This window comes from Aethina tumida, chromosome 2, assembly GCF_024364675.1.
Source record: "Aethina tumida isolate Nest 87 chromosome 2, icAetTumi1.1, whole genome shotgun sequence".
Taxonomy (NCBI): domain Eukaryota; kingdom Metazoa; phylum Arthropoda; class Insecta; order Coleoptera; family Nitidulidae; genus Aethina; species Aethina tumida.
The window spans coordinates 32,286,720-32,774,306 of NC_065436.1; the positions used below are offsets into that span (position 1 = coordinate 32,286,720).

General features: G+C 31.4%; 17 protein-coding genes, 1 long non-coding RNA gene, 4 other non-coding genes and 1 pseudogene across 35 annotated transcripts; 4 read left to right on the forward strand and 19 right to left on the reverse strand.

Annotated features, from left to right (window-relative positions):
- Nucleotides 1–877: 877 nt before the first annotated feature.
- On the reverse strand, nt 878–950 carry Trnav-uac (transfer RNA valine (anticodon UAC)). The gene has a single exon. It is a non-coding gene; the product is annotated as a tRNA-Val (tRNA).
- A 10,651-nt stretch (nt 951–11,601) lies between these two features.
- LOC109605911 (uncharacterized) lies at nt 11,602–12,970 on the reverse strand. The gene is made up of 2 exons (XM_020022502.2): nt 12,813–12,970; nt 11,602–12,084 (listed from the first exon to the last, which is right to left on the reverse strand). The coding sequence occupies exons 1-2, from the start codon at nt 12,816–12,818 to the stop codon at nt 11,644–11,646; spliced, it is 447 nt and encodes a 148-aa protein (XP_019878061.1). The 5' UTR covers nt 12,819–12,970; the 3' UTR covers nt 11,602–11,643.
- A 22,812-nt stretch (nt 12,971–35,782) lies between these two features.
- On the forward strand, nt 35,783–35,874 carry Trnay-gua (transfer RNA tyrosine (anticodon GUA)). The gene is given in 2 exon segments: nt 35,783–35,819; nt 35,839–35,874. It is a non-coding gene; the product is annotated as a tRNA-Tyr (tRNA).
- Nucleotides 35,875–39,432: 3,558 nt separating this feature from the next.
- On the forward strand, nt 39,433–39,505 carry Trnav-uac (transfer RNA valine (anticodon UAC)). Its single transcript has one exon. It is a non-coding gene; the product is annotated as a tRNA-Val (tRNA).
- Nucleotides 39,506–44,591: 5,086 nt separating this feature from the next.
- LOC109603102 (GATA zinc finger domain-containing protein 14) lies at nt 44,592–182,167 on the reverse strand. 2 transcript variants are annotated; one of them, XM_049963935.1, is made up of 15 exons: nt 181,919–182,167; nt 169,834–169,862; nt 135,166–135,415; nt 98,418–98,493; nt 75,332–75,424; nt 57,157–57,218; nt 53,474–53,545; nt 52,706–52,843; nt 52,187–52,252; nt 51,907–52,098; nt 51,604–51,826; nt 50,102–50,351; nt 49,342–49,543; nt 48,788–49,230; nt 44,592–47,435 (listed from the first exon to the last, which is right to left on the reverse strand). In XM_049963935.1, the coding sequence occupies exons 3-15, from the start codon at nt 135,208–135,210 to the stop codon at nt 45,959–45,961; spliced, it is 3,339 nt and encodes a 1,112-aa protein (XP_049819892.1). In that variant the 5' UTR covers nt 135,211–135,415; nt 169,834–169,862; nt 181,919–182,167; the 3' UTR covers nt 44,592–45,958. The 2 variants fall into 2 exon arrangements, with proteins under 2 accessions (XP_049819892.1, XP_019875113.2); XM_020019554.2 differs by lacking the exons at nt 169,834–169,862; nt 181,919–182,167 and adding an exon at nt 137,653–137,670.
- Nucleotides 182,168–226,611: 44,444 nt separating this feature from the next.
- On the reverse strand, nt 226,612–227,805 carry LOC126264734 (uncharacterized). The gene is made up of 2 exons (XR_007547391.1): nt 227,745–227,805; nt 226,612–227,686 (listed from the first exon to the last, which is right to left on the reverse strand). It is a non-coding gene; the product is annotated as an uncharacterized LOC126264734 (long non-coding RNA).
- Nucleotides 227,806–229,739: 1,934 nt separating this feature from the next.
- Nucleotides 229,740–231,680, reverse strand: LOC126264733 (cytochrome P450 9e2-like). The gene is made up of 5 exons (XM_049963937.1): nt 231,602–231,680; nt 231,322–231,530; nt 230,774–231,269; nt 230,279–230,726; nt 229,740–230,222 (listed from the first exon to the last, which is right to left on the reverse strand). The coding sequence occupies exons 2-5, from the start codon at nt 231,519–231,521 to the stop codon at nt 229,792–229,794; spliced, it is 1,575 nt and encodes a 524-aa protein (XP_049819894.1). The 5' UTR covers nt 231,522–231,530; nt 231,602–231,680; the 3' UTR covers nt 229,740–229,791.
- Nucleotides 231,681–231,816: 136 nt separating this feature from the next.
- On the reverse strand, nt 231,817–258,733 carry LOC109603636 (cytochrome P450 9e2-like). 8 transcript variants are annotated; one of them, XM_020020126.2, is made up of 6 exons: nt 258,615–258,710; nt 233,460–233,674; nt 233,240–233,403; nt 232,854–233,185; nt 232,356–232,803; nt 231,817–232,303 (listed from the first exon to the last, which is right to left on the reverse strand). In XM_020020126.2, the coding sequence occupies exons 2-6, from the start codon at nt 233,657–233,659 to the stop codon at nt 231,873–231,875; spliced, it is 1,575 nt and encodes a 524-aa protein (XP_019875685.2). In that variant the 5' UTR covers nt 233,660–233,674; nt 258,615–258,710; the 3' UTR covers nt 231,817–231,872.
- Nucleotides 233,871–235,874, reverse strand: LOC109603635 (cytochrome P450 9e2). Its single transcript, XM_049963938.1, has 6 exons — nt 235,776–235,874; nt 235,504–235,715; nt 235,287–235,450; nt 234,898–235,229; nt 234,392–234,839; nt 233,871–234,341 (listed from the first exon to the last, which is right to left on the reverse strand). Exons 2-6 carry the CDS (start codon nt 235,701–235,703, stop codon nt 233,911–233,913), a joined length of 1,575 nt encoding a protein of 524 aa, XP_049819895.1. The 5' UTR covers nt 235,704–235,715; nt 235,776–235,874; the 3' UTR covers nt 233,871–233,910.
- LOC126264144 (cytochrome P450 9e2-like) lies at nt 238,030–258,733 on the reverse strand. Its single transcript, XM_049963939.1, has 6 exons — nt 258,615–258,733; nt 239,653–239,865; nt 239,436–239,599; nt 239,049–239,377; nt 238,548–238,995; nt 238,030–238,497 (listed from the first exon to the last, which is right to left on the reverse strand). Exons 2-6 carry the CDS (start codon nt 239,850–239,852, stop codon nt 238,067–238,069), a joined length of 1,572 nt encoding a protein of 523 aa, XP_049819896.1. The 5' UTR covers nt 239,853–239,865; nt 258,615–258,733; the 3' UTR covers nt 238,030–238,066.
- Nucleotides 239,983–241,926, reverse strand: LOC109603641 (cytochrome P450 9e2). The gene is made up of 5 exons (XM_020020137.2): nt 241,690–241,926; nt 241,475–241,638; nt 241,096–241,427; nt 240,598–241,045; nt 239,983–240,540 (listed from the first exon to the last, which is right to left on the reverse strand). The coding sequence occupies exons 1-5, from the start codon at nt 241,887–241,889 to the stop codon at nt 240,110–240,112; spliced, it is 1,575 nt and encodes a 524-aa protein (XP_019875696.2). The 5' UTR covers nt 241,890–241,926; the 3' UTR covers nt 239,983–240,109.
- LOC109603638 (cytochrome P450 9e2) lies at nt 242,523–258,748 on the reverse strand. Its single transcript, XM_020020133.2, has 6 exons — nt 258,615–258,748; nt 244,155–244,369; nt 243,937–244,100; nt 243,550–243,881; nt 243,051–243,498; nt 242,523–242,997 (listed from the first exon to the last, which is right to left on the reverse strand). Exons 2-6 carry the CDS (start codon nt 244,352–244,354, stop codon nt 242,567–242,569), a joined length of 1,575 nt encoding a protein of 524 aa, XP_019875692.2. The 5' UTR covers nt 244,355–244,369; nt 258,615–258,748; the 3' UTR covers nt 242,523–242,566.
- LOC126264119 (cytochrome P450 9e2-like) lies at nt 244,837–258,733 on the reverse strand. The gene is made up of 5 exons (XM_020020131.2): nt 258,615–258,733; nt 246,614–246,826; nt 246,066–246,561; nt 245,561–246,011; nt 244,837–245,511 (listed from the first exon to the last, which is right to left on the reverse strand). The coding sequence occupies exons 2-5, from the start codon at nt 246,820–246,822 to the stop codon at nt 245,081–245,083; spliced, it is 1,587 nt and encodes a 528-aa protein (XP_019875690.2). The 5' UTR covers nt 246,823–246,826; nt 258,615–258,733; the 3' UTR covers nt 244,837–245,080.
- Nucleotides 249,010–251,217, reverse strand: LOC109603640 (cytochrome P450 9e2-like). Of its 2 annotated transcripts, XM_020020136.2 has the most exons (5): nt 250,998–251,217; nt 250,837–250,941; nt 250,443–250,779; nt 249,943–250,393; nt 249,010–249,890 (listed from the first exon to the last, which is right to left on the reverse strand). In XM_020020136.2, the coding sequence occupies exons 1-5, from the start codon at nt 251,195–251,197 to the stop codon at nt 249,460–249,462; spliced, it is 1,524 nt and encodes a 507-aa protein (XP_019875695.2). In that variant the 5' UTR covers nt 251,198–251,217; the 3' UTR covers nt 249,010–249,459. The 2 variants fall into 2 exon arrangements, with proteins under 2 accessions (XP_019875695.2, XP_049819893.1); XM_049963936.1 differs by having other exon boundaries at nt 250,443–250,941; nt 250,998–251,215.
- LOC109603642 (cytochrome P450 9e2-like) lies at nt 253,608–255,713 on the reverse strand. Its single transcript, XM_020020138.2, has 5 exons — nt 255,576–255,713; nt 255,294–255,494; nt 254,749–255,238; nt 254,245–254,695; nt 253,608–254,190 (listed from the first exon to the last, which is right to left on the reverse strand). The coding sequence occupies exons 2-5, from the start codon at nt 255,491–255,493 to the stop codon at nt 253,760–253,762; spliced, it is 1,572 nt and encodes a 523-aa protein (XP_019875697.2). The 5' UTR covers nt 255,494; nt 255,576–255,713; the 3' UTR covers nt 253,608–253,759.
- A 1,891-nt stretch (nt 258,749–260,639) lies between the features above and the next one.
- Trnav-cac (transfer RNA valine (anticodon CAC)) lies at nt 260,640–260,712 on the reverse strand. The gene has a single exon. It is a non-coding gene; the product is annotated as a tRNA-Val (tRNA).
- A 13,303-nt stretch (nt 260,713–274,015) lies between these two features.
- LOC109603130 (proteasome subunit beta type-5-like) lies at nt 274,016–274,951 on the forward strand (annotated as a pseudogene).
- Nucleotides 274,952–275,512: 561 nt separating this feature from the next.
- On the forward strand, nt 275,513–276,597 carry LOC109603132 (POC1 centriolar protein homolog A). The gene has a single exon (XM_020019590.2). The coding sequence runs from the start codon at nt 275,616–275,618 to the stop codon at nt 276,519–276,521; it is 906 nt and encodes a 301-aa protein (XP_019875149.1). The 5' UTR covers nt 275,513–275,615; the 3' UTR covers nt 276,522–276,597.
- Nucleotides 276,598–276,634: 37 nt separating this feature from the next.
- Nucleotides 276,635–279,040, reverse strand: LOC109603131 (uncharacterized). The gene is made up of 6 exons (XM_020019589.2): nt 278,776–279,040; nt 278,562–278,725; nt 278,349–278,502; nt 277,582–278,211; nt 277,239–277,523; nt 276,635–277,184 (listed from the first exon to the last, which is right to left on the reverse strand). The coding sequence occupies exons 1-6, from the start codon at nt 278,831–278,833 to the stop codon at nt 276,898–276,900; spliced, it is 1,578 nt and encodes a 525-aa protein (XP_019875148.1). The 5' UTR covers nt 278,834–279,040; the 3' UTR covers nt 276,635–276,897.
- Nucleotides 279,041–280,112: 1,072 nt separating this feature from the next.
- LOC109603129 (uncharacterized) lies at nt 280,113–282,081 on the reverse strand. The gene is made up of 4 exons (XM_020019587.2): nt 281,835–282,081; nt 281,661–281,785; nt 280,670–281,551; nt 280,113–280,611 (listed from the first exon to the last, which is right to left on the reverse strand). The coding sequence occupies exons 1-4, from the start codon at nt 282,012–282,014 to the stop codon at nt 280,398–280,400; spliced, it is 1,401 nt and encodes a 466-aa protein (XP_019875146.2). The 5' UTR covers nt 282,015–282,081; the 3' UTR covers nt 280,113–280,397.
- A 571-nt stretch (nt 282,082–282,652) lies between these two features.
- Nucleotides 282,653–284,186, reverse strand: LOC126264641 (ionotropic receptor 75a-like). Its single transcript, XM_049963315.1, has 3 exons — nt 284,141–284,186; nt 282,911–283,630; nt 282,653–282,857 (listed from the first exon to the last, which is right to left on the reverse strand). The coding sequence occupies exons 2-3, from the start codon at nt 283,540–283,542 to the stop codon at nt 282,653–282,655; spliced, it is 837 nt and encodes a 278-aa protein (XP_049819272.1). The 5' UTR covers nt 283,543–283,630; nt 284,141–284,186.
- A 3,349-nt stretch (nt 284,187–287,535) lies between these two features.
- Nucleotides 287,536–486,422, reverse strand: LOC109603133 (caskin-2). Of its 5 annotated transcripts, XM_049963882.1 has the most exons (11): nt 327,716–328,051; nt 318,678–319,138; nt 301,772–301,942; nt 292,906–293,087; nt 292,624–292,845; nt 292,352–292,564; nt 292,058–292,291; nt 291,073–291,294; nt 290,179–290,530; nt 289,750–290,120; nt 287,536–289,687 (listed from the first exon to the last, which is right to left on the reverse strand). In XM_049963882.1, the coding sequence occupies exons 2-11, from the start codon at nt 319,030–319,032 to the stop codon at nt 289,376–289,378; spliced, it is 2,634 nt and encodes an 877-aa protein (XP_049819839.1). In that variant the 5' UTR covers nt 319,033–319,138; nt 327,716–328,051; the 3' UTR covers nt 287,536–289,375. The 5 variants fall into 5 exon arrangements, with proteins under 5 accessions (XP_049819839.1, XP_049819842.1, XP_049819841.1 ...); XM_049963885.1 differs by lacking the exons at nt 318,678–319,138; nt 327,716–328,051 and adding an exon at nt 486,405–486,422; XM_049963884.1 differs by lacking the exon at nt 318,678–319,138 and having other exon boundaries at nt 327,716–327,746.
- LOC109603128 (polyadenylate-binding protein 2-like) lies at nt 367,059–368,056 on the reverse strand. Its single transcript, XM_020019586.2, has one exon. The coding sequence runs from the start codon at nt 367,704–367,706 to the stop codon at nt 367,059–367,061; it is 648 nt and encodes a 215-aa protein (XP_019875145.2). The 5' UTR covers nt 367,707–368,056.
- Nucleotides 486,423–487,587: the final 1,165 nt, after the last annotated feature.

The following is a 487,587-nucleotide window of genomic DNA, read 5'->3' on the forward strand; positions in this document are numbered from 1 at the left end:
CTCAAAGAGGACTATGATCCAAAGGTGGATGTATAAAGTACTAATAAATAAAATGTTGCTTCATTGGTAGAATAGCAAGAAGCCGTTAAAGTTGTCTTTGGACAATTTCTTACCCTCTCTTTTATTTGATCAGTTACTGTAAAATTTAATGGTTTAAGGTTTGGTGACCTTGGAGGTAAATTTATGGAAGCCTTATTCTCACGACCAAACCATTGATAAGCTCTTTTATTTAATGTGAACTGTTGAAATAATGAATAATGAAATTTGCTATTGTTGTTTTGTACAGTATTATAAAAACTACTAATCTTAATCTATAAAATATTTTATAATTTATTAATATTTTTTTATTTTATTTTTTTTTTAAAACGTATTCCCCCATACTGGGACAGCGAGTCCATCCCAGAAGAATTGAAGCATCCCCATAGCATAATTGAACCTCCACCATGTTTTAGTGTGGTTATAACAAACTTTTCAAATTTGACTTTCATACTTTCACTAAAAGTAGTAGAAACCAGGATTTTTCTTGTAGGTCTGGAGTCAAATCAACTATCTTCTCACAGTCCTTGAACCAGGTTCAAAATGTCCCATTTTCTCCAAATTACCACCGATATGTGGATGAAGTTTTGGGTTTTATCTTCTTGTCTACTTTAAGAAAAGATATCGGACTAATTTTTCAGCAAGATAACACCTCCCATGTGAATTACTACCTTGGCCACCCATATATCCAGACCATTCCCCAATTCAACATGAATGGAATATGGAATATAATAATTTTTTAATCTATTATTATTTTGTAAAAGCTTAATATTTATCTAAAAAAATTAACAAATCAATTTATTTAAGATTTTTTTTTTGCATGCAGTTTATTTAAAATATTTGGTTCCGCCCGGGATCGAACCGGGGACCTTCTGCGTGTAAAGCAGACGTGATAACCGCTACACTACGGAACCATATAATAAATTAATGCCAACAATAAATTGGCCAAACATAAATAAAATAGTGAAAGGCATTCCACTCCTTAAAATATGTCCACTTAAAAAACCTAATCCGGCACATTTGAATTGTTACCAAATCTAATTTTAAACAAACAATATGTCGTATTAACAAAAGAACCTTCGTAGATCCTCTTATCTACAATTACTGTGAAAAGGTCACATTTTGAAGTCATTCATCACACTCCCCCCTTAAATAAAAGTCAAAATTAAACTGTGTAGGAGCAACTGTCGCATTGAAGAAATGGGGTCGTATTTCGGCAATGTAGGTGAAATTCTGAAACCCTTTATCCCCGTATATTATTCGGTCAGTGTGTTAAACCGAATAATGCATTTCGTGCAACGCGTAAAACGAAAAGTTCGTTTTAAAAGCCGCCACATGTGTTGCACTTCTGGTTTAACTTTTATATCTGGCAATAAAACATTTGCGTTCATTATGAACGTATTATTTTTTGTCCATCTATGTGCGTTTTAATATTAAAAATTTTACCATGGTTTCTTTAAAAATTATTAGTACACGTTTCAATTATGGTGAACAGTAAAATTTTGTAATAAAGTTTTTAGAACGCTAATTATTTCTAGGCGTTTAAAACTCGTAAAATAGAAAATCGCCGGAAAATCAATATTTTGTTCCAGTTAAGGATGCAACAGGAATGCACATACTTTAGCATTGCCAATACTTAATTATAAATTTATGTTTTTTAATTAAAAATCTCTGTATTTAGTTAGTTGGTTGGGCAATTGTATATAACATTATTTTATATTGCTTTTTAATATTTATAAACATTTTGTAACAATTTTTTTGCTAGAAAATATGCACATAACTATTTTATGTTTGATAAAATGTTTTAATTAATTAGTAATTTCGAAAATAGAGGAAATCCCATTTAAAATGTTGAATATATTCGTTTCAGAGTTATATTTATTCATCAGAGGCAAAATTATAAAATATTTGTGATATACATTTTTTAAAATCATTTTTATTGCATGGATTTGATTTTGAACCCATTTACATAATTACAATATTGTACATGTTTATTTTATGTTGAGTTGAACGTACACAATAAGAGGAAAATAATTTTAAAATCAGATTTTCATTACATTTATCATTTTACTTCTTAATCCATTTAATCCATTTGATTAAAAAAGTTTTTATAAAAAAATAAATATAGAAATAATCAGAATATTTATCGGTTATGTGTTTAATAAAATTATTAATATTATCATTCACCCAAATAATAAATATAAAATTATTTTATGTTTAATGATTTAATTAATGAAAATTTAAAAGTTTTAAACCGATTTAAATTGTTAAATATTAAGCATTAAAATGTAATTTTCATTATGTTTTAACATTTTTGTATTAAACTCTATTATTTGTTAAAAATAAATTAAATACTTTTTTATTTTAAATTGTAAATAATATTATTTTTTAATTTAAATTAAATATTTTAACATTTTTGATAGTGTTGAATCAAAAATTTATTTATTGTAATTTATCCATTAGAAAGATGCTTCATGCAATGATTTTCATCAAAAAGTTGACAAACAAATGAATGTCACATAAGTTAAAAGTGAGAGTAACAAAATTAGGCGTTTGATTACCGTCAAATTTATCTTAGCAAGCAACTTATATAAGCCTTTTATTAATCATATTATTACTTCTGACGAAAGTTATTACAATAATCTACTACCAAAGACTAAACAAACAAAACCACTGATCAGGTTGATGAAATATTTATTTTGAGTTTCTTTAGTGAACAGAAATTGCATCAAAGCATTACCATAAGTCTCATTGGAGGCTCAAAAGAAAATGTGTATTGTACCTCATCTACCATATAATTCTCTAATCCCTATATCACATTTTATTTTTTAATTTAAAGAGTAAAGAAAAAACAAGATTATTGTTAAATATATTTATATTCCATATATATATATATATATATATTATATTGTCAGAATTGTAGTTATACCATTTTCAAGCCATAATTCTCACTTTAAAAAAGTGTCGCATAAATCCGTATGGATGTGTAGGTTGTACAAACTACTCGCTATTTGATATTCGATTTGAATGATTGTCGGGGTTTTATTTACATGATAAAAGCCGTTCGAAGGCGCCTGGATTTAATGGGTCCATATCCCGGGGATTGACGGGGCTCCTGCGAAATATTGTGGACGACGTTTTATTATGGCCGCGCCCGTAAAGAATTCCTCCTCTCTCGTTCCAACCGCATTCGTCGGGCACAAGGAAATGAGTTAGTGGACCAATGCGGATTTGTCTGAAATGTAAAAAAGCCCATTTTCTGCTGAAACATCCGGCCCGCGTTAAGGGGGCATTCGAAACCACTGAACTATAGTTCTCAGCCGTCCGTGAAAGTGACGAACCATTACCGATGTCGGGAGCGAACTGGAAATGTTGCCGTTCGCCTTAATTATCCGCTGCCTGCCATTATTTTCCGCCTTCTTTCCTTACCGAAGTCGCGCACACAAGTCACGTCAACGGACAGCTGCACCAAATTTTTGATAAACCCCTTGTGCACGTACAGTCGGCTGCAGAATGGCATTACCACTTTCCAAACAAAATCCTTTGCGACCCTCTCTCGCTGAGCCCCGCCCAGAACCCCAAAAAAATGTAGGCCGTAAAACCCAGGTATACGTAACAAAGGGTCAATTGCGGGTCAAAAAGTTTACTCCTATCGATTATATAATAAGTATTTCATATTTTGGAAACACTTCTTGAGAAAATTAGAGATTGACTAAATTAAAGAAACTTAGTTTTTGTAAATTATTATCACAGGTAGTCATAAATTAAATAAAATAGCCCTATTTATAAAAACTAATAAAAATGTATAAAATTAGAAAAAAAATTCTTTATTTTTCTCTCATCTGTTATGAATTAAAATTAATCCTATTGACATAAACTAAGATATTTATGATTTTATTAATATATAGCAGAGGTGGCCAACCTGAGGCTCTTTGGAGGATTATTTGTGGCTCTCGATAAATGTACCCCCGTTCCCTTTTCATTCCAGAATTATCAAGAGAAGTAAAATAAATGTTTAATTTTTAATATTTTAATTCAATACACATATTTTGTACTTTTCAATAAGTGTAATTTTAGTAAACAAATTTTTTTAATACATTTTTGCATAATATGCGAAACATTTCAAATTATGAAAAATGGTTCGGACTATCAAGGAGCTGGCCACCCCTGATATACAACATTACTTTTCCATTAAACTATTTGAAAATATCAGTGTTATATATTATGTAACTTGTATAAAATATGTTGTATATTATTTCGCTTGTTTGAGAATTCATTAACTAAATGCTTTTTAGTATTTATTAGAGATATTTTAAAATATAGTCATACTTTTTAGTTGTAAGCAATTGGGATAATAAATTATTATGTGATCATTGGTCATGATTTATTTATAGTATTGTAATTGCTCTTCATTGTCAAATTGCCAAATTGTAGTAAAAGTCTGTTAGTGTAACGATATATACTACTTTGATTATAATAAACAATCAATTTTTTTAGTAAAAATTTATTTATTTAAATTAAATGCTTAATTATAAGCAGTAAAATAACATTTATTTAATAAAATTTTTAGTTTTCAGTATGTAAAAAATATCTAAAACTTTTTCGGAGATAAATTATAGCAAATTGAATTCTCTACAAAAAATGTCATATAAAATTTTCCCATAAAGTTGATGGTTGCGTCAGAAAAGGAGAAAAATGTCAAAATTTTAAATCAGTCCAACTTTGATGTTAAATAACTTTTGAAAAAATGAATATATCAAAAAACTGTAAGAGACATTTTTTGTAAAGCGTTAAATTTTCTATAAAAATCTGTAATTGCGACCTCCACCACCGTATGTACGGTGGTGGAGGTCGCAATTACGCAGGACACAGCCAGTGGAAATTAGGGCGTTGTAAACGACGTATTTGTGTCAGTTAGAGTTTCTTGTTACACGCTGCATTCCTCCCAAGGGCAGGGATGAAAATGCTCGAGAATTAAGAACAAAAGGCTTGAGCCCTGAGCCATTGCTGCTGTAAGAAGGATGTTGTGGACCTGCAGGAATTAATATGCGTTTACTGCCACATTTTTTTCTATTTGTATCAAATATTGATTGTAACATTTGTACTTGATGGAGGATGTAAATGAGAAGATCATAAACGGTTATTACGGTGGTTGTTTGGTCATTATCTCTTAGGTTAATAGCAGTGGACTAGTACCTGGATTAGGGGCCGACGAGAGCTGCAATTCATCATCACTAAGCCTCTATAGTACACTGACAACCGCCGCACAATCGTCTCCCAACTGCCTAACGACCAGACATTACATTAAACTTTAAGACAACAGATAATCATTCACGGAGCATAGTGGAAATTTGGCTTGAAAGCGTAATCCGAGTGAATCAAGTTGGAAAAATAACTCGCAGGTTTTACTGCTCAGCCGCGGCGGCAATTGTGCCGCAGCAATCCGCGCCATCAAGATAAGTAAACTCCGGAGTTATTATCTGACTCCATTATTCTTGCTTACCGTTCGCCCTTGCGAACCCGGCCCGCGAAAAATACTGCGCCACTAGGCCCAATACCCCTTAATGAGTATCGAATTTTCAATTCGAACTCTTTGTTCGCGACGATCCAATCGTGAAAGAGACAGTCCAGCCCCTGTTTTTTTATTCTTCGAGTACTTACTTAATATCGACTTTCCATCTGGCTGGAATGGGAAGAGAAAAATTGTTTATGATCTTCTTATTTACACTTCCCACATGCACACCGAAACGTGAAACTGTTTACTTGGATTGTTTTGCTAACGGATCCAATTACTCCAATTCCGAACCAATTAATTTGTTATTCATTCTTAACAGTTGAACTGTTCGGACCGAAATACCTCCCACCTTTATTCAAACGCGTTGGAACGTGAATGATGCGTGTGTGTCGGTTTTGTGTCTGTTCTCGGTTCTTTGACTGGCAACATACCATTTGATTTTTGCATTTGCCGGTCCACTTTTAATTAAATTGGAAACAGGCATGTGCAAATAAACGTTGCTTTGTGTCGGACCTTGCTTCACACTTGTATTTAATGGTGGACTCTTTTACCGGCTACTCATACAGCTGATAACTCAATTAATGGCAACCTAATTGCTTCCGAAGGGGACAATTTGATGATTTGAATTGCAAACCAACACACACTTGAAAACTTTTAAGTTTCCAATACTTTTCCACTAATTGTCACGATGAAGTCTTCGAAAACTTCCACGGTAACTATTTCGCAAGGCATAATATGAATATTAATGGCCGGACCAGATGCACAGGCAATTAAAAGCGTATCTAGCGAAATTTAATAAGGTTTAATCTTTATATTCAGTGATTAAGGTTTCATTAGTTTTGCGCGCGTTATTATAGTACGTTTAGTGGCGAAATGGCTCGGGCCTCTCGTCGACTGCTCTTTGCTTCCGCCCTCAAAACCTCTAAAAGTGGAATATTTGCTAACTGCATTGGATTAAAGCAGCTAAAATTAGTTTATTCGATACACCCACAGGTTAACAACTGTGATTTCTTATTTAACACTCACAGTCTGATGAAGCTGATATGGGGGCAATAAATAAAGGCCACATCCTAATAAAAGAACGCGTAAGCAATCCGACGGATGAGAAAACAACAACAACCATATCTGTCCCATTTACAGATCCAAAGAAACAAAGAGCCGAATCTGGTCGGCAGTTTTCTTTGGAAAACTTTTTGGATATCAGTTCTATTAAGTTATAACCCACTTTGTGTGTGTAAGAACTTAATTCCTTTCTTTCTTTTGTGTCCCGCAAAAGGCACGAAAGTGCGGGCGAATCAAAGGTATGATTTATCGTTGCGTTTATGAAACTCAAAACGGAGCACCGAGATTTATTTTTTAATATAATTAAGTTGGTGAAAAGTTCGTTTATTATTCTTAAAAGTGGCGGCCCTGGCTCAACTTTCGATTTGCATGAGGGGTGAAACTTTGACACTTGCCAAGATGGTTTCGTGTACGTTTTGTGCATTAAACAAAACTAAACTTCGAGGCCGTTTAGTGGGACAATCGAAGTGTTAAAATTGTTTCAACGCATAATCGCATAAGCTAGGAGTGAAATTAATTTGACACAAAACTGTCCCGTCTCTCTTTGCACGTTCAGTCAAGAGGCGGAAGAAGGAGGGAACTAGGAGAGAATGGGGTGAAGGACTTAAGTTTACGTCCATAAACACTCGACCAAGTTAAAGGATCATTAGGTAAGAACTATAGACTTTCGGGCTTGTCACAATGTGTTGATACACATGCACGGACCGGGAGTTTCGGCGGGGGAAGTCGTTTTGTTACACTGGCCCGACTGCTGGCAATTTGACGAGGGAAATTAACATAGTTTGGTGTTGCGTTTCGCCTGTATTATGAAGACTGAGCGTCGCCAGATAGGCCTTAAAAACGTTTTAATTAAGTTTGTACTTCATTATTGAACCAACCAAGTTTTACGGCCAACTATTATTAAGCCTGGCCATACTTAACTTCTTCCAATCCGATACAATATTCGAAGCGAGTTTTTCCCAGTACATTGAACGTGGAACTTGGCTATATTGTTTTTTTATATTGACAAGTTTCCTTTCATTTGTAGTTCTTTTTAATACATCGTCGTCCCGGACGTATTGTCTCCCTTTTCATCGGTCCCACCCTCGTCCCGCCTTATCTGCGAACAGCTCCTGGCTACCGGAAACTCGCTTTCAGTAGTTTCACTTCCTATTATTGTTTTGTTCTTTCTCCTCCGACACATCCATCAGCCGGCCTTTATTTTGTATAGCTGCAGTTGGGTGACGGAGTAGGAGGCAACGGCTGAAGATTCGTATCTCTTGAGTATACTGTAGCAGTTGCTTCAGATATTCTGATCTTTTGAATATTTAGAGAAGGCTATTTTGTTATAATAAAACATTTATTAAAAACTAATAATTTACTTAACATATTTTTACAGGATTTAGATAAGCCTTCGTTGACAGTGACATGTGATGTTGGGAGCTTGAGTGAACAGTCCTGGGTCGTAGTACTTGCTCCTAGTCAATGATAGACTGGGTAGTAATAAGGGGATTGGACAATGGAATACTATGATTTTAGACTGAGGATATGTAAGAGAAGTTAATATAAGTCAAGAGTTACGAGTTACATGAATTATTAACGTGTACAAACTCAGAAACAACAGGGGGTAGAGAGTCGTTTAATATTTTTTCGTAGTAAGGGATGAAAACACTGGACTTAGCTTTCTAATAATTTAATCATTGAAATACTGTCATCATTAACAATCACATTTACGATTAGTTCCTACTAAGTAGGTGTCTAAACGGAAGATTTGGCGACCTGTTTCTGAAGCTGATATACCGGATATCTACTAAAATCAGATTTTGCATGTAGATGGGCTGTTATCCGAAAATTAGATGGGGATAGGTTACGCTGGGAGCTGAAGTCACCTGTCCTTATAGTATTAGCACCTAATCAGTTGAAGATAAAGTGGGTAATAATAAGAACGTTGGAGTACTAGGAAACCGTTGCAAGCCCCTGACTTTAGATTAAGAGTAGTTAACACAAATCAACAAATATCTAAGACTTAAATGAATAATTGAAGTGTACAACTTATAAACAGCGGTGGGTATGGAGTCGTTCAATATTTTTTGAACAAATGGATTCTTAGCACAAAATATTCTGTTATAATAAAAACGTTTTAAAAACTTCAACGATCCACTCCTGAAGCTGATATACCAGATATCTACTGAAATTCGGATTCTGCACATAGATGGGTCATAAGATTTACTGAGGATAGGTGACACCAGCCCTGGGAATACTATTGGCCCCTCATCAATTGACACTCGAGAAGTGGATAATAATAAAGAGGTTGGGCGATGAAGTAGCGGAAAAAGGCTGAAGACCCGTGACTTTAGATTGTATTGTAGGAGGTTCTGACTCTTTACCAAAGAGATTATCACGCATAAAGTAATGAAAAAAATGTAATTATTGCAGTTGAATATCTTTTATTTTTAAGAAAAGGTTAATTAAAAGACATGTGAGCCAAGTTAACACAAATCAATATATACCTACCAATTAATTTAATAGTTCTTTTTAATATGTCGTCATCCCGGATGTATAGTCTCCCTTTTCATCGGTCCCACCCCTATCCCGCCTTAACCGCGAACAGCTCCTGGCTATCGGAAACTCGCTTTCAGTAGTTTCACTTCCTATTATTGTTTTGTTCCTTCTCCTCCGACACATCCATCAGCCGGCCTTTATTTTGTATCGCTACATCCGATCGTGTGTCTCTCTGAGCCGAGGCCGGAACGTGATCTCGCAAATTTAATGTATCTGGGTTGAAAAGTGTCTTTTAACTGTTGCAAAATTATTATCCCTTGTTAATTCAGCACCAACTCATCAGAAGAAGAGTTAACCAGGATCGGAACATTGGAAGTGTGCGTGTTCCACATTCATTTTAATTGTGCCCGAATGGAAGGATTACGTTAGCGTTATTAAATAATTTTCTTCGGCGGCATATTTTCAGTACGTTCGCCGAATATGAATTTCATCTGCCGCCGTTTTCCCGTATTGTGATGAATAAATAACATTGTATACATTATTCATTCGACACAATGCTATATATAACAAAATCAATTTTCCCTGAAAACTTAAGGCAGTGCAATAAGGTGGCGGTAGCAGGAAACGGCGCAAGGACCGTTCCGGAATGCATTCGCAACGACCGGTCTTTATATTTATGCGATGGAAAAATTTATGGCGCACGTTTTGAAATGCTTAGTTTTATTACTTGAAAAATGCACCAAACATTTGTTTTGGCCCGGGTACGTGAACAATTGCGGAATTTCCTGTCTTTTTTTTTTTGCCCGTGATCACGGGCTCTCATTTGTTACAAACGTTTACCCACATCAAATCAGGAGCAACACTCATTATCATAAAATAATGCGTTGCCGATTTTGATTATACAGGATTTAAAAATGGGAAAAGCGTAATATGTGATAAACCTTTATTAGTATGTGAAAAACGTTCGACGTTATTAGCTTTTTGACAGTACATTTCAGTATATTTTTACAATTTGACCGGAATAATATTTGCATTTTATAAAGGGTGGTTATATATCACCGTATCGCAGTACATGTATAAACATTAAATTTCCCACACAGGCCATTCCAGTTGCGCCTATACATCGTCCCGTGAAAATATAGTGGAACATTATACCCCCTTTTTTGAATCAATCTCGTGTTTTTGCTGCGTTTTTATGTTTTACGATTTTATCCGTTACTTTTACGACTCTTTATATAATATATCCTTTGCACCTCTTCGTTTTTTTCCTTCCCTATCCCAAGACATGGGTCCATTATAGTGTGTTTCGGACGGATACAATTTTATACTTCCGGCCATGGTTGCTTGTGATACATTGCGTGGAAAGGATTAATGATTATGGGTGTAATAAGATATACCGTAAATCACATGTTTTATGTTATGTCATATGCAACCCAGATTGCTTAAAAATATTCCACTGAACCTTAAATATTACATTAAATTGATATTTCAATATTTACATTTATTACATTTCCAATCAGCATTTTAGTGTTGTTTTATCTACATAATTTAGATTAATTTCTAAGAACTCCAAAAATATTTTTGTTACCCTTTAAAAGGGTCGCATATACAAAAAATCTGGTATTACAAGTATACGGACTGGAAACTTGGGGATACTAATTAGGGTGATAATTCGCTAATCTGTTAAGAGATAAGGAATGGCTAATGATAAAGGTGATGAAGAATGAGGAAATGATTAGAATGTTCGTAGCAGTATTTGTTAATATTTGGAATCTGAGTTTATCTGAGCTACTCTCCAATCCCCAATAAAATTACAATATTTGGTAAAGGATATTTTGTTATAATAAAAACTGTTTAGCCTCGACAATCGGTTCTTGGGCTGTTATTCCGAATATTTACCAAAATCCGGTTCTACACCTAGATTGACTTTCTCCCAAATTATACTGGAGAAGATGAAGTAGGGAGTTTGGGACACAGAGCGACTATTCGCTAATACGTTAAGATATGAGGAATGGTTAACATTAACGGGATGGGTAATGACGAATGGTTAAAGGTACTTATTCCTAGAATATACGTAGCAATATTTGTTAATATTTAGAATATGTGTTTATCTGAGCTACTTCCGAATCCTCAATAAAGTCACAATATTTGGTAAAATATATTTTGATATAATGAAAAACTTTTTAGCCTCGACAATCGATTCTCCAGATATTCACCAAAAAATTCGATTCTGCACCTAGATACTGAAGATAGATGAAATAGGGAGTTTGGGACACCAGTTTTGGGTAAATTACGGTCAGTTTATGGTTGAGAAATGGTTGACGTTGGAGTAAAAGGAAACATTGAAATGCTGTCTGTATATTGTTGTTGACGCGACCAACCAGTTATATGAAACACTAACTTAGAAACAAATGAGGATAGGAGGAGTCTATACTAAGTAGTGAAAAGGGATAAAAGTACTGAACCAAGGATATTTTGACACAAAATATTCTGTTATAATAAAAAACTTTCTAAAAAATAATAATTTATTTTACAAATTTTTACAGAGCTTAGGCAGCTTCCACTGAAATAGTGTCATCATCAACGGCCACACTTCCGGCTGGTTCTTGCTGAGCGGGAGTCTGAACGGGAGCCTCGACGATCGGTTCCTGAGGCTGTTGCACCGGGTATCCGCCGAAAATCGGGTTCTGCACGTAGATGGGCTGTTGTCCGAAGATTTGTTGGGGATAAGTGACGCCGGGAGCTTGGGACACCAGTCCGGGGTAGTAGTACTGTCCGCTAATCAGTTGAGGGTTGAGGAAAGGTTGATAGTAAAGGGGTTGGGCGATGGAGTAGGAGGAAACCGATGAAGGTCCGTGGGTCTGGACTGTACTGTAAGAGAAGCTGCTTCCGAGGTTCTGACTCTTCACCAAGGCGTTCTCGACGGGAATTGAGAGCAGTCCGCAGTTGGCGTATCCCGCCATGGCGATCAAGCACAAAGCAACGAAAGACTGAAAAATACACAACATATATAAACAATCAATTTATTTAAAATATTTTTTAATGGACAACATCAGAACTTATACGAACATGAATCATTAAAAGTAACATACCGATTTTGACATCGAAATGATTTAACAATAAAATTAATTAAAACTGACTCATAAATTTTACCAATCAGCATTCATTGAATTGTGTACCTTGTTAAGGATATAACACAATGGATTTTATTTTGTTTTCGTTTAAAAAAATTAATATTAAATTTTAGAGTTGGAATAATATTTGTAAACGAGGAAAACTATCAACTTTTAATATTTATTTTTGATGTGCTTTTGAATTAAAACTCATTATTTTGACTCAGCAGCCTGAATTAATTTCGTTTGAATATTCGCGTATACGAAATTTTTCAGCGAGTTTAATTGAAATATGTGTTCTCTATCTGTGCTCATCCTCTTTCATTTTTACATCTAAATATATATTATTAATAATAGGACATAAAATGAACACTTTTACACAGACATTTTCGTATACAGATGGATTAATTAAAACTGGTGGGTTTAATTAAAATCTCAAAAAAATATGTTAGCACATTTATTAATTATATTAAATAAGCTTTCAACTTGTCATTTTGTTTTCCCGTCTTTCGTTAGTGACAAACAAAACAAAACAAATTGAAATAAGTAAATTTAATTAAATATAAAATTGAGAAACAAATGAACAGAACAAAACAACAGCTTACCTTCATTGTAAATCCAAAAATGAAAAACTTCACCACCCACACCAAAGTTGGAAAAATGAATACGGCAAAATTGGCGCCACAAATCCCTTTTATACAGGCAAAATTCGTCGTCCCCCCTTCGGTAGTCGATACACATAACCGCCGAACAACGCCTAAAAACCAGATTCGGTGTTTCCTTGTACACCTTGTCAATGTGCGTACATTATGGGTATTTTAAATGATATTTAAGATTTATTGACGGCTGCTTAGGGAAATTGGATCGGGTTACGCAAATGGTGCGTTAGAGGTAATCAGGGCAAATCCTACGGGATTAAACACTACTAGAGTAATCCGATTAACTCGTTTTGCGGTTGATATTTACACTTAATTAAAACTTAATGTATGCAACAATCGAACTAAATAAACCGCTTTTTTGTACACAACAGTGGACTTGTTCCTGGTCTAAATCATCCCAACTTTAATTTATTGATCATTTATAAAATATTACGCAGCACATACAGAAGTAGATATTATTATATGTAGACTTTTTAAAATATTAAATATAGTACTTTTAATAAAAAATACAGTACTTAGAATTTGTTGAGCAATTTGAATGAAATTTTCAGAATAAGTACAACTTAGTAAAATATATAAATGATTACAATTTGGTTACATTACAATGAAAATTGTTCGACTTATTTAATGTGTGGCTCCGTCACCATTTCGAATATACTCTTGTATATACGTCTACCGATTCCATCCCATGTTCGATAGGAACAAATCTGGTAACATTGCGGGTCATTAGAGTACCACTACATTGGCTTCTTGGAGGAATTGTCTTGTGATCCTCGCCGTGTGGGGGCGGAAGTTATCTTGTTGGAATATTGGATTATTCAGGCGTTAAAGGTTTGTGTGGATTCTAGCACATTGTTAAAGTAACCAGCAGCATCAAAATTTCCTGGGAGGAAAACTACAGGCTGATATACTCCCAATAGCTATTGCACCCAAAACAATAACGCCCTGTGTTAGTTCAGTATCACTTTCAGTTGTCAAGTTTAAATTTTGACATTCTCCAGGTGGACGTCTAATCCGCTTACGACCATCATGGCAAGATTCAACAGCAACCTGCGAGCTCACTGAAGACGGGTTAGAGGTACGCCAGTATCATTGGCATTCTACAACCTATAGCTTCCATCTAAGTGTTTCCTACAAAACATCTTGTCTCTGCGCCGTTCTTCTCGTTCTGTGGTACTTCTGGGTCGTCCATATCCGGGTTGCTCCTCAGGACGGTCTTCTTCAGACCATGTGAACCAGCATCTTAACGACGTTGATCTATCATGGCCTACGCACATTATATACCCCAATTATAGTTCGGTCACCCTCAGGCCCGTCACTTAAGTGACGAAAATGCTCATGCCCATGAATTTGGGCATAACGTGTTGTCTACTTAACACCCAACAATACAACTAAGAAATATCCTATATATTCAGTAAAAACGCCACAGACATATTGATACAAAAGTCCATATATAATGCAAAAAACGTAGTATTCTGAAAATTTATAGTATATAAGTATTGCATTTTTTATTAAAACTAGTATATATTAACCAAAACTTTTTTATTTAATGAGAATTGTTAAAATAATTAATTTATATATTAAAATTATAAATTAATTTTAGACTGGTCTCTAAAAATTAAGCAAGTCAGAATTGAACCTTCACATTTTTAGTAGAAACCAGGATTTTTCTTGCCTCATATCAAACGAACCACCTTCTCACAGTTCTTGAACTAATTTCAGCAAATTCCATTTCGTCCAGGTCGGGTTTAATTTCAGTTGATGATTCTTTGAAGATTATTCAGTTATCAATTTTCGAATTCAGACAAATTTTTTGTAACTATCACATTGCCAGTTTCTCTAAAGATTTTAATAATACGGAAAACGATTGACTTATTTAGTCGTGAACTCTTAGCCCTCTCTGAATTATAATTTTTCCTACAGTCTCACTTCGACCAATGATTAAATTATTATAATAAACAAAAGACCTCTAGCAGATAATTAATTTAAATTCACACAGAGCAATGAAATGCCATAAAGTGAAAAGTTGTTATAATTTTGTCAATTGAAAAATAAAATAGTATGCAAATTTTTGTAGAATAAATTTGGACTGACCAGTTGCAAAGTAGCCACAACAATAACAAAACAAAAAACAGTGAACAACTTAAATAGTAGAATGAATAGCTTATACATTTAATATATTTTAATAAGTTACTATAATTATGGTCACCACTGTATATGAAAAGAATAACGTCGATCAGCACATAATAAAAAACATATCAATTATACTAAAGGTGATTATAATTTTAGGTCTGGCATCAAAATTACTGGCTGGCAAAGTGACTAACTATATAATTATTTCGAAAACATTAAACCATTATATGATATGAAGAACAAGTTGAAATTTACGGCATTTTAGCGAACAAAATAAAAATGTGGACGTCCTTTAAATGCAAAAGTACAACTGAATTAATCCAGATTTTCAGCGATATTAAATTTATGAATGTTTTTGTAAAACGCAAGGGAAAAATAGTTTCCGACATATAAAACAGAAAGGGTTCTCATATCTATGTAAATATTTATGAAATTTTCGCAGTATCTCATTTTTGTATTTACATAAACCATCGTTCTGCGAAGCGACGAAAAATAAGAAGGAATAGTAGCTGTTTATATGTGTTTTGCCCGATGGGATAAAGTCGATTGGTTGTGCCGGAACAGGATTATGTATTTTGTTTAAGAAATTTTAAATTCTATGACTTTTATCAATAATACTTCGTGTGTGTGATGCTGAAATTCGATTTAAATAATATCGAGGACATAATTCGAGGTCCGTGATACAAATGCAAATCGTTATGGGAATCCTATAATTGCGTGCATGTTCTCGATGCATTTTTCAATTGTGCTGCGACAATGTGTAATTTCACTCGAAATGCCAAGTCACGAAAAAAAAAAATTATAAATGAATGCTTTCGCTGATGGAGTTGATGACTTAATTTTGCGAGAGTGTAATTATGTTTTCCATGGTACGTTTATCATTGAAACAGAATGTTATTAACATTAAAACACTTGACATTATCAATTTAAAAACTCAATTTGTACGTTATCGCTTAGATTTTTCATTAAGATACCACCCACATTAATTAATCAGACATAATTATAATTTAAGTGTTAATTGTTGTAACAGGAAATTGCGTTTGTAAATTTACAACGATGTTCGATTTGGTTTAATGATTTTTTAAAGACAGATAATTTCGATTGAAGAAGTAGTTTTCCTTATAGGTGATGCCGTAAATGTCATCGTGCTAAGAAATCGACCTTGAACGTCGATAACCGCGACATTGACTCGGGTGTGGTTCTGTCAACCCACTCAAATATAACATTTATTTGTTTAATTTAAAACAATCAGGAAATGTAACGAGTATAAATATTTCAAAACGCCTCCAAATAAAGATGATGGGACTTCTTTGCTGAACATACATTTGAAAAAATCAATAAATTTCTTTGACAAATATAAATTTAACATTCTTGTAATTTTTTTTTTTGTTAGAAAATAATACTGTGCGTCTTTTGAAGTGGATAATTAGAATTATTTCAAAATTCAGATTAACAGTGGCAAAAAATATATAATCAAAATAAGTTTTAATAAACATTGTAAACTTCTGCATTTATAGTATAATATTAAAAAAAAAACATCAACTACAGAATTAAAAAAGAACAATATTAATAGCTAATTTTTTCCAAACTCTAATTGCTTGATCCCCTCCAGGTTCCACCCTGGACCCAGGCTGTGGAAAAACATAGACAATTATCTATAGTCCATATGCAGTTGAAAATATCTTCTGGTTTTAAAGCCTTTATGTAACCTTCTTCAGATGGTAGACGGACAGTGTTTCCAAAGACTGCAGGACTCCTGAATGAAGATGTGCAATTTCGTCTTGTAAGAATTATCAGAAAACTGTTCTGTTTTCTGGTCGTAGCTCATTGTCAACCACCACGATGTTGTATATTGGTCGTTTGTTTGTCGATAACGTAAGTACGTAATTATTTATTACACTTTGTGAGATATTATTCTTGTTGACACATTTTGCCATATTTCAAAATTGTAATTATAGCGACAAAATTTTCAAGGGAAAGTCTTCTTTACGGTGCTAAACAACAGGAATTAACATGGAACCGAATTAAATGTACTCAATATACAAAATGTGTTTTGTTGGAAATAAAAATTTTACTAGATTAGAATGTTGTTTATTTTTAGTCAATTAAATATATAAAAAGTAAAATAAATTTAAAATACTAAGCGTCTACAACTGCAAATATTCAAATAACTAAATCCAGGAAATTCAGGTAATCACTTAAAAAACACTCAGTGTAATTTTACGAACCCTCATAAACTTTTTTAAAATGTATATCTATAGATCTGGATCCATAAATTAAAATATACACTGTTATTAAATACCCCAACTTTAATTTTATTCGGAATTCATTATAATTAATTAAACCGGATTATCAGTTGTTTAATAACACAAAGAATTTTTAGGAACACACCCATATGTTTTATATTGTTTATTGTGTGTAAAATGATAATTAATGTTTGCTTTAATTTAAATGGGTTTATTGATTCTTAAAATAAACTAGTTAAAAAAAAATAATTCAATTAAAATATAATGTAAATATTTATTAGACTTGAATTATAAGGAGTAATAATAAACATAATTAATTATCTAACGTACAAAATAAATAATATTTAATATTAAATAAATATTCTTCGGTTATATGTAAGTACAGTCATCTGTCGGAAAATGTCGTAACTTGTAAAACCTCACAAGCTCAACGAATGCAGAAATCTAGCTCAGAACAGTTCCCTCTTTGGGGTAGAAACTAGTCTAACCTGCTGATGAACTAGATAACTTGTATAATGACTATACAATTTATCATTTTCTATAATTAAATATTTGAAAGTATTGGTTTTTTATGCTAGATAACTCAACTAGTACATTTATCACTAAATTAGGAGGGTTGTGCACAAACAGTTAAAATTATTATTATGTTATTGTTATTTTGTGGTAATAATTATTGACAATTTTGTTTCGTAAATGTTTTGTTGTATGCTGACTTTAGTAGTTTGTAGTTGTGCACTAAAATATATATTTTAATTTTACAGATACATCTCTTATTTTGGCGTTTGAAAAGTTGGAGTTTGTTTACTTTATAAAACTAAGTTTCAAATTATGTCTAAATTAGTTTAGATTTTGCTAAAACTGAGTTGAAAGATAACTTCCCAAAGATTATGAAGTTACCTGGCATTAATGCAGATTTCCCAGCAAATGACACAACCACTCCTTCGCCTTTCAAGTAGTGGCTCCCATTATCCCCTAGGAGTGGCATTATCAAAATTCGTTAAACTTTAAACTAATACCACTTCAAACAATTCGAAAATTGTTCGAAGTTCCCCTACCCCAACCCGGTCTTCTAACGCGTACATGTGTCGGTGGAGGGTCCATGCTCATGATTTAATTTCCCCAAGGGGAATCCAATATCTTCAATTACATGTCACTTGAGTCAAATTAACCATAAATTAGAACTATACGTAGATTCCGGGCGTCGCAAATTGGAATATGAGAATCGTTTTTTTTTTTTTTGGAGCAAGACGCGAAATTGATCCGGGCTCTATAAATTATTGCTCCCGCGCGAAGCATAGAAACATAAAATTTTCAAAAAGCATTTACATTTCGGGAGGCACGGAACAGTCTGACTTGACATAAAACAAATATTTATGACTTGTTTATAATGCAAGGAAAAATTTCATTAGACGACAAGGTCAATTCCATTGATTTATAAAAACATCCCGTCGCGCAAAAATAAGTTTGTCTGGGGGAAAGGAGCACTTTGATTTTTGTAACCGGCGAGTTCTCATATAAAAGGTTATCTCTATTTGCTCGTAAAATTCTGCATAAAACGAAGAAAACCGGGAAGGGAAGATCAATCGGGACTGCCTTAAAAGGTTTTAATATTATCATATTAGATCTGCAGTTTATATTCTGGGGAAAAATTTTGCGGCGATGCGTCGTCCCGTATTGAATATCGTCTTTGAAGTATTCTTTTAAAAATGGATTTTCTTATATTACTCGTGGTTTTAATAAAACCAATTTTAACTTCCGACGTCTAGGTGCAGTGATTGTGCCACTCATAAGCAATCTTTTGATGTTGGAGTCAGATTAGGAAGCTCCGGCGAAATCACGATGGAGGATATTACCCCAGCCAGTAAAAAGGGTGTATGACGTAAATATCGATACGTTTTTATCAAGCCGCCGGGCGAAAGTTACGGCGCTGAAACACGGCAATTTGCCAACAGGAACCGTTAACATTCCGGACCGACTTATAATCATGACGTCGCGCCAGACAGAAAATTATCAGGGAAATAATAAGCTAATTACATTGCGGGAATAGACAATTTCCAGACGGGGCGCTCTGGAGGAGGGAAGCGCGAAACTTCCGTCTCCCACTTTCCAACGTTGAAAATTGTTTTTCACCTAAGGGTTAAGGTTCAATTGCATGTGGCGTCTCGCGTTCACTTCCCCGACACGGTCGTGAGAAGAATTCCGGAACGCACTTCGAATAAATTTGGCGAGGAAACGGCGCCCGCTATCGCACCGCTCTAATTTAAATGTAAATACCGCCCGGCAATATCACTCTGTGTGTGTGTTTGTACTATTGCAGAATCGCAGCCAGGTGTTAATGCTGTTTCCGGGAAATTCCCGGATATGTGCCGACGTTGGGGGAGGACAGCAAATGTTTTGAGGGTTCTACGATTTCATTAAGGAAAGGATATGAACTAGTTTTTATTAATTAATTCAATTGGATATTTGTACGAATATTTTCTTAGCTGGCTCTAAAATATATGTACATACGGGGTGACCTATGAGATTCTATGTAGGCAATGTAACATCACTTATCTTTCAAATAAGCACAAAGAAAAAAATGTATCATATTTTCTATGCTAAGAACATATTAATCTATTTGTCATTCATCTCAAAATTTCTATGTTGCAACATATACATATTTCAAAATTACCAACTGGTGGCTAGCTATTCTATCCAGTAAATCTTGAAGATTTTTAAGTTATAACATACTGTCACATATGTACAATAACGCATTCCCGAATATTTATTATATTTATCATTAATGTACATGCAATCATATATTGTTTAAACAAAATATAAAACAAACAAAACATAGAAAACTAGTATCATTAGTAATGGTTGGTGTCATCCCTATTCTTAAAGATGACCCTTGGCGATAATTATTGTTTGTTTTCTAATCTATACATATATATAAATAAAATTGGAGTGTCTGTTTGTAATATTGAAATAACCGTTTTTTACTACATGTATATGAACATAAATACGGTACATACACCAAAATAACATTTTTTACAATTTTTGTCTCTGTCTGTGTGTCTGTTTCTTCCGGCTAATCTCTGAAATGACTGGACTGACTTTTATTGGCAGGTAGCTGATATAAAAAGGAGTAACTTAGGCTACTTTTATTTTAGAAAAATTCTTTTATTGTGGTAGGGTGGTACCACGCGCAGCTCACGCGCATGCCACCACTGGGCCGTCACGTCGGGCGCCTCCCGGACGAAGTCGCGGGTACAGCTGGTTAATCATAAAATTAATTTAAATTAAAAAGAATTGTTCTTTTAATAAAATGATTATGTCTTTTAGTTATTTCTTACGTTTTTAATAATTTTTTGGAAATCCAGGAAGAGTTAGAATTATTTATTTTTACTTTTTTAATGATTTTTCAGGAAATTAGTATTAGTAAAAAAATAAAAATCCATAAAGTTATTAAAGTGAAACTATGTAATTTAATCAGTATGAATTTAATCGTATGGATTTTAAACCTATAGATTTTATTTGTATGGAAATTGATCGTATGGAATTTGATCCCATGGAAAATGATAATATGGACTTTGATCGTATGGATTTTGATCATATGGAAAATGATCGCATGGAAAATGATCATACGGATTTTCATCATATGGAAAATGATCGTACGGATTTTAATCGTATGGAATTAGGTCACTTTACGTTTTTAATGAATTTTTGTAGTTTTTTACGTTTTTAGTAAATTTTTACGTTTTTCGTAACATCGTTATAGGCTACCACTCGTAATTGTAGCAATTAATGCACCCAAGAAATTTCAAATGTATTTACTACTCATACGGGAAATTTTCTTCGAAACTAAATTGTTCGAGAGGACTGAAATTTCTTCCAATTTTGTTTCACAAGAAATTTATTTCACAATAATTTTCACATGAAACTTTTATAATTAAAATTTTTTTGGTTATAGAAGTGTAATAAACAGCTTGTTATAAATATTTATTAATAAAGCATTTTATATATATTTGAAATTTATGTTTATCTAAGCTAATCCACAAAAAAAAATTAAAATTGGCAGAGACTGCCGATAGAAGTGAAAAAAAATTCATAATGCTTGAATTAAATTTATCAACTTCAATCTGGTTTTGACATTTATTGACACTCCGAGCAACAATTTTATGCATATTTTTTATTATTTAAATGTATTACGGGCTGTACAAGATCATGTCAAAATATAAATACAATTCAGTTGAAATAACAATTAATATACAATCATATTATTTATGGATAGTATTTGTATTTACTTAAATTTCAATGTACTTGATTTTTAACATTATTTTAATTGTTTGCATCATTGTCATCATTAATTTCAACAATACTTAGACTTTTTGTATTTTCAATTATTTCATTTTTTTCTGAAAAAGATAATGTTTGATTCAAATTTATCTAAGTACCGCGTAAAAGCGGCATCGATTGTCGTTTTATGTTTTGTGGTACTGACATTTCGATCACTGGACATATTTAAATAAATTTTTCACTAAATCCTTTCATTTTCACTTATAAGATATACACAGCACTATACCTCAACTGTATAGCTACAGATATACTGCTATAAGCATGTCGGTGACGCGAACGCATGAGATTTCACCCATCCAAAAAGTGTCTAAGGCGCACAGTAACTGCGCGTGGGCCAGTCATGAGTATGTCAATAACGCGAACGCATAATATTTCCTTACCGAAAAGTGCCCAACAAGGCTAAAGAAGTTTTCACTTCTAAAAATACATTAAATCTATTATTATTTGTTAGGAAAGTCCAATTTTCAGTTTACACACTTTTGTTGACGGTATAAAAAACAAGTATATATCAGACCATTACTTTTCGACAAAATTGAGCGCGTTGGTAACAAATGGTAAGAGAATTGGACGCTGATTTTTTCCTTGAAAATACATCAGAAATAAAGATGATCCTGAAAAATTCAAATATTTCTATATAGAGATTCCTTTCAGACGGCATTCTCCTCTATGAACCCTGCACTTTTAAAACAGTAATAGATATTAGCGTCAAACTCATTTTCGGCTTAGCTTTACCTGATATCAAAATGCTCTCAAATGTACAGCTGTAACTCACCCTCTAGTTCCGGGATTTTATTCTTACGGACTGGTTTTTGGGTACCTCTTGAAACGCCGGCAGACACATAGTTTGTTGGTCTAGTAACCGAGGTTACCAACCAAATCAAGAACTTTTTTCTTTTGTCTGAATTTAATAACAAAAGAAGGACGAGCATGTAGGTGACGGGAACCCATAAGATTTTCCCCTACCAAAAAGTGCCCAACGCGGCTAAGGAAGTTTTCACTTCAAAAATTGATTTGGACTGAATAATTTAGCATAAAAATCAACATTTTGGCAAAATTTAAGTATCAAGTAACTACAAATCATGTCGATTTCTTCATTGTGGCATTACATTCTCTTTTCAAAATCTCTCAATAAAAAGATTTATTTTTATATTACTTTCATTTTAATAAATTTGTCAAATATCCCAAGTACTTTGCTAACTATACTATTCTAAGTTTTGCATATTTATATTATGTTTCCAGTATTTCCAAAGAAAGAAATCTGGTTTCATAATAAGAATTATATCAATATATTCATCACAATTCATCGGTTCCATAATTTAGATTTCTAGGACATATTCTGGGTGACCTTGGTTCTAAAACCAGTTACGTGGTGGTGAACAAGGTCACCCCGATTTTAAGGACATATTCTGGATGATTTTGGTTCTAGAACCGGTTATGTGGTGGGGAAAAATTGAGGTACGTTTTATACATATTTAGATTTTGACATATTAAGAGGAATCGCAACATGCATGTCAACATCAATAATCTAAAAAATCGCAACTAGAATGTCATCTATCCTCTTCTGAAAATTTTGCAGATTTCAAGAATAAAACATATTTGTAATATCTTCGCAATACCCCTAAAAGAAAAATCTATTTTATGCCATTCTTCGTAAATATAAAGCATATAAATATTCGTCAAGTCCTTAAATTTCATTTTCATTCCATCAACCGTTTTCGAAATATTGCCTACAAAGAAAGTCGTGGGTCACCCCATGAGTGTGTTTGGCAAGCTACAAAATTGTTCATATAAATACTTGATGTCTCTTTAGTGGAATTCATTAGTGCAATAATCCGTTTTATTTAGCCGCAAACTATTTTTATCGTTTCGGGGTCCCGATTTTATTATTTCGCCTTATGCGTCGACGCACATTTGCTGACTGTATAGAACAAAGTTTATGGGAAAATATTAATTATAGAGATGAATCTCGGTCATTAATACGATAATAAATCTTGATAATGTCATTAAATCGACTATATTGCCGTTTTAATGTTTGCGTGTTTATTTTTATAAGCCGTGCATCCAGACATGGGGAAAAAAGTAAAAATTAATTTTTATCAAACCGTGCAGCAGCAATGAAATCCAGACGGGGATAACGTTTCGAACTGTCAATCCGGTCGTAAATTTCAATGTTTGTAAAACCATGACTTGTATGCTTACTGCAATCGTCGATTCAATTATTTAAGGCGAACGGAGGGTATATCTAAAGGAATGGTAATAATTTATCGGTACGTCTGCGCGGTAATACCTTAGGCAAGCACTAAAACAAAGTAAATCACCGGGAGTTATATTATTTCTTCTAGCTTCTATTTGTTAAACCACTAAATAATTCAACTGGGTGGGCAATAAATAAAACGGCATTACCAACGAAATGATATATTGACATTGTTTAAAATACATTCTTTGACTTTTAGTTTTAGTTCCAGCATATTGATTTATTTGATCGTTCAAACGGGGGGGACGTGTATAAATATATTGAGTGCTTTCGAATGTTTCCCCCATCTGATAATATGTTAATAGTGTATATCTGTCCGAGAGAGATGATTTATTTCAAAACCAGGTGTAATATCAATTCTAAAACGCATTAGGAAATTACACTTTCAATTTAATGGTCACAACTACTATAAAAAACATTACTATTATACTAATCATTGCGTCGTGAGAATTAAACTTTTTATAAACACTTTATTACCCCCCATAAACATGTGAATTATGAAAAGGGTCGGCGTAATTATGGTACAACGCCACTCATCATACATGTAATTAGTAACTGGCATCGACACCAAAACACAACCCCAACGGCAACAGTGGGCAGTTTATCATCGGTAAAAAGTGCCCGGCCAATATTCTCCAGTGTATAATCTCCCGCATTACACATTACACATCAATCAATATGTTCATTGACGGAGGCTGCGACCGCAGGGTGACTCCATGGAACCGGCGACGGCCAAAACAACCCCAGCCGGTTTATTGAAGCCGTCGGACACTTTATCAATTGGCAATGCCGTGTCAAACTATCGGAATGCCGGTCGGTCCAATTATGGGTTTTTAGACTGATACTGTTCTATTATTGCTACACATGTGTGTGCAACAGCCAATTATCAACTTATGGATTGGAATTTGTCTACACCCTAATTGTCGGTTCACATTTGTAATTAATATATAATATTAATATATTCTGTAAATCTTACAGATTTCTACATAATGACAAATTTGCACAAAGAATAAAATATATTTCTGTCATTTTCCGTGATAAGAAGCGTATCAACATATTCTTCAAGCATTTCAAAAATTACAACTAGGTTGCTTGGTACTCAATTATGTAATCATGCTTATTTCTAAATTATGACATATATAAATATCTTCCCAATATCTCTTATCGTGATAAGAAGCTTACCAAAATTTTTGCTACAAGTCCCCAAAATTCCTTCTAAGTTACTAGGTATTAGATCCTGTAAATCTTTTTAGGTAATGACAAATTTGCACTATCTAGATTTCTAGATAATTTACAGTATCTTTCCAATATTCCCAACGAATATTTATTTAATATCTCTAATAAAAAATATATTATTATATAAATCTAGTTTATTTTTAATTTGTGACATATTTGTAATATCTTCTCAATACTCCTAAAGAACTAATCAATAAGAAACCATCAGTTACTTATAATTATGTACTTATGATACTAATTAAATTTGTTGAACGTCATGCATTATTAAAGTAATATTTTATTAAAAAGTAAAGTTACTTTATCTATAATTTATTTCCAAATTTTGAAATTTAATTATAAGTAAATTTGACGTAACAAATTATAATATAGTAATTAATATAAAATATTATTAATATTAAGTTAAGTTGGTATTAAATTAAGTATTAATTACTTTTAGTCTGCACCTAGTTTGAATAGAGTATATGCTATTCAATCCTGCAACTCTTGCAATTTCTACATAAAGATGTGTTCGTAATATGAAGTGTATCAAAATTTTTGTTATACGACTCTAAAATCCCTACTACTATTGCCGACTTCCATGTTGTGATAATTTTTCAGTATTACTAAAGAAAATGTTTACTTTTTCATGGTACTGTTCGTGAAACAAGCATATCAGAATATTCGTCATAAGTCTCCAAAAGCCCTACTAGATTGCTAGGTATTCCACCCTGTGAATCTTGTAAATATCCAGATTGTGACTTATTCACAGGTGGGAATTGACGTCGGTCAAAACAACCCCAACCCTTATATTGAAGCCGTCGGACACTTTATCAATTGGCAATGCTGTGTCAAACTATCCGAATGCCTGTTGGTCCAATTACGATTTTAGACGTCCGATACTGTTCCATTATTGCTACACATGTGTGTGCAACAGCCTATTATCAACTTCTGAATTGGGATTTGTGTAAACACCCCAATTGTCGGCTCACATTTGCAATTAATATTTATTTGTTAGTTACACAGAAAAAAACCCTCGGACCATCCGATAATTACCGGCCAACTTTTCTTATTTTCTTTTTTCAAGGTCTCGAGAGATTAACTGAATTATTAATGCTCCCCGTTTCCCCATCCAACAATTTTCTTGTTGTAATTAGTCACATCCTAAACTTTCCAATCTGTTGAATAAGCAACACTTTCGCTTCACTTAGTGAAAACTTTTCGTCAGATACGAGTCCTTTGTCGAAAACAAAATGCAAATAAATGGAATGCTTTTTCGGTTCCGTTTTAATAAATATTTAAATTTCGAGACGTCGTTAGACGGCTGTAATCAAACCAAAAAAATAAAATAAATAAATTTCCCGCTGAATAAACATGTCGAAAATAATGCAATAAATGGGAACGTTTATTTGTAAATATGAGTATCAAATTATACATGTACTCAACAAATAATTCTTGTTCCTTTTCCACCAATGCAATATTATAATAAAATGCTTGTCAAACAACTTCATTATGTGTCGAAAATTTTGTAATATTAAAAATTGTTCGGCGTCTCTTTGGTGCGTTCTCTTGTAACAAGCAAAAACAAATGGCATCGACCTCCAGGCTTATAAACTTCGTTTCAATCATTTTTTAATATTCGTACAGTAATATTAGAGGTTTAATATAATACTGGGTATCTCAAATTGGTTGATTTTGGCTGTTAACAGTATTTCCACACCAGATAGAGCAAAACTGACTTACGTGTATATAATTTTTTAAAATGGTTAATTGTTGAAAACATTTTGATATTTGTGAATGTTTCTGAAGTATAAACAAAAAGGCAAATATCAGAAGAGTGTTCAATTCATTAAATTTTATAATTTAACCTTATAAAAAATACACTTGTTACATTAAATATTAACATATGTTATTTAAAAAATTACAAATAACTATTTAAAGATAAGAAATTAAAATTGTTAAATTAAATCTATAAAATTTAATAAATGAAACTGAAAAAATTAAATAGAACAATTTAAGTAAGACAAAAATAAAATTATTTATTGACATTTTTAAAGTTTAGAAAATTAAAAATAATTAAAAAACATATTTAAATTATTAAATTAAGTTTATAAATTTTAAAAGACTAAGCTTAAATAAAAAACAAATTAAATGAAAAATAAATTAGAAAGAAAAATTTAAATTAAATTAAAAAGTTAATTTAAAATAAAATTTAAAAAATCAAGTTTATTACAAATTAAAATAACTAATTTAAATAGTCAAATTAAATTTATGAATTGTAAATATAATTTAAGATAAAAACAAATTTACTATTTTAATTTTATAAAATATAAAAAATTAGTTTAAAAATTAAGAACAAGTTAATTTAAAATTGTTAATTTAAATTTATAAAATTTAAAAAATTAAATTTATTGCAAATAAAAAATTAAATTTAAAAAATTGATCTAAAAATTAAAAACAATAATTTAAATAAGAAAAATAAAATAAAATTGTTAATTTAAATTTAAAAAATTAAGATAACTAATTTAAATTTATAAACTGTAAAATATTTAGGTTAAAAGTTTAAAAATAATAATAAAATATTAAAATTGATATTTTAAAAAATTAAATAAAAAAAATTAAAATTATTCAATTAAATTTATAAATTTTAATTATTAGCTTAAAAAATAATAATAAAATTACCATATGTAAATTAAAATATAATACATAATATTAAAAAAATAAACAAATGTTAAAATTATTATTTTAAAAAAATTAATTAAAAAAATAAATAAAACCATTTAAATTTAAATAAAATTAAAATCAATAAGTCAAAATTGTTAAATACTGAGAAAGATAAAAGTCTGTAACATCAGTTTAACTAAAAAGAAGTCGATAAACCTGGGATCAAAAGAAAGAGTTTCCTTTGATATGTCTTTTATATTTTATACCTTTTTTACATCAGATGTTAGAGAGACTAATATGACAACTCTAGAATTGACACATTTTGTAATGTTAATTTTCTGTTGTTCTTCGAAGTCCTTTCAAATATTTTTTCAAAAGAATAGATGCTTTTCTAAATTATTACTTTAATGCAGTGTCTGAACACTGATACCATAAAGATCAATTGAAGGGAATTAGAGTTTTCTGGGCAAATGTTAGTTTTCTTAGATATCCCAGAAATGAGGGAGGTCTGGATGTTAATTCAATTTTCTCTATCTGATCAGGAAATACTCATAACAGCCAAAATTATCCAAATTCAGACACTCTGATTGAGAATATTTTTAACAAATACAGCCATTATTCAGATTAATCTATTACATTACATTTTATCGAATAAACTTTTTCGAGTAAAGTGACCGTTTGAATAAATCTCAAATGCGTTTCTAAAGCAACAAAACAGGATCGGGAAAAAAAGCCCGAATCGATATCAATAAATGTCTGGACAACAAAAACATTTTATGTATAAATCACCCTTACCTTTGTGAAGAATTCAGTAGATACGGCGAAGTAAATTTCAACGGGGAATATATCGAAAATCGTGGATCCAGATTACCATATGTTTACGTAACTTCGTTTGTGACAATGCGATTATCTATTTTTCGAAGAGTCGTCCGGTAGATAACAAACGAGAAAACACATCGGCAATAAATTCCGTCGCGGATAAATTCAAATTACCCCCAGCAAAATTGTAATTTAAACAGGTAGAATTAAAATCGATTGTCGTCGGCAACACACATATCATTACACCCCTAATTCAAAATTACGGCGACTGTTTAATACGATATTAAATCTGGCAATTTATTAGTGAATAATCCTGATTCACGCCAAGATGGTTTGCTGTTAATGTACCTCGACTCGGACATTAACAAGAAATATTGGCAATTTAGTGCCACGAACTGTACCAGTCTAATGATGGTCCCTTTAATCCGGTACGCGGGTTACGTTAGTGAAGTTCTGCTAAGAAGCTTCCGGCCAATTTACAGTGTTCGACGGTCACCGAAAACTGCTTTGGGGGAAAGTGTTTTAACAAATTCACAACTGATCTGGTTGAATTAATTTATATAAAGACATCAGATTCGCTTATAATTATATTTGCCTTGATAATTATCAAAAGATTATTAATTATCAAACTGATATCAAGATCCGACAAGAGTGAAGTTTTCTTTTCTTGCAAAGCTCGTCTAAAAAAGCTCAATATATAGGAATTTGATCCAAAAAATATCAAACTAAATATACTGTATATATTGTGTATTATAAAAAATACATAAACTAAACGTAAAAACAAAGTAACATATATATAGTGTATTCACATAAGGAACGAAATGAAATAGTAGTCATGCGCTATTCACAGGCAGTATACGTGATTATTGAAAAGGACAATAATACTTTTAGAGAAATAGTATTTTGTATATATTTGGTATCTGTGTTTATCTCCAACCCAATAAAGACCACATGTGACAATATGTATTATTGTTTTTTCCTATTTGAAACTATTTTTTAATAAAGTATTTTGTATATATTTGGAATCTGTGTATATCTTCAGCCCAATAAAAACACAGATGTGACAATATATATGTGGAAATATAAACAAAATGTAAAAATTTAATAGTTGACTAGTTGTGGAGAATGATAAGAAAAGTTAGTAAGTAGGTAAAGAAGGTTGTGAATATAGAAGTCAAGTATTATCAGAAGGTATAATCATGTAGAGGTTAGTTTCACCATATTTTGTATATATTTGCAATCTGGATTTATTTTAGCTACTCCCCAACTCCCAATAAAGTCGTAGGTATCCTTTTGGAATCAATAATGTAGATTAAAAATAAACATTATAAGTGGTATTATTTACCAAATTTTAATATTAAATAAATATATATATTCGAAATGACACAATACTTTTTTTGTCTCAGTGCTACCTTGGCATGAGCCCATAACAGCCATCTGTTATCTGTCATTACATGCTTATTAGGCAATTAAATGTGTTGAGTTACTCTGTACTTAGTCTGAATGGAGTATAAATTTGTTTATGGTACTTCGTACTTAGTTTGAATGCAGTATACATACATCGAAATTTATTCGAGCAATTTTGACATCTTAAATTATTATATGCTAATTAATATAATTTATAAGTAATATTATTGTAAATTTGGTATTGAATTAAATATTAATTATTTAAATAAAATCACAGTAAAATTATAAATAATATAATTAATATAATTTTATGTAAAATTTATAACTAAGTATTATCAATTAAATAAAATTAAATTTGTAATTTATTAAAATTATTATAGATACTTTGTTTCTCAATATTTTTTTACATGTTACAATATTATATTAATTAATATAATTTATATCATATTATATTTCATTTAGTTTTTAATTAAATATTAATTCCAAGATAATTTATAAAAAATATATTAAAAAATAAAATATGTTATTTTAACTGCTTTATTTTTTTTGTAATTTAATCTTGGCTTCATAAATTAATAATTTATAATATTATTTAAAATAATTAATGTTACCTTAAATTTAATTTTATATTTAAATATTTATTAAATAAGTAAAGTAAAAATTTATTAAAAATTACATTATATTAAGTTATTTTAACCAAAACAATATATTTTTTAAATTTCTAAATTAATTAAAATAATTGTTTGTAATATAATATAATTAATTTTAACTTAAATATGTTATTAAAATAAATATTAAATAATTAAGTCACATTAAAGTAATAATTTTATTAAGAATACAAAATATTTAATAATTTAATAAAATATGTTGAAACTAATACTTAAATGAAAAATAATCTTATTGAAATGTTGCCCAAACATCAAAAATATTCAATATTTACCCCCCTCCAAAACTGCAATTCTAAGAAACAAACAAACTGAAAGTTCCGGGCGTTGAAAAATGCACCGCTTACTTAGATGTTACAAGTTTTTCGTTCTTTTTCAACTCTCATAAACAAGTATCTCTTTTTCTTTCATTCTTAAGGGTACAAATGCAAATGTCAAATTTCGAATCGAACGAATATTAAACTGTTTACGAACAAACTCTGTCACAAGCAAAAAAGAGTTAAAGTACATTATTATCTTTTTTGAATTTTCAAATATACTCAATTAATTTTAACATCTTAGATTATTAATATATTATATATTAATATACTTAACTATATTAATATTTTTAAATTTTGAAATTTAATCTTTTCATTTTGATTTTTTAATTATTATATATTTATTATCCAAATTTGAAAATTATATAATATTTATTAAAAAATTATTGTGTTAAGTTTGAATTTATAACTACTTTTCTGCTTTCTTAAATTGACTTGTGCTTTTTTATGTAAATTATATTAATAATTATAAGTGAACAGCTTATTCTTCTAATATATAATATATTGAGGAGAAAATTTAAGACAACATTAATTAAATTTTTAAATAATTTAAGGAGTTAAATTCTTGTCATGATTAAAATAAATTTGACGTGAATCGTCTTTATACATTCCTCTATTTTCAATTTTTACTATTTTTAAAAAATACTGAAAATTAAAAAAGAATGGTACAAAAATTTATTCACAGTCTCAATTAGAGAACAAACAATATTTTTCAACATATTTTTACATAGTACAATAGTTGCATTACTCTAGATTAATATTTTTGTTATTTCTTCATTTCGTCAGTCTATATCTTTTTCAATTTTTAATAAATATCTTACTTACTTGAAAATGTAACTTAATGTATTGTTTTTTAACAGATTATTACTTTAATATGAAAATACCTGTATTCTAAATAATTTTTTGTAAACCGTCGTTGAAATCACACAAGTCAGATAGAGGTAAAGTAATACGTCACACGACACATTTTACACAAACAACAAAATAGTAAAACCACAAAAAATAACAACAATCGAAGCAAACACGTCCGTTCTTATTAAAATTAGTTTAAAAAGTCTCGGCAACAGTAGACCAATAAAATGCAGGAGGAGGATTATTGCAATTCCAAGAAACGATACATGCATTTGAGTTGCTTGCATTTGTTCTTTGGGCGTATTTATAAAATGTAAAATAACTATTTATTCTAGTTGTATACAAATAAAAGAGAAATTAAAAAAAATAAAGAAGAAATTGCATTGCAAAATTTGCTGTGAGTATAACAGATTCTTATTTATGAGAACAATTATGTTTTCATAATAACAAAACGAATCAGTAGTTATATGATGTATTATATTTTGATGCAGTTTACATTTCTTTAGACCAATTTGAGTGATTTTAACGCAGGGTTTTATGAGAATTTTAAGACATTTTGGATGTGGCATATTGATAAATTGATATTTATATGTTATGAATTTGATTTTCGTCTAAAGCTATTTAATCTTATTGTATACAAAATATAATTGCTTTTTTACCCTTTAGAACAACTTTTAAAATAACAATGTTGTTCATTATAATATAAAAATATGGTAGTAACTTTGAAAGTACACATTTTTGTAGTTGGCTGTGGATTTGCAAATCAAGCAGGTATATCGTAGTTCATTGCTAGGAATAACGACAAATGCATTTTTTACGAATTTTAAGACGTCTGCGATTCTTCACTGGTTTTTCTAAATATAACCAACAACGCACTCGAATTTGAAAACCTTAATTTAAATCTATGAGTATGTTTTAAGTAGAAATTTAAATTAATTGATCTATTTAATGTACTTAAATGAAAAAATAAAGAAAAATAAAAAAAGAACAGTACAGTTTTTTTGTAACTAGGAAATTAATAATGCAACGAAAATTGTTTTTTTGTTTTTTATGACCGTCAGCTAGGTTTTAATGTCCACAAATGAAATAAATGAAATATAATTTGTAATTATTAACCACGTATTATTAAAGTTGGCTATGATTTTGAAAACAAACCGCGTCTGCGGTTTTCTCCCGTTTTACGGTATTTTTCATGGATTTTATTATTCTGTTATTTGTATAAATTGTATCGAGTGTTGTTTTATTCTTTCCCTGACTGATTTGAGTAATTATATCTCACCGATGACAATTCCTTATTTGTCCTTTAATTACACTTTTGCATAACACTGCTTATAATATTAACAAATTGCTGCATAATATTAGAGTTGGCTGTGAATTTATAATAGTGGATATTGATTCATAATATTGTAATTTAACTGAAAGCCAAAATTTTCTAATAAAATATTTACATGTAAAACAGAAATTTAAATTAATTTGAACCAATTAATTTGGTTAAATATGTTTAAAATTATCCTTCTTATAATTGTATTTACAATCAAATACAAATAAATTAAATAGGTCAGTCATGGGTCCTTTCTAAGAATCATAAAAACCAGTATTCTGCATTTCTATTGGTCGGCGGTTACAGAGGGCATTTTAAACGATTTGAATGAGTGCAAAACTTGTCGGCAGTTTTTGCTATGTTCTTCATTAATTTTCACAGATTTTATTATTATTTATTATTAATAATATGTAAATACGGCATGTTTTGTTGAAATAGTAGACAATAACAAACATTTTTTTTGTTCTTTATGGCCATTAACTGAGTATTATGTTAACAAATGTAATATATAATATATAATTTGTAATTATTGACCACGTATTATCAAAGTTGGCTATGAATTTGTAATGGCGGATTTTGTTCAGAACAAACCGAGTCTGTGTTTTTCTTTCGTTTTAGGGAATTTATTATGGATTTTATTATTGTGTTGTTTGTGTAAATGTGTCAAGTGGCGTTTTATTATTTCTATGGCTGATTTGAATGAACGTAACATAAGATTTTGTGAAAATTTGAGAAAACTGCGAATAACCTTGTAAGTTTAAAATCACACATTTATATAGTTGGTTATGGATTTGTTTTTTAGAATAGTTTGATAGTTTCGATATTATTAATATATAATACTTTAAACTGATTATCAATATATAAGCAACAACATACATGAATAATACTTAAAAAACTAACATTTTATTATTTTTCGAATTGTTGAAATTATTTAAAAAGTTTTACTTTGTTTGAAGATTAGTTGTCTACGATCAAGCCAAAGTTATTCTACAGGGTATCATTATAATAACTTGTGAACATATTCTGTTGTATCAACTTTAATACATTGTGGTGCAAAACAGTAAACCTATTTTTATGTACTTTTGACAGTTCTGAAGCGTTTGTTCATGAACGGTCGATATACTTCTCTTTATTCAATACAAAATTCGAATTTTACATTTGAACCCAGCAAGAGTGAGTGGGAAAGAAATAGATGCTCCTGAGAGTTACGAAAGGATAAAAGAACAAGACCACCTAAGTAAGCTGTGCATTTTTAACGCCCGGCGAATTAAATTTGTTTTTATTAGTTTTGAAGAGAAGGGGATTTTTGGTGTTTGATTTACTAAAAAAGTTATCAAAACTTCCGGTTATTAAATAAAATAAACTAGTCACAATGAAATAGGTATCATTTCAAAGAGTGTTTGTAATTTTTTATTTAATAAATATATCGAAATGAAATTTTGAACATTTATGCAGAACAGAATGAAACAATGTACCCCAAGACAAAATTTTTACCCTGGGCGCCACCGCCAACTAATTTGTGATTATTTTTGTGATTTATTTTCATTATATTTAAGTATATCGTATATTTGAAAGCGGACCACCTTCATAATATTTTTATTTTTTAGCCTCAAAAATTGAAAAAAACATACTAGCAAATTTTTCTATGATATATAACTACATTACTGGACTAAGTATCCTTTGACATCGGTATATACCAAATTTTACAAAAAATTCTGCATATTCATAATCCTGTGTAAAAAATTAAAATTATATTCTTTTTATGAATTTATTTTTTTTAATTAAGTAATCCATGGAATAAACTGTCAAAAAGAGCACAAATTATTTTATTTTTCAAAAATATTAGAATATATTAATAATACTAAACCAGTTATACAATACATTTCTAATACTCTTAAATATTAAGTTTTTGTAAGTTCGTGACGGAATTAATTAATTATCCCAGAACAATTTTGAAAGAAAACCACGATCTTACGAAATAGATATATTAAATGCATTACTTCGAGAGATTGTAAAAGGATGGATTGGTGGAAGTAAATTAAATTTATGTGTTAAGAGTATTAGTACAAGTATAGAATAATATATAAATAAGATAATTGGTGCTATTTTTTTGCAGTTTGACTCTTGATTAAAAAATAAATTTATAAAAATAATATGATTTATAATTTATCCGCATTATATTTTTATGACTATGCTATAAGTACAATTTTTCATTTTTAATTCTTTGTTTATTTCATTTCAAACATTTCAAACTCTGGTAGACCAAAATTGGATACACGTCTATTTTTCATTTCATTCATAAACATTTTTGAACTAGAAGTTTAACTTTGAGAGAAGACTGTTTTAGTATTGTACAACAACAATAGTTATTTGTTTTTCATTTAAATGTAATTTTTGTAAATATATCAAAGTAAATAATTAAGTTAATTAAAAGCAAGTAAGTACACCAGTAATTTGTTATATTACAGAGGCATAGTTTGAAGTTTTAAATACGTATTTATATAAACTGCTTTAAGATAATTGAATATCGAATAGAAACTAATTTATTTTAATGAAATGGTATGTGACAGATATTTAAGGTAAAACAGTCTTGTTTTATTTAATTTTTATTTATATAAGTTAAAGCAATTTTGGTTAATTGTGGTATGAAAAACCACTAATTATATTCACTTGAAGAATCTCATATGACCTTCGATAGCTCAGTTGGTAGAGCGGTGGACTGTAGTTTGTCAATGAAAATAGTCATCCATAGGTCGCTGGTTCAAATCCGGCTCGAAGGAAATTTTTTTTATTAATTTTTACATCCAATGATGCAGTGTCGTTAAAATTTTAAGTGATTTTTATAAATTGCATCATTAAACAATTTACTGTTAAACTGTATTGTAATATTTTATATATTCTTGGTGTTTCATAACTTTTCATAATTTTTTAACCAAATATGCACTTCTAAATAAGCGGACTTCTTAAAAAAAATTCTAATAAAAATCCAACAGAAAACGAGATAAAAAAAGTTTGTAACAAACCTTACTCTACAACAGCTATTCAAAGTTTTTTCCATTGACCGCAAGCAAACTTGGGCCCGTCTTATTCAATTTCATAGCACTAGTTCCAACGTTCCTCCTTGCTGCTGTTCCCGGAGAAGCAGATTATAGGCAGCCGTAGTGATCCGTTCATGCACTTCCGTATGGTATTCTTCGGTTAAAACAACAAAAAACCAGATAAAAATTGTTTGGATTAAAATAATTCAAAATATTAAGAGTTATAACAGCATAGAAAAGTACAAAAACAAAATTAGTTACAAACTTTAACATTTTTTATGCCGTTTTTTATTGGACTTTTATTAGAATTTTTTTATTAGAAATCCACATGCATATCTGGTTAAAAAATTTCGAATAAGTTATGAAGCACCCTGTATATATACGAAATAAATATTATTATTATTAAACAATCGTTATTTAATGATTAAGTTTATGATACTTCTTACGTAAACATTAAATGTTTTCTTCGTTTCAGATGTGTATAATTTACTGTATGTTTGTGATGTTTGGGGTTTAACCAGGTTAGTGTTAGATAATTAGTTACAATTTCTGAAACAATTACATTATGTTATCTTAAAGTGCACTTAATCCACTATCATAAACTGGTATAACGTTGTTTGTTGGGTTTGCGGTAGAAGCATGCAGTGCTGCCATCAAGTTAAGGGTTGACGGTTGTAATTGAAAATTAGCGTGTTAAAAATGTGACACACTATTATTTTTACCTTTTTAAAATAGTTTTGTACATAATAGAATGTAAGTAATTAATAATCTAGCGCTATAAAAATGATCAAAAATCATTAAAATGTTTTTGAAACGAAAAATATTACTTGCATTTTTTTTCTGGTGTCATTTCTAGAATTAGTTAAACAAAAAATAAAAAACTTCAAAATTATCATGTATGAATATATAATTGATAGGTTTAAGGTAAAATTTTTCTGGTAACCAAATTATTGTTAATTTAAAACTATACTTTATCAATCACAAAAATAAATATTTACGATATGATTTATGGATTTGTGTTTGGGATCATTTATTAAGAGCATCATTTTTTCAATATATTGTGGCAAATTGTATGTACCATATATATGTATTGTACCATATTAAAATAATTTATAAAAAAAACTCGATAGCCTAATCCAAAGTGAAAGAGCTAAATCACCAAACACATCTTTCTTATGATAGATTGTGCAATCAAGACAAACGATTAGGCTGCAGTACTCCAGTATCTTGAACATAAAAAATTTAAACCTAAATTCCGCCACTCAATCAGAAAAGACATTTGCCTGAGACCTCTATTAAACTAAAACGTCCTTCCCCCTCATTATTCACATCCGAAGGGAGATTTCGCGGCGGGGCTTTCCAACAGCCGACACTGAGCGACTAGATACAATCAGGTATTGATAGAAAACGATTCCGAAAGACACCGGGCTCTCAAATTATTCCAATTACTTACCCCAGTCTCCTTTCTACTCGACGCGATCTTATTCCTTCGCCACCGGACATCAATATTCATGACTTTGCACAAATAAAACGAATGAACTTTTAAATGGCCGGCTTGAAACAATAATCAACCGACAACATGGGAATGCTTCAGAGTAAATAATCATTTCCGAAATGAGTGTGTACGGTTGTTTATTGCGGGGAGGCCTCACATTTGATTCCCAATAATCCATGCACGGTGTAGGACGTGATATATGACTCGGAGGCAGATCGAGTCCATGTAGAATTTCGGTATATGGAGGTCAAACGTTAATGAAACTTTTATGGGCTCTTCTGTAAACACGGCCCTCGTTGCGTCCGTTAATCAAATCAGGCGACTCGATTGGAAAATGCAGCGCTTGCATATTGAGAGCGATTATGGTAAATTTTACATACACGAATAACCGTATATCGGATTCTGATTATGGGAATTACAAACAATTAGCGAAGATCATATTCCACCATTCCGGGGCGTTTTCGGTAGATCAACGTTTGTAAAATATCAAACGGATCTAATACAAGCAAACAACGAGTTAATCGCGTCTGAGAAGCAGCCCTCATTGTCCGACCGCAGGAGCCATGCAAGTCGTCGACGCCAGAAACATTCATCACCCGAGCCGCTTCTTTGTGCTCGGCACTCCGCCTAATGTAAATATTGAACGATGGCGAGATGGAAAAGTTTCAGCAAAGGAAATTGTATTTTAATGACCGGTACATTAAATGCGCAAAGAAATATCAAAAGACTCCATCGACAGTCCCCGACAAAGCGATGTAATATGTGTGTGTGTAAGTTGCGACACGTAAGCCAACCCTCACGAAATGCGCCTTCGTCGAAGGGCGGTGGGACGTGACGGCACGGCGACACATGCGGCTCCGAATATTGCCTAATATTGAGACTTCGGTTCTGTTTCGCATGCCGAAACCCCGTCTTTTTTCCGGCGCCCCTCTAATTGACTGTGCACACTTTGGAGGCATTTAAATTGTTGTTTCGCTTTCGTGGAACGCAGCGAAAACAAGGATCTAATACGTCCATTAGATGATGGTGTCAGAGGGACGGCTCGTATCGTTTCTCCAAGTCACACGTGTGAAATAAATGAAACGTACAATGCGATTAAAACTGGAGATTGGCACTGGTGCATTGGGTAAGATTTTAAGTGAGTCTGGGCTGAATAGTAAATAGAAATTGACCCCGGCTTGGTGGTGCAACAAAGACTCAATCAACGGACAATGGAATAAAGGAAATGGTCAATTCCTTTCGGTACCGTGGACGTTGCACCGCACTGTACTGCTGCTACTTTACCGAGGGATGGACCAGGCGGATAATTGCAAATCCCGATTATCAGTCGCTGTTTAATCAACCACTTAATTTCGCCTGTAATTACATAGTTTCTCACTTTATGTATCCCATAAATCCAATTAATGGACGGACACGTTTTTAAGCGTCAACGATTTCGAACCTTTGAAATTTTATCTACGCTTTCGGATCCGTTTAATTCGCGTAATGAAACGCCGACGGGCTTAATCCACGCTGCTGTTGAGTGGTAAATAGTCAACGTAGTGGATAAAAAGTGTATCTAATTTTCGATGGTGGCCATTGGTGCGGCGATAAAAATTTTAAATTTGTCTAATTGCTGTTTTAAATCCGTTTTCGATGCGTTAAGATACTGATAACTGACTGACTGCCAGGGGAGGGGTGTTTGTAATTAATTTTTTGGGTGGAGTTTCTTTCACAACTGCTGTATGATGATTAAATCGGATTTGTTCCACTTTCACTTTCTTTGAACTGCCGGAACATTTTTTATTGAAACATAATTAACGACTGGTTCCGTAGTGTAGCGGTTATCACGTCTGCTTTACACGCAGAAGGTCCCCGGTTCGATCCCGGGCGGAACCATACGTTTTGAAGTTAATCAGAAATATATTTAAAATCTATTAAAAAACTTTAACATCTTAAAAGTCTACAACTTTCTAAGTCTCCAGAATTCCATCAAAAATTTGTTATTCTCGAAGTACAAGCTGAATGGTATAATATAATCAAATAAAGTCACTAGAAAGTAAGCTTTTTTGTTGGAATCGGAGATAGTGTGGGAATTTTATCGACTAAAAACCCTCCTCTATGGTACCGAATTCAATGAGTCATAACCAAATGTATAGGAAACGTATAGAAAACATACATGTGGGGCATCTATCGGTGTGCTAAACCAGAAGACGAAAGGCAGGTAAAAATGTCCCGAGTCGAGTGAGTTTGGGAGAACAAAACCAATTAGAAGAAGATCTTTCTAGGGTGGGATTTGAATTGTGTTTGGATCCGTTTGCTTCCCAGCACCGCTGATTTGTGAAGTGGTACTGAGCCCCACGGTGAATCTATCTTGGGTTGCCAATAGATTTTGGTACTACCGTCTGTATAAATGTATCAAAATTTTAAACAATATTGTCACGTTTTTTTTTGTATTTACCTACTTATTTAAAATAATGTTTAAGTTTATAAAACTAATTTTGAACAGTAAATTTATTCGACAAATTAGTTACATAAAAATATATTATAACAAAACTATTAATTATAATATTTTTTCGAATAAAAATGAGGAACTTAAAAACCAAAAACTAACTAATTAACTTAATTATCATCTCACAATCTGAGGTGTATGTTATCAAGAAAAAAACTTTTAGTAATTTAATTCAGGAAATTGTTGTCAGTGGACGTTGGTACTACCCATCGTATTAATGTACCAAAAATTCAGAATATTGTTATTTACTAAGAAATCTTTTAAATTTTTCCAAGCACCCCACTCTCTGGGTTCATGATGTTATCAAAAAAATCTTGTAAAAATTGGAGATTGATACCACCAACACTATTAATGCGTTAAAATATTAGACTAACACCGTCATGATACTTTAACATGAATTTAATGATTCATTTTTTACGGCATCAACCAAGATCCTTTAATCTTTTCTATTTCTTGTAGATATATCTAAATGATAGTTTGCTCTTCAACGACTCTTGAAAGTTATATTAAATCTGAATACATCTTATGTATTCAGATTTAACATACGTGTATGTATTATGTAGTTTTATTTGAATGGAAAAAAGTCAGTTATTTGTGTCTGGCGAAAGAATTTTTATTTTAATTTTCAAAGAAGCTACGAATAAACCATTCCAGAATAGCTTTATCGACATTTTCATACTAAGGTTTTCTTACACGAAATTTAGTATCGCAATATAAGTATTACCATTGTAAGGGTTGCCTTTAAGACACTTAATAGGAAAAACCCTTAGTGAAATGTGCTTCCATTTAGAATTTAGGATGTAATAATCATGTAAACACCATAAAGTAAATTGTTGGAGTTTCCTGTATTATTCTAATTAATAGATCTTGACTTGTTACCGACAAGGATTGTCCTTCGGACATAAGATAGGTATCGGAAAAGAAAAACCTAGAGTTTACCTGAGGTAGGAGAAACTTATCGAAGGTTGTGTCAAATATTTAGTTCGAGTTATCAAGATATTCGAGTAACTGAACTTTGAATTATCAAGTAAAAATTCCACATAATTTTCTCCTGATCGCTATTGCCAACCAATTTGCTTCGAACCATTTTACATATTTTAGAGAAATTTGAATCAAGAAATAGAAAATACTCACATTATGTACGCGTGTAACTTGCATATTACATAGAAAATTGAGATGTCTGGCTCTTTTATTATGCACAACATTATAATTTATAAAGAGATAGTTTAACGTGAAAATAAAAACTGTCCAAAAGCAGTTAATAATAGCGTTGACAATTTTCATAGCGTAATGCCCTATAACTGCATGTATACATTCTGCGCTTGTGTACACCGCACATAATCAACAACAATCTGGCATATATCTTGATTTACTCGATCCGAAACTGTTAGAACGAGCTTTGAAAAATTCTTAATGGGCAATTAAATATAACGTATTGCCTTTATAAAACGTACGTGCTCTTAAAAATTCTCGTAACCGGCTGCATTTTTAATACAGCCACTGGAGAAGGGACTCTTGTTAATTTAGTTCGCCGTCTAGTTTGGATTTATGGCGTCTTCGAAACGTTACCAGCTTCCATTTTTATGCAATAGGTGTTTTTTCACAAAAATTTGATTAAGCAGCTCCCGACGACCAGATCGATCTTAATAACACCTTCATGTCGCCTCACTTAACTCTGTTAAAGTCCCACGTTAGTTTTCATGGAGCGTGTTCAATTATATTCCTATGTTGCTGGACTGGGGAGCTAAATTTGAAGAATAAATGGTCCCATTTTATTTAAATGTGGTGCCATTAAATATCTTATTAGCATTAATGTGTTATTGTGAATCAAGCAGATCATATCTAACTTTTATACTTCAACTTTGTAATTATTGTATTAATTGTATTAATTATTACCCTCAAAATTCTTTTTAGAGTTAAGTTGTTCTTAATCAATGTGTTCATATATCTATTGTGGGCATTAATTTAACAAAAAAATGAAATACTCCGTGGAAATATTTTCTTTCACACTGTTGTACAATTCCACTTTGAAATTAAATAAATATAAGCTAACTAGAGGTAGAACCTTGTTAAAGAGCAGTTTTCTCTTACAGTCGTTCCTAATGAAGGTGGTTGCGGTAAATGTATTCACATCGGTTGCATACAAAGCACCTTTTTTTCCTTTGGTGCCGTGCAATTTTCGAAAGTTGTCGGCTAATATCATTTATGCAGATGACTTATTTCTGTGCGACACTTTCGACGCCACTGCCAGATTGATGGAGGGGTGGCAACCGGGACCGCTGCACGGGTACATTTGCAAGTATAATCGGAAAGTTGCCGTCCCGCAACACCCATTGTATTTCACATTCAAAGGAATTTGTCGTTGGCATATCAATTTCCAAGTTTTGTTTATTAAATTTGTTCGAATGTCTAATTTGTTGTGACGGTGCAGACAACATGTCGGGAAGTCGGGATAAGTCCACCAGTATTCGATTTGGCAGGTTCGAATGGGTGTGAATGTTTCTATACGCCAACAATTTCAATTTCCCAATTCTATTCGTATAAGTTTCTTAACTTTGTGGCTGATATTTTCAATTTCCGTTAAAATGAAATTTGTTTTTGATCATTTTTTATTTGGCTTTAGCTAAATAAATTACACGGGAAGTAAACTGAAGCTTTTACTCGATAAGAGTTAAGAGATGTTAACGACTCCTTCATTTGTTCGTCAGTATCTGCAGAGATGATTAATTTCGTTTTTCTCTTGTCTCGGAAATAAAATATTGTACACCTAATATAAATCTATCAAAAGCCGTTTATCTAATCTTGGCATTCACTTTCGTCCCCTTCATTCTTGATATCTTAATCTTTGCGTTTGTTTTTTCGCCCAGTGAAATATGATTAGTGTTTAATCTCCGCTCCGCCAATTGAAAATGTATTTAAAACCGGCTTATCTTATTAAACTGGATTAATTTCAATGTTTAGAAGATTAAAAATGATTTTAATAGGGAACATCTGTTGTTTCCTGTTTTTATACATTCAATACTCGGAAGAATAAACTGCGCTGATCCAATAAATCATTCGGTATAATTACATATTATTTGCACTTGCAATAAATAACTGCGGTAACAGTTTTAGTGCACATTTCGTAGGTAATCTACAATTACAAGGATCATAAAAGGCCGAGATTAACAACTTAAACTCCTTGCACTCGCTGATAACATCGCAAAACATAAATTATTTCTTGCACAGTTCCTTTGCTCACAATTTGCTTAATTCGCAGTATTCCCGGTGAAGAAATAAAACTTGTCTTGTTAGGTGACTAATTGCATCGGCACACAACAAAAGCCCTGGTTAGCAAAAGGGCCTTAATAAAAATGAATTCCATTTACGACGCCAACTATTAACATTTTTATTTGCCGGGTCTCGAGAAATCTTCCCCGGATGAATGAGATTCATGAATTATTTCGTGACGTTCTCTGGACGAGCGTATCAATGGCCGCCAGTCGGCACTAAACACTGTAATTCCGATGCACCGCATTATCCTCCAACCCCACGGTTTCGGCGCACCCCCAGGGTAGATTTATATCTTTTTTCAAAGGATGCATTAAGAATGGCTCACGGTTGCGGTTAATAATGGCCTGTGGGGCAGATTGAGTACGAGAACGCATTAAAAATTCAAATAATCGCGGGGGTATCCGTGGCGATAATTAATTATTAGCGGGATCCGAGCCTGAATGGCTATTGTTAAGGGCTTGTCAAACAAATGCGCTCGAAGTGGTGCAAGAACAAATTCTGCAGCTGAATGTGGATGTTCGAACATCGATTTGCCTGTTAATCAGGTCGGAGGCATTACTTATTTAATGGACTCCCCGGCCGCACTGAACTAATGTATTTACGTACTCGTGTTTGATTTATTGGTGAGGAATTTTTAATGTTTATGGTTTGGTGTCAATTTTTAATTGCACTCTATGATTTTACCGAATGAATGTTTAAAATAATTCTATTTTATTACAATTAAAAAATTGTAAAATTTCAGTTCAATAACCAGGTTTCATGTTTTTATAAAATTTCTGTGGGCATTGGCAATAATTTGAAAACTGTTATTTGAACAGTTCGGAATCACGTATAATTGGTTTCAACACAGCTATTACATTACATATTCGGATTAAATTCGGACTTAAAAGTTTTGAAACCAGTGGCAGCGAAATGAATTTTCGTTTGATCAGTGAAACCATGTGAATATTGTACACATAAACCAGCACTAATTTAACAACGGGTATTATCTGTGTTGATCCAAGTTGCCTAAACTAATAATCCTACACAGGGTTTTAAAGTAAACTAATTAATACTTGTTTGGGGACAATTCCGAACTGTCATCGATATCGTTGACTTTCTATGCTAACACCTTCTTAATGCGAGTACATGCTTTCACGTTTACTTACCTTGATATGATAATTGTACTAATTACTTTGAGGGGGATAATAAAATACTGACTAAACAATTTAAATTTTATTTATATTAAAATGATATACAATATACTTAACAATATGTTTATGCTATAGCTATACAAAACATAGATGAGTACAATGCTGCTAATTTATACTCTTTCTAACAGTTACCAGTCAGTTTCATTGGCGATAACTGTCCACAAACAACATGAATATAAGCCTCCAGTATATATTTGGGGCGAGTAAATTTACAATTACATAATTAACGCAAATGCGTTACTTTTGGGTTATATTTGGACGGTACAGTACAATACCTAAATTATACCTATTGTATTATAAAAAATTTCGTAATATAAAAATGTGTGACAGTAAACAAATAAGGGCAAAAATGTTTTGATTGCGTTAAGATTAATTCTTTATATACAAACAAGAGCCTATATACAAAACTGTATATCAAACTTACTAATATAGTTGCATCTAAAAAGCTAAAGGTAATTCAATTTATCACAGACTTCAAATATAATTACTCTATAGATTCGTTAACAAAAATACAAAATTTAGCTACAACAGATTAAAAATTTTAATGGAACCAAAAGCAAATACAGTAGTAAGTTTGTTTTGTTCAAGGGTTGATATATATTGCACTAGCCCAACCACCGAAAAATTCTCTATATACAAAGTTTAAGAAATGGAAGAGAAAATTATCAAGTATGTAAATTAACTATAAGGTAAGTAGAAACTAATTAAAACACAGTAATATCAAAAAATATTATGAGCATTTATATACAATTTACAGTGTTTATAATGCAACATGTATAGATATATTCCTTAATTATTTTAATAATTAGACTAGCTTAATGTTTCTAGCAAATATAAAAAAATAATAAATATTTGCCACTTAAATAACATTACAATATTTGACATCGATAAGGATTGAAAGAATTTGATAAAAGGGGTAAATTTACTCTAGTATTAATGACGTTGTCCTATCGGTACTAGGGTTAGTCTTTCGCAGTTTGATGGTAGCAAAATTATTAGACCTGAAAAGAACCAACACCATGAATAAAACATGCAATGAACAAGATAATTAATTTATTAAAATCCAATAAAACTGGATTAATTTTAACTCAACATGCACAAAAATTAAGCCGAATATTATTAAACAACGATCATACATGCGTTTGTTAATAAAACAGTTTGAAGCTTTATTTCATCTCCTCACAACTTTTTCCATTCTCGTTCTGAGCATTATATATTTGAGCATTTTCTGTTTTTTTAGTAAATTTCTAAGGCAGTCTAACATAATACTATCTGAAATGATATGTAAGCAAAACAATTTTGTTTGTTAGTCGAAAATATTCTCCAACACCTGGTAGGAATAAATACGAAATAAATAGGTACGTCCAGATTCATCTACTTTCTGACTGATGAGTCCAAGCCCCAAAGGTCATACCAAGGGCCGTACATGTTGCCATTGTGGGGCGACCTCTCATCATACTTGGCTCCGTATTCCGGATTTTTCAACCTCTTCTGCAAAGTCTCCCCATATTCCATCAAACCAATGTCTTGCTCGTATTTAGAGTTGTTACTGTTTGTTTTTGTGAGCTTGGTCCTGGGCAAAAACTGTCTATTTTCTACTGCGTCCGACAGTTCGTCGTTGGTGGAGTCGTAATACTTCATCTTATCCCTCTTCTCGCCCTCGTTGGATCGTCTCATACTCTGATGGCTCCTACTGTCCCTGCTCCTGGTCTGCCCCTCGTTTTCTATGCTCTCGTAACTGGGTCTCTTGTGTCTTTCGACCGAGTTAATTTTATTGTTGGAGTCGGCATAGTAGCGGCGTTTATCTTGTGCCGTTTCGTTGTTCTTTTTACTATGGGCCTGTGAATAATATCGCTCGTTATCGATGCGTTCCTTTTCCCCGTTCTCGTTATTCGTTTCGATGCCAAAGGTCTTGAAACTGTGTCTTTTATCCCTGTATTGAATTATATCTTCGTTTTCTATCTCCGAATTCAGTTTCTTATCGATATTGCTACGCATGTTAATGTTATTCTTTTCCTGAATGCTGTTCCTGATTTGCTGATTGTTCATGTTATTTTCTTTATTCGGCGAGTATTTGCTAGACTTGGAGAGCTTCTCGAGTTTTTTACCCAGTTCCGCCACGTTCGGGAACTTGTTTTCGTTTCTCACTTGCTGATCGTCCACGACTATACAATCATATGGATCATCGCTGGTAATGTCAGATTCACTTCCAGAATCTGCTCCAGATGAATCGTTGCTGTACTGCTGCAAAATGTTCTTTCTGTTCACGGTCTTCATCATCAAACCGTCGCCGTCATCGTCGTAAAATTGATCGTCAATTTTATTTGATTGCATGTGTTTCTCGTAGTTGTCGAAATCTTCGTTGATTATATCGGAGTTGCGCCTTTTTGGTAAAGAGAGCTTTTGTTTCTCTGCGAAACTCTTGTTTCTCTTAACGTCTATGGTTTTCGTGTTTTTCTCAATTTTAGGTGGAGCTATGTCTCCGTTTTGTTTAGCGTTTATCGTGCGATCGGAGTCGTTGGACTTATCTCTGCTCGGCTTGCGCACCCTCCTCTGGCTGTTCTTCTTTGCGTTCTTTTTCTCGTTTTCCACATCGACCAGGTCCCTGTGTCTCCACAGAGCCATGCCTTCTAATATTTCGTTGTCTGAGGAGTTCTTGCCGAACTTCCAGAAAGACTTTGTTCTTTTCACCAGCTTCCTGTTTTCCTTGGATAATAGATCGTTGTCGTCAGACATGTAAAATCGGTTGTCCACCAAATTGCCGTGGCTGTGCGACTGCTTCATCGCTTGGGCGTGCACCTTTCTGGGCACCGTACTGGTGTCGCCGTTTACTTCCCTGGTCATTTTAGATCTACGAAGCCAACATAAAACAAACAATCAGCTTAACTAAACACAAAAGCAAGAGTATAGCGTCTGGATAGTTAGAGGAGAGGCCATTTACAAGTTACCAATACCAGAAGAGGTGCAAAAATGTTTTTACTACTGTGTTGTATTGATGTTATGGTGTTGTTATCTCTGTATAATTTGTTGTTAATATCTGTTCAAGATTCTTGTTAGATAAGCTTGTTTTAAATTGTATATTGGTAACAGAATTTTAATTTAATTTTTTTATTGATTGATATGAAAAAATTCAGAATTGTTTTCAATATTTAATTCCAATCCTATATTTAACAAAATAAAACTGATATGTTACGTCTAGTAATGCATATCAGTTGTGTATCCATAGAATTCGTTGCCGTCATAAGTACGCTGAGATTGGTATTCTGACATTCGAGCGAGGTATCTAAAAAAAATAAAAAACATTTTCAACACAGCTCTCTCCTGGATTGAATCTCGTCGAATTATTTACATTTCAAGGCATCCAACTATGCAGATCGCTATCCCATCGGCATGCAAAAACAGAAAATTATCGCACAAGTTGAGAGATAAAACATCTAATTGCCCGGGTCGTCAGGAGGTGTTTTTGAATAAAATTACAGACTGCAATGAAATATAACCTTGGGGATGTATGAGAGTTACATAATTATATTCTAATTTATATTTAAATTGTATATATAAAAACAAGAAAATGAATTACAAAATATAAGACAATAAAGGGTCGTAAATATTTAATTTTAATTTGAGTTGGCAAACAAATTTTAAATAATACATTAAATTTTAAAATTAATTTATTTTATAAACTTGCATTACTTATTAAAATTTATTTATTTTATAATTCTTTATAAAACATAAACATGATGAACTATAAATAAAGTGGTACCTCTGCAATAATATTTTGTGTTTAAACATTAAATCAAGGGTTATTTTAAGTTAATGAACTCGCTAAACATCTCATTATCCAAACGGTGGGGGTCAATAAATAACGGATAAATGAGGTGCATCTCGTCGCCGATTGCGCCTCATCGAAAACTTCCCGACAAGAAACTTCCACCCCAACTAGTCGGTCAAACTTTTCCAGCGGTATCAACTTCAACGATAATCTCAACCAACAAACAAAAACAATAATCTCGGATTGGCGACCGCAAATAACAAAGCCAACGACAGACTTGGAAAGCAGTTTTATCTTACCACTTACCAGAGATTTGCGAGTTACTGCCAAATTGTACCGATGTCAAAATGCCGAGATAATACAACTTGTGCGGTAATTTATAAGCCAAACAACACTGAACATTAGCCAAAACATTCGTCAAACATAAAACTCACCTGGCGGGCAATTTGGTCTGCCCGGGAATGGAGTCGTCATCCGAATAATCAATTTCCGGCTGTGGTGGAGGATCATTACTGAAACCCGAATCGTTGCTGCTGTGTAACGACACATTGCCTACAGGCCCGCCGATTTTTCCTCCCTTAGTTTGCAGGTGCAATGGCAGAGGCGCACCCGCGGTCGGTCTGTCCGACCTCGATGGTTGGGGGTGGGTGGAATAGGCGCCGGTCGAGGGGGTGGTGAAGTTGAAGGAAGACGCGGAGGTCTTCATCGTAGTCTGGGCGTATGGGGACTGGAAGGTGGAAATGTCCATGCCAGTCTTGGTGAACTGGGTACTCTGGGATTGGGTGATGCCGGCTTTCTGGTAGGGCAACGACGGGGTTGGTACGGGGGCGGGGAGCGCTGGTGGCGGAATGTTGTTAGAACCGATCGCTCGCCGAATCTAAAAAGGTAAATTTAATTTAAATTAATATGTTCGTGTCTCCAAAGGATCTCTAGGTGGTCCTTAAAAGCAAGGAAGGTATGTCATATAGTTCTCTAGCAACTACTCTACCTGCTTAGCATTATTAGAGGATCTGTGTAGGTGAAGGGTGTCCCCGAACATTCGGGGTGTGCCGTGCTCTAGCGTGTTGTTACCGGACGGCGTACCACCCGATCCAGCCGGCGACATCATGCTGCCGCTCCCTCCTTGATTAGCAGACGACGAGTTGTTTAAATGTTGCGATCCTCCGGTGTCGACGCGATGTGATGGCGACCTAAGACGATAACAAAATCACGTACAGTTTAATATAACCTAAAGTGTTTCCGTTACTAAACGAAGTTGAACGAGATTTTTATCTTGTTAGATCGGTTATTTGTTTTTATTGAATTGACCGCGGAAGTTGGAATAAAAACAAAACTCGAGAACATTATTAAATTCCATTCGGGATAAGTTGAAGTTGGGAACCCTCCAATCCCCGTGCAATTCAAGTGGCCAAACAATAGTTATCGAATCCACACTGCTCTCGTGGAGAATACAAGGGGGTAGGTGTGTTGGTAATCGAAATTCAGCAAACTGTTAATTAAATGCTGTTCGACTGTATTACTTGAAGTGCTGCTGATGGCACTTTGGTTGCACGTCGCTACGTTATTAAAGCGATCTATTCTAACAAAGTTGGAGCAGGGCGGAAATCTAGAGCCAATTGATAAGTTTAACTAGTGAACGGTAAATATTGTTTGAAACACGTTCCCTCTATTAAATTAACTACGGTAACAACCACTTTAACATATTTGCGTTATAATAATCATAACAATAAATAGGACCGTTCACTCACATAGTAGGATCATCAAGGACCTCGGTGTAGGCGAGGGGGAACCAGCCGCTGCACTGAGTCCTCAGATTCTCGCCGAATTGCCAGCCCTTCGTCCTGTCGCCGATTAGAGCTATTAAATCGCCTTCGTGGAAGCTGAGTTGATTTTCGCCACTCGACAAATACGCGTAGAGCGCTCGAGCCAGTTGAGTGTCCCAGGCCGGAGGCGGCGGAACTGCGATCGACTTAGGACGGCGTGTCGGGGTGTGACCATCTGAAAATAAATATTGTATTAATGTTTTTTAATTTTATTTTTTCTTTTTACTGGGTTATCAACCAATTGCTGCGTTTTTCTATGTTAAAAATAAAATGTACATATCTCAATCTATCTTAAATAAAATTTTATTAACTGAAATATGAACCACTTGTCACAACACATTTTTGCCAACTAGAAACAAGCTTATTTATACCGATAGAATGGAACTCCATATTTTTCACTAAAAAACGCAATAATTTTCTTGATAATCTAAGAATATTTTATATATTTTAGAGTATATAATTTTATTTGCTCATACCATAAAAATCTTTACATCATTGATAACGTTAAAGGTAATATTGGGTACGTGACAAACTATTTGACTTTACCACTTTTTATATTGAACATTAAATGGCAAAGTATATGCACGTTTGTGATTTGAATAAAAATGTTTGAGCTAGTTATAAATATTAAATTGAATGTTTCTGAAAAAATAACTAGAAAATTATGGAGTCGTAGTTAAATAATCCTAAAAGCTTTAAAATTATAAATTTAAGTAATCTAAAGGTGACGCTGTGAGAAAATAGTAAAATTTCAACAAAATTCTCCCTGCAGTGCATGCAGAAATGAAGTCAGTTCAATGGAGTTTTTAATACTCCATTACGTTACAGGTCTACTTTGAACTCACAATGTAATTTTATTGAAAAATTTAAAATGAATTTTCCAACAATGCTTCACAGGATATACAATAAGAATACGAAATTTTAAAACTGCAAAATGTGTGTCATCCGTAGTATGTGCATACAAAATACATCGTAAAAGGAGCATTTTAAAAGGTCAATTCAATAAATATTACGTAATTAGCTTAAAGTAAACTTACACATTAAATAGTGAAATCTCATCGGACTGAGAGAATTCATATTTGCACCTTTTAAACACTGTTTGCACTGTCGGAATGAACGTTTTACTCTCGGTACTATCCCTTGACATTTGCGTTGAAATTATAAATAATTTTATCTCCAAGTGATATTCTATTGAACATGCAAACGCGTCCCACCTTATTCTAAGGTAATATTTAGATTTTTTCTCTAGAAACCAGTTAAAGAGTTAATTATATGCACAATTATCACTCAGATCGCTTACAAAACTTTATTTATAAATAGTTTATATAACTATCTTTTTGTTTCACTTTCTTTGCTGGTTAAAAATAAAACACTTGTCTAGACCACGTTTTTCCACAACCACCCATAATAATATCACGTTGGTTTACCTTGAGCGAGTGAATGTGTGGAAGAGTTGAGATTAAATTCGGACTTGGCTCTGGACAGTGTATTGACTGGCGATCCGACTTCACCAATCGAACGTATATCCAAACAGGAAGCGTCCATGCTCTTGGTCTTCCTCAACTGTGAGTTAATGCTCATTCTGTCATCTTCGAAATTGGGACTTCTGGGATTGGAGTAAACATCCTCGTCTTGCCATACGGAAATTTGCTGGGGGATTAAAACATAAACAGATGCAAGAAACGTCCGGGACAAGATAAATTTTATTAAAATATGTAAATCGTGCTTACCCTGAGCCGATTGCTGAATATATTTTCAACAGATTCGGGCAGATATTCTCTGGTCTTGGCCACTTCCGACCACTTCTCCAGATTTTGTTCGTAGGACGCTGCACCCTGACTATGATACGAAAGATAATGCTTGGCCAGAGAGCATTGCCTTTCCAGGACGAAGCCGTAACGCCGGCGTTCCTGGGTCATTGCCTGCCGGACAGCCGTCGTTAAATTTTATTAGAGTTTGTTTTGCCAGCAAGTGAATTTAAAGCTACGATAATGTCAGACGGCTACTTACGTTCTTTAAGCTTTGTTCGCAGAATGCATCCAGTTTCGTCTTTTCCTCCTCCAGGACCTGCATATTCTGGAAATAACAATTCCCAATGATAGTTGTGTCTAGAACGCACTAGAATCACTGAAGTAATTAAATTGGTAATTTGAAAAATCCAGTGAGTGCAAATAAAACAGTTTTTCGCTATCAATCGCTCCTCGTTAGGGAATTGCAATGTCTGTTTTCAAATAAAGAAGAATTATTCGTATCCCGGGCATTAAATACTGCAACAAATCGCAATTAAACCGTATCTTTGTGGCCATTAACTTGCAGTCAAAAGCCCACAATTTAAAACTCAATTAAAGCGCGCCTCAGAGACGAACTAAATTAACCCGACATTGCACAAATAAAAACGCATTTAATTGCCCCTGCAACTGGCCAAAATACACCTTCAATATTTGTGCATTGCCACATCGGCATTAAAAGTTAAGGGCGCCAGTAAAAGGGGTCGTAACAATAAACCGAAATAGCCACAGTTGTGTGTACCTTAAGTTCCTTGTCCATGGCGAGGCCTGTTTTCGTCGAACCCCTGGACTTCTTTCGTTGCTTTTTCATCATGGCCGCCGCTTTGCTGTAAGTCTCGGATCGTTGTTTGTGCTGTTGAAGAAACCGCTTCTGCTCCGACTGGAAAAATACGAGTTGGGTTAGTTAACGGGATTAACAATTGGACTTGGAGAGATTACGGAGGTACAACGAAGTTTGTATAGGTAGTTTACAAAGTTACACAGTTTACATGTGGGTTTGTTTTACAAGCGTGGAATAGTGTCAATCCTGGGGGCCGACCTGAAAGTTTTTGTGGTCGTTAAAACGTGACAATTACCTGCTTTCGGTTTGGTGTAAAAAGTCTCGAAACTGGGTGTTATAGGTGAAATCATAAATATTATAAAGCCAAAGTTTGGAACTCATAATATTTACATAGCAGCCGAGGAATACGGAAAATATCATTTGATAACTTTAAGACATATAAACATTCCCACTTGCCCAGATCGCAAAGTTTCAGTGAAAAATATGGCTGAAACTGGGTAAAGTTTTCTATGCAACTGAAGAGATTTCCGTTTTAAAGTTAACTGAATAACCGAGAAACTATTTACTAAATGAAACGCTGAAGTTTACATGTGATATATACGAACGTACCGTAAAATGTTTTAGATCTAATGAAAGAAGTTTCAAACATAAATATTCATTGTTGAAATTTTTGATAACCAAGGTAAATTATAAATGTAAATTAACTGGAATGACCTCAATGCTACGTACCTGTACGACTTTGGTGTCCTTTTCAAGATTGGTCTCGAGCGGTACGAGGAGATCGACGTAGAACGCTTTCAGCTGAAATTAAACGGGAATGGGTTTAATATGAATTACAAATGCCGGTGGAAACATTTACGATTTCATACAAAATGTAATCAAATATTCGCTGTTGGGTTTAACGAAATGTAAATATTAATTAGTTACGATTACTGTAAAAGTTGAAGTAAACAGTGCGAATTTCAGCCGTTTGATGTGCAAATAAAAAGCGACAGAAGGTGGAATCAGATAAAAATCAAATATTTGTGTTTATGTTTAATTTTCTTATATGTAAAACGGATTTATTGCACACGTGTCCCCGCTGATTAAATGACTCGATGCAATTAACAGAGATGTCAAACATTCGCTGTTGCTATTACAAATTGTATTTTTTTAAATTGGGTCACGTGGCTTTTTAAATTTGTAAAATCAAACATATTTACTGGACTCGAATGGATTTATTTTGATTAGCGGCTTTTTAAACTGTTTTTAGTTTTTGTAATTATACTATGTGATCTGAAATCGAGTAATTAAAAGTGATAGAAGTGAATTGAATTTTTATTTACTGTTTCAGTTAGATAGAAGTATTTCCATACCAATTAAGTTACGTGGTATTTATGCGTTTACGATTTTGATGCTCCCTCAATTTAAGCATTTATATAATTATGTAGTTCTAAAATCTAATTATTCCTTTGATGTAATGCACAATTAATTTAATATCGTTTAAATTTCAACTATTGTAACGTCATTTAAGATACTTTGTAAACGAATTGCTTTGAGTTACAAAAGTAGATTAATTCCCCGGATGATCAAGTATAAGTATTTCCATACACGTATAGAGATGATTATTAGACATTCAATTAGTAAAATTAAAATGGATAAAAACTGGAAGCAATTGTTTGAGGGCCAGATTCCCGATTATCAAAACGGAGATAATCCCCGTTTCGATACAATAACACTGAAACCGACTGCAAATGGGAGAAGGGCCACGGCGGCCGGGGGCGGACGCCCATATAATTAATTCAGGAGATAATCGCGTTACCGGTCTGACACCGGGGGCGGTAGGCGAAGTGTACGGGCAGACGGCGGGCGCGTACGGACGTTACGAATAAAACCGCGAATAAAATTACGGCCCGAAACCGGACGCAAAAACACTCATAATTTCGGAGCGTAACCGCCTCGCGACAGTCTACGCACTTGGCGTGCAAATTATTCTTTGTGTGCGGGGTACGCAGGGAGGAGCCCGGATCGATTGTTGCGGACTTTAAAAGGCACCACTTAAAAATGTGACACATGTAGAATGGTTAATTAACTGCCCCCGGTTACATTTGCGTGATGGTTTTTTTGTTGTTTCATTTCTAAATGGGGTTGACAATAAAAATGCTGTTAAAAGAAGTATCTTTGATATAAATCAGGCTGTACAAATTTGCGGTTTAATATTTTTTTATAATGTAAGCCCAATTGGGAAAGAGAAAGTTATTCCAAAATGGGAACTGAGAACTAAAATAAAGTACACAGTAACATCATTACTTAAAAAAAGAATTAAATGATTTTTTTTTTTTTGAAGGGGTTGAATCAGTTTTTACATACTCCTAAAGGCATCATTAAAAAGTGTAACACTTGTAAAAAGTTTATTAACTGCCTCTAGTTTTGGTTTGTTGATTTTTTTTCATTCTTAAATTAATATGCACAATAAAAAGATAAAAGAGAAATTTATTATATATAAATAAATAATAATAAAATAAAATAAAAATCAATCAATCGTTTCCCGTATTATTTAAAAAATTAGATAAACTGGGCAAAAAGCTACGAAAATATTATATTTATTTTAATTGTAATAATAATTTATAGTAGATATAATAGAAAAGAAGAAGAAAATAAAATTTTATTACTTCTTTCATATATAAAAAAGTATTCTTTGTGAACGAATCAAATCAGATTTTAGAATGTTAATTATCAATTACATTGAATTTTGAACTTTTTTGTTTAGTTATCAAATAAGATAAAAGTAATAAAATTGTTATAAATTGAGTACTTACAATGTACAGTTTTTGGAAATAAAATATTTTATAACGATAACAATTGTTAAAAAGTATATAAAATTTCTAAATGGAAAAATGAAAGCTATGAGAATTCATTTTAAATAAAATTTTCTTTAAAATGCATTAATAAAATAAAACAATTCGATATCAGGAATTTAAAATTTAATTTAAAATTATATAGTATTTTAATAACATTCTATCATTTGGAGATGGATATTTTCAAACAAATATAATTTTAATAACAATGCAAAATAAAATGTACTAATTAGTGATGCTTAAATAATAATATAAATTTATTATATATTTCAGCAATTTTCATGTTTTAATTTTTATTCTAAAACCACAATTTAACACAAATAAATATTATTAACCATAATGAATAAATATTGCACAGGTATTTTATATTTAACGTAATCTCGAAATTAATGTGGTGCCCAACATTAAAACGATTTCATGCCTAACCTAGATTAAGTAATTTATTGAAGGGGTAGCTTGATTATGTGCCTGTTTTAATGCTTAATTGTCCTTAAAGCTTTATAAATATCCTTAATTATACTTGATCAGACAATAAACGTTTCCACTTACTCAACGCGATACGGTTTTCCTAGTAAAATAACATCTTGTTAGTCGAAAGCTTTATGCACAGTAACGTCATATTAACTGAAATTTTCTTGGTGCATAGTGAATTAATTATGTACCATATCGAAGAATTAATTGTGTTCCGGAAGTGAGTATGTGTGTTTGACACGGAGAAATGGAGATCTCTGGTTTGACATCCTAATTGCTAAACCGGTTTTAATGGAACAGCCACGCCGAAGAATTAGTTTAAAGTTCATTAATGTTCGCCAACTTTAATACACTAGTTTATAAATTCACACCGCAACACAAAATATATTGTTATATTTTACCTTTGTTGAAAATTAGAGGACGATAAAATTTCGCACCCACATTTCCATATCCCGTCAAGAAACTAATTACATTCCAGAACTACATCCACTTTACCTTTATTGTAACGGGAGTAGCAAATTGTTAGTTTTGAAAGTTTTACTAATTTTGAATGGTTATTAGGCACAAATCTCTATCGTTAGAGAAGTTGTGATAAGCGTTCCGTAATGGCGAAGTAGTTTGACTTAATTAACGTCATTACGGTGTCTGACAATGTTTACAATGGCGGCATAAAAGTGAAAACTTACTTTCGACTACTCAACTCGGATCATTATTTTAATGCGACCTTAATGGAATTGTCGGGAAATTAATAAAAAAAATTCGTTAATATTTTGTTTGAAATTGGCAAATAAAATCGTATTGTTATACAGTTGAATCAGTTGGAATAATATTTACCTTCGTACATCGAATTTGCGAATGCAGTAATCATAAAATTTATTATTTTTATTTATTAAAACTAAAAGCCAATATTTATTAAACGCGATACATTTAATTAATACCTCCAATATATTTTCCAGGATTTCCGATATTATACGAATGTAAATGCACAGTTTTGCATGCAGCAATTGATTTTAAATATATGCACAAACATAGATAAATCGCCGGACATAAAACTTTTTGCTATGGTTATTATTTATATTGGTAAATTAATTAAAATGTACTCACAATATTCATTTGCTGATCCTGTATTTCCTTGTAAACCTCCACGATTTTCATTAATGCGGCACCTGAAACGGAAAACAAAACACTAATCATTTATGGAAACAATCCAGGGTCGAATGGGAAAAATCAAATAAAGAGTTTTTGTCACATCTGGCGTTAATCTTCGCACCAGCAAAATGTTTATCTTTCGATTAAGCTGTCAGGGCAGGATACGAATTACAATTGCTCGGAAACAAGAGCCGGTTACGATTTTAGAGATTTAAGTATCCAATTTTATGGTGGCACTGATCCAGAACTGTATGTGGAGGCTTGGTAAATAAATAACAACAGTTATTACCGAAGTAGATGTGAGAAAATATAAAAGTTGGCTGTTTTCTGAAGCGATTAACGTGCGAGGATTAGCAGCAGCTAATTATGAGCGTTTAATTGTTGCGGTGGTAAAATTTTAATCCGCAGCTACGCCTAGCCGTACTCCCGTTCCGCACAACTTTTACTCTTCACCTAATAAAAATGCCGGTCGTAAAATTCCCGACGTGTACAACATATTTATTTCGCGAGACAAAAGCGAAAGAGGAGCGCGACCGAAAGTTTGCATTGAACGAACGCGGTCCCACAAGCCACGCTATCATAAATTCCGGGATTTTTTCAAATCCCAGGCACATTCCGGGCAACATGCGCGACGTGTCGCGCCCGGAACCGTGTGACGGGTGGCGATTCATAAAAATAGACAGACAATTTCGTTACGTGCGATTCCTCTTTATAAAAATTGATCTGCCTGCTCGTCGAGATGATGTTACGCGACTTGCGGCCGATTGGAAAAACGAACAGGAAGGTTTGATTGATACGAGTCTGGAAAAAATTTTTTTTTCGTCGCACACGGATTTTGTTGTTCTGGTTCAAATTGGAGGCGATTACAAAGTGTGCAAACGCTTGGGGGAGGGGGATGGCTTATAGCGTGTGCTCGAAACACTCGATCTAATATCAAAGTAAGTGGTATACAACGTTAATTATTGCGGAGAGGAGAACCGAGTCGGGCGGCAAAGATTACTGACAAAGGGCAAAAACGGGATTTGATGTATAAGCACAGTGGAAGCAATCTAGTCGAAGTTGCAATGGCAAAAGATGTTTTGCTGTAGCTCCCGTACAAGATTATATTGTCTCGAGAGGCGTGCCATTCAGAACTTTAAAAGGACAATGCGGCATTATAGCCACGTTTGACGGAAGCTCTATTGACGACGATATTAGACTAAGGAAGTGGAAAACTAGGAAACAAATAATACATTTTTGTTTGCATTTTTTACGTCCTCCCTTAAGCGTTCTTTTCAGTTAGTGTATCTGAAAGTTTTGAACAATGGATTTGCCTGTCAATACATGTAAAATAAACCCAATTGAACATAAACTTTTAAATTTATTATTGAGTTGTAATACTATCAGTTTATGTAGCTTAACATCATTCATTCTTATCATTCAAGTATTTTTTTATGGACTGTCGAATTTTATTTTTATTGAATAAAGGATGTTTAATACATTTGTGGTTCGGTAGTTTTGAATATTCAAAATACATATTAGTAATTTTTTTATAATTTTATAAATTATGGATTTTAATAATTCATGTATGAAAATTAGATTTGATTAATTAATGACATTTTTTTAAATCAAAATATACTACACTATCAAATTTCCAGTAAAAATTCCAGTAAAAATTCAAAAAAATAAAGTTTCACGTGAGTTTTGGACATTCTTATTACCTCAGGAAAAAGAACAATTTTGGAAATATTTGATCCAATTTGATCGTTTATTATTTATTTCTTTAATAATAATAACAATGCGTTTGAATCATATTTTTTACAAATTAAGTAAAACTAATTATTATTCTAATTATAATTATAAAAATAGGGGAAATAATACGATTAATGGGATTTTTTTACAAAGAAACTAAAAATTCTCAGCTTATAATAATTTACTCATATAATTTAAATATTATTATAAACTGAGGAATTCGAATTTCCTTTTATGTTTATGGAATCTAGTTTTTATATGTTTAAAAAATGTGCAAATAAAAGTAGTGTGGAAGACAATACAAGGATATGTAAGTTTTATGCCAGATCAGAAAATAAGTTTTCCAAGAATCTTTTAAGATATTCTTTATATAGGTTCAAAAATACAAATTCTTTATAAAATCGTATTTTTTTAGTTTTTTGGATATAATTTTAAAAATATTTGATCCAATTTGATCATTTATTTCTGTAATAGTAATAAAAATTCTTTTGAATTTTTATTTTTTATAAATTATGTAAAACTAATTATTATTATAATTATAATTATAAAATTAGAGTGAATAATATTATTAATTTGATCTTTTTCATAAGGTAACTAAAAAAATACTCTCAGTTTATAATAATTTACTCATATAATTTAAATATTATTATAAGCTGAGGAATTTGATTTCTTTTTATAAATTCACGGAATCTAGGTTTTTTATATGTTTAAAAAAATTACAACTGAAAGTATATTTGAGGTGTGAAACACCAAGACAAGAATTTGTAAGTTTTATACCACATCAGAAAATAAGTGAGTATTTTCAGATATTCTTAATATAGGTTCAAAAATACAAATTCCTTCGAAAAGCCGTATTTCATAACTTTTCTGACCATAATTTTAGAAATATTTGGTCCAACTTATAATTTATATCCTTAATAGAAATAAAAATTCGTTTGAATCATAATTTTTTACAAATTATGTAAAACTTATTTTTATTTTAAGTAAAATAATAAAAAATAGAGCGAGAAATATTATTAAAGATATGTTTTATAGGAAACTAAAAAATACTCTCAGTTTATAACAATTCCTTTATATTATCAAGAAATATTTTTATAAGCTGAAGAATTTGATTTTTTTTTTTAATTTTAAGAAATCTATGTTTTTATACATTTAAAAAATTTACAAATATAAATAGATTTGGAAATGTGGAACAACATGAATTTGTTTAATATTTTATCCAAAAAAAACGTGTAACTCAAATTTCTTTAAACTTATTATAGATTGATAAATTTTAATTTAATTAAAGGGAAAGCAGTATTTTTGTACGTTTAAAATATTTACGAATAAAAAAAAAACAATGTTTAATATGTTTTATTCTAAATCAGAAAAGATTCACGTGAATTTTTGAAAATTAAAAATTTAGATTTTTATAAATTATTAAATTAAAATTCTAAATCACATTTACCAAAAAAAAAAAAGAAAAAATATATTCAAAAATTTAAAACTGTACTTCGGATATTTGAGTTTTTTCAACCTGTGTAAAAACTCGTTTCGAAAAGCAAAAATATCATAAGAATTTAATCAAAATCTCCTCCTTAATTTATTTTCGGGGAGGGATTTCCTGAACCGTCGCCGAAACAAAATCGAGAAAAGAAGCCATTAATCTCCCAAGAAATATTTAATTTTAAATAGTACAAAACGAAGATCCTCGGTATCGGGACCGCGTCGCTAAACGGCTTCGAAATAAAACGGTCGTTCGTAAAGGAATTCCCGTTGTAAATCAAACATTAAGCCAATAAACCCGACGAGAACGCTCCCCATGTTTTTCCAGGGCCGTGATGTAAATCCGAAAGCAAATGGAACCTTTTAAATAAGTTCGCCTTTAATAAGTTCCCGCCAGCGGTCATCTATTGGGGCGGATGGAATTTTCGAAATTATGCAAATTTTAAGAAACGGCGACCCTCTCTTCGTGCCCCTCGATCGATTGGTAGCATCGAGGAAAATTGACACGTGCAAGTCCCATGGCAACGCAATCTTTATGTTGTTTCGGGAGATTTCCCTCGTAAACGCGTCTAACAAAGTACATACTCTTGTTTCCTTTGTGTGCAAGCTTATTTTTTTCTCACCCGAAGCAAATATACATTTGATACGTATCAACGAGACGAGGTCCTAATATAAATTGGCCCCTTATAAGGCACGCTCAATAAAAACCTTAATTGGTTCCCCGGACAATAAATAGAAGTTTTTAAAGGCACGACATTAAGTAAACAAGGTAACGTTGTTGAACTATTGATGCTCGTCTTAGAAACTTTTCTGAGCCAGGAATCAATAGATCGTCTTTCAGGCCAGGCACTCAACGTCATACTAAATTAAAATTTCAGAAGTTTATCGTACGGCAATAGATCACGGGTGAAAAATTTCGTGGCTGCAATTTTTGCGTAGCACACCGGTCTCAGTCATCAATCTAAACTTACAAACTGAAATTTAATAACTTTGACGAATTGATAAACATACAAAGCTTAATTCGTCAGACGCGTCAGTTTCATCTGTGCCGTGAAATGAGCTGGGATTTTATTTTGATTTAAATCATCACCTGCAAATTACAACTGCAGTACAATCACTTTAATGTTAATAGTCGACCTTAACGGGAATATGTTTGTTGTGAAGGCTCGTTCAGAGGACAAAGAGCGATTAATGAAGTGAAAATTGATATATTGCCCTTGTTGTGTAGGCATACAATGTATGTAATTGTAATTGTAAATTCATTCACGACCTGGATACTAAGCATAATAATATCTATTATTCAATTTTTTATCAGTATCTTGTCAAGAAAGTTATTGCGATTTTCATTATTTGGTTTCCCAGTGATGAATATTCGTTTAAAATTAATGTTATGTGAGGTGATATACAATTTTAAAGTGTGTTTCGCACGTTAAATTAAAATGATGTACAAATCACCTTCAACAACTTCCTCGCTTCCAGAACTCCAGAGTCGTATTCCACCGGTATAAATGTTGTAAGGATGTTTCTCGATGGCACAAATGTATTGACTTCTATTTCTAACAAAAAAGTTTTGTTTAAGATGAGATTAAATTATGTTTAAGATGTTATTTTTAAGGTTGACAAACGTAATAACTTTTCTTGACTTAAGCATAATGGAAATTTTGCCGTAAATCTTTGATCTTCATTAAGTGTGTCGGTGGAGATGGCCGATAAATTTAGTAGTTTAGGCGTGTTTGCTATGGGAAGTAGCAAAACTTATTGCATATTGTGAAAGTCAGGGATAATTTGGTGTCGAAATTAATTGCAGTTCACGCGAACGCCACGAAGTCTTAGTACGTGTGCTTCCCCGCGAGGTCGTAAACCGTTTAAAGCTAACCCACATATGGTGCGGCCGTGCAACCTCTCGACGTCAGCAATAAACCGTCAAAACACACTAAACCAACTACATAACGAAAATTTAGTTCCACCTTGGAGCCGAGCCGACTACGCACTAAAGGTTGATTACATGTTTTCTGGGGGTGGTTGGTTATTAAGGCGTCTATTTTCTCGCTATTACAACGGATTCTGAGGTTAAGATAAGCTAAGTGGGTCAATTCGAATGGATATTACTGGGCTGACTGGCTTAAACCCCCGGTCTACATATCGTATCTCATAATAATCCTCCCTAGCGTCAATTTGCCGCCTCAGACGCGCCTCTGAAAGCCAATACGCGATATACGAGTCTCTGATATCCACCTAATTCCGTTGGTTAGATTAGATATAGATTACGCACATTGCCTTACACCATCCCTAACCAGGCACTTCGCACTTCGATTTTTAATTAAACTAATTTGAATAATATTATTAGTATTATTGGGTATTGGTTGCTATGAAATTATTCGAAACTTCGTTAGATATTCAAGACCCTACCAGTAATTAAATTTGTTGGAAAATAATGTAATAACGAAATGAGTTGTTACAATAAAATTGGATATATACAACAAATGTAATGAAATATTGAAAATTCAAAACAATAAATTGAAGATTTAACAAAATTTAACATTTAAAATTCTAGACTAAAAATTCATATGTTTAATTTCAAAAGAAACATTAAAAAGTCCCATATGTAGTTAAAATATTCAAATTCATATATTTTAATTTAAAACTGAAATTTCAAACAGCTAAATTTTAAATTCAAAGTTTAATATTTAGATTTCAAAAGTTAATTATGTTTTTTAGAAAATTTTAGGTTTAAACGTTTAAAATTCATAATTCTAAATCTCAAAAGTTTCAGACTCAAAAAAATAATTCTCTTTTTTTGAAAATTTTAATATATCAAGAACACACATAAACTCAAAACTCTAAAACAGAATTGAAAATTTAAAAATTAAATTTGTTTTTTTTTTTATTTCAATTAATTCCATTCATTAAAATTTAAAATCCAAATTTTGAGATTTAATTTAATAAAAAAGATTTTTATCTTTCAATTGAAATTCAAATAAATGTAAAATTCAAGGTCAAATATCAAATTTTGAAAATACAAATATCCAAATTCTAAATTCAAATCACAAGTTATGTTAAATTCAAAAGTTTTCTAAAAAATTAATTTTTTAATTCAAAAATTAAAATGAAAAAAAATTCGTCTATGTCTAAAGTTTTATTTCTAAATTAAGATTCTAAACAATTAGTTAAATTCAGTTAATTTTTTTTAATTCAAAATTCACATGTTTAAATATAATTTAAACTCAGAATTGCAAATTTAAAAATTTAAATTTGGTATTTTTATTATAAATTAAAAATTCCATTAATTTAAACTTAAAATATGAAAATCCAATTTTGTATTAGAATATTTCAAATTCAACAGTTTATCAGATCTATTCAAAACTCGAAAATTAATTATTAATTAATTTCAATTTTGAAAATTCACATTTTTCATGATATTTCATCTAAAATTCCGGTGAACAATAATTCTCATTACATTAAACTGACAAATGCGAGAAATTTGTTCACCGAATTACCGTAAATCACCCGAATCAAAACCTCATACAGGAACGCACGGCACAGAATTGATTTGCTTTGAGTAATGTTTCAGCAATAAACAATCTTACGAAGGGGGCAACAAAACAGACGGGTTCGCACGATACGGTTAATATGAGCTGCGATGACAAATAGCACTGTGATTACACACTGGATGGGCCTCAAAGGCCGTTAGTTCCAGTTTTCAGCAACTTCTTGACATTATTAAAATCCCATTTATTATTAGGCTTCCTCGGTGAAATGGAGAAAGTGGAGCAAAGTTCACGGTGTAAAATGAAGCCGGTACGTTTTATTTGCTATGTTTATTTCCAACTAGTTACGTTATGTGGTCGCACGACTTTGGGGAATACACATTTAGGTACGTATGAGTTATATTAATTGCAACCGTTTCAGGAATTGGGGTTGTAACAAAATTAACAAAGACACAATTTATGTAAATGATAACTTTTTCGGTGGCAACACGCATTGCAGTGTTATAAAAATGGCAAGTTTCGAAAATCCGATTTTGGACTATGTGGCTTTATGCATAAAATGTCAGTAAAGCTTGTTTGTTATCAGTGTAATGCAACTATTTGTCTGGAAAAGCATGGGCCCGGATATAAAACTATAGAATCGGCAACGTAATTGACATAAAAGCATTAACCTATATGCGGGAATGTTTTCCAATGTAACGGTCCTGTTTGCCAATACGAAAAGTTTTTCCAAGGTTTGATTGTTCACTAACTTCAGAACGTAAAAATCGTAGTAAATATTTTTATACAAATATTTATACGGAGGCCATAAATATTAAGTCATAAAATTTGTCATTCCTTTCTATTTATTACGTACCAATGTAATGTTTCTAGTTAACTGTAAAAAATTATAACAAATAATAAAAGTTTTCCTAACCAATTTTATGCTCAAGTGCCTAATGGGAAAACGTTTATAATTTATGAAGCAAATGTTATTTTTAAATTTAATGCCCTCGTTTTTTGAACGTTGAAGTTGGCCGGAAATTTGTTATTTTTAATTAAATCGCTATCTGCGAAAGTGTTTGCGCCCTGTTAAATATCTACCTCGCACTTTTTTACTCGAAATCTAATAAAATCTTTTGAGATTGTTATTATTTTGGGAGTATAAAAAATATGACGATATTACAATGTAACACCCTGTTTCTGTTGACTACGGGGTAAGAGACGGCGACGCAAGACGTTACAGAAACTTGACAACTAACACAAACTGCTTCACGGACTCTAATTTAATAATAAGGGTTCGTTTAACTGTCCTCCCCTTGGAAATTCAATTCGTCGAATCAATTTAATGCTCAGACATAATGCGCATTAATTTACGGGTGCCTGCTAAAAATATACACATTTTAAATTTTATTGGAATTGTTGAAATTTCGTTTAGGATGTAAATTTATTTAAAGGTTTAATCCCCGCGAAAAGAACGGCAATTCAAACCTAATTACGGGAAGAGGGAAAGTGACTGCATAAATGGATTTATTCTTTCAACGTTTTGAGGGTAAATGTTTGACTTGGAGACTTTTGACCAAATCCCATCTGAATTATATTGGAAAAAATCTACCTTTTATATCCCACTATGATTTTCCTAAAAATTGGTCATTTAGATGCGGACCTTTACTCATTTACTTTTATTAAAAAAAAAAGAAATCAAAAATTCATTTTTCAAAATTAAGAAGAAAATCATAATGAGATATGAAAGGTAAAATGCCTGTAAAGGAGTGTTATTGTTAGAATGTGATTCTGATACTATTCTGTTTCAGGAAATTAAATAAATAAATAAATATAAAATAATTTTTTCTATTTAAATTATAATTTAATTATATTAAACAATACATTATTTGTATTAATTTTGAAACACCCTGGAGTATGACTTTTAAAAAATGTTAACACGTTTTTACAAGATGTTTTGTTTTTTGTAATATATCATTTGTCTGGGGACCATACTAGGAGACCAGGTCGGGGTAGAAATCATGCTACAACCTCCGCACGAGATCGTTTTTTGGAACTTTTAACAACGGTTTGTGACTGCAAGTAACTGACAGTCTCAATTAGAAAACGTTGAAGGGGTTCGAGTATAAGTATTAAAATATTCCACAACGAAAAGATAATTCCTATTTCCGTATTTCTATATATATATATGTTAGCTTACGTCATCACCTTCACCGATGGACCGATGCGACGTGCTCACATCTATTTAGACTAGTTTTGTTTTATAAGCAAATCTGAAGTATTTGTTTACATTTAATATTCGGGGCAGTTCTTAAGAAAGAACCAGGCAGTCAAGCTTTAGATGTCGAGGGTTAAACTACGTTTGTTGTAATAAAGCGTATTATTGTGAATTTAGTGTTTTAATCAAACTAAAAAGACAGATTAACAGTCGCTAATCTATCATATATATATATATATATATATATATATATATATATATGGGGGACGTTTAAGACAGGATATGGAGAATTTGGAACAAACCCAGATTTTGAGTTTAAATACGTTGAAATTTTTATTTTTTATAAACATCAATTTATTTTTTTTAGAAAAACATTTTTAACATTTTTTGTGACAATTATGGATAAAAACCCATTTTTAAATAACTATATAAAGAGTACATACGTTTATTTTTTCCGTTTTTAGGAAATATTAATAATAATTAATTATTATTGGTTTGGTGCGTTAATTTCTTGGAATATACGTGGGTGGTCTGAAAAATTTCCGACCTCAACCCAAAGACTGCAGCACTCGTCAATAAAAGCTAGCGAACGTAGTTGTGCATCTTTTGACAGATACTCACCAAAGTTTCGGCCAGTTTGGACGCGCAGTTTTTAGTTGAATAAGTCGATGTGAGTGTTTTTGTGAAAATGGAAAAAATTGAGTATCGAGTTGTTATTAATTTTTTGTTTTTGAAAGGCAATACGCCTACGCAAATTAAAGATGAGTTGAACTCTGTGTATGGGGACTCTGCACGATCATTTACCACAGTGAAATTTGGGGTAGCTGAGTTAAAACGTGGCCGTAAGAGCTTGGGAGACGATGAACGTTCGGGACATCTAAACTATTGACGATAACATTGCTAAAGTTCACCAAATAGTGTTAAATGACCGCTGAATTAAAGGGAGAGAAATAGCAGAGATTATGAAAATGTCCAAAGAACGTGTCTGTCACATATTAAATCAAGACTTAGACATGAGAGAGCCGTTCACTCGTTGTGTGCCGCGTTTGCTCACCTTAGACCAAAAACGTGTTCGAATGAACATTTCCAAGGCTTTGTTGGCGCAGTTTAGACGCAATAAATTCGAGTTTTGGCGCCGATTAATTACTGTAGATGAAACTTGGATACACCATCACGCCCGAAACAAAAATACAGTCAAAACAGTGGACTGTAAAGGGGGAACCGGCTCCAAAAAAAGTAAAAAAAAAAACTGTTTTTTCGGCTGTGAAAGTGATGGCGACTGTTTTTTGGGATAGTCATGGAGTTATCTTAATTTATTATCTTCAAAAAGGAAAAACCATTACAGGAGCATGCTACGCATTATTACTTGATAAGCTGAAGGCAGAAATTGCGGAAAAACGGTCACATATGCAGAAAAAGAAAATCCTGTTTCACCAAGACAACACACCTGGCAAAAATCCACGAATTACGGTTTGAACTGCTTGACCATTCGCCTTACTCACTAGATCTAGTCCCAAGCGACTTCTTTTTGCGCCCTCATCTAAAAACTGCGCTTGGGGGGCAGATATTTTCGTCAAATGAGGAGGCGATCACCTCTGTGAACAATTATTTTGCAGAGAAAGACGTCGAGTACTGGGCGAGTTAAAGAGATGGGAGTATCACTGCGAGAAGTGTGTAGAGTTACAAGGAGACTGTATAAAAATAAATAAAAATTTAAGAAAAAAATTACTGTATCATTGTTACGTCGGAAACTTTTCGGACCACCCTCGTAATGTAATGTGTATACACTGTTGTAATTATGGGACCATAAGAAAATAATTTAATAAAGGATATTGGGTATAAAATTAAAATACCCCACAATTTCGATGGCCACGTTGCAATTCGGAAAAGTGCATATATCCCGCGGAAAATCCAATTTCGTACGAACCAACGAAATGGACGCGAATAAATATGACTTTCTCTTGGTTTGGAGCAAGGCGACGAATTTTATGTGGGAATTTACTGTACGTACGGTCGACAGTATTGAAATGTACTTTTCATTTTAAGGCGTCCCGGTGGATTTAAGTTTCGTCCTGATTTGCTATTATCAGTCAGCAGAAATTCAATCCGGCAATGTTGGAGGTTTTAGCTGCGGTAAAACGAAGAGCCCGATGATAAAGTTTATGTCTGGCATATTTGATAGTGGATTTACACACTCACACACTCAGAATTTCACCTTTTACTGTCGTGTACAGTTAAAATTACTCTATTGGTTTTGTAGGAAAATATTATTGACACTGACGTCACGTCGATACTAGGCGAGATTTAAAATGTGAACGATGTCGTCTCTGGCCCCTTCCGTCGACTTATGTCCGTTATTACGAAAGGCCATTTGGGCATCACCGGGGGTCTTGGTTCGGCACTTTGGCCTCTCAGGACAACCCCTTCGCCATGTTACATGTCTAATGTAGTGGAGGGCATTAAACACTAGTTAGTTTGGAGGAAATTTATACAGGGCGCTGATTTGAAATTAATGTTCAATTTATGCCGGAGCGTCATAAACGGAGTTTAAATCAATTGCTCAAGTTTAACGGCGCCCGTAATAGGTAACGAAGTTTACTGTAGTAAAGAAAACTATAGTTTCTAAAGGCAAAATTGTTTTATTTATGCGCATATAAATGCTAAGAATATATTTTTTTAACATAAACAAGACTGGGAAAGTTTAGAGTTTTAATATATTTATGTTATGTAGCTCGGGGTGGAAGTGGAGAAATAAATTTGCAAAGATTTGTCGGATAAATACGAAATAAATTCCCCATTACAATTTTATGGCAAAATGTAAAGAGGATTTTAATAGAGTGGGAAAAAAGCAAACACCACCTGAATTTAAAACGGCATTTTATCATAAAGACATCTGGGATTGAGAGTTTCTACGCTCGAACTTCCCCTCAGAAAAGTTGCACGCCTTCGTATCCAGTGCATTTCCATGAACATAGGGGAATTTTTGTATAGAACTGTCTTCATATTTTACATTGGTTTGCGCCAAATTGCCCATCAAATAACAATATAATCGATTTCGGCTACCCCAAAAATTTTACTACGATTGTGCACATACGGAAAGTATATTGCATCTCGGGATGAGTTTCTATGGCAATCTGACGCCGAAGGAACCGGATTAAGTGATTTGTTGGAGTGCATTCGTGGGGACGATTCAATGTGGATGTAATTACGAAACAGTGACAGGTTCTGATTAATTTCAAAATCGTGACTACCTCCGTTTATGCCGAGATTCTTGCTTAATTCACATCACCCCTTAACGTTTTTGTTAATCACTTAAATGTTCGTGAAAAAGCACTAAGGAAATGAAATAAAATTAACTTTATAGACAACCAAACATTTGATAAAGGGACATCTGAAATTGAATTTTATTTGTACGACAAGCAAAACGGCGACTTCTCCAAAATGCAAGTCGTAGTTGTAACAATATTATTTCTGATCGACCCCCTTTGTTTACACTTTTGCCTCATAAATTTGCATACGTTTATAGTTGCTTATTAACGCGAATTAATTTCGTGTTTATACTGCCGTAAAATTTTGCATAATGCCCGTTTTCTTAATAAACCCCCTGGCTAATTTATTTGCACGTGGAACTCTAAAATTGTGTTACATGAGCAATTACATTTATTCCAGTGTATTATTTTATTGTTTGTTTGATGTATTTCTTTTATAATTTTTTTGTAAACTAAAATTGTATTTATTTTGCACACAATACATTAAATAGGATCGGCTTATAAAAGTCCATTAATATAACAATGATGGGAAAAACCTTTTAAAAAACTGGAGCTTAACACCATCAATGTGGCTGCTCTAAATATACTGTACCACAAATAGTCCTTCAGTTTTACCACGTTAATGTCATGTTTGGATTATATTAGTTTACAAATTGGAAAAAATCTGTCTTTTTTATCTGATTAAGATTTTCCTGTAAATTTGGACACATTAAACTTGAAAATCACATTTTCTATTTGGGTGACGTTAGTGTCTAACAGGTTTTTACCAACAAATGAATACCATGGAACAACGATTTTAATAAAAGAGAGGAAAAAGCTGAATTTTTATCTTCCACTGAAAAATTCATAACGTCATAATTTTTTGTTCGACTTTTTCAAGTGTCATTCATACGAAAAAAAATCATAGTGGACTTAACTTTGTGATTTTATCTCCTCCCAGTATGATATGAGAATTTTAGATATCGATTTTTGACCGCATAACCGACTTTATTAAATTATTAAAATCATCGGTGTCTGAACTATTGAACAAAACTAAAGTTGTAAAATGTTTATTTAGCTTTAATTTGAATGCTTGTTTAGTTTTAGTATTTTAATGAGTCACAATTTATAGCCAGTAAACCAGTTTTATAATTTTAATATAACAGTTAATTGTAACCTTTAATCAATGTTTAAGATGCAATTTCCTTCGAGTAAACAACTTTTTCCAAGATCGACCGAAATTCATGTTTGTGGGGCCACTTTCGATGTTTGGCGAGCGACTCATTTGCGCCCTGACGTTTAAGACAAGTTCAAATAGCGTCGTTTAATGGAATATCCGATGCGATTCGGTCGTGAACTGGACCGGTTAAGGAGGTCGGATTGAAAGGTACCGTTGACGCTTTAATCGAAAAAGTTTACGGCAGAGGATCCACGACGGATTAGCCCTTTTAACGTTCAAAATAGTCGATGTTTAATTAAATTATTTACGGCCCTTTGGGGGTCACGATATGTGCATACTTAAGACTGGGGAATCTGGGAGCGACACACAGGGAATTCTTGATATTAGTCAAACATCGTTAAAGGGCTCGTCTGGAAAGTTTCTGTGAACTCGTTTTAATTTATTAATTATTACTCGGGTAGTTATTTTCAGCTACAACACTTTTAAAGACTCTTCGTTGTGTTTAGTCCAAATTTATTTTGTGCACTACGGTTGTTGTTGCAGCTATTTGTGAAACAAGTTGTTAAAAATTATGTAAACTGTCTACAACTCCCAACAAAATAAATTAATTTTCTGGAAATTGGGCGAGGTTTACGTCCCATCCGACTAACACACGTCCAACTTGCAAATTGTGTTACCGTCATAATTAATAAGAAAGTTTACCTGAGTGTTTTGGGTTACCGGGGTAAAATTATTGAGACTCACGCGACGACATAATTTGAATTCCACCCCTTCAGCGACGGCCAATTTTCCGTCGACTCTTTATTACCGCTTGATAGGGCGCGGGAATTTTAAGGAAATTCCTATTGGGAAACGTATTCTACCGCATTCTCTTTGCACCTCTGGAAAATAAGACGTCAATGAAAATTGTAGATTGGGGGGACAGTAATAAAGTGCATTTTTCAAATTGACGAATGTTTCTCGAATAACTCGATTCCTGTAATTACATTAAGTCGCTTCCAGTCAATTGGACGGTCGAAACAGACGGGGAAGTGAGAAATTGCTAGTCAAGAAATGACGGTGTTTTTTTGTACTAATTAATGTCTGAAGATAAAATGTAATTAGTTGTTCCAGCTCAATCAGGTAATTGGCTTCAATTATACGCATTTTAGGGAAATAAATTAATTATTTCCTATGAAAAATATGAAAAACAAACTGTCTAGAATAAATAAATTGCTTTATAGCAGTAACTTTTTCTCTAAAAACTGTGACGAAAGATTTATACTTTAACACTGTAATCCGATTATGTGACAACTGGGACAGTAATTTTAGTTTACTTCACAATCACTAGACACCAAGAACTAAAGCTGATTATATGCACAGAAAGGATTCATTCATATTTACGAATTAAAAAAAAAAAACACAAGCTAACAATTTTTAAATAAGATTAGAATTGTGTCAAGAAAGTTATTGTGTTTCGAAATTTCGATCCATTAGAGCTTCTTGAATCCTAGTGAAACAATTAAGGCTGTGAAGTACTGTCAACAAATCGGCGAAATGCACCAGAAATGGCAACGTTAACAGAAAGTGGCAAATTTGTGGCAAGTTTGTTTCTCGTTGGCAGAAATATATTGACTCAAATGGTTCTTATTTCGATTAATAAAGTTTTGTTTATGCTGAGATTTATGTTTTATTTTTGAGGTTGAGAAACGCAATTACTTGACTTGACAACCTAATATTAAACCTCGAATCGAAAATCGTCGACTCCGCACACACAAATATCGGCGGCGTGTGTTTCCTGATAAAAGTGTAATTTCTGGGTAATCGATATTACGAAATGATTTTGTCGTGATTTACGCCTCATCCGCGTTAAGTAGCAATATAGAAAATAAATTGAATCAAAATGAATTTTCCGCCTTCGACTTGCTGGTTCAACGGCCACTGGTTTTCCGCCCTGGCGAACCTTAAACTTCGATATTCTTCTCAATTATTTTCATAAAAAAGGGCACGAAGGACGAGTCAAGGAATTGGGCTCTTTGGCTTCAATTAAGGTTAATCCAATACAAGCGGTGGCGGATGCGCCGGTTTCGGGAAGCACTAAAAATACCCACTTAGGTATTTATATGTTCTGATTTCGCATACGGTTTTGACGGTGTGAACTTTACGACTGATATAAAAGACGCATTACGTTCGAATGGATGGCAGAAAAAAGGGTCCACCCGAAACGTGTACTTATGTTATACTTTTAGCGAACAGTAAATTATTGCGGCTTTATTTAGAGAAACTACTGCGGCACCTACTAAAAGGGGGGGCTTTATAAGAAACGTGCCGTCATTTGTTTAGTCTCAGGAGACGGCGCAAAAGTCAATAGTGTCAAGGACCGTTCCTTCCTGGCCCATCTTCACACACACGCACACACCAGCGATTTATTAACGGTCCATTATTATGCCGGTCTTGGCAGCTCTTTAGTTCGCACCTTTGCGGAGCACTGATAAGTTTTCGGAACGTGCCGTAATTTATTAATTCATTTAATACTTGCGAATATATCATCTGAAAATACTTTTAAATGGATTAGATTCATGTTAAAGCAATTTGTTCCCTAGTTTATTTATATTATTGCTTCTGTCTAAACTAATAACAAATTAAACGAGCAATTTAGAATCAGCATAAATGCTATTGAATAATGAATAAATTTTAATTGCATTTCAGCTGGTTACGTACATCGTCTGTTAAAAGCTGATTATTTAATAATAAATTAATTAATTCCAAAATCCTTTTATCCTAAACAAATTATGTACTATTGGAATTAACTAAAACATCAGTTCAAAATTGTCGGGTTACATTTTACCACCCGGTTTATTACATATTGCAGTTTAATTACAACCGTCATTTGCTATTAAAAAATCTGCATGATGCTAAAAAAACATTCTTGGTTTTTTTGGTTCTAATTTCACTTAATTTTATTTAATGCGACACACCGCATCCAACAGGGCCATGGAAACGAAATAAATGTGCACGTAACACTGCTTTTAAAAACATTAAAACCCTTCCTTATTATATCTCACGTCCCTCGGCCCCCTTTTTATGGTCGTGCGCCCACTCGTTTTCATCTGGGCACATTGAAGATTCCGCAGCATTTATATAGGTTAACAAACACATTTATAAAAATAATGCCTCAGTGTGGGGCTCCGGGAAATGTACCGATGTCTTTCGGGCGGAGCAGAGAATCTTTAATTTAGAGCCGGCTAGAAGAAATGTACGCGATAACATCAGCTGTTTTATGCGAGACAAAAACTACATTTTAATAATAAGACAATGATATATTTAGAAATATTTTCTACTTAAATTGTCAGGGAATTGTTAAAATAAAAGTGAATTGTTTATAAATCTATAGAACACAAAGGCACGGATTCTATTAGGGCATTATATGTAGACGTTCGTAAATGCCAAAGATGGTTCAGATCCGGTTATTTCTCCGAGTACTATCAACCAGGAAGACCAACAACATTAGAACTATCAAACACCCTTTACACAACTTTGGTCGACTATTTACATCTGATTAAAAAAAATAAGCAGAGCACGTATTTGAGTCCTCTATAACCCGTAACCGAAGAGAACAAAGCCAACTGATCTATCACATTCAGCGTATGGCATCAACGGCGCCTACCGAACCTATTTTTGACTTTTTCATCACTGGAGACGAAAAATGGGCCCTATATGATGATCCAAACGCCTTTGCATAGAGAGTCATTTCTCTACAACAGAAAATTCTACAACATAACATTGGAAGACCACACTGGAAAAAATTAATGAATTGGGATAGGCGGTACTGTCTCATTCACCATACTCTCCCGATATTGTACTTTCAGATTTCCATTTATTCCGATCTCTACAAAATTTTCTTAGTGGCAAAAATTCTGAAATTTTTGATGATGTTTAAAATGCCATCTCAAAATATTTTACTAAAATGGTATGATAAAAGGTTGTTGATAATGAGTGAAATTATATTACTTATTTTTATTAATTATTGTACGCATTTACCAAGCCCTTACTCCAAACTGGCGCATTCGCCAATTCTAAACAGTCTCGGCTCACAAAGGCGTAATTTTACTTTGCGGCTTTCGACCAAATAGGCAAAAACCGCCGAGAAAAGGACAGAGACACAACATGATTCCTTTTAATTAAGTCAGCATCGCCAGTAAATTAAAAATGACTTATTGTTTTGAAAGCGCAACCGAGGGCAATAATTAATGTCTGGTATATTATTAGGCCGGATAAAGGCACTGTTTGCCCGTAAACATCGAACGGGATCTCTCCTTTTTTAATTTATTTTTTGCTGAGTAGGGACCATTCGTTAGCGCGGCCCGTGTTCGGAAGTTAAAGTGTATGTAAACAGACGCGGGACGAGAGCTAATATCTTCGGCCCCGGCTCTCCTCGTCAATGGACGAGGCGCGCGATAAATTTAGCAAATTGTATTTGAATTTGAGTGCTTAAGTGGGTTTAAAACAACAATTTTTGTCCGCCTTTTCGTGTGGCTGTGGGGGATGATAAAAAAATCATCGCAGGCCTGGGGGATACAAAATGCCAGCCAAATTGTGCATACATAAACATTCGGAGTGGAATGCAATTTCCAGAGCAATGTAAATCAGTTACGTTGCAATGGAATCTCATTTCCAATTAATATGAATGGCAAGTATCATTCGCAAAACATTTTGGGCATTCCCTGTAATATAGCTGACCTTAGGGTACTTAAACTAACGAACCTTGATACATTTTGGAAAATTTTTGTGTGGGTTGAGTAGAGGAAAGTTTACTCACCGATATCGGATGATCCGCCCCAGGTGCCCTGTTGGGCCTGACGGGCCAGTTTACTGATTGCGTCCACGTACATCCTAGAAGCCGCCGCAGCACCTGGAACAATAAAAACGATAAATTTAACAACAAATAAACCAAACAATTCGGTTGGAACAACCGAGAAAATTACCAAAATAAAAAAGTGTGACCGCAGTAATGGGGAAAATAGAAGTCGGTGTTTCTAAAATGGTGGGCTATCAAAGTCATCCCAGATTGCACATCCGTAACATTTCGAGTGGAATGCAATTTTCGGAGCGATGCAAATCCGGCACGTAGTAGTTGGGAGTTTCTCTTTCAATTAATGTAATTGTTGCAAGCAAACAAAGGGAGTTATGGGGTTAAATGGCTTTTTTGCAGTTGGAAGTTGAGTTGCACTACTAGACGAACAATAATATTAAACTATCTGGCGATCGGAAAGTAAAACTTAGTAAATGAATCAGAGTGGTGTACTTTTTAATCTCAGGTTTAAGGAGAATCATTTGTTCGTCTGCATCAGATAAGTTTAAGCAAAATTTCTCTCGGAGCGAACAAAGCGGTCCATTTTAATTACATTTCAAAACTTTTATAATTAATGTATATATAAATATTTCAGAAAGGTAATATCCAAAATTAATTTTAAACTTTCGGATTCTGTAAATCCACAGATAGCATTTTGATGATATTAATTATATTAAATGTTCTTTTGTCGTCAAGAGATACGAGGCTCGATTCTAACATCTGAAGTGAAATTTATCGCGCGAACTAACATTTATTCAATTACTTGTAAGTAAACACGGTTTTTCACTAACAGCTCGTAAATCTTCCGCGAGTTTTGCCTTTTCGTTTTGTCGTCCCTTTCACGAAGTATGGTTGCTACTGAAATTATTTTTCGTCTTACCATAAAACGCAAGTAGTCTAAATCATGTGGATCTGACATTGCAATATGTAGTGTTATACACTAGAATTTTCTCTGTGTGTGTGCCTCTCGTACTCACCCGCCTTATTTGTTGTAATAATTTATGGAACACTTCAACTAAAATTGAGTCCCGACTTGAGATATACCGAGCCGTAAATCTACTACAACGACTCAATTTTTAACTCCTTTGCTCTTCACTTTGTTATAAAATTCCCGAGTGCCATTCCGGAATGTTGTTACAGTTTATACAAATTTTTACCTGAGGAAATTTTATCGAACATTAAACAGAGCTTCAGGAACAAAGTGAGTCGAGTTTATTGCTATGAACGCAGTTAAAATAAAACCCATCAGAAAAAGCTAATTGAAACTAATTCGCTGTTTCCCGGAACATCCAAAATACTTTACGCCTTGGCGAAATAAAGTCCTTGTCCTGGGCGAAACGCGGACTTGTACAAATTTCCCCCCATTACCGACCCAAAAGATAAAAGTAAATATAATAATGAAGAATGAAAAGGAATAGCTTTTTTCTTGGAGACGTCCTTAATAAAAAGGATTATTGTGCCGCATCCTTAGTATTGTTTTATTTTTTTATCGTATCCTGGAGCAGACAGCCACTTACTCTTATTGTTTCCTGACGTTATATAAATTGCGTTACTTTAAATTTAAAATATATACCGGGGCCGAGGGCAACGGCAGGAGATGATAACCAAACGGAATGACAAATAGACTTTCGGGGGAATCCGGTCTCTTGTTCATTTACTTTGTTAACTCAAACCGACGGTGCCCGGGAATTTTATTAAACGTTCTTATTGGGAGTTTGCCGTGTTGATTTCCAAATGTGCCAATGGCTATTTAACGAATACATTTTTTATTTTGCAGTCGAGAATTAATTATTTAGTACGGAGATGGTATTGATTTAGTTTTCAATATATTGAAAAGTTTAATTATGAAACGGCCACAACCCGACGTAGTTTAAATTCAATTTTATACATTTAATGCTAAATTAATAAATACACATCCACTTGAAAATTTCATAATATCAACTGTTAATTGAAATTGCAATTGGACTGAGAAGTACAATAATGGCCATAAGTATGGCAACTTATTAAAATTTATTAAATTTTTGAGTTGTATTACTTGAATTAGATTCCAGTATGTGTAATGTTTATTGTTATTAGTATCACAGTTGTGTCCAAAAGAGATAGAATAAAAGGTTATAGAAGACCCAGAGCTATCACAAAGCCATCGTCTTTGATTATTGGCCATATGAATTCAACGCAGATGAATGTTGATATTTTTTTTGCCGATGAAGGTAGGTCATTTGGTATTCGATCTGTTTACCTCCGTATAAGGACCGCCCTTTTTTGGTCTCTAACAGCAAACCATAGACGCCAACGTAGTGACTGATGTATGGAACGTCAACGTGGAGAAAGATGCGATTTTGGTTTTACTGTGGAGAGGCATGTTCACAACATTATGAGTTTAATGGTATGGGGTGCTATTGCTTAATGTAGCAGGTGACTTTTACTTTTTAGTAGAGGTAATATGACCCAGCGATATATTGATGACGTTTTGGAGCCTTAGTTTCTTTCCTACATAAGAAAATATCTCGGACTAATTTTTTAGCAAGATATTATATATTCATATTCAATACATTCCACATATTGCCAGGATTCCATTAAACTTCCTACAAGCCTCCCATGTGAATTTAGTATCTTGACCATCCAGATCTTCAGACCTTTCCCCAATCGAAGTTCGCCTGGAATGAGATACCAAAAGAAAATGTCGATAAACACATTAGATCGATTCCAAGATGCGTCAATGAGTGTCTTATTCAAAGGGGGGTCCGATCCATCATTAACTTCTGATACTTTATGTTTGAAGATTTTTGTTTAATTTTTAATCAATTATTATTTTGTATATAAAAATGTTAATATCATATTAAATAACACAGATTTAATCTTTAAAAATCTTTCAATATTAAAGTTTCTATAATTATATCTAGTTCAATTAGAAAAATATATGTAATATTTTATATAATAAGAATATACTAATAGTAATATTTATAATACTGTACAAAACAACAATAGTAAATTACTAATTTCATGTGAATGTTGTTGAACTTTGTCATTGTAACTCAGAAATATATATTAAGAACGCAAGACTCCGTATTCAAATTGACCCAATAAAAACCTTCCATGTGATATAAATCCGGCGGATTTCGCGACCACTTTGGCGAGCAAAGTGCCAAATTAGTTCTGCAGATCTCGCGTTGCCTGGATGTTTATTTTACACTTTGGCTTCAATTCAAAAACCGGGACGCAGTTGCAGTTGCAGCTTCGGCATTTCGACAATGGTGCCGATGCCGGAGCACAAATATATCAGTGGCCGTTAAATGAGTTTCGACGTTTTACATTGGATTGTTTTTTTTTTCTCTGTTATTAACCGGCTGTTTTAAATTACTTTCGGAAATGTGCAAATGACATTGTATCGTTAATATTTTGCCTGAAAACTATGTTTGTATGCATTGATTTAAAGTCCTCATGTCAAACACTTTTGGCTATCTGAAATTGTTAGTGTTTAATCATCAGTGAGTGATTCGTCATATACTGTTTACATACTGTCACTGTTGCAATGTAGTAAATAGATGTTCATTGTTTAGAAATTTATTTGGACAGTGCACTCGCCGATAGTAAATACAAATATATCAGCGACCGTTAAATGAGTTTGAAGTGTTTTTTGTAGCGTTTGTGACTAGATATTCACACAACAGCGAGTCGAATTTCACAATGGATTAATGCCACTGTTACAATACACTGGATAAGTGTATTACTGCTGCCAAGCGAACACAGTGAACACTATCGTGATAAATGTCAATTAATAAATGCAACAAGATTTTGCAGTGTAGTGTAAAAAATTGTCAGATTATAGCACAAACGTCACCGGCATCCCCTCGTACCCCGGAAGCTAACTTTCATGTATGTTGGTGTAATAATCACGAGTTGCAGATAAGTGTTTGCCCGATATGAGGCGAAACTGGTTCAATTTGCAATTTACAAAGTGTCTTTGTTTAATTTGACAATGACTATAACTAAAAAGTGTGCCGGATAAGATAATGGAACAGGAGAGATTTACAATAATGTCGCGTTCGAGTTACGTGAAATTAGTTTTGACAACGTTACGGTTTTATTTGAATACGACGAGTGGGAGTAAAAAGTATTTACATGCAAATCATACATATGCATACGTGGTAATCTTGCCAGACGCCTTCTGGATATTTCGCATGGATTAATCATTCTCCATTTGCAACGAAACCGCAAATTCAAACTAACCATGAGATAAAATGTTTTCCACGATTTTATTTAACTGCTATATTTGAATGCGTTTTAATGAATGAAATATGTCAAGCTACTGGGCAAAATCATCGGGATGGATCCACCTTGACGTTGTTCCCGGTCTCAGTATTCTGCCATAAAGTAGTGGGGGTGGGAAACCAACGGACCCAACTAATTAATTCCAATCCGGATATTTTTTGGCTTTTGGTCTTCTTTATATGCGGTGGTGGTCAGCCATATAGCACAAATTTTAAAATTGAACATAATATAAAATATTTCATAAAAGAATTTAATTTAAATTTTGTCCAGTCTGTATATAAAATATATCTTAATATTCAATAGGATTTTTGCTTGCACATTAAAATATATTTTCTTTTTTTGCACTATTTAGATTCTTAATAGGAAGAATTTATTCTTAGTAGGATTAATATTATTTTATTAAATAATTCAGTTTCAGTAGGAACAAAGTATCATTACACTCCCAAGAAAAAGGAAATAATAGTTAACATGAAACAACGTCTAAATATTGCTCGAAAAAAAAACTTAAAAGGCTGTTTGCAATTTTAACAAATATGAAACAAAACACTCAATTGAAACTAAAATTAAAATACATCGTAACAAAAAGTAACAACCCCTTTTATAGATAGACAAATTGGAAGAATTTGTAAACAAAATCCTTTCTCGTCTAGGCAAATAAAAAATTCAGTTATATAATATCAGTGGGTCTAGTAGAACAATGAAACGTCTACTGAATGGACAAAACGTGCAAGGATGTGTTTCAAAAAAGTATATTCGAAGTTTGTACAAATATATATTTTAATTGTTCGGAATTTTGATTAAGAGTACCTTGGAGTGATGAATGCAAATTTACTAGAATAGGATAAGATAGTAAACAATAGTTTGTCGTTCTCCAAATAAAAGTTTGAACTTAGATTTGATCTGAAACATGGGTCTAAAGTTGTTCAAAGCTGGTTAAATCATGTTGAGGTTCTCCATTGGCCTGCGCCAGTTCAGATCTAGATCCAATTGAAACTTATGAAACGACATGAGGTATAATTAATTTCGATTTGGCCCCTCATGAGTTGTGTTTATTGCAAAGAATACAAAAATTAATTTGTTTTTCAAAAAAATAATAACAATAATATACTTACCATTTTAATATGTGTACTATAAAAAATATGAAAATAATTCTTCTCGTGTCTTAACTATAAAAAATGTTTTAATATACCTCTACAGGATAATATAGAAAATTAATTTTATGGTAGCTTTTTATTACCTATCTTTAGAGATATTATACAAAATCGAATTATAAATAAGAGAGTTACGAGAGTGTTTCAATTTTAAATGGACCACAAAAATCATTTTGTTTCATTAAACATGAGCAATAAATTACACAGATATAGCAAGTATCAACAAACGCAGTTGGTTTAATGGTATCGTACTGCGCAGAATGCCAAAGTGTATTTTAACTGTCGTTTCAACTTCTTCAAACAATATAAATCCTTTATTAGTGTTGTTAAATTAATAACAGCGCCACTTAAAGCCACCATTCCGGTTTGTTTTCAATTAGGCCGTTCAATTTGTTGCAGGTAAGCGATCCGTTTCCGAAAATAGCCCAAACTAAAATTGGAATTTAATTGTTTTTACGCCGGCACCCGTTTTCATAAATTCGAATTAAAATTATCTTTCGGCCCATTCGGCAATTCGTATTTGTTCTGTCATTTCTCCGGCGGTCGTCGATTAATTTTCAAATCGAACTCGACCGCAAAATTGATATTTTATGGTCGGAGTGGTTGGTCGCCGTTATCCCGCAAACAATTAAAACTTGTTAAACTTTCCGTGTTATTCCGACAAAGTGCGCTTTTCCGCCGGGTTTTCTACCTTTTTTTTCCCGTCCCCGGGACCTTCTTATTATTGAAAATTGCCGAACACATTCCTCGCTGGTTTTAATTAATGACGGCGATTTTTTTGCTTCTCCGTTCAATATTTGAGCTTGGGAGCGGTACCGCGTGATTTGTATCATCCGCGAAGTCGAATAATGATTTTTATTAAGTCGTCCCGGATTTCTCGGCGGTAAAATATGTATGTAGATTATGATTCGCACATCACTTCATGCATTATTCAGTTGAGCAACACCGAAATTACCTATTATTGTAGAAAAATACAGTCACTTGAATTTTCACACGTCGCCTTGTGGGAAGAAAAAATCAGTATAATTTAATAAAAATAAGGGGAATTTCACTGAAAAATTTTAATAAGTCTCAAGCGTGGCAATAAACAGTAGTCGGGTTTAATGAGTGCGCCAAACCATAAAGTGTTATTAAATTAAGGAAATAATTACGATTATTACCAGCACGTGCTAATTATTAATGTTCCAGCCAGTTTGCAATGTTAAACCGCACCAAAACCGTTATTTACACTTTTTGGATGCATTAATTAGGAACCGCACTTCCCTTTAATTACATAATTGCAAATTAGAAAAACTCGTCCATTACTAAAAATTCCATTGTAGTTTTACGACTGAGTTTATTTGATTTTTTTGCTGAAACGGATGGACACATGTTCATTTTTCAACATTAAAGCCACGCTACGTCTCAAAGCATTCCTATAAAGTGGAAGGTTCAAGATCCAAACGAATTCAATTTTCAAAATGAAAAAATTCCAAATCATAAAGACCCAAATAAAATTCTTATGATAATCGTAAACCGTTGTGCATGGAAATGGTCGCGACGCATACATAACAAAACACTGGGTCAGAGCAGTAATTTAGGATCCGCGATGACCATTGTCCTAACGAGGTCGTTATCCTGGACAATTGTCCTTGGACGCGTCGCCTAATCCTGTCGGGTCCCACTCGATTTTATTTACGGTACGGGTGCTGTTATTAAAGATATCGTTAGATGTTGCGGATGTATTATAGTTTGTTTTCATTGTCTTTTGGTCCCGTTTGAATCTTAAGTACTTAATCCCGAGGATGGAGTGCATATGGGGTCCAAGCCTAATTGTCTTGTAATCTACGGGGTCTGGGACATGGAATTAACCTGGGACGAGTTTTTCGGTTTATGGGTATTTGAAAAGGCTTGTTTTCATGGGTGAGATGTTATCACCATTAATTTTATTGAGGTTATTTTAATTAACACAAAAGTTAGAGTGGTGGTAACTTTTTAAATTGTTAAATATTAGGGGCATAACTAGTTTATTTAATATGCGCTAGTAAAATAATATATATATGAGTGATTAAATATGTGTTATTTAATTTAAAATCAAAATTGGACTTTCACATTTTTGGTAGAACAGACTTTGAACTAATTTCAGCAAGTCCCATTTTCTTCAGGTTGGCTTTAATTTCGGTTGACGATAAAATTGAATGGTTTGTGATATTCGAATTATCCTGTTATCTGTTTTCGGGCTCAGACAAATTTTTCCACACACAACTTGACCAGTTTTTCTAAATTTTTTAGTAATACGAAAAACGATTGACTTTGTCGTAAACTCTTAGTTATCTCTTTTTGTTTCTCTCGTTCAATTATATTTTTTTACAGTTTCACTTCGACCAATGATTAAATAATTATAATAAGTAAAAGACCGTTAGTAAATAATTAATTTAAATTCACAGACAGCAATGAAATATCTTAAAGTAAAAAGTTGCCATAATTTTGTACACTGGAAAATAAAAGAGAACTAAATTTTTTTAAAAATTAATTTAAACACAACAATAAAAGAAAAATCAATAATCGTAAACATAAACAATTCAAGTAGCACAGCTCATATGTTTAATATATTTTAATAAATTGCTATAGTTGTATCCATTACTGTATATAGGCTTAAAAGCTTTCAACAGGAACAGCAGGAATAAAAAATTATTTTAGTAAAGGTTTTATCAATGGTAAATAAATAATTTCCATAACATTCTCATTCAAATATGTTTAAGCATATTTATATATTGCCAACATGATGAATTAAAATTAATAAACGTTTTAATTCGTGTAAACAGCACACCAAATAAACAATATTTTAATACACATCCACAGCATGTAACTAAATCAACAACCGTATTCAGTACAGTAAACAAACATAATCCACGTCCAATTGAAAGCATCTCATTTGATAAAATCGAATCATATAAAACCGCCAGGACAATATTTTAAAATGATTACAACCGAAATTGACTCCGATGTGATTTACATTCCGCTGCCGAGGCTCCTGGTTAACTCTAATTAGTCTAAGCCGGCAGGCCGATAGAGAGGGGACTTAATAATGTACACAAGACGAACACGGAACGAAATTATTGCACCTAGAGAACGGAACAGGACGCTTGAACTTTGCGAAACTTCCGCCCGTGCCTGCTGCCTTCACTTTACGAGATAACATTTTTTTCGAGAGGGATCTACTTAGCATAATTAACTCGGTCCGGAGTTTTCTTTAATTATTGGCCCGGTTATATTTCACGTCGGTTATTCTATTGTTTAATTTTAGTTATGTGAACTGGGTCGTTATGGGTTGGCAGAATTGTACTTTAGTAGTATTTATTGGTTTTTATTTTAATGATAACATAATATTTATATAAAATCAATTTTTATTATTTTGCATGTTCATTTATATGCTGAATGAGTTTTGAATTATAATTACTAGAAATTTATCAAATAAAATTGTATTTATCAGTTTGACTAAATATAATGAAATATTAATTTTATTTTTTATTTCCAACATACTCAAATTGTAGATTTTAACATTTTTTTATACGATTCAGTCTTAATTCATCACTTGTTTATCGCCGTAAAACGCCTCAAAGCAGACTTTCTTCTGAAGATTTTTGCCGCTTTAATTGGAAGTTTGAAACTTGACAACCTTAGTCAACAAGCACAAGTATATTCTCTCAGATAATTGATAATAATTGTATATTCAACAAATTGTATTTTCATAAACCAAGAGACGTTAATAAATTAAGAAGATACCTTTATTATATCTATATTTATATTAAACTTATCAGTGTGAAATATATATTGGAAAATGTTAATTTAAATTCAGCAAAAGTTTGGGCTAGATAATAACGAAATTACTTCATTTTATTTTCTGGTTTGTTCCATTTTAAGCAAAATATTGATTTATGGTATGTTGTATGTTTATAATTAGGATATTGTTTCTATTTTGACTAACTGAATACTAAACCAATATTTTCTGTTGGATAAACAATATTTTGTTAAATATTTTTCATTAGTTAAATATTAATTGAACTAGAAAACCAAATATATTCTAAAAACGAAATATAAATGGGCCACTTTGCTGTTATTTATATATTATTTCAGTTGAGAGAAATAATAAAATAACAAACGTATTTATACACATTAACAGCTTTAATAAAATAATATTTATTTTATTGTATTTTAATAGTTTAGTTGTATCAATCTCCTAAGGAATATGGTGATACCACCATTGGTATTCTGACTTCTGAAATATTTCAAATCATTCACACGCAATGTAATTTGACTATAATAAATTATTACTAGTTGATAAGTTTTAATGATATTTCTGGTAAATTTCGTGCCTTTTTGTTACGTAAAATTATAATTATTGTAGTCTAGGTTCAAGATTTTAAAAAATTGCCTTACTTACCATGAAATTATATCATTTTATTTTATTAAAAGACAACTTACAATGTAAAATCTTTGTACATTTTACAAATCATTTATTTGATATCCTTCCACACATATAGGTAGACCGTTTGCAAAGCTGCTGTAAATATCTTCCCTTTGCAGCATCCATAAAACGGTGGACGTTTCAAGTCGCGTATTAGCAATAGTGAAAATTCAGCAGGTTCGAGCCGTGCTCTGACTCAATATACATAATTCCAAGATTGTCAGTTCATCCGGCACGATGGAAGAGAAAGGGCGGATGCCAGATTGTGAACGATGCATCCAATATTCATTTTCGTTCGTGTCCGATCAGGCGCGGGATCCCGTAAAATAAGACGTCGAATTTTCAATCGCCAGTAATTTAATCTGATTCCGTCTGATACATGGTGTTACAACAATGCGGAGCCTGAAAGGAGGCACCGAAAATTGGCGACGGATTCCACTCAACTGACAGATCTCTTTGATCTATATAAATGAGCGACGGAGCGACGCCGTTCACGGGGGAATCGACTGATGAAAAACTTTTTGAATACGTTCAAATGTTGCGGGTTTGCGCTCGAGACGTTCGCTTTAAAGAATCTGTTATGTTTTATTGTTTGCGGTGAAAGGGGCATCATTAAGTCGACGGTAAATAAAACCGCAGATGCATAAGTTAATGTTGCTCATGTTTAGTTTTATTAGATTGTTGTTAGTGATGTTAGTGGATATACGATCAAACTTTTAATGTGTTGATGTGAGGTGGCATTCAGTTTTGAAGCACGAGTTTCGCTCTATCAAAACGTGTGAACTCTTGGACTTAGTTGAAATCATTTATTCAAGGCTTTGAATAAAGTATGGATATGAAGCAAATTTGTAAAATTTACTTGTTTCAAAGTCGTCTTTATGGGAAGAAGTTGAACGATCTAGGGTATGAAAGACTGCTTCATTCGTCATACTCACCAGACCTTTCCCCAACTTGATTATTAATTTTAAAAACATATCGATAGTTTCCTTCAAGAGAAATACTTTAAAAATCAAAAAGATGTTCAAAAGGCCTTCAACGACTTCATTGGTTCCAGAATCTCCGAGTATTATTCCACCAGCATAAAAAAGCTGGATTCTCATTGATAAAAATGTATTGATTCAACTGGTCCTTATTTCGATTAATAAAGTTTTGTTTAAACCGAGATTTGTTCATTTTTCACTTCTCCAAGAAATTAAGGCACCCCCTATAAGTTTGTAAATAAATTTTTCTATTTAAGAAAATAGTAGATTGGAAGGGGGCAAAGGAGTTCGAATAAATTTTGAAACTATTCAACAACGACTTAGGGAACAACCTAAGGGTGTCTGCTCGAGGTCCGACCTTAACCGTGGCTCATCGCAGAGCCCGGCTAAATTTTGTTAGAGATTGGGTAGACGCGGATTGGGAATGATTGGTGGGGACTCAATTATGATGTGGAGAGGCGTTCTTTAACAGCGCGTACTCACTTGGTGATTATAACTAATCAGCCTTAATGCTGAGCATTACTTTCTGGACATTCTAGGGGAACATGTAGTCCCACATGCCACTTTCATATGTCCAAATTTTTTACTAATGCTGGAATTAATGCTATGGCCTAGCCAGTTCGCAATCCAGATATTAAGCCAATTGAACATAACTGGGATATTCTTGGGGGATGTTTAAGGGACCATCCTAACGGTTCGAATAATTTAGAGGATGTGGAGCGTCTTCTTTTAGAAATTTGGGAGAATTTGGAACAAAAAGAAATGAGAACCCAGATTTTGAGTACGAACAGAAAATCTGAGGTTGTCATTCATAGTATAGGTAAAAGTACCTCAAATTTTTATTTTTTTAGAAAAACAATATTTAGTAACATAATAAATAAAAACCTATTTTTAAATAAATATATAAAGAAAGTTTACGTCCATGTCTCGTATTATTAAATAATCAATTATTATTGGTGTGGCGAGGTAATTTTTTGTTGTTTTTAAAAACGAAATATCTTTCTTGACAACCTTATACATTAATCAGTATATTTAAATACTGACAAAGAAGTCAATTTCTTTGTGATAAAATATTGTTTAATATAAAGTAAAAGTATAATTAATATTTTATTATGAATATCTTGTGTAGTAGATGATGGAGTTTCCATAATTACATTTCTGTGTATGAAAATAGAGTAAAACATTTTAATTTGCATCCATGTTCAGTGCAAAGGGAATTGTAATGTTGCCAGGGATTCATATATGTTAACGACGATAAATTGGGACTTTGTATTTAAATATTATATTACAATTATGTAAAATTTAGTTTTGTTTATTAGATAGCATATGAAATTCCTGCGTATAAATAAATAAATAAATAAATAAAATTTGTACGGCTACATTTCCATTACCTTCATTGGAAGAAGTTGCCAAATGTTTTAAGCTGAGTGCCGACAGTCTTACACAAAAGTAACATTTATTGAGAATCGTATTGTAACTCTGAATTTCCAACCGGAATTAGATTCGCAACACACAAATGGAAAATTAAGGGGGCCGAGATCCCCAATTAAAGATCGTCCTCCCGCACTATTGCCCATTTACCCCCTATCGTGGACTCTCAAAAAATACAACTTGACAAATTTAATTTGTCGAGCTATTCGGACCGTTGTGTTCCACCTAATGTGTAAAGTTTCGGCGACGATTCCGTCCGGAGCACTATCGGGAGTTTTACCCGCGCACCGTCTTTATTGTTTCGCAACTGTTAACGTAAAAGACTAGAGTTGCGGAGCGCAACGTCCCGGATAACTCAATTACTTGTTTAGTAATTCAAATTTGTGAGGAACGCCATCCTTTTGGAATCGATAAGACAAATTGGAATTCGTCGGCGAAACCGGAAAAGCAATTACGACGCATTTTTGTATGTAACGTTACAAGAGAAATTAAAAGGCGATACGATTTTAAACAAGCCAATCAACAAATGCAATCGCCTTAATTAACGATCTTTGTCTGCTTCACATCCTCCAACTAATTAGCTCCAAACATTTCCTCGTAAATCGAAGACCTTGATTTTCGCAGTACGAGGAAAACTTGTATTCGGTAATTAAATCGGATTACTGCCGAGTAATAAACGGACCATCCCCTACGAATGCACCTATACGGCTAAGTATTAATTATAATTAAGGTATAGACTCGCAATTGAAAAAACGACCAAACTAAGCTTGAGCTTACGTGCTCGGGCTTAATTAAATGTGCCTGTCAGACACTTGATTCCACGCTGCGAAGTAAAATTGTAAGCGACTTACGGCGTGTAAAAACTGCAATTTTCTGACATTATTAAATAACCTGACAAATTAAAATCTTACGTGTTTTGTAATGATTCCAATAGATACCATCAGTTATTTCGCCTTGTTGAACAAGTCGAGGAAAAGCCAACGGAGGAACACGTAAACCAATGAATTTTTTACACAAAAATAAATGTCGGACCAAATGAAGGTAAAGATCAAATCCAATCCGCAGTTTAAACAAATCTACACAAAAACCCTTGTCCCGACCTAGGGCCGGGACAAAACACAGGGATATAAAACGGGGACGGGCGGTGGCGTCCAACAAAAGGGCGATTCACTTTCCGCGGCGAAAGTCGACCGGGCAATTGGGAAAACGATTTATCTTTCGGCCGCTTCGAGAAAAATAGCGGCGGAAAAGCCGGGCCTGGTCTGTGGGGACGTGTGCACGGGTCCTCCAAGAGCCCGGGATCACTGACGAACTGATCCCGTCATGTCGATTATAATTATGTTCTTTATTGCTTCGGGGGAATGGTCGTGTCCGTGGGATCACTCAGATACTGTTACTGAATTTGTGTACTGTTTTTAGTTATTGAAAGTACCAAAGTTGCAATATATTTATCAATTTTCTTAAAATTAAGTGTCTGAAATACATGAAAGGTATTAATGAAGAAATAATATATTATTTATTTATATATTTTTAATATTTTAAAAATTTTAAACATTAATATAATAGTAGTAAATAATAGTAAAAATATTCACATTTATATTAAATATTTTCAATATTGATAATAATATTAAATAAATAATAAAAAGTTCATTAGAATAAAAAAGTTGATTACTATTCTTAATTTTATTAAAATATTTAAACAATCTCAAAAATATGAGGGAAAATAATTTAATAATAATGACAATTACATTAATTTTCAAATATATTTTTATGGGTATATCAAAATATATATATTATATTATTAAATTTAAAGCCAATAAGAAATTAATAACAAAAAAGTATTTTTTCTATAATAACATGACATGACATTAATAATAATTATTATATACAATATTATTTATTAAATTAAATAATAATATAAAATTAAACAAAATATTGAATCAATATTAAATTTTTTATTTCGTTTTGGACTCCCAAACTAGTAAAAATTTCAATAAAATATTTGATAATTTATTTAAAATAATCATATTAATATTTATTATTAAATTTAATATTTATTATAATATTAAATAAATAATAAAAAATAGTTGATATATTTAATGTTGCATTCAGCATTGAAAATTTTCAAATATATTTTTATCAATATACCAAAAATTAATATTAATTTAATTATTTCATTGTTAAATTTAAAAATGTAATTTTTTCTACATTATATATTTTAAAAAAATTCCACAATCACGAAAATAAACAAAATATTGAATATTAAATTTTTCCTTTTAGATTATCAAACTAATAAAAAATTCAATAAAGTATTTTATGGCAACTTTTTTTAAATACTCACATTAATATTTATTATTATATTAAATATTAATTGTAATATTAAATAAATTAGTTAATTTAAAATATGTTGCTTTCTACATTGAAAATTTTTTATTTAAAGCCAATAAGAAATACAAACAAATAATTTCTTTTAAATTTTATATTTTACAGATAATTTGTTTAAAATTTTTATACTGACCCAAATTAAACAGATGGTTTGTTAAAAAAGTTACAGCCAATAAAATCCTCGTAAACAAATTATTTGTTTAAAATTAACGACAATAATTTTATTGATAATTTTAGTTGATTTTAATAGATTACTGTTTGTAAAATTGTTTATCTACACAATATTATTATCATAATACATCATGAGGTTGAAATGTTGAAATGAAGGGCATATTCGACAAATTGTGTTTCTATAAATCACGTGACGCTAATAAATTAAAAAGGTACCTTTGTTATCTATGTCCATATCCAATTTATCAGTGTGAAATATGTATATTAATTTAAATTCAGCAATAATTTGGAGTAGATAATAACGAAATTACTCAATTTTATTTTCAGGTTTGTTCTATTTTAAGCAAAATATTGATTTACGCTATGTTGTATGTTTATAATTATTGTTGCGATTTTGACTAACTAAACACTAAACCAATATTTTCTCGTGAATAAACAATATTTTGTTAATTATTTTTCCATCAGTTAAATCACATTAATTGAACTCGAAAACCGAATATATTCTAAAAACAGAATATAAATGAGCTAGTTTACTGTTATTTATAGTAACATTGAAAATAATTTAATAATTTTTAAATTTTAAATTATATTATTTCAGTTGAGGGAAATAATAAATTAACAAACGCATATATACACTTTAATAGGTTTAATAAAATAAAATTTATTTTATTGAACAATTTTTTGTCGCAAAAACTCGACAATTATATTCTCATTCAAGCCATGCATATCCACCGTAATTTTTAATTAAAATTCTCCCCAAATTTTATCTGAAATTAAGTTCGCAAAAGATAATTACTATAATGGAGATTTACCTAGGGACCTTTATCCAGTGAGACTGTGGATTACTTTGGTTTGATATCTAATCGTCCGCTCCAACTTGAAAGCAATAACTCGGTGCCAAGTCCCTCAATAATACGCGAAAGTATCAAGATTGTTTTAGTCTAAATCTTACTTCCAAACTATGTTTTATGTTCTACGAAATTGTAGTTTTTGTTAACGGTCCACATCTTGCAGGCATAGATTAAAAAACTCGAGTTTAATTAAGTCGTGTATCGGAGCGCCATCAAAAACGTTCTCCACCGTTTCGGGTGTCGGGTGTGCGGTATATCTATTTTATCGTCTCTTTTTCATTTCGTTCGAGACTTGGGGGTGGCCTAGCTCAGCCACCCGTTCTCTCTCCTTACACCACTTGATTCCGCGATATCGTCGGCTTCTTGATCTCGAGCCCTTCCGTATTCCACGTCACACGTTTCTTAAAAAGTAGCGGCGCACCCTCGCCAAGTATATTTTACAGATTCTATTATGGCAAATTGTACAGAAACTCGTCCAGAACAAGGCCCGAATTGTAATCTTTATGCCGAATTTATGGTTATGTGTGTTTCGAGTAATTCCGCGCCCGTGAAATATTCTATGTATTATATTCAAGATTGAATTTGGTTATTTGCTTTGCGACTGCAAAGGGAATAGGAGATATATTATTATCCGTAAATGGGGTGTTATAAATAAATCCTCTTATTCCTAAGCTTATTATAAAATATGCAAAATATCCGTAATAACTCAACCAATTGGAATTATATCATCATTTTTTTGTTATTATATATATATATATATATATATATATATAAGTAAATTTTAATATATATATATATATATATATATATATATATATATATATATATTAAAATTTACTTAGTTTTCTATATTAACATATTTTTTTATTATTGATTTAATGTATTAATTAAAAAAATGTAATATTTTTAAAAAATATTCATATTAATTAATATTAAAAAAGTAATTTTCTCTATATTTTACATTTTAAAGAATTTCCACAATCCTGAAAATTAAACAAAATATTAGATCAATTTGTCGTTTTGAACTACCAAACTAGTAAAAATTACGATAAATTATTTTATTATTTATTTTATTTTTTTTTAAATATTCTCATCAATATTAATTATTGTATTCAATGTCAATCATAATATTAAATAAATATAAAAAAATAATTAATAGAATAAAGTTGCTTTCTGTATTGAAAATATTCATACATATTTTTTATTAATATATCAAAAACTAAATAAATATTAATTTAATTATTATGTTATTAAATTTAAAACCAATAAGAAATTAAATTTTGTGTTTCTCTTTTAAACTGTCCCACTAATAAAATATTTTATGATAATTTTTTTAAAATATATTAATAATAAATTTAATAATTTTATTATTATTGAATGTCAATATTTAACATTAATGGAATATTTTTAAAAAATATTGATATTTAATACATTTATATCAATATACCAAAAATTAAATAAATATTAATTTAATTAGTATAATATACAATTTAAAACCAATAAGATATTAATTTTGATATAATTTTTCCAATATTATGAATTTAGAGATTTTCTATAATCATTATTTATGATCAATATGTTTTATTTGTAATATATCAATAGAATATTTTAATGCAATTTTATAAAAAAATTTTCACGTCAATATTAATTATTATATTCAATATTAATTACTATATTAAATAAATAAAAAATAATTAGAACGAATTAGAAATAAGAAATAAATTTAAAAAAAAAGTAATTTCTTCTAAGTTTTATATTTTAAAGAATTTCAAAAATCACTAAAATTAAACAAAATATTGGATCAATATGTTTAAATATTTTATTTTGATTTGAACTACCAGACTAGGAAAAAATATGCAATAAAATATTTTGTGACAAGTCTTTTTTTAAAATATTCACATTTTGTTCAATATTAAATAAATAAAAAAAATATTTAATATAAAAATAATAAATGGAATGTAATTTAATTTTGTCTGTTAAATATATAAAAAGTAAAATAAAATTAAAATATTCACCGTCTAGAACTGCTAATATTCAAATAATATTACTGATAAAATAAAACATTAGAAAATATTTTTAAATCTATTCGCATAATAATTATTTCACCAATGTTTCAATCAATACCTAAACTAAAATGTGCATTAAATTAACACAGAAACGAAATTCGACCTGATAAATGGTAGCACATTAATTAAATAATAAAGTATAACATTAAATAAATTTACGAATAATGTACGCATCCCTTAATTTCATTAAACGCAACAACTAGTTCATATTAATCTGCCAAACATTAATATTCGTTTAAAACCAATTTAATAAACACATTAAAACATATTATTTAACTTTATTACATGGAAGCTTTAACTACTCTGCACCATTTAATTCCGAGGTAATTATCCAAATATGCAGTTTTATTAATAACGACCGCGGACCGTCCGAAATTTTATGGCACTGGAAATCATTACGCTGTCATATCAATTATTGGATCTATTTAAATGACCTGTAATATTATTTGATGGTCCTGTTCAAATGGTTTATGTTTAACGTAGATAGAAACTAGTCTGGAAAATTCAATAAAGATGTACGTTCTTTAATTCAGTAAAAGCAAGTTTCAAAGGCGGAATATGAAGTATATATTTAATTTTTAATTTTCTAGTCCTGCATTCCTTTATTAATATTTGAGTGAACGAAGCAATAAAGGCGAACGTCTTTCCGACTGCGGCGAACTATCAAGAACCGCTTTATGCCACTCCGGCATTTTAATCTTGTTTTCCGTCTGTTATTCGTAATTATGTAGAAAATATTTACTTTTGCAAATACAAATACCTACAGTGAAACGCCGCGGCGCTTCCACAAAGGAACCTAAGTGAATGCAAAGTTCAAGCTTAGATTAATTCCTTTTGTCGATTGCTCCATAATTCCTGTGGCGTAAAAAAAATTTATCTATGTATGGTTGCCACCGAAGGCGGAAAATTATGGTCGGGCGATGCGTTAATTAGAAAACGTCCACAATATATCTGTTTCCGTAAAATTCCTAACTAGCTGGCAACTTTTCACGTCATAATTATGCCGGTGTCAGAGTCAGCAATAACAAAATAAAAATGTCCAAAACAACTTCCGCAGGCTTTAAATTTCACATCCCGCAGTCGAAAATCAACGAAACACTAAAAACTGCACTCATGTTTGTGTAGCATCGTTGTTTTTTACCGGTGACATATACCGCTGGTAACTTTTCATTTCTGCCTGATATAGTGACGAGGGTCAAGTAATTTTTGTAACATTGGACTTTTTACGTTGGGGCACCGTGATGGATAACAAAATTTCCTAACCATCCGTACAACCGTGTACAAGACAGTCAATACGTTATTTAAACAATGGGAGAACGCCACAACTGTGTTTACATTTTTCAATTATTTACCCCGGGAAACGTTCGTTGCCGTAATTCATTAAAATTGCAAATAGAAATTACGCGGCAATATCGGAAAATCGCGTCGAATAAAAATCCGTAAAAATTATGTGCCCGCGTTTTGTTCCCAATGCCATTTTTTTGTTTGCACGTGTAATTGTTGGTTTTTTGCTTTTCCCTGCAATCGGCCAAATTCGATTGTCGCGGCACAACGCTCCAAGTGTCGGGGAAATTAGGAAACTGCGAATTCGATGAACGTGGCAAACTGATAAAATTCGCAAATTAACTAAACTGATCGGAAAAAGTTAAGCATATTTCGGTCAAAATAAAAATTTAACCATACATTTTTATTCGCTCTGTATGTGTTGATTATATTTATAAATAGAAACGTTAAAATGAAATCATCATGGGTGTCGATCAATATTCAAATAATCAGTTTAATTTTAAGCCGGTTCAAGAATTAACGAACAATTTCTACTGCCTTCTTAAAATCATGCAGAGACGTCATTTTTCAGAAGCTGACAGACATCGTGCTGTAGAAATGCTTCAGGCTGGCTCAAGGCAAGTTGATGTAGCCGCTGGATTTAATGTTGACCATTCTGTAGTGTGCAAACTCTATCAACGGTTTCTAGAGACTGGACATGTGTGAGAGCGGCGTAGAGAAGGTCGTCCAAGAATTACATCTGACCGAGAAGACAGATTAGTAATCAGAGGACCACGAGCGGACACAATAAGAAACTGCACACTTCTCAGATAAGATCTGATTTTGGCTATTGGTCGTCATATAACCCCAAGGACAATTTTAAATTGGTTAAATGATGCAGAATTCCATTGCATCAGACTCAAAAGAAGACTACCCTTCTAGCCAGCACATCGTGCAGCGAGATCAGCTTGGTGTCAGGAAAGGGAACTGTGGCATGAAGAGTGGAATACTGTGAGGTTTATAAATGAAAGCAGATTTGGAATATTTGGTGAGAGAAGGTGAGTAAGAGTCAGGAGACCTTCAAGTCAAAGAATAAATCCACATTATGTGTAGGAAGTTCACGCATACTATAATGTTATGGGTGGTATTTTTCTGCTTTAAAAATTAAAATGCCTTCAACGATTTCGTTGCTTCCAGAACCCCGGAGTAGGCATAAACGTATTGACTCAAAGGGTTCTTATTTCAATGAATAAAATTTTGTTTAACCTGAGATTTATGCATTTTATTTTTAAACTTGAAAGCGAAATAATACCACGTCCGTACGATAAAAATGATCGATTTTTAGCGGGCCGCAAAGTTCGTTAGTTGAGGAACGGCCGCTAATATCCTTTACGACGTATCGATAACCCGAAATTTGGACTTTAAATTCCACGGACGCGGTCACGTACGCAAAATTTATGTTTTGTTTGCGGCTACATCTGTTATGGTTAAACTCAGCGCACGTTACACGGAATTTATTACGCAATATCATCGGCCATTTCACACAATTGGGTATCCGGAAGGAAAATACTTTCCGAGCGATATACTCCAGTCTTTTGCGCTCGCGGACGTTTTTTCGTCAATTCGTTCTTTTTCTGAATGTGCTACAGGCACGCTTTATAATGTTACGTCATTTACTTGCTTCAATAACATTGTGTTTTTATTATTCCTGCAATGCTGGAGTAAGTAAATTGTTAAAGTCATTTGTGACGTGCAGCCTCAATTATTCAAAGATGGAAGAACGAACGTGTCGAAAACATAATATTCGAATTTTAAGACAATCGATACATAAATACGTACACAAACTCCACTCTCGGTTGATATTCATTAGAGAAAATGTGGGGAAAATCTGTAAATTTTTATTAGTTATGTCGTAGTTACGTTGTCAATATTAATAAATTTTTGAGTCACTTTGCTGTCGACGACCTAAAATGTGCAACGTCTCACTTGTGAATCGATTTTGTTTATGCACAAGCAGTGCTGCTGTTTTCTTGCAAACGTTATAGATTCATCAATTTTTATTGCCAGCGTTTTCTTTGATCTAAAAGTTTTCATACAATATATGAAATTTTTTTTTTTTAAAGTTTAAACAAAGTAACAAGTAAATTTTTATAAAAATAGAACTCGTACATTTACAAATGATTTTTTCGAATTTGAATGTTATTTACAAAGAAAATTAAAATTTTATCTACATTATAAGTTAAATTAAAAAAATGCTTATATGAAACACACTTAATCCACCAAATTTTTGGTTTGGGTAATTACCAGATATTTTATCTCTATACCCATCATATATTTATCTAGCTAGCACTTCAACAATAGAGTTATAAAAATGGTGCATTCACAATGCTGTAATAAAATGGTGAATGCGCCGGTTTATTAGATCAATCAGTGATACTTAAATTGCAATTACAGATGAAAGATTAAGATCGCACTTTGATGTCGACGGAAATAACGGTGTTGCACTGGCAAACAGCACTTTAAAAGCGTCCGAAACCGAATGGAGACACTCACTTATTTATCGGTCTTTTTACAGAGGCACCGAAAACAATTCCGAAGGCACTTTATCCCGAATAATTGCATTGTGTAAACTCCGAATCGGTCCCGGGAAAAGAACTCGGTTGACAAACCAGAACTCGGCTCCCCCTAAAAAAATAACCGAATACGCCAATGTAGCAAAGTCTCACTCAGTAGGGGAGATCGGCGGTAATAAATAACTCACAGTAATTGATTTTTAGCATTATAATAAATTATTTTTTCTAGATTAAGCCCCCAACGAGCCGGGGATTTTAGCATTAGGGTTACGGTTATGTCGCGTACCATTCGTGAAATTCACGTGCGGAAATATATAAAAGACTGAGGAAATAATTCATGTATTGGGAACATAAGGTTTTATGTGGATTTGCGGTTTACAACTCTTGCACATCAAATGACTGGTAAATAAAAATTATTGTGGGTTTTAAACTGTTTTGATTATTCACATTTAGTTTTAAAACACAAAAATGAATTATAAAATCGACTGTATTGAATATACGCTTTGGTTGCTTTACTTATACAAAGACTATGTAAATAAAAATATCCATATATGCAAACTTTAGACATTTAATAATTATAAAATTAATTTACATTAAAAAGAATCTTTCCTTTAATAAAATTATTGTTTTTTAATTTGTTGCGCGCTAGTGTACATATGAAGTTTCTAAAGAATATTTCTTATTTTAAAGAGACGTCCGTCATTAAAATGGTATTCAGCTTTAATATTTTACGAATATTGAGCTCTTTCATACTAATTTATTTCTGAAGCTTAATAAAGCCGGACTAGTGATTAATTTAAGTCCGCATAGAAACATAAATAATTCCCAGAAAGTCGCACTAAATGTTTTAATAGCTGAAACCCTGGAGATAAATTTTCATAATTTTGTTCCTTTATGCGCCTGTTCTGCTCATTATAAATTAACCCTTGATATATACAATAACTGCAATACCTAAATCTAAAATCCGTGTACAGGCAATAAACATCAGTCAATTTTGCCCCGACAAAAGCTTGATATATCGTGGCGAAAATAACGTATCGTAGACTGGGAACGGAGGAAAAAAACGAGGCAGAATTGGCTGGCGTGCAGTGAATGTCACGAGGGACGGCACACCTCTAAACTGTTTAAAATGCGTCTGCCTTCTTTCCCTCTTCATCCCACTTGAGCCCCACTTTGTTTACTTGTCAGGGGAAATTAAATTTATCAGTCAAATAATGTCAAATAAGTGTTTAATCAGGAAACAGCCTATGCAAATGCACGGGACGGGGACGGCGTGATTGAAGGCAGTCGACGACTGTTTGTCTTTGTTATTGCTAATAAAAAATTCATGTTGCAACAACAAAAAAAGCTAGATAACAATGTGAAGAAATTTTCCAGGTGCTAGATGGAGGAAATTTTTAATTAAGTAAAGTCCCGGATTAAGCGGAAGGTTCGCATAAATTCAACAAATTCAAGATACTCACCGTGTAGAGCTTTAAGGTAAGCTTTGCCCGCGTTGATCATTTGCCTGGCGCCCGGGTTGAACTTATCCAGGATGTTCTGAAACAAAATTACACAACTCAGATAACGCTTATTGCCGTTCAGTTTAAATACAGTCGAGTTGAAAACGACGGCCGCAAAACGCGAGAGCTTAAATTATCTCGAAGCATCCCCGGATCCCGGTTGTTTTATGCTTTGGTAGATTTTCCGAACAGTCACTATGATAAAGTTTGTTTGCCGCTCGACGACGATGTTTGCCGGTAGATGGATGAGATTCCGGGATTACGGGATCCATCCGCTGTTTGTTTGCCGGGTAAAAGTCACGTTGCACCGAAAATTATATTTTAAAACGTTTTTTTTTTCCTAAACCGCTAGGTTTTGTTTTGAACTTCAGTTTCTGGATTGCATAATGGAGTTACGTCCGTTCAGTTTTCTGGAGCGTGAAGCCGAAGTTATGCGGTCGTGGTAGCCCAGTGGGTTTGGTGTTGGACGGCGCGACATTGCGACAAATTGATACGGAACGCGATCCCCGAATCGTTCCGTTTTCTGAACTAGTTTCGTCACTCTGTTGTCGCTGAGAGATAAAGTTTCGGGCGGGACAACGGCCGCGACGTCTGGACTTACATCATGTAAATTACATGCGGTCGGTGTTGTGTCGCATGTTTAGCGAGACGTGTCGTTGTTTAATGTTTTGTAGTGGGGTTGCCACTATTATTTGTCATATTTGAGTCGGCCTTATATGAAAAGCGTAATTAAATAAATAAATGGATTGATCATTTCTGTGTTCATAAAATGTACATATTTTAAATTTTATGCGTTCTTGCAACTAGGAAAATATTTTTATATATTTGTTTACTTTAAAAGTACTTTTAGAACATTAAAAATTTCAGTAAAGTAAAAGTCATGCAATAAGAATAAACAGCAAGTTTCTCTATTAAAATTTATACTTAAAATACTTGAGAACTAATCTGAAAAGTAATTTTAAACTTGTAGTAAAAATGTAAATGGGTTTTTACACAAAATGGAATAAAGTTGATGCATATTACTTAATAAAACAAAAGAATTTTTATGTTATTTCGACACAAATATATATATATATATATATATATATATACATATATTTGTAAAAAATACTTAATAATAATATATTTTTTAATTAAATTAAATTATTAAACTTTTTATACATAAAAGTTTTTTTATTATAGTAATATTACATTAAATGTAGCCTCAATTTTAAACTTATAATAAAAATGTAAATGGAATTTTAAGCAAAATGGAATAAAGCTGTGAAAACTTAATAAATAATAATTATTAAGGCAAAGAATTTTAATGTTATTAAATATTTGAAAAAAAAATTATTTTATTCATCGTTCAATTATGAAAATTTTTACATATAAATATTTTTTATTGCTGCTCCCTCGACCTAAGATGTAACCTATTTTAAACTTTAAAAATTATCAAGAGATTTTACACAACTTAGAATAAAACTAATAAAATAAAATATGTATTTTATAAAACAAAAAATTTTATTATTATTTTTATATGGTATTTTATACTATATACTATTAAATTAGTAAAAAAAAGTATTACTGTTGCTCCTTGACATAAAACTTGATTTTAAATTTATAGAAAGAATGTAAATGAAATAAAGTTTTGTAGTTTTTAACAAAAATAATAATAAATATTTTATTATTTTATTTTATATTTTCGTTATTTTAGAATTATTAATGTTTTTTACATATAAATAGTATTTATTGTAACTTTTTTTCGACATAATATTTTACCAAAATGTAAATGTGATTTTATATGAAATAATAAATATTTAATAAAAAAATTTAAAAAATTTAATGTTATTCTGCAAAAAAATATTTAATTTTTTTAGTCATTATTAGTTTTTTTGTTACAAATATATTTATTACTGTTTCAACGGAAATTACAACTTTCATATTAAACTTATAAAAATGTAAAGAGAATTTTACACAAACTGGTATAAAGCTAATAAAATCAAATAATTATTTAATAAAACTGTATAAATATAATATTTATAAAATTATAAAATTGTTTTTTAATTATTTATAAATTAATAATAAATTTTACATAAAAATATGTTTATTGCTGTTGCTTTACCCAATCTGTTAGTAAAAATGTAAATGGGATTTTGATTAGAATGAGATAAAGCTGATAGAAGTAAATAAACGATAAATATTTGATAAATCACTTTTAATGCTATTAAGATTAATAAAAATTATTATTATTAAGTTATTAAAATTGTTGTTTTTCCAATCTAAAATACAATCTAAACTTTTTTGAACAACCATAAATATTATTTATAATAATTTTTTATTACTGTTAAATTATTATTTTTTTTACTGTTGTTTTTTTCACATAAAATTCAACCTTAATTTAAAACTTATAGTTAAAATGTTAATGGGATTTAATAAAATGGATGTAAAGCTGATTTAAGAAAATAATTATTAATAAAACAAAGAATATTAATATAATATTATGTATAAACATCAGTCAATATTATTATATTTACTATTATCAAAATAAAATAGTTCATATTTTTATATTTATTATTAAATTATTAAATTTTAACATTAACATTATTAAATACAAATGTGAATGGAGTTTATTACAAAATGGAATTAAGAAATAAATACTTATTTAATAAAACAAAGAATTTTAATGTCATTTTAAATAAAAAAGTTTTTCAATTATAATTATGTAATAATTTTGAATGAATATATTCTTTTACATCCAAACATTTTTTATTAAAGATGTTTTTTCGAACAAAATTATACCGTTGTATAACTTGTAAAGTTCATGCTTTGTAATCAAACAGAAGTCCTTAATAAATAAAACACAGTTGTTAATTACGGGCCATTTATTAAAAATTAGGGTGTTAATAATTAATTGTTTTTTCTTTAAGACGAGAACCTTTTCCACCTTAATTATGCGAAATGTTGAAAAATCGTGCACGTCTCTCACCAAATAATTGTATTTTAAAAAACCAGAAAATCACCAAAATTTATAATTAAGATGAGTTTTTGGTGTGCGCATTCCGCCAGTTTTACATCCGGTTTATTTTTGGCCTGGGCCAGAGAATCTATGTTATTAGCATTTAAATGATTATTTTCCTAGAGCGGGGCGTTATGGTTTCTAAAGAAGTTGAAGTATTCAAATGGTGCAGTTAATGCCTGGCTTGGGGGGAGGTTTTGGGGTCCTCTATCCAACGGTAATTGGTTTTATTTTACGGAGTACTTAATTGAATTAAATGAAGTGAAATAAGCTAACCTTATTCTAAGGAAAAAAGTGTTTTTTAATTAAAAATTCCCGGAAAAGTGAATAAGTAAATTCCACACTAAGTAATTAAAACTGTAAAAAAAATTCGAATTGAAGTAGAGGGAAAACAACATACCACATAATATAATTAATCTCGCAGAATTCAAAGTTCAAAAATGTTTCGTACGTCTTTACATAATTCGGGGAATGAGCCAGACCGAAAACGACCGCACAAAATAAATTAATGCGTATAATTAGCCGCCAAAAAATCAGAAATATTAATCGATATTTTAATTGCATCGTTAATTGTGTTACTGCGGTTCGTACACAAATTTCGGCCGGACGAAAGCGTTTGCAAAGCCCGGTGTGCAACGATCGGCCATAATATGTTTCCGTATGTCCGGATTAATTTCGCATGAATTAATAATAATTATTGGTTTATCGCACACTTGAAAAGGCCGCCCCGCCAACGCGGGCCAGTTTTCAACGTAATTGAAATTGTTGTGCACTCGGACAACCGAAATAATTAGCAATAATTAAACTAAACTCTTCAATCCGACATATAAATTAAATATTGCCCACGGCGAGGATTGCACAAAATTTCGTCCGGTGGCGTGTTAATTAGTGCGCCGAATGAATCAATATCACCGGAGCTTTAATTAATAATTCGACGTTTATTTATTTATTTAATTCGGTATCGGGTTAAATCTTGCATGCTCCCAAATTTTCATATCAATCACTACGTGATTTACATTCGTAGAACAAACAGGCGATTTGGATTGTATTAAAATGTTTTATGACGATCGATCATTCGTGTGCATATTAATTATTGTTTTTAATTAGTCGTTTGTAGATGTGGTAATGGTTACAGAAATACCACACAATTTAAAATTAAACATTTTATAAGATGTTCCATAAAGGGATTTAATTCAAATTTTGTCCAGTTAACATATAAATATTATAATATTCTATGCGTTTTTTTTGCTTTTTTTGTTACACAGATAAGGATATTTCTTTAAACGACATACTAGTGATTTTGTTGGCTAAAGAAATAGCACATTCAATCAAGAATTCAACAAAAAAATGTCCTGACAAATATTTTTATAGACTGAGAAATTGGAAGATTCAGAAGCGAATATTTTCTTGCCTTCTATACAAATATAATATTAATTAATTGAATCATACAATATCAGTGTATCTAGAGGAACAAAACTTGCAAGGATAATTTTCAGTAAAGAAACCATTTGTATCAAAAAGAATGTTCGAAGAATACATGTTTGCATAAAAGTATGTTAATTATCCTTCAAAATTTTGACGAAGAGTACCTACTTTGGAAGTAATGAATGCATGTTTAATGGAAACGAAAAATGGATCCTAAAATGCAAAAAGCTCTCTCCAAATGAATCACCACGAAGTACTACGAAACCCAGTTTACATTTCAAAATGACACTTCTGTCTGTTTGGTAGTGTATTCGCAGAATTGTTTTCTTTGAAATGCTGAAACCTGGACAAACTATGTGTAACACGACAATGCAAGACTTGTCCCTCGGATTTTCATTTATTCCAACCCTCAATACTTTCTTAGTGCCAAAAATTTGAAAATCTGAACTCAAAAAACAATTTTTATCGATCCGGGATTGAAAATCCCACAAGAAGTTAATATTTGATTAAGATACAGTTGAGTTGTGCATTTCCTAATTAATAATAAATAGTAACGTGAGCTATTTCTCTGACCACCACCGTATATTAATCTATTAGTTAACTTTTTCAGAATAAATTTCACATTAAAATTGTCTGGAATTTAAAATTATTTGCGGCATCCCTAATTTATACCCAATAATATGTAAATAATGCATTGTTCGAAAGTTCTTATTTATGAATGGTCAGTCGGGTTGGTCGAACTTTTACTATCGCTGACCTTAAACTTGTAAAAAATCCTCCGCATAAATCAGCCATAATTTAAACCTACGGAACCGCACCGATGTAGAGAGTGTGCGTAAAATAATTACAATACGAACTAAGACAAACCTACGCGCCACAATTATAAAAATCCAGTAACCTACATACATCCGCAAACTGAGCACATGCACGATTTAATTAATTGCCAAGAAAAATTACTCGAATTAATGTTATTATGGTGCAATATTAATTGCAATCACGCCGTCATTATTAAGTAATTACCGACTAATAACAATGACCCATTTACCCTCAATCTGTAAATGATGCTTAAAAATTAATGGGCAATATTAGTGGTCAATGTGGAGGAACGATTCCTTGATTAAAGTCAAACTGGAATCATCCGCACCATCAATTCGCCGCGTCCCAACTCCATTCATATGCATTGCGCGAGTGCTTAACAGTAATTACACAGCATCCCACAGTAAAACTGTTGGGTAAATCGATTAACACAAATATTCCTAGGAAGAGGGATCATGAATATGCATTGGTCCATGTAGACCGTCGTAACAGTGAAAGTATTATGTCTTCTAACGGTACCTACACCAGGCACTGTACCATGTTAAGAGTTAATGCTTCCGTGTGTTTATCATATTTCATTATTCCGTATTACGGCTGCATAATTAATTTACTAGAACGCGTCAGTTAATAAAAACGCATTAGTCAGGGGGGGATTAGCCTAGATATATCATAACAATTGATTGTGGAAAAGATGCATTAAATTAAAATGCAACATTCCGCAACATAAACATCAATAATGTTTTGAGAAGGGGATTGTGAAAAAAGTTTTACTGTATTTTAACTAGTTAAAAGTTGGCAGACAATATGCCCGCCTTATTGCACCACGTCGCCAGCCGGGGGTGGTTTTCAAAGAGCCTGAACTTTTTCCCTGTCTGAGAGAGCAGATGGGGCTAAACAGCGTTAACCCCACCTCTTTGTCAAACATCGACTGCTGTGAAATAACAGTTTTGTCTGACGTGTGGTTCGTTTTCGAATTCTGGGTTTACTAAAATTACACTCGTTTTCAAATTAGAAAAAAATCTCACTTACTTAAATATTTGTATTTTTTTTAATGCTACTGGAGCAATATACACTAGTCCAATTAATGCAACACCTATATTTCTTTTTTTAATTTATCTATTTAAGTAAATAGTATATTGTACTAACTTTGAAACACGTATTTGAAGTGTGTAAACTTTTTTACAAGATGTATAGTTTCTTTGTTATTTGAAATACACCTATTCTGGTCATTCATTACAACAGGTTAAACTATTGTCGCAGCGCATTTATCTGGAGATTGGTAATCGTACTAGGAGACCAAGTTAGGGTAGAAATCGTGCTACAATTCTTGCTTAAGATATTTTTAGAGGGTTTTGACTTTGAGACAACGATTTGTGACTACAAGAAGCTTACAGTCTTAATTAGAAAACGTAGACGGGGCTCGAATAAGTATTGAAACTATTCGACAATGATTTAGAGAAGATAATTTGCAAGATGAATCTATATTTTGCCTGAGCACATAAGATAGACATGTTTCGACGGTAAAATGAAAGATATGCTCAATGTAACTTCGTAAACACTACCTTATTTTGTGAGGGCTCAATTATGGTGCGGAGAGGCATTTTTTTAACAGCACGTACCGACTTGGTGGTGATAAATAATGGGAACCTTAATACTGAGTTTACATTCTGGACATTTTAGAAGAACATGTGCCATATGCCCCTTTTATAGGTCCGTGTTTTCCGAAATATCCTGCGGACATTAGGATTAATGATATGGCCTGGCTAGCTCACAATCCAAATCTTAACCCAATAGAAATGAACTGGGACATTCTTGGGAGACGTTTAAAGGACTATACGAACCGTCCGAAGAACATACGTGAATCTTCTACTCGAAATGAAAGTCGAACCCAGATTTTGGGTGTCATTTGTAGTAGAGGTGGAAATACCCCATATTAAGTTCAATTTTTAATTTTTTATAAACATCAAGTTTTGTTAATTTTTAATTTTTTTAGAAAAACAATATTTTTTAAGATTTTTTGTAACAATTATAAAACCTATTTTTAAATAAGTACACATAATATATACTTAATTATTAATAATAATCAATTATTAGAATCATCAAAACTCACTTAGAACTAGAGTTATACTCAAAAATGTCAGAGCAACTCTGAAAATAGAAAATTTATAGGAAAATCTTAATGGGATATGAAAGGCAAAATAGTTGTAAATCAGTGTTAAGTATTTTAAAATGTAAATGATACGTTGTAAATTTATACAAAACAATGAAATAATTGTATATTTTTAAATACATTTCAAAATATTGTGACGTTTATAAACTATGTTTCCGTTATAAATATTTCGTTGAATTAAATAACTGTTTTGTTTTTAAAAGTAAATTTATAAATAAATAAATACTTTTAATTTTGTTGAATTTATTATATTCTATAAATCAATTAAAACCGAATGTGGTTGTATAAACAAATCAGTATTTATATGTGTGCCACCTTTATTTTGTATAATTAATAAACGCCGCAGATTTATACGGGCTCAAAGAGAATATTAAACTCGAAACTTGTTAAACTTCGCCACAAAATTTACTTGATCTCCGGGGTTTAAATATATTACCAAGTTAAAACTGTGTTATAACCGACGTCCTATCGAATACTTTCAAAATTGACCGCAAGTTTAATGACGAATAATTATTTAATAATAATGAATCGGTGATGAAATTCAGAAATGAGCATAATTAGCCAACACACATTCACGTCCACGTTGAAAAATCATTGAATGCAACGGCGATTTGTACATACTGTAATTTTAAGGTGCAGCCAGACAAAAGTAACGCTGTACTGCAGACGTTTTAAATGTACGTTATTAGTTTTGCTTACGAATTCATTGTCCTTCGTCTGCAACAAATCGAGTACAATAAATTGAATTACCGTTGAAAATATTGGAACTAAATCACGTTTTTGAACGCTCCCCATAAGCAGCGGGAACCCAATCTATAATTTCAATAAGATGAAGCGTTAGGTTAATTAAATACGTTTTTAATAAACTATATTTTTAAATGTGGACACACGTATTTTTATTGAGTGATAATTTCTTTTTTACAATTTTCAATTTCACCGGCGGGTGTAAAAGTGATCCGCTCATTGTGTTTTATTAATAAAATCATAAAATAACCCCTACAAGTACCCAATTGAAATAAAATGAATGTATTCATTAAAAAATGCTTGGTGCTTTTATGCTCACACCGATTCGACGTTTATTGCAATATTTTAAAGCAATTTTAAAACCAGCGACGTTCAAGTAAAACAAAAACAGCAAAATATTCAAATTAACAATATAATAGCGGATGTTAAGCGACTAGATTTTAATATAGCTTCGTAAGTTCACGCTCTTAATGAAAAATGTTACAATCCAGCTTATTAAAATACTTTAACGAATAATTTTGCAAGTGTTCGTCGACTTTTTACAACAACAGCTAGACATAATTATGCAAATTGTACAGGTTCTCTGAGCGGCCTTATCAATTGTATCTCCACTAGTTCTCTATAATAATAAAAAAAATAAACAACCATAATGAACATTCCGCCCGGCATTAGCCAGAACCGCTTCATAACTCATGTTATTTACTTTATCAGCGTGCATTACCATAAGTAAAATATTTCCTGCAATAACGATAAATCCGAAACTCGTAATTGGAATATACGACAAGGAAAACTATGCGGTGAATCAGTGGCGAGGCGTGAAACAATTTATTAGAGACGAGATCTTATGTCTGAACAACAATTTTCAACGCAGACATATTTTAAAACTTCCCAGCGACTCTTAAATAATATATCTGTTACTTAATTAGTTATCAGTTAAATAATGGTGTTATTACACAACCGGTCTGTCAAAGTAATGTTTCTGCGTATGTCGATATTTGATTGTCATTTGTCTGCCCATTGTGTATATCGGAGGCGTACTATTCGTTTTAATGTTATTATGACTTGTCCACGTCTAAATAATTCTATATTAAACTTTTTTTGAGATAATTTGAGGTGAAATAGTCAGCTAATTACCAAAAGTGCATATTCGGTATTGTGTGCGACCAAAAACATTTGCGATATTTATTTATGTGCATGTTAAGGAACTGGAAGCAAATCCATGTCAAACAATCGAAGAATTGTCAAGTACCCTTAACCAACCTTGACCGACCATTCAGGAACATTTACAGAATGGAAAAATATGCCACCTCGAGATATTTTATTCAAAAACCAATTGATTTTTAACGGGTCAGGATTGAAAATTTATAAGAATAATAATATAAGAAAGCGACATACATTGCGCCGCAAAATTACGGAATTTATACTAAAGTTTGAATATTTTTTTAACATACAATTTTAAACGGTTTGTATATTAAATTCTTAGCTTTGACACTTTAGCCATACGGCATTTTAAAATGTTCGCCAAAATATTTGTTTCTGCACGTTAAACAGAAAAAAACTAAACATTTTCTTGTAATTTTAAAACAATTAGTTTTGTACTTGTAACAATATTTGATGGTGTATTTTAAAATATTCAAAATGAATAAGAATAAAACAAAAAACGGTAGTAGTTGCTCCTTATAAAGAAGAAAAAAGTTAAAATGAGATATTAAATCGACTAAATGTGACACAAACAATTTTACGAAACAGGTACCAACAAGCCCTGGTCAGGGGTGAAAAAGAATAACTTCACTACAACAAGACCGATATTTAAGAATCCCAGCCCTTTGACAAAAATTTGTAACCAGTACTTTACATTGGCTTATAATGTAATAAGCCAGGACACAAACCATAAGGAAAAGACTAAAGTAAGGTAATATAATCCCGTACCATGCTGTAACCTGTAACAAGTGTTATTGACTTCAACACATCATAGGAATTGACTGAATTTCGCTCGAAAGTACTTTCATTGGGTGATGAGTCTAAGGTTTCTTGAAATATCAATAATCATCGTAGAAGAGTATAGACGATTAGGAGAATGTTACGCTCAATGTAATATAGCTGAAACTGTTACTTTTGGTGGGAGGGATTAGTTTGCAGTCATATACAGAACTGGTTGTCATTGCTGATGGAAGATTAACGGCTGTTAGGTATGTAAGGGAAATACTAGAACCCCATGTTGTACCCAATTTATTAGTGAAGAATTTATTTTAATGCAAGACAGTGCTCAACCTCACTCTGCGAGAATTATCAGGGACTACCTTGACGAGGTAAATATTTCGCTGATGAACTGGCTAGCTGTAGCCATAAATAAATCTACGAGACCATATAGGAAGACCACCACCACCAAACACTTTAAACCAACTAAAGGAAAATAATATAGAAATTTTGGATGTCATAAGAACATTAATTTTAAGTATAAAGCGACTTTGTAATAAGGTCATTAACACACGTGGTGAAAATACTCCCTATTAGTGTAAATAAACTTAACTTGAAAAAGTTTTGTTATATTTAATTATTCCTCTAATAGCATTATATATATATATATATATATATATATATATATATATATATATATTTTAATAAATATTCATAGATTTTCCTTGTACACAAATATGAAAATAATACACAGAAATATTTTCTTTGTGAAACACCAGTTATGCACTCGTTTTATAACACACAATTGCGGAATCTTATGATATTTGGATAAAAACATTTACAAATTGACACGTGCGTCGACGTTTTTCCACGCTAAACAATCCTTTGCGTTTTGATCATGGTGTGACGAATGGCGCGGGACAAAAAGAGCGTCAGAAAGGTGAGAGAACGAGTTCGACGTTTTTATATAGTGTCGTCTGCAGGAGCGAATAGTGCAGAAAGGCGACGAGTGACTGTGGGGACACATGTTGGCATTCCGTCTCCTTTCGCAGGAAAACGGTTTTCTGTTTGTGTTTGATAGCGGCGAATGCATCCAATCGGAAACTATTCAATTCCTTTTCGTTACGTGTGTTTCTTTGTACGAACTGTATTTACCGATTCGACGACAACGTTGTGAGATTTCCAATGAGAATTAAATAGTTTCTTTTCGCCTTACGAAACGTAAATGAAACATGAGATGATTCGTCCCCCTTATGAATTTCGACGTAAATAGGATCATGTTCGTTTAGGTGGAATTAATAATGAACAATTAAGCTAATTGACACCTGGATAATGCAATCGTTTTTGTAACTTTGCCTTTGACTCCTTGAATGGTTTTGAAAAGCCCGTATCACCTTTATTCGCAAACATCCTCCAATTATGACAAAGGTATCATTACCGTAACATCTGCTTTAATTGATGAACTCAACCTTTTGTTGCAAGTTTGTAATAACAAGGAAAAGTGTGCCTGTTTTGACAGCTTTTATCTTTTGTACAAAGTGTAAAGGGGACGAAAAATAAATATATGCCAATTACTCGCTCCGTTGGATGAAAGGAATTTTGATTTTTGTTGTTGATGAAGTAGAATCAGAGTCGTTAAAGAAATTCGTGATGAGGTTTCCGAAATGAATAACAACGATCGTTGCTAATAGAGCCGAATTCGAAGCGGGAGACAAAAGCAGGAGCACAAGGGGATCAACTACTTTGCACCGAAGGTATGACCTTTATTTCATAAACCATAAAAGTTTAAACGAAAAAGTTTTAATGATATCCAAATTGGCAAAGTTTAGAAAAAAGCATTCGATTATCTTTTTTTAAATTAATACAACCTTTTGAAAACAGGAAAGTGCGCGCCGACCTATTGAATGTAAAAAAGAATAATGAAAAATTTTCGTCGGATGCCGGTTGCAAAACTTTCGCGAATAAACGTATTAAAAACGAAATGAATAAGTGTGTTTTATTCAGCACTGGAAAAACCAAATGGGCCATTGATTGTTCAACTTTATATCATTTTGGCACGAAACAATAAATAAATATATCAGAAAATAAAATAAAAAAAAAATTCGTCAAAAAAAAAAAGATTTTTCATATATTATTATACATTTTAAAAAGTTGTTATAATAATAACCACTACTGTATATTACTAGATAATTTTGTTGTAATTTTATAATTTTTAATATTACAAAATGAGAAAGTTATCAGTTTTATGTGCAATTCAGGAAATGCAATAAACGCAGACGAAAGTGCAACATCATTGTTTGAAATTTGAATTATATATATATATATATATATATATATATATATATATATATATATATATAATAATAATAATAATTCTGCAATTGAAATTATATATATATATATATATATATATATATATATATTTCTCTGTAACAATCTCGTACAAAAAAAACAACAAATTATAACTAGTTAAGAGACAGTGTTCGAAACACTCATAAATGCAGTGTACATCGACGGGATCGTTTGACCCACATCGCCTTAACGGCCCACACACAAGATTCGTGGGACACTATTTGGCTTGGGTGGACCTCAAATCACTGTTTAGTTTACGTTTTGCGTGACAAAGACCAATTGGTTTATCGGATTTGACTTCGGATCGTAAATAAGATTAGAGTTGAAAGGGATTGAACAAGATACGTAATATGATATAACCCGAGTACAGTATAATACGAGAGTTGCCAAAATACTTAATTATTTTGCGTTGAAATACGTTTGTTAAGTTTGTTAGGGATAACGAAGGTGTGGTTGTTAATAAATAACGATGCAATCCAACACACAATACAAGCACAAGTGTATAATAGGTGGGCGAGGAACATAAGAAATCACAACCGTGTTTGCAGAGAAATTCCCCAAAACGAAGTGTGTGTAAATCTAAATTAATTTTAATGATGGAATTAAAGGAGATGGGAAATATGTATTCAATATCTGCATGTACTAACTAGGTGTCACTTTTATTTCAATAGTTAGAGTATTGCCATTCCAATATGATCATTTGTTCATGGAATGTCTCTATGGAAAAATAAAAAAAAAAATAAAGAATAAAATTAGATCGACACAACAATATCAGAACAAATAGTAAACATTGTGGGTACTGGACTTTCTCTATTGAAAAATAAAAAATTATGCAATTTTTTAAATATTAAAATTAAATCGACACAATAATAACAGAAAAAACAATAAATATTGAATGTACTGGCTTCCAAATCAAGTAATACAGCTCATATTTTTAATGTATTCTAAGTTGCTATAATTATGGCCACCACTATATATTATTGTTGTTGTTGAATATTGTTGTTATCTTCAAATCTTCTAACGTACGTCGGAATACGTTAGTTCTTCTCTATCTCGACTGAGTAGTTAAAGTATTGTTTAATAGCATTGCCATTCCAAATATGCTCATATGTTCAAGGAATGACTTGAATATGTGGATTACCTTCATTAACTACGAATGTATTTTAAATTGTTAAACAAAAAGGTTAAACAGTGCTCTATTGTTATATTGAATAACATAAAATCTTTGTAAATAATCTAAGAAATACCTTAGTGAGTGTGTTACGTTAGTTTAAAAATCGTGCCCAAAATTACCGCAAATTATTCAGCTCGTCTTTTCATCTAAATGGGGTAATTAGATTAATTCGAATTAACGAAATTACCGTGACAAAACGCGATAACAATTCCTGACGTGTAAAAAAACGGTCAATTACCATAAAAATAAAATTTATGTTTGTACAACATAATTTGTACCCGATAACATCTACAACGTCCGTATCAGGTGCAAACAATTTTTAATTTCAAGAATTTGCGGAATCGTCCGCGTTACGCAAGCATCAACCCGATGGTTAGCATGACCCGTCCGCTGACATAATGATGGGTTTGTTTGAAAGGTCATCAGATGTGGTTAATAAACTCCGGCTTTATCTCGAACCCACCCCGAGCACTGGACTTCATTATGTCTTACGCAATAAATAATAGCATACGTTTTCATTAATGTGTTTTTTAATGCGAATCGGCCGGTCGAAAGGTGTAATGCAACGATTATTTTGCCCTTTTATGCGGCACAAAATATTGTTATACAGGTGTGCGGTGTGCGTTAGTGCTATCAATACAACGGGCATTGTCAACAAATTCGTTTAATTAAATTTAATGCGAGGAAATTATGGTCGGAATGGCCCATTAATATTACGCCTCAGAAAGACAGTAATTGCCGTGATAAATGATGGATAAAGCGCAGCCATGGTTGTAATCTACCAAAGAAACATTACAACAAACAGAAGTACAAAACACACTTTATGCCGCTTTCCGTTCGTCTGATACTGATTAACCCGAACATCTGTTGTTCAAACATCCAGAAATGCCACTATTTGTTATATAAATATTTCCCGGACACAATCTTGCAGTGATCGTCCGCCGAATTTGTGTATCCTGGTTTCACCCACGCGAACCGCTTAAATTTTTTTTGGTCTCGCGTTTAATCGTAACACGCGAAAACAGTTATGGAAAGATGCAACTTTCGCGGCACACTCAAGGCTGCCCATTTGGGTCCGCTAAACCCGATATGTTGGTCAATGGGACACAAACAACCACAATCGCCCATGCATTTGCCAACAGTTCATTCCTGCGAGGTTATTGCTTTTATTTACACTTTTCGACGCACCGTGCACAACTTTGTCTTATTGGCATAATTTTAGCTAAATTTAAATAAAATTATGAAAATATTGTTATATTGAACATATTCAATAAAATGTTGTGAAATATTTATCAAAAATTTGTAGCAATTCCCAATAGGTATTTTTGAACGTAATAATATACATTAATTTACAATTTTACCGAATTGTAAAGAATTTAAATTGGTTTGTGTGATGTTAGAATTTATAACAATTCCTACTGGAATTTTGTAAAAGTTAATTTAATTAAATTAAGTTAAGTTATTCTTTTCCTTCAAAATGCATATTCCAATTAATATTTCCATCTTTTTTCGTACTATAAATAAACAAAATGGTTTTTACGTTATTTGTTTTTTTTCAAAATATGTGCAGTACTGGAATTAATTATAGGAACTTGAACTACCTATGAAAAACTTTGTTTGATTTCGAAAAGCTTAAAACAAATCGAAAACTGAATAATTCAAATGTAAAAATCGATTCAATTTTAATATCAACTGAAAGTTGAAACCTGGGACTTGCTGAAATTAGTTCAAGTACAGAATTATTTTGTTTTTTGTTAAACTTTGTAGCAAATCGTAATGATTTATGTTTCACATATTTTTCACGTTCAGTAATACAACAAACAATTAAATTTCGAGTTCATGGAAGTGAGGAGAATCGAAAACGAGGTGGGCGAAACAGTAAAACCTCCAAAGCATATCGTCGCATAAAAATGCTTATTAGAAATAGTAAGGATGTTCGAAACTCAAATTTCAAGAGATTTAGAAATTACAATTAGTTCGGATTTAGCGTCGGTTATTGAAGGCAGTGTTGTCAGGAAGACGTTCAGCAAAAAAACCCACCTGTCTTTCAAAAAAGAATCGAGAAGCAAGACTTTTTTTCGCACATAGACACTGAACAGCAAAAAATTAGAAAAATATACTATTTTTGGTCGAATTAAAGATTAATTTTTTCGGACGTGAAGTGTTCATAACCTTAAAAACAGTATGGTTTGTTCTATAAAAAATCAATGTCCTCAAGTGACATGCTCAAACTACCGATCTTAATCCAATAGAAGATTGTGGATAGGAAGATTAGAGCAAATTGCATCATATAAAAAGCAAATTTGTTTGAATAAATCAAAAAGGTTTGTAACAACAACGAGCAAATAATTTCAAATCTAATATCGTCTATGCCGAAAAGATGAGAGGATGTTATAGCCAATAAGAGACACCTGACGAAATATTAAATATTAGGCCATTTACGTTGGATTTACTTTTTTTTCATGTTTTTGAAGTCACTTTAATTTGATTTAAAAACAGTTAATTTTCTGGTTTTATTTTTTTTTTTTTTTTTTTGTTTTTAGGTAGTCGTTAGCGTAATATGTTTCGTCAATAAATAACACAATTTATATGTGTGTCTCGTAAATATATATTGTATAGTATTTAAATAAAAATAAATTCGCTCTAATTTTGTCCAATACTGTATATATGAATTAATTTTTACAATTTTTTTTCGTATTTAAGTGAATCAATCAATTGTATTTTTTTATTTAATTGTAGCATATCAATATTTATGGATTTTATTCTATTGTAAAAAATCAAAATTATTTTCATATTTTCTCATTTAACCTAAGGTTTTTGCACAAGTTTTGCCATTTACTTCGTTGAACTTTGTTATTAAAATAATATTCGATACTCACTTAACACACTTTGAAATAGATAAAGCGTGTGCACCTGAAGGTGTTGTGAAAGTGAGCATCTTCACTTTTTATAATTTCCATTGTTACTTTCGTTGTGTTATGGGAAACCTTCCTATACATACTAATTATATTTGAAACGTAATCCTATTTAGGATATTATATGGTTTAATAATACAATTTAAAACGCATATTAACACCACAGGTTCTCACGTAATGTTTTTATGTGGATGTTGCCAAAATTGTTTAGAGAGTATAAGTCAGTTTTTATAAAACGTTGATTGACTAATAAATTTCAAGCGATGTTAAATTAACAGAGAAATCGGCCCTCATTAAAAACGACTAATATGGAAATGAATAAAAAATGCAGCAGTTAACCTTTTTTATTGCCTGTACATCAAATATTTTAGAAAAAACGTAAATGGGAACGTGGAGAACGGCTGAGCGAGTCGATATGTACGAGTGGTGCCAATAAACTATAACCTTTTAAAGACAAGTTTATGAATTTATGCTTGCATTTTATGTTTCTAGATTTTGCACAATTAAAAGTTGAGAAATCGTTTCTGTTTTATAAGTTTAGAATAAATCACATTTTATGGATAATATGAAAATTCAGGAAAAAAGATAATTTAATCATTCGTGACATAAAAATACTTTGTTTAAGATTTGCATTCTAGTGTAGGGCATCACTCCGGTGCACTTCTGGAACCTGATTCGCAAGCCAAAGGCTAAAATAATAATTAATGTTAAACAGGCTTTTAACCAATTGCTTTCGTTTTAACTTTCACAACACACTGGAGGCAATCTTTTATGGCTAAATATCTGTCGAGTGGCCAGCACGATAAACAGTAGTTGATAGATTTACATCTCGGGCGATGTGAAATGCGAAATAAACAAGATAAAATCTGAGACGTGATAAAAACTTCATATTAAATCGTGCAATTACACACAATACGATTTAGATTGCAAGTAAGATATGGCTAGAAACTGTCATTTTAAAAATGAAATATATATAAACATTTTTGCCCATTGCTGCTTATTTCATCCAGACGTAATTTATTTAAATAAAAAATTAACAATATGCTTGTAAAAATAAACCATAAATTACTTTATGTAATAGAGGTGCGGTTGCAGATCCAATTTGAACAATTTTTTGTTATGTGGGACAACGCCATCACTCTTAATAGAGATTTCACAATGACACTTCAATAAAAATCATTCACGTCAATCAAAATATATTCAGGTGTTTGTTTGCGTAATAATTTAACAACAAAAGAAACGCTGACTAATATTATAACATAGTTAATTTAAATCAAGTGATATTTTATTAAAAATCATTAAAAGTAACCTCGTCGATTTTACCACAAAAATCGTCGTCACCGAATTATTTATGCATCGAAAGTTTTGACGCAGTTATCTTTCCGCCAGGCAAGATTCCAGATACGATAGTAGTACATCATAAAACTACTTTTACGTTTATCCCATTAAACAATGCCCCTGCACTTCCTCAGCTCCGGTTTGCGCGACAGTTCGCACGGAATTATGGTCACGATAAATTTCGGTTTTTTCATCCCCCTGCCCCCCCCCACAACCACAGCCTCGTGGAACCACCGCAACATTTTACAATTAAAAACTGGCCTCTGAAAATTATATTGCGGTTTTGCGTAATCGATATGCGGCGCCCACTCTTACGTAAACCGCCGGGCTGAATTAGTTATCGCGGAATTGTTTTACGGGTCCGGATAGTTCGTGGGGTCGTTCCTTGCCGCGCAAATTAATCCGGGTAATTTAGGGGCAACCTGTTTGTTACGACACGATAGTTTCTCGGCTTGTTCCTAATATTTATTAACGTGGGGTGTGTTATCGTGTAAAATTCGAATATTTATTTTTATGTATGCATATATTTATTTTCATATTTATTTATAAATTTATTTATTTATTTTATTATAATTATGTTGTGTAGGGAATTGTATATATTTTTGGAGTTTATTTTTATAGCTGATGTTGATTGTTTGAATAAATTTTACATTATAGCATAGTTTAATTTAATCTAGTTTAGTTTATCTACAATTGTATAACAAAAATAAAAGACAATTATTACTGTAACTATAAAAAGGAAACCCATAAATAATTATCAAAATTTTGTATTAACTTAATACATATTTACAAATATTTATCACCTTTTACAAGAAAGATTAGAAGAAGAACATAAAAACTGACTTCTAGAATTCAATTTGATTTTATTCCAACAAGTTGATGACAAAAAATATTTATGTCCCTATATTTTTGTTTTCGATGATAAAAAACAATTTTGTTAACATTTTGTTGTTAAAATTATAGTTCTTTATAATTTTAATCAAATTTTAATTTTTTTTCACTATTTTATATTAAAAAAATAAATTGTTAGCAGTACTTCTATAACTTTTTTTATTCAAGATAATTTTATTACCTTTTTCACATTTTTACAATATTTTACTATATATAAAAATAATGTCTTTATATATTTCAAATACAAGAAAGAGGACAAATATAAAAAGTAATTTCTAAAATTTAATTTTATTTTATTTTTTTTACATTTTTTATAAAATCTTAATTTTGTTTTTCAAAATTTATATAATATTGCAACAATTTTTTTAAATATTTCTACCTCTTTTTAATTCATTTACTACTTTTTATTCGTTATTCACATTTTTACTATTTATAAAAAATATTTCTTTATAGATTGCAAATACAAGATGAAAGGAAGCTTTTTTCCAAGCATTTTACATAAAAAAATTTAGTTACACAATTTTAATAAATTTATCAATTTTTAATATTTATAAAAATTATTTCTTTATAGATTGCAAATAAAAGATGAAATAAAGAACATAAACTCTAATTCCTGAATTTCAGTTTAATTTTATTCCAAAAAGTTTATTATAAAAATTATTAATGCATCTTTATTTTATTTTCGAGGATAGAAAATATGACTTGTTATTTTATGAAGATTTTGTTACGAAATTTAAAAAAAAAATTATTGAAATAAAGACGTTATTTTTAAATTTTTAGCTGTTTTTGATGATTGGTGAATATTAACATAATTTGTTTAAGTTTTTACTCATATTTTAAGTAATATTGTCATAATTTTATATTATTTTTAATATATTCATATTTCTTCTTTTACATTAATATTATTTAAACACATATTTGTATAACTTTAACGTAAGATTATTAAAAATTTTGCAATTCGTAGAGACTCTTTAACATTGGCACAATTTTTTTATCTTTATTTTCTAAATAACATTTAATGTTCGCGAGGTATTTTAAGGTTTACATTTTAAACAGCACAGTTAATTAATAAATAGTTGTATTTTATGGCCGGTAAAAACAAAAGAGCACAAGAGCTATTACAAAAATACACATTAAGTAAATAATAGATTTTGCCCAAATAAGAATGTACACAAAAGAAGCAAACCATTAAATAAAATATTTATTATTTGTACAATCTGAAATTGAGAACGACATTCAATAAAACCTACGTATCAAATTTAGTGTTTAATCACATAAATTATGGCTCAAAGGTGAATCGCTAATCGTGATAGGTTCGTAAAGAAATGAACCGACGTTGCATCTTTACAAATCGGATCCTCCGGGCCGAAACGCTCACGTTTTAAATTAATCCGGCTCTACGCAATTGAGCAATTACCCGAACGCGATAATTAAGCAGCCACCTGAGTTCACTTGTTTCGTGGTATCGTTTTACGAAGTCGAAATCGGTTAATTGTGAAACAGGTTGTTTATTAATTTGTGTTGCTAATTCGCGTGTTAGAACAATTTAGTGCGGGTAGCGCAAAAACTTTCTGCTAGTTGCAACTCTTCGTTCGCCTCGAGTGTATTGATTGTGCAGACTCTCGAGATGGGATAAAACGTGCGACCCTTGGCGCTTTGTTTTCCGCAATCTGCACTGATTTCGCGGAAACGTTGACAATGATTTCGAATTGGTCATAGAGAGTGACTAATTATATTATTAGATTGTCAAGAGAATTATTGTTTTTTGTTTTTTATTGATGAATATTCAGTCATATTTTTAACGTGTTGATACATTTGCCCATTTATTCAGGGCCCTGAATAAAGTATGGATAAGAAGCTATTTCGTACAATTTTCAAAAATAAAATTGGACTAACACAAAAGAAGTTTATGGTACGCTTCCAGAACTCCAGAGGTCTATTCTACCGGTATAAATAAACTTGTTCCTCATTGACAAAAATGTATTGACTCAAATGGTTCTTATTTCGATTAATAAAGTTTTGTGTAAGATGTGTGCATTTTATTTTTAAAATTAACAAATTTAATAACTTTCTTGACAACATAGTAATAATAAAAATGGTTCAAACGCAATTTGTTAAGCGTTCGATAATAGTAAGAAAGTTAAATTCTTCGGCTGTTACTCGCATGTTTATCAACAGGACATGAATAGAAACTCCGAGTTACATTACATTGTTACAGGTGTATTCAGAAATGTCCATCAACAATTTACACATACTTAAACCTTTCACGTTGCGTGCCTTTACTTTATATTATTTTTTACGCGCCACTTTCTCCTTCTATTAATGTAATTCAAATCGGTATCGTCTGTTTGTGTTTGATTTTTTGTATGGGAATGATAATTAGTTTTCTTTTTACTTCGTTCAAGCACCAAGTTCAAGGTGAACAGCGTATCCATTTAGGTAACGACGATTGGTTAAAAAATCAATCAGTCATCAATTAATTGATCAACAGATTTTGGAGCATTTTAATGCCCCATTAAAAAAAAAAACATGTAAAAATAGGGAAATTATTCAGTGTTACAAAGCGATTGTTTATAACTTTTTTTGAATAACATAAAAAGTTGACTGAAAATCTAATTTAGTACCAATAAATTCGGATTAAATTCTAATTTAAATCTACCTCGCCGCCGTTAATCTATAAGGCATTAAAAAATAATTCCGTAATCGAAAACCAACGTGAATAAACTCGAGGATAGATAAGCGTTAGATACGACAAACACAAAGAGTTCGGACCTATCAAATTGTTTTGTCCGTTTTATTCCATGTGATTTATTTAATCGCAATGATTTCTTCTGTGTTGTTCATAACAAGAAAATATTTTTTAACAATACAATGAAATATTTAATGAGACTGCACGTTATATTTTCTGAAAAATGAAAAGGCGAAGATATTAAATTATATTTTGTGCTCAACTTAATATATTTTTTGTGTACAAAACTATTATTACAATCATTAAATAATGTATTAGTTTTTCAAATAGTTTTCATTTAAAACTCATATTAATTGAAAAATAAAGAAATTACTCAATTAATCTTCAAATTTACCTTTATTTAATATCATATTTTTAATATTAGGTTTCTAAGACATTTTAATAAATTTGCTTAAAATATTTTGTGATATAAGTATTAAATTACTAATTATATAGAATCATTAAATAAATCAATCAATTCTTAAATTATTTTAATTTAGAAATATAACTCATATTAAATGAATAATAAACCAATTACTAAATATAATAAATAAAATATTTAGAATCATCAAATCAAAAATTCTATCTATTCTATCTATTTTTCAATTAGTTTTGATTTAACAATGATTTTTAAAACCCATATTAGTTGAATAGTAAGACAATACTCAATTGCTTTAAAAGTATACCTTAATTCAATATTTTCTTTTCTTTGAGAACTAAATTTCTAAGATAATTTAAAGCATTTACTAAAATTATTTTTTTATAAAATTTTTTTCAATTATTGATTGTATAAAATATTTACAATAATTATATAATTTATTTATTTCTCAATTAATTTTGATTTAACAATGGTATTTAAAAGCTATATTAGTTGAATAATATGGCAATTCAGTTAATTTACAAGTTTAACTTCCTTTAATATTATGTTTTGTGTGAAGATAAATGTAATTAATTTTCTAACATTATTTTTTATATAAACATTTAGTACATTATTAATTGTATAGAATATTTACAATTATTAAAATATAATTAATCTTTTTCACAATTAGATTTAATTTAATAGCAGTATTCATAATCCAGTTAAATGATAATAAGACTATTACTCAAATTCTACAAGATCTAAGCTTACTTTTCTTTCAATATTATATGTTTGTTAAGGACTACATTTCTAAGACAGTTTACAGAATACAGTTAGATTAACTTTTATCTGTGTAATGTAGCAAACTTAAAAAGTAGCATTTGATGGTTATTAATAAAATTAAAGCCCACACTTTAAATGGTACAGTTGGCATTCCAAAAAGACCTGGGTACCGTTTTAAAATTACACAATTCTTGCATTACATGCGGCGTTTTACGAACGTCCTCGTTTAATGATCGCGGTGCCATAAACCCCGTAAATTTCAATGGAACATCCACACACACAGGCGAGAGAAGGTGCACTCGAGTTTATCTTAGAAGTGCATGTGCTGAAATGTCCTCCGCAACTCCGCAAACTGGTTGCGAGCATCAAAATAACTGTAGTGAAGTATACGTTATAGTTTTAGACTTATTTAATCCGGTCTCAGGGTCACCCGGGGGTATTTATAGCCCGGGGAAGGTTTTCCATTGCAATACGACTGGTTTTTCTGTTCAATTCGTTTCTGTATTGCATGCACGATGTTCTAATAGCCTTCATGTCTTGTTGTTGATTTCATTTAATCCGAGAATCCACGCTGTTTGATTTAATTGCGAAATGCCGACAGAATGGGTAATTTTTAATTATTGCCCCCTTTTGTAAGGCTAGACACCTGGAACCGGAGTCCCGGCCAATCGGTCTGAAGGAGCGCCGTTTTTTGCTGTCCCAAGAGAAGCCCGCATAACCTGTGCGGAGTAATAATCGTATCTGATATCACAAAGCTGGAATGTTTGAATACGAACGGATAGACGATACGACCGAACACAGAGAGGCAGCCAGTTGCAGGTATTATTTGCCAGAAACTGGCTAAACTATGTCTCTAACTGGGAATACTCAGGAGATCAAGGGCTTTCTTTGCTGTTGAAACTGGATAAACCTACATACCCACATTTCCTTTTTTTCGATGTTCGTGTGTATCTTATTTATAAAATCATGTCGTTGGTATCGTATGTATCGAAATAAAATACAAACTCTCATTTATTTTATTTGTTTAAAATATATTTTTATACATTTCATTTTTGAAAGCACACAAATTCTAAAGCTATAAATTTACATTTACCCACTGAGTAATGGCCTCATTATTCAACTGAAAATGGACCTAAATAATATAAAATGAAACTTATACAGTAGTAGTCATTATTATAGCAACTTTTTAAATGTAAAATATTTTTTATTTTTATTTAAAGTGAATTATTAAAATAATATTAATTTATTGTTGTTTTATACAATATTATAAAAAATACTATATTTTTATTCTATAAAATGTTTCTGAGCTGGATATAAATATAGCAACATTAATTTTAAAAATTATTTTTATTAATTATCTGTGATATTTAATTTAACATTAACCCTTTGTATAATATTTTTTTAATTTTATAATTTTGACCATCTTCGTGGCATAGATTCGATCATTTTCTGAATATACGAGTCTATATTCCATATAGCTTCTAAAATTGCTGTGGTGAAAAAAAAGTCAAATTTTTTTATAAATGTGATCTCCATGTTTTCCATAGGGTTGATGTATGAAGATTGGAATGGATAAGACGAAACATTGATGCTTTGATCTTTTAACCAATCCGTCACATTGTGGATTTGTATTTGGGATCATTGTCCTATTGAAATACAATTATTTAGAGCATGTTTTTTTCAATATATAGAATTAAATTGTTGTTTAATATATCCCTCTACATAAATCAGTCCAAAAAGAACTGAGACTTCTCCACAGGGTAGGGGTAGGCCACATCTTATGTCCTTGTAGAATGTTTAACATAAGTAGAATCATCATTTTTTATAAATCAAATTTAGACTAGTCACTAAACATTTTTAGTAGAAACCAGGATTTTTTCTTGTAGATCTTTTTCTTTTAAATACACTTGTTTATATTATGGTCTCTACTGTATATATAATACACTAAAGATCAATAAATTTGTTGAGATTAATCGAATTCGTGAATCTAGACACGATATTTAATGCACAAAGATCTTGCCTGAAATAATTAACCAGTTTTATTCAAGTAGAGATACCGTTGCTTAATATGTTTAGGTATTCATAAATTTTTAAGAGTTTTATTGAGCTTAGCAGGAAGTTTCGTGAATAATATTTTCGTTGGCTCGGAACTTGTTGTCTAGTTGTAAAGTGGACTTATTAAAAGTTTTATTAATGGAATGTAGGAATTTTATATCTTTAAGTCCCCAGCGTGCTCTACCGGTGTTGTGTTTTTATTGTGAACTTCCACGGAAATGTTTTACATCTTTCTATTATTATAAAAATGTTGTAACGTCGGCAGGAATAAAAGTTATCTTTTGCAATTATGCTCGCACAAATAACAAACAATGTAGTTGTTGTCTTACAAAAATTCAGTGTAATAAATTGAGATTAAACCTATCATCGATACTTCAAACAATGCTTCATTAACGAATAAAAAATTGTTAATTTAAACTCTTTGTATCTGCATAATTTTATGAATTTTGAAAAAGGAAAAAAATACATTCGTTGGAGAAATTGGACAATGGAGGTATTGTAATGTTTTTTTTACATCAATTAAACAATGTTAATAACATGATGGATCAGCTTATTACATTATCACAAATAAAATTGTTCACTAGATAGGTATGTTATTTATTTGTTTCGAAATGACTGTGCATGGAATTTAAAAGAATTTTCTGCGCTCGTATAATTATTATTTAGTATTTATTGCTAATAAACATATTGTAATCTTTTATAGAAAGTCTCTCATGAGTGTGAAGTATCGCAACCATTATTAAGTTTGCTCAACATGGCAATAATACAGGATAACGTAATTTGTATCGGGATGCATGTATTTTATTTAATTCCATTGTGTTGCTTATTATTATTTTAATATGACAAATTTGTACTTGTGTAGTTAAAAGATCATTTACACTTAGATTAAAATTGCAAAATTTTATTACATTATGCTGTAACAACGGGTGTAAAAATTTTTATTAAATGCAAAACTGCATTACTAAGAAGGTAATGATACGGGTAGTTTCAGCAAGAAATAGCATTGTTAATTCATTACCTATTTTAGTTGATTAATTTAAATTTATCTTATTATAAATTCCACTCTCATTAACTGAATAATTAATATCTTCCTATTATATCTAATTATTCTGCTCTTAATTGTTCATTGCAAACCCTGTTTAATTATTTTAACGTAGAATGGAGGTACATGCTTTGATAGTATTAATACGATATTGATGTTAATTGAATGTTTTTATGAATCGTACTGTAAACAAGCATTAATTAGTTGAAAATTATGTTGACGTAATCTAAAATCCTATTGTGAATATTCGGGAACACAAATTTCATAAAACCAAACTATATTCAATAGTAATAAACCATAACCAAATTAATGATCAGACACATACTGTTGAAAGGAAGTAAACTTGTCCACTGATTAAATAACACTAATTGGAACAAGAATTCTTCTTATGATTTTCGTATAAATTTGGATTCAATTAACATGAAAGTCACAGTTAATTTCCTTTATAAGAAATAGAAGAAAAATTCTCAATTTTCGGAGTTGTTCTGACATTTTTTAATAAAACTCGAGATCTAATTGATCGATTTGACTAAACAAGCACTCAAATTGAAGATAAATGAACATTCTACAACTTTTATTTATATAGCTTTGACATTGGTGTAGTTTTTCATATGCCAGTGATTTTAATAACTTTATTAAAGACGGTTTTTCGAGTAAAAATGTATACTGAAAATTCACTCATCAACAATTTTCTGTGCTTTCAATATAATTTATTAATTTGGAGGACACTTTACTCTTACTTTGGCAGCAAAATGTTACGTAGGATAAACATGATCAAATAATAAAAATAGTTAACATTTTTTATTCTATTACGATTTTCCTATAAATTAAAATGTTTCTATAAATCGCACTTAAATTTATAGTAACATTTTTAAATAATGAATTTTTGATTTTTTTTTTCAATTTCCAGAGTTACTCCGACATTTTTTAGTATAACTAGAGACCTAATTAATCGATTTGGCTAAACAAGCACTTAAATTAAAGGTAAATGAACATTCTACAACTTTTATTTATATAGTTTTAAGATTGGTCCAGTATTTTAGATGCAAAAATTGATACCTAATTGATGCTTTTATAAAATAAACAAATTGCTGAAAGTAAAAATCGAACAAATTACATTATGAATTTTTACAGTGATGTAACAAAATTAAAACTTTTTGACAATTTTCAGATTATTTTCCCTTTTATTAAAAATTAAAATCGGATTAATGAAACAATTGAAATTAAATCTTTTTGTGATATAATTGTTATAATAAAATTTTGAATCCTTTGTTTGCCATAATTTACATGTAGCGATGATATAATGATTTTTGGGATGATGAGAGATTGCTTATCAAAAATCTGTATAAATGAAAGTTGAAGCTTATTTATCTTTAATTTGAATGCTTGTTTAGTCAAATCGATCAATTAGATTTCCAGTTAAATCCAAAAATGTTGAAAATAAAAAATTCAAAAATTGATTGTTCGAAAATACTTCCATAAAAAATTTAAGAAGAATATCTTAATGGAATATGAAAGGCAAAATAGCTTTAAATTGGTGTAACTGATACGGTACTTAAAATTTTGCAATATGGACATAAAAATTTCCATGACATATGGCGCGAAGAACAGTGTATTTGTTTATAATTTCACGGTATCCTCAGTCAACAAAAGCATTTTTGTTTACATTATGTATTGTTTTACATTGTCCATTAGTGTGAAAAAATCAGTTGGAACATATGGTCGGCGCGTCACCGTTTATCATCGGCCACATGAGTGTTTTGCATTTGAAATTTTGATAAGCTCGTGATAAAACAATACGCAGAGAGGCATTTTAGATGTTTTCATTTTAGGAGAACATTCGCACCTTTACAATCTGGAAGCCTGCAATCAAATTAAAGCACCGAACAATAGAGACAACAAAATCTGCTTGAACACAAGTAATTTGATTGGTTAATTTAGTTAAACTAAAGGGAAACTTAATTGAACAGTCGAGTTTACTTACGCACAATTTAGTCGAATTCTACAAACAACAATGAAAAGAAAAGTGAATTACTTGCATTGATTTTATATAATCTCGAGTAGAAAGTGAGTGCGGATTTCACCGGTCACGTCTTGTAAAATTGCCATTGTGGAAACCGAGTTATTTGTGTTTTCTTATCGAGCTAAACCGTAGAACATGGCGAAAAAAAATCACATTGACATGTCGTACCGCAAAACTTGTGATGGGCAAAGTTGTTTTCCTTTGCACCGCAGTAATATTATTCAAATGTATACAAAAACAGGTTGCGTAACATTAAATTCCTTTTTCGTATTGCAAAACGGATTTAAATCTATAATAGTCAATTTGGTTGAGATGCCATACATGAATATCTAATAGGGTCCGAACCAGTCGTTGGCTACGATTTACATAATGAAAAAACACGGTCGAAAAATATGAAACTGTCGCTTTAATACTGATTTACTTCGGATTATTGCACAACATTTCCAACACCGTATTTGGATCAAATACAAACGATCATTTATTATTACCCGTTCACCTTGCTTTTAGATACCGAACGATCCAATATGATAGTTGAAGAATGCGCACATTTATGCCAGACTCTTTAAAGGTCGCCACGAAATCAGATATACCATAGTATGAATTATGGTGTGCCATATGGATGATGAGGTTTATTTTCTATATGGGCTATTTGTATAGAGGATGGTTAACGTTTTTTCCGCACCATGGTATTCCTCGAGAAGAAATAAACGAGAGTGAGACGCAAGGGCGTGTTATTACGTTCACAATTGTTTCTGCCATTAAAGTGTTCACGTTGTTTGTTTGATTGTAATCGATTTCGATCACGCATCGATCAGGAAATTGTTGTTTGTATAAAGAAACGCATTGTTTCAAGGAGCGTTCAGTTGGGTCCGGTCACGCCTATCCAACTTAATCTAACGATGACTTTAATTACATTGGTGTTCAGCTATTTTGCCTTTCATTTTCCTGTAATTTGTGTACGAATACGAAGATCACACTTACACGTATATAATTTTTATGGAAGCATTTTCGAAATTTTTTTATTTTTTTATTTTCAATTTTCGGAGTTGCTCCGACGTTTTTAAGATTAACTAGAGAACTAATTCGAGAGATTTGGAAAAACGAGCATTCAAATTGAAGATTCTAGATATTCTATCATTTATATATTTTTGAGTTTGGTCCAGTAGTTCAGATGCTACTTGATAAATTCGGTTTTTAGAGCAAAAATGGATACTTAAAATTCACGTCACAGGCTGGAAGTAATAGAAATAATTTTTGAAGATGAACTTTGTACGAAAAGAATTATCTATTGAAAATGGCAATCGAACGACAACTTATGAAATTTTACAGTGGTTGGCCAAAAATCAGCTATTTCCAATCTGTCTCTCTTGAGAAATCAAATGTTTTCTCATAGTTATATCACGAAAACTATGAGATCATTGCACCATGGTTTTCGTTTATTGGTGAAAACGCTCCTACAATTTTTAAAGAAGCGATATTCTAAATTTCATACATAATTGCAAACGAATAAGTTTTTAATAATTTTTTAATCAATATATTTCACCCTCATTATAAAAAAACTTGTTCCATGGATGCAATGTCGGATCAGTAGTAAGGGGGGCCAAAAAATTGACTATTTTTTTCAACTTACTCTTCTAAAATGAGCTCTTAATTTTAAAGGAAAGGTTCTCCACATTCCAGTTTTTCATTTTTTCTTCAGTTCCTTATGTCAAACAAAATCCATATCTCACCATTACTTGATTGTACATAATTTTTCTATTTATACTTTTTGTACGCAATAGAACGCTCTTCAAAAAAGGTATCTTTCAATTTTTAGAAGATGTCGGACGTTAAAGTTTGAAGAATTTAATAAAAAATTTTTTTTTACTTCTACATTTTGTAACTTGTAAATAAGTAAATATTGTAAAATGTCCAATATACATTTTTGTAGGAAGTTAAACGCTCTACAAAAAAGGTCTCTTGTAGTTAAACGAATACTCTAACCATTTAGAAGATATTCGCATTCGAATCCCAATGCAAACTGATTTTAATTGTTTTTATTAAATTTATCCATTTAAGTCATCAATCTACAGGAGATCTTTTTTGTAGAGCGTTTAAATTTCCTACAAAAATATATGTTAGACATTTTATAATATTTATTTACCTATCTAAATTTAGAAAAAAAGTAATTTTTGTTAAATTCTTCAAACTTTGACCTCCGATAACTTCTAAACGGTAAGAGTTATGAAAAAATTGTAAGATACATTTTTTGTAGAGCGTTCAATTTCCTACATGTAAATAGAACTTTCCTGTATGACCAAGTAATGGTGAGATATGGATTTTGTCCTCATGTGATGAGGAGAACCTTTCTGAAATTAAGAGCTCATCGTTGGTGTCTAGGAAACCAATTTTTCAGTGTCGTAAGTAAAAAAAAAGTGTTCCATTCTAGTGAGTCTAGTGGGTGAGGCAGTACTTCCTGTCCAATTCATTAATTTCTTCAAGTGATCGTCTTGCACAGAGTGGTCTTACACTATCGCGTTACCGAATGAGTGCCTTTCTTATATTGAATTAATTAGAAATGAACAAGTCACAAAAACCTTAAAATGACTTTGGCACATCTTCAAGATACAAGACTAAGCTGACAAATGACAATCAAATGTTATTACTACTTTATATTATTACTTTTCGTTCTCCTAATATTAGTTCAAGTGGTTTTCCTTTTATAATTAAAAAAATAAAATTAATAAATTAAATAAACCGAAGCCAGTAATTCAAGTTTTAGCAAAATTCCAGTAAAAAATCAAATTTAATTTGAACTGTGCGGTAATAATAAATGAAGAAATTTGCAAAATGTATGTAAATTTGAATTCCTTAAGTATAAAATTGTGCTGCTGAAACATACGTGCCTGTTGATCGTTTTATTGCAATTTTTTTTATGTTCGAGCCCTCTTAAAACATAGTTTTATTGGCCGTATTTTTCTCGTCCCAACCATCTATTATCCGAACGCGCCGGTTTGTAATTTCATTAACAGTAGGACGCTACAATCAAGATAGCCGTGATCTCTACCGTGAATTTTTAATACCATAAGCGAGTAACATTTTAATGAATTCGTAATGTACAAGGTTACACATTTTTTATTACTTTCTGAATGTATAATTGGCATATTGTGGTGAACATCTTTAATTTATGACCGTGCCCGAGTCCGGATCCTTGTTTTGCATTACATTATCGCAACGATTAACTTTCGATTAGATAAAAAAACACAACAAACGTTGGAGTTCATTCGACTGTTTTGCATGAACAGTGAAATAGTTACGTGTTTTGATTTATGTCCAGCAGGAAATGTTTGTGGAATTCTTGCTCGGTCGAATTGAATGCCATCGGTTGACCACTACAAACTAGAAATTTCGTTAGCGACCACATGGGAAAAGGAAGTGCGAACACACAGAAATAAGAAACGGTGGCAATTTAATAACGCATCAAACAATTTATAACCTGGGAGACAGTAAAAGATGTAATTTGCGTTTTTGCCAACATCAATTATATTGCAGCGTTTATTACATCGGCTTTGTGTACCCGTTCGCCAGATATATTTCTGCCAGAAGAAACTTTATAACTTACGTTATTAGCGTCGCAAAAAGGCAGGAAGAAGCTGGTTAAAATTAAATTTGTTTTAGAATTGTACGTCAAATACCGTTTCCCACCAATACGACTGGTATCGAAATTCAATTAAAATGCAGAGGTTTTTTTTATTATTTTTTGTGTTTTTAAATGGGTTAATTTCACGAGGCATAATTCTAATTAGAGACTAATAAGCTCTAAATAATTTGTCAATTATTTAAGATGTTAAAAGGGAATCTGAAGGGCAATCTCGTTAACTTAATGAGCAGGCATAAATGAAAAGGCTTGAATAATTTAAATTTTAAGGGGCGTAATTAGAAAAGTGTATTATTAAACAGCCAGTCAATAAAGATTGTAATCAGTTTGATTTACTCCAGACGTATTGTTTGATAACAACAGTATGACTTTTTTATAAATTTTGTCGCAGTACTATTAATAAGTCTAAGAAAATTTACTCCTCCTAATTAATCAAATAAATCATACAATTAAATATGAAAAATATCACAAAATAACAAATAGTTACTTAAATTTTTAAAATTATAATAATTTTCTAATAAATTAACAGCTCATTAAAATCATGAAAATTATTGATAGTGGCTTTTATCAAAATTGAAAATTTCTAATAATTTCTTTCTTTTGATTAATAAAGTAAATTGCGGAATAAAATATCAATAGTCATCAAAAAATCAATTTGAATAATGAATTTATTCCTTCTAATCAAGCAAATCATTGAGCACATCAAAATTACGAATTTCTAATAAATTTTATAATCATTCATCATCATCATCAATCTCAGAATCACAAATAATTACGTACCTAATTAAAACCATATTTTCCTATTAATTAGAATTACTTTGGTTCAATTATATTTTTTAAATTATAATAAAAAAATTAAGCTTAACGTAATGAACAAAATAATTATAGATGCAAGATTAACTGTTATGCATCAAAATTATGGTTCAGCCTAAAAGCATGTTTATTTAATACCAATTACAATGTGTTAAGCTCTACTAAAACAATTAGTTTATACCAAAACGAATTAAATTATTAACTTGTAATCCTTTTGTATGTTTCAGACATCTACAAATTCAACCATAACATTTAAACGTAGTGCAACTTTGGAAACAATATAAATTAATTAAAATTATGATTCACCAGACTTTCAATTAACAGCTGTCATTATTTTTTATTATTATAATTGTTTTAGACATTAAATTTAATGGTGATACTGATTTACATTTTCCAAATTTGTATTTTGTATGAATTTTTGTTGTTTGAGATTAACGGAATATTTATATTTTTTTCTGCGTATAAAAATTTTGGTACATTTTTTTTAATTTAAATTTTACAATAGTTTTGATAATTTTATTATGTAATTTATCGATTAATATTGTTTATTATTTTCAACAAATTTTAAAAAATTAAGTTTGAAGACTTTTTGAAAAAAAATATGAAAGAAATTTTATGATATTGAAAACATAAATTAGTTAAGCATTTTTATTAAAAATTGTAAAATCGTAATTTTCTAAAAATTGACAAATATTTTTAGTTGATATATACTTATTGTTTTATTTTTTTTTTTTAATTATTTCCACAACCCGGGTTTCCTGAAAAATATTATTTTTTTTCAGAATTTTTAGAAAAAGATGAAATAATTTATTTATTTATTTATTTATTTATTTATTTTGTTTTTAATCAGTTTATAGAATGTTGATTTAATATTAAATGATTTTCTTGTATCAATTATAATTCTTTTCTAAAACTTTTCATAATTTTAACACATTTTCTTAAATTCCCAATTTTCCGTACCACTGTCTCAAAATTGGCAAATATTGAAAAACTTTGTTGTTTTTCCACATAAATTTAACAAACTGACCAATTTTTATTATTTATTTTTTTTATTATTTCCACCACCCAGATTTCCTTAAGAATTTTTCAAGAAAATTGATAAAAAATCATTAATTTGTTTATTTTTTTATTTAGTTTTTAAATCAGTTTTGAATTTTTACCAAAAAATTTTTTAGCTGTTGTTTCAGTTTATCTCATCTTTTTGATTATTCTTGTTCTAAAATTAACATTTTTTTTTTTATTTTTTTTGTTTTTGTTATTATATATTTATATATGATATATTTTTAAAAATGGACTATTGTACATTTCTTTTTTACTTGTGAGAATTAAAAATATTAGATGAACAAATGTTGATATTCAAATCGATTCTCCATTTATTCACTTTTTGATTGAACACAAAAAACGAAAGAAATGCAAATTTTTTTGCAGCTACATGTTTAGAAAACAACATGGCCATATTTTCTAATAACCATGTTAGGTCTGTGACGTTAAGATAACATTGGAATGAGAAGTGGATGTTCGGTCTGAAGATTGGCTTTCCAGTTTTATTACCGGCCATCAAAGTTTCAGCCGCACAAAAAATTTTTAAAAAGAAAACGAGGTCGATAGTTGTAGATAATGGTTATGTACACAAGAAATTTTAACATGAACCGCGTTTACGAGCCTTTCAGTACGGGCAGTTAAAGTCGACGGTTGTTTAGGGAAAAAAACTGTTACGCTGAGTAATCCACGTCTTCTTTCGCCTCTTACAATGTAAGAGATAAAGTTTAATTGTTTGCATCGGATGAAATCATGTTTATTCAAGTACGCACGTTTCTGTCGGTTTTGTTGCAGGAGCGAAGAGATCTTGGCATTGCGCATAACCTTGGCGGGCTAATTGTGTTCGGACGTTTTTCCGCGCGGTTCCTGATACCTCGACGCGTTCCGTCATTGCTTTTTGAACGTTGTCGCGGAATCGCCGATCTAAGTGGTTACGCCCCATTCTTCCTGGAATGTCGGCTATTCGAAATCGAAATTGTTTGCGTTAATGCACCGGAGCCTCCAATTAGAATAATTCTTGTAATTCAGGACTTAATTGCAAGATATATGGCCACAATTATGGGACAAGTAATTGGTCGGGGCGTTTTACCATCGAACGGCGGCTTTCCACCGTCGTAAATTAAAACCTTTTTGCTCACTCGTATTGTGCAATGGAACAGAAAGAATGGACCCCTTCATTTTTTTTTCGTGCTTTTTAGAATAATTTCACTTGATGTTAATGTCGCGTGAAAAATTAATTTCGTTCATTAGCACAATGACTGTGTAAGTTGTCCGAACAGGTGTTTCGAGCATTTATTCTTAGTTAAGTGCCTAGACCGCGTATTTAAGCACTTGCTTTACTTTAAATGTTTTTATGGAGCCTGTCATTCATCACAGGAGAGTTTCCTTTTTGTCGTGTCATGACGGTGTGGACTGAAATAGAAAACGTGCATATTTTCATGGTAATTTGCCTTGTGTCTGTAAAAGGTGGGAATATTCGTGAATCGAGATTCGGTATCTTAATCGGTGTGTCTTAAGCTGATTAGGATTTAAACAATGGGATGGCTAGTTATATGGAATTATTGGTCAATAGTAAATTGTGCCTGTTTCAATTTTAGTAAAGGCGAAAGTATTGCAATCGAGGCTTTCCAAATTTAAATTGAAAGTAAAATTTGCATGATTTTAACAAGTGTTCCAGTTTTGTTAGTTCAATCAATTTTATTATATTTTTTCATTTCAGATGAAAACACACAAAATATCGTATCTTTTATATTTTACAAAAAATATAGCATATTAATAAATCTTTGGCAAAATTCAATATCATAATTCTCTAATTAATTTGATTCCCCTATTCAGTAAAGTAAATTATAGAATGAAACATCAAAAATACTTCATACTATCAGATACTGACTTAAGAACACAAAATTCTAATGAAATATATTCCGGTAAAAAATTTGCTAATTTTATTATTTTTTATTTAATTTTATAATGATTCGGATAATTGTATTTTTTAATTGATCAATTTTTACTCTCGTTTATTATTTCTATCAAATTTAAAAAAAAATATTTATTTTTTAAAATTTTTTGAAAAAATTAAATGTTCCTTAATAACATAAATTAGTGAAGCATTTTATTAAAAATTCGAATTTCTTAGATGATTTAAAAATATCACTTTTTCACTACTTTTGCACTAAAATTAAAAAAGTTTTTTAATTTTCTATAAAATTCAATAATTTCCAAAATAAATTTTTCTAAAAATGAACAAATATTAAATAATTTTTTTGTATTATTTGTAATTTTTTAATATTTTTTATAATTTTGATAAATTTTTGTAATTTTGTAATTATCTGAATCTGTCCAAAAATTGGCAAATACTTTTTAGTTCATTTATACTATTTTTTTTTAATTATTTTCTGCATTTTTTTGATGAATTTGTCCTTCCTGATCATATAAATCATAAAATAAAATGTCAAAAACATTCAAAAAATTGAGAAACTCATCAAAATTACGTTTTTATGATGAGTTTATTCTTACCCCTCATGTAAATCAAGGAATAAATTGTCAAAAATGTATTATGATGAGTTTACTCTTCCTGATTATATAAATCATAGAATAAAATGTCAGAAATATCTCAGAATGTAAGACAATGACTTAAGTAAGTAAGTACATAACTAAGTAATTTATTAGTGTTAGTTACAAAAAGTTTACATACGTCAAACAGTTGGATATAGTTAAAATTCAAATTACAATGTATAAAACTAATTATCTTAAAACTAGGTTATAATCCAATCCAATTAATGATTAATTGTGACCATTAGTGTGTAAAATCAGTATCCAATATTTTCAGATATTTGTCAGGAACATTTATTTTAATTTTAACTTATAATTTTGTGATAGTTTTTACAATATGTCATAAATGTAACAAATTTTAAATAAAATTAAAATTATTTGTTCAGTAAAATAATAAATAAACGTGATTCATTAATTAATATTTTATTCTTTATATTTATTTCTGGGTTTGCTGAAAATCATAATTTAATATCAAACAATAAAATTCTTATTCTTTATTGACAAGTTCAAATATACTCGTCAATATAATTCACCCTTCAGAAATTCCTCCTGAAGTCGAACAAGTAATAAAAATGAGTTACAAAACAAAATATGTTGTCTTATAAAATTTGATTTAATAAATCGACGTTTTTTGCTGGAAACAATATTTACGACTTTTAAATTAGCCATCATCCCAGCAATTTAAAGCGATGGGATCTCGAACCTCTCGATCGTTAAAAGCAATTTTTTCACGTAATTTTATTAATATCCGAACGCGTCGTACCGTCTGAAAGTGTGTGTGCGATCGATCCGCGAAGACGAATTACGTCTAGACAATCAATGAACGTCGTCAAATGTAACATGATTACTTCAAAGCACCCCGAGCATCAGATGTAACACCCATTACGGATTACAACATCGACGATTTGCGAACCCGTTGTTCATCGAAACCGAAACGCTTACCTTGTAAATGCCGTCTACAAGTTTGATGAGCTCCTCGGTCTCCATTGCGCCTATCTGATCCTGACGTTTTCGGGTTTCAAATTAATTCGGCGCACTCACTTTTGTAATATTCATAACAGTTCACGGACGCGTGTGGATGCCTGGCCGAACACATGCACCGTGTATTTTTTATTTAATTGGGACGATTTTAACTGTTGGAATTAAAATTGAGTCGTTCCGTTGGCTGCACTCCACTTGGCCGGGGTCGATTCTGCAACAAAATATTGATCATGTCAATTTGCATTGCCTACTAATAGAGGAAGGAAATGTTAAAAGTTGGGGGGAGAGGAAAAAGCCTTGTTAATTTGGTTAAGCCAAAAGAACGAACCCTAATCAACCGGGCGTACAATTAATTATATGAGGAACCTCTAAGAGGATTAGGTATGGTATAAAGCACTTTGTTTGACCGTGTCGGACATGCTTAAATCGTAGTCTTTATCCTTCCAGTACGTAGCGGAATGTCTCTTGTAAACAGAGATTATTTTCTATAGAAACGTTGAAGGCGTTGGAGCGCGAGTAGCTCCCGGACACGAGTGGACACTCCAGAGGCTTACGATAACATTTAATACAGATCTATTTAGCCTGTTTTATTCACGCCGGTTTTAACACCGGGAATTGTTGTGCCGTTCATACAAAAGGCTTTTACGGTTTTAATATTAGGTTGTCAAGATAGTTTTTTGTTTTTCATCAACCTTAAAATAAAATATACAAATTTCAGCTTAAACAAAACTTTATTAATCTTAACATATATCAACCAAATTATAAATTTAATCATACATTTTTATACGCCCTTTATATGTTTATTATTTGTGTATAGAAATGTAAAAATAAAAAATATAAGACGGGTTTCAATCGGTATTTAAATATTTGATTCTGTTACATCTAGAGGCAGATATTAAACATCATCAGACCCAATAAAAAACTGCACATTTTTCGGACATAACCTGGACGTTATATATCCCCAAGGCATTATACCCAAAAGGCGACTATCGTTTCAGCCTGCCCATCGTCCAGCGAAATTAGCTTGGTCTAAGGAAAGAGAATTATGGCATGAAGAGTGGAATACTGTAATATTTATAAATGAAAGCCGAGTCTGGAGGCTTTCGAGTCAAAGAGTCCATATTATGGATGTGGATTTACTCCTTGATAATGCAGAAAGTTCACGCATACCAAGGTGGTATGGGGTGGTATTTTTCCAGGAGGTGGAACAGAACTCTATATTTGCGACCGTAGCATGACCAGTGATACTTATGCAACAGATGCAAAATCATCTGGATGACCTGATAAGAAGTATGCTTTTGGCTTAATTTCTTATTGATATTTATATCTTTTATTACAATTCTACAATTCTATTCTGGTTAACTTTTTTCGATCAGTTTAGTATCCACTTTTCAACACCAGTCACAATCCAATTGAGAACCAGCTCATCCAGGAGACGTAAAAGGCCACTAAACGATACTTCATAAAGGCGATTTCTGTGATTTTCGTTGCTGTGGCACCCATTTGTTAAGGTTTTTGGCCTTTCCAATCAGTTTCAGGTGGTTGGAAGTGATAGTATACGTTACATTTAATTTAGCAGCAAGCTGTCGAACAGTGAAGCGTGAATAGGTTTCAATTAAGGCCTCCAATTATTTATTATCTGCATCATCTGTGCCCATCATCTTCAAGGCTCTCGTCCCTGCTGCGGAATTTTTGGTACCAACATCGTACTGTACATATGTTACTGGTTTCTCAACCAAACGCATTGTTGATGTTGAGAGCACATTTGGTCTCCCTTTGTCCTTGATTGATCTGGGATAAGAAAATTGTACGAATTTGCTTTTAACCCATAATTTATTCAAATCCCTGAATAAATGACCAAATGATTTCAAATAAAAATGAGCTTACATGTTTAGATATAGCGAAACACGTGCTTTAAAACTGTATATCATCTCACATCAACACATTGAAAAATTTGACCGAATATTCATCACTAAGAAACTTTCTTGACAATCTAATAATTCCGATTATCCCTCAGGTTTTAAATGAACGAAGCGATGAAGACCTCAATTATAGTCGTGACTATGGCATAAAAAAGGAACCAAGGAAGGTTATGGAGGAAAATGTAAAATAAAAAAAAAACGAATAAAATATGTAAATTTAACCACTTAACAAGTCACGAGCGAAACGAGACATTTGGCTTGAAGGCAGCGGCACAAACCAAAAAATTGCTTAATTTCGAACAAAAAAATCGTCGAAAGTTTTGAATACTAATTTATTGTAACATTAGACGGGTCAGAAATTTTATTGGCAACCGAACGTTTTTCCGAGGTCGTGATTTTACACGACTTTTTTTTATGTGTAAATTAAAATGCAGAAGCGAGAATTTGTAGAAGAGACCAGATAAAAAGGACTCGATAAATTCGTGATAAAGCAACCGCACGCCGACATAAAAAAAATGCAAATTACCTCTTTAAACGGGCCTAAAAACGAAAAATATCCGAAACTTAAAACGGGACAGTACGCACACAGGGGAGGAAGAAAAAACAATAAACAAAACGGCACATCAAACGCCCGTTAAAACACAAATCGAACGTATTTATTGGCCAGTGTAAACGGTAAAAAACACTTTTGTTCTTTTACGATCTTGCGCGCGTACGAGGCGATTCGTTTGAAAAACTTTCATGTCCCCGGCACGGAGGAGACACGAGTCCGCGAGAGACGGAGTGGTATGACCACTTTCAATCTTTTGCCGGGCTCTCACTGTGTGCCCGACTTCGTCTATTTTTTCCCACCCGGCCGACGTATTTTTCGATACGATTTATGACACTTTTTTCGCAGCGACGCGTCGATTAATCGGCGGGTCTGGCGTTTTCGAATAATTGGGTGTAATGATATGCTTTCACGGGGAACTATTTCTGGGTCATCGGCGACCGGTCGGTTTTCGGGGAGTCAAAAAATGTCCGCGGCGGATGCGATGGGCGGAAAGAAGGTCAAAAATCAATCTAGATTTTTCAACTGGAGCATTTTTTTAGGAAAAAGTTACTTATTATAGACACGAATCTACAAGAATCCTAAACCAAATAGAAAAAAACTGACTTCGTGGTGTGTGACTACTTATTTAAAACGTGGATGGTCGCAAATCGTTTTTGAGATCTCTGACCATTTCTGAAATATCTACGTCATCTGACTGTCAGATTTCGAAGAGTGTAATAACTATTAATTAGGAACTATATTTTCTTAAAATAAAGATAATATATGTATCTTTTTTTTATTTCAAGGCCAAACTAACTCGAGATTCGAGATATTTGTAATTTGAAAGAATTATGAATTCCGAGATAATATTTTCAACTTTTGTATTTTAAATAAAAATCATAATCTAGTTTGCTTTTAAAATAAGAAGTCGAGATATTAAAACTTTTTTATTATAAATTTATTATTATTTATAAAAAAATAGCTTTCCCAAATATATACAATTTATAATATATAATATTGCCATTGTATTTAATATTGTCTTCCATCTTTGCACCAGAAGAATATAAATTACTTAGCTAAAAAAATATCTTCCCAAAATTTTGAGATATGTTCAACTTTTTATTTCAAAATTAGAATTTTCAAAAATATATAATGTGTGATATTTTCAATTATCTTAAATTAAGGTATAACGATATCTCTGTTAAATTACGAGGTACTTATTGTTGTTGTTGTTTTCTTAGAACAATATATGGAATACTTATTTCAAATGGAAGTTACACTTTAAAATCGAAAACACTCAGGCTTTTCAAAAATATATAATCTTTGAGATGTTAAATTATAGTGATATAACAAGAATTTTGGTAAATTTAGTGATATTTAATATTGTTATCTTTGAGGTATATATATGAAAGAATTACTATTCTTAAACAAAAATCTGAATATTTCCAGATAATTTGCTCAATTTTTTATTATATTTAAAATGGAAATAGTAAATTAAGTTGCCTTTAAAATGTTCAAAAGTATATAATTTGTGATATTTTCAATTATTTTTTGTTAAGATGTAACGATTTTTCTGATAAATTTTGAGGTACTTTATATTGTTTTCTTTTAACGACATGGAAAAATGAAAGAAACTTATTTACAAAAAATATATTTCCTTTTGAGATAAAATTTTCAACATTTTTATTGCAAATGGATACTTTAAAATGTCGGCTCAGGCTTTCGAAAAATGTATTATCTTTAACATGTTAAATTATCTCTATTGATATAACAATAATTTTGGTAAATTTCGAGATATTTAATATTGTTGCCTTTGAACTATATATGGTAGAATATAAATTACAGACCAAAAATCTGAAAATTTCTAGATAAATTATACAGTTTTTATTATATTTCATATATATTATTTATTTAATTTTTGTCTGTTTGTGTAAATATTTTAGAAATGGTCAAAATCAACATATTAATCTCTGGACACACCTAACAGTAAAATTCGACCAATTTGGGACATCCCATGATTCCGCAGATAATACAGAGATTAATAAAAACGGTACACACGTTTGACCGCAAAGTCTTTATGCATCTGTGAGAATGTGAATGCACCAACACATTGATGGCAATTATTTTCGGATCAATCTAACACAATGACGACCGCAAAATCCAATAGTGATGTTTGCGTGGACCGTGAATATTTCTATTTTGTGGTTTTTATTTACAGTGTTTTTGGGTAACAATTTATTTTTTTTCTTACAATGTACAAAGAATTGGAACAAATAAATCGAAATCTAGAAAAGTGGACTATTTTCACCATTGTACAAGGAAAAAACGGATTAGTTGTTGTTAATTATATGGTGGGAATGATGGATAGGATATTCATCATTATATTAGAATTTCTTAATGATACAAGATAATTTCGTGTTTTCACTTTTATATCAATAAAATTAAGAAAAAGTGTATCAATTGCATTCTATAACCAAATTCCCAACGCAATATTTGCTTAATTAGATTTGACTGTCGATCTCGGAGCAATCAATAATAATAATTAGATAGAAATTTGACCCGTAGCATTTTAATTAACGAGCAGGTGAGAAATGCCATCCCGGATTAGTTATCTTCGATCACTATCAAATTATGAAACAAGATACAACACAAAAAGTAAAAAGTGTTATCCAATGTTGTTAATGATATGGATTGGGTAAGAAAAAAAACCAGTATAAAGATTTTAGCGTAAAATCACCATCCAAAAAACCCAAATGAGCCGTCGAAAATTTCCGGTTTTGATTCGCCGGCATATTTCATCCTGACATTTACTGCAGCGAACGTGAATAAATCATAATCCACACTGAGGTGAAAAGTCAACAATCGCGGCGAGCATAGAAAACGAAACCGAATTTAAAACAGCCGATTTACCTAAATAATAATCAGCGGTGACTTTCACATGTTTAGATCGTTTAATGAAAGTGACATTCTGATTTAACGTGCGGTTCTCGGACAATCTAATTAAGGCGTTAATGTCTTTGACTTGCGACAAAATCGGCTTAATACATTTTTATGCAACCGACTTGCTCCATCTCGTGCGTTTTATTTAATTCGTACAAGGTCGGTCGTGCGTTTTCACCGTTCAAATGAAAAATCCACACCTTAAAAGCACCTAAATTCTCGATAATTATATCTGAAAGCAATTATAAATAAGTGCGGCTGAAATAAAAAAGTCGATAAATCGTTTCGATTATGATTAATTTTTTGTTTGTCTTAGATCAGCCTTGGGCCATCGAAAATTCCATTCCCGTTTAACGAACAAGTGCGAATTATGGATCCACTTCTGGTACTGCAAGGTTAAAACCGATCATTAAGTGAAAACAATCCATTAATTAGGAACGTGGGCTGATCAATTCGACAATTGATTTCGAGAGATCTCGTAGAATACAATTGAAATAAACACCAATTGAAGGACTTGAAGTTTTGATTTTACTTCCTTCTACCACGTTTTTTTATATTTGAATTACACAAAATGTATGTGGAATTTTTCCAAAAACCTCCACTTACGAATCCCAAATGAAATTTTCAAATTTGCTGGAGTTTTCTCAAGTAAGAATCTACAATTTTGGATTTATCGTTCCAAAGTAATCAGGAGAATTCTGGAGAAATTAATTTTTATATTTAAGTATATTAATATATACTGTTATATATACACTGTTGTCTTAACTTTGAAACTCCCTCGTATATGACTTTTAAAAAGTGTGTAAACGTTTTTAAAAGGTGTTTAGTTTTTTTGTTATTTGAAATATAACGATTCTGGTAAATTAGTTCATCAGGTTAAATTATCGCTGCAGAACGCTGTTTTGTTACAACTCATTTATCATCACCATTTTCTTTTTAATCTTCGCTAATTGTCAATATGCAATGGCAATCTAGAAATTTAACTCGCGATGAGTGTGTACAAACGGATGTTTTAGTGGGAGAAGGTTGGAGTTACTGCTCAATAGCCGAAAGGTTTGGTGCATCCCATACATTCATTTCCAGTATGTTACAACGGTACATGGAGACTGGTAACCATTCTAGAAGACCAGATCAGAGTAGAAATCGTGCCACAACTCCTGCTCAAGATCGTTTTTGAGACATTTAACATTGAGACAACCGTTTGTGACTAAAAAAGAAGTTTATAGTCCCAGTTAGAAAACGTAGAAGGGGGTTGGAATAACTATTGAAACTATTCGACAACGACTTAGGGAAGATAATTTGGATTTTGCCTGAACACATGCGGTAGACGCGTTAGTGTGTTTCGACGGTCAAATAAAATAATATATGCTCAATGTAACTTCATTAATATCACCTTATTTGATGAGGGCTCAACTATGATGTGGGGAGGCATTTCTTTAACAACACGTACCGATTTGGTGGTGATAAATAACAGGAACCTTAATGATGAGCGTTACATTTGGACATTTTAGAAGAACATATCGTGCCATATGCCCCTTTCAGTGTGTTGTTGTCTGAAATTATCTTGCCGAAGAACATATCTAGGACATCCTTAGGAACGGTTTAAGGGACCATCCTAGTAACTTAGACGATGTCGAGCGTCTTTTACTCGAAATTGGGGAGAATTTAGACCAAAATGAAATTCAAATCTAGATGTAAGTTGTCATTCGTAGTAGAGGTGGAAATATCCCATATTTTTTATAAACATTAAATTTTTGTAATAATTTTTTAGAAAAACAATTTTTTAAAATTTTTTGTAACAATTATAAACAAATATACAAAGTATGTATACGTTTAATTTCTCGTTTTCAAAAAATATTATTAATAATAAATTATTATTGGTGTAGTGCGTGCTTCACAGTGTATGAAACGTTTTATAGAATAAGAATATAGTAGTTTTAAAAATAAATTATGAAACAAAATTAATAAATTAATATTATTTTAATAGTTGACTTTAAATAAAAATGATATAACCAAATTATTTTACATTTTAAAAAGATGCTATAATAATGATGACTACATCTCTGTCGTTTTTAAGACATGTAACAAAAAAGTAAAAAAAAATATACTTTCTGTACAAATTTTGAATTAAATCGTTTTATGTAATATCGTACAAGATTTAAATTGTGTCCTATTTCTCTGGCCACCACTGGATATGAAATCGATTTTGTTCATGTTGGGTTATTATTGGATACACGTGTAGTCTTAATTATTTTGCTAATTAATTGGTGTGAGATGTGCGCCTCCCATGGTCAGATGTTTAATGTGATTTCTAAAGGTCATATCTACATATGTAGATTAGGGTGATTTACTCCGGGATAATAAGCACGTCCTTGAGTTTATAAATTTCAGCAGCAACACCGCATAAAACGCGAATCGAAATCGTCAAAGCGAAATAATAAAAGTATAAGTCGCCTACGAATATAAAGTTGGAAAAACATTTTTGCCATTGCATTTTTGCGCCGCATTAAATACCAACACACACGTAGTTTTGAGTACGAAGCGTTTAAATAAATTTCTAAACTGTCTACGTTGGCCGACCTAATGCGCGACTTTATAAAATTTAATTTTAATAAAAAGAAGCAATTCGCAAATACCGACGCAGTTTATCTAACTAGTTTCGAGCTTAACCTTTCGGAATGCGGCTGCGAAACTTGAAACATTTAAGTTCGTTCGGTGCAATTTTAATTTAAATAATTGCGTAATGGCACTCGAGAGCGCGGTGAAAAGAATGTTTGACTAAAATTGAAATTCTTCTGGCCGGTCTTTCGCGGTTCCTAAATTAATTTAATTTATGATTGTTCTGTCCGCTCGAGCGTTGAGTGTGCGGGGCTAATCCTGAGAATGGGCCACACGGTTTTCGTCTAAATTCGAAACCTCCACTTTGTTTATGGTCGCATTCAAATGAACTATTGTTGGTAGATAATCGTTCGGCATCCTTGGCGTCTTTTTTTCTTTGGCCCCACAAAGAACCTAACAAGGTTTCAGTTGCTGTGAAAGTTATAGATACAAGTTTGGAACTTGTACCGGTATTTTTTTAGTCCCTGTCCTTTCTTAGCATATTGAAGTTATTGAATTATGGTGTTTACGAGGTAATAATTAAGAGCCCTCAGTCTCTTTTTCTGAAAGCCGTTTGCTACAAAATTTCTAACATGATTCATATTTTAAGTTGAAAAGACCATTATTTACCACCTACGGTCGTTCCCGCGGAGAATCTAATTTGTATGTATTAATTATTCGAAAGTGCTACAATAAATCTACCACAATTACTCTGGACGTTTAACAGAATCAAAAGTGTTTTGTATGTTAATAATATAAACAAACAAGTATCTATTTTAAAATTATAGAGAATTTAAGTTACAATGACCTTTTATTGGAATTCTGTAGTTATTTAGTTAAAAATAATCGGTTATCTAGTTAATGAAGTCAATAATTATTATTGGTGTTAGATCTGAACTAACCTTGGGAAGTTTAAACTCGTATTTATCTAACAGCAGGATTCAATGATACGTCGTGTGATTTATCAAAAATACGTGCGCCTTTCGATTTAGTAATTTTGGAATAATTATAAGATAAATGGGTGTTTTCCGACCAATAACAATTATTTTAAAGACCTACGTTAATTATTGTCTATTAATTATAGAGTTAATGCCGGTTTTAATGTGATTTTTAAGGTTGCACGCAGTGATTTACATCCTGTAATTTTTGGCACATTTTATAAAATAATCCTTGAATGTCTTAATTATTTCTAGATTTTTTATTCTTTTTATATGAATGATTAATGATTCTTAAAGATAACCATGGTATTAAATTACAATTTTGTTTAGTAATAAGCAACTATTAATAAAAGTAATCAACATATTTTTATATAAAAAATATTTTATTACTATTTAATAAAACATAATTTAGCAAAGTAATAAACTTATAATACAAAAACTAATTTTAATAGTAATAAATAAATAAAACTACGAGTATTTAATTTAAAACTTATATAACTATTAATTTTTAGTACATTACGCAAATTAAACCTTGAATATTATAAACATTTGTATATTTTATATTATTATTATATACCTAATATAATATATTTATCAGTATTGCACTTATTATTAAAATTTTAATTGGGAAATATGTTAATTAAGATTTTATATTAACAAAATATATATGCGTATTTTATTGACAATATAAATTAATTTTGAGTGTATATTTAAAAACAATTTTATTATAATTTTCTAGTTTTTTAATTTAATTCTTATAATTTAATTTTTAATTAAACATATTAAATATTTTATATTAAATATATTTATAGTATATGTTATAGTATATACTAATAATCGACTTAGTTATATTAACAATCCATATATAGTATCATATGTTAAAATGTATACTGCTAATACGTTTATTGAAACTTAACTTGATTCATCTGACATATTCATTAGACGTTTGTGGAGAACGGAGAAAGATATTAATTTGAAATTTTTATAACAATTATAGCTTGACTTAAAACTACTTTTCTATTTTATTTTGAACAAAATTTCATAGAACTGTATATTTTTAGATTTTTAAATTCTACATATAATAAATAACAAATCAAACAAAATCGAAAGGTTTTTTAATAACCAGTTGAATGTTGTTGTGTATGTTAAAACATTTATGATGTTCCATTAAAAATAACAAAGTAATTGATGTTTTAAGAGGAACATATTTGAACATAAATAACATCATGTATAAAATTTGAGATACCATATATGGGGTGTATGCCAAAAATGAATTTTATAGAATTAAAATTGGTAACTTTATAGATATTTTAGTTAATTTAACCCTCTCAAAAAATTTTTGGAAAAAAAATTATAACCCAAAAATATAATATATAATATATGAAATATACCGGGTGGAAATTTAATCAAAAATAAATTATAAAAATCAAGTTCAAAAGAAAACCTTTTTCTGTTCCTTATAAAATTCAATTGAGTAAATTAGGAGAATCACCTTGTATAGCAAAACCATAACAAAATAACAATAAATAATGAGATTTGTATAATATTTAACTCATTATATCTCAGCTAATTATCAACTATATAACAAGTTATATTAAAAATATGCAAATAGGAAACATCTCAATTTGAACACCCATTCAATTAATTATTTCTACTAGGTATATCAACCAATAAAAGTGAAAACAAAATAAATCATCCATATTTTAAAACATATAGAAAGTTAGATCATCGAGGTTCTAAATAAAATACCACGACAGTTATTTGACTCTGCAGATATGACCAGTTTGACCAAACCCGTTATGGAGTGTGACACATTTTAGTTTTCATTTAATTTTTTCCAACGTAAATCAATTACGTTTCCTCTATTGCATTTTGAATCTAGTTTAGAACAGTAAAGCTCTTTTTCTGTCTATTGTTTGAGGGCATTCGATTAAAACAAAAAATAAATTAAAACCGTCGAGCGTTATCGAAAAAGTAAAAGTCAGTGACTCCGGTGAATGTTGTGTATCGGCGGCACGTTTGACCTACACCTTTCAGCGCACTTGTCGATTCAACAAACATTGTAAAAGAACAAGAACAAAAACCGACAACTCGAAATCGCTACATGTTAATTTAATTTCATTCGAACCGCGCAACCGGCCAACGAAAGCTAAATTGTTAAATTCTTTAACCGCAACTTTTCGAACATACTTTCAGTCGGTATTTCTCGTTTTTCGGGACGGAGGAGATATTCGAACGATTTTATTTCATCTAAATATAAGCAAAGTGGATTTTATTGTCTTGTTTTTTTGTTGTTGTCTCTAGTTATGTGATCACATTGTTATTCCCGCCCCTAAAACCCTATAAATAGAGCGCACTTTATTGAGCCATAAATCTAAATCATATTTCAAATTACGGTTTTTATGGCTGGGTTTCGGAAACAATCCACCTGCTAATGACCATAGTAATAAAATTCAAGTCAATAATTTAAAAAATTAATTGCTTGTAAGATGTGGAAAGGAAATGGAATTTTTTCCACCCAAATTTCAGCTTCACGGTGCATTATTGCCGATTGTGCATTTAACACATGCGATATAATTAGTGAAAATAAGGTCGCAGTACAGTTAAATAAATTAGTTCGTAATGCACAGCAGGATTACAATCTAGAAGTTTAATTGAACATTTTTCGATGCTTTTCAACCGTTTTCTAACGCCACAAACAGTTGACTCTATAATTAAAAGGATGTGGGTCCAATTATAACTAATAAAGTGTAAACCCCCCTCCGGGCACCGATCCGGAGATCATAACCAATTGGAAACCATATGTGCTAGCACATATGGGGGAAAGGGCGTGTATATACATACACGGGTGAAGTTGAACCAGAAGACGGGACTGACAAAGATGCCAGCCCCCTGTCAACTGGTTCCCGGAAGAACAAGCCCAATCTGAGGAAGGTCCTAGAACCTCCCTGGGTGAGGATTGGGCTTGCAGTTGATCCGTTGGCTTCCCGCCACCACTGGCTTGTGGAGCGGTACTGCCCGAGAGATAATATTCGGTTATTTTTTTTTTTTTTTTGGGGACAGAGAGGGGAAAGTGTAAACCCCCCTCCGGGCACCGATCCGGAGATCATAACCAATTGGAAACCATATGTGCTAGCACATATGGGGGAAAGGGCGTGTATATACATACACGGGTGAAGTTGAACCAGAAGACGGGACTGACAAAGATGCCAGCCCCCTGTCAACTGGTTCCCGGAAGAACAAGCCCAATCTGAGGAAGGTCCTAGAACCTCCCTGGGTGAGGATTGGGCTTGCAGTTGATCCGTCGGCCTCCCGCCACCACTGGCTTGTGGAGCGGGACTGCCCGAGAGATGTGATTTGTGTTAACAGTTTCTAAAGCTTTATACTCAATTTAATTAGATATACAAGTGACATAAATTGATATAACATGCGCATAAAGCTAATGCGCACCAAAATGGGCGTGTTTCTTATTGTCCACTTCGGTACTCTATTGAACTTTATTTTTTCAGGTTATTTAACTGACAATTTATAGATAGATGGTTTTATTAAGAATTATTATGTATAATGTAAAAGTTTAAAAATGTGTACGATTTTTATGGAGGAATGTGGCTTGTTTTAACCATTTCTAAAGCATAATTCTAAATTTAATCAAATCTGGAAATGGTATATTAAAAATACACTGTTCCAAGAAATTAACACACCACCTATAATTTTATAAATAATTTTTTCTATTTAAGTAAATGGTACATTGTTTGTATTAACATTTCTAGTAAATTAGTACAACAGGGTAAACCACCTCCGCAGGACACCGTTTCGTTAGAACTCATTTATCATCCCCATTTTCTTCTTAATTTTCGGTAAATGTTAATACGTAACTCGCAATAAATGTGCCCAAGCAGTTGTTTTAGTAGAAGAAGGTTGGAGTTACCACAGAATAGCCGAAAGGTTTGTGGTGTCTTATACATCCACCCGTATGTTACAACTCCTGCTCAAGAACGTTTTCTGATTCTTTTGACTTTGAGAAAACAGTTTGTGACTACAGGAAATTTACAGTATGAGTTAGAAAAGGAAGAAGGGGTTCGAATATTTATTGAAACACGACAACAACTTAGGGAAGATAATTTGCAACCCCATGTTCCCACTCGAGGCTCGACCTTAACTGTGGATCATTGCAGAGCCCGGGTAAATTTTGCTAGAGAACACGTCAATTGGGTAGAAGTGGATTGGGAACAAGTTCTGTTTACAGATGAATCTAGATTTCATCGGCCAAATGAAAGATATGCCCAATGTAACTTCGTAAACTCCTTAAATGGTGGAGGCTCAATTATGGTGTGGGGACGCATTTCTTTAACAGCACATAACATAATAATGGGAACCTTAATGCTGAGCATTACATTTTGCACATACTACAAAAACATGGCGTGCCACATTTCCCTCTTATATTTCCAACTTTTTTACTAATGCAGGATAATACACGACCACATACAGCCTATGTTGTCCAAAATTATCTGGAGTTGGTATTAATAATTTGGCCTGGTCAGCTCGGAGTCCAGACCTTAACCCAACACAACATATCTGTCTATTTCACTACTTGGCTGAACTCTCTTTATTAGAGTTTATTTAACTGACGTTTTATACATAAAATTTCCAAGGGACGGCTTGTTTGTACAACATGTAATCACTCAACTGATGTAATGCAACCATCATATAAAACAAAACAAGTTTATTTTTACGGCCGTTGTTGATTTTGTGTAAAAATAACTGCAATTGTGAACTACAGTCAAACCTTTGAAGTTAATCTAATTACTTTGACACACATTTCCCACTTGCGGCTATTGCACTGAACAGTTTCCAAGTCGATGTTCCGTCCTTAATTAGCGATTCCACGATTCGTTTTTCTAATAAATTAATTACTAACGCGGAACGCGGCCTGTTTCTGTAAACAATTAACGTATTAATAATTTGCGTGACCGATAATTGTTACGTTTTAATTCAATAAGGCTTTCAAAACTAATTAGAGATTTTTCACAAAGTTTTCCCATTGCCACGATCGCTGTCGTTTAGACGTTTGATTTTCATCCCGCATTCGAAATATTTTCCTTACTTACTAAAAGAGAACAAAGCTGCCGTAAAAGAAAATAAAATCCACATTTGTATCATCTCTGAGCATATTTTAACTGGATGGGAAAATACATAATACTAATGCCATTGTGTTCTCGGCGCATGTTTTCTTATTCGTGCATCTCTCGTTCGTTCCAATTCGAAACGAAACAATTCACGGAGCATAACGTCGTCATGCGCGCAGCAACCTTATCGTTTATACGAAGGGGTCGAAAAGAATGGAATTTATTACGATTCCGTTACTGAGTACCTTATCAATCATAACTCTTTGTGGCGATCCACGATACGGGCATCGTTATTCGCCCCTCGTATGCACAATAAAAAAAATATCGAGAAAATAAAGAATTGAAACATAATTTGTGGCGTACGTAAAATGGGGATCACGGAATTTGAATGTCATTAATATGTGCCGGGGATGGAACCGGCGGAAAGAAATTCTCTCTCGACTTCTGCTGCTTCCGTTTTTTTATTTTCAGGGGGTGTGTTTCTTTGCGCACTGTGAATTAAAGGGAAACTTTAATATTTGGTGGTGGAACTAGGAGTTCAACGAAAATTTTAATTACCGTCGGGTGCTTCTGAGCTGAAGGAATATTAAAATTTTAAGAACCAAACGACCTAGACGAGGAATTGAAATGTTTTAATCAAGTGAAGTAGTAAAGTAAAAATTGATCTGGTTCGATTTTTCTGTGAATTGAAGTTGTGCGGAACGAGACCTTAGTATTGTAAATCTAATAACGCAAGAAAGGCTTCTTAAATTATAATTGGGGTTAACTAACTGACGCACATTCACTTCCGATAACAAGATTACACGGATATTTCAGCCCCTGGGTAATTACAATTTACAGTAGGAAATATCACTTCGGTAAACGGTAACATTCACTGCAAAATTTAACACTTCACACTTTCTAATATAATTGCAATTTCCAATTTATACAAAAAATAAACTGTATTCCGCCATATGTTAAATCAATTTAACGTTGACGACGATTTAATTTAATTTTAACGGCCATTGTTTGGCGTAGATTTAGCGTGCATTAAATTTAATTATGCTTATGTAAAGATTGTGCAACGTAAGGTGGGAATAATTCTGTTTTTTAAGCTTTGAGGTATTTACGTTCGGCTATTTACATCTGCAATTACATTTGCATAATTCACATTAGAATGTTACACATGATGCGAGAAATTGCTAAAGCCACACAAAAAATTTCACGTAGAAAAAATATATGTGTAAGAGCTAGTATGAAGAATTAATTAATTGTATGCAGAGTGGTCCACACACACATAAATTTGATGATGATTTTTAACTTCAAATAGCAAAAATACTTTCAGATTTCATCAGTACTGGATATTAATTATACTAATTACAAACTAGTATAATATGTACAGTAGTGAACATAATTATAGTAATTTTTTAAAATGTTAAATATTTTAGCCATAACTCTGTTATTTAATGTGGACTGTTAAAATAATAATAATTTACAATTTTGTTTTATATATAATGATAAAAATATTATATTCTTAGTCAGTAAAATTTTACAAATATTTTTCTGAATTGAGCTGAACATAAATATAGTAACTTTGAATTTAATTAATTAATTTTTAAAAGAATTTTTAATGATTAAATCTAATAATTTAACATAAACCCTTTGCATAATATCCTTTTTGTTTTATAGTATTGGCCCATCACTGTAGCATAAACTCGATCATTTTCCAAATATTCGACAAGTCTATATTCCTTTAAGCTTCTTGAATTGTTGTGATGAATTAATTTAAATTTATAAAATTGTCGAATTTGGTTATAAACGTCATCTTTTCTTGAGAGTTGATGTCTGGAGATAGGGAAGGAGACAAGGCAAAATGTCGATGCTTTAGACTTTTAAAAAATCCGTCACAATTGTATTTTTGTTTGGAATTGTTTTAATGTTAGAACTTATTTACTAAGAGCATTTCTTCAATATATGGAAGAAAATTGTTATTAAATATATTCCTATGGCCTGGCCATCTCCCAGTTCAGACCTTAACCCAATTGAACTTTTCTGGAACATCCTTGGGAGGCGTTTAAAGGACCATCCTAACCGTCCGAATTACTAAAAGAATGTGAAGAGTCCTCTACACGAAATTTGAAAGAATTTGAACCGAAATGAAATTCAAACCCAGATTTTAAGTGGAGGGTGTGAGGTTGACATTCGTAGTAGAGGTAGAAATACGCCATATTAAGTTCAAATTATTATTTTTTATAAATATCAAATTTTGTTAATAATTTTTGCCGAAAAATAATATTTTTTATAACAATTATAAATAAAGAACCATTTTTAAATAATTATACAGAGTGCATAAGTTTTGAGAAAATTGTAGTAATAAATTATTATCAGTATGGTTCGTTAACTACACGGAACAGTGTAACATACATAAATCAATTTAAACTGTCCCACTTCAGAAAAATTGAAGCATCTCTATAGCAGAATTGAACCTCCACCATTTTTCACAGTGGGTACAGCAACTTTTTGTAAAGCTGTGTTCCTGCAGGATCCACCTTTCCAAAGACCTTGAACTAATTTCAGCAAGTCCTATTGCCTACAGGATGGTTTTAATTTCTGTTATTGGATTTCTTTTGATATTCAAATCTATTTTTCAATTTTCTTTCGATTTCTTTGAATTCAGTAGCTACCACTTGGCCAGTTTCTCTAAATTTTTTAATAACTATATAACTAATAATTTTATAGTTAATAATTAATTATTAATTGTTTTCACTTATTTAATAATAATGTTTGGAGAAATTTAATGTATTATTGAATTATTTACTTGCTTACAAATAACTTAAAATTCCAGTCACGACCATCTTCTCCCTTTTCTATATTTAATTCATCTTTAATCTGCTTCATCTACATTTTATTATTTCTTGCAGCGTACTATTTTTTACACACAATTCAGATAAGATATAAAATACATCAAAGATCGTTTTCTGAGAAACTCCCAGCCGTAAACATGTCCCTATTAGAAAGTTCCCGTGTACATTTGATATTATCAGAATGATATAAATTGAATTTGATTGAAAAGTGGTCGTAAATCACTTATGTAGATCGAAAACTGTTGAAACATGCACCTTCATGTACCTTCTAACAATAACATTGATTTACGGTTCCTCATTAGATTAGGATCGACAAGTGGAAGGGAAAGTCAAGGTTTGTTCGGTTAATTGAGTTCCGCGGTTAAATAGTTGACTGACATCTGGAATTTTATTATTAATTACACAACCTGACGAACGACACAGATTTTTTGACACAATGTGGGTTACGGTTATGAGCCAATTATATCAATTAGCGGAAATTAGAATTCAAAATGCACGACGAAGTGTTGCGAAAGGGATAAACTGCCGCATTGCAAACCAATTGATTCGCCAGACGATAAAAGTAAATAAGACCGCTTCTCTTATAAGTTTTTTATTGTTCTGACCTTGTTTGTGCGATCTTGATGCCGTGCAATATGGAAAATAGAAAAAGATGAATTCCCACATTATAATGCGTGCACGCTCTCGTATCAGATGAAGCTCCAAGAAGGTTAAACGCTCGTGACCGCGAAAAATGTAACAAACAAATGTTTTATTATTTATATTAGTTGAGTCAGTGCAGCTAAGTGCAAAATTTAATACAGAGGAACTTTCAATTTTGAAGGGATTTTTACAGATTAAATCTGTTATTTGATTTAACATACTTTGTATCCTTTACACTTGACCTATTGTAAAGCATGGTGGAGGAGGCATTATGGTTTGAGGATGTTTTTCTGGGTTTGGCATGAGCCCGCTGGTTAAGATGGCATAATGGATCGTTTCATTTATCTAGAGAATTATATGCCTCCATTTGCCGAAGAGAACATGAGTTTAAAGTGGATCTTTCAGCACTAGAACCATCCGAAACACCCGTCTAAGTTAGTTAAAGAATAGTTTGTTTCTCAAGAACTACCTGTAACGTCTTGGCCAACACAAAACCCAGATCTCAATCCAATTGAAAACCTTTGGGATGAAATGGATTGGAAATTTCATGCAAAAAGACTGTCAATTTTAAATGAATTTTACGAAGAAGTTCAAAATCAGTGGAAAGAAATATCGAAAGATTATATTGAAATGATAATAAAATCAATAAAAAAAGGTGTTTAGAAGTTATTGAAAATAATGGATATGCTACTACATATTAATTAAAGAAAGGTTAAATGTACGTAAGGTTTTATTTTATAGTTGATCTACTTTTGACCCTTGATTTTTTTTCAAATATTAATAATGCCTAACTAAACCCACTAAAAAAATTATATTGCTGTATTGTTGTTATCAAACATATTGCATAACTGACAATAATATGGATATTTAAAAGTAGAACTCTATATATATGAGCGATAGAAGAATGGAAGCATACCTTTAGCACAACTGAACCGTCACCATCTTTCACTGTGAGCATTTTATCCCTGTATGATGTTTACCATAAGCAGAACCAACATTTTTTATAAATTAAATTTAGGCTCGTCACTAAAAATTATTCATCCCTCAGTGTTCTGTGATCCAGTGAATGTGAATGCAAGTCAAAATTGGATTTTTCTTGACTCAAACGAACCCATTAACCATCTTCTCACAGTTTTTGAGGTAATTTCAGCAAGTCCAGTTTTTATTATGTAGCCGATCCAATGCAGCTAAGTGCAGCTTCGTACAAAATTTGCATCCACTGTTTCTATAGAACATAAAGGAGTTAATACAGATTACGACCTCTAAGAGAATTGGCCCATTGTCCCAAAAGATCGATAAATTTGTTAACAGCCAGATTTGACCTATTGTCAAGCATGGTGGAGGAGGCATTATGGTTTGAGGATGTTTTTCTGGGTTTGACATGGGCCCGCTGGTTAAGATGGGATAATGGATCGTTTCATTTATCTAGAGAATTATATGCCTCCATTTGCCGAAGATAACATGAGTTTAAAGTGGATCTTTCAGCACTAGAACCATCCGAAACACACGTCTAGGTTAGTTAAAGAATAGTTTGTTTCTCAAGAACTACCTGTAACGTCTTGGCCAACACAAAGCCCAGATCTCAATCCAATTGAAAACCTTTGGGTTGAAATGAATTGGAAATTTCATGCAAAAAGACTGTCAATTTTAAATGAACTTTACGAAGAAGTTCAAAATCAGTGGAAAGAAATATCGAAAGATTATATTGAAATGATAATAAAATCAATAAAAAAAGGTGTTTAGAAGTTATTGAAAATAATGGATATGCTACTACATATTAATTAAAGAAAGGTTAAATGTACGTAAGGTTTTATTTTATAGTTGATCTACTTTTGACCCTTGATTTTTTTTCAAATATTAATAATGCCTAACTAAACCCACTAAAAAAATTATATTGCTGTATTGTTGTTATCAAACATATTGCATAACTGACAATAATATGGATATTTAAAAGTAGAACTCTATATATATGAGCGATAGAAGAATGGAAGCATACCTTTAGCACAACTGAACCGTCACCATCTTTCACTGTGAGCATTTTGTCCCTGTATGATGTTTACCATAAGCAGAACCAACATTTTTTATAAATTAAATTTAGGCTCGTCACTAAAAATTATTCGTCCCTCACTGTTCTGTGATCCAGTGAATGTGAATGCAAGTCAAAATTGGATTTTTCTTGACTCAAACGAACCCATTAACCATCTTCTCACAGTTTTTGAGCTAATTTCAGCAAGTCCAGTTTTTATTATGTAGCCGATCCAATGCAGCTAAGTGCAGCTTCGTACAAAATTTGCATCCACTGTTTCTATAGAACATAAAGGAGTTAATACAGATTACGACCTCTAAGAGAATTGGCCCATTGTCCCAAAAGATCGATAAATTTGTTAACAGCCAGATTTGACCTATTGTCAAGCATGGTGGAGGAGGCATTATGGTTTGAGGATGTTTTTCTGGGTTTGACATGGGCCCGCTGGTTAAGATGGGATAATGGATCGTTTCATTTATCTAGAGAATTATATGCCTCCATTTGCCGAAGATAACATGAGTTTAAAGTGGATCTTTCAGCACTAGAACCATCCGAAACACACGTCTAGGTTAGTTAAAGAATAGTTTGTTTCTCAAGAACTACCTGTAACGTCTTGGCCAACACAAAGCCCAGATCTCAATCCAATTGAAAACCTTTGGGTTGAAATGAATTGGAAATTTCATGCAAAAAGACTGTCAATTTTAAATGAACTTTACGAAGAAGTTCAAAATCAGTGGAAAGAAATATCGAAAGATTATATTGAAATGATAATAAAATCAATAAAAAAAGGTGTTTAGAAGTTATTGAAAATAATGGATATGCTACTACATATTAATTAAAGAAAGGTTAAATGTACGTAAGGTTTTATTTTATAGTTGATCTACTTTTGACCCTTGATTTTTTTTCAAATATTAATAATGCCTAACTAAACCCACTAAAAAAATTATATTGCTGTATTGTTGTTATCAAACATATTGCATAACTGACAATAATATGGATATTTAAAAGTAGAACTCTATATATATGAGCGATAGAAGAATGGAAGCATACCTTTAGCATAACTGAACCGTCACCATCTTTCACTGTGGGCATTTTGTCCCTGTATGATGTTTACCATAAGCAGAACCAACATTTTTTATAAATTAAATTTAGGCTCGTCACTAAAAATTATTCTTCCCACACTGTTCTGTGATCCAGTGAATGTGAATGTAAGTCAAAATTGGATTTTTCTTGACTCAAACGAACCCATTAACCATCTTCTCACAGTTTTTGAGCTAATTTCAGCAAGTCCAGTTTTTATTATGTAGCCGATCCAATGCAGCTAAGTGCAGCTTCGTACAAAATTTGCATCCACTGTTTCTATAGAACATAAAGGAGTTAATACAGATTGCGACCTCTAAGAGAATTGGCCCATTGTCCCAAAAGATCGATAAATTTGTTAACAGCCAGATTTGACCTATTGTCAAGCATGGTGGAGGAGGCATTATGGTTTGAGGATGTTTTTCTGGGTTTGACATGGGCCCGCTGGTTAAGATGGGATAATGGATCGTTTCATTTATCTAGAGAATTATATGCCTCCATTTGCCGAAGATAACATGAGTTTAAAGTGGATCTTTCAGCACTAGAACCATCCGAAACACACGTCTAGGTTAGTTAAAGAATAGTTTGTTTTTCAAGAACTACCTGTAACGTCTTGGCCAACACAAAGCCCAGATCTCAATCAAATTGAAAACCTTTGGGATGAAATGAATTGGAAATTCCATGCAAAAAGACTGTCAATTTTAAATGAACTTTACGAAGAAGTTCAAAATCAGTGGAAAGAAATATCGAAAGATTATATTGAAATGCTAATAAAATCAATAAAAAAGGTGTTTAGAAGTTATTAAAAATAATAGATATTCTACTACATATTAAATAAAGAAAGGTTAAATGTACGTAAGGTTTTATTTTATAGTTGATCTACTTTTGACCCTTGATTTTTTTTCAAATATTAATAATACCTAACTAAACCCACTAAAAAAATTATATTGCTGTATTGTTGTTATCAAACATATTGCATAACTGACAATAATATGGATATTTAAAAGTAGAACTCTATATATGAGCGATAGAAGAATGGAAGCATACCTTTAGCACAACTGAACCGTCACCATCTTTCACTGTGGGCATTTTGTCCCTGTATGATGTTTACCATAAGCAGAACCAACATTTTTTATAAATTAAATTTAGGCTCGTCACTAAAAACTATTCGTCCCACACTGTTCTGTGATCCAGTGAATGTGAATGTAAGTCAAAATTGGATTTTTCTTGACTCAAACGAACCCATTAACCATCTTCTCACAGTTTTTGAGCTAATTTCAGCAAGTCCAGTTTTTATTATGTAGCCGATCCAATGCAGCTAAGTGCAGCTTCGTGCAAAATTTACATCCACTGTTTCTATAGAACATAAAGCAGTTAATACAGATTACGACCTCTAAGAGAATTGGCCCATTGTCCCAAAAGATCGATAAATTTGTTAACAGCCAGATTTAATAGAATTTATATTAATGTACTGCCGGCACACAGGGCGAGAGCCAAAGTTTATATACCAGGATAATAATTCGTGATTATAGCCGAACATCCGTGTTCCATTCAGAAGTTAATACTGCCGCCGCCGTTTTTGTTTTATATCAGATTCTATAAGTCTATAAACGAATGTTGTGATGTAAGCATATGTTCGAGGCGGAAAGCCGTTTGATCGAGGGTGAAAAGCAACGGTTTTATTTTATTCAGAGGTTCCATGACGCGACACAAAGAGCAAACCGTAATACCCTTCGCAGACAGTGAGTTCTTGTCGGGGTTTGAATAGTATTTGTTATGAAATATGTAAAACCGAATTCACAACATGTTTTCTCCCGGCAGTATATGAAAACGAAAAATTGAACACACGATTATTAATGGTTGGTAGGTGATGAATCATTTTCTTCGACGACGTTGGTATTAATTGGTTGAATAGTATAATATGTGTGAAATTTGAAGGTGGATTGTTGTAATGCAATACTAATTTTTTTCACAATTATAATCTACCTTGACACGAAAAATTGATGTGTTCTGTCAGACGGCAGCATTGATGTCTCCAACACAAGAAAAATTACTTCTGCTTGTTCAAATACGAAATTCAATTAGTATCGTTTAATGTGTTTACGATCGAAAGCGATGAGTGACATATTTATTTAACTATTTATATTGTATCGGCAAGGACAACGTTTTTTATTATTACAACAATACAAGCAATTATTATTATTACTCGTAAACATGACAGCATCTATATGATTCAATACGTGAATTAATATTTATTTTTCTCGACAAATTACCTCGAGTTTTATGTGAAAACCGTGGAAACAATTAGATAAAGGACAAAACCTGAAAGTACAACGTTAAACTTTTTATGGGGCGTCGCTGAGAGATTCTATCAGGCTAAAAGTGCACCCGATACATTTATAAAATGGTAAAGCTTGTTTTATTGCCGTCGGTGGAGAAAACCCCCCGGAAAACGTTTATTTAAAAGGATAATGCTGATTACACATCGCTAGTGATACGTTGAACTGCTTTTTTTGGAGGTAATTCGTTAAAACATTCTGAAAATGTAACTAAATAGGTTTCCAGCAAAGTTCTAAAGTACATTAATTAGACGATCTTTAGGAATTGATTTCTACTTAGGAAACTGTCTGGTAATGAGACTACAATTTGTATTCAGATATAGATAAACTCGTTTCAAAATTGTCCCATCTCTTTGTTAAAAAACAAGAATCCAATCGATTAGCACATCGACCATAATTGAGCGACCAATCACAATTGGAAATAAATAAATAAATGCATGGGTAACGTTGCAGAATCCAATCGAGTCCGATGACTTTCACTGCGCACACATTTTAGCATAGATCGTGAGTTCGAGGAACTTTGTCTTCGAGCGGCGAGCGACTATTTTATGTGTGGATTTCGCAAATGACGAGCCGGTATGGAGGCTTGCAAATTGCCGATTTAATTAATGGACGTGCAGAAGCAAAACGTTAGTTGTCCGGCCCCGATTCCATGCATAGTAGCAATCGATACCAATAATAGAATGTTTGGAGGTAGTAGGTTAATACAGAGTTGGATGCATAATGCCAATCGATTTCCTGCAACAAATTTAATGATAATTTGGTTATCTTGGCCGTTTTTCCAGCTCAGGTAATTGCGTATGTAAAACGAAATGGGATCGTTTTAACTGCGGTAACAATTATCTCACTGATGAAATCAGATCGGTAAGTGAAAGACCACACACATAACATCCTTGTTACCAGTTCAAATTAGTAATGAATCTGTATTTTAAGTAACTAATTACAATTTGTTTCTCCATTAGTAGTAGTATGTATAATAAATAATTCCTTTAAACAGAAATGCAACACCCTTCTCATGTTCTATTATATTTCCTGAAATTTTTGTGAAAACTTTTCCCCTAATAATATGCTTTGTATATTTTGGGGAATTTACCTTTTTTTTCTCGTAATATTTTCTACGCCACTGAATATTTATCTATAAAACTTTTAAGCTATTCTTTACACAATTTAGAAGAAAAGATAAAAAAGATAAACAACCATATTTGAGTTGTTTGAAAGAAGTTAAAGAAGTAATTTTCATACACTACAAAATCAAATAGGTATGATAAAATAGTTTTAATTAGAATAAATAATAAATGAAATAATGAAAAAAAAATCATTTACTATATCTTTTTATTAATTAAACATACAGTGCTGGTCATAATTATAGCAACTTACTAAAATTGGATCTATTCAAATTCAAATTTTTATTTATTAAATACGTTTATTTTTCCCGTTTTCAGAAAGTATTAATAATCAATTATTATTGGTGCGTTAATTTTTGGAACAGTGTAGTACGTGTTCTACCTGACATGCTCCTAAATTTTGACCTCCTATTTCAGAAACACTTTGTACAATAAAAGCATGGAAGTGGAATTTTATTTCACGTCATTTAAAAAATTAATTTGATAAAACTGTGTAGTTAATTGTTTAATTATGAAGGTAAATTAAATACACAACATGTGGCGTAAGTTGATCATTGTAGAGTCAAAGTATAGCCTACAATGAGGAAGTATTTTTTAATTAAATATTTACCATTATGGGTCTTAAAACATTTATCGTCACGAGTATGAACGTTCTAATTGCGATCTTTTCTTGTGCGATGCTCAAGGAAGAGCAAGCACCACACTCTATAAATCGACTTTCTCCACATAAAACATAAAATAATGGGCAAACTTTATGGATAAACACGCGGCTTTGATTGTAATAACTAGGAAGTGACGTTTTGCTATTGATCACTGCAGATTTGAGATCAATTGAAACTGAAGATCTATAGAATTGTATAATCGGACTGTGGGAAAGGAGAATTTTTTGGAACTGAAAGGAGTCAATTATCTTTGTTGTTTGGTCAACAAGGTCGTTTTTTGATGCGAGTTTTTATTTAAATGCCCAGTAGCTACGAATTATACTAACAAAATCAAAAATTAATTTATTACAAATTGACTCCGATCACTTTTTCAGCTCGTTAAAATACAATTTATCAGACAAAACAACCGAGTTCGAACACTTGTATCAACATAATCGTTACAGACATGTGACTAAATCGTTTCCCATGGTAATATTTCAGTTTGAACGTGGATTTTCATTTACAACCATGATGGTGGTACAATTTTAGTACCTTCATAAAAAGTAAATTTCTTGGTGTAGCGTCTTGTAATCTTGAGTCGGGGCAAAAACGATGAAACCAGACAACCTTCGCCAAATTAAATCGGCCGCACTAGCAACAAAACAATTATGGCACCGCGGCAAAAACTAGATCACACTTTAATTAGAAATTCAGTCAGCACTATGTCTTTTTCAAATAAAAACCGATGTAACAACAATCCGGGCGAGCATAAAACGGAAAAAGAGCGTGTGCAAGCTAATGATGAAGATATAAATAAAGCTTACCACGTGAAAGGAACTATTAAAAACGTTCAAACCAATAAAGGCAAAACACAAAGTTAACGGCCAGCGAATTATTAGGGCATAAAATTCACCACACTCCGTACTTCTTTCATTCGGACTCCGCATTAGCGATCTTAGCGAGACGCAGTCGTAAACATGTTTGCAGTACGATTACATTGTTTAATCAAGATGTTGCTCGTAAATTGTATTAATTGTCTCTGATGATCTGTGGTGTTTGTGTTTAACCATCGCAACCATCATCTTGCTAATTTATTTATGCGAAATTAAAAATCGTATATAACACGGGTCGATTTCAGGTTGGAGTGCTCGTTAGCTGAAACATTAATTGGCAATGCTCTGTTTTAATGACGTGTAGTTTAACTGATAGAAAATTATTTCGATATTTCGATTTGTTCCGTTCGTTGATTGATGTTTTGGATTTTCTGTTTGTTCAACAAACATAATTATGTCTGGTTTAATATCGTATAGACGAAAAATGATAGTACCAAAAGTAAATATTTATTATAAGAGTTAGTTTTATAATACAATTAATGAATATATTGTCAATGTGTTGCTAGGGAAACACTTAAGCATTCCTCGAACCATCAGCCGAAAGAAGTTGAATGAACACTGGAGTAGATAATTTAAATCTTCTATATTAAATAGATTTAAAAATATTTTCAATATGTTTGGTATTTTGACCTACAATATTATATGAATATTTACAGCTCTAGATTATCAGTATTTTATTTTTTATATATACTTGTTTTAATAAAAAATTCAACCTTTAGAATTTTTTGATCAATTTTAATGAAATTTTTAGAACAAAAAGCCATTATGTTTTTTTAGCATTACACCTGTTTTTTATATCAATACCCACGTCTCTCCGTGACGTTTTTTACCGAATATGTAGGATTTTTGTTAGTTTTACTGTTTTGGGTGTTAAAAAGACAACGCGTTAAAAATGCCCAGAATTCCTCGTCGTGAATATTGTCGACAGTTAAGTGACTTTGACCGAGGCCACATTATTGATATGAGTAAGGCCGGACTATCAATTGGAGGATATAGTCCATCGCGTAGTCCATAATAGAACAACAGTGTTAAGGTGGTCTGAAGAAGTAGCACCCGGATCTGAGTGTCCCAGAAGTACCACAGACTGTCCACAATACGTTTTGTAGGAAACGCCTGGATGGAAACTATAGGTCGTAGAATGTCAATGATGTCAATATATCAGGCTTTTTGGTCTCCGTTTATATTTATTGAGCTCGCAGGTTGGAATGGTGTAATAGACGAGTTAACAGGATACAAGAACGGCATCCGGTGGTGTTTAGCGATGATGAACGTAGGCGGGTTAGACGTCAACGTCGAAATTTAAACTTGGACTGAACGTCGTACTGTACTTACACAGGGTGTTATGGTTTGGGGTGTTATAGAGTAAATCACCCCTAGTTTTTCTCTCAAGCAATTTCAAGGCCGCTGGTTACATTAACAATGTGATCAGTACAGTACCAAATAGATAACTCTCGCCAACTCAGGGCATGTCAAGATACTTAAATCCTATCAAACATGTTTGGGATGTTATCGGTTCCTTGCTCCATCCTTCGGACAATTTAGCAAGCTTGGGATGAGATGGAAATTGAACACCTCATACAAAGTATGCCTAACAGAAAATAAAATTAAAGTCGAAATGATGGCGGTGCCACACATTATTAAGTAAGTCGAACAATTTTCATTATAATGCAACCAGATTGTAATTATTTGTATATCTGACTAAGGTGTACTTATTCTGAAAATTCATTAAAATTGCTCAACAAATTCATTTTATGAAAACCAGTATATTTGTTGCAATATAGTGCCATTGGTATTCTGATTTTTTAAGTCACTTTAAAAGAAGCAAAGCTATTCATTTAATTTAACAATGAACATGAAAACTAAATAGAGAGTAAAGAAATTTGGTTATGGTCAAAGTGATTCGAATAATAGCCGATGCTCACGGTCAAGAAGTCTGCAGAACTTCAAAAAATGAAATGCTTAAAATTTGTTAGAAATAAATAACAGTCCAGTCTTCATGTTTTACAAAACCTTGGGTGTCATTAACTTACATAAACGTAGTACGCCATAGATGTACAAGAACCTGACCATTCCAAATGGCTGGCTCTAAGAGAAAGGAATGATTTATTTCAGCGTTTTCCTTTCATGGAATCACTTATGACTACATCGAGAACTTGTTGTATTTGTAAAATGTTCGATTAAGTGGAATTAGAACTGGAGACTTGCCCGGCAAGAAGTACGTGTCCCGACCAAAGTTTTTACGTGTGGATTTTTATTCAAATTAAAAGTTTTATTACGCAATTCGGCGAGTTTGTTTATGCATAAAACAAACATTCCGCTTCCCTTTAAACATCCTCTCCGGCGTGTAGTAACTTACATGTTTTATATATTTACGCCATGTTTATTAAGTTACTGCATGTTCAGACTCCATTTATTCTGTTTGGGGAAGTTTAAAGTCCCAAGAGAATCATTTAGAATATACGGTACATGGCGTTATCACAACTAAGGCGGACTGAAATAAAGAGAAAAGCCACCGTAATAAATTGCTTTAAAAGAATATGCAAACTGAATCACGGAATGCTTAAAGTAATCTCCTGAAACACAATTTTATGTGTACCCTTTGTGCGCTGCACGGCAATAGATAGCTTTAATGTTCATGTGAGGACAAATACCTATTTTCTATGGTCTCTTTCTTCATCTCCAAACTCCCCACTTAAAATCTAAATTAAATTCTTATAAAGGAGACCGGAACGAGTAACAATTCTATTCACATGAGATTCCACTTCTTTCATATTTTAACCACATTTATTGCAAATAGTCTGGGTATAGAGTGTAAAAATTTACTTAATTATTAGGTTTTTCAGAATTTTGAATTTTGAGACGTTTTTAAATTATTTTCTACTATTTCGAATACTTATAGTAGTGGCCATAATTATAGCATCTCATTAAAATAGTAGTAGTATATTCAAGTTTATGCCACGGAAATGGGTTAAAATATAAAAAAGAATATTATGCAAACTGTTAATGTTAAATTAAATAACAAATTTAATAATTAAAAATCCCCTTTACAATTAAAGTTACGTGTTTATGTCCAGATCAATAAATGTTATTTTATTATAATATATATATATATATATATATTATAATAAATAAATAATAAAATATAAAGTTGCTATAATAATGACAACTACTGCATATTCATCATTTTACTTTTGACAATCAAATTTAAATAAAATTATTTATAGAAAATCAATCATCTTTAAACTAATAAATATAACTATTAGTTATAGTCGTAGTGAATATAAAGGTTAAAACTACTCTCTAATATAAATATTGCTGTTAAGTGTACTTCATGGAGAGTAATCCAAGTGTATGCGTTTGTTTAATAATATAATATATGTACTATATACTGTATAATTTCACTATATTTAATTTTAACCCTCAGCTTATCCAGTAGAACATTCCAAACAGATTTTACAACTCGCCAAGGCCAGTTTTCGCAGCATAAAACACCGGTGTTATGCAATGCATAACCGTAATTACCGTAAAAGTTAAGCATCTCCCCCCGAATATTCCAATAAAACGTATAGTTTTAGTTCGGCAACTTCAAAACGATTTTAAAAACCGCATCCGCTCTCGTAAAACTCCCTTCGTGTGCACATCCGGCCGGCACGTGATCCATAAGAATGGCCGCTTTTGCTTTTCGGAAATGCTCGAGATGATGCGCTCCGAGGCAATTATTTTGCGCGAGTCCTATCTAAATTTATCGCCGGCTATACGTATACGATGCTCGTGGAAGCTCATGTCTATGTTTTATTAAAACGGGTATGCATGAGTGTAATGTAGGCGAAGACACACCTAGGGACATTCAAGAATTTGTTTCAAATGAGATAGCCGAGATAAGATCAAGCGACTTGGTGGGTGTACGTCTACCTGGCACTTATTATACCATTGTTCTTATGATTGTTGCATTATTACTCGGACATTTTTCAATCCCTTCGTTGACGCAAACAAAATTGCACGAAACTTAACAGTCGGTGAAATCAAACTTGACATAAAACAACTTTTTTCAATACTAACAAGTCTAGCAAATTTCATGTTTGCGTTTATTACGCTGCGTTACGAAATTACGCAACTGGTACATTCTTGTCCAGCGTCCTTTGACTATTTAACAACTAGTTTACTGGAACATTAAATAACACAGTAGGCAATTTAATTAACGGTGAACATTGTCTATAAATTATATCCGTAAATTCCTTCATAAACTTTCCGTAATTAACGATTGAAATGCACTAAATAGCTGCACCATTGTCCGATCCTATTACCACGATAATTGAGCTAATCGTTTTTCCGTTTGATCTTAATAGCAGCGGAACTAACCTTTGTATTTTTATATTAAACACATTAATTTTATTAAATCTATGTCAGTGCGTGTCTTTAATTAAAATTTGCAAAAATAACACAATAAAAGCTGGCGGGGAATGTTTATATATCGGTCTGCCGTTTGGATTAAATTTATGGGGTGTAAATTACTGTCCGATCCGCAATTACAGAATGTATAATTGATGTATATAAACAGTTAAACAATTGTCACTGCACAACGTCGGCGGGGTGTGTGCAAAGTGCGTTAATTACACTAATGAACATTATATGTTTATGTATTATAAATACGAGGTCTCATGTAATAATGTGTGTATAGATACAAATGAAAACCATTGTAAAATATTAAATTTTTTCATTTCTCCTATAACAAACTGGGCTAATTACAAATAAATAAGAAGTTATTAAAATAAGTGTCCAAAATTTAGAAACACGTCTAATAATGAAAATCTCTCCCTCTAAAGTTTCTCCTGAAGAAAATACGGCCTCCAAATATAAATATAAATTGTTTATATATCATACTTCTGTAACCTTTGGCCCAATCATGTTGACATTTCAACAAATACAATTCAATATAGTAAAGTTTACTCACAATAATAGAGCAGTATAAATTTTGTTCCCCTCTTTTCAATGTCACTGAATATTTTAAAAAAATAATTATCACAGTCATTTTTGAGATATTTCAATTATACTATTTAAACAGTAATTTTTACATAATAGGACAATTTCATTAAATATATATAAATGCATTTAATGAAATTAGTGAAGAGCAAAGACTGGACTGTATTTTCACTTCAAAAAATAAATAAATAAATAATAATTATAATAAAATAATTAATAAACATTATTAAAGGTACCTTATTATTCTTACTTTATATTTTTATTTGGAAAATTTTATGAAAATCATTTTAACATTCTTCAAACATTTAAACTGAAATATCCCAAAAATAGCTGTGACATTAAGGAAAAAGTTTATTACATTAAATTGTAGGTATGTATTTTAAGATAACATATAAGAACATTTAACAAAATTGGACCAAATGTAAAAAACAAAGTTTGAAATTTAAATTTGAAAGGCCGTATTTTCTTAAAGAACTTATTTTTACTTAAATTATCTTTTATACTGAATGTCTTTTACCTTCTCCCAAATTTTAATTGCCCTTGAGAAACATTTTGTATTTGGTTTTTTATTTTTCTCAAATGTCTCCAATAATCATTCAATTTGAAAAAAATATATACAGCATGTTTCAAATATAAGGTAAATTATTTTGAGTTCATTTTAAGCAAATTCATTATGAAAAATAAGAGAGGTAGAATCGCCTTAAAAAGCTTGCTTTTAAAACACCCTGTATATTCATAATAACTGTAAATTATTAATATATTTTCTTTGTTTCTTCTGTAGATTTTAATATATTAATATGATTTATGTTTTTTGAATGAAAGTTAACAGCTGTGAAGACTAAGATATTTATATAAAGTTTCTTTTCAAATTTGATAGATTTTTATTGTATTTGGTTTTTTATTAGTCCATATCTATAGTTGTGACGTCAAAGTGACACGATGTTAGCCACTGATGCTAGCGAAATGTTTGGAAATAATTCTAACAAACGTCAAACAATAAACCCGAACTATTATAGATATGGAAACAATGATCACGAAAGTCTCAACCTTTACATACATACAGAGTGTTTCAAAAATAATGTAAAATATTTAAGGGGACGATTCTTAGGACCATTTTACGAAAAAACTGATCACACTACTCCTAGATTATATCTAACCAAATGAACTAAATTTTATTAAAATATCTGGATAATATAATAATAATAATAATAATAATAATAATAATAATAATTTCTTTCCTATAGATTTTAATATGTTAATATGATTTGTAAATTTTTTAAATGAAAGTTAACAATTGTTAAAGTATAATATTTGAAATTTTACTGTTGTTTAAAAATTATTAACTGTTAATAAAAAAAATAGACTTTTATCCGTTGGAAATCATTTAATATTACAAAATGGGTGAATCGAAATTGCATAATTCAAAACCTATTTAATTGAAAACATTTTTCCGAATTTCATCGCCTACATTTTTTTGTTTCACTAATAGATATTGATTAATCCTGTTCATAAATTGCGAATTTCTCAATAAAACAAAATTTATATTCACAGCGAGGGCAACTATCAGGACAAATATTAAATTAAAAGTACATTTCGATTGAACGTATTTTTTCAATTATGATGCACTGGAAATTACATTTATCGAGTCCGTACGGGCATAACTGTACATCACTCTTGTTATCCTGAGATTTATATTTGAAATTAAAACTATAAACCATCTACAAACAAAATTCTAAATGCGACGAAAAAAAAATACATATAGTATGCACGTTTTTCGATTTTTAACGCTAACTAATACACCTTGTTAAAAGACAATAAATAACACTCACGTTTTAAATTTGTGTTGCGTTACAATGCTTTTAAAATATTTATCGGAAAATATGATTTTCCGAAAGCGCCATTTGTTTTACAACATTCCAATCACGTAAGTTGTCTACATTTTTCCAACTCACACAAATTTCCATATTTCTTTGTGGCTGACACATATAAAATGTACCGTTACAAATAGACGGAGCAATGCAAAAAAATCCTTGATTGTAGTCGACAGGCAGAACTACGCACTTTCATCACACTTAGCGGTACTTTGTCGCTTAATGCATTCAATTATTTACGAATGCAGCGCAGTTTCTTGGCAACACGCCCCCCCGAACGACATATTTATGTGCGACTTTTTCCATGTTCACAAGCAAGGCTGAAGGATTACAACGGGGGTCGAATTGGGACAAGAGCATTTTTTAAGTCAAAGGTAAATTTCCGATAAACTCAACAAGTTGCTTCGGTGGTTTCTTTTTACACCGACTCTGATAGATATCCAACCGCAATTTGCGCAAAGCCGATAGAAAAACCGGTAAATAGTTGCATGTCCTCAAGAAACACACCTGAACAGTTAGTAATTTTTTTGTATCTCGAGTTAACGCTGATTGATTAGAGTTTGTGGTCGGCGGCTAAATTGCCGGAATGTAGGTAAGCACTTTTACTTTCCGATCGTGACAATTAGAAAACCAAAACTGTTTATTTCCATTAATCATTTTCGTTGATTTGTGAATAACAGACGACATACGGTGTGTGAATTTCGATTTGTTCAAATGATGGGAACAAAATGCCGTCTAAAAGTAGGTAAATGGTTTGAAAAGTCCGTTTTAAATATCGCATTTATAGACATTTGCATGGTAATTTGAAGCTTGATTAATATAAACTACAGGTGTTTGTGAGGCAAATTAAATATTAATTATGCTCGTCTACCGTAAACAGATTTATTTTAATCAATTTGTATTATTTCCGTAGATAATTATTGTGTTTTGACGTTTCGATAATCAATAAATTTAAGCACGCTTTCTCGTTTGAGACGGATTGTTCGTTTTTGGAACAAAAGATCTAATAAGAGACTCCAAAATAATTGAAAAAGGTTGTCTAGTCGAACTCAGATATCTCGGAATATTGATGAATTTGAATGTTTTGATAATTTTAACAAATATTTGATGTCATGTCACTGCCACATCAAAGAAAAGTGAAAATTATCATCCCACTAATATAGTATATGATTGAGACAACCTAAATATGAAATATTGACGTTTAAGAACATTATCAATATTCTGAAACTGGAGAAAGATGATAAATTAATTGATTTATATAACTGTAACGTTCGAAAGAAAAAAGTGGAAACATTTAACTTTCAAAATAATTTGAAATTCAGAAAACTGCCAAAAATATACAACAGATCCTTCTCAATAATTTCCAACAATCGAATGATGTCAATCTTCAGAATTTCATACCAACAAAGATATTGTGGAGAGATATTGATGTTTGAGTTTGAATAGTTGGGCAATGTTGTTGACACAGACATTGATATGACGGGGGACATTTGAATGGCAGAATTATAGTAACCTCTTAATAAAATTGTAAACCATTTTTCGGAAGCTTCTTAAGCCTTTAACTAGATCGACAATATTTATATCTAACCGTCCGAATAACGAAATTTGGGACAATTTGGACCAAAATGAAATTCGAATCCAGATTTTGAGTTTGAATAGAAGATGTGGGACTGTCACTCGTAGTCGATGTGAGAATACTCCACATAAATCAAATTAAAACGGATTTTCAATAATAAAATCTGTTTTAACATTAACAATTAGCCTATCTCTGTGGCATAGACGATTTTCTGAATAAACAAGTCTATATTCATTCAAGCTTCTTGAATTCCTGTAATGAGTTCATTTAAATTTATATAATTCTCATATCGAATTTAGTTATAAACGTGACCCCTCATGTTTTCTATAGGGTTGATGTCTGGAAATTGGGATGGGCAACCACTGATAATGACATGATGGAGGATATTTTATAGGCAGAATTGCAGCAATCCTCAAAAGAATTGGTTGAAAAGTAATTAATTATATTTAAAAGATATTGAAATGAACTAAAAAAAAATGTGTGGCTAAAAGATTATTCAGTAAAGTAATAAAATTGTGAGATCATTTATTTTTTGTATCCACTTGCTGTCGAGCTTACCAATATCTCTCATCAACTTCAGCTCTCTCCTGAAAAAAAAAAACAAAAACGTCAGACAACGCCGAAAAAAAACAATAGTAATTAATTACAAAATCCATAAAATACGATTAATTAATTAATCCCCGACACAAGCAAAACATCCTCATCTGCGACCGCTGAGTAATGGTTTTTAAAAAGAAAAACCGCACAGTTACACCTTATCTTACGGCACGGCGATTTTTGTTGCTTCCAAGGTCTCCGTATAAATCACACCATAGGCACAAAATAACTTTCAATGGATTCAATGACGCTAGCATTAGTAATTACTAATTAATTTTATGTACTACATAAGGTTGTTTCTGCGATTGCATAATATTTATCATTAAACATTTTTATTAAAATGCTATATACGTGGATTAATTTGTGCTATAACATCTCAAACTAATACTAATTTGAACAATTTAATTAAATTATTAATTAATATTGCTCATTTCACTTTATATTTTATTTCCCCATTTCGATTCCCGTTTTTAACACAGGAACGCATTATTTGTCCGCTTTAATTAATATATATTGACGTTCACTACATCCAACGGCAAATTGTGAAAGAAAATTCTAATAATTATAATTAATATAGTTTGTACAGTCGAATAACTGAATTAATTGGCAGTACACCAGCAGACGTGTAAACTAAATATTGCCACCATCAATGAATTGGATTAGTGCTATCGTTAATTAGCTTAGGAACATTATTAATTAAATAAAATAATAAAAATTGATGTAATATTAGTCCTGCGGGGATAATATTTTTATTTTAACCTTATGAAGATTGTTAAAAATCCTTATCCGATGATTTCCCACGGGCCAACGATTGTCAAAGTAAGATTAATGAGCCCCGCAAAATATAGTTAGCATGCGAAGGGTAATCCCCGGCACGAAACACATAAATTGCTCATTATTTTACCTTATAGGATACATATTTTTAAATTAATTAAGCGGATTTTTGTATTTATCACCTTTGTCGCAGGCAGTCAATTTTCGTAGATATTTTCGAGGTGCTTGGTGGAAATGGGGGATGCGAGGAATATGCGAGGATAGAAGGATGTTTTTAGTTTTACGTCGTCGTAATAAAAACTGTTGTTTGCATTAAAAATGTGCTGAAATTGCTTATTTTTCTGGCCACATCATTGACTAAAAGGGATAAATTACTTTCCCTCCAATAAGTCCTTTTTAATTACGGTTTGTGAAGTATATTGTGGGTCTCCTCTCCAGTTTATGCAAACGTCAAGTATAAATTGCCTGCCTGATACAATTATAGGATAAATGCAGGGGGACTTGGAATGCGACAGCGGTTAATTTAAAGACATCTATTCTTAAGAGGCCCGATACCAATAAACTAACTAGTTAGTATTTTTTTCGTTCATTCGATATCCACCAATAAACCGTGCCATTGTTTGTTTATTTACATTTTCCTGCTATAAATTGCTGTTTGACATGATAACATTCCTGGACCACACCTCAAGGTAAAAAATCTTAAATTTTTATATATTTGACATAATGTTGTTAATAATTGATACAAATTTTGTTCTCAAACAATTCAATTCAAGGTAACAATAGATCATGGTGCCAAACAAAGTCCGGTAGTTGTCTTAGAGTGGACCTTGACGGGATTTGAGAAACATTAAAAACACTAAACTCACATATTGTTTGCTCACGCAAGCCGAGAGGGGCGGTACTAGCAACATTATTGAAGTAATTAGTGGATAAATTATAATTTTTTGTTCACTTGTTGCTCCATTCCAACGTAGTAGTCAAGGATGTCAGAGCTAAATAAAAACTAGTAAAAGTCACTAATTTAATTATGTCAGTTTTTTTTTGGAAACGACTTCAATTATGATAATGGTCGGGCTGGAGAAAATGTTGGTTTTAATCTTAGGTTTTTCACGCACATGACACGACAGATCTTTGATTCAGTCATTATGATTGTGCAACTATTTTAAATCAACAGACACGACCTTACGGCATACAAGCTGTTCTTGGAAATTTAATTCGTTAGCTGCAACAACAACAAAAAAATGTTTAATCTCGAGCAATTTTATTTAAATTGAATTTCTGATAAGTAGTAGTAATTCTTAAGATATAAAGAAATGCTGAAACATTTTAAGGATTCCCCTCTTGAAACAACTGAAGTCTTAAAAAGAAAACTTTCTTTGACTCTTGACTTCTCTCAATTCGCAAAAAAGTTTCCTGAGCATTTTAAAACTTTACATTCTTAATTACAAGGTAGATTTTTATGTACTAGATTATTAAACCTTGTCTAAGTCCGTGTAATATTAATGTTTAGTTGTAAAAGTTTTATTAAAGAAATGATTTGCTATATAGGATATCCCAAATTGGTTGATTTTGGATGTCAGACTACCAGCTGGCTTGAGGTCCAGAAGCTCATTTTTTTAAAACGTTATTTGTTGCAATCTTGTTTCAATATTTCGGAAAATTGACATTTGGCAGACCACGAAGGAGTGTAATAACTTGAACTATGAAAAATGAAAATTTAAATTTTTTGGAATTATTCATTATAAAATTAAAATAAGTTTATTTAATTCTTATAAGCAATAAGGATAAATAAAACAGTAAATTAATTTTTTTGGTCTTTTTATATTGCTATAATTTTTTTCTAAGATTATTATGGTTAAAACCTAATATTATACATTACTGTATAGCATTAACTTCCCAGCCTTGTCTCATATCTTCGGATTCGAAATAAAAAATCTCTTAAGTAGATTGCGTTCGCAAAAAGCCGGCAGACATATTTCCGAAACCATCGGGGAAAATTAAAGCGCGTCCCGGAATTCCCGAAATTGTTGCGAACTTCCCGCCTGGCTTGCGAGTGTCGCGATAGTTTTTCCGGACTATCTGCGCGTGAACAGGGTTCGTCTGATTTATCGGCTCGTTGCCTTCGCCTTTTTTATATTCAACTTAAGTTACTAAGTCGTGGTGATATATGTGACGATTATTAGGAATTATTATTTCGCATCCGACCGAGACTTTTATAACACTCCATTTGATCCATTGGCCCACCAATATAATATTTATGATCAAGAGACGAGGTAGGAAAAAGTGCATTTTTTGTGAGGAACAGTTATGACAGGAATAACCTGATGCCAGTAAAAATTGGGTCACGTAGTACAAACATATTTTAATTAACACATAATTTATACTTAAATTAATCTGCAAAATCCGGTCCAATTATTAACACATACCTGGATCGGTATCGTAGATAATTATCTTATTTTTGTGATATTTTCAGTGCAGGAATTACACAACTACCCCTTAGGGCACATTCTGTTGTTTCACGCTTGGTTTGTTGATGGCGAACATAAAATTAATTACCGCGCGTTTTGAGATTCGATACCATATCGGTTAGTCGAGATCGAAATTGTCAAGAATTTCGGGTTAGGTGTCGGTCTTAAATAAGACCGGGGATTACGCAAAACCGCAATTTATCGATTCAAGTTATTAAGCTTTAGGATAATTACAAAGTTCATAGTCTCGAATTTTCGGCCTAGATTACTTTGATTCACATTTAATAATTTCAACATTCCTTCACCATTAATTAAGGGTATAGTAAAGGAGAGGAGAAATTATTTTGATACATAGGGTGTCCCAAATAAAATGAGTTTCCAGGCCACTGGACTCAGTGTTCAGTTTTTTAATGGGTTGAATGTCAAATTATGTTTTATCCACTATTTCTAAAATATTTTTTTAACTTTTTTACTAAGTAGGTAAACTATTAAGTTTAAGTATAGCACATGGTACATCCATTTTATTTGCAATTACATGTAGAATTTAAAAGTGGAAAAATATACATATAATCTATTGAAAATAACATAGTTGATGTCACTTTCGGACATCAGAAATGAAATTTTATTTAAAATAAATTAGAAGAGTAGTTTAAATTTCAACCTTCAACCAACTTCTAATAAATAAAATTAATGAACCACTCTGTGTATATTCTTTGACAAAAGTATTACTAAAGTTTCTATTGCCTTAAAGTTATTTTTTATTAAATTCTTCAAACGTCCGCAATATTTTAAACAGTAAGTTATAAAAAAATTGTAAGATACCTTTTTGTATAGCGTTCAATTTCCTACAAGAAATGTAAATAAAATTTTTCTGTATAATCAAGTAAAATGGCAAGATATGGATTTTGCCATATGAAACTGAAGAAAAAATGGAAAACTGAGATGAAAATGGCCTATTAAAATTAAGAAGGAAAGGTATCTAGGAACCAACTTTTCAGTGTCGTTAAAGTTAAAAAAAGGCTATTTTTTGACTTTTTTAATCAATTATTAAAAAATTTAATAAAGAGAATAATTATTTAATTAAAATATAATAGCTTACCGGAAAGAATGTTTGGGAAATATTTGATTTATTATAAAATCAATCACCCTTTTTATTTAAGAATGTCATAATTATTCTAATTTATTTTCCTTTATATATGTTTTCCTTAATTTAAAAACAATCATGCACCAATTTTTAGTAGAATAAAAATAAAATTATTTTGTTTACATGATTCGAAAAGGTTCTAAATTTTATTAATTTTTCTCAGATTGTTCCTTATAAAAATTATATTATATAGTATATTATAGTATTCATCTGTTACACGTTTATTCTAAGGCATTTTCTTAGTTAAATTTTGCCAATGACTTAAAACAAATCATCCATCAGTTTTCAACTCAACAAAATCTGATTCCGAATCGTTCATAATGAGAATATCAAAGAGGTTCCTGGGATATTACAATTCACAGTGACGACCTTAACATTTAGACCACGATTCTATTCCTTCTCAAACAATACCGACATAAATAATTGACGTCAAATGCAATAATTATATCGATTTACTGTCCAGATAATACAAGAATTCGACTTGCGACATCAAATTAATGATCTAATTTCGTCCGGTATCGTGAGAGTTTCGTTACTTGTGACTTGTTTGTTCGTATGAATTAGCATAATACTGGAAAAAAGATATTTAAATTATGCATACGAAATTAAAAAATTCATTCGACACGGCAGATATCACGGTCAATTTCTGTTAAATTACCGATCATTAAACCATTTAAATGCGAGGAATATTATTTTTGTCTTTTAGCAGGTAAATGAATGCACGCGACGTAATTAAGTGAAAGTGTGCAAAAAACAAATTAGCTGTTGATTCAAACCTCTTTCTTTTATTGACACTTCCCTACCAACCCCCCAGAAATAACACGATAACATGAATTATTGATCTCCCCTTTCTAGTTTTTTTTATTCGGAACAATCTCCTCACCATTTGAAAGTTACACACACACGCAGTAAACAATTTCATAAAAAAATCACAATCATTAATTTAAACACTGGTATTTCAACACATGTCATACATCGGCATACACTAATTGTTTATTTTGAGCATTCAACATCGAACTGAAAACTTATGTATTCGAACCAGTGGCAATCCATTGAAAACAAATAAAGCGTTAACAATTAAATAAATTAATAAAATAAATGAAACGAATGAAGAAATGAATGACGAGAAGTGAATGAAAATGAATAAATGAAAAATGATTGAAATGAATGAATGAAACGAATGAAATGAATAAAATAAATGAAATGAACGAATGAATGAAATGAAACAAATTAAATGAAATAATGCAATTTAGCAATAAATTGTTACATTATCTTAAATATTATTAAATCAACCTTTCCCTCTGAATTATTTATTATATAAAAGTTTAGGATTTAACATTGTTAATTGCACCTTCAACGAAAATAAGAGTATATTAAACCAGTTTTATACAAGTTTAATTAAGTCAGATTCAGACAGGCCTTGCTAATTTATGGAAGCATTGTTTGAGTGATGCATGCCACGTTGGCAGATTAAATTAAGATGTTTGTATGAAAAGCGAAAAATTATACAACCGGCCTTGAAACCTTTCCACCACGTCATTACATATATTATTAGCGAATGCAAAAACAAAAACGGGATGGTCACAACCGCGTTTTATCTACTCCAAGTTTCGACGTGTCAGGATTTTGAGGGCGACCACCCCGACATATTCGTATTTATTTTGTTAAACCGTGTTGTCTTTGTAAACACTTTGTTCTTTATTAGTTAACTGCGTTATACAATTCGTTTGTGCCACTCCCCCACAAGTCAACCGAAAGGGTTCGTAGATAATCCAGTTAGGAGCGAATTCGCATCATTTGTCATAAAGCAACAGCATCTCGCGGTTTCTATAATTAATAAATCACAGACCGGGATTAATTGTTGTTTCGATAGAGCATCGTTTGTTATTCAGTAATGCGTTTTAAGGTCAGATCTCAATCGGCATTTTTTACTAAATAGTTAAATTTTATATACATGAATACTTGTTATTCATAAACCGGTGATAAATCTAATTTATTATGCTCCGGTTTGGCCAGAAATGAGATCAGTGGGATTGTTTGATGCAAAAAAATAATTACATGGTTTCTTAATTTGATATCTAAAATATCTGGTGACTCCTACAATCGCTTAAATCGGTCATAGAAATTTGTTTGGATGATTAAAGATAATTTATTGTCGAAAAGAAAGTCGTTTATTTATATTTTAACCTTTTGAAATAACTCGTTAGACAATAATTGCATGCATATTAAAAAATTACAACCGTTAAAATAAGAAAAACTTTCTTGGTTTTATATACAGTTGAATAATAATTATACAAGTTATAATTATACAATAATGAATAAAGCCCCACCAAACTTTAAAATTTAAGAACACGTTCATTAATAAAATATTATGTGGGGAAACTATTTTATTAAATACATAAAGTGTGAAAGTTATGAAAATAATGAGAACACTTAACACTTTATATTCAATCATAACACATTTAATTTTATTAGAGGTGAACTTTTAATACATCACTTTATGAGAGTTATGCCATATTAAAATTATGGCATACAAAACATGTCAAACCTTGATTTTTTTGTTTTGATTTTTATTACTTTAATATAATTAATATTAAAAAAATCCGTTACCAATAGTCATAAAAAATAATATATTTATTAAAATAAATTAACTTGAATTCATAAATAGACAATTTTTAATTACAACTGACACATTTATAGTTTTTGCTTGTATTCAATAACTAATAATAAATATGAATAGAAACGATTACGGTGTTTTCTACTTTTAGATCAAGGACAATGGTGCTAATACTATTCATGGGTAGTGCATGTTTTGTATCTTAGTATGTTTTACAACTACACCATTATTTTAAACAGACACTTATAACCATGGCCTGTTCCATGGAATTCCATAGTTCCTTATTATAATTAACACTTGTATAATCGACGGTTAATCTTCTGAATATTTTTGTTACTTACTGCACAAAAATAACTGATTTAAATATATTATAAAATTTCAAAAAACAATTTTTATAAAAACTTCATTTTTTTACTCTGTAGTATTTTTAAAATGTTTTATTAATATTTATCAAATAAAAAAAATAAAAATTGTTAGTTTTTTTAACAGTAAATATTTTTTTAACTTTTAAAAAATAGTTTAAATCATAAAACATAAGATATTCTTAAATATCTAAACTTTAATATGGAAAATGACTAAATAACAATTAATTTTTAATTTATTATGAATCAGTTAAAAAAAAACAGAAAACAATTCTGAATACTTTTTAATTTTGAATCAAATTAATAATTATTTTAATAAGAAATATTTAAAAAATTACTTAGTACATTTTAAATTATTATAAAGACAATAATAAAAAATGATTTAAAATATTTAAAAATATAATAATTATGAATAAAAGTACTTTTGATCATTTTTTTTTTAATTTTAATAAATATTTTATTTAAGTAAATATCTGCAAAAATTATATTTCAAAATTGAATATGAAATATGATTTATGTTGCAATAATATTTAAGATAATGCAATAATAATGTTAATAATAATTTATTAATGTGAGCCTTGAATAAATTCAAAATGACTAAAAATATTTTTACGTATCTAATAAAAAAAGTGAATATTTTAAATAATAAAAATAATTTTAAATTGTTAAAATTATGTAAATTAATAAAGAATGTGTAGAAAATTGTATAATTAATAAAAAAGTAAATTTAAATAATTACATTGTATAATTAATTAAAACAAGACAAAAGACATTAATACAAAGTTGAATGAAAATAATTATTTTTTGAATTAATTGTTTTATATAAACAAACAGGATTTTTTTAAAAAATATTCTTAAATATCTAATGAAAAATAATTATATTTAAAATTCTACACAAAAAATATTTTATATTTTAAATTATTATGAAGCAATAATTTGTTAAAATAAAACAAAAATATTTTTAGGTTCAATAAAAATATTTATTATTGTGAGCTTTGAACAATTCATCTAAAAATATTTTTACATATGTAATGAAAAAAAATCATAAGAAATATGTGAATATTTTAAATAATAAAAAAATAATTTTAAAATGTTAAAATTGTTTAAATTAATAAGGAATCTGTAAAAAACTTTATAATGAATAAAATTTTATTTAAAATATTATATAATTAGTAATTAATTATAACAAGTCAAAAGATAACAATTTAAAGTTGAGTGAAAAAAATTCATTTTTAAATTAATTTTAGTCAACGTATTTATGAATGAAAATATAGAAAATAGATTTTTTTTAACTTATTAATAATATTTTATTCACCTAACGATATGCATAAAAATATATTTCAAAATAAAATATGAAATAAAAATACTCTTCTAATATAAAATTTGTGAAAAAGTAAGTTATTATAAAAAATAATTAGATAAAACTATATTTTGTAATTCAATGAACATGAAATTTTGAAATTATAATTTATTAAAACAGAAATTATTCCGAATATTTTTGTTGTCAGCTTAACTGTACAAGAATAACTGCAATTTTATTTACAATGTATGAACACTCACGACAAATTTAAAATCTATTGTATGATCAAATGCATTTATATTACACATTAGGACGCCAATGTGATCAATACAAAAGATACCGAATAAAATATGTACAAAGCATTATTATTTAAGTTATTGACGCTCGACCGTTGAATTCAATTTATGTATTGGTAACAATGTATTGTTGCTTGGCTGCAATTTAAGCCCAGTGGTAAACCAAACGTACAGATTTGAAATCCGGTTGATAATTTAAAAAAAAAAAGCGGTTAAAATAGAATCGATATTGCCACATCATTTCACACAAATAAGAAGGAAAATTGTAAAAAAGATTATGTATTATTATATAAAAATAACATATGGCAATTTAAACAAATTGAATTTAATCTCACTTAAAAATATAACAAAACTAAAGCTCTTTAAAATCATTCAGTTTTGCATCAATATTTATTTTTAAAATCCCAGTCATAAAAACAAATGAAACAAAAGCAGAAAAAACATTTTACATTTATAGATCCATAATAACGAAATACATTTATAAACAAACATTATGACTAACAACGATTTAATAAAAATAACAACTCGACCTCTGCAAGTTCCTATTCGCTCGGTGGACGCAGGATTTGGTAACGTTGTGGTTCCAAGAACCACTTAATTAAATAACCCACTATTTTACGTAACGTTATAAACATTATTCATCGACCGAAAAAATATAAACAAAAATTACTGTGTTGACTAAGAAGTTGCAATAAATTCTCACGTATAAATATTTGCCAACCGTAGCCAGCTGGGCAATCTGATAAATTTGTGTTAATTAATAACGTCTCTAATAGTATAAAAGGTAGATACGATTAAGTTTACGACTTTAGTTTATATTTAATTAACAAGAGTTTTATTAATGTCAAGTTGAGATCAAAAAACTAACAGTCATTTAAAATAAAATTGTATTAATTTCAGATATTTACTACATTAATTTGTATTTTATGTTTTTATTTTGTTACAATTAAAGGAAGTAATTTAATAAATTTATTTAATTTAATTTCAGTTTGTAAATGTTAATTTTATTGTAATATTATATTTTTAATCAATTATTTACAAGGCTAATATTTAAAACTGTAATTTTAATTTAAATATTTTATAATATCCTATTATATTTATTTATTATTAATGCATTGTTTAATATTGTACAGATTGGATAAAATTTAAATCAATATTAACAATATTTTATAAATAAATTTTTATTTTTAAAAATAGGTGGATGCATTAAATAAATTTTGGGTTTATTTTTTTCTTTGTATACTTTTCATGTTTTCATTAAATAAATACTAATTATAACAAAATTGTAAAGCAAACAATTTTTATTTATTTATTTATTTAATTTAATTCTATACATATATTTTTAACATTAAATTAAAATAAACAATGAAATATTAATTAAGCTCGGAATTTAGTTGTTGAAAAATTCATTTAAAACAAAGTAAAGTTTTTTTATTTGTATTATAATAATATATAATATTTAGTAAAGGCATTCAAAAAATTCGTTGAATTTTTTAACTCAAATAACGAGTTGTCAGGAGAAAAATTCAACAAGTGAATGAATCAATTATCTAGACTTTAATATAATTTTGACTGGCAAAATATATTATTTATAAAAGTGGCTCCGAAAAACCTTAAAAGACTTTCAAGATAACACTGACTTAATTATCCCTGAAAAATTTTATAAAACTTTAAAATTATTTTATTTATCTAAGAAAAATTAAAAAAAATCTAGACAAATATCAATTTGAATTATTTTTTTAAATTTTTTAAAAATATTTATCTATTTTCAAAAAAGTATTAATTTATTTATTATATGGTAAAAGTAAGAACAGTCTTTAAAAAAGTTAATCTTGACAAATATCAATTTGATAAAAAAAATAATGAACCTAATGAAACAATAATTGTGATCGGAAAGATTTTTTAATAAACTTTTGACATTTCTAATATTTTTAAAAATATTTATTTTTAAATAGTCTTCAAAAAGATGTTAATCTTCACGTTTAAAAATTTTTTAATTAATGAAAAAATGTAAATTAGAGAAAATATCATTTCAAATTTGAATAAAAAATTCAAACAGTGTCTGAAAGTTTCATAACTACTTAAAAGAATTATAATTAGAAAAAAAAATTATTTATTGTAAAACTGTCCTTAGAAATTTATATAAGGACGAAAAAATATTTTATTTATCTAAGAAGAAACTTTAAAAAAGCTAATCTTAATAAAAAAATAAATTATTATGAAATTATAACAACCTAAAATACTATTTATAATATATCTCGAAACTATTAATTGGTTAGATGTAGTAAAAAATAAGGGACCTTAAAAAAAACTAAAAAAGCTTCTAATATGGCTGATACTCAGTAAAAAAATATTTTTCCTTGTAATTTACGAATTAAGCATTTAAGATATTTGATTATTTATTTATTAAACTTTATCATATAAAAATATTTTTTTTCATATTCTCCTGGTCATATATCTTAAAATAATGTAGTGGTAACAAGTTAAATGATGAAAAAATAAAACTATAATTGCAATTCGGCTTAACAGATGTGGACAAACTTAGCATCAAAAGAAAGATTTTTCTTTATCTTCTATATTTTACACACATTTTACATCAACCGTGACTACTCAACAAAGTTGACAATTTGTGTGATGTCAATATTTTTGTTGTCTTTCCTCAAAGATTTCTTTAAAAAAATATCAGATATTTTAAAAGATCATTTAAACGCAGTGACCACAGACGTCATAAAAAATTATAGACCATAATTTTATATACCTTATCAAATTTGATGCCAAATATTTCATTCTAATTATCAAGACATTCGAGTTATCAAAACTTCGACTTATCGAAGTTTGACTTTATTAAAAAAAAAAAAATTAAAATAAATTAAAACTTATTTATTATTACCTATAAATATAATTTTAAATAGTTTTTTTAACAATATAATTATTGCCATTACAATAAGAAAACTTTCTATTGTAATGGCAATAATATAACTATTTAAAAAATTATAAATAATTATAAAAAGTATTATAATTAACAGAAAAAAATTAAAAGACATTTATTTTTATTGTATTATTAAATTAATGGATTTAAACTCACCTCCGGCGTCGCGCGACGCGCAACTTTCAAAACACACCAACAACAAAACCAATCGGCAAAACAATCCACAACAACCAACCAAAAATCCAGAAAATTAGTTAAAAAATCGCACGATCCACAGGACGAAGAAGTGGCCGAAAATTGGGAAAACGTGTGCGGAAAATGCACGCAAAAACGGTTTGTCGGGACACGGAAAACGTATAGCGAGGAGGCCCCAGAAAGTTGTCGTACGTTCGCGCGGCGATGTACAACTAACTGATTCGAGTGCGGCGCGTCGCGCACCATTCCGAATCCTCCGGCGGCGCGTTTTCCACGTCTTCGGCCGTCGGGCCTAACCTCCACTTTCTAATCGCACATACGGATGGCCCGCGTAGCGATACATCTAGGGGAGACCATAAAGCGGGTTGTTTTCTTGGGGATATTGAAAAATTTGATTTTATTCGTCCCAACTGACGAAGAACTTTTAAATATGCTGATACAACGAAAATATATTTGTTTTAGTGGTCAAAAAATTATTATTTCACAGATTATTTATGAATTTTAAATTAAATGTGAAATATCTATTATATTTCAAAATAGTTTCATTTTTTAAATTATTTCTAATCAAAATAAATATAAATATTTTTTAATAAATAATTATAATTTTAATATAATAAAAAATTTAAATTGAATGTGTAAAATAGTTAAAACGTAATATTATTTTATATATTTTTGATTTTAAAATAAGAATAATGAAAATGAAAAAAAAAAAAAAAAAATTATGAAGTATAAATAGTTCGTTAAGACAACACAAAAAACTCTATTTAATGATTATTTTTAAAATTAGTAAGAATACTATTTCGAATATTTTCTAAAATAATTAATAAATGAAAATATTTTTTAAACTGACATTTTTTTTTAATTCCGAGCAACAAAAATCTAGACTTGACTAATTATAATATTCATCTAATAAAAAAATCTATGTAAAATTGTTTAAAAATTAAAAACGGAATGATGAATTGTTATGAAATAATAGTTTCTAGGGTAAGACAAAGAAAACATAAACAAAAAGGGAGTCTTTTCAAAATTAAATGTATATTATTATATACATTGTATATTTTCTGGATATTTTTGAGTTTAAAAACAAAATAATGATGAATAAAATTATTTATAAAACAAACTAATGTTTTTTTTTTTTGTTTCCAAAGTTATTTTTTTCATCTAAGAATAAATCTTAATAAAAATTTTAATGTTAACAAATTTAAAAATAAAAATATAAAAAAATTAAAAAAAATAACAAATAGTTAATAAGTAAATGTTGAGGCTTTCGTGACTATGGATTTTATAATAATAAAAAATAAAAATGTTTATGAAAAATGAGTTATTTGGAATGGAATATTTTATTTAATATTATAATTAGTAATATCTGGATATTTTTGAATTTTAAACCATAATAATGAGAAATGAAAATATTTTTAAATACTGACATATTTTTATTCCTAAAATTATTTTATTCTAATCTAAATATATTTTTTAAAACAGATTTTTTTTTAATTCCTAAAATTATTTCGTTCATCTCATAATCTTCAAAACTTACAACTTACTTACTTAAAAATATTATATTTATGTTTTGTATCATAATAATGATGAAAATATTTTTTTAAAACGACACATTTTTTTTTAATTCCCAAAATTATTTCGTTCATCTAAAAAATTCTATTTTTGACAAATTTTAGTATGAAAAATATTCTTGAAGTAAGAAATGTGTATAAAATTACTTAAAAATTAAGAAAAAAATTTTATTAAAAAATTATTATAAATTATGTTAAATTTTTAAGGTTTGGATCATAATAATAATAAATAAAAATATTTTTTAATTTCTAAAATGATTTTGTTGACCTAAGAATAATTATAAAAAAATAATCTGGTGCCTGGGTAAAATTGTTTAAAAATTAGAAAAAAATAATTATTATGTAAAAAACAGCAACAAAAAAAATGAGATTAATAAAAATATTTGTGAAAAGTGAGTCTGGAAAATTTTCAAAATTATTATTATTATTATTAAATGTAATTTCTGGATATTTTTGTGTTTTAAATCATAATAATGTTAAATGAAAATGTTTTTTAAAACTGAAACATTTTTTTTAATTCCTTAAAAATTTGGTTCATCTAAGAATAGTCTTCAAAGAAATTCTAATATTGACAATTTGAATGAATATTTCTGAATTTTGAAAAATATTTGTACTTGTATTATGTATGTATTTCTAATTTTCTAAAGTTCATAATTATTAACAAAAATGTAAAATAATTTGAATCAATAACAGCACAGAAAATATCATTTTAAAAATGAATAACTACTAAAAATAATTTCTACGTATTTTTTAATTAAAATCACAATTATCAATATATTATATAAAATAAAATTTTTTACATATCTAAAAATAATCCTAGATTTGAAAATATTCTGCTAGTAAGAAATCTTTGAAAAATTACTAAAAAATAATAATAATTTTTGCATACTTTTGAATTTTCTGATATAATAATTTTAAAAAAGTACTATTCACAAGTTTTAATATTATTTTAATAAAATAAATGTGAAAAATTGTTTATGTAGTAAAAAAATTAAATAAAAAATATTAATTAAAAATAGTTTTGAATACTTTTATAACTACTAAATATAATATAATAATAATAATATAATTTAATAAAATTAATGTTCAGTTTTCATATGTTCTTTTTAAATTCTGCAGGTTCCTAAAAAGTTTGCATTCTTCGATTCTGAAGTTAAAAATTCACAGCATCTAGATAAATGAACAACCACGATATTTCCATTTAATATTTATGCTGCATTAATTTTTCACATATTTGCAATTTTTCTCTCACATATTTATAAAATCTCCAGCCTCACAATTAATAATCGAGTCCACATATCGACACAAATGCATTTTTATGTAACCTGCTTGCATCGAAGAAAAAAAACTTTCGGAATTTACGGCTCCTGATCAAGTACATTAACACTATCTCGGACATAATTTATTAAGGAACAGTTACATAATTCATGATTGATAGGTGTTATTAAGTAACGCAGCAGCCAAACTATTATTCTACATGTTGAATGTTCAACCTGTTTTAATTTTTCATATCTTGATTTGTATGTAGTTTACACTTGACTATATTTCGCAATGGGTGGGTTATTAGAAATGACCTTTTCACTATTACAAGTGACCATAAAAATCCGTCATAAAAATATGACTACCAGTGTTGTAGCCATTGTCAGCGTTGAGGATAAAAAAAATGGTCGGAATGCACCTGCGAATGCAAATAGTCCTCGGGGAATAAATTAGATGGAAAAACGGCAATGATTAATCGAAAGCAACCTTGTTATGATTCCAGTCGTAAAATGTTCTATTACGTTTCAAATGCCTGTTGCATAAAACAAGGTATGCGGTTATACCGTTAATTTATTGAAAAATTTACAAATGAACGACGTTATAAAAACACAAAAAATCTAATCGACGTTATCGGCAATCGATTAACAACAACAATAAAAAAATGGACAAACTGAAAATTGATTGCGATATTCAAAATAGGAAGTGATTAGAACCAAGACGGGATTAATTAGCGTTTGCCATATACGTAACTGGATTAATCCTGGCTGAATTAATTTTGACTTTGAGAGGAGAAACAATCAATTAAGTATAATGTTATCGCATTATCTTATAAGGAGTCTCCTACTAGTTGTAGTTCGGTTCATCTTCGAGAAGAGTATGATTAATTTCTGCTCTTTGTACCGGCTGAGATAATTTCGCTTCGCCATTCAAAACTGCCACCCGGCTTCTCGCGCCCTTATCCTTCCATATCTTTTTGAAACGTATGTAATCCGGGGATAATTTTATATTAAGGGGTGGATAGGTAACTAGTTCGGGTCTGGTCTTTCAGGGAATTATTTTTACATTAACTTTTCGTATCGCGTAAGGGATTTTCTATTTTGTAAAATGTGATGGATTAGGTATAACAGATTTTCTGAGCAACACATTTAGTTGATAGTTTTCGCTTCAAGGTGGAAATTTTCTATTAGCAATTTTTGTAAACAGAGTAAAGTTTATTTAATTCAAAATACATTAAGATTGATCAATTTATTTGTTTAATTTAACTATTAACTTACCGACCAGAAGCGTATATATATTTTATTTTTTAAACTTTTTGAAACGTAATAATGTGACATTAAGAGTAGATAAATATTTTTAGTATGATTTAAAACCCAGAATTTGTTTTATTATAAAATATTTCATCCTTTTACTGTTAATATTTTTATTTTTTAAAATTAAGGTTCATTTAATTTTAAATTTAAAAATTTATTTTTTTACATCTATTTTGTTTATTAATTAATTAAATGTTAAACAATGAATTTGATTATTTCAAATTGAGATTGACAAAAAATGTACTATTTTTTTACTTTTAATATTTAATTAATATTTTAAAATAATAATTTAATTTTTAAATAATTTTATTTTTACATAATATTTAGATTATTAATTTTCAAAAATATGTGATTTTATTTATATGAATTTAATTAATAAGTAATTAATTATTTGATAGTTCCAAACTCAGATCCTCAGATTGATACTTGAAAATGTGAAATTAAGGGTGTGTAAATTGTTTAATTCAAATTAAAATTGATTAAGTTAAATTAACATTGAATAGGATTTCACAATTTTATATTTTTCGAAATTTTTTACACTTAAAAATGTGACATTAAGGTTGTGTAAATGTTATCTAATATAATCTACTTCCAATTGCAAAATGTACTCTTTAACATTTCAAAATCAATTGTAACGTTATCCAATAAATAATCTAATTATTAAAAAAACATTAATATTTTAATTTTTTTATTATTTAATTTAAATTGAAAACAATTTTTATATTTAGATTATGAATATTATCGGTAATTTTATTTACTTTATTTTCTTATTAAATATTTAACTATTGATAGTAAATTTGTTAAATTCAAACTAATATTGTTCAATTTAAATTAATATTAGCTAGAACTTTGCAATTTTTTATTTTTCAAATTCTTTGACATTTGAAAATGTGACATTAAATGTGTGTAAAGGTTTTTTTAATACAAAATACATTCAATTGAAATATGTATTCTTAAAAATTTAAGAATTAATTGTAAACCATAAAATATTTTAATTATTACAAAAAAATATATATTACAATTTAATCTTTTAAAAATTTTCACTTAAATTATTAATGACTTTTATATTTAGGTTATTAATTTTCAAGAGTAGGAGATTATTTAATTCAAACTGATATTGATTAATTTAAATTAATATTAACTAAGAGAAATAAAAAAATTTTATTTTTCAGATTTTTTCACATTTGAAATATGAGATTAAGGGTGTGTAAATGTTTTCTAATACAATTTATATTCAATTAAAAATATACTAAATATTTTAAAATTGCAACATTGTCCATTAAATAATTTGAAATTTAAACTGAATTTTCTGATAATTGACAAAAGCATTTAAGTTAGCAATTTTATTTATGACTTCATAATTAATTAAAGTAAATCAATTAGTGATAGTAATAACTTTTTGTGATATTTAATGAGACTTTTGAAGTCTAATTTTGCTAATAAAAAAGCAATTTTTTCATTCGAAGTGAAACAGAATTACTTGACAATCGTCAAGGCTAGCAGAAGCAATTTATCGGTAAACAAGTAATCAATAATCAGTTTAACGGTTTTTATTAATTGCAATATTTATGCAATTATTAAATAACATCAACCTACTCGTTATGATATAATAGGAATATTTATTTGTATTATCTTAAAGGACTTTTGACCTTTTTGTCTGCAGGTGGAAACTTTTGCCTTACCTTTATTGTCGATTTATTATTTTATTTTCACTATTACGTAATATGTCAATAATTATTTTATGAAAACACGGGGGTTGGTATTTATTTTAATAAATGTATTTCGTGTGCGTCAAACTGGCAATTTTCAGTCAATTGCAGGATACACCTTTTATACTGTGAACTGATCGATCAACTTGTACATCTTATCGTCCGCCATCGATTCAAAAGGTCACATTTTTGGCGGTAATAAATGTAATTCTATCTAAGCTCATTATGTAACTTTCAATTTTACTTATCAAAGACTTACGTGAATGTCGAATATTGTTAAAAATCTAATTAACTCCAGATACCTTAAGAATGTATATATCCACCGTTCCGGGCAATTTTAATAATCCGAAACACTTTAATAACAAGATGAAAATGTTCGACGAAAATCCAATACGTAAATGAAACGGCGAAAATACCCGGTCCGAACATAATGATCTAATAAAATTATACGCTTATATCGATTTTATTTGGATGAATCCATAAATTAATGGAATAATGGGATCACACTAACCGGATTATGCCGTACGGATTGTTGCCTGTGTTATAGTTTTTCCATGGCGCCGCAAAAATTAATAATACACGATTTTACTTTGAAATTAATTACTATTACATTGTATATAAAGTACACAATTTTATAATAAATGTGTTATCCGATCTATTCAATCTATGTTTAGTGAAAATTATTTAACTAATTACTGGGATCTGATTAATTTGATGCATGTTAAATAAATTAATGTAAATTATTATCTACATAATTGTATACAATTATAATATATGTTTGTAGTCACATTTATAATTTATTAAAATGCTAGACATTTAAATGCAATTTTGTTAATTAATTTTGAAGCAACTATGTGAAACTAATATTACAAATAAATAATCTGTGACACATTAATTAAATAGTAAATTCAATCGCATAATTGTGAATCATCACAAAGTCATGGCTAATGAGAAACCTTTGAAAAATTGTTTAAATAATTATAGAAATAAGAAATTTTAAACAATTTTGAAACAATAATTAGATAAAGTTGAATATTTTTAAAAAGCTAGTCTAGAATATTTGAAAATTACTTAATTATATTAATATTAATTTCCAATATTATTGATTTTATTATTATGAAAAATATTTTTAATAGAAATTCTTTGAATTTTTATTTATATAATAATAAAATAAATTTTAAATTACCATTAAGTAATAATTAGATAAGCAACAGAAAAATCATTACATTTACAATTAAATATAAAAGTATTTTTGAAGTTTCAATATTACTAAAATTAATAATTTTGGGTATTTTTAAATTTGGTACCATGCAAATTTTGAATAAAATATTTTTTAAATCTAAAAATATTTTATTACACTTACAATAATTTTCATTTATTATATATTAGATTAAAATTTTCATTTTTAATCTAATATAGTAACTATTTTTCTATTAAGAAATGTATGAACAATTTTTATAAATCAATAATTAAACAAGTAACACAAAAACAAAGTTTTAAATATTTTCAATATTATTAAAAATAATAATTTTGAGTTTCTTTAAATTTTGAATCACAAAAATTGTGAATGAAAATATTTTTTAAAACTGAAAAATACTTTATGTAACTAAAAATAAACTTTAAAAAAAAATACTATTCTTAATCTAAATCTTAATATAGCAAATATTCTGTATGAAAAAATTGCAAAATAATAAGCAAATAAAAATAACATATAAATAGAAATATTGATATTTTCAAAAATACTAAAAAAAATCTTGAATTTGAATGAGAAGTATTTTTTTTTAATTAGTAAAAATATCTTATTTAAATTACTATTCTTGATCAAAATATAATATGGGAAAATAAAGAAATGTGTGAAAAATGCCTTTAATAAAAATATAATTTTAATAATTTAATAATATTTTATTTGTCTAAGAATAAACTTCACATATTTTTGTATGAAAATAATAGTAAATTATTATGGAGCAATAATTAAATATGGCACATTCATTTTAAAGATGAATAAAAATATTTTTATAAAGCAAGTATTTATTATATTATTATATATTTTTATAATAATAATATTAGAATTAGAATCAAAATAATAATTAGTTATTTTTCAATTTGTAAGCGAAATATTGAAGAATTAATGCAATATAAATGTTGAATGGAAATTTACGTCTTTGTTTTTTATTTATGAAACATTATAAGAGTTTTAAATAAAAAAAAAGATGTAAATTTCCTTTTCAACATTTTTGTTGCGTTAATTCTTCCACATTTGTAAAGATCTCAAATACATATTTATGTGTTATTTGACTAAATAGTAGGATATGATTAATTTGATGTATGTTAAATAAATTATTGTAAATTATTATCTATATAAAATTGTGTATGTTAATTTTAGTGCAACTTTGCAAAACTAATAATGCAAATAAATAAACTATGACACAATAATTAAATAATACATTCAGTCGCATAATTATGAATCACCACAAGGCCATCTCGCGTGATCCAGAGTGTTTATTTGCATTTGCAGAATCGCGAAAAAAACAAGATTGCATTAGTAAATAGCGTTATTGTAACAGTAAAATGGAAGGGATTTGTTTTGTAACGCAAATACAAGGAGCATGTGCGCCCGGTTTAGTCAGCCGACAGGAATGCAATTTATTTCCCCGTAAGTTTCAGTTTTCATGCACATATTTAAATCATGTTATTAGAATTGTATAATTAGCATGCAGATACGAGAAATTACACCCGGAACTAGGAATTCTTGTGAGAGATGTCTTTGATATTATTGTACCATTTGCTCGACGGATGTCTCTTAGTCGTCGTTTTCTTGCTAGTGAAATATTAAGTTTATATTGTAATAACAATTAATTTTAGATAAAGCATAAAACTGACTAGGTTAATGGGAAGTAAATTGCTGTCGTTGAAGAGTGTTCGTTGAAATTTTGTAGAAATAAATTAATTGCCTTAATAATTTTGTAAAGTAAAACTGCAAAATGTTTTATTAATGTTAATATAAAATAAAATTGTGTATTATAAAACTGTTCTTCTTCAATCACCTGTAAATAAAATATAGAGTATTATAGGAACTTTTTAAAATGTTAAATACTTTTAATGCGTTAAAACTCATTTATCATTCCCATTTTCTCTTTAATCTTCGCTAATTGTCAATATGCAACGGCAGTCTAGAAATTTAACACGCGGTGAGTTACTGCAGAATAGCCGAAAGGTTTGAGACTGGTGACCATTCTCAGCCTCAGTTAGAAAACGTAAAAAAAGTTCGATTAAATATTGAAATTAATCGACAAGGACTTAAGAAAGCAACCCCGTGTTCCTGCTCGAGCCCCGACCTTAACCGTGAATCATCGCAGAGTTCGGCTAAATTTTGCTACAGAAGCACATCAGTCAATTGGGCAGAAGTGGATTGGGAATGAATTCTGTTTACAGATGAATCTAGATTTTATCAGGACACATGATGTTTGAGTGTTTCGACGCCCAAATGAAATACACCACCTTATTTGTTGGGGGTTCAATTAAGACGTGGGGAGGTATTTCTTTAACAGCACATACTGACTTGATGGTAATAAATATGCCCCTTTTATACATACATTTTTGGAAGACGTCTAAGTGACCACGTTAACCGTCCGAATAACTTCGAGGATGTGGAGTGTCTACTCGAAATTTGGAGGAATTTTGACAAAAATGAAATTCGAACCCTACATTAAGTCCAAATTTTTATTTTTTATAAGCATCAAATTTTTGTTTATTTTAATTTTTTTTTAGAAAATATCAATAATTTTATTTTGAATGTAGCACCATGTATATTTTCAGATTTTAACAGAAATATAACTTGACAACTATGATTCTTTTTAATGCAAAATAAAGGAAGTATAATTAATAACATAATAAATAAAATAATTAAACCAAACAATAATTGCGATTTTTTATAATAGCTGGACAATAGGTGAATCGCCCTGTATATATTAATAAAACTAATACTATTAAAAAAACTAGTCAATATATATTGCATAAAAAATACAAAGAAAATATATGGAAACTGAAATTGTTGTTTATTCTTAATATTAGATATAAAATAAGGCAAGATTTATAACCTGTGTTTTTTGAACCATGTTAATCAACATAAAAAACAGATAGGAGAAAAGCGGATTTGTCAGTTTGGCGTTCCGTCCGTTAAATATTGAGCGAAACAATTGGATGTCTCCGAAGGCCGTAAATTCGTCACCGCGTGCCACAGTAAATATTTCAGCGGTACCGCGTACGTGGGGCCCTCGAACGGACCGACCGGCAGCAGTGGGTCAGCGAGTGTTTATCAAGAAATCAGCTCTAAATGTAAATTTATTACTTATCGGGGCGAAAGGAGTGAGAGAGAGAGAGAGTATAAAAAAATGTGCATATAGCTGTCGAATGGGTTGTATAGCCGATCCGGAATGCGAAATACGGTGTTCCGATGGCGATAAATTCCAATCTGCGTCGGGCAAGTTGCAGGGTTCCCGGAGCCCGTTAGCGCGATCCGGAGCCAAACTTGTGAATTTGCGATTCCCGACTAGTCAAGCGGACGCATGGAAAATTGCCGTGTTATTGCTGCCAAATGCACATCGGACATATTTACTGGCTGCGCCGCTGATCTCGGATAAATGTACTGTGATCTGCGTTAATCCCGTATTTATCGATGATAACTAACACTCCGTTGTCCCGGCACACTGTTATGATGCCGGTGAAATGTTCGCATTCCCGTTCTACTATACGGTGTAAATCACCGCATCACAATACCATCTTATTATCCATTCTTTAATTCGTACATGCAAGCGAGGTTTCTTTACAACTGCATTAAGTACACATTCAGAATGGTGGAAACGATCATCAATACATGTTTTGCAATTGATATGTTCGCTGCCTTAATTATATTTATGAACTTCATACATAGAAAACACCGTCGATTGCCCACACGTTGTTATTTAGGTGAGACTTTCTCATCTGCGTGTCTCTTCTACAATTGTGTGGATTTTTGTAAAATCCTTAAATGTCCGTAGGAGAAAGTAACAAACCATAAGATTCAAAGTTTAATTGGTATTACTTTGTGAATCCACAATGGTGCGGCAGCATCATTAACATGGATTATTGCCATTAGCAACGCGAAAATGATGATAATTGATATTTAGAGAGCGATATTTTTACTCCTTTATGGTATTTTTATTGGATGAACTTTGTGCTTAATAATTTTATTTGATTTAGTAAAGTGTTTAGAAAATCATAATTACAATGATTAGAGTTTCACTTTTATAAAATCATTCTGATCTTATGATATGTAAAATTATTTTAAAAAGGAACGTGATTATTTTTTGTTTTATTGCTAGCATAAAATAACCATATATTAGGCTGAATTGATGAAAAAGCTCATAAATAATTATCCAATGGAAAGTAGATCAGAATGTTTCCTGCTTCTGAATGGCAGATAGAAATATTAAAGTTATGGACTTTTCAGTCTGTGTATAACTGAATATTTAATAGATCTAAGTATGTCAATAAATTATTGTGTACAAAAAATATTCACATTTGTCAATCGTGCCATTTTTTAATCTTGTTAATACATTATCATAATGTATTATTAAGTATGCTCTATACATTTATTGATTAGATAATGTTTTTTAATTATAGACTAATTTGATCCAATTATTTTAATAAATTTTATTTAACTAATTCATTTTTACTTCTTTATTTTCAAATAAACACAGTCAATGTGATTAGAGAATATCTAAATATATTTAAATTATTACAATAGTAAAAATATAATAAATTAATAATAAAAATGTGTTTTTTACTATTAAATAAACAATATATTCTAAAATGATGTTCAACCCCTTCAAAAATTAAAATAATAACACCCACCAAATATACAAATATTTATTAATATGTTATTTATAATAATTCTGCCATGTCTATTTTTATTAAAATCTAATGTGCCGACATCGATTTGGTATACGCAATGTTAACCTACAGAGTAGGTTTTAGGCCATCACCAAAATTAGCTAGTTTTTTTTCATAGCATCCCATACTTTTTCTATTGGATTAAGGCCTGGGAAGTTTGCTGGCCAAGGTAAAATTTTCCTCACAGCATGGAATTTGTGCCCATATTGGTTAAACAGGGTAACACAATGGGTAAAACTATGTTGTCGGGATGACGAACTGCATTCACAGTGGTTTCAATTAAAAAGAGTTCGGTTCTTCCGCCAGTATTAATTTCTTTTCATAATTCATAAAAGAGAATATGGCTCCAAAGGGATTTTAATTATAAACATTAACATTAACACTTTGTATATTATCCTTTTTGTTTTATAATTTTGGCCCATCTCCGTGGAATAGAGTCGACAATTTCCGAATATACGAGAAGTCTATATTCCTTGAAGCTTCTTGAAATGCGGTGATGAGTTCATCCAAATTTGTAACATTCTGATGTCGAATTTGGTTATAAACGTAATTTCACATTTCTTCTATAGGGTTAATGCCTGGTGATTGGGGTGAGCAAGATAAAACATCAGTGTTTTGGCCGTTTAACAATCCGTGGTGACGTTTATTAAGAGCATCATTTCTTCAATATTGGAAGTAAATTTTTAATATGCTTCTGTACATAAATCAGTCTAAGGAAGCCTACGCCGGAAGAACTGAATCAACCCCTGGCATAATTGAACCACCACTATATTTGACTGTGAGTGTTTAACAAACTCTTTTGTAGTTTTGTCCAACATAAGCAGAACAACAAATTAAATTTAAAGTCATTACTTCACGTTCTCAGTGTTCTGTGGTCCAATGAATGTGATTCTAATCAAGTCAAAATGGGACCTTTAACATTTTATGTAGAAACCAGAATTTTTTGTAAGTCTGTAATCAAACCACTAATCATCCTCTCACTGTCCTTGAATTAATTTCAGCCTCCCATTACCTCCAGGTTGGATTTAATTTCATTTTAAATGTATTTTAAAAATTTAATTCGTAATTATTTTAAACTTAAGTTTGACTTTTTTAAACACATTTCAATAAAAAACTATAGTTTTCATAACATTTATCAAGCATGTTGCTGATAGTTATATTTACCAAACATTTCTCTAGAGAATAAATCACATTTTTTGAATCCGTATATCCGTTAAAATATTATGTTTACAATTATGAGATACATATATTACGTATTTTATATTTCTGTATCCAATTTAATCCACTATTTGCCTTTAATCTTCCTAAAATTGCCAGTAAAACGTGTTTGTCAGTGCTCCCATCGCTAGATTATACTGCAAGCTTAACGTTCCTGCAATTGCAAACAAAAATAAAATTTTCCATACGTACTTCCTACATTTATAAACAGGTATACGTTTAAATCCCTACAATACGATAAAATGTATACTTAACAGTTAAAACGCGGGTCAGTTCGAAATATCGCAATTACCCGTGTACACACATCAAATACGGCGAGATAAACACGTCGGGAAACAAGTGGGTGGAATCGTCGAGTCCGCAGGCCCAACCCTTTCCTTATTTCATTAAACAAGCAAATAAATTCCATCAACTTTCCCATTTGCATACGATTTCCTCGATACCCCCGAAGACGTTTAAGGCAACGAATCTGCATAGAAAAAGCGACGTTAGGCAAATATTTAAGCGAACGGATCAGCCCGACGTTGATGCTGTAATCCGGCCGAATTAACACCGCCGAAAAGTATCAGGCGGAAGGGAAAGATGATATGTGGCAAATCGATTTTCATATTCGCGTAATAAACGCATCGGAAAGCATAAAGACAGATAGCGGGGACGGCGGGCGTGTGACCACCGCAGCAGGAGAGGACATAAAAACTTTTGCCGCCTTCCGTGCCATTCTATATATTTCTCTGTAATATCTTGCGGGGTGTCTGGCCGTCGTATTCTTTCCACATTTGGCCCCTCACAACCGAACCACCCCCTGTCCAGATATATTTCACTGTGTCGCTGCCGTTTATGCGTCTGTTTTCTATCTGTACATAAAATTTCGTTACAATAGAGATTTGCGCTTTATTTATGGCCACGGGAAAACTTTGTATCTACTATCAGTACGGTAAATAATAAATAAATTGAAAACCGGGCGGTTTTAATAGCCAACATTAGTTTTGTTTCAGAAAATATTTACAAAGAAAAATAAACCAACAACAATGTACCATTTATTTCAGCAGACACCGCGTCCCGGGAGCCGTAACTTTATACAAGTGTGTCGTTGAAACGAAATCGCCGGTGCATTTCGAATTCCGACCACCGAACGGTATTAAACCCCTGCTATTTTTTTACAGTGATCATTTTTCGGGTTGCAGTGCAGCAGACGAGGAAAGGACGAACGAAAATGCTTGGAGGGCAGTAAACAAACATATTTGTCCCGGAGCTTAAATTTGGCCCAGTGCAAAAGAAAACTACCGCGCCACAATTTTTGAAACGGTCGCCGAAACTATATGTGCCGTAAAAACATAACTTTATGGCCGAGCTACAAAAAAAAATGCTAAGGTTTATCACTTCAACATAAAAGTTTACTGTCGATTTATGTCGCGTGTAAATTTTCAAACCCGAGATTAGGGTTTATTTCGTTCCTTAATATAAACAACGCTTACATCTTTATTTCAGTCATACTAAACTATCTTTTATTTTTTTTTTTTTGTTTTAAAATACTTTTAAATTAACCTGCTCCAGTTTTACGACCATCACCACAAGAGTTTTGCGTTCACTGAAAGCATTGTCATTTTATATTTTTTCACTTTTTTTAACATGTAAGTGACTAAAAAGCACCATAAATAACTTTATTCTATTTGTTTATTTTAAAATTTCCTTTATCTTTTATACTTGACAAAGTGTACAAAGTACTAATAAAAAATTTAAAACATATTTAAATAAAATAAATACATATTTTTGGTTTTAAATGGATTTTTTATTGATTAATATAAAACATGTTTAAATTAATAACATATTAATAGATGTTATTTGTGAAAATACTATACAAAATACTAACAAACAGAAAAGATGTTTGAAATAATAACTAATAGTTTAGTTTAAACAAGTAAAATTGTTGTTTTTTTTATTTATTTTTTTACCAAAATAGTTAAAATAATTAAATTTTGTCATTAATTTGTTTATTCTTTTAGTTTCTAATAATTGTAAAATAAAATAAATATATTTTTTTATTTCAAATTGATTTTATATATTTTATCAAGTATTCAAAATACTAACAAAAATTTCTTATTAATTTAAAACACATTTAAAATAATAACATATTAATAAATTATGATAAACATAATTAAAATAATAAGAAAAAGAAATAGTTACATTTTTTATTTATTTATTTTTCTTTTAATTTTTAACATATCAATTTTTTTATATTGTTATTCGATTTTATTTTTTTTTATTTGGCGAACAGTTACAATTACATTTTTTATTAATGTAAAACGTATTCTAAATAATAATAAATAATAATATATAATATAAAAATTAAGTTTAAATAAGTTTACTTATTAATTCATTTATATATTAATAATGTATTAGCTGTAAAATAAAATAAATATATTTTTTTTATTTGAAATTAATTTTATTTGATTAATATTAATAGTTTGGTTTAAATAAATTTTGTTATTTTTTTATTTATTCTTTTATTTATTTAACAATTTATTATTTGTAAAATAATATAAATAATAAATTAAGTATAATAAAAGAAATTTTAAATTTTCAATCACTCAAAATAATAAAATTAATATTTAAATTGTATATTATTAATTAATTTAATTTATACAGTAATTGAATTTTGTTATATATTTGAAAACTTAAAGCTTATTTTAAATTGATTTTACTCGTTTTATATTTCTTTAACATTTATGTTAAACAATTTAAGAAAATATGTGTAATTTTTTTTAATTATTTACATATTTAGTTTTGCAATAAACAAACAAGTTCAACAGAGAGAAATGATATTTTAAATTCTATAAATACTTTTAATATTTTATTTGTCACTTTTGTTTTATAAATTTAAGTTGTAATTTATATACCAATTTTATTAACACTTAAAATATAGATAATAAATGACAAACTATTACATTAGTCCACAAAGAAAAACAGTTTTATTTAATGTGCTCTAAAAGCATACATATGTCAAATTGGCAAAATAGTTACAAGTTTCCGTTGTGAGAAGTTTACACAAAACCATAAACACGTAGTCTAATTCCTTGCGTTAGGTCTGTATGGAACATAAACCACATAATATGTTAATAGAAGTCCTAAAACTGTCAACTGTCCTGCAAATCGAGAAGACCGTAATAATTTCAAGTGCCTCCCTTTAACTTGTTTCTCTGTGTGTGTGTGTTTTACCATTTCGATTTCCGCATTGATCAATGATTCGACACGCTACATTATTAATGTCCCATTACCCCGTGATAAATAATAAAATCAGGACGACGCTGATTTCGCCTGCGACCCGATCCTCAGACGGGTCCTTTAAAGGATAAATTTCCCAGCGTGGCGATAAATCTGTTGTGCGCCTTCCGGCGAAACACGGCGACAAACTCGGCACCGAAACAAAACGGCGTGTTTTTCAGGTCACAGTAGGTGGCGGCCCGCGCATTATTGTGTCATTTACTTTACATTAAAGACAAATTCGAGTTTGAACCTTCTCGGCGAGTTTTGTCGACAACACGTGCATATTAAAGTTTCTTCGCTATGAAGAGCTTCAAGTTTTTTTTTTTTTATTTTGTTTTGTTTTCCTTTTGCGTTTTTGGGACAAATTAAAAGGTGCTTTGGCGCAACTCCCCGTCCGGATTATGAAGCCTGAAGTTTAAGTGATTACTGGTGAGGCGCACTTTCGGTACCGACAATAACACTAGCGGTAATCAAAGTTTACAGAGTTCATTTTAGTCGGTGTTGTGGTCGTCGTATTAAAATGTGGTGGCTAGACTTGAGACTGAAATTCAGGCATTCGGATCACGTGCCATCGTAGTGCACCACGACTGCAATATTTGTTTAAATTAATTTAAATATATTTGCTCCGGAGTTATGGCCTCTCGGTAAACATGTATGGTAGTATATTAATTTTCCAGGTTTGTTCTATATAATATTTCACGCCGTATGCAATATTCTCAAAAGTCCGGACACGTGAATTCGCATCACGTTACCGTGTTCAATATTACGTAATTTATTGAAAAGGGAGAATGCATTCTAGCAAGTGTTAGAAAGCGAGGAATTATTCCGTTTTAGATTTTACATTGTTCGGTTTACAATCGCGGAAAATTATTAAAAACGCCATAAATAAACAAGACTCGTTTTGAATCAGACCACTTCATTTATTCAGCTTTTTATGTATTTTATGTAATAAACATTCAAGATGTTATTCCGCCAGGAAATGAATATTATATGAGCGCAGTTATACGTTGCTACCAATCGTATAATATTGCATCCTTCATATTTATAAGTTGGCTAGTGTTTATTTTAAAACTTTAGTGGATGATGTTGGGTTTTAATGTTCTAATTGGTTTGCTATTGAATTATTCTAGTTTTCAGCAAAAATATACCCTGGTTTACAGCTATTTTACTTTTTATATTCCACTACAATTTTCCTACAAATATTGACTCACTAAACTAAACTTATTTTTTATAGAAGCATTTTCATAGAAAGACTTTTTAAAATCCTTTTCAATTTTCGGAGTTACTGCGGCATTTTTATGCATAATTCGAGATCTAATTTACTGATTTGGTTAAACAAGCATTCAAATTAAAGATACATGAACATTCTACAAGATTTTAATAATGGCTAGTGATTTTAATAATTTGTTTAAAGCAAAAATTGATGTTGAAAAGTTACATATTCCACTCATCAAGAATTTTCAGGGCTTTCAATATAATTTATTATATTATACTCTTAGGTTGGCTGGAAAAAATGTTTTGTAAAAGTTACTTAGGGAAAAACAGGTTCAGTTAATAACACTAGTTAAAATTTTAAATTTTGGTCTACCAAACCTGAAAACCACACTTACAACCACAAATTATTTTTAACAATGAAGTTTTTTCAATCTCCGGAGTTGCTCCGACCTTTTTGAGTATAACACGAGACCGAATTGACCAATTTGTTTAAACAAACATTCAAATTAAAGGATAAATAAACACTCTAGTTTCTTTTATATAGTTTTAATAGGGGACCAGTTTTTTAGATGCTCACTAATCAAGAATTTTAAGTGTTTTCAATATAATTTATTAATTTGAACGATTTACGTTGGCTGTAAAAAGAGTGTTTGGTTCGTACAAAATTCGATTGAAGCAACAGCAAAAGTTACTTAGAGAAAAACTTATTCAATTAATAACCCTAGTTAATACGCCTATAAATTTTGGCCCAGTAAATTTGAAAATCACACTTATTATTTTTCTATATGCATTTTTAACCAGTGATTTTTTTTTTTCAATTTTCGTTGCTCCAAATATTTTAGTATAACTCATGACTTAATCGACTGATTTAGCTAAACAAGTATTAAAATTAAAGATAAATGAGCAGTCTTCAACTTTTATTTCTCCAGTTTTAAAATTGGTCCAGTAGTTTAGATGTCACTGATTTTAATAACATAATGTAGACGACTTTTTGAGCAAAAATCGATGCTGAAAATTCCTTAGAAATTTTTTACATGAAAATGGTACACTAAAATTAAACTTTTCTACGATTTTTACAATCCCTGTCCCTTTTATTGAAATAGTTGAAATTAAACCTCTCTTTGTTATATTATATAATTTCTGGCTCCCTTTTTATCTGTCATGGTATCACGGTTTTTAGGATACATCTAGGATGGAAGATTATATTTGCTTTCTCTCTCATACAAGACATAGATTACGGGAACTATAATAGAGAAAAAGGAGCTAGAAGTTTTTATAATTCAGTTTTATTATATCAAAGGTATATATATGTAATTTCAACTGTTTTAATAAGAGGAAGAAAAAAAGTAAAAATAGTCAAAAAGCTGAATTTTCTTCTACCACTGTAGAATTCATAACTTCGTAATTTGTCGTCCGACTTTCTCATATAAGTGTCATCTTTACGTAAAAAAATGCAATGTTAACTTTGTGATTTCTTTTAATAAAAACCAATTTTATCAAATTATTACAATTGCTAGCATACAACAAAAGTTGTAGAATGTTCATTTATTTTTAATTTAAATACTTGTTTAGGTAAATTGGTAAATTAGAACTCAAGTTATACTCAAATATGTCGAAACGGAAGAAAATTGGAAAAAAAAATTGAAAAACTCATTATTTTAAAATGTTTCCATTTCTCATACAAAAAACAGATTAGCTATAACAAACAAGGAGCTAGTATATTTTATTACATTAAAAGTACATTTAATTTCAATGTTTCAATAAAAGGGAGAATAAACGCTAAAATTGTCATAAGCTAGCTGAATTTTGGTGTGCCACCCTAAAATTCATAACTTCATAATGTGTCGTTAATTTTATTCATAAATGTCGTCTTCATGTAAAAAAAATACAAACACAATATTTGATTTTTTAGCATTGATTTTTACTAGAAAATAATATATAATATTTTTTCAAGTTATTAAAATTGCTAGTTTAGCCAGAATGAGCTCGAATATATCGGTGAAAAAATAGCTTCCATAAAAATAAATTAAGTGTGATTTTCGTGTTTGGTGAGCCAAAATTTATAGGAAAATTATAGAGGTTGTAAACAAGTGTAATAAAACATTGCCAGAGTGTTATATTTTATAGTTAGACACTAACATAAATATCATAAAGTTATTCGGAATGTAAGATTCATGAGGCAAAATCAAATCGATCTCATTAACCAATCCACGTAGCCCGGCGGATTTAATTCACGCCAGGTGCCCATTATTTACATAACAATTCCTGCGCCGAACCGAGATTTGATGCCAATCTGGGCAAATCGCATTCCATCGGCTCATTATCATACGTAACGTACTCTTCCTGGTCGCTTCCCTGACACTCATCCAAACGATATTATCAAAATTGCATCGCTTCAGTAAATTTTTATTGGTTAATTACGACCAATATTCTGGTGGTGGAAAGTCCAGAAGTCCAGAAGCAGAAGTGGGTCTTTGCCGGGTTGTGATGAATGTGCCGATGCATTTACATAGGATATCGCTAAATCAATCAGGACCGTAGTGACCGTAATTGTATTTGACAAAATTAATTGCTGTGTGATTCAGCGAAATCGGCCTGTTTGGATCGTTCCTTAAAGAGCCTGCAGTCAGTAGATACGCGCTCCGAGGTCCCGATAACAATTTATGTCTATTTGTTATTTGTCCCGTTCATGTTCGGTGCTCGTCCCCCACCATTTCGTCCATAAAGTATTATTCTTGTAGGCCTGCCGATTCAATTTCACCGTCAATGTTTGAAGATTTACGGCGACTCTTATGTCTATCGATCTGATCCCCGAGATTATGACACAACTCGGGGTTATGACGAGGAAGTTAGGAGAAATGGGGGAGTTGTGATCTATAAATGCAAGGTTAACTGTCTGCCCGGATTTATCTGCGATGTTTATGGCTTATGTAAACAGTAAAGTGCATCCACGATGGGTTATACAACTAATGTTAGCATTTGCAATGAGAAAGTTCGATCATTTCCAAACACAGTTCCAGACTCCGAATAGATATTGTCCCACTTAAATGAATTATTGTCGAAATTGAGTGACACGAGCTGGGTGCGTGGGTGCATGAACCCTTTTGACGCATAACTGAGGTTTTAAACTATTCAGTCGCCTTTAAGGATGAACAAATCCTTGCTTCCGTGGTATGTCCGCGGAATGTCGGGGCGCCCATTTTCATAAAATTTCTTCCTAAGTCGCTTTTAATTAAATTTCCGCCGTTAAAATATTTCACGGGACAAATATATATGTCCTGCCACACTCGGATTATTTTTTCGCGTTTGCGGTAAAAGCGTGCACAGGTTAAACATAATGCTGACGTAAACATGCAAGAACCTTAAAAGAATTTTAGAGGAATACTGGTAAAAATTACATGTTAAAAGAATTTGGACTATTTGAAGTTAACACAGTCAAAGGGTTTAGGGAACACATAAATATTTTTTTAAATTACTGCAATAAAACCAAAACAACTAATGTGAAAATATAATGAATTAAAAAAATAAGTATTTTTTACTAACTAAATAAAAAATATATTGTAAAATGTTGTTACAACCCCTTCAAAAACTAAAATAAGACCCATCAAATACCCAAATATTTATTATTATGTTTTTATATTAATTATGTCATATTTATTTATTTTTATTAAAAATAATATCCGGTTGGAGCTCTTCGGTTGTTTACGACCGTCGTACATCGATTTGGCATACTCAGATCAGCTTATCAAGTATGTATTGGACTAGATTTTACCACACCTTCTGTCCCGTCAAAATTAGTTGCTGATAATCTCTATAATGGTTTCGGTAATTTAAAATTCTTTTTTTCATACATACCCTTAACTTTTTCTATTGGATTAAATTCTGAGGAATTTGCTGACCAAGGTAAAACGTTTATGTTATGTTCTCTTCGAATGCTGTATCCTCGCAGCATGTGGTTAACGTTATCCTGCTGAAAAATGGAATTTGAGTTCATATTGGTTAAATATGGTAACAAAATGGCTAAAACTATGATGTCGCAATATCGAACTGCATTCATAGTGGTTTCCATTAAAAAAAGCTCGGCTCTTTCGCCAGTATTAATTTCTTCCCAAAATATCAATAAACGTCCTCCAAAATTCACCGTACCGTACTTGGTTTTCAGGTTCTTTCCTTTCAGAATTAGGGTGGTAACAAAATATTGATTCATCCGAATTACAAGAACATCACCAGGACCCCAATTAACTTGTTCTTGTGCCCAAGCAAAACGAGCAGCGCAATTTAGAGGGAGCAATCGGAGTACCCTTAAAGGTCGTCTCTGATATAGACCTTGGTCTCGGATACAGTTTCTACTGACACAGTTACATCGTTGGTCCTAAGAAGCTCTTGTCTTAACTCGGGAGCTGTTATTGGCAAAAGCAAAGAGCGGTGTTACTGTTTATAACACTCACAGATTAGTCCATTTGACTTTGTGATGATCTATCATCTATCATCCCAGTTACTCTTAATTTTTGTTCGTCATTTAAATGGTGCCTTTCCTTAATACTAAAAATATTTTGATAAAAATTTGATGCGCTGTTTAACGGGTATCCAGAAATACGATAAATAGTAAAAAAACTTAATTTTTGTATTAAAAAATGTGTTATACACTGTGTCCTTTTATATTTAGTTATGTTAGTTTTCAATTTATAAGTTAAATTATTTTTTAATTTAATTTAATTCGATTTTCCTAGGTGTTCTCTAGCTATGTATATTTACCATTATTGGGTTTTAAAGAGTTAGCTTGTCATGACTCTGACACCGGTTTTTAACATATCAATATCCATAACGGAAATATGTGACAATTTTCATAATTGTTTTTTATTTATAAACTTATGTTTTATATAAATATACTGATACAAAGTTTTCCTTCAACTGCTATGTTGAACAAATTGAATAGCAAATTTAGAGTTGATTAGATACCCTGGAAACAATCTGGAATGCCTGTTAAATAACATATGTTCCGGTATTGTTCGCAGACGCCCCTGTAAACAACAAATAAAACAGGGCAGGTCTCGAGATCTGGCAACAATTGCAACTAGGAATCCCCTGCATTAGATACGAAATTAATTAATTTCCACGGTGCTTCACGTTTGTTTCTCGACGCAGTGCACCGAATTCGCTTCACTTACGTTATTAGACACAATGTTGTGCAATTTCTACGCGAATTAGCAGCAACAGAATCAAACACACACACACATTCCAGGTCTGAGATGGATACGTTTTCACATATAAATTAATGCTATCATTTCGTACATGGTAAGTCGTTGTGTTGTTAGTGCCAGTCGAGTTGGTTCAGTCGTGAGGGGAAAACCGAAACCATAGACACCGATGTCTTGCCTGTTAAAGAGCACGGGGCAGCAGGACGGATGGATTAATCGACGGACCGGCTAGATCTATTGTTAGGGATGGACCAAATCTAAACTGGACATGGGACCATCTGCGAATCTTATTATCATCTGTTTCCAAACCAAAATCTACACGGTTTTATTTCTTACTTAACTAAGGGAATTGCATTATTCCAATTTTTGAAATTATCCTGTTACACAGTTCACCGAAAATGGAGAGACAAATTTTGTACAATATTTTACAGTTTATAACTAATATCATATCAGAAAAACTTATTTCTGTTCTTTGTTTCTTTTAATTATAAAGTTAATTGACCAAACTTAAACTTATCTATTCTTATTAGTAACTCGTCTACCATTTCCTTACCAAGGTTTTAAGGTTTAACTTTGTTCATTTTTTGTTATAAGAAACATTTTGTTTTTGTTAACGTTTTACAATTATAAAATTATTTTATCAAACCTAAGCTGGATGTGAGGCCATCTGCAAACCTTATTAATAATTCGTCCACCATTTCCATAACAAAGTTTTCACGGTTTTACTTATTTGTTGCAAATAATACTTAAATAAGTTTGAAAATACATTATTACAATTTTTGATTTATTCTCTAATATACAGTGCTCAGTGTAAATGAAGTGAGAAGATTTGCAATAACTTCCAGCTTATAACTTAACTAATATCAATGGCTTTTATACAATTCAATTAATTTGTTGAGGTTTTGATCAAACTTCAACTGGACGTGAGGCTTATTAGTAATTCGTCTACCACTTCCACACCCAGGTCTTCACGGTTTTACTTATTTGTTGAAAGTAATAATAAATTTAGAAATGCATTATTACAATTTTTAATTGTAATAATATATTCGCTCGCATTTGTTACAAGAAAAACTAATTGTTAACGTTTTATAATTATAAAGTTAACATTGCATTATTCGAATTTTTAATTTATTATCTGGTCTTCAGTTCAGGGAAAATGAAGGAAGAAGATTTGCAATAACTTATAGCTTATAATCTAACTAATATCAATAACTTTTATCGATTTCAATCAATTTGTTCAGATTTTGTTATAAGAAAAACTTATTTTTGTTAATGTTTTTTTAATTATGAAGGTAATCGATCAAACTCAAGCTGGTCGTGAGGCCATCTATAAACCTTATTAGTAACTCGTCCACCATTTTCATACCAAGGTTTTCACGGTTTTATTTATTGCAAATAATATCATAATTAATTTGGGAATGCATTATTCCAAATTTTTGATTTATTCTCTGGTCTTCAGTTCAGTGAAACTGAAAAGAGAATATTTACAATAACTTCTAGTTCATAACCTAACTAATACCAATGACTTTTATTCATTTCAATTAATTTGTACAGGTTTTGTTACAAGAAAAACTTATTTTTGTTTGTTTAATTATAAACTTTGATTTTTTAATTATTAAGTTAATTGATTAAACCTAAACTGGACATGAGACCATCTGCAAATCTTGTTGGTAACATGTCCACCATTTCTATACCAATGTTTTAGGATTTTACTTCTTTGTTTTAAATAATATTCAATTAAATTTGGAAATACGTTATTCCAATTTTTAATTTATCCTCGAGTATACAGTTTAGTGAAATTGAACTGAGAATATTTATAATAACTTATAATCTATCGATCTTAGAACTTATCCGTTTCAATGATTTTGTTACTAGAAAAATATATTTTTGTTAACAATTCTCTTATTTATAAAGTTAACTGACCAAACCTAAACTGGACCTACGGTTGTCTGCAAATTCTATCAGTGTCATGTCCACCGTTCTGATATAGAGTTCCGTAAAAATGAAAGTATAAGTTTTACAAACTTTTACCCATTACAATGAATAGTTTGTGATTTTATTATATAAAAATTTACTTCGTTAACACCTTTAGTTTTAAAAGTAAATAAACTGAAAACGCTGGTTAAACTCGAAAAATTCATTTGTGGAGGACGTCAAGCCATAAAGTTTTTGCAAAATTCTTTCATTAGATTTTTTGTTTAACTCTGTGACTAATTTTCATTGTTGGGGCAAGTTTTAAATATTGCTTCGCCCTCTATTGCGATTACCCCCATAACATTCCGGCCTGAAAGCAGAACAAACAAGCAAAACGAGTGCCCGATGCCCGACCAGAATAGTAATTCCATAACGGCAATCGTATTTTACGAGCATCAAAGCTCAAAAAACCGTTCATATCTGCAAAAATACGTTAACCCAATTTTAGATTTACAGAATCCCAAAATCCCGTTTTATTTTGTCCCGGTAATTAAATTTCGACCAACCACAAACGAGTATCTCTATTGCATTATAAATCTAACGTACTTTTCATTATCTGCAAATAGAAAACACACGATTCTCATCATATTTTCTGATTACAGGATTTCCATGCCGGTTCGAGTGACTGAAAACCCGTTGTGGCTTAACACAACAGACCCCAATCACAAATAATTAAAACTAACGAAATCGCCTTGTACACATGTAGAATATATCAAATGATAATTGTATACAGGGCAAATTATATTGAAGATACGGAATGACAGAATATTAATTCAACGGCAAGATATGCTCAACAACCAATATAAATTTTCTTTAAAAGGATACTAAATTGAACGGTGATAATTACAGACTCTTTTAATGTACCACTTACGTCTTATCAGCATAGATCAAATCTCTCACTTCATTTTGTAACCTGGACGATGAAATACGGACCGGGCATATAATTTAATTTGCTGCTCTCGCGGCTTTTAATTTTAATTACATCTCCTATGTGTTGGGCAATGTTGGCTTTTTTAAAGAAAATAAATAAATGTGTTTACAGCCCGCTTATAATTTATCTATCCTTATTATCGGCTCAAGGTAAGTACTTGACAAGAACGTTAGGAATGCCACTTACGGATTATTGCACATCTGCAAAGCAACAATCCAACGGGTTTGTTGCAGACAATTAGTTATTAAATAAATTTTTAATACACCCACGAATCGTCTTATTTTATTTTTGACATTTTTAATGATCCCGCTCATTAACTACAAATTGCGGATTTGGCAATTTCACATCGCAAGGATTACGCACATTGTTAGTGCACGTACAAGTGTTTTAATTGAAGTGGCCCAACCCATTGGAAGCAAGTGCACGACCAATTAATAAACACGTTGCGAAACAAACGTGAGCATTTACTGATGGAATTAACAAATCTTTTATAAAAGGATTATTGTGAGATTTCATCAATGTCTCTGTTAGTCGTAGCCAGATGATATAATAAAAAAAACGTGCGATGGATAACAAATAATTTTTGGTTACAACGGTTGTTTACGCCCAATTTAATGTTGCAACACCATGATTTGAGTGGTAGATAATGTCTAAAAATCGGTTACATGATGAGTCAGTTGTAATTTTTCTGCGTTGCGTTGCAAAGTGTCCTTCTGTACGATAAAATTCCTGACATACAATAATGGCCAAAATTATGAAAATTTTTAAAAAATTGAGGTGTAGTACTTAAATTGGATGCCAGTACCTATGTTTATGGTTGTGTACTATGCAACTACTCAAATTAATTTTATTCTTTAAAAAAATTCTTTATTTTTCAATAGATTAAATTATAACAGCTTTTTACTTTATGGACTTTCATCCTCTCTATGAATTTAAAGCGATTATTTACTGAGGGACTTGATTATTATAATTTTTTAATCATTGGTCAAAATGAAACTGTAAGAAAAAATATACACTGAAAAAAGGTTTGTACGAAAAGTCAGTCAGTATTGTTGTCAGTCAATTGTATTGATTACAGCTGTTATCTGCTGAAAATTAATGTTGACGTCCATTGATTTGATGTACTTTTTTATTAATTACATATATCTTTTTCGTTCACTGTAATGCAGCCTTACCAAGACCTAAAGAAACAATAAGAGACATCTAAATAAGTCAATCGTTTTCCTATTATTAAAAAAATTAGAGAAACTGACCAAGTAGTGGCTATGAAAAAAATGTTCGAAAAACGTGAACTGGATAATTCGAATGAGAACTGTGAGAAGATGATTAGTGAATGGGGCTTCGTTTAACCTCAGAACTACAAGAAAAATCTTGGTTTCTACTGAAAATGAGAAAGTCCAATTTTGACACACACTGGACCAAAATTTAATTTATAAAAAAATTATTGTTCTGCATCCTACAAGGTCAAAATTACACAAAAAGTTATTCCCACACTGAAACATGGTGGCGGTTTAATTATGCTATGGGAATGATATAATTCTTTTGGTCCCTTGAAGTAATTTATGTACAGGAAAATATTAAGCAACAATTTGCTTTTATGCACTGTACCAAGAAATTAATGCACCTCCTGTAAATTTGCAAGTAATTTTGTTGGTCAAATGAAAGATATGCTCAATGTAACTTAACCTTATTTGGTGGGGTTTCAATTATGGTGTGGAGAGGCATTTCTTTAACAACACCTACCAACTTAGTGGTGACAAATAATGGGAACCTTAATGCTAAACGTTACATTTTGTACATTCTAGAAGAACTTGTCGTACTACATGCCCCTTTTATAGGTCCAAATTTTTTAATAAGGCTGAATAATGAACGACCACATACAGCCCATGTTGTCTGAAATTATCTTGCTGACATTGGGATTAATGCTATGGTCTGACCAGCTCGCAATTCAGACCTTAACCCCATCTGGGACATTCTTGGGAGAAGTTTAAGAGACCACCGTCCAAATAATTTAGAGGATGTGGAGCGCCCTCTACTCGAAATCTGGGAGAATTTGGACCAAAATGAAATTCCAACTCAGAATTTGAGTATGAATAGAAGATATAAGGCTATTATTCGTAGTAGAGATGGAAAAACCCCATATTAAGTTCAAATTTTATTTTTTATAAATATCAAATTTTTAATTTTTTTGAAAAACAATGTTTTTTAAGATTTTTTGAAAAAAATTGTAAATAAAAACATTTTTAAATAAATATATAAGGAGATTATTTACGTTTATTTTTCCCGCTTTCAGAAAATAGTAATAATAATCAATTATTATTGGTGTGATATGTTATTGTGTATTGAAGAAATGATGCTTTTAATAAATGTGTTTCTACATGAAAACGATCGATGTTTTGTCTTGCCCGTACAAATCTCCAGACATGAACTTGAGGTATCACGTTTATAAACCAAATTCGACATAAAATTTTTACAAATTTAAATTAACTCATCATAGCAAGAGAGCCAAAATTATAAAATAAAATGGATATTATGCAAAGTGTGAATGTTAAATTAAATAATACAAATTTCATTAAAAATTAATGTTTCAACCTTATGTCCAGCTCAATTCAGAAAAATATATGTGCCATTTTATAGCATAAGAATATAGTAGCTTTTATAATATTGTTTAAAACAATAGTAAATTAATATTATTTTAATAGTTCGCATTAAATAGAGTTAATAAGAGTTTGGGGTTAAATATAAATACATTTTAAGAAGTTGCTACAATAATGATAGTAACTACTGTAGATACACAATCCAATCTTCAATACAAAGAAATTTTAGTACCGCAGCGTAAAGAGAAAAGATAGAAAGTATGTGGACTTGTTGCCAGAAGAATAAAATAAATCATTTTCAATTCTCGGTGCCGCTCATAGATTTCCGCGGTTTTTGAAGACGTACGACGCATCCGTAACAGTTTTGTTCGTTGCACGTCGAAAATATTACCTGCGGCAAAGAAAATATCGCAATAAATATGATTTACACGCCAATATTTCTGTACGGCCCGGAGAAAATTCAACATTTAAATGCAAGACATGCACGGCTTTACTCATAGGAAATATATTTCTGCGTTGTATATATGCAGACCGAACGTCCTTCGTATTATACAAGAAAACACGTAGGTTGTTTGCCTCATCTAACTGACCCAATTATCACGGGCAATAGATTTCAGACCGTGGATACAATATGGCATGGTAAATTTCACGTTTGTAACGCGATGTTGGAACAAGTGTATAAACATATCTTCGGGTGATAAAAAATTAAATGAACGCCGCGACAAGATTCATTGTGTGCCGGGAACACCCCACGCCTTATGATTTGTGGGGCTGCATGTCACGAGGAAAAAAATTCGAATACTTTAAGGTGTTTAAGGGAAAAATGCACTAAACAAGGTCAAGTCTGTGTGTGTGATGTTATTTATAGTTCCATTCTCTCTAGATTTTTTTATGTGGTACAGTGGTTACTGACATTACTATTTATTGTTAACACCTCTAATTAAATGCCCACAAATAAACTCAGTTGTAAAAGTATTGCACATCCTCTGTGTAATGAATTTACTTAATTAAATTTAATTCAAGCATTATTATTATATACATATATAACACATGGGCTGAAAAGTCCCCGGCCTAACAAAGAACACACGTTTTTTTTTTTGTTCAAAATTAGCTTTATTCATCAACGTAATTTCCATCAAGAGCAACGCAATCATTCCAATGCCATTCTAACATTTCAATACCACTTTTGTAGAACGATTTATCTTTTGCCTCAAAATAAGTCTGCTAACAGCAAGTAATCGCTGGGGGCCAAAACTGGCGAATACGATGGATGTGGATTGTTTTAATTGACTTGTCTTGATGAAACAAAATTTTTTTCTTTGTCATATGTTGATGGTATTGCCCTTCTCAAGATACTTGATGAATATTATACCACGCAGATCCCAAAATACCGATGCCATAACCTTTCCAGCCGATTGTTGTGCTTTCGGGCACTTTGGACGAGGTTTACCAGTTGCTGTCCACTCAGATGATAGTTTTGATTCCAGAGTGAAATGATGAATCCATGTTTCTTCTATTGTCACATATCGACGCAAAAATTCCAGTTTGTTACGTTGAAACATGGCCAAACACTTCTCAGAATCATCAAAACGTTCTTGTTTTTGATCAACAGTAAGCAAACTCGGGAATATAAAGCCAACACGTTCTTTTGATGTCTCTACGATGTCAGCTAACTCACTCAACTTCACTTTTCGATCATTCAAAACGATTTTGTGAATTTTTGTTGATGTTTTCTGGTGTTACTGCCTCATTTGAACGTCCACTGCGTTCTGTATCATGGGTGTTCTACGACCATGTTTGAAATTAGCTACCCAACGTTTTATTGTAGTTTCTGATGGAGCGAAGTCCTCATAACACTTTTTAAACTATTGCTTCGGTATTTTATTTCATAATTTGGAAAACTATTTCAGCACGTCCCATCTCTTCCAAGTTGGCTCTAATTTCAATTGACGATAAAACTGGATTGTTTTTTGACATTCTAATTATTCACTTAATGATTTTATTTCAAATTTCAGTTCAGGTCAGTTTCTTCAATACGGGAAACGATTAGCCGTAAACTCTTAACCATCTCATTGTATTACTCTGGGTCTTGATAACTTTAAATATTAAGTTTTCTCACAGTTTCACTTTGATAAATGATTAAATAATTAAAATAAGCGATTTAAATTCACAGAGAGTAATAAAGAACCATAAAGTAAAAAGTTACTTTGTATCATTATCATCCATAAAAATTAATGTAACTGATAAATTATAGTTAGCAAATGCTTCCTTTACATATTTCAAGTTATATCAATATTTGAAAATATTTTTTCAATAATTTTCTGTAATGTTTTATGATGTATATAGGTCCGAACTATTCTTTGGAGGACGACTAATGTACCTTCTGAAAAATTCTGGAAAATATATAACATATTTTTGTATAAATTTTAATCTTGGTTGAATATTTTTTACATCAATGGATTCTTTACTGAAAATTCATCCTTGCAAGACTTGCAAGATTCTTCTGCTAGCCACACTGATATTCTATGACTCAATCTATTTTTTATTTGCCTAGAAGACAAGAAAGGATTTCGTTTACTGATTCATCCAATTTGTCTGTAAATAAAAGTTTTTTGTTTTGTTTTCCTATTGCATTTTATATTGAATATAATACTGAGCAAATTTTAATTTTATTTAAATCCTTTTATGAAATTTCTTTGGCCACCTCTGTATACTTGTAACATGAGCGAATATATTTAGCTTTATATTTTACGTTTAAATATTTTGAAACACCCTGTTCTCATGGTTTAGGACCCATTCAAACTGGCTCATAAAATGCTCAAGTTTTTATGGTTGAAATGAGCTTTAAATTTAAATTTATTGGTGTTTTTTATTGCCAAACATGCATCTGAAAGCACTTAAATTTTGGACAAGATGTACAGTTTTTTGTTGTGTCAAATAAGATCATACCTCGGGCACCAAATTATTTTTATACAAGCGGAGGAACGTTAATCTTAATAATCATTAAGAGTTTCACCTCCCCTCATGAGCTTCACGTAACGTGTATAATTTCATTTTTAATGTATTATTTACAACTCCTTAAAGTACGTGAGCAAGACGATCATAAATTATTACCCACCCCGGTGAAAACTTTTAAAATCCAGGTTAAGAAACTTTATTTAATTTACCTCTTTCCTACGAAACTTTTGTTCATAGATATCGTATTTTGAATGTTTAAAAAATCCGGAACTTGTGTGTGTGTGTGCGTACTTCCCAGCTCGTAATTCTCGAGAACAAAAAACTTCGATAATGACCATCTTTTACATTATTCGACCTTGTTTACAAGAAACAATTACACCTGGAAACACTAAGGTCATGTATATCACGGTTTTTTTCTTAACATCTCGTCCAAGTGCGGCACTTTAGTTTAATTATCCACCATTTGAATTTGAATAGAAATACTTTAGCAGTGATATAAACGTCCACTAAAAACATACTTTGTAATCCTAATTGTATGTCGTTTAGTATGACATAACCATTGTAAATGATAATGCGTATTAACGTCTAGAAAAATATATCACTGTCTGTAACGTTTCTTTGAATATTTTATGGAACTTTTTAAATTAATGGATGGTTTGTCTTCCTTTGACACCGAGATGAAAATATTCCAGTCGTTTAAAAAATAACAATAGTAAATCTGTCAAACTGAAAATAAACTCAATATGAACATTTTTATGTGAAGTTTGATAACGTAATGCCCAATAATTTTGATACGGCACGTAACCTACTAAAAAATTAAAGTATTGTTGAATTTTGTGATAATGAATTGGTGCTAACTTTAACAAAATATGGCCGCTGCATTTGGTTTTATTTATGATAATGTAAAAGCTGAAACAGCGAAATAGCATAAAATATATGGTAATGCACTATTAAACTTTAATAAAATGTATTTACTAAACTTGTTACGGTTGGCTTTGTAAATTTATTAGTTATACAGTGCGAAAAAATTTCTGATTGGAAAAAATCTAGTAAATTTGCTTTTTGATGATCGGAAGTGATTTTATTTTATATTTAAATGTACATTTTTTAAAAAAATTGACAAGTTTTGATAAACAATGTAATCTCCTGCATAAGTTAAACAAAATTGCATCACTTTTAAACCACTAATAAAACTAATATCACAAATAAGATGAGCCAAAAAAAACTGACTGTTTTTAATAGGAAAGTCCTCCTCGTCTTAGTTTTCCATTTTTTCTTACATTCCATTCTTTTAATATTTCTGTTGCGGTTAGTAGATTACTCTAACAATTTAAGAGATATTCGCATTCGAATTCCAATTAGTGCCGATTTTAATAGTTTTTTAATAAATATTCTAAAGTGATTCATTCAAATCATAAATTTTGCAAATATTCATAAAAATTTGAGTTTATTTTTTAGAATAACAGTTATGTCGTATCTTTTGTTTGGAAATATATTTTTTTCTAATCAATTTTTTAATAATATTTTCTTTTCGTAATTTTGCTCTTACCACAATATAGTATCGTGATTTAATATTTTTCAATGGATTTATTTAAAACGTAAATGTATTTTTTTTTTCACAAAATTTATATTTGAATATTTTTTGTTTGGAAGATTTGAGTATTTAGTTTCAAATGTTGGTAGTTCTGTTATTCATAATTTGTCATACTAGCGCCATCTCCTTTTTTTTATTTCTATGTTTTCTCATATTTTTACATTGTACATATAGTTTTTGGAGAGCCTGAGTTGTGTCTTCTGTATATATGGTAACTATGTACCCAATAATCAACAGCTGAGTTTTATTTACTTTTTTTTCTTTACTATTGATATATTTAATTATATTTCTTAAATAAAAAAAAACTTTATTTATTATATTATTTCTGAAGTAGATGAAATATCTCAAAATTCATGACTTAAATGAATAAATTAAAATATTTATTGGAGAAGTATTAAAATCAGTACACATTGAGTATTTAATTTTCTACAAAGATATATAGATATTGCGCATATAATAATATTTATTTGTCTACGACTAACACAATTTAGACGTTTACTGTTTCACGAATTTCCCTCGATGAGGTAAAAGGGAAAGGGCGAACTAGTAAATAAATCACGAGTAACTCACAAGTGGACTCTTTATTGAGCCTAATAACAATTATACACAACAAATTGCGAGAGAAAAAAAAAAATGCGACCGTCGTTTTAGGGAGTTCGGGGAAAAAGGGACGCGGCGTGGCTTTAAGCCCTAGTGGCGCGCGACGCAAGACGCTTACTGCGTCGAGGATGCACGCCATCTGCCACTGTGCTTCAAAGTGAAGCTTTTGGCGCCACACACGTAAAAAAGAATTTTTTGTTAAATTCTTCAATATCTCGATATCTTCTTAACGATAAGAGTTATGAAAAAATTATAAGTTACATTTATTGTATTTTCTACAAGAAATGTAAGTAAATATTTTCTGTGCGATCAAGTAAAGACGTGATATGGATTTTGCCAATAGGAAACTCAAATTATTTACTTCACAACTTCACCAACCTCCCTGTTAAGATTCATTCGGGTCATATCATTATAAAGCACCTGATGCCCTTATTCTCAATACATCTTTTTAAATTCTTTCAAGTTTACAAAGTTGAGTTTTGCCTGGATCTCCCTAAAGAGAAGCCTCCTCGGTATGACCAGTCTTAACATGGAAGATGTTGTTGTAGTTGTTTGTGTACAAAAAGGAGTATAATTAATTAATTAATTTAATTAAAATTATTTAGTAATAACTAGTAAAACAGTTAAATATTAATGATATTCAACATATTTATATTTAGACTCCGCATTTCAGAAACATATTTATGCATCAACTTCTACAAATTACAGAGAATTAATGGTGTTGTGAAACATTTTAATTAAATTCCTGGTATTGGATTTATAATTTAATCAAAATCCATGTATTCAAATAATTTAAACAGAAAAAAACGTGTAATTAAAATGTAAATAAAGTTGGATTTTTGTCCCTTTAAAATTGAAATCAAGTATCCCCGTTCTTTTTGAGTTTGCATAAAATTTCATTATTAGTCTTCATTTTTATGCAAATGCTCACTAATAGTAAGTTTTAACAAAAGCTTTGTGTCCGTGGCATTTTTCGCATTGAACAAACTCAATTCCATTAATTAAAGCAATCAAAAATGCAAACGTAGTCTCACAAACCGATTTGAATATACAAATAGTGTTGAGTGTTTTAGTAATTGAACCGGAATTAATTGTATTTGCTGACGTGATAACATATCTCTTCTGCTGGAAGTTCCTGCATGTAATAATTAATAATAGTGTTGTTAACGAATTGGTAACCTCCCATCCGTAATCTAATTTAAAGGAGAATAGCTGAAAACAATTATGACGTTCGCACAATGTGTATCGGTCCAGAAAACAACGGGCATCCACGCGGCCACAGGGAGAAGTCGGACCGCTCATATCGTGCTGATCAGTGGATGAGGAACCAGTGTGTACAAACCGTTTTGTGTGCAGGAACGGCGGCCGGGCAAACAGGCAAACACGAGAAGCGAATTTCGGTAGGCCGTTATCTGATGCAATTTCAATCTGGAATCGGCTGCAACACGAGATTAACCGGGGGAAAAGAGGAAAACTACTTTGACCCGCCGAACGCCGCCAGATCTCAAATGTGAACGATCTTCCGGTCGCTGATTCAGAAAATAAATGAACTTAGAAAAAGCTTAACTTTATTCGTCGTTTTTTTTCCTTTCCTCCTCCTTTTATTTTCCTTTCGCTGCCGCCCTTTATGTCCGCGTTTGATGGAGCCTCCAAAGGATTTACTGTTACACCGCATACAAATGTTTTCAATACATGTTACTTCTAATTGGCCCTGCGGAGAAAATTAGATGTGGCCGTTGATAAGGGAACTTTTTTAACACAACAACGGTCAAGGTTAAAGTACCGCGTTGTTCATTAAAACTAATCATGAATTTGGATTCACTATTTAAACTATAATTAAATTGCCAATTAAATAACAAGCCCAATAAAACAAAGTAGCAAAGTTACGAACGTTCGCCATTAGTATTACGAGTATTATACATTTTATTCATGATCAATAGTGCAATATTAGTGTTACTTTACGGTTTATCCACACATTCAGCGTTTAACATTATCATAAATTAATTGGACTCTGGTCTACAATTTATTAAACTATACACGAATATTTTATTCAAAATTAATGGCTGGATCAAGGGACGCAAAATTATTTGCGATCTCTTTTATCAACATTAGAAGAAACTTATATATTTAAAGCGCCATCTACTGGAACGAGTAACAGTAAATCTTAAAAATAAATAGTGCCCATAGTTTATGAAGATGTGACCGTTGATAAGGGGAACTCTTTTAACACACCAACCGTCAAAGTTAAAGCAGTGCATTAGTCGTTAAAATTATTAATAAAATTAATTAATAAGTCTATTTTAATTTTGCAGATGTTTTTCAATTAATTTTGACCATTTAAACTATAATTAAATTGCCAATTAAATAATAAGTCCAATAAAGCAGGGTGGCAAAGTTACAAACGTTCACCACTAAAATTTATTGTAATTTCTGGTGATAAAATAATGTTTATAATACAAAAGCAATAAATTTAAAAACAAACTATTCATTGTACCGTTGATTCATTTTATTCATAATTAACAGCGCAATATTACATATTTTAGTGTTACTTCATGGTTTATCTGTAGTTTCAGCGTTTAACATCATCAAAAATTAATTGGAATGCAGTTTGCAATTTATAAAATTTTACTTCAATATTTTATTTAAATCTAATAGTGGTATCAAGAGACACATAAATATGTACAATCTGTTTTATCAACATTAGAAAGAACCTACAAATTTAAACCGTCATCTATTAGAAATTATATCTTAATATGTAATAAATATGCCAATAATTTAAGAAGACAGCCGTTGAAAAGGAAACATTTTTAACACAGGAACGGTCAAGGTTAAAGCACTGCACTGTTCATTAAAACAATTATAAAATTAATTGATAAATCCATATTAATTTCGCGGATGTTTTTCAGTTCATTTTCACTATTTAAACTATGATTAAATTGCCAATTAAATAATATGCCCAATAAAGCTGAGTGGCAAAGTTACAAACGTTCGCCACTAAAATTTATTGTAATTTCTGGTAGTTAAATAACGTTTATAACATAATAGCAATAAATTTAAACAGCACACTGTTCGTTGTATCCTTTATACATTTTATTCATAATTAATAGTACAATATTACATATTTTAATATTACTTCACGGTTAATCTGCACCTTCAGCGTTTAGCATTATAATAAATTAATTGGAATGCGGTTTGCAATTTATTAAAGTTTACACCAATATTCTATTTATAATTAATAGCCTTATCAAGAGACGCATAAATATTTGCGATCTATTTTATCAACATAGGAAGAAATCTATAAATTAAAGCACCATCTATTGGAACGAATAACATTATATCTTAAAAATAAATGGTACTCATAGTATAAGATACCAACCGTTAAAACAAATCTTAAGATTTTAATTTGAATTAAATTGCCAATTAAATAAAAAGCCCAATAAAGCAGAGTGGCAAAACTACAAACGTTCTCCACTACAATTTATTGAAATTTCTGGTAGTGAAATAATGTTTATGATACAAAAGCAATACATTTAAAAAACAAACTGTTCGTTGTACCGTTTAAACATTTTATTTATAATTAATAGTGCAATATTACATACTTTAGTGTTTATCTGCACTTTCAGCGTTTAACATTATAATATATTAATTGGAATGCGGTTTGCAATTTATTAAACTTTACACCAATATTTCATTTAAAATTAATAGAGGTATCAAGAGACGCATAAATGTTTGCCATCCATTTTATCAACATTAGAAGAAATCTGTAAGTTTAAACCACCATCTATTGGAAAACGTAACATTATATCTTAAAAATAAATAGTGCCCATAGTTTAAGAATTGCATCTCTTAAATTGATGGATGTATCTTCTTTGTCTGTTCTTTTATATGGTCCGTAGAGAGACGTGTATTGTGAGGTTAAAGCAAGAGCATTATCGGTCAAATAGCCTGTTTTATGATCTTATTTGGCAATAAACTGTTTCGCAGATAACAGAGATGCTGGGGTCAGCATACCGACTTTTTACAGTTTTAAACTACCTTAAACCTATTAAACTGCACATACTTCCCCCAACCCGAAAGAGATATGTTACTTTACCTGATAAGGTTGTTTTTATGTACTATATTTATGCCGCACCGCTACGGAATGCTTCTATCAAACCGATTTATTCACACGGATAGTTAATTAAATAAAAATAATAAAGTACGTGTTCCAATTCGAGTAGGAAGCCGACGAAAAAGAAGTCATTCAACTTGTTTACAAACAAAAGTGGAAGTCAATCTCTGTATCGCTTGGGTTTTGGCCGAAACGAGAACGGCACCGAATCTGGATCCTTTTTTCTCTTTTCGAGCTCCCAAGACGGGGTTAGATAGTCGTTTCCTTTTCATTTCTCAAGTGACTTGCATTTTCACGTTTGCTCCTTTATTGCGCCATTATTCCCGTAATGTATTTCACGGACGATCCGGACCGCAGCAGCCCGAGTCTTGTCCCTTCTTTGTTTCGTTAACACGTTGCGCATTTGTATTCCGCTAATGTCCATCATTAATCAGTTCTAAAAGGCGCCGATTGCCGGATAATTGTGTCTAAAAAAATACTGGTTCCAGTCGAAAAATTGGATTTTTTAACACGTGCTAACCTCAGAAAGTGCTTTAATGGGTCAATTAAGTTATTACGAGGCTCTCAGGGTAAAACCGTATACGTTGGGTGGTACACAGATGGTGTTCGACTCTACGGTCAACATATTGAATTCGCAACATCCCCCTTTGCTTAGGCACGACGGGCCGGATATCAAAGTGGGGGGATTGTACGCAGTTTCGGTTGCATTAAGACTCTCCAGGCCATCAAGTGTCGTCGTGTCGCATAACCGTCAATTTTTGGGGGGCGCTGCATCTAATAGCATACCCTCGAAATGCCAATAACCACTTTATTGCACGAAGAATGCGAAGAAGCTGCGGTGTGTTTGTAAGACACTCGTCGGTAAATTAATTGCGAAACGGTACAAGAAAAGGTCAAAACACTGGTAAATATTCGCGGCTATGGCAGAAACTGCAGAGGCCGTTTAAGAGAAAGGCATCCGGCACACCTTCGGTCGCAATTCGATTATTTCGGATAAAATACATCGCGATCCAGGCTAATGTGTGCACGATTCGTCTGTTCTGCGCATTCGTACTTTGTTGCAGGATGACAATGTACGCAAGTTTTATGAACACATGGATAGAGACGTTGTAAAATCGCTTCTACTAGATTCAGCATAAAATTATGATTTAATAGGTTGTAAAATTCTCGATTTTCAAGACGCAGTTTTTATAGTTTAAGACGTTTGAGATCATCTTATAAATTTGTTGGAAGTACAGTTTTTTGGGAGGGAAAGCAAATGGAAAACCAAATTTAATTATGTCGAACTTATTTGCATTCCACATTAGTTGAATTGAATTTCAATGTGGCAAAGAAAAAATATATTAAGTTATCTAGAGTACTGTTGAAAATGTAATAATATGTAAGTAGACAAAAGCCATCCAGAACGCTATAAATATATTATGTTGTATTTCACTGGGTGAAATTTAGTATTGTAATTTTGATGGAACCATGTTTCCACTATAATTGGACTCAAAAATCAAACATCAATTTTATCAATTAAAAGAGAAAATCAATTAAAAAAACATAAAAGCAATATTAATTTATACTTCGAATATCAAAGGTAATTTTTAAATTAAAAATATTTTATTTTAGCTCGAATATTAATGAAGGAGATGATGATAAATCATTAAAAGGGACAAAAATTAATGAAAAATTATTAAGTTTATGGACGCCAAAGTAGGATATCGATTATTTATTACATATTTCACAATTTGAAATGGCTCGAAGCCACGCAATAAACAATTTTTATACATAAAATGTTAATAGTCAATTAAAGTTTATTAAATCGGATGTCTAATGCCTAAAATCAATTAGATTCTTGCGCACATTCAATAATTAAAATCCACTTTTCTTATTTATCGTCAAAGAAATTAGCAATTTGCATTGATGATATCGGGAACGACATTCGAAGTGCAATGCGAATAAATGGAAATAAACTCAAAGTGTGTGTGACTGCAGGCAAACTATTCTTTATTACTTGTGTCACGGCGAAATGCATTTCGAAGTAGTAAATGAGAAAACTCCGAAAGAGTCAGCGAAAACTGGTTTTTGCCATTTTTCGATTTCAAAAGTAAATTACTGTGAAACTATCATTTGTTTAAATTCCCATTTAATCATTTCTCAGTCATTTAATATCCATTCTGTGAATAAATTGTAAATAACGTTGGTTTGCACACGTCAACTCTTGAAATATACAAAGAGTCTTTTACTTTTTTATTTTAATTCTGGTGTGCTGAATACCAATAAATCAGTATCAAGTTTTTCAGAGATAGACAATAGTAAATTTGTGTCACTGATTTTTACTACCTGGCCTCCAGAATGTTTTTATTTGTTTGTTTGTTATCATATAATTAATGACAATTGATTGACTGATTATACCAAAAGTAGGTTTAATTTCAATTGTTTCATTAAAAAGGAGATACAACGTAATAATTGTAAAAGCTAAATTTTGGTATATCACTGTAAAATTCATTCGTAATTTGTCGTTTGATTTTCACTTTTAGTAGCTTATTTTACTCGTAAAAGTGTCATCATCACGTAAAAGAAATCAAAGTGGACTTAACTTTGTGATTTCAAACACGATATGTGAATTTTCAGCATCAATTTTTATTCGAATAACAGACTTTAATAAATTTGAATCTCAAAACTATATATACTAAAAAATGTCACGGCAACACCGGAAATTGAAAAATAAACACATTCAAAAATTCATTCCAAAGTTGATAGAAAAATTATAATGGGATATAAAAGTGTTAACAATTGTTATTAACCGTTTTTCCTAAGTAAGTTTTGCTGCTGCTTCATTTTTATTTTATGTGAATAAAATACTTTTTAAAGCCAACGTGAGAGTAAATGTCCTCCAAATTAATAAATTATATTGAAAGCACTGAAAATTCTTAATGGGTGAATATGTGAATTTTTCAATCAATTTTTACTCCAAATAAAGTTATATCTCTGGCATCTGAAAAACTCAAAACAATATGAATAAAAGTTGTAGAATGTTCATTTGTCTTTAATTTGAATTCCTGTTTAACCAAGTCAGTCAATTAGATCTCGAGTTAACATAAAACATATTGAAATAACGCCGGAAATTGAAAAAAAAAACATTGTTTAAAAATGCTTATATAAAAATAATATTAAGTGGGATTTTCAGGTTTAATGGGCCAAAATTTATAAGAAAATCATAGTGGGATATAAAAGTGTTAACTAGTACTATTAATTGAACATGTTTTGCCTTAAGTAACTTTTGCTGCTGCTTCACTTTTATTTTATACGAATAAAACACAATTTTTACAGTCAACGTAAGAGTAAAATGTCCTCCAAATTAATAAATTATTTTGAAAGCACTGAAAATTCCTGATGAGTCCATCACAGCCGCTTTAATTCAGCTACACCTGCATACCTCACGCTTAAAGGGTCCGAAAGCATTTTTGTGTTTAATTAAATTTAGGTTTTTTTCAAACTTACCCCTGCGCTGTTCTAAATCATTATCTCCGAAGGGGAATTTAATTACTCTCTACGAGATGATACGTTTATCATTTGTTCCACGTGAAAATCGAAAAATTTGTATTCAAATGGCGTGGTTGAAATTAACGCACCGGGAATAATTCAGTTTAAAATGAACTAGAAATTAGTAAATCAGTTATTTAGTTCACCTTGGTTCTTATTAAGACACGAAAGCGGTTATAACGATGGAGACAAAGAGTTCAATTATCCAAAGCAATAAGGTGTAATAGGATGGAATTAATCACCAGAAACGTGGCAATAAGTCAGGATCTGAAACCTCTCTGCATTTTACAGGTTGCGTCGTCCTCGCCACCCCTTATTTATGCCCCCCGATCATTTCCTTCCACCCGGGTCGCATACTTAACAGGCACTTACCCGCTAAATGTCTTATTGATGGTGTACTTAGGCCACGAATTGCTCTGGGAAAATCAAGGAAATGCCATCTTTTTTAATTTTCTATCAATTATTTATTCTGGGGGTTTATCTACACTTGTAAATTTTATCGAAGTTATTTTATTTGGTTTAGAAATTTTATATTTTGAAATAAGTGTCCGCTTTAATTTCTAAAGTGTTTCTAAAATATATGATCCCAATTTTCGTAATCTTTGATCCAATTTAAATTTGGTATATATTATCATTTTGAAATTCTATACACCGTACATCCATAAAAATCGAATTAAATTTAATTAAAAAATAATTTAACTTATAAATTATAAAATAACATTACTAAATATAAAAGAACACATTGTATAGTACTTTTTTTAATGTAAAAAATAATGTTTTATTACTATTTATCGTATTTCTGGGTATCCGTTGAACGGTGCAATTTGGTATATCTTTTTTTATTTCAGAGATGACCTTTAAGGGTACCCCAATTGATCCCTGGAAATCCCGCCGCTCATTTAGCTTGGGCACAAAAACATCTTAATTGGGCTCCTGATAACTAGAGCCGTATTCTGTTTTCTGATGAGTCAAGATTTTGCTACCACCCAGATCCTGGAAGAATACGTATCAGAACATGGAAACCAAGCACAGTTACAACATGCTCGTGAGGTGGTGAATTTTAGAGGAGGAATAAATACTGGCGGAAGAACCGAACTCTTTTTAATGGAAATCACTTTGTATGCAGTTCTATATCTATGTATCCAATATGGGGCAAATTCTATTTTCCAGTAAAATGCTGCATACGAAGAAATTGGCTTAAGCCTTACCTTGGCCTGCAAACTCCCCAGAGCCACCGACGTAGGGCCCAAGGAGGTCTGATATTAGTTTTTAATAAATATAACATAATTATTATAAATAACATATTTGGATCTTTGGTGTGTGTTATTATTTCAGTTTTTGAATGGGTTGTAACATCATTTTATAATATATTTTTTATTTAATTATTCATTATATTTTCACATCAGTTTTTTTTGGTTTCATTCATCAGTATTTTGCTACTCTCTAGACACATTGATTATGTTTTTATTTAAAATTTGAGATGTATTACTTGTGCCTTCTATGCAAGTGGTCTATCTAATTATATTTTAAATTAATTAATTTCTAATTTGATCTTATTTTACTAATGGTTGAAATGTTTACATATAAACTAACGATTAGACATGTAAAGTTGTTGAAAATTATTACAAAAATGGCAGAAGTAATTTTGAAAGAGATCAAAAAGTGCATGAAACTTTTGAAGCTAAAACTCAATTACATTAAAATTTTTCTTGCATACCCAAGTTATTCTAAAAATATCTAAAAAATGGTTTCATTTGCTTTAAATTAGTGAAAACAGTTTTAAATCACAATCCATACGTCAAGATATGCAACCTAGATTGCCACTATTTATTACGGAACAGGGGGTCTACCACGAACCCGAGTGAGATATCTCACCCGGTGAGTGTGATAACTCACTTATGACATCAATGTGGCAACAGCGCATTTAGTCTTCTACGAAAATCTATGAGATCGATGACGCACACGTGTAAACGTATGCGGGTGAGCTGAACCAGAAGACTAAAGCTGACGTAGACGCCAGCCCACTGTCAACTGGTTCGAGAAGAACAAGTCCAATCTGAGGAAGATCGGAGATCTTCCTGGGGATGGATTGGACTTGCAGGTGTTGGATTCGTTAGCTCCCCACTACCACTGTGGAGCAGTACTGAGCCCCAAGACCACGACAACGACAAGGTGGATTCGTCCTGGGGTATTCGGTTTTTTTTTTTTTTTTGGAACAGAGGGGAAAGTGTAAACCCCTCTCCGGGTACCGATCCGGAGATCATGACCAAATGTTTCACATATGTGATTGCACATATGGGGGAAAGGGGCGTATATTTAACATATACGGGTGAATTAAACCAGAAGACGGGACTGACAAAGATGCCAGTCCCCTGTCAACTGGATCCGGAAGAACAAGCCCAATCTGAGGAAGGTACAAGGACCTTCCTGGGTGTGGATTGGACTTGCAGTTAGATCTGTTGGCTTCCCGCCACCACTGGCTTGTGGAGCGGTACTGTTCCCCGGTATTCGGTTTTTTTTTTTGGGACAGAGAGGGGAAAGTGTAAACCCCTCTCCGGGTACCGATCCGGAGATCATGACCAAATGTTTCACATATGTGATTGCACATATGGGGGAAAGGGGCGTATATTTAACATATACGGGTGAATTAAACCAGAAGACGGGACTGACAAAGATGCCAGCCCCCTGTCAACTGGATCCGGAAGAACAAGCCCAATCTGAGGAAGGTACAAGGACCTTCCTGGGTGAGGATTGGACTTACAGTTTGATCCGTTGGCTTCCCACCACCACTGGCTTGTGGAGCGGTACTGCCCGATGATATTCGGTTCGAATGACGTTATTCTCATAAGGGTGTCCAAACTCCTTTTACAATGCCGGTGACTTGTATTATAGGTGAAATATGTCACCCAAACCCGGTGACTTTACATGGTTGGTGTTGAGTGAGTGAGATTTGTCACATTTTGCGTGAGTTCAGATTATGTGGATTTGTTGATTGATACCTTGCGTGTTTTAAAGACATTATCATATTTATTTACATCAATTAGGAATATATAAAGTTTTAATTTTAGGTTAATTTGTCGTGAGTTCAAGTTGAATGTTTTGTTGATATTATATATATTTTTTTGATCTATTATGACCATGTTACGTCAGTAGCAATAAAAAATATTTGATATAAAATAATTCCGTTGTTTGTTAGGTATTAATAAAACAAATGATTTGATTGTGTTTTCAATTAAGATTGAAGAATTGTCAAACCTTAACGAAGAAAATTTAATTTATACTGTACATCACATATCATATAATTAAGTGAGGTAGAGTTTATTAAGTTGTGTGGGGTATTAATAGATATCTTTCATATATTGTTGAAATATTCCATCTATTTATAAATCTTTAGCTCAACACCAAAGGTTTACCTGTGTAAGGTAAATTTAATTTTATGCTTCATTTGTTAATATATAATTTGAAAATTGTAGCTACTTGCAGCTTTGTGTTTTTATACCTCAGTTAGTTTTCAAGCAGATATCATATGTAACTAGTTTATAAGTCTCCCACTAGTAATTGCTTCAAAAAGTAAAAAATACATTGAATCAACTTAAGTTATTAACACTCAAGATAAGAAGGATATCTTCAAAATGTTGAAGGGTTAAATATTTATAGAAAAAAGATAAATAGTAAAACTTAATTGTAAGTACAACATTATAATGTATATATTCTTGTTTTTCTAAAAAATATAATTTCCCAGAAATCACAAAACGTATTGTTTGCACACATGTAGCCATTATTCCTCCAAAAACTGATGTACATATTTGTAAGAATTGGACACATCCTGGAAAATTAAATTGCAACATTGACAATGTATTTGGGCACATACGTTGGATTGGAACGAGAGAACAATGACAAGATTGGATTTTAATCAAAGTGTCGGCGCTCTCTTTCTATATATTTAGCTCATCTCTCAAGAAATTTATGGGTACCATTCCAAACAAGAACTTCATCTTCCATTGAACTCCATTGATCATTTGTTGTCGGGAACGGACGTAGTTCACTAGTACTTTCGGATCCCACCGCACACATTACATCTTCATCTACCCAAATCTATCGATCTCGCACTCAATGTTGTTGGCGTTACCCATTACTCATTATTTTTTGTCTTTGAAAAATTCAAAATATATTAATTTTTGAATGTGATACCCTTTCGTTATGGCGTAAAAGCATCATGTTACGTAGTTTTTCGTTTTTCCGTCTGTTATTCCTTCAGTTTGTGTGAAATCTATTTTCCAACCTTTTGAATCTTTCCTATGGCTTTCAGGCGATCGGAAATGGTTTACCGAGTAACATTCAACTCCTCCACCATCATTTGTTGTGTTTATATATCATGTTTGTCCAATAATACTTGTAATTCATCTTCAAACTTCTTTGGACGATTTTCGTATTCTTTGACAATAACATTGAAATGGCCACTTGATGGTTACAGCACGATTGCCGTGAGTCTCGATAAGAATTTAGTCACTTTCCTATGCCTTTCTCTTTGATTAAACAAACAAAATATCACAGACCACAAATGCTGTTTATTTGGCTCAACATTCGTCATGTTGACCACGAAAAAAAATATCTTATTAATTCATAAACAACTAAGTGAATATGTTGTATTGTAGCGGGGAGTCCTACCAACAAAGCAGTTGTTTGCGATTATCTGTTGCTTCAATATGTTTTTTATGTACGGACTCTTGATAGAAAAACATTTCAAATTTGCACACCTAATAAATAAATTGATAGTTCACAAAAAGTATTTTAATGATTACAATATACACAAACCTTTCTTTAACCATTTCAAGTTAATTAAACATTATTTTTTGCACTTGTATGAATTTTGTTTGGATGTCAAATTTTAAATTTGTAAGTATAAATTAACCTAAAATTTGAATTCCCCTAAAATTTACCAAATATAAACACGAAATGCGCTGTTGCCACGTTGATTTCAGAAGTGAGTTAACTCACCGGCTGAGATATCTCACTCGGGTTCGTGGTAGACCCCCAGTTATTTTAAAGTAATTTACAAAACGATATTCCAGTGGTGGCGGGAGGCCGACGGATCAACTGCAAGCCCAATCCTCACCCAGGGAGGTTCTAGGACCTTCCTCAGATTGGGCTTGTTCTTCCGGGAACCAGTTGACAGGGGGCTGGCATCTTTGTCAGTCCCGTCTTCTGGTTCAACTTCACCCGTGTATGTATATACACGCCCTTTCCCCCATATGTGCTAGCACATATGGTTTCCAATTGGTTATGATCTCCGGATCGGTGCCCGGAGGGGGGTTTACACTTTCCCCTCTCTGTCCCCAGAAAAAAGAAAAAAAAAAAAAAAAAAACGATATTGTCAAAATTTTCAGTCGTTTTCATCTAATAAAGTAACTGTTGCTTGGAATAACCGTGAATCCATCTTCACTAATACATTCGTACCGGAAGTAAATTTGTTTCCACTCCGGACTGAATCCAGTTTCATCTCCAGTTACGTTTTGTTTTATAACCTGTGTAGCTCGAAATAAATCTTAATTGATTATTCGCATTATAATTTTCACACAGAAACATTAATTACAAGGAAAAATTGTGCTGAATAATAAATTAAATGTTGCATTAAATTGACGTTAATTGATTAAGTTTTATGTACACATATTTTCGTTACAAATGGAAATTAATCACTTAGCCAATTTGTTTCAATCACACTCATTTTCATTCGTGTCAAATGAAGCATTTCAAGTTTAAACGTTGCGTTTGTAGTTGATGTGTGGTGATTCCACGTTCGGTATTCAAGCAAATTATATTTAAAGAGGGGCAAACCTAAATAGCTGCTGACAGAAAGTAGGAACCTAAGGAAATGTAATGGATGCCGATTGTCATATTAGATCTTTATCTCGAGGGTGATTTCCAATTACCGAAGTTTACGTGACATGTTTCCGACAGTTATCCGACAAAATATAATGACCGCCTCCATTTCCAAGGGAAGGAAATAATTTATATGAAAAATACCTAAACTGGTCGTTCTTTGTTCATTTATCAATGCCAAATATAAAAAGCACACTTTACGGTCACCGGCCAAACAACGCGAAATTTTAAATTAAATTTATTAGTTTAAATTTATTGCTCTATCCGTTCGGCCGGCACTAAGCCAATGAAATTGAAACAAAGTTTGAATATTCAAACACGTTCTGTTATTATTATGTGTTAAAATTTATACGCGTGAAGGCCCATTCGCCAATAGAGCACTTTTTTTATCTGATACTCGTGTAATTTTATGCATTCGATTGTTTTTATTTTTCGAACCGGCTCCTAATAACAAGGGGATTGTTTAATTTTAATGGTGTTCTGGTTCGAAAACATTGCATCGAATTGAAATTAAAAAATTTTTATACTCTTTATTCATAATTCAACATCACAAAACGTCTGGTTCATCGGTGTGTCATAGATGATTGCGGATCAATATGAATTCGGAAACTTTTTACTACCCCGAGCAATATCTCAACACGTCAATCACCGTCGGTGGACTTTCGTCCAGAAAAACGCCGACTCAAAGATAAAACTCGCATGTTTCGGTGAAATATAAGCGGCTTTCCGGTTACATACGAGGGAATTTCTGGTCAGACAATTCCCTGAACCTTCTGTTACGTAGTGGAAAAAACACCGTTCGGACACGAATCCTCAGATCCTGTTGCCTGTCGGTTTTGGCAGTCACCGGTGTGTCAGTTGTCGACAAGGGATGACCGCCCCAGTAATGCCGAATCGATGGAAGAGAGTGGAAAGTACAAAAGGAACACGACATTTTAAAATTAATGTATTTCGTCAGTATTTTATTACCATCAATTGTAATTTATAATCTTTGCAATCCAAACCAAAAGCCGTTTTCTGAATGCAAATTGAACGTCTTCTTGCAAATTTTCAACGGAATGACTGTTTTCTCCACTGGAACAATTTTGAAATGTGTCAGAATGTAAAAGAAAACAGTCTTTACTTCCATAATAGCAAATCTTGACCCAATACAATTTCTGGGGCCCAGTCCAAAAGGTAAATAGGTGTAGGGTTTGATGCTGTTTTTGTTTTCTTCATTAAATCTCTCCGGATCGAACTTCTCTGGTTCGGGATAATTATTCGGATCTCTATGGATTCCCATAATAGGTATGAAAAGTACGCTTCCAATTGTTAAATGTACTGGATTTTCTTCGGGAGTTTCGGGCTTAATTGTGTAAGGTTTTGTGCAAACTCTATCCACAGCAGCTGCACTAGGCCACTTCCTTAATGTCTCTGCAAGTTAATTTTATATAAACACACCAAAAATGAAAATGTATTTGAAATCTTACCAGATATAACCATATCCATGTATTTCATTTTCATAAGCCCATCATAGGTGAGTTTTCCTCCACAGTTATTAGAAGTTTCTTCAACCTCTTCCCTAAGTCTATCTTGAATGTCTTGGTTTACACCTAATTCGTACGTCATAAAGCACATCAAAGAAGAAACTGTATCGAAACCAGCGAAGAAGAAAATCAGTGCTTGGGCTGCGATGTCATCATCCGTTAGTTCCCTTAAATTAGATTTGGGTTTGATTATGTCTGACTCGTTGACCGTTGCAAAACCAGTGTCGATAACATTTTCCTCGTTCTTCTGTAAACCTTTTCTGGCCTCCATTAGCAAATTAATCATGTCAGGACGGACAATGCTTTTCTCTTCTCTGGTTTTGATGGTTTCAACAATCAAGCCTTTGAAAAATGTGGAAACTGCTTTGGGGAACATTTTCACCTTAAAAAACTAAAGTACGAAATTAGATTTAGTTACAAACAACGATAGATTTTTACATTGTATATACTTGGTATGATGAGGAACCCCAGAAACTTCACAGTTTTCCAAAAGCCAGAGAATGATGTCATATCCTTTCCCATGACATAAAATTGGTTGTTTTTGTCTCTTAATGAGTCGACTTTAATACCGAACGCAGATGTAGCAATTACATCGTTAGTGAACCTTGTAAAAGTATCCTTCATTTCGATTGTAATTATATCTTTATTCTGCTCCTTAAAATATTTAACAAAATTTTCTGAACACTCGGATATTAAAGTAAACATGGCCTTCATTTTGTTACTTGTAAAAGAGGGACTTAGAGTTGCACGCATGTCCCTCCATTTTTGACCTGTCAAAGCAAATAGATTGTTGCCCCATAAAGGATCATTCTCTGCTGGAAGTAATTGTCTGTGATCAGTAAAGTGTTCAAAATCTTTAACAGTAATTTGTTTGAGAAGATTGGGATCCTTTATCACAAGACTTGGCACCAAAAATTGATAAATTCCAGTGTATCTAGAAAAATAATTTATTACATTTTATTTTACTTCTTGTCAAAGTAATTTACCTGGTGTTTGGAATCATGTTGTATACATCTAAAACCATTTCAGCAAAGCTTTGTTTTCTGGTCATATTCTTCCAACTGTCTCCGAAGAAAAACTTAGGATTTCCTTGTTTCACACCAACACTGGTCCAGTATTTGTGTGGTTTTACAATGTAATAATATGTGAGAGCTGCACATAATATTGATACAACTATCCACAACATGGTGACAACCTTAAATGCACAACAAATTAAAATTAATTAGATTTAGTAGTCTTGTTTACTTCAATTGAATAATAATTGACCTTCAATTTTAGAATTGCCTTAAATTATGCAATGTGCCATTTGTTATGCGCATTTTAAACCTATGTGAAACGTGACTTATTTTTATTTAGGGTCGGGAACTGTCAAAGATCGGAGTCATTTCAATTCGATTAAACATTTATTTACTTTAATGGAGATAACCGATGATAAACTTAGCGAGAATGTTATTATTAAGGTTAAAATAATATTTAAAAAGTATTTTTTTAATTCGTATATTTGAAGATATTAACAAAAATATTTGATTTATTGAGACTACAGCCTCTGCAAGCCAAGCCAAAATCCATTTTTGGCGTTTAATCCAGCTGCAGTTGGAGCAATTTGAATAGGAATTTCCGTTTTGTCGGTGGCCACTATCTTAAACTGGGATAACAAATGAAATAACATCGTCTTGACTTCCATAATAGCAAATCTGGATGCAATGCAACCTCTGGGGCCTGCACCAAAGGGTAGAAAGGTGTACGGAACAATTTTGTTTTTGTTCTCATCACTAAATCTTTCTGGGTCGAATTTATCCGGATTTGGAAAGTACTGTGGATCCATTTGAATGGCACAAATAGGTATGGTGATCGAATCACCTATTTTTAAGTGAATCGGCTTTTCGTTTGGAGTCTGAGGATTTATAGTATATGGTTTTGTACAAATTCTATCAGTTGCAGCTCCGTTTGGCCACTTTCTAAGTGTTTCTACAAACAACATATTTTTAACTATTTTTCTTTCACGTATGTGTAGTCTCACCAGATATTATCATATCCATATATTTAATCTTCATCAAGCCTTCATAAGTCAAATTCCCATTACACTCTTCCAAAGTTTTTTGAATTTCAGCTCTTAATTTATCTTGGCAGTCTTGATTTAGTGCCAGTTCATAAGAAGTGAAACACATTAAGCCCGACACAGAATCAAAACCAGCAAAGAAGAAACCTCCTGCTTGAGCAACAATTTCATCATCAGTTAAATCTTTCTTTGACGTAACAGTAGCTTCGACTTCCTGTACTGTCGCAAATCCCGTGTCAACTGCATCTTTGTTGGATTCCTCAGGGATGTTTTCTTTACGAAAATTCATCAATATTTGTATTAGGTCTGGCCTAATAATTCCTTCACGTTCTCTCAAAGCTATTGTGTCACGTACAACTTTACGCAAAAATGCCACTTCTTCTGGCGAGAACATTCCAAATTTTAAGTACTGCAGTTTTCGGATTAGATTTTATAATATAGTATAATGACCATACAAACCTTGGGTATTAACGGAATAAACAAATATGAAAAAACCTTAACAGTTTTCCAAAATCCACTAAAATTAGTTAATTGTTTTCCTATGACATAAAAATCATTATCTTTGTCAGACAGGGAATCAACTTTTAATCCAAACACGCATGAAGCAATAACGTCATTGGCTAATCTGGTGTAAGCATCTTTCATTTCTAATGATATGAAATTTTTATCTTGGCTTTCAAAATATTGTATAAACTGCTTTGATGCTTCAACCATTAGTGAAAACATATGTTTCATTTTGCTTGAAGTAAATGCCGGACTAATTTTTGGACGCAACTCCTTCCATCGTTGGCCTAAAGATAAAAGAATCGGTTACAAGTAAATATCCACTTAATTGGATGTACCACCTCTCATTGCAAATAAATTGTTGCCCCAAAATGGATCACCTTCTGCATCAATAAAAGGTGTGTGATCAAGAAAATGGTCAAAATCTTTTACAAGTAATTGCTTGATTAATTCCGGATCTCGTATCAACAGTGATCTAGAGGTAAACGAGTACATTCCACTATATCTGAAATCTCAGTGATAATATAATTTTTCATTTACATATTATAAATAAATAATTACCTAGCATTGGGAAATTGAAAATATATATTTTGTATCACCTGTGATATAGCCATTTTTTGAGTCAGAATGGGTAACATGTCTCCAACTATGGGTAATGGATTAGTTTGATTAACACCTAATTTTTTCCAGTAATTATAAGTCCTTGTAAAGTAATAATAACCCAAAGTTATTATTACTATTATATATGCAAACCAAATCATTCTTCTTTATTAAATCTAAAAATTACAATGGTTTAATTACTAAACAAATATTATTATTTTTATATTATTACATACTACATAACTAAAATAAATAAAAAATGTGGGAAGCATCAACTATTTTTAGATGAATTCGAATCAACGACGTCAATTAAATATTTGTATTTTTATTTAAACTACGGGAATTAATTTAGCAAAATAAAAAAACTTCATGAACTTTTACTACAAAGATTTATTAACATATAATTTAAAATTTATAGTTTCTCTAAGCCAAGCCAAAATCCATTTTTGGCATTTAGAGCCCCAGCTGTTTTAGCAATTTGAATTGGAATATCAGTTTTTTCCGTTGGGACTATCCTGAATTTAGACAACAAATGAAACAACATCGATTTAACTTCCATAATAGCAAATCTGGATCCAATGCAACCTCTTGGACCCACTCCAAAAGTCAAAAAGGTGTACGGATTGATGTTCTTCTTATTCTCGTCGCTGAATCTTTCAGGATCAAACTTTTCGGGATCTGGAAAATACTTTGGATCTCTCTGAATGGCGCAAAGCGGTATCCAGATTGAATCGCCGACTTTTAAATGTACAGGTTTTTCATCTGGTGTTTGAGGCTCTATGGTATAAGGCTTTGAACACACCCTGTCGGTGGCAGATACGTTTGGCCACTTTCTGAGACTTTCTGCAACACTATGTTCAAATGCCGTTTTATTTCACTTTAACCCAACTCACCGCATATCACCATGTCCATGTACTTCATGCTCATCAAACTATTGTAGGTTATTTCTCCGTCACACTCTTCCAGGGTACTTTGTATCTCGGCTCTTAAAATATCTTGAAAATCTTGATGAAGAGCCAACTCGTATGAGGTGAAACACATTAGCCCAGAAACTGAATCGAAACCAGCAAACATAAAACCAGCTGCCTGTCCCAAAATCTCATCATCAGTTATATACCTTTTTGGTCTCCCAACGTCGATGACTTCTTGAACAGTTGCAAATCCTGTATCTATTTCTTCCTTTTGGGTGTCTTCTGTGACATTTTCTTTACGGGAATCCATTAATATTTGAATAAAGTCTGGTCGGACAATATTTTTACTTTGTCTCATTTCAATTGTGTCATTAATTATTGTTCGAAAAAATGATGTTGTTTCTGGGGTCAATATACTAACCTTAAATATCTGAAATATATATGTTAATAATACATTGTGTTCTTCTTAAATCATTATCATTAAGTACCTTGGCTACAAAAGGAGATATGACGTATAGAAAGAACTTAATACTTTTCCAGACGCCTGTAAAGCTGGTTACCTCCTTGCACCTAACGTAAAAATCATTTTCTCTATCATTCAATGAGTCCACTTTAACTCCAAACGTACATGATGCAATTACATCATTAGCGAATCTGGTGTAGGCGTCTTTCATTTCCAAACTTATGAGATTTTCATCTTGTTTATCAAAGTAATCGATAAACTGTTTTGAAGCTTCTACCATCAGAGAAAACATCTTCTTCATTTTACTTGAAGTAAAAGAGGTAGTTACAGTTTGTCGTAGTTCTTTCCACCTTTGTCCTAAATTAATTTTCATCACAAAACTATAACTGTTATAATTTATCAGATAGTAGTTACCTTGCATTGCAAACAAGTTGTTGTTCCAAATAGGATCATCATCAGGATTTACCATAGGCTTGTGATTAAGGAAGTGATCGAAATCTTTCACCAGTACTTTTTTAATTAGATCTGGATCTCGAATAATTAATGTTGGTGAAGTAAATACGTAAGCTCCACTGTATCTGTGCATAAATTGTAAAATTATTATTTTAGTTTTAAATGTCTTCACCTGTACCTCGATGTTGGAAATTCCTTGTACAGTTTTTCCACTAAGTCACATATTGGCATGGTTTGAGCTATTGCAGGAAACATATCTCCAAAAAAAGGCAGTGGTGTGGTTTGATTAATCCCTAAATTCTTCCAGTAAGTGTAAGTTCTCCTAAAGTAATAGTATCCCAATGATAAAATTACAACTACTAGTGTTAACCAAATCATGGTATCTAATGCCTGAAAAATAAATAATGTTTATAAAAATAGGATTCTTAGTACTACTTACAGAGATCTTACATGAGAAAACACTGATGGTAAGTGTACTGAAACGTATACAAGTTAAAATAAAATTAATTTTTTAGATACGTGATGAGTTAATTGATCGCGTTTATCTATTTTTAGATTACACAGCCTGAGTGGCAATAAAAGATTAAAACATATGACCTTCACATAGAAAATTGTGTATGTAAACAAATATGATTCATTATTTTTATTATATCGATAAATGAATGCTGTTACTCGTGTGGGATAATTTGTGGTAATATTAAAACAATTAATTTAATTTAAGACACAATTTTAATTAGGCATATTTTTACAAAGTTTCTAGTTTATATTATTTATAATTTTTCAAACGCCACCCAGAAACCATTTATAGCATTTAGTCCAACCGATCTGGGATGCAATTGCATAGGTATATCCGTCTTCTCCGTTGGTACAATCCTAAACTTAGACAACAAATAAAATAATACGGCCTTGACTTCCAACAGGGCGAATCTGTTGCCTATGCAACTTCTTGGACCAAGTCCAAATGTCAAAAAGGTGTATGGCACAATTTTGTACTTGTTCTCATCATTAAATCGTTCGGGGTCGAATTTTTCTGGGTCTGGGTAATATTGAGGGTCCCTATGGATAGCCCAAATTGGAATCCAAATAGGATCACCCACATTAAGACGAATTGGTTTTTCTCCCGGGTTCTTTGGTTCAATAGTGTATGGTTTTGTACACATTCTATCTACTTGTACTGTATTCGGCCACTTCCTCATAGTTTCTAAAAATCAACGTCAATCCCATCTTTTTTGACACAAAATATGTATTACCTGTCACCACCATATCCATGTATTTCATTTTCAGCAACCCTTCGTAAGTGACTTTCCCATTATTGTCATCTAATACATCTTGAATTTCATTTCTAAGTCGGTCCTGAATGTCCGGATTAATAGCCAGTTCGTAAGCTGCGAAAGACATCAGCCCTGATACTGATTCGAAACCAGCAAAGAAAAATACTCCAGCTTGTGCAGTAATCTGATCATCAGTCAGTTCAATTTTCGCTTTGACTCCATTGTCTGATTCTTCTAAGGTTGCAAAGCCAGCGTCTACAACATCCAGGTGGTCGTTTTCTTGTGATTTGCCTTTCCGTGCCTCCATGAGTAAATGAATGAGGTCTGGTCTGACTATGCCCTCACGTTCACGAATTTTGATAGAATCTTTTACCAAAGTGCGAAGGAACTGTGAAACTTTTTTGTTGAATATATTGACATCCAATATCTAAAACAAACTTGTTACTTTGGAAGTTGTGGGTTTAAAACTCTTTATACCTTGCATAATGATGGTATAAGTAAACCTATGCAGAACTTTATATTTTTCCATATACTGGTAAAATCACTTAGTTCCTTGCCAATGGCATAGAAATCATTATTTTTGTTCTTAAGCGAGTCGATTTCAATGCCAAAAGCACAACTGGCTATCACATCGTTTGCATATCTGGTAAATATATCTTTGAGTTCTACACGAATAGTATTTTCATTTTGACTTGTGAAGTATTCTGTAAAGTTCTTTGCTGCACCCTCTATCAGAGTGAACATTGTTCTCATTTTGCTTGATGTAAAACAGGGGCTTAGAGTCGATCTCATTTCCTTCCACTTTTGACCTAAGGTAAGGTTTATTAATATTATTATTAATAATTTAATAATATTGAATAAAGAAAAAACACCTTCTAGTGCAACAAGATTGTTGCTCCATAACACATCACTCTCAGGGGCGAGAAATGGTTTGTGATCCATAAAGTGATCAAAATCTTTGACTAAGATTTGTTTGATCAATTCTGGATCTTTTAAAACAAGAGTGGGTGTATAAAGTTGATACATCCCTGTGTACCTATGAAATGAATAGTTTAAATTTTTTAAAATTCAAAATGAGTTTATAATATACCTAACATTAGATCCAAGATTATAAATTTTCATTAATAAATCTGAAAGTGGTGCGGATTCTTTAAAGTCTCCTAAAATGGGTATAGGATTACCCTGTTTTACTCCCAACCTTCTCCAATATTGAAGAGGATATATTAAATAATAATAACCCAATGCCAAAGCTACTAAAAGTAAAATTATCCACAGCATTGTCACGAGAAGTACCTGAAATAATTAATATTAAGAACTTCAATCTAAAACGTAATTTTTAGAGGTAATAAATTAATATAATATTTATTACAATATTTTAGACATAAAATGGGATTATAATTTATAAATGTGGAAATGTAAATAAAACACCTTAAAATGATGAAATTTTTTATATGAACCCTTTTATAGTTTTTACAATTTTTCAAATGCTACCCAAAATCCATTCTTAGCATTCAGTCCAATGGAACTGGTATGCAACTGAATGGGTATTTCAGTTTTCGCCGTTGGTATAATCCTAAACTTTGACAATAAATGAAATAGCACAGCTTTGACTTCCAGAAGAGCAAATCTGTTTCCAATACAGCTCCTTGGACCAATTCCAAATGTTAAAAAGGTATAAGGTACAATTTTATGTTTGTTCTCATCACTAAAGCGCTCTGGATCGAATTTTTCGGGATCTGGATAATATTGCGGATCTCTCTGAATACCCCAAATTGGTATCCAAATGTTATCTCCCACTTTGAAAGGAATTGGTTTTTCACCAGGATTTTTTGGCTGAATTGTGTAGGGTTTAGTACACACCCTGTCAGTTTGGACAGCATTCGGCCACTTCCTCATGGTTTCTTAAAATCTATGTCAATTTCATGTGAAAGACTAAAAGATCATAGATTACCTGTTACTACCATATCCATATATTTCATTTTCAACAATCCTTCATAAGTTAACTTTCCCCCATTCTCCTCCAAAACTCCATGAATTTCAGCTCTAAGTTTATCCTGGATGTCAGGTTGAAGGGCCAATTCATAGGCTGCGAATGACATCAATCCCGAAACTGATTCGAAACCAGCAAAGAAGAATACACCAGCTTGCGCAGTAATTTCGTCGTCAGTTAGTTCAGTTTTTCCTTTAACTCCCATGTCAAATTCTTCCAGAGTTGCAAACCCGGTATCTAAAATTTCTTTCTGGGTGGAGTCCAGTTTTTTGCCTTTACGTGCTTCCATCAATAGATGAATAAGGTCTGGCCTCACTATGCCTTTAGTTTCTCTAATTTTAATGGAATCTGTTACCAAAGTTCGAAAGAAATGTGTGACTTTTTTGTTAAAGATGTTAATTTCCAATATCTAAAACGTACTTGTTAATTTAGATGTTCAGCTTAATTGATGAAGGTTTAAACCTTTGATAAAAATGGTACAATTAAACCTAGAAAAAACTTCATATTTTTCCATATGCCTATGTCAGTCAGTTCTTTACCCATAGTATAAAATTCGTTGTTCCTGTTTTTGAGTGAGTCGATTTCAATTCCGAAAGCACAACTAGCTATCACATCATTGGCATATCTGGTGAATGCATCTTTAAGTTCTACATCGATTACATTTGAATTTTGGCTAGTAAAATATCTAGTGAAATTTTCGGCTACATCTTGTAACAATGTGAACATAGTTCTCATTTTGCTTGAGGTGAAGGAAGGACTTAAGGTTGATCTCATATCCTTCCACCTTTGACCTAATTTAAAGGCAATTAGTAGTCAAAATTTAAAATATAATATATTAGTCAAATATACCTTTTAATGCAAAAAGATTATTACTCCATAAAACATCACTTTCAGCTGACAGAAATGATTGGTGGTCAAGAAAATGATCAAAGTCTTTGACAAGAATTTGTTTGATCAATTCTGGATCTCTTATTACCAGAGTTGGTGTGTTAAACAGATATATACCAGTGTACCTATAACACTAACAATTTTAAATTAAGCCTTAAAAATAAATTTATTGGATTACCTAACATTAGATCCATAATTATAAACTTTCATTATAAGATCTGCAAGTGGTCTTCTTCCAAAGATTGATTCTTTAAAATCACCTACAATTGGTAACGGGTTACCTTGTGTTACACCTAACTTAGTCCAATACTGAAGAGGTCGTATTAAGTAATAATAACCCAATAACAGAGATACTAATAGTAAAATTATCCACAACATTGTAACGAAAAACCTGAAAGAAATGTTAAAATATGTACATCTTATAATCAATTTATGAATAATTATTTAAGTTATGGTTACATGAACTAAATAGATGAAATGTAGATATGCAAATAATTAAAACATCATGTTAAAAATATTAAATGCTTTATTAGATACAAGTTTACATAATACAACATATGGGAAAAAAATCTTTGTTTTAAATCAAAATTATCAACATGTGTGTCTCCACAAAAATATTATTTAGTGTTTTACGGTTAGATCTTCTGCAAGCCAAGCCAAAATCCATTCTTGGCGTTTAAACCAGCACCAGTGTGTGCAATTTGAATAGGAATTTCTGTTCTTTCGGTGGTCACTATCTTAAATTTGGATAACAAATGAAACAACATCGTCTTAACTTCCATAATAGCAAATCTGGATCCAATACAACCTCGGGGACCTACACCAAACGTCAAGAAAGTGTACGGAACAATTTTGCTTTTGTTCTCGTCACTAAACCTTTCTGGGTCGAATTTCTCCGGATCTGGAAAATATTGTGGATCCATTTGGATGGCACAAAGGGGTACTGAGATTGAATCACCTATTTTTAGGTGAATAGGTTTTTCATCAGGGGTCTTAGGTTGTATGGTGTAAGGTTTTGTACAGAGTCTATCTGTTACAGCTGCGTTCGGCCATTTTCTAAGACTTTCTACAAACAACGTATTTGTAAAAACTTCATCTTTTATATACTAGTAGATGAACTCACCGGAAATTATCATATCCAAATATTTCATCTTCATCAAGCCTTCGTAAGTCAAATTTCCATTACACTCTTCCATGGTTTCTTGAATTTCAGCTCTCAATTTATCTTGACAGTTTTGATGCAATGCCAGTTCATAAGATGTGAAGCACATTAAGCCTGAGACAGAGTCAAAACCAGCAAAGAAGAAAGCAGCTGCTTGAGCAACGATTTCATCATCGGTTAGAGGTTTCTTTGTCGTAGAACCAACTTCGGCTTCATGGACTGTTGCAAATCCCGTATCAATTGTATCTTTATTAATGTCCTCTCTGGCGTTTTCTTTACGGGAATTCATCAATATTTGAATTAGATCTGGCCTAACAATTCCTTCGCGTTCTCTCAAAGCTATTGTGTCCCGCACAATTTTACGGAAAAATGCTACTTCTTCTGACGAGAACAGTCCAAATTTTAAATACTGCAATTTGAGGGTTAGTTTTGATAATCTTGTATAGTGGCTGTACAAACCTTTGATTCTAAAGGTATAAGATTATATGAAAAAATCTTAATATTTTTCCAAAACCCAGTAAAACTAGTTAATTGTTTTCCCGTTACATAAAAATAATTTTCTTTGTCATTCAATGAATCAACTTTTAATCCAAACACACATGAAGCAATAACGTCATTGGCAAATCTGGTGTAACTATCTTTCATTTCTAAAACGATGAGATTTTTGTCTTGGGTTTCGAAATATTGTATGAACTGCTTTGAGGCTTCCACCATTAGGGAAAACATATATTTCATTTTGCTTGAAGTAAACGCTGGACTAATTTTAGGACGCAACTCTTTCCATCGTTGACCTACAGATGAGAATATCACAAATAGTTGGAGCTAGTTGATTTATCACCTCTCATAGCAAATAAATTGTTGCTCCATAATGGATCACCTTCTGGATCAATAAAAGGTTTATGATCAAGGAAATGATCAAAATCTTTTACAAGTATTTGCTTGATTAATTCTGGATCTCGTATCACCAATGTTGGTGAGTTAAATAAGTACATTCCACTATATCTAAAAAGATCAAGGATGACATCATATTTTAGGGTAATAAAAAATAATTACCTAGAATTTGGAAATTGTGAATAAATATTTTGGACCAAATGTGATAAGGCCATTTTTTGAGACACAATCGGAAACATGTCTCCAAAAAAAGGTAATGGGTTGGTTTGATTAATTCCCAAATTTTTCCAGTAATTATACGTTCTTTGATAGTAATAATACCCTAAAGTAATTATTACTACTATAAGTGCTACCCAAAACATTCTTCTTTGTTAACCTAAAACTTACAAAGTTTCAGTAGACCTTACACACATATCAACTTAGAAACTAACCGTAACGTGTTGACTGTATAAAATAATATGCTCAAATACTAAGCATTGAGGAGTGTGTAATCTATTTTTATCTAACCGTCCACCTGGATCCGCCCGAATCAATCTAAAACCAGTATGACTAATTTTATTTTTACGTCACCAATTAATTTTTAATGTATTTGAATTTCAGGAATTAAATTAATAAAATAAGAAAAATAAGCTTATGTGAAAAAGTTTATTTCTGTTACATTTAAAACTTATAGTTCTCGAAACTAAGCTAAAATCTATTTTTGACATTTAATGCACCAGGAATTATAGAATTGCAACGTCAGATTTTCCTTGGGCACTAACCTACAATAAAATGAAGCAACTTCCATTTACCGTTCATAATAGTAAATCTGGAAATCTGGACTCAATATAATGACTAATGTCAATCACATAATTATTCATAATAATGAGGAACTATATGACCTTCCTATCTAATTTGTGTATGTAAATAAATATGAGTCATACAACTATGTCAATAGTGCGATGGTGTTACTTGTGTAGAATAAAATCAAATTGGAGGAATATTAAAACAACCAATTTAAAGTGAAAGTTTAATTATACACAAGAGTTATACTTGTTAATCATAATTTTTCAAATGCCACCCAAAAACCATTCTTGGCATTCAATCCTATTGATCTAGGGTGAATCTGAATAGGTATATCAGTTTTCTCCGTTGGCACAATTCTAAACTTCGACAACAAATGGAACAGCACAGCCTTGACTTCCAAAAGAGCAAATCTGTTTCCAATACAACTCCTAGGACCAATACCAAACGTCAAAAATGTATAAGGATCAATTTTCTGTTTATTCTCATCGTTGAATCGTTCGGGGTCGAATTTTTCCGGATTTGGAAAATATTGAGGGTCCCTTTGGATACTCCAAATTGGAATCCAAATAGGATCACCCACTTTCAAATGAATAGGATTTTCGTCTGGAGTTTTTGGTTGAATTGTATATGGTTTTGTGCATACTCTGTCTGTTTGTGCTGAATTCGGCCACTTCCTTAAAGTTTCTGAAAATCAACGTCTATGGATTGTTTCTTTATTTGTTCAATCCGAATGTTACCTGTCACCACCATATCCATGTATTTCATCTTCAACAACCCTTCATAAGTGAGTTTTCCACCATTCTCCTCCAACACATCTTGAATTTCAGTTCTAAGTCGGTCCTGAATGTCGGGTTGAATGGCCAGTTCGTAGGTTGCGAAAGACATTAACCCTGAAACCGAGTCGAAACCGGCAAAGAAAAATACGGCAGCTTGCGCGGTGATCTCATCGTCACTCAGTTCAGTTTTTCCTTTGACCCCCACATCTGATTCCTCCAATGTTGCAAAACCAGCATCAAGTGTTTCTTTGTGATTGTTGTCGTGAGACTTGCCTTTACGCGCTTCCATCAATATGTGAATTAAATTTGGTCTCACAATACCTTTACTCTCGCGAATTTTAATGGTATCTTTTACCACACTGCGGAAGAAATTTGTAACTTCTTTGTTGAATATATTTACATCTAAAAACTAAAATAAAAATATTAATTTTCGATATTACACTTTTAAAGAAGGTTAAACCTTTGATGAAGGTGGTATAAGTAAGCCTATGAAAAATTTAATATTTTTCCATATGCCAGAAAAATCAGTTAGTTCCTTTCCCATCAAGTAGAACTCATTGTTTTTGTTTTTCAGTGAGTCGATTTCAATACCAAAGGCACAGCTGGCTATCACATCATTAGCATATCTGGTGAATGCATCTTTAAGTTCTACTTCTATAACATCTTTATTTTGACTTGTAAAATAGTTGGTAAAATTTTCGGCTACATCTTGCATTAACGTGAACATGATTCTCATTTTGCTGGAGGTGAAAGAAGGACTTAATGTTGATCTCATTTCTCTCCATCTTTGCCCTGGATTTTGTTATTATTAACCACAAAAAATAATAAATTATTTATGAATGAGTACCTTCTAATGCAAACAGATTATTGCTCCACAGCACATCACTGTCAGGAGATAGAAATGGCTTGTGGTCAAGAAAATGGTCGAAATCTTTGACTAGAATTTGTTTGATGAGCTCTGGATCTTTTATGACCAAAGTTGGTAAATTAAATTGATATATACCAACATACCTGTAAAGTTTTCAGTTTATTTGCATAGAAATTGATCTGGAATACAAATGTTACCTAACGTTAGATGCGTAATTATAAATCCTCATAATAAAATCTGAAAGGGGTATGCCTCCATAAATGCTTTCTTTAAAGTCACCTACAATTGGCCATGGGTTCCCTTGTTTTACTCCCAACCTTTTCCAATACTGAAGGGGCCTGACCAAGTAGTAATATCCCAGTATAACGGCGATCAAAAGCAAAACCGCCCACAACATCTTTACTCAGAGAAACTGAAAATAACGTAAAAATAATCAATTTCTCAATGGCGTTTTTCAAATTTAAAAATGATTTATCCGACCTTCATCCTTCACCCATTGCTACTTGCTGCGTTGATTAAATAAATAATCGAGTAATTTTTAAATAGATACAATAGGATGACATATATTATTGATTTTAATTTTAACACCTTAATTTAAAATTGTCAAATTTACATAACTACAATTGCTATAATAGTTTCTTATTAGATCTACTAAAGATCTAAATTCAAAAGGTCGAGGCGTGAAATTGAACGCATTAACCCATCCCAGTTAAGTAACACTTTAACTAAGTTTTGTTTCATGCTATATTTAGTGAATGCTTTTGAACAATTTAAACAATATGTTATTATTTTAATCTACTTATTTAGGTAGGATGTGGATAGATTATTATCCACTTGTGATGGTTAGTTATATTATATGGATATATTTAAACAAATATAGTTGTTTGACCTTTATTATGTAACTATTTACAAACAGATAAAATATAGATATACAATTTCATGTATGACATATATTATTTATTTGATAACGATATAATTACTACAACAACAAATATTAATAATTTCGAAGAACATGGTTTTTATAAATAAAAACACAATTATAAAGATTATAATATATTTTATTTTTTAATATATCCAAAACGTGTTACGTAATTAATTGTCATGGTCTGTCTGATTTTAAATTTTATATTTTCTGTAGACCGAACCAAAATCCGTTTTCAGAAGTCAAATTGAAGTTTTTCTTACAAATTCTTAATGGAATGACTGTCTTTTCAACTGGCACAATTTTGAAACTGGCCAAGATGTGGAAAAACACAGCCTTGGTTTCCATTATGGCAAACCTTGAACCAATACAGTTTCTGGGTCCAACTCCGAAAGGTAAATAAGTGTAAGGTTTGATATTCACTTTGTTTTCATCGTTGAACCTTTCAGGGTCAAATTTTTCTGGATTCGGGTAATATTTAGGATCTCTATGAATGCCAAAAAAGGGCAAGAAAAGTACGTCATTTTTCTTTAAATGTAACGGTTTCTCGTCAGGCAAGACTGGTTGGATTGTGAAAGGTTTAGTGCAGATTCTGTCTGTACCAGAAGCAATCGGCCATTTTCGAAGACTCTCTAAAAGTATTATATTAAAATATAAACGTTGAGTTAATTGAAACACAACCTGTTAAAACCATGTCCATGTACTTCATTCTCATTAAAGCTTCATACGTCAATTTTCCTTCACAATCATCTAAAGTCTTATTAACTTCTTCCCTAAGTTTATCTTGGACATCTTGATTCACCCCCAATTCGTAACACATAAAGCACATTAAAGAAGACACAGCATCGAAACCAGCAAAAAAGAAAATTAAGGCCTGAGCAGTCACATCATCATCAGTAAGGCTGATATTTTTATTAGATTTGCCAATTTCAGATTCCTCAACAGTTGCAAAGCCAGTATCAATATCACCACTGTTTTCTTCATATTTATGTAAACCTTTTCTAGCCTCCATTAAAACATTTATCATGTCTGGACGTACAATTCCTTTTTCTTCCCTTGTTTTTATTGTTTCAATGATCAGATCTTTGAAAAATGTGGATACTTCTTTAGTAAAAAGTTTAACTTTCAATAGCTAAAATTTAAATAAATAAAATATGTTACGATTAATTGGTGTATTGTACTATACTTTGAATAAAGTTGGAAATGCAAAGTATCCAAAAAATTTCATGCTCTTCCAGAAACTGCTGAAGTTGGTCATATCTTTACCCATTACATAAAACCTATTGGTTCTGTCTTTCAGTGAATCCACTTTAATGCCAAAAGCTGTGGTTGCAATTACATCATTGGTAAATCTGGTAAAGGTGTCCTTCATTTCAATTGTAATAATATCTTGGTTTTGATTCTTAAAATGTTCGACAAAGTCGTGAGCACATTCAGAAATTAAAATAAACATGGCTTTCATTTTACTACTGGTGAAAGATGGACTTAATGTTGCTCTCATGTCTTTCCACTTTTGCCCCTTTAGAGAAACTAAATTTTTGCCAAACATAGGATCACTTTCCTCTGGAATAAGCGTCCTGTGGTCCATGAAATGATCAAAGTCTTTAATTGTTATTTGTTTGATTAGATCTGGGTCTCTTAGTACGAGAGTTGGCGTAATGAACTGATAAAATCCTGAGTATCTGTTTGGAAAAAGGATGTTATAAGTGATAATTTAATGGGTTAATGACTTACCTAGCATTCGGAAACATGTTGTAAACATATAAAATCATTTCGGAAAAACTTTGTGTGCGGGTAATAGTTCCCCAGTTTTCTCCGAAGAAAAACACAGGATTGCCTTGTTTTATACCGATACTTCTCCAGTAACTCTGTACTTTTGTGATGTACAAATATGTCAAAACCAAACATACCAGCAAAGCTAGTACCCACAGCATCGTTAACATGTGTCTGTAACAATAACTTTATTTCACCAAACCACTATGAATCAGGTTTACCAAAATAAAAAATAATAACCGGTTTTAAATCTTTACTTTGATTGTATTGATACCAAAACAACCATACAGACACCATTCACACAAAGAAAACTTATGTTTACATATTTATCTTAAGTGGAAGATGATGACTCACAATGGATAAATAAATCAATTACCGCAAATGATGTGTGCAATGTGCAATTATTTCGTAAAGTAATGTTGTTTTAATGTTACACATACTTAAATACTGAGAAATTATACCACTGTTTACTTCAAAACTTTAATGATTAATAATTTAATATTAATATAAAAAATATTTAAATTTATACATTTACAAACTAACCAATAACATATACTTTTCTTAATAAACTTAATTAATAAACAAAAATAAATAATTATATTCTCTGCAAACCTAACCAAAATCCATTTTCAGATGTCAAATTAAAATTTTTCTTGCAAATCTTCAATGGAATCACGGTCTTTTCAACTGGAACGATTTTGAAATTGGCCAAAATGTGGAAGAACACAGCCTTGGTTTCCATAATAGCAAACCTGGAACCAATACAATTTCTTGGTCCAGTTCCGAAGGGCAAATAAGTGTAAGGTTTGATGCTTCCTTTGTTATCATCGTTGAATCTTTCCGGATCGAATTTTTCTGGGTTCGGGTAATTTTTGGGATCTCTATGAATACCAAAAATGGGTAAAAATAGTATATCGTTTTTCTTTAAATGAAGTGGCTTTTCATCTGGCAATACTGGTGAGATCGTATACGGTTTAGTACAGACCCTGTCGACGCCAGCAGCACTTGGCCACTTTCTTAAGCTCTCTAAAAATGTTAACGTAGTACTACAAGTATAGAACAGTATAAAGAAAATTTACCTGACAAAACCATGTCCAGGTATTTCATTTTCATTAATGCCTCATACGTTAATTTTCCGCCACAATCGTTTAAAGTCTCATTTATTTCCTCTCTAAGTTTATCTTGAATCTCCTGATTCACACCTAACTCGTAAGACATAAAACACATCAAGGTGGATACAGTATCGAAACCAGCAAAAAAGAAAATTAAAGCTTGCGCTGTCACATCATCATCGGTAAGAGTGAAACTTTTCTTTGATTTGCCAATATCGGATTCCTCAACGGTTGCAAAACCAGTATCAATATCTCCATTATTTTCTTCGTAATTAAGTAATCCTTTTCTGGCTTCCATTAAAATATTTATCATATCTTGGCGTACAATTCCTTTTTCTTCCCTCGTTTTTATCGTTTCCATGATTAAGCTTTTGAAAAATGTTGATATCTCCGTAGTAAAAATTTTAATGTTCATTAGCTAAAACACAAATAAATAAATCTTGCTACAAGTGATGAGTGAGATTTTACTTCAAACAAACGTGGACAGGCGAAATATCCAAAGAACTTCATATTCTTCCAAAAACTGCTGAAGTTGGTCATTTCTTTACCCATGACATAGAACTGGTTATTTCTGTTTTTCAAAGAATCTACTTTAATGCCAAAGGCTGTGGTAGCAATTACATCGTTGGTAAATCTAGTAAATGTGTCTTTCATTTCAATGGTAATAATATCCTTCTGATTTTGTTTAAAATGTTCAACGAAATCACGGGCACAATCCGAGATCAAGGTGAACATAGCCTTCATTTTACTACTTGTGAAGGAGGGACTTAATGTTGCTCTCATGTCCCTCCATTTTTGGCCTTTTAATGAAAATAAATTTTTGCCTAGCAAAGGATCCACTTCTTCAGGAATGATTGACCTATGATCCATGAAATTATCAAAGTCTTTAACTGTTAGTTGTTTGATTAGATCTGAGTCTCTCAGTAGGAGGGTCGGCATTAAGAATTGGTAAAAACCGGTGTATCTATAGAAATGTGTTATTAATAGAGGCAGTTTTTAAGATTGAATATTTACCTAGAATCTGGAAACATGTTATAAACATGCAAAATCATTTCAGAGAAGCTTTGTGTACGGGTAATGGTGCCCCAATTTTCACCAAAGAAAAACGCAGGATTGCCTTGTTTAACACCGATGCTTCTCCAATAACTGTGCGGCTTGATGATGTATAAATATGTGAGAGCTACACATATCAGCAACACTAATATCCACAACATTGTGGACAGAACACTGTAACAAGAACACTCTTTCATCAACCCGCAGTGATAAAATCTAATTATTTGTGTATTAAATTCATCTGTCGTTAATTGTTTGAACTCTAATAAGCTTCAATACTATCTAATTTTAAATCTAATTACCTTAATTCCCCACTACCACAATCACATCCAAAAACCACATATATTACTCATAATAGATTACAAATAAATGAAAATAAATATGAATCCTTACTCAACTTTACATGGAAGTTAATGATATGCAATGGTAAATGATTTATCAAAAATATAGTGTTATGTTAGATTGCTCGAAGATGCTACCGACAGGTCAATATACAGTAACGGTCATTTCTGCCAATAAGTACTGGTATCAAGAAAATATCCCATTTCTTTTTTCAAAATAGAAATATATTGTATGCGTACATTTTAAACAATGTAATACAGTTTAAAAAAGAAAATTAATTATATAAACAAAAATAAGAGTTTAAACTCTTTCCAAACCGAACCAAAATCCATTCTCAGACATTAAATTAATGCTTCTTTTGCAAATTTTCAATGGAATCACCGACTTGTCAACTGGTACTATTTTGAAATTAGATAAAATGTAAAAGAACACAGCCTTCGTTTCCATAATGGCAAATCTTGAAGCTAGACAATTTCTTGGCCCAACACCGAAAGGCAAATAAGTGTATGGTTTGATATTCCCTTTGTTTTCATCACTAAATCTTTCTGGGTCAAACTTTTCTGGATATGGATAATATTTGGGATCCCTGTGAATTCCGAAAAAGGGCAAGAAAAGTAAATCGTTTTTCTTTAAATGTACCGGTTTTTCGTCAGGCAATGCTGGATCTATAGTATATGGTTTGGTGCAGACTCTGTCCATACCGGCAGCATTCGGCCACTTCCGAAGAGTTTCTGAATATGGCAATATTATAATATGTTTCTTAAATGTTCATCAAAGTAGTACCTGATAAAACCATGTCCATGTACTTCATTCCCATTAAAGCCTCATATGTTAATTTTCCTCCACAATTCTCTAACGTCTGGTTAATTTCTATTCGAAGCTTTTCTTGAACATCTTCGTTTACACCTAACTCATAGCACATAAAACACATTGAAGAAGACACAGCATCAAAACCAGCAAAAAAGAAAATTAAAGCCTGGGCTGTCACATCATCATCAGTAAGACTGATATTTTTATTTGATTTACCAATTTCAGACTCCTGAACTGTTGCAAAGCCTGTATCAATATCGCCACTATTTTCTTCATATTTATGTAAACCTTTTCTGGCTTCCATTAAAATATTTATCATATCTGGACGCACAATTCCTTTTTCTTCCCTTGTTTTTATTGTTTCCAAAATCAAACTTTTGAAAAACATAGTCACATCTTTAGAAAAAACTTTAACTTTCAATAGCTAAAACACTAACACATAAAATATGTTGCAAATAATGAATAGATGCTACCTTAAATAACATTGGGAATGCAAAGTATCCAAGCAACTTCATACCTCTCCAGAAGTTACTAAAGTTGGTGATATCTTTACCCATGACGTAAAACTTATTGGTTCTGTCTTCCAATGAATTAACTTTAATACCAAAAGCGGTAGTAGCTATTACATCATTGGCAAATCTAGTAAATGCGTCCTTCATTTCAATTGTAATAATGTGCTGATTATGATTGTTTTTAAAATGTTCAACAAAGTCATGAGCACATTCGGAAATTAAAGTAAACATGTCCTTCATTTTACTGCTGGTGAATGAAGGACTCAAAGTTGCTCTCATGTTTTTCCACTGTTGACCTCTTAAGGAAAACAAATTTTTTGAAAACAAAGGTTCGCTATCTTCCGGAATAACAGACCTACGATCCATAAAGTGGTCGAAATCTTTAATAGTTATTTGTTTGATTAAATCTGGATCCCTTAATAGAAGTGTGGGTGTTAAAAATTGATAGCATCCGGAATATCTGTTTAAAAGCATATTATTAGGAATAATTGGACAAAATATTGGCTGGCTGTTTACCTCGCGTTTGGAAACATGTTGTAAATATCTATACTCATTTCGGGGAAACTTTGCGTACGAGTAACCAGCCTCCAGTGTTCACCGAAGAAAGGTACAGGATTGCCTTGTTTAACACCAATACTTTTCCAATAACTGTGGGGCTTGATGATGTATATATATGTGAGAACCACACAAATCAGCAACACTACTACCCACAACATGGTGGACAAAATACTGCAACAAGAATGCTATTTCATCCGACTACCTTTTTAATTTAATAATTAAACACTGAGCGTCTTTTTTCTTTTAATTTGTATTCAGCTATTGTTAATGTTAAATTTTCATTCTGTGAAATAAAAAAACATTTTTAATTACTAATTTTAAGTAATATTTAATATTTATTCATCAAATTTCCAAACCAATAAAACCATTATGTACTTCAACATGTTTATTAAAACAAATCACAAATATTTTGCAAATGCATATATCTATATACACTTTTTAAATAATATATCATACAGTTCATCCTTTATTGGATAAAAATAAAAAATTAAATTCTCTTCAATCCGAGCCAAAATCCGTTTTCCGAAGACAAATTAAAGTTTTTCTTGCAAATTTTTAATGGAATCACCGTCTTTTCAACTGGTACTATTTTGAAACTAGCTAAAAGATGGAAGAACACAATCTTGGTTTCCATAATAGCAAATCTTGAACCAATACAGTTTCTTGGTCCAGCTCCAAAAGGTAAGTAAGTAAAAGGTTTGATATTCCCTTTGTTTTCATCACTGAACCTTTCTGGGATAAATTTATCTGGGTTTGGGTAATATTTGGGATCTCTATGAATACCGAAAAAGGGTAAGAAAAGTACATCGTTTTTCTTCAAATGTATCGGTTTTTCATCTGGCAAAACTGGCTCAATAGTGTACGGTTTTGTGCAGACTCTGTCTATACTGGCTGCATTTGGCCACTTTCGAAGACTCTCTAAAAATAGTTTGATACATATAACTACACAAAGGATTATTAAAATCGTACCTGATAAAACCATGTCCATGTATTTCATTCCCATCAAAGCCTCATACGTTAATTTTCCTTCACATTTTTCTAATGTTTGATTAATTTCTTCTCGAAGTTTATCTTGAACTTCTTGGTTTACACCTAATTCATAACTCATAAAGCACATCAAAGACGACACAGCATCGAAACCAGCAAAAAAGAAAATCAAAGCTTGGGCTATTACATCATCGTCAGTAAGATTGATATTATGCTTAGATTTGCCAATATCAGATTCCTCAACAGTTGCAAATCCAGTATCAATAACTGCACTACTTTCCTCATACTTATGTAGCCCTTTCCTAGCTTCCATTAAAATATTTATCATGTCTTGGCGCACAATACCTTTTTCTTCTCTTGTCTTTATTGTCTCCATGATTAAACTTTTAAAAAACGTAGACACCTCTTTGGTAAAAACTTTAACTTTCAATAGCTAAAACAAAGAGATGTATAAAATATGTTACAAATAATAAGTAAAAGTCTACCTTGAATAGAAGTGGGAATGCAAAGTAACCAAACAATTTCATACTCCTCCATAGGGTTCTAAAGTTGGTCATATCTTTACCCATCACATAAAACTCATTTGTTCTGTCATTCAATGAATCTACCTTAATTCCAAATGCAGTAGTAGCGATTACATCGTTGGTAAATCTCGTGAATGTGTCCTTCATTTCAATCGTTACAATATCTTGGTTTTGATTCTTTTTAAAATATTCAACGAAGTCATTAGCACATTCGGAAATTAAAGTAAACATCGACTTCATTTTACTGCTTGTGAAAGAAGGACTTAAGGTTGCTCTCATATTCTTCCATTTTTGGCCTCTCAAGAAAAATAAATTTTTTCCAAATAAGGGATCGCTTTCTTCTGGAATGATTTTCCTATGATCCACAAAATGATCAAAGTCTTTAATTGTTATTTGTTTGATCAAATCTGGATCCCTTATTACAAGAGTGGGCGTTAAGAACTGATAAAATCCAGAGTACCTGTTTTGAAAATTAAATTAACAGGAGTGACAGATCATATAATTCACCATTTACCTTGCATTTGGAAACATGTTATAAACATCCAGTACCATTTCGGAGAAGCTTTTTATTCGAGCAACAGGGCCAAAGTTCTCACCGAAGAAAAACATAGGATTGCCTTGTTTTACTCCGATACTTTTCCAGTAACCCTGTACCTTAACTACGTAAATATATGTGAGAGCCACACATACCAACGAAATTAGTATCCACAACATCTTGAACAGAACGTCTGCAACAATAACACTACTTCACTAAGCTGAGAATGTATCTTAAATAAGGTTATTCACAACAAACAACGATAACTGGTTTTAAGTTTAATTACCTTGATTTAGTTTCCACCAAAACATCGACACACACTCCAATCACATGCAGCATTTCACAATGTTTATAAAGGTGGGATGAACATGTGAAAATGAACTTGAATACTTACTTGAAGTGGGGGCGGGTAATGCAATGGGTAATTCATTTACCGCAAATGTTCTGCGATATATTTATTGCCCGGAATTACAAACGCAAGTGATGGAATGCGATTCCAACCGATTCAGAAGAAAATGTTGATTATATTTAGCTGTCATACGTATTTATTCAATAAAATTACAAACAGAAACAACATGACACATAAATATTAATATAAAATATTAATATATCCAACATATATTAATTATTACGTATAAAGCAATTTAATATTGTTTATAAATCAACCGATTGTATTAGATTTTCTGAAGACCAAACCAAAATCCATTTTCACAAGTCAAATTAATACTTTTTTTACAAATCTTCAATGGAATGACCGACTTTTCGACTGGTACAATTTTGAAATTGGCCAAAATGTGGAAGAACAAAGCCTTGGTCTCCATAATAGCAAATCTTGAACCAATGCAATTCCTTGGTCCAGTTCCAAAAGGTAAATAAGTATATGGTTTTATATTCCCTTTGTTTTCGTCACTGAATCTTTCTGGGTCAAATTTTTCTGGGTCTGGATAATATTTGGGATCTCTATGAATGGCGAAAAATGGTAACATGAGTACATCGTTTTTCTTTAGATATACCGGTTTTTCGCCAGGTAATACTGGGGTTATTGTATAAGGTTTAGTACAAACTCTATCTATACCCACTGCACTTGGCCACTTTCTTAAACACTCTAAAATATTATAAAAATTACAATACTTATATGAAAAGTTTATTAAAGTCTGACCTGATAAAACCATGTCCATGTATTTCATTTTCATTAACGCCTCATACGTTAATTTTCCCCCGCAATCTTCCAGCGTTTGATTTATTTCCTCCCTAAGTTTATCCTGAACTTCTTGATTCACACCTAATTCATAACCCATAAAGCACATCAAAGTGGACACAGAATCGAAACCAGCAAAAAAGAAAATTAAGGCATGAGCGGTCACATCGTCATCGTCAAGATGGATATTTTTCTTTGATTTGCCAATTTTAGATTCCTCAGCTGTTGCAAAACCGGTGTCAATATCCTCACTGGTTTCTTCATATTTGAGTAAACCTTTCCTGGCTTCCATTAAAATGTTTATCATATCTTGACGCACAATCCCTTTTTCTTCCCTTGTTTTTATATTTGACATGATTAAATTTTTGAAAAACGAAGAGACTTCTGTACTAAAGATTCTAACTTTCAATAGCTAAAACACAAATATTGAAGTATGTTGCAAGTACGTAATGAAGGATTTTTTACAGAGAATAAACGTGGACAGGCATAATATCCAAAGAACTTGAAATTTTTCCAAAAACTAGTGAAGCTGGTAATTTCTTTCCCCATAACATAAAACTGGTTATTTCTGTCTTTCAAAGAATCAACTTTAATACCAAAAGCTGTGGTTGCAATTGCATCATTAGTGAATCTGGTAAATGTGTCCCTCATTTCAATTGTGATAGTATTTTTATTTATTTGTTTAAAATACTCAACGAAATTGTTGGCACAATCAGAGATCAAGGTAAACATACCTTTCATCTTACTACTCGTGAAAGAAGGACTTAATGTCGCTCTCATATCCTTCCATTCTTGACCCTTTAATGTAAATAAATTTTTGCTTAACATAGGCTCTCCAGGAACCGTTGTACTGTGATCAGTGAAATGGTCAAAGTCTTTAACTGTTATTTGTTTTATTAGATCTGGGTCTCTTAACACAAGGGTCGGTAATAAAAATTGGTAAAATCCTGAATATCTATAGAGAAAATTTGATGATATAAAATTAATAAGATCATAGATGTCTTATTTACCTAGTATCTGGAAACATGTTATAAACATTGGACATCAATTCCGCGAAGCTTTCTGTGTGAGAAGCTGTGCCCCAGTTGTCCCCAAAAAAGAAAACAGGCTTGCTCTGTTTCACACCTATACTTTTCCAGTAACTGTGCGGTTTAATAATATATAGATATGTGAAAAGCGCACATATCAACGGCACAAGAATCCAAAGCATCCTAAACAGAATGACTGATTTAGGAAAAATTTTGTTCAGAAATAACAGAAAATCATTAATTGTAGTTTTTAAATTGAATTACCTTAATTGACCCACCACCAAAACCACTAAACACTCCACAGAAACCTTCGAATTCACTATGACTTAACAGACGGATTCCAATTGAAAATTAAATATCCGACAATTTGATTTTATACTGTATAATTTAAATGGGAGCACATACTGAGATACGTTATTGCATGAATTTACGCCAGATTAGGACACATAAGAATATTATCAGTTTATTTTAGTTGAGAGACTACCTTTCCTATCAATGTTGATAGATATTTAATCGATTGAATTTAAAACAAGGTATCACTACTTAGTTCAAACTCATTTAATAATAATATCGAAAACAAATATTCTGTAAAAATATGGCACTATTTAATATACTTTTCCTAATATAAAGCTGCTTATTAATTATATAAATAAGAATAAAAAATTAGATTTTCTGTAAGCCGAACCAAAATCCATTTTCAGAGGTTAAATTAAAGTTTTTCTTAGAAATTTTTAACGGAACATCTGTTTTTTCAACTGGTACAATTTTGAAATCAGCTAAGATATAAAAGAACACAGCTTTTGTTTCCATAATGGCAAATCTAGAACCGATACAATTTCTTGGTCCAGTTCCAAAGGGTAAATAGGTGTAGGGATTAATCCTCTTTTTGTTTTCTTCATTGAATCTTTCAGGGTCGAATTTTTCTGGATTGGGGTAATATTTCGGGTCTCTATGAATACCGAAAATGGGCAAAACAATTATGTCATTATATGTTAAATGTACAGGTTTTTCGTCAGGAGATATTGGATGGATTGTGTAAGGTTTAGTACAGATTCTGTCTGTAACAGTTGATATAGGCCACTTCCTAAGTGTTTCTGGAAATGTCACCCAAAATTAAAATAAACCTACAACGTAATACTAGAATACTACCTGACAAAACCATATCCATATATTTCATTCCCATTAAGGCTTCATACGTTAATTTTCCGCCACACTTTTCTAAAGTTTGTTTTATTTCCCCCCTAAGATTTTCCTGTATATCTTGATTTATACCCAATTCATAACACATAAAACACATTAGGGAAGAAACTGCATGAAAGCCAGCAAAAAAGAAAATCAATGCCTGAGCTGTTACGTCGTCATCAGTAAGACTAATATTTTTCTTTGATTTGCCAATTTCGGATTCCTGAACTGTTGCAAAACCAGTATCAAGGTCCCCATTTTCTTCATACTTGTGTAAACCTTTCCTTGCTTCCATTAAAATGTTTATCATATCAGGACGTACAATTCCTTGTTCTTGCCTTGTCCTGATGTTTTCCATAATCAAGTTTTTGAAGAACATTGATAGCTCTTTAGAAAAAAGTCTAACTTTTAACAACTACAATGTAAATAAAATATAAAATATAGAACCAACTGTGACCAAAGCTTTACTTTGAGTAAACCTGGCAATGCCATATATCCAAATATCTTCATGGTGTTCCAGAATGTACCAAAATCCGTCATTTTTTTACCCATGACATAAAACTCATTGGTTCTGTCCTTCAATGAGTCAACCTTAATGCCAAAGGCAGTAGTTGCTATTACGTCGTTGGTGAATGTGGTAAATGTGTCCTTCATTTCAATTGTAATAACATCTTGGTTTTGATTCTTCTTAAAATATTCGACGAAGTCGTGGGCACTTTCGGAGATCAAAGTAAACATGGTCTTCATTTTGCTACTTGTGAAGGAAGGACTTAATGTTGCTCTCATGTCCTTCCATCTTTGACCAGTTAGGGCAGTTAAATTTTTGCCAAACATAGGATCAATTTCTTCCGAAATAAGCTTCCGGTGATCCACAAAGTGATCAAAGTCCTTAACGGTTATTTGCTTAATTAGTTCTGGGTCTTTTATCAAAAGAGTTGGTGACAAGAACTGATAAAATCCTGAATATCTACATAGAGATTGGTCAATTGTGTTATTGGAAGTAGTTTTTAAAATAGAATAATTACCTAGTGCCTGGAAACATGTCGTAAACATACTGAATCATTTCAGTAAAGCTTTGTGTGCATGACACAGTGCCCCAATTATCCCCGAATAAAAACGTGGGTTTAGTTTGTTTTACACCGATACTTTTCCAATAACTGTGTGGTCGGACAATGTAATAATATGAGATAATTAAACACAACACAGATATTAGTATCCATAGCATCGTGAATAGTAACCCTGGAACAAGAACACCCCACTGTTTCACCAAATCACTGAAATTCGTACAACCGAAAATTTATAAATTACGTTCATGCAAATAAAAAATCGATTAACCAAAAATCAAATTAAATAACTTTAAACTGAGTCTGAAGCTTTCAACTAGTCTCATTGATATTAAAAATTGAAATAGCACCATTGAAATATATTTTGACATTAATAAGGCCTCCGATTGTTTATTTAAAATATTGAACAAAATTCCCCACACCCTCTGAAATTAAAGACGACTTGCTTGTCTCTTGTTTTACTACAAGTAAAAGAAGAACTTAGTGAGCCTCAGATCGTTTCATCCCCTTCTTTTAAAAAAGTAAAAACTTTATCACTGATTTAACTATCCTCTGCGCCGCAAAATTATATACTTGTTTGATAAAGTCTGAGTGTTTTATCAACAAAATTGGCGATAAAAATTGATAGTTTAGACAATCTTACTATAAATGTTGTTTTGAAAATTAATAGTTAATCTGGTGTTCGTAAATATACGACACTAGACAAAAAACAACAGGATTACCTTGTTTCACACATATTTTTTTAATTATTGGTCTGACGACAAAATTGTACGCCAGAGCCCTGAAAAACAGGAGTAAGAGCACTACACTACTTCACCAAATCACAAATTTTTGAATCACTGTTCGTCAACCTTTATAATTAGTTTGTGTATATTGAAAAAAATGCATCCTCCATCACAAACTTTATGCGTATAAAATAAAAAAGGAAATGCGCAATTACCTCAAATATGAACAATTTACAAAATAGTTAATTGGCACGTAAAAAATGATCGACCTCCAAAGCAATGGATGAATAAAAAATAAACCATCAACCAGAATATTAAAATTGATTAATTACCTTGTATCCCTCGCAGCTGAAATCACTGAACAAGCACTCAAATTGTGCGCAAAAAGTTCTCACACTATAGTCCCGTATCACCTGTGTCGAATATGCGAACGATCACCATAGAATGAAACCTTGTGTCCCCTTCCGCGGTTTTTAAACTATTTAAACGCTCTTAATTTAGTGGGAGGGAGGCCGTGAATGATGTTAACAAATATTGTACAAAATCATCGAGCACGCATTCGCGCAACGGATTCCGGGTCGTCTGTTTATCTATTGCTCATGAGACCAATGACAAATGGATAAAAACGCTTGCTTGTGTTGTTTTGATCGAGATATGTTGTGACACAATAATATTATTAATTACATCCATTAATCTCTTAATGTTAAATTAACATATTTTTAATTCACACATCGTACAAAAACAAAAGGGCTAATAGGGCCTCAAAAACTTACTGTTGCTGTCACATTTCTTTGAAATTACTTAACAAGGTCTTCGGTGCGTTCTCTTATCGCTTTATGCAAATTCACTTTTGTGGAAACTTTTTGTTGAGGCATTATCGGACGGAGGCTTTTTTGTACTTCCGCGGATTATGAGTAGTTTCCGACGTTTGTAGTGAACTTCCGACATGGATTACAAAACAGTGTCGAGATAAGTTTTGCCATTCGGGCCCCTCGGATTGTATGCATGTCTGCCTGTAATTTGACGAGGTGCAAGTGTCTTAACTCGAAGTCAAGTTGTTTTCTATGTTACGCTATTTTGAGGGGCCGACGAGGATTTCCCGTTTGAGAAGTTTATTTTCCTTTGCTGAAATATTAATACGGAACATTTAACTGATGATATAAAGTTGCTTAAAATTGATAGCAGGAGCACGAACTCATACAGGGTGACTTACCTTAATGGCTCATAAGATCTCATAAACAGTTAAAAGAGACATCAATCTGGAATTAAGTTTGCGACAATTTTGATATTTTGAAAATGTCTTTCTTATTTCAAACAGAACCAGCATACATGTTTCACATCATTCGATACAGAATTGTAGTCTCTACTGATTTGTTCATGTTCATTCTCTATAACTAACATGAATATTTACAGAAAGTGTTTGTTTTCCTGCTTCCTTTTTCTATTTTATCATTAACCTTCTTATTTCAAATAGGACCCCCATATAAGTTTCACACCATTCAATGCAGAAATTTAGCATGCTCTTTGACATGTAGCATGCTCTATAACTAACATGAATATTTACTTAAAAAAAGTGTTTGTCGTTTCAGTCTTCATTTTAAATTTCTTATTTCAATCAGAACCACCATAAAAGTTTCACAATATCAATTTGATTGATATTAATCTTCGTTAAACCAATAGTCAGCTATGTGAATCACCCTGTATTATTTTAGCTTTTTAATCATAAATAATTTGCATATATTAACTTAACACCTATGTTTCAAGTAACACGAAATTAAATTTAAATTCGCGTTGTGAACAGTTCCAGAATTGTACCGCAGACGAAAAGTTAATTCGGTCTTTATTTCGTTGCAGTGTAACAAATTTTATGTAATATTACTTATTTCGTGACTATTAGTACACATTGGGGAGATAATGAATGTAAACAATAAAACTAATTAAACAAAAGTTCATGTCCGCCCGTGTATATTAATTGTAGTAGGGAAGTTGCAGTTTTAGTTAGTTTATAAACGGTCGAATTGTATTTCCCTATTCGGTAACAGAAGCCTTTGTTGACGCCCGAACAAATATTCGTTTGGTTTGTTTTCGGACGTTTCAATTTAACTATAATAATAAATTCCAATTACTCATAGCAAGTTTGTAAGTGGCGGAGTGCACGGAGTCACCGACCAGTCAAGAGGGAGCACGGCAAACTTTTTTAATTTAACATTTGCTACAAGTACACTCTCCCGGGTATTTTGGATAATTTAGACCCATACATCACTCGCCCAAGTCGAGTAGTGCGAAAGATAATACGTACAGAAGTTGCACACCACCTTCCATTAACAATTTTGGATACGTAGCGGAGGAAAAAAAAGTGTTTCCGCCCGGGTTCGAACCGGGGACCTTCTGCGTGTGAAGCAGACGTGATAACCACTACACTACGGAAACGTTGGAAATAATACGGTTGTGAAGGGTTATAGCGTACTTTTGATTTATTTTATGAATTCAATGTTAATAAGAATTATATTTAAAATATACAAAGAGTTCCAAAAATTATGCAAACGAACTATACAAATTTGAGCTTATATTAGTTAAATAGGATAGGTAGTGCAATTGTTAACTATGTTGTCGCAAGATCGGTTCTTCCGCCAAAACATCAATAAACCTCCACCAAAATTCACCAAATCACGAGTATGTTGTAGTCGTGCTTAGTTTCCAGGTTCTCTCCAGATACGTATCATTCCTGAATCTGGGTGATATCAATCTTGACTTATCAGAAAAAAAAATCAATCATCAGGACTTGTGTGTCCATGTGCTGTAACACACACAGATGTATCTAAATGACGAACCACTTCACATCGTGATGATCTACCCTCTATCATCCCAATTGCTCTTTTTTGTTTGTCACTTAGATGGTGCTTTTCTATAATAATAGTATTTTTATAAAATTTGATGAATATTAGGTTCACAAGATGTGTGAAAAAATGTGTTATAGAGTGTGTTCTTTTATATTTACTTCTGTTATTTTATGATTTATAAGTTAAATAATTTTTTAATTGAATTTAATTCATTTTTCTGGATGTTTCATAGACACTTTGACTGTGTATACATTTAAAATATGAGCTGTAGTACTTGAATTCGATGCCAGTACCTATAATGTTTGTTGTTTTTTTCAGTCAATGCAATTCTATTCTTTAAAACATTGCCAATTTGCCCTCACCATCGAAGCCTAATTTTCATATTTCAAAAATAGGAAAATTGATGAGTGCATAGTCTGTAGAATATAGTGAATAAGTAAGCAATTCTAACATACTTTTGAAATTAACATACCTGTATGTACTGTCAATTTTTAGCAGTGACCGTACCCATTTTGTAGAAAGCTTCTTCATACCAAACTTAGTTGTTCTGTACTTGTTGAACTAATATGCAGTACACTATTTGACTTTTACTACTCCATTACTTTGAATTTTTCAATCATTTTTAAACTGGTAACCATTCATCAAAATATGCTTGAAAACGTTTGCCTAACATTTTGTGATTGATAATGAACGTGAAGAATCCCTAAAAACTTTTCGTTTTTATTCTGATCATATTTTTTCTCCTTTGTCAAACTTGACAGATTTTGGTTACTTAAATTGACAAGAAGAAGCTCAAAGCTACGACACTATCTATGATAGTTGGAAGAAATTATCTGAAAATGCTAATTACTCGAGTCGAAGGAACGTTAAGTAAAAATGAATATCATTACAAAGTCGTCCTAACATATAACCACTTAACTAAAAATCTATAAATTTTGTAGTTGATCAATAAATTGTTTTTTAATAACAATTTTTATTTTTTTATTTCATTTTTGTTTTGATCATAGAGATTATTTTAATAAATTAAAAAATCCTTTTAAATTAAAGAAAAATATAAGTAAAATAAATACATATTAAATTTAATTAAAAATTGTAGTTACAGTTTGGGAATTGTCATTGATATTATTGTCTACATTATCTTTTATTCTACATTTTTTTGATTATTAAACTATGGTTTTTAATATACTGTATCCATAGCAGTTACAATATACGGACACATATATGAAACAATAGAAAACATTGCCACATTCATCATTTTTGTAAATGGATAACTATGCGACATTTTTTAGCTAACTAAAATTCCTTCATATTCTACCAGATTTATTTAGATACACAGGATGATTTATCTAACTTCATTAGAAGATTTTGAAAACGAAGAAAGATATTGATTTGAACTTTTAACAAAAATAATAACTTAATTTGAACTACTATACTAATTTTGAACAAAATTTCATTTCAGGTTTCGCTGGATGTGACACCAACTTTGTTATGCATTTAGAACGCAATAGTTTTTTAATTAATTTTTTTTCCAAAAATTTTGACAGATTGATGCTCTAATTAAAATGTTTCTAAAACCTCCAATTTTGACACTGGAAATTTTGATGATGATAACAAAGAATGAGAAGATATTATTAGTACTGGTGAATTTTATACAGGGTTGCGTTTTGTGCATCAATAACCTTATTGTTTTCAATGAAACACCACGTATGTTTTAATATTTACACAGAAATTTATAACAAAAAATATGTCAAATATTCTCAAAATTAATAATTAAATGTCTTAAGTGCGCTTTGATTAATAAATCAGAAAGAAAAATTAATTTTTCTGATACGTCAATGTTGTCTGGTAGTGCTCTTAAAGACTTAATAATATTTTACTGAACTAATTTTATTAATAATTAATAATTTTGTTTCTCCACCTATTCGAGTAGTAGTTTCTAGGATATATGTTATCTCATTCTTATTTGGTTTGTTCTTAGGTTAGCAGAAAATGAAAGTATATCCTAGTAAGTTATGGGTCAACTGCAATTCTAAGTAAGTTTGGAAACAACAAATTAATTCAATATTTGGTAAAAGTTGATAAAAGAATTATTTTTCTTTTTATTTAATTATATAAAAAGTTATAAACTAAAATTATTAAAAATAGATTTATTATCACAATACTTGGAATTAGCGATCACTTTTTTTTTGTTTTATCTACAAGAAAACCAAATAAACACTTGATTATAAGTGTTATCTTGTTATCATTAATAATTATGTCTAGGCGATTATAATAAATTTCATATTAAAGTAGTTTTTATAAAATTAGTCACACTACTTTTAATTCGATAACAATAAGTACATATATAAACAATAACTTGTTAGCCTAAATATAACTTATAAGATAGATATTAGTACCCTCGTATAATCATGATAAGAGGTTAAGTGCATTTATACCTATATATGACTATCTGTGATTATAACTATAAATGGTTATCTATTTTTTGTGTTTATTTAATATACATATACTTGTATGTACATGTATTAAGCTGGATTTGTTTTTACAACGATTATCAACAAACAGTACAACCTTGTGAATCACAATTTATAAACGTGATACACAAACATTGAAAATAAACAATAATTAACCACAAAAAATAATACATTCCATAAATAATAACCGTAATTCGCTTGGAGAACCTGAATTCCATAAAGTGATCAACCAGTAACCAACGAGGTATAAATTAGTGTAATTCGCAACAAACACGGGGCAGGGATCAGTTACGGGAGGGCTGAAACCACCCGATCCGCCGTCGGGCCATCCGCAAGTTGCCCAACGCCACCGGCCGTAATTGCCTAGCAATTATTTCGGTTAGGATCCGCACAAAACCACCACATCATCCGCCGTTTAATAATCTCGTGGCCATAGTCGCGGAAAGAAAAATAGTTTAGCCAATCGTGAAAAAACGATAAATAAAATTAGCGTGAAGTTAAATCTGGCGTGTGACGGGTATCGGGAGTTGGGAGCTTTTGTTGTTCCGTCATCATAACTCCTCGGGTGCTCTAACAGGTGCGTTTTATAGACGATCTTCCCGCAGCTTCTGACATGCCCCGTCTCACTCATCAATTCCCCACACTGACACAATCTACCCCCTGTTCAATAGTATTTACTTTTCTGGGATTAATTTCTTTCCCGTTATTGCTTTAATATTGTACGTATTAGTTAAAAATATGTGGCGATAAGGGGATTTTTTAGTTCTTCTTATCGTTAAGTACCTGTAAATTCAATTGAAAATAAACTGCATGTGCTTAGTAAACAAACTTAGCTATCTGTTGTTAGAAACAATGGTGGAATAACAATATTTTACACAAAACAAATATTAAATTTATTTTCCTTTGTTCTCCTTAAGTTCAACGATACTTTCCTAATTTATGACACTCGTAAAAAGAAAAATGGCGTTGATTTAAGAATTTAAACACACGAAGGATAAACAGAAACACAGCATAACAATTCGGGCTGTGCGGTAAATTTGGCTGGTTTATATAGGTGCACGGCGAATCACACATAAATCTCTTCGTTGTGCAATTCCATTAATTATATTCGGTATTTATATGTAAATGGAGTGTTAAGCCGCCACCTCTTTAATTTATATTCGTCGGTTAAAAATATTGCAACCCCCGTTTAGTCAAAAGTCATCCATTGAAATGTTCGTGTAAATTAACTTATTTAATTATCAGTGTTGGGCACTATCAAATGATAGATACTATCGAATATTTTCTAACTGAACACTCTCGACTGTGGAATTAATTACCTACTATTTTTTCTTTTACACTGTGTGTGATACTGAATTGAATTACAGAGTGCTGATGATTTTGTATGTTATGAAAAAGTGACTTATATATTCAGAGCTTAATATTTTTAAATTTTGATTGCTTCATTTTGATATGTTTTATGCATATTTATTTTTATGCATATGGTTTAGAAATGTTAGTGAATCTATTGAAGATTAGCAACAAGAATTTAACAATATTTTGTGCAAAATCCTCATCCAACATGTTTAGAAATAATTCGTTAAACCGATAATAAATCGTCTACTGAAAAGAATCTTCATAAAATTCATCAAAAAGTTGAATAACATGAAGTGAGGTTAACGAAATTGAGGATGAGGGTGAGGTTAACGAAATGAGTTAATTGTGACAATTCTTGCCTCTCTTAACAACTGGTTGAAGCTGGTAAACTTAGTCGAACAGTACTTATGCCTTTTGTTGTAATACTATAATTTTACGTATTGAATATCTAATAAAAAGCCAAAAGATCAATGTAACTGACGACTATTTTCAAGTTTATGAAAAATGTACTCAAAGACATCCTTTAATCACTGCAAAAGGGATACTATTTCTTCGTGATAATTTAAAACCAGATGTTGAATAGCTCAAAATATAGAATGGGAAGTTTTTCTTCATCCAATTTCTTGTAGCACTAAGAACTCATAATTTTTATGGTAATAAACTATGGAGCAAAGAGCTTAATTCTCCTCAGGATATTGTAGATGAATTCGCAAACTATATTTAAAGTGTTTTTGCAACAAAAGATATCAATTTGTCAGAGTATACTGATAACAAATATGATAAAAGCCTACCTAACAAAACTACATTTGGACATGATGCAATACATTTATATTCTAAAACATTTAAAAAACACCTTTATTTGATTTTAAACTCCCAGCCTAAAAGGACTCTTTAAACATCGTTCAACAAACATCGTTTAACTAACTTAACAATGGTTACTGAATAATGGCAAGTAAAATAGGTAAAGATGATCAAAGATTCAGTAAGTAAAGGTGATCAAAGATTGTATAATTTTCAATAAATTAAATTGAATTGAATTTATTAATTTCACTATTTGACTATTATTTTTATACCTTAATGAGCGAAAACAAATAATAAATAACAACTAATTTATCGAGATTCCATTGGTATCCTCTGAGGTGTCACAAGCATCCAATCTTGAGTCCGTTCTTTTCCTTCTATTCATTAATGATTTACCATTGTCCAATAATTATAGACTATTATTATTATTAAACACTGATGATTTCAAAATTTACTGGTGTGCAATAAATAATTTTAAAAATTAATGTTGTATGATAAATCATACATGGGGGAAAAGAACGTATATTTGCATATACGTGGTATGCTGAACCAGAAGACGTGAGACTGACAAAGATGCCAGCCCCCTGCCAACTGGGTTCGGAAGGACAAATCCAATCTGAGAAAGCTCCAAAGATCTTCCTGGGGATGGATTGGACTTGCAGGTGTTGGATCCGTTAGCTCCCCACTACCACTGACTTGTGGAGCGGTACTGAGCCGCAGGACCACGACAAGGTGGATCCATCCTGGGGATCAGTACATTGATTACTATGAATATTATATTCAGAAGATTTTCCTTTTTTTAATAAAAATCAATTTTGTCTGGGAAAAAAGTCTGGAATATTTTATTAATATTCATAAAAAAATAACAATAACTCAAATATTTCAATATTTTGTGGCGTAACCTTGTGGCTTCTATAACTGCTTGGTATCTTTTAGGCGTAAAATCCACCAGTCTCTGCAATGTGTCAACAGGAATATGTCGGCACTGCTTCTATATGATTCGAAGTAGTTCTTTTGACGTTTTTTTTTTCGAATACAACGATCTAATACTTCCCAAAGATGCTCAATGAGATTTAGATCGGGGGACCGAGACAGCCACTCAAGCATAGATACTTGTCTTCTTGAAATATCCAACGCACTTCGTTGATGTCACTACATCACTTCTATTTTAACCTCCACTTGAATTAAGGGTTCAACTTCGGATCGATAAAAGCGTCTCCAAACTATAATGCTTTCACCACCATGTTTAACCATGGGAATTTGGTATTTCAAATGGTCCCGCGAACAGTCCACAAATGTTCCACAATTTGATCCAAAAAAATTAAATTTAATTTCATTACTCATGATAAGTGGGATTTTGTAAATGCCAGACGGGACCCTTTATTTTTCTTTGATACCGGACGGTAAACACAAACTATTGTTCCCCCGGGGGATAAAAATATTTCTTACTTTTTTCCACCACAGTAGGTTTAATGGTGGTTCTATTCCTCAGTTCTCAGATTTTTTTCTTGTGAATATAGTCTAAAAGTTATTGTATTAATAATATTTCGTTTAAAAAAAAATATTTTAAAGTAAGTTAAATGTTAAAAATATAAAATATTTTTTATACATTGTGAATATTATTCAGCTAATTGAAAATGCAATATCACAGAAATTAAACGCGAGTGGTTGCAAAAAAATTTCCCTGTCTTCCATTTCCACTGTTTTTTTTTAATAATATTTATCATACACGTATTCTCCGCCCGATACGTCGTATCGACCATATCAGCATCGCGCCCCTCGCCGAAAAAGCCGCCATTTAAAATTTAAATAACACAGGGTTGAATATGCACCTTGTGCGACACGCCGCCTAATAATTTATTCCAGTTTTCGGGGGGCGACTGGTTACGTGAGATCGTGCCACTGTCACACGCCATTTTTCCGACGGCCGATAACGTTGAAAAATGATTTTAAACTCCGATCGCGATAATTGCGGGGCCGTTTTCAATTTGCCGCCGCACCTGAGGATGATGAGGGGCGGCACAGCCACTCAACTACTCAGGAATATGACCGTAAATGTAATTCGGGCAATTATTATCTGAGGGGACGTTGCGGTTTTTCCATCACGAGAGAAAATGCTTGTTAAATATTTATCTGGAAGTGGTAGTGGCGATTCCGCTTAAATTAGTGCATCATAGGTCGCTTTTATCGGTGGCTTTTCCTCTAATTGAACACACATTGTTTCTTTGTCTTACTATAAGGGGTTAAATTAATTAAAAATCCATTTTAATAATGGCAAATGAAGTGCTGAATGAGCGTTTTAGTTTTTCCCTAAATTCACGTCGTTCCGCCGAATCTAAATAAATGATGGCATCGTTAATGTAACTAAAAGTTCCTTATTCGACATTTCGACAAACAGATCGACCCCTTCACCCGCCGCAAACGGCACAACCGAACGAGATTCAGCGCTACAATTCATCTGAACAATGTGCAAATTTAAAGTTATTTCAGTTACTTTTCCGCAGACCGTTCAATCACTGACAAGGTGGTACCAGAAACGCTTGCTCATCTAATTCAGTTTCGTAATTATTTCAATGATTTCCGTTGCACAGAAATTTATTGGGAAAATAACAACCCCGTTGCACCGATCAAACGTGGATTCGGACAGTAAATTTATCTTGCAAGTTTATTGAACTAAACTGTGGCTATCATCGTCGGTCGTAACACAATTCCGCAAAACTCGATATCCGACCCAGTCTCCGTTTCCCGCAGCCGGATGCCGACCACCGGAAAAACAGACACACACGGGGGCATAAAACTAACGAAATCCAGCCGCCGCTCAAACTTATCAAGTTGTCAGAACTAGGCCCGCAATATACCTTAACTTTATTGGACAAGGGGCTCACCGTAAATGAAGACGATCCGTATCTTTCGGCCTAGGCCGGCCACCGGGTTCGGGGGGTTAAATACATCCTGAATTCCACTTTATTAAAAATGTTTACGGAGATATATTTTACTTATTTATTTATTATTTTAATTTAATTTAATTTCACTTTTCATTTAATCGAATCAAATTGTTTGGCAATAGTATCAAGGATGAGAATTTTCGATAACTTGAATGTTTTAAAAATTTGGCACCAAATTCGTCAAATATTTAGAAGAAATTCTTAATTCCCTTGTTGACGATTCGACTTCATTTTAATGATTATAGAATAGCTTGTATATACAGTATGAAAAGAGTTTAATCCATCTGAATTCTAAAAGAGATATCGTGTACATTAGAGACAATAAGTCTCCCACTATGGGACAGACTTCTACCGTCTCTGTCATGCATGATGTCTCTCTCTAAATTTAGACGGGTCAAACGTTTTTCTTATTGTATATATATTTTTTGAAATACTCAAAAAATAATTAGTAAATATCTTTGACAGATATCAAATGTGAAATATAGAAAATTAAAAAACTCTTTCTTTTAATATTAAGTTAACTTTTGTTGAGCCATATTGAAATTATAGAATTTTTATTTTTCATTGTTTAATACCGCCAACTATTTGGATGCATTAAGAAGATATAATAAAAAATATGTTAATAAAATTATTAGGGCACCTTTTTAATTGATAAATTAGAAAGAATAATTGAATTTCCTGATGTCAGTGATAGTAACTCCTTAACGGCCATCTTAAAAATTTAAATAAAAATTAATTTCATGTTTCATTCAGGACCACTTTTATCAGTAAAATGCCAGTATTTAGCTACCCTCTAGATAGCTCAGAACATCTCTAGGATGTCCAGTCTATATATTCATAATTATTTTGTAGTTTATTTGACTCGAAGGCTTGAAATAGTAATAAAAATAGTAATAGTCAACTTAAGGGATATAATCAAGTGTCTTAAGTGCACCTTTAATTGAGAAATTAGAAAGAAAAATTAAATTTCTTGATGTCAATTCAAAAGCTCGTTCCACCTTTCTTTTATTTGTTCGAATGCTTGATATAATAATTAAAATATTATATATCAACTCAAGAGAAATAATCAAGTGTATAATAATAATTAAATACACTTTTCAATGATAAATTAGAAAGAAAAATTGAGTTTCCTGATTTCAGTGGAATTAAGCCCTCTAACGGCTGTCTTATAAATTTAAAAATTTGTCCCACGTTTCTTTCCGGACCACTTTTATAAGTAATATATTTTTCTAACTATTCGATTAGTACTTTTTGAGATATGCCAATTAACACCACTGTTAGATAAATAGTCCAGTCCTCCAGATAACACAATACAGCCCCAGGAAATCCAGTCTATATATTCATAATTATTTTGTAGTGTATTTGACTCTAAGGCTTGATACTATTAAAAATATTAATAATCGACTCAAGGGAAATAATCAATTGTCTTAAGTGCACCTTTAATTAATAAATTAGAAAGAAAAATTGAGTTTCCTGATGTCTTTGATGTTAAACCAGGCGGCCATCTAAGAAATTAATTCCTTATTACTTTAGTATATAATATATTTTTTCAATCATTATTGGAGATATCGAAGTCCGACCGTATTTACTTTAGATTAACTGACAAGCCCGAGTCGTAATTGCATTCTCTTAATAGATTGCAAATACGGCGTCAACTAATTATTCTAATCTCGTTTGTCGATGACATCAGAGAGAAGCGTATATGGTTAGCATATAAACAAGACGAAATTGTCATAGACATTTATTAAACGAGTGAGCTTGTTTACACGTGTCATGCAAATCGCACCGCTGAGGACGACTTCATAATTTATTTTTTGAGGGCGCAATTGTCGCGACAGATAAAACTATACAGACTGTGTACAAAAAAAAAAGAAAGAGAAAAACTCAAATAAAATCACGTATTCAAATTCGCAGTCAAGTCGTGCAAGTACGTTCCAAATGGAATTTAATAACAGTCCATGAACACTTTCGTTGGATAAAAAATGGACATACAACGGCCAGTCGATTTGAACAGTTACATGTATAAAAACCGCTCTTGTTGCCTTTTTTACGTAATCGTTAATTTTTACGAGAGTCGTCTGTGGAAACTTGAACGAAAATTGGAAGCTGAAATTGCTTTATGCTCTAACAGAGTCCAAATGATTTTATACATAATGCATTACACTCAATTGTCGGGGCCATATTTTTATTGTTGTTGATTGTTATTAACAGGGTTTTTAATTGCAATAATAAAGTTTAAATTTAGTTTTGTGATGAACACTGCAAATGTCACATTTTTTTAGACAAGCAACGGTTTAACGGTTTTTCTAAAATTAAACTTTTTAAAGAAATTAGTGTGATGGAGCAGATTAAACCGTTCCCCATTAATTTTCTGCAGGTTAAATCGTTTTCCAAGCGGACGTAGTCTGGACATTTGGCCGGAGGCCCCATCCTCAATTAACCCGTCAAATGATTGCGCCAAACCGGAGCTATCATCGGCCTCCCATAATCCCCATATCCGATTTCAATGGAACACGAAAAACAGACGATTTATTCGCTGCGTTTATTAAAATTTTGACGAGAAAAAAACTTACACTTGCATTGGTTCGATTGATTTCCCGGGAATGATTTGGGAACTATTAGATTTTTAGGAAAACAACAAAAATGTTTAATAGTGATTTTAAAAATTGTAGTCATAACTCATTGATTTAATGTGTATTATTAAAATAATATTAATTTATTATTGTTGCTTTATGCAGTAGTATGAAAACTACTGCATATTCTTATTCTATAATATGTTGTATATATTTTTCTTAATTCAGCCTGAAATAAATGTAGCATCCAATTTTCAAATGAATTTTTAATGATTAAATGTATGTTATTTAATTGAACATTAACACTTTGTATAATATCATTTTTGTTTTATAATTTTGGCGCATCTTTGCGGAATACACTCGACCATTTCTCTTATATACGAAGTCTATATCTTTCAAGCTCTTTAATTGCTGTGATGAATTCATTTAAATTTTTATATAAACCTGATCCCGCCTTGCTTTCTGTAGGGCTGATGGCTGCAAATTGGGACGTACCAGGCAAAACATCGATGCCTTGGTCAACAAGGAATCAAAACTAAAGCAACAAAATAAAATAATAATAATAATAATAATACTTCGGACTGCCACTTTATAAAATTTACATTACTGGAAGCAAAAAAATCTTTTACAACTTTGGCTGTATGCTTCGGATAATTGTCGTGCTGAAAAATCCACGACAAAGGCATATTTTCTTCAGCTTACGGCAGCACACAATTGGTAATGATGTGTAAATATTGAAATCTATCCATTCACGAAAAAATACTCGTCCCCACTGTCCAGTAAACGTGATCTCATTTCTTCCAGGTTGGTTTTGTAATTGTAATGTAACATTATAGATCCTGGCATCCATAATTTGTTTTAATAAATTATGACCACTACTGTGTATTAGAGTATATTAGATTGAGTGGAAATTCAAAACAAAGCGATATTTGTATTGATCATTTGAATATTTCATATAATTTTGCATCAGCTTTTGCACAAAGTACTACAACTTTCCATGACTCATTAAATATACTCATCCCATATGGAAAAATAAGCACAAAGGAATCCACAATAGATGACACGAAATGAATGATTGAAGAACAAACAAATAACAGCAATATTTCACTTTGTTCTCTTTGACAGTTTTTGTCTGATTGGCTGTATAATTCGAAAAACACACACACATATATCAATTTCCTTTTGTCGTTGTTTTTTTTAATTTGGTACAGACGCGAGCATTATCCGTCCCTTAAGGCACTCAAACACGTCTTCCAATACCGAGCCGTTCTATTAGGGGGAAAGTGAACATGTTAGCGGGAGCCACAAAAAGACACAAATGCAAACGGTAATTCTCATTACATTATCACTTTTCGCCACATCCGGCACACCTGGGCTGTGCTCGTAAAAAGTCTGCGTGAATTATTTATTTCAGCAAACTATAATTGTGTGTATAAATTATAAATTGATTAATTGTATAATTATTTAATGCTGGGATTTTCTACAACACGTCTTTTTGTAATGAAAAATAATTGAAAACTGCAGTAGTTTATTGATTACAATATTTTTTGTTTCATATTATGATACTGTTGTTATCGATAATTATATTATTTTTCATTTCCACAAACTTAGGTTATCTAAAAATAATAATTTATTTATTAATTAATGTTGTAACAAAACATATGTGTTTAATAATATATTTCACTAAATATTATATATTAAATAAATATTTTAAACTACGTATCAGTTATAGTTTATTTTAATATATAAATTTATATTTATATTATTATATTACTATATCACCGGTAACGGAAAATAAATTAATGTGCAAAGAAAGGACCCCAAATGAATTTTCACTTTGCACACTACCAGTATCACTTCGACCAGTATCCTTTATTGGCTATAACGTCCTCACATCTTTTTGGCAAAGACTATATTATTTCCTATCTATATTGTTCCAAACATTTGATTTTTTCAAACAAATTTGCTTTATTTGTGATGCAATTTGCTCTAAACTGCCGCGTAAATTATTTTGTTTTTTAAAAATAATTAATTAATAACCTTTTCGCTCCTACTGAACGTGAAAAATGTGTGAGACATAAATGAACAAAGAGAAATAAAGTAGCGGGCATAAATAAATATTTTTTAATTTAGTTTTTAAACATTTTATTTAATATTTAAGATAGTCGCTCTAATTTTGTCCGATTCTGTATTTAGTAAACATAGGAATAAACATGGTGGTGATCGACAACGAACTGTGACCAGAAGACAAGAGCGATTTTTGATTATTTTTGTACATTGAGAGTTCATGCATATATTGGAGTCATTGTAAGCCTGTCAGAAGAAGGTTGCGTGAAACTGGTCTTAAAATCAAATGTTTTCGATACCTATTAAACAGGGAACATCGGATTTACCGCTTATGGACTGCAACCAAATGGCTTAATTGTTTGTTCACGGATAAGTCTAGATACAGATTATATCACTCTGATAGCCGTATTGGGACAGGGCGAGGTTAAATGTTCCATTATTGACGCAATTTTGTTTAATTTGTGCAGAAGATACAAATACACATACATAAATAAAAAAGCATTAATATAGTTATACTATATAACAAATATATATTTAACGGAGAAGTTACTTGGTTGCCGTATTTTAGGTTTCGCATTGTCATTAAGATAATTATCTCTTAGGTATATATGAATGAATTATTACCTGCAGAATCATTTACTTCTTTGATTTTGTGGTTCGCGCACTCATAAATCTTTAAAATGCCTTTGGACGCTCTTTGCGGTATGTCCGACTTTGATAACCAAATATTAAAAAAATACAACAAAAATGTATCCAAGTTTTGTGCCAATTTTTTGAATAATATGGTACTTGAATTGTCTCCCTTTAATGTAAGTAAAATTTAAATTCAATAATATAAAAATTATAACTTAGTTATTATCAGCCTGGTGAAGGTTCAGAGTCATTGAGTATGGATGAAAATGGACGCGAAATAATGAGATTTGATCATGGAACTACAACATTGGGTTTCATGTACCAGGGTGGTGTGGTGTTAGCCGTTGATTCCAGGGCCACCGGAGGACAATTCATTGGTTCTCAAACTGTGAAGAAAATTGTTGAAATTAATGATTTTTTACTATACTTCCACTATATAATATTATATTAGGAACATTGACTGGAGGATCAGCGGATGCGTGTACTGGGACCGCGTTCTAGCCAAACAATGTAGATTATACGAGCTTCGCAACCGAGAACGGATTTCAGTAGGAGCTGCATCCAAATTGATGTCGAATATGATCTACAATTACAAAGGCATGGGGCTATCGATAGGAATGATGTTAGCTAGCTGGGACAAAAGAGTAATCTATTTTTTTCCTCTTCTATTGACTCTATTATTAACAATGAATATGTTCGGGCCCTCAATTATATTACCTCGACTCCGAAGGTACACGCACAGCAAGAAAAGTATTCAGTGTCGGATCTGGTTCCGTTTATGCCTTTGGAGTACTCCATTCGACGATGATTTAGGTCGGAGGTCAATTTACCATGCGGCGCATAGAGATGCCTACTCTGGTGGAATCATTAGGGTCTATCACATGAAGTCTACCGGATGGGTACACATAGATAACAACGGCTGCAATGATTTGCATTATAAGTTTGAACAAGAAAAGTTGGCGCAGCAGAATAAAATTGCTTAAAATTATTATTTAATAACCAAAAAATCTTTGCCCTTATATTATAAACACATTAAAATATACCCACTATCGAATAAATTAATAAATGCTTAAATTAATACAATATATATATAATATAATATATAAAATATATATATATATAATATAATATATAAAATATATTTTATAATATTTATATTAAAATATTTTAATTTCAATTAATAAATATACTTTTATTTTTGTTTGATTATGTAAAATCAATATGTTCATTCATTTCGTTGATATTCTATACACAAATATTGTTGACGATAAATACTTATTTAAAATTATTCATAAATAGTAAACGAAAGATTTGCATTTGTATGATTTGCTGTTTTAATTGTTATTCCATTTATGATTTTACAGTATAAATTAAATTATAAGTAATTAATGAAAATAAAAGTGATTAAAAATGATTCTGGGACACCCCGACTTTAAGATTCGTTTATGTGGCGCCCTCCTTTGTGGAAACCGTAAACTATATTTCTTATTTACACAACACTCCTCAAATTCGCACTAAAACTTTAACATTTCGCGGAGAGATGTCTCTGAAGCAAGTATTTGAAAACAAATAACAAAAGAAAACAGAAGAATTTAAATTTCAACCGTCAGTTCGCAACTAGTTGGAGATCGGTGAAAAAGTACCAAAATGTCTTCGGAAGATCCAAGTTTGTGCATGAAACTGAAGGGCCACAAAAAACCCGTAACCGACATCGCCTTCAACCCCAAGAGCAATGAGTTTGCGAGTAGCAGCAGGGATAATTCGATAATGATATGGCACGGTCAACAGAACATGAGAAGTTACAATTTCACTGGTCACACCGCTTCCGTCACGTCGCTTGAATACTCCACTAATGGTAAATTACTGGTGTCAGCCTCAGATGATCACACTGTTCGAGTGTGGGTTCCAACAATTAAAGGCGGCAGTGCAGAGTTTAAACCCCACATGTCAGCTGTTAAAACCGTATCGTTCTCGCCGGACAGCAGTAAAATAATCACCGGGTCGAACGACAAGTCGTTAAAACTGTGGGATACATCAACTCAGAGATTCATAAGGTCATTCGTGGGACACAACAACAGGGTAAGATGCGCCAAATTTTCGGAAGATGGCAAGCTTCTCGTATCAGCAGCCGACGACAAAACACTACGAGTTTGGGACCCAAGAACCAGCCAACCTGTACAAGTATTTACCATTACCAAAAGTAGTCCAGTTTACCTTTCCATGCACCAGAATAGCAACACGATTGCTGCTGCCATGGATTCTGGTTCAGTGCGTCTGTACGACATCAAAGGTAAGAAACTGAATCAACACTACACACTACACAAAGAAACGACTTGTGTGCATTGGCACCCTGAGGCAAACTATTTAATAACCAGTGGGAGTGAAGGAAAGTTAGTTATTTTGGATGTCATGGAGGGTAGACCATTGTACACATTAAGTGGACATACTGGGGAAGTAAACACCGTCAAATTTAGTGGTGATGGCAACTATTTTGCATCTGGTGGCACTGACAATTTAGTGTTAGTGTGGAAGACAAACTTTATTAGTAATTGATTAAAAAAATGTCTTGTACAGTCTTTTATAATGTTTATTTATTTATTGTATGTTTTTATTAAATTTTTAATATACACTTGTTTCTTTATTTTTTTATTCAAAGAAATCTCAAATAAAAATTAATATTTTTATTAATTATTTATACAATATCCAGTCCATCATCTATCACTTCCAACATATAAAAAATAAAATTCAACAAACATTCTGTAAGTGTAAGCTTAACAATAAGAGTAAAATACGCGTAACTACATTTAAAAACAATTTTCTCCTTCTATTCCCTAAACGTTATCAATCAGATCAGAAGCAATAGTAAAACAGAAGCAGAAACTTATAAATCACAATATGGATTATTTGCATGTTACGTTGCCATCTAATTTTACGGCATCCTATCATACTTTTGGCCTGGTGGCCAAACTGGAGCGTCCGCCGAACTGGGACTGGGATTTCTGCTGAAAGCTTCACTTAACGAATCTCTCAGACGTTCTCGGAACGTCTTGTAATCCGTATCGCTGTACTGTTGGCCGAAATTGAAATCGGCAACTTCCACCAGGAACCTAGACCGGTTCTGGATGTAGTACGCCACTCCAAACACGATCAGAACTACGGCTACCAAACTGAACGCCACCGGAACCACAATCACAGACAACTGTGCCTGCACGTGTTCTGAAACGGACACAAATTGTTATTTACGTTCGAAACGTTCCAACTTTCATTTACCTTTGTATATGGTCACTGTGACTGGCGTGACAACTCTGCTGACATCATTTTTGATGACAATAACCACGGTGTGGGTGACCGCATAGTACTTCTCGATGGAGAAGTCGCAGGTGGTGAGATTACGGAAGTGATTGCACGTCTCGTTATTGCTGACGTTCCTCTTACCCTCGTAATAGTTTATACATAACTGCATGTTCGGCGTGTCCGTGCACTTCACATCCAGACGCATCATCGAACCCTGCTGCAGCCAGTTGTTGCCTGACACGTTGATTTTCGAAATTGGAGCTGCAATAAAAATATAAATTTTAAAACGAATTCGAATTGATTGGAGGCAACTAGCAACCTTCAGATCTGATTCTTTTGTAGAAAAATCCATAGGTGAGATGTGGGTCCCTTCCTATTCTGGTTGAATTGCACACAAACGGAAATTCCCCATCATAGTGTACCAGTTTTCCATTAACCATCTGCATTATATTTTGCTTTCCTTGGGCTACAGCATTCCTTTTTATTAATTTCTTGGGCTCCAAAGCCTGCAATGATCCAGGTTTCTTTGTAGTTGAAGGCTTTGAGGTGGTTGTGGTGGTCGGCGTTTTTGTTGTAGGTTTAGTGGTTGTAAATTTTGTTGTAGTTGTAGGTTTTGTTGTTGTTGTTGTTGTGGTGGTGGTGGTGGTGGTGGTGGTTGTTGTTGTTGTAGTTGTTGGCGGTGGCGGCGTGAAATCAACCACAACTAGTGCTTGTACAAGATGTTCCTCCCCAGCTTTTGAGAAATTGTACTTGAATTGAAAGTTAGTGGTGATGCCATAGTATACACAATCAACAAACCAGTAAGTTAACACCGAAGTGGCATTTTTAATATAATCAGCATCAGTTCTAGACAAAGCAATTTCATGAATTGTAGTTAGTGTGTTTGATACATAATCATTGGGCCTGGTGGCATTATCCTGGATTAGCAACATTTCGCCATTCAATGTGTCTAAAAAGTAAAACATAAAACCAGTTAGTGATAAACAGAATAGTTTAATGTCAGTCATAGAATACAGAACATAAAAATACTAATAGGAACTAAAATAAGAAAATCTGTGACATGGTATTCAGGATTATATTCTTTACCAGTTATTACAAAATCCATCCGGCTGGATCCAAAATCATAGCAGATGAAATCGAATATGCATGTCTGGACTTCTATTTGCACTTCATATGTGCCTATGGGATAACTTGAATCAAACTGCACACTCCAAACATCACTGGGAGAGTTCTTACTCACCTAGTAATAAAACAATTGAAATTAACACAAAGATTCAGAGACCATGTTGATTTACTCACTTTCTTCTCATGACTGGGGATGGCATTGTCCTTCCAGAGGAACTCAAATTTGCCAGTTGCAGGAACATCATTATTTAAAGCTATTGCTTCGAATGTTATTGTACCTCCTTGTACTATAGGCCCATTCGATGATAGCTTTACTACTTTGTTCGCTGTTACTAAAACTAACACAGAAAATGAGTCACTAGACATTATTGAAGTTTCGTTATTTTACCTATTTGATCGGCGAATAAAAACCCTAATGCAAAAATATATTTTAGAAGGTAAAACATTGTGCGCAATTTAAGTTATTCATTTAATTTATTCAAACACGCTCATTGTAGACAACTAGGAAAAACATCAACCGCTTGTCAGCTGTCAAGCTATAGTAAACGTTGGCGAACGTTAAATGCAACTAATCACAATAAAATTGTCCCGCAATATTCCTAAATCGCACACACATACAAAATAAAAGCTTTGACAATGTTTTCACAACAGCTGATTGTTAATTTGACATGTATATTATCTACAAAGAAGAAAACTTCCAAAATGATCTGCTTAAATATATCTAATACTAGGTAGATGGCGCTATAAAAATGTGGGGTCTATAGACAATTAATGTAAACTGTAACAATTGTAATTTACTACTTATATATTTTTATTTACTATATTTTATTCTATAAAATATTACATATATGTATCTGAATTGTTCTGGACATAAATATAGTAACTTTAATTTTCAAAGGGATTTTTAATGATTAATTCTGTAATTTCTTTTTATAATTTTAGCCTTCATTTCCGTGGCAAAGACTCGACCATTTTCCGAATATACGACAAGTCTATTTCTTCAAGTTTCTTGGATTGCTGTAAAGAATTAGTTTAAATTTGTATGATTAGGATATAGAGTTTTTTTTGTTTGGGGGATAAAGAGGGGAAATTTTAAAAACCCCTCTCCGGGCACCGATCCGAAGATCATAACCATAGTGTTACCATGTATGATAAATACATGGGGGGAATGAACGTATATGTGCATATACGGGGTATGCTGAATCAGAAGACAGAACTGACAAAGATGCCAACTCCCTGTCAACTGGGTTCTGAAGAACAAGACCAATCTGAGGAAAATCCGAGATCTAGATTGGACTTGCAGGTGTTGGATCCGTTAGCTCCCCACTACCACTGGCTTGTAGAGCAGTGCTGTGCCCCAGGACCACGGCAAGGTGGATCCACCCTGAGCAGGGTATAGAGTTGATATCTAGAAATCCTGAAGAGCAAGACAAAACATCGACGGTTTGGTGTTTTAACAAATTCGTCACATAGAGCAATGAAAGAGTATAAAGTAAAACATAGCCATAATTTTGTCCATTGATACATTAAAAATACTCAATTTTTTAAAAAATAAAATTGCATTTACCAATTACATAGACACAACAATAACTTTAAACGAAGGTACTGCCATTCAATTCAACTACAACTCATGTTTTTATTATATTTTATTAAGTTATTATGGGTACCACTTTTTATTAAGCATCAACATTAACATGTTATTGACTACAAAATAGATTTAAAAAGTTACAACTAGTTTTTCAATTACAGTATGTCCCATTTAAAAAGTATCACGAGACATACAGGCTGGTAGAGAACTTTTTGGGTAAAATGCAAAACCACATCAAGTGGTTAATGATACTTCATTAAAAAAGGACTTCCAATTCCCTATACCTTGTTGCTTAGTTTTCGAAAATCCATCCATTCGTTTAGAAAATTATGGAGCTTTGAAATACCATGCAGTTTGACGACATCCTGCTACCTTTTAAATGGTTCACCTTCTATATTGTGTTCTCTTTTCATAATATATTTTTAATAATTCCTAAGTTTATAATGGTGGTATTTAATCTCTATGCATAAAATTATAAGGGACCAACACATTCCCATACATAACAGAAAAAAAGCGACGAAAACTTGATCCGATCCGACCTCCAGTGTTCTAATATTGGATATACAGGGTGGTTTCGCGGTTTGCCACTGTGTCTGCAACCTGCGGACAATGCCATATTCAGCCATGAATCTCAAACTAAAAAAAAATATTTAAAATATATTTCATTCACTACAACAATATCAACAACTCAAACCTTGTTTGAAACAATTCCTGATATTGTGAATTTTTCGGAGCCAAGAAAGATACGTCGCCCCTCGGCACGAAATCAATTTCAGTCAAATCGCAAAGCTCCTTCTGGTCGAAAGTTTTCACAATTATGGGAAAAGCAGACGACAGAAGAACGTGATATGCAAAATGACCATGCCTTACTTTCTCAATTCCCTCTTCCAAAGGGTAAAAGTTGAATTCGTGCTCATTGCGATAAATGTTAGTTTTGTTGAGGGTAATTATGGTGTGTTCATCGGCTAGTTGAACGTAGGTTACGAAATACGGTGAATTTTCTGCTGCCATATCCATTTTACTAGCGGCCAGCTGGTCCAAAGTTTCAATCATGTCTGGTGATTTGTTTAATAGGATCGAAACGATACTCGACGTGTAAAAGTTGTACAAGATTATCGACAAGATGCACAAGTTAATAAATATTATTCTGCCCGCTATTTGATTCGGGCAATCAAAAGCACCCTGTTGTGTGATAATAGATAAAATACTAAGTAATAGACCCGACCATGATTCTGAATCTATCGACGTAAATATTCGATTTTCCAAAAATGCTACAAATTTCAGTGACGCGCATGTAACAATCAGTGCCGCAGTAGTGGCAGCCCAACTGTCTTTGCTTAGTGGCTTAAATATTTCATTCGACCACTTTTCGTACCATCCGGGGTTACGGAAAACAAAGCACGCCCTAAATTTATAAGTGGTCATAAAGAAGTCCATTATATCAATTCTCTCCGTTCTTAAATTTGCCCCAGTGCTGGTAATATCTATTGTCTCTTCATGCAACCATTTGGCGATACCACCGTCGATACCAGTAGTGGTGTTGCCAAACCAAACAGTGGTCAATTGCATAGTGTGACTGAAAAAACAATAGTATTAATAATTATAGTCTATATTTTAAAAAGTTGCTATAATAACAACCACAACTATATATTTGCATTAATAAACAAATTAATTTTTTGACTCACTTGAATTCATGAATTTCTATGAAAACCAAGAATAAGTTATAGTGAAGTTTGCTGAATGTACTTTTCTCTTTATACCTCAAATCTTGCAAGTAAGTCTCTAACTCACCAAAATATCCCTCAGTTAACTAAAAATTGACTATTTACAAAATTTACGTAGACTAGTAGTTGACTTACGACATTCCCAGATCGCATCAAGGTACCACTTAAATTCTTTCGAGACTCATAAAATTTTTCATGTTCTTTGACGAAACATTTATCTGTGAAATTACCAATTTCTGTCACCTTTATGTCCGAATCTAAACCAGGATCGTAAACGGAATATAAATTAACAAAATTTGAATTGTACGCAGCCATATGAATATTAGAATCAAATCGTATATTTACACGTCTAAATAAATCTTCAACCTTTACTTTATTTATGTTGTTTACTATAATTAACCATCTGTGTGGAGCTCTGAATAATTTGATATTTGAGGCCTACAAATTGTTTTGATTAACAATAATATTTTCAATTTAAAAATTTACCTCTTCTATGACATCTGTAAAATTGTCGCATTCAGCAGATGCTACCATATAGGAATCATGAATTTTAATTCCTAAATCCTTAATTGAAAAATTATTCATAGTTAAAAAAGTACATCTTGCATCAGTGTTAAATAACATGTTACGTAGCTGAATTGAATCTGAAATAACTAATATTATCTACTTATGTACAGAATTATAAATAATTACCATTTCTGTCACACAAAAAGACATAACACAATCGAATTCTTTCATGTATAAAATAATTATATACAAAATCATTAATTAAATTATCATTTAAACATGGTGTAAAAAATAATGCATGGATAAGCAAGACTAACTTTATTCCAGACATTATGTTTATGTCTATATTCTAACGTGCAACACGAAACAAATCACTTTAAAATATAGCAATTGACAATTCTTTTTGTGAACAATTTTCTATCATTATTGGATAAATGGAACAGCGTTTATGAGTGAATTTGAAACCAAACCCTCTCAAAAATTAATGAAATAATAGCCAACAACATCCCCATCATAAGGATAAAAAATATCATAAATACATTATTTAGGCCTATAGGATTGTAATACGAAGAAGTAAAGCATTCTGGTTTAGTTGGAATCCAAAATTTATGAGTCCTACCTATCAGCCCCCTTTGTTTCAAAATCATCAAGCTGAAACTTGCCATTTTGTTGGATTATTTCATTTTTAATGATGTGCAAATTACCTTATTTGAAACATTTTTCGGTACTCCGAATTTTTGACGAGCATCAGAGACATGTGTCCTGGGGGAATTAATGGTATTTCTGCCAGCTCACAAATTGTTCGAAGACTGAAGTTTTTCGCTATTAGAGGATATATTTTGTATAATTCACAATAATAGGCAAATTTTCCTTCACGTAGTTTGGGCAATGCCTCTTCGACACTCATCAAATTAAACTCGCCGTTAGTTGTTAACTTCGTGTTGTTCAACAAGATGTCATATTCGTTTTTTGTCTCCAGTAAATATGCTAATATGTATGACTGATTTTCCATTGCAACATATAATTCCCTACTTTCTTTACTTTTAATGAATTCTTGGATTGTACTCCATAAGTTTGGTTGTTTGTTAAGTAGGAGCCCAACGAAACTGGATGTATAGTAATTATAAATCATCAAAGCTAATATTAAAAGACACATAATAATTATTTTTCCAGATAAAAGGTTGGGAATAACGTAAATCCCTTGTTGTGTGAAACCTGCGATCACCATCAAAAAAGTTGTGATAGGTGAAAAGTTAACGGTGTGATTGATATACATGTGTTCAACTGTGTAAGTTAATTTGATAGTCAAGCTTATTACAATAGTTGTTGCTACCATTAGATACCAAACATAATATGAGAAAGGACTTATTATTTCGTCTGAGACGAGATTAGAAATTTCAGGGTTTCTCAGTAAGAACCGGGTACTAAAATTATATATGTATATAATATACTAAATACACTTTTGAAGTGCATCATTTGAATTATTTTAAAAATAAGAGCAGTAGTTAAATATTACCAAAATCTTTGATGAATTAATAAATAATTTCCTCTTATTCTAAAAACCAGCTTCCTTAGCATACTTAAAATTAGTAAATGAGTAAATTCTTGAGTTATAGCTTGCCATTTTTATGTCAATTAAATATACCTATCGAAAAACGTTTGCCCCTACTGAATTGTGAGAGAGATTTTGACTCTCGATAGAAATAGTAACATGCAGACTGTTACTATCTCTATCGTGTTTAATGTCTCTCTCAAAATGCAGTCGGATCAAAATCTTTTCGATCGGTATAAAAAGTTAAATAAATTTAAAACTTTGACAGTCTAGTGCTGCAAATATTTAAATAATATTTATTACTGGTCAAATTAAAATATATTGGTACTTCAAATAATACACTTCAAAAGACGCTCAACGTGTAATTGCTTATATTACTTACGCGAACCTATACGTGGTGATCAGAAAATCAATATAATCAATGTTGCTTTCTGTAATTACACCACCGGTACTTGAGATATCAATTTTTCCTTCATTTAAAAGCTTAAAAACGTCCTCCAACTCACTATCTTCTAACGTAACATTATACTTAAAACCATGCATGTGTTGGAGCATTAAAAATATAATATTATGGTACACTATTAAATAATCAGAAGTTTTCTAAAAATTGCGATTTCAAAAAATATTAAACCATAAAATTATTACATTTTGGTTACCCCAATATTAGTTACAATAGTTGCACCAGACATGTTTTTTCTATTTTCATATATAGATATTTCTTGTTTCATAAAAAAGTCTCCTTTTGTATAATACCCCACGTATGAAATATTTAGAATCCTTTCAGATCCATACGCGTACAATGAATAAAACTTATATAAGAAAAAACCGTCTAATATAGCTAACAAAATATGGGAATCCATTCGTATGTATAACTCATAAATATAACTGAGACTCGTGGTGTTTTTGGAAAAAATGAGCCAACGAGATTTTCCATCATTCAATTTATTATACCAAACTAAATTTTGAATATGTTCAAAACCAACCTCAACGATTATACATTTTGGTGAGTTTAATACTTCGTTGTGTTTATTCTCAATATGCAAGTGTAAAATTCGAGTATTTATGTGACTTTTAATTAAATTATTGCTCACATCAATTTTATCTAAAATAATTAAATAAGGGGATTTGTTAAAACAAATATAATTAGGTGCTTACCTGTTTTAGCAGGAAATAAAGTGTATAAAAATTTACAATTATTTTTAACAATAAAATAATTAATAATGACGTTTTTTTCTGAATTTGGATGTATATTTCCAATTATATTGATTAATAAAATAATCCGGATCATTTTTAAGTTTGCGTTGTGTGTGTTGTGAGAGTTCTATTAAAAACTGTCAATACAATGTATTGTAATTCAAAGAGAATGTAATATCATCAATTTGTCTTTGTAACGTACTAACGCGTGCATAAGTGGTTTACCAGTCTGTTGACATTCTGTATTACGATGCTCTGCCTACTCCCCACTACATCGTAAGACACAATTCCCAAATATGTGGTGGATTAAATTAAAATGTGAATTTAAGCCATATGCGTATCGTTTTTCTGAAAGAGCGAGGGAAAAATATATCTGTAATATTTTAATTTCTAATTATATGTAAATTACTTATAGCCCTTTGTTTATTTTTTTTAACAAAACATATGTGTTGATGATGTGCTTGTGCATCATTGGTATATGATTGGTGCGTTATCGATGCGTTATTGACACGTGATCGTGCATGATTGACACGAGATCGTGTGTGACTGACGTGATTGACACCTGGTCATTCGTGACTGATGAGTGATAGGTGCATGATGGTCAAGTGACTGGTGCGTGCTCGATGCGTGAGAAGTGCGTGATAGGTGTGTGATTGACACGTGATCGTGCGTGATTGACGCGTGATCGACGCGTGATTGGTGCGTGATATGTGTGTGATTGTTTCATGATCGATGCGTGATTGAAGCTTGATTGACGCGGGACCATTCGATAAATGCGTGTTTGGTTTGTTGGCATGTGATCGATGTATGATAGGTGCGTGATTAGCAAAAAATATAAAAAACTCGTTTCACCTTGTACTCTGTCAAAATTTATACTGATTAGGTTTTATATGTTAACTCCATTTGCGATGTGTCGAGATTTTGATCATATGGAAAATAATCATATGGATTTTGATCGTATGGAAAATGATCGTATGGATTTTATCATATAGAAAATGATCGTATGGATTTTAGTCCAATGGAAAATGATCATATGGATTTTGATCGTATGGAAAATGATCATATGGATTTTAATCATATGGAAAATGATCGTATATTTGATCGTGCGGATTTTCATCGTATGGAAAATGATCGTAAGGTATTTTAATCATATGGAATTGGTCACTACGTTTTTAGTAATTTCTCACGTTTTTAATGAATTTTTGAGATTTTAGTGGTTTTTTACGTTTTTAGTAAAGTTTTACGTTTTTCGTAACATCGTTATATTTACTTACTTACTGTATGTGTATATATTTCTTTAAGGCACTCGTAATTGTAGCAATTAATGCACCCAAGAAATTTCGAAAGTATGGCTCGTTAGTGTAATAAACAGCTTGTATTAAATAGAAATTGTTTAGTTGTTTTCTACATGAATGAATTTGTTCTTTTCATTTTATACATATTTTAGTGAATGGTAAATTAATTTGATTTGATAAATTTACAATACTTTTAATATAATTAAAAACACATGAGTGTTGTGAAATTGGAAACACTACATTCTTAGAATTTTTTGAATGAATAATGATTACTGATATTAGAAAAAAAAATGTAAAAATCACTATGAATGTAAAATCCCTAAAAATCACTAAAAATGTCGAACGCAATTAAAATCATCGAACGTATTAAAATTTAAAAATTCACCAAAAATTAAATATTTTCCGTTCCAAAAAAAAATAATAAAAATAAATTTATTAAAATTCTGAAATGATGGAATTACGTTATGACCAAATTACTTAATGACCAAATTATTCAATGAACAAACTATCTTATTACCGAGTTACTTCATGATCAAATTACTAAATAACTAAATGACGAAAAATAGTTAAAGTTGTGGAATTTGATTAAATACATTTTGATTTACTGAAATTACAAAAAAAACTTAGAAATCACTATGAATGTAAAAAATGTATTAGTTATTGTTTAAACTACAATATTTAAAACGATTATTTATTTAACTACCTAGATATTTCAGACATATTCGCATACTCGTTTCTTCGTAAAACTCTCCATTTTTGTTTGCAGTCACAGTCCACACTAAATCGACAACACATTTCGATGTGATGGGGTCTAGGCACTGGGTAATACAGAATGTGACCGTGTAACGGTCCGATCGTCAACTGACGGGTACACCACTTATGCACGCGTTAGTGCCGTTATTTAGTGTAAGTAATTTAATAAAACATTTTGTTATATTTTATTTCTTTATTGTTTAATCTATATTTATAATTGTTAACAGTTAACCGATAAAATAAAATAAAATTATAAAGGAGTATCAATTTTTTGAAATATTAACAGCTATATTAATAAGGAAAATGCTATGATAAATAACAAATCTATCGATACAACATAAATTGTAATATAAACTATTTTAAGTAGCACATTAAACAACATTTTATTACAAACATATAAATTTATGCGAACGAAAATCGGCGATTGCCGTTTATTTATTTATTGTAAAAATAAATGCTTGAACACATTAAATAAATTGAAAACAATGCTCTTTATAATTATTTTTCATGTAAGATCATATAAAATCAGTCGAGAATTAAGTAAAAATTAAAATAGTGCAGTTAGCTCCTAATATGGCACTTGAAAAGATGAGAAGAATATAATTTATAGAAAACAATTAACAAACAAAAAAGACTAGTGCTTGTATAGTTTTTTTGTAGCCATCACAAATTGCTTAAAAGTGTGATATTAAAATGTTCATGGTTATAAAAAATAATTAATAATCTACACGAACAAATATCCAGGAACAAGAAAATGGGGCAACGCATAGACATAATTGTTTCTGAAATTCTAGCCTAGTGTTGTGTAATTATTTTTTACAACCATACTGTATTTTATTTAAGACATGAAAAATAACTATAGGGTTACACTTATGTAAAATCCTCTACCAGTCTTTTTTAATTCATTTGTTATTGGAAACAAATGAGACTACCATTGCGATTTGATGGTGTGTGACCATAATCGTCTTCAATCCAAATGCTATTACCACAATCCTGGCAACGTTTATTTAAATATTACAAAACTTCGTGGCAGCACTAAAATGGAAGGAAATGTTATCAATAATCATTAAGGATTCGGCCAGTGTCGCCTCTAACGTTTGGATCAAAGTATGGGTATGTGTGGAGGTATTAAAACACCAAAACTGCTATTTCTAAATACCGTATACTAAAATTGATGGCTTTGTACAAAATATTTTACTAAATTCAATAATTAATTGCTTCTATTGGCTATTTTCAGTACCAGATCTATCTATTTACATACCTTGAAATATATATTTTGCAATATAAAATTAACTTGAATATCTGACGTACTTTTTTCTTAAACGCCTTTTGCCTTGTTTAATTCAGCCAACAATGTATCTAAGCAGGACTGTGTTTAAAATGCGATAAAAATCGATTAATCGATATGTCGATTGATTTCGATATGTCGATTATTCTTCGTAAGAAGTTACAGGACACAGCCCTTAATGTCTGCTAGATTTTAAAAACTATATTCGCATAGTTGAGTGTTGTAAGTAGGTCGTAGATATTTCAGTTTTTCAATTAATATAATTGAAAATTTCAAACACTAAATACACATAAATTGTGAAGTTCTCGTAAAATCATTTAAAGCAACATAAAATGTTAGTGAATTCATTGCTTCTCATAAATATAATTCATAAAATAATTTTACATTTTATACAGTATAATTTTATCTAACTATTTACAAATCCTCAATGTAAAATAAAATTCTCTATATACAACAACTTATAGGAAAATTATAATAATATAACTATGAAATGTTAAGAATTTGTCGCGGACGTCCTCGAGATGAAACTGTAAGGAACAGCATCAATTGTTAGTTAAGTTTTCCTATCTAATAAAATATTGGTCCTCTCAGCACTACCAATTTTAACTGAAACTGTATAAAAACAAATCATCTATCAAGACTACAATCATATAAAAAATATATGAGCAACAATTGATTCCATTTCTTAGGAAAATGTAGTTTACTGGCTTTATTTTTTTAATCATTGTTATATTTTCAATATCGTCAATATTAAATTATTATATAATTCATTATTTTTTTTTAGAATTAATAGTAAGTATTAATTCGGATTTGTTACAAATGAATTGAGATTTTAGAAAGCTTATAAAATTATCACAGAAATCATATCATAAACTATTTAACACAAAATCAAAAGTTATTAAATTATTGTCATGCAAGTTCAAACATCATCATGACCGTTTACAATTTGTTTAATCAATTCTCCTATGAAATCTCAGTTTACCGTTCCGCGAGGCCGTCCGCAATCATCCCCAACCATCAATGAAACCGACGATCTACCATTACAAAACAACCAAACAAACAAGTATTAAGGACGTGTTCAGTCTTGTTACTGTTGCCGTTTCTCCTCTTCCAACATAGCATCCAATTCGTCGGTCAAATTAGCCAACATGTTACCGATGTCGTTCAGAACATCGGCCGGTTCCGTCCGTTGGTTGCGTCCGGCGCCCTGAGGCGGCACCCCACCTTGTGGCTGACGATTGGGCGTCGGTGACGGATGCGGCGGCAATCCGGCCGCCCTGGTTTTAACGGAAGCTGGCGCTGTTCCGTAGTCGGTTTGGCGGCCGCCTGCCCGCGTCCTTATCGTGCCGGCATTTTCGTTGGCGAACGGCAGCGAATCCGATTCTGTGCTCGAACTCGACTGAAACAAGAAGCCATCACAGATTAACATAGAAGCTGGTTGAAATAAATGTTTATGCTTACCTTAAAACTGGCATCAGAACCGTTCCTGTGCTGCAGTGCCAACGTCTTGATCAGCTCCTGCTCCTCGGCTCCCCATGACTGAGACGAGTTGAGCTTGCAATCACTGCTCTGACGGCCTGGCGGTGTGCCGGGGGCCGGAGGCGGCGGCAGCGGCAAATCGCCTTGTCCGTCAAGCGATATGCTCAAACTGTCGGAGCTGGGATAAGCGGGCAGAGGTAGCGGACTGGACGTCTGCACGTGGTGATGATGGTGGTGATGAATTTCGACGGTGGTCGTGTTCTGTTCGCCGCCGCCTTCCGCACTGTCCTGTCGTTTAGGCGGATTCGGGGGGATCTTCTTTCCCATCAGGGGGCTGCCGTATTGCATGTGCACTACCATAAAAAACTAATTTAGTACCCTATTTAATCATAATGAATACTATTCACTTACTCGTGTTTATCATGTCTCTGGGCAATGTTTTGTACTGCGCCCCCGCGTAGGTTTCGGTGTTGAATTGCGGCTTTTCAAAGTCCGGGAACGTTTCACGGGCCTTGGCCGCAATCTTGGCGATAGGTCTGGGTCGTATCACGCCCCTGGGTCTTGGCAGGGTGCCACCGCCTTCGTACAATAATCCGGACTCGTTGGTCGGAGTGATGTCACCATCGTCGTAGGACCGCGGTCGCCAACCTATGCCTTGTTGCTGATAGTAAAAGGTCTGGGTGTTATCTGCACTGAAGGTGTGGTGAGTTCGCTCGTTGGGATCCTCGAGGGATTCCAAGGATTTACCTCGACCAGTACGGATCTGAAACAATGTTCTTGTTAAAACAAATATGTCGTTAAACTTATTTAGAAATGGATGTTGTTCAATATACTGATTTTACGCATTCTTAGGACTCCTGAACTGATTGTTTAGTAGTTTATGGAGACTAGTATAAGATGATAAGCATTCAAATAAAAGACACCGGAATAACTAGAAAATCACTGTGAAAATGGGTTAATTTGAATTAATGTTAACAACCAACATTTCTTGAAATAATACTGTTACATAAAATATAAGTTTATTAGGGAAAAGTTTTATATTTTGTAAATGCCTCATTTAACTCATATTTCAGGTATCAAATTTAAAAACGGCTGTGTGGCTATTCAAAAAAGGTACAAAATATAAATTAGGCAAAGCATTACGAAATTGATACTCATCTAAACAAGTGGGTGCCCTTCTAAACATGCAGATTCGCAAAAACCATAAAAAAATATTTGAGGGGGTCGAATAAAAGAATAAATCTAAACAACACCGACCATACACTAGGAGTTGGTAGCATATAGTATAGTATTCAGTGGTTATACCTTGATGGGTACAATGTCAGTGCAATAGACCGGTTGCACGTAGTGCTGCTGGAATTGGAGGTGCTGTTGGTGGTGGTGGTGCTGGAGCCGTTGTGTCTGGTCGATCTCCCACGGCTGGTGGAACGAACGGAAGGTGCTGTGCACTTGGGGCGGCGCGGCCACGACACCCGGAGACGGCGGTCCGGCAGAGGCGGAGGTAGGGGCGGCGTGCACCATCACATCCTTCGGAGGGGACGAGGCGGGCGCACAAACACATAAATCATGCAGCGGCGGGACACAAGCGTACTAATCGAGGCGACTTGCTCCGCCAAGTGCTACACTTTTTCCCGTTATCGGATTAAGACAAACTTTGAAACGGAAATCGTTTACTTATGATTCAAGGAAGAAATAGTGTAGTCTTGGCTTCGAAGTGTCAGCAATTATTAAACCAAAATGATATTTCACATCATTTCAGTCCATTTCAATGGAATAATATATTATTTGACTTATTTGATTTCATGGTTAATGTATCATTCCATTTGTTATAGTAAATTTTATTAACGTCATGATCTGATAAATAAATCGAAAAATAATGTATTGGAAAACCATAATTGTTGTTTATGTGGTAATGTTTTATGAAAGGGTGGTCAGGTAACATACATGCCATTACTGGGATTTACCATACACAAATGCACTCCATATATTGCATGTATGTATCATATCTTGTCCATTAAACAAACAACTATACTTTGAACATGGTGTTTAGTGTTGTTATGGTGTAAACAAAATGTGAACTAACGACTTACAGTAGATATTTCATGATGATGTGAAATATCTCAAAATGAAACTCTAACATTCATAAAAATGTGGAACAATATAAAAAAGACACATGCTCAAAGTATAAGAAAATGCACCTTTCATAAAATAAATAAAAAAAGATGGTAACATATAGTTAAACCTAACACAAACAAGCACAGTGTGCCATATAAACGTTAACGCAACTTACCTGCGTCGCATAAATCCTCGAATCAGTATTAAAACGCTTGCCCGCCTTGATGTCCTTGATCCGTTTTATCGCCAGCATGATTTTCTTCTGGTGACCCAGCTTCACAATACCAAACTCCTCGAGGTCCTCCCAAGTTAACTGTGTAACGTCGTCCACAGTTTGGTAGCTCTGCTCGATGAAAGCAGGTAAATATTCTTCTAGTCTTAGAATGCTCAACCACTCCTCCAAAGAGCCCTAATGATCATTTAGTATATTAGTTAAGTTAAAAGTAAAAGCACAGTTATTGGAACTTACCGGAATGAATTCTGGAAGGTTGTCGGGCAGGTTAAGTTGTGCGATTTCGGCCTTTAATCGCTTCCTATGATTCGGCTTGGTTATTCCTATGGCGGTGAGATCTTCCGGTGTCATTCTTCCTATGGTAGGTAAATCGTACCCAGACGATACGAACAGAGAAAAGTATTCCTCAAATTGCAAGTCAACCAACCAAGAGTGGATGATTTCTTGGTCCTATAAATATTAGTAAATGTAATATAAATCAATTTTTAACATGATAACGAAATACATACCGGTACACCCTGATGGATCATTCTCTCGATCCGTCCCTGTTCGGATCCAATTGAGCAAGAACTAAGCGAACATCTGGGGCTGTTCGATGAGCTGATGGTGCTTCTACCAGTGGTACTCATGGGATGGTACGACGCTCTTCCGCTGTCCAGCGATGCAGTGCTGTGTCTAGAACCGGACCCTTGGCTTCCACTAGACGATCCAGGACTGTCTCTTCCCGGAGACTAAAATGTACATGAAATATTAACTATAGGAAATTTGGTGGTTTATTATGTTATACCAACCTGAGTCATGTCAATACCCTGGTCTTCTTGAAGACTAAGTTGATGGTGATAGTACACAGCCGATTTGTGAGTGAGGACGGTGCCGTGCGGAACTGGGAACGTAAACGACGGCGCCGGAAAAATCGGACCCGGCGATTTTCCGGTACTTCCACTGACTGTGCTTCCATAATCCGAATGATCGTCTGCAAAAATAAAACCGTCAAGTTGAAACATCAAAAAATAAAATTCACACGTCTAGCCGAGATCAGATTTAATTGAATACCACCCCCGGGGTGGAGCGCATAAATCTCGACCCGCGTCTACTTCTCAGAATCAGCAATCTTTCAATCACCAATTAAGTCAGCAGCGGCGGCAATTTACGGATTCCGGAGCGGCGACCTTGGCGCAAATAAGCCCGACGATAATAACCACGTTCCGGAGCAGTGAGCGGCGTGCGCCCCTGGCCAAAATTTGCACAGATAATCCCCTTAGTTTATGCGGACTTGACAAGATAAAGGTACGGCGGAGTGAGACCTTATTTTCCAGTCCAGGTTTATCACGATTGCGCCCGGTAAATTACCTCTCTCCGTTGCCGTTTCGCATCCATTTTTTAAGACCATAACAACACCTTTCGTGTTTCGAGGGTGTCCTGAGAAAACGGTACGTTGCGGGCCCGGTTTCCACACCTTTTTATGGCGCGCCGCAACACGTATAATTTTGTCGGGTCTCGTGTTACCGTAATTTGAGCCGCGTTGTGAAAATAAATAATACAAAACGATTAATATTTTTTATTTATGTGCCCGAAAGAGATAAAGTATAATATATCAGCCGAGCACACACATATACACACAAAAGTGTTGTGAAATCCATAATTTTACGGGATTTGGCAACAGCGGGAGCCCCCGTCGGAGCTGCGACGTGTCTGCGACCAACCCCCATTGTTTTATATTCACGCGGACCATCATAAATCTTTGTAATGGCGTCGCCGCCGATGCACAAGTGCACAGGAATTGCCATTGATGGCCCGACATAGGGCCCAAAGCGACTGGAACCCCCTCCGGCCGTTCCATCCTATCTATATGTGACGCGAGGTAAATTGTCCGCCAGGCCTGACGTCCAAGTGAAAAATTGCGGAACCCTTCTGGGATAATGAAATGTTCGATCTTCTATTAATAATCCAAACCCTCGGATTGCGTCTATGGACATAATGCTTGTTAATAAATTGTCACTGCTAATTTTACTTTGACCGAATTGAATGATGGCAACGTTGGGAATTGGAAAAAGATGGCAGTTTCGTCAGACTTTATTCCCACGTCTCCGACCATTTCACGGATGAAAAGAAGCCTCCCAATTTATGTTGCACATGGGACCATCAGTTTTGCATCCACGTCGGTCAAGAATACTAAGCCCGTTTATATTTCCCCTCATTGTTTTATGCTAGAAGTCACGTAAAATGCGACCATTTTGGAGTGCGTTTCCGAACTTGATTGCTTGCCAGTAATCAGTTTAATTGAAGGCAACATCGTCGTCCTCTTTTCGCTAGTCAGCGAGAGAAAATAAATTTCGTGGGTAATTTGATGATTGGGTACAGCCTGTATCTGTCGCTTTAAATTTAATTGCTTGATTTAAAAGACGTTTCATTGGAAAGTACACTTTACGTTCCGGAGGTAATTTCTGTTTTACGACCGAAAAAATCCACCCAATCGAACTTTTTTCACTGTTGCTAGTTGGGGATTGTAACAATGTAGATTTACCCTAATTCGGGCCTGTGCCACGTTAAGCCCCCGCGTCCCGACACTGCGACAGCGTTTAATTAATTTCAGAATTTATATGAAATGTGTAAAATGTAATTGGTGAGTGCGAGCACTTAACAACTGAATAACTCAGCGACAACCGCACATATATACATTTAATTGTCTCCCCGGCAAAACGATGGCAGACGTTTGCTGCAAAAACAAGTTGTATAATGTCGGATTATCCATCACCGGCGTGTCCTTTCGACTGACAAGCTTAAATGCCCCCGTCTAGACTAAAACTCGAGTGTCAATGTCAGATTTTGTCCGATCACGTTCGAACTATTCATTTGATTGCCACCACTAAATCGTCCAGAGGGTGAAAGGGAAAACAAACAGGTCCATAATAAATCAGAACGACCCGAAAATGTGATGATGAAGTTCAACTGTCTTCTGTTTAGTATGTGGATTCTTTTGGGACTTGTCATCCAATCTACTTTCACTTCTCAAAATCTATTGGATGATAATTACAACCAAATATTCACTGCAGACCCAAACTTGAACGATACACAATGACTAGACAAGTGTTCAAATGGCTATTTGGAAAGCATAAGATAAAATCTATGCATAATTTACCACACTGTCATATATTAATTCATTTAGTTGCAATAAATAAAAATGTATCTTTGATACATAAAAAAATGTAAAAATATTTATTTCAGACAAAAAAATATATTTATTTTTTCAAAATCCGCAATATATTTATAAACTAATAAAAATATAATTTATTATTAAAATAAAAATAATAAAATTCAGATAAAAATTTATTAGATACAAAAATAATTATTTCAAGCACAAAAAAGATTACTTTTCTCAAATTTTCTATACAATATATTCAGAAATTAATAAAAATATAATTAAAAATTAGAATTATATAGTCAAAATAATTTAAAATATTGTAATTTATTATTATTATTGGGATATAAATTTATTATTTATATTAGGATATAAATTAGTACATACACATTTCAATATAATATATATTTCAGACACAAAAAATAGTATTTATTTTTAAACTTTAACAATATACTTTGCGTACTAATATACAAATAAAAATATAATATTTAATCAAAATAATTAAAAATATTGAAAAAAAAAAAAATAAAATTGGGATAATATTGAAAAAAAAACAAGATATATTAATTCTTTTAGGATTTTCCCTACTATTTCTCTCTTATTTATAAACTAGTAGAAATATAATTAAATATTAAAAATATTTAACCAAAATACACAAAAATATTGAAAATTAAGGTGAAATTTATCAAATATAAAAATTTGAACAAAATAATTATTTCATACACAAAAAATATTAATTTTATCCATATAATATAATTAAATGTTTTATAAAAATTTGACAAAAAATTACTTTAGACATAAAAAAACTATTTTTTTCTAAATTTTTTCCACAATATATTTAGAATCTATTAAAAATATATTTGAATATTAAAATTATTTAGTAACAGTAATTATAAAAATTGAAAATAATTAAAATATGGTAAATCGTCAGGTGAACAAACAGGGCTATGATAAATCAGAACGACTCAAAATGGCTGGTATGTGGACTTTTCTGGGACCTGGGTCATCCAATTTACTTTCACTTCTCAAAACCAATTGGATGATAATTACAACTCAATATTAACTACAAATCCAAAATTGAACTGTACATAATGATTAGACAAATGTTCAACAACGGCTAATTGGAATGAATACGATAAAATCTACACATAATTTACCGCATCGTCATATATTATATTACTATTTATTAAACTGGGAATATTAACGTTTGGGAAACTGTTATTTTAGCTATTTGTAGTTATATCGGTGACTAAATAGAAAATTACACATGATTGCGGCGTTTCTTGTTCAGATATCGTTAGATACACTCAAGAAATTTTATACTATCATAAAGCAATATCCTGTTTGATATAAATTATTACAAATAAAAAACCGTAACGAAATCGTTCTACCTTCCAGTGGGTCTTGCATTTCCTTCGTTACATTTATACAATTTAATTTCATATGGATTTAATCCAGAATGTATGACAACGTCACATTTATACCGTATTACAACAACCGACTTTGAAAACTGGTAAGCTACGGGTGGTCGGACGGTAGAAGACATAAACGTGCATGAATCACATTTCGATTGCAGCAAAAATTATCTAAAAAGACCGTTCGATGGATGCGGCGAACAATTGATTATACGAAACGATTTACGACACGTAACATCTCGTAAATCGACGCATGATTCGCAATTTCTTGTCCGTATTTTATGGAAACGACGCGGGATTATGGCGGTACGCTATTTATGGATTGTAATCGAATAAGCAGCCTTTGATTCCGGGGATATCGTCAAGAGAGATTTTTTCCTGTCCGGGTACGCCAATCGATATTCAATCCATCCTCACAATCTCGAATCTATATTTAGAACGTCTAGACTGCATACGAGAGCCACGATACAAAGGAACAAAAAGTAAATCATAAATCGTGAGGACATTGTCCACCTTGTTTTAGCACCGGGAAGACCAACAACCTTATCAATAAAGGAGACGATAATATTAGATTGTTTCCCAGGGTATGACCCTCCCAGCCAGTGAGAGGTAGAACGCAAAGATTAATGGAACGTTAGAACAGGTTAAAAACCCAAACCTACAAAGCAATTCATCAACACACATTTAAATTTTGCCTTGAACAAACAAGCAAATTAACAAAAATACAGAAATGTTGATGTCCATTAGATAAAAAACTGTTAAGGTTTACCAACAATAAAAGCTCCTTGGCATCATATTTTACAAACGAACAGATTCGTGATAGAAATCTGATATTCCAAATCTTGTATGGTAAAACTAATAAACGGAACATTGTGGAGGAAGATGTAATTATGTTTCGAAAGATTTACGTCGAGATACGGAATCAAGAAAAAGATTAATGGCCCCAGCTGTAATTTAGCCACAAATATCATTTTGGTTTCAATTTATAAAAAAACAGGTACACATTGGGAAATAAGGCAAAAACGCTCCAGAAATAATTCGCGTTTCGTGCCGGTATTCCGGTAAATAACGTGTTAACGAAATTATTTTAATGATGCCCGTTAAGTATGATTAATTAGTAAAAATTGCCGTTTATGTTTGCTAAGAATAGGTTCCATTATTCCCAAGCAACATGAAACCGCAGTTATCCTATGGGGGGATAATTACATCTCTTTGAAACTGACGCTTTTATTTTTACACGTTGTAAGAACTGGTTGATTGACCGGGAGAAATTCAAATTTTGTATGCACGACGAGTGCAACAAAAGAAGTCATTACTGCAGTGCTGAACCACATAAATAATATTTCGAAATGGCTAACTGAATATATTTTTAGTTCGTATCAGCGAATGGAAGAAGTCCAAGCTCACGTGTAACTCAACACTCCAGTATGTAGCAAGAACTTCAGCAACCTCTTCTGACGCATATTTGGTAATAAAAGAACTGTGTGATAAACAAAGAAAAATATATCAAGAATTTGAAAAAACAAAAGAATTAAACATAAATTTATCAATTTTTTAAAATTATCAGTACATATATTTAGAATATAATAAAAATTGAACAAATTAATTATTGCAGGCACAAAAAATATAATTCTTTTCCACATTTTCTCTATAATAGATTTAGAAATTAATAAACATATAAAAAAAAAATGTAGAAAATAAAAAAAAAAATGAGATAAAAAATTATCAAATATATAAAAATTTGAATACAATATTTATATCTAAGACAAAAAATACTAATTATTTTTTCTAAAATTTATTTAGAGACTAATTAAAATATAATATATATTTATATTTATTGAATATAATATTTATATCTAAGAAAAAAATACTATTTTTTTTCGAAATATTCTCTACAATCAATTTAGAAACCAATAAAAATATAATTAAATTTTAAAATCATTTAGTCAATGTAAATAAAAATTTGATAATAACAAAATTAAGATAAAAAATTACCAAATATATAAAAATTTATTTATATATAAGACAAAAAATACTAAATTTTTCCAAATTTTCTCTATAATCTATTAAGAAACCAATAAAAATATAATTAAATATTAAAATTAGTTAGTTATAATAAATAGAAAATGTTGGTAATAATAAAATTAATATTCATATCTAGGATAGAAAATACTAATTTTATCCAATATATTATAATATTTAGAAACTAATAAAAATATAATTAAATTCTAAAATTACTTAAAAAAAAATAAATAAAAATGTTGAAAATAATAAATTTGCATAAAAATTTATCAAAGATATACAAAATTTTATTAAATATTTATTTTAAACACAAAAAAATATGTAGTCAAGATAAATAAAAATGTTGAAAATAGTTAAAAATTAAGATAAAAACTTCAAATCAAAATAATTATTTCAGGCCTATGAACAAATGGAAAAAGTCCCAGACCATGTGAAACTTAAGCATGCAGCAGGAGCTCGAACCTCCGATTCTTCCGCCGCATATTTGGTAATAAAAGAATCGCAAAATAAGAAAAAAAAAAAAAAAAAACAGTAGCAGGAAAACGAATGTTACACAGATACAATTCGAAATAGGCGGTGTTTTCTAGCCGGTGTCCGTTGTGTTCCCAGCGAGCGGTTGCCAACCGCAATGTGGAAGCAGCCCGGTTAAGGCAACGGCGGGTTCTTGCCGCGGTCGTATTGCCTTTACGGGTTGTACCCGGTACCATCAGAAATCGCACAAAGAATGTCGTCGACTCGGTGCACATTTCTTTTTTTTTATTTTCTCCTCTCTTCTCTTTCGCCTCTTCGGACGCGGTCGTGTATGCGGTACCGGGGTCGCCCATCATCCTCACCCGACACGACATAAATAAATAACTGTCCATGTTATGTTTACGGGGAAAAATGCGTCTCTTGTCTAGGTGAATTCGCACGATTTTTTCTCGGTTGAGTGGTGCAGTACCAAAATCCATTGAGGAAAGACAACGGCCATCGGCAATGTTGGAGCGTCGACGCGAGAACGGGAGAGGAGTGCGTTGGCCCCACCGACAGCATTTCACAGAAGGAGCGGACTGGTACCGGGCATTCGCGAACTGTTACACGCGTTTCGACTCCGAAGGTCCGAGGAGGAAGAAGGACTGTTCCCATTCATTAAACCGGCGGCATGCGGACCTCGGCAGCATTGTTCGGATTGCCTGCCATGTTTTTTGCCAATCATCGGTAACAAGAAGTCGCTGGCAGGTACTTAAATTGCACTGGTTTAGGCCATAAGTGCACGAGTAGAGAAGTGAAGGAAGAGATGCGTTTTCATACTACATGATTTTGGCAGTAATTGGCTAGATTAAGTAAATACTAATTAAAAACTGAGTGCAAAAGAAAAAAAAACTAATTTAATGGTAGTAGATTGACAAGAAAGTTGATATTTGGTTTCTTAGTAAGGAACATTCGGACAATTTTATTCTGTTCATATGATGTGATACAGTTTTAAAGCACCTGTTTCGCTCTATCTAAACGTGGAAGTTCATTTTTATTTGAAATCATTTGGCCATTTTTTCAGGAAATTGAATAAAATATGGACAAGAAACAAATTTGTACAATTTTCTTCTTCCACTTCAAGCAAAACCAAACAGCGACGGAATCTGCTTGGGATATCAACGATGTGTTTGGCCCAGGAGCGATTGTCAAATGTACAATATGTGGTGGTTACAAAAATTCCAAACATGGATGAGAGTTTTGAAGATGATAAGCACTGCAGCCCGTCATATGATGTTGACAACGACCAATTGAAGGCCTTAGTAGAACCCAACAGACGCTAGAGAAGCTAGAGGTCCTTATTTCGATTAATAATGTTTTGTTTAAGCTGAGATTTCTAAGTTTGAAAAACGTAATGACTTCCCTGACATCCTAACACCTAAATTGCACTGGTTTGGGTGGGAGCGCAGAAGGAGGAAGGATGATGAGTTTTAGTACTTAATGGTTTTGGCAGTAATTGACGAAATTAAGTAAAATTTGCATCCATCCATCCGTCACATGCTAATTAAAAACTGGCTGCAAAAGGACAAAAACTAATTTAATGATAGATCCTCCATTAGGCTTTATTAACTCTGTCAATTATCTGCTACGTAATATTGATGATATAATCAATGAGCCTCTACCTGGACTTATTGCAACGCAGTTAAGTTTTATAGTTCGCTACGTCTCCTTAATTAGCCAGTCCGCCTTCTTCTAATCCGTTAACTCGATCTAGCAGCCAGTATTTTATTCCACAAACGAGACGAACGAATAAAACAGGAAAAATCGGGTGTATTCCCGGCAACGGTCCGATCGCAATTTTAATCTTCAACAGCAAATTGTGAAGCTGCGATTGGTGCGGACGAAATAAAAGCTTCCATGTTATTATTATGGCAATTTTACTGCTGAAATAATACCGTATTTAGTTAAAAAAGACATTAAAATTCAAAGTAATGTTGATTTTAATTTCATCAAACGTTTACTACTGCTGGGAGCCGCGTCCTAAAACAGCGAATGTAAATTAGGCGCCGTTTTGAAATACGGTGCTTTTTGGTATTCAAATCGTGCCGTTTGAAATTTATGTTTATGGTGTTTTGTAATTTCGGTTGGTACTCGCAAAGAAGATACGAATAAAGACTTATTTCGGCCGAGGGAAACCCCCATTAATACACCCGGCGTGATGCTTTCGCGTATAAAAAAAAGGTCGCGGCTTTTTTATAGATGCTAATACGGTCGGGAGACGGCCATGCAAATTTTTTAAATAGACAGTGCCGTTTCGCAAAAAACGACACGCAAGATTTAGTGTTATTAAAATTTATACGGCACTCCGGGAGCCGTAAAGTTCGAGTCCGTGGTAATAAGAGGACCGGACCGCATTTCGGAGACAGTCATTTTTACAACCCATACATCAAAATTACAACTCCGCATCTGGCCGCACGTAGCCGGTGTTTGCGTGCACCACACAAGAGAGGCGATGCGCGGTTTATCGGCCGCTGCGAACGCGGACCAATATTTTCGCCGAAATTATTCATTACCTTACACGACGTGAAAGGTTAACGGTTCCGAGCTTCCGGACGTATAAATTTTACTCACCTCTGGGTACTCCTGTGGCTTCGGACGGTGCCAGGTAAGTGGGCTCCTCGGACGACGCGTATCCCGCCGATCCGAAGGAACTTCCCGAGTGACGGAACTCGTGCGGTACGGCTGGCGGTGCGACTTTCTTAGCGGTGGCCGTCGGCTTTGGCGGCCGCGACATTCCGCCTACTGAAATAAAAAATAATATACGTTAATACATTAATGTAACTCTTTGAAAATTTTCATGTGTAACGGGGTTGATGTCAATAAAAATAAAATAACAACAATTAATTAATAAATAATTTTATATAGTAAATTAATATCAAAATTCCTGTTGATCTTCCGTGATAAATACGTGAAATAATAATAACAAATGTGAAAAAAACTGATGTCACAAATTTTTAAAATTTAAAATAATATAATTTACTAAAATAATTAAATATTAAAATTATTTAGTCAAAATAAATGAAAATGTTAAAAAAATAATAATAAATATTATTTAAAAGATACAAATTTATTAAAGATTAAAATTTGAATCACTTTTTACTCAAAAATATTATTAAATATAATTATTTTGTCAAAATAAATACAAATATTGAAATTAAGATAAATATGTGTAACAAAAATTTTAATAATAAACAATTCACATACAAAAAATATTATTTTTATCAGAATTTTCTTTACAACTAGTAAAAATTTAATTAAACATTAAAATTAGTTAAAACAAATAAAAATGTTGATAATTAAGTTGAAATATTTATAAAATAATTATTTCATATAAAAAATTTCTTTTTCCAAATTTTCTCTACAATATATTTAAAATATAATTAAATATTAAAGTTATTTAGTCAAAATAAATTAAAAATTGGAATAATAATTATATCAAATACAAAAACTATTAATATTATATAGTCAAAATAATTAAAAATATTGAAAATAATAAATAAAATGAAATTTATCAAATTTTAAGATTTAGATATATATTTAATGTATTAAGATAATTATTAAGTCAGAAAGAATATTTTTTTTACAAATGTTCTCTATAATATATTAAAAAAATAGTAAAAAATAATTAAGTATTAAAATTATTTAGTCAAAATGTCTAAAAATGTTGAAAATATTAAAATTAATTTATCAAAAATATAGAAAATTAAATAAAATAATCATTTCAAACATAAAAATATTAATTTTTGCCAAATTTTCACCACAATATATTTTGAAACAAATAAAATTATAAATACGTGATAAAAATATCGAGTCAAAAATAAATAAAAAAATTAATAAAATAATTGTTTGAGTCACAAAAAATATTATTTTTTTTTTTCAGAATTATACAATATGTGTTTATAAACTAGAAAAAATTAATTAAATATTAAAATTCAAAATAAAAAAATATTAAAATTAAGTTAAAACATTGTTAAAACATGTACAAAATTCTGAATAAAATTTAAATTTTTTCCTAAATTTATCCTAAAATAAAAATATATAAATGTTTTTTTAATGAAGATAACAATAATAAAATAAACATTTATCAAACAAAAAATTTAAATAAAAATATAATAAAAACATACATTATTTAATAACCAAATATTGTTTGAAAGGTAAAAACTAAGTAAATTATAAATTAAAACAGAAACAAAAAATATGAAAACCAGTAAAAATAATTGTAAATAATAGAGAAATAATCCGTTATACATTAAAATATCCGATATATGGTATTATCGTAAATATTCCGTATTTTTAATAAACATCACTACATTTACGATCGCCGATGCCAGTACACAATATGGAATCGCAATTTTCTGATTTACAACCCAATTTCAACGGGATTTGGCGAACACAAGTAGAGAAAAAAAAAGAAATCGGCAGCGTCTAGACGATTATTGGATATCATGTAATCCGGTTGTAGGCACACACAGAAACGGATTTTCAGGTAAGCCGCAAACAGTTTACCCACTAAATAATAGATCGTTTCCAGTCTCGTACCTTAATCCGGCGAACGTTTCAATGGCCCGTTCTCGGATAAAGATCGAAAGAAAATCCGTACACAATAACGCGACATCGTCGTCGTCGGTCGTCGGCGGCGGCGGCGGCAACAATGACCCGGCCGATCGGCCGTCTGCACCATTAAAACGGCCGGTTCAATTCCGTCGCTAATTCGAAACTTATGCAAACGGCAGGAACGGAAACTCCTGTTGGTGTGTGTGTGTGTGCGCGACGTGCTCACCTCAAACCAGATTGTCGTCGCATGAATATGCAAACCGGCAGCAGCCCAACGTTTCCCAATTGGCATGGCGTCTCCGGCGACGGGACTCAATCCCGATCCGACTCCGGGCACGTTTATTGCCCGTTCGCTGTGGCCGTGCCCGACCGAATAACAGTTTTATTGTTTTAATCGTTGCTGGAAATGCGGCGTAGGCAGCGACAGACATGAAATGTCAACCTGTCGCCAGGCTCCGTCTCTACCTGTTTCCCCGGACCCGTGCTATCGGCCGCGATAACCTTATCCGCTGCACCGTTGGACACGGTGCCGTGGCCATGCGACATTTATGACATATGCCCGCTGGCCGATAAAAGAAAACAGTGTGTGTGTGTGTGTAGTCTGCCCACCGTATTTCACAACCGCATTCCTTCGATTTAAAGCAAATTTACACGCCGTATCCTATTTGTTTTGTTCGTGTGTGCTCACCGTTTTATATCGGTGCCCATCTATTCTGTTTGCACTGGGGATGTGTGTGTGTACGTTTTTGATCGATCGTGTTCCGAGTCTTGTTGCATCATATGGGAAACAAGATGTGTTCGATGATGAGAACATTCACATGTTGAGTCAATATGCCTTTTTCTAGTATATATTCGATGCTCTGATAGATATGACAAACGAAAAATGAAATTTTACAACTTAAAATAGCTGTTACTACTAGTCTTTCAAATATATAGTATCGTATAAAAAGTGACTAACTTAAATATTCACATTCATACACTTTTCACGCTCAGTAGGAGAGGGACAGTTTTTATTTATTTATTTTTTTTCTAAAAACCAAAAAATTTATGCGACAAAAAATTAAAGCCACTCGAGTATTCGTATTTATATCTTTCATATATGAAATTTTAAGAGATTTAGGAGTTAAATGAATTAGTTCGAGCACAATTCAGCATCGGTTAGTGAAGGTAGGGTTGCCAGGACGACACCCAGCAAATCACTGCATTTCAAAAAATAATCGAGAAGATATTGGAAAAAGTACTATTTTCGGGCGAATCAAAGTTTGATATTTTCGAAAGTGATGGTGTACAATATGTTACATCATATCTATATTTGTTCCAAACGAAATAGCTTTCAGTAAGGCACATATGAAAAAGATATGGAAACAATCTTCACAAAAGTCTTTACATGTTGTGGTTTGAGGTTCACAAAATAAAAGACAAAATGGATCGTATGAAAAGACGTGAATGGGTAATGTCGTTAAAATTTATATTTTAGCATGACCCTAAATATACCAAGTTTGTTAAAGAATGGTTAGTTCAACAAAAAATCAATGTCTTAAAGTAGTCAGCTCAATCTCCCGATTTTAATTCGATAGAAAACTTGTAGTATATTGTGAATAAGAAGATTTGAGTAAATTGCATCACAAATAAAACAAAATTTTAAAACAATATAGACAAATAAATAATTTCCAATCTAACCGCGTCTATGCAAAAAAGTTGTAAGGACGATATAGCCAATAAGGGATACTAAACGAAATATTAAATATTAGATAAATTTTCTAGTTTTATTTTTTTGTATTATCATTAACGTGACTTGGAACGTGAATGGAACAAAAATCAATCTTGTAGGTATACATAGTTTAGTATTTAAAGAAAAAGGAAGTCGCTCTAATTTTCTCCGACACTGTAAAAAAACTGACTTAATTTTTTTTAAATATTTTTTTTTTCACAAATATCAAATATGTACCGTTATATCAGAATAAAAGATATTTTAATATATAATAAATTACATTTCATTGGAAAATCCTATTTTCATCCTACGCAAATTAAATTATGATTTCCAATTTCATAGACATCGATTAATTTTTCTCTATGTGGTCCGTACCAATCAAATTAAACCAGTTTAACACAACCTGTATATTTCCGACGTTTCGTTACATACGACAAACGGAAAATAGAATTACAAAATATAACGAAATGGAAGATGAAAGCACTCGCCTCGTAATTAGGCGTTTGGCTCTTTGTGTTATCATTTTCCAGTCCGGACGAAATACAAAAGTAATTTAAATTAATTATGTCAGTGCACCGAACTAGTGGACTCGCGAGGCTAATTTCACTTAAGGAAGGTGGGCAAAATTTAAAATGCAACATAAACGGCCGTTCATTACGCCAAATGTGTTCAAATGAATATGTATACGCGTCGGGATGCCCCGGTTCCGTTCCGTTTAAACTGAAATTGATATGTTGACTTAATTTTATATGAAAACGTTCCGGTGATTCTTACAGGAATGTTTTAAGCTCTACAAAGTAACGAGTAATTAGGTCAGCAGCTGAACTCAAAAATGCCTTTTATTAATTGTTTATGGGGTACACCTAAAGTAGGACTGTAATATTTAAGGGGCTTTCAGAAAAAAAACCAGTAAATCGATTTGGTTACGAAATACAAATATAACCAACAAAACCGTAATAAATATCAAAGTGACCAAAGTTGAAAGTACCATTATTGAGATACGGTAGTATGGATTGGGCAACCCGCGTAAACAAATCAGTAAAGCTGGAACAATTAATTTTACGATCTATGTATATTAGATCGATATTAAAATGTTTAGCATCGCCCACCTGTTGGTGTCGGGCGCCAAAGCCGATTTTTTCCACACTTCCCGGCGACTGGAAGAAGGGAAAGTGAACGCTTAAATCAATTACAACTGTTTATGCGACCGGGTATATTTCATTTTCAACGTGCATACATTACGGGTAAAAAATCCTACGCGACACACTTTTATGTGGGATTTGACAATGCCATTAAATCGTACCGGTTTCGTTGCTTATGGTGAAAAGCTTCCTAAAAAGTCGACGTGTTATTGGCACAAGGATGGAATTACACGGAAAAAAGCCAGCGTGGGACCGACGTTCATGTCGCACGGGTTGTTTAACAACAACATTTATAATGCGAGGCGCTAATAATGAATGCTTCTCTAGGAACGAAGTGACTGATTGATTGTTTACTTTTTGATTGTGATAGTGAAACCATATTGTGTTCATGCAAATTACCACTCAATAACCTCTAGATACTTTCAAGATATTAATACATTATGGGTTATTGTTACTTGTCAATACAACAAAACAAACAATTTATACCTAGAAGTGCTCATAAAACATTTTTTCAAATGGCCTTTAGCATTTTTCGTCACCTGTTTACTAAACATATGCATACAAATTTGATAAAAACTCAAACTTTATTTTTATCAATCACATATACTTCGAAATTTACGATAAATATAGTTTATATATTAGCTGTTTAATATTTTTGGAAACCCCCTTTTCTTACTTTAAAAGCATGATTTCCACTTTAAGTAATAAAAGTTGATAAGTATCTTACATTGACCCATATATTTCATAGACGACAATATTAAATACTAAAATACATGAAATATATTTATGTATAGTTATATAGTAGTTTAGTTATATTTCAACTAAAAATAATTTAATGTCACATATTTTTGAAGTTTGATTTTTTTCCAACGTTGTACATATGTTAATATCATGAAATATTATATATATTTTTGTGAGATATGTATATTTTTTATTTTTCTATATATTTGATTGACAGCAATATTAAATATTATAAAATTAGTTATACTTAATTAAATATATTTCATTGAAATATTATCTCCAAAATTTAAGAAAATATATTTTTTTCAGGTAAAAACTCACATTTCCCCATATATTTCATAAGTTTAATATTCAATATCTCAAAAATTTAACGGAGGCAAATTAAATTGTGACCTCCATTTAAAACAACAAATTACAGATATCTTAAAATTTATCAGAAAAATTATTATATCTGATGCTTTTAATACTCTAATACTTGTTACTTGTCAATGGAACTTATAAAATATTGTTTCAAATATTTCGTAGTGTTTCGTTGTCACTATTTTACAAAACATATACATAGAAATTTAATATGAATCCTACCGGATCAACTGTACACAATAAATTACGTCAAAATAAATATTTATGATACCAGAACAAGTGTGTAATAAATTTGGGAGTCGTAGTAAAGTGTAAAAATAAACATAGTAAGAAATTAAAACGGTCCATTATGAACAGATGTCGAACTTGGTATCTCTTTGTATTTTGACCTTGTTTGCAGTAACACATTTCAACGGAATTAACTCTATATATGAGAGAAACAAGTGTTTAAATATGGCATCTAATTATCTGATAGACTGCCAGTCGTGTTGTAATCCGATTAGGATGCGAAAAAAAATGTGTACGAAAGTGTAAATTCCTCCGTCGGGTTTAATTACAATAAGAAGGTTTATGATAATTTGCTATCGATGCTAAGCATCAACCACTCATGGAATAGTTAATTGTTTGAACTGATGTACTAACTGATTGGGCTTCGGAAATGATTTTTATAACCGACCAGGTATATTTGTGCAAGCTCGTATTGAACGTGACACTTTAATCGTGATCGGCGATCACGAGTGGTGTCTTCATCAAAGATCGTGATCATGGCCATTGCAGGATTAATGTTGTTCGGTGATTGCGTACCTCGTTGAAATATACTAATTGGCTTGTTAACTGATGGTACAAATTTCCTAGGCGGGTTTTGACGTAATTTAGGAAAGTTGGCACATAATGATCCTCGTACATTAGTTTATGTGGATCGTGATCTGGCTGCTGTTGGTGCACTTAACAATTAAATACCTTACGGAATCCCGGGCCACAGCGATTGTCTCGTAGAAATCCGATTGCCAAAGAAACCAAAGCACAATGCCAGATTCAATTTGAATACAAATGGTTCGCATGGGGACAAATACACACCTGTCAATTCCGTAAGTTATTGTCGGCGGCTTTGGGAAAAATTTCGCGGCGCACCTTTGTAACTTATTAGTAAAAGTCACCTCCGTAAAGGCATTCTTGAAAATCCTGTCGGGCTCTCGTGCCTTAAAAAACCACCCACCTGTGTGCTACAAGGAACGTGTGACACTCGTGCCACCTATTACAATTATTTGAACAGCAATATCAAAAAAAAACATCTGGTCAAAAACCCTGTCAATTAATTTTCCAAACTGCATGTGAATGAATGCGTTTTAGCCACATCACAGTTTTGACTTTGATCTACTTATCAGATAATTGCTGAACATATGGTTTTATGAATGGCACGTTCTTAACGATACAAAAAAAAATTGTATTAAGCAACTCATTTACCAAATCAAGGTTCCTTGTAGGCCGCTTAAAGGATAGGTTAGCCCACAATCCACCTTAATAGTAAAAGCCGCTTGTTTTTTTACCTCTGTTCGCACGACTTCATTCATAAACATGAAACAATAAATTGCGATTGGACACATCGTCACTCGGTCGGTCGGTCGCTCGAAAATCCGAGGCGATGCGAAAGCGCGAGCAATTATTAAACGACGTCTGGATATCCATTTGCACGGAGGTGTTTTAATTAATTTTCGGTACATGGCCCACGCCCTTATTTTCAAAGTTGTATGGTAATTAGACTTGTTTGTTAAATAAAACGCCGTTAATCAGGCCACGGCTAACGAACCATCCGTAATCTAAATTGGAGATTTATTTATCGTGTAGTTTAGTAAAGTGGCACTTTAAACTCGTTTCGACTAAATTCGACTCGTCATATTCAAGTCATATTAAGAATCAGAATAAAAAAAAAGATAAAAAAATAAAGATTCATTCAAATTAAGACAATTTCAAAATGTTTAATAAAAAGTTAACACGTAACTCAATTCTTTCATATTTCCACAATTTCAGATTGAGACTACTCATTTTTAAATCGTATTCAATTTGGGAATTTAAAAATCAAAACAATTCTATTCTAGAAGAAAATAAATAAATTCAAAGTGTTCAATAAAGAAGTGAAAGAAAGTCATTGAAATTAAAGTTGAAAATGATTAATAAAGAATTAATAAGTAACTGTCAATTCTTCTATATTTCCTCAATTACAAATTGAAACTAGTCATTTCAAAATTGAAAGTAATCATATTTAATTTGGGATTTAGAATGCGAATAAATAAATGGTTTCAAAATGAAAATAATTCTATTCTAGATGAGAATCAACATGTACATTTTGGGAATAGTAAATTGAGAATGAGAATAAATAGTTTTAAAATTCTAGTAACTGTCAGCGCTTCTATATTTCTCCCGTTTAAGATTTTATATATGTTGTTTTAAAATTGAGAATAATCAATCATGTTCAATTTCTGATTAGTCACACACATTCAGAATGAGAATAATTAATATTGAATTGGAACAAAATCTAAACTTTCCAAGTGTAAAATAAACTGTAATATATTCAATATTGTTTAAATTTCAATTGAATTTGTTTGTTCTCATTGAATATGATTAATTCCAAGTCGAATACGATTATTCTCAAATTGAATAAGTCTAATCCCTGTGAAATGGTATAGTAAATGTTCAACGGAGAATTAACAGCAACATTTCTTGTCATAACGTCAACATTCCCAGCATGACTTAGGCGATTATCAAATCAGCAAACGAGTCCGGAATTGGCCAACATCCACACTCGTTTCTTGCACAATGATCACCGGTGCAATTTGCTCGCGGTCGCGTACGATTTTTATCAGACAACAAACCGATCAATTACCGAACGCGACTAGTCATTAGCATGCGACGTGCGACGTTTAATAAATCATCCGGGGGGACAATGTACGGGTGCAATTAGAGGCGCCAAAACTTATTCAGTATGCGACATATTTACCTTTCACTTGACGGTACCGGTCGAAATCGTTCGGGCAAAAATCGCCGGACGAAATCATGTCAAAATGCCTCAGCATCGCCCACTTGTTCTCGCAGTCGGCGCCGTTTGCGGTTTTTCTAGTCGGGCAAAGCGAAAGTACGGTGCTGTTATACCATTTTATTAATAATAACGTGCGGCTACTTGTTTCGTTGATTTATTCTTTGCATTGTTGAGGAGGTATGGGGTTTCATTTAAGCAAGAACAGGGAAAGAAACTGTTGACTTTTATGACTCGGCGCGGGTCCTTAAACCTTCCTCGGTCTTTTCGCTACATAAAAAAGTGATAAAGGAGTATATTTACCCGAACCTTTTTTTATATATATAAGGCAAAATCAACTTCCACATTTGATTCATGTCGCCAAGTTGGTTTCAAAATATTACAAAAATAATTGTCGATTTGTCCTGCCCAGTGGAACGTAATAGTGAGCTGTAAAATTGAATACTGATAAATAAACATTATTTGTGCGACGTCGCGACAAATCATAAATAAATGAAGAGTGATTTTACGATCTTGTTATGGTCATTAGGGCTATTTATACACATGTTACGTCACATATTCATGCATTATGCATTATTTCGTGCTGAAATAGTATGCAGGAAGTGTGCAGGTACCAATTTTCTCAATTTTTTCCACGCTGACACTGACCGATTAAATGCTCGATAAATCGGTAATAACCGTTATATTAGATTGCCAAGAAAGTTATTGCTTTTTTGATATTCGGTTTCTTAGTGATTCTCACAAATGTTTAATGTGAAGTGATATACAACAATCGGCAACGTTTAGCACAATGTTTGGTCTGCTGCCAATGTGATCCATTACAGCTTCTTGAACTCTGATGAAACAATTACAGCGGTAAAGTACTATCAACAAATCCATTAAATGCACCAAAAATTGTTGCGTATGTGTCCGGCATTGATGGCAAATGATGCCCAAAACACCTTCAACGACTACGTCGCTTCCAGAACCCCGGAATTCTATTCCACACGTAGAAATATGTTTGTTTCTGGTTGGCAAAAATGTATCGACTCAAATGGTAGTTGTTTGAGTTTGGTTTAAGTTGACATTTGTGCATTTTATTTTTATGTTTGAAAAACTCCATAATTTTCTTGATAACCTTTTAAATCGTATCCAACATGAACGGATCGACGGTCACGGCATAAAACTAATTAATACAAAGGATACGCGACTATTCCTTAATTAGGCGATGTTTATTCAAATTAAGCGGCACGGTGGATATGGAACCGGTGTCCTTGGAGTCGCCAATTTCCATATTTAATTGGTGCCTACCTGGGAGTCGACATTATCCTTAAGGGATGTACGCCGCCACCCCGCCCGCCGCTTTAACCGTAAACGAGAGACACACGCTCTTCGTATCCGGAACGTTCCGTGTCGGGAGTCGAACGCGTTAAAATTAATAGACGCTAAATTTCGGGATAATTGAACCACAATTGACGGGCCCGACTTTCGTTCAAATCGAAATCCAATTTTCATTGCGGCATAATTAAATTTTCCCAGTTCCAAAATAATTATCTTTGCATCGAATTAAACGACGGCGGCCGGCTTTAATTGCGTCTGTCGAATTGTAGTTTGCGTTGGGAAGAACGTGTATCAAAACATGTCGGATTTTGTTCCAAATTAATAGACGTGTCGATAGTCCAAAAATTTGACCGTCGATTTCAAATATTTTTAACTGTATTTAATACAGTACAGGCAACACAATAATTTTTTGCATATCTAAATAATTTTTATTTTCCTATTTAACTATTTACTAAACAAAAGTAAATAATCGTTTTTGGTTAATGATTTATTAGAATACATTTTTGTATTGTTTCAATATTTTTGTATTAAAATGAAGTTTTTTATACTCTTTCAATTTTTTTATCAAATTATTTATATTCTTTATAATATAAACATAATAGTAAAATTTAATAATAACAAAATAGGAATATAATAATATTTTATTAATATTTACTACCCAATAAAAAAAAAAACGTGTAAATGAAATTAAAATAATTAAATATATTTTTAAAATATACAAATAACATAAAATTTAAATAATTTTTTAAAATTTAATAATAATAAAATAGAAATATAAAAATATTTTATAAATTAAATTTAAATATTTAATTTTATTTCTATTTTATTAAAAATAATAAAATTTTATAAATTAAATTTAATGTAATCCGATTTTTTAAAAATTTTATAATAATTAAAAATACTATTTAATTATATTTTTATCAATTTTCAATACTCAATTTCTTATTATTATTTTTTAAATTTATAAATAATAAAATAAAAAGTTTTATAAAAATTCATTAAATAAATATAATATTTAATTATGTTTACTATCCAATTTTTAAATTATGTGTATATTTTAAATTTAAAAATAATATTTTATATAATATAAATTAAAATAATATTTTATAAATTAAATTACAATAATTAAATATAGTACTTATTTGCTATCCAGTTTCTTCATATTATTATTATTTTAATTTAAAAATAATAAAAATATAAATTAAATTTTAATAATTAAATGTCATATTCACATTTCTATCAATATTTACTACTCAATTTTTTATTAAATTATATATATTTTTAATTTAAAAATAATAAAAATTTTATATATTAAATTGAAATGATTAAATATAATATCTAATTGAATTTCTAAAAATAGTTATTAACAAATTTTGTATTAAATGGCATATATAATTTTTTAATTAAAAAAATAATAAAATAGAAAAAATAATATTTTTATGATTTAAAAATAATAAAATAGAAAAATAATAAAAATTTTATAAATTAAATATAATATCTAATTGTCATTCTAGCAATATTTATTAACCAGTTTTTTATTAAATGATATAAAAAATAATATTTTTATAATTTTAAAAATTAAATTTAAAAATAATGAAATAAAAAAATTAAAAAAATTGTATGAATTAAATTTAAATAATTAAGTAAAAGATCTAATTGTATTTCTAGTAATTTTTATTATTCAATTTTTCATTAAATTTTAATTTAAAAATAATGAAAAAAAAATTAATAATTAAATATAGTATTTAATTATATTTCTATCAATATTTACCATTTATTTTTTATTAAATTATATATTTTGGGTCCACTCTGAGAAATCGATTTTTCCGTAATTACACTGACGAATGGTCCTATGATCGAAAAAATTTGCATTGCACATTTCGACGTATAGCACTGGCGTGATTACATTATAATATCCGGAGCCCTGGACAGCCGAAAAAGCACATTAAGACACAGACTCCGAAAACCGAGCTGCGACCAAAAAAAAGTAATAACTAAAAAAGAGCAGAAAGAGGGCAACCGACCATCAATCAAAAGGCATCCCGTTCCCGTTATTTATGAACGTCTCATTTCAATACGCTAAATCACTGATAAATGATCGAGATCTGCAATTTATATGTGCCATCGGAAAATGCAATTTATGCCCCGTTATTAGGGAGGGCGAACGTTGTCTGGCTTTTGTTCGCCGCTCCATTCAACGTCCGCACAGTGTTATTATTTCGTGCCCAGTGTAAAAAAATTAAATTCGACCCGTACCTGCAACGCCGCTCAAACTGAGACACGGACACTCCGCATAACGGCACGACGGATTTTCAGTCATTTTCTCACTGTTTCAACACACAAGGCGCGAATTCGACGTGCATACATCACGCGAAATTAGCAAACTGAAACCATCTGTTACATGTACAGCTTTGGTGTACGATTTTAAAACATTTGTCAAGAAGATGTGATTTTTGGTGATGTCATTATGTTTATGTTGGTTTGTTGAAAGTAACCAGATATGTTTGAGTTATAGTACATAAAAATCGTTCCATATTAATGAAAATATGGTCTATTTAATGTTTGCCAACTGACCAAATAGGGGATTAAGCTGAAATTTCTAAATATTTACTTGTAAGCTGATGATTAATACATTTTTCTTTATTCAAAACAGTAAATATATGGGAAGACGTTGAATTATGGAATCAAAGTCGCCATTTTCAACTTTCAATAGTAAACAATTACTGATAAAAATTTATTTAATTTAGTAAAACTAGAAATTAAAAAGAAATTTATTTTATATAATTTCAAATAATCAAATTACAGTTATAATGCAATCAATAAAATTGCATGATACGTTAGAAATGAAAATATATAAATGAAAATTGTAAATTTTAGGTATACAGTACCAGTCAAAAGTAAACATATTTTTAATAAAAAACATGCAAATAGGATCTTATCAAGGAACCATATTTTTGTCAGATGGTGTACTATATAACTTGAATGATATCACAGTTGAATTTAAGTGTTAAGTTTTTAATAATATTTTATTGAAGTTAAAAGTAAAGCAACAACATTATAAATCATTGAACTTTAGTTTGTCTTTAGCAGTTTATGCATACGGTGGTTAGTTATTACTAAGTTAAATAAAAATGTCTGCAAGACGATCTTTATCGAATGATCTTAAAAAAAAAATTATTATTTCCAAGTACAAATGAGGAATAAAACAAAGTTTAATTGAGTCTCTAGTAAATTTAAATCAAAGTATTGTGTCAAAAACAATCTGAGTCTTCCTTCTATGAAAAGAAAATGTCAAGGGACACTAAGAAATAATGGATACTTTTGACTTTGTTTTAATTTTTAATATCCTCATCCTTTTTATTTTAAATCAATTATATATACCTGATAAAAGGTAAGTATAAATATTGTTTTCAATTTCACATACTAATTTAAACATACAAATGTACTTAGAATTTTTGTTTATGACTGATCATGATATTATCATATGATATTTAATCAAAAATTTGTCTTTATTCTAAGTTACCTGTATAAAATAATGAATTATGATCAATTAGAGGTCCATTTAAAATATTTTTTTAATTATAACTCGATGTTTTATATGATCTGACAGAGGTCTACTAAAGCAAACTGTAATCAGAGAATGAGAAATATTAATAAGTTACCAAAGATTTCTAAACATTTTTAATGTATACAAAAAGCTTTTTACAGTCTATCATTTGAAATATAATTCCTTAAATTTGAATAACAAATAAAAAATGCTGAGATTCCATCTAAAATTGCCACAAGGTATATAAAATTATTGAACTCTAATTATAGTATTTATACACTATAAATATCGTTGTATCAGTGTTTATTGGGCTATAATCATCAAACCAAAGATGTGTCAGTTTGTTTTAACAACAATAAATTTTAAGTTTTGTTGACCTGCTGTAACTCTCTCAAAATATAAAAATCACAAACTCAGTAAACAAGAGATAACGAATAAAAATATGTATAAACTGCGATACATCGTATGATTCATTCTACTGATGAGTCCCACGGATGTATTCATGGAAACGATTTAATTGAGATGATACACGCATAAAAGATGGCAAGTAAACACATTCAACCAGCAGTGGAAACTGATTAGCGTCCACATCATTAATAGATACGTGGCTCGATCCAGTTTTCGCTTTTCTGTCGTGCACTGCCAGATATATAAATATTATGTTAATTAAACAGAAATAAACTGAATCCGGCGATTAACTCGTTACACCGGCTCGATAAATCAACGTTGAACGCTATCGGATGTTCTGTTAAGACAAAAAATTTCTTAGAAACCGAACGGTGTAATCCATGCCTTCTTCGTCAAAACGTCAACAAATAATTACAACTTTGTATTGGAAAACCGGTTGAAAACAAGAACTGCCGTGTGTATGTGTGTGTGTTTTTGTAACCGATGGCACACTTTTATTTTGTGTTTCGTTTACCGGGAACTGCCCACGCTGCATTGGCAACATCATCGAGGTATTTCCGGTAGGATTGCACCGACCGCAAGGACGCCGCAATACACAGAACCAGAAATCCTCTCCGACTTAATTGTGGGGCTAATAAAATGCTTCAAAATGTTGTAAATTTCCCACTAGTGCTAATAAATATTGATAATATGTAAAGCACTCGAAGCATTTTAAACGCTTCCTTTTAGAATGCAGCTTAGCACTTCATTACACAGTGGCTGAACGAGTTAATAGATAAATTCCTAAATAAATATGCGGCCAGCGTGCCCACTGTATTTGCCTCCATCGAGCATAACTGTTTTAATTCGAATTAATTTTATCGGGTGAGCATAATATATTCGAAACCATCGGATATTTGTCTAATGGCAACAAATTGGACCCCATTACGAATGATAAATCGTCCAGTTTTATCGAAATATTCGAATCGCGATGCATAATTTATTTAATGGGAGGATGTGAATATTTCTGAAAAATTATTTCGAAATCTATTAATAAAGTATCTACAATGTATGTATTTATACTAGAGATGTATCTGATGTAATTTCTGTGACCAGGTAATGGGTACCCGGAAACATTTTAATGGTATTCAGATTAACTAGCTCAGTTCTCTTAAAATTAATATAATGACATTGACATTTTAATCTATTCATGTTTTAATTAATCAAAATAAAACCATTTATACAACAATCTAAATTTTTTAACTGTTATGGTTTGACAAATTATTGGACCTATTTACAACTAAGCAAAATTTACTTTCCAGAATCGATTTTATTTGAGTTTCAGATTAATCTTTGCCCCCTACATTATTGTTTTATAATTTAAAAAAATGTGCTTTAAATTATTATTATAATTCTCAATATTTTAGAAAACATCTTTTTCTATGTTTTATTTAGCTAAAACAAAATCATTTAAAACTATATAAGAATTGAAAAATAAATATACTTTTTAAACGCTTGACAAATTATTGACCCTATTTTCCACTAATCAAATTATACTTTTAAGAATAAATAAAATCATTGAATTTAAGATTAAATGTAAATAATTAAATAATTATTGCTTCATAATTTTACAAATAATATTTAAATTATTTTTACAATTCTCACAAATACTTTAGAAATAATACATAGAAAAAGATCTCTGTATTATTTAACTAAAACAAAATAATTCAAATCTATATAAAAATTGAAAATTAAACGTTATAGAAGTGCAAGATGAATTATTGGCCCAATTTTCCACTAAACATTAATATTAAATAATTGAATTTATGATTAGATTTAGATTATAAATCAACCACCGATCAATTTGTCGTACAACTAGTGGCACATGGTGAAAAACAAGAATATGATATTATGCGCATCCACCATTTTTGCAATATCCTCGATAATTTTTGAGACAGCGCACATCCGCATCACCCGACAGTTAGAATTATCGTTCTTATTAGGCACGTCACGTGTACGAATCAGTTAATGTTGACTCCGTTTGATTTATCGTAACAGATACTACGCAGTTACTCGACGTTCAAACAGTGATTTACCGGACAATAATTATCCGCATTAAACCGTTGGACGCGACAGCAATTTGTCTGCTTTAAAAATCATCACCGGTGATTTCGATATGGTAAAAGAAAATAGTTATGATGGATTGTCACTCGATATTATAACACCATCAGGGTAATCCGGACATTAATGTGGCTGAATGAATTAGAGTGCTTAAGATACTCACGGAGGCGATTACAGTAACTGTAAACGTAAGGGAGGACTGGAACTTACCTGAAAATAAAGAAATGTCATGTTAATCAATTTATAATTATTACTCATTGTTAGAAGTTAATAAAAATATTTTCAACTACTTGTTGATAATTGATGTTTTCACGCACGAACGTTTATAATAATTCATTAAATAATTATTAACTGCTAATTGTATAACGTATTAAAGAACACGTAATAAATTAATAAATTTCACAAACAACAATAATGATCTATTGTATGGAAGACAATAACATGTGTGCATACGTGACAACTTGATCAAACGTTAGTCAACTAAAAATGAAACAGAGTTAGGCTCAGGTCACATGAAGAAGCGTCGACAGTTAGTGTTTTAATCGGGGTGCCTCGTCACTTACAATTCAGCAGATTCTTCCAGCTGCCGCTCAACACCCTCATGTACCGATTGATCGACAACTCCTGGCCCTGCGACTTGTCCAGGTTGCCGTCCGAATGGCTCCTGACCATTCCCACTTTGGGGTCCTCGCGACACGCCACCTGCGTGTGCGACACGCGGCGACAACGCTTGCCGACGCCCACACCGCCGCCGCCGAACGTCCGCATCTCGATCTGATCGTCGGCCGGATCCCGGAAACTGTGGTACGTCGACGACAACAGTCCGTGCGACTGTTTCCGGTTCCTGATGATGTTGTTCGTGCCGTTCGGTTTCTTGTTCGGCGGCAGCGGCGGCGGCCGGAAACAGATCGTTGCCATTTTTCGCGTCGACGATAAATCAAAACATTTAACGGATGATTTATCTCGCCGTACGTTTTATCTGAGTTCCTTCTTTCGTTCACGATCGCACTTCGTTAGTCGCGTGCTACAAATGAAACAGATACGTAGTTTTTCGTTTTGGAGACGAATTGTGAGAGACCTATTTTTACGACCAGTTGTAATGATTGATTCGTTCACATTGTTACGTCCAACATGTTGTCAATACAGCCGCAATTACAGCGGAACTATTAGTGGAATTAAGTGGCTAATTATTTAGCAACATCATCACTTAACAGGAACACTGTATCGTTAATTGTTCCTCCGATACGGAAGTAAAACGAAAAGACAATGAACCTTTCACAGACAGTATTTTGAAATACACTACCGGTGAGACAGATGCGTCCGATGATTATTTATAGAGACGACAGAGAAACCGTAAACCATCAGCCACTGATGGAAAACACAAAATGAAATAAATTGCCATTCGTACGGAAAAGTGTCACTTATGTGAACAGGTAAACATATGATAACAGTATGCATCACTTGAGCTTAATAAACTGTCTTGTTGTAATTTCTTTTACATTCCGCGTCTTTTCCGCGTTACACGGAAACCTGAAAACGTTCCCTTCTCCCCGTTTAATCTACGTAATGCACGTATTTATATTTCGCGAGCAGCTGTTGCTATATCTGAATTTGCTCGGTGCTTTATTGTGACAAAACGTACCACCGACTTGTTTTATTAACAGACGAACCGAATATATCATCACCTATACCTTTGATGTGTTCACTTGTTGAAATTGCATCATGTTTACCTCGTTTAATGGTTTCTATTTTTCCCTGAATTAATTTCGTCACCATAATCGAGCTCCGGGGCAATTAGTCATTTAACAAACATCACCTGTCCGCATATTTGTTCATGATTATTTGGCTTTTAACGCTGCTTTGTAAGAAATCTTGACTTATATGTGAATTTAAGCTCAAGAAATGAGTAAATTTTCAGAAAAAATATTTAGCATTTTCCTAAATTGATTTTGTTTTGAAAATTAAATATATTTATCAAGTCAATAATAAACTGGAAGATTTTTTGAGAATCAGTTACATGAAAACCTTCAGATAATGTATATTATTTGTCTCTTAGCTCAGTTTTATAAGAAATCTTGATTTACATGTGAACTTTTGTTCAAGAAATGAGAAAATTTGTAAAAAAATGTATAACTTTTTCATAATATGTTTTCATTTTGAAGATTAATTGTATTTATCAAATTAAAAGTACAATATTTTTTAGAATCATTTATATGAATATCACTACTATTTAATATATAATACAATTCTGCATGAAACATGGACTTTCATATGAAACCCGCCTTCAAAAAACAATATAAAATGAATTTCAGAAAAACTACATAAATCCCACCACGCATTTATAAGAGAATTTCCATAATTTCTTTTTGTTAAACCGCGACATGTTTGCGTTACAAACATAAACAAAGTACAGAAACGCGAGCGGAGAAATTTATGCCTCGCATCGCCCAAAATAAAAAAAAAGAACCACCGGGCGTCCAATAATTCTTGGCAAACTAAAAGGCCTTTATTTAATCTTCCGGATATGAAATTTAAACCTGACAGGCGGTAAATTCGGTAATTTTATTTATGGGTAAATCGGTCTCGTATATCAGAAATGCATTTTCTTTGCCATCGGGAACTTAATTTATATAACCGGGACCGGTAATTCAGCAACGCGATATCGTATTTGCATGATTGCCTGTTAAAATTAAAATTAAATTGCCTGCGAAAAATGTGGAGCGTGTAACGTCATCCGGGAAAACTTCTCCGATGAAATTTTCTGCTAATCAATTCGCGCAACTTGTTAATCCACTCTAACAACTGTTTTATAATTTGGCGTGGCCTTCGCTCTGTGCTTGGGGAAAAGTTTTCGACTTCACAATTTCAAACATATACACGAGATGTTAAAAAAATAATGTAAAATATTCAAAGGAGTAATGTGTAGACCAAAATAAGCAGAAAAGTTCGAGAACTTGTTACTACATTACACATAATGTGTATCCCATTTCCAACCCCATCAAACAGATTGAAAAGACCAACAAGCTCGACAAATGGGTGCCGCATGAATTGAACAAAAATCACAAAAGCTGCCGTTATGAATTGTCGTCTAGTCTTCTTTTAAACTCTGTGAACGAGCTGCTTCTCGATTAGATTGTGACTGCTGATGAAAAGTCAAAGTACTGTCTACAAATCATTTCTGGTATATATATTTAACAGAAAGGGGTCAAGTATTCATGACAATGCACGTCCACACATCGTACAACTGTCACTACAGAAGGTGAACAAACGGGGGTACAAACCTTTTGCCAACTTTTTTAAACATCAGCTTCGTACACGAGATGCCTTAAAAATCAAAATGATGTGACTTCGTCGCATCCAGAACTCCAGAGATCTATCCAACTGGTATAAATAAGCTTGTTTCTTGTTAGCAAAAATATATTGACTCAAATGGTTCTTATTTCGATTGATCAAATTTTATTTATAAGCTAAGATTTGTATATTTATATTATATGTATATAGGTTGAAAAACGCAATAACTTTCTTGACAACCTAGTCTTTAATTTAGAGCATACCATCATCCCCTTTAAACATTTTATATCCTCCGCATAAAATTGCTATGTGGTCGTGTCCATTTTATTTATTCCTTGCGTTCTCAGTTTTAATCCCACTTGCGTTTCGTCCGGTGCATTCGATCGAGCCAAACCTGTACGTCTATAAATGCCTTAATCCAACACGGAGTAGGTGGTCTTCTCGTTACTCGAGCCGTGAAAGTTTAAAATATGGCACTTGTTCGTATTTAAAGAGGAAAAAAATTTCCTGCAAATGTTTATGACGGCATAAAATACCTGCAAGTTTTGCCCAGTCTTTGTTCTTCCGACAATAAAATTAAACATCGACTGAAGCTTTTTTTCGCAACTTTTTCCCAATTTAATTATGCGGCAGCGTTAATTGAACTTTACAAGCTTCTGCTTGCTCACTTCTAATCTGCCCCTTGTTAAATTGTGCGTCCGTAATGGATTTTTAATTAATTTCAACGTGCATCCGTGTTTATCCGCACATACTGTTGTTTTTTTGTGCATTTTCGCGCCGACCATTTGTTTGTTTATTTATTTATTTATTCGGGCGAAGAGCCGCGATGTGTGGTCCATGCATGGTGTTTTCCGTTGGGCGGACACTTGTGTGTATAATTCCACACACGCGGGCCTAATGGCCTCATTGTTTTCGTATATTGAATGCGTCTCAAACATCACAACATTCCCCATTTACATAATAATAAATAAAAATGAAAATTAATGACACGCGGCCACAGTTAGGCTTTTATTATTTTTAAAATATGGGGTCCATAACTCGATAACAATGAGTGTGGTTTTTGTAGAATATTAATCGTTTTGATAATACATCGATGAATATTGAAATGTTCCACCCAGTAATCGTATCGTCATTAATTAGTGTGCAATAATAAATTTTTGGTCGTAAATACAGTTAGTGGATACTACTGTATCAACCGGTAGTGTGCGTACGGCCTTTGGCTGTATTTACGTATTTAATAATAACCATAAATTATTTAAATCTGACGTTCATTGCTGCAGCGCTAATAACAAATTATTTCGTACACATTTATTGTCGTCGTTTTTCGGTTTTTATTCGTAACGATTAATTTTAATGACTGTATTGATAACACGTTCAAATGTAAAAATGTGTCGAAACATTTCAAATTTGTCCAACTGGAGTTTAGTTTTTTTTATCAATCAATTTTAATGGCATAATTTATTAAGAGAAAACATAAAATTTACATTTTTAACATTGGCAGTAATTTAATTTCTGATTCAGCAAACAATTTTCAAACATTGACACAATTTAGTTAATGTGAATGTTAAACTTTTGGATAATTTTTTAACAGGTTTATTTTTTTATTTGTTTTAGTGAAATTATCCAGTTTTGGACCATTTTAAGACAATAAAATAAAAAATAACATAACATTTTATTTGTTGTTTCAGCAAGAAATATTTTTCCAATACTTCTTTTCAAAAATCTATCAATGGAAATTATAAAATTTATATTTTTAAAAATTTCCAGTTTTAGGTCATTTTTATAATAAGTTTAAAATTAATTTTAATGAAGACAAAAAGTAACATGTTTTTTAGATTCAAGTTTTATCCATTACGTTTTTTTTTTTAGAAAAATTATTATGGAAACTGTAAAATTTGCATTTGTTATAATAAATTTAAAATTTATTCAATAAAGATAATAAAATAAAAAATAATATAATGTTTTATTTTTTGCTTCAGCAGTAAATCTCTTTGTTTTTTTTTTTCAAATATTTATTAATGGAAAATGTAAATTTTACATTTTTTTAAAATATATAGTTTGAGTAATTTTAATAACAGGTTTGAAATTTATTTTAGCGATGACAACAAGAACCATTAATAAACTAATATCGCATCAATTAAAATCCACTAATTAATTACAAATATGCAAATCAAAAAACATCAACTCCACCGATCCAAAATACTAACTAGACTCATTGGAATAATTCAACATCGCAACCATCCGTACGAAAAATCTGCCCAACATTCGACGTCGCTATCGTATTGTTTTGTTTACACAGACACACACACACCGTCTGGTACCCGAAAATCATCTGGTTCAATTCGGACCATCTGTCACCGTACTTTCACCACCCACACCCACGAACGCGATCGCGATTTTTCCAACCCGCCAGTCAGGACGGAAACCGACAGAAATGTGGAACTGAACGTCGCGTAGCCGCCGACGGACTGTTGCGTGCCGGATCAGCGCCAGAAAGCCTTGGCTGTCTCGGAAGGCCCACGTGAATTTCGTCCAAGAAACGATTCGCCCACCTGCGAACGCGAGCCACCACCACGACAAAAAGACGAACGAAAGAGGGAAATAAACGAACCTGTGCGCTTCACTTTGTGATTACGACGACGTGGCGACTTAATTTATGTTAATCCCCTTTATGGCCGAAAACGCAACTGGGAGACAAAGAATAATATTATGGTTTGGCTCGTTAAAAGTAAATTATTTCCTAATTTCGTTGTTGTGAAAGTCGTACGCTAATTAAACGTGAGAAAAATGACATTTAATTCGAGTGACCAAAAATTGGCGCCCACCGAGTCCAACGGAACCTTCATTCACTCTTCATTTTTATTAATTTCAAGATTTATGGCATGTTGTAAACTATGTTATTTGCCGCAGTAAATCCACTAGCGGATATGTGCTAATTGCTTTTATATATAGATTTAGTTGTTTCAATTATATGCACGAATATTCTAACAAAGCCAAATATCAACCATCCTACGAGCCAACAATTAATAAAAATGACAATATTATGATAATTTACTAATAACTCGTTGACATTTCTGACGGATGTTATGTAAAAATTGCAGTAGCGTCTTCCTCCGGTCCTTCGGCATTGCATAATTGACGCCATTAATGGCAAAATCAATTTACAAATCTAATTTATTTCCAAGACTGTCGCAAATGCAGTGCCAGTGAAGCGCAGCTTTTTCCTTTTTATTCCGTACACCGTAAACTGAATTACCGTTACCAAGTTGCATTTGCCTTATAATTTTGTCGTTTTTTATTGTGCCTTTTTCCTCTCCTACACAGTTATAAACAAACCGTACCTGCCGATGAAACTCTTTTTGTCTAACACAACTACAAAACAGACAGATGCATATCGTCGATGTTTTCCATCGTTTACACGCCTGTATTATGCTATTTATATGGAAATTTGTCATTAAAATTTGAGATTGTCTGCTACGCACCAATTTGGTAATACGCATGTTATTATTGTGTCACTACAAACGTCGAATCTCGGAGAGATAAAAAACGAGATGGCTTTACCGTTAGAAAACGACGTTCCAGAATGCACTGTGATGAAAGCGTACGCCAAAAATCCATGCCTGATCAAAATTACAATAATACACCGGATATAACCAGGAAATATCTTCAACACACATTTATTTCACTGGATGTTACATTCATAAAAACTCAAATATGACTAAGTCTAAGATAAAAATAAAAACAACTTAAATTTGTATGATAAATTATTTTTGATTCCTTTACTAAAAATATTACCCATTAAATTTTTGGTACTTTAAGTCAAATTTCAAAATCTTTAAATCATTGTTATGATTTATATGAAAAAATTCACAATTAATTTATTCAATAAAATTTAAAATAAAAAAATCTTAAGTTTGTACGATAAAATAATTTTTACCGTTACCAAATGACGTTCCAGAATGCATTGTGATGAAACGTACGCCAAAAATCCATACCTGTTCCAAATAATACACCGGAAATAACGAGGAAAAAATTTTAAATATAACAAAGTGCTCATTCATCTCCCGGGGCGAATAAAACATCCCGCTGTCTTTATTATGGATGTAATAAGAGTAATAAAATTTGGTGGCTCGCAATTAAAATGAGGTAATAATCAAACAGATGTCACGCAGTTAGCGTCTTTTAAATAATATACGGCGCCGCTGTAGATGATGCGATCTTATCGTCGTTCCCGATTTACAGTTTGGATGCATTAAAAAATATTAAGGTGTGTAATAAACGATAAAATCTCGCCTTAAAACCACGGGAAGCTTTTAATAAACTAAATATTCACTACGTTACCGGGGAGAGACGCTTTCATATCAACTAACTGACAGTCAGAAAAGAAATGTATACAAAACGTCTTGTGTGTTTATTTTTATGTTAATGCTGCTCCAAATATTTATGTTGATGTCTTTCTTTTCTTTGGTTGTTCGGTAGCTGGTCCACAGCAATTAACACTAAGAGTATTATCTGTCTTAAGAAAACAATCCCAAACATCCAAATTTAACTAATCGAGTCAAAATCAATAGAAAATTTCCTTTGTTCCTAGATGCAGTGGGTCACGAACCGCTCGCAAATGTTTGGCCAAGTCATGTTTGAACGTTTTATGTGTTTAGCATCCAATCGCAAAGTCGTGTTAATTTTTAATAACATCCACACGTACCCGTATTAATTTGAAATGATGTGTTCGCCTTGATCACACGATTTATGTATGAATAATGTTATTATGGACCTTTAGTTCTATTTTCTCTTGCAACAATCGGCTCGCCCATCTCATTTGTGCCTTTTATAAATAGTTCTCGGTCTCGGGAAAAAAGATAAGGGTCCTGACAATCTTAAAAGGCAGGTATAAAAAGTTATGGGCCTGGTCGGACTATTAGCATGGCAGCCACGTCTTTGGCAGCCTAGGAAACATAAAATGGCCACATGTAAATGTGGACGCGACAATAAAAAAATCATCCCAGTTTAATATTCATTAGTTTTCTAGAAAAATAATAAAAAACTTTTCTACAACCTACGATGGATGTTAGATGGACCCCCAACTTTTGGCAACAAGGCCGTTTGGCGTGGGTGTGAAGGTCAGCCCTTGCCTTTTGTTTCGATTAAAAGTTGCCCATGGGTCCCGAATTATAAATTCAAATAAAATATTATCTTGGGAACTCGATACAAAAGATTGTGGGAGGTTATCCTCAGGTGGATGGATATTAAATGAAAATAACCCACAGGGAAACAAAATTGTGGACCGCCTCAAAATGTTTAACACACGACATTGGCCCATCATTGAACCATTTTATTAATTTCAGTCAGTCAGCATCCGTGACCTCTCCCAACAAATTGGTCCTATCAATGGATCATATAAATTAACGTCTCACAACTGGCTAAATTAAACATGCAAATTTCAACAGTACCATCACCACATGAATAAAAATAGGTCTCGTCCAGCCTAGTCCAATAGTCAATTTAATTGCCCGTTTCAGTTAAGAAATTCGCTTGGTTACATCACCGGGCACGTGGTTTTAATACTCAACGGGGAATTGAATCGTGAATCGCATCTGATGCATTCGTAATATATGGGAAAAACGTATTTTTAAATATTACGAGATTTGCCTATTTATTTGCTGGATGTGGAAACGGTTTTGTATTTTTAAATGTTACGAAAGCTGGTTTCTTGGCATGTGCAATAATCACTGTATGATCTCAGTACCGTTGCATCTATTTTAGTTTAATAATTGTAATTAATGGTGGATAAGGGAAATAGGCTTGGGGGAGGCTGAATAACGAGACAGATGTTTCGGAAGTTCTTCCCCACTAGGTATTACACCTGGAGCTCATGTTTGGATTCAATTATGTTCAAATTTATATTAAAAACATCCATAGTCCAACGTCACAGATTAATCAAAACAAAGGGTGTCTAGCATAAATGCATCGCTATCAATTATTTTCTTTAATTTACCAGTACTGATGATAGGTTTGTAAATATTGAGATTGTATTAGTAACTCCTGACAGATGTACTATTTTTATTTCCAATTTAACAAACATGAAAAATAATTTGCTCCGCCATTGTTTCAAAAAAATAATTACTAGTACTAAATAAACATTTGTAGAACGAACACAAAAAACTGTGTTGCACATGTACCACACGATAAGACTGCTTTCACCGGCACGTAATTTCTTAACTGAAACCAAAATCCGATCTACTCGATCTCACAACCAATAAACAACCTACAGATTACACTCAAATAAACGCTAAATCCGTAATATAAGCACCTTTGAACAGCTTCATCCCGCAATAGGCACAAGAAAGCACTAAAACCGGACAAACACAACCATGTGGCGCGTCAAAAAAAAAAACTACAACAAAACCACGCACAACTTTCAAAACCACCTAAAAATCTTGCACGGTCCACGGATACAGTTTCACCGGCGAGTGCAGAAGCGCGAAACGAACGCTACTGCCCGCGTACCGAACGGAGACTTGGTCCACGAGAGATGTCGTCCCGATGCCGGCGGTCAATCGGTTCTTCGGCCGCTTTGTGTTTTCCTTCGGTCGTTCGGTTCGGTGGAAGGACGGTGCGCCGCAATGATACACTGGCGTGGGCACGAAGGGACTGAGGGCCCGTCAGCGCTGAATGAAGAGGCACTGTCGGTTCGGGAGTGCGAGAGCGGCGTTGCCGTTGGTGCCCTCTCGAAAATCTTCTTTCCATAGTTATAAGTGTTTTATGATTATACAATGTTGTGGTAGAGGTAAAACAATATAATATGTACCGTAAATTATTGTATAATAAATTATTATTACATGATTTTACAATGTTACCTGTTTATTCAAAATGTGATATTTTAGATCTAATTGGAAAATTTCATCAGATATAATTTATTTACAATTAATAAACGATGAGATTCCGAAAATTATTTAAAATATCTTTAACATCTCATTTAGTACAGTTTATGTCAGTAGACACATAAAAAGCCAAAGAATGATTGCACTTATGGTAAAATTAAAAAACACTCAAATTTGTATAAAATATTATTATAATTTTAATAATATTACTCATTGATTTTTTAATATTAGTTTAATTCCAAATGTCTAAATGCATAATAATATATATGAACAAAATGTCAATAAATTTATTATTATAACAATTTCTATATAACAGTTTTTATCAATAAATAATATATGAAAATTCCTCATTAGTTTATTCAGTCGTGAAAATTACTAAAACCATCTGTAAAACCATCTCTTCAACGCACATTTCATTTTATTTTACTCACACTCATAAAAACTCATAAATTGATTGAGTTTCGGAAAAAAATTAAAAAATTTGTATTATAAATTATTTTTACTATCAATATTGCCTATTAAATTTTTAGTATTTTAAGTCTAAATCACTTTAAGTGATTTCTATAAATATGTAAAATGTAAACAAATCATCAAACATTTTTTTAATAAACTCCTGAAAATTATTTAAAACATCCGCAGAAACTTCTACAACACATAATTCACTGCACAAAACTCACTTTACTAGACCTTGAACTAAAACCCCATAAAATGATTGCAAACTCAAATTTTATAATATTTCTCGCAGAATTATTGATATTTCAAGTTTAATTTCAAAACTTTTTTAATAATGTTTACACTATACAAAATATATGAAAAAAATTTATCAATAAGTTTATTGAAAATTATCCAAAAAATTATTTACAATATACTCGGAACTCAACACATCTTTCATTGTACAGCGCTTATTTCATTATTCCTCAAACTCATAAAACCCCCAAAAATAATTGCATTCTAAGCACCCACAGAATTTTTCATATTTTAGAGCTAATTTCAAATCTTTATAAAAATCCATTTAAGGTAACAATAAAGAAAAACAAATTAATAATATTACCCACTGATTTTTGATAATTCATGTCCAATTTCAAATCTTTCTAAATCATTTTTATAAATACAAATTATATGAACGAATTATCAATAAATTTATTGAAAATATCCTTGAAAATTATTTAAACAAAATGCACAGTTCACTTCAAAACACAGAGTAAAAATAATTTTAGTATTTATAAATTTCTTTTTTAATCTTTTGTAATTTTAAATCTCTTGTCCGAGTCAATTTATTCTATGATATTCTGAAAATTAAACCAGAATTGCATAAAAATCCAAAAAATTATCAAACCCACATAATTCTTGACACCCCCTGACCCTGCTGACTTGTCCCCTCATACCACATAGCTAATGAAAAGCGCAAAGTTGTGCGTGCTATCTTAATTACGCATCAAAACTAACCGGTTAAGTCCGGGCGACCATAAAAAAATAATATAGTAATTAGTGAGTTATCACAAAGAAGGCAGCTGTTGGGGGAGCACCATTGTGCACACGTGCCCGGTTTATTTAGGACTTTTCCATCGGAAAAAGGGAGCGCATATGTAACCATCAGCTGTGACCGATGTAGTCGGGCGCAACCTCAGGTCAATTTTCTGAAAGATGGCTCCATAATTTTGTAAAATCCATTATCTGTTTGCCGCGAACTGGGTTAAAGCCTCGCCCGTAGTACGCGAATGATGTCGAACACGAAAGAAATGGGTCGCGGAGATTGAATGGGATGTTATTGCCCCGTAATTATAATATGCATCGGTGATTATATCGAGGCTAATTTTTATTATGCCGCAGCGGCCGGTTATGGCTCCTAGACATCCAAGCCCGCCAATCCGATGTAACGATAGCACCAAAGCAACTGCAGGATTTTAACGATGGCAGATTCGTTCGTTGCAACTACGCAAAAACATGACTTACAACAAATCTCGCACCTTATTGGGGGCGTTATCGATGCGTCTCATGAATACACAAATCTAATTTCGTTGATGGACTTTATGACTTTCGGGAAACCACACGCTTTATGACGCTCAAATTTACATTTCGAGGGTTGGCGAAGCCGGGGGGATTTTTACCACATCAGATATGTACACAACGATAACGTTTATATCGTGTTTTTTTTTTCGGTGAACAGCCGACTCAACGCATCTGTGATGTATTTCATATCGGCTGCCATCAGTCAAAATGCGCAACACATAAATAGGCGATGTTAATATATTTACTTATTCGTGTTGAATGCATTTTTAGTTGGCGAGCAATGCTGTCCGACAAGCGGTTAATTTCCTTTTTTGTCTTGCAACGTTTGAGATGACTGTCTCAGTTGCAAACCGCATTCTAAATCAAATGGACGTTGACCGCAGCATGGGTCCTTGGATGTTATGATCTTGAATTGTCAATATATCGGTCATCCGAGAAAAAAACGGTCGCAACATGCGTCTGCCTACCTGTTTCCAAGGCCTTAAAAATCGCACGGAGCCGTTCCGAGAATCAACCGTACATATGAACACAATATGAGGATTATATTTTTCCAGCGAATACTTTCCATCCACCATAAATACTAGGAGTTATTCCAATGTGTGTGTTTACCGAGAACATTCCTTTGCTTGTTATATACATGTTCAAGGAACAATAAAAGTTAATGACGATGATTCTTTATGGAAACCACAATGTTTGGAATTAAATTAGTATCAATATGATGATTTGGAAGAGCACAAATATCCATTCGTGAACTATTAAAATTATTAGTACCAATCACCGTTCAATGTAGATAAAAATACAATTGCTGCATACAATACCTTCGTTTAAACCCCACAAAAGAATAATGGACAATGAGTGAGTCTTTTTTCTAGCTGCCATAATCGAGATTCAGAAACAATGAGGCGCAACCGGTGATTTTGAAAAATAGATCTAATTTCGTCGACATCGATCTCAACTGATTTGTTACGTATCTATTTTTAATATCTTCGTTGTCACGCGTGTCTCATACAAAAGTTCATCCTTGGATTTTAATAGAATTTTATATCTTCGTGGTCCATTACACGAAAAATTGAACAAATCAATTTACGATGATGATGTATAAAAATAGTCCGGGGCTCAATACCACCCTAAATAAAGTTAATACCTTTTAATCCTTATTGCGTCATAAAGGATTATTTTATGTTGATCAGGTGGATTGGCCTCGTTGTCACATCAACCAGCCTGACGTCGGCATCATTAAAAAACCATTGTGGTGCGTTAAATGACTCGTTGATGAAAATCTGGAGTTCGACGACCCCGTGGAAAGTGACTTAGGAAAATGGTCCCTCCTCGATCGGAAGGAGGCGAAAATAAGTTAGCGTTTAATGTTTACGCGCCATTAATATAAGTTACTGGTCGGCTCCGAAACCGAAGCCGGCTCACTTAAAGAGCGACGTGGTCATGTCAGAATTTATATTGTGCACTTATAGTAAATTTGATTAAAAATAGAGTGCAGGTGAACGTATGACACATATGGTGCTTTATGACTGTTTTCATATAAATATTTTTTAATGGTACTTTGGTCTTTTTGCCTCAGCTTTGAGGCGAAAGGGTGACGGTTGCTTCCTGACAAAACAAAACGGAAATCGAAACCTATAAATACGCGCCTAATTAAACGAGTCTGTCTAATTTGTACGACGCCTTAAAATAAACCCCACAAACTTAAACCACTATTTATAAACCCCCTTTCACTTGGCGCTCATATTAATATGCGAGCAGCCTCCATAGCAAATTAAATCACCTCCCGCCATTGCCGCAGAAACTTTAATAGTGTGATAGAAATAATAAATAAACGCCAGACATCCACGTGTCTTTTGATATTGCGAACAGATGCAGCACACGAGCTGCAATTTACGATCGTGCCGTTTTTCACGAGTTCATAATTGCACCACAATGCAAATAAGACTTATTGGGCTACATTAAAAAGTTTCCGGAGACATGCGACACGAATTTTGTGGCCATCGGATTCCGAGACAAGTTAATTTACATCTATTTGAAGTATTTTGGGTAAATAAAGCTCACGGAATCTGGGTTATTTATTGTGACGGTCGCGGACGATTATTAGTGGCGACAAGACTAACTATCGCCCATTCCGAAAATACCTAAAATACAATTAAGTTGTTGTCAATTAGTCACAAAATCCCGGCTTTGAAAACGCCCGGTTTTAATCTATTACGGGAAAACGGATTTTTTTCGACTCCGGAATCCGTCACTGTTGATGCGTCGGAATAACACGAATTCGCCGCCAGAAATCCATTAAACTGTGAATGGGAAACTTTTTTTTATCAAAAAATCAATTTACTTTATTGTACTGAATCATTCCTGAATATAAAGTACAAATTATTATAGTAACTTTTTTCATTCAGAAGATGTAGTTATGTAAATTATTATGGACTACCTGTGAACGTGATGTTATCAAAAATATATCAATGGCTTTCAACATCTGACAAAACATAGTTTTATACCTTCGTTCTTTAGCTACTCGCCAATAGATGTCGTCACTAATTATTGTTTTTTTCCTTTGCCAAATTCTAAAAACATACAAAGTATTAAAATTTGTGAAATACACTGTAAGTTTGTTGGATAATTTTATTTTGATCAATAATTTAAAATAAATCAAATTATTAACTTCAAAAGATGAATAGAGTATATGTTGTGTTCACGTAGTAGAAACTTACTACCAATTTATGTGTATGGATAAACTGCATGAAATTATAATTATTTAATATCATGTTCCCTTTAATTAGGAAACGTGTCAATTAAATTGACACATTCAGTCATTTATCCATGAATATAAATGAGACTACATTATCAAACAAAATTTTAAAAATAAACTTTGTTATATATATCGTAACCAGATGTTATATTAGTGAATGGGGATAAAATGTCAAACAATGCTGTAATTCAGTGGTTTAGAAACCTGAATATAAATACGACCGCCAACGCTTGAAACAAGAGAAAGAATCTAATTAATAAATTCACACTTATTTATAATTAAATGTGAGTGCATTCATTGAATGTGTATCAGTTTTAAAGGCAGTAAAACATTTATTTATGTGAAAATAATTACAAAACACCATAAAATTTTAATTAAAGTTAATGAAAACTTAAATTAAAAATTTTATTATGACCTAACAAAATCATTTTAAAATACAAAAACATCGAAATGGATAATAAATAACATAACAATAAATTAAATAATTACAAGGTTAAACCACAACCACTTTATTTATAAAAAAATTATTACAAACGAAATGAATTGATTCAAATGAACACATCCCGTTTGTGATATATTTACGTATTTATAACCGCACGTAAAATATAAAATTTTAATCAAAATTAATGAAAATTCCCATTAAATATTTCACCGGCCGTTAACCAAATCATTATAAAAGCCATAACAGCAATGAATAATACAACAGCAAATTGGGGGTCAATTGACTCAAAATTGCACGGCCGGAAAATTTAGATAATCAACTGTGCACACGTTTTAATTAACATTACGCCAACAAATTCATACAACTAACAAAAATATCAAAATTAAAAAGTAAAAGGCCAGTCAAATTAAAAACAACCAAATTGGTCCGATTCAACCGAGTCCCAGCAAAACGACAAACAAAGTCGGACCTCTTTGTGTGACCCCGTTTTCTCGACGTAATGATTAATTCCAATTAACCTTTTAATTAATATGGCCGGATCGAGGCGCATGTTTCTTGTCAGCTGGTAAAAAAAAGCGTGCACCGCAAAATATTTATAGGTATTTGTTGCACCGGACTCGGACTTTCTTGCTAATGAGTTTCTATTACCGCAATAATTTCATGTCCCCGACTCGGACGGTGTGCTCTCCTAGTTACATGTTGCCAATCGCCTTTTATCGGTGGTACAAGAACGGTGCACGCAACTGGTAAGTTTATATACAGAGTGTCACACTTTCAAGTCTCTTCGTTATTGAGCTCAAAAGGCCTTTGGTGTGTTTATAATGGATTATATCCCCATGAAATCAATAGATAATTAATCAACTTATTAATAGCAAAAAATTTAATTTATTATTTTAAAAGGCATATAAAAAATTTAATTGTAAAACTACTTGTCACATGTAAACAGATTTGATATAGTTCGTTCCCACTAGTTTGTATCCAGTTGAACCTAATAAAAATACTACTAGTACTGCTAATATTCTTAACGTTGAATTATCATTGTTTTCATAAAGGTTTAAATTGGTTAGAATTTTTACAACCATAACTTTGACAATGGAAATATTCTCTACATTATTTAATGTCACTTTTATTAATAATATTTTTATATGTTTACCTAGTTAATTACTAATTTATAAAATTCATAAACCTAATACCAAAAGAAATAGTTTTAGGTCCGTCTTTCCTCTTTTATTAATATGACTTTTTTCAAAAATTTCAATGATGATATAAGTGTACTTGTTCAATTTCTAATATGTGAAATGTAACATCCCGATACATGATGGTTTCTGATAAAAATATGTACATTAGGGGCACTGAAAACATATTTAATTAATAAATAAGATACACAGTTGTTGATGAAGAGAAGTCGATAAACTTAATACCAAAAGGAAGTTACTTTAGTTCCACCTTCCTTCTTTTACTAAAACTTTTTTCAAAAATTTCAAATAAAAACATATCTTAATCATTTTTCACATTTTTTAGGGTAATGTTTATTCATAATATGTTTTATAAGTGCTCAATTTCTAATTTGTGAGATATGGCATCCCTGCACTTGATAGCTCCTGATAAAAATATGTACATTTGGGGCACTGATAACGTATTTTATTATTAAATAAGATACAGGGTTATATGAGTTTTATGGATATGTGTTTGTTTATTGATCGATTTATCGTATTGTTAATAAACAAACAATCCGGTCATTTACCTGGTCTGATGGATTCCAAATAAATATTACATTCCAGTTTATTCACAGCTTATCTCATGCGTTATAAAATGTAACGATATTTTCCAAGAATGTAATATTTTCTCTTCACAGAACTAGAAAGTCAATTTAGATTGTTCCGAGATCGAGACACCTTTTTACAACTATTATCTCATCCAAGTGCTTTCTAATGCTAATACAAGAAACACACACAAACCAATACCAGAAATACATATTAATAAATTAGTGGTAATTGAGGACCTGTCAGGACTGAAGCATCTTATAACCGCAAGTGTGTCGCGGCGGCGCCAACGAAATCTCGTGCGCAAGAAATCTTGCCATCGAACGTCTCAAGCTACTCGACTTTGTTTTATTACGATTGCGCAATTTAACGGTAATTTATTAAAATATGACGTTAATGATGACCAAAGTTGGTTGTTTTTCGAGATGCACACGCACACTTAATAATTTATTATAATGTCTATATTAAGCCGCTTAATTACTTCTGCAAACAGCTTTCTTGGTCCACAATCTTGCCGTCTTACAGATCATAAAACCACCCATTAGTTGCTTATTCCTAAACACGTACTTACATACAATGTGATTTTATAGTGTTTACGGTACTTGTCATATTATTGACGTCTTTCAACGTCCATTCATTCCAAACTGGTTCAGACAACTGAAAATTTAACTCTCTCCGGTCCCCGGATCCCGGAAAACCTAATTAAGGATGCACACCGAGTCGACGACGATTTACTTAAACTAATAAGACGTTCATAAAAATATTTTCCGGGCACCACCCCCTTTTAGATCCATTCCTGGGATTTTGAGTGCCGGGCACGTACGTCAGGAATGAAATATTCCCCGGAAATATGAAATATTCATCGCCCGGCTTAGGCATGATTTAGCTGTAACCAATCTCATAATGTGCCTCTTTACCTGGCCTCCAAGATCGGACTGCAACTAGATCAATCGAACTAAATTAATTCTAAAAATTTGGACCGATTAAAATTGGAGCATTCGCAGGAAGTGTCAATCAAAGCGATTTTCGAGGTTCGATTTTACGACTGTGCACAGATTAAGATGTTTCAGATACGATCTGATTAATTAATTAAGACTTTATGTGTTACGTTTCGTTTAGGAATTTCCGTATTTAAATATTTCGTTTTACCCACGGAAATTAAATTAATTAGTGATTAATCACCAAAAATCCCAGTAAACTAGCCGTAATTGATTTAAAATTTGATTGTCGTGACATTGTGGCTTTAGAAAGCAACGAGCAAGTGGCTACTAATTTGAATAAACATTAAGACAAGCGTGCAGGAAAAAAAGCAGGCAGTAGTACATCATAGACAGTGGATTCATTGTTGTTGTTGTGACAGCCAGACATGGTAATTGTATAATTAATGGAGTGGCTTTGTGCAGGATGTCTCTGCAGTTGGACAAAACTATTCATTAAAACGTTACGCCAGGCCAGAAAGGAGGAAGATTTCTATTTGTTTGCTTTTTCTTTTTGCATGTGTGGAAAATGTGTGCGGCTAATTAAAGTGGCCGCCATTTGACGCTACTAAAATTTCTTTTTTTCCCTGCATCCACATTAATAAAACCCCACTCGAAAAATCATCCAAAGAATTACTGTGATTAATGAGAGTTAATAAACTGTTGAGAAGTCACATGTGTATTCAATAAATCACAGTTAAACGTTTTTCACTGGTCGTTCGAATGGCGTTCATTAAAATGAATAAGATGTTAATAAACTCGGGAAAACTGCGAAATCGTAAAATTCGACGCTCTCCCCGCGTCGGGAAACAATTTCTTATCTTTCACGTCATAAATACTGAAATATTCATCGTGCCATTGTTATGATAAAATGGCATTTCCGACATTTTAACCCCGAGCAATTCGTACAAAAGGGAAAAACTTCGTAAGGCGTCGCTTTCTTGGCACCGAAATTCCGTGAGTCACGTCCCCGCGTCCTCGTTATTTTTCTCGATGGAAAATTAGTAACCGTTCACTTTTGGTGAGACGAAATTGTTTTTCATCGGTGCACAGGAAGTTTGAGGAGATGCGTTTTTGTCGCACGTCTAGACCTCTTTATCACTCCGCGAACTTCTGTCGTTTGTCATAGATTTTAACGGCTCGATAGTGGAAGTTTTTGCTGTCGTGATGTATTGGCCGCAACACAATTGAAATTATTTTTAGCGAAACGATTAATGCGGCTATTTGTACCAATTAATAAAGTTTAATGGTTAGAAATAAATCAAAGTGCTTCGATAAGTACTGTTGTTTAATTTTTTATCCTTTCAAGCTCGAGATAGTAAAGCACTGGCTCCGTTTATTTACCCACTTTTTTAATTATCATTTATATACAAGGAGTCTGTTATAACTATAATTAACTTTTTCAATGTTTAACACGTTTCCACCACTTTATGTTAAAAGAAACAGTAAAAAGATTGTAATAAAAGATACGGTACATGTTCTCAAGATAACTAATCAAATGGTCTTAAATGGACCTTTAATTGGTAAAAGAATTTCATTTACCTAACAGAAAAGTGGCAGTGACAGCAACCTGTTAAATTATTAAATATTTTATACACAGCTCTTTTTTTTAACATTAAAGTAATATTAATTTACTATTGCTGTTTTATTCAGAAAAATACGTATTATGTTGTTCTTATTCTATAAAATATTATAGATTTTTTTTCTGGGCATAAATACTTTCATTTTGCAACAAACTTTTAATTATTAAACACTTTGTATAATACTCTTTTATAATTTTCGAATATACAAGTCTCCATTCCTTCAAACCACTTAAATTACTCTGATGAGTTTATTTAAATTTGTAATATTTTTAAGTCAAATTTGGTTATAAACATAATCTCCCAATATTTTCTATAGAGTTGGTGTCTGGAGATTGGGAGAGACAAAATAAAATATTCATGGTTTGGTCTTAATTTGGGATTAGTCACTTTCATACATAATACATATTTTAAAGACCATCATTTTTTCGTTTAATATATCTCTTAACACTAAGAACATAACAAAAATTTTATGTAGTTTTGCCCCTGTAGGCTGTTCAAAATAAACAGAACTATCATTTTTTTATTAATTATTTGAATCGCGACTCCCATTTTTGACTATAAAAAAACAAAAAAATAATATTTTTTCTTTTTTTTTCAAAATATTTTACTCTTCGGCGCATTAAAGAATACGTTTTCAAGTAAAAAACATTAAAATTTCTTAGAGACAAATTAATTTTAAATTTGAAAAAATGCTGATTTTTGCAGTTTTTACTTGAAATTTTTATGAATATTTTTTAAGTGATCCTTTTTAAGAGTGATGTTTTTTCTTGAAATTAAAAAAAAAAATATATTTTTTATATTTGCCTATTTTTTTCAGTTAATCAAAAATAATACATTTTCAAAAAATGTCAATAACGTTCAGTATTGTTCAAATTTAAAAATAATTTTTCTCTAAGATATTTTATTTTTTTTCAATTGTCCAAGGTAAATTTTTCATCACGCTTAGAAATAGAAAAGAAAAATATATGAAAAAATATTGATTTTTTGATTTTCTATGATATAAAATGTAAAACTTTAATTTAATAAAAATTGATAGATTTTCAAAAATTCATAAAAAACTGAAAAATTACGTTTTTTTGAAAATATGCTACTTTTAATAAAGTTGTTGAAAAATTTTTTTCATGAAAATTTCAGGCGAAAACCGCAAAAATCCGTGTATATTCTCGGAGAACAATATAGTACAGCTCATATTTTTAATATATTTTAATATATTGTTATAATTATGGCTATTACTGTATACAGTAAGAAAAGCGTTTAACCCGTCTGAATTTATAGAGAAATATGGCATGGCATGACATCGCAGAGACAGTAGAAGTCTGTCCCATGGTGGGAGACTTACTGATGCCTCTTTCAAGATTCAGATGGATCTAACTCTTTTTGTACTGTATAGTAATAATATTTTCAATTTGAGTTGTAGTTTTTAAGATGTAAGAGACATCTGCCACTTCGCAATTTATCCCCCGGTATATTTACACCTCATACGTCAACATCAAACACTAAAACAAGCATCTCAATTCCGAGTCTGGGGGCATATTTTTAACGACACCGTTTCCTTTCGACGAAACGACACGGGGGGCGGCGTTAATGGCACCAATCAGAAGGGTAGAAATTTCGTGTAAAACATAAAAAAGAACCGTCACGAACGGGATAAGTAAAAATCATAAATCTCGATAAAGCACGTTGAACGAAAAATATATCCGCACGCGGGTCGCAACGTATCCTTCATACTTCATATATGCGGCCCTTAAATGTCAAAAATATATCCGATAAAACAACTATAAAAACATAGAAATAAAATTTGTGTGCCGGGAACCGAGGAAACACAATAAACTGCAAAAATATAAAAGCGTATATTGGATATTACCGCCGACTATATGGAGAATGTTTCAAATACAATATTAAATTTATGGTCGTTCGCCGTTTGTAATTTGTGTCTTTGTTGCACGTTCCAGTTTTTGCATTTGCTCGACCAATTTACCAGTTATCATTGATGGTATGTTTTTACCTGCAGGGAATAAAAGTTGGTATCAATTTACAGACATCATAATAAGAAAGGATTCGAGGCTTGTAAAATGTGGATCGTGTTGTGAAAGGAACGGAAACTGTTTTTGTTTGCTCGGCTGTTCATTCACTAATGATATCCCTAGACGGTGTTTAAAATAGTTTTAGGTTTTGGGACTAAAAAATGGGATAATTGACGCATTCTTCCGAGAGATAAACTGCTTCATCTTGATCCACAACACTCGTAAGTTGTTTTGAGCAGACACTTCAGACTTGTTCACTGTTTATCAAGGTTTTATCTTTAATAATGAGGAAAAAAGTAACTGGCATTGGATCAAATTATAAGTGTGTGCAACATTGCAGTTTTGTAATCAAATGGCAGCAATGTTGAGTAATATTTTGACCTTCTATGCATTCATCATGTTCTGACTTCTATAAACTCAAATATCATCATTTCTAGTGTCTTGGTAGATTATTACTAAAGACAAAAGTGATCTAAAGAAGCAATACAATAGAACAAAGTACTTCAAAATATAAAATTTCATAAAACGTAATTTAGGTAGCTTAAACTAACATCGTATAATGAAGAAACAGGGAAGTTGAAATAACGAAATAACTAAAAGCTACTTCTTCAGAAACAAACAGAACTTTGGAATCAAGATGAAATCATAAACTAGGCACAATCTTGCTCATTTCACTGTATTTCCTAAAAAAGAAAGAGCTTTGGATAAAATTTGAAATCAGGAATCAGCAAATTTAATATAAGTTTTCGGCCTTCTGATCTGTATTTTCTCGTAAATAACAAACAATTGCACTATTGAAAACTTATTCTTAACGTCTTGATTAGTAAACTCATTTATTGATAAGTTATTACTTTCGAAACTTTCTGGTCTAAATTGTTGCCCTGAAGCTGTCATTAAACAATCACAAGATTAATGTAAATTATTGCCACTCAAATATAATTAACACTTCTGATCATATTTATGTCTGTCCAACCAAGTAGCATGATGTAAAATTTGAGGAGCAACTAAATGTAATTGAAAGTTTTAATTCAATTTAGCCTTTTACAGAAGAACCGTTTTCAAATTTAATTTTATAAGTTGATGGATTACAAGTTTAATTATTATTATAGCATCCCAAGTTGGCTGGAAAGACGTTGCCTTGTTACAAAGCGAGCAACTTCTCAATTTTACTACATTTTACTTTGTTGCTTTGATCGTTCGTTTGCTCAGTCTTAGCTGTAAAAACCGAAGAGCTGATTAAAGCGTAGGCAAAAGAAAAGAATCCAATAAGCATTTTGCACTAGTCTACGTCCTCTCTGGTGCGACACATCCGTCGTAAAATGCAATCATAAAGTTTTCTTTAAGTTTATTAAGGCCCGTAAAAAAGTCGGGACAGTGTCTTGCATTACTAGTAAAGTGGAATAGTGCAATTTTATGCCAATTTGTCTGACGCACCTAAAACTATTACAAGTTAATTGAAAAGTCGAATTGTTTCGGTGTTTTATGTTGGCTTTTGCAACGAAACGTGATAATCTTCCGAGAAATTACAACTTCTTTTGGGTGCGTGATATCCAAAGCACTTATCTGACCAGACTCCCGTTAAATCACCGCTTGTAAATGGCAGACGCTCGGGGTTGTTTAGCGCACACACTAAACAACCCCTAATGTTAAAATCAATGAACTGCAGATACACGAGGAAGGAGATTAAGAGAGAAATGTGCGACCATCAAAAGACTCCGGTCGCTACAACTCGCCGGTTACAGTACACGGTTTGTTGGTCGTACATCAACTCGAGCACAACGTCAGTGGATGCTGTAATCTTCATGGAAGACATGATGAGTTGGGAAACATACACGATCAATTTACAAACGATAACAGCTCGCCTCTAATGTTTCGTTGCGATGTTAAATCGTACAAATTTATCCAGTTGTGTGTATACATTAGCAGTTGATTTTAAGTGCATCAATCTTTCACATTGCTAAGGTGAACCGATGGAAAATGTTGGCCAGATGTCGCGGTGAACTCGGAACATGACCCTTCGCACAATCGGCCCATTTTATTCCACACATTTTCTCGAGCGCGGCATGTTGTTCGAAAACAATTGTGTCTAAAAAAGGTGTCGGCCCGAAATCAGGTTTTACGGCCGTAAATAAATTCGTGTTTCGCTTTTTGTTTGTGTGGCCTGTTGTGTGTAGGTGAAAATATAAAGTGGTCCCCAGACGGCGGGGCATAACTAAAACGCCTATGCACTTGCCACAAGGGCCACAACTCATTACGATCGGGAACCTTGATAAAGCATAAATCGGGCGTTTCTGCACAGAAGGCCGAAAACCTACACCGCATTTGCTGGCACCTGATTTCTAAACTGCACAAGTGAAATCAAGAACTGCGGAAAAATGTATCATGTCTATTTTTTATTCTTTACATAATTAAAAAATGTTATCAATTATTCAGCTATATTGTCAAATAAACATCAACCAAAAACTAGTACAAAATAATGTTTATTTGACTCTTTTATTTTGCCCACGCTTTAGGACTTCAATTGAGATCAGAAACTCATGAAAAAGGTGTCAATACAATTTTTATTATCCTTTACCCAATTAGAAAATATTACCAATTATTCAACTAAATTGTCAAATCAGATAAAAAAACATTACCAAAAACTAATACAAAATGCTTATTAGATTCCTTTCTTTTGCCCACACTTCAGGACGACAATTGAGATCAGAAATTGACAGAGTGTCAATGCAATTTTTATTACTATTACCTATATGATTAAATCAAAGAAAAAAACGTCTACCAAAAACTAGTAAAATGCTTATTGGATTCCCTTCTTTTGTCCTCATTTCAGAACGGCAATTGAGATCAGAAATTGATGAAAAACGTATCAATCCAATTTTTATTATTCTTTACATAATTAGAAAATATTACCTTTATTGTTAAACCAATGACAAAAACGTCGCTCAAAAACTAGCAGTCTTATTTGACTCCTATTTTTTGTCCACACTTCAAGTCGACAATTGAAATTGATAAAAAAAGTGTCAACTAAATTATTCTTTACATAATTAGAAAATATTACCATTTATTCAGGAATATTGCTAAATCACCAAAAACGGGTATAAAATGTTTATTAGATTGTTTTCTTTTAGTCACACTTCAAGACGACAATTGATGAAAAAAGTGTCAACCCAATTTTTATTATTCTTTACATAATTAGAAAGTATTACCGATTATTCGGTACATTGTTGAATCAGAGAAAAAAACATCTACTAAAAACTAGGGCAAAATGCTTATTGGATATCTTTCTTTTCTCAACGAAGGATGACCATTGATATACAATAGATGAAATGTAAAAACCCAATACCCAGTTTTTATTATTCTTTACATAATTAGAAAATATTATCAATTATTCAGCTGTATTGTTAAATCAGAAGAAAAAAATGTCTAACAAAAACTAATGTAATATGTTTATCCTTTTCTTCCATTTTTGCAGCTAAAATTGCCAAACGAACGATCAAAGCAGCAAAGCAAACTGCACTAAAACTGAGAACATGCTTCCTTTGTAACAAGGTAACATTTATCCGTCCAACTTGGGACGCCATGATAATAATTAAACCTGTAGTCCTCCATCAGCTTATAAAATCAAAATTGAAAACGGTTCATCCGTAAAAGGCTAAATTGAATTTGTACTTTTTTAATAACTTTTAGTTATCTCGCTAATTTTATATTATGCAACGTGGTTGAATAGGTGTAAATATGACCAGAAGTGCTAAATAAATTTTCCGTTGCAGTATTCAATTTAAATTAATTTCGCGATTGTGCAACGATAGCTTCGGGACAACAATCGAGACCAGAAACTTCTAAATCATTTTATCCAATTACTAAAAAGTTGTTTAATGAATGTAAATTATTAAAACAGCATTTACCATTATTAAACTACCAGATTTACGAGCGCTTGTCGACATTCTGCTTAATATAGATATATTTCTCGGATTGAATTATGAAAGTAGTGCCATTCATAGTTTCTAGACAACTATTAGATCAATATTTTCTATTGGCCTTTTTTAGATATGTCCTTTTGTGTTACGAACTTATCGTTTAATTGGCCTGATTTTCGTAAGCCACGCACTCGACTGGTCGGTGTTTTTTAACCGGTAGCCAGATAATAATCTACCAACTAATAATGCTCATAAAACTGCGTCCTACTAATGTGTCCTCTATTAGTCGTCGAACAAACCGATAAAATCTACATCCGGTCATCCGGCACGGACTGGAATTTGGTAAAAACCCGTCGAAAATCACACTTGAATGAACGAACGATAATGGTTACTGGCGTGCCGTCACGTTTAAGAAAGTTTAGGACGGTCGCAGCATCGATTCCTTTTAACCATCGGTGTGGATAAGCACCACCTGAGATGGTATTCCACGAAAAACGAGTCAATCGTAAACTGCACCGTAACGTAATCCACGGGAATTTATGCAAACTACCGGCATATTACACGGTTACATCGCGACCGCTAATCTGCGACCGATTCCGTGTGCATCGAGTCCCCAACCGATGCAAGTCGTGATTTCTCACGTTGACAAGACAATGAGCCGCGGACGCGTCAAACTAAACGACCGTTAACGTCGCCCCCCCGCACCGGCGTTAGGCGTCAATAAAGTTTATGAATTAAGGACCGTGTTCACGACGTTAAATCCATTTTATTGACGGCGGGCCCCGTCTGGGGATTATTTACAGCCGAATATTCGGGCTGCGCTGATTTATACAGGTACTGGGGGCCGCCATTAAGCACTTTTAATGGGTGTTTAAACGTTTCGCAACGGGGCTCGAGGTTGATCGAAAAACCGTATTGGAAATTCTAAAATAAGAACCGACAAATCGGGTCCGAGAGAGGGTCTATTTTCGTGTGTGTAGCTGGACGGATAATTGGGCGACAGGGTTAAATTTCCTAGGCGTTAGTACACATGGTTGCCAGTCAACTAATTGGCAATTTCCGATGGGCGCGCCTAATAACTCACGGACCTCTAATGGGGTCACTCGGCACTTGGGTAGCGTCGGCTCCTTCCTTCGGCGACTTTTAAAAAGAGCGCGCACCGAATTTATCCGGGTCCCGGCCATAAAATTGAATTAGTGCGGTCCTTAAAGGACTCCGAGTCTTCGCTAAGGAAGGAAGGACCCTCTCGCTGCGTCGCTTTTAATTAATTTTTATACTGTGCAAAAACCGGGAATTGAATTATATACTTTTATGTGTGGGTTTGTTCCACTACGCCGGTACAAATCTGATTTAAAGGTATATCTGTGGTTTCGTTTCGGAGTGTAATAAACTCGTTTAAAAGACCTTATCGGGGAAGTTCTCGTTGGCATAATCAATTCCGACTGTCAAAAGAGACAAATTGAAATAATGCACTAGGAGGAAAACGAAAGCAAACGAACGTGTGTTACATTTATATCACGCCCACAACACATCAACATAATCCCGTGTGTCGCGACGTAAAATGTAGGCAACTAACCTTACGTGCATGGGAAACAAAGCCGATGAACTCGTGTGGTAAAGGATTATTAGTGTTATACTTCCTTTTACTTTATAACGAAGACATTTTTCTTTAAATAATAGTTGATAAGATTCTTTAATGAAATATAAAAATTTAAATGAACACCCTGTATATTATGACCTTGACCTTTATCCTTGATTAAAACCATATCAATCTATTTTTAACATTTTTACGACTTGAAATTGTAAGTGTCATTTGGTAAGATAAGAAACATTATTTTGATTATTTATGTTATTTGTTGATAAAAATTACAAACTCCAGTTAAAGAAAACACGACGTTTAAGTTTATTATTTTTTACATATACACTATACATTGTTTAATCAAAGAAAAATTCTACCTTTTTTTCTCTGATTAAAACCATGTTAATCTATTTTTACAATTTTTATATTCTCAAATTTAAAATCTAATAACAAGTCAAATTTCTAAATCGTGAGTATCATCTGGTAAGATAAGAAACAATATTTTAATAATTAATTTTATTTGTTAAAAAAATGACACTCCAGATAAAGAAAACATTACGTCCAATTTTATTACCCTTTACATAAATAGCATTTTTTAGATGTACAGCTTGACCACAGAAATATTAATTATTCTACCTAATAATGGCATAATACAAGATATGTTTAAATTTTATATATATGTATATTATAACATTTTTGACTTGTCACTGTATAATATGACCTTGACCATTTTCTCTAATTAAAACCATTAAACAATTTAAAATTTTCAGTGTCATTTGGTAAAATAAGGAATAATATTTTAATTATTTATGTTATTTGTTAATAAAATGGCATATTCCACTGAAGAAAACATGTCGTTTATTTTTATTATTTTTTACACAAATAGAATACAATTTAATAATCTTTCAGATACACTCTTTAATAAAAAAATTCTTCCCAAAAATGGCATTATACATGTGTTTAAATTTTAATGGAACTCACTGTATAATACTGTATATATCAATCTATTTTAACAATTTTTACATCGTCAATTTTAAAATCTGGTAACATAAACGTCAAATTCAATTATTTATTTTATTTGTTAAAAAAATGACATCCTCCAGCTGAAGAAAACATTATGCGTAGTTTTATTACCCTTTATATAAATAGCATTTTCCAGATGTACGATTTAATATTGTTGTATTATACCTAATAATGGTATAATACAAGATATGTTTAAATTTTATTATTCTGTATATTATGACCTTGACCTTTTTTCTCTGATTAAAACCATTAAATAATTTAAAATTGTGTTATTTGGTAAAATTAAATATTTTAGCAATTTTTCAGATGTACAGTTCAATCAGAGAAAAATTCTACCTAAAGTGGCATAATATAAGTACAAGATGTGTTTAAATTTTAGTGAAACACACTGTATATTATGACATTTATGACTTATTACTTTGTATATTATAACATCGACTTATACAAGATACGCAAATATATTATGATACTTTACTATTTGACAAAAAAATAAATTAATAATTTTAGACTTCATTCAATTTATCAAATGTCACCTTTAGTAGATATTCCAGAAACAGTAAAAACAGCATTTCCTTTATCTGGTCTAGTGTAGCAACACCAGTAAGAGCTGACACAAAAAATTGGAAATATTCTTTAATCTTTATACTTCTATTTCTTATAACAAAATAATATAATAAAGTAAATAATAGAGGAGTTAAAATATAACCAATAACCCTGAACACATCAAAAGTATTGGATGTGAAGGAGTAGTCCCGTTATGTTAGTATTAAACGAACAACAAACGTCGAAATTATGACACGGAAGAAAGCGATACATCAAACCGGCGGCCGACCGTAATTTGATGGAACAAGGGAACTGGGGAAATACGAGATATGTCACAATCGTTAATTAGTGTCGCCCTTATTTCTCCTACATGTGGGAATTAAGACTGACACTTATTTAATCTATAACATGTTCGTCTAGTTTTTGTTGTGTGTGCGCGTTGTCTAAATATTACATTACTTACATAATTATTTCGTCATATGAATGAAAGTATCGCTTACCTAAAAAAAAAAAACAATAAAAGTTAGTCATTTTAATTATTAGTTATCCTTGACGTTTAAAAAATGATTAAAACCATCCGTCACCTTGCACGGACGTTTCGCAAAATATAATTTGACCCAGTAAACGAAATAAATTTCCGATAAATAAACATGGAAATGCAAATTCGACAAAAGCATGATGCGAAACGTAAACTTATTATTGGGCGATTTAAATTCAAATTGTTTAATAAAGCCCCCCCCCCGAATGTTTACACTCATTCGGAATATCCTTAAAGGACTGTAAAATATAAAGTTAAATAACCGGGCGCACGTAAAAACAGACCATTGAATGGAAAATTAATGTAGCAGCGTTTTATTTCACTGGCCCTGTTTACCCTTTTATTTGTTAACCGGCTACTGCATCCAACCCCAGACTGGAACGAGTTAAATATTTATTTTACGCGAGCTCCCGGAATAAATATTAAGATTCCCGAAAGAAAAATCGCTACAATACACCTTTTGAATACCGAAACGTAATTTCCTTTGATAAATTTGTGCACAAGTCGGTTGGAAAAACATTCCTAACGGAATAAAATCTCTTCCTGTTAATTAAAAATCAAATAAAAGTCTAAACGTTTTTAGTTGGCACAGGCATAAGTTAATTATCGCCATATTAGAATCCTCATAAATATTTATAACCGTCCAGTTTGTTTATTTATTGGGACAGATCACTAAATCATGCTTATGGACCGCGAATTTTCAATTGATCTTATTGATACATGACGAAAGAGACTGGTTAATTATTTTATATTCCATGTTCGGCCGAAAGACAAATTGATTTTAATCATTTAAAAATATTGTCTACGACACTAATAACCAGTTAATGGCTGTGGGGAATTGTTTATATTGATATAAATCACCATTTAATGCGTAATCAATGGAATTAAACTTTTAATTGGTTTTATTCGGCTTCCGTCCGAAACTGGCAGGTATTTGTTTTCAACTGTTTCCCGTAAATTGATTTCTTCTCCGGTACCGGCAGTTAAATTTCTATTCCTGAACAATTACCGGCGAATAGAGTAATCAGTTTAACGAACGAGAGATTTGCGTTGATTAAAATCAAAATAAACAAAACTCGACTGCCATTTCGAAACGGTGCCTGGGAAATAATAAAAGTTGAGTTTGGCTAAAATTAGACTGTAATTGAAAATTCGTTCGGCTCCTAAACACCGAGAGACACGTTGCGAATGAAAATTGCAACTGTCTGATTTCCTGATTACGGACCAGCAATTCTGGGCCTTTGTTAGAACAGACATTCCGCGTTTAAACAACCGTCCATTATTAAAAGTAGTACAACGTTCTGAACACACTGACTAATCTAATATCCCATTAAGTTCGGTTCTTCGATTGGTTATTAATCGAGCTCCAATTCCGCTTAATTGGAATGATAAAAGTAAATAAGAGCTTATTAGGGACGGCCATCTGACACAGATAATCCGGAAAGATGAGTGGCCGGATCTAGGCGACGAGTCAATGTGATACAGTCCGAATTCGGGGATCGGACGGATGTGCGTTGGATGTCCGACGTTACGAAAACACTGCCGATAACCGATAACATATCAATTACGGGAAAACGGACCCCTAAATAATTTCACTGACACGACAAACTTCCCGCCATTAAATTATCGAGATAATCGTGCTACGGCTAGGTTTTATAAATGTGAATTCCACACTTCGAGATCACCCGGGCCGAAAACTCATCGAAAGATTTCGAGACTTTACGTACGGACGACTGAATATTTCATCGCTTCATCTCCGGGTTTTAAAGTTTAGTTTCTCGGACCGAAGGGCCGGTCACACTTCGGACGTGACGCCCATAAAGAAGTCCGGTCCGATTTACTTCGGGGTTAATGGTACAAGAGGGGAGTTTAACTAACCCCCGTGGTCACGTATATTTTACTTTAAAATTCCCGGGCAATCAAACGTGAAACTAGACTTAATTTCCCCAATACAAAATTTTAACTCTCTTTTATATTTTGTGCAAAATTATTTTGTTTCCAGGAAAATCCGGGCATCACTGTGCGACGAGTCCGACTCGGCAGCGTCTCGACGGCGGAATCTGAATTTGAATCATTCGGTAACTCTTTTATGAAGTCCCGGCGGTTTCCGTGTTTATGCCCCTAATATAAAATAACAAAGTTTCGCCGCGCCGCGGCACCGACATAGTTTCCTTTCCGCTTTATGGCCGCTTAACCGTTTTCTTTTAAATGCAATCGCAAAAGTGAGCAGAATTCCTGAATTCCTTCGCCGCCCCCCTTTAAATTACCAACGTGAGTCGGCGGTCGGCGAATTTTTCTCAGTGCTTATTATATGCCCGCGGTTTTCTTGTCGTTTTTGGTCCCGTTATTGCTCCCTATTTTTATTTGCTTTAATGCCGCGAGATAAAAAATTTAAACTGTTTCTCCGGAAACTTCATTTTCTTTATATGCTCCTCACTGTTTCCCGGACTGAATGCCAAGCACATTTCTGGATGCACATTCTTGATTATTCACTTTTTTATTAGCTCACGTAATAAACTAACGTTGCAGAGATAAAATAAAATGTACCAAACATAATTGAATTCTAAGAGAGTTATTAACAAATTTTTATTTTGTTTTTATGGTTATTAGTTTTAACGTAAAATAAAATAGCTAAGAAAATGTCATATCGGAACTTTGAGCTCTTTTTGAGTTATACTCGTAAATGAAATTGGACAGAAAAATAATGGATGTTAAAGTAACAGTTTTCTAATTTAACGAATCTGAAGTTTCCACACCACAAGACATTAAGGTTCTTTATGGGGTAATTATGATCCAAAAATAAAAATTTTGAACTCAAAAATGATTTAGTTTAATCAGTTGTATCTGACGAATCTGAAGTTTCCACACCACAAGAAATTGGGGCTCTTTATGGATTAATTATGACCAAAAAACAAAAATTTTGGGCACAAAAATAATATGTTTTTTACATATTAAATAACTCTATGTAAAGACAGTTTTCTGATATAATTTAAAAAGTAAATTTTGGGATGTTTATGGCCTAATTATGGACTAAAAAAAATCGAAGCTCGAAAATAATTACTGCTTTCTAAATATTACGTTATTCTAGGTAAAACCAATTTCTTCATTGAATTTAAAAACAGTCTACAGATCCATCTAGTTTGAAGTTTTCACATAATGTCTCTAAAGTAAAAAATTATAGCTTTATCTACCTAAATTAAATAACCGTAGATCACATTTGGGGTTTAAAATTTATGCATTGTGGCTATTCGTCAACCGCACTCCATTATCAACAAATCTATTTCCAGGGTATCCTTTGTAATAACCGTGTAGCGTCAGAGCGCTGCGCTTTGCCTTTCCTAAAGAAACGAGTTATTATATTTTGTCACGTTCTTGGGCCGTAAATAAGCTTAATAGTCGCCTGTTGGTCGTAAAAATATTAACCCTACTAGAGTTACGTATAATTTTTCAACAACAAACAATAATGGAACGCACAAGCAAGGTCGTCCCGACCGGGGAGACGTACTTTGTGTGTTCGACCTTCGAACGCTGTCATGGAAAAGGTCAAAAAAGTAAAAAGCCATAAAGAAAAAAACAATTTGCTCAAAGGGCTGGCTACTTTATGTCATTCCATTAACGAAATGATTTGCATACACGTCAAGTCTGGAAGTCTTCTAGGAAATAAATACCGAAGAGGAATCACAGTTATTCTCGATGGTATTCGCTAGTTTAATTAGTTGAAATGGGTTAGTATTGAGCTGATGGCATAATAAATGCGAACGATCTGCATGAATAATCGAATCATGTTAAAATATGCATTAAGTTGATAATGTCACCGTGTGAAACTTTACAGACCAAATTGCCGAGGCAAAAACGAGTTTCTTCACCACCGTCAAACTCAAGAAGAGTAATGACCTAAATCAACAGCCCAGGAAATCTTTATAACCGAAATTTCTATTTTTTTTTATTTAATTTAATTCGACGTAAATAATGTTAGCTAAGACGGTGATAAATTAATTAAGTTTTATAATAAATCTCCATGTTTGTATAAAAATTAATGGCCGTATTATCTAATCTAAACTCATTAGGTCAGACAAATATATAAAATCGCAATTAATTAGCCTCGGTCAAAAGGACACTTTTAATTGAAGTTACGCAGCGTTCCAACATTTAAACAAAATAAGACATTGAACAAAGGTTTTTTTCAATTTAAATCAATTTTACGGTGCAACTATTTTTTAGACTCCATTGTCATCAGAAATGTAAAAGTTGAAAAAAAAATTGTTTGTTTCTCAATCATTCAATCTTTTCTACGTCGATAATAATAATAAAACGTTAATGGTTATAAGCGACGTTTTAATGATAATAAAATAGCTATATTAACAGAATATTATAAGAAACATTTATGTTAAGGTTTAAAATTATACGGGGGTGTCAAAAGAATAATGTAAATATAAATTCTATAAAATTAGATGTACAAAATTTTTGAAGAGACGTTTTAATGTTAATAAAACAGCTGTTATAACATAGTTTTTGAAGCCACATTTGCATATTAGTAAAATATGCTTTTATAAAAAAAATTGTAAATAACATTAATTATACAGGGTTATCAAAAATGTACAATATTTTTTCCTGCACTACTTCATTTTTACATTACACAATTTTTATGAAAGTTTATGTATAAAAGAGTTTTTGAATCGACATTTTAATGTTAATAAAATAGATATAACAAAATTTGTAAAAAACCTTTATGATAAGATTTTAATTATACAGGGTTGTCAATGTACTACTTTTTACTTGTATTATTAAATTCATATTCATTCATAAATTTTATGAAATTTTATGTAAAAAAAGTTTTTCATATCAAAATCTCGTAAAAAACATTTATGCTAAGGTTTTGATTATACGGGGCTTTCAGAAATGTACTACTACTTTTCTTCTTACATTATTTCATTCATATATTTCATAAATTTTATAGAATTTTATGTACACAAAAGTTTTCGAAGTGACATTTTGTTAATAAAATAGTTGTTAAAATTTTAATTATACAGGATTATCAAAAAACACACTACTTTTTACATTACTTAATTTACACATTACATAAATTGTATAAAATTTTATTTACAAAAGAATTTTTGTATCGACGTTAATGTTAATAATGGCTTTTATAACAAAATCTCCCTGATGTTGAAATACATGAAACTAACAAACAGCTGCGAATGTTTGTTGACGTTCCCATTAAACATCGATTAAAACCCGCAAATAAAACGCAAACGATTCCGAAGTTATTGTGTACGTTTCCCTGTCCAAATTCGTTCCTTTCAGCTAGGAAAACACAAGTTCCGGGAGCTGCCCGTTTAAAAATCGTTGCTCCCTAAAAGTCCAATCGTTCCGAGCTAAACAAACCGTGGATGGGGACAATAAAGCATGCGTTCCCCCGCACGCTTATTCCGGGACGCGCATCCAGTTCTTTTTTTTTATGATAAAGAAATTTTAAAGAGCTCCACGGTTTATTGGCCGCGGGGTTCGAATCCCCGCCGTGCGAAGTGCCGATAACGCAAAGGTATACGGCCTCCGTATCGTACCTTGATATCGACGAAGTTTTATGTACCGTATTTCCCCTTGTACACGACGACGTGTATCTATCTATCTGCATGCATGTGCGAGTTATTTTACCGGAGAGGAGGAGTGAGAAACTGAAGGGACCGATTTAAAACGGCCGCCGGCACCCGTAAACGAGATAAATGTTATTCTATCAAACTGCATTACACAGAAATTTCATTTGGCAAAGATATTGCAAAATAGTGGCAAAATTTATCCGATCGGGGCGTAATTCTCTCGAGCGATTTACTCCCGGGGTTCGTGTTAGATCTTCTTCTCATCTGGGCGTCGGGGCAATGAAATTTTCCGCGGCGATATTTAAACTTATGGGGCGAGAATCAATTTCGGAGACAAGGGGTTCGTTTGTATTTTGTTTTTAATTCGATGTGCTCGCGTCGTCGAAAGACTTATGTTTACCCGCCCTGGGCAGTTTTGTACGGTTTCAATTTTCGATCCGCTTTGTAGCTCGTAAATTACCTCGCATCTGATATTATCCAATTTCCTAAACGATGAGAACTATCATACACGGCGGGTTTCAAGGGATCAGTTTTAAAAAATAAGACAATAAATTTCCGAATAATATAATAAAATTATTCCGGACAAAGTTTTGGATCGACTATTTAACAGGGTTGGTGAAAATCGGGTTCAATTTAAAGATCAACCCAACTCGTAGAGATTCATTTCACATTGTCAATGTGTATTTATTACGTAAGTATAATTTAAGCTAGATATTTTAAAAAACAATGCAATACACTACTTATCAGAAATATTATTTTAGAACCTATAAAATATGTAATACATATATACCTACGGCTCTTTTAAAGAATTATTTGTGACTCTCGATAAATGTACCCTTTTTATTCCAGAATTATCAAAAGAAGTGAAATATATGTGTTTATTTTTTAATATTTAAATTCAATACACATATTTTGTACTTTTATTTATATGTTTTCAATGAATATAATTTCTGTAAACATTTTTTTTTAATATCTTTTTAAATACGTATTTAATTGCGGCTCGCAAAACATTTGAAATTTTGAAGAATGGCTCAGACTATCAAGAAGCTTGGCCACCCCTGATATACACAATCAAAGTGTCTAGAGAACACCCAGAAAAATCGAAATAATTTTGACGGTACAGAAGATGTGGCAAAATCTGGACCAAAACCTATTCAATATTGATATGATATTGAGTATGCCAAATCGATGTTATATAAATAACATAATAATATATATTTGTATATTTGATCAGAGTTATTATTTTAATATTTGAAGAGGTTTTAAGATTTTACAATATTTTTTTATTTAATTACTAAAAAACACTTATTGTTGTTAATCAATTATATTTTCACATTAGTTTTTTGGTTTTACTGTAATAATTTAAAAATATTTACTTGTTTCCTAGAAACTTCAACTGTGTTTACAATCAATATTATAATTATTATTATGTTTTATATTATATATTGTATTATGTAAAATCGCAAACTTTAACCAACACTTCAAACATTTTTGTTTGCCTTTCCCAGTTGTTTCAAGAAATTCCATAGATAATGCATTTTGCCGTTTCCATGTTTGTCAAATCCATCCACATCTTCTAAACGAAAACTTAAATAGCAGATTAGGTTTTACGACTGCACTTGAAACAATAGCAATTGTTGGACGGAAGGCATAAAATTCGACAAAAAGGCATTCCGGCTATTTTCGTTATCTGCCAATGCATATTTTAGAAAGGATGCAAATTAACGTGCACAAAAACCAACTGAATATGCATGCCCGGATTATTTTATAATAATTCAAATTAACACTACATTAATTAAGCATTTACTATTGATTATCGGACTGTGTAAAATCGTGTCTGATTCTGGTCAATTGATCATTGGTATGATTAAATGTGCGCCTGAATTATGCATTTAATCGGCGAGCATTGCTTTTAAGGCAATGTGACAAATTACGTTAGGTTGGTTAAAAATAAATTTAATTTCTATTGACGTAAACACGCATAATTATTTATGACGTGAAAAAAATAAATTATGCTTATAAATAATTTTACATTCTAACGTTCCAATTTTCCCTTCGTTAAATAATTTATAAAAACTACAATTTTGTTATTTCTTGTTATTATTATTTTACATTTCTACGTCTATTAAATTTTCCTATATTTAGTTATTAGGTGCAAGTCATGTCTGACATCTTTATTTACTAATAAAGTGGTTTTTATTTTATTCTGTGTAATCTAGGGATTTTCTAATCTTATTAGATTATGTCGTGCTACATTTAGAATTTTGTTGCCTCTTTCTAAACTAACAACGTGTTTATTTAGTCTCTATTTGTCGTTTACATGTGTTAGAAATTTCATATATGAACCTTTTGTTAATTTTTAAGAAAAGTAGATAAACAATACTCGTGTGTTCTTTTGTCTTATAACTGTTAAAATCGTAATGAATACTTTAAAACGTATTTACACACCGCAAAACACGATATTTAAAAGCAGAATTCGGTCGTGTCTGCCCCAGATACCAAATTTTACCAAATAAAAAGTAACGATACAAACATGTAAATCGAGTATTATTTCCATATTTAGTTTTCCAACATTCAATAGCCTTATCGGTGTCAAGATCTCGGCGACAGAATTATCAAATGTTAATTTGTAATTCAAATGCGATCCGCACCATTCGAAACGGTCGTTAAATTAAACTTAATTACGAATGAAAAAACCCAAAACTAAAGACGACATAAACTTATCCCGTAATCAAAAACGAATTATGCAAGACGGTTCCGTAGTTGCGAGTTCGAGCTTCGGATCAACTTTAATTTAATTACGGAATTAAATTTAAAATAAAATATAAAAAAAAACTTAGTAATTTATCGTCGGACGCGGCGACTAATCAAAAAGTAGTTGGCGAAAAGTTCCGCGGAGCAATTTGGGACCGTAAAAGGGTCGTTTAAAAAGTTGCACGGTGCGAAATTTTTGGCGACATCAATTTGTCGAGTGGACTCCCTTAAAACACTGCTTCACTATTTTTCTGTGCTGTCTCGCACAGCGGTAGGAACTTATTTTACAATTAACTGATTAAGTCCGCTTAATGGTCTAAGCATACTTAATGACTGGTGTTTTTAAGAGCAGCATCGGCACAGGATTTCACCATTTTTAATTTAAAATAAAAAAAACAAGAGTACAGAGTGTGTCATAAATTTGTTAATTGTGACAGTTACTAGAAAATGTGCCCGGAGTAGCATGAAATTTAGAAGTTATTTATTCTATTTTAATAGAAATTAATTATTTTAATGTAATAAAATATATTTTTATTATACAGGATTATTACCTAATTTATTCAATGGAAGTTCATGGAGAATGAAAAATCATAATTTTTATAGCAATTGATGGTTCAATTGAACGTACTTTACCATAAAGTTATTAAATTAACGCTCATTTTCCTAAGTGTATTGATAATATTGTGCATTGTATCTGACATTATATTACATATTTTTGGTAAAATATCTATTAATTTTCATTTTATACATAGAGCATTACACCAATCGAAAGATTTTTTATTTAATTATGCCAAAATTTATATAGTGTTCCATTGAAAAGTTATTGATGTTTTAAAATGCACAAAATTAAACGTAAATAACGAACACCTAGTATAAAATTTGGGGGTACCAATAATGGCTCCTTATAGGATGGTTCTTTGTTAAGGTGTATGCCAAAAATTTTCAGCATCAAAATGTGTAATTAATTTAGTGAGACCATAAATCTAGTTTAGATATAGAAGAAACCGAAATTTTCAATATTTCAAATCAATACCTTTTTCTGTTTTACATAAACTTCTAATCAATAAGACCAGAAATAAATAAACTTCAGACATATTTTGCAACGTTGTAGAGAAAATAAAGAACTTTCACAAATTGTGTCAAAAGTTTAAGGAACTTTGGAGACTTAAGACAGTGTTTCTCCATGTGACTATAATTATATTTTTTTGTAACATTTTAGAGGAAAATTCAGTTAAATTGAATATACTAAACTATATATGTAGGAATATATTTTTGACATATTTAAAGATAAATTGAGGAATAATAATTTTTAATTGTGGGATTATCGATCGATTATATTGCAGGGCAATACTATGTACGTTTTGGCCCGTATGCCGTTTCCAATTTACTCCCAACAATAAAATAATTACCAATCGAATCACCTCCATAAATAAGTTAATTGAAGACCGAGCTCGTTCCGAGGGACAATACACGATCCGGCATATAATTATCACTTGAATAAAGCAAACTGATTAAAATCAACATATGCATGTAACGCGGAGCGGAGGGTATCGACGACAGTTCGGTGTATTGCAAAATTGCCAATTTGCATTAATACACCATCCCAGCCTCTCTTGTTATTTAACCGGAGAGAGTGAGAGCCATGCTAATGATATATTCAACGTTCCAGAGATAAAGAACGGAAACCATTAATCCAAGATTTATGCTAAACAAAGACTTTTATCGTCGATCCGAAATATATTAATTAAACAACTAAAATGTAAAAACGCCAAACATAAGATTGTGTTACCCCATGGGTGAACATTTATCTTAATTGCTTGCAACTAGGCCGCACTAAACCCGAAACTAATTTCATTTGAGAGGTCAGAATATGATGGTTCCATTATAGTAATTATCCCATCGCAGTTCTTAACACGCCACTGATAAAATTAATAATAAAACGGTGGACGCACGTGACACGACAGAGGGAGATTGATAAAGCCAATAACTAATTTTCCCCCAACCCAAAGTTTCGAGGGTTTTTCAGATTTAAATTGGTTAGAATCCAATTCGGAAGCTCGACGAGCTAATTTTTCAATTTAAATATAAAACACTCCACCCCCGGTTATGGATGGAATCGCTGAACCCGCGGCGAAATTCCTCGAGAAGCTGTTACTCGCTCATTACGGTACGTTCGAAAGGCTTAACAAAAATTTTTTGCGAAATGCGTCGGGCGTGGCGGTTATCGAAGGAGTCCCCCCGTTTCAATATAGGTCCCCCATGTCGGACGACTCTCATATTTCCTGCGGTGTTCAATACTGATAAACTGAAAGAATCCAACCCGAGAAACATGACTTGCATACAATGGTCCTTGCGAGGGTCGATCGCAGGCCTTGGGGGAATCGAACTTTGTTTGCACCGTCTTTTCCGATAACTTTTCCTTCATGGCAACCAGTCCACGATCCATATCAAGTAACCGGGAATTAAGATGATTATTCGAAATAATCTCGACGTATGTACTCAACGGTCGAGGATTTTTTCGCCCTCTATATTCGCATTCACTTCGCTCAGTCAACAAAGCCACGTAAATGTTCGAGTAAAAGCAAATTTTTTTCTAAAGCCGTTTTTTCCGCGTCTGTGCGGGACAAAAGGAACGGGGAAGATTGTCTGTAATCGTCCAAAAGACAAAAAGTGATCGATGCGTGTTAAAATTAAAAAAGAAGGTTTCACAATGTTTACAGTAATGCAAGATTAAAAATTCCTCGAACTGGTAAGCAGGATCTAATTAACCGCAACCACATTTTACATGATCCATCTCTGACATTCATTTGCATCGCAGGAATGTCGATCAAGTTGTCACTAACAAAAAACCGGCGTGTTTTCCTGTATTACTGCATTAAAAATTCATTACGTACATTATTCATAGCGTGATCATATGTTTGATTTTTATTTAGCGTCTATACCATGGGCGTTACCATCACAAATTGCTTCCAGTTTTTCTTTTAACACCGTATTAGAGACATTGACTTGGCTAATTGACCTTCAAGATCCGTGGCACAGTGTGTTTGCATCCATCGATTGTACGTATTATGATGGGTTAGAGTCCACTAACAGATGCAACGCAATTTTTATTTTTATTTGGTCTGGATGCAATTAATGGCAGGATCGGGTTGCACATGTTGATACGGTTTTAATGCGTTTATGACATGATGACATACAACCAAGGGAAAATAATTCCATTCATAAAATTCTTAGTGCACTGTCGTGTTGTTTTATACAGTTGCTCATTGCGCAAATAAATATTGTTCTTAACTTTTTACTTTGTTTTTGTAATTCGTGCCAAGGGCATCATTATTGGATTCATCTGGTTTTATTACCTTTACTGTAAGTCTGGAAATATCCCAAGAGTTTACCAGTTTTGAAACTAGATTCTTATCTTTAATCTTTAAAGAGATTTGTGATTAAATCTGTGTTATTTAATTTAAAATCAGCACTTTTTCTAATATCCTTTCTGTTTTATAATTTTTTCCCATCTCCGAGACATAGACTCGACCATTTTCTGGAAATACGACACAAGGCTCTATTCCTTGAAAATTCTTCAATAGTTGTGATGAGTTCATTTAATTTCTCGTCCCCATTGTTCTGCAAGCAAGACAAAATCAGACTTTCACATTTTTAGTAGAAACTAGATTTTTCTTGTAGATCGGAGGTCAAATGAACTCCCATCAACTAACTAACCATCTTCCCACAGTCTTTGAACTAATTTCAATGAGTTCCATTTCCTTCAATTTCAGTTGTCGATAAGATTGGATTGTTTATGTGATATTTGAATTATCCCAGTTAACGATTTTATTTCAAGTTTTTTGAAGAAATTTTTTCGTAGCTACCAGTCCTGTATTTTTTTTAAGCGTTTAATTAAAAGTAAACACTTGGTTCTTTATCATCCCTTCTTGTTTATCTACTTCTTGGTAACGTTGTATTATAATTTTTCGTAGTTTCATTTCGACCATTGATTAAATAATTATAATAGGCAAAAGATGATAGTAATCGATTTCAATTAACTCAGAGAAAAAACGCCAAAAACTAAGAAAATGCTAAAACTTTGTCCCTTTAAAAATAAAGAACACGCAATTTTTTAAGGAATAAAATTATATTGAAATATATAAAACATGAGTCCACAGCTGCAACCAAAATTTCTGTTTGACATCTCTATAAACCTTTAAAGAATGAGTTAGATGAGCCACCCCGTATATCACGAATTGTGATATTTGAACCCCGCAGCTGCCGTCAGAACAATAACACATCTCTCAAAGCCCCACCGACAGAGATTGATAAAAATTAAAATTTCCAACGTAAGAACCGTTTAGGCGAATTGCTGACGAACGAGAAACCTAATTAAGAATCGGCCTGAAAGGAGCCGGAGTGTTCGAGACGGGTCCTTTTGTTTTAATGCCGATTCAGTGGGTTTTTCTTTTGAACTCGGAACGTAAGGCGTGCTTATCCCCGAGCATATGGTCCGTAAGACTTGCGGGGGTGGTAGACCGTCTCTATCGATTGAAAGTGAAACTCGAACCAGATGGTGCACAGAAAATATGCCCGTTGCGAGTGTGTGATGGGACGGATGGCAAATGCGTAAATCTTGTTAGCGTTATCGGAGTCTCAGGTAACGTTTGTTTTTGTGTTCTCAAAGCACGCGATCGCTGCACGGTTAAATCGAAGCATCGAACAAACAACGCTTTGATTAATAGTAAAACTGGGCTATCGCCGGATTTTTCTTGGTGTACAAGGACGTTCCCAAGAGCATCAGTACCAAGAGGTCTGACCAAGAAAATCAGAAAAATCAAAAGAATTACATTTGTATTTCTCTATATTATACACTTTTACCTCAATAGTTCAATTCTTCAATAACATGTTTATAATGGCAAACAATCAAGTCATCAACCTCAAACTCCTTATATGTTAGACAAATCTTCTACCATAAGTAATTTTTTCGTTTGGAAACAGAAAATGGTCTAACAGAGCTAGATTTGACAAATAGAGTAAGTGTGATAGCAAGTTTCTTTTTCTCCAAATGTTAAATACTCGACTGAAAGATACTCTCTACAAAAATGAACCTTGAATATACGACTCCTCTAAACAAAGAATAAAACTTCCTAGTATAGAATACAAGTTGTTTCTGATATTGCTTTGACTGAGGCCATCCATAAGAAAGTAATAAATCACATGATGTTGTGACTTAAAGACTCCTTTTAGGAATAAGGGGGGTACTTTTGGAATTACTCCTGACTACTTAACAAGAAGCAAAAGAGTGAGATGAGTCACGACCATTTCATTAGAAAAAAATCGCTGCGTCTGTCTGCGACTGACAGCTGCGAGTTACACATCCCCATCTCGTTATTTCGGGTTGTTATATTCGTTATATTCGGGATTTTTCATATTTCCCCATATGTCACATCCAGTTCTTCGTTGGATGTTTATAAAACAAATTGGCGCTCGTACCGTGTCGGTCATTATCATTTGTTATGCGGGAACAGTAATGGAAGCCGGTTGTTTCGGCAACTCGAATATGATAAGTTTTGTTCTTTTTTATATTTCTGTTTACACGACGATAAGGGCGGGAACTAAGTGCGTGGCACTAATATTCAAGTTTCGAGATGACATAAAAGTCGTCCGAAAGTAGGAAAACAGGAAACATTATCCAGAACTTTCCGTCGAGGTTAAGAGCTTTTTCAAAGTGGAGCCCTCTTGATTATTTACCATATCGCTTGCAGTATTTTCCCAAACGAGCCGGTAAGTTATTAAAAAAGAACCCGCAACCGCACTCTTGCGACAGATTTTTCCCTTCGGTAAGAAGCGGCGCACTTCAAAAAGTGCCGAGGCAGGAGAAATTGTCAACCGGGATATTATGAAAAAACATCGCGACGTGGATGAGGAACGAGCGGGAACGGACGCGCCTTTATTGTATCGATTGTGTGACAAATGGGAGAACTCACGCCTCAAAGATTATAACTTTCAATAAATCAATTTACCGGCCCGGCAGCAGGAAGAATTTCCTTTTGATCGCCTGGACTGGCTCATTGTCGGTTTGTGATTGAAGCGTTTGTCACTTGGCAAATTCAATATCTTGGTTCTCTGATACGGTTTCTGAACAATTGTCAAATTTTTCCTTTAGGATATCTTGAAGAATGTGAATTTCTATTTGTTAAATCAATCATATTCATTTTTAAACCGGAATACATTAACTTTTTTAGATAGTGGATTACTAGATGTGAATAAGAATTTAAATTATAATAATTCAAGGCTAGAATATTCGAATATTTTGAAATTAACTAAAAATAAAAAATACAGATTTTATGCTCCTCTTCAAAAATTGACAAATATAGTTTTAAATAAAATAAATTACGATACAATATTCTTTATAAATAAACTTAATTTAAGGTAGATATTAAATAATATTTAAATATTCGTGCATTTAAACGATTATTTCAATATTTTTATTTTTTAATTTTATAGTGTAAAAAAAAATAAAAATAGTTCATATAAAATAAATTATGATGTAATATTTTTTAAAACTAAAGAATAATTTAAAGCACACAAATAAATAATTTTAAATATTTGTTCATTTAAATGACTGAATATTTTGATTTTTGAATTTTATATTTTACTTCAAAAATTTATAAACCTAGTTTCAATTAAAATAAATTAAGATACAATGTTTTTCAAAACTGAAAGATAATTTGAAGCAAACAGATAAACAATATTTAAATATTCATTCATTTAAATGTGCATTTCAGTATTTTACTCTTTGAATTTTATACTTTAATTCAAAATTTTATAAAAACAGTTTCAATAATAATAATAATAATAATAATAATAATAATAAATTAAGATATAAATTAAATATTTTTTAAAGCTGGAAGAAAATTTGAAGCATACATATAAATAATATTTAAATATTCATTGGTTTAAATGACTATTTCAATATTTTGATTTTTGAATTTTATCCTCTACTTAAAAAATTTATAAATACAGTTTCAAATAAAATAATTAAGATACAATATTTTTCATAAGTGAAAGATAATTTGTAGCAAATATATAAATAATATTTAAATATTCATTTATTTAAATGAATATTCAGCATTTCAATATTTGTATTTTATACTTTAATTCAAATTTTTTTAAATAAATAAATTAAGAAACAATATTTTTAAAAACCGGAAGGTAATTTGACTGTTCAATATTTAAATATTCGTTCATTTAAATGACTATTTCAATATTTTGATTTTTGAACAAACAAAATAAATTAAGAGACAATATTTTTTAAAACTGGAAGATAATTTGAAGCAGCAAAAGATATTTAAATATTCGTTCGTTTAAATGACTATTTCAGTATGTTTATTTTTGAACTTTGAATTTTATACTCCAATTCAAAATTTTATAAATACAGTTCCAAATAAAATAAATTAAAAAACAATATTTTTCAAAACTGAAAGGTAATTTGTACCAGACATATAAATAATATTTAAATATTCATTCATCGTAGTAATATTTTGATTTTTGAATGTAATTCAAAATTTATAAACATAGTAATGCGAGACTATTTGAATATTTTTATTTTTGAATGTTATACACCAAATTAAAATACTACGACTATTCGGGATTTTTCTGGACTCTTCTCACAAGACTACTCGTGGGCATTGTTCGATTTTCTTGCCTATTCACCGTTCAAGACTTTACGTAACATAAACTGGAAACACCGCTTAGATTAAAACTTGATCATAATTCGCTTAAAATCATCCCGGATTAGCGACGTCCGTCTGCAAGAGAAAAGGATTTAATTTGGGCAATTGAGAGATTTTCATTTCACACTTTCCCACGCCGACGTTTCCGCACAGTGGAAAACGAAATTTGAGATTCAATTAAGCCGTTCCGAAAAGAAACAATGACGTTTAAATACACTTTCACAATCTGCGCTTTTGTCGGCGGTCCCTCTTTCCTACACAAGACAATTTTTCCGTAATTAGATTTTTTGTTTGTCAGCAGATTGTCGGAGAGAGGTTTCGGTTATTTATTGCGTCTCGAATGAAATTCAATTTATTACGGATATGCCAGATTTATTTTATGTTGTATAACGTTTTCGTTCGAATGATATTTGTCAGAGTGACTACGTGGGTTGCGTATAGAGAAACACGAAATATGTGAAAAGCATTGCAGACCTGGCAGACACTTTATGTTGTGGCCGTTTTTATTGTCTGCAAGAGGTAAATTTCCTACGGTCGTATTATAAATTCATAAAAGCAACTAGTATATTTCTGATTTGATGTGTTCCTTATCGGAACCCGGGACTTTCTACTGATAACTATTGACGGTAGGAGGAAACAAAGAGCCGCAATAAATTTGTCGGTTACCGAGAACCGTCGGTGGAATAAAAAAAACCTAGGGACTCGCGAAGAGATGCAATTCCTTATATGAATGCGTCTTCACATTTCTAACTTGAGTAGAATGTAGTAATTGAATTGGGTCGTTAACCTATCGAGATTCTCAGATGAAATGCATGTTTCACAGAATTCCATGCGCTTACATTCTAACGAACTTCCTTTGGACTTATTACTTCCATTGTATGAATATTGAAAATCGATAGATCATACAACATAATATAATAAAATTTGTGTTACAATAATACATTGTACGTCTTTTGAGGTGAAGATAGAATCGAAAAAGCTTAATAGTTTTAAAAAATATTTAGTGGTGTGGAAAATAGCAAAAGAATTTATTATATTGAATATTGTAGGTATAAAAATTATTTGGATTTTCTAAAAAAATTAAATTCAATTTAAAATTAAGGGCTTTTCCTCAGGAGAAACTTCACAAAAAATTGTATTTACAGTTTACTCACTGCTTGAGTAAACTAGGCAAAATATATTAAATCTATTTAATTAAGTAAATTTAAATTGCGCACATCAAAAGACTCGAAGTGCGCATGTCGTCATACATTTAAGTAAAGATGTTTACATCCAAGAACTTCTGTGCCGACATTCTAATTTCACATTGAACTAATGTTCACGTAAAACAATTTTAAAAGGCCGCTTTACGAGAGAAACAAAACAAAACTAAATTACCACATTAAGAACGTTACCCGCATCAATCTTCGTAGCAAATCATCGTTTCTAAAGTATCTGAAAATGACCGTGCAGATCTATCATCGTACGAATTTCCTAAACTTCCAGACTTCACCGTGATTGCCTATTATTTAAAGAACATTAAGGGGCACATTTCACTTTATTAGGGGTCTAACCGTTCGCATGCTAACCTACGTCGTCGCACGCCATACCAACATCAATTTTTCAGTAGTCCACACCTATTGAATAAATTCGTTGCATTAAAGCTGGCATGAGTTTTTTTCATTACCATCCATCTGGGTCTTTATTCGGAGAGTAGACTCTCGGTGTTAGTCCATTTACGGGCCACTCCCTTCCGACCATTGACATTGAAGGCATATTCATGGCGGACATTGCAGAAATATGAGTGATTGTGTTAGCCAAATGACATTTGCATATAATGTACAGTTTTATTGTTGGAGCCTTACATGAATTAGATTAGCCATTAGCATTTCGTTTTCGTGCAGGGCTGCCACGGACAGTTTCGACATGTGACGGGTCCGTCTGCATAATCTGCATTATTATTCCAAAACGACTCGAAAGGTTACTTGGTGGACTGTAAAATCCATTGTTGACTACCGCGTTGTGCTATTAGATATTACAAACAATGACGTCCGTTTGGCATGTAACGGAGCTTATGCTAATTTTAGGGTTGTTCTTTATTACACGAGTGTGTACTTATTACATGTATCGTGATTAGAGCGATTCCACCGAGAAATACGTAAACAGCAGTGACATAAAATGTAATAAACAACAATTAGTTTGACCATACCGGTAGGTTTTATGTGACGAATGGAAAATTGTAGGTATTATGTACACATCATTACGGCGTTTCAAATTTCTGATTCGTAAATGTTGTCGTCGCCTCAAATATCCCACCAGAAGACTTGTAACAATAAAATATGAACGTGACTTAAAAATGCAACATTCCCAGTACAGTTTCGTCGACAAACAGGTTCAATAAAATTCCGTGGATTTCGTAGTGATCTAACCAACATACCTTCGCCGACCCAACGTACAATTTTTAATAACACAACAAATCCGTACACCGTATAAACAAGCGGATCAGTTTGTGGTTTTTTCCCCGCAGTCAGACCGTCCGGCTATTTTTATTCCCGGAGTGGCGGTGCATTATTGCCGTTATTTATTTTTATATACCGGAATCATATCTGGAACGCCCCGGGCCGAGTTTATTTCGACCCACTCATAACATTCGGGGTCCGTGCTCGAGATCCACTTATTTTTCTATCTTCTTTTGTTCGTCTTTGTGGCTTTGAAGTCCCGCACTCCGGGCCACTCGAAGCACGGCGCAAAAAAGCGCTTTTCCGCTTCCTCAAGTGCACAACGCCAAGATAAAGGAGGAGCCGTTTTAATTAGAACGCACTAAAAAATTATGTGCTTGGTGTGTTTCATTTTTTTAATCAGGATCGCTAAACATCAACGTCTCGGTGTATATGTGTGGCCTATTTAGAATTCTGCGTTCACTCGGTCGACGATTTGAATAAATATTAAAATATCTCGGGCGTCGTGCATCATTTTCGTGGGTGAGTACGTGCAGGAAGCGCGGTCGACGTTTTCACGACGCGAATTCATGAAAATTTTATTACGAGGAAGGAAAGTCGTCGATTTAATTAAACAATTACACCGGAATTTAAGGGACACGGCGACGCTGCGCCGGAATAGAATTTCAACGTTGGAAAATGCCGTTCCAAACGCACAGTTGTTTTAATACTTCTTCTAAATAGATTGTCCCGTTACTGCTCTAACTTTGAGAAAAAATCATAATTGTATTTAGACCACTGTAGAAATCTCTTTTTAGGGCCAGTAAAAATACCATGCCTCATTCATTATTTGGAGTAATTAAAGATATTCTTTAGAAGAGACCTGTATAAATTAAGGGGGCGATTTAGATTAAGATTAATAAAATAGGGGACAGGACCCAGGTTGCATTATGCCTCCGCCCGAAATGCAAGGATTTTACAGGACTATAAAGTAAAAATTGGCGCAGATTACTTAACTTTAATTTCTTCCTTTAGTTTACGTTTTTAGCAAAATTGGATTTTTAAATTAACAAAAAATTTTCAGTACTTCATTTTCTTTATTGTTTTCATTTTTATACAATCAATAAAATTAATACGGATTATAAAATCCACGTCCAGGTCTTTTGAATCCTCTGGAACCTCGTCCCCTGCCTCCTCTTCCTCTGAAAAAGTTCCTTCCTCTAGGTGCACGATGAGTGGTGGAAATGCCGGGACGGTTGGTCCTCTTCGGCATCACCTTAATCTGACGTCCCCTCAACAAGGACTCGTCCATGGCCATGGCCAGACGCACCGAATCCGTATGTCCGAATTCGATGTAGGCGAAGCCCTTCGGCTTCCCATCGTACTTGTTGTGCTGAATCTTGACACGGTTAATGATACCGCAACCCTGGAAATGCTTGGTCAGCTCCTGCGGGGTGGTGCCGTAATCGACGTTTCCCACGTACACGCTACGATTGTCCGCCTCCATCTTCTCCTCGAGGGAGACGGTAAGGTTGTAGTGCGGTGGACTGTCCAGCTGCATCTGTCTGTCGATTTCAGCTTGTAGCTGTCTCAGCTTCTCTGATTCGTCCTCCATCTCTTTCACTCTGGCCTTCATCTCTTCCAATTCACTGTCGTCTGAGTTGACCGACACGTTCTCTTGTTCACCAGGGGGCGAGGAGATGTTGTTCGAGACATTGATTTCATTTTCACTCATTTTTTCGGTGCTGTTATCAAGGCAAGTGTTGGCAGTAGACATGTTGTAGTTGACTGTTTGTCTGACACCTACTACCCCGTTTGCCTTTTGGTTTTATATGCAACGCCAGGTATGACGTGTGTGTTGCAGGTGCATTCGCAAATTTCACTGTAGGTTAAGATAATCCAAAATCATAAATTTAAATTATTACACAATACCTTGCGTATTTACCTCGATTAAATTAAAAATTAAAATAAAATTGTTAGGTTAAATATTTAAAATTTGAAATATTAAGCTTAAAATTATAAACATCCTATTAAAATAAACAAAATTATTATTTTAAATTTAAAAATTAGATTAAAATTTAATTTCTGATGTTTTTAAATTTTTTTACAGCATTTGAAGAAACCCAAAAGTACCGTTTTTAACATTTTTAACATCCATATGCTCTTCTTAACTTCTCTCTAATATTTTGAACACCATTCAAAACAATAAATTCTCATTAATATCATTTTTACATTCTTCATAATTTTCTACTATTTTCATATTCCTTAAAACTATATAAATTTTTAAATGATTTTCAACATTTACAAAGTTTTAAAAAAGGTTTAAATATTTTTAAATATACATTTTTCAAATTTTGAAGGTTTAAATTGATTGACTTTAAATTTTAAAAAAATTAAAAATTAAGATTAATGAATTATAAATATAATAAAAAAATTTATTATTATTATATTTTATAAACAAAGAAAATTTAAATTATTATTTTAAAAATATAAAATTTAAAATATTAAGTTAAAAACATAAAAATAACCAATTTAATTAAAAAAAAAAAAAAATTATTAAAATTTAAATATTGCACTCAAGAAATTAAAATTATTATTTTAAATTGAAATGATGATTTATTTTTTTTAATGATATTCAATGTTAAAGAAAGATTTGATTTTTCAATATTTTTACGATTTAAAGCTGTATAAAAATATTGGCACAGCATGTAACAAGAAATTAAGCCCTAAATATAACTGTAAGTAATAAAGTTGATTTACAAAGTCAATAGGCTTTAACTTTAATTTCAAAATGTTACGATTTCAGCAAAGTATTTTAGATTAATCCGATTAAATCCTGCCGCCTTAAAATTATTTACAACGGGCTTTCTAACGAACGCGTGCATGTATTATAAGTTGTTCACCCGGGGCAATTTCTCAAGTGTAGATTTAACTTTTAACTTCCCCCCACTAGCACAAACAAAACAATTTAATTTCAAGCCCTGTTCCCGGCTTTGAGTACATATAAAAATATTCATCACCACCGGCAAAAACCGGAGCATTTATTACGTGTAATCCAGCCGAATATGGGGCACTTCAAAAGGGACAATTGCCCGGGATTCGTTGAAATTTGCTTGTTCCGAGTGTCCTTAAAAAGGACGACAGTCCCTCCACTAAATTAGGTACGGGCGCACAAGTTATGGTCGGATATTCGCATCATCTGCGACACTGCCGGCGTCCCGACACTAATTTCGTTCGGGGGGAATAAAAGATTCGTTGTTTTAATTAATTCGGGCGCCGCCTGGAACAATTGCCAAAACGTAAATTCCTCTAGGTATGTCAAAAAAGATGGATTCGTTCTGTGCGCACGACTAATTACGCGTGATGCTTCAATTAATGTTGCGTCTTGCCAAAATCTCGGAATGTATTATAATGCCACGCCTCGCCAGTACAATGCCTCAACGTTAATTATGCAGGTATAGTTCGGTTGCGTTGCTCGATATCCAAACAAAACTCGAAATGGAGAAAGCACTAATGCATTATAATGGATGTTTATTAATTAATTATTCAGAAAACTAAGCAAGGACTAATGGCTTCATTTTTATTTTTAAAACCACGCTACTAATTGAGATGCTGCACCAAAATGCGGTAATTGATGATCTGTTTGGGTTTAGGTTTGGGATAATGATGGCGAGTGCCATGAATGTTTTTGGCATTCCACGTGTTTCATTAAGTATCAGCAACAGAACATTCTTCCTGTCTTGTTTTCACTTTGGAAAATGATGTTCTTGTAGGATTTATTGCTTGTTTATTTTAATTTAAGTGGGTGAAGCAGGATTTTACTTTTTTATTAGGTTGTCAAGAAAGTTTTTTAGACTTATAAAATGCCCAAATCTCAGCTTGAATAAGTCTTTATTAATCGAAATAAGAACAATTTGAGTCAATATTTTTGACAATGAGAACCGATGGAATAGATCTTCTAGGGTTCTGGTAGTGAAGAAGTCGTTGAAGACGTTTGTGCATCAATTTGGTTTTTGAAGCAGTTCTCGTGTAACAGGTTGTCGAACTGTTTGAAAAAATGATAATCAGTTGGCAAAAGGTTTGGTGAGTATGGCGGATTAGGCAGACTTTCGTACCCCAGTTTTTCCGCAATGATAGTTGTGCGACATATAGGCGAGCATTGTGACGAAGAAGAATTTGCCTTTTCTGTTGAACAATGCCGAATGCATAGGCTGTAATTTCTGGTGTATTTCGTCGATTTGTTGACAGTATTTCACTGCCGCAATTATTTCACTTCAGGAATCAGGAAATAGTAATGGATTACACCGGCGTCAGACCACCAAACAGTAACCATAACCTTCTTTTGGTAGCAATTCGTTTACGGAAAGTGTTTGGGAGTCTGATTGGAGTCCATCCATTGTGTTTTTCGTCACAAGTCATACTCATAAATAGAACGAACATGTGCTACAAAAAATTAGACGGAATATTCATCACTAATGAACAAAATCCAATAATTAAAATTTTGTGCCACTAGTAAATTCAACACAAGCACAAAAGACAGCCAGTTTGAAAAGGGCTTTGTATAATGACCCGAATAGTCCAGATACTTCCGACCCCCCAGTATTTCATTTAAGTGTCAAACAAAAACAGTGGCTGAAATTTCCACGTCGACCAGAAAATAATACATCAACGTGTCATGTTCTGTGATTGTTCCGCGACGATTTTAATCAATGGGAGACCGAGGAATTAATATCGCACCATAAATTACACCTTGTAAACTCCCGAGATGTGTACTGGAAACGTTGATTGATTGCGAAAAAATTCACTTTTTAAGTTCAACTCCGGTTTTATTACGGAGCACGGCCGCCGGGGCGTTTTAATTAGATTTGACTTTTATTAATGGGGTTCTTTTTCGACGTTGTTTTTAGTGCGGCCACAAAATCTTCTCATTCATTGACGTATCAAACGGAAATGAATAGACTCCTAAGAGGGGTTTATTAACCTTTTAGAAGATGGTACATGTGGTGTGTTTGGTTTTTATAACGCCACTGACGTACGAACATGCACCGGGTCCAATTAATCCGAATTTTTACGGTCGCACATAAAACGTCGTCGGACTAATTTCGGTTTGGGTACCGCTGTCGGTTATTGGAGCGTCCACCGAGATAACGATTACCACATTTCACTCGTTGCTACAAACAAGCCAAACTTTTGTGACTCGATAACTCGTCGATGATAATAAGGATGATCCAATGCTTGTAATTGTTTTCGACGTAAATCAGTTCTTTTTTTATCTTACTCCATCAACGGTTGCATCGCACGACTTCGATTATAATTGAAGGCGAGTAACAAATCACCGCTACAAAAACATTACACAAACAGCACTTGTTTGGAAGACATAATGAGGCTGGATTAGCATAACGTAGTGAGCGCCAAGGAAGTTGACACTCCATATGAACAAATGACGTTGGTTGCAAACTTTACCGACGTATCCGACGACCGTGCTTTTAAAACAAAATCGACAGTTTCATAATGATTTACTCGGCGAGTTGTTCTATTCTATTAAACTGCGAGTTGACGCGTCATTATTTATTAACGGTGGAACACGGTTTGTTGCGAAACTATAGCTTGTTTTAATTCGGCTTTCAATCGCATTTGTCATTGGATTTTAAACAAGAAAAGTTTATTATTCAGTAAACATGTGAAAAGTTTGTCAATTTAAAATTTAATTTGGTTGTATACTTTAAAAAAAATAGTTTTATACGGTTTTTTAATATTTTATTTTATTTAAATAAATATACGGCCACAATTTTTTCAGTCTTCATTAATTTAACATATGTATGTTACGTTATTTTATTTGTTTTGTATTTTTTATAATTATATTATTTTTTTAATTTTTTCGAATTCTAAATTAATCTATAAGTATAAATTTTAATTTCTGACACTTTTCAATATTCTTACAGAATTTAAAGCAATAATAATTTTCAAAATTGATATTTACATTTTTTGAATTTTCATTTATAACATACGTTATGTATGCACGATTCAAAACAATGATTTTAAACATTTTTCTATACTTTACCATTTTCATGTTTCTTAAAACTACTTTTTAAATAATTTTCGTTTAAATAAATATTTTTAAATAAACTTTTTTCCGCAATTTTTTTCAACAATTTTCATGTTTTCAAAATTCTTAAGTAGTTGATAATTTTAACATTTACATAATTTTCATATTTCTAATATTTTGGATACCAACCAAAACAATGTTTTTTCTGTATTTTTCTATACTTTACTATTTCCATATTTCTTAAAACTAATACATTTTTAAATAATCTTCGTTTTTCAGCAATTTTATCAACAATTTTTATATTTTTTGTAATTCTAAATTAACATTTTTCAATATTTTAAAATTGAAATTTATCGACTAACATTTTTAATTTTTTTGTCTTATATTATTTTGAATATAATCAAACAATTTTTTCAGTACTTTAACAATTTTTATATACTACTATTTAAATTTTTCTTTAATATTATCATATATACAGATATATATTGTTCATAGAGTTAACAAAATTTAAATTAAATTTACTGTTTTTCATATTTTAAATTCATCGAGTAAAGTTTTTTCAGGTCTGATTATCTGAACATTAAAATGGTTGAAAATTTAACATATTTTAATTTTTATTTGCTATTTTTATATTTTGAAAGTGAAAAAAGATTTAAATTTATAATTTTGGATTTATCAATTTTTTAAATGATGTTCAACGTTTTAAAGCTTTTAAATTTAAAAGGTTAACATATTTTCCAATTTTTTAGTGTTTAAATTTATTAAAATATATATATATATTTTTTTAATTTTTGGTCTCTTCCGACATTTCTAACAACATTCCAAACACTAACATTGTTCAGCAGCCTAATATGCAAAACAGTAAAAAAATTCCTTGGATTCTAATCAGATTCCCAGAGAACGAAATCAATCAGAGACCGCTTGCAAGAGGGTGGGCGAATTTTAATCCGTTTTTAATCGTGCCAATAAAGCAATAATTTAATTAGACATTTCGGAGCCTGACCGATTCGGCGGTTGTATCTCGCCGTCGTCCGCCTTGATGCATAATTCATGGCGGACCGTTTCGCCTCAAATCCGCAGTCGAAAGTTGAAATCGCAAAACGAGATCATTTAACCAAATGCAAACGTTCCATGTTTTTCGCAAGTGTCGCAAGCAAAACGCGTGCGCGACTTTACATAATCGTATTTTAATTTATGCCATGTTAATACGGATCGTAATTAATTATGGGGACACGCCGAACAGGCCATTTGGTTTGTCGAGTCAATTTATTATTTAAAATAGACACGACAAAGAAGCAGCGCCTTTAAATCAAGAGGTCAAGGAAACAAATTGACATTATAATGCTGGACACACCCCGAAAAGATTAATTAACTTAAATTAGCATCTGCTCCCGAAAACCCTTGCTAAATTGCTACGGTGGTCTAACAGCTGTCCTCATCCACTATCTAGGATACTTAATACACGTCGAACTATTATTATTGAATTATTAACGAAGTCACGTATCCGTAATGCGATATTTAACCCCAGCCCCAGAAAACTTTTCGACCATGCGGGAGGAACCCGACACGCATTGCGATGCATTGTCCCGAAATCCCTTTCACGATTAAATGGAATCCTTGTGGGTAATTACGTTTTTTAAATTCACTTCCCAAATCCGCGTCGTGTGTCTGAAAGGTTATATAAATGTGTTCGAGATTTTGTGACACCCCATTACGTATTCCCCCTACACCCCGTATCAGGAAACAATTCCTTTCGAGACGGGCGTGGAAGGGCAAAAAAATGCAGGCTACGATGTTATTTTAAAAGCAGGAAATATGAAATCTCGACAGCTAGGTAAGAAAATATATACAATACGAAGGGAGCATATTTCTGATGGGTCGTTATGGTAACCAGATTGTCTCCAGGGCATTGCTAACACTGATTTCCCCTTTCCGCAGACAAAACCGATAAATGTTTGCCTCGATACGGGCCTCGAAATTTGAATACGTCTTAACGTAACTCTTGAAAATAATTGAAACGTACCGATTCTTGGGTGATGCGTACGAAAAAGTAGAAAGAAGCCAATGAAGTGAGCAAATTTAAGGGCGGAGGTGGAGACATCGAATACATCAAATTTTATTGTTCACCTTAACCTTTTTACTTTTCAATCATCGGAAAAGGTTGAACTTTGTCGCTTCCCGATGCGCATTAAGTATTAAACTGGAAAGTTATTTTAAGATACATCCCCCGTTAAAAATTTAACTTCCCCATTGGCTTTGGGACTTAGGCGTAATCGGATTTGAAGAGAAATCAATGATGAACACCGAGTCCTTTTATCTAATCGGCGGCGTCCCGGCAAATAACTCCTACTCACTGACTGGTTATTGTCTTCAACTTTACTAACCTGCAACAAAAAGGAAAACATGTTAATAGAGCTTCATCTAGAGATGCATTTAAATTGGTCGCCGCAGGAAAAAGTTCCCTGTTAATTCGAAACCGTTAAGAAATATAATAAATTCAGTCTAATTGAACCGATAAGAAACGAGTGCGTTGATACCCTCATACAACCAGTTAAACCTGCTATCTTTACATAAACTCGTAAAGTAAAATCAATAAATAGAATCTAAAACCGAGGCGAACGCAATAAAATCGTTACATCTGTTATCTATATTTAGATTTACAAAAGAAGTCGCATCTCGATCCTATTTCGACGGTTCCGAATGGCAGAATTGGCCGGGAACAATGGGTTGAAAGGAGAAGGTGGAACTTCAAAGCGGCGCGTAATCTCCTTACGTGGATTTTCGAGCCCCAAACAACATTGGATTTTCTCCTTGGAACGTTGTCCAAGTATTTGTTATTAGATCGGGTTTCGTGTCTAACGGATTTGCCGCGCATTCGAACTGGTCGTACAGTACGTGAACTCTGTGTCTCCGCTATCTGTAAATTAAGGCAATAATAACAATAAGTAGTGAACCGTGGTGGATTTAAAGTTCAATGTCATAGGTCCCAAGGAATTTTCTACAGAAGTGCTGTGTTATCTATGATGGACTGTCGTCGACGAAAAAACTTATCGACATTTTCATAACAAACGGACCTTTTTGTATCGGCGACTGGTGTCATCAATTAATTTATTTACCCCGCGATATTCTCACGTACCTGATTGAATTTTATTTACTATTTGCATGCTATATAGTGTGATATTTATATAATAATAACAATAATAATAATAGTAAAATTAGTGATATACTATATACCGAGTTAAAATCTTTAAAGGGTATTACTAAAACTATACTAAAGTCACCAACTCTAAAGGGGTTTACCAAGATTTTAAAAGTATTAATTTGTTAACAGATGTGTATATTTATATTAAAATAGATATAACAATTCTTGATTTATGTCGAATTACCAACTTTAGAGGAGTTTACGAAGAGACATACATCGAGTTACAAACATCAGAGAGATTTACGAAGATTTTAATAGATTTTATATTACAATTAATAACATGCAATGGGATATTTATATCAAAATAAATATCATAATTTATGATATATACGGAGATACTAAATTTAAACGTATTTATAAGATTTTAAAAGTTGGTATATCAAATTATAAATCATGGATCCTGATTTATATCGAGGTACCAATTTTAAGGGAATCTATTAAGGTGTTAAATATTGTTATACAAATTTATTAACAAAAAAATTACAATTACAATATTATGATGTTTATATAAAAATAAATATCATAATTAGTGATATATAATGAGTTATCAAATTTAAAGTATTTGAAGAAGATTTTAAGTGGTTATACTAAATTATTAACAAAAATACGCATGTTCGTGATATTCATTAAAATAAATATCAAAATCTTTGACATATGTTGAGCTATCATCATTAGAGAGATTCACGAAGATTAATTATTATATTAAATTAATAGAAAAATGTATATCTATTGTGATATTTCTATCAAAATAAGAATCATAATTTGTAATATATATTCTTCTTTACAATTTAATCAAGATTTTAAAAGTTGTCATAGTAAATTATTAACAAAAATATACATTTATCGTGATATTTACATGATAATAAATGTTAAATTTATTGATATATGTCGAGTTACCAATTTTAGAGAGGTTTAACAAGGTTTTAATAGTTGTCATACTAAATTAATAACAGAAATATACATATATTGTAATATTTATATAAAAATGTATATCAAAATTCTTGATATAAGTTGAGTTATCATCTTTAGAGGGATGTACGAAGATTTTAATAGTTATTATATAATTAATAACAAAAATGAATATGTATTGTGCTATTTATATCAAAATAAGTATCATAATTTGTGATATATATTCTTATTTATATTTTAAAAGTATTTATTAAGGTTTGAAAAGTTGTCATATTACATTATTAACAAAAATACATGTATCATGATATTTACATGATAAGAAATATCAAAAATATTAATATATGTCGAGTTACCAACTCTGAAAAGGTTTACCAAGGTTTTAATAGTTATACTAAATTAATAACATACATATGTATCGTGATATTTACATAATAAAATGTATATCAAAATTCTTGATATATGTGGAGTTACCATCTTTAGAGGGAATTTACGAAGATTTTAATAGTTATTATATACAATTAATAACAGAAATGTATATGTACCGTGTTATTTATATCAAAATAAGTATCATAATTTGTGATATATATTCTTATTTATATTTTAAAGGGATTTATCAAGGTTTTAAACATTGTCATATTAAATTATTAACAAAAAAATATATGTATCGTGATATATACATGATAATAAATATCAAAATTATTGATATATATCGAGTTACCAACTTAAGGGAGGTTTACCAAGGTTTTAATAGTTAATATTGGAAATATATATGTATCGAGATATTTATATAAAAATAAATAAAAAAAATGGCAAGATTTTAATATTAACTATCATTCATCATATAACAGTATTTATTAGTAACTTTTGTTATAACAGCATTAAATCTCTTTAATGTTGGTAATGTATCACTGATTTTTATATTTAAGTTGATACAAAAATCTCTATATGTATATCATGATAAACCCCTAAAATTCTTATTGTTAAATAAAAACTAATAGAGAAATAAAAATATTTAACAGTAGTAGATAATCATGATTATTACCATTGCAAGCAAGCAAGTTACTGTTTTGTCTGTTGTTTAATTTAACATTTTTTGAGATTTATCACCGTGAATATCAGTATCTTACATCAACTGTTTTGTTTACATCCAGCTGGCCTTGGCGACCGTACATGGAAGTAATTTTCGGCGGGCCGAAAACCGAACATTTCCTTATAGATCGATGCACGTCTCGTCCGTTCGTTTTTTGTTGCGTCCAACGGGCAAACAATTTTAATTATCTCTTATTGCATATGCACGGACGCAATCAATTTCTGGCTGGACGTGTCATTCATAAATCAAACTTTTTTTTTATTTCATTATTGGTTTTCGTGAGAAAACCTCGTTTCGCCGAAAGCGCTGCGTCTCGTAAATTACCGATAAACTCGCACAGTCCGGGTTAAATCGACCTCATTATGAGTCCGTATCGGGCATACGTACACCCACTTGTACAATCATCTCTTTTAGACCGGGCAAAGTGGTGCTCGTTTGTAATTTGCATGCAAATAACGATCGACAAATATAGTTTTTTAACCTTTTCGCCAGGCCCAAAACTGGTCGCATGACATTTTCACGAAAACACACATCTGCCTCTCGAAAAGTGCAAGCATAAAAGATCGATTACTGCATACCGTGGCAGTTCCGTTATATTAATTTAGAAAGCCGATAAACTGAAGCACACGGATTAAATTGCAATAAATTAATCGTTAAAACGAGCCACTCGCTCTATTAACTATTCCACACGATTTAAAATTTCATGTAAAACCGATAAGACATTATATTCACATGTGTATCTCTCCGCCACCGATTTATTGCGGTGTTTAATTAAAGATTTACTAATTAATTTAAATCTGGCACTATAAAATATAGACTGCAAACAGGTTGACTGTGCAAGTTGTAAATAAAATACGATCGGATACGTGAGAATATCACGCAGTAACTTGGTAAATTGATATGTGTCACGAATTGTGATATTTATATTGATATCTACTTTAATTGTTTGTTAATAATATGATTTAACATCTACTAGAGAAACTTGTGTACAGTTAATAAATCGATATCTACTATTGGCTATAATTATGGCAACTTATTAAAATACAGTTGAACTTCGATAATTAGAACCATAATTTGCCACAAAAAGTTATCAAGACTTCGAGTTATTAAATAAAATATAGACACTGAATGTTATAAATGTGTATATATCATGTAAGTATAATTTAAGCTAGATATTACAAAACAAACTGCTAAAACACACTACTTATCAAAAATAACATGTTTATAAAATATGTAATTCATAATACAATCAATATTATTAAAATGTATTATATGTTATTTTAATGCAAAAAAGATAGTTGTTTGTGTTTGAGGAATATTTTCAAATAAAGTTGCGATATATAAGGAGTAGCGAAATATAAGCATTACCATTGTAGGGGTTGTCTTTAAGAAATGTAATTGGAAGAACCCTTAGTTAAAATGTACTTCCATTTAGAATTTAGGATGTTGTAATTATGTAAACACTATAAAGTAAATTGTAGGAGTTCCCGGCCTTATTCTAATCAATATTTGGTCTTAGAATTGTTGTAGACAGAGAATACTGTTCGAGGATAAGACAGGTATCTTCAGAAAGGCAAAATCTCTAGGAGTTTACTTGAGGCAGAAAAAATTCGACTTATCAAAGATTATATTTATTTCGATTTATCAAAATATTCGATTAATCGAATCCAATATCTGGATAAAATAAAAATTATACCCTGAACCTTCAATGATATACAATTTCTACAAGCATTTTTATTAATCCCTTAATATTAGGAGATAGAACAGTAATTTTAGTAAATAGTTCATATTCGAATAATAAACAAATCAATTTTAGGTTTTCCAAACCTTTGTCCACGAGTGTACATAGTATGTGCTTGAATTGAATGCCAACATATAACAATGTTTATTGTTTTTTCTGTTATTGCTATGTCTACTATGTAAATGATCAATCTAATTTTATTTTTTTAATTTTTCTATTAGTTTTTTTTATTTTTCAATGGACAAAATTATAGGAACATTTTACTTTATGGTCTTCATTGATCTGCGAATTTAAATCGTCATTTACTAGCGATTTTTTACTTGTTATAATTATGGTCGAAATGAAACTGTAGGAAAAATAATAATTTAGCATTATCAAGACCGAGAGAAACAAGAATAATAGAATTGGATTAAAAAATCAAAAAACAATACAATCTTATCGTCAATTGAAATTAAATCCAACCTGAAGGAAATGGGACTTCCTGAATTTCATTCAAGGACTGTGAGAAGATGGTTAGTGGATTGGGGTTAGTCTGACAACAAACCTACAAGAAAATATCTAGTTTAAACAAAAAATATGAAAGTCCAATGTTGACTTGTTCAGGATCACATTCACTAAACCACACAACAGTACATAGTATATTAATGTTATTAATGAACTTGAATTTATCTTGAAATAAATTTCTGTTATTAATTTAATATGACTATTAAAGTGTCGGTAAACCCCTTAAATATGGTAACTTGATGCACATCTAGAATTTTGATATTTATTTGGTTTTTTGATGTTTATTTCTTTGATAAAACAAAATTGTCCGGTCGTAATTGTCATCTTTGATTTTCACTTAGAAAAAAATTCCACGTCCCGCACATATAGCTGTGTTGAGATAGAAAAACAATTTGTGATTTATTACCGTCATTTCTATCAGCTCGTAACACATTTCAACTGGGTTTCGAATTCATTTTTCAATGGCCACTAATCCGATCTAATCTGGGCACCGTTCGTGACAAAAATTTCATAATACATTTTAGCGCTCGAAGAAAAGAGATTGTTGTCAGTAAGTATGTTATGCGATAAAATTAATAACATCTAAATATTGGTTTAATGCAGATTAGATCGGCGAACTTTCATCTTATGTAATTATTGCAAATCGTGAGTCTGGTTTCAATAATCACAGTTAACTAATCCTTTGGAGAATTCGTGGACTAACAAAAACAAACCCAACGTGTTATCTGTGTGGCATTTAATTAAATTTGATCATTGTTATTTGACGTTTCGACACATGTGAAAAGTTTATTTGTTAATTTATTCTATTTTTGTGTATCTGCCTCGTTAATCAACAAGTTTTTGCCTCGTCATTCGTTAAATAACAGGCGTGTTATTTTAATTAGTTCGATCACTGATGCAGTCGATAAAACCCGTAATTTTCAGTATTCCTGAAAAACCCATCAGATCAATCAGTGTAGAGTGGTGAAGTACACACGTAACATTTTGTATCGAAAGTAATAAATCCCCGACGATACGCATCTCGAGGCTCATTTTCGACATGTGTTTTTTTTCTAATTGTTACGGAGCTGCAACAAAGACGCATCCGAAACGTGTGCATTTCAAAACTGCCTATCAATCATTTTTTTATGTTTTCACCAGATGTTAGAACGCAAAAGTAAACCCTGGGTCTTCCGGAAACGTTCGTAATGTGATACACAAAGGGAATCGTTGTGTTGGCGCGGAAAAATTGCACGTTCTGAAAGGTGATAATGTTGATATAATTTTGTATGTAAGGGTTTTTCGAAAGTCTGCAAGACAGATTTTATGATTCGCGGGCCGTGCACATGTTTTATTATCTCGCCAATTTGCCTGGGCCATGTATTTTCTCTCCGCCGACCTGTTTTCTTCGGCAACACTGTTGCTTTATTCGAGTTTTATCAATTTTGGTTATATTTTGTGAATGTAGATGTGAATAGTGTGTCGGGATATATTTTTGTTGTGATACAGCGATCATAAATATCATAATAGTTTTAGAAATCTAAATATCAGATAAATAAATCGTTTTAAATAATATTTTTAATAAAAAGAATTGTTAAAATTATGTATTCGAATAAATGATATAAGATATCAATTTAAAAACTATTTATTTAGATAAAAATCGAGGGAAACTTGAATATTAAATTTATATTTTAGTATAATAATAATAAGACATTTAATTAATTTATTATCTACTTTATTTTTAATGTTAAAATTTTAATACGTAATATAAGAGAAATATCGTGTCTAGATATTTACTTAAAAAATATGATATGATATACTCATTGAAATTCCAACTATAAAAGAGTTTACTAATATTTTAATAGTTATTATATTAAAATAATGAAATATATACAAAAATCGTGATATTTATATAAAAATAAATATAAAAATTCATGGTATATATATCGAATTAAATATTTTAAAGGAGTTTACCAAGATTTAGTAATGGTTATATTAAGTTAATAACAGTAATTTATCTTAAAATTTATTTCAAAATAAATATCAAAATTTATGATACATATCAAGTTACCAACTGTAAAGATATTCTACAAAGATTATAGTAGTTGTTAAATTAAATTCATAACAATAACATTAATATATGTATATCATGATATTTATATTAAGATAAATATGAAAATTCGTGATGTATACCCAAATTATTAATTTTGAAGAAGTTTACCATAATTTAATATTTGTTATATTAAATTAATAAACTATCCCATTATTTACATAAAAATTAATTTCGAAATTCGTGTTATTTTATATATCAAATTCCATATCTAAAAGAAATTAATTAATTTTTAATAGACTTAGAGGATTTCATATCTTATTAATAACAAAACATATATTCTAATTAAATCAAAATAAATATAAAAATTCGTGTCATATTATATATCGAAATTTCAACTTGAAATGAAACTTCACATTGAATTAAAAAGAGAAATATACTTATCTCATGATATTTATATCAAATTAAATATCAAAATTCGTGTTACCCATCAAGTTATCAACTGTAAAGAGGTTTTATAATGATATAGAGAATTATTAACTTTAAAGTAGTTTACCAAGATTTAATAGGTTATATTAAATTAATAAAAGAAATACATATTCCAATTATATCAAAATAAAAATTTGAAGGAATTACTGAGTATTTAATAGATCTTATAGTAAGTTAATAATACATGTATCATCATGATATTTTTATCAAATTAAATTCGTGTAATCCGTCAAATTATAAATTGTAAAGGGGTTTATTAAGATTTTTATGGTTATTTTATTACATTTATAACAAAAATGTAGATCGGAATAAATTCGTGATATATAGAGTTACTAATTTTAAAGGAGTTTAATTTAATATTTGTTATATTAAATTAATAACAGACATACGTTCTTAATTATATAAAAAACTTTAAAAGGAATTACTGATATTAAGTTAATAACAAATATACTTACATCAATTTACATCAAAATTCCCATTATCTAAACAGTGATCAACCGTAAAGAAATTTATCACGAATTTAATAGTTTTTATAATAAATTAATAACAGGAATATACATATATTGAGATATTTACATTAAAATAAATGTCAAAATTCAAACAAGCTTTAAAGATTTTCACAAGATTTTAATAGTTGTATATTATACAAATAACTGACATCTTTACCGTAATATGTACACTGAAAATCAAAGATGACAATTACAGCTCAACAATTTTATCTTATCCCAGAGATAAACGGTAAAATTTATTACTATTAAGTGGAAAAAACATGTAAAATTATACATAATTTATGCCGTCAGTCTGCATATTGAAATTTAATAAATAACAACAAATACCAGGTCGGGTCATAGCAATTCCTTATACATGTTCATTTAACGAATCCCACACTTCACGTACCACATACGATTATTTTCCCGAGAGAACAGATGAAAAATCTGTCTCGTAAACGTATTTATTAAAAGTAACAAGGCAGGAATGTGCGTCCATCTCAATAGGGGTTCCAAACTATCAAAATAAATGTCACGGAACAATGCCGTGACATATTAAATAAAAAATCCAGTTCTCGAAAACACACAACTCCAAGACAGGTTTCATCCCGGGGTTAAAGCCATAAGATGCACACACACTTTTAATTCATTAGTATACTGCGGTGTTTTGATAATTGGGCGTTTCCTGTGCGCAATTTTGTCAATGCAGCTGCATTTTATCGGTCACAGCTGACGACGTTTATATGTCGAAGGGGTCGAGGTTTCACCTCGCATCTAAAACATGTGTTTCGTTCCCTAAAAACGCCGAAATATTAGTGCTGGTGAAATTTACACCGAGAAACTGGTTTGTGTGCAAATTAGAAGAACAAAAGTCACATTTAATAACAATAATTACGTGATAATGAAGATAAATGGTATGGAAATGCAAATGACACTCTGCAGCCATATAATTAAATAAAATGTTACATATAAGGAAATAATTTGCCACGTAATTATGGATCAACTTCTGAACCGAGTACATTTTAACGAACTTAAGTTTATTGGCATCCAATTATCTTGGATAAATTCGATGAATCTAATAAAAACAAATCACAGTTTCAATCTACGTATCTTCACATTAATAATACTACTTTTCCAGCAACAAATTTTCGTTTGATGCACCGAACAAGTCATAAAACGTACGAGCGACAATTATTTTCCCCAGACGTTTTTATACTTTTAAGGTAAAGAGACAAACAAGACTTGGCTTTCAACGTTAGAATTTCACTTTATCTCAACTAGATAAGCAACCCGGTAATGGTGGTATCTTCAGTGCGTACGTTATCAAACGTTGAATAAATCTCAGGTGGGTGATATCCGATTAAAAAGCAAACAATCCGATTGCATCCTCCTGAAACTTTACGGTCTACAATGGATTACAAAAGCATGATTACTATGTTTGGTGTCAATAAACTTTTCGATCAACAATGATTCATTGTTCATCCAGCTGGAATTAATAATTATCAATTAATTATCGGTGTTTGGTTATTAATGAGTTTATGTTTTGCTAGGCCAGTAGTTTACCTCGGGTGAAATGATAGATCACCTGGTATTATTCCTGTTTCGTTAATAACTATTATTAAATCAGTTTGGTGAACACAGCTTTAAAACAATAAACACTATTGTCGATCGTCAAATTTTAGGGAATTTTAACCCAATTAAAATCAATTTTGGCAGCAATAAAAGTTTTAAGGCTAAATGTTAATTAATTCAAATATTAGTAAAATTACACGATTTAAATATTTTATTATCAATTTGGGTGACGTAATTAATATTTAATATGTTGAAAATATAAAATGTTATTTGTTACGCCTCTGTTTCAGACAACAAAACTATGTACACAGGTTGTCAGTTTCATTTCTATTCAACCAACGTCTTTGTTATGATTAACCTCTACAATAAAGGGGAAATTGTTTTATTCTTTTAAGTTTACTGACGTTTGATTTCTCCAGAAATTTTAACATCACCAGAATTTATAAATTGTTTACGTATACTTTATTAGCTCTTATACTTTATTTATTTAAGTCGGTCAAACACCTTAAAAGGTTTGATTTCCAACAGGCGTATAATGTTTATTTAAATATTTAACTGTTAAGTACATAATTTAAAGTAATGCAACGCCACTGGTTCGGTCACAAGACGCTTCTACATAGTGCATCTTTGTTACAATAAACGGTGTGTTAACAAATTAAAATTATAAAGCCATTTTATTGCACCACAAGTTACATTAATTGAAAGTTTGCAGCCACTATAAATAAATATAAACCTATTAATATTTAAACACAAGTGGGTGACAATAAGAAAAGTGGCCGGTGATCCTAGATCCACAGTTCAATGTTACTGACCGTGTTTCGCGAGCAACACCATCTCTTTAATCCAATTAGATCCGGAAGTCCCAACAACACAGATCACCCACGCAACAACAAATTCATACACCGACCAGCTAGTCCATTGGTGCCAATGTTTGAATCAAAATTGGCGCACGCTCAAAATTACAACCAACCAATGATGGTGTGGTACGGCTAAGGGCAAGAAATTATTCAATTGTTGTCCAACACCACTGACGCACGTGCACGCGGACGAAAAGGGCGGACGTGCTCACACCGCACTGAACGTTCAGCGACTGGTTTCGGCGGCGTCGTCGTCGAGTTCGTGGCTCGGATACGAACCAAGGCGCAGAGGCCGCAGGAGGCACGAAGAGAAGAGGTGAGGAGGCGACGGCGCGGCAACGCCGGATGCCGAAGAACAAGAGAGACCTGAAAGTGCTGCACCGGGAGATCTGGCAAGGTAACCGTGTTAAGGTCGCCGGACCTGCGGTTCAGGAAGAACGATTTTTGCAGGGGGTTTGGTTGCTCAAAACAAGATGTTGATTCTAAAAATTTTACATTTATAATTCTACCGCGAATGTAATTAATATAATTATGTATCAAGGTTTCTTAACGCATTATTTTTTTTTGATCTTCCAAAATTACCTTATACTTATTTGATTAAATTCTTCTCTCGAGAATATTGTTTTTTTTTTGTCACCGTCTTACAAGAACATTTTTGAAGCTTCTTTAGATAATCTTTGTATCTTTTTCCAAAATGTTTTGAAAATTTTATAATAGAATAAAGAATTTTAATAATTATCTTCCATCACTTTTCATTATGCTTAATTTACTTCTTCAAAACATAATTGAATATTTAATTTGAATCCAAGACTTTTTCAGAAAAATTAAATTAAATTCAAAATTTTTCTAAAGAACCTTGATATTAATCTTCCATAGCATCATTAAGATTCTCCTTTAAGAATTTTAGTACTGATTAAATATATTCTAAAGTATATATAATTTATATCCAAAATGTACTTCAAAAAAAGGTATCTTAATTATTATCTTCCAAAACTTTTTATTATACTTAATTTTAATGCAATTAATTCTTTAAAAAATCTGAATGTCGATATTTTATTGTATTCTTGAGCACCCTTCATTTTGGCACTTCTTTGAGTCTCTTGATACTTTCAAAACAATCGGAAGTATATTTAATTGTGATCGAAGTCTCCTTTGAAAAATTTGGAACTGATTTTCCAAATGATTCTTATAGGTTTTAGGAGACAGCTACCAAAGAAGAAAATGAAGAAGCAAAAATTCTTAACTCAATTATACCGACACCAAAACAGGCAAAATCCCAGACCGACGTTACATGACTTTGGTATTTACATTAATTATTTACAAATTCATTCCGAGAACCGCAGCTGTAACAAATTGATAACGGCCAGATTAAAAGAAAAATAATAAACAAATAAACCGATTACACAGTGAACTCTGCTTTTGCCACAACATGCAATTTTGTTTGTGTAATTAAGGCTATCAGCTTGATTTATTGTTCTTTATATCCGTAAGGTTAGCCCGTTGTCTTAGCTTCAAGGTTTCCCATATTTATGGCTAACATTTATACAGCGTGTTAGCGAAATTAATATTAATATACGACCCGATCTGTATCTAAAATGGTCGAATTCGCGTTCGAGAGATAAATTGAATGAGACGACGCGTTTTTATCTCGTTTTTCGTAACACAGATTACAAACTGTATCAGAACAATTTGCTCAACCAAACCAAGCTTCAATTGTTTGTAATATGTAGGCCAACAATAGAAAGTAAACAATTATTTCGTTTAAGTCAAGAGGATTAATTTGTATGGCCCGAAGCGAATTGTACACGTTAATTAAATAACAGCGAGATGCAGTTAAATCGACCAGGATTAATACGTTTTGCACATGAAATAATAATTATTATTAGATATTTTGTTTTGCAAATTATATGATAATTAATTCGAACCTTTTCAAATTGATGTGCCACATTGCCGGTAACAAATTGCTTGTCCAAAGGTTTTCATTAAGGTAATGGCAGTTTTAATTGAATTTTAAATTGAACAGTCCGAACGCATTGGCATTTGTGTTACAAATTGAATTGAATCAGTGAGAAATAAAACATACCTTCTCGATTATTAAAAAAATAAATAAATCTCGGTTTCTTGCATTTAACGTTTTGTAATTCAACTGAAATCTGATAGTCACAAGTTGCTAAAGAATTTTGAAATCACCCATACAAAATATTCTTAAATATAAATATATTTTAAATTCTAAACTCTTTTAAAGAATCTTAATATAGACATTCTACAACATTCTTTTGAATAACTCATTTTAGTTTTTCTTTGATGTGGTTTTTCCAAAAGATATTTGTGATTTTTGTAGAGTAATATTAATCTTCCAAATTTTTTTTATTACACTTAATTTTGATTTACGATATTCTTGAGTATACATATTTTAAATTCAATAATCCTTTAAAAATTCTTAGAATAGTATTCATCAACATTCTTTAGAATACCTCATTTTTGTTCTTCTTTAATGTTGTTCTTCCAAAATATATTTAAGACTTATATGACGTTGATCTTTGAAAACATCACTCAATCTTATTTCACCACCATATTAAAGAATTCTGAGATCAACTTAATATTCTTTGGTATATTTATTTTAAATTCTATACTTCTTTAAAAAATTTTGATAGATAGATATTCTACAACAATCTTTAGAATACCTATTTAGTTATATTCTTTCAAAATATATTTAAGACTTATGTCTTAATATTAATATTGATTTTTCAAAACATTTTTGACCACACTCAATTTTGATTGACGATATTAAAGAATTTTGAGATCAACCTGACAAAATATTCTTGGTTATAGTTATATTAAATTCAATTAAATCATTTTTGTTCTTCTTTAATATTGTTCTCCCAAAATATATTTAAGACTTATGTAGAGTATTTTAATATTTATCTTTCCAAACATTTTTGATCACAATCAATTTTGATTCACAATATTAAAGAATTTTGAGATCAACCTTACAAAATATTCTTGAGTAAACGTATTTTCAAAACTTGTTTAATGGATCTTAATACAGATATTTCACAACATTCTTTAGAATACTTCATTTTGTTTATTTGATGTTGTTTTTTTCAAAATATATTTGAGACTTAAGTAGAGTATATAATGTTGATATTCCAAAATATTTTTAATCACTCTCAATTTTGGTTCACGAATTTTGAGGTGTAACTTACAAAATATTCTAAGGTAAATTTATTTTAAATTCAAAACTTTAGAGAATCTTATTAATATAAATATTAATACAACATTATGTAGTTCTTCTTTTATATTATTCCAAAATATATTTCAGACTTCTGCAGAGAATCTTAATGTCACATTGGCATTTATGTTACAAATTAAACTCAATCAGTGGAAAATAAAACATACTTTCTCGTTTAAGAAAAATAAATCTGTTTCTTGCATTTGACGTTTTGTAATTCCACTAAAATCTGACAAACTGGGTTGCGTCTCATTAAAATTGGCCTTACCATATATGTCGAATTTGAATTCCGATTGCGCCGAGCTTGAAGTTAAAGCTCTTTAACCGGTATTTATTACGGGAGCGTCTTACGAAATGGAAAATTAATAACACTTCGACCGTCCAACTTAACCGTTTTATACTAATTATTATCGACGGGCCTGCGAAATATTAAGAAGAAGCTGTCTTATAGAAATGCCGTCCATTTTTTTTACATAAATCTCTTATTTATTAACCACCGCGATGACTTTCAGGATTACGAAGTAATTACTGGTAAAATGTTTTAATTGATGAATACGTCACGTAATTATTTAATTAGTGCCTTTACTTCTGCAAACAATGAACTGATACTTATCTTTATTAAAAAAGCTTTTTGTATACATTTTCATCCACACCCTCCATTATTCATATTCCCTCAAGTCTGAAATTATGCAGTTGCCTTTCAGTATTGTCCAGTTGTTTTTTTCCGAAATAAAAAATCGAATGATTCAATAACAATTACCACCCGAGAAGTAGTTACAATTACAAATTTACCTTCACATTAATTGATACGAATTCTCCATCTACGATTGTGTAACTGTTGCAACACCAGAACCTAGAACCTTGATCGTAGATAAGACAATAAAACGGCGTGCACAACAAAAATTCATACAAGCATAGTAGAAGGCTTATAATTTATAATTAACGATTTGTTTGAGGCGAACAAACAACAAAGATGACACCTGTTTCCGGAATAAATCGCCTTGAACTCAACGTGTGTTCATCTAAAGCAATAAATCCCAGGAGTGCTGTTATTAATTAATTAGCCAAAAACGTGTGGTCAAAAAAAAAAACACGTATCATTAGGATTTTAGTGAAAGTATAAAGCTCCAAGATTCACAAATCGAAAGTCAGATGTTTGTTTTGAATGGACGATTTTGTTGCATTAGCTCATGTATGAAAATAAAAGTGTCCACCGGTTTAACGTATTCAAAACTAGTGTGCCAGACGTAAAAAATAAATTGGTTAAAGTAACAAAATTCAAATTTATGTACATACATTACATTGTCTTGCCTCGTTAACACTTTTGAATGTTAATTCGAACCCGAGTCGATGGTATAACAAACCGCTGCGATGATATAATTTCCTGTCTTGTATTCAACAAGATAAATATCATTCGTATTCATATAAAACAGGTAAACGTTCCGGGTCCCGAGATAGAAGCGCATTTTTTATTTTGGCAATTCAATTTTGCCTTAAAGCAGACGCTCATCGATTTAGAAATGTACAATGAGGTTTGTTGTCGGGTTTTACAAACTCGTACAAGTGCTTCCACCTGCAAGTCGCAAGGAAGTCGCCGCCCCCCAATCGTATTACGCTGCGAATTTAATGGATCATTCCGGACCGTATCGAATCGGTCGTTCGATCCGAGTCGATAAAACGTGAACCGCGACGAAGGTGGAGGAGGTGGAGATGGCTTATCTCTTGTGTTAACCCCGTTCGGCCTACCTGAATTTAATGTTTCATTTCGGGCAGTGTGTGAGGTTTCGGTTCACAGTTTTCTTTATTGTTGACGTAAAGAAGATTGTCAGTTTTGATTAAATCGTTACCGAGTGGATGATGTGTGGGCAAATCACAACGTCATCACAGTAAATGGACATGGGTTGGTTATGGAGGCTCTATCAATTGAAAGTAGCTGAGTAACTTACAGATTCGTTTTATTGGAAATAATCTTATCGCACCAATCTTCTTTGATGTTCACTTTTCATGACAATTTTTTAAGAAAAAGCATGTATTGTTACAATTTTTTTGGAGATAATAATGATGAACAGCATACATTTTGTATATCCAATAATTGCTATATTGTGTTATAACTATGAAATAAAGTCGTATTGTTCAAATTCGATATAAAAGTAGCTGTACTAATGACTATTACTGTATATTTGAATGTGCTATTTTTTTGACCAACCAAATCAGACTAATACAAACATATCAGTGTTTAAAGTAAGTATCTCCGTCAAAGATGTATGACAAAAAAAAAGAAAAATAACGTTTAGAATAGCTTGCTGTATATCTGTAAATGAAGATACAGTGAATTCTTTGACTGCAGAGGAATTAAATATTAAAACTTCATTTTATATAAGGTTAGGAATTAAAATTATGAGTATGTATGTTAATTCTAAGGCATTAAAATCACCTGATTAAATGTTGATAGCCGTATTATTTATAGGTGCCATAAAACCATCCTCATCTCAATAAAATCCACATAATTATAACTTTTTCGTAACGATTTTCCCAAAATAATATCCTCCCGATCGAACGGTAGATATCGAAAACAACATGACCCACGTCAAGTCACAACGTACGGCCCTAATGACGTTAATTAATTTTAATAACAGACCATGTAATGGGGTACCGTATTAAAAGATAATTCCTTTGTGTACAAATGATTGTAGGTGGTTCCGGCAACTTAGCATTTAAAGCGAAGGTAAATAAAACCTTTTATTTTAAAAGGGCACATAATGATCCGGAGCACGTCCAAATCATTTTCCGCTTATTAGTGGGCGGAACGCGATCAGCAATTTAAAAACAATGAGGTGAACACATGTTGTAATTGAAAACTGGACCGGTATAACAATATTATTCATTTGCCTCGTTTCGAGGTGTAAAAATTATTCACTGACGGTTTCTATCAGTCATTTTTATCTGTTCGTGCTCGCCCCACTAAATCATCCGAGTCTCATTATACCACACGTTTACGGGATCGTCATTATAAAATAATTGTCGTATTGTGTAAAACTGTCGCCGTGCTCTCCTTAAATTTCATCGGCTTTCACTCCGAGCAATTTGTTTCATTCATACATCACATTGTAATTTTTCGTTAGCGGCTGTGGCTGTGGGAAATGATGTTTTTTTCTGTTCTGCTTTAGTAAATAATCCGTTTAACTGAGCTAATGGACGGCAATTTAAGAGTTTCAGTTGATATTATTAATAAATGAAGTTTAATACACTATTTATGATCAATTATCCGTTCGTGTACGTGCAAGGTCAGTGATTTGAGCCTGATTGCTTTAATTGCTCCGCCATTATCCAGCGCTAAACTGCTAAAAATGCGACCTCACGATCATTAACAATGAGTAATATTCATACTGATTTTTCCGCATATCCGTGTATTTCGTTATATCGCTTTTTTTGGTTGGTATTAACCATGACGATTACGTTTTTATTGTGCAATGGTTCCCGGAAAAATGCAGTCACTGTTTAAGAAATCTAATATTGCAATATTTAATGACATTCTACGATTGATATGATATAATATTTACCGTTATTATTATCGTAGTTGCTCAGTACTAATCAGGTGTTCTTGTTTCTCGATTTTAGTATTGTGTTATTTATCTGTTGTTCCAATAAAACATTGATAACACCTATAATAACAAATAACAAAATATTTAAAATATTTTTAACTCTCCATTCTGTGGAATGTAAAACCATGGACCAGAAATTTAACAATTAAAGAGCATAAATAATATTCATCTTTTAAGGATAACTATTTTAGCTAATTTATGATGATTATTTATCAATAAAGTACTTTATTATATGTAGAAGTTGAAATGACTGTCTGCTAAAAGTGTCAAAGTTGTTGAAATTCAATCTAAATATTTTATATTTTATTTAAAATTCAGTTAAGAATCAAAATTTATCTATATTTAATGATTACTGACGATCATGCCAAGAAAAGTAACTCTAAATCATAACACTTCCTCCACCATGTTTCAAAGGATCAAAACTTTTAGTTGGACGACGAATGTATTGTAAACCCTCTGATCCTATTCTCTTGAACATAGATTCATCACTCCAAATTCTGGAGGATAATTAACATATTTTTGTATAAATTTTCGTCTTCTTGGAATCTTCTTTGTTGATATCAATGTTTTTTTATTGTAATACATTCTTGCAAGTTTTCCTTGTATTAAATAGACACACTGATAATTTATGACTCAATTAATTCATTTTTTATTTGCCTAGAATACATAAAAGGATATCATTTATTGATCCTTTCAATTTGTCGATGTATGAAGGGGACTCTTTTTTGTATTTCAATTGAATTTGTTGTTTAATATTTTTTAATAATATTGTAAATCATTTTTCAGAATTATCTTTATAGTTTTTAGGGATGCACCTATAATTTAACTTCCGATGAGTGTTCTCAAGCGGTTGTTTAGTAGAAGGTTGAAGATACTTAGTATTAGAAGTAAGGTGCTTTGTTTGGCCAACTAAATCAAAACCCAGTTTAGACACAATTCAAACAATTTCTGCAATATCGAAAATACAGTTCATTCCAACCACATTTTACTTTCATATCAACAAATTAAACAATCTGGATGAAATTCATGAAAACATAATTCAATAAAGAAAACTTTGAACAATTACGCACGCAAGCAAATAAATATTCCAATTATTGCGGTGGGTTTTATCGTATTTACATGGAACGGGACGATAATATTGCATTTGCTTATTGTAAGCGGAATCTACACATGTTCATTTTGTCACGTAGCGTTGCTTCCATGAATTGCATTAAAAAAATATGTATTATCGCAAATATTATCGATAGAAAATTTTTTAGAAAATTCAAGGTTAAATAAATCCGTTTTTGTTCCTTGAAACGGATCGTGAAGTCAGCTCGGACAAAGGCTGTGGAACTTATGAGTTACGACTGCATAAGTGAGCTCATTAAAATAAATTAAAAATTTCAAATTACACATCAACGTCAACCGAGCCTCTTCAATTTGGCCCATGGGGTTTTATGGGTGTCTTGTTGGTCTGAGACGTTGGACACAATGGATGAAGAAGTTGCAGCCAGTTACAAATAACAGCAAAAATTCACCTAGACGTAAATTAATTTTAGTAACACGTCGTGTTTAGGTGTTTCGTAAAAAGTAATTTCCGGCTCGGGTTATAATTATAGTCGCGGAAACAATAAGATTACATTTGGAAGTTATTACTTTGTTCTGAACGTGGTTATTACGGGATCCTGATCAAAATCTGCAATTATACAAGGTAACCGGGCGTTCTACCTTTACACATTATTATTGCAGGCGGGCAATAACTTCTTATTTTTGGCCATATTATGGCGTGATTTAGTAAAAACGGAACGGCAATTTTAGCACCGACCGATCCCTAATTGAATTTAAAACGGCTGCAAAAGGTAGGTAAGACGGTATCTTCCCGTAATCAATGGTTGCACATATCTTCGAACATCAGAGTCTCGTTTCCATTTGTCACGACTGTCGCCAACGACGTTTTGATCTTCCACCGGATTTTTCCCCGAGATGCGGACCCGATCGAGCATAGTTTCGTACGAAGAAAAAAAAAAAAGTCGAAATGTAAATAACGAGGCCGACCGATTTCCCTTGATTGTATCTGCCTTGCGAACAAGCCAGCCCTTGTAGAGACGGGGACACTTGCCGGGGAACCCGTGACACATTTCCTCCGATCCGACAGATTCCCCCGGAGGTGATTGATAGATAAACATTTACACTGTTCGAATCGTGAATAAATAAGACGAATGGAAATAACTTTATTTTATCGGAAGAGCGAAGCCCTTTCCGGAGGTAAATAGCGATTGCCCGAACGCTCGGAAAAATACAAAATTCCTTTCAATTACCGATTCCCTTAGATCCGTATCTGGACCTTGGCCCGGTGCTCGGCGGGGCAAAAAATTGAAATTTATGTCGTGTAGATCGGGGGATAAACGGCACATTCTGGTTAAAAAAGTATCTGGTTTCATAGATCTAACGTCCAATTAATATGCAGTTTATGACCATTTTTCGGCGTTAAATTTGTAGTTTGGGAAGGGTTAATTAATAAAATGTCTAGTAAAATGTTTCAATGAGGACTTTTAGATTAATATCTTGTCTGGTTATCCGTTTTAACTTTAGAGAGATCTGTCTTGATTTCTTTAAGGAAAATTGAGGTAACTGAGTGTATAGAACAACAATTTATTACATTTTATAGTATTATATTGTTTAATACCATTTCTATTATTAAATTTGTACTAACAAATTGTCAGTTAACTCACTCGGACAAGATTAGTGTAACGATATGTTCGTTCATAAATAACTATAATTTTTTAATATTTCACAATAATATGCTGTTTATAAACATTTTTTGGCGGTAAATTTGTACTTAGAGAAGTGTTAATTAGAAAAATGTCTGGTAAAACATGTCAATGGAAACTTTCAGATCAATATCATGCCTGAGACTCTGTTTCAATTTTAGAATAGTATGTCTTGTTATTCTTTTGGAAGCATGGGGGTAACGATTTGTTGAGGCACGAATAACAATAGTTTGTTACATTGTACAATAATACATAGTTTACATATTTTTTGGCGATAAATTTGTACATAATAAGAGTTAATTAATAAAATACCTGACAAAACGTTTAATGAGTGTTTTTAGATAATTAAGCTCTAACCTGAAATTCATTTGGAAAAAAATAGGGTAACGATATGTAACTGTAAATGACTATATTTTTTTTGCAATTCACAATAATATGCTGTTTATAAACATTTTTTGGCGTTAAATTTGTACTTAGAGAAGTGTTAATTAGTAAAATGTCTGGTAAAACATGTCAATGGAAACTTTCAGATCAATATCATGCCTGAGACTCTGTTTCAATTTTAGAATAGTATGTCTTGTTATTCTTTTGGAAGAATGGGGGTAACGATTTGTTGAGACACGAATAACAATAGTTTGTTACATTGTACAATAATACAGAGTTTACATATTTTTTGGCGATAAATTTGTACATAATAAGAGTTAATTAATAAAATACCTGACAAAACGTTTAATGAGTGTTTTTAGATAATTAAGCTCTAACCTGAAATTCATTTGGAAAAAAATAGGGTAACGATATGTAACAGTAAATGACTATATTTTTTTTGCAATTCATAATAATATTCTGTTTATAAACATTTTTTGGCGTTAAATTTGTACTTAGAGAAGTGTTAATTGCTAAAATGTCTGGTAAAACATGTCAATTGAAACTTTCAGATCAATATCATGCCTAAGATTCTGTTTTAATTTTAGAATAGTATGTCTTGTTATTCTTTTGGAAGAATGGGGGTAACGATTTGTTGAGGCACGAATAACAATAGTTTGTTACATTGTACAATAATACAGAGTTTACATATTTTTTAGCGATAAATTTGTACATAATAAGAGTTAATTAATAAAATACCTGACAAAACGTTTAATGAGTGTTTTTAGATAATTAAGCTCTAACCTGAAATTCATTTGGAAAAAAATAGGGTAACGATATGTCACTGTAAATAACTATATTTTTTACAATTCACAATAATATGCTGTTTATAAACATTTTTTGGCGTTAAATTTGTACTTGGAAAAGGATTAATTAGTAAAATTTCTATTAAAACATATCAATCGGGTCTTTCAGATCAATATCATGTCTGACATTCGGTTTTAATTTTAGAATGGTCAAAGTTGTATTCCTTAAGGAAAAAATTAGGATAATGATATGTTCGCGCATAAATAACAATAGTATGTTACATTTCACGGTGCCCACTCGGCTTAAGAAACTTCTGGTGGCAATCAGCATTAAAGCCCATCACGACACGTGTCCATGTGCTTTGTCTGTTCATATGGGCAACGTTTAAAAATACTCACAAAAGGTGGAACTCGTCCGACAGACATACACACCCACCACCAGTCGGTGTGCAGGAAAACCTACACGAAATCCCGGATAAGAATGATCGTTCTTTTGTCGGATGTTCACACTATTACGCTTTCGTTGTTTATTTGTGACGTGTAGGTTGCTAAATTGCTGGGTAAAAAGGCATCATTAACTTGCCCTCGACGATGATGAACACGTACGATATTAGCGGCGATTGTTACGGGGGATTTACGTCCACCGCAAACCGTCTGAAGTCATTTTTTTTTCTTTCCGAAAAAATTTAAATACGTTAGAACCACCCGAAAACACGTTTATTAAAACCGTATTGAAGTCCGCGGGGGGCCCGGAAGCCAAGCGACAAGTGGCACCTTTATTTTCGCCGACAAATTACGGGACCCGATCTCGGGGGAAATCACTACACAAAATACAGTAATTGCGTGCGGTGTATGCACCCTCCTCGATACGCTATCAACGTTTCGTCGCGTCACACATACGCACACGTCCGCGGGGGCGCAATTTGCACGGGGGAGTTTCATAATTTCGGCACGGTCCGTTGTGACAGCTTATCCGATTTGTTTGCGTGTCAAAATCTAATTTCTGGGCGAATACGGTAACCGTATAAATCAAAAAATGTTCTGATATTACTTTGATTTGGTTTTATTAGTAAATTTTGCCATATATGAAAAATAATACATATTATTTATAATGAATTATATATTTTTAAGACATCTTCATTAAACATTAATTTTTAGGACACTTGTAAATGGAATGACAAATTATATTAGGCTATTGTTCTTGTGTTATTTGGTATCTTAATGATCAATATTCTGTCAAATTGTTAATAGTAAATACGAGATTATATACATCTTTAAAGCACACAATTCGCTCTATCTAAACGTGCAAACGCGTTTTTATGTAAAATCATTTGGACCTTTAATCAGGGCTTTGAATAATGTATGAATTAGAGGCAATTTCGAATAATTTTCTTGTTTCATCTCAAACAAGGCCAAAAAGTGACCGAATCTGCCTGTAACATCAAGGATGCTTTTGGCCCATGAACCACTATTAAACGTATAGCACAAAGTGGTACCAAAAATTCCGCAGCTCAGCGAAGATGGTTATCGTTACTCTTTGATGATCTGCTGTTGATGTGATCCATTACAGCTTCCTGAACGTTGGCGAAACAATTTGGGCAATGAAGTATCGTCAAGAAATCGACAAAATGCAACATATGTGCCTGGCATTGGTCAACAGAAAGAGATCAATTCTTTTTTATGACAAACTGGGGTACTAATCCACCACATGCACGTTTTTAAGAATTATTCGTTGAACTGTCTTAATTTTTCGAACACGTGTAAATGGAATGCTATATTATCGATCTCAATCCAAGTTTGGACCTAATCAAGCTTTCAAAGATCGTTTTTAAGTCTATTCATTTAAAAAAATCTTTACTTTTATTACTACATATAAACCTATAAATCCCATAATGTGGCTGATAAAAGACAGTTTGGAGTTAAAAGCACACCCAAATTCTCAATCTCGTCAATGCATCACACGTTGTTATCTTAGATAAAATAGGAGAAAAGTAAATTAAATACAAAAACGAGATCTTTAATTGCTGACAAACTAGTAACACGAGACCGTTTAAATTTAAATTTAGACTTAACAAGAATGTTAGTAGTTAGTAGTTCAAAGTCATCTTGTTTAAGTAACAATTAAAAATAGTCAATAAGTAGTAAATCTAATTAGACGACATGTTAATGAACGAAATTCATTCTCATTAGCCATGCAAATTCGACTCATCTAATCAACTACCGGATTTCATACATTAACATTTTAAAATGTCTAATTAAATATATTACGAGCCGATCGTTAAAAATGTCCTGCAATAAATAAACTAATAGCCAACAATGAAAAGCCGGAACTTTTTAATAATGAAAGCTACATCATAGTCGCGTAATTCATTCGGATTTTATTTCAATGCGGGCCCCAGAAGCCATTCCAACTTTTAATTCCGCCGGATTGGTCATAACTCACCGTCCAATTCAGCCCGGATCGAATAAGAAATAGAAAACCGCTCCGCTTATTTTCCTGGCATCGATAATTTGTAGCTCTTTTGTTTGGCGGCCAGTGGCAGCGGCGCGGCGGCACTAAAACGGCAAAAAGGACGATGGAAACCTTCTTTAACTTCCATACGTTATCTCGGGATGTTTATGGCCGAGGAGGTTCGAATAAATAAATCCGCTTGTTTCACCAAATTACGGCCAGGGTTTCCTCCTCGGCCTTTTTTGCATCAATTATTTGTTAATAGCTGAAATTGGACTGTTTTCTTCAACTAAAACGGTTCAAGTGGCGCAAACAAAGTTTAAGCTTAACACATTCAAGACCAGTTTTTTTTTAACGCAAAGATATTTCCGAGGCGTTATTCGTTGTATCTTATATTAATGGACCAACTTTGGCAACATAAAACCGGCAACGACATGTGAGAGAGCAACATGAGGCAGTTTAACACAGACCGTTTATGTTACATATAGTAAAACTTTATTTTTACTGCACCCGGTCCCCCATAATTGTGCCATTAACCAGATTTTCCCTAGTTTTTATTATAAATGTAACGTAAAATATGAACTGAGACATGGCCAGGTAAGATTCACCCCCGCGTTTTTATGTTAGTTTTATTAACTAATAAAAAGTACGTAAGTAAAGATGACCTTTTTCTCTGCATGTTAAAGAGGGTTGAAGGTGCATCCTTTCGATAGGAATCTCAGTTCGTAAAAACAATTTCGAGATCATTAATCTGCGGCACGAAAACAGGTGGGCAGTAATTTTAATATTTATGAGATCATGCATAGGACGAAGCTCGAGATTTATTAGAGGCTTAATTCAGTATTCTCCGTTTATGTGTACGCCTGACCTGAAAATTAGTAAAACTTATTCTCCCAATGTACCATTCTAAATGCAGCCAAGTCTATTTTTATCAATGCAGCCATCGTACAATGCATTAATCAATAGGTAATCAACAGTCGGCTTGCCATAAACCAGTTTTTATGGATCGCGTTGAATTTACAAATAGTCTCTGACGACATTCGACTCAGTTCAAGGTGAAGATGCTTTGTCTAATGCCTGGATCACGATGTGGCAGAACAAAAATCTAACGGGTGACAGACAAAAATAAAAAGTATTTCCATTTTCCCGAAGCAAGTGTGCGAAAATCCTAATTGCCGGTTACGAGCGCATGGAAAGGCGTAATAAAAGAAAAGGGCCGCAGTTAGTAAAAGTTGGGCCCCGAGGTTGCGCCAAAAGCACATGTTAATGTTTTAATCGTCGGCTAAACGAATGATTGTAGTGCTAATTTGTAATTAAAAGAACGCTGCAAACAATGGAACGTGTAATTGTCGATTGATTGATAACATCCTTTCTTTTATCGGCGTACAAATTGCTAATAACAGGCTTGATGGATGGTCCAATCGGCAATAACAACAGAACAAGAAAAAAAAACTATTTTTGTATTGTGATCGCTGTATAGAAAACCGTTTCGCTTCCTACCCGTTTGATTTGATGAAATTTAAAGAATTTTATCTGCAACTATGAAATAATTATCTGTTACTCATTTTTTTCCTTCGTATTATTTGCTACTAATACTTGATGGATGGTTCAACCAAAGAAAACAACACATCAAGAAAAAAAACTTTTTTGTGATCACCATTAAAAAATAACGTTTTGATTCCTACTGGCTTTGTTTGAAGAAATTTTAATTATTTTTTCTACTATTCAATTTGATTTTACATTTAATAATGTTACTCACGTCCCATTTCAATGGAGAATGGCATATTACTCAATAAATACCAAACATCTCTTCTTTTACTGGCTACTAATTGCTACTATTGTTTGTGATCACTATTTAAATTTAAAGGTGTTATTCACAACCAATAAATAATCTATTTATTACTCAATTTATTTTTCATTTAAACATGTTACTCATGACCCATTACAATGGATAATGAGTATATTACTCAATTGAAGAAAACATCTTTTTTACTGGCATTCTAATTCCTACTAATTTGCTTTATGGATGATAATCCAACTGTTAATAACAAAAGAACAAGAAAAAACTATTTTTTTATAGTGATTGTCATTAGAAAATCACATTTTGCTTCCTACCAGTTACTACATTTAATAATGTTACTTACGTCCCATTTCAATGGAGAATGGCATATTACTCAATAAATACCAAACATCTCTTCTTTTACTGGCTACTAATTGCTACTATTGTTTGTGATCACTATTAGAAAATATCATGTTATTGCCTATCAATTTTATTTGATAAAATTTAAAGGTGTTATTCACAACCAATAAATAATCTATTTATTACTCAATTTATTTTTCATTTAAACATGTTACTCATGACCCATTACAATGGATAATGAGTATATTACTCAATTGAAGAAAACATCTTTTTTACTGGCATTCTAATTCCTACTAATTTGCTTTATGGATGATAATCCAACTGTTAATAACAAAAGAACAAGAAAAAACTATTTTTTTATAGTGATTGTCATTAGAAAATCACATTTTGCTTCCTACCAGTTACTACATTTAATAATGTTACTTACGTCCCATTTCAATGGAGAATGGCATATTACTCAATAAATACCAAACATCTCTTCTTTTACTGGCTACTAATTGCTACTATTGTTTGTGATCACTATTAGAAAATATCATGTTATTGCCTATCAATTTTATTTGATAAAATTTAAAGGTGTTATTCACAACCAATAAATAATCCATTTATTACTCAATTTATTTTTCACTTAAACATGTTACTCATGACCCATTACAATGGATAATGAGTATATTACTCAATTGAAGAAAACATCTTTTTTACTGGCATTCTAATTCCTACTAATTTGCTTTATGGATGATAATCCAACTGTTAATAACAAAAGAACAAGAAAAAACTATTTTTTTATAGTGATTGTCATTAGAAAATCACATTTTGCTTCCTACCAGTTACTACATTTAATAATGTTACTTACGTCCCATTTCAATGGAGAATGGCATATTACTCAATAAATACCAAACATCTCTTCTTTTACTGGCTACTAATTGCTACTATTGTTTGTGATCACTATTAGAAAATATCATGTTATTGCCTATCAATTTTATTTGATAAAATTTAAAGGTGTTATTCACAACCAATAAATAATCTATTTATTACTCAATTTAATTTTCACTTAAACATGTTACTCATGACCCATTACAATGGATAATGAGTATATTACTCAATTGAAGAAAACATCTTTTTTACTGGCATTCTAATTCCTACTAATTTGCTTTATGGATGATAATCCAACTGTTAATAACAAAAGAACAAGAAAAAACTATTTTTTTATAGTGATTGTCATTAGAAAATCACATTTTGCTTCTTATCAGTTACTTGATGAAATTTAAAGGTGCCATCATCATTAAATAATCTATTATTTAATTTGTTTTACGTTTAATAATGTTACTCACGACCCACTTAAAATAAATAGTGAGTATATTACTCAAATGATATATAAAATCATTTATCATATTTTTGTGATCACCACTAGAAAATCACATTTTACTTCCTATCAAGTTTATTTGATGAAATGTAAAGGTTTTATTTACAATAATTAAATAAACTATTTATTATTCAATTTATTTTTCATTTAATAATGTTACTCATGACTCATTCCAATGGACAATGAGTATATAATTCAAATGAAGAAAACATCTCTTCCTTTACTGGTATTGTAATTCCTAATAATCCGCTTGATGAATGGCCCAACTCTCAACAACAAGAGAACACGAAAAAAACTATTTTTTTATTGTGATTATCACATTTTACTTTTTACCAGTTATTTGATAAAATTTAAAGGTGTCATCCACAACCATTAAATAATATATATATATTACCCAATTTGTTTTGTATTTAATAATATTACTAACGACCCACTTTAATAGACAGTGAGTATATTACTCAATAAATACATACTGGCATTCTAGTTGCTACTAATCCGTTTGATAAATGCTCCAATGCAACAATAAGAACATTAGAAAATCACATTGTGCTTCCTACCATTGATGGAATTTACAGGTTTTATATTCAACCGTTAAATAATCTTTCTATTATTCAATATGATTTTCGTTTGATAATGTTACTCATGATCTACTTCAATGGATAATGAGTAAAATACTCAATAGACATTATTTTACTGACGTTCAAATTATAACTAATAAGCTTGATGGATGGTCCAACTGTCAACAACAAGAGAACAAACCCCCGTTTTACTTCCTACCATTAGCTTTGATTTAATAAAGCTACACATAGACTACTCCAGTTGAATAATGACACCATTACTTAATGAGTATACAACATAAGTAACTATTGTCGTTAAAATTTCAACTCAAATTCACAATTAAACGTTTAAAACAGTGAATTGCAACAGTCTTCCAAACAGCAACATTACTACCCCGCGTACCACATAAATACCGGGCAAAAAGTCAACTCCTTTACGGCCTCCACATAGATGCATAATGTGCTAAAGGCGTAAATTCATTCGGCAACATCTGCACAAAATTAAGTAACACGGCGGTGTAATGTTAACACGGAAAATTATAGTTACGAATTCCGACATAAATTCGAACGAGTGTGCACCTTTTACACGGCTGCGATTCCGCAGTTGTTCAGTTTCTTACTCCCGTTTCTTGGCAATTTATCAAGACAATTGCGAATGTGTTTCTGAATTATTGTAATTTTTGAGCCACGTTTGAATTTAATTTTCGACCGGTGTAAAATATGTTGTAAGTACACGGTGAGGGAATCACGCGAGGCTACGTGCAACAAAAAAAAATACTATTGGCGTGCCAGACGTGGAATTGAAGGTGGTTTTGTGTTGAAAATTTCCAGAACTATTAACGTTAAAGCTAACACATTGGCGTACTATATTGGCATACTGCGAAGCCGTTAAATTGTAAGGAGCTTATTTTATTGTCCACAACAAGGACGACGTTAAATTAAATGATAAATTATTTGTGTACTTTTATCATGTTGATGCAAATGTTCGTTTTTAATGGAGTCATAATTCTCTCACGTAATGCTGCCATTTATTTAAAGGAAATATCTTATTGTTGTGTTACTTCCAAGATCTTGGGCTTGGTCCATTTTCTATCAATAATTCGGAGTCCATAACTTAAATTGAGCATGAACAGCTTCCTCTTCGGTCCCGTCGAGGAGAAACTTCCACTGTAAATAACCGGAACGAGAGAGGACCGGCCATTATAATTCAATTTTTGCGAGTCATTGTTAAAAAGAAACTTCCTAACGATTTGGCTTAGTGCAGAAGATGGAATTGGTATTATTTCGTGCTTTCTGCGATGACACGCGCTGCCTGTTAAGTCCCGACGAAAAACCGTACCAAAGGGGAGAACGGAATCGGGAGTCTGGAGGAGTTGGCGATAAACGCTCGGAAACATCATGGTTAAATGTACTGGAATGGAGCTCATAAACTACAAGTCTTTTCCTATTTAGCCAGATGAAAAAATACGCTTTATCTCGGCCACTCTCTCTTTTTTTATACACATATACACACACACAAAAACGAAAATGAATACATTTGTATACTTCGTACAGTTGACGGTGATGCGTGCATTATGTTTAGCTGCGTGTTTGTCATGTGCGGTGGGGGTTTTATGATATGGAACTGTTGGCAATTTTTTAAATTCCAAGACGGAAGCTGTGCACACACCTCTCGACCCAGGCAATTTGCCACGATCCCGTTCATGATTATACATGGGCAAATTATGCAAAATACATATTGTTATGAAAAATGCAAAAACAACAACAAAAATAGACATTATATAAAAAAGCATGGTATATTGACACGAAACCAACGAAGAAACAATAAAACTGCTAATTATTGATTAATTCAAACAGATCGTCAAATTTCCAAGAATTGAATCAAGAAAATATTGTTGTAATATATATAAAATGTATAATATATTTATATTTGTAAATAGGAAATAAAAATTGGAATGTATATAAAAAATTATATCACTGGTCATTTTGTTTTTGTTATTAACTTTTTAACAGCATCTGATATTTCCTAGTTATATTCAAGTATATAATAAAAATAAAATTTACTAAAATTAAACAAATATTTATTAGCTTGTAAATAATAAATACTAATAGAAGTAGAAGTGAGTTGATTTTTAAAAATATTCAGCATTAAAAATAGATATTTGTTTCAATATAAAAAATTGAAACATACATTTAAAAATATGTCTCATTTTGTACATTTTGTATTTGTTATTAAATTTTTAACAGCAAACTGAAATTTACTATCTATATTTAAACATATAATATAAATAATAAAAGAAAAAATATTATTTTTGTTTATTAGCATTTAACAGCATCTGAAATTTTCTATTTTTGTTCATATAACATAAATAATAAAAGTTAAATCAGTATTTTTATTTATTAAAATTAAACAAATATTTGTCTGTAAATAATAAAAACTAACTCAAATAAAAATAAGTTGATTTTTAAAATCATTCAGAATAAAAAGTCGAAATTTTTTTATAATCGAATTGCTCTGAATTAGTTATTAAAAGAAAATTCAAGAATCGATATATTTGTGTAAATATCAAAAATTGGAATATACATATAAAATTATTTCTCATTTTGGACATTTTGTAGTAGTTATTAAATTTTTAACAGCACCTGAAATTTACTATCTATATTCAAATATATAATATAAATATTAGAAGACCAATCAATATTTATTAAAATTAAACAAATTTCGCTCGTGAATAATGAAATTTCATTGAAATAAAACATTAGTTGATTTGTAAAATTACTCAGCATTAACAAATAATAATGATGTATATTTTTTTTATAATTTGATAAAATTGAATCCAATATAAAATAATTTAGGAAGACGTTTAAATAATTTTTGTTTAAATATCAAGTATATAAAAATCTCATTTTCGATATCTTTTAATCCTTAACAACATCTGAGACATAATCTTTATACTGAAATACATAATGATAACAAAAAAAGTCGAAACGGTATATTTAGTTATTAAAATTAATAAAATTTCCGCTTATGAAAATCTAATAAAATTGATTTGTAAACCCTTTTTGTTTAATCTATATTCATACGGGAATTAACGCCCAGAAAAAATTACCGTAGTCATAATCGGTCCGAGTTGTTGACACTAACATAATTTCAATCTAATAACCGAACCGCATGATTGACGTGCGTTCTTATTAAAAAGGCGTTTGTGCACACGTTAAAAACCGCCTTTCTTTCGAGACCTGCATAATTACGTAACAGTTCAAACCCAGGTACGTGACTTTTCAGGTAACATTGTTGGCGACTTGAATTATGCAAATGTGACCTTCCACATATTTTCCTTTCCGATGAACTTCCATTTCCTCGAGCTTCGACAACGATTGAACGGTCGACGTGGTCGGTGATAAATGCAAAAAGGTACGTAGTAACGCACGGCAGGGTCAGGGAGCTTGGGAGGGGGCGGCGTCTGTGTTTCGGGTTAAAGAATAATTGAAAATAAATCAGTGTTGGAGCCGGTGTACGCCACGGCCGAAGCTAATTTACAGAGGTCATTCCGGTAATGACCGCCGGGCCGAGTTTAGCTCCAACTTAATTAACCCGCCGTGCCTTCCATCGCCGAAAACCACCCCCGCCCTTCGGTCCCACCTCTTTATCACCGTCATGACGTAAAAAACAATTTTATTTAGTAAAACCAACGTTTACAAAGTGAATATTTTTATAATCCATTTTGTGCAGCGAATAAAATTTCACCGGAAGCGAAATAGAACAAATTGTGGCCGGTTCAATGGAACCCGACCTGGATGGTTAATCATTCCGGTCCATTTTATTTTTTTATTTAACAAACCGCATCGATTGCGAAGCTCAAATAAAAAACGGCCCAAGTCAAACATCAAATAACCGGGAGCCGGAGTTTGTGCAACAGCGTACAAATATTAAATTAACATCGTTATATACTTTGTACTAACCGTTGCCACTACAAAACAACGGTTTTAATAGACAGCGCCTCAACAACTCTAATTAATGTTTATTGCCCCCTTTTACATACAAATGCGGTGCCGCGTACATCCACATTCGTATTACGCTTGTTGGCAAATGAAAACTATGTGAAGATGGGTTGTTGAATCTCTTCTGCGGCGGCTACATAAAGGGATGAAATAAATGCCAAAAGGCACTATTCATTTAACACGTCAAATGTTTTATGTATCTTTAATTAGACATAAAAGAGGATTATTTAGTCTAAAAAATACAACTGAATTATTTTTTTTATTATTTATTTATTAGGATAAAATTAAAAATTCTTTTTTAAACAAATCTTTAAATGGAAAATAAATTTAAGCTATTATTTGACCTAAAATTTAGTTATTTGGTAAAATTCTTGTATGAAATCTTTAAAATAGAGTATTTATTACTAAATTATTTACTTTTGGGGATATCCAAAAATATTTTCAATGTTTAATTTGATATTCAATGAATTCTTTAATTTGAAAAAATAATTTCTTACTTGACCTTAAACTCAGTTATTTTGTAAAGTTGTTTGGAGAAAACATAAAGATATGAAATAAATATGAACCCACCCTATTCATTTAATAATTCAATTCTTTTACGTATCTTTAATTACAAACAAAACTATAGTGTCTTGTTTAAAAAATACAGTTGTATATATTATTATATTATTTATTTTTGAAGATGCACAAAAATATTTTAATGTTTAACTCGATTTAATGAAAACTCTAACTTGAAAAAATATTTAAGCTATGGTTTGAACTAAAATTTAGTTATTTTGTATCCTCTGAAGGAAACATAATGAGATATAATAATTATGAATGGACACTATTTGTTTAATATTTCAAAAGCTTTACGTATTTTTAATTACAAATAAAAGAATAATGACCTTGTTTAAAAAGCTGTATTTAATATTATATTATTTATTATATACAAAAATATTTTTAATGTATAACTCGTGACTAATTAAATTTTTTAATACGAAATAAATATCTAAGTTATTTTTTGAGTTAAAGTTTAATTATTTTGTAAATAAAAATAAATAAGAATCGACACTATTATATGAATGATATCTCCAATATTTTCCATATTTTTAATTACAAATTAAACAATGACTTTGTTGTTGATGTATTTGGTATTATATTATTTATTTATGATATCTAGAAATATGTTTAATCTTTAACTTTCGTTAAATTAAATATGCACTTTATTCATTCAGTACCTCAAATAATTGACATAATACACAAATAAATGTTTAAAAATGAAAATTATTATTATATATATATATAGCCACAGTTTGACCTAAAATACATGTACAGTTATTTCGTAAAGTTATTGTCAGTTAGTAAAAGTGAAATCGAACCAAGTGAACGAGAAAAATCAATCATTGTGAAGTGTGGAGAAATCGATCACTACTAATCTATAACTGATACTCCGTATTTAGTGTCAAGGAAATAATACATTAATATAGCGACAAGTTTTTTTGCAGATGCAAATTTCTTTTAAAAGTTAATAAAAAGGTAACACTTTTCAGGTTTCCAGGTGTTCAACCATTTGATACTCTTAAAAGGTCTTTTCCTGTTTATTTAGATGCATATTCTGTCTAATATACAGGTTTACCATATTATTGGATATCAAATTTCTTCAGTATTAGATTTGACATGCTTATTAAAACACGAAAACGACACTAGTGTCATAAAACTCAATACGCGTCGACTTTCTTCCAAGAAACTCAATATGACTCGACCTGTGTGGCTTATTTCACGGAATCGCCGGTATTTTAACTAATTAAAATACGTTTATAGCATTAAAAGATTGTTTATGTAAAAGAAAATGATATATGCAAATGCTTTATATAGATAAAGCAATTTATTAAGTCGTCCGCAGTGGCTTTACATTGTAAGTAAAAACTTGGCAATAAATTATCTTTACAACACGCCATAAACGGTAAAAAAGAAACTTAAATGCGCATTCCGAATGCCAGAAATTTACACATTGTATCCGCTACCGTGTGTGCAACTCAAAACTGATCCAAACTCAAAACCTCTAGATTTAAAAAAAAAAAACAACAATTGGCAACTAAAACGTTACGGCGTTCCGCTTTTGTATTGTAGTCAGACAAACGGATCCCGTCGCCGCAAATCCGGCGATTTGTATCGGCCGCCAGGCCCGGAGGCGGATGCTGCGTGCGAACGCGAAATGGGAGTCTAGACGTGGACGTCGCGGGAACGTTTCAACCTCGACCTCAGCGCATCGACAGTGCACACACACAAGTCTATGGGAGACGGGCAAAAAGTTCATGTTTGCCCGTCGAGAATCGACGTGGAGTAGCTTTCCTTCGTCAAAATTTGGTGGAGGCGCCAGTTCCTGGCTTCCGGTAATTTTATTAGATTCTCAACGATGTTATTGTGTTTTTCATCAATTCGTTTCTTTGTGATGAATATTCAATTAAATTTTTATTGTGATGTGATGATATAAGTTTCAAATCAATTTTCGCTCTAAACGTGTAAACTCGTTTTGGAATCATATGATCATTTATTCAAGGCTTTGAATAAAGTATGGATAAAAAGCAAATTCGTACAATTTTCTTGTTCCACTTCAAACAAGGCAAAAAGGCAACTGAATCTGCCCGTAACATCAACCATGCGTTTGGCTCAGGAACCACTAACAAATGTACTGCACGATTAAGGTTGCAAAAATTCCGCGACGGGGACAAGAGCCTTGAAGATGATAAGCACACCTCTACTGTTCGAAAGCTTCCTGCTGCATTAAACGTAAACAGATTGGAAATATCCAAAAGCTCGACAAATGGGTGCCACACGAAATTTACAAAAACTGTATTATGAAGAGATGTCGTCTTGTGACTGTTGATGAAAAGTATATATACGACAATCGACTATTTTCAGCACAATGGTTAGATTGCAACGAGGCTCCCAAACACTTTCCAACAACGAAATTTTGTACAAAATAAGGTTCTAGCTACTGTTTGGTTGTCTGCTACCGGTGTGATCCATTATTGCCTTCTGAATCTTGAAACAATTAGTGCGTTGAAGTACTGTCCAGTGTACTAGAAATTTTTTGACAGCTTCCTTTACCAGAAATGCTTTAAAAATCAAAATCATGCACGAAATACATTCTACCACTTCGTTGCTTCCAGAACCTAGAGTTCTATTCCACCGGTATAAATAAGCTTGTTTCTTGTTGATAAAAATATATTGACTCAAATGCTGTTTCGTTTAAGCTAATATTTGTGCATTTTTTTAATATTGAAAAACGCAGTAACTTTCTTGACAATCTTAAGGAGTTCCAGTCGTCATTAATCATTTCCACAATAAACAATACATAAAATTACGTCGAGCTTACTACCGGTTTAGCCTACCTAGTTGGCATAACACGGTGAGTATCGACAATATGCAAGTGCACTTGGGAATGACACACGACTATGGGATTGATTATTTATGGGGTAGCGATATCGTAAAAACCGAATATTTATTATGTCGGCTACCCGGAATTATTTATGAAACCCGCCGACTTGTTTATTATATTTGCATACGGTTTTTATGTTGGCGTAGAAGTGCTCCATGTTTATCGAAGATCCCCAAACGAAATTAATTACCGTCGATCCATTAGACGAAAGGCGCTGGTAATTAAAACTTAGGCACCTGCTTCTGAACAACGGAGCGGAGGTGTTTTTTCGTTTATCGTCTTCGGGCGATAGTGTTTATCGTTTATATTGTTTACTCACGAAGAACCGAAAAGGCAGAGAGGCCCGATAGCGATGCAGTCTAGACTCGATGGTACTCCATCGGCCCAATATGTAAATCAGTCCCTATCTACTTCGTTTAATTATCATAAATTGAATCGGACCGAGGCATAAATCCGTTTGATTTAACATGTGCGGCGTCGAAACGAACGTGTCGGCGCTGCACAGCAGTTGCCAAAGTGCAACCTGCGAATGGAGCTTCGGAACTTCCCAAATTTTCCAGTCGTAATCATAATATTCCCACACCACCAAAACTCAGTTGGTTATTGGGAAATGGATAATTTATTGATGCCCTTTACTCGAAGCAAGATTGCTCAATACCTGTGGGAACATTTTGAGGACCGTCCTCCGTCCATCCCACTCGCAGCAAAAGTAAAAACGTTGCAGGATTGGCGGACGATAGGACACACGGGCAGATAAGTTAATATGCAGCCGGCGTCGGCCGCCACGCTATGATAAGCAGAAACGAGTGGCCACTTGACGCGGTCCTACGCCCCCTTCGACTTACCGAAGTGCCCACTTGTCACCGCGCGAATGCCGAGGGGCTTTTGCACTCGGGGATGTAATTACTAATTTCAATAAAGATCGACGTGCTGTGAAGAGAGCAGGCATTTAACTCTGGCCGATGGAGCCCGTGAGTAAACTAGGGTTAATAAAACGGTATTGTGTTCCTGGTTGGCTACTAACGAAGGATTGTAAGACCGGCGACACAACACAATGTCTAGTTTAATGAAGGCATCTTGTCGTACAATCGAAGTGGTCGCAACATAAAAACTTACATGTGAAGGCAACATAATTATTATGCATGAAATTACGGTGCTTATAACTATAAAAACTGATAATTTATTAGTTCTGGTAAAAAACCTCGTTAGGTTTCTCGCACAAACAAAATGCCCAATTAGTCAAACAATAAATCCTGCCATTATCGCCATACGACCAGCCTCGCAATTCCTCAGTCGTCTCTTTGACTAGTTTCCCACTCGGTCCGTCGTTTTTTCCTCGTCGGCCAGACGTGTTCGGAAAATGAAGCATGATCGCGGATATGATCATCTATTAGAGATGTTATTTATTGTTTAATATGCAGGAAGTAACGAAACGGCTCTTGTTCAAGTTTCCTAAACTGGAATATCGCATAGTTAGCCGAGGAGAGAGTCAGCTTAATGTGAAATGCTGATTATTTATATTGTGCATTAACGAGGAAGAGTTTTTCTCATTGTTAACAGCCATATGTTCACCTAAAAACGACATACGTATAAAGACTTGTTGGCAACGGCCACTCAATGGCCAATTCTTCATGCAAAACGTTAAAAAATAACAGTTAATTATCCGCTTTTCGTGTATTCTCATCGACTAACTGAACTTGTTGCAAATTTGTTTTCCCGACAGATCGGTCCGGCTGAATCCTAATGCAGTTGCGTTACCATTCAATTCGACCTTTTGTTTGTGTTCGCGGATACTTTGTTACTAGTTTCCCTTCCAGCTTACTTTTAATTCTAATGAAACCAATCGTAGTTCTTTCTTTTTTTTTTATTTCCTCTCGAACTTCGTTAATGAAGTTCGAAGTTTTGTTAGTTAAAACAAAAAAATAGCGGGAGACTCGCCATACTGTATTTGCGTTCACGTAACGGAATCTAACTCTCAAATGTTCCCTTTGATTGTACACGCATTACACTCTGCGTCAGGTTAATTTCGGTTAAGAAGATGTGTCATGATGTAATCTGTATTTTTAAACAAACTGGTTTTACCAGGAAACAACCCTTTTTCTGGGTGATTAACGAGTTCATTAGATTCTTTATTTGTAAGGGAGCTATAAACTTCTAAATGTTACTTAGGACTTAAATCATATTACATCCTCATCCTATCCATCTATTTGGAAATGTGTCGTCTAAATGATAATCAAAATATGACCTGGAACACCATCATAGTGTAATCACATTTGTCCCATACGACTAGCCTCGCAAGGACCGAAGAAATATCATCCAAAGGATCATCCATTGTGTTGGTGACACCTTCACTTATGTGCTACAGGATTTTCTTTGAACCAAACATTGGAAAATTAACAACTCCACTTAGTGTGAAGCTGAGATCTTGAGCTTCTTTGAGAAGAAATCAGCGGCAGAAAACTAATCAAGCTGAAGCTCAAGTGCATATAAGGCCAGTATTCGTTGTTCCCTTTGGTCCAAAGAAATATCGTCCACCGGATCACCCAATGTGTTCCTCCATCTGGAAGAAAATTCGGGAGTTCAACATCTAAACGATATTTTTTATTGTTTTCGCAGCAAAATCTGCGGCGGGCTTCAAATCAAGGTTGTCTTGAAGACCACATTACAACCCATGTCCTGGGGGTATTGAGCGAAGAAACCATCGGCAGAAAATTAATCGCGTCTGCTGATCAAGTGGATTTCGTTCATCGTTGTGCATGACAGGAATAAATCAACTATTCATGGAGAGTTCTCCAAACAGGAGTAGGATTGGATTATGTACTGACCAAGCTAGAATTTCTTCTTCTGCTCTAGGAATAAATATAGACCTTGATCTTGCTTTGATGACTTCTTTTAAAAATGGAGCGGATGGTTTAACTTCACCACAAAGACATCTCGCTTCGGTGGCAATCCCATTAGAATGACCATACAGGATTTAAAGCTATCATCCATTGTACATGATACGGATAAAGCTCAAGGAGGATGTTCCAAACAAGGGGAGCACTAATTCCCACCTCGGCTAACATTCTAGTTACTGAAACAAAAAATACAGGGAGGCCCGCAATGCTGTTTTTGCTTTCACGTAAACAAACGGAGTTCAACCTCCAAACGTTCCCTTTGATTGTACACCCAACAAATTCAGCGTCACGTTAATTCAGGTCAACAATATGTTTGCACGATATAATCTAGAACCCACCGAATTTCTAAACAGGCCGCTCCCACCGGGGCACAACCCCGTGGGGTAGTTAACGAATTCATAAGATTCCCCACCTGACAGGAAGCAACCGGCTCTTTGAACGCCGAAACTTTATCAAACTGAGATACTGGCTGGCCCCCTCTTCCTGCTAAATAATTCGGAATTTGTCTCTTGCCGCCGCCGATAAGACATCTTGGTCTAAATTTAGTTTTGCATGTAGGCACACACACACGTAGTACATCGATGGGCGCACCGGACTTTTATCGAATTTAATTTACGTACATTATTCACGTCTTGGATGTCGTTTGCATAATTACGAGGCTTCGGTGTAATTATGCCGCGAGCTCCATACATGTTCGTAAAAAGCCTGGCTAATTCATCATATTAGAAGACACATTTTTATGCAATGAACCGAATACATTAACTTGTTTGTCTCGAATAATTATTTTGCAGAGGCCATAACATTTGAATAAATATTCGATACAGTTTTTTTCCTGCTGTTATATGAGCAAACACTTACGGATTCCAGACAATGTTAACATACCTGAAACAAAACACATTAATTAATTATCTACGTGGTGAACGAATAAGTTGGCCGTAATCAGTGGCGAAACTTCGGGAGTTTATAAGGCGGCAAATGAAATTGGTGGCGGCCATTTTTCCTGGCAAAAAGTTGGAACTCATTTCCACAGCCGCGACGCCAGATAACGCGTAGAATGTGCGTGGAGTATTAAACATTTATACGGTCCATTTGCAAAATTACACATTTCGACTGGTAATTACCGGGGCCGGTTCGGGGCGGGGGACCGCTCTAATATTCTTGTGATTATCGTTGCGCGTAAGGAGGAGACGGCAACCGTCGCATCCTTCCTTCCATAACAATAAAGAAGGCGAAATGCGTGCGTGGACCCCCACGGTCGGGGATTAGGAATTTGTGATGCGTAATCCTGTCCCGAAATAAGGTGGGGCTTTGCTTACTCTCACTTCAACTTCTGGAGCAAATTATGCGGTCAGAAGTCTCTTTTGACGTTTATTCCTGCCGTAAATATCGTCTCAATTAGGACCGTGAAATTATGTCGCATATCTGTCCAGTTGTAACACAGCTAGGAGTGCTTTAAAAATCGATGGACATGGCAAAGGTTTTCATTGTTGACTAATTTATATCCGTATAAGAGAATGCAAAATATTTAAAGAGGTAATTGTATGGGTGAAAATGAGCATAAAAATCTTAATGAGCATGGATACTCAAATGAAAATTACTACTTATTTATTACATTATTAAAAATAGCTTTTTATTTATAATTATTACAAAAAATCCTAAAAAGTAAGGCTTTTTAAAAAATTAAACATTAGCAAAATTTGAACTTAATATGGGGTATTTCCATCTCCACTACGAATGACCGCATCACAACTTCTGTTCAGACTCAAAATCGGGCTTCGAATTTCACTTTGATCCAAATTTTACCGAATTTCGAGTAGAAGACGCTCCACATCCTCTAACTTATTCGAACGGTTAGAGTGGTTCCTTAAACGTCTCTCAAGAATGTCTATTAAGTTAAAGTCGACAAGAATAAATTCGGACAACACCAAAAAGTCGGTACGTGCTGTTAAAGAAATCCTTCAAACCATAATTGAGCCCCTACTAGATAAGATGGTACTTACGAAGTTAAAATCTTATATTTCATTTGTTCGTCGAAACACAATCAAGAAAAAGCTAGATCTGTAACCGGAACTAGTTTTCAATCCGCTTCTGCCCAATTGACGTGTTGTTTAGCAAAATTTAGGTATTATTCAAATAACAGAAAAACTAAACATCTTGTAAAAACGTTTACATACTTTTTAAAAGTTATGTACGAGGGTCTTTCAAAGTTAATACAAACGATGTACTATTTACATAAATAAAAAAAAAATATTTATAAAAATATTCTCTGTATGTTTTATTGTGAGCAGTAATATTATATGACTTCTTTAATATTTGCTTTATGAATTCATGGATGGAATTTTACGCTCTATACTTCACGAAAGAAAATAATCGGTAAGTAATAGTGAAATACCATTAATATTCTCGATACAAAAAATCTTTGATAGCACAAATGCAAATGAAACCCGAGAATCGTGTTCGTGTATTTATGTATTGTTTACACAGTAATCAACAAACATTTCAACTTCATAACCGATTCCGATAGTAGTTCCGAGCTTGTGAAACGCAGCGGCGACGCCGTAAATAATTTACCACAAATCCATTAGCAACAATAATTATTCAATAATAGAACGGGAATGGTACTCGGTAATTAGTTGAACTTTAATGTCCGTAATTAGAATAGCAGCCTTAATTTATTTAAAGTCGACCATTGTTATGTTATTATTACTGCAGGGCGTGCCCACAACGCCGCACTTCGCATCAACAATTACGGTAATTAACAATTTAACGGCGGGTTCCCTCCGCAGTCTCACGTCGAATCCGTCGAAGACTATGGAAAAATGCATCGACAGAAAGTGTACGGTTCAATTGTAATTTTGGCCGCCGCCTGTCGAAATTAATTTGGTGCGGCACAAATACGAATTGTACGGGCGATGCGTCGGAACCGGTTCGCGGACAAATCTTGTCTGTGTTCTGCGTTAATAATTGATGCAAAACCGAGTCGACGATCAATGCCACCATTAAAAATGCATCCATGTGAACGAGTTGCTAAACTCCCCGACACAATAGTTCCACACCCGACACGACGCACTAAAGTTATGGCGTGTTTTATAACTGGGAATTACATATGTGGCGTACGGTTTATTAAATGCATGCGGAACCTTGCAGTACAAATAGATGACACGAGAACTTTATTCAATACGAAACGTTTTGTAATAATAGACATTTGTGAATGTCGTTTTGTGGAACGTTACGGTTTGTCTTTTTGAATTTATTAACTTTTTCACATTCTGTATTTGTGTGCGATTTTAATAAATAAAAAATTCGTTGACGTTAAATAGTAACTAGAGTTTATTTTTTTATTATAGTAAATTGTCAAATTATAATATTTGATTTTCTCAAAATATTATTTTTATTAATATTTTAAAATTAAACGTTTTTCAACTGTTTAGAAACTTCTCAAATATTTATCAGAATTGTTATAGATTTTTTACAACATTTAATATACACTGCTTATAATATTTAAAATTTATTGAACGTTATATTAAAATTAATATTACTAAAAATATATTTTTGTAAATTTTAATAGATTTAAATATGCATAAAAATATTTCCGTAACATTTTCAAATAATAAAAAAAATTGTAAAATACAAAAATTTGATTAATAAATTCAGCAAATAAATTTTCTTGTAAAAATTAATATTGTATAAATTATACGAAAGTTATTGCTAAATAAATTTAGAACTTACTTATATAATACTACAGTAAAAATTATGATAAAATACTAAAAATTGTAAACAATATCTTCAAACTAAAAATTTTATTTAATTAAAGTATTGAAAAAGTGTTAAATAACATAAATGTATTATAGTACACGGGTGGCCAACCTGCGGCTCTTTGAAGGATTATTTGTGGCTCTCGATAAATGTACCCGAGTTCCCTTTTCATTCCAGAATTATCAATAGAAGTAAAATAAATTTGTTTAATTTTTAATATTTAAATTCAATACTCATATTTTGTACTTTTATTTATGTTTTCAATAAATATAATTTCAGTAAATTAATTTTGTTAATACCTTTTTTCCATAGGCACCTTTTAAACACGTATTTAATTGTGGGTCGCGAAACATTTCAAATTTTAAAAAATGGCTCGAACTATCAAGGAGCATGGCCACCCTTGTCATAATGCTTATATATAATGAAAAAAATATATCTAAATTTTAAATCCTACAAAAATATTTATTTTTCTAAATTAATTTATATTATAAAAATACCAACAACAATAAAATATTATAAAACACTAAAATATGTAAAAAATTTCATTAAACCTTAAAATTAAAAAAAATATTTTTTGTAGAAATGCATTTGTGAAAAAATATAATGTAAGGCTTAAATAAAACTTGTGTTAAGTAAATTTGTATTATATTACTTATAACATAATAAAAAATACTGTATAATCTCGCATTTTGTAAAAAAAGTTTAAAATTTTTAAAAATATGTATTTATTTTTTTTATAGATTACCTGAAAAACTATTATATAATATGTAAGAAATTTTTAAATAAAATTAAATCATTATAATACAAACAATAAAATATATTATAAAACATTAAAATTGTAAACAAAGCTTAAAATTAATAAAAATATTCTGTAAATTATCATTTGTTAAAAGAAATATTGCAAAACTTATATAGAACTTGTGTTAAATAAATTTGTATTATACTACTCATAAATAATGAAAAAAATACCGTAAAATGTCAAATTTAATTTGTACAATAAAAGAATATTATAAAATACTATAATTTATAAACATTTTCTTTAAATCTTAAAAATAGTAAAAATATTTTTTTGTAAAAATTCATATATTAATACTACTTATAAATAATTAAAAACAAAATATCGTAAAACTTCAAATATTGTAAAAAAATTCCCAAAAATTAAGAATATATATTTATTTTCATTTTTTGTTACTTACCTAAAACCACTAAACTGTATAATTTCTAGAAAAAAGACTCTTAAATAAATTTAAATCATTATAATACAAACAATAAAAAATATAGTAAAATACTAAAATTTGTAAAAAATGCCTTTAACATGAAAATTAATAAAAATATGTATTTTTTCAAATTAATTTGTTAAAAATATATTGTAAAATATTTGAGTTGGAAAAAATATTTTTTCACTTCTAACCTAATATTTTTTTGTAAAAGTAAACTTGTTTAAAAAATATTGAAAAACTTTAAAAACTGTGTTTTATAGTGTTTTATTTATGAATAATGAAAAATATAAAAGAATTTTGACCTCAAAAATAAACAAAAATATTTAATTACTTTCAATTTGTAGCAATTTTAAAAATATTTTTCAAATGTAAAAATGGAAATAATAAGAAAAGAAAAACCTTGTTTGCTGCTGCAAATTTTTATAATTCGTTAGAAAATGGTAGAAATTAAAAAAAAATAAAAAATAAAAAAAATCATTTAAGTAAAAAATGGAAATATATTTTTATATTTTATTAAACAGCCGATAATGTTGAATATTGTGAAACAATTATGTTTGAGGCATGCTTCTTTTAAAACTTGTTTCATGAGATTTATCTCAATCCATACATCGGGGAAACGTAAATTTTGACAGAAGGTGACAATTTTCACATATCGAACATCGGTGGTACGGTAAGATCAAATGTTTGTCCATATAGGTAATATTGCATGTGACTTTGTTTAATGTTTAATGGGTTTTTGTTGCGAACAATCATTTTTAACCGCACACGACGTTTCTAACTGAAAATCGAAAATTTTTCGACGCAAATCAAACAGCTTGCTAACGAAGCGACGACCGTTCCGTGGAGAGTCGTATACCGAACGAGAAGGGAAACTCGCTCTGTATCTCGTCTATGGTAATTTAATTAAACAATTCGTGTTGCGCTTATCTGCATTTGATCGCACAAATTTCTCTACAAGTTCAACCCGAATAAATCACCGCAGATACATAAATAAGCAGCGTTCACAACTGTACATGTATGTAGAGCTAAAAAACGCTTACATGATATCTTAAAATATATTGGCTCTTTATAAGGACACGTTTCTTAACACCGTACATTTTAGAAATTATTATAACTTCTTTTTGCCTTTGTCGCAAACCCAACTATAAATTACGGCCGACAGAAAAATGAAATATAATATAAAGAAATAAATCGAGTAATATACATTTCAAGTTCTCGTTTGGTCCGCTGACCCGGAAGAGGACGTCGCAGATTGACCCCCCGCAAAGTCTGCGCCGATGTCTTATCGCGAGATGTTCGTGGCAGCAGTTTTCGGTAGTGGATTGCGACGCCCCTATACGTCCCCCGAAAGGCCCTTTATCTTGACGACTTTACGACGAAGCTGGGGCTTATTACTTGTAACAAATTGCCATTAGAGATATCATCATCTATATTGAATGTCTGTCTATTTATTTTAAGCATAACATGTTTTTTATCCGACGGCTGATAGGACCTAATAACATCCTGTCGGTCCCAAATGACACCGGGACGGGCCATTTGTTTCTGATTATTAATCCTTGTATTGGTAGTTTTTTTCACGCTTTATGTTACTGGAAAAGCAATTTAAGTTTTTGGTATATCATTTATTTGATTAATTTTTTATAATAAACTCAGTTTCAAATATATATAAACCGTCCTGTAAGTAATGAAATGTCGCATTTTTATCGATGCCAGGACACGTCATCGTATATACTTTAAGATGTGTGTTTAATTTTTAAATCAATTATTATTTTGTAATATTAATATTTTTATAAAAAAAGGAATAAATCAATTACACCCCTAGCCTAACCTAATCTAGCAGATGGCTTTTAATGTCTAATCTATTACAATATGTATTTTTTGAGAGTAATTCTTCGTAAATTGTTATCATTTGACTCCGATGCCCATCAGAAAAAAATTGAGGGGTGAAACCCCTAATTAGAGGATTAAATGTTTTGATCAAAAGTTGTCCTCCTGACATACCAAATTGACGCTTTTTCAGATTTTGTCGAAAATGTCTGTAATGCCTCATGGTACCATTTAGATGAGTCACCTTGTATATCGGTATATATAGAGGTCAAATGTGTATTAGTTATGAAAATTTGACTCAAACACGAGATTCTTTAGTCAATAAAACAGGCGTGCTGCTTCTTCATGACAGCACACGTCACATTAGAGACTTAATGCATGCTTCAAAAATGTTAAATTGGAACTTCTATCTCTTCTACCGTATAATTTAAATATTTTCCCATTTGGTTATCATTTATTTTTGTCATGGTCAATTTTTTTATGCAGAAAACTTTTTAATTCAGAAAAGGAGGTCAAAACTGAGGTTTCAAGAACTCAGTTTTTTTGGTACGAAAGTTAGCAAAAATTGTAGATTATAGTGGTGATTATTGTGTTAAATAAGTTATTTTAAAAAAATGTCTGTCACTTCAAAATTAAACTATACGAACATCTGATACACCAGATAAAAAATTGATACATCTTAAGCCGCAAAAAAGGTTGCGGGTGTTAAGTAGGAAACGTTTAAATCACACGACGCGTACTAACGTGAAATTCGCCTTGACAGTATGAGAACGCGACACCAAACTAGATGGGCAAAACATCCGTAACCACAAACAAGGCTAAACCTCCTTCTTCAACTCCTAATCTCTTACCTTTCTATCTTCCCGTCAGCCAGGCGAATGTCTCCCGCAACCGCCGCAATTCTCGACCGAATTCCGTCAAATTTTCACCGTCCACATAATTTTCACCGCAACAAACCAATTGGCGTCGTCGGGGGCCGCGTCGCGGTCCAATTTCGGTCGGTTTGAACGTGTCCGTCGATCATGTGGTCCGATCAGCCGGAATATGGGTTAAGCGGGGCGGTTGACCGATGCGGCCCCGGTGTCGCACTGAAACTGCAAGAGATTCCACCTACGGCTGACGCATCTCCGGCAGAAGAACGAGACCGGAAAAGTGGCCGGACGGCCTTCTGAGCGGGCGGCTCCGTGCCCAATCGGTCCCGGTCACGGGCGTTTGTTTCACTCGCGGTTCTTGTGGCGAATTTTAGCTACCGGTTTTTTTGCAGACCGATAAGAAAGTTTCACTGATATTTCTTCCATTTACCTCCACTTTAGTAATATTTTAATTATCATTGCTTATAATGATTCAAGTTATTTGTAAAACTGAATAAATTTGTATGTTTAGAAGAAATGTATAATCAAGAAATACTTTGAAAAATATTTTAATTATCATTGCGTATAATGATTCAAATTATTTGTAAAACTGAATAAATTTGTATGTTTAGAAGAAATGTATAAACAACAAATACTTAATAAAAACTATAATAATTTTAAAAAATATCTCAATCATTAAATTTGTTTTATTATAAAATTAATAATAATAATAATTATATTAATAATAAATAAAATATTATTATGCAATATATCCTACAAGTTAAAAAAATATATTCTAAATTTTGAAATTATTGTAAAAATACTGATAATCATAATTATAATATATAAATAGTTATAGTTTTAATTATCATATAAATACAAAAAAATATTATAAAAATGAGAATATTTAGGTTACTCTAATAATTAAAATAAAATGCCCAAATCTTATTTTACAAAAAATATAACAAATTAAATAATTATCATAATTATACTAAATAAAATCTTATTTTATTACATATTATATCCTACAAAATTAAAAAATATATATATTCTAAATTTTAAAAATATAGTAAAAATAAATAATTATACAAATTTTACAAAATTTTCAAAAATTGAAAAAAAAATTATAATTATTATTAAATTATTAATTAAATAATTAAAAAAATATCAAAATTATTCGATTTATTTTATAAAAAATATAATAAATTAAATAACAATAATCTGGGTCTCTTTTTAATAACATGAAAATAAAAAAAGAATATTTATCTTTAATAATAAACAAAAAAGTGTATTGAAATATAAGAAATTGTTATTTTATAAATTTTCGTAATTTTAAAAATATTGTAAAAATATTGATATCATAACTTGTTTAATAAATAATTATTGAAATGTTTTTTCATAAAAATATGAATAATTCATTAATAGTTAATAGCTATTAATTATTAAAATATAAAAAATAATAAACCACCCAATAAATTGGGTTATAATCAAATTAGTTAACATATTAAAAAATGGAATAAGAAATTTTATTTCTGAATTTGAAGTCATTATTAATATTAAATTTGTAATTGAAAAATATATAAAAAACAAAAATTTCTTTACAAATTTCAAAAAACATCTTGTTAATCTAATTTATTTCTTATTAAAAATATGTATAAAAATTAGAACGAAGAACAAACTTTGTGAATGTAAATGTAATAAATTAAAAAGAAACACAAGACTAATTTGTTAAAAATAATGTAAAAACGAAAGAAGTCTCTGTCAGTTGCAGGCATCTAAAATTGTATATAGCCACAACAATAAAATCAACAAAACATTTTACACAGCGTTTTCGCCTACAATCCGCATAAACTTCTTGAAAAACTCAACTACCAAAAAGATAAAGCATTCAAGAAAACATACATACAGATTTTACATTCAAACGAAAATCAGTTTCTGCCAGTATTTCGCTGGTGTGTCGCCAATTGAGCCGTTATCCGACATGTACGTTTTACATAAGGCACGTATGCTCAGCAAAAAAAAAAAATAGAAACGACGACGTCGGATGCACCACAGTCGACGATTCAGCGACGACTAAGGACTTCCATTCAGCGATGGACGACAACGACGGAAGGAAGCTTTCAGATACGTTTTCCAGTCGTCGGGATTGATCTTTTATACATTCGAATTGGCAATGCGGGCGCCAAAAGAGCTGCCGCGAGTGCCAAAATGGGAGACGATCGATGACGTGAATGGCTCCACTGAATTGTTTTCGGAGGAGATGTGCAAAAAAAAAAAATCAATTACCACCGGCGTGATGACATCAATTAATTTTCAAGATGCATGAATTATGGATGTATATTTACTTATGCCGCCGGTGTCGCGCATAATTCAATCGGGAATGAAATTTCGTTTTCCCAATGGACGCAATAAAATCGTAGAGGTGTGATTTTTGTAGGAATTTTATACGGTTACTGACAGTTTAATGGTACGTCATGGGTGGGTTCTGTAACCAGATCTCGAAACTGGCGTGCTAGGCGCCATATAAATATAACCACTGTATCGTTTTCAATGGGAAAATAAAACGATGCGCAGCTACGAAGGCACTCGTCTAAAGATGGAGTTATTTATACCATTTGAAAATTCTTGCTGTACGGCAACGGTATAAAAAATAATTCTTGTAAACGACCAACTTTATGTACAGTATTGGTCATTATTAAATTATCTATTAGCAAATATATAAGTATATATGTGGTAAATTTTGAGGTATTTCATTTTGTTTTCTTAGGAAAATAAGATAAAATTAAAATCCAGGCATTTTTTTATGTAGCATAAGATATGTTACTTATTCCAGAAAAAGCATTTAATTAAATGTTTCGATTTTACGTATATTTTTTATTTTAAATGAAAATATTAATTGAATTAACCTTCAAATATTTCATTTTATTTTTCAAAACACATGTTAAAACACTTTTTTACGTTGTAACAATATGCTTATCTCAAACAATTATTAAATTAAATTTCTTAAAATTTTGAGATATATATTTTCAAATTCAAACCATAATTTTCTAAAAAAATATATAATTTGTGATACAACAAATTATCTTGGCTAGGATATAAATATATTTCTGGTAAATTTCGAAATATTTCATTTTGTGTGTGTTTGAAGCCTGATAAAACACTTCTACAACCATTTTTTTATACTTATCTCAAAAAATTATGTTTTCTAAAATTTTAACATAATATATGTGTCTTTTGTCATTATTGAATTTGTCCTCAAAATGTCAAAAGCAAATCAAAATTTCTAAAAAAATAATTTCTGATATTTTAAATTATCTTTAACTAAGATATAAAGATATTACTGATAAATTTCGAGATATTTCATTTTGTCTTTTATGAAACGTATGGTAAAAATTTATACAGATCATTTTTAACTTGATAATAAGATGCTTATCTCAATAAATTATTTTTTTTTTTTAAATTTCGAGATAATATAATTTTTTATTTTAAATGGAAACCATGATTGATTTTGACTTCAAAATGTCTTGTATTCTTAGAAAGATATTTTTGGTAAATTTTGAGATATTTCATTTTGACTGCCATGAAACATATGATAAAAACATTGTACATACATTTTTTAAGATGTAAATAAGATACTTATGTCAGAAAATTATATTTTCTTGTAATTTTAAGATAATATATGCATGTTTATTTTAAATAGAATCTATATATAATCGAATTTGCCTTTAAAATGTCGAAAACAAATCAAATTTTTCAAAAATAATAAATAATTTGTTATATATCAAATTATCTTGATTTAGGATATAAAGATATTTCTCGTAAATTTTAAGATATTTCTTTCTGTGTTCCTAAAAACAACTTTTTATATGCATTCTTTGAGATTGTATATGCATCATTTTATATTTTTAATAGGAATAATGATTGATTTTGTCTTTTGTAAAAATATTGAAAAAAATAAGGTTTTGATATATTTAATGTTGTTTTTCTATAAAATGTAGAAAACCTATACGAAAAAATTAAACTGTGGACTTTAGTTATTTTTTATCCAATGGGTAGTTCATCCAGTTGTATCAACAAGGAAAATTATTATTTTAATCAACACGAAAGCTGCCGTTAAATTATAAATATGAGTTTCGACACCCGGGTCATAAATATTAAGTGCAAAAACGAGGTGCGAATTGCATTATCAGAATCGATTAATCTGGCGACGTGTTTTTGAGGAGACGCAATTTACACTTTCGTTCACCTCCGGCTTCGCATTTCCGTAATTTGAAGAAGACGCCATCGGAATATTGTGATCTAAGTGGTAAGCGGAAGTAGTGTGTGTAATTGATCGATTTCGCGTACAGATTAATGTTAAACAGTAACTGTGCGTTGTTCAGATACAATCATTAAGGCGAGCTGAACCCGACAAGGCGGCTAATACGAAAACGGTGCCCGTTCCTGTACGCCACAAGTAGTTATGTTGTTTCCTACTTGATAACACGGCGAGATATTCGTATTTACGGCATTACTAACAGCATGCGAAATATTCCGGCTGTAATTTTCGTTCTGTCTTGTAACGACAAGTTTTTACAACTATCTGATAAGAGATTAATTGGATGAAACAGCCTCCTTTACTACCATTACAGCTCTGTTTATCATCTACGGTCGATTGTCCCATTTCGACATCGGAGCCTTGAATCGTTCAATTTCCATCTTCCAAACGGATTGTTTTTGTACCTTTTTCAGCGGCCTTACACAAGTTTCGTAGACGTACGGACGCGGCGCGTTTCATTACGGACAACATTGAATTTTAAATGGGATTTTATGTAAATGAACCCCGGCGAGAAACAGAAAGAGGCACGAAAGACCAAAAGGATTGTTTCGCAACGCAAGGAATATTATAATTACAATGATAAATGAAGTGGACCTTTCGAGGTGTGTTTAGAGGAGAAAAAATCCTCGACCTAGTACGACTAGACAATGGTTGGCCAGCACGCGAACCTCGACTTCGCAACGAGTGCAAGAGAAAGAAGAGAGGCATCGACCGGGACGCATCGTCCCATCGGATGCTGGCGCCTGCAGCCGACATCGGTCGGGAAGCCGCCGTCTTCTTGGACGCATTGTTCGCATTGAATTTACATGTGCACACACACACGAGCATTCAATGTCGAGGGGTGTGTCTGGGCTCTTGAACAAGTTTCAATTAATTCGCGTTGCTTCGAGTGGCTCGGAATTATCTTTTCGAGGGCAAAATCGACTAATAACTTCATTTGCATGTCCTGCTAATTACAGACGCAGGGACTGGCCAATTTGGATGGGGCTATTTATAAAACTTGGGAGGTGTTATTAGGGCGAGTCATGTATATTTTTCATACGTTCCTTCTGGGCTTTGGCTTTGAGTTGATATTTCGCACACACGTCGTACGATCGAAGTTAATTTTCGGTGCCGGAAAAAGTAAATTACGTTTTTATAACATGATTTATTTGAATATAAATATATATATATATATATATATATATATATATATATTCTTCTGTAACCAAAAGATATATAAGACGTTCTTCTGAAGATGACAATCAACAAGTAGCCCAACTAAATGTATAATATCCCACAAAGTGTAGTAAAATCGTGCTTGGAATCGTTATCGACAAACTGGTAATCTACGACCAGAAGAGGGAACCGTTTTCTGATTATTTCTGCTAGTCGAAATCATATTCTCTACACACGCAGACGTTGGTATCACTGTAGGTCTATCTACAATCAGAAAAAGGTTGCATTAAGCTGGTCTTCAATTCTTAGAAACCCTTTGTTAATTCTGATTTTTGAAATACAGTCGATAACTCGAAGTATGATTTACCACAAAAAAATACGATGTATCAAGACTTCGAGTTATTAAATAACATATATACATGGAAAATTATAAATGTGCATTTATCATGTAAATATGATATAAGCTTGATATTATAAATAATACTGCAAAAAACACTACTTAAGACAATAAGCCAATATTATTATAATTCTTATTATTATGTATTAGGTTGTTCGGAAAGTAATTTAATAAACAAATACTTCATTAAATTATATATTGGTCGTTTTGGTCCAACACCTTTTGCCATCTTTCTGGTAGTAGCATAATTCCACGCTCATAAAATTTTTGGTCTTTGCTGGCAAAAAACATCGAGGTGGTTTTTGACCTCCTCATTTGAGGTGAAGGTTTTACCGTCTAAAAAATTTTGGAGTGACCGGAACAAATAATAATCCGATGCCAGGTCTTGAGAATATGGTGGGTGTGGCATTGTATCCCATTCAAGCTGTAAAAGCTTTTGGCGAGTGACCAAACTTGTGTGAGGTCTCGCGTTGTTTTGGTGAAACACTACACCTTTCCTGTTGATTAGAGCAGGCCTTTTCTGTTGAAGTGCATCATTCAGTTTGTCCAGCTGATGATAGTAGACTTCCGAATTAATCGTTGTGTTATCCGGTAAAAGCTAAAAAAAACGATTCCTTTAAAATCCCACCAAACAGACATCATCACCTTTTTTTGGGGAATATCGGCTTTGGAAATGGTTTGAGCCGGTTCATCTTTTTTGCTCCATGACCTCTTGCGTTTGACGTTGTTGTAGACAATCTATTTTTCGTCCCCAGTGATGATGCGCTTCAAAATCGGATCATTTTCGTGACGTTTGAGAAGTGAATCGCAGACGTCAATGCGGCTACACAGATTCCTCTCTGTGAGAACATGGAGAACCCACACATCGAGCTTCGAGGACAATCCCAGGCCTTACAAGTGGTCATAAACTGTTGAATTTGATAAATTTAACCTCAATCCGATCTCACGTGTTGTTATTTGCCGCTTCGCATCAACTAATGCCTTTATCGCGTCTTTATCAGCTTCAACCGGCCTTCCCGAACGTGGTGCATAACGACATCAAAATTGCCGGATCGAAATTTAGCGAACCAGATCTGGCACAGGCGTACTGTCAACACACCTTCTCCATACACATCGGTCAATTTCTTTCTGGTTTGAACAACATTTTACCCTTTCTATAGGGTAGTAAAATAGTAAGATATGTCGAAAATGCTGCTTATCGCTCTTCATATTTAAAGAGGCACCAACCAAAAACTACTACTGCGTAGAATTAATTGGAATTTTTCACACACAAGCCTTGCTATATGAGCTCTCAATGCATATACAAATTATACGGCTTAAGTGTGAAGTTGGGTGCCAAAAATACAATTAAATCCTCTGTCGCAGAAAAACGAAATTACTTTCCGAACAACCCAATATTATAATATGTATAATATGAGTTTTTATTTTAATGCAAATGCTACGATTAAACCATTTCAGAACTGCTTTGTCGACATTTTCGTATATAGGTTCTCACACGAAACGTATGTCTTTAAGACATTTAATTGGAAAAATCCTACTTCCATTTAGAACCATGTAATCATTGTAGGAGTTCCTGGCATTATTCTAATAAATCCATAATTGAAGGAAAAATTTCGAGAAGGCGAAATTCGACTCATCGAAAATTGTATCAAATATTTACTTCGAGTTATCAAAATATTCGAGTTATCGAAGTTGCTCTTCCAAAGACTTCCAAATGTATTTTTGTCATAGTAATAAATGGTTTAATTTAGAGTGGAAGGTCAAGTCAGGGGTATAATTTGCTTGTAGATTGTTGAAAAAAAATTGTAAAGATGGTCATATTTTGTTCTGATACCAATACATTCAATGAGTATGAAATGTACGCTGGATATCTGACAAGTGAAACAAAATCGATTACTTTAAGAAAGTCATTTTCCATTCCTCATTTTATAAAACATTACTGCACGTTTAACTGTATATTTGTTCATAAAATTCATTTTATTGCTTCTTCAAAAGGCACCACAAGAAATCTTTTCAATTATTTTTTTATTATGGTAAAACCTGCGCCAGCAAAAATAATTTATTCGCCTAGCTTCCTGTATATAATTAAATATTACTCATTACCGGTTACAAAATGGTAAGCAAGAAAAGATCCCACTTAAAGCCAACCTGAAAAAGGCGCATGCTTATGAAAGATGCCCATTCCTCGACCATATCCCATTTCATCAGCTTCATAAACAATTGAAACATAATTAACTTCCTCCTATAATTCGAAGTTATGGCTTTGCGGGGAACCGCGCAATTATCCGTAAGGTTTTTACGAGTGTAACGCCCTTTCGACGTAATTAAATCTTCACAATGGTAAACTATGAACTAATACCCATGTGGTAGTATGATTGCAGACAATACATCACCCACACCATTACAAATCCCGTGGCCACGTTACGTGTAGGTTCATCAGAAGAAACACACGCATTAAATTTAATTGGTTCCAAAAATATTAATCGACTCGTGTGACTCACAGGATTTCTAATTCCGTGCCTTCCAGAACGCAAGAACTTCAAATAAATGAATGGACATAAATCAGATTTGTTTAAAGCTAACGAGTTTAGATATAACATCTGGTTTCGTGCACACAATGCAACTCGAATCGACTCCGGTCGGCTAATTGAGCGCATAATGCGATGCAAAGTGCTGTGCAAAATTGCGACTGTGAAACAACCAGGATTTTTTATCGATTTTGCGATGTTTAAAAAAATGCCGATTTTTGACTGTAGAGAAACTCATGGTAATGGGACTCGGGAGAGAAAGTCACGACTGCGACTGTGGCCGGGCAGTAAATCAGTTATTTTTCGTTTAAAATGTGTAATTCTGCTTCAGTTAAGATCTGCGCCGTTTCGCAAAAGATCGCCTAATCAATTTGGGACAATAAAACGATTTAGGTTCGCAAACAGCCAAAGTCTATCGCAATATCGGTGAATAAATTATAGTTTTGTGCTGGGAAAAGGTTAGTTGCTCAACTGCAAAGCAACGTTTTATCAGTTTGTTGGTTTTTTAGGTTTTCCATAAAGATAAATAAAGTAAATGTTAAGTACATGTTACAACAGATTAAGGAAAATGTAACACATAGCAATTGCTCAGGTTAACAAAAGGAACATTTTTATGTCCTCATTGTTTTAAACATAATTTATTTTATACGTTCACTCAATTTTAATATGTACATTACTTTTATACAGTTTTATGTTAAAATGGGAACGGAATATAAAACAAATATGGTAATAAGAAAGTGAAACTAAAACGGGGTTTATTGTTTTAATTTTATTGAAACATATTAAGAAATTTATTAATTTTAATCCTAAAAGTAAATTATTTATTAAGAACTAAATAATTTATCAATAATATAGTTTAATGCAATTAAAAAGTTCTTAATTACTTCTTAATTTTAATCATATTTTTCTTAAAAATACTATTACAAATTACACAAATATTAAACACACATTTTTAACTTTCGAATATAAAATATAAAATCATTTTCTTTAAGTTTTATGGTTATTAGTTATAAAGTATTAAAAACAAATTAAGAAATTTATCAATTTTAGTGCTAAATTTAAAATATTTGTTAATATCTGAGTAATTTATAGGTTATATAATGTAATGTCAGTTTATTATAAAAAATTAGATAATAAGTTAAGAATAGAAAATTGAAGTTTATATTGAATTAATTGATGGATAAATATTGAATGTTAATGTACCCCCCCCCCCCCCCCCAACATCTAAATAATTTATAAATAATATATTTTAAGACAATATTATTATTATATATGTTCACATTTTTTCAGAAAAAACTTTTGAATAAAAAAATAATAAATCGTTTTGTTTCAGTTGTATGATTATTTTTAGTGTAATAAATAATTAGAAATAAATTAAGAATTTTATTAATTTTAATCCAAAATGTAAATTATTTGTTATGATCTAAATAATTTATAAAAAATATAAATTAATGTTATTTTATTATAAAAACGTATGCAATTTACACCCATGCCAAAAATATTTAATCATCAGTTCTTAATTTCCGTCACATTTTTCTGAAAAATACCATTACAAATTACAAAAATATTTAACATACATTCTTAACCTTCAATATAAAGTACACTTCAGTTTTGTGATAAAAAATGGAATATAAATATTTCTAAGAAACCTCTGTTTAATTATTAATTGGACGTAACCACAAAAAATTTGATAAGCACCTTTTTAAATCAAAATTGGGATAAACAGAATATTAAATACCAAACACAATTCCAAACCTGACCACAATATCTACAGATCGCTCCAAATTGCTTAACAACTTAATTACTCCAATAATTTATAAATAAAGACAGTCCTTTTGATTTATTCAGGCGAATTTTCCGAAAAAAATTCTTTATCTCGTCCCCATCGTATACCGAGGATTTTTTTTCAACCGCTCACAAACAGTTACACATTTCACATCACATTCTCTGTCCGTTCTCCGGCGTTTTTTTCCTACAAGACACACTATCAATTAAAACGTCCCCCCGATACCAATCGCCTGAGCCGTTAATTACACGTTTCAGTTTTAGTATTTGGGTGATAATGGTGACGTAATTTTCGCATGGCCGAACATTAATAGCGCGTTATAAATTCTTTATCGCTGTGAATTGGTCCGGTAAAATCGTTGTTTGAGGGTATCGCTTTTAAATGGTCGTTTCCGTTAGGCGTGTTAACGTTGTTGTTTTGTGCGTGTTGAACATTCGTTTGTCGTTCCGGTCGCTACCTAGACGGATTGTTTCGAAGGCGAGTGTCAGAGACCGGGTCCAAAAATTTTGGAGCCTGATATCCTAGTACTGAAAGCACTTCGGATTCGAAAGATTCAATCGGTTAAACTCAACGAGATATAGATTTATATAGAAAACTTCAAATTTAAAGAATTGCCAATGTGTTTGGGCAAAAAAATTGCACTTTTTCACTTTCACAGCTCATAAAGAGCCCGAAATTCATGAACTATGAACACGAGCTCGATAAGCACAACCGTTTAAAGTCAAGGAGAAAATTATATATATTATATTTATATAGAAAGCTACAAATTTAAAAAATTGTCAATATTTTTGACCCATACAATACTGTGATAACGAATTCGATAGACACAATCCGTTTAAACTTAGGGAGAAAATTATCTTTATATAGAAAAAAGCTTCAAATTTAAAAAAAATGTCAATATTTACGAGCCAAAAATGTGCACTTTGAAGATTTCTTTAGCCAATAAAGAGACCGCACGAACACTTCGGATTCGATAGATTTATAGTAACCGTTTAAACTCAATGAGAAAATCATCTTTATATAAAAAGCTTCAAATTTAAAAAATTGACAATACATTTGGGTCAAAAACTTTCTTTTGTCCGTAAAGAGCCCGAAATTCGTGCACTGAGAAGATTTCAAATTCAATAGATTCAAGGGTTTAAGTTCAATGAAATAATTATGTTTATAAAAAAAATTTCAAATTCAAAAGGCTGTCAATATTTTTGAGTTTTACTTTCAGGAATTCTTCAGTACATAAAGAGTCAGCAATTCCTGTACCGTGAACACATCGATTTCGATAGACACATCCGTTTAAAATCAAGGAGAAAATTTTCTACTATATAAAGATATAAAGATATATAGTAGAAAGTGTCAAATTTAAAAAATTGTCAATATTTATGAGTCAAAAATTTTCACTTCAGGCTTTCTTCAGTTCATGAAAAGACCGAAATTCTTGTACTATGAAAACTTCAATATTCGACAGAATCAACCGTTTAAATATATATATATAAAAAAATTCCAATATTTTTGAGTAAAAAATTTGCACTTTCAGGCTGTCTTCAGCCCATAAAGAGCCAGAAATTCCTGTGCTATGAACACTTCGATAGACTATTCGATAGATTCAACTCAATAAGGAAATAAGCTCAAAATTTAAAAATCTGACGATTTTGTTCAGCAAAAATGTTTACTTTCAGGCTTTCTTCAACCCATAAATAGTTCGAAATTCCTCTTCTGTGAGCACTCAAATATTTTTGCTTTTGGGTTACAATTAACCCTTAAAAAAACCTAAATTCTCATATATTTGACGTCATTTTGAATTAGTAGAGGAATTTAGTTTTATTCACCTATGTTTCGATGGAATTCGAATTTTATTAACCGCAGTCTATTATTTATTATCAATTATCTAGCCAGATCTACATAAACATGGAAGTTGGAGGACACGACCGCGGAAATCTTTTATAAGTTGATGTCACGTTGAATAAAATTATTCGGTAAATAGTCCACAGACCTGGTATTTCAGTCATTCCGTTTCGATATCCAGCCGGGTTAACGGCCCGAGCGTCAGCGTCGACAAAGATTTACGTATTACTTTCGTACGATTATCCCCCGAACTGCAATTGAATGATGGTGTGGAACTGCGATGCATAAATTAAACCGATACCCGGGTAAATTTGTTTGTAAACCACGGGAAACACGACCAGTCACAGATGACCTCTCGGGGCTTCGGGTTCGTGAGCCGGCTACCATCTTATATATCACATTTAACTGTCGATTAAAATGATCATGATCACGTTTCTGGAATATATCAACTATAACCGTAACAAGCATGCTAATCAGCTGCACCGTCGCCCTGACTTATTGCAAATGTCGACCATTGTTTGAGCTCCAGATCGTTAATAAGACGATTTAAATGACATTGGCGTGTGTTGTTTTTAATTAACGATTATTATTATAAAATTGATGCAACGACACTTGCAAAACATTGGTGGGCACGTGGACCAATCCTTTCTTGCACATTATTCAAACTCAGGATTGTTTATAAATGCAGATCTGTTTATTATATATTGCCTATGTTAGTGACTAAATTATCGTTATTAAAACATTCGTGTATTAACATTAATTTGAATAAATTACCAAGTCAAATTGTTCGTATTATAATACATGGGGAATACAAAGTTGATTATAGTATCTAAGTGTATAATTCGCTGTGTAATAAATTAATATTTGATCTGATTTTAATTATTTTTAAAGAAAGTCTAATGGAAAACTGCAGTAAGCAATAATTTAAAGTTATTAGACAGTTTTGTAAGAAATGTAATTTTAGTCTTTGTTATTTATTGCACTTTCTCCAGCAATTGTTATTAGATGGTACTTCATCAGGTTTTTCTTAACTAGGCTAATTGTAAAATGAAATACACGATTTAAAACATTCCCCAGATAAAAACACATTTACATAGTTAAAAAAATTTTAAAATGCAAACTATGATGTTGTTATTAGTAGTTGAATACATTATTTATTTATGTAAATGACGACTGAACAAAAATTCCTCGTCAATACCAAATAATCTGAACCGGTGAACCGTCATCATTATTTACGGTTTTATTCGGAGAATGCATAAAAAAACTTGAGTGCTAAAGAGCTTAGAGAAAGCATACTTAAGAATTAGTAAAGTTATCTGTGTATAGAGTATTAACAAGTTATTCAGTATAATCCATCAAAACATCGCCGAGATGTTTAATACTCGAACATGGCGTATTATATGCCAACATTAAGCTAGCAATAATAATTAACTTTTATGTATCTATTTACTTTGTTGTGGGTGACCACTGGCAATTATGGCACGATTACAACGTACTTATCCATAATTGACAGTTATTACACCAATTTCACTGTCATTAAGACGCAGATACATCAGCATCACGTGTTATTACATGCACATCAATTTAAAAAATTCATAATCATAAATGTTACTATAGAAAAATTATAGAAACTTTAGCTTTGTAGAAATATAACAATTTTAATTTAAGAATGGCTTTTTTATTATTTAAAATGAATTATATTTAAAATACTTTTCACGATTTAATTTTTATATTATATTTTAATATTTTTGTGTTTTTATGGTCTTTTTATTGTATTTTAGTGTAAAAAGAATATTAATAATAAACAAAAATTAAATTCAAAGAAAAATATACTTTCTATTTTCACTATTTTTTTGAAAATTATTACAATTATTATTATTATTAATTATATTATTTGGTAATACCTTATTAATTAGTAAACACAATAAACTTTTGTTTACATATTGAGTTTTGGCAGTATTAACACACTATAAGCGGGTCGGATAAAAATACCCGTCTCGAGAACTGTTGATTGTTAGCTGGCCGGGTAATTTTTACCTTTTTGAATATACTTACTTCAAAAGCGGGTGAGATAATTTTACTCTATTGGTTTACATACGGAACTGAAAGAATTATCTCTTATTTTTTGTTATCATTCAACAACTTAGTTTGGACTATTTTGTTGCCCGCCTATATTGTGTTAACATAGATATGTGTCCATAGATAGTATTATATCACATATGTTAATTTACTATTATATACAAATATTATGATGTAATCTGGTTTTTAATTTTCAAAATGACTTCAAATACTACAGTATTATCTTCATTTCTGCAGTTTAAACACGAGGATATTAATTTATAAAAGTTGTAAACCCATTCTCTTAAATAAATAAATTTTTTTGGAAATTGTTTTTAAAACATCATTACAATATAATTTAAAATTGTTATAAAGTTGTTATCTATAATCACACCTACGTATTTAATTTCTATTACTTTCTCAAGGTTTCCTATTATTAATATAGATTTTTAGATCCTTCTTATTATACGTATTATATTGATAATTTATAAGGCAGGCTTACCTATCAACATAAATTTTTAAACTATTATCACAGATATCTCCTTATCTACAGTTATTAAAAATATAATCAATATCATTACTACCAACGTATGTACAGTATTGTATAGTCTGTAAACTTACAAATATTACACTTCCGAACATATTTCACAATATTATTTATGTAAAAGTGGAAGAAAACGGACCTCAGCTTTGTTTCTTGTGGAACCCCAATTTTATTTGTTAATTCGGTGAAGAGAAGTTCTTAAATTTGATTCTTTCATACGTATTTGTTAACTAATTTTCAAACCAGTTAAGTATAATTATTATTTTCTGTGTCTGTCGACACTACATAACGAAGAATAAAAAACTTGCATCGCAAGTATAACAGAAGTTTTGTGGAAGTATATAATTTGCTAAAGACGCATCTAAAATATCTGGAATACAGTTCCATACACTTCAAACAAATCCTTCGTTCAGTGTCTGTGATATGATTTTAATAATGATGATTTTTTAATTCTGATATTGTAGCAAAATCAAATATAACTAAGTTTGTTTTAAAAGAAATATTCTTTAATATATAATGTATCCCTTCACTTCTACCTATTCTATTTTGGATTTGTTTAATACTCAATAAAATATTTATTAAATTTATCTGTGCTTTGTTCTTTACTTTCATTTATTTAATAATTTTTCACAAAATTATTTATTTTATTTTTATTAGGTGATACCTTTTTAAGCCTCTTCCAAAGTTCACCAAATTTTTTTTTTTAATGCACTTTTGAAATATATATATTTTTTGCCCTGATCATATCTGTCAATACATTTTTTAGGTGTTATGTACTCTTAATCTTCTTTGTTATTAGAAATAGCTCTTTTATATTTACTATATCTTTAATAGTTAATAATACTCCATTTGTTCATTTATTCTCAATATAATTAGCAGCAATACTTTTTATGGGGCACATTTTGTTTAGATTGTTAACAACACTTTTTACTAAGTTATCACGTAAAATATCCATATTGGTTATTCAGTTACATTTAACCAACAATAACGTTTAGTACATTTGTCTGTAAATACACTAATAATTTTAATTATATTCTTATATGTTTATAATAATATTTATATTAATTAAAGAAGGATCGTCATGTTACGAGTTAGAAGCACAATTGTCACCAAGTTCTTTTGTTTGAAAATTATTGTATATAATTGATTAAAGTACTATTGTGTTATTCTAAGTGATTGTGTACTCAAGTGCTACAATTCGAGCAAATTTACTTTACAATACAAAAATCAGGTTAAAACAACAAAAGTTGTACATCACATTTGCAATGCTTTTAAAGAATACACTGTAATGATGAAGTCCCACGGTTTTGGGTTTGTCTTTTTGGTTTTTGGTCGTACTTTTTATATACAACAAATTTTTGATTGACTTTGATAATTTTTCCTGGATTGAACAAAAGATTGAAGCTGGAAAACCTGGTGGAACAGTACTTGATGCCTGTACGCTGCCTGTAGATTATAAAGGTAAATAAAGTCATTTTAAAAAAAGATGTTTTTTCAACTAAACGAACATTAAGTTACTAAAAATAATGGAAAAATGTTGATCGCTAAGAAACAATTTAATATAAATAAAAATTCTTATTAGAAGAAGCACAAATTTATTCCATTTTAAAATAATCTTCCTTACGGTTCAAGAAATATTGTAGCAATTAAAAAACTTTTAAATTATTGTGAATTCCATTAATTATCACAGCTAAAAAGCCAGCCAAAGAGATAATTAGATCAAATAACTGAAATATCCCGCATTAAGTTGCGCAATTATTATTGTCGGCAAGACATGAGAATAAATGAAATTCACTCATGTATCATAAATACCGCTTCAATCATTATTATTACTTGCTTATTATTTATTTTATTGATTTCCGTAAACAGTTCAATGCATACGTAATAAATTTCAACAGGTTATTATTTGTCATATAATTTCCTGGTATGCATGAATATAACATTACAACTAGTACATATAACCAATGTAGTAATTATTAGCATGAGTTTTTAAGTGATTTTTTAATTAGAAATATTCATGCCATTAACAATTCAATATGGTGGTGCGAATTATTAAAATTTTTCAGTTATGTTTTAGTAATATTCATTAAAAAAAAGATTTTATGACCGAAGTAGAAAGTCATTTAACAAAAAAAAAACATGTTTATATACGCACACAAAAAATCGGTTGCATCTTTCATAAAATTTAAACATTTTGATCAGTCATATTTTTTAATAAAATTAAATTATGGCCATGCCTCTTCTGCATCTTTCGGATCATCAATATTCATAAGCCAATTTACATAAATCACGGCGATTGTAAATATTGACGTCGAACATACAAATTGCGTTTTATCGGGGAAACTGTTTCGCGTCGGTTTCCCATCGCAAATGCCGCATGTACCAAATTGATAAAACATTCAGGAAACCAGCTCGACGACACAGTTCCAACCCCGTTTAATTGTCGCTGAAATTAACCGTCAATTTTATAATTGAGTCCGAAAGGCATTACGAATTCCAGAGTTAATAAGTTTATAAATAAGCATCAAATTGCAACGTTTAATTGATATTTAAAGTGTGCGGACAGCTGCTTTCTGTTTCCGATTCGTTTTGTACAACCGGATGTTTATGTCTATTTTTGACGTACAAATTATATACTCACTTTGAAACAACGTTATCAAATAATGTAATTTTGCCTTCGAGATTACGAGAAATAAACGAATAAGTCAGATTGAAAAAGATTAAAATTCTCCAAAAACCGCGGGGGTTAAAAATACAAATGAACGTTCCCTATTCGAGAAGTTATGCGTTTCAATAAGATTTAATAAAAAAATTATCCTCCATAAAACGGGTCCAGGACATTTTTGTGCGCGACCTGGAGACCAGATGAGTTTTATTATTAAAATCACGGGACGGGAGAGGGAGATGTCGAAATTCCATCTGAACACAGAAGATTTAAAATTTAATCAAGCCAACTGTCAGGCCGTAACATTATGTCTAATGAAAGTATTTCACACTAGCACCTAACCCATCATTTATTCAGTCCGGATGCGATTTATTCGAAAGGGGATAAGGTGGCACACGCAGGCGTATTATGGGGGGATGATCTCCTAAGCGTCCCGGATGTGTGTGCTTGTTATTAAAATTTTATTGTAGTCATATTTTACTTTGTTCGAGATTACTGTAGTAAATTCCTGGATACGTTTCGAGGACCCTTCGCCGACGGCGGCACCCTCGGAAACCGCCGTAAAAAATAGTTATTTGAAGCGTCGCCAACCGTGAGCCAAAGGCTCGAGGATCGGGAAGGTCAATTATAATGAAATTACGGCCATTGACGGACTGAAAATGATACATGTTTCGGCTTTCGCTTTCACGACAATGACATAAATGGATATTATATACAGTTAGGAAAAATGGTATCCTGTATTTATGGCTAACCTTTAGCTTCGCCAATAGTTATGGGAAATTATGTGTAATGCATATGCTTTTTAACACACTATACTTATTCTGTTTACTTGTTGGAGTTTACAATAAACGTGATAAAATAATGTAATAATAAGAAAAATTATTAGTTATTAAATAACTTGTTGAAATCGTTTACTGCAAAGCCAGAGCTACAATTTTTAGCAACATTTAATCGAAATTATAAATATTTTTAAAGGGTATTGTGATTTTTTATACACAAGAATTTATGGACAAGAATTTTCGTACAATAAAAAAAAATAATGACTAGAAAATATTAATTGAATTCGAAACATTTGAAAATCGTTAATAGCAAAACCTAGATAAAATTTTTAGCAGCATTTTGCCCAACATTTTAACAAATGTTACTAAACCTTTTAAAACAATCAAGGAAATTAATACCTGAAAATCATAACTTTTGGAAATAGTTTATAGGAAACCCTGAGCTACAATTTTCCTCAACATTTTAGCAAATTTTACTGAATTGAATTCGTAACTTTTGGAAATCGTATATAGCAAAACCTGAGCTACAATTTTTAGCAACATTTTTTCTAACATTTAACAAATTTTATTTGGGGTCTTACATTTGACATGAATTTTTGTACTTTAAGAAAATTAATTTCTTTAAAATACAAACTGAATTCAAAACAACTGAAACTCGTTTCTAGAAAACTCTGAGCTACAATTTTTAGCAATATTTTCCCCAACAAAAAATTGAGATAAGATTTTTCCAACAATTTTCATATCGACCATTTCCATAACAGCTGCGGGAAAACCCCAAAGACGCAAGAAACAAAATTATTCAAATAAAAGCAGTTTCTTTAAGTTAACCAGCTGTGAAATTGAAAAATCTCAATGGAAATCGCGTCGCACACAAATAGAACACGTAAACCGAAATTTCTAATAGACTTCCATTAACACCGAGCTACTAAAATAATATTACTAATACATTCTTGGTCGGATTTGATTTTAAATGTTTCTGGACTGACTCATTTTATTACACAAGAAATAATTTTGATCTGACATGGTCGTAAAGTGTGGTTTAATATTTATGTACCCGTGAAGTAATGGCCTACAAAAGTCACAAATTATACATTTTCTAAGCTCAATGAATTACTACACAGTCAATTTAGTCAATAAAAAAAACTATTGTCTTAAGAAGGATGCTTACCGACTGTTTTACCACGTCTCACTCAAGCGATAGTGAAACAAAACATTTTAAATACCGGACCATAAATTGACGCGAATTAGCATAAAGAAACAAAAGTCGGAAAAGGCTTGTAAACCTCACTAATGACTTTCCGTGTCAATTGATACTTCCTTAATGCACGGCTTTTTTATTGCAACTGTTCTTTTATTTAGGATACGATTAGTGAAACAAACGACATTCATTGATATAGTTTATATCCATCTATTTCCAGTTTGTCATGCTATTTTTACCGATACAGACCTGTGTCATGGTATCACGCGATTTCGATGTTTGTAAACACAAACGTAGAATGCGTTAACCCAGAAAAAATCCTGAGAAGTCATACGATATCATTAATGTGACATAATTGTATGCCATGCATATCGTTCGCAGAAACAGGAAGAAGCGATGAGAAACCAAACCGAAACGTAAAAACGCGAAATCTAATTGCATTAAGTTCGTAACAAGATTGCGGTTTTAGAGAAAACGCCGGTTTCAGACATGCAAGTCCAAACTAATCCGCGGTTTTTCAGTTCAATTAACTCCAGCCATGCACCGGCGGTCATTCCGAAACCGAGAAAAATTAAAACAATTAAATTTCGTTGGGTAGTTCGCCGCTTTTAATTAATTAATTAAGCATAGATTAAGCTTGAAAATATTAAATTAAAAAATTAAACTAATAAAATTAGTAATCTTACTTTGTATAATTTTAAAAATTAAGCTTGAAAAATTAAGAAAATAAATCAAATTTAAAAAAAAATAAATTTAACAAATTAAATTTAAATAATAAAATTAGTTAAAATATTATATTATTATATATAAAATAAATAGACTTGAAAAATTAATAACCAATTTAATAAAAAAGTTAACAAATTATGTTTAAAAAAATTGAATATTTGAAATAAATTAATTTAATTTTTAAAATTAAGTTAAAAAAATTAAATATTTGAAATAAGTTAAAATTAACCATTTGAAAATAAATTAAAGTAATTTAAATTTAAACAATAAAAAACGTAAAAAGTTTGAAAAATTAAAATTAACCAATTAAATTAGGAAAAAAAATAAAATTGGTAATTTAAATATATTAAATTTAAAAAATAAGCTTGAGAAACTAAAAATAACCAAATGAATATAACAAAAATAAAATTGGGAATTTAACTTAAATTTAAAAAAATATTGAAAAATTAAAAATAACAAATGGAATATAAAAAATAAAATTAGGAATTTATCCGAAAAAATTAAAATTTATCACTTAATTATTAAAAAAAAAAACTTGAATTAGTAATTTTAATATCTAAAATTTAATAAACCTAAAAAAATTAAAATTATCCAATTAAAATAAAAATCAATTAATTAATTAATTTGAATTTATAAAATTTTAAAAAAATATCTTAAAAATGTACCTATTAAATGAAAATAATAGTAAAAGTAGTAATTTAAATTCACAAAAAATTAAAATTGGTATTTAAATGAAAATGAATAATTTAAAAAATTAAAAAAAAAACAATCGACTATATTAAAAACGAAATAAAATAAATATAAATATATAAAACTTAAAAAAATAAAATTAATCAATTAAATTTATAATATTTAAAAAATAAAAAATAATTTGAGTATAAGAAAATAAAATTGGGAATTTATCCTACTCCTTAAAAAATTTTACCAAATAAATTAGAAAAAAAAAAAAATAAAAATAATTCAAATTTGTAAAATTAAAAAAATTAAAGTTAACCTTAAATTTAAAAAAAAAAAAAAAAAAATAGTCATTTAAATTCATTCATTAAAAAATGAAGCTTGAAAAAGAAAAATAATCAAATTTTCTAGTTGTATTAAAAATAAAATTAGTATATCAAATTTATAAAATTTAAAAAGGTTAAAAGTTAACCAATTAAATTAGAAATAAAAATAAAATTAGTAATTTAATTTATAATTTTTAACCCAAAATGTTTTTTTTTTTTGAAAAGAGTTTCTAAATATTAGAGCAATATTATTATTTTTATTAAAAACCACAGTTGAGTTTGTATTAAAAATTTCGGAAAAAAAATCAAGCTTTTCAAAAATATATAACTTCTGATACGTGCAAATAAATACAAAATGGTTTTAACAATCAAATGAGTGAAAATCCACCTATGCATAGTCCAGCATATCTTTAAGGAAATTTAAATTACTGCCCACTTGTTTCAATCGCTTTTTCCGACACCAAATAGATTACGGCGATAAACATTTCCAGTTTATGTACGTCTTTGTCACGGCGACATTAATTAATTTGAAATATATACGATTGAATCGCCGAAAAAATCGGCACAAAACTTAATAGCCCGAGCCACGCCAAACTAATTGACCGACAAGAACGATTCGAATGCATTAACGAATTTTTACCGCCCTAATTATGGCCCGATTGAGATATTCAGGTTAAACATTTCAAAATTGTTATAGTTTTTTACGACGTTGTTTTCGCTCACCTGTTTTTCCACCATTAGCAATGCAAATTGTTGATCATTAAAAAAATACACAGTCCGAGGTAAATAAAATAAAATTTGTGCCGCGTACATTTCACAATAAAATCGCTACGGTTACGTTTATTTTATTTTTCGGGGACATGAAGTTTAGCTATTGCGATTTTTGAACGAATTAACCTCATTTGTGATTTTGTTAAAACGTGCCATTTTCTTCTTACCGACCGGTTTATGTCTAATTACACCATCGTGTAAACGGTAACGTGTTTGGATGCTCACCTGAAACAGAGACGGTAAATTAATGACGAAACATACATAATTTATTTTAGTTTAGCGCCAGACGTGAAATTGGATTCGCCCAGAATCAAATTATTCAAATCCGATGCAATTATTACAAGCGACGCTTCTTAAAAGTTTTCGTCCCGGTCGTATTTCACTTTAAAATGGTGATGGTTATCGAATTGTGCTTTTTCATGCGACTTAAGGTAGACTACAAATTTTTCGGACGTTAGGATATTATTCTTCCAATTTTTACAGGCTAAGTAATTAATATACTTTATCTAAACATAAAAAAATTCAAGAAAATGAAAATTGAACAATAAATAAATACAACTGATTTATGTTGAAATCAGTTGAATAATACATATAATATATTACTCAATGGATACAAAAATATATAATTTTTAAATAAGTGTAGTCCAAAAAATATTAACATATATTTTTAACAAAAAATAAGATTTAAATAATATATCATCATAAATAATTCTTTTATTTGATGTTCAATTTTAGAAGAGACTGGGGATTCAAAACTGCAGTTATAGAAACGAGGTATATATTTTTAACTTTTTCATTTTGACAAACTCTTGTCAAAGTAATGGTCTGATACTTTGACCACTCAATTAAAAATTGTTCTATTGTTTTGTGATGAAATAATTTGAATAATAGATGTAAGTATAAATAATTTTTAAATAACTGTATTTCAAAAAATATTGTCAAGATGATAAATTTGTAACAAAAATTGACAATACAAATTGTTAAACCTTTTGTCCAGTTAATTTATTGTGTCCGGACAATTTTTAACCGTCCCGTTCCACATGTGGGTGCAGCCACATTCAAACATCCATTTCAAGACATCTTCGAGCATAATGAGATGAATTTATTGCGTTCCCGCGTTGATTTACGGTGCAAAAGTTTAATTGAAATCGATGGAAAAAAGTCGTCGAGTAATTATTCCTTTTGTTTGTCAATGGCTGACACTAATTACAAAACGCTCTTTTGATTTATCCGTAAGCGAATTTCAATAAACTCGCTGAACTCTTTGATTTACGGTTACACGATCCGCACTGCAAATACTGACGAGCTCTTTCTTTTTCCGATTTTATGATTGTTAGATAACAAGGCATTTGTACATTCTTCGTGAAATGGGAGAATTTATGGACGCATAAAATTTACCTCTTGACCTGGAAAAAAAACAAGGACGGAAAAGTTCTAATAAATTGTGTTTTTTGTTCGTTGCCTTCGCAATTAATGCGCAGGAAACTCATTAAAAAATCAATAGGAATTATTTTGTAGGTACAAAGGTGCTTTATTATAATTCGACTTGACAACATAATATTGGGTTGTCAATTTTTACGGATTGGAATTATTGAATGCATAAAATATTCAATAGTCGATTGATCAGTAGGAAATATTATGAGATATCGTATTTCGTTAGCGCAGGAAATAACTCATCTATTACACACATTAATAACGTGTCGCCGCGTATAATCTGGCAGTTTTATTACCACTTAATTCACCACTCAATGCTAATTTAAATTATTAATCTGTAAAGACACTAAATTACCGAGTTTGGTTAATAAATTGAGGATGCAAACGGAGTCACTGAATTTTATTTTGACTTATGCCTAAATCATACGTTAAGCCGCGAAGGGGAGGATTTATGACGGAGTCTCTTTTGTCATACTTTTCAATATCGTCACGGGCGGTTATTAATTGACCGTGTGATTGGTGGTCCATCATAAATCACGTTTTGTAACTACATAATCCATACAAAATTTATTACGAATTTATCACATCCGGGCACTAAAAGTCGAAAACTTACATTGAATTATGTATTTGGAACGGAACAATTCAGTGAGATAACCAGATTCTGTTTTATAATTGTCTCTTCGGAATAATTTTAGGAGTCGCGTTGCATTCATGCAACATTTACGGTGTTGAATAATGCAATACATATTAATCAAATTAGCACTTCCTCAATTCAATAGTCCGTCCGTGTCTTTTAATATAAGGAAATCTTAAGACAAAAACTGTTAATGATTTCATTGTGCATAACCAGGAAGCAGCTAATCGCCCAACACCATTTACAACGCCGTTTTTATCCTGACGCCAACGATTCAAATCCGCGATAAAACACAAGAAACGTGACGTTTAATTAAAACTACAAATTTTCGAATTGCATCAATAAAAATTAGATGATTTATCATCTTTAATATACAGTGTGTTACCGACCATAAACTGAATTTATGTCACTTTCATTGCGCCGGAATTCAATTTAAAACCGCCACATAAATAAAGCCGGCGTCTCCTCCACACGGCAATCAGACACTATCGATAAATAATCGAACAATTTAATTTTCATTTGTAACTAACGCCCATTAGTTGTGCGAAAGGTTAACGTATGTTAATATTGTGTCGGTTTACACAAATGCTTCGGTAGACATTTTTCCCCGTATAAATTATCTTGTTTATTGACACGCGGAAAATTAGCACTTAAAGTGGTACTAAGTATTACTGAAATTTGTCCCCCGGACATCTGTTATATTTGGAGGCGTGTGAACGTGATTAAAGTTTAAAGAGAAAAATTAATTCCCATGTACGTAGTAGAGATATTGTTTAATATATAAAAACAATTTTAAGCATAACGATATCAAAAATTCAGATTTATATAACATACTTTATATTTCTAAATATATATTTTAAATGAGGTTTGATTTTACAAAAAACAAAAGACTGTCAAACTGAACTTTAACCCATTAACCCATTATTCATTTGGTTTGGACTGAAGTCATTTAACACGTTGAAGACCGCATTGCAAAATCCTATTTTACTCATTGTCAATTACGTATATTATTTATTAAATATTTTCTTAGTGTACAATAATTTGCGGTAGACATTACTTAACCAGTAGATTTACAGAATCGTTTACTGTACATAAATTGTATTTAAACCATGCCCACCGGTGTACAAACGGTCATGTAAAACACGTGAGCCGGCAATGTTGTTGCGTAGTGACCCACCGGTGGGCATGCGGTCTTCAACGTGTTAAATACTTGAGATATTATTATATTAAAATCATTATGTGATGACCTGATTAATGATTAAATGAGGAAAGCTCGAGTGAGTAAGCAAATTTCAAAACTCAGATAAATTGTTTGAAGCTATTAATATTATTTGTAATTATGTTTCTAAGCAAGAGATTGGTAACCTTGTTTCTTCCATGAAAAGTTATCAAGAGGTGATAAAAAATAATAGATATTTTACTAAATACTAATAAAAAATATTGAAAATATTTTATTTTGTTGCCTTACGTTTGACTCCTTTATTTTATAATACTATAGTTCTCATCCTTTTTATTTAAAATCAATTATATATAGCTGATAAAAAGTTTTTAATTTCATATGCTAATTTTTAAATATTCAGAATTTTTTTCTTAAAAATAAATTCGTTGCTTTACTTATGTATATATTCTATCAAACCTTTGTATATTCATTAAGTATAAATCTCATTGTACAATGGATGTGTGTTGAAGTCAGATTAATAGATAAATATAGTAAAAAATACAGACTTAAATGATGTATTTTTAATTTTTTAATACATTCTAAATGAATTTTGATTTTAGAAAAAAAGGAAATTTACTTTTTTTATATCATTTTATTTCATTCTTGTTTCTCATTTGATTTTACAAAAAACATAGATTTATTTAGTTTCAGAAACTCTTGAATATTCCATTCAATAGTTGGTAGAAAATTGAAGTTTTACGGTCCAATTTGAAAATGCTTCCTTTAACTGTATCACCCGGTTTTTCCTTTTTATAACCGCCGGAATTTAAAGATCACGGAACCGCAATCGTTATCTTATCTGCGGGACGCAACCTAAGATCGCGGCCTAATGGACGGTACAACGATCGGCAATTTGGTCAACTAATACACCGTATAATTTGTCCGGTTATTTCAACTTTTAATCGTGGGCTATCGCTTAACCACCAATTTATTATATTAATGACCGATAATTATTTCAGATATTTACGGTACGTGGTAAATCGATTTTTAATGTCTCATTTAGATGTGTTCTACGCATGTTGTACGCACGTAAATAATCGATTAATTCAATGGGATAATTTTTTTGAATTCACATTTTACTTTGTAACAGTTTTCTGGTAATTATATAAGAATTTATTTTTTTAATATTTTCTTATGTAGTTAAAATTTTATCAATGTTATTGTACCAGGTATTTCAAATATCTGGAGCTCATTATTTTTAAATCATTTATAATTTTAATTGGAGTTATGAAACAGGACAATTCAACATTTTTCTATAACATATATTTTTTATTTTAATTTTCTTTTACATTTTAATGAACTAAACTTAATTATTTTCTGTTTAATTATAATTACTTCAGTTAAATTTTGTAAAGGATATAATCTCGAAATAAATATAATCTTATAAAAACTGCAAATAATTATGATACAACAAATTTTAAACCGCATAAAACATATATATTTGGTTTAAGACAATAATACAACATTGTTCAAGGATTTACTTACAAAGTGTATCATAAATTTCTTGATAAACGTAGACTTTTCAATAATACAACATCTCGTTTCTCCTGTTTTATGTGCAGTTGTTTCAATTCGATATTCAACCTGCGTAAACCACCGACGTATTATATTAGGAAGGCAAACTTATATGCAAATCGGGCCAGATTTATCGAGAAGTAATCCTTGCATTTTATGCTGAGTGCATCGAAATGCTTCCAGTCTTTGCTTGTGTTTTCAGTTTTAATACATAGCTAATTAGTGCTTCAGAATGTCAAAATGGTTCAGCATTTGAGTTCAGAACTAATATATATAGATATTAATTAGTCGGGTTCGAGGCTAACACTTTAATAGGCGCCTTTAAATTAACCCTTCCGTGTATAATCCAGATAGATCCCAAAATAAATTTGATGGACCGAAGTTGGAAATTAATTTGTAAAAAACGGGCAACGTTTGAAAACCCTCGTGACCGAACCATTAGCCGTAAAGTGTGCATTCATTCAATAGCAGAAATTATCGCCATAAATGGACAGATCATTGTGTTTGTTCGTAACAGAAAATCGGGTCGTACGCAGTCATATATGGCGGGACGATTGTAATTCCGTCCGGAATTTATTGGCTCAGCGATTGTTCGATTGCCCTCGTAAAATCATGATTGGATAAATATATATTTATTTGATAATGCACACGATCGAACCCGATCTCTCTTGTTTTTATTCACTTTTGCCGGGGAGCTTTCTAGCCGTACGTCGTGGCGCAGTAATTTGTTTTGCTGCGATTACGGAAACGTGAACCCACAGATAAAACAAGGAAAAACAATAAATCATATTATATACTTGAAACTGAAACACACAGATACTAATCTGATAATAAATACTCATGATTAATTTGTTCACTAATTGTAAACTTGTTCATTAAGGAAATGTCACATTTTCTTTAAAAAATTGTAGAATTGCTTGTTTAAATTATTATTAAACATACTGGAAACATTTGAAAAACACAGAAATAAATCTGATAAAAGTATTTGTAATTAATTAGTTCAGTAATTGTAAAATGCGGTCATTAAGGATATATTTAACTTTCGAATTATGGTAATAAAGTCAAATAATTTATTGAATTGATTACTGTAAGTTATTATGTAGACATAACTGAAGTTACTGTTACAGAATTTAAAAATACAGAAAAGATTCAACTAAGAAATACTATATAAGTTATGTTTAGTTGGACATAACTGGAAACATTGAATTTAATAATCACAGAAAATATTCTGATAAGAAATACTCATAATTAATTTGTTCACCAATTATGAAAGGCCATAAGACGATAAATATACCGAATCGGCCCCAGAAAGAGATCGGGCTCATAATTTCAGGGAATCTTAGTACTAATAAGATACTTCGGTAGTGCGAGTTTCAGGTCTTTATCTATAACCGTTTCTGAGTAAATTGAAAAATACTGAAAATTAGGAAAAATTAATTATCTCAGCGCTGTGTGAATCGATTGATCTAGATGCCGGATATGTTTTGGGGGACGATGGTAGCTTTTTGGAAAAAAAATGAGAGCTATATCGGTTCACAAGGATCTTACAAAAAATGAGTTTATTTTCTTAATTTTAATTTTTAACCATTAACGATTACGACACAATTATGAAACTATTTTTTTTTTAATTCCTCGTCCAATTTCCGTTGAATATTTGAGCTTTTGGAATTTTTAAAAACGGTACGCCATATTGAAAAAAAATAAAAAGCATTTTTTTGCTCAAAAATCGGGTTTTTTAATAATTTTACTTTTGATCTGATATGATACGAAACTTATTTGATTACTGAGCTGTGAACACAACAGAAAAAATTAGATACACTCATATCAAAATATTTTTTTTTTATTTAATCTACTTAATTACTATTATAAACTTTATTAATCACTGTAATAATAAAATCAGTATACATTACTATTGTATCGATATTTAATTAATTTAACGACCATAAGATGGAAATGTAATTCAAAACAGGTAACACTGTTTTTTTTCTTTATGAAAACGCACCATATGTAGATCACCTTAAAATTATTGACTGTTGACATTCCAAAGAAGTATTGGCTGTATTTATATATATATTTAATAATTATTTTTATTTGACTATATTATTAAGTGAAAATATGTCGACACCTGAAACTAATAATTCCAAGTGTTGAATTTGTTCAAAATTCTTAAAAAAAACACCAGGTACTCCAAAATATATAAAATCTGACAAGATGCTGAAGAGTTTTCAGCTGCTTTTGAGTGTCCAATTGCAGTCGGTGATGTTCTGTGTTCTAATTGTCGTGTTAAAAAATATGAGAAAACGAAACTTGAAGATGAGGATCAGGAAACATCGGTGGAAGATGAGTCAAGCACTGATGATTCATCATTCAATTTAGATGTTGTATGTGATGATGATACAGAAGAATGTTCAAATTAAGAGAACTGTTGCATCTCACAGATATTGTTGTGTATGTTCTGTGTCTAATCCAAATCTAGTAGGTGTTCCTCAAGATGCCCGTATGCAATGCTTTATTAAAAAAAGAATTTTCATTCCGAATGGGACTAGTCGTCATTAAGTATCGATGTTAAAAATATTAAATAGAAAAAAATATTTTTATATGAGTGCATCTAATTTTTTCTGTTGTTTTCACTAGCTCAGTAATCAAGCAAGTTCCGTATCATATCAGTTCAAGAGTAAAATTATTAAAAAACCCGATTTTTGAGCAAAAAAAATGGATTTTACTTTTTTTTTCAATATGGCGTACCGTTTTAAAAAATTACAAAAGCTCATATATTCATCGGAAATTGGACGAGGAATTCAAAAAAAATAATTTCATAATTGTGTCGTAATCGTAAGATGGTTAAAAATTGAAATTAAGAAAATAAACTTATTTTTTTAAGGTCCTTGTGAACCGATATAGCTCTCATTTTTTTTCCGAAAAGCTACCATTGTCCCCCAAAACATATCCGGCATCTAGATCAATCGATTCACACAGCACTGAGAAAATTAATTTTTCCTAATTTTCAGTATTTTTCGATTTACTCAGAAACGGTTATAGATAAAGACCTGAAACTCGCACTATCGAAGAATCTTATTAGTACTAAGATTCCCTATAATTATGAGCCCGATCTCTTTCTGGGGCCAATTCGGTATGTTTATCGTCTCATGGCCTTTATTAATTAAGGAAGTAATTTAATTTTCTAATTAATTTTTATTATAATGAGTTATATTTAGATAGCCACAACTGAAAATGTTGAAAAACAAAAAAAAGATTCTCAAGTTTTTCTACAACTTTCACATTAAAGTTTTATAGTTTACTAAATTTATTGTTTCAGTGTGTACAACACAATGGCAATGAACATGGAATTTTAAAATGGAAAAGTTAAGGAAAAAGCAAATTACCAACTAAATTTCTGCCTCCGCATATGCATCATTCGAGCAAAATCCACCGGCAGGAAGCTAATTGTTAATTAATTCCAGATAATAAAGTCTGCGCAGCGCGAAAGCGAGAGTGACTGGTGCGGATAAATGGCGTGTCACACGGCGTGATCTATGCGCGTAAATACAAACACGTCACGCTCTGCCCGAGAGATGTACTGCACCCCAGCCGAAACGAGGGGCTGCTGTTGGTTGCTGTACATTCGATGCGGGAATCTCCATTAAAATGGAAAAGAAAAAAGCCATCGAAACGCCTCGTCAATCTCGATAAAGATGTTTCGAACGAAAGCACCGGGGCTCGCTTAAGAGCCAATTACCGAATTGAATAAAGTGCAAATGACATATTATCTACGTCGGCAACGTTATATTTACGTACCTGTTTCGGCCATTATCCATTATCGCTGGGACGGTTCGGTCCCAGTTCATAAAGAAAACGTAACGCGGAGAGTTCGAGCTCACGGCCAAATTTCATTATACATCTCGGGGACCGGGCAAATGTAAAACGGTCACGCGATGGATACGGTTAATGGCATTTACGCGACGTCGCTGGCAGAAAAAAGGCAGAGCTTCCTGAATTTTCGCCTTGCCACCGCAGCCATAACCGTTCGCCGGGGGTTTTAATACACATCAGCAACATTATCGTTGACTGACAGGGAGACAATTTCGTACCGATTGCGAAAATGCACTTTGTATAGGAGTCGTGCATGTCTGGATTGTTTGAATAATACAATGGGATCGTGATGAATTGCCGTAATCGCTGTTTAATGTTCGTATCGCAGCAAGATCGGGTCTGCAATTGCGATTCACGTGGACTCTTTTCTTTAAACGAAATGAATTACGCGACTGCAAACAAACAAAATCTATTCTTTGCCCGTAAACTCATTAGTCGTTTTGTCGAGACACGCCAATTTATCTTTTATTGTGTTAGAAACGGACAGATGAGTAGAGAAAAGATAATAAAAAGGAAAGAGAAAAAAAGAGAAAAGCAAGGAAGAACAGAGAAAAGACGACAGAGAAGAAAAAGGAAGAGAAGAAAAAGGAAGAGAAGAGAAAGGAAGAGAAGAGAAAGGAAAAGAAGAGAAAAGAACAGAAGAGAAAGGAAGAAAAGAAAATTAAAGAGAAGAGAAAGGAAGGGATGGGAAGGGATGGGAAGAGAAGAGAAGAGGAAACGAGAGGAGAGAAGATAAGAAGTGAGAAGAGATGTGGAGGGAAGAGAAGAGGGGAGGAGAGAAGTGGAGAGAAGAGTTGAGGAGGGAAGGGAAGAAAAAAGAAGAAGAGGGAAGAGAAGGGAAAAGAAGAAGAGGGAAGAGAAAAGCGAAGCGGTAAGGAGAGAATAGAGAAGGGGAGAGAACTAAAGAAGGGATGAGTAAGAAAAAATAGGAAAAGAAAGGAAAGAGGGAAGACCTGGGAAGAGAAGAAGAGAAGAGAAAGTGAAGGAAGTGAAGAAAAGAAAGGAGCAGGGAGGAGAGGTACAACAAAACCTACAAAAAATATTATTTTCCATATATTTCACAGACTAAATATTATAGTCAACATTCAAAACCAACCAATTTGGAACACCCTGTACAGTAGATTGCTATCTGAAACGGGACGTTCAATTTATTCGAAATTGTCGATATTTTATTTTGCAAGTAATAAACCACATGACCCCGCCATTTTCCCAGTTTAAGATGAAGATTTTATGGGTTTAAAACGATTAGTACAGGTATCAATAAGAGTTAAATTCCGTGAAGCACGGCATTTTATTATTATTAACATATTCAATTTTTATTGACAAAATAAATACATTGCCAGATGTTACGTTAAAATAGTAACAGGACCGTTTATTAAAAAGCAATAAAACACTAATGACTCAACAGTAAAACGTTCAAACAAATCCGAATTTAATTTATTTTTCGAAACGTGAAACGGACTAAAATTTAATATCGTATGCACAAAAATATTCAATATTTTATATTCAATTTGTCACCGGAACGTGAGTGTGTGCAGTAGATATATTCTTAAGACGAGTGAGTGAACTTTCCGTAAATTATTCGCCAGATCAGACCACCACTGTCTGTGACAGGACACTATGAATAGAGTCTAGACTGCCACCGACTTTATTTCGAATTGGGAAATGTAAAACTAGCTGATCGATTTTTATTGGATCGTCCGGAAATTCACTCGGAAACGTATTACAACGGCGTTCATAACGTAATTCCTTTCCGCGTGCATTTTATTTAAAGAGCACGTAATCATAAACCACACACTACGGATATTTTAAAACAAGTGTAGTATTTCTCGGCCGAATGACTATATAAAAGTCCAATAAATCCTTGTAAATCCACTCATATCCACTAGTTTTATGGTTACACTTTGGCTTCCATCAAAGTTCGTCTAGGCCGCCAAAGGAAAAATGAGAAAATTAAGCCGTACACATCGGAATAACTAACTGTAATGCCCGATAATTTATTTCAAACCGCGCGTTTAAGTGTGTTAAAATATGTTTTCTGGGTACGGGTCAAAATAATTTACTCTTTTACGGTTGTCCATAAATTATTGCCGCGATTTAACCTAAGCACAAACTAAATACACATATTTTAAAACATGTTTGTAGGAATTTACGTTACGTTCTATTTTCATTAAATATAATTAATTAACTTTAAAAAGCTCTCAGGTTCAATACGTTTTATGACAGGCCGTAAATTAAATTCTCGCCAATTTCTAAAATTTTTAGTTTACAACTCGTTAATTATCAATTTCTTTCAAAAGTTTAATTAAACATGGCAATAAAAATATTATAATTTTAGTTTTATTATTGGAAATATTAAATGGAAATCGTCATTAAAAAATTTTTAACTTTAATTACTGCAATTTTTCTAGACAAATTTAACAAAATTAAAATTAAATTTTAGAAGGCCTTATAAAAATAGAAAATTAAATATTTTCAATAGTTCGATAAATTAAATAATTTAGTTTAATTAATTTAAAGCAATAATTTAAACATAAAAATTATTGCTTATTTTATGAAAAATAATTTTAAATCCAAACAAAAATTTAGGTCAAAGCGTTACTAACGACTAATTACGTTAGTTTCTTATTAATAAATAATATAATATCAATTAATTATATATTAAACAAATTTTAATTCAACAATTTACATACTTAATAATTACATTTATACTAAATAACACATTTTTTTTCTAATGGCAATAAAAATGTTAAAATTAAAATGATCAAAACAAAAAATTTATAAAAAATTAGATATTTAGTAAAAAAATTATTTGTAACATAACTTATTTTTTCTGAAAATGTAACAAAACGAAAATTAATTTTAGATCCCTTATATGCAAAATAAGAAATATAATATAATTAATTGTAATTAATTTTTAATTAATTAAAATTTATGCTAAATAACAAAATTTCTTTCTTATATGGCATTAAAACTGTTAAAATATTCAGAACAAAATATTTTTAAAAAAGTTGTAATAAAATTATTTGTAACATAAATGACATTTTAGCAAAGAAATAAATAAAATTATTTCACAAAACCTAACCTAACCTAACCTAATCAAAATTTTAACCAAATAAATTAAATACTTAATAATCACATTTATACTGCATAACACCCAACATAAATGGCAATTAAGCTTATAAAACTTAAATTTTCAGAAGAAAATATTTGTAACTTAAATTAGGATTTTTGAAAATATAGCAAATCCAAATTTTGACACAAAACGTTATCGTTCTTAATATTTTAATTAATAATTATCTGATTAATTTAGAATTAATTTCTTTTATGAATAAACTATAGCAAAACAAAAATAATTTTACTTGGTAGCCTTTTACTATTGGAAACTTATAAAAGCTTTCACGCTGAATACATTTTAATAGTGAACAAATAAGTTACGAAAACTATATTTTGACTAATTTCTAAAATTAAAAAATTTTAATTGGCCTAAAAAAATCCCGAGCTATCAACAACAGGATAACAAAATTATCTTTTAAAAGCTTTCACATCCAATTAAAGTGCCTTGCTGAAAATGAAAAATTGAAACACATAATTGTATCATTTTATTAACACGAACTGACTAACAAAATACTTAAATAGTAATGTTCATGATTTATTTAAAACCGCATTCACATATAAATATGCATGTTGCCTTGTAAAGATCCTATCTGCCTTATTTATGTGCCGTATAATTATGACTTTTTTACAAGCTAATTAATAAATTAAAATCAATTATGCCCTATACGAATTACTTTTTAATCGTCTTTATTAATCCGCATGCAGATTAAATATGTAATAACCGTTTCTTCGGTTTTTTCAAATCTTAATTTTACTATGAATAATTAATTAACCGTGTTAATGGTGCGACAGGAAATTAAAATTTTAACAACTCGATAAGAACTTGAGAGATCACGGCGAATATTCTATTAAAATTTTTTATGTGTGGAAACGCAATTAAATTCCGCCAAGGAGGACAAAGAAATTGTGTGTCACTGCGATTCATTTGAGGCGGTTAATCCCATTTTTACTCGTAACACACACACACCTCTTTGTGTTATGCGACAATCGCTATTGTTTCAATTCATTTAATAAACCACGACCTTACGTACCGATTGTTTTGTTATAATTACGAGTAATTTTGATTTATTGCGTGTATGCGAAAAATTAACAATCGGAGTAATTGAATTCATGAACAATGCTAATGGTCTTGGGTCACACATCACACGGTTTAATGGAATTTGCAAAAATAATAAAATTTGTTGAATATAATTAAAAATCAAGAAACGAGAAAGAGAAAATTTAAATTACTATGTTATTACTTTTATAAACAGAGATAAATTGACGTGGATGAATAAAAGATTTTCTGCCTACATCTATTATCAACAATCAATTTCCAAAAATAGACTAGTTGCTGAACTAGGTAAACATGGCTTAACCAAATTACACTACGAGGACCTTTGAAGTCGTTAATTTGAATTTCCTACATTAAATAAATTGAAAAATATTTTCAATATGTTCTATTTTAACTGGTAATATTATTTGAATATTTTCAACTCAAGACGTTCAGTATTTTAAATTTAAACATAGACAATAGACCTTCCATTTCTCATATAATTTTTATTTCCAAAAACGCATCTTGTTGATTTGAACCAATTTTATTCAATTTATTCCTAATTTATCTGTTGTTTAGCACTATAAAATGCTTCAAAAAAGGCACTACATATAACCCAAATGTATAATGTCCCATAAAGTATAGTAAGTTACGCTGAGAATCGTTATTGGCAAACTGGGAATACCAAAATACGACATAGTGGTTGGTTCTGATTATACCTGCTAAACCAATTCTCACATTCTCTACATACAGACTTCGTGCAGACGCTGGAATCAGTGTTGCATGAGACTAGACTTGGAACCATCGATATTATTCCACTATTCAATTGAGTCTGAACTTTCTTTAGAATCATACAGAGAAGATTCAGATGTGGTACAAAGTCAGTATATCACTTTTATTGCTCTCGCTCTTTTCTGGATACTCGCCCTCATTAACATCCCTGATGTCCCTCCAACATCTTCTAGTATTTTAGACTAGAGAATTATAAATTTATGAAACTCTGCTCATGACTTTTTATACCCTGTATCTAATATCGACATAATAACGATGTCTTTAAATTTGACATCGAACATTCTATGAAACTTTCTTTCATAGTGTCAATATCACACAGCAGTTGTTGAAATTACATATTAAATAAACAGTTTCGTTACATCTTCATTATTTACAGAAATAATTTCTATAAAATATCAGAGGGTCCCAATATGGTCAATTATAGCTATATATCCGATTAGGTACAACCATAATATATTTGTTTTATGCTTATATTACCACTTAATACCATTTGCAATAAGTATATAAAATTTATAATATCTTATTAATTTTATAAGTCGCTAATTTACTTTAAAATAACAGTATAAACAGAAGTGTATTCACATAAGGTATCGAGTAAAGTATACACGCAATTGTCGAGAAGGTCCTATTTAAAACTAAATATATTCAAATAATATTTTTAGACAAATACTAATACTACTTAGCATAATAATAAACATTATAATTGATATTACTTATTAATATTAAATTAACATTAATAATAAGAATTAAGCAAAATTTAAGTATGAAGGAGGTATCAACACAAGTCAATCTCACTGTACTGCCAAATAAGAAACATTCGTCACTTTATTCTGCACTTAGTTTGAATGGAGTATAGGCTGACTAGACCGTTTTCTATCATTAACATAAGTGAGAACATCGGCATAAATCGATGGCAATTTTTTTCCTATTTACATTATTATTGAAAAAAAAAAAAATAGAATTAACCACTGATCAAAATTCAATCGTCGACTCACGTAAGCCGTAAAACAAGCCGTGTCTTTCATTAGTTGAATACAAAGTGTAGAAGTAACGTAATCGCAAACGTTTACTTATGAGCTGCAGAAAAAAACTTGACGTTTAAATTAAAGTAGTAGTTTATACCGGGAGATTAAGATTCAAGGTAAGAGTACAAAAACAATTAAGACACCCACGTCAACGATTACTTATTCAAATTTACAACAAATGGTAACAATTGAAAAACACACATACAAGTAATATGTACTTTGATATTAACACTATGAATGATTATTAATTTTTAATTATTGCATATATTAATTATAAACAAGATAATTACCAGTTGATTTTTTGTAAAAAATTAACTGCAGTTGTAACAGATAAACGTAATTGCACATAAACTTTAACGCAACTATTCATTTAAATAATAATACACTGCATTGATTGGTGCGTTCATGTATTCAGGAATTAAGGGGCCAAACTGTAAAGGTTAAAGCACGAGCATAAAACCACGGTCAGAGGCCCAGAAGCATAACGCAATTAATAAGTAACAAGTATGTAAATGTCCATACAGATATAAATGCAAATGAACTGGTGACATACGAACTGACCGTCTTTGAACCAGTTTATTATTACAATTTCAAATATTAATTCGGTACAATTTTTGAGCAAACAATTCGGGAAGCGAATCGATTTGCTAGGGATAATGTTTTGGCCGGCGTCGCAGTCATTACAAACCGAAAATACGGTGCGGATTTATTTCGGTAGGTCGAAGATTAAACGGCCACTAATCCGCGAGTTTTGGGGGTGAAACGGGCACGCTTAACTTCCAAGGCGAAAGCTCTTTAATCTACGAGCTTTCGCGGTGAGTTCCGTTCGAGTGGTGTGCTCTCGTATTAATCGAAACACATCCGCAATGTGCCGTTTCGAAGACCGGTTGAGGGGTGGGAATAAATGTGAATGCACGTCGAGAAGGTGGTGTGGGCGTAGTTGTCATGCAAATGGATGCACTAAAGGCAAATACGATATTTGCATAGGATGTAATATCGAAGTACAAGCTGTTTGTTGGGTTTACTTCTTTGTGTTGCGCGTCGTGTCGCTTCGTGCCGTTTATGAGCTTGCTACGGAGTGTTGTGTTTATGTTCGACATTTCTTGCAAATAAATTCGAAAATGACAGCGTATTAAATTTTTTGTCTTTACAACATGAAGAAATATATAATATATATAAGTAATTTGAAAGCATAACAATTTCATTCTATAACTTAAATGTTAATTAAAAATTTAATTTAATTTAATCATGGGCTCATTTTGGGCTAATTTCGGCCCAAAAGAGAAAAATTTGAGCTCAAAAATAAAGTGCGGGATGTGGCTTTACCGTACAGCTAGATCCGGTTGTGCCTTCTTAGTGCTGGGGCTAATCAAAAAATTTTATATGCAGGAATTTCGGGCTCTTTATGGGCTCATGAGTGGTCAAAAGAAAAAATGGATCTTTTTAAATTTTAGGTTTTTTATGTACTTGCACTTTTCTCCTTGACATTAAATGGTTAATTCTGTCGATTTCAAAATGATCTTAGTACTGAAATTTCGATCTTTTTATGGGTTAATTTCGGCATTCAAAAATTTTATATACAGTACATGTTTGATCTATCTGAATCCTGAAAGAGGGAGACATCATCTCTAAATTCAGACGGATCAAATATATATATATATAGAAATATTTATTTAATAATTTTAAATTTTAAAAATTTAAATATTATTAAAATAAATTTTTGAATTTTAAAAATTTAAGTATTTAAAATTTAAATATTATTAAAATAAATTTTAAATTTTAAAAATTTAAATATTAAAAATTTAAATTTTAAATAATTAAATTTTAAAAATTTAAATAATTAAATTTTAAATTTTAAAAATTTAAATAATTAAATTTTAAATTTTAAAAATTTAAATATTAAAAATTTAAATTTTAAGTATTAAAAATTTAAATATTTTAAAAATTAAATTAAAATAATTAAAATATTATAAATAAATCAAAAATCACTAAAACTATTATTAAAAAAAATTAATTTATTAAAACTAAGGTAAAATTTTGAACAGAACGTTATTTATAACTTCTGATTAGTTCTTTTTTATTAAAGAAAAGATAATAAAAAAATTGAAAATTACAAAAAATTTTATAAAATTATACCTTTTAATTAGTTTTTTTTATTAGAAATATTTAAAATAGTCTTAATAACATAACAGTGATTAATTAAATAACTAATTCAAATACTTAATAATTACACTTAATAAGAATCACAGCTTTATAAATGAGTTAAACTATCTATAAAATTAAAAATAATAAATAAAATAAAAAACTAAAACTAAAAAAGTGATTTATATCACTTATTACTGCTTTGTGGAGAAAATATATCAAAACCAAGGTTAAATTTGAGACACATAAACATTATTTATAACTAATTGATTCTTTTCATTTAAATGAAAATTTCAATAACATAATTTAATGATACTAAACATTTTAAAGCAATAAATTAAGTGTTTAATAACACACTCACTAATAGTTTACTATTCAAAAATATACTAAAAAAGGGTGTTTCTAATTAATTACTGAACAGAAACTGTAACAAAAAGTTAAATTTACCTTTTTAGAAAGAAAATTTTAAATAATTATTAATTAAATAATTTAATCAACTTTAAGATAAGAACAAAACAAAAGTTAAACTAGCTACTAAACGTAATTTATAACGTCTAAATAACCTGCGTCATAATTATTTAAAGCTTTCCGTATCACGCGATTTAATAAGATCATCAACAAGCATTAAATCCAGTTTTTTAGGCACATCTGTAGTAAATTACCCAAAATTTTGCAGGTGCACTAGTCACGTGTACCCATTTCACCTGTTGCACAATTAATGGATCCACAAATTAATTAAAAAACAAATTACCGTTGTGGTTTTTCTACAAATCATACCCCACAAAAAAAATTAGCACAAAGTCAGAAATGACGATTTCATCGACATAATAATAAAACGACGATAAAACCAGACATAAAAGCGACTCGGCACAAATAAATTGTCGTGACTTCTAATTTGCTCTGCGCTTTCATAATATTATGATCTAACAATAAAACGACAAGAAAATATCCTGTTCGACATGTAAATTGCAACGTAATTAATGTTTTTAGCATCTTTTGATCTATTTTACAATGACGTATAAATATCAGAGGCAATTCAAATGTTAATTAAAAAATAATCGTGTATTATATACAAGAAAAAGCTGGAAAACTAATTGCACATTTAATTGCAGATGCAAGAATTGATAGTAAAATTTCTAGTCGCATAAATACAATCATAGATTTTCTTCCATAAAAGTGCACATAATAATGATTTTTAATGCACATAAATTGCAATAAAGTAATCTAATTCGCTCTCCACTTTCATAATATTATGAATTAATAATAAAATTATGGATAAATATCCTGTTTGACATGCAAATTCTCTGGCAATTACTATTCATTATATTTGTATCTTTTGATCTATTACAGATAAATTGACTGCCTCACAATGGAAAGCTCTAGTAGTAATAGTATGACCAGTTTCTTATGACACTTAACCCGTATTTCTGCACGGTAAAATGAATAAAATAAGCTCCGGGCATAATAATATTGCATTAACATTAAAAAATAATTGATTTATCGGGAATTCCGTTTTGAAATAAGCCATAAGAGTAAAGTGCACGTTCTCAAAACGTTTTTTGATTCGATGCATACCAAACTAAATGCGCCACCAATAATTATTTAACGATCATTTTATTGCAACCCCATTGTTGTCGTATCCGTTTGACCGTCGATTGACGGAAGCGGAAGCGTTTTAAACACTTTGTACGCACGATCCCATACAAAAAGCTTTAATTAACGATCGACGCGTCGGATTATTAATGAACTCAGGCACCAGGTCGTTTACTGCAATTGTAATGGCGCTTTATTTTTGGACATATCCTCAATCGTACACCAAAATAGAGACATTGTAGGCGTCCACGGAGGAATGACATGTGAATTCTAACGTGACTCTATTGTTTATAAAGATTATTAGATTTATTTAAACCGGGGGGGATTTTCCATTGAATTTGTTCCGTTCATTGTTGTCGTCTAAGGATTGTCAATTAGTGAGATTTCGTTATTTAATAAAATCACGTGTCGTGCAAATGACATGTTTTCTATTAATCGTCACCTGCCTGCCATCGCTACTTTTGCAGGAAGATTTTAATCTCGTCGCTGTTTAATTGTGTTGTGCTTTCAGGCTGACACGTACGACACATTAGCTTTGATGCGCTGAAAGGATTTTTCATTTGTGCGAAATGCTCCTTAATTAATCATGCTGCTCATCTACCAAGACTTTGTTTCGTTTTAATTTGTGTTAGTTGAGTAAATTAATAATAATAAGACTACGTCAATCATCCTTTTATTTTTCTGCTATAATTGTAAATTGTCCAAAACTTTAAATTTATCCAGATAATAAATTAATAATAAATAATTAATAATTTATTATATTATTATCTTAATTTATTATCTGAATAAATTTAAAGTTTTGAACTATTAAATTTATTATGTAATATTATTTTTATTTTCTTGTGTAATTCGAGTTTTGTCCAATGATAATTATGAGAAATATTGGTCATCTTCCAAAATTTTATAATTATCCATATAATAAAATTAATTAATAATAATATATGAAATTATGAACATTTTAACATTCATTAACTCTTTTTTTAAATAAAATTTAAATAAATAATAAATTTAAAAAATAATTAATTTTTTTCTAATATTCAAATTTCAAAGTTGTAATTTAATATATAATATTAAAAATAAGTCTGTTAAATTTATTGTTATTTATTCATTTTTTTTTCTGCAAATCAATTCATTTATTTTTTGTTTCTCAAAACTCAAACTCAAATTTTTATAAATATCTAATATTTATAAAAAACGTGGAATAGTTTTTAAAAATTGATAAATATCAAGATAATAAAATAAATGAATATTAAAATAAGAATTTTATTGTTATAAAATCTTTTTTTTTTTTTCATTATTAAATTTTGTAATTCAAAATAAGTAAATGTATTAAATTCATTTATTTTTTTTAGAATTAAAGTCTATGAAATTTATTGATAGTCATTGAAGTCTATAAAATTTATTGTTATTCGTTCATGTTTTACTGCAAATAATTCTTTCTTTTTTTCTAAATTTAGATTTTTAAAAATTCAAATATTTATAACAAATGTGTGTGTTTTTTTTTTTTTAATTTGATAACCATCCATATAATAAAATAAATGAATAATAGTCTATTAAATCTATTGTTATTCATTCACATTTTTCCCGCAAATTATTTTTTTTTTTTTCTAAAATTAAGATTTAAAAAATAAAACAAATATTTATGACAAATACAAGATATATTTCAAAATTTGGTTATTATCCAAATAACATTATAAAATAAATAAAAAATTTAATAAGTCTATTAAATTTACTTTTATTCATTCATTTTTTACTGCAAACTAACCTTTTTTTAATTTCAGATTATTAAAAAATTCGACATTTATAACAAATGTAGATTTTTTTCAAAATTTGACAATTAATCGATAATAAAATAAATATAAGTTCATTTAATTTATTATTATTTATTCATTTTTATGATTTCACAAATCAAATCAATTTTTGAGTAATAATAATTCTATTTTTATTTTTCATAAATGATTCTTTTTTTTCATTATTTTAAAATGATAATTCTAATAAAATAAATAAATAATAAGTAAAGTATATTAATCTTACTGTTATTAATTCTTTTTTTTTACTTTTCATTTTTTTTTTTTCTTGCAATTATTTTTTCTAAAATTAAGATTTTTAAAAATTCCAATATTTTTAATAAACGTAGGATACTGTTCAAAATCTTTAAATTTATTCTGTTATGTTATTTATTTATTTATTTAATTCAGATTACTAAATAATCAAATATTTTTATTTTTAGATTTTTTAAAATTTGATAATTATCCGGATAATAAAATAAATCTATTAAATTTATTGGTATTTATTCATTTTTTTCCAAATCATTCCCATTTTTTTTTAAATATTTAATTTAAAAAAAAAAACTTACATTTAAAACAAATGTGGGATATTTTAATCAAAATTTATACATATTATAAAATAAATGTATAGTAAAATAACTTTATTAAATTTATTGTTATTTATCCATTTTTGTCCTGAAAATAATTGATTTTTAAAATTTATTTTATCTTTTTAATATTTATAACAAATTTAAAATATTTTTCAAATTTTAATTATTATCCAAATAATAAAATAGATAAAAATTAAAAATTGTATTAAATTTATTTATTGTTTTTCATATTTTTTTTTCTTATAAATTATCATATATATTATATTTTTCAAAATTTGATAATTATCCAGATAATAAAATAAGTCTATTAAGTTTATTGTTGTACATTCATTTTTTTCCTACAAATCATACTTTTTTTCTGAAATTAATATTTTTTAAAATATCAATATTTATAATAATTGTAAGACATTTTCATAATTTGGTAATTATCAAAATAATAAAATGAATAATAAAATAATTCTACTAACATTATTGTCATTCACGCATGTTTTCACATATCATTCATTTTCTAAAATTAGGATTTTTGAAATATACAACATTTATAAGAAATATAAGATAATTTTTAAAATTTCATAAAATGAATAAATAATAAGAAGTTATTAACTTTTTGCTTTAATTAATATTATAATATTTATAAAAAAAATATTATATATTTTTGAGTTTTTGTAAAATTTCCTGGTAATAAATTAAATTAATTATAAAATAGAACTATTATACATAATATATACGACGTAGATTTTTTTAAGTATATCTTTTAAGCTATTATTTATTAAAATTAAATCATAAATACATCCATTTTAAATGAACCACACTGTATATTATGGCAATTTGTAATATTATTCTAATGCAATTACTAAAATGAATATTAAAGTGAAGTAATTTAAAATTGTGCAAATTGATGGAGATTATTCAAACTGATACGTACATTGAGCTAATGTTTCGTCGATTCTGGTTTTCTTTGTTGTTTCGCTTATGAATATCTGTTTCCATTCCGCGATGCAGCGTGTGTACATACGTACGACCGGTATTAATGAAGGGTTCAAGCTACTCAGCTTATTATGCAAACAAAAGCATCGACTCAACAATAACACAAATAGTGTCTGGCAGACGGGGCGGCGGCGTGTGCAAACAGCAACGTCGACTGCCAACCCACGAACAAATATGTAAAACACTCCGGGTTTTCAGAGAAAACGGCACTCGGATACGGGTACCGTTCGTTTTCCACGATCATCTCCCATCGGCCGTTTCAATTAATTCGCTTACCTGTAAATAAAACAGAAATCTTTCCGTACAAAGTCCTTTTCGACACTTTAGTTAATTACATTTCGCATGCGGCGACGTTTTTTATTTTCGTTTGCATTAGACGGCGAAATAGAAAGTCGGGCTTTAGAAAACCGCATTAAAATTTATGAGGGCAGATGATGATGGATTATGCGAAATTAAATTAAAAAGGGTATGTTCTTCGCGGGGGCGGACCCGTGCATAAAATTAGACGGACGAAACTGTCGCCGAACCGGCTTTTTTGACGGCCAGCGAAACTAATTGTTTTATTATTAATTGGGAGGAAATTACTAGCCCAAACAATATGGAACGAAAAGATAAATGGACGTGTTCGTTTTTGTGGGTTTTTTATCTGTCGACGTTGTGATTTTAATGGAGTTTATTTACAGTAAAAGTAAAAAGATATTAGGGTTATTAAAATGTATTGAAGAAAAAACACTTTTCTATCCATGTTTTTTGTGGACGAAAAAAATTAAATGTAAAATAGAAATTTTGTCCAATAATTAAAGTAAATTGGAAAATAAACTTTTATATTCAAATATTTAAAAAAAAATAATTATTCTTATTCCATATGCTGATTTTTAAAAATTTGAGTGTTTAAAAAATATTAAAATTAAATGAAATTTATTTACACTAATCTTAAAAAAGAAATTCTCGTAAATTGTTAAAATATATTTAGAGAATAAAATTTTGTAATTTGATATTTTATATCTGAAAAAAATTACACCAAATATAAAAAATATATAAATTTTATCCAATAATTTAATTAAATTAGAAAATAAACTTTTACATTCAAATATTTTTTCCTAAATAAATAGAAAAATATTAATTTTTATTCTATATGTTGATATAAAAAATTGAGTGTTTAAAAAATATTTATAGAAAACTTTCAAAATATTTTATTTGGTGAATAAGTAACGTGTTGATTTTATTTTTCATACTTTGTCATAATAATTTTAATAAAATTTATATACACTAAACTTAAAAAAGAAAATCTAGTAAATGATTAAAAATATATTAGAAAATAAACTTTTGTAATTTAATATTTTATATCATCAAAAAAATTTCCATCAAATATAAAAAAGAAATTGTTGACAATAATTAAAGAAAAATAGAAAAGAAGCAAATACTTTTTTCTCATTAAAAAAAATAATTATTTTGTTATATAAAATAATTATATATAAAATTTAGAATATTTATTTTGTTGATTTCTAATCTGAAACAAAAATGTTACCAAAAAAACAAAACAAATTTTATACTATTAGTTAGAGAGTAAGAAGTGCTGTGTTCTAATTATTATTGGAGAATTGTAATATTAATGCAAAAAAGTAATTTTTAACAACAAATTCTCCTGAATTTTTATATAAAATTAAATCACACCGTTGTGATTGTTTAGAAAATTGCTGTTAAGAAAGAAAAACTCAAAAACAAAAACCTTGAAATAACTACATTAAATTTAGATAGTACGTAATTACCCTTTTTAACATTTAAGGTTGGTAGTAATAAAAATTATTTAATAAGAACCAAAACATGTTACACGATAACAATTTATATTTGTTACTAATTGCGAACATGAACTGTCGTAATTACAAGATAACCGTTTCGGTAATTGTATAAACGCCCGGGCCAATCAAATCGGCCGGAACAATTAGATCAGACAGGGAAAACGGCACTCAAGACATTTTGGACCAATTAAATTTTCAGACGGGACGTTAAATTTAGTAAATCGGGTCGATCGATGGATCACCGATTTGGGTTCATGCATTTTACAACTCGACGAATTACCGTTCGTGCGCTAATTATTTCGGCCTAACCGAGTTTACAACTGATCTGCATTTGTGTCTGCATGAATTATTCGTGACCGGAATGCAAAATCGTATGAATTTATTCGACAATTAAAATATTGTTGAAAGTTTATTGGCGAGGAAACGTGCAGTTTCAGATAAAATTACACGCACAATTGTAGTCGGCTTGATGTTGGTGGAGCGTGCCTGTGGCAAAAACTATGTCAAATTGGGTGCGTAATTAAAACGGCTTCAGTTACAAGCAAACATTCAACGGAATTAAACGCCGAGTAGATTAAGGAAAATCTATGACCCGGGGACGTTTACGCAAAGTTACAGTTTCCCATTTGTTTTCTCTTTCTAGCTTGTGTTCCTCTATTTAATTTTGAATATTCTGTTTGTATTTACTTTCCGAAATTCTATCAAGATAAAGACTGGTAAAATTAATTTTGTTTGTTAAAAGTTTTATGTTTTGGGAACTTTGGGTTAGATTAAATTTCAGCAATTTTGGAAGAAAATTTTAAATAAAAAATAAATAATAATAGTAATATTCTTAGTTATTTTGTAAAATACATATTAAGTTATCTTTGGTTTAATTTCTAATTGATATTTATTTCTTTTATTACAATTCTACTATTACACCTTTAATTTTTAATAAATAACCATTCTAGTAAAATAAGGCAATATGCTTAAGTTTACGATGATTTTAGTTGAAACAAGCTATTCCTCAATTAGATTGTGACTAACGATGAAAAATGAATACTAATACATCGTTCAGTAAGTCCCGAGACTAACCCAGAAATGGTCCTAGTAGTACCAAACTGGCCACGTTTCCCTAGAGTACGAACCTTTACATGAAACGTGTAAAAATTTCACGTCGATCGGACCACAAACAGCAGAGTTATCGAGGTTAGAGTAAAGTCACTTTGTAATTTGTTTGAAAAATGGAGAAAAGCGAGTTTTGCGTGTTGATAAAACATTGTTTCTTAATGGGTAAAAACACCGTAGAAGCCCAGCAATGGCTTGAAAAACATTACCTGGACTCCTCTCCATCCAAACCAACGATTTGTCGGTGGTATACTTACTGAGTTTAAACATGGTCGTACGAACACAAAAAATGCGGAACGTCCGGGTAGGCCATTGGAAGCCGTTACACCGGAAAATGTGAGTGAATTATTAAAAATCATAATGAAAAAACGCAAAGTGAAGGTCCTTGAGATTGCAGAAATGACACAGATATCATCTGGAAGCGTATTTACATCCTTCATGAAAAATTGAGAATGAAAAAGGTTTTTTCCAAGTGGGTGCCGCGATTCCTTTCAGTGGAACAAAACAGCAAACCACAAGTCCATGAAAACAAAGGCAAAATTGAACAAGTTGGCTTTGATTTGCATCCCCACCCCCCGTATTCGCCAGATTTAGCCCCCAGCGACTACTGGCTCTTTGCTGATTTCAAAGAAATGCTCCAGGGGAAAAAATTTCGCTTAAATGAGGAGGTCATTGTCGAAACTGAATCCTATTTTGAAGCATAGGATAAATCCTTTTATAAACATGGTATAAAAACGTTGGAACGATTGTATCACTCTAAAAGGATATTGATGAATAAAAATGATTTTTGAAAAAAAAATGTTGTTTTCGTTGTTGTTGTTATATAACAATCTGCGACATCCACCACAATGAAATCTAACTCCCAAGTACTTTCCAAAAACAAAATTAGGTCAAAAGACTTCTGACTACAGTTTGGTGGTCTGCTGCCAGTGCCAGTGACCCATTACAACTTCATGAATCCTGAGAAAACAATTACGGCAGTGAAGTACCTTCTCATGACAATGCTCATCCACCCGTCGAACAAGTTAAACTGCAGAAGGTGGACGAACCAAATCTATAAATAATTTCGACAACGTCTTAAAAATCAAAATGATCACAAACCAATTTCAACAACTTTGTCGCTTCCAGAACTCCAGAGTTCTATACCACCGGTATAAATAAGCCTGTTTCTCGTTGACAAAATGTTATGACACAAAAGGTTCTTACTTCGCTTGTTTGAACTGAGAATTGTTCATTTTATTTTTGAAACTGATAAACGCAGTAACTTCACAATCAGTAACAAACGCAAATTGTTATCGTGGCAACTTGTTGCGTTATTTTTGTTTTGCCTCCGATGAAACAATTTTTTCATCGATTACTAGATAAACCAGAACAATTTTGTAATTCAGATTAGTCCGTTATTAGCTATGACGAACGGATAGTGGAAAAAACCGTGCATAGATATAACCGTATGAATAATAATAATGCATAGCCGGTTAAATTTTTTCAATTTATTATTCTGTAATGCGTACGCGGGCAGTCGGTGTAAACGCAAATTTAATGAACAATAAATAGTTATTTCCAGGCAATGAACCAATTATGCGAATAAATCTTGATTTCCGTAATTCGAATTGTCAACAATAAAATAGGACTGGTTGATACGGCGCATGCAGCGTGCACTTTTTAACGAATTTACTGCGGCAAAGAACTGGAACTGGCGCCACAGAACATAAATCCGCGGTTGTATTAAATTTATTTCGCGAGACAGGGTTAATTTTCGCCGCTTTATGTTTTCTAGTTCGGGAACTATGAACATTCAGCTAAAATTATGAGTGGTAAAATATCAATTCTATTTGGGCAGTAAAATAAGAGTTGTTGGTTCGTATATATTTCGAAACATTATTGAAGTAGGTTCCCTTTTTACACGCAATGAGAATTATACAAATCGTTATCTCTATTAGATTCGTTATAGAATGAATCGAAATTCAATAAATCAATATTTAGGAACTTCATCTGGTAGAGGTATTAACTTATCACTTGATATTAGTGTTTTTTCATATATTTAGCCTCCGTTAACAAAAACACCTTGAACTAAATGTACTAATATACTATACCAACTATAAGCCAGGGATTATCGAGAACAACTAAAATAATCAAAATTACAATGTGACAGCATGGAAAAAAATACTTATGTACAGTCTGAATTTAATTTATAAATTGTTTTTCTAAAATTTTCTTTGATAATATATTTTGTTTCCGAGTTCTTGTTATAATTTATTTTTATGCAGAAGAATATTTTAACAAAAGAATTTGTTAACAAAAATTAAAAACTACAATTTTCGAATTAGAAATAGAATATAGCAACACAAAAAAAGATCATGATGCATTAAGTATCACCTAAATTTAATGTAAAAATAGTTCTGGTAAATTTTCTTTTTACAAGATTTTTGACTCAGTTTTTATTTTTAAATTTTCCATTGGTAGTAAAAATATATTTCGTTGTAATTTATCTTAATGTAGTAAAATATTTTATCAGGAGAATTTGTTAATAATTTTTTGTACTAAAACTACAATTTTCCAACCAGAACTAGAACACTACTACTTAAATTTAATATCAAAATTGTTTTATTAAGTTAGCTTTTAACATATTTTTCATATTCCCTTTTTACATTTTTTATTCTAAACAAAAACATTCTATCGTATCAGAGATTCCCTTTTTAGAACATTCTAAAAAAATATTTTCCGCTGTATTTTCTTTTTATGCAAAAAAATATTTTATCATGAAAATTTGTTAAAAAAATTTTTACTAAAATTACAGTTTTCGATTCAAAAAAAGAATACAATTCCAAGAAAAAATATCATGCTTTTCATACACCTAAATTTAATGTAAAAATTGTTTTAAATATTACTCTAACAAAAATTTTGGGAATCAGAGATTTCATTTTTACATTTTTCAATCTTAGTAAAAATGTTTTAAATAGTAATTTTTGTTTTACGTAGAAAAATATTTTACCAGAATTTTTTAATAAAAATTACTTTAATTGTACTAAAACTACAATTTTCGAATCAGAGATACAGTATAACTCCAAGAAAAAAATCATGCTTTTCATTCTACCTAAATTTAATGTCAAAATTTTTTTATTAAGTATTTCTAAAAAACAAAAATTTTCGTATCAGAGATTTAATTTTTATATTTTTCATTGTTAATAACAATATTCTAAAAAATAGAATAGTTTGAAACTTATTTTTATGTAGGAGAATATTTTATCAGAGGAATTGGTTAATAAAAATTATTTTTTTGCATTAAACTACAATTTCCAATCAGAAATAGAACATAATTAAATGGAAAAAGATCACGCTTTTACATACTTTCTAAATTTTCGTATCAGAGTTTTCTTTGTTTAATTTTTGTATTATTCTTAGTAGGATAAATAATAGCTATTTTATAAATGATTTCTTTTCGTCCTAATCTAAACAACATAGACAAAATTAGATATAGATATTCTTAATGTTTTTTATATTAATAAGGAATATCATCTGATTGTCCACACATAATATATAATTAAAATAAAATTAATATATAGATACTAAAAGATTTTAGTATTTTTCTTAAATTTTTTATATGAATGATGAACCCTTTTCGTATGATTTATAAAATAAAATAATGCATATACATTACCATTATAATACCTGTTATTTCAATTCCAATTTCAACAGTTATTTGATAAATTCGTTTGATTTGTATATGAAATAAATCAAATATAGTAAAAGTATATAATCAATGCGTTGACTCTAACATAAAAAAACATGACTAGTCCATTAACGTATCTGTAGATAATGAAAATTATCTTTTTTTGTAAGTAATAAACTCATTATGAGTTTGGAATACGAAAGCAATTTATTAATCCACTTTATTCATCAGCAGAACCGACAGAAACAATTTGATATTAAAGGATTAGACCACACTTAACATCGACCTGTTCCGTTAGCCCACTTTTACAACAACGATATTGACTTTTCATTAAACCTAACAGCATTAAATTTTCGGAATATAGATAAGGATTCATTTTCACGTGGTTGCGTGCAAAAAAACGAAAGCTGTAAAATCGATACAAATTCAATTCCCTAAAAAGATTACCTTCACTTTTCACGTTGTGCTTTTCGATCCAAGCACGGGTTCCACTTAATTTTCAAATATACGTGTAATAATCGAGAACATGTGTAGGTGATTGACAGTTCCCCCGCCTTCCGGGCATACGTTAAAATTGAGAGGGCGAACCGAAATTTTATTCATTTATGCAAGGGATAAATTGCAATGTTCGTCGAACGAGTGCCCATCCCTCCGCGAAATCCGGCGATGCTCAGCAGACGGGCGACAAACTCCACGTTGATATATATCGGCATGGCGCATCTGAATAAGTTAAGTTCGAGGAGCCGTTTTGCATAAAAACCTCCATTAATCTGGATTTAAGTTTTTGCATCCGCTCATTGTCGAGATCCTCAGCTTCCTACCGGGGCTCACTATTTTTTACGATTTTGGCGGAGGCGCCGGTGTCGGCGGAATCGTTCGTGTCTTTGAAATAAAAGTAAAGAATAAGTCTCGTTCCGTCCCGCTTAATTACGAGACTGCCGACATCGTCGATCGCAACGGAAGAATTTCATTTTCGCGGCCGATCCATTTGGTGAAACACAATGCGGAGTGGACGCGCCGATCCGGTTGCAAAGGGATGTCGGAATGTGGGCGGTATCGAATTAAATGGCGGCGGCACATTTGCAAAAACGTTTTCGAAGGGGAGGTTGTTCGGACGGTTGGGATACACGCGCACCTTACAACGTTCCGTTCGAGCTTTCCGCTCGTTTTATTCTTCCGATACCGCGTTTCTTCGGAGTTTACTTTCGGTAATTGAATTCTTTTAGGCAGCACAACTTTTATGGGATGCGACGATAAGGGGGAATTAAGACGTAGGGTTTCTTTAAACGTGTGTAAATCTGGCAGAGGGGTTTTAAACAGATTTTGAACTGCTTAAATTAATTAATCAATTTAAATATTTTGTATTATTTTCACTTAAACAAGGTTACAAAAACAATAAAACCAGAAAAAATATACTGTTCAAGTAATAAGTGTAATTTTATATTATAATAAATGTTTTTTATTATATTATATTTTTATAAGATAAAAAAGTAATAAACCAGTAAAAGGTAAAGGTATTTCCTAATTATAAGTAATAATTATAATTATTTTTTATTATGAAAAATATTAATCAAATAAAATGAATTACAAAAATTGGAATGTTTCTTGACGAATTAATATTCCATAATTATAAAAAATATATAATTAAAAAAATAATAAAGCCAGTAAAAAATACTTTTTAATTACAAATACTTACATAAAAAATAATATTTGTTTCACTGCTCAAATTATAATTATAATCATTTTTTATTACAAATTATGTCAATCAAGTAAAAAGAAAAATGGAATATTTCTTGATGAATTTTATTTTTAAACGAATTAATATTACATAATTATAAAAAATACAAGAATCAAAAAATAATAAAATTAATCAAAATACTTTATAATTAAAAATAATTATGTAATTATTAATAATTGGTTCACTGTCCAAATTATAATTATAGTCATTTTTTATTACAAAAAATGTTAATCGAATAATAAGAAATAAAAAAATTGAAATTTTCTTGTTAAATTTTATATTTAAACGAATCAATATTCCATAAATATAAAAAATATTAGATTAGAAAAATAATAAAACCAGTAAAAATATATCAAGAAAATTCATTCACTGCTCAAATTATAATTATTACCCACTTCTATTATAAAAAATATTAATCAAATAAAAATAACAAAAAAAATTAGAAATGTTTCTTGTTAAATTTTATTTTTAAATGGGTTAATTAATATTCCATAGATATAAAACTATACGAATAGAAGAATAAAAAACTATAAGAATAAAAAATACTTCATAATTACAAATAATTACGTAATTATTAATAATTCATTGCCTAAATTATAATTATAATCTTTTTTTTTTTACAAAAAATATTAATCGATATTTCTTGCTAATTTTATTTTTAAAGAAATTAATTAATAATTAATCATAATTATTATAAGAAAAGAAACATAATAAAAGTACAAAAAAAAATAATTCATAATTACAAATAATTACATAATAATAATAATAATAATAATTGGTTTACTACACAAATTACAATTATAATGAATTATAAAAAAATATTGTACAAAATATTAATCAAATAAACAGAAATATAAAAATTTGGAATGTTCCTTGATGAATTTTATTTTAAACGAAATAATATTCCATTATTATAAGAAATGTAAGAATAGAAAAATAATGAAACCAGTAAAAAATATTTCATAATTCCAAATAAATACATAAATAATTGGTTTACTGCTCAAATAATAATTATAATCCATTTTTATCACAAAAAATGTTAATCAAATAAAAAGAAATGCAAAAATTAAAATGTTTCTTGGTAAATTTTATTTTTATCTGAATTAATATTCCCTAATTATAAAAAATCATTTATCATTATATAAAAATTGAAATGTTTATTATAATATATTTTATTTTTAAACCACTTAATGTATGGTAATTATTAATAATATAAGAAGAAATGCAATAAAACATATAATAATACCTCATAACTGCAAACAATAAGATAATATTAAAAATATTTAATTATAAAGAAAGTTGGTCGAAAGTTCATGCAAAAATGGAATTCTTGCCATATTTTATTTTTAAAACAATTAAACAATTTTATAATTAAAAACATGAAAATAATCACATTTACATAAATAATTATTCATAAACCTTCTGCAATAACCCAAATCATTATTCGCATAATTGGTCACATCGGTTCAATACAAACACATTCAACAAAATTTTTAGAAAACTACTCAATTTCTATTGACTGAACACCACAATTACAATTAAAATCCATTAATGAAGTGGCATATTATCATAAACGAAAGACCATTAAAATTAATGGTTCACGAGTAACAGATGTAATTAATAACTCTTGAATCAATTTATTAGCCAACTTTTTTTTCCCGGTGTACAAGCATTTAACTCACCTCGAGTACAAAATAAAATTTGTTTAGTCGGTTCATTGAACAGTGTTTAATTAAGATTAATTTACGTTTACACTTACATTAAAATTTCCTAGTTACGTTTATAAATATTAATATTTTAAATCGGTAACTGTATATTGTTTTTATGACAATGTCTTACTTAGCATGCAAATTACACTACATGTAATTTAACGTACTTCACATTACGGGCGAGTTAAATATGCGAATTTAATAACAATAAAAACATAGGAATTATCGACGACAAACAAAAAAATGTTTGCTACTGATATTATATTTATAAGTTTTTTATGTGCGCTTTACGTATTCAAAAATAATAAACGCTGTTAGCAAAAAAACAGACTTGTTTATACGGATAATTAAACTTCAATTAAAAATTTAAATTCCCCGAATATTTCAGCCGTGAAAACAGTTTTTTTTTCAATATTTTCACGCGGAAAGGTGCCAAACGATGATTTATAGCATAGAGTGTTAATAAATAACTGTTTATTTCACTTGACTGATGTGTAATTGAAAATGTAACGTTTCATAATTGTGGAGCCAAAGAATTTATATGCAAGAATTAATTTATTATATGTTAATCATCATTATAATCATTGATAATAATTGAAATCAACAAATTATATCAAAATAATGTTTACTTTGAGTTGGGGTTTATATTATAATGTAGTGAATATGGAATATTCCATGTTTCGTTAGACATAATAAGAAATAAAATATTTATTTTGAGTCAAAGTTTATATTTTAATGTAAATTTAAAAAGAAAATTATCAGTTTTTATCACGAAAAATTTTTGCTGAACTGCTTTCAATTATACATGGCGAAGATAATTTACTTGTTAAGTGTTTTCAAACAAAAAATATTTGCTAAACGTAATTAATTAAAAATATAACATAATTTCTTACAATTATAATTTCATCATATTAAATAAAAATTGTAATTGCTTTGATGGGGTTTATATTTTAATTAAGTAAATATGGAATATTTCATGATTTGGAATTTACACCAATTTTTAGAACAAAATGGAAAAAGAAAATAATTTAACTGTTTGATGTACAAAAAATTCAATGCAAAATATTTGTTAAACGTAATTAATTAGAAATTAAAAATAATTGCTTACAATTAAAATTTCGTCAAATTAAGTAAAAATTGTATTTAATACAGTAAATATGAGACATTTAATATTTTGGATTAAAAATTAATTTTTACGTTGCCAAAATTAAAAAAGACAATTATACTGTTTAAGTGCATGAAAAATTAACAAAAAATTTTTGCTGAACATAATTATTTGGAATTTAAAACTCATTTAATCATTACATCAGCAGATTTTAAAAAAATATATTCATATTGGTTATGTATGTCGGAGAATTAGTATTAAGACAAATAATAAATAAACTAAGCAAAACGAAGGCACCAATGGGTAGCCAAATGTAGCCATGGTTCGGATAATTAAATCACTTTTAGAAAACTGCCTCAGTGAAGAAATGATGAGACATTTTCGTTTTGTCAATTTCATTATTGTTAATTAGTAATACAGAATTAAATAGTGTATAATTTCGAGTAAAATGTAAATAGACGTGATAAATGAACAATATGGAATCTCAAAATCCTGACCCGAATCGAATATTAACGAAGAGGCTGTTAATTAGAAATAAAAATATATTGTTTACAATTATAATACCGTCAAATTTAATTTGATTCTTATTATTTTGTGTTGCAGTTTAGGTATATATATTTTTAAGTGACAAATAGGGAATATTTATTACTTTAATTTAATAATTAATTTTTAAGTTGTGTGGAAAATTTTCATACCTATACTTGTAAATAAACATTTACTACAAAGCACAAAAATGTTTAGCACATCTTTAACCTTTCGTATTGACAAATTATCGTATTTATCATAATTCTTTTTAAATAACTCTAATAAATTTTATTAAGTTAGTTCCAAATACAGAATTCCTCTCAGTACCGTTCCATCGATTTCAAAAATTGACTACAACAACCGAAGACTATTTCCTATCAATCCGGCAATAAACAAGATGATATATGGACCCCGTAAACCGAGAAACTAATAACTGTGGCCTCCCACATGTTGATTTAATATACGAGATACGATAAGTGCTGTGAAACTGGATAAAAATTAGAATAATACATTCGACTGCAACCATAAAATCTCGACAGGACGTCCGACCGTGAAAACACGTTCTCTTCGTATCGAACCACGTAAGAACTACGTGTTGATTGTCGATGTGACCGAAAATCGACACCTTGTCAAATAGTTAATAAAAATAGTTAATAAAAAACAGTTATCCAATCCGTCTTTTAGATTAGATATACACCAACGTAGGACGGAGGTCGGGTTGCGGTCGCACAACAAAATTCCGGGGGTTGATCGATGGCGGACCGTTTTAAAAGACCCCCGGAAATAGGAAATACGATTTCAGTTCACCATTTTCGAGTCGGGACGTGCGTATGTGTGTGTGTGCGTGTGGTGGTCCGTTTTACGACTTCACCTTGACGGGATCCGTGAAAACCGGGGGATGTATTAGCGGATGGTCGTAAATGCGGTTCGGGGGCGGCCGTTCGTATCGCTCTCGTGGGGAATTAGACCGGGACCTCGCGAAATCGTTCCCCCCTCGCACTACTCCGGTGGCATGGCAATTGTAAATTTCCTCTTTTATCCGGTGCAACGGTGGGCCGTTGATTTTATCTTCGTTATTCTTATCAGTTTCTAATTGGGTTTCGGGGTGGATTTATGCGCGACCCTCGCACCCCTACCTACAGTTGAAAACTTTTTAAACTGCACCTCGCCGAGATTATTTTCAGAGGGTAACGCGTCTAGAATTAGTCTCGGATGATTGATGCAAATTGCATTAACAGACGGAGCTGCGTTAAGTTTAAATATGCAAAATCCTGTAAAAATTCTCTTTGAGTCATAAAGATTTTCATTCAATTATCCAAATTTTGCCATTAAAATAATATTGAATTGTTCTTACTGAAATTAAAGGATAACTCCAACTTTTTATAAAACGTTTGCATTTTAATTCACTTTTTTAAACAAATATTAAATAAGAGTGTTTTTTAAGTAAATAAGTAAACTATGCAATTAACAAAATAATAATCCATTATAAATGTATATCTAATCTTATCCACAAACTATTTTAAACTTATAGAAATGCGTATTAATTTATAACTGACAGCACTTGACATTTTAAATAAATATTAAGTGAAAGCGTTGGACTATAAATTAAACAAAAATTTAAAATAATTATAATTAAAAAATTAAAAATTAATAATGTGTGATTGATAAATAAAAATTATTTAAAATTTGTGAAATTTGTTTATTGATAATAAAAAAGTTTACTAAAGTATTCAAGATAATCAAAATCAAAATAAGAAATTACGACTCATCTCATGTTTTTTACTTGATTTATTGATTAATTATAAAATATTAATAAATAAAATAATGTATAATTGAAAATCGAAAATTATTTAACATTTGTGGATAAAAAGTACTTAAGATAATCAAAATTAAAAAATTATGATTTTCTCTTGATTTTCACTTAATTTATTGATTAAATATAATAAAAAAAAATTAAAAAATAATATGTAATTGAAAAATGAAAATTATCTTAAATTTATGATTATGACTCTTGATTTTCACTTGATTTATTGATTATAATTAATGTAATTAATAAAATAAAAATTATTTAAATGTTATGGATTTTATTTATTGATAATAAAAAAGGGGGAAAAAATTTTATTTAAACAATATGTCTTAAAGTTTATTTAAAATTAAAATATAAAATTATGACTCTCTTTTTTCTTTATTATTGATTATAATTGATTATAATTAAAAAATTAAAAAATAATAATAAGTAATTGAAAATGGAAATTATCTGAAATTAGTGAATTTTATTTATTAATAATATTGAAATAACAATAAAAATTTTATTTTAAAATAATTTACTAATTTAAGATAATTAAAATCAAAATAAAATATTTATGACTTTCTCTTGGTTTTCACTTTATTATAATTAAATAATTAAAAAATATTAATACGTAATTGAAAAATGAAAATTATTTTAAATGTGTACGTTTTATTTTGAGAAAATTTATTAATTTAATTAAGTATTTAAGATAATTAAAATCAGAAAAGATAATAAAAATTATAAATGATTTAATTAAAAAATTATAAAATAATAATATGTAATTAAAAAACGGGAATTATTTATTATAAAAAAATATGAGTTCCTCTTGATTTTCACTTAACTGGTTGAAATTGATTAAATTACAAAAAAAAACTACTATATTTTAAAATTTTTTTTAATAATATTTTACAAACTAATACAACATTGTTTCACATTAAAAAAATACTAAAACGTAATTATAGTGATTAAAAATCATTATTAAACTGGATAAATTACAGAAATCACAGAAAAACATTCTAAATACTATATATAGTACAAAAAAAGAAAGGTCTTAAGGAATATATAAAGATATTTAAAAACACTGTATAGATTATTATAAAAATCATTAATTATTGTCACTTTGAACATTTCAAGAAAACGTTTAAATTCCTCTTAATAGTGTAAGTGGGAACGATCATGATTATACATGCATTTTTAAATAATATTAAAATATTAATAATACAACAAATATTTAATAATATCCTTTTATTAACATTGATATTAAAAATTCTCAAATAATAAAATACATGTTAGCAAAAATCAAAATCTCATAAATAAATTTATAAAGGCACTTTATTGCCTTATTAAAAAATCTAATGATTTATCACCTTCTTAAACATATCAAGAAAACGGTTAGGTTTAAATGCCTCTTGATAGTACAAATGGGAAAGGTCAAGTTTATGCATTTTTGCCAAACGCCCGAAACGGATATGGACGGCGTTAGCACCGTTAATACCGTCTGGTCTTCACCCAAGAAATAACCAAGACCTCGGTAACCAGGCAACAATTTTCGGTGGAAAACTGAACCGATGAACCGACGGCGGCTCTTAATTATCAAACGGATTAATTATAAGTTATCAGATGCGAATGTCCCGGCTCGGCTGTCTTGGGTGGGAAATGGAAGGGTTGCGATTCACCGGGGACCGATTCGAATTGTGCACCCCAGGTATCCGAGCAATGTAATTAGAAAATGACGTGAATAATACATTTTCTCTCGATGTCATTCGTTGTACTTTACTCTCTAGGCGAGGTTAAGTGGACATTCCTATTAATTATGCATGCATAGCGCAAAAATAATGCACTCCGAGTTTGTACGGAAGATGAAAGGTGTGTTGAAATGGATCTGTTAATATGATGAGTACTCGGGAGGGTGGTTACTGCAAGGGAGCAGATGAAGAGTCAATCTGAGGGTGATTTTCAGGGATTAGATGGAATAATAAACTGGTGGAAAATCATGTTAACTGTTTTCATTGTTTACTTGAATATTTCGCATAATTTATTTGGGTTAATTCAAAGCGACAATGTTTACAAATACTTCATGAATCAACGAAATTCATCTACATGTTCGGAAGTTTTAGTTGGTTTTAGTTTGCAACTTTAGTTTAGTTTAGTTGTAACTAAATCGAAAAATATTTATATTAAACGTACATTTTTTATACATAAATTGTTTTATGTTAATTCTTCTGTTTTATTATTTTAATTGTTATTATTTAGATAGATAGAATACTAAAGATAGATAAACTGTAAATTTTCTATCCAATTAATAGACTAAGGGTATAAGGAAGACCAACTTTAACCGTTGAATATATTATAATATAAGGAAACATTTTAAACAATTTTTGAGAATATTGCAAAAAATTAAATTAAATAATATAAATCCATTTTCTTACTAATTGATATTATTTGTTAAATTATAATTGTTCAAACAAATTAATGTACTAGAGAACAAAGAAAAAATGACAGGAATTATTTTAGAAAATTAAATTCAAAAATATAAAAGAAGACGAATATAATTTAGATAATAAAATATTCTGTAATTTTACTGAGCTGCTGAATAATTTTATATTACATTTCATTTTTTGTAAAAATATTACTATAAAATTTTAAATTATATTTTATTATATTTATATTCTGTTAAATTATTTTAATTGTTATTATTTATAATGGTACATATTTCAAACCTAATTAATGAATAAGGAATAAGGAAGTATGTTTCAATTCATTTTAATTTGGTTCAAATATCTGAAAATTTTTAAGGAAAACGAATATAATTTAGATAATAAAACATTATCTTACTTTGGTAAATTACTCAGTAATATTCTACAAGGAAATATTTCAGAAATAGATATTTGCAACAATATTACTACTAAAATTTATATTAAATATTGTATATTAATAAAACTCTACGTCTCAAAAATTTAAAAACCTTTGTAGAAAACGAATATAATTTTGATAATATGACATTACCCTCACTTCGGTGAACTTTTCTAAATAACCTTATATTATTACGCCAGAAAATATTTCAAAAATGAATTTTTGTATTTATATTAGGTACATTACTTTAATTGTTATTATGTGTTATGGTACAAATTTCAAACCGAATTAATAAATTAAGGAATGAGAAAATATGTCTCAATTAATTTCAATTTAAATCAAACATCTAAGAACTCTTAAAGACAACAAATATAATTTAGATAATAAAACACTATCTTGTTTTGGTGAATTGCTGAATAGTTTTATATTATTTTACCAGGAAATATTTCAGAAATAGATATTTGCAACAATGTTACTATTATAATTTATATTAATCTTATATTGCCAAGTTCCAAAAATACAAAAACTCTTAAATAAAACGAATATATTTTTGATAATAAAACATACTTTCACGTTGGTGAATTACTTATTAATTTTATATAATATTACTAGAAAATATTTGAAAAATCAATTTTTGTATCAATACCACTACAAAATACACATAAACCTTATTCACTGATATTCTATTACATTATTTTATTTGTTATTATTTGTTATGGTACAAATTTCAAAGATAATTAATGAGATGAGGAAATATATCTCAATTAACTTACATTCAGTTGAAATACAATGAATATAATTTAGATAACAAAACATTTTCTCACTTTGGTGAACTAATGAATAATTGTATATTACTAGTAAATATTTCAGGAATGATTTTGAATATAAAAACCCTTGAAGAAAATAATGAATACAATTAAGTTGACAAAACATTATCTTGCTTTGGTGAACTACTGAATAATATTATAATATGTTACAGAAAATATTTCAGAATTTGTTTGCAATAATATTACTGTCAAATATAAAATAAATATTATATTCATACTCTGTTATGCTAATTTAATTGATAACATTTGATATGGTACAAATTTAAACTAACCAATTCAGTGTTTTAAGAGAAGATAAGGGAATCTGTCACAAATATTTTTAATTTAGCATGTTTCACAACCTTTAAAAAACAATGTAATTTAAATAATAAAAAATGATAACATTTTGGTGGATTACTGAATAATTTTATATCGTATTACAAGGAAATATATCAGAAGTATTTTTACAGAAAAGTAAACCAAGTATTACATTATTTTAATATTATTTTTATTATGGTACACATTTTTATTTTCAGTGAATCCCCATAAAAAATACATAAGGAAAACGGATATAGAAATGACCAACTGTGATACTGAAAGATAGTAAGTACCACATCCTTGCCAATTCATAATTAATACATAGATAATAAATACAAAACGCCATCATTTCCTGCAACAAGAGAGAAACACTCGTGACCAACGAATCAGTCATCCACAAAAGCCAAAACGAGATTTAAATATGCAAAATGCACATCATCATCGTAGCGCGACCTTTATCGCCGTCCAGCAAAATCGTCAACATGCGAAGGCGAACTTTACGCGATACGCCGGCAATCGCGAATAAATAAACAGGTAGTTTCATCGTCGCCTTGACGACCATAACCTCAATAGCGGCGATGTGTGTATGTGAGTGTGTGTACGTATCGAAAATCTGTTGCGTGCGGATAAAATCTCGGAGCGTGTAATTAAATTAATCGACTGTTGTTTTTTCTCCGCATCATTATGCGTCCAGGTTCCGCCTGGGCTGTCGTTTCGGCCGTTGTTGACGTACGCCACGACCAGATAAACGTTATCTTACCGTTTATTTTCCTCATGGCCTTCGTATCATAAATCGAGACGGGACACTGTCTAAACAAAACCACACACTTAAATCACTGCACCAAAATAATATGCACGCTTCAGCGCAAAACCGTTTTCGTGTAAACTCACTGATCACCTGACGGCATGATCCGTAGATCGCGTAACGGGGGTAGAGAGAAGAGCGCTACGTACACACGGCTAGATGCCAACGCGAATGTGCACAACGAATGTGTGCGGCCGGAATCGCGGACGGCGGACGGCGCGGTTGCGTGCGACGGGACGTGTCCCCCACCAGCTAGGCAGGGGCGGTCGGCGGCGCTCTTGCGGCATCGTCGCCGCGACGTCTGGAAAATCGAAAAATCGCACGCGTCTATTCGTCGGCAAATTTTGTTTTAAACTAAATATCCGTATTTTTCAGTTCGAGAAATGATTTTGTTTATTTATACAGTAGTGGCTATAATGATGTACCAGGGGTGGCCACGCTCCTTGATAGTCCGAACTATTTTACAAAATTTGAAATGTTTCGCGAGTCTCAATTAAATACGTATTTAAAAGGTATACAAAAAAGGTTTTAATACAATTTTTTTCAGAAGTTATATTTATTGAAAATATATAAATAAAAGTATAAAATACATTGAATATGTGTATTCAATTTAAATATTAAAAATTAAACACATTTATTTCACTGCTCTTAATAATTCTTTTTAAGAATGAAAATATATACTTATAAACAAAATGTAACGTTTTTTGTCTCAAAACCAAAGGTTTTCAGACATGAAAACAATAGCAAATTTTTCTGGATTAAGCACCCAATGAGGTGGGTATTTATCAAATGTCATAAAAAAATTATGCATATTTATAATTTTGTGGAAAAATTAATAATCATATTATTTTTATAATTTTATTTTTTTAATCAATTAATCAGTAGAATAAACTTTCTAAAATAGCAAAAATTTTCTTATTTTTCAAGAATATATTATACTAATAATACTCTTCAAGTTTTGGAATAGTATATGTACTAATACCTTAATTTTATTTTCTTCCATCAATCCACCATTGAAATTGTTATTTCTTTTTCGTAAGACCATGGTTTTCTTATATTTATTTATATTCAAGAGTATTGGTATAATATTATTTAGTATAAAAATCCTTTTAATTTTTTTTTCATAAAAAATTATGCATATTCATATTTTCTGGAAAAATTAAAAATCGGATTATTATTTTTCAATAATATTGGAATATAATACTAATAATATTATAAAAATTAGATTATACTTACAGTAGTACTCTTAAAATTCAAAGTTCGTGGTAGAATTAATGAATTGTGTAAGGAAATTACTCCAGAATAATTCAAAAAGATAATCACGAATTTACGAAAACGGTGTAATAAATACATTGAATTGGATGATGGATTGGTGGTACTTAATTCAGTAATGTTATTATAGTTTCTATAAAAAAATCGCTACTATGATTTCCTAAATATACCTTAATACCTTAAAAATTGACAAGTAGATTTGATCCATAAGTAGATATTTGATATATATGTATCAAATCGGCCACACTATACATAATATAGAATATAATATATTTTCCCACATAATTATGAATATGCATAATTTTTTTATGAAATTTGGCAAATACCCATTTCAGAGTAGAGTATATTTTCTATAAAAAAATTTCTAATATGATTTCTTCAATATACATACCTTACAAATTAGTCTGTAGGTTTTGGTTTTAATCCAAAACACGTGACAATTTGCCTATGAATACATATTATCATGTTTTATAATTAAATAAATTTTATTTATTTTTCAAAGAGTGCTTAATTAGTGTGGTTATATTTTCTACAAGCTGTTTATTACACTTCTATAACCAAAAAATTAATAATTATAAAAATTTCATGTAAAAATTATTGTGAAATAAATTTCTCGTGAAAGCAAAATTGGAAGAAATTTCGGTCCTCTCGAACAATTTAGTTTCGAAGAAAATTTCCCGTATGAGTAGCAAATACTAATGAGCCATACTCATCGAAATTTCTTGGGTGCATTAATTGCTACAATTAGGAGTGGTAGCCTTAAAGAAATATATACATACAGTATATATATATATATATATATATATATATATATATATATACATATATATAAATATAACGATGTTACGAAAAACATAAAAAAAACTACTACAATATTAAAAATTCATCAAAAACGTGAGAAATTACTAAAAACGTAAAGTGACCTAATTCCATCCGATCATTTTCCACACGAATAAAATCCGTACGATCATTTTCCATACGATGAAAATCCGTACGATCAAAATCCATATGATCATTTTCTATACAATCAAAATCCATATGATCATTTTTCATAGGATCAAATTCCATACGATCATTTTCCATACGATCAAAATCCATACTGATTAAATTACACAGTTTCACTATAATAACTATGGATTTTTATTTATTTTCTAATACTAATTTCCTGAAAAATCATTAAAAAAGTGAAAATAAATAGTTCTAATTCTTCCTGGATTCCCAAAAAATTACTAAAAACCTAAAAGACAATCATTTTATTAAAAGAACAATTCTTTTTAATTTAAATTAATTTTATGATTAACCAGCTGTACCAGCGTCTTCGTCAGGGATGCGTCCGACGTGACGGCCCAGTAGTGGCATGCGCGTCGTACTGGACAGTAATTGGACATTGCAACATTACTTTATTTTTCCAAAATAAGAATTTGTCTAAAATAAAAGTAGCCTAAGTTACTCCTTATTACATCAGCTACCTGCCCCTCAAACTCTGTCCAGCCATTTCAGAGATTAACCGGAACAGACAGACAGAGAGACAAAAATTGTGAAAAATGTTATTTTGGTGTATGTACCGTATTTATATTCATATGCATTTAGTAAAAAACGGTTATTTCAATATTAAAACAGATACTCCAATTTTATTTATATGTATAGATAAAATATTGCTAGGAAAAAAATTGTCAAAATGAAAAAAAATGTAAATTTTATGGAGGTGTTGTGCTTCCAAATGGGCCGTAGTTTATATAATATAGAATATAATTAATTTAATTAGATTTTTAGTTTTACACTACCCTAAATTAATATTAATTAATTAATATCATTAGTTTATAAATTTAAACTTTTGAAAAATAGAAATTTTCTCTTTCTTTCTTTAGGTGGGCTATAATTTAGATTTAGATAGTTTAAATTAAAAAAATAAATTTCAAAATAACCTAATAAACACTCCCGATTAAACACACCTCAAGTTGAGATAAATTTTTGCAAATGGCCATTAATATAATACAAATCAGTCAGAGGAAACATAAAATATCACACCTAACATTTACGTAGGACACGCGACAAAAAATCCATGCAAGTGGCGAAGGCTTCTAAATTTGTCAAAAATATTAACTAACCGACGACCAATCAGAAAACAGCACACTGTTGTCATTCCTAATAATTTACAAATCCACAGTCAACTATAAAAAATTGTGATTTCAAAACTGGCTAATGTATTCATATGAATTATCACTTATATTCAGAAAAGTGGATTAAAATTAAATTAATCCTTATTAGCGGTTTCAATAAAAAACAAATCTTTTTTTTATAAAATCCTGCCTTAGAGGAAAATTAAAATATCACTCGAGGGACACTAAAAACGGAGTAAAAGTAATAAACACCTTAGTACTGAATAAAATCCGCAATTACAAATTTATAGCTAACTGTAATAATGCGTGGTTACTATTTCAAATTATATTTCATTTATTACAATTAATGATGATTAAAATTTAGATGAGTGTTAGTGGTATAATTATCTGATTTAATAAATAATGTCACAAAAATGTCCCAAATCTGTATTTCAAAATTAAATTTAAATTTATAACCTGATTGATACCATACCTACAGTTTCTAACAATTTTAACAAAATCCTGCGACACGATCACTGAAATCAATCAAAGGAAGTATTAATACAAACCGCGACCCGATACATTCTAGATAAACAACACAAACATCAAAACCATGGAAATTCCCGAAAAATGAAGGAGAACCACAGACGCGTTATACTCTGAACAAAATACGCAATTCATAGCCAACTCAGACAAAATTATTAAATGCGCCACGCGTTGAAAAATGATGCACCGTTTACTTAGACTACCTTCTTCTTTCGTTCTTCACTAACTGTCATAAACATCTATTTTCTTTCTCTTTCGCTCAAGCAAGAACAAACGCAAAATTTAAATTTTGAATCAATAAAATCGACTAAAAAGATACACTTTAGGTTAAGTAATGAAATTGTTGTTAAAATCAACCAGTCTATTAACTACCAAGAGCTGTCATGAGTATATATACCAAAATTAAAAATGCATAATTATAAATATAAAAGACGTGAGACAAAAAGACTCTTTAATTTAAATCACTAATTCCAATTACAGTTTTGAAATATAGTAAATTAAATAAATTAAAAAATCATTGGTTTAAAAATTTGAAAAATAGAAATTTTCTTTTATTTTTAAGACGTGCCGTTATATATAATTTATGTTTAGATAATCGGTTTAAAATAAATAAAAACATTCTCCAAACTAACCTAATAAACAGTCTCAATAAAACATACCTTAATTTTTGTTACATTTTTGTAAGTCTATGTCAAAATAATAAATCAGTCAGATAAAACACCACATCACATATTTGTGTGACAAACACGACATCAAGATCCATGTGAACTGGTCAAGAATCGCAAACGCTTTAATATTTGTTAAAAATGGTCTTGGTAACTCAACAATCAGAAAGCACATTGTTGTGATTCCTGGAAACGACACACGGTGCGCCTGCGTAATTTAAAAATCCACAGCCAACTACAAAAATGTTCAATCTAGAATGTATTTATTTGATTCATTAACACTAATATTCAATAAAGTGGATTAAAATAAATTTCCTTATAAACGGTTTTAATAAAAAAATAATTATTTTCAAATTTTTATAATATCTTGCGTAAGAAGAAAAGTAAAATTCCACATGACGCACTGGATCTAAACAAAATACGCCATTACGAATTCATAGCCAACTACAAAAATACGTGGTTAATTATTGCAATTTATATTTCATTTATATCAATTGTGACTATTAATATTCAATTTATTGTTGATGGTACAATTTTCTAATTTAATAAACAATTTCAACAAAACGTACAAGAAATCTATATTTCAAAATTAAATTTATATAACAACACAACACAATAATTGGATCCTTCTGAACAAAATGTGCCATTATAAATTCATAGCCAACTTTGATAATATATGGTCAATAATTGTAAATTATATTTCAAAAAGCAATTATTTCTTACTTTAATAAACAATCTCTCGTGATTTAGCCAAATTTTCATAAAGTCCAGCGTTCTACACACTTTACACTATCAATACAAGATTATTTCTTCAAAAATTAAAATTGCGGACACGTTTTGCCCTCATCCAAATCGGTTAAAAATGCACTTGGCAACCGTCGACCAATGGAAACGCAGAAACGATGCACGTTTCACTTATTTAATTTATTTGTATTTGTTTTCAAATACACCTTTAAAAACAATATTTTTAAACATCACTAAAATTTTGCTTTTAATAAAATTACAGATCCATATTATAAATTCTTAAACATGTAAAACTTTATTAAAATTATAAACTCTGATACACAGACAATGATTTTAAAGAACAAAGAAAAGTAATTGTTGTTATTGTACAATTTAAATATTCTTAGTTATTTTTGTTCCCATCGAAACGGATAACGCATAATTTACTACTCAC

Bases quoted from the DNA above. Each gene is read 5' to 3' on its own strand.
- LOC109603102 (XM_049963935.1), bottom strand. From the start codon at position 135,210: ATGGAGACCGAGGAGCTCATCAAACTTGTAGACGGCATTTACAAG. The intron at 52,253-52,705 runs GTACACACAACT...TGTTATTTCCAG, and splicing joins CCATGGACAAGGAACTTAAG to AATATGCAGGTCCTGGAGGA. The intron at 52,099-52,186 runs GTAAGTAGCCGT...GCTGTCCGGCAG, and splicing joins GCGAACAAAGCTTAAAGAAC to GCAATGACCCAGGAACGCCG.
- LOC126264733 (XM_049963937.1), bottom strand. From the start codon at position 231,521: ATGTTGTGGATAGTTGTATCAATATTATGTGCAGCTCTCACATATTAT. The intron at 231,270-231,321 runs GTAAATTACTTT...TTATTTTTCTAG, and splicing joins AACATGATTCCAAACACCAG to ATACACTGGAATTTATCAAT. The intron at 230,223-230,278 runs GTAAGATTTCAA...ATTAACTTGCAG, and splicing joins CATGGATATGGTTATATCTG to AGACATTAAGGAAGTGGCCT.
- LOC109603635 (XM_049963938.1), bottom strand. From the start codon at position 235,703: ATGATTTGGTTAACACTAGTAGTTGTAATTTTATCATTGGGATACTAT. The intron at 234,840-234,897 runs GTACTTAATGAT...TATATATTTCAG, and splicing joins TATCTCCTTTTGTAGCCAAG to ATATTTAAGGTTAGTATATT. The intron at 234,342-234,391 runs GTGAGTTGGGTT...ATAGTGTTGCAG, and splicing joins CATGGACATGGTGATATGCG to AAAGTCTCAGAAAGTGGCCA.
- LOC126264144 (XM_049963939.1), bottom strand. From the start codon at position 239,852: ATGTTGTGGATAATTTTACTATTAGTATCTCTGTTATTGGGTTATTAT. The intron at 239,378-239,435 runs GTATATTTGACT...CCTTTAAATTAG, and splicing joins TAATCTTTTTGCATTAAAAG to GTCAAAGGTGGAAGGATATG. The intron at 238,498-238,547 runs GTAATCTATGAT...ATAGATTTTAAG, and splicing joins TATGGATATGGTAGTAACAG to AAACCATGAGGAAGTGGCCG.
- LOC109603641 (XM_020020137.2), bottom strand. From the start codon at position 241,889: ATGTTTTGGGTAGCACTTATAGTAGTAATAATTACTTTAGGGTATTAT. The intron at 241,639-241,689 runs GTAATTATTTTT...TGATCTTTTTAG, and splicing joins TCACAATTTCCAAATTCTAG to ATATAGTGGAATGTACTTAT. The intron at 241,046-241,095 runs GTTTGTACAGCC...CTCAAATTGCAG, and splicing joins TTATACCTTTAGAATCAAAG to TATTTAAAATTTGGACTGTT.
- LOC109603638 (XM_020020133.2), bottom strand. From the start codon at position 244,354: ATGTTGTGGGCGGTTTTGCTTTTGATCGCCGTTATACTGGGATATTAC. The intron at 243,882-243,936 runs GTACTCATTCAT...AACAAAATCCAG, and splicing joins TAATCTGTTTGCATTAGAAG to GGCAAAGATGGAGAGAAATG. The intron at 242,998-243,050 runs GTAACATTCGGA...GTTGATTTTCAG, and splicing joins CATGGATATGGTGGTGACAG to AAACTTTAAGGAAGTGGCCG.
- LOC126264119 (XM_020020131.2), bottom strand. From the start codon at position 246,822: ATGTTAACGATGCTGTGGGTACTAGCTTTGCTGGTATGTTTGGTTTTG. The intron at 246,012-246,065 runs GTATAGTACAAT...TTTAAATTTTAG, and splicing joins CATTTCCAACTTTATTCAAA to CTATTGAAAGTTAAACTTTT. The intron at 245,512-245,560 runs GTTGTGTTTCAA...TAATACTTTTAG, and splicing joins CATGGACATGGTTTTAACAG to AGAGTCTTCGAAAATGGCCG.
- LOC109603640 (XM_049963936.1), bottom strand. From the start codon at position 251,197: ATGTTGTGGGTAGTAGTGTTGCTGATTTGTGTGGTTCTCACATATATA. The intron at 250,942-250,997 runs GTAAACAGCCAG...GCTTTTAAACAG, and splicing joins AACATGTTTCCAAACGCGAG to ATATTCCGGATGCTATCAAT. The intron at 249,891-249,942 runs GTACTACTTTGA...TGCCATATTCAG, and splicing joins CATGGACATGGTTTTATCAG to AAACTCTTCGGAAGTGGCCG.
- LOC109603636 (XM_020020129.2), bottom strand. From the start codon at position 253,424: ATGCTGCATGTGATTGGAGTGTGTGTCGATGTTTTGGTGGAAACTAAA. The intron at 253,011-253,064 runs GTAAATGGTGAA...TTTTCAAAACAG, and splicing joins AACATGTTTCCAAATGCAAG to GTACTCTGGATTTTATCAGT. The intron at 252,460-252,511 runs GTAGACTTTTAC...TCTTTGTTTTAG, and splicing joins CATTCCCACTTCTATTCAAG to CTATTGAAAGTTAAAGTTTT.
- LOC109603642 (XM_020020138.2), bottom strand. From the start codon at position 255,493: ATGCTTTGGATTCTTGTGCCGTTGATATGTGCGCTTTTCACATATCTA. The intron at 255,239-255,293 runs GTAAATAAGACA...TTTTCTCTATAG, and splicing joins AACATGTTTCCAGATACTAG to ATATTCAGGATTTTACCAAT. The intron at 254,696-254,748 runs GTAAAAAATCCT...TTTGTGTTTTAG, and splicing joins CCTGTCCACGTTTATTCTCT to CTATTGAAAGTTAGAATCTT.
- LOC109603132 (XM_020019590.2), top strand. From the start codon at position 275,616: ATGTCTTCGGAAGATCCAAGTTTGTGCATGAAACTGAAGGGCCACAAA.
- LOC109603131 (XM_020019589.2), bottom strand. From the start codon at position 278,833: ATGTTTTACCTTCTAAAATATATTTTTGCATTAGGGTTTTTATTCGCC. The intron at 278,503-278,561 runs GTGAGTAAATCA...TTTTATTACTAG, and splicing joins TCCCCAGTCATGAGAAGAAA to GTGAGTAAGAACTCTCCCAG. The intron at 277,185-277,238 runs GTAAATGAAAGT...TGTCCGTTTCAG, and splicing joins CACAGTGACCATATACAAAG to AACACGTGCAGGCACAGTTG.
- LOC109603129 (XM_020019587.2), bottom strand. From the start codon at position 282,014: ATGGCTGCGTACAATTCAAATTTTGTTAATTTATATTCCGTTTACGAT. The intron at 281,786-281,834 runs GTAAGTCAACTA...GTCAATTTTTAG, and splicing joins TGATGCGATCTGGGAATGTC to TTAACTGAGGGATATTTTGG. The intron at 280,612-280,669 runs GTTTGAGTTGTT...ATTTTTTTTTAG, and splicing joins CAGGAATTGTTTCAAACAAG to TTTGAGATTCATGGCTGAAT.
- LOC126264641 (XM_049963315.1), bottom strand. From the start codon at position 283,542: ATGGTAGCAACAACTATTGTAATAAGCTTGACTATCAAATTAACTTAC. The intron at 282,858-282,910 runs GTAATTTGCACA...GGCAAGTTTCAG, and splicing joins CGAAAAATGTTTCAAATAAG to CTTGATGATTTTGAAACAAA.
- LOC109603133 (XM_049963882.1), bottom strand. From the start codon at position 319,032: ATGGCAACGATCTGTTTCCGGCCGCCGCCGCTGCCGCCGAACAAGAAA. The intron at 301,943-318,677 runs GTAAGTGACGAG...TTTTTATTTCAG, and splicing joins CTGGAAGAATCTGCTGAATT to TAGGCGGAATGTCGCGGCCG. The intron at 291,295-292,057 runs GTAAGTTGCGTT...TCCCCTCCGAAG, and splicing joins CGAGGATTTATGCGACGCAG to GATGTGATGGTGCACGCCGC.
- LOC109603128 (XM_020019586.2), bottom strand. From the start codon at position 367,706: ATGTCTACTGCCAACACTTGCCTTGATAACAGCACCGAAAAAATGAGT.